Source organism: Canis lupus, chromosome 10, assembly GCF_011100685.1.
Source record: "Canis lupus familiaris isolate Mischka breed German Shepherd chromosome 10, alternate assembly UU_Cfam_GSD_1.0, whole genome shotgun sequence".
Lineage (NCBI taxonomy): Eukaryota > Metazoa > Chordata > Mammalia > Carnivora > Canidae > Canis > Canis lupus.
In genome coordinates, this window is record NC_049231.1 from 14015386 (window position 1) to 14592101 (window position 576716).

The window sequence follows — 576716 nt, forward strand, 5'->3', positions numbered from 1 at the left end:
AGAAAGCTGTCTTCCAAGATAGGATGGCCTTGGACATTATTAATGCCTCAGGAGGAGGCACGTGTGCCATTATCCAAACAGAATGTTGTGTGTTCATGCTTGATGAGTCTGCTTATGTATCATCTTTGTTAAATCACATGAGAATACACACAAATGCCCTGAATGATCTGATCCCCAGCCAATGGGACTTAATAAGTCAGTGGTTCACATTATGGGGCTTTTTGGTGGAAATAGGTTTTACTTATGTTGGAAATCATTATCTTGGGACGCCTGGGTGGCTCAGTGGTTGTGCGCCTGTCTTCGGCTCAGGTCGTGATCCTGGGATCCAGGATTGAGACCTGCGTCAGGCTCCCTGCGAGGAGCCTGCTTCTCCCTCTAACTGTGTCTCTGCCTCTCTCCCTCTCTTCTGTGTCTCTCATGAATAAATAAATAAATCTTTTTTTAAAAAAAGAAAATCATTATCTTAATCTGTGTTTTCTCTTGCATGTGTCTGTATTATTGCTGTGTTATCTGTTTTCAGTGTAGCGAGATAGGGATCAAAGGAGGTGCTCCCATGCCGGTGACTTGCTGACTGCTCAGGTCATATTGTAGATAAGATTGATTTCAAGAGCTGGTCATGATGGGAGGGGTGTTGGGAGGAGGTCATTGAGAGGATGTGACCACCAGTTGACTTTTAAGTTAGCTCTCAGGCAACTGGAAGCTCCTCACACCCTTTTCTGTCCTTGGAATGTATGTTCTACCCATGGTATCCATAGCCAGGGCCATTTTGAGAACAGCCTTGAGAGAGCAATGTGTTGTTGAGACCATCTGGACTAGATGCATGACTGAACTCAGTGAAAGACTCCATATAAACTCTTAGGATTCTTGGTAGGTGGGGCAGATCTATTCATCTGATAACTACTGGAGACAAGGTCCATGTAAGTCCCCTTGTATTTTAAACCTGGCATCTACCAACCTGGCATGGCCTGCCTCTTTTTGGTCTCTCCTTGCTCTTTGTGTCCAGGGGTCAGTTTCATATCTCACCTGGGAAACCAAAAGAGCTTTGCCTGCCAGAGTGGCCCGGGTTTGGCCAAAATTGCTGGTCTTTTATACTCGCACACTTAGAAGGGTGTGATCTCAGGTGGAGTGACTCTCTGACGTTGAGGCAGATCCCCAAGAGTTGACAGCTTGGAGGCTGTCTGCTGACCACCCTCCCCATATCTTGGCAGCAGGTCCTTCTGGGCAGTTCTTCTCTGTGTCTACCACACCAAGATATTCAAAATATGAGTGATATGTATTTATATGAGTAAACATATGCGGCCCTCAGTTAGTTAAAACCAATTGTGTGCATTAATGTAGTGGTATGCTTTTCCCAAAGAGCTGTTATGAAATTTATGATGCATGTACAGCCAATGTCATCTTAGAATGAAAAAGATACAGCAATTGAGATTGAGTCATTAAATGAAAAGTGTTCATTAACTTGTTTGAAAGTTTCCTGTCCTATCCCATTTATTTCATGGTATATAAAGGAACTTTGAAAACTTTACTTTCAAAAGAGTTACTTTTCACTCAGAGGAAATGATAGTAGCAAAACCAAAATGGTCATTTTGGTATTTTGATACTAGGGTTCTTGTGGATTTATTTAAAAGAACAAGTTGAATAATACCTTACAGAGAGGCAGAAAGCATACAAGAAGAACAAGATAAATAATGGAAAATAAAAAGTTTTTTTTCCAGTGGTAAGGAAGCTCGGGCAGTCCCATACATCATGGCGACAAGTGAACGGTGATAACAATAAAAGATATTCTTGGAATGGATATCCCCACAATTCAAGTGACTGGCCTTAGTCCAGGTCTTTATTTCTAGGTCTTAAAAATGATATGTGTCTGAGCATCACCAAAAGGTTTTTTTTTTTTATTGGAAATTGCTATAACTAAGGACAGATATGATTGGAATTTGGAAGGCAGCATTTATCATTGCTAAATTGGATTGCTTATATTTATAGTTCTTTCAAAAGTACCAAACATGGAAGGTTTCCACTTACAACAATTCTACTATATTGTATATTGGCTCAAAAAATATGAGAAGGAGGTACTTTTGAGACTTGATTTTATAAATACAGTTTGGCAAATATACATTGTGCCTGGAACCCTAATACCAGGAAGTCTCATCAATTCAGGTCCCTCAGTGGTGTTTATATAGGAATGTGTGCTAAACACAGGCAAGCAGAAGATGAAATAAATAGCTACGAAACAAATGCTTCAAACTACAGTCTAGCAACTCTATGACCAGTGAGAACAAAATTATAAAATTTCTGTAAATATTATCCTACATAAATACACACTATAAATTCTACACATGCAAAATAAAGACTAAATGCCAACATGTTTCCTATAAAACTAGGACGATAGCATGCTGCCGTGAGGGGTGGATGTAGACAAGCATTTTTTCTCTTTTAAAAAATGAAAATTTTAGACTTCATAGCTGCCCCAAACTTCAGATAGCTATTGAACTGTGCCCAAATGTGTAAAATGTTAAACTATTATTAGAGTTTGTGTATTCATATTAACCAGCAATCATGACTTCTGGGCCTATGCAAGAAAGCCAAACAAATACAAGGGAGTACTTAGAACTGTGTTTTAACTTCCCTCCACATTCTGTTTTGTCAAAGGAAGCTTCAAGATACATATTCCAGTTGTTGCAGGGCGAAAGGCCCCATTGTTTTCCTTTTGAAGGAAAAAAACAAAAGATGCTTTTGAGAGATAAGTCTGGGGGCTTTCAGTGCCAAATATGTAAATGAAAAGTATCAAATAGGTTTTTGAAGACCATTTGAAACATACATTTCAGAAAATGAGCAATTTGCATGATGTCAAGCACCATTAATTGAAATGTTTGTGCCCTTGCTTTGATAAATTTGCCTCACTGACTTGATCCAGAAGCTTTTTTGATTCGTTTATATTTATAAGTTAAAAAATTCATAGAAGGAATATTTATTTTGACTTAGTTTAGCAGGATGCTGCTGCAAGTAGAATGCAGTATTATATATCAGGAGATTCAGATTCAGATATTAAATCATCAGATAATATACACCACTATAATAAATAATAGTATTTGTAATAACAACTAATAGCAACAACACTGACAATATCAAGCTCAAATTGAAAATGGTAAAAAAAAATAATAATGACAATAAATATACTGGTTTGGAACTATAAAACCTGATTTAAAAAAATCTTGCCCAATAAACCATACATTTTATTCCCTAAAACTAGTAATATAAAGGAAACTATGCTTATAACTGTTCTAAATAGAAACATCTTAATAACAGAGGGGAGCAATAGTGGTGTTGCCTGTGGGTTTGACAAGATTTGATGAGAGATGGAAATTGAAGACTATCAACATGGAGCTAGTTATCTTGCTGAGTGAAGTGGTTTCAGAATGGCTAATGGGAAATATTACACACCTGGAGAATCTATTCTGCTTCAACGTCAGTTAAAAAGTTACTGCTTCCTGCTACTTGTCAAACATCAGGATATTTCTAACTCCAGTAGAAGATGTTGTGATGTCTTTGGCCAATACTGTTAAATTGGCTTAGGAACAGATTTACGGATTTATCTGACCTGCAAAAACAAATATAAATTATAAGTCCAGGACAAGAAATATCAAAATGTTTCTTTAAAATGAACAGGAATATCTTTGAGACTACTTACTATGAGAAATTGCCTGCAGAGGTAATTCCTACCAACTGGAGATATATGGAAGCCACAATTTGGACGGTGCCCAAATGTCACTGAAACAATATGGCCTTAAGAAGAGATCATAAATTAGACAGATGGAACCATGCAAATGTAACCTATTGGAAATCTGAACAGGAGGTGACTGATACAATAAAAGCAGCTTGGAACCAGAAATCTCAGGTTCTGACTTATTGCAGATTTCTGGTACAAGAAGTTCGTGAAACACTTGGAGTTGTTGCAGGATATATCATGAGTACATCAGAAGAATACCATATATAATTAGACTGGAAAACAAGTAGCAATTGTAAAATCACTCTTTTGAAGTCACTGAAATTTAGATCAGTAGCATTTTACCTATTTTCTATAAACCATTGGCATCAGTTTTATTATGGAAGATTTATCCTGTCGAGCGGGAAACATTCCCGTTGATGAGCTTCAAGGATGTTACTAATCACTGAAAGAATAAATCATTAAACTCGTATAGTCTTTCCTTAGTTGCCTTCAGGTATCTCAGTTTCTAGCCAACCCAGCACCGTCCCACATTCCCTTTCCTTTTCCCAGTTTCATGTCTTTGCTAATGCTCCCGCTTTACATGGGGCCCCTACCTCCCGTTGCTACGTAACCACATCTTATCTTCACGTGTCTTCACAAGCCACTCTTTCCATGAAGCCGTTTCTGATCGTCCTTATCTGGACAGAATCTGTTCCCCATCTGACCTTTATGGCCACAACTCACTTATGGTTCTTTCTCTTTTGACCTCAGATTACATTTTGTTCTGTACTGTTATTCTATTAAAGTTTAAATTCCTCAAGGGAAGAGTTTAATCTGGGTTGTTCCTATTTTCTCTGCAGCAGCTAACAATATCTGGTACATATAGAAATAATTTGTTAAATGATTAAACAAATCATAATTTCCAAGTAATTAATAAACTAAGAAGTATTATTGTCTACTCATGATTCCTTTCCTTATTTATAGGACTTTTAAAAGTATAGTTAGTCTCTGCTATTGGTTGCTTTACATTAGGTTGTGCTACTCATGTAGCGCGTGGTTAACTCATTAATAACCTAATACCCATTCCTCTGTTCTGAAATGTATTTGTTCTTTTTCAAACTTTAGCCTAGGCAAGCATGCATCATAGTACTATGATGTATTTTTTTTTTAGAAATTAGTTTGTTTTTAGAACCTGGTTATTTTTTTTTTTTAATTAGAGTTCAATTTGCCAACAGAGTTGGAATAAACCATCTTAAGATTTGTATGGAATCAGGAAAGACCCCGAATAGCCAGGGGAATATTAAAAGAGAAAATCAGAGCCTGGGGCATCAAAATGCTGGATTTTAGGTTGTACTACAAAGCTGTGGTCATCAAGACAGTGTGGTACTGGCACAAAAACAGACAGAGAGATCAATGGAACAGAATAGAGAATCCAGAAGTTGGATCCTCAACTCTATGGTCAACTCATCTTTGACAAAGCAGGAAAGACTGTCCCTGGAAAAAGGACAGTCTCTTCAAAAAATGGTTCTGGGAAAATTGGACAGCCACTTGCAGAAGAATGAAACTAGACCATTTCTTACATCAGTCACAGAGATAAACTCAAATTGGATGAAAGATCTAAATGTGAGACAAGATTCCATCAAAATCCTAGAGGAGAACACAGGCAACACCCTTTTTGAACTTGGCCACAACAACTTCTTGCAAGATACATCCATGAAGGCAACGGAAATAAATTTTTTAAGTAGTTTTCAACTTATGTATTTTGGGGACAATTAGACATACAGAAACATTTGTGTGGCCTGTAGATTATTTTTGAAGACATTGAATAGTTGCTAACATTTTAATAATGGAAGAATTCACCTTAAAAAAAAACCTACCAGATTTCTGGCTTTTCTTGAAAAATCAAATCTGACAATATCCTGTCACCATTTTTTCAGAGCAACAATCTGCTGGATTTGAGTATGGGGACTAGAGATGCTTTTCAGTTGTGGACAGTACCAGCCAGGCCCCTTATCGCTCATTTTTATTCTCTATTTGTCCATTGTAGGCCCCTGAGTTCATTGTTCCTGTTTCTTTTTTTTTAAAGATTATTTATTTATTTATTTATTCATTCATTCATTCATGAGAGACACACAGAGAGAGAGAGAGAGAGTGAAGCAGAGGCACAGGCAGAGAGAGAAGCAGGCTCCATGCAGGGAGCCTGACGTGGGACTCGATCCTGGGTCTCCAGGATCATACCTTGGGCTGAAGGCAGGTGCCAAACCGCTGAGCCACCCGGCTGCCCCATGATTCCTGTTTTAAATCTTCTTTTGAGAAGATAGGGTGTGTCAGAGACTACCAGCTATTTATTGAAATAGATTTGTTTGTCCAGGGCATAAAGCTGGACTATTTCTACTGGCTTTCTTTGCAGTTGAGTGTGGTCATGAGATCAAGTTTAGCCAATGAATGGACCAGAAGTGCCATGTGCCACTTTCCAGTCTATTACACAAAAACTTTCTGCACAGGCCTCTCCATTGCCTTCCTCCTTCTGATCATCAGATGCAGACATACGTAGGCCCTACGACTTGGCCAAGCCACGAAGGAGCTTGGGTCTTTCGGTGACCCAGTCTGTAGGGAAGATGAGCTACTGACTGCTACGGCCTCAACTGCTGTTACATGAGCAAGAACTAGAAGTCTTTTTAAAAAATGTCTAAACTTTAAATCTGAGAGATCGATGTCATACTTTTCTCAGAACTGTACTGCAAGTTCTAGTGTTTTAGCTTCAATGGTTGGAGTCCTATATTTTTACAGTTAGAATAGAACAGAAGAAAAAAAATATTTACTTCTATGGTAAAACTTTATTTATTTAGATCTCTTTTATGGCAGTTGCCCTATCCTAAATAATCCAGCATGCTAATGAACTGGTAATTGCTCATGGCATCTGATCTTTGGTAACAAATGTCAAGTAGGCGGAGGGCAAATGAGAATCAATGCCCCATCTTTCCTGGTGGTGCTACTGGTTCTGAGGGCCTGGTGTGAAGGACCTTGTAAGATAAAATACGGCAGCAGAAAGGGGGGAGGGAGAGGCATGTAGGGTCATCCCTGACTTTTAAAATGCTTTCCACTCAGAGAAGCCCTATCATTAGCAGCAACAACAAACCTTCACTGAGCACCTGGTTTAGTGCTTTGAGTTCATATCCAAGGGCAGTAGAATGAATTTCTCTGCCAGCTGTATTGAAATTTTTTGAGAGAAAAAAACTCAGTTTCGACTTACATGTGCAACCACTTTGAGAGCCCTGGGCTAGCCAAACCATTTCACTTACATCTTTCTGAATTACTGGTTTCGAGCAAAATTAATTTAAATCAAGTATTTGATGTGTATTACAGTTTGCATATTAGTTTTAGGTCAGATTTTGAGGCTATAAAATTAATTATTTACATACAGCATGACTTAGAATTATATATTTATATGCTAATAATACATTGATCCTAGTATAATCATTGTGTGGAGAACATCATACCCATTATAATATTTGAAATGTAATTTTAATTGACCAGAGCCCAGCTTCTATAATTATTGCTTTGAAATGTTTATCAGAGAAGGCCTCTGTGGGGAGAAGCCTGGAAATTTCTATCTGTTCTGCTTGCTACTGTGCAGGTAACTTCAACTTTGGAGATGAGAATCCGTTTTGACCTTCGATGCGTTGTACTTGGCTCTAGTGTGCCCCGTGGCTCGCAACCCCTACTCACACTATGGTTTTTTATAGTTTGCTTGATGGCAATCCACTTTATGACATAATTTTCAGGGCCATATTGCAATAAAAGTAAAGAATACCTGAAATCCTTTAACGTAGAGTGGATGAAAAGATCTTATATCTGTCCAATTGAGAGCCCTCTTGTTACTGAGTTCATACTCAAGACTCATTAAATAATAAGGGCTTTAGGAGTGAATGCTAATGTAGAGTTAAATCTACATCTGAATTAGGATCACATACATCTGGACAGAAGACCAAAGTGGGCTAACTTCCTATCCTTCCTCCTTATAGTTGAGATTTCCTTCCAGTAGCAGAAAGCATCTAGAATTCTATGCCCCTGACCCCCAGGGGCAAGGCCTCATGAAATGAGCACTCTGTACAGAGATCACATGTTCCTGGAGGAGAGAGGACCCAAAACTTTTGGGCAGATCTGGCCCCAAAAGAAAGACAATCAAGAATACCCTGGGCTCTACACACACAAGATGGTCTTCTCAGTCCCACCAATCAGATAGGTTACCACCAGGGAAAGAAATGAGAGAAGGTAAAGAAAAGGTGTACTTCCTTCCCAATACTCTAAAACAGGGAACACTTCCAGTTTTTTTTTTTTTTTAAGGTTTTACTTATTTACTCATGAGAGACGGGGGGGGGGGGGGGCAGAGACACAGGCAGAGAGAGAAGCAGGCTTCCTCCATGGCAGGGAGCCCGACGTGGGACTTGATTCCGGGCCTCCAGGATCACACCTTGGGCCCAAGGCAGATGCTCAACCACTGAGCCACCCAGGGATTCCCCCCCTCCCCAAATAATCCTTAAGATACTAACTAACCTTTAGTGATTTTAGAAAGTTTATTATGTACTAAACATTGTGGTATGTACCTGATAATCTTTAGTTAATTTAGAGAAAGCCTGATTTGTTGTAATGGACATAAGTGAAGATTTAGTGATTAAATATTTGATATTTAAAAGATTTAACATTTCTTTTTTTTTTTGCCCTTATAAAGTCTTCCAGTAACTGTGCAGAATATGGTAAGTAGCACTTTAAAAATCCACCCCCTTCAAAAGAAAAAAAAAAACCAAAACACTAGTTCATTTGTGAAGAATTATTAAACACTTTCCTCAGAAAATATGTAATGCCACAGAATTGCTGTGAATACATTTGTAATAGTTCTAACATTTATTCGACATTATAAAATGGTCAAGTGCAGACAAAAAGATCATGATATTTATTTGAACAGTATGAAATATTTTTGTAGGTCAAAATGGGCAAATATAGGCAAATTCCTATGAGCAAACCTCATTATGCACTATGCTAGTATTATAATAGTGTTAATGGGTTTGTGTATCTGAGAGATGAAAGGTTTCTTCATGTAGAGAACTGTCTTGGCTCTGGTCTAAAGTCTAGGGAAGTGGTTCACAAACTCCAGTTCATAACTAAGTTGAAACCTGTCTGAGCAAAATAAGAGAAGTAATAATAGTGTAAAGAATTTTATTTTCAAAAAAGTTCAAATTCTTCAATTTTAAAAGTCTGAGATTAGAGGATTTTGGAGGGTTAAAATAACTTTTCTTTTGTAAAATGATATCATAGTAGATGATACTTTGAAAATCTACTAACTTGGAAAAAATGATGGCACGTGCATATCAGCCTACAAAATAGTTCTTGATATTTTACTATTCTGTAATATCCAAATGTTTAGGAACCACCCATGGCACACAAAATAGCCAGAAGCAGGATGACACAGACAGAGGCAAGTAAGGAAAATTGAAAGCTGAACAGGTCATTCGTTCCTCATGGATTCTCTATTCTTTCTTTTATTCATGTACCAACTTGTAGAGCATCAAAATCTATTTCTTCCTCTCATTAGAAGAAGGTTTTCACTGCCTGGGATCTTCTCTGATGGTGTCCCTGTACCTCTGCTTCATAAACAGACATAGCTCCACTTTATAATCCATTGTCAGGCAATCTCCTTCCAGCACAAGTGCGTATCTGATTATTGTAGAGATTTCTCAAGTTCACTAATGAAGAGTCTTCTAGGTCTCAAAACACCAGAACTGTAAAGAAAAAACAGAAGTGAAGACCGTCTTACTTTCTTTTTCTCTAGTACCACAGAAGGAACCTTCACGTAATCAGGCCTTCAAAAAGCCTCCTTCTTTCTTGAGTGACTTCTCTTTCCTTGATACTTTATAGTCAACTTTTCTAAGTTTCTCATCTTTTTCTCTATTCCTTCCCTCTTAGACTGGAGTTTCCATGCTCACCTCCATTACCATTCCTTCCTGTGTCTTGAGGGCTTCAGGCTTGGACTGTATCCAGTCTGGAGATGGAGGAGATGGCCTTTTGCTCCATGTATGGGGGAAAAGTAAAATCCTTTAATTTTTGTTTAGTCTGCCCTCCAGCAGGTGCTGTGCTTGATTGCCAAAGTAATTTTCCCTAAGAAGCAAGGTAAGAATATTTTTTTTCATAGACAGCACAGTATTATCTCAAATTAGTAAAGTGTATTTCTTTTATTAGCATTTGGGCATTATATGACCTTGCCCACGACTTAATAACAATATGAACAAATAAGATTTTTTACCATAAAGATTTAACTCCTTTTTGGATTTTAAATTTTTATTTTATTTATTTATTTATTTGTTTATTTATTTAGGATTTGACTTTTAAAAAAAATAAGTACAATTATTGCAGTTGTAAATGGCTCTCCTTTCCCACTCTGGAGGGGTGGCACCAGTTCCAGTTAGAGTCCACTTAGATACTAAATCTCTTGGCTGATAGAAATAGAATGAACAAAAAAAAAAAAAAAAAAGGAAAGAAATAGAATGAACAACTTCTGTTACCAGTTTATCCCATCACTTATGCGATAGGAACTATATTTGGCACAGTGATACAGAGAAGAATAAAGTATAGGACCAGCTTTTAAAAAGCTCTCAGTCTAGGGGCATCTGGGGAGCTTGTGTAGTTAAACACCTGACCCTTGATTTCAGCTCAAGTCATGATCTCAGGGTCTTGAGATCGAGCCTCTCATTGGGCTCCATGCTCAACAGGGAGTCTGCTTCTCTCCCTCTCCTTCTGTCCCTCCCTTCCTGTCCCGTCCACCCCTACAAGCCCAAGCATGCTGTCTTTCTCTGTCTCTCAAATAAATAAATAACTCTTTTTTTTTAATAAAAAAGATCACTGTCTAGATGGAACTTAGATGACAAACATTTATATAATCTTACACAAAGTAGTACACAAGCCAAGAAATAGAATTTTGGTGTTCAATACAAGACATTCTTGATACTTCATGGTCACTGTGAAGTCACACAGGATTAGTTCATAACGGTTTGCAAGTGTTTTTAAATTATTTCATTTGACCCTTGGAATTATGTTGTGAGAAGTTGTTATTCCATTTTACAAAAGAATAGAGCTCAGAAAGCTGAAGTAATCTGGCCAAGATCACTTAGTTTCTGAGAGGCAGAACTGGGATTCACATTGTGATTAAAAGGCACTACTGTCTCTGACTGCTGTGGACTATGTTACCAGATTAAATAAGCTAAGAATATATGTTAACAGTTCTCAAGTTTAAGCTAATAAACAGTTGAGGGATGTATTATACACATAAAACCAAGGAGGTGATAAGAAATAATCAAAGAATAGGAAACTACAAAACACTGGTGCAAAGAACAGGTGTTGATATTTGATAAAGTAGTGAACAGTGATGTTCCTGATCCTACTCTTCCAGGAAGCAAGGATATGCAGAATTTATCCAATGACATATATTGTTGAGCATATGATTCAGAGAAATTGATAAATCAAATGTAGAGATGGACTAAATTAATTACTAGGATGATTTTGGTGATGGAGGTGCAGTAGTCTCTAATGTTTTGAGCAAGATGGAATTCATTATAGTTGTAAGTAAATTCATTCAGTTGCACCAACATTTGGAATCAGACTAGACAAGTTTCAGTTTGTTTAAGTAGTTAAAGCCATTGTGAAAATGTATCTTTGAAGCCATTGGCATCAAGGAAGAAGATAGTGTTTCTGTATCTCAGCTATCAAGATCGACCTTAGACCATATTATTTATGCCCCACTCTTTCCCGCTCCCCCAGCTCTGTACCTAGTAGAGATGGAATAGACATGGCAAGTCTAAGTGCCTGGAAGAGCCCTGTAGGCTACTTAAATAAGGAGATAGGCCAAGCACAAACAGAGACTTCTGAGCATTACCAGTGCCCTTAGTACCCATCCCATCTATCTCACCCAGACCTACATTCCTTTGTGTCACAAGCTGAAAATCTCTTCTCCATCTAGATGCTCATGTCACAAAGATCAAGAGAAAAACATCAGGGGACAGACAGACGTTCAAGGAACTTAATTATATTCCAACTCATTTTTTTTTCTTGTCTAAAATGGGCATTATAAAACTTATCTTCACTGTAGCTACCTTTATTATGTAGGATCTTGATTATTTTACCATCTCAAAAACAGACAAAAAAACATGCTGACTTGATTCCGTCACGACCTCATCACGGTAGGACCTGGTAAATAGGCAGTACAGGCACTCTAGAAGTCCTGGTAGGAAATATGTGATTTGAGAGTAGGAAAAAAATCCAAAGAGGATTCAAGGCCAGTCACTTTGGTGAAATTCCTGGGAAACTAGTGATCTGGAATGTGAGGGAATATGCAGAGTATTTCTAAGAAGGAGGCACATGGCATTGTGGGTCCCTTTGGGTTTTGGAGACATCCCACATTTGGAAACTATTTGCTGAGAGAACCCATGAAGCTACTTGGTTTGAATGAGGCCAAGAGTATAAGAGAAGCACTGCAGCTGGTCCAAGCCTCAGAGCAAAGCTCTGCCGTTTAGTCCTTATGAACCAGCAGGTCCAATGGTGCTTGAAATGTCTGTGTAATTTGGGATGCCCTACATAGCTTCTAACAGACCCCTATAGGAGCATAATATACAAAGCAAGCTTGTAATATTTGGAAACAAATACTTTACTGTTGAGAGACTGCTCCTGGCTTGCTAATGAGCTCTGTTAGACTTTGAAAGTCTAACCATGTGAACTTCACCTCCAATAATGACTTAAGCGTTTCTGCTCCACCAGGCACTAATGTTCAGTTGTCCAGCAGCACTCCATCATCAGGTGAAAATTGCATGTATGAGATGAGACCTACTCATGCTCTGTTGGCACTAGTAAGTTTTAGGACCAGGTGGCTCACATTCCCCATTAACTTACACCTGTTGTAATAACAACTTTCCATCAATCCATCCTTAGCCTCAGGTGGAGTTTTCTAAAACCATCTAATAGAGGAACTTCACTTCTGGTCTTCAGATGCTTCTGTCTTATAATATAGCTTTGCACAAGTGCCCTGCTACAGCAATATAACCTTACAGAGGGGTGGACCTGAAGGATGACAAGGAGGACGAAATCCTTCTAGTGGGCAGAAATTGGGTGATATAACGGATTTTCCATGTTGATTCTCTGAAAGGAAAGATGGTCATAATCATGGATCTATATCAATTCATGTACAGTAGCTATTCAGAAATTTGGAAAGATCATGATTGGAGGATTGGTGATAAGTAGATTTGGGGAAAAGATAAGTAGATGGACTTCTAAGAATGAGCACAGCATATAAAATCGTTTATATCTCATGTGATTATTTGCCAAAGTGCCCCCTCTATAGAAAAAAATTTCAGTAACCTATGAACAAGACAACTTGCCCTGTAGATTTCATTAAGTATCTGTTACTAGCAGTCTCAGTGTTGACCAATGGGCTAATGAACAAGTGCTTGTAGTGGCAGGGGTGGAAGGAATGCATGGACTCTGGAACATAGAGTTCCCCTCACTTCATCTGATCTGGCTCCGGTGTTATATTCAGTGTCATTCTGCACCATATTAATGGAAATCTGGAAGCCACCTAGTGGCAGGTCAATTAGATCGGACCCTATTATAGAAGGATTGGCTGCTTGTTCTCACTGGAATATTTGTCCTAGATTTCGTTTTGTTTCCCTGTTGCCATCTTTCTGCAAGCACTTTATTTATGTACTTCTGTTATGTTATCCCATAGAACATTGAGTCTAACCAAGTAACTAACTTATTTTTTTTACATAAAAAATAAAAGATGATGGGCTTTTATGGAATACCCTGGTCTTTTAAAAAATTTTTTAAAGATTTTATTTATTTATTCATGAGAGACACAGAGAGAGGCAGAGACACAGGCAGAGGGAGAAGCAGGCTCCCTGCTGGGAGCTCGATGCAGGACTCGATCCCAGGACTTCAGGATCATGCCCTGAGTCAAAGGCTCAACCACTGAGCCACCCAGGGGTCCCTACACTGGTCTTAATGTGTACTCTGTAAATCACAGATAGGTTTTTCCCCCTAGCCTGATAGAGGTACAACTGGCAAATAAAATTGTAAGGTATCTAAAGTATACAATGTGATGACTTGATATACACTGTGAAAATATTTCCCCCATTGAGTTAATTAACACATCCATCACTTTACATATTTACCTTTCTTTTTCTTGGTTAGAGCATTTAGGTTCTAATCTGTTATCTAATTTCGATTACGCAATATAGTGTTATCAACTATAGTCATTGTGTTATACATTATACCCTTAAGCCTTATTCATCTTTCAACTGAGAGTTTGACCCTTTTACCAACCTCTCTCCAAATCCCTCAGCCCCTGGCAACCTCTTTTCTACTCTCCATTTCTATGAATTTGACTTTTTTTCCCCCAGCTTCTACACATAAGTGATGCCATGCACTATTTGTCTTTCTCTGTCTAGCTTATTTCACTTAGCATAATGTTCACCAGGTTCATCCATGTGGTCCCAATGATAGGGTTTCCTATTGACGTGGAATAATATTTCATTGTACATAGATGCACATTTTCTTGATCCATCCAACCACGGCTTTATAGAATGCCCACCGGGCTCTACTGAAAACTGGTGTGTTCAGATCACGGCAGAGGTGCTGTGATTCTGGAGCTAGTTGCTGTGGCAGTGGCCTCTTGACCCCACAGGCGGCTGCTTCATTCCTGGTTTTTGTCAGAAGCAGTAGCTCCCTTAGGAACCAAGATCTGTATGTGCCTTTGGGAGTCACTCCGTGACTCCCAGCCTGCATTCAATTTTTGCAGCACTCCCAAAGTTGAAGTCATTAAATATCCTATAAAAATTTCCACACTGCTTTAGTTAGCTAGAATGGATTCTGTGATCTGCAACTAAGCCCTGACCGCTACAGGCAGGAAAGTCTTTCCCTAGTCCAAAAGTGGGCAGAAAACTGACTCCATGCACAGGTAAAGGCAGTTTTACCTTTTAACAGGTAGCATTTTGAAAAAGTGTCAATAGCAGCAGATTATGTGTACCCCCAAAGTGTTTCATGGCTGTCTTAATGCTCAGCAGATATTGAGAATGGGAAAAAAAGTATTGGTGTGAATTCTTGGGGAGTTTAAGTTTAAAAATGTGAAGTTAAACTAGCAATGATAATAATGTTTACTGAGTATGTAACCGTGTGGACAAGTCGTTGAGGATTTTGTAAATTTAGAATAGCAACGTGTTCTCTTAAACATGTCATGAAACTATTGGAGATGTTAACGGGCTATTTTGTGATTCAGAACAATGTGCTACAGAAGAGAAATACAAGCAAGCCTTAGTATAATGTGAAAACCATATCTATTCATTATTTTTTAAAAAAAATCAGTGACTGAAATACTTTCTGAAAACAGTATCCTCCCACTGAAGTCAAGCAGTAGTAAGAGCTGCCTGCTTAAACATCTCTAAATAGAAGCTTTTCTGGGTTAGATTTATCAACTGGAAAATTGGGGGAAATTTGAAAACCCCATGAAAATACTTCCTTAAACTTATCTACTGCACCTGCTGTCCTCCTTTCCCATCATTGTCATCAAGTACTGGAAGTTTATAGCTTCTACTTGCAGATGACACTTTAACACCTCACTGTGCTTTTACGTAATTTTAAAGGATGTTCATGCTGGATCTGTGTAAACCTGGATGACCTATTATTTATAGCAGTGCTTCTTTGCCATTGGGGACTTGGTTGCCAGGTCAGTAAGGAGCCTGAATGTCTGTATTTCCAACAAGCCTGAATGTCTGCATCCATCCCAGGTGATGTTGATGCTTCTAGTCTGTGGGCCACACTTTGAGTAAGAGGGATTTAAAAGCTGAAATTTAAAATCGTAATCAACTTGTTTCTTTTAAAATTGACAGCAAATTATTTAATTCATTCTTCTAAATCAGACAGATTATTTGGAACTGCGCTTAACCCAGTCCCAGTGTCAACCCAGGATGAATATTTATAAAAGAAGAAAATAAAGCAGAGAAGTTAAGGTTGTGATTTTAAATACTGGCTGATTTTCAACTCTGGGCTGACTAAGGTTTTTCTTTCTATGTTATAAAACAGAGTCTACTTACTCTTAACTAAGTAGACTTGAGTTTAAGAAAGACCTGGATTGAGGAGCATGGGTGGCTCAGTTGGTTGAGTGTCTGACTCTTGATTTGGGCTCAGGTTCTGATCTTAGGGTTGTGAGATCAAGCCTGTGTTGGGCTCCATGATCACTGTGGAGTCTGCTAGAGATTCTCTTTCTCCCTCTCCCTCTGCCCCCCATTTTTCTCAAATAGACCAATCTTAAAAAAAGAAAGACCTGGATTTGATCAGATTTACCTTTAGTGTTGTAAGAACTTGGGCAAGTTTAAAAAATTCCAACCAAAGCTTGGTTCCGTGTGTGGTTGTCACAATGTCATAGAGTTGTAGTGAGGTTAAAAGGAACAATACAAGCAATGCTTAGCAGTGTGCCTGCATACAGGAAGTGCTCAATAAAGATTATCTGCTTCATTAGTTATTATCTCCAATGAGCAGTCTAGCTCCAAGTTGATTATGACTCTTCCTGGAGTAGGAATTCTTGACTAAACATCTAATGGCTATAACTAGTGAGGTTGCTTTGTGAAAACCAGTCACCACCATCATCGTATCATCATATCATCAAATAAGAAGCTGATGATTGCTTATAAAGTCCTTCACCTGGAAGAAATATTGTGAATATCAAAATTGGATACATTCTATTTTCAGATTACTTATAACTGGACTTTGCCTCATTTATAGCTTTTGGCTTAGGCCTTTAAATAGCAGTATACTTCTGTGGCTGGAGCTAGAGAGGATCATGCTAAGTGAAATAAGCCAGTGAGAAAGACAGATACCATGTGATTTCACTCATTAGTGGAATTTAAGAAACAAAACAAAATAGCAAAGGGAAATAAAAAAGAGAGAGAAGCAAACCAAGAAAAAGACTCTTAACTACAGAGAATAAACTGATGGCTGTCTGAGGGAAGGAGGGGATGGGCATAGGGTAGGGGGAAATAGGTGACGGGGGTGGGGAGTGCACTAGTCGTGTTGCGCAATGGATGTTGTACGGAAGTGTAGAATTACTGTATCATGCACCTAAAACTAATATGGGACTGTATGCTAACTAATTGTATTTAAATAAAAACTTAAAAACTAATAATAAATAGATAGATATCCATATACTTATTATTGTTATTGTCCTGAACGTATAAGAAAATGAAAAAGTATGTACATTTTGCCTTTATGAATATTTAGCTGTGTGGTTGCCCGAAAGCTTTGTAATACGGGACTCTATAAACATACAGATTAATATTCAATACATCAAATGTTCCATATTTATCCAGCATGTTAGATACTTTCAACCTCAGAAGAAAAAAAATTTTTTTTTTCCGTGGAGGAGGCATTTGTGCAATTGTTCATATCTGTAGAACTTCTAACACTGTATTTATGTAAAATTATACTTCAGTATAATTGCCTATGTAATTAACATTCAGGAAGAAATTATTTATTCAGGAGCACATTTCACAATTCAATTTCAGTCTGTGACAAAGAGGCTTTTAAATGTTAATCTTATGAAAGAAAATGGAGCAAATAGTAAAGGCTGTGGATTAATACAAGAGGCAGCTATTTACGGCGTAACATTTTCCCTCCCTGGGAATTACCTATTTTCTACCAGAGAGTCTAGGCATGTTTCAAATCTCACTGGGAAATGTGGGGTTGAATCTTATATTTTGTGCATATTAGACGGTTTCACACCAGGTGACTAAGTAAAAGAGCAAAATGGTTACAAACACATTTGTTGTTGAAGCTTTAAAAGAGACAGAAAGAATAAATGCACATTATGGTGGAGTTAAAAATGATCAAGGATATGTAGAAAATAGAAATAGGAGGTATATTTTCTCAGTCTCAATCCTACGGGAATTTTCTGCTTCAGATAATAATCCTTTCAGAGCTTGTGAACAGGATGCACCCTTCCCCTCACAGCAGCTAGCTCTTAATTTCAGTGACCTACCGTAACGCCTCTGGAGAACCACAGGTTCCATCACGAACCTATTATCGTGGAGAAGTTTGAGGGAGACCAGAGCTCCCAGAAATGCCATCACCTACTATTTGCATGTTTCTTTTCTGATTACGGAATATCAGCTTGAAAGAAGATGAAAGAACTTGTTGATACCTGATGGAACATAAAAACTTACAGGAAAATTATTTTCAAGACCTATTTGTGATAACTTAAAATTTCCTGTGTGTCTTATTTTGGGGTGTAACGTAATAGTTTCGGTTCATTTGCAAAACGAATGAAATAAACTCTTGTTAGATTGCCGTTGATGATACACAGAAACGAGATGACACACGTTTATTCACAACGTAAGACCTCCCTGGCATTGCCACCGCCTTCGGCCCAGCCACCCGGCTAATCGCACCCGCTTGCCTTCTGCTCGCGGCCTTCACACGTGTCCTGCGCCCACGGAGCAGTGACAGTGAACTTGTCCAGCTTAACTTCCATTATGCGCAGACTCTCACCACTGCCTCTGTCCATCTACTTGTACCCCTTCCTTTCTCACCTTTCTCACCACGCTTCCCCCTGTCCTTTTGGAAGACCTCTTCCTTCTCCCACCCAGAGCCAGTCCTCCACTTGTGGACCAGATGCCGTCTTGTTCACTCATGGAAAAAACTACTCCAGATAATCTGCCTACCTTCCCCAGCATCCCCACGATTCCCTCGCCCTTGGAGCAGGTTGACGAGCGTATCTACCCAAACCTCCCTCTTGCTATTGTCCTATTTCTTTGATCCCATTTACAGAAAAATTCCTCTAAATAATGACTTATACCCATTTCCTCTATTCCTCCCATCCTCTCTGAATCCCTTCTGATCAGGCCAATACCCACCATTTTATCAAAGTTTGCCGTTGACCCCCACATTATAAAGTTCAACCAATGGTTCTCAGTCCTCCTCTTCATGGAGCAACAGCCAGCATCTGGCACAAGGGATTGTGCTTTACCCCTTGAGACACTACGGTTAGTGGGCTTCTGGGCCATCACAATTGCCAGTTTTCTTCCTTCCTCACTACAAGCTCCTTCTCAGATTCCCCCATCAACACTCATGTCCTGCTTCCTTACTTCTTTCAGGTCTTTGCTCATTTATCACATCACAGGGAGGGCTTCCTAGTCTACCTGTATGAGGATTCTCCACAGCAACGGGGTCAGTAGGATGTTATATCCATGAGAAACAGACAATATTTATGATAAGGAATGGCTCACACAGTTATGGAGCTTGAAGTCCAAGCTCTGCAGTTGGCAAGCTGAGGATAAAGGAGGAGTTTCCAGTCTGGGTTGGAAGGCCTGAAAACCGGGACATAGTGCCTGTGCCAGCCTGAGTGCAGGAGAAGACCAATGGCCCATTCAAGCAAAGCTGGCTTTCAAGGCAGATTAACTTCCCTCTTCCTCAGCTCCCTTTTTTCTTTTTTTTTCTACTCCCTTTTCCCAATTGATTGAGGCCCGATGACATTAGGAAGGGCAAGGTGCTTAGCTCGGTCTACAGAATCAATTGTTAATCACACCCAAAACACACCCCCAAATAATGTGTGACCACATGTCTGAGCATCTCATGTCTCAGTCAAGTTGATACATTAGATTAACCGTCATACCACCCTATTTAAAACTGGCCTCCCATTTTGGCACACTCTATCCATTTCCCTGATTTTCGTGTCTCCCTGGTGGCAACCACCAACTATATAACCTGTGCTTCATTAGTTTACTGACTAAGTGACTGTCTCCTCCACTGGAAGAGTAGTTCTATGAGGGCAAAGGATTGTGTGGCTATTTATGGCTGTACCTTCTGTTCCACCGCAGTGATTGACACCAAGAGGATGACCATTTATCTTGTCTGAGTGAGCAGGTGTCGCTCTCTTGCTTAAAACTTTTCAAGGGCTTATTTTCTCACCTAAGATAAAATCCAAATGTTTAGCATAGCTTAAAACCCTTTATGATCTGCCCATTTCTTCCTCTCTAACTTCTCATGTCCCTCTCTCATTCCTGCATTGAATTCCTTGGATGCACCAAGATTCTTTCTGCTTCGAGGTCTTGATGCTGTTCCTTCTTCCAGGAACACCGTTGTTCCTTCTTTTTTTGTGTATCTGGATCCTGCTTATATCTTAGGTATGAGATTAGCTATGACCTCCCAGGATGACTTTCCCTGACCATCATGTTTTCTGGGTTTCCCTCTATTATTCTGTACCACTGTACTCTCTTTGTTTTATTCACACATCTGATTAATGATGATTATGTTTTTTTTTTCATTTAAAAATGGATTATAATTCACATATAGTAAATTTGTATGGGGACTGTCAGTTGGGGAAACCATGTGGAAACACGTGTCAAGTTGTGGCAATATGTTGGAGGGACAAACTAAAGACCACAAGGGGGATGAGAATATGCAATAGATGGGGGCTAAGTTGTGGAAGGCCTTGGATGCGGAGAGATATTTGTGTTCACAAACTCCTGAAATAGTACAGAGACGCTAGGGTGGTTTAAACAGGTAACAGGATAGAAGTGGCCTTTAGGAAAATAGAGACATAGCCCACTAGCAGGCCACTCCAGGAACTGAAATAAGCCTTCAAGAGGCAGGTAATTTGATTAAATTACTTTGTTCATTATTCATTCAGTGATTTGGGGGCTTGCCATTTAATTCTTGGATTATGTGAAGATTCTTCTGGTCTCTGTGTACCAGTGCATTCTGATTAGGGAGCTCATGTGATTTTGGCGTTTAGATCCTTGTATGAATTTAAATTCTAAAGGGCTAGCCTGTTTGAGATTTCTTCTTCTTTGTGCTAAATGTGGTCGGTTGTGGTGAAATGAAGCCCGAACTTCTTAAAATCCCTTCGGTGGTTATCTGCACATTTAATTGTTTCTGATGGGAAAGGATATGTGTCTCTTGGCTGCATATAGGGTGCCACTGAATAGTTTCACTGAGTTCCAACGTATTCTTAGGTGAATAACGGAGTGACCCGAGAAGCCCTCGGATCTCTAGCAAATTGATGGATGGAGATTTATTTCCTATTGACTGTGTTCCTTGAATAGAACAGGAACAGTGACACCCCCAATCCATTAAGCTGACAGGTAGCAGAAAGTCAAACCGGTGTGTGCAGTAGAGATTGCTTGTGGATTTGTGCGCGTGTTGTGAAGAGGGAAAGTGGGGTGAACAGGAAGTGAGGACGGAAGACTGTAGAGGTTGAAACCTCAGTATATTTAAGGAGCCCGAACTCTGTCATGAGAGGGCCCCATTTAGCAAGCTGCCGCAGAGATATGTACTAGAAGAGACACTTGTTGCCTGAGAAAATTGATGCCTCACAGAAGTATCATTTGTGATAATGGTTTAAATCATTGATTATGAAATCAGAAAACACATTCCCTGAGCGTAAGTGGAGGGTACTGACTATTGGAAAAAAATTTAAAATGGTATTTAGAAAGTTTGCTTTATGGATTGGGATTGGTAAGTGTGGGGAATGAAAAGGAGATACAGTGGAGAACTCGCTTTTGGGGGTCCAGATTATGCTGTATGGCTAGTACAACAGTGAAGATGTAGTCATACAAATTGGTGCCTAGAGTCAGCTTTAGGTAGTGATTCATTCAGCCCCCGTGTGGCTTGCCCTGCTTGTAAGAATCTGGTTGTCTGGTGGATAAGACAGAAAAATAAGCAAAGGCCTGTAATACAGGTAGGGCTAACCATACAGGCCGTTTAGGGTCTCCCAAAGGCAGGGCATCGAACCCGACTTCATGAGTGTAGGTAAAAGGGGAGCATTTGGGAGTGGTTGTGAGCCACACTGAGTATTAGTAGGGAGTTTGGAGAAGGACAGTGACAAGGGAAGACTTCCCTTCCTCGCATGCCCAAACTACTAGGCTAAAATTACGGAGGATGATATGCCATTAAGTGTATTGGTTTAATATTCCAGAAGATTCTCTCTCTCTCTTTCACTCTCCCTAATGTATTACAGAGAAAGAGTCAGTGCGGAAGTGGAATTATGGAAGAACGTAAAGAGATGCAGCTGGAGCAGTAAACAGGGTCCAGATCACAAAGGCCTCATAAAACCAGGTGATCTTAGTGACCCACCTTAGTCCATGAGATGGAAATGACATCTAGAGGAGGACAAGAAAACGTTACAGCTGTAAACAACAACTAAAGGGTGGTAAAATCCAAATCTGGTAGCTTGACTTACAAGTGTTCTTAGAAAGCGATTTTAGGGGAGCTGAAAAAGATAAAGTAAAAAAAGCATAACAAGGAGATATCAGTGTCCCCGTCAAGCGCCTCGTCAGCTTTGTGTACTGACGAGGACTTGGAAACAGGAAGGGGGACTCTGGCACACTTTTAAGCTCCAGACCCTCTAAGATGATTCTCAAGTGTATCACAAGAGGGATTGCCTCAAGTATTGTAAGAGTGAGGTCAGGGGTCTAATGGAGTGAAGCATGCTGGGATGGAACAGACGGGGATCAGTTCCCCATCGAAGGGAGACGCAGCTACTCAGTCAATGGTTGCTATGCAGCAACCGTGCCCTGGTGTTGCTACATCTTCTGTTTTCTAAAGTATTGGCAACGAATTAAGATTTCCTCTGGTCTTTGCCTATATCACAGCTTCCTCCCATCATTTGTATTGTTAGAATCCTAAAACCATATAAGGTCTTGGGTAAAAGCTGATAAAGTTCCTATTTTTAATAACTCTGGAACACTGCTTTATTACTTTTGAGTTGGAAATCTAGAATGCTACGTGGAGCAGATAGTTGCCTTGGCCTCCATAGCACTGCATCTCTCTGCAAGCAAGCTGTATGGGAGGCCAATTCTTCGTGATAGCTGCTTGGTGAGATGGCTGAAATCAGACGTGGATTTTAATTTGCCTCTAGCTCCATGGTGGGCCTAGGCCTTGGATGCGCTGCTTGTTCCTCTGCTGCTAAGACTCTCCTCTTTCTGTCAGTGTGATGCCTTGTTCTCTGATTAATTATTGGCTTTGGCCAATGGGGAGCCAGCTTTAGGTAGTGATTCAGTGATTTTCGAGGTAATCTGCTCTCCTCAACTCCTTTCTTGATTTTTGGTACTGTCCTTCCCATCTTCCTTAGAGAGCAGGGAAAAGTTGATTTCAGCTTGATTGCTTCTAGTTCCTGATTTCTACTTGAGGTTCCCTATCTCCACTCAGGTCATGAAAGTGAATTTTTTTTTAAAAATGAACTCTCCTAGATTATCTTCATGTGAGTGTGCCATCCACTTCCTGTTGGAACCCTGACTGTTTGTTCACTGCTTGAAACCACTGACGTCTCTGGCTGGACTATTTGTCGTTCTCCAATCCTACCTCAGGCAAAGCCAGCTTAACACGTAGTTCTCAATATACTGCTTATCTGTATATACTGAATATCTTGTTTTTCTCTAGTCACAGGTGAAGCTGGAACCCTACTCTTCAGCAAAGCCTACTCCCTTACCTAAGTTGTTGATTCAGGCTCCACTCCACCTCGCTGCAATCCTTTGAAATGACTTGCATCTTGCAAAATGCAATGGGTGGTTAACTCTGCACCCACCTCGCTTCATCTCCTAGGAGCACATGAGTCCATTAATTCTTCCTTCTTGAAACACTTTTATTTCTTACTTTCCTTTTCAGGGTACTTATTGGTTTTCTTCCTCCTTCATAGCCTGCTTCTTCCAGTCTCCTTTGATAGCTTCTCATCTTCCTTTCTTCTAAATATTAGGGTACTCAAAGGCTCTGTCCTTATCGCTCTTTTTAAATATAGATGCTTCCCCTGGGTAATTTCATCCATTGTCTTGACTGTAAATAGTGTCCATATGTAGAAAATTGCCACATTCATCTCCTGAGACTTGAGCATTCTTCCTTGAACTCTGGACATCCAGACGTAGAATCAATAGTTTAATGGAGATGTTTTATACTTCTCTCAAACTTTACAAGTCCAAAGTAGAACTCTTTATTTGCCACTCCCTTTAATTCTTTCTCCTTTTTTTACTGTATACATTTAAAGCCATAATCTTTCCTATAAATGCTACTATAGCTAAATTCATTATTGTTGAGTAATAATTCATCATTTTCTCTTCTAAATATTGTTAAATTTACTTTATGAATTCTTTTGTTTCCATGAATTTTAAAGTAGCATATTTTGAAAATTTCAAATGTGAGTCTTTTGGAATTACGTTTTTGTTACTCACTTCCAGTTTTATTGCATTTATTGAGAAGGTGGTCTTTATGATATCCAGTCTTTATTTTTGTTGAAATTTGCCCTGTGGCTTAGTATATGGTACATTTTTATTACTATTTAATGTCTGCTTAGGAGGGAGGGAGAGAGAAAGAGAATAGTTTTGTGGTGCAGATTGTGGGGGAAACTTGAAAAGCATTTGTAAAAATTCTGAATTCATTCTATGTTAATTTCTTGGCTTATGCGTTCTGGACACCAGACACCTATATGGATAGGCCTATTGTTTTTGATAACTCGAAATAAATTTCTTGGTTGTTCACTCACTCAATACTTGGGAGGAATCAAACAGGTTTCATCATTATCTCTCTGTGCTGGTGGCTGGGTTTTTTTCTAGTCCACCCTTTAATTGAGCTTTGAGGCACCTGGGTTTATGATAGCATCACACATGTGACTCCCCACACCACATAGGCCAGCTGCATTCTTTTCTCTTTGCTCATGTGTCACTCCTCAACAAGTTTAGTGAGATTGTTTTTTGCTTCAACATGGATGGAACTGGAGGGTATTATGCTGAGTGAAGTAAGTCAATCGGAGAAGGACAAACATTGTATGTTCTCATTCATTTGGGGAATATAAATAATAGTGAAAGGGAATATAAGGGAAGGGAGAAGAAATGTGTGGGAAATAAGAGATTTTTTATTTTTTTGTTAATTAAAAATGTATTTTATTGATTTATTAGACAAATATAATTGTATGTACTTAAAGTGTGCAATGTGGTTATTGGACATACATATCCATTGTGGAATGATTATCCAGATCCAAATAATTAAGACAGTCTTTACCTCACATAGTTAACTCTTTGTTGTACATTTGGGTAAAAATACTTAAGATCTATGCTCAGCAATGTTCAAGTATATAATACTGTGTTATTATTATTTTTAAAAGATTTTATTTATTTATTCATGAGAGACCCAGAGAGAGAGAGAGGCAGAGACACAGGCAGAAGGAGAAGCAGGCTCCACGCAGGGAGGCTGATGTGGGACTCGATCCCTGGTCTCTAGGATCACATCCCAGGCTGAAGGTGGCACTGAACCCCCGAGCCACCCAGGCTGCCCTAATACTGTATTATTAACTGTTGTCACTATACTGTACATTGGATCTTTAAAGCTTATCTTTTAGCTGAAAATTTGTACCCTTTGACCTCCATCACTCATTTTTCCCCAATCCCCATCCACTAGCATCTATTCTGTTTCTAGGACATTGGCCTTATTGATTTATTTTTTAGATTCCACATGTAATTGACACCATCCAATATTTCTTTTTCTCTGTCTGGCTTATTTCATTAGCATAATGTCCTTCATATCATCACAAGTGGCAGGATTTCCTTCTTTATTTTTATGGCTGAATAATATATATACACATGCAATGGAATATTATTATTTTCAATAATATATAACATGGAAGCCACATTTTCTTTATTTATTCATCGATCAAAAGACATTTAGGTTTTTTCCATATCTTGGTTACTGTGAATAATGCTGAAATGAACATGTTTGTGCAAGTATCTCTTAGAGATACTGATTTCAGTTCCTTCATATATATATATATATATATATATATATCCCCAGGAGTGGCATTGCTAGTTCATATCATAGTTAAATTTTTGATTTTTTGAGGAAACTCCATTCTATTTTCCATAAAGGCTGTCCCAGTTGACGTTCCTACCAACAGTGCAAAGGGTTCTCTTTCCTCTACGTCCTCATGAATATTTGTTATCTTTTGTCTTTTTGATCCTAACACATCTTAACAGGTGTGAGATGATCTCATGATTTGATTGGCATTTCTCTGATGGTTAGTGATGTCGATCATCTTTTCAAATACCTATTGGTCATTTGTATGTTTTCTTTGGAAAAATGCCTATTGAGGTCCTTTGCCCATTTTTAAATTGCATTATTTGCTTTTTTGCTGTTGTGTTGTATGAGTTCTTTATATAATTTAAATATTAATCTTTTACCAGATTTTTGGTGTGCAAATATTTTCTCCCATTCTGTACATTGCCATTTTAATTTATTGACTGTTTCCTTGTTGTGAAGAAGCTCTTTAGTTTGATCTAGTCCCCCTTGTTTATTTTAGCTTCTGTTGTCCATGCTTTTGAGGTCTTATCCAACAAATCATCGCCAAGAGCAATAGTAAAGACTTTTTCTCTTGCATTTTTTGAAGTTTTATGGTATCAGATTGTATATTTAAGTATGTGATCCATTTCAAGTTAATTTTTGTGAATGGTGTAAGATAGGGCTCCACTTTCATTATTTTGCATGTGAATATCCAGATTTCCCAGCATCATTTAACAAAAGACGATCCTTTCCTAATTGTTTTTGGTGCCCTTGTCAAAATTAGTTGACTGTTCGTGTATGGGTTTCATCCTAGTCAATCCCTTTTCTAAGTTCCAACTTCCTGTTAAAATTGATTATTCAACATTTTTATCTGAATGTCCCGTAAGCATCTCAAACATGTCCAAGTCTAAATTCATTATTCTTACTTACTCCCTTCTTTCTATTTTAATTATCAATGTCTTTGTCAAATTAGACAGATATATTTTGGCCATTAAAGTTGATAACTGTCTTAGAATAAATTTGACAGAGTGAGTGAGAGATAGGGAGCATGAGCCCAGGGTAGGGGGTAGGGAATGGGGAGGGACAGAGGGAGAGGGAAAGCAGGCTCTCACCTAGGCAGGGAGCCCGATGCAGGGCTTGATCTGGGGCTTTGGGATCATGACCTGAGCCAAAGGCAAACATTTAACCAACTGAGCCACCCAGACACCTCCCAAAATATATTCTTATATATATCAGAATTACAAACTAAGTAATGAGCTTCGTATATACTTTTTCTCTCAATAGTGTTTTTAATGTCTGTGTTTCTTGAGTTGAGTTACTTTTGTCCTATGTCAGGTCATGACAAACAACTGTTCAAAATTTAAAGGCAAAACATCAAGATTTAGTGGAATCACAATCTTTATTTCTTTCCACACTTTCTAGGAGGAGTATTAAATAAGCTACGATGTATAAGACTTTTACAATGAGGATATAAAATAACATTCTATTCTGGTAAAATAGCTGTAAATTGTTATAGATAACAGAAAAGATGTTATTGTCCTTTAAAGGAAGCTGAGGAGTGCTCTGAGCTGATCCTATATGGCCTATATTCTAGCCACCCAGATTAGTGGTTTCTCAAACAGTCCATGAACTTTCACTTAACTGGGTCTTTGTTAATGCTGCCCTATACCTTCTTGTACATCAATATTTTACTCTTCAAACTTCAGGTCAAATGCTGCCACCACTCTGAAGCTATGTTCCCCTGAATCAGAATTAATCATTCCTTTCTTTATGCTACCAAAGCACTAATTTTTTTTGAAGGACTCCTTTTATTGTGGTAAAAAACACATAACATAAACTTACCCTTTTAACAATTTTAAGTAGATGTTATAGTATTGTGAACTGTATGTTCATTGTTGCACAAAGATCTCTACAGGTTTTTCATTTTGCATAATTGAATATCTATACTCATTGAACAACTTCCTATATCCCCCTCTTCCTAGTGGCAGCCACCATTATACCTTCTGTTTCTATGAGTTTGATTACTTTAGATAACTCATATAAGTAGAAGCATGCAGTGTATATCTTTATGTGGTTGGCTTATTTCACTTAGCATAATGTCTTCTAAGTTCATTCATCTTTTGCATATGACAGGAATTCCTTCTTTTTATACATCATATTCCACATTTTCTTTATCCATTCATGCCTTGATGGCATTAGGTTGCTTACATATCTAGGCTGCTGTGTATAACACTGCAGTGAACATGGGTGTGCAAATATCTATTTGAGATTTTGTTTTTAACTCTTTTGGATAAATACCAGGAATACAACTGGTGGATCATATGACAGTTCCATTTTTAATTTAAAAAATTAGTTCATTAATTTGTTTATTTATTTAGAGGCTGAGCAGAGAGAGGGCCAGAAAGGGAGAGGAACAGAGGGGCAGAGGGAGAAAGGGAGAGGGAAAGGAAGAGAGACAAGCAGACTCTGCTCAGTGTGGAGCTCCGTCCCACAACACCGAGATCATGACCTGAGCTGAAACCGAGTGGTCTTTGTAATCAACTGAGCCACCCAGGCCCCTCCTATTTTAAACTTTTCTGAGGAAACTCCATACTATTTTTCCAATGTAGCTGCATCATTTTACAATCCTACTAAGAGCTACAAGTGTTGCAATTTTTCCCCATCCTTGCCAATAGATATGTATATATATTTATAGCAGTCATTCTAGTGATGTGAGGTAATATCTTATTCCAAAGTGCCGATTCTTATTTAGTTCTGTCTTACACTTTAGTTTTTTACATGTCTGTTTTTTTCACTAACCATAGAGTAAGCATTGACAACTAATAGTAACCTCATAGTGCCTAGTTCATAATAGGTACTCAAAGCATACTTAATAATTTACTTCCTCTTAGTAAGTAAATAATATTCTACTTCTTATTTGATTATATCTCTGCCAGTATTTATAGAAAGAGTTGATTTAACGCCAACCATATCCTCTATTTTTTAAAAGAGAAGAACATGAACTATGTTTCAATATTATTCCTTTTCCCATGGAATTTGATTGACTCATTGATATAGTTATTCTATTATTATTATTCCAAAATGAAGATTTTTTAAAAAAATAAACATCAGTATATTGTTTTATAAGGAGGAGCTTTATTTTAAGTTAAAATGTTATATGCTATAAATTAATACCTAAATACTTACATATATGTAATATGTTCATCTATAATAACATATATAGGAGAAAGTGTTTTGCATATGATAAATTGGACTTAACAGCTAATGGCAACTCATAGTAAGTGAAAAACTTTCTCAGAAATAATTGGAACTACATGATTTATTGAACACAATGGAATGAAAATAAGACTTTTTACTTTTTCTCTTTTAGTGTTGTACTCGAAGGTCCTCAACATTTTCTATTACAGTTTGCTAACATGTGCCAATAAATCTCTACATTTTATTTTCAATGTTATTTTATCTTTCTCTTGGACATCTGCTCATACTTCATTCTTTTGAGAAATTTTTAAAGGCTATTTCCCCCTTAAGATTGCCTGCTACAGCTGATGACTGAAAAGATATGTACAAAATAAAAAATAGGAGAAGGACAGCAGGGCTATTACATATGGTCCAGTCACATTAGCTTAGATCAAAAGTGCTTGTTCTGTTTTTTTTTTTTTTTTTAAATCTTGTGTCACCTGGTCCTTGGAATCTGACTTTAGGCAAACTAAGAAAGCACAAGTTCAGTGGATAGTTAAAAAGGCACAGTTTAATTTCTTAGGATGTGAATTGAATCACATCTGGAGGGACAAGCTTGACTATCAAGTGTCAGTACTAGTGGGAAAAACGAATAAAAATGTACCCATTGTGAGAATTCCATCACAAAAAGGACAACCATTTTAATATATGATTAAAATTAATATTTATAAAGATGGCTACAAAAATAAAACCCCAACAAAAAAGGTCTTGATAGATTATAAGCCATTCTAGCATAACATTTGTGTTGACTTTTATTAAGTAGAATATGTTGGTAGTTGTGCTCACATGATGGAAGAGGTTGGCTTATATTACCTTCCTGTTATGCTTCCCTATCCTGAGTATCCAGCAAGCCAGGACATCGCCAGGCCTTGCTAGTCTCTGCAAACAATGAGGTCACATTAACATAAATACCCACATTTTGCTGCTTGGCGGTGGTCACCTGTACAACTCAGGGGCCTCAATTTTTTCCTGCTCCCATTCAAAATCTCTCTCTTATTTCTAGGGTTCTCCGGGAGAGTTCTCATAAGATCTGAAGAACAAGACCATTAATCTGCTTTTGTCTCTTTGAGGTCTGCTGGTTCTGAGTCACCCACTGTCACTTGCTGGTGCTGTGCTGAGTGTCTTGGTCCCTTCTGTTGCCCTTTCCCCAACTGTTCCACATTTTATCACTTGGGCTTTACTCAGCCTGTATAAGTCACAAGTTTCAGCGAGTTCCTCCTAAACACAACCGCTCCAGCTCCCATCTTCAACCTTTAGCTGTTCTTCAATCTCTACCTTCTACATCCTACCCACTGCCCTTTACATGGTATCATATGTGCATGTGCATAAACACACGTGGGTATGCAACACACACACACACACACACACACACACACACACAGACCCCTCATGTCCTTCACACAGTTCAATCCCTCAAAAGCCAAACCTCTCTAGCCAAATAACAAAAGTTCTTCCTCATTTCAACTCCAGTGAATGGATTTGGAGGGGGAGGAAGAAGAGGGCATATACAATGTATTTGCAGTCATTTGCCCAGTTTCCACTATGAATATTCAACCTGGTTTTCTTGATAGGATAGAAAGGGGAAATTGGAGTGAAAGGGGTTGAGTAGGGAAAGAGGGATGTACAGTAAGAATATAAGAAGATGAGAGCTCTGCTTTTGAAGTTTCTTGGAAGGTACAAGGAAATGAAAGTACTGGTGAAGAATACAGACTGCTGCTGGGTTTCAAATCCCAGCGCTAATATGACTTGGGGCAGGTACTACAATCTTCTGCACTTAATATTTTGCATCTCCAAATTGGGAAGAATCATAGTATCTACCTCACAGGGTTATGGTGAGGATTGAATGAATTAATATATGCAAAGTACTACTAAGTGCTATATAAATGCTGGCTATTGCTATTTATAATTATTATTTACAGAGCCTATAAGTTAATCCTAGATTCTATATCTTTGCCTTAGGCTGGAGGTGAATTAATCTACATGTATCTGTCTGTTCTGAAGTTACAATCAATGTCTCTGAATCCAGAGACATTGTGTTCAGCAGGCCTTTACAACAACCCACTCACTGATGCTGTTCTTATGGCTTCACTGAGCACCTGGGCTCCAGATAATTCCTGCCTTTCTGCTTTTTCCAAGCCTACTACCTCTGTTTTCCTTAACCAAAATGGCCTTCTATCTCTGTCATCATGAGTAACTTCTAGACATCTTTTGCTTAGCTGGATTTGTAGTCTTGGCCTCTCTGTGTTAGCCCTCTCCTGGTGTCAGATGTCCCCTGCCGTGAGAGCATCGGATATTTGGAGACTAGAAACAGATGGATTATGATGAACACGATATATTGTGCCCTCACTCGTCTTGGCAACAGGTGGCTGCTCCGCCAGCTGGGGTCTTTTTGAGGACACTCTCCCAGGCCTCCCTCTGACCATTTGCTCTCCAGTCCAGATGGTGACATGGCTCCCCAGAGTCCTGAATCAACTTAACAGGAGATGGCAGGGTTATGCTGATTTTGCCTAGGGTCTAATACAAGCATAAAGGTTTTTTAAAATTTTACTTTCTAATTCAGGAAAAAGGAATAAGCCTTATGTGAAAGTCATGTTCACAATGTGGTTTCAGACTCTGTCACAGGAAGTCCAAATTTCCGTGATTAAATTAGCATTCATAAATGCCAAGGCCAGAAAGCAAATTAATTTGTTTATACCATTGGAGAAGAATAAGATGGCTTTGGGTAATCTAAGGTATTAGGTTATTTACTTTGTCTATCTGATATCCTTTTGTAGAGATTCCTGGTACATCCTAATCGTGGCTAACATATTTCTTACGATATATTGGGTATAGGTTCACCTTGGTAAGAGATGGAGGCAAGTTGTTTTCACTTAAGGTTAAAACTACTTTACACTATATTCTGGAACTAACCTACTTTCAAACAAATTATGGCTTAGAAGAACAGTACATATTTGCTTAAAGTTATCTCTGTTTATACAGTGTTTTCCGATGCATTTATGCAAGTGTTGATTAAGTCCTTCATGTTGCTTGAATGCTTATGATCATGAAATTGTTGGTTAAGGAAATCAAGGAAAACAGTTCCAAGACCAAGACATAGACATTTTTTGATGTTTAAAAAGAATAAAAATAGTATGGTATTATTTAGGACTAGTTGAGAAATTTATTATAACCGCAAAGCGCATAGTTTATGGACTTTTCCCAGTTAATTTAAAAATTTTAACTATCTAAAGTATTAATCTTAGTTAGTAAGAATGGACTTTGGAATATCTAGAACCACAAGGAATCTAAGTTCTAAAAGATAAATTTAAATATATGTAAATTTTTCTGATAGAGTAGCATACCTATTTTATAGATATATGTTAGTCTATGACATTTTGACAATCTGTGAACCATTAATCTCTGATGTTAAAAGCTTTGGTAATATTCTTCTCAGTAACAAGGCTCCTTATTGAAACATGATAGAATTCTGATATGGCCTCCATTGTTTCCTTGTCCATCATCAGTGTTGCATGTGCCTGCTATTTTCCATCAGTGAGTAGGACAGAAAAGTTAGGAAGGAGAGGAAAACCAATGACAGGCAGAGAAATCAGCCCAGCAGCAATAATGCGGCCCACATCATCTTCAGTTATTTTTGAGGATCATATTTTTAAAAAGGTAATATCATGATTTTCATACAAATATAAAATGAACAGTGTCAAAGATTTTATTAGACTCATTAGTTAATGAGGAAACCAGTAAAATGTTACAACTGGTTAAAAGGGGAATTTAATTTACATTTTCTGTGGGGCAAATCTGTTTGCATTTGAATCAAGAGGAATGTGTGCATAGCTATGGATGAGAAACTTTCATTAGTATCAGTTTTCTAAATAGGCTAGTCAAAGGGGGAGATAACCCTAATGATTGAGCTAAGCAGAACACCAATTTCTTATTTTCTTCTTTTTTTTAACCATTTAGAAGTCATTCACAATTTTTCCTAACATTCGTATACATGATACTTAGGAACTGAATTGTGTTCTCCCAAATTCATATGTTGATGACCTCACGCCCAATGTGACTTAATTTTGAGATAAGGCCTTTAAAGAGGCAATTAAAGTTAAATGAAGTCATAAGGATGGGACCCTATAATCCAATATGACTAGTATTCCTTATAAGAAGAGGGAAGAGAAACCAGGTTTACTTGCATATGCAACAAAGACCATGTGAAGACACAGCACACTGGCCATCTACAAGCCAAGGAAAGAGGTCTTAGGAGACAGTGAACCTGCCAATACCTTCATCTTGGACCTCCAACTTCCAGAACTGTGAGACAATACATTTCTGTTGTTTTAGCCACCCAATCTGTGGTATTTTGCTATGGCAACCATATTGAATGAATACAATTCCTGAATCCTACTATAACACAAGCAGAGGAAAAATTTCAAAGGGAGTATTGTTTTATTCCAAAATGAATGAAATTATAAGAATTTCGCAGCTGGCTGTCAGTTGATACCTATCCATCAGTGCCATCTTCCTGCTAGCTCCCACGTCTATGGCATTTGAACCCCCCTTAAAAGGGATTGTGAATGTCAAATGAATATCATGGAAGCAGAAAGCCTCTCTCTCTCTCTCCTTGCTGCTTCCAGAGACAGTTCTGTCTGCCAGCCCAACCAACAGCCTCCTCTTTTGCTCTCCTATTTCTCTCCAACTCATCTCCCAGCTTCTCTCTCTAATAACATCCTTTCTCCAAGACTGAGGCAGAAGACAGGCCACCAAGGTCTCTCTAGTTATATCATAATACTGAGTTGCTTTGGATTTTATTTTAATTTGGTCTCTGTTTAAGAAAAAAAAGGGGGGGGGTGCAGAGACAATCTCGTTAGCTGCTATTCACTATCCAGTGACCTGGCAGGTGCACTTCTGAAACAAATTGGGAAACAGCTCGACCCCTAGGCAACTTCCAATCATAACTGCCCTGAAAACATTATCAGCACAGTCTGAAACTCTTATTGTTGCTCATTTTAAAAATTGAAGTGTAACTGACACACGATAACCTATTAGTTTTAGGTGTACATCATAGTGATTCAGTATTGTTTACATTATGAAATGCTCCCCCCCAATTGATCTAGTTACCATCTGTCACACACAGAGTTATTACAATGTTCTTGACTATATTCCCTCTGCTGTACATCATATAACCATGACTTATTTTATAAGTGGAAGTTTGTACTTCTTAGTCCTTTTCACCTGTTTTGCCCATCCCCTTTCCCCCTACCCTCCCCTGGTAACCAACAGTTTGTTTCCTATATCTATGAGTCTATTTTGATTCTGTTTTGCTTGTTCATTTGTTTTGTTTATATTCCACCCATAAATGAAATCATGCAGTATTTATCTTTCTCTGCCTGACGTATTTCATGCAGCATATTGCCCTCTAGGTCCGTTTTATTGTTCATCTTAAAGACTTCACATCTCTTCTGGTACCTGCCTCAAGGCATTGGCATCCTTAGGCCTTTGCCTCTGGCTCCTTTTTTTCCCTCTTCAACTCCTTTCTTATAAAACAAGAAATTTGAAAGCTTCTAAGGGGATGTTTCTGAGCCTATAATGCTTTTTGCCCGGAAAGTTTCCACTGATAGAAATTTCAGTAACACTTAAAAAATCATCATAATGGGAATGTCAGAGTAAGGAGATCAGTAGACCCTAAGCAATTTAACTGGCGAAACATATAAAAAGAAATATTTGAAGTCTCTGGAAATTTTCCTGAAGTATACAGCAAACGGAGAATCATACATTCAGGAAAATCTACTAAATCTTGGTAAGAACACCAGAGTCTATGGTATCTCAGCTACAACCCACCCTATCACCTCCCTCACGTTCTGAAAAATCTACCTGGTATTTTCTAATCTGGGCACGTTGTGGTGAAGGAAATGAGAACTCTCTTTCTTCCTAGCTCGCATCCTGGGGCTATAGTTTCATCCCAGGAGGGGCAAGCTGCTAGCATTCCTTCCCCACGCCCACCCACCAGCTTCAATTCCAGTTAGCCAATGTCAAGAGGACCAGGGTGACCTTACTCCATCCTGCCCCCATTCATAGAACAGAAACTCTGTCTCAGGTGCAGCAGGCCTTGAATCCTGGGGGCATAATCTTCCCCTCCCCAGCTGTCTCACGTAGTATAGGTTCTGCACCAGGAGGGGCAAGCTGAGAAGACCAGAGGCAGCCACCCCCAGCTCCAGTGCAGTGGTTTTGGGGTTCTGCCTAGGGAGAAAGGCAGACCTTTAGGATAAGAGCTCCACAGTTGTGGTTTATATTTCACAGATGGAAAAATATATATCATGTAAGCAACAAGCATAAGAGAACTGAAATAGTTATGCTAATATTAGACACAGCAGACTTTAAGACAAAAAAATGTTTCTAGAGATAAATAGGAATATTTTATGATGACAGAAGGGTCAGTCCATCAGGGAAATATAACAATTATAAACATACACTCATCAAACATTTGCTAATATAAACTTTATGATCAAAGAACAACATTTCTAAAAGATTCAGAGGTATTAAGAGTAAACATGAATTCTGACAATTGTTGAGCATTAATGTGGGTCAGGAATTGTGATAGGCTTTGGGGACCCAAAGATACAGACTGCTAATCTTGATGACTTTAGGGGACATAGGCATTTAAAAAAATCATTAATTTGCTAATGTAACTGGATGGCGTTTTTATAGAGTATTTGAAGAAAGAATTTCAGTAAAATGGTCTAACTTAGCACAACAATAAAAACAAAGTGAAATTACTCTATTAATAAAGTCTTACAAAATGCTTTGACACCATTATTTTGTTTGATCCTCACAACTACTTGCTTTTATACTAGCTCAAGAACTTGAAGTTCACAAAAGTCCAAAAAAATGATATGTAAATATGTTTACAATTATCATAGGAAAAAAAGTTGCCTACAGAACTATGTGCATTATGTGATCCCACTAAAAATTAAATAAAATATACACACCGAGAAGAAGTTTGTAAACAAACCAGTATGCTAAAAGTAATTATTTAGGGATAAATAGGATTGTGGGTATTTTTTATTTCATTTCTTTTTCTTGTATATATTTTCTGATTTTTCTTAATGAACATGTATTGATTTGGGCATACTAAATTTACAAAACAATAAAGCTGATCCTCTATCTGGGACCATTAACAAAAATTAACTCAAAATGGATCATAGATTCAAATGTAAGAACTAAAACTATATAACTCTTAGAAAATTTGGGCGTAAATCTTACGACCTTAGGTTAGGTAAAGCCTTTTTTGTACAATGCTAAAATTAAAAACAAAATCAACAACAGAAAAAATAAGTTGAACTTCATTAAAATTTAAACATTGTGGTGAGGGATGTCTGGGTGGCTCAGTGGTTGAGCATCTGCCTTTGGCCCAGGGCGTGACTCAGGGGTCCTGGGATCGAGTCCCACGTCAGGCTCCCTGCATGGAGCCTGCTTCTCCCTCTGCCTGTGTCTCTGCCTCTCTCTCTGTGTGTCTCTCATGAATAAATAAATAAAATCTTAAAAAAAAACATTGTGGCATAGATAATAACAATAGGAAAGTAAAAACACAACCCGCACAATGGCAGAAAATAGCAAATATATCTGATATATTTGTATATACAAGGCAGGTATATATTTGTATATACAAGGCACTTGTAGCTACAATATATAAATATCTCTTACAATTCAACAATAAAACAATAACTCCATTACATAATGGGCAGAGGGTTATGACATGTCTCCCAGAAAGCGATACAAATAGTTAATAGGCACATGAAAGGTATTCAACTCATTAGTCATTAAGGAAATGCAAATCAAAACCATAATGTCATGCCACTACACACCCACTAGGATGGTTATAATAAAAAAGCCAAATGATAACAAGTGTTGGTGACAATGTGGAGAAATTGACATTCTTGTACATTGCTGGTGAATGTAAAATAGCACAGCTGCTTTAGAAAACAGTTTGGCAGATTCTTCAAAATGTTAAACAGTTATAGAATCCAGTAGTTGCACTTTTAGATACATACCTATCAGAGTGAAAACACAGAATGAAAACACACATCCACACAAAATCTTGTACATGAACGTTCATAGCAGTGTTACTCATAAGAGCCAAAACATGTAAAATAGCTCAAATGTCCATCATCTGATGAATGGATAAATAAAATGTGGGCTCTCCATACAATGGAAAGTTCTTTGGCAATAAAAAGGAACGAAGTACTGATACACATACGACATGGATGGAGATTATAAAAGTTATGCTGAGCGAGAGAAGCCAGTCAGAAAAAATTACATATTATATGAATACAGTTCTATGAAATGTCCAGAATAGGAAATCTACAGAGATAGCAGATAGATTCTTGGTTGCCTGGAGATGGGGGTGGAAGGAGCAGGAAATATTGAGGATGACTGTTAATGGGTTACTTTTTGGGGAGACAGATATGTGTTAAAATTAGACTGTTGCACAATCCTGTGAATATACTAAAAAAGGCATTAAATTGTACAATTCGTTGTGCCCAAATATATGGTATGTGAGTTATATCTCAAACAAGCTTTAAAAAGTAGCAAAGATACTTTCCTAGATATTTCTCTTAAACATCACAGTAATCTTTCTTGCTATTTCTTAATAATTTTTAAGGTATTATTTTCAACGAGTTTTTGAAGAGAAGAAACTGAGGTTCACAAGAATGACTCATGCAAGGCCATGCTGGAAGAGCTAGGACATGGATACTAGATCTTCTGAATCTAAATCTCCTGTTCTTTCCCTATACCACGCTATGAGTTATATAACCATAAAATTCCAATACATAACCATCAAATTCCAATATGGGCAACTATCAAATTCCAATATGATTTCTATAGTTACCTAAAAGGTGCACCTGGATGGGCACCACACTTTCGTAAAATCCCAACTAAGATTGTTTGGTCTTACTTGTGTGTGACACCATCACACTGAATTTGTTGAAACTTCTGTGAGCCAGTTGAAAGAATGACATCTGGGTTGAATAAAACAATTGATTTTATCATGATACTGCCCATGTCACACAGATCACCTAGCTAGGAAGTGAGGAGAAAAAGAATCATATAAGTCATAGTCTTTAGATCTCCTTTACTTTTTAAAAAAAAAATATTTAATTTATTTAATTATTTAGAAGGAGAGAGAAAGAGAGAGAGAGAGAGCGCGCGCGCGTGCGCGCGCGAGTGAGCAAGGGGAGGGGTAGACGGAGTGGGGGCGAGAGAGAATTTGAAGCAGACTCCCGGCTGAGCACAGAGCCAGATGTGGGGTTTGATCCCATGTCCCTGGGATCATGACCTGAGCCAAAATCAAGAGTCAGATGCTCAACTGGGTGAGCCATTCAGGCTCTCCAGATCCCTTTTACTTTTATATACATATTTGCTATGCCAAAATTCCAAAATCAAAGACTAAATTGGAGAGTGAATGAATAAAAACTCTCCTAATCCTTGGTCACGCATACATAACTACACATTTATATTTCTAGGTAAGTTAAAACTGTGTATTTCACTCACAGCGGATCAAGAATAAATAAACGGCTTTGGTATTTTTAATGTGGTTTGTGGGAAAGTGCCCAAGACACGGGGAAGGGTTAATACACTTAATAATCTTGCTAATATTTTTTTTTTTTTGGAGAGGTCATGGAGGTCTCCTGCTTTCTGCTGCAGCTCTCTCTACAGAGCACTGCATTCTGAATACTGAAACACAACACTTCCTGGAATGAAAAATAAAACCATTAGTTCTCTTTGACCCTCTTCCGGGATAATTTGAGTAGAAATTAATAACTGTCAACTGGAGATATTTTGCTGGCACTGAGGCAAAATGACAGGTGCGTCCTCCTTCAGGTTACTCACACTGCATACCACATTTACATTCAAAGATTAAGTTACTGACTGGAGTGGGGAAAAGGATTTTAATTTGCAAAACAATTATTGCTTTTTCTGAGGTCATGAATTTGGTTTTCTAGATGTTTTAAAGTGCTGCTTCATTCAATTGCTGAGTAACAAGCATAGGCTAATGATATGGTTTCTGTGACTTTGTAATACCATGTTCAGTGTTTTACATTTGAACTGGGTTTTTATAAAACATTTTAAACAAAATTGTTCCATGACTACAATATAAAGTAGTAAAAAGAAACAAAAAAAATTAATTGCACATAACGTTTACCTAGTTTTCTTGAATGGGCTGTCATTTTCTTGAAATAAAAGAAAAAATAGACCCTATAAGACAAATGTTAAATTGTGATTGAAATTGTGTTTAACTATACTTTTCTTCCTCTTACATAATTTCTCTTCATCCTATCCCTGGTCAAAGAAATAACCTCTTTTTTTTTTCTTTCTTCATGCACATTCTCCTGTGTTATTAATTCATGGCAGCAATTGTCCTGAATCTGTAAAAAGCTTTGTAGGCATTGTTACCAGAAGTACATCTTTTCACTTTTTAATTCCACCAAACTCTCATTTGTTGAGTGCCTTCTTTTGTTAGGAGCTTCCCCTACAGTGACCTCGCTTATCTCCCAACACTTTGAGGTGCTATTTACATCTTTGTATGAGAAAAATGAGGCTCACGGAGGTCTGATAACTGCCCAAGGTCGCTGAGCTAGTGATGGGAAGCTTTGGAGCCAGCTTTGCTTTCTCAATTCATTGTGTACTTTTCTGTCACCCTATTGGACATTTTGTCCATCTTCAACTGTCCTTATCAAATTGTCATGATGATCTTAGCTGGGATCCCGCAGCTAAATTCTCAGGGCCCAAGAAGATTTAGATTAATGTAAGCTCATGAGGTAGCTTTGTTTTGTGTCTTCTCAAGAGTTTGAAAGGGAAGGTGGAGATGTGCAAGTGGAGTAACAGTGCCCCGGAATTCATTAGGATGGAGGTGGTGACACTTGAGTTCCCTGGGGGCCTCTGGGATGGCTGGATACCGACAGTCTGGAAGCTAAGCAGCTACCTTAGAACACAGGAGAGGATCCTGCTTGTGCTCATAGTTGACTTGTGAATCTTCTCTTCCAATTGCACTTCAGCCAGAGGGACAAATTCAGATGGGCTACAGATTTAGGTAGAAAAAAAAAAAAAGTTGGGGCATTGCAGCAAGAGAGCAAGACAGAGCTGGGTTTGCATCCTGTTATTTCCAAATAAAATTAGGCAAGTTAGTCCATGTGAGTTTCTTTCCTCATTTGTAAAATGTAAATAGCAAAACTCAGCTCTCTGAATGGTCATGGGGATGTGATTAGGTTATAAAAAGGAGTAGGTAATAGGCGCTCAACAAATGTCAGTAGGCCTCATATGTCACAGAAATCCAGGGAGTAGGGACAGCCAAGGGAAGACTGCTTGGGTAGATTTTGTACTTGATTCTAGAAGACTTCCAGGCCGGCAGCTTGGGACTCAAGTGTAACTAGCTACTAATGCACGCCAGCTCTGTGGTGTTTTATCACATACCAAGCATGCGCTCATTATTTCACTTGATTCTTTCTTTTTTTTTTTTTTTCAAAGGTTTTATTTATTTATTCATGAGAGACACAGAGAGAGAAAGAGGCAGAGACACAGGCAGAGGGAGAAGCAGGCTCCATGCAGGGAGTCTGACGTGGGACTCGATCCCGGGTCTCCAGGGTCAGGCCCTGGACTGATGGTGGCGCTAAACTGCTGAGCCACCCGGGCTGCCCAATTTCACTTGATTCTTATAAAATCTTCATGGTAGGGGCATGACTAGCAATTTATATATCTACGATTTAAACTCCATTTAATACAGATGAGGGGATTGATGCTCAGAGAGGTCACATAACTTAGGTAAAATCAGAGAATTGTCAAGGAGAGAAGCTGGGACAAAAGCCATGTCTTTCTTCATCAGTGTCTTCATTAGGGGTCTTTCCTGAGAGGTGGGGGCATGGTCGTGCTGAAAGGTTTATGGTTTTCAGATCAACTTGAACCCACAATTCCTACTTCTCTCATTCCCCTCTGAAATGTATGTCTTGAATAGAGCAGCATGCCTTCTACTGGGCGATATAGAATACATATTAGCGATATTTTTGTAAGCTTGACAATTTATGCTGATTGATTTGTTGTATCACCAAAACAAGTATCATTTCTATATTTTCAATTATCATTTGCATTTCCTCTAAGGTTTTATACCAGTCTAGTCATCTAATGAATTAAATTTGCATTTATTTCACTTCAGAAAGGTGAGAGAATTTCCTATTATAAATAATTTAACTGAAAAAATTTACATAAATTGAATTCTTGGCATTTTGTTTTAATGGTATTGGCCATGGAAAGTAAACAGCAACCTAACTTGATTTTTTTTTTTTTTTTTTGCATTTTGTCATTGAAAAGATTTTAAGGTAATGCCAGTTTTTTAAATTCTTATAGCTTATATTATATTAAGTTCAGATGAGCAATTATAGTTTTCTGATTTCATTACACATACCATAAATGATTTCTTTTGGAATGTCTGTTAAATAAAGAGAATAAGAAAAGTATGATTTTTACTGATAAGAAACAATAAAAAAATAATCTCAAATGAAGGTGTGGGGAAGGTAGTCATATACACAGTATTATTTCTACTCTTTCCCTGCTTGAATCAGCCTGGTAATGAACTTTGATTGTTCTGTTCAATTTCGCTAGTAGCCATAATGAATCAAATTACTCTATAATCTCATTAATACTAAATAGCTCTCTTTCTAGCCTCTGCTTTCCTAAATAACTATCCATCCACATCTTGGTTAAGGACTTTTTCTAGTACCTTTAGTAATTAATGGATGTAGCATTCTTCAACAGCTACTTGAAAAGCCAAAGATCATTTACTGCATTTGGAAAAATCCAATGGATGCCTGACAGGACATGAGAGTTACTGTCAATCTCTTATTTGGTCATCAATGTACGTACGACATGTCAGTTAGATGATCTCTGTAGGGGGAAGTAAGCCTTGTTAATCACTATAAAAACCAGAAATCGCTGTTCCATCATTCCAACTTAATGGCTGATTTTTATGCTAGAAGAACAGTGCATATACATTTAAAGTAGCAAGATCTCTGCAGATTCAACAGAATGCTAAATGAAATGGAGATGCTTTCGTTGCACAATATAATGAATCAGAAACATGAGAAACATGAAAATTTTAAAAACATAAGCCTAAATGTCAGATTGCAGCACAACAGCAACTCAACTTCTTTCTACTATATTTGATGGGAAAATGTTAGAACAAAATATTGGACTTACCTTGCAGAGACCCAGAATTGGATATACTCATTCTTCTTTTGTTTCTGCATGCTATTAAAATAAAATTTAAAATCAGTTTTTAAATTTTAATTTCCTTTGTCTACAACAAAGAATGTGTATATAATCATGAGTCACGATGTAAATCATGTTCATGATTTAGCACTGGCAAAAAAAAGTAGCCTGACTATAGCAGTAACCCTGATTTTTAATTTCCTTCATAGATAAGTAATGACATGTTACATATCTATTCAAATAAAGATTCCAAAGTGAGCTATAGGCAATATAGGCACAGGAAAAAAATGTGAAGTTACTTTCTGCGTGATCATGATTTTATGTGAATGAGATTTTAAAAGCAAATAGTGGACAATTTTATGCTGTGGTTTCTGGATTGGGTGTAGTAAATTTGGTCAAAGAAATTTGATAAAAACTTGGCTTTTCTGGCTATATAGTTACCAGTTCTCACACAGCCAAAGTTGGGAGTGCTATCACTTTGACACTTTTCTTCTAGCATAAAATACTAAACACAATGGCTTGTCTCAGTTTACAGATCCTTCCTTACATTCTCATAATGCCTTGTTTGTCAATTTTCAGTTCAATAGCTCCCTGTATAAGGAATAGCTCCGGAGGGCTGCTCTAACAAGTTTCCACTAACTGAGTGGTTCAAGATAATAGAGATTTATTCTCTCACAGTCTGGGGGCCAGAAGTCTGAAATCAAGGTATCAGCAGGATTTGTTCCTTCTGGAGGCTCTCAGGGAAAACCCATTCCATGCCTCTTTCCTAGCTTCTGGTGGCTGCTGGCAATCCTTGGTGGTGGTTCTTGGTTCATAGCTGCATAACTCTGATCTCTGGCTCTGTCTTCACATGGCCTTTCTATTTGTGTCTGTGTGTCTCAAATCCCCCTCTGCATTTTTCTTATGAGGACTCTCATCGTTGGATTTAGGGTCTAGGATGACCTCCTCCTGAGACCCGTAATGTAAATATATCTGCAAAGACGCTATTCCCGAATAAGGTCACAGTCACAGGTACTAAAGGTACTAGGGGTTAGGACTTGGACATATGTTTTTGTGACCTCCTATTCAATATGCTATACTCCCTAGTGTCCTAGTTCCATGAATTGGTTTAAGTCTGACCTAAGTTTCCCAGATGGCAGAGAAATAAGAGAATCAGTGATAATGAAGTTAATTCTTCATAAAGTCAAATGAATGAAATATAGACAATGATCCTTTGTTCTAAGATTACTCCTTCCTAGGTTCTTCTTATTCAAATGTGATGATAATAATAGATAATGATGATACATGGGGGTCTTGAGGGGGAGGGCACATTTTTGTAATGACCATATTAATATAAGAAAGCTCCTAATCTGATTTCTCTGTTACGACTCTTACTTGCCAGTAACCAAAACTCCAAGTATGTCTGAAAATATAGCTATGGGGTGCTCTGGAGTCATTCATCCAAAACACATTTTTTAAGTATTTATTTTGTACCTATTACTGTCCAGCTATAAAAAAAGACATTAGATACCCATGTTCTCATGAAGCTCACATTGTAATGACTTACATTTTTTTTAACCTGGCCACCAAGGGGTAAGAACCCTTCTAATCGGCTACAGTGAAAGTCATTTTCAGAAAAGGATCCCAATTGGCTCAGCCTGGGTTATGTGCCTTGTCCACCCTTGAACCACCACCTACTATGACTATGAGCAAGGAACTGTGATCAACCCAGCTTGGGTCGCATGCCCAGCACTGAGGTCCATATGATAGGCCTATTGCTGGCAGGAGGGAATAGAACCTGTATAAACAAAATCAAAAGGTATTTATGACCTTCTGCTATACTGGGGCACTGAGCATTGCTAGAGGAAATCGCAAAACTGTTTTTGTGTAATACAAATTCATGGCAGTCAGTCTCAGGTCTTTACGACAGTCTATGGTCCTTTTGTTCATCTTCGTGTTGATTTTGTGCATTGATTCACTGGCAACCTGTTGAGATGTTGTGTTTGATGCTTGGGAAATAAGATAAATAGTACACGAGCCCTTCTCATAAATAACTTGTGGGCGAGAATGACTTTAAATATTTAATTAAAATATAACATGGTTAACTACCCTCATCAGGGTATGGGAAAAGTGCCATTTGCAGAGATGAAGATATAACTAACCAACTCTAGAATAGGCTGAGATTCACAAATGAAAGGATAAGTATGGAGTGGGCCTTCCAGGCATAGATAATAAATGGCATGTAAAAAGGCATGGGCGTTTCAAAGGGCACCACATGTCTGCAGATCAGTTTAGGGTAGCTGGGAAAAGGGTGTGTGATGGGGAGAGTGCAAAATGTGTCCAGAGGTTTCAGAGTAGAAGTTTTGCATGACTTGGATCACATCTTTTAGCAAGCCTCTTAAATGTCTCTACAGCCTCCAGATTCTCCTCTTTTCAGTCCTGAAAGTTGTCATCAAGTTATTCCTGAAGTTTGCTTTTGTCATGTCATCTTCCTGCTAAAAGCTGACACAGCTGTCTATTTGAAGTGGCAAGGATGCTTGAATTTTGGTGGAAGAGAATGCCACAGAACATAATTTGTTGCTTTCTGACCAATAAAAACAAATCTTGCCTCTAGGGTTGGTTGGAAAGCTTCTTTCCTTCAAGAGGCTGCTGATAACCTAAGACAAGTTCTGTCCATACAGTGAAAGGCAACTCACCTTTGATGGGTCTTGGGTGACAGAGGTTTCTGGTCTACCCCAAACTCCTCACCAGGTCCGTGTAGTGACCTGAGAAACAAATTGGAAGAGACAATGTGGGATCTTCTCAATTTGAAATATTCTTTCTTTCTCTTTCTCTCTTTCTCCCTTTCTCCCTTTCTCCCTTCCTTCCTTCCTTCCTTCCTTCCTTCCTTCCTTCCTTCCTTCCTTCCTTCCTTCCTTCCTTCCTTCCTTCCTTCCTTCTTCTTTTTTTAAAGATTTATTTATTTTAGAGGGAGAGAGAGACAGAGAGCATGAGTGTGGAGGGGAGGGGCAGAGGAAGAGAGAATCTCAAGCAGACTGCCACTGAGTGCAGAGCCCAACATGGGCCTCAGACTCACTACCCTGAGATCATGACCTGAGCCAAAATCAAGAGTCAGATGCTTAATTGACTGAGCCACCCAGGCGCCCCTGAAATATTCTTATAATCTTCTGTTGTGGCATAACAATTTCAAATATAATTAATCCATGTGGGAGGACCTGAGTTTAGCTGTAAAATCACAAAAGAGGCCAGATTATACAATGCAGTCTCCTGAATTTGGTGATGATGTCATGGAAACTCAGCATTCAGAGGACATCTGGAGGTTTATTTTTCCTGGTTTTGCAACCCAAGTTTAACAACTCTGAATTTTGTGGAAACTAGGATACTCTGGCTGGTAAAGCTTATTCACAGTTGACTTAAAAGCTGAAAGCAAATAAAGCAGGCAGAGAGGAGCATCTTTTCCCAATACTGTTCAAGGACAACTTTAAATAGTGGGCTCTGATCCCTATCTGTGTGAATATCGGTTATAGCTCTGTTTATGGACCAGATAAAAAATTGTTCAACTTTTTTCCTCAAAGGATGAATCATTTTTAGCCTTAAATTATAGACGTATTAGTTTAATATATGTCTGTCTTTTTAATCAGCATATTTAGCCATATGAACTCAGTACAGTATAGATATAAAATATCTTACTTTTTCTCCAACAATTGAGTTCAAACATACTCAGTTGAATGGCCTTTTTCTTCCCTACTTACCATTGGACAAGTTCTATTGTTTTTTAGTCCTTTCCAGGCATATAAAGTTTAGTTTCAAGGTTCTATTTCTCATCTAGCTTCACTACCCATCTTCTAACTCACCCTTGACCAGGGAGGAAGCCTGCTAGGGAGTGGGAAAGCCTATCCTTTGCTTTCCTCTCTTTTTTTGGGGGGGGTGTGCACTGTGTATCTTTTAGGGTTTCAAGGTCTGGCAAGAAAAATAATAGGAGAAGAAATTAAATAGTGCTACTCAATAGTACTACTGTGGTCTTTCTTTTATAGTTGATGACTTCTGCATAACAGGCACCTCAAGCCTGGCTTCCCTATAGGATGTACATGCTTGTTCTTCAGGGGCCCCTGGGATAGTCTCCACTGCATCATCCCTGACATGGATGATGGGCTCCTGCAAGACCTCTTCCAAGTCCCATCAGCCTTGGCCCAGTGGTACCACTCTAGGGCCTCCCATTGCTTGGGCTCCCTTGTCTGTCAGATGCCCCATTAGTTAACTTCCATGGTGTTCCCTCCCAGCCCAAACTCAAGTATTCCTAAATCCTTGCCACTTCAAATGGAAGTATGTAGGCTAGCCCACTAACCCTCTCCCCAACGTTACACTATTTTACTCTAATTCCTTCCCCCTAGGCAACTTCATATGCTCCATAAGTGGATATCCAATCAAGAATTGAGATGGTAGTCTACTTGCTTTGTAAGCACTTCTAGTCCTTGCAAGTGTCTTTCCCCTCTGTCATACTCAAAGACCCTTTTGATTATAAATACTTTGTATATCCTCTTTTTTTTAATCATGAAACAAAATTCAGAGGTAATAAGATATCATAGAAGAAAATACTTTAAAAAGAATATAACTTAAGAAAAAGAACAATTTAACACTATAAAATAACGGAAAAATAAAATGTAATTTATATTAAAATAATGGATAATATATGTTAAAATGTAAAGTGCTCAGGCATGATTGTACTAGAAAGTCTAATGAAGTAGTGAGATGCTTGCAGTTACTTGGGATGAATAGTTGGATTTAAGATAAAGAAGCCGGAAGTCATTCTGTATATAGGAAAGAAGATTAAAGGGCAGAAAGCAGGTGAGCCCTAGTTAAAACTAGTGGAATGATAAGTAATAATAACCTGGATTATATGTAAATGAGAAGGAAAAAGGAAAGAACTTTAGCCAAGGTACGGATAACAATGGCAAATTACAAACTGTCAAAATGGAGAAAATTAAGAATTAGCAAATGATGAAATAACACAGAGAATATACTTCCCAACTTAAAATGCCACCACATGTGCAAGCATATATTCAGTAGTTTAATATCCGGGAGGACAAGTGAAAGACATGAAGGTGTGAAACAAATGGCCATTGGGTCGGATTCTCCTGGGCATTAAGCATGTCTGGCACCCTTGCCTCTTTCTCATCAAAATGCCTATTGTGCCCCACAAACATGGTAATTACAAAAACAAAAACAAACCCTCTCAAATTTCCAAAATACTCCCAAGGGGATGGTTCCTCCCTTATGGAAAATGGTTTAAAAATAGTTCACTTAAAAAATCAAGCCAGACTGTCTCACTGGTGGGTCCCAGGATGAACTGCTTTTCACCACATTAAGCCTTAGTATGATGTCACTGGTCTACCCTGAAACTCAACCCTGCATTTTCTACAAATATAGTCTTGGGGATGTTATTTATATCACACAGGATCTTCTGTGCAGATAAATGGGGTATATTTATTTCTGATCCAGTCCTGGGATACTGCAGCTTCTCCTGAGTCCCATTTACTTTGAGTAATATATCTGACCATGTTTCTTTGTGTGGGGCAAATGAAAGCCGAGATTTCTGACCTGTGTCCAGCTCGTTGACAGAATGGCACAGAATGCCTTGTATATACTAGCTTCATTCTTGATTTCTGTTTTATTTGCTGCCATCTTTCCCCTTTTGCTTTTGTCATTTCATGTGTTTGTCTTCTTAAAAATATGTTTTCCCTGTTGGGACAAAATAACTCAACATTTCTAGCTTTAAGTTTGCAGACCGAAAACATGCTACAATCTCCTCTGCCTTGCACCAACCCTTGCATCAATCTGTAAAACTGTATACTGTTCGTAACTGTGGTTGCAAACAAGAAGGGTTCCTGTGGTAGGCCAGGACCTGTGAGGAGAGAAAGGCATTAAAAAGCATGGGACCTTTGTAGGTGATGTCTACCCGAGACAGCACCATGGGATGTAGAGCCCAGGGATAAGGGGCACGGTATCAGGGGAAGGACAGCTGCTCAGATTGGTCTTTCAATACCATTTCATATTCCATGCCAATTTGCTCCACGTCACCAATTGGACTTTGGTGAATGCAAAATATTATTTTTGCTTGGAACTTGGTATTGAAGCACCAAGCATCACATGCTTCCCTAATAGAGGATTGAGCAGAGATTACTGCTCAGATGTGGTAATAAGTTCTATGGAAACAGTGGTGTTCTCTGTAGGTTTTCATCACACTGATGGTTCCCCTGAATTGCCATCATAATTTGCTCAAAGATAGCGATCAGTAAGCTATAATTTAATAACAACAAAATTAACGGCTAGGATACAGCTTCACACTAGTGAGTATTTTGCAGCATATGTATCCTATAAGCCACCTTGAAACATTAAAGTGGGTTATAAAGAATCTCAATGGTGTGATGATTAGTCATATCTCTCCACTAATGCAACTGTAGATCATGGTTACATTTTAATCATCTTTCTCCCTCTTTTTTAAAACTCTTACTAGCAAACTCAGTATTTCATCATTTAATTTTAATGTTTACTCTATTTTATTAACACTGAGTATAAGTAATTTTAGGCTTACTTTAATATTAATAATTCTCACTAAGCTTAAGTCAACTTTCCTATTCTTGAAGCATCAGTCGGTCCTGATTCTGCAAGAAGTCCTGCAGAGAAATACACCTCTTCCTGGTGAATAATAATATAATAGTACACTGTCTGTCATATACAAAAATGATGCAATTGAGCAACTGTCAGGAAATGTTCTCTGAAATCTTTTCTAGTGATCATGCCGATTTACTCTGCTGGCTGTAGTTAGGGATTGCAGTCTTACTGTAGGAAGAATTTTCCCTCTATGAAGTTAATTGGCTCAGGTAGAGATGAATGTGCAACCTTAGCCCCATAAGCATCACACCCTCTAAGTGAATTGCTTAAATAATATTTACTACTGTTATGTGTAATAACCTGTCACTCATTAAGAGCCCGATGCCAACTGCTTTCTGCATTGTGTTAGTTTGTCTCCAACCATTTTGGGAGTTAGAGAGGAGCCATTGAAGGGACAGAATAAAACTGGGAAACAAATGAGCGATGGGATGAAGTATAAATTAGCTGCAAATATAGGCATTGAAATTCATTCAAAAGGATTTTCATCCTAGTTTGAAAAAAACATTGTGTTGGTTTCCTTATATAAAAAGTGGTGATTAGGCACTTAATGTGGCGGTATTTGAAAACACAAGTGTATTATTCCTTTTCTTCTGTTTATAAGAAGCATGCCGTCCCTCCTTGGAAGGTGGGAGGTAAGTGATTGTCTTCCTAGAGAGATTAAGAACTTGAAGGTTTAGTTTCCTTGTGGTCTTCAGGTTTGGAGCTGCTCTGATTGTCCAGTACTTCATGGTGCGCCACAGAAAAGGATCAAAGAAAGGCCTGTTTTATTATTTATTTCTTTGTTTATTTGTTTATTATTTTTGTGGTTGTTCTGTTTTGTACTGTTTTGTTTGGGGAGGGCAGAGAGGTGAAAGCTTGACCTTTCAGAAGGCAGGAGAAATCCTCAGAGAAGAAGACACAAAGACTGACGGCCCATTTGGGGGGCCGACACCAGGTCTCACCAGAAAGCAGAGCACGGGGTGGGCCATAACTCATCAGTGGCATCTGCATGGGTGTCAGGGAGCGCTGTGCACTAAGGGTGGTCATGTAGGGAGCACAGCCGAAGTGGGCACCGATGACACGGATACGACCTGCAGAGTGGTTGGTCTACCTTCGCACGTGGATAAACGTGATGAGCAACTCAACTGTGGCCAAAATCTCTCCCCCTTTATTTCCTTGGGATACCGTAAGCTCAGAGGAGTGCAGGATTCTTCAGTTCCCCCAAGGGAGGTAAGGGAGCCATTTAAGATGAGAGGCACTCCTGGCCATGGCAGTTGGGGGTCCGGAGGTAGACTCGATTTGCCAGAATAAGCAAAGGTGACATTTCCTCACACTTTGGTGATATTAGCATGCATACCTCACCCTGGTCACTGCAGAGTTTCTAAAGGGATTAGTGTTATTCCTCTCTGTTCAGATCTTTATTTTCTTTAAACTCTTGTACATACTAAATTATAGAAACAGTCTTTTTATTTTGTGAAAACTCCTTAAAATAGGTCCAACTGATTTTTAACTGCAGTGTATTTGAACTGACAGTTATATTAATAAACACTGTATTAATGAAATAGAAACTACTTCTGATTAGCAGAAATTCAAGTTACGATCTTTAACTTGCCATGTAAAATAAATAGACTGTAAACCTCACTGCTGATTTGTGAATTTCCAGGGACCAACCAGTAATTGTTTGACTTACTGTTGTAAAGAATGTACCCAAGTGACAAATAGAATTATCATTTAAATATGCTGAGGCTGGCATAATTGAATATGTCATGGAGTTGGTATAAGCTATTTAAAAGTACTCTAAAATGGATGACAGACATAACCTCTGATTGAATTGGCACATGATTCAGAAACTACAGATTTTTCTTATGATTCTATCAGGGAATAATTAGCTGAAGGGATGAGCCTGGTGCCTAAGATTAATGGTAACATCAATAAGCTATTTGAACTCAATAGGCTAAAAATGAACACATGGAACACAGCAATTAAGCACAGTTGGTTTAAATAAAGCACCCTTACTTGCCAGGAAAATTACCCACTGTGTTTATGTTTCCACTGGGAAATATTTCTTGGGATTGGGGCAACCAAAGCATTTCAAAAACAATAGGAACAATAACCAAGTTAAAAATACTTCAGAAAGAAAGAAAAAGAAGGAAGCCCTCTGGCTATTACTATCTTAAATTCTTCATAGAATAACAGAGTGGATTTTAAGAAAAAAAAAAAGTATTATATATGTATGAAGAGAGTAGTGGAAGCCTGAGAGATAAACAGCATGGGCTTACATGAAACGCATTATACCAGACATATTCAATTTCATTTCTTTGATCAAATTACAAAGTGGATGAAGGAAACTCAGTAGATATAATATATCTGGACTTCACTAAATCATTTGTCTTATGCCTTATGAAAGCTTACTTAAAATTTTAATTAAAATTAGCTTAACTAGTTACAATGACACATTGCCTAAAATAGACTCATAAATAAAAAAAAGAGGGATCAGGTTTAGCAGCCATCCATGAGTTGGGAAAGAGGGAAGAGAAAAGCTCCAGAATGGGCAACAGAGGAACAGTCGGTCCCTAAAGACAGTGAGAACTATTGTAAGAGCAGAGAGGTGAGAGGCTGAGATGGTGTTAACAGAATGGAGTGCACTGTTCAGATATTATAAATCAACGTTAATTTTGTGGGATCTGGAACAAAATGGGTATTTTTACAGTATAAGAAATGACACCGATTTCGTCAGTTTGTAGATAGGCTAGCAAGAGGATCCTCTGGTCGGCCACCACTTGATAGTCTTGTTCTTAGGAAACCTTTGCTATCAAAGTTGTTTCATAAAAACTGTTAGGCCGGGGCACCTGGGGGGCTCAGTGGGTTAAGCGTCTGCCTTGGGGTCAGATCAGGATGCTGGGGCCCTGGGATGGAGCCCTTTGGCAGGTTCCCTGTGCAGCGGGGAGCCTGCTTCTCCCTCTCTCTCTGCCTCTCCCCCGCCGCCCCTTGTGCTCTCTCCTCTCAAGCAAATAAATAAAATCTTTTTTTAAAATAAATTTATTTTTTATTGGTGTTCAATTTGCCAACATATAGAATAACACCAGGTGCTCATCCCATCAGGTGCCCCCCTCAGTGCCCGTCACCCAGTCACCTCCACCCACCGCACACCTCCCCTTCCACCACCCCTAGTTCGTTTCCCAGATTTAGGAGTCTCTCATGTTCTGTCTCCCTTTCTGATATTTCCCATTCATTTTTTCTCATTCATTTGGGAAATATATAAAAAATAGTGAAAGGGAATAAAAGGGAAAGCAAATAAATAAAATCTTAGGGATCCCTGGGTGGCGCAGCGGTTTGGCGCCTGCCTTTAGCCCAGGGCGCGATCCTGGAGACCCGGGATCGAATCCCACGTCGGGCTCCCGGTGCATGGAGCCTGCTTCTCCCTCTGCCTGTGTCTCTGCCTCTCTCTCTCTGTGTGACTATCATAAATAAATAAAAATTTAAAAAAAATCTTAAAACAATCCCCAAAACTGTTGCGTTGGGGGAGAAAAAGGGCCTCAGGTCTTAAAGAGTTTGAAAACCTCAATAACAAAATCCTATTTCCTCTAGAGTGTTTAATAAATATTGCCTTAGATTGCATCTAGGTTTTAGTCATTAATAATGGTCTTTGTGTTTTCATTATCATTAACCCTACGATTAGCACAGTGCTTCCAAACATTCATATCATCCTTATTACCCCTATTATGATAAAGAAAGCAGCTGTTGTAACAGTTGCTTCAATTTTTTTTTTCTTATATGAATGCTCTGGCACCCAGACATGATCCTGCTATAACAGATAATCTCTGTTTTGCAAAAACATGTTTTGCAATGTATCAATCACATCATGTCCAATTCAGAATATGGAAATTCACACTGTCACATAAAAGCAGTACATAGAAGTGAATTGTGTAACAACACACCCCAAACGTGTGTCATTCAGGGTAACTGGCTATAAGTTTCAGTAACTGCCACTAGATGGTGAAATCCTAGGACACTGTGGTATAATGACATTCAAACAGGTTCCAGAGCCCTAAGCTTTCCCTACTACGCTTTCCCTAGAGGTCTGACTGCAGAAGCTCTCAGAGCACCCAGGCAGAAAAACCCACCGACCTTGTCGGGGCACAAAGATGCATTTTCCTTCTACTCGCCTCACTATAAAATTCCCCTCAATCCCCAACATATGCTTATAAAAGTTGGTTGTGCTTTATAAACTGCCAAAGCTTATAAACCAGAAAATATGGTAATGTGTTAAGCAGATATGTAGTCTTTCCCCTCCAGTAGCACAGAATTCTTTTTAAGGCAAACATACTGTTACTATGAATCATGATTCTGTTTTCATCTCTCTATAGAAATGTAATTGAAAAATAACACACGGGGGTTATTTTAGGACTCAGAATTAACATAAATTGTGAAAAGAAAATGAGTAGCAGAAATGATATTGTCATTTTTGGAATTTGGACATTTATCAACACTCAGAAGTCAGAACTCTGTTGGTCCCAAAGAATTAATTCACATATGAGGCAGCATTTTAGCAGATTAAAAGTTTTGACTATCTTTTGAGGAAAAAAGAATCAAAAGTCCATAAAAATGTATGTATCTATTTATTTGACAACCAAGAGCAAACATGAAGATTTAGAGGAAAAACACAAAAACATGAAGCAAAATAAAACAAAACATTTCATGTTTCACTAGTCATAGAGATGCCCACCATCTGTGACATCAGATTTTAATGGCTTTAACATTTATTTATCTTCCTCCCCTCAATCAAATCCGACAGTTGCAACAGTCTAATGTGTGTAGTCAACTTCCAAGGTGATAGAGGTGGAATATATTATTTAGCATTTACAAAATTGACTCGCCCAAAGAAGGCCTCCCTGGGATGCTTGGACGGATAACTGTCCAATTCTTCATTTTGGCTCAGGTCATCTCAGGGTCATGAGATCGAGCCCCACCTTGGGCTCGGCACTGGGTATGGAGCTTGCTCAAGATTCTCCTTGCCTCTCTCTCTTCTCCACCCTTCCCCCCACTTCCCCCAGAAGAAGAAAGCCTCCCCTTTGGAGGAACATCAAGTATGAAGGGAGTTCTGTTGTACAACTGGGAAACCCAACTCCTTATGTTCCCAACTAGAGCTACGGGTTACCCGTGATAGACGCTTTTGTGTTATCAAACCAGATGATTGATTTTCTTAGAGGTCCAGACGATGCAGAATGTACGAGTCTCTAGGGAGACCAACTTGTTGGGGTCTGTAGATGGTTACTTCTGAGAAATCTCTACGTGTCCTCAGGCTGCAAGACCTTGTGCATAGGATGTGTTTAGCTCTGTCCATTGAGTACCAGCAGCTCAGGCCATGATCTCGAAGTTGTGGGAATGAGCCCCCCATCAGGCTCTGTGCTTGGCGTAAAGTCTGCTTCAGATTCTCTCTCCCCCTCACTCATTCTCTCTTTCTCAAATAAGTAAATAAAATATTTTTTTTCTTTAAAAGGATATGTTTAGCTTAGATTTGGTCACTTCCTTAGTGAACGCACTGCTCAAAATTAAGGTAGTAGATTATATCGGGCTCAGGTTGCACCCCTGCTGTTGCTGAAGAGTTACATGAGATGCAGATGGGAGTGAGGCTACGGAGCAACGGCAGGGAGTTATGATCATGTAATCAGAAGTGAGTTGAATTTTAGGGCCAGGGAAGACCTTGATTTGGGGTAGGTGAGCTAATGGGTGCATCTGTTAGTCATGCCAAGGTAGACCGCAAGACCTGGCCTGAGCAGGAGCCATGCCTGGAAATGGAGAACCTCTGTTCTTCCACTGAGGAATAAAAAGAATTTGTGAGCTGTCACTGGCTGCCTGGTCGGGACCTATCATAAAATGGACTTGGATTTTGGTTTAATTCAGGTAGGATGAGGCTAACAGTTCAGTAGATGATTGCCGTTGAAAGGTTAGTGTGTTACAGTTCCCCAGAGGAAGGGGATGGCACGCTGAGCACGGCCACAGGAGCAAGCACCAGGGCCAATAAGAAGGGAGGGGAAGCCGGGAGAGCGGGGTTTCCGAGGAAGGGACGAGTGAGGCAGGCCAGGCCTCTGCAGGGTTTAGGTTAGTAATGAATCATGTGGTGGACCCTGGGCTCTGGGGCTGGTCTCCAGCTGTCAAGTGCCTGGCCCTGGGGTGATTAGGGTGGAGGAGTACTGTTCTTGGTGCCTAAAAGACAGACAGCAGAGACAGTTCTGAGTTTGGATTCTGCATTGGCTAATTTGCACGGGACAGCTGTTCCTCCTGGACGGTAAGTCGCTATCTCTAAGAACCGGCTGGCCCTGGAGGGGCAAGCTCTCCCCAGATGTGAGGACCCAGACACCAAAGCTTCAAGAAGATAGAAGATAAAGAAATAACAGTTAACACAGGACTCTGGAGTGAGAAGAGTCTAGATGGTAAATAAATTCAGGACTTAGCCCCAGTATCCTCTTGCTATTATTCCAACGTACTAGGGAAGCTTCTGCCTCAGGGCCTTAGCATTTGCTATTCCTTTTACTCAGCTTTCTTTCCAAATTTCTCCCCATGCCTTCCTCCCTTATTTCCTTCACATCTTTACCTAAATAGCACCATTAGAGTCAATCTTTTCCCCACCACTCTACGTATAGCAGCAGCCTACTCAATAGCCCCTCTACCTCCCCCACTTTCTTCTTCTTGATCACACCACTCTGTAGCATACAATTTACCATTTGTTTATTGTCCATCTCCTATAAATAGAATGCAAGATCCCTTAAAGCAGGATTTCGAGAAACGTTTTGTTCACTGCCACATCTCTATTATCGTGAACAATGCCTGTACATAGGAGGTACTTAATCAGTACTGGTTAAAAGAGTCAATGAATTAATGGCCCGTGATGTTCACCATGCAACGGAAAGCCACTTTCTTCTGTTCTCCTAAAACCTCCGAAAACACCCTGTTGTCCACACAACCTTGGATAATGGTGCTTTGGACAATGAACTGGGAAGAGTGTCCAGTTGCGGATGAAGGGGAATGGGGAGAAGACAGGGTACAGTCTCCAGGAGGAGAGGCCATGGGTGGGGATCAAGAAATGGGCAAGGGTAAGAGTTCAGGGCAAAAGTGAAGAGTGACAGGTGATCCAGAAGAGTCGCGGGCAGCTCTGCTCCAGTTCTCAAGGCGCCGGAGCGAGGGCTGGATTTCCCCAAGACCCCGGCCGGGGCAATCAATCATTTTATCCAAATATTCAACAGATAAAGTGGTTCTGCTGCCTGGAGCACCTGGAGAACCTACGCATCACAGTGACACTGGAAGACGGCCTTGGCTAAATGGACATTTAAGGAAAAATGTGCTTGATAATAAGAAGCAAACCCGCCTCTCCAAGATGAGGGCCATTCATACAGGGAGGTAAGCACAAGGTCAATCCTAGTGTCCTTCTCGGTCCTTCCTCGACGACTTCCGGGCATTTCACTGATACATAAGAAACGCAAAACCTCGGCATAAAATTTCACAGTCTGTGAGTCAACAGCACAAGGACATGGACAATCACGCAGCGGCCTTTAGATAGGGCTTGGCAAAGCGACTCTCTTCTACACATTTTCAAGATTCCACTCTGCAGATATTGTTTTCCCAGTCAATGCAATACTTGCTTTGTTTTGTCACCTAATTTTTCAATCACCTACTCCTAGGTGATAATAAAAGAAATGAATAATATCCTGAGCATTTGTGCAATTCTGTGTTTGTATTACCAATGGCAGGAACTACTTGGGTATAATAATAGTCGACCGTTTCTCTAAAGTGAGAATAATTTAGGTTATTTTTATTTGTGATATGACAAGTCTATTGTGTACCTATGGAACCACAAAACACCGAGTTTTATTATAAAGCTTGCTGATGAGATACAGTATACTTCAAACACATTTTAGTATAAGTGAATAAAAGAAAAATTTTTTTTCTGAAAGTGATACAGAGAAAATATTTAAATGTTGAATAAAGCCACGTAATTTTTATGTTCACAGCTTTGTCAAAAAGATGTTATCTTCTCAGCAGCATCGTGTTATCAAAGATGCAAACCTTAAATCAACAGCTGTTACACCTCCAGCAAGTTATGAATTTTTCCTGATTTATAGCAATCATTCTTTTTATTTCTTTTCTCAGTCAAGCAGGGAAATTAAGGTTATTTTCATGTAAAAGATACACACATTGTGGCTTAGCAATGCACATGATCCACATCTCTTACCTTTTAAATTAAATTGCTGTTAAATTGAATGTGATCTGAGGGCTCTTTTTGATTAATACCAGAAATATTGTTAGTAAATAGAAGATAGAGACAACATTATTTACATAAAAATAAAGAGAAGGTAACACAGACATAAGAACAGAAATCATTTTTGCGATTTTCATGATTTGTATTATGCTGATTATCCCAACAAAATGAAGATAAAAGCTAAAGAGATTTGTGTGAGTAGAGGAGAGAAATGCTAATTTTATTTCTTGTTGTTTTTAAGTGTTCCTTAAAAAAAAATCGATTTGGCATCAACTAGATTAGAGGTTGCCTTCTGGTGGATTTTGGTAAACAATACTTTGAAGTTACAATCCACCTCTTAACGAGCTAGATGCGACCTTGTGGTTCCTAAAACTGTTTGCCTAAATTAAAAATAACTACCATTTGTTAACCAACGACAATGCATTGTCTGCGGTGTCACAGTGTTTTCCACTGCGCACCTACTAGGCGATATGGATAAAACTCTGCCGAGCTAGATGCTCTTGGAGTCTCCAGTTACTGATGAGGAAATCAGATTGGGAACCAGGTCTTAGATTGTGGAACAAAGAATTTAAATCCAGGCTGTTTGACTCATCAGAAGGAAGTCTCGACAGATGGAACTCCTAACGTTATGTAACACAGACTCCTGATTCCAGAGAAGAATCTCTCTGGAGAATTCAAGCATCCTTTGGTAGCAGCAACTGGTACAGAAATCCTCATGTTCTGGGTAGGGTTATTTTGCCGATACTTCTATGTTTTGTTATCTCACGTACACGGTGGCAGTGGCTCTCATGCGCCGGGCACCATAGCACTTTATAAACGTTAACTGTATGACATAGGTACTATTATCATTATGACTAACTATTAGGAGATGGAGACTATTATCCCATCGAATGAGAAAAACAAGGCATGGTTTAAATAACTTATAAATTGGTTTAAATAGCTGATAAATTGTACAGATTTGACGTAAAGAATTTGAAAACCTTTGATTTTTTTTTTTTTGAGAGAGCGCGACAGAGTGAAAGATAGGGTGCAGGAGTAGGGCAGGCAGAGAGGGAGAGGGAGGTAGAATCTTAAACAGACTCCACGCCCCGGGTGGAGGCTGACGCTGGGCTCCATCTCATGACTCTGAGATCATGATCTGAGCCCAAATCAAGAGTCGGGTGCTTAGCCAACTGAGCCACCCAGGTGCCCCCTGACATAAAGAATTTGGCCCAAGAGTTCAACCCTTGATCCCACTACACTGAGCCTGCCTGCCTGTATCATCAGCTGTTGCTTTAACAAACCACCTCCAAACTCAGTGGCTTATAAGCCTATACTTTCCTTGCTCACAGGTCTTCAGGTTCACTAACTGGTTTGTCTGGCCTTCCAAGGGCTCAGCTGAATGAGTCTGCTCCCGGCTGTGGGTCGGATGGCCTTTGGGTTGGGTTTGGGCTGTGGGCCTCAGGCCGCAGGGGAGCAGTTACCTAGGGCACGTCCTCAGGCTGTCCCACAGGTGCTGCAGCCACGTCCCGTACCCCACAAGCCTACGTAGGGCCTCTGCTCACACCACATCCGCTAACATGCCATTGGTTAGAGCACAGCATCCCTCCTGCAGCAAACATCCTCCCACAGCAGGAGCAAGTGGGCACTGACTGTTTTCTCAATAGCGACCCAGATGCTCTCTCTCTGTCTGTCCCGTTACCACTCACGCAGGTTTGGGAGTAGGGGTGGGTGTTGGTTGAGATTACAGTAGCTACTAAATTAGGGTAAGTCCCCAAATGTCAACTGTTTAACATGATATTTAGTTCTCAACCACGTGGCGTTTGGGGAGTGCTTCACCTGTTTGTATAGGGGGCCAACGGGGCCCCGACCTGGCTGCCTCTGCCTTCCTCTGCGATCTCGGACACCTCTTCCTTCAACCCAGCAGACCCAGGAGGAGGATGGTGCATCGGGCATGACCATCAGGGACCAAACCTGGAAGTCGCCTTCATTGCTTCTCCGCCTTCTGTTGGCTGGAGCTCAGTCATGTGGCGGCTCCCAACTCCAAGGAAGGCCAGGCAGGAAGGAGAAGTGTGAACCGGGGAAGAAGGATAAATGGACTTGGTGGGAGCATCCAGCCGGCCTTGTCATGGGTGGTGATGTACTTTCGTGAGCAAAGGTGTTCAGACGCGTGCCCAACAGACCGTGGGTATCGGAGCTTGTGCTTCATGGGGCCACAGTGGAGCCCAACCAGGAAGACTCAGATGTAGTTAGTCTTTTTCTAAAACGGAGACAAACTCTCAGGATAAAGCCAGAGCCTTATGATAACGTAGCTGCGAAAGTCTGGGGGTGGGGGTGCTAGGGGTGCAGAGAGCTCATGTGAGAGGAAGAAGCCTTCTCTGCTGATTCCTACCTCGGCCTGGTCCTGTAAAAATGAGCTTGGGATGTGAAATCCCCGAGTTTACGCCAGAGTAAAGCAGTCAGTGTGCAAAAATGGGAAGCTTTGAAGTCCCCAAGCCGACCATGAGTCTTTGGAGGAATATATTCTGCGATGGCATGATTTCCCTGAAGCCACTTAGAACAGGACATTTCTCTTTGGTTTTATGAAAGTGTCCTGCAGTTTTGCAGGGTTTCAGCAAAGTCACATCTTCCCAATTAATCTTCACTGTTTTTGATGGGCCCTGACCAGTTAGAACTCTATATCATTACTTAACCTCAGGATTTTTCTTTTCTTTCTGTGTATTTTTAAAAATAAAATTAGTCACAAAAGACAGGTGGAAGATGAAAGATTACATCTATTTTTCTACGGGGCCGAATCGAACTCAATTTTGAGGCAGAGCTGTAGCTATCCTATGAAAACAAGTATTCAATTAAAGATGTTATTCATGATATGACTCACCAATTACTAATACAATTATAACAACACTCGTTGCAGTGAACAGTTCAATCACGTTACAGCAAAATTACGGTGAAATACAAAATTGATATTTCTTACCTTTTCATTTTCAGGGATTTGAAGCACCTCAATCACATCTTGGGCCTGTCAGTTTTCGATCATTATTTGTGTCAGATGTATTATTGACTGAAAAAAGCTAGGTTTTCCTTGCTCCCTTTAAAACACTTAGAACAGTTGTTTTTGTATCTTGCATTTGTGACAAGTACTTTTTGTGTCAAAGACATATTATGTCACAGTATAAATCACTGCTGCAGCCTCTGCATACATGCTTTCTAAAAGGAGATAAAAATCTGTTAGATTCCTCTAAAGTGAAAAACCCATAAAACAAAACAAAATGAGGGAAAAACTAGTTTGTTACCCATCATCCACAGCAGTTTAGTTTCAATTTATAACCTTTGCCTTCCACGAGTTATTTGGCAAATTTAATTGAGAATGCGGATGAGGCATTTTTGTGTCAACAACGCAACAATGATGACAACTCTAATCATGAAAATTCCTGGTTTACCTGATTTTGTTATTTTCCTGGGATTTCCTTTATATCTTGTACCTTAACAGAAGTAACCTTGTAGTGTTGTCAAAACTCAGGGCTTTTTGTTTTTTTGTTTTTGGTTTTCTTTAGTTTGTTTTGGAGTTGGTGTTTGGTTTAGGGGGCTCTGAGAAATGCTCTCTCTTTTATTTTCTGTCTCTTTCTTCTTTTAAATGAAATTGTTGGGTTCACGGGAAAGAACTGTTCTCTAATGTTAAAGCAGCTGGTGCCTCAATATTCATATTTTTAGTGAGATCATTGTGGATAGAGAAGAAAGAAATGAATCAGCTCGTGAGATATTATCATTCACTGTACATCGTGAAAAACAAATACAGCTGTCATAGTCTAACAGCCACTGTAGATGGATTGAAAGTATATACCACTGTTTAACACAGTGGAAAAGAGGGACTATCAGTGACTAGGAGACGTATGTATTTTGGTAACGTTCCTTATTCAAGCCAAGTAGATTGGCTACTGGGTGGAAAAATTGCAAAGAGCGTATCAACGTGCTGAATTGGAGATTCACTGCATAGAGAAAAGCCTTATGCATTGAGAGGTGAACAACATATTGTTTATTGATCTCTGGAATAGGCCATAGCATTAGGCAGCGTTTTGGAGTTGTAAAAAGGTATCGATGTGGACTTTCACGCTTTGCTCTCTCACCTCTCATTTCTTTTGGGAAAAAAACTTGGTTTCTTTTGAGGAAGTACTTCTGCTTCCCTCTTCACATGAGAAGAGTCCTTGTCCTTTTGTGACAGGAACCTGCATTTTCCCATCACAGTGACTGCTAGGGGGTGAAGTGGGGGAGTGGGGCAACAGAGCATTTTCTGCTCTTTCCAAAGTGGGTGTGATTCAAGTCAGGACCAACAGGAGTCAATCATTCCCTGGGATATTTTATTTATTTTATTTTATTTTATTTTATTTTATTTTATTTTTTTTAGTTTTGTGACTGCAGCTGAGAAAATAGGTTATTTCCACAGTCTGTCTGCAATAGGAGAGAGTAAGGCCAAAATGCAGCAAGAACAGAGACGAGAGGAGAGAATTTTATCTGTGTTTGAATTCTTGTGTCTAGACTCTAAAAATCCCTGAAGCTGTGTGCTAAGTTTTTGTCCTTCATTTCTCTGAGACTCCACAGCATCTTTCCAATCAATGCCTCCCCCACTTTTTTTTTCTTACTTCAGAAGTTCAGGTGAAATTTCTATCACTTTCAACTAAAGAAATAAAGGGATCCTGCTGTATATTTATTCAATATAATTATGTACATTTATTTGAATCAGGAAAACATTTAAATGAAGATCTCAACATCTTTTAAGACTAGGATAATGAAAAAAAAAGACTAGGATAATGAATTTATTTTATTCAGATAAGAAGGCATGTTGGATAATGTGGCTTCACAAAATGTTTTATAGAATATTTACCTTTCAAAGTCCCTTAAGGCCAATTGGTATTTTATTTTACTTCGCTATCTAGTAAGAAATCTAGTTTCTAGGCACTCATTTGTGCATTATTAAAAACACTTCTTGAGAATTGTTTTATACTAGGCACTGTTTTAGGTGTTGGGGATACAATATTGAAAGTAAAATAGGCGCGATGTGTCCCTTCATGGACCTTACACAGCTAGTGCAGAATGCCGGTATCAACACAATAAATAAGAAAGAAATATGGTAAAGCGGGTGGTGAAAAGAATCCTAAAGAAAAAAAAAAACCCAAACCCACAGGGTCCTGGGAGGGTTCTCTGCAGTGCAGGGAGTCTGCTTCTCCCCCTCCCTCTGTCCCGCTCAGCCCCACTTGTGCTCTCCCTCTCTCTTTCTCTCTCTCCCTCTCTCTCTAATAAATAAATAAAATCTTAAGAAAAACTCCATAAAACAAGGATAGGTTAAGTGCGCTGCGGTGAGGCTATAATTTCAAATCAGGTGTTAGTCCTTAAGGAGAAGTTGAGGTTGAACAGACTTGAGATGAAGCAGCGAGCCATGAATAGGGTGACCATATAGCTTATCATCCAAATAGGGTCACTTTTATTTTTTTATTTTTTTATTTTTTTAAATTTTTATTTATGATAGTCTCAGAGAGAGAGAGAGAGAGAGAGAGGCAGAGACACAGGCAGAGGGAGAAGCAGGCTCCATGCACCGAGAGCCTGACGTGGGATTCGATCCCGGGTCTCCAGGATCGCGCCCTGGGCCAAAGGCAGGTGCCAAACCGCTGCGCCACCCAGGGATCCCAAGGGTCACTTTTAATATTTGTGCCTGTCACCCTGGCACCGCAGGCGCACCTAAGGACTCTCTCAGACAAAACAGGGCACATGGCCATCCTGGTTGTGTGGGGATGTGCAAGCAGAGAGTGCCAGGTAGAAGAGAGAACAAGTGCAAGGGTCCTGAGGCAGGAGCGTGCAGAGCTGATTGGAAGCCCAGCAAGGAGGCACCCTGGCAAGAGGGTGAGCAGAGGGAAGAAGCTCAAGCATTTCCTTAGGGGCCCTGAAGGCCACGCTGAAGACCTTGGCATTTGCTTTGAGTAAAATGAAGAGTCATCTGAGGGTTTTCTAACAGGAGTGGCCTGACCTGGTTGTGCTTTTAAAGGATGGGAGGGTGTAAGTAGTCAAGAACAGGAGGGATTTCACTTAGAGGCGATTATAATGAGCTGGATGAGAAAAGATGGTGAACGGTACAGTATGGTGTGGGAAGCGGTGAGAAAGCGGTGGGATCTTGGGTGTATTTTGAAGATAAAACTTGAAGTATTTGCAGATGGCTTTGAGGGTGCGGGGTGAGAAAGGGAGATGCTTCTGGGATGATTATAGGGTGCATGCTTGGCTGCAGGAGCAGAAGGTTGGCAGGTGCCATGTCCTGAGACACGAAAGATACTAGAAGGACCAGGTTTAGGGGAAAATATGAGTTACCTATTGGATATGGTAGGTTCTATTTTTTATACAAAGATTTATTTATTTATTTATTTATTTATTTATGTATGTATGTATGTATTTATTTATTTATTTATTTATTTATTTATTTATTTATTTATGAGACAGAGAGAGCAGACTCCCTACTGAGCAAGGAGCCACATGTGGGGCTCAATCCCAGGTCTCCTGGGGTCATGACCTGAGTGGAAGACAGACCATAAACCAGCTGAGCCACCCAGGTGCCTTGGTCATGGTAAGTTTTAGAAGTCTGTCAAATAGCTAAAATAATTTCGCAACATAAAACCAAGATTCTATCATCAGAAAGAGAGAAAAGTGTGTTGAACAGGCCAAGTCTGAGGCCTTCTTGTAGTAACTGGAAAAGGAAATGAAATGTGTGTGTCATGACTTATTGTTCATGAGACTAGGCTGGGATCCTGGTAGTGTTTCTTCTCCAAATCTGCTCCTTCTATAACTAGATATAGGGCCTTGCCATACTTCTCAGAAACTTTTTTTTTTTTTTAATATTTTTTGGTGAAGATCGGAATTACTTCTGCATATGCCCTGTTACTCCTTTGGGGAATTTGTGATTCTAATTCTTATAAAATCTGTATGTTCTTTTAAAACCTTCTCACCTGTAGCTTCGGTTTTCTTAGAGTTTCTTTTGTGCTCTTTTTCATTTAAAAATCACTTATTTGCTCTATTTTAAAAGTACTAAGGGTGCATTGAAGAATATCCAGCAAATACATGTGCACAGAAAAAAGAGAATGAAAACCTGACACCTAGAAATATAACAAGTGTTAACACTGCAGCATATATCCTTCCCATGGTATTTCTGGGCACATGCACTAGGTGTGGGTGTCTATCTTTGTATCTGTCTGTCTGTGTGTCTCAAGTGGAATTATATTGTACATTCTATTTTGGTGTATATAAGGTCATCTCCCGACAGATAAAAGGAAGGCATAATAACAATTAGATAGTCTCATGTTCCCTCTTACATCTGTTAACCTTATACCATCTGCCCTTAACAGAGGGCTTATTGCTTCCTTATTTGTGCTCCGAATAACTAAAAAAAAAAAAAAAATCAAGTTTATTTTGTGTTGTTTTTCATACATCTCGATTCAATCTAGAATTCCTCCATTACCACAATTTTTAAGAGGTCTAAATCACTCATATATATTTGTTCTTCATCGTACGCTTAGAGTGATCACTGCTGGTTGTGTATGTGGAACACGTATTTTTTCCCCCTTTCTTCTCTAAAAGGATTCCTGTGTGGTTGAGTTATCTTAATCCTTACCCAGCAACTCCTCCCCCCACCATGCCTATAGTCCTATGTCTAATCCATTTCACTTTGTTCTTTTATTTTTAAAATTAATGTTGTACAAATTCACTGTGTGTGTGTGTGTGTGTGCACATGCAGTAGCAAGATTTTAGCACCGATATGGGTAGGTGGTAACAGTGCTACAGTCAGAGCAGAGCACAGTTCCATCACTCCCACAACCCCCTTCACTGTGCTGTCCCTTCCTAGTTACAGCCTCACCCTCACCCATGGCCCCCGGCAATCACCGATCTAGGCTCTGTTAATACCATTTTATCTTGTTTAAGACAGGTTTTATTTATTTATTTGACAGAGGGAGAGAGAGAGAAGACAGAGAGAGCATGAGCAAGGGGAGGGACAGAGGGAGAGGGAGAAGCAGGCTCACCGGGGTGCAGGGAGCCCAACCCAAGCTCCATCCCAGGGCACTTGGGTCATGACCTGAGCTGAAGGCAGACGCTTAACCCCCTGACTCACCTAGGAGCCCCTCATTTTATCTTTTTCTGAAAGTGTCTTATGATCGTAATCATGCTGTGTGCAACCTTTTGAGATGCCTTCCCTCGTTCAGCACAAAGCTTTTGAAATTGATCCGAGTTGTGCGTGCGGCAATACTCTGTTCCTCTTTATGCTGAGTTGTACTTATTATAATTATGAACGGCCCTTTGTCTATTGGCTCACCTGGTGAAGGATATTGGGATCGGTTTCAATTTTGGTGATCATGAAGGGAGCCGTAGTAAACATCTGTGTGCCGTACTTTTGTGAACGCACTTTACGTTTCCCTAGGTAAACACTAAGGAGCAGGATTGATAGTCACATAGTAAGTATGCATTTAACATAAAAAATCGCCAAAATCATATTTTCCAGAGTGACTGGAGCATGCATTGCCATCAGCAATTTATGACCATCCACTGCTCTGCATCTTTGCTCATGGTATTATCTGTCAGTCTTCTTAATTTTAGTTATTCTTGTGGGTATGTACTGGTATTTTATTGTGGTTTTAATTTCCATTTCTCCAATGATTGACGATGTTAATCACATTGCATTGCATGTGCTTATATGACTTACCTATGTCCTCTCTGGTGAAGTGTCTTTTCAAGTTCTTTGTCCATTTCCTAATTGGGTTATTTTACTATTGAGTTCTAATAGTTCTTTATATAACATACTGGATACAAGTCCTTTGTTAGATCCATAATTTAAAAATATTTTTTTTCTCAGTTAGTAGCTTGTCTTTTTGTTATTTTAACAATGTCTTTCAATTTTTAAGAATTTTAGTGGCTTAATTTATCAATTTTCATGTTTTATGGATTTACACCTATGTGTTATACCTAAGGCCACTTTGCTCAATCTCAGGTCATGAGGAATTTCTCCTGTGTTTTATTCAGAAAGTTTTATAGTTCTGCATTTTATATTTATTTATTTATTTATTTTATATTTACATCTATGATCCATTTTGAGTTAACTTTTATCATAAGTGTAAGATTTAGGTCAAAGTTCTTTTCTCTCTGTCTCTGTCTCTCTCTCCCTCTTTTTTTTTGGATGGATGTTCAATTGTTCCAACACCATTTTTTGGAAAGTGTATTCCCTTCTCCATTGAATTGGCTTTCCACCTTTGTGAAAAATCAATTGGCCATATTTGATTCTATTTCTGTAGTCTTTCTTCTGCTCTATTGATCTATGTGTCTTTCCCTTTGCCAATATCATGTTGTCTTGATCACTGTAGTTTTATAGAAAGTATTAAAATGGAATAGTGTGGGGGATCCCTGGGTGGCGCAGTGGTTTGGCACCTGCCTTTCGCCCAGGGCGCGATCCTGGAGACCCGGGATCGAATCCCACGTCCCCACGTCGGGCTCCCTGCATGGAGCCTGCTTCTCCCTCTGCCTGTGTCTCTGCCTCTCTCTCTCTCTCTCTGTGACTATCATGAATAAATAAATAAAAATCTTAAAAAAAATGGAATAGTGTGATTTCTCATACTTTATTCTTCTTCAAAATTGTTCTGGTTATTCCAGTTCCTTTGGGCTTTTCATATATATATATATATATTCGATATATTCATAATATATATATATATATATGACTCTTAGAATCAGCTTTTCTATATCCATTCTGCTGGATTTTGATTGGAATGCTTGCTTTGAATCTGTAGACTGATATGGGGAGAACTGACATCTTTACTATGCCAAGTCTTCTAATACAAAACTGTTGAATGTCTTTTTATTAATTCAGGTTTTCTTTGATTCCTTTAATTAGAGTTTTATAGCTTTCAGAATGCAGATCCACTATCCCTTTTGTTAAATTTATACCTAATTATTTCTTGTTTTGGAGTTATTTTTAAGTGGTAATACTTTTGAAATTTTTATTCTCATTGATTATTGCTAGTATATAGAAATATGTGTATGTATTTTTGTACTAACCTTATATCCTGTGATCTTGCTAAACAAAAGAATTGTTTTTGTAGATTTCTTGGAATTTTTCTACTGAAGCAGCTATGTCATCTGTAAATAGGCCAGTCTTATTATTATTATTTTTTTAAATTTATGATAGTCACAGAGAGAGAGAGAGGCAGAGACATAGGCAGAGGGAGAAGCAGGCTCCATGCACCGGGAGCCCGAGGTGGGATTCGATCCCGGGTCTCCAGGATCGCGCCCTGGGCCAAAGGCAGGCGCTAAACCGCTGCACCACCCAGGGATCCCCAATAGGCCAGTCTTATACCTTTCTTTCCCATTTGTGTGCCTTTCCTTCCTTCTTCCCTTCCCTTCCCTTCCCTTCCCTTCCCTTCCCTTCCCTTCCCTTCCCTTCCCTTCCCTTCCCTTCCCTTCCCTTCCCTTCCCTTCCCTTCCCTTCCCTTCCCTTCTTCCCTGGCTAGGAGTGAAATGAATGGATATCCTTGCCTAATCCCCAAACTTAGGGAGAAAACATTTCATTTTTTTCACCTTGTAGGGTTGTGATAGGGTTTTTGTAGATACTCTTTACCAGGTTGAGGTAATTCCTGTTTGTTAAATCTAGTTTGCTATGAATCTTTATCATGAATGGATGTTGAATTTTTTCAAATAATTTTCTACATTAATTGATATAATCATATGATTTTTCTTTTTATACTGTCAATATGATGAATTACATGGGTTGATTTTTGAGTATCATACTAGCCTTACTTTCCTGAGATAAACTCCACTTGGCTGTGTTCTGTTACTTGTTTTATATATTACTACAATTGATTTGTTGACATTTTCTTACGGATTTTTGTATCTATGTTCATGAAGAGTATCGGTTTATAGTGTTTTTTTTTATTATATTGTCTTTTCTAGTATTGGTATTAGGGTATTGCTGGCCTCATAAAATGAGTTGGGAAGTATTACTTCCTCTAGTATTTTTTAAAAGATTTTATTTATTTATTCATGAGAGACAGAGAGAGAGAGAGAGAGAAGAGAAGAGAAGAGAAGAGAAGAGAAGAGAAGAGAAGAGAAGAGAAGAGAAAGAGAGAGAGAGAGAGAAAGAGAGAGAAGCAGAGACACAGGCAGAGGGAGAAGCAGACTCCATGAAGGAAGCCCGACGGGACTCTAGGATCACGCCCTGGGCCAAAGGCAGGCACTAAACCACTGAGCCACCCAGGGATCCCCTTCCTCTAGTATTTTCTAGAAGAGTTTAGAGTTGGTGATATTATTTCTTCTTTAAATGTTGGTATAATTGGCTGATGAAACCTGTGGGCTAAAGATTGTTTTCTTATAAAGTGTTTAACTATGAATTCAATTTCTTAAATAGTCATAGGATTATGTAAGTTGTTATTATGCATTAAAGTGTTCATAGTATTTTCTTATACTTTCAATGTCTGGAGTGTTATGTGCTTAATCATTCCTGGTATTCCTAATCTCATTCCTGATAATTAATGTCTTCTTTCTCTTTTTTTAAGTCAGTCTTTGTAGAGTTATATCAATTTTACTGAACTTTTCAAAGAACTAGCTTTTGATTTGGCTGTCTCTATTGTTTTTCTGTTATCAAAGTTATTGATATTTGCTCTTACAATTTCCTTTCTTCTGCTTGCATTGATTGGCTTTACTTTAAATTTAATTTTTAGTTTATTAAGTTAGAAGTCAGGTTATTGATTTAAAGCCTTTCTGCTTTTCTAATATGAGAATTTGATGCTATAAATTTCTCTCTAAACACTGCTTAGGAGCGTTCCAATTTTTTTGATATGTTGGGTTTTTCATTAGGTCAAAATATTTATTTTCAGCTGAGGATTTTGCTTTGAATTATGAATTACTTAGAAGTATATTGTTTAATTTCCAAGTGTTTGTGGATTTTCCCATTGTCTTTCATTGATTTCCACTTTAATTCCATTATGATCAGAAAAGTACTTTATTAGATTTTAGTTCTTTAGCATTTGTAAAGTTTTGTTGTTATTATCCTGGATATGGTCTATCTTGGTGATACTCTATGTCTAATTGAAAATGATGTGTTTTGATGTCACTGAGCAGAGTGTTCTGTAAGTACTGACTAATCCAGTTTTTTGATGATATTTTTCAGTTCTTACATATACTTTTTGATTACAGTCTAATTCTATCAATTTCTAGGATATGAGTGTTGAATTTTTCAACCATAATTGTGGATATGCCTATTTTTCCTTTCAATTCTGTCATTGTTATTCATGTATTTTTAAATCTCTTTTGTTATATTTGTATTTTTTGTTTATTATATCCTAATGAGTCATTCTACTCTTTTTATCATCGTGTAATATTTCTCTTTTACTTTGTTAATTTTCTCCACTCTGAGGTTTAATTTGTCTGATAGTAACACAGTGTTACCAGCTTTTTTGAATAGTGTGCATAGTATATTTTTTGTTTCTATCCTTTCAAAAAATTTTAATGTATCTATAGCATTATATTTGATATGAATTTATTATGGACAGCACATAGTTGAATCAAAGATTTTAAACCCATTCTGACAATCTTTGTTTTTTAGTCTACATATTTAGACCATTAACATTTAATATAATTATCGATATATTTGGTTAGAGGTAAATACCTTTTTCTTTTTTTTTCTGTTAGTATTCCCTGTTTTCTATTCCTCTGTTTTGCCTTTCCTGCCTGGGTTATCTGAACATTGTTTTAGGATACCATTTTAATTTTAAATACATATCTTTGTTTACATTTACTTTTTTAAAAAATATTTTATTTATTTATTCTTGAGAGACACAGAAAGAGTGTGTGTGTGTGAGTGAGAGAGAGAGAGAGAGAGAGAGAGAGAGAAAGAGAGGCAGAGACAGGCAAAGGGAGAAGCAGGCTCCATGCAGGGAGCCTGATGTGGGACTCGACCCCAGGACTCCAGGATCACACCCTGGGCTGAAGGTAGATCCTAAATCACCCAGGGCCACCCAGGGATCCCCTATATTTACTTTTTTAATGGATTATCTAGGCATTATAATATACATACTTAACTTTTTCCAGTTTATTTGAAGTCAATACTTAACTACTTCAAGCAGAATGTATACATCTTACTGCACAGGATAGTTGGCTTTATCTTACCCATTTGTGATATAATTTCACATATAGCTCATTATTGAAAACCTATAGTGTAATTATATGTGTTTTCTTTTTTTTTTAAAGACTTGATTTATTTATTCATGAGAGACACTATGAGAGAGAGGCAGAGACAGGCAGAGGGAGAAGCAGGCTCCATGTGGAGAGCCCAATGTGGGACTTGATTTCGGGACTCCAGGTTCACACCTTGAGCCAAAGGCAGATGCTCAAAGCCTGAGCCACCCAGGCATCCCAATAATATGTGTTTTCAACTCTCAATCATATTTTAAACAACCCAAGAGGCAGGTAGTATATTATATTTATTAATGTTCTTTATTAATCATATTCCAAATTTACTTCAGTTATCATTTCCCTTCTGTCTGAATAACTTCCTTTAGCAATTCTTTTACAGCAGGTCTAATGGCAATGGATCTTCTTAATTTTCCTTTACCTGAGAATGTCTTTGTTTCATTTCCATTCCTGATATTTTCATTGCATACAGAATTCTGGGTTGACAGATATTTTCTTCCAGCACCTTAAAAGTGTTCTTCTATTTCCTTCTAGTCTTTATGGTTTTGGATGAGAAATCTGCAAGCATTCTAATTATTGTTCTATTATAAATAATGTGTCATTTTTTTCTGATTTCTTTCTAGATTTTGTTTTTTAGTTTTCAGTGGTATGAGTGCAATATGTATGAGTATGGATATGCAGTTACTACTGGCTTTTCTTCTGTTTGGGATTTGCAAGCTTCTGGAATCTGTAAGTTTATACCTTTTACCAAACTTAGGAAATTTTTAGCCATTAGTTTTCCAAATACTGTGTTCTGTACTGTACTCTTTTTTTCTCCTGGGATTTTGATGAAAATCAAAGGTAGTTACCTTTTGGTAATGTCTCACAGATCTCTGAGGCCCTATTCACATTTTCAAACTTTTTTCTATTGCTCAGATTGGATGATTCTATTAATCTGTTCTTAAGTTCACTGAATCTTGCCTCTGTCATACCCACTCAGCTATTGAGACTATCCAGTGAACTGCAAATTTTATTGTATTTTTTAGCTCTAAGATTCTATTTGGCCTTCCTTACATTTTCTAATTCATTGCTGAGATTTACTATCTTTCCATTCATTCATTACTTGTTGGACATTTTTATACTAGCTGTCTTTGTAAGACAGCCTCAACTTTGTGCCATCTCAGTATTGGCATCTATTGTCTTTTTCCATGTGAGTTGAGATTTTTCTGGTTCTTTATATGTTGAGGAATTTTGGATTTTAACTTAGGCATTTTGAATACGAGGTTGTGAGACTTTGGGTCTTATTTAAATATTGTGGACGCTGTTGATATTTTTGTTTAGCAGCCAGTTGACCTATTGGGGTTCAAGCCCTTAGTTCCAGTCAGCTTTCTATGAGTTGTGGTTTTAATACCAGTTTTATTTCAAAACTTTTGCTGAGCTATGCAAATTTGTCCCACATCCAGTGACCAGTCTGGGACCTGGTAGGGTTATGTCTCTCAGTTCAGTTATTAAAGTATTTAATATACTGTTCTGGATTAGATCCATGTGTGTGCAGCTCCAGGATGAGCCCAAGAATTCATAAATAACCTTACAGTGTTGCATTCTTGATTGCCCTCTCCACTAGCTCCTCAGTAGTTTATGGCTCCTGTGGCTCCCTTTTATGGTCTTCTGGCTAGAAAAGTGGGGGTTTTATTTACCCTGCTCTGTCACATAGTTCTTGCACCTGCCCCCTCTTCAGGGCCAAACTGAAAGCTGCACCAACTTTTCAGAGATTTTCCTCCATAGTTGTCTATTTTCACCAGGAAAGAGAGAGAGAGAGGAGAGAGAGAGAGAGAGAGAGAGAGAGAGAGAGAGAGAGGAGAGAGAGAGAGAGAGAGAGAGAGAGAGAGAGAGAGAGAGAGAGAGAGAAACAATAGAAGTTCTTGCCACATTCTTGGGACCACAGCTCCTTTGGTCAGAGAGGAAAGTTTCTCTTCTTTGGAGTTTTAGGTGCTTGTGGGCTCCTGCTGACATGATTGTTGCTGCCAGTAGACTACGGTGCTCCCTGAGATTGAACCAGAGGACTTCTTCTTGAGATCTCTCTATTCACACAGATGTGTACAACTGAGTTTTGGCCTACCTTGCAACCAGGCTATGGGATACTGGAGGAGAAAAAAAGAAATAGACCAACTGTTGATTCAGGGGTGATTTGAATCCCTATCTTCTTCCCAAATATGCATGCTGATGTTCACTTTCAAAAGTCCTCCAAAATCTGTTCCGTTTATCTTTTCCTGGTATTATTACTATAGATAGGCTGGGAAATGCCTACTTTATCTTATCCAGAATTGGAACTCCCCACATCCACTTCTTGATAATGATTGGTTAAAGAAGACTGTTTAACTCAACTTTGGCCAATGAAATGTGAAATGAATCCTATGGGAAGTGTGAGTCTCTTGGCAATGTTCCCTTACTAAAAGAGACACACAAGAAGACATGCTTCATTTTACTTCCAAATGCTGTTGTCTCAGGATGTGACATCTGGGACTACTGCTGCCATTTTCTACCAGCCTTGGGATAAAGGCAACACACAGATGATGGCGTAAAAACACAGAAAGAACCTGGGTCTTTAATGACATGATTGAGTTTGCCCCACTTCAGGATTTCCTCTAATGGCTGTTACATATTTTTCTCTAGGCTTGTTTGAAGTTTGGGGTGTGAGGCTTATACTTGTTGCCGAAAGTATCTTAAAGTACATTATTATTCTTTCTATAATTCATTCAAGTTTTTTTATTTGAACTTTTCCATTTCCTCTGTAGTTATCTATCTGTTTTTAAACCTGTGCTGTCCAACAAGATAGCCACCAGTCATATGTGGCTACTGAACACTTAAAATGTGGCTATTTTGCATGGAGACGGCTATTTTGCTATGAAATGCATAAATGCAAAATATACCAGATTTTGAAGTTTTCTTTAAATAAGGTATTTTGTTAATTTTTATATTATTTACATGTTGAAACAATAATATTTTGGAGACTTAAAAAATAAATATACTACTAAAATAAACTTCACTTGTTTCTTTTAACTTTTAAAATGTGGCTACTAGAAAATTTAAAATTCCGAATGTGATCTGCATTATATTTCTATTGAAGAGCACTGAATCCCAGACTTCTATACCCAACTGCTACTCAACAGTTTTACATGGAAGTCTAATAGGCATTTCTCTTCAAATATGCTTATTCTGTAGCCTTTCTCATCTTAGTAAATGAAATTGAGTTGTCAATAGACTTCCATTACAATTAAAAACCACATTGACAATTTATTTATGAGGAACATTAAGACTTCCAGAAAAATGTCCAGGTAGTTAATTCTATCATTAACATCTTCTCTTGTCTCTTTGCCTGCTTTATAATCTATATTAATGGGGGATATTTATTTCCTACTCTTGATCTTTCTCATATAGGGAGCTAAAGTAGCAAACCATGGGCCTCTCTATACCATTTACTCATTTTGTCCCTGAGTGGTTTTGGACTGGTAAACTTGGCAAGAGCAAATGGCAATGTTTATTTCAGCTCTCCCCCTATTTCATTTAGGAGTGAGTATGTCCATAGAAAGGTTATGTTCTCCTTCACTCATTCTTGTTGTAAGCTGATGTAAGCCTCCTTAAAACCATCATTGCCTATGAATAACTGGTCTCATCTTCCTAATTTAGGGATTACATTAAAAGCAATGGTGGGAAAGAGAAATGCTATTTATTGGGGCTTCTTTAAAATCTACAATCTGCATAAACAATCTTCATCAAATCCTTCTAACTGGTCTTGCTGTCTGTGGTATATTTTAGTAACTATCATTTTAATTCATGATTTCTGGGATATTTTTCCAACTGCTCCTCAGTATGCTACTACAATCAGGTGTATAAGGGGCGTATGACATACAGTCCCACCCTGCCTTCCTTCCAATATCTTGGTGTATTTGGGATACATGATATTTTCCATCATCTCACATTGTTTACTTAGCAGTAGCGCTCAGGATCAGGCTCTATTTATCACCTATGTTATTAGATTTACTTATTATCTATTGCTTGCGCATTAGTATATAAATGTGAGGCTATGATGTTACTGATCCTTTTCTTAGTGACTTTGTCATGTGACCCATTGGATCTCTGCCATAATTTTATGTCATCCTGAAATATTCTGTAGCTGATTTTCACACTGGGGTACACGTAACCCTGGAGGTAAATAAGATTTTCCAAAGGATATGGTATTAAAGTTGGGTAATTTAATGGAAACACATCGTGGATTCTATTGCAAATGATGCATTTAAAGACACTATAAGTCCAACTCCTAATGGTGGTCAAATATGTCTCTTCTTTGGCTGTTAATTTCCACTGACTCCTCATTATAGATAAAAGTAGTAATCATCCATGGATACATGAACTCATTGAAAAATAAAGAGCACCTTAATTTCAGTAGGGAATGAATTCTCAATAAAATTTTACTTTTATGTTTACCGATTTTACTAATTTTAAATATATTCATCTTTTGATTGATTATGTACTAAAAGCTATTTTAATGATAATTCAGTACAGAGGAAAGGCTGTCATACATAATAGCCCCATAACATTTTTAAAATTAGAAATTTAATTTATATACATATTTTATTAAAGAGAGAATGACAAGTTGATCAATAAAAGACTTTCAAGCATAACAATATATTGCATTAAGATAAAATTCTTTGGGATTGGGGAATGAAAATGTACATTCAGATAGAAAACGGAATGATATAACAATGATAAAGAAGAGCTTTTCATGTATTCTTTGATTATGATATTTAACTTCATTTAACTCACATTAAACATAATGGAATAATTCTATTTAAAAATGTCATTATTTAAAATACACAATAAATTACATCCTTTGCAGCCATTTTTACATATAACAATTTTAGACCTTAACCTCAAAATATGAAAGGGATATTAATAATTAAAAAAATTATTTCATAGAGTGCAGGGGAAACTGATGCTTTAGATTTAAAATTGTCAAATTTTATCTAGATATTTTTTCCCCAACTCATCCTACTCAATATAAATTCCCCTTGATAAAGTCAGCTAGTGTGTAGGTCAATATTTCACCAATTGTGTGACATGAATACATTCCTAACTCACTATGTTTAGAAATCCAGATCTTATTCTTTGATTTTATATCTGTATCTATATCCATCTCCACCTACCCACATGCTACTTTTTTCCCTCCCACACTCCCAACATTCAGAGAGAAAACACAGTGAAAATACTCCACAATCCCATAGTAGCATTACAAATCCTTGTTTCCTCGCCAAGATTTTATAGTCTCTCTACGAGATTCCCAAGTCTCTTCTACAGGAATTTTCTTTCTTGACTCTTATAAAAAACAGCAGGGTATTGCTTTTTCTTTTAAAAATCCACCTTTACTAAAAAAAAAAAAAAAAAAAAAAATCCACCTTTACTGATTTGGGTATATTCATATATACATCTACATATCCTTACATCTATTTATATAGTTATATATTCAATACCTTTTCCTACATTACATGAACCAATGTAAGAAATTATTTAAATGTTTTTCTTTGTACTTAAATCCATACACAGATACACACACAAATTTAGTTGAAGTAGTTTTACCTCATTGTTCTTAAGCACAACAAGAGACAAAGTAGTAGGCTGTGTTCAACCCTGTCCATTCTGATGGCCACGTCAGAGGTTTTCAGTGCTTAGTCTCCGTCACAAGCAATGCTGCAAAGAGCATTCTTGTGACTTTATCTTTGTGCTCATGTTTGGTTAGTTTTCAAGCATAGATTCTTGTTTGATCACTTAGTCAAAGTAATGTTAACTTTTAATGGGTGTTACCCTCCAAAAACTGTGCCATTTTTACATTCAAATAACAATGGAAAAATGTGTTTTTCCTTATACCTTCCCGCAAACGCACATAACCAACTTTTACAATGTTTTGCCAATCAAATAGCAAAGAATGATTTCTTGCGAATATTTAAATTCGCCTGTCTCTGACTTCTGGTGCATTACTCTGGGAGAAGAGGCATGCACTTAATTTGAGTTCTGGTAATACCAAGTTGCTGTTCTTTTTCCCTTAGGCCATATTTATCTGCTCAGTATTATTTGGATATGGTTTTTGATTCCCCTATGACTCCTAAAAAACATATTTTCCAGTTTTCTTTTCTGGATCATTTCCTCTTTTCTATTTTTGTCTTCATCATTTTTGATAAAGTGTATAGAGCAGTCTTCCTCAAGCCTGCTTGCTTTCACCTTAAGCAGCTGACTTGCTTAACATAAATAGCTAGATATTGCTTCTGGCAAGAACACAAACCCAGGACACTCCCTGAAGGGCCAAAGGAATAATCACCTCACCTTCCATTCCATTCCTCCTGCTTTTGGTTAGTTTCTAACACTTTCTTATTAACTGTTAGAAAAGTTATTTTCTTCTTTTTATTAAGGTAGTGCTTTTGAAACTTTCCCACCAAATTGCTTCTATAAGCAGAGAAGAGTGAAACTGAAAATAATGATTTGTTTTCTTATTCCAAACCTTTGAGTAAAATGGAAAGTACCAGAACATTTGCTGTTTTATTGTCAATTCTTTTACTCTCTGACAAAGAGTATCTTGTTTCAAAAACACTGTATTAAGTTGGATGAAGATCAAACTCATGATTAATTCAATTCAATATACCAAAATGTATATATTGCATGCTGAAACTTCTATTCAGTAATTGGGAGTTTGGGGAAAGTTTTATCATTTAGCATTGAATACCCCCTGAGAGGGCCTCAGGGACCTTACTGTGAAACCATTAATTTAGAACTATGGCTCTCCGTCTGCCTGAACATGAGAAGCAGTTGGGTTACCTTGAGTCTCAGCCCCAGAGATTTTCATTCAATGGCCTGGCCATTGGTATTTTGTCAAAACTTCCTAGGATATTTTAACGTGCCACCAGAGTTTAAGATCACTGTCGTAGAACACAGCAGAGTGTCTTTCTCATTGTAGACACTCAGAGTCTATTTTGGAATTGTATTGAAATAACAGATAAGCACAGAACATTAAAAAGACAAAACTAGGGACGCCTGGGTGGCTCAGCAGTTAAGTGTCTGTCTGCTTTCAGCCCAGGTTATGATCCTGGAGTCCCAGGATCAAGTCCCACTTTGGGTCCCCGCAGGGAGCCTGCTTCTCCCTCTGCCTGTGTCTCTGCCTCTCTCTAGCCGTGTCTCTCATGAATAAACAAATAAAATCTTAAAAAAAAAAAAAGACAAACTTCTATAATAAAATATTAGGACATATTGTGTAGACCAGGGTTATTTTGTGTGAGAACAGGCCAGAGCAACTTCAAGAATCACTTTTTCAGAATTACAGACATTGGAATGGTGTTTTGGAAACTCATTTTCATTAGGTACAGACCACAGGATATCTAGCTACCTGTGTGTATTTGGATGTATATGTGTGTGTGTGTGTGTGTGTGTGTGTGTATAAAACTAATGGAATTAGATATTTAAATTAAAAATGAAATGCTTATTCATAAGATTTCACATTATTGACATAAAAGTGAATTAATATTACAAAATGTTTTTCCTAGGTCATTATAAAATTCCCTTGATATGTGTTGAGGCCAATCCATTTCAGAGCATAAAGCATTAGAAATAAATTAGGGTATGAGGGAAGAAGATGGAGAGTAAGAGCAAGCTTACAGTAGACTGGCTGTGTAGTAGTTTTCCCGACTCTCAAGTATGAGACAAGGAAGAACTTTTATTGACCTCTCCTTTGGTCACTTCTCCTTGTAGGATAGATCTACTGAGATCTTTCTAAGAGTAAAGGGAGAAGCAGGAACAGAGTACCTGGTAAGAAATGATTTGGGTGGAAATTCCTATGGTTAGTGCTTTTACCTTGGTGCATCTAAAATGTGGTATTTTTGCTAAGAAACTAAGCAGTTTATATATTTGGAAGCCTCATTAATAGCTATTACTGTTCTGATTTACTACATTGATAATAATTCTTGGGGTTTTAAAATAAAACACTGAATCACTATTAAGTTCAATTTAAATAAGTTTAATATTAATGAAGGCAGAGGGAGGCAAGTTCTAGCTTTTATTATTATTTTTAAATCAAAAGATAATTAGAATATATTATTGACCTAAACATAAAAGATAAAACTATAAAACCTCCAGACAAAACTATAGGAAAAAATCTCCTTGGGCCAGGCAAACATTTCATAGAAAATTCGACACTAAAAGCACCAATCATAAAATCTTAAAAATTATAAATTGGATCTTATTAAAGTCGAAACTTCTGATCTTCAAAAGGCGTTCTTAACAAAAATGAAATACTAAGCCATGGGTTGGCAGGTAATATTCACAATTTGTGTACCTGACAAAGGATGTTATCCAAAATACATAAACTCAATAAGGCAAACCAATTAAAAAATGAGAAAAGACGTGAGCATACACTTCATAAAAGAAGAAATATAATGGTTAATAAGCACATGGAAAGATTTTCAACATTCATCATCAGGAAAATGCAACCTAGAATCACATGATATTCCACTATATGCCTACTAGAAGAGCTAATTTTTTGTATATTTTTTTATTGGAGTTCGATTTGCCAACATATAGTATGACACCCAGTGCTCATCCCGTCAAGTGCCCCCCTCAGTACCCATCACCCAGTCACCCCAATCCCCCACCCACCTCCCCTTCTGCAACCTTTTGTTCGTTTCCCAGAGTTAGGAGTCTCTCATGTTTTGTCACCCTCTATGATTTTTCCCACTCAATTTCTCTCCTTTCCCCTATAATCCCTTTCACTATTTTTTATATTCCACATATGAGTGAAACTATATCATGGTTGTCCTTCTCCAATGGACTAGAAGAGCTAAAATTAAAAAGACTAAATAACTATTAGCAAGAATGTGGAACAGCTATAAGTCTCATATGTTGTTGGTAGAAATGTGAGTCTGACAGTTCCTTTTAAGTTAAATATATGCCTATCATTTGATCCTAGGAGTCATTCCACTCATTGGTATTTACCCAAGAGAAGTAGAAGCATATGACTCCATATAAAGACATGTACATGACTAGTCCCAGTAGTTGTATTTGCAATAGTCTGAAACTAAAAACAACCCAAATGGTTATCAATAGGTGAGTGGATAACTATACATATCTCTATCTACCTCTATCTCTATATTTATGCAGTATGACTATATATATATATATATATATATATATATATATATATATACACACACACACGATAGAATGAAAACGAACAAATACTAATACGTATGATTGCATAGGTAAGTATCAGAAACATTATGTTGAGTTAAATAAGCCAGATACTAAAAAATATACTTTTTGCTTCCATTTCAGTAAAATTCTAAAACAGGCAAAACTAATCCAGAGTGATAAAACACAAAATAATGGTGGCCTGGGCTGAGGGGTGGAGGAAGAGGCCAAGGGAACGTCTTTGGGTGATGGAAATGTTCCATAATTTAATTATGATGGTTAAAGAGAAGTGAATTAATTTCCCACCATGTGTCAGCTTACACTTAAAACGAGTGCTGTTTTATTGCCTATAAATATGCCTCAGTTTAAGATAAACACACTAGTCTAGGTAATAAGTGTTAGAGAGGTTCAGGGATGAGAGGCATCATTAGATACTTGACAGTTTAGAACGTAGGAATGTCAGGCCTGGCTAAACTGTGAAAGGCAGCTGAGATGGTCGGGAGATCACGCTGGAGTGAGTGTGGGTCTGACCATCCAGCTTTGAGGACTCTTCCTCTCGTCTAAACTTTGTTTTTACAGATCATAAGAGGCTGAAAAGTGTTTCTCTGTTATGCTGAAGATCACAGAGTATTCAGGAACGGGGCCAAATGAGAATTCCTTGTGTTGTGGTGAGAAAGCAACTTACGATTTCTTTCTAATAAGTTACAAACAGACTCAGGACACTCAAAGAATGTCTGGCACTAAGCTGCTTTGAACGGTGTGAGAGGCTTCTTCATCTAAGAAAGGCTTCCGAGTGGATCTGAAGAGTTTTGTTTGTTTGCTTTTTCCTTTTGGACAGAGAAAAGGCCTGAGATAGTCTAAAAGGTTAATGTTAGAGCTAATAATGCATGCTCCTCTTTTTACTTTTTCCTTTTGCCCAAAATGGTGTGTGACTTTTAATGTAAGTCATAGACTTCAAATTCTTTGAGTTTTGATTGCTTCTTTCCTTTTCGAAAGTGTAAGATTCCTTGGATTATCTGTTCTTCACTGGAAAGCCTTCTCTCTTGTTCTCTCTCCCTCTCTGTGTTACTATAATTTAACTCTTAAATTTTAGATAGTTGAGATTCACATGCAGTAATGCAGAAATGACTCAGAAACATCGTGTGTATTCATCACCCTGCTTCCCCCAGTGTTAACCTCTTGGATAACTATGGTATGATAACACAACTGGGAAGCTGGCATTGACTACAATCCATGGACCTTATTCAGATTTCACCAGTTTTACGGACACTCATTTGAGAGTGTGTTATGTGTGTGTACTTAATTCTACGTAATTTTGTCACATGCGTAGATTCATGTGACCTTTGCAGGTCAGGATGTAAAACAGTTCGGTCACCACAAAAATCCTTTTTGTAACTACACCCCCTTTACTCCCATTCACTCTTACTGCTGTATATAACCTCCAAGAACTTCTTCATTTATATAATTTTATCATTTAATGACTGCTATAGAAATGGGATTATATAGTATATAACCTCTTGGGAATAATTTATTTTCACTCAGCATAATTCCCTGGAGATTCATCTTACCTGTTGCATGTAACAAGAGTTCATTCTTTTCAATGCTGAGTTCTAGCTCATAGTATGGGTATACCAGTTTGTTTGACTCTTCACTCAGGACATTTGGATTGTTTCTAACTTTTGGCTATTATGAATAACACTGTTATGAATATCCAAAGACAGGTTTCTGTGCAAACATAAATTTCCATTTCTCTGGGATAAATGCTGTAGAGTAGAATTATAGTGCATGGTAACCGTGTTTCATTTTTTTTTTGAAACTGCCAAATTGTTTTCCAGTATAGCACAACAATTTAACATTAGCATTAGCTATGTATGAGTGATCCAATTGCTCTAGATCCTTGATAGCATTTGATGTTGTATTTTTTTTATTGTAGCCATTCTGATCGGTATGTAGTGATAGCTAATCATGGCTTAATTCACATTTCCTTGATGGATTTGCACTAGGCCTACAGATAAATTTGGAGAGAACTGATAACTTTACTAGGCTGAGTCTTCCAGTCTATGAACATGGTATTCTCTCTATTTAGATTATTGACTTCTTTTCTCAGCATTTGCATTTTTCGGTATACAGACAGTGTGCAAGTATTATAAAGTTTATCCCTAAGTATTTCATTTTCTTTGGAAAAGTTATAAATGTGTTTTAATTTTAGTTTTCTTTTTTTTAAGATTTTATTTATTCATGAGAGACACAGAGAAAGAGAGGCAGAGACATAGGCAGAGGGAGAAGCAGGCTCCCTGTGGGAAACCCAATGTAGAGCTCGACCCCAGGACCCCAGGATCATGCCCTGAGCCACATGCAGATGCTCAATCACTGAGGTACCCAGGTGCCCCTAATTTTAGTTTTCATATGTTCATTGTTACTATATAGAAATGACATTGACTTCTGTGTGTAGATCTTTTATCCTGTGATACTTCTGAAATCATTTTTTAGGTCCTAGGAGTTTTGTTTTTGTAGCATCCTTGATATTTTTAAAATAGACAATCATGAAATCTGCAAACAGTTTTATTTATTCCTTGCCAAGTTCTGTGCCCTTTCTTTCCATTTCTTGCCTTATTGCAGTGGCCACAACTTATAGTGCTATGTTGAATAGGAGTGGTGAGAAACGAATCTTTGCTTTATTCCCTAACTTAGGGGAAAGTATTCATCATTTACCATTAAGAATGATTTTTTTTTTTAGATTTTATTTATTCATGAGAGACACACACACACAGAGGCAGAGACACAGTCAGAGGGAGAAGCAGGCTCCATGAAGGGAGTCTGATGTAGGACTTGATCATGGGGCTCCAGGATCACACCCTGGGCCGAAGGCAGATGCTAAACTGCTGGCCGCCCAGGGATCCTCAAGAATGATTTTTAAAGTATTTTTTTTAAAAGATGTTCTTTATCAAGTTGAGGTAGATATTTCCTGTCCTTAATTTGATTAGAGTTTTAAAGTTATGAATGAGTATTGGGTTTTGCCAAATAATTTTTTTCTGCATTGATTGATACAATCATACCATTTCCTCCACCTCATTCTGTAAGTTGAGAGTTTACGGTGATGAAGTTTGCTATGAAAATTGAGTCTTGGTGAAAAGCCTGGTGTCAGTCATGGCTAGGAAAAATAAGGGAGAATGTTGGAAGAAAATAAAGTCCAAAGAATGGATTCATAACAGTACAGAAATTTTGTATTGTACATTATAGTTGGCAGAGGAAGGATGGTGGAATTAAATGTGAATTCTTAATAAATGATGGTACAGAAAAGTATATATGTATATTTGAGTTCTGGAGTAAAGAGGAACGTATTACTTATTGAAACACAAGCGCCACTATTTTCTGGGATTCACTGTGCCTTAAAAATATGATACATTCATTTTAATAACTAATATTAAACAATAATATTTCTTCAACTTTGCAGGGACCTACAGTCTATTGAATCTACCTTATTTTCATTGTCTTTAACTCTCATACCCTTATTTTCCTGCTTATTCGGTCTTGATTCCACTGTACATTTTTATGATTGCTCCCTTGCTGATACCCGTTATCTTCCACTCCCCCCCCCCCATCTCTATTGCAGCTGCCTGAAACTTAATTCTATTAAATTCAATTCTTTAGCTATTCTGGAGCTGCATCCACATGGCATAGAGTGCCTCCAGAAAAACTTTAAATTTGTTTCTACTAATACCCTGTGGGCACTTAGGTCCATAATCTTAAAGCCCAACATTTCCATTTTATGTTTACTTATCTTTGTAGATTATTATAGAATATATTTTGCCCTTTTCCTCAATACCTTCATATCCATTCAGTTGGTGACCTTGCTTCCTATTTGCACTGAGAAAATAGAAACATCTGGGAGAGAATGTTCACAAGCACCCACTATCATATGTACTCACTTAACTCTTCTGGGTTCCCACAGATGAACTGTCTGTCCTCAAACCAAGGCCCACCCCTTTACTTCTAGAACTCATCCTCTCACACCCATGCTAGGACATAATTCCAGCAACTCTAACCATTCTTTCATGCACCAAGTTTTCTCCCTGACTGGGTCATTCCCATCAGCATATAAGCCTGTTATCATTAACCCGCCTTACCCAAACCATCTCTTAATCCTACATCCTCTTCTGGATAATGTCCATTTCTTTACCACCTTCTACAGAAAATAAATGCTAGAAATATTTGCCTGTGCTCTTCAGCTACTACTGATCTCTTCCCATTCATTCTTGAACCCTCTCCAATTAGGCTTTTGCCTCCAACCATCTACTAAGCCTGATCACCTGAGGGTCACTAATGGCCTCCACATTGCCAAAAATAATGATCAATTCTTTGATCACATATTCTTAACTATCAGCAACATAAACACAACAATCTTGGTCTTCCTCTCACACCTGGTTCTCTCTAAGCCTTTGCTATCTCAATAAATCTCAACCCCATTCTGCTCGTTGCACAGATCAAAATCGGGCATCAGCCTTGAGGTTTCTCACTCATACCCCAAGTACAAGTAGCAAAATCAAAACTCTTCTCACCACTTCTACTTGTATCATCACAGTCCAAACCACAGGCATCTCTTGCACAGACGATTTCGATTGCCTCAAAACTGTTCTTTCTCCTTTCTCTGCACAGACAATTTCAATTGCCTCAAAACTGTTCTTTCTCCCTTCTCCTTATATGAATTCTCATCAAGTCCACCACAATTTCTCTAGAACTCACAACAGATTATATCATTCCTTCATCTTGAAACTCTCCAATGGCTTTTGATCACTCAGAATAAAGGCAAAGTTTTTGTAAAAGCCTACAAAACTTTACACAATGTTGGTTCCACATTATCTTCTGAGTCACCTCCTTTTTCTGTCCAATTTGCTGTACTCCAGCCCCACAGGTCTCCTCACCATGTCTCAAACACCCCAGTCACATTCTTGAGGCCTTTGCTCTTGCTGTTCCCATTCCCTCAGTGATGTACCCATCTCACATTGTTCAAATGTGAGGACTGTCATCTCTAATCTTTCTGGACCTATCAGTATACTCCTTCTCCTATTTTCATTTATTTTACTTATTTTTTTTTCATTCCCTGTCTCCCATATTAGAATGCAAGCTCCACGAGGTCAGGCACTTTAATCCATTTTGCTCACGACGCCAAGGACAGTATCTGCTGCACTCTTGTTTCTTAATAAATATTAGTCAAATAAATGAATACATATGTAAGTTAAATTACAGAGATGATAATGTTGGGGCAAGTTTCAGAAAAGAAATCTTATGATCTAATGCCTACATTAGGGACCATACTGAAAAGAGATGAGTGTAGGTTGGGGAATGCATCCCAGGCCCCTCCTTGTGGTACCCATAATATGAAAGGAAAGCTGTAGTTGTTTGAGAGGTGTGAGGGGGAACCCTGGGCTAGAACAGAGACCTGGGATTCTCTTCAGCACAGAGATGCAGCTGAATGAGTGGGGCTACTGGATGAAATCAAGCAACAGCACTCACACCAGCTATGTGTCAATACTGCACCACATGAAATAAGTAGTAAGCGTGGTAGGCAGTTTAGGCTGCAATACTTCTTGAGGACAGAGATCTCAAAGGGAATGAAGATATTAGCAATGGTTCTCACGATGCCACAAATAGTGCTGCTTAGCAGCTTTGTTTTTTTACCAGCATCATCATTGTCATCATCATCATCATCATCATCATCATCATCATCAAATCAGAGTGCCTATAGGAGGAAAGCACTGGGCTATTTAGTAGCATATTTCCTAAGTTTTTGTGAGGCGGGTTTTGGCAAGAGAACTCAACTATCTCTGCAAATAGAACTGGAGGCTCTTCCTCAGGTGCTTCTGGTATTTTATGAATGTTACTTGACATCTCAGACCATCTCTTTGTTTTCTTCTTTCTACCTCTCCTGTCATCACTACAGAATGGAGGGTGTTTTAATTATACTCAAGGTAATTTGAATTTAGATCTTCTGAGGGCTCTTCTAACAATTCCCTATATTTCTGACAAGCCCTGTTTGGAGTGGCAGACTGTTTCATAGTCCTGACTTAATGCAGGGGAAGATAGGTTAGACAGTAAAAAAAAAAAAAAAAAAAAGTTATAAAAGGGGCTTATGCTTCCAGTCTTGATTTCGTTTCTTTTTATATCTTAAGTGACAGGTTTGAGTACTTTAGATTATAGGGCATGCACAGTCGCTGGACTGCCCAGTTGTGTTAATTAATTTCAAGAACATTTTTACGTTCCTGGTCCAGAGAAGAGAGGAAGAAATAGTAATAAAGAAGAACAGGCAAGACAGACTGCTGGCTGGTGGAAGAAGAGTAGATGTGTAGACATGTTTCTCTCTTCTGACTTAACAGCTGCTACTTGGTCAACGGGGTGAGGCTCAGTTACTTTAGGTTTAGGATGGGTTCTTCCAGTAGGATGAATGGTGCTTCCAAAGTCAATAAATGAAGGAAGGAGGGAAGAAGAAGAGGAAAAGAAAGAAAAAAGATGAAAGCAGTTGTTGCAAAAGGTATTTTTAAAATATCTTTTGCTGTGTTTAAGATGGGTGCATGGGATATATCAGAGGACAAATGTGAATGAGCAAAACTGGTGCCTTTAGGATGCGGGGAGAGTAGATAAAATCTAAAAAGCATTGTGAAAAAGTTGATTGGTTGACATCGTATGATTAGTTCATCTTCTCTGACATGTTACGGATGCTGTTATTACTGTTTTTCAACCAATGTTCCTTTCCTGGCTTGTGTAATTTTGGAGTGGCACGCTGGGAGTTTAAAAAAGTACTAATGAGCCTGGACTTTTTTTTTAACTTTTTACTTTCAAATGATCTCAAACTCTCAGAAGAGTTTTATGAACAGCATGGCAAACTTAATACTTTCTTTGGGACCCCTGGTTCAAGTTTTGCTATTATTATTATATTATTATTATTGCTATTATTATATTATTATATTATTATTCTAATAATATCTTTACATGAACAAGTCCGACTCAGGACTACGCATTGTACTCCATCATATGTCTCTCCAGCCTCCTTCAGTCTGGAAGAGTTCCTCAGTTTCTACTTGACTTCATGATCTTGGCATTTCTGAAGGTCAGTTATTTTACAGAAGTTTTCTAAAGTTCTGTTTGTCTGACATTTCTTTCTGATTATAACCAGGTTATGAATGCTTTCTTTGCTCAAGTATTAAAGAAGTGATGTTGTAGGCTTCTCATTGTATCCTATCAGGTGGCACATGGCATCGATTTGTCCCACTACTGGTAATGTCAACTTTGGGCACTTGATTCCAATGGTAGGTGGTAGATTTTTCCACTACAAAGTTTTCTTTTCTTTTGTAGTTAATACATGGAGAGAGATACATTGCCACTGTGTAAGAGCCTGTTCCTCATCCTACTTTCATCCACTAATTTTAGCATTCATTGATGTGCCTTGCCTGAATTCCTCCTTTTTATTAATTGGAATTCCAATCTAAAAAAAGGTTTCTTCTCTTCCTTTTTATCTATTATTATATCAATGTGGATTCACGGATTCATATTTTATTCAGTGGACTATAATCTATTACTGTTATTTTTTAATTTTAATGCTCAAATTGTTCCATATTTAGTGAGTGGGAGTTTCTTCAAGTGGCTCCTGTGTTATTTGGTCATGTTCCCATCATTCTTTTGAGAACTTCCTTATGTTCAGGTACGGTAATATATTCAAAGCTCACTTTGTTTTTTCCCTGATCCTCCCTTAGAATTTGCAGTGAGCCTTGGAGAGATGTATTTAGAAACCAAGACTTGGGGATTAAGTTTGCTCATTGCTACTTAGGTGTTATTGCTTTTAGATCTTCTTACTGAATACACACATACACACACTTAAATATCTTTATATATCTATATTTACAAAACCATAAGTTTATATCTACTCTTTCAATTCTAATCCAATGACCCAACCTTACAGGGTTAATCTGAAATTTTCTCCCTTTTCATATTTGTATCTTCTTTCTCCAGCACTAAAAATCCCCACTCCCTGTGTTTGTAGCTAATTGTTCAGTCCTACTGAACTCTGACCTGCTCAGAAGTTTACCCTGTGTGAACCCTAAGTCCTCTCTGTTGCAAAGGAAGGCAGGTATTATCATTATTTCTAATTGGACTTTTTGCATTGGCTGGTTATTTTGGCATCATAGAAACATGGCAGTGAGTTGGTAAAACAGTGGACTTACAACATACTGATATTTTATTTACTCAACTTCAACTGAATTAAAAATCCTGAAAACATTGTATTATTGCACAAATTTATACTTACATCTATATGTATGTATATGTTGCACAAAACTATGGTTTACTGCCTTTTGACCCCGGTTTTAGGGGATTTTTCAAGGGCAAATTTGACCCCTAGGGGCTTTTCACTTTATATGATAATTTCAGAATCTAAATCCTATGTAAAGTATGACTCTACTCTATGGCCTAAATTGTCTCAAAATCTCGTTCCAGGAGAACACATCACTTTGGTTTCCAAAATTGAAGCTGAGAGGATCAGATACTGATTCTAGATTGTACCTACTTATTCAGAGAAAATGATATCAGTTTTGTTTGTTCATTCCCTCAAAAATGCAGATAATAATGCTTTCGATAAATATTCACGCCGTATTTGTAGGCCAGAGCTAGGGTCTTGGCTATGGGGTGACCCATTGGAGTGGCTCAAAGGGGCAATTCATAGTAGGCCATGCTGAAGGGAGTGCAGGCCAAGGAGTGCTGCTAGGAGAGGGGGGGAGGAGAGAAGCCTGAAACCAGGGAAGAAAGGCCAAGAAGCTGATGACAATACTACAGAAAGGAGTATGAGTTTATCCAACCTACGCTTACCCTATTTTCAGTTTACCCCCAAGTCTTGGCTTGCTTTACAGATACAGAAACGTATATATGTGTTTCCTGCCCTGAAGAAGATTTTATTCTAACACGGCAGAGTCACACCAACAGTTATATGATATCTCAGATGTCTTGCTGTAGTTTCTAGATTTGTGAATTTTGACAGTTGTTGCTGAATTGCTTTTCATAAGGTTAATAAGAGTTGCGAAGTCATTTCCGAATACTTCTTTAACAAGCCATTTCATACAGTATGTCATGTATTTGAAAGGCACAATTTAAGAAGGATTTAGGTAAGAACTTTTGACCTACCTAGGATAGTCTTTTTCCCTTGTTGAGTAGTTAAAAAGTACCAAGAAAGTAGATAATGGCTTTTTGAGAAAAACAAAAACCAAAAGCCCAAACCAGTGCCTCTCCTGGTTGCATTTTTCTAGATCTTGATGTACTGGACTGGATTCCCAAGGGTCCAGAGAATTATCTTTGAGTTAAAGCATCGTTAATTGTTATTTTGTTTACTGTTCATTATCTTAACATTTGTGAATGGCTATTGGGCACATGAAGGGTTTCCTCTTTTGTTTAAAGTTGTCTGGACTTTATAAAATCACGTGATAATTTCACAAGACACTTCTCCCCAGGGGATAACACGACTGCAGAAACCTATTTTGAGGATTAGGAAGAAATTAAAGATTACTCTTAAGTGGTTATCAGTAAACAAGCAGCGGTATCTGTGGCCTTTACCTTCAAGGAAATTCGATTTTAAAAAATGAGATTTGGCTCTTTCATCTTTATTTGTAGTTACTTCTTATTTGTTAGTGAGTCTTCTCTTATAGTCATTTCCCTTTGCTGACATACTTTCAGTTCTATAGAGTTTTTGGGCAAAAGCTATTAAAAAGCAAGTAAATCACCATGATGTTCTATATATATTACCTTTGCAAATAATTCCTTGGGCAAGAGCTCCAGACTAATAAATGAGAGCATGTGGATAATTTAGAATGGCTTTCTTTTTAGAACCAATTGCCTGGGAATTGAAAAATTCAAAGTGCTTTTTCATGGCGTTATTGTTTGAATTAATTAAAAAAAAAAAAAAAAGCACTTCATTTAGACCTGTTTCTGTGTCTCCTCAATTTGCTTTCTGGAGAAAGAACCAGGGAATGTTGCACTTTGGGAAAAATTTAATTAAGTCAGTTCACAATGGAACACCAGAAGATAAAATTCCTCAGGCCGATCCTTTTTGGGATCGTGGAAACAGACAGGAGGTGAAGATGCGCCGCCGGCCCGGTGTGTGCAGAGCACAGCCTCCCGTCTTGGGGAAGGCAGGAATGGAAAGGCTGCCGAAGTGAGGTTAAGGTCAAGATCACAATTCATTCCCTTGTTTTAATGCAATTTCAACTCGGCGAAACATATGAGGTGTGTCACGAGCATTAACATTTTGAGCCCTAGGCAATCAGATCCGAGGGCTCATTCTGTTCAATTCCTAATGCGGATTATATTTCATAATGTTGCTAGGACTTGATTATTTGCACATCCTAGAAGGTATAGCTCCGGCTCTGAACATTTGAAAGAGAACTGCTATAGAGCTGTGAACATTAAACAGATAATTACTATAGGTAAATCTCATAGAAATAAAGAAATGAGCCTATAATCACGGTGCTAGAATTATATATTTGGACGGCTATCATGCCAGCAGTTTAATTTGACTACCTTGGCAAGCGCTGAAAATGAAGGAGAGGCACAGAGAACTACCTGTGCATTTTATAAGCATTGCAGGGAAGCCCAGAGACAAATAAAACACCCCTTCGGACCATACAGAAACGTGCAGGCTTTTTGCATCTATTTATATCTATCTCTATATGTTTATAGAGATGAGCAAACACACACATACCCCCAAATAAGACATACTAGTCACAGAAAGTGTCTGTAAACATTAATGTTAACTTCTGCATATACACGGATTTCAAACACGTCCTTTACTTTAAAGGACTCTGTCACCGGACAGAGTAGATATGAAATCTGTTTTGTTGCTTTGTAATGTGCTTAAGGGAACCCCACCTGTTTAACATGAGTAATAAAAATGAGGAGGGGCTAAAATGCATTCCTAGAGTTTAGCTGGCAAATGGAGGTCGGGCCTACCTGGATGGGGTGCGGTCCCATCACTGCCACAACTGGGGTCCTGGGCGGCTCCTGAATGGTGCTGCACCACAGTTTGTTCAGCTTAAACTGAGGGCAGACACACCTTTATTATTAAAGCTAACGTGGAAGCAGGAGTGGAAAAATGGTCACTACTTTTCTGGGTCCCCAGAGAAGAAAGCCCTTCCCCTGGTTCTTAGGTTTTGCTTTTTAGGATAAATTCTAAGAATAGTGACTTATTCATGGTCCAGTAAAGGCTGAATGGAGGAGTAGAGGTGGAACAGTGCCCTTCCAAGGCACCTTTTAATTTGCTCCTGTACCAAATCCATGGGAAAGTGACTATGTGTCAGAATGTCATGGAAAAATTCGAATACCAAAGGATGTTAAAAAAAGTGACTTAATTAAAACGCACTTCCTGATTTGGAAAGTGCAATATGCTACTTTGGGAGACAAAGTGTAAGACTGGCTCAAGTTAGAAAATGACCAGGGAGTTAAATCCTAAAGTTTTTGCAGTTATTTGATATTATTTAGCTACTCTGTTTCTATAATGAGATTTTATTTTATTTTAAGATTCTATTTATTTATTCGTGAGAGACAGAGAGAGAGGCAGAGACATAGGCAGAGGGAGAAGCAGGCTCCCTATGGGGGAGCCTGATGCGGGACTCGATCCCGGGGCCCTGGTATCGTGCCCTGAGCCGAAGGCAGATGCTCAACCTCTGAGCCCCCCAGATGCCCCTAGATTTTAGCAAGCCTATCAAAATACTTAAATTTTGTTTGTTGTTGGTGTGCTTCCAGGATGGATAACTGTAGCTTATGATATTCAGGGTATAGGTCAAATTGGACGCTTTAGGCAAAATTTAAATTTTGCATTTAGGCAAAATTACTTTCTGAATAACACCTAGTACAACCTCCAATTCCTAATGGGGCAGGAGGAGTCCAGATATGGAATTTACACTTTGAGTGACCAGATTACACAATTCTCATCTCCTCTGAAATGACTCCATAAATGCCATTTCAAAATGTATTTCTTTGCCATATCACAGAAAACTTAGGAATAAATTCTAACATGTTTCGATGTTTCAAAGAGGACAAACTATTTTTTTTGTTTGGTTATTCAAAAGATTATTATAGCATCTCTAGTATATGGAGAATGTTAGAGAACATGGAACACATTTCCTGGGTGTCTCCAATAAAAGAGCCATTTCCACATATTGTACTAACTTCATCCTCTTTCCCTTTAACTTCAGCATAATTAAAACGGAGATTTGAGTAAAGTAACTCAATGCAAGTTAAATACAACGCTAGAGGGAAGCTATGGATCTAATGCAGATACAGGGGCTTCTTCTACAACAGGATTAGCAGCCTTTCAAATCACCTAGAATCAATTCTCATGGGACACTGTTGTAAAAATGAGGATACTGAGTCTAGAAAACACTTTTCTCATGGAAAAAAATCACAAGTCACAGCTTGCCACGTGCGTTACCCAAGATAAGTTTGCTGATTATCCTTCAAATGAGTATCAATTTTGGTGTAGACTCCAATATTTCCAACCTCTGAGAAACTGTTCTGGTGTCAGGAGTGGTCAATTGCCGAATTATGGCAAATATCTTCTCGTGAAGCGCTTGCTTCTCTGAGAAAACAAAGAAATTGCTTCGCCTCTGGGTTTTACTGCAATATTTTCTAAGACGAACTTTAACGCAACACAGGGAAAAAACAAAAACAAAAACAAAAAACAAAAAACAAAACCCAAACTCAAAAACCCTATATATTCATTGTCACTGGCTAACCCACAAGGTGGCACTAAAGAGAAAAGTGACAAAAGTGGAGATCACAGGCAACTTTTATATTAAATCGATTCTATTATGAGAACTAAACCAATTTCATGAAGTAGTCATCCAAATTTGAATATGCTAGTAATTCAAAATACTGATATTCAGGTTCATTGCTTGTTTCCTGCAGACTTTTTGGGGTCAAGAAGTTTCATTTAATCAAGCAGTTGGTTATTTTCAAAAACAGTGAGTAGTTTGAATATTTCTGTGTGGTTCTTTTGTAGGGAAGTTGTTTTTGTTCCCCCCATATATGCAGGCACTATGACCACTGTATGGTTATAAATTATGAACGTTTCCTTTTTATGTTTTTATACAGTGCCTAGCACTTACATATACACATATATGTAAAAATATAAATAGAATATATTCTTAATATGAATGTAAAAAACTAACATTATAATGACATAATGATCCAGATTTTTAGTATTTGTAGTCATAGCTTATAAGTAACTTTTCGAAAGCACCAAGGAAAAGGCATTTTAGCCAAAGTCTAGTTGCTTAAATTCTGAGAATAATTCCCCAATCCTGAAATACAAAATTTCACCTAACTTTCAAGGTAGGCAGGACAGTTATTCCCTGGATGTGAACAGGGAAGTGTTCTCAGGAAACCACGTACAGAGAAAGAAAAAAATGGTATGCCGGGGGCATCGCCGTGGTCCATAACCCTATAAGCAAAGATGCATGGGGAGCCTTATAGTGCCACGTGGTAGAGGGAAACAGTCTGAGCAGGAGCAAGGGGGAGGAGGCATAGACCAGAATAAGCAGCTATTGTTCAGTTCATGGTTAAGAGAAAGGGTATTCATGCACCAGCCTCAACCTTGAAGGGAAATATTATGCTCCATCTTTTTGCTTAGTTTCAAAGTAGGCATTCAATGAGTTGAAAAATAATGCAATTTTAATTTTTACTGTTATTTCATTAGATATTGTGAAATACTTTCCAACAGAAGATGTGCTTCTCGTCTGAAAATAATTGTCTTTGACTAGAATACCGACTCAGCAAAAACAGCATATGTTTTAAATTCTATTATTAAAAATAAAAAAGCACAGTGTAGATCAGAGTTGGCTTTCAAAAAATTCACAAGTCTATGACCTTAGGATTCGTGATATTTTGCTAAGAGAGAAAAACTTCGCCATGTTTCTTCTAATTTATCAACCCGCTTGCACTGATCATTTGCTGCTCAAATTTAAGAAAATACTGTGATTACCCCATTTAAAGAGCTACAGTAATAAACATTTACATATCAGGAAAGTGTAGGTGTAAAGAGAGGTGCTGTCAAGTGTAGGAAGCACAGATTTTTTTTTATGTAGAGAAGTGCAGATTTTGATGAATTATATATTTTATTATTAAATGGAAGAAGAGTTAATAAATGATGGGAAAAGAGAGGGGAAAACCCATGTATCAAAAGATACATATAGAAGAAATAAAATGGGATATTTTATGTCTTCATGAGACTTTACATTAATATTGATATATGTGCCTTTGAAGCAGATTTTTTTTTTTTGTGGTTTCAAAGAGATGAGGTACCCTTCAAATCATGTAAATTTGAGTTGTCAAATAAGCCTGGGTCAAAGATACATTTTTTAATGCATTCAAGAGGTAAGATTTCTAAGGCAGATAAACTGCTGGTTCTGCAGTATGGAAATAAGCTACAGTCGTCAACTCTTTCAACTACTTACTTCTCAATCCAGGGTGAATAATGCTCTCCTTTTTTCTTTGTCATTATTTTGTAAAATTATAATTATTATTCTACTCAGGGTCATACTACATTTTCTCTATTTATTCATCTTATTTTTTTAAGCATTTTATTTATTCATTCGAGAGAGAGAGAGAGAGAGAGAGAGAGAGGGGAGGGGCAGAGGGACGGGGGGGGGGGGGGGGGAGAAGCAGACTCCCCTGCTGAACCGGGAGCCCAACTTGGGCTGGATCCCAGGACCTGGAGATCATGACCTGAGCTGAGGGCACACACACACCCCCGGGGGGGGGGGGGGGTGGAGGGAGGAGACAGGGTGCTTTGGCCCTAGGCTGTACCTCCAGCCCTCTGCCTGGCGCTGACTTCCCAATCTGTGCAGCAAGAACCGACTATGCAATCGGACGGTGTACACCTGGCTCATCTTTTATTTATTTATTTATTTAATTAAAAAAAATTTTTTTTTTTGGCTCATCTTTTAGAGGGTAGGATGGCCTGCTGGTGAAGAGACATTGCCTAATTTGGAATTCCAGCTCCGCCACCTAGTAATTAAATGCCTGTGGGCAAGGTATTTCTTTTCACTAGGCCTCAATTTCTTCATCTATCAAATGGAGGAAGTAGCAGCACTGACCTATGGATTTATTGTCACGATGAAATAGGCTAGCATAAAGCGCGTAGACAAATAACTGGTGCAGGATGAGCACTTGAAACTTTCTTTTTTAAAAATTAAAAAAAAATTTTTTTTAATTTTAATTTTATTTTTTTTCACTTGAAACTTTCTTAGATGTGATCAGTCGTTAATTTTTCCTGCCATATTTATCTAGAAACATGGATTTGAACAACTGAAATTCATGGTAAAAGCTGTATTGGTATATTTACTATTCAGATTTTTTTATTTATTTTATTTTTTATTTTTTATTTTATTTTTTTTATTCTTTTTTTATTCAGATTTTTTTAAAGATTTATCTATTTATTTAATTTTTAAAAGATTTTATTTATTTATTCATTCATGAGACACACACACACACACACACACACACACACACACAGGGAGAGAGAGAGAGACAGAGACACAGGCAGAGGGAGAAGCAGGCTCCATGCAGGGAGCCTGACGTGGGGCTCGATCCTGGGACCCCAGGATCACGCCCTGGGCTGAAGGCAGCACTAGACTGCTGAGCTATCCAGGCTGCCCCAAAAGTTACCCTATTTCTATTCTGTTTATAGGATTTAGCATATATTATGCTTTCAGGTTTCGTGAATAAACTGTGGACATTTCCATGACATTTTTTTTCGCCTTTTAATGCAGATTTCTTACTGAAATCGTAAACCAAAGAGCCCATGGTGAGCACTGAAGAGTTTTAACCTAGTGTTAGAAACCACAAATAACAATACAACTTTCTTGGGGTCTTAATTCCCTCCTCTCTGGATAGAACACTTAATGCTGGAATTGGGAGTGACCCTGTGGATCTTTGGTTATATTCTTGTTTATATTCGCCATCTAGAGGGCTCTTCTGTGCTGTAAGACTTGTTCTGTTTGGTGAAAGTGTAGTCATGAGGCTTCCTCCTAGGACTGATAACACGTAGTAATCTAAGCAGGTTAGGCAATGTTTCCTTTTTTTTTTTTTTTTTTTTAAGCACTCGATAATTTGACAGATTTTACTTGAGAAAAATAGAATCAAACTCAGATACAATTTACTTTCAGAATAACATTTTTAAATAAACAGAAGCCAGACAACCAACAGTTAAATCACGGTGTCAATTGTGGTTGGCAAATTACAGACACCATGAACCTGCTCGGTCTCAATTATGGCTCATTTTAAATGGTTCTCCTCTTTCCCTCTTTAATATCTTGAAGAATATTCTGTCTAGAAGAGTATTTCTTATGTGAAGCCCCTCAACAACACCAGCAGACGCAGTGGTTACGTGGTATGAAATTCTGAAATGATGCAATCATAAACACTAATAAGGTGAGTTTCCTCAAATTAAAAATTCCATCAAAATTATCACAATCTCCGGGTGCTGGGCTGGCTCGGCCAGTAGGGCCTGGGACTCTGGATCTCAGCGTTGTGAGTTCAAGCCCCACAATGGGCGTGGAGCCCACTTAAGAAAAACTTTTCACAATCTCCAATTTCAAACTGCCTTTTTATAATTGCCACATGGCGGCACCACTTCAGCTCCTAAGCAGGCTCCTGCCATTCACCGCCGCCTTGGTCTCTAACTGTGTGGGGTCTTCAGGAACACAGGCCGCTTGGAGCAGCAGCGCTGGTTTTCTCCCGGACCCCTGCATGTTTTTTGCTAATACCACGTATTCTTATAAAGCCTCTACCCACAGAAGTTCGAGTTTTTAATTGAATTTTCTTGGCTTCTCGATAGAGAAGGTTCATTAAAAATCACTCGAGAGCATAAAGAGACTCGTGTGTTAGCTTTGGAATTTCTTTTGCAGACTTTGAGAAGCAGAAGAGACCTCGGAGCTACCTAACTCCGACACCTTAACATCAAGACCCTGAGTTATAACATAACTAGGTGAAGGTAAGTAGGGGGGTTAGGGCAGAGTGGGGATTAGGGCAGAGTGGGATTTAGTTCTCTCTTCTGAGCCAAGCTGCTTCTGGATGTGCAGAGCTAAGCACACCTGGAAGGCCAAGTACCTAAGGCCCCTGAAATTGTGGCTCCACATACAAACCAGAGTGAAAGAGAAAAAGCACTTCTGGTGTGAACAACCAAGGAGGAAAGATGGGCCAGTGCATTCACTGAAGGTAGTTCATTTTGTGGTTATTTATTTATTTATTTATTTATTTTTGAAGATAGTTCATTTTGATTATTTACAGGACCCGGGGATTCATTTCATCAACACAACTTCTGTTGGCCTCACGTCTATTAAAACGCTCACACTTGTACGAGTCCCCACATGAGGTATGGCTACAAAATGCCTTTAAAGACATTCGTCAGCTAAAGAAATAACCAGAAAAGCCTCCCAACAAATAACTGTGTTTCTGAGAGAAGCGTCAGGCACTTTGGAAAGGCCCATCCCACCGAAAGGCTCTAGCATTCAGCAAAGTCAACGCTATCTCCGATTTAGTGATTGACAACAGGGAAGGCAGCTTCATTCTAGGAATACCCGCGAGTCATCTCTTTGCTATTTTTGTGAGGTACACAGTCTGAAATTTTGCCTCTTTTGTTTCCTTGGTTCGAGGATAGAATGGACACTCTCTAGAAAAACAATATTAAAAACTTATTTACAAAGTGGTTGCTTCTCAGCTGAAGGGTGCCACATACCTTCAGAAACAAACAAACAAACAAACAAACAAAAAACAAACACCCCAAACCTTACTGGAACCCTTTTGTGACATTGATATGTGATATGAGAGGAAGAAATATTTATCCACTTCACAGTGACTTTATTGGATTAAGTAGCAGTTTAAAGGAATCGATATTTTAATAAGTTGTGTCCACTCTATGTTCATAAGCTTGGGTCTGCTCCACTTGGGTTTCAGAAACAATCCATCCACTAATTTAATCACAGGCAGTAGTGACTTTGCTTATCGGTAAACATATACTTAAATTCCCAAATACCTGAGAGTTGCCTTGTAGTAATTTTCAGAAGTACGTAAAAACCTCAATAAAACACATACAAGATTCAAAAAGGTCTTTCTTCTTTGAATCTTTTCTCAACTGCGATCATTTTAGAGAAAGATCTTAGAGATCCTTGAGTGGATGGATGACCTCTTCATGTGGGTAGTGATTCTAAAAGCTCTAGGAGTTCCAGATTCCTCCGAGAATCCCAGTGAGTCGAACCCGTGGATTTTAGATCAAGAACCTTGAGTTGCCAGATTACACCCTGAGGTCAGAGGAGTCTGGTGACCTGCTAAGAGTCACACGGTGCTTTTTTGCCTGCCTGGACCATATTTCCCAATTCTGTGGAAAACAGACTAATAAATCCCAAGTCCTCAAGTCTTAAAATGCATCCAGCCAGATACATATGGACAGCGAGAGCATGGAGATTTAAAAACAGAGCAGAAAAAAGTAACGAACAGAATGTGGCATTTCCCTTGGTCTGTTGCTAACGGCCCACATACAACATGCTTAAAAAAAAAATCCCATCCTGGCACTTCTTTTTCATCATCATTTAAAAATGATTCAAACGGACCTTTGGAATGTACGGCATTGGGAATACATCCCATGTGGGGATAAACGGAAAAGAGCTTCCTTGAGCAGGGCTGTGTTTTCAGTGGTTGTCAGGCTGCAGTGCATGTGTATCCCATCTCTTTTGTTCGGTCATACTCGTAAAGCCAAACACAATATTTTAGTTGTATATTCTCAGGGCTACAACGCGAGTAGCATTTAACATTTCTTTTTGTAAGACAAATAATTATGGACATGGTTTTTAAAATGCCTTTAGGATTTGAAGATGTGAGAGAAACATGTAAAAGGGAATGACTTTATTCTTTATTTTCTATTTATTCTTTTTTTTTTTCCCCCTTAGTGACTCTTAAGTCCATCACACTTTGTTTTACTAAAAGCTAGAGTCTCCTGCCTCTTAGTGACTACCTGGGGTGGGGGGGTTCTGAATATCGCCCCAATTCAAGTCTTTCACACCGATTCTCAGGCCTGGATGTCCCATCTACTCCTACACAGTGTGCATTATAATTTAAAACTTCAGTAAACTTAGAAAGCCCATAACCAGCCAATGGTCTAGGAACCTGTTTTGAGGCTCCTGCTTGTCAGCAAAACTTCCTATTGATAACTGTTAAAAAAAAAAAAAAAAAAGTTTAAGCAATTTCCCCCTAACACTAGAAACTGCAAAAAAAAAAAAAAAAAAAAAGTCTAAGCAATTTCCCCCAACACTAGAAACTGCACACACACACACACACACAAAAGTTTAAGCAATTTCCCCCAACACTAGAAACTGCACACACACACACATACACACACACACACAAAAGAGAAAAAAAGGAAAAAAAAAAGAAAAAAGAAAAGTAACTGCGGCTGGGTGGAGTGCAAAACTGATCCATCACGGGATATATCCTTTCCCTGTTCCCGTGAAGTCCCCAGGGATGGGGCGCAGATCCCCGCTGTTCTCAGTCTCCAGTCCTGGGTCCTGGGTGTCACACTGTAGTCATTATATTTTACTCATTCCCCCCAATCTAAAAATAGACATTATTCACCGGGGGAAGCAGTTTAAAATAAAAACAAAAAACAACTGTAGCCTTTACGTGGGGGAGATTCTGATGTTCCCGGCGAGCCATTGCAGCCCTGCGCACGCGGACCCGCGGGTGATGGACGCGGCCGGGCTTTGGTGACCCGGCTTGGCGCGCAGGCGGTCCCCGGGGTCCCCCGGGCTGGGCGGGCATCCGACGCGGCCGCTCCCTGGGTTCCGGGGCTCCCTCCCGGGGCGCGGGGAGGCTGGCGAGTCGGGGACCACGGGGAGCCCGGCGGCCGGGGGTGAGCGCGGGGTCCAGGGATGCCCCCGAACCCCCCCACCCCGCCACCCGCGCTCTCTGGGGGGGGCTTCCTCGGGAGGGGATGCTCGCGGGGGGGATGCTTGTTGGGGGGATGCTCCGGGGGGGGAATGCTCGCGGGGGGGATGCTCCCGGGGTAGGGATGCTCGCGCGGGGGGTGCTCCCGGGCGAGGGATGCTCGCGGGGGGGATTCTCTGGGGGGGATGCTCGCGGGGAGGATGCAGTTGGAGCAGCCTGGGCGGCCGTACCCGGAAGCTGGGGAGTCGGGGACCGCGCGGAGCCTGGCGGCCAGGGGTGCGCGCTGGGCCCGGGGACGCCCCCCGACCCCCTGACCCCTTGACCCGCGCTCCCCGGGAGGAGGCTTCCTCGCGGGGGGGATCCTCCCGGGGGGAGGGATGCTCGCGGGGGGGCGGGGGGATGCTCGCGACTCTGGGTGCAGTCGGAGCAGCCTGGGCGGCCGGGACCCGGAGGCTGGGGAGTGGGGGACAGTGCGGCGCCCCGGCGCGGCCGGGGGTGCGCGCGGGGCCCAGGGACACCCCCGACCCCCTGACCCGCGCTCCCCGGGGGGGCCTTCCTCGGGGGAGGTGGTCCCCGGGGGAGGGGGATGCTCGCAGGCTCTGGATGTAGTCAGTCCGAGCAGCCTGGGCGGCCGGGACCCGGAGGCTGGGGAGTCGGGGACCGCGCGGAGTCCGGCGCCCGGGGGTGAGCGCGGGGCCCGGGGACGCCCCCCGACCCCCCGACCCGCGCTCCCGGGGGGGCTCCCTGGAGGCGGGTCCCGGGGGAGGGATGCTCGCGGCCCTGGATGCAGGGACCCGGAGGCTGGGGAGTCGGAGACCGCGCGGAGCCCGGCGGCCGGGGGTGAGCGCGCGGGGCCCAGGGACACCCCCGACCCCCGACCTGCGGTCCGGGGGGGGGGCGGGTCCCCGGGGAGGGACGCTCGCGGCCCTGGGCGGCCGGGACCCGGAGGCTGTGCGCACACACGCGGGCACACCGGCGCGCGCACATGCACACGCGCTCGCACACCCGCGCCCGGGCCTCCCCACGGGGACCGCGAGCCGAGGCGGGGCAGCGGCCGCCTGACGGGGACGGCCCGGCCGGGCCCCGGGCGCTCACCTGCCTCCTCCGGAGCTCGGGGCCGCGGTGCGCCCTCCCCGCCGCCGCCTGGAGCGCCCGGGGAGCGGGTGCGGGCGGCGGCTGCGGCGCGCACAGCCCGGGCGGCGGGTGCATGGCCGGGGCGTCCCCCCGCCCCCGTCCCCCGTCCCCCTCCTCCCGCCGCCGCCGCCGCCGCCGCCGCCGCTCCTGCTCCGCCCGGAGGACCGAGCGCCGCGGCGGGCGCGGGGAGCGGGAGCGGAAGCCCTAAGTTCCCGGCGCGGCTCCCCGCCCCCGGCCGCCCAGGCCCCGCCGGAAGGCGCCCGCGGGAAGCCGCTGGGGAGGCGCGCGCGGGGGCCGGCGAGCCCGGGGGGCGGGGGCCGCGCGAGTAGCGCTCCCCAACTTGGGCGCGTCCGGGGCGCGCGGGGGGCGCGCGGGGGGCGCCCGAGGGGAGCCGGCGCGGCGTCGCGGCCCCCGGCCCGCCTGCGCTCTCGGATGCCGGCCCGGGCGGCTCGGCCGCGGGGGGTGCCGGGGGGGGCGGGGGCGGAGGAGGAGGAGGAGGAGGAGGAGGCTGTGTGATGGCCCTGGACGGCGCGCGGGGGGCGCGAGACGAGGAGAGCAGAGAGAAGAAGAAGAAAAAGAAGAGGAGGAAGAAGGAGGAGGAGGAGGAAGGGGAGGAGGAGGAGGAGGGGGCCGAGGCCGGCGGCTCGCCGTCCGCGGCCACCATGGGGGACGGGGACGCGGGCGGCCGGGGGCTGGCGGGGGCGCGGCCCCGGGGCACGGAGCGCCCCTCGGCGGTGCACGGGCGGCTGGTGCTGGCCTTCGCCGTGTGCATCGTGGCGCTGCTGGCGGTCACCGCGCTCGCCGTGCTGCTCAGCCTGCGCTTCGACGGGTGCGGGCCGGGCGCCCCCGGCGGCGCCCCCGGCCTCCCTGCGCGCGGCGGCAACGCCAGCCTCCCGGGGCCCGCGCGGCGCGACCCGCAGGCGGGCGGGGAGGCCAGCACCCCCGGGGCCCCGGCCGCGCGGCCGCCGTCGGACGCGGAGCGGGAGCGGGAGCGGGAGCGGGAGCGGGAGCGGGGGCCCGAGCGCGAGCCCGAGCGCGAGCACCCCTGGACGCACCTGCGCCTGCCGGGCCACCTCAAGCCGCTGCACTACAACCTGATGCTCACCGCCTTCATGGACAACTTCACCTTCTCCGGGGAGGTCAACGTGGAGATCGCGTGCACCAACCGCACCCGCTACGTCGTGCTGCACGCCTCCCGCGTGGCCGTGGACAAGGTGCAGCTGGCCGAGGACCGCGCGGCCGGGGCCGTGCCCGTGGCCGGCTTCTTCCTCTACCCGCAGACCCAGGTCCTGGTGGTGGTGCTCAACCGCAGCCTGGACGCGCACCGCAACTACAACCTGAAGGTCGTCTACAGCGCGCTCATCGAGAACGAGCTGCTGGGCTTCTTCCGCAGCTCCTACGTGCTCCACGGGGAGAGGAGGTAGGACGGAGGCGGCGCCCCGGGCCGCCCCACCCAGCCCGGCTGCTCGGACGCGCGCACGCCCGCCCCGGGGACCCCGCGGACCCCCGGTCCTCCGGGAGATGGGGGGGGCAGGACGCGAAGGTGGGGGCTGGGGCGGTCACCTCCCCCCACGGCCCGACACAGCCCCGCAGCCCCAGGGCGCGCAGCGGTGCTTCGAGGGTGCAGGTGTGCGATGGGAGCCATGCATGCCCCCGGGGCCTCAGAAGCCTGCCAGGAGGCCGTCGAGGGAAGCTACGGGAGGGCCCGAGGCTGGGGGTGCAGCCCAGCCAGGTAGGGTGTCGGTGCAGGGCGGCCAGGCAGGTAGGGTGTCGGTACAGGGAGACCAGGCAGGTAGGGTGTCTGTGCAGGGTGATTAGGCAGGTAGGGTGGCTGTGCAGGGCAACCAGGCAAGTAGGGTGTCTGTGCAGGGCAACCAGCCAGGTAGGGTGTCCATGCAGGGCGACCAGCCAGGTAGGGTGTCTGTGCATGGCAACTAACCAGGTAAGGTGTCCGTGCAGGGAGACCAGCCAGGTAAGGTGTTAGTGCAGGGCAACCAGCCAGGTAGGGTGTCGGTGCAGGGAGACCAGCCAGGTAGGGTGTCTGTGCAGGGAGACTAGGCAGGTAGGGTGGCTGTGCAGGGCGACCAGCCAGGTAAGGTGCCAGTGCAGGGCAACCAGACAAGTAGGGTGTCTGTGCAGGGCAACCAGCCAGGTAGGGTGTCTGTGCAGGGCGACTAGCCAAGTAGGGTGTCCATGCACGGCAACCAGCCAGGTACGGTGTCCGTGCAGGGAGACCAGCCAGGCAGGGTGTCAGTGCAGGGCGACCAGGCAGGTAGGGTGTCCATGCAGGGCGACCAGCCAGGCAAGGTGTCCGTGCAGGGCGACCAGGCAGGTGTCTGTGCAGGGCGACCAGCCAGGCAGGGTGTCCGTGCACGGGATGTCCTGCACTGTGCTGGTGGCCAGCGACCAGCTGACAGTGAGCTTTGGCTGCCTGAAGTTTCCCCAGACTGGAAGTTGAGATTGGGAGCAGGGAGCGCAGGTCCAGGGAACAGACCCAGGGGGAGGGCGACAGGGGCCCCCGGGGGACCCAGGACCAGGGAGGAATGTCGTTGCAGGGGCTGCTAACACTCTCCACGCAGAGTGACTCTGGCTTTTTGTTGATGTTGTTGTTGTTGTAGTTGTTGAGTTACTGCCCCTGGGAACAACTCCGGGGTTGGAAAGGGGGAAAGCTAGCCGTCAGCATCCGGAGCCTCGTTAGCGAGGCCCTCGGATGCTTCTGTAGATTTGGGGGTATTTTATGCTGTTTTACTGAGAGGCTTGTGGGGCTTTTCGCCGCTTGTTTAGAGCGCAGGTTTCAGAGCCCAGCAGAAGCGGGTTCGAATCCCAGATGCAGCGCCAGCCGGGCAGCGGCTGGGAGGGGCTGATGAGGCTGTTGGGGGCCCGGAGGGGGCCGCCTCTAGCGCTTGGCTGGCAAAACGTATTGACTCAGTCCCCAGAGAGCCTTGCGTGGAAGGGGCTCCCGACACCTCCTGTCTTACAGGTAGGGAAACGGAGGCACAGAGAAGCCAAGTAGTTGCTCACATAGGGAGCCCACAAAGCAGGGATTTAGATCCACCCAGCTCGGCTTCGGAGCCCATGCTTTTAGTTTTGACTTGGTGACAGTAATAGTAGTGGCATCCTCACAGGGTTGTCGTGGGTGTCCACGGGCGCTGACCTGCCCTGGAAGTGCTTCCTGCTAGCTGTTAGGGGTGCCCCGGGTGGTCGCCTCTGGAGCACAGTGCTGAATGAATAAGCAGGGGACTCTTCCCTTTGCCCTCACCCATTGCATTTAAAATAACTTGGATTAATGCAACAGCTATAGGGCCAGCAAACAACCGAAAGGGACTTAAAAAAGAAATCCACGACCTTAGAGGTAGAGGCAGGTGGGAGGTTAGCGATGATGCCCCTGGGAGAGCCTCTCTTGTTCTCAAATGATTTTCACAACAGCAGAGCCCCAGGCTTCTAAGGGGGTGCCCCCCACCACCCGCCCCGTGCCTGCCATCCGCAGGCTTATCAGCGGAGACGTGGGTCTCCGACTTTGGTTTTCCGATGCACCAGGGCTCATGGTGTCTGGAAACTTCCAGAAGTTGTTCCTGTACGGGAGGCTGGGCCATTTCAGCGAGGTGCGGAGACCTCGGTTCTAGGCTTTAGAGAGAGCCGTGCAGCAGCTCAGCTGCGTCCCCGGCGCTTCCCTGGCTGTGTGACGCCGGCCAAAGCCTGCTAGGAGTGAGCGTGTGAATTATGCACTTTCAAACTCCTGCGATCAGACGTGGACGATTGAAACCCTCTGCCACCGCTTCTTCCAATGTGTCCTAAACAATACAGAATAAATATATATATATTTAAGACCCACGGTCTTATCAGATATGGGGGAAAAGGCAGAGAAGGCAAATTTGCATGTTGTGTTGGGAAACAAGCTTATGTGAAAATGTCAATAGTGGGAGTTTGCATATCACTGACAAATCTTGCTCTGGCGAAATGAGTGCTTCCAACAAATCCTATTTTTCTTTTTTTTTGAGGCATGCCAAAATATATTTGTTGGAACTGAGTTTGTTTTGGTCAGTGTGTTCGAATTAACAGGACTCTTAAAAAGACCAGATGTTTCTGCTTGACCCGTAACTGATTTCTTGTAGCCCTAGTGCATGTTTGTGTCCAAACTCTCCTTTAGTTTTCTCCCAAAGATGTAAATGACTTGGTTATAAGTTTAACCTGGGGCACATGTGGCTGCACTCTGCATCTCAATAGAAAATCAGCATTCAGTACTTCTGGAAATATCAGCACGGTTTTGTTTCTAAACAGCATCTTAGAGAAAGTCCTTGTTTCTCTTTAGTTTTTTTTTTTTTTGTTGTTGTTGTTTTGTTTTTGTTTTTGTTTTTTTCCCCTTCGAAACTAGAGCGAATATGATAATTTCTCGAGTGTTTCTAACTGGAGTTGAAATGGCCAAGGAAATCTCTGTTCACAATTATGTAAACGTGGACATGTATTCATTTGTTTATTTTTATTCTTTTAAAAAAGATTCTACTTACTTATTTGAGAGAGAGAGGTAGAGGGAGAGAGAGAGAGAGAGCACAAGTAGGGGGGAGAGGGAGAAGGTTCCTCGCTGAGCAGTGGGGCCAATTTCTGGGATCCTGACCTAAGCTGAGGGCAGACACTTAACCCACTGAGCCACCCAGGTGCCCCTAAATCTTTTTTTTTAAAGATTTATTTATTTATTCATGATAGACATAGAGAGAGAGAGAGAGGCAGAGACACAGGCAGAGGCAGAAGCAGGCTCCACGCCGGGAGCCCGACGCGAGACTCGATCCCGGGACCCCAGGATCAGCCCTGGGCTGAAGGGAGGCTCCAAACCGCTGAGCCACCCAGGGATCCCCATCCTTTTTTTTTTTTTTTTTTTTAACTGTTGTCGTTACTATGGCTACTTGGATAATTTTTTTTTTTTTTTTTTTTTTTTTTTAACATACCAATGTCAGGAGCTCAGTCAGGTTTGGACTTTGGTGATGATTTCTTCCCCAAAATGCACTGTAAATTTGATACTTTAAAACGCACTTTCCAAGAGGACGAGGATGTAAATCCCCAACTTTCATCGGATTAATGAGTAAATATCTTGGTGTTTAGTGAGTTGTAATTTTTGCCAAGCTAATCATCGGATAGCTTTTGTCATAGACACACATATTCCTTCCGCCAGGGGGGCGTCAGGGGGAGCAACTGGAAACACTTACAAGAGCAGCACCGATCCGGTCCACCTTACTCAGGCTGTGTGGAGACAGCTGGTTAACACCCAGTCAGTCTGATTCTTTGGTTTACTCCCCGGAGGTGTGAGAAAGAACTTGGGTGAGGGGTGCCTGGCTGGCTCAGCGGTTGAGCATCTGCCTCTGGCTCGGGGCGTGATCCCGTAGCCGCAGGATCGAGTCCCCCATCGGGCTCCCTGCATGGAGCCTGCTTCCCCCTCTGCCTGTGTCTCTGCCTGTCTCTGTGTGTCTCTCATGAATAAATAAATAAAATCTTAAAAAAAAAAAAAGAACTTGGGTGGACGCAGGAAAATCAGATTTCACTGTTGCTATGAACTGTGAGCCCCGGAAGATGTAAGAGCCCCCCCCTAGGCATGGGATGAGGCCTGGTTTTGTCCTCCAGGGAACCTTTCCTGCTCCCGTCCTGCACTGGAGGAAGGGGGAGGACAGGCTCGCCCTCCGAGCCCAAGGCTCCTCTCCCTGCAGTGGCTCCCAGGAAATTCACCACTTGTTGAATATTGCAAATAAGTAAATTCTCTTGCGTGTGAGGTGATCACACCCCACAGTGAATCAGCTCCGTCATTTCCCCCTCAGGTTGGTGCATAGCAGACAGACGATAAGGGTGTGTATTTATGCCATAGTACCCTAAAGTAGCCCATACTTGCTTAGGATTAGGTGTATGTTCATCTACCTGAAGTAATTGCTACTTTCGGGGAGCCAGATGGCAAGCATACCCATGTTCAAAGTAGGGTGCCTTAATTTAGAACCAGATGGTTGGATTGAAAGAGGAAATTTACTCAAAGTAAATGAATATTTATATTTTATCCACTTTCAAAAGGGAGACTGTTTTTTGTTGCTTTTTGCTTTTTTTTGGACAAACTTTGATTGGGTCCATAACATGCCACAGTCACAGAAGAGGAGATGGAAATGGGTGGGCTTTTTCTATAAAGGATTATTGAAAGAGAGACCGTGATCTCCTAGTAAAATGGGAAAATAACATTGTGGCTCTCCAAGAGAATTGCAAAGAACTCTTTTGCAAAAAAAAAAAAAAAAAGAAAAAAAAAAGAAAAAAAAAAACCTTGTGGAGAGAAGAGAGGATTTTCTGGATCTGCGTTTGATCTTCTATGGTATTAGTGTATATGGCTTGATGCCTTGTACCTTTCTGGTCTGAATTAATAATCATGATATTTAAAAAAAGCTAGAAAACCACCACATTGCTGGTATACGGGAAGCAGCCTCATTTGCCGCATTCACGCTGGTGAGGCAGTATCTTCACACGACCAAGTTAGAGTTCATGTCTTTTTGCTCCTCTATGGAAGCCTCTGAACCGAAAAATTTGCAAGAACCATTTATTTCTATGAAAACTTCTTCTTCTTCTTTTTTAAAATTTTATTTAAAATAAAATTTTTATTTTTATATATTTTTTAATTTTATTTTTAATTTTATTTTTTTAGGATTCCTTAGTGGACTTAGCTCATTGTTTTCCCGACAGGCACACATGACCATGTGGCCCAGACTGAGTCCATCCAGTGCTGGATTTGGGTCCCAATTCAGAATGCTACCAGGAACCCACATCTAGAAAATAGTCTTAAAAAAGCCTTGATTAGTTAATAATGGGTGATGACTCATTGAGGTAGGAAAATCCAGACCATGGGTGTTTGGTCTTGCCATGTTTTCCGTGGTGCCATCTGATTCGATGACCTGGGACGGTGATACACTCTATATTCCTCTCAAAGACTTGGATTAGTTTGCCGGTGGTTTTCTTTGTACAAAGTAGGCGGGCCGGCTCCAAATCTCTTTCAGACAAAGGTGGACCTTGTGCCTTGTTTGGTCTGCAAAGCATGTTTATCTCCTCAAACCAGTTCTCACCATTGGGTATGGGGACGGGCTTGAGGGTGATGGTTTAGGTTGGCTGAGGATGGGGACATTTGTCCTTGTGATGGCAAGAATAAGACTCCCTTCTTTGCGCACAGCCTCCAGGAATGATATTAAAGGGGCAAGGAAGGAAGGATTGATGTTTAGGGCATTTTTCATGGTGGGTAAGGCTGTTCCCCTTGCCCCCATCCTTCTCCCTCCAGCCGGCGGTGACCATCATCATCGTCAAAATCGTCCACGTCATTTTGGTTATCCGCGTGTCCTTTAACGCGCTTTCAGATTCGCAGCGGTGGCCGGGTCCCCTCCCCCCCAAGTTTCTCAAAGTCCCGTGTCGCCCTGCTTGTTGCTGCTGGAGGCCGGATGCTCTCTCCGCAGCCAGGGCCTCCCCACTTGCCACGTGGAACTCTGGCGAATATAAGAGGAAACATGCTGCCCGCTCTCGGTTTCCTGGCCGATCCTGAGGGACCCCACGCGGCCAGAGGGTCTGATGGTGTCGGGAAGAAGGTGGGCAGGGTGAGGCCCCCCCCGCCCACCGCCCTGGCTCAGCTGTCCTGCCTCCCCCATTTCTGAATAAATGAGTGGCTGCGTGGCTCAGGGAGCTCCAGCTCTGGTTTTCCAGGGATAGGGTGAGCGGCTTCCTCCCACCCCACCCCTGTGTTCACTCGCGGGGGAACGTTTTAATGTAATTATTCACATCTTTCCTTATGACTATACAGCTGGAAAAAAAAAGAAAAAAAGACTCCGGGGATGGGTAGACAAAGAATGGAGTTCAAAGGTGACCCCTCTTGGTCACTTTTGTTACCTTGTAAGAATAGGGCCCAGCCACTTGGGTTGTGCTGTTAGATGGAAAAGCAGGTGCGTGCGTAGGGTATTCCGGGACGCAGGATCCAGCTGCCGGGCCCAGGTCCTGCCTCTGCCCCTTGACCCTGGCCAGATTTCCTGGCTGTTCTGTGCCTGGTACCCTCACCTGGAAAATGGGGATAATGAAACCCTGTGTCATAGGGTCATGGTGAGGATCACGAGTTAGGTGGTAAAGCCCTTAGAGCCTCATGTGCCCGTCGGTGAACTCGCTTGGGGGCATCAATATCATTATATGACTCAGAGGCAGGGTGTCCACTGGTTGTGTTGGGGCCAGGTCCCGTAGGGCCAGGATTCCCGCCCCGGGCGCTCTGCTTGCCAGCCAGCTGGTGGGTGGTGGTGGCTGTGGACGTCCCTTCTGGTGCTCTTGGTTCTGCCCCATGAGCCCAGTACAGACGGGGGAGGGGAAGCAGGGCCTTGGCACCTGAGGAGGAGGGTGCAGCGGCGAGGACACCTGCGCCGGGGGCGGGGGGCCGGTGAGGCCAGCAGGTGCACAGCTCTCCTCATCGCACTGCTCTTGGCCGGGGTGAGGATAGCAGAGACCGGGGCCTTCTGTCCCCTGGAGGCCAGCGCAGCAAGTGCCAAGAGGAGGGCACCCTAGTCATCAGCTGCTGTTCCAAGACTTCCCCGGAGTCCTGACGGCGGCCGTACTTTATGATGCTTACTTGGGATGCTCTGCCTCCTCCTGATACTCAACAAATGAACCTCAGACACTAGTTTATTTATTTTTACGAGAACCCAATATCACGGCCTGCAAAGGTAATCGTGGCGCCTTCCTGATACTCTTCATCAATGGTGGTCAAGCACTCAGGACTCAATTTTGATAAGAGTATTTAGTACACAAGGAGGGAAACAATTATGAATATTGTGCTCTGTTTTTATAACACGATTATTCACATATGCACCACTTCCTACATACATATTGCTGGCATTATTGCATTATGTTTTTAGTCTACTAGAATGGTTATTTAAAAAAAATAGATTACACGCTTGCGTGTAGCACTGAATATTCAGCAGGAGCACTTTTCTTCTGAAATGGCAGAGGTTTAATGACTCATTGAAGTACATAAAAACACACAGTCTAAACAACGGCCCGTTTGGGCTTAAAACGTTTTGAGTAATAGTTTGCATTTTGATCAACAGCCTTAACTTTAAACGGGACACGTGTAACTTCCATGACCTTGCACCTGCGTCCATCTCCTGCAAACAGTTGAATAGTAACTAGATGTTTCGATTGGGACTTTTCTTTAGATTTGGGGAGTTTTTATCAACAGTCTGAACCTATTGCAACACCAGGCAAATCACAGTAGCAACAGAGGGAAGTCCAGAGGCCCTTGGTCACCACTGTGTGTGTGGCATGCATACATGTGGCCCAAATGGAAACCTCTGGAGTAGGGCGTGCCTTTTGTGAGGTTCTCTGGGTTTGGGTGGGCTCCACCGTGAAAAGGCGTGAATCAATCTGAATGCTAACAGGGTCATGCAAATGTTGTTGTTGCTTTTTTTTTTTTCTCTGCCTATTTTAACTTTATGAAAAGGCAAACTGAAAATAATGGAACAGAAATTGTTTTGCATCACATACAGTAATTTGTTGGCAATATCAACCGACGTTAATGCATTACTTCTGCTGGATCTTATCATAATGACTTGACACAAGTAGCTTGCCTGGTGAACTTCCGCAGAAATAAGAAGAAATCAATTCTCGGTATCCTTCAGAGGCAACGCAGAGCTGAACGCTCTCCTTCTTAGCTCAACCAAAATGTCAAATGGGCAAGTTGTTAAGAAATAAAGTAATTTATTTTAGATGGAAGAGAATTAAAATACATGTATATTATTTATATTTTTCTAGTTATGCTGGAGTGACATTCTCGGAATGGCACTTGTAGGATGTCACTTTTGGAAGTGGCATTTTTTTTTTATGGTAATGGGGAGATTCATTAAAAGATTAAAATGATTTTGTTTGAAAAAAGCAGGAGAAAAACAGAAAACGAAATACTTGTCCCTATTACCTTCTGCCTCCTGCTGTTTTATATTTACTTCTCCCTGCATTTACATGTGTATGTCGTATCCATACCGTATAGTAAAATGTTTTCTATTTTTAATTGATTTTTTTTTTTTTTTTGGTATTTCTTCTATCTGGTGTCTTGCTACCACCTGCAACTCACTGCGGCCTTACTTAAAACCCAAATTCAATATTTTCCATTCCAAGTCACCTTGTTTAGGGGCCTCTTTGATGGTTTTAATGACAGTCAACAGAAAAGAAGTCTCTCTTCCACCAATTGGAGGCAATCTTAACATACATAAAACCAAGACAGAATTGTATCTTGGAAATGCAAGGGACGCTGTAGCCTGTTGGGGGAACAGAGCCTCGACCTCGGTCTCTTTATGAGATAGGGGAGTATCGAGGGTGAGAGAGATGTTAGGGATGGGCCCCCAGTGCTGAGACCTGACCCAGCCAGCATGCAGGAGAACAGACTTCATACCAACTGAATAAGCGAGTTAATTTTTTCTTTAAAGGGTTGTTTCTCTTAGGCTTCTTCCTCCATGAAGCCTCTTGAGCTCCAGAGGCAGGTGCTTCTCAACTGGGTGAATTGCCCCCCCACCCTCCTCCCCACCCAGGGTTGCAAAGCCAGGCTGGGGAGGGCTACCGGCACCTAGTGGAAGGGCCCCCGGGGATGCTGCTGAGCACCCTGCCGTGCACAGGCAGCCCCCAACAAAGAACAGTTGTCCAACCTAAAATGTCAGTGGTCCCGAGACTGAGAAGCCTCTTTTTGGGAGGTGGTAGTTTCTTCCTACATCTTCCTCTTTGGCCACGGCTTTTTGTATAATACCTGTTTAGATATTTATTTAATTCCTTTTATTAAGAGTATAAACTCCTCGAGGGAAGGAAGCATATATATTTATCTTTTTCTCCTCAGCATCGAACACTCAAGGACGATGATTAAGAGAAACATGTTATTACAAGAGCTTGTGGTAAAAAGCTGTTTAGCGGTAGCGTAATTTAATATTTGAAAAATCTCATCAAATTCAGGGAATATTTTATTTCTCAATTTTGTTCAGTTATAGGATCTTGGGCTTGGAAAAGACCTAAAAAGTAATCTAGTCCGACCGCTCTTCTTTACCAAGGGACTTCTTTTGATTTCCTAAATACCGAATTGAAATTCAATTGCAATCGTCCTCAGTTGCCAGACTGTGAAATTGGTATTTTCTCATTTAGACATTATCAGAATATATGGTGGCCCTCTGTGCATAGATATATACTGTGTGTGTGAATTCATTAGGAATATTAATTGCAGAAAAAGACACTAGATGGTCTTTATATTCCCTTCAACCCTGAGAATCAGTGACTTAAATTGGTAGCTTTACCAACATATTTACTTACTATGTAAGGCAAAAAGAGACTGAACAGCATGACTCTTCTATATAAATATTTGGTTTATTAATTTCTCATTAACCCAGAGGTAATCTTCTACATCTAATAAATTCCCACCCATTAATTACTGAATGCCAAAGACACCTTTGATTTTTACTTAGTGACTCATACATTCTAATTGCAACCCTTCTGTTGAACTCTTACAGAACTTTCCCCACAATAGGATGAGTTGTCTACTTTATGACCTTAAGGACAAAAGTGGTTATATGTTAAAAAAAAAATCCTACCATGTACCTAATACAGTGAAAAACTCACACACAGCAGATGACATCTGTTCTGTGGTGGAGCTGGAGTTCTGATAACTTGAAAGTTAAAAAGGAACACTTTTTCCCCCATCTGTGGAATCCTGTGGGTAACTTTTAAACAGCTCAGGAAAGAAATATCAAGCTCAGTGGGCATTTCTATTAATAAGATGGAAAGATGAGATTCAAAAACATTATGAAAGACAGAAGCAAATGAAGAGAAAATTGTAAGTGGGTTCATTTTAGCTAAAAAGCACTGATATTTGATTAAACAAAACTATATGACTCTCAATAGAAAACCATAAGGGAAAATATTACCATGGTCCTGGCACGTTTGGAAAAAAAGAACCTTTTATTACCAATAGTCAAACTAAAATGTTGTTTATAAATTATGGCTAAAGGTTATTTTACTGTTCTTGAAATATAACTACTTTTTACTCAGATGCAGAAAATGTGACTTCCAGATTCAGCTTTGCACTAATTGCTGGTGTCACTTTGGACAAATCACTTAACCCTACTGGAACCATTTTTCATCTTAGAAGTTTATGAGAGCCGGACAATTTGTTTCTAAGATTGCTTCCAACTTTAGCCTCATATTTGTCTGAAGATTTGTAGTTAAAACTTCTTTCCCATATATTATGTCATTTTATCATCTCCACAGCTTTGGAAGGAAGGGCTAGGACGCATTATTATTTTCCTTCTACTAATGGAAAAATAGGCTCAGGCAGTTACCCAAGCCTGGTATGTAGCAACCCACTACCATTTCTAAGATAATTTGCCCCAAATCCTCTTTCTGAGAGTTAAGTATATAATTCATCTTTAGAATGTCTTATTTTTCTCTATTTCAAAATTAACTTTTAAAAAAGCAGACTCTCAACGATAAATGTAGGCTTCATAGTGTTAAAAAGGTATAAACATTTACATCTGATGGTTTGAGCCAGGGATAGCCAATAAGATTCAATGCACATGTCAACTCCTATTGATTGGTGGTAGCTGCCTGAAGTGCTATGCTGAGAATAATTTTGAGACCGGGTTTGGGCTCAGTGGGAAAGTGTGCCACGTTAGATTAACCGTGAGCACCGTGGATGATGGAGAGGGGAGTGGTGGCAGGACTACTTATGGGGGAAAGAGCCTTTTAAAGAAAGGACTTCAGCACTCAGTAATGTTTTCTGAGGGGTCTGGTGTTGACTTGCCTTATATCGAGTTTTGTGACTAGTGTTATCAGAAAAGTTTAATTGATCTGTGTCACGAATGTTATCATAAATCATGGCTTCTTTTGCAAGGTAGGACAGTGTCCTTAAAGTACCTAGTTTGAGTATTCTCATTCGTAACCCTAACCATGAAAGAATATAGAGGTTGCGTCTTATTAGAGTTTTAATGAGATGCAACTTTGCAGTTTGATCTGAAAACCTGAGGGCACTGGATATAGCTTATATAGGTATGTACACATATATGCACATTGACATGCTTATTATATGGATATTTATTTTATGAATTTGCATGTATTATATTAACAGAATACCGAATTTATAATTTATGTAATAAATATATATTAGGAGTCGTAAAAACCAAGAGTCTCTGGATTCTTCAATATAAACATGTGTTAAATCATTCCAAGAAATGGGACGCCTGGGTGGCTCAGTGGTTGGGCACCTGCCTTTGGCTCAAGGGGTGATCCTGGGATCGAGTCCCACGTCGGGGTCCCTGGAGGGAGCCTGCTTCTCCCTCTGCCTGTGTCTCTGCCTCTCTCTCGTGTCTGTGTCTTTCACGAATAAATAAATAAATCTTAAAAAAAAATCATTCCGATAAAGGCTAAAGATGTTGTGAATCAGTGGCTGCCCTTTATTAACTGCCTGATGGTTGCTCTTCATCTTTCGCAGTGATACGTTCTTTATATCCTTTTTCTCCCACTAAGCTTTACAGTACTTTTTAAAAGTTAGGCTTGATTATTTCCTTTCAAGCAACGAACACCCAAGCCTTAGGGAAATATAGTAATCATTCAGGGTGAAACAACTGAGAATGTTGTAAAGCCAGAATTTAGACCAACTTTTGTCAGGTTTCAAAGTCCTTAACAAAATCAGCCCATGTCTAGCTAAAATTTGAGGGCACAGGTGTTTCCCACTGGTGATCTATATTCTGCATGTATTTGATGACGACTTTTGGATTTTAGTTTCCCTGTCGTTACTTGTACACCTTTAGAGGAGAAAGTGGGGAAAGTGGGGGCGTACCAAAAAGGAGAACTATTATTTTCCAGTATTTACCAATAGGATGCCACTGAGTTGTTTCTCGGTAGTGAGTTTTTGTTTGTTTGTTTGTTTGTTTATTTATTTATTTATTTGTATTAAGCACTGGTCTGGGTTTAGAGAATTTCCTTTATTGAGATAGAGACTCCCTTCGAAGAATTTTTATTGTTGGGGATATATATGTATATAAATTATTCTTTCATGCTCTTCATGTACTGAAGTTCGGTTCAAAAAAAGTACTTTGTGATTTGGAAAAATATATTATCAGCAGAAGCATGTAAAATGGTCATAACTTAACTCAAGCTGTAAATGTAATTCAGAATGTCCTTTTCTTTTTTCCAGATTCCTCGGTGTTACGCAGTTTTCACCCACACATGCCAGAAAGGCATTTCCTTGTTTTGACGAGCCAATCTACAAGGCCACTTTCAAAATTAGCATCAAGCATCAAGCAACCTATTTATCTTTATCGAATATGCCAGTGGAAACTTCCGTGTTTGAGGAAGATGGATGGGTTACGGATCACTTTTCACAGACCCCTCTCATGTCTACATATTATTTAGCCTGGGCGATTTGCAACTTCACATACAGAGAAACTACCACCAAGAGTGGGGTTGCAGTAAGTATTTTAAATATGTTTTTAGATAATGTACACACTGTACAGTCATCTGATTTCTGGATTAACCATGAGTTGTTTTTATCTTCTTCTAGTCTTATGTGGCTAAATTTTTTTGCTAACCCTTGGGAAGGGTCAGACTCTTCTGGTCTCAAGACTCTAACAAAACTGTTTTATTCATGCCCAGCCCTCTTGTCCCTTTCGCCACCTCCCCCGCCATCCCAGTCCCTCTTGATCTTCAGAGTATTTTTAAAACACCTGTCGTCTACTTGGCACGTTGCTTTTTGTTTATATGCCTGGGAAAGCTGTTTCTTTTTATTGTGAAATATTTCATGTAAAGAATAATATAATAAACTCCACAAACCTACTAGCCAGCTATAGAGAATCTAAACGTTTTACCGTCTTTGCTCTAGTGTAACTTAGTTTTTGAGAAAGTAATACATAGTGGGTAGAGTCGAAGCCCTCTGTGTACACCCATCTGATCTCATCACCTTGCCTCTTCCTTTAGAGATGACTACTGTTCTGAATTTGATGTTTGCCATTTCTATGCATATTATCATACAATTGTCATGTATGTATATATATATATTTCTACAATAGATGCCGTGCTTTAAAATCTCATGTGTTTTATATTATAGATATCATTCTGCACCTTATTTTTATTTCATTTTAGTTTTTGCGTAAAATTATGTTTTTGTGGTTTATCTGAATAGAATGGGTTGAGCGAAACATTTTAATTTTTCTGATTTTGAAAGATTAACGACAATGCTCGGTGAACATTTTTGTTCACAAGTTCTTCCGTCCATGTGCTAGAATTTCTAAAGGGTATAACACTTCTCTTAGCCCGTAACACCCAACTGCGTAGAGATGTGTTCTTAGGGGAGCATGATATATAGGAAGCCTGAGAAGTCATGCTCTGCATTCGATTTATAATAAGAATCAATTGAACTGTCTGTGACAACTATCATCTGTGACAGCATGGTGTTCTAAGCATTTTTTGCATGCTGTTGGATTGCACTAGTCAGGCCAGGTCAGGCCATGCTGAGTTAACAACTTCCTCATCATTTCAATGGCTTACACAATAAATACACATCTGTTTTAAGTTTTATGTCACCCCTAGAGCAAAGTATTGATTCTGTTTTTCTAGATGAATAAAGTAAATTGAGGTTTAAAGAGATTAGGTAACTTACCCAAAGTCAAAAAGTAAACAAACGGTAGAGCTGCAAGACAAACTTTTGTTGGTGTGATCCCAAATTTTGGGCTTTCTCTCCCCATGTACCCTGGGAACTCTGTTTCATCATTTTAGCTGTATGTCTGTAGAAGAATTCAAGTAATAATTCTCCCCATCCAGTGGCCATCATATTTAGTGTTGCTCGAATGTAAAAAGGAATTAATAGAAATCTATATTCTTGTTCTGTAGGAAGTTCATAGGTCTATAACAACCTAAATTTTGAAAAATAGTTCTAGATAAGTAAATTTTTCTCAGTGTTACTTTCGATTTAAATCACTGCAGGACCTATTTAAAAAAATAAAATATGCTTGCATAAAAAATTAATGCCACTATTGAAGAACTGTGTACAGTGAATTAATCTACATAATCATTAAAATTAGGTTCTTATTGCTGGCTGTAGAGGGCCAGAAAACATTTTACTCTTCTCAACTTATTTGATATGTTGAATTCCTCTGATGTTTGTTGATGTCTCCTATGGAAACTTCAAGTTTATTGAACTTTAACACTTCAATACATGTTGGGCCACACACAGAAAAGGAATACCAAGACATCTCATTTACTTTGACGTCTTCAAAAGTTGATGACTGGCTTGCTGTGCGTCAACTTGTAGCATAGGGCACACTGGTACTGTTTTTGTTTGTTTGTTTTGTTTTTTAGTAGGTTTTCTTTAAAGCATCTTTAAAGTGTTCTCAGCCCTATACAATTAAGCTTGTTGCTAAGTGACCCATATTTAAAACCAGACATGCTCTAATTATTTAGATGTGACTTTTATTAGAGTTAAGAATCCAAGTAATTAGTAAACATTTTAAAAATCCTACTTAATAATTTTTATGTAGAAAAGATAAGACATGCTACCAGAGAACATCGAAAGGTCAACTGAAATAAAATCTTGGGTTTTATAATCTAAAAATACTAAGGATAATAAAAAGGAAAACAAAATTGCCACTGGGAGCCCTTATTTATCAACTGCGGAAACACAGTTTAAAGCTGGTTCTTTTTCTCAGTCACCCCTTGGATATCCAATCTATTTTATTTTCATTGCCTTTTCTCTTTATTACTGGTGAGGAGCACATAGGAATCACATTTCTGAACTCTTAACAGCTGGAAGGAGTGGAAGTTTAGCTTTAGGATCTTGGGTGTGAAACAGTCATGTGAAGTCTAGGTGGTCATTTTGGATCAGAAGCTGACGCAGTTTTCTTTGAGATGTGAGAGTGTAGCTAGAGTAGCTTCTTAATAATTTACAGCTGAATGGTAACAGTGCCTCAAATGTGTGTATTTGAAGCATCATCATTTACTTCTCAAGTTTTCTATACTTTGCAAGGCACTATCCTAAGTAATTTGGTTAAAAAAAGAAACTCTAAGATGCTTCTAGTACAGCGATTGCATGTGCGTATTTCAGATGAATCCAAGCTGGCAGATGTATTTTGTTGACCCATCCCTAAAATAGCTTAATATTTTTGTAATTAATTGTCGATATTTAGAAATTGAGAGAGTGCACATAAAATTATGTATTTCTGGCTTCTCTTAAAATTGGGAAGATCTTGTCACATTGGGCTCACATTCCCACTTAGCAATAATTGTTCACTTATTTATTCCTTCAATAAATATTTACTGATTGTCAGGTATTTGTCTAGGCTTTGGTGATATAGCAGCAAACAAACAACAATGTTCCTGCCCTCAGGAAACTTGCATTCTAATGAGGAGAGAGTGACAATAAGCAAATAAATGTATTATCAGGTGGTAATATTTGCTATGGAGAAAATCAGTGTGCTATGACTGGGTGGTGACTGACCCATTTACCTGGGGCATTTGCTTCCTAGTGTAACCTCACCCAGACCACGTTTTTCTTTTGTACCACGTCAACTCACTGCTGTGTATTACCTGCTTTCATTCTGTAGGCCTTTGGATTTTCAACCCTTATCTAGGGACATAATTCAAGAGGGTAGCCGAGGAATATGCATCAGAGAAGCAATAAATTCACTCATTGTGTATTAGTAATATGTTCACTAATTGGGAAATGCAAGTTATAGAAAATAAGTTCAAGACTGTTTAGAAGAGGGAGAAATTGCTAAGGTTGGAGTCTTATGATGAGCTTCGTGGAGGAGATGGGATTTAATATGACCCTGAGTGATAATTTGGTCTTAGAAAGGCAGATGATGTGTGCATATAATTCTTGGTGGGAAATGTTACTAAGAAAAGACAAAGAGATAGGGATATCTATGGGATGTCTACGGGAGATAGCGTATGGTTATTATAATCATAAACATCATTGCTTCTCCTGCATTCTGATGGTTACAAGTAAGTCACTAACCATGGTTCTGATTTGCTGGGGGAGGGCATATATCCCACCTCTTGATAGGGAGTGTCAGCAAATTTGTGGACATGTTTTTAAATCAATACATCTTTTCTCGGACCACAAATTATTTATATTCATCTCATGTATAGAGTACACTCGCCAAGAGGTCTCACTACTTTGTGACATCAGACTGAAGTCTGAGATCCAGGATCTCACCATCTAATTTAGGTCTAGGTGCAGATGAGACTATTTGGGTTTGGTTTCTTGGACATGGTTTTTCTTGCTCTGAAGACCTTTTAACTAAAGAGACATGTTTTCTATCTTCTCTCCCTCAACAGACAATGGCGAGGTGGGAATATGATTTTTTCAATAGGACTTCTTATTCAAGAATGGAGAAAATGGGAGGACATAGCAGTCACTGGCCCATAGCAGTTCTGAAACCCAACTGGGCACGTATTGGCAATTTTAAGATTATGGCTTAGTGCTGTTCCCTGTGAGTTATCCTTCCTATCACTTGGCCCCATCGGCTCTTAGTTTTGCTTTTTAAGGCATCTTTTCTTTTGTAATTAAAAATTAGTTTGTGTTTGCAATTGAATAGCCTTCTCAGCTTGTTTCCTATCAGTAAAAAATTAGGGGTCTGAAGGCTTATTTTTATTTTTATGTTTTGCATTGGCTCCATTGCTTTGAGTCCAAACAGGTACAGTTATTTTTTAAAAAAACTTGAGGGCAGCCCAGGAGGCTCAGCGGTTTAGTGCCACCTTTGGCCCAGGGCATGATCCTGGAGACCCGGGATTGAGTCCCATGTTGGGTTCCTTGCATGGGGCCTGCTTCTCCCTCTGCCTGTGTCTCTGCCTCTCTCTCTCTCTCTCTGTGTGTGTCTCTCATGAATTAATAAATAAAATCTTAAAAAAAAGTAAAAAAACTTGACTTTTTGTGTCAAGTTATATCTATTCCAAGACAAAACCATGGATCTCTTTAATATGAGCCTTTGTGTATTTTGAGGCTTTGCAGAATAATGCTCATACCACTCTTAGATGCTCTATTACTGAACAGAGAAGGTTTATAAGACACACCCTTAAGATTCTTAGAAAACCTTTTGTCTGTTTGAAAAGGTTTGAAGGGCATCATTTTAAAAGTGTTTAAAGTCTTGACAGTTCCTGAAGTTGCGTCCCTGGCTTTATCTTTAGCTCATCTTTTCCTGACAGTGACCTGTATATTTTATCCCTGAGTCTGATTCTTACTTTGAGAGTCTTTTGCCATCTGGAGAGGCTAGGAAGGAGAAAGAGTTTTCATTTCCAGCTCAGTATGTCCTATTCCAAATTTTGCTTGGAAACTGGACAGTTTGTTCTTAGGCTCATCTCTCCTGTTTTGGATTTTTTTTCTGACCAGAAAGAAGGTGCTGTGGCACATTCCATGTTCTGCTTGAAAGTCTTCTGAGCTAGAACATACAGTTTAATAGTTCTCTTTCTTGTTTTCCATAGCATTAGAGATAGCAGTATTGCCAGACTTGCTTCTACTTTGTGACAGAGGACCTCTTTCCTTCAGCTTTCAATACCATTTACCTTAATATCCATCAAGCTGTCACCAACAGCTTCCTTAAAGCCCCTGAATCTTCTGATACAAGGTCCCTCAAGGATCATTTACTGTTACCCACAGTTCAATCTCAAAGCCAGTGTCTCATGTTTTAAGCCTTTTGCTATGACAGTGCCCTGCTTCCAGGTACTGAAGTTGGTCCCAATTGATCTTGCTAAATTAGAAATCACTTTGAAACTTAGCAATAAAAAATAACCATTTCTTATGCTGGCAGATCCTGTGCATCATGAATATGGGCAGCACAGAGCTGGGGAGGACTCTGCTCTACAGTGTCTCAGGTGGAAGGGCTTGACTGTAGTAATGACTTGACACCTAGGGGCCAGAATCATCTGGAGGCATCTTTACTAAGCATCTTTGCTTGTTGTTGGCTGTTTCTGGCCCCTCAGTCGAGGCTCTCATCTGGAGAGATGGTCTCTCCATGTGGCCCAAGCTACCTTGTAGCATGGTGGCCTACAGTTGTCAGACTTGTTCCTGGTGGGCCTCCAAAGGTGAGTGTACCCAGGGGTTTACACTGCCTGTTCAGTTTATTATAAATGGTTAAGTAGATTATATTAGTCACTATCTTTTTCTTCTCTTTCTTTTAGCAAGGAATAGCTATCTTGCCTAGCCTAAGAAGTTAAACAGTGTCACTTCTAGTGCACTGTATTAGTAGCAAACTTAGGTTGGCCCAGATTCTAGCAAAGGGAACATAGACCCCATCTTGCAATAAGAATAGTGTCAAAGGCTTTGCAGACTTGTTTGAAACCAACACTGCTATATGTATTATAGAAGATTATATTTATAGAATCATTAGCACAGTGCCCGACACATTGTACTCACTCTGATGATGACAAATAAATTGGTAATGTATTCAGGAATCCTAGAGGGGAGTAAGGATATATAAGTTTGAGAGGTATATGGAAACTAGATTGTGAAAGAGCTTAATGCCTGGCTAAGTGTTAAGATTTTGTTCAGTTAACAATAAGAACCACTGAAAATGTAAAAACTGGAGTCTTGACCTGTTTAATTTTTATAATCTGCCTGAGAAAAGCATGGAAAATATGTGGACATGAGGAGAGTGGGGTTAGGGGCTCATTTACCTAAGAAACTATGAACTAGAGTAGTTATAAATAGATAGGGTAGTATAGATATGAAAGGCATTTTAAAGGAAGGATTTTTTTAAAGGACTTGGTGAGGGACACAACATAAGGATAAGTAAACATTGGGGAAGCAGAAGAGCAGTCAAGAATGTGACATAATACAATGTTTCTGCCCTCTAGATTCACTATGTATTCTGAATTGGCTATTGCAACCAATGAGGGTTTTCATTTTTGTTGGACAATCTTGGATGCACAATCTACACGGCCCAGGTGATCTGTTCATCCTATCTTAACTAGATATATGAAATTTTATTTGTCAGCATTTTTTTTATTAGCAAGTCATAGAAACTCAATTTGAGCTTAAGCAAAAAGCAAAATTTATTAAGAAGGTATTGGGATATCTCAAGGCAGCCCAGGTAAGGGACGATCTGGGACTTGGAGCCCTGAGAGAAACTTGGGAATCCTACAGCAGGTCCTCATCGGCTCTTCTTCTGTTTTGTTTTACTCACTGTGGACAGACTTCTTCTGTTCTTTGATTCACATGGTATAATATTGCCATCAGAAGTTCCCAAGTTTTGCATATTGCCATAGAGGACCAAGAGAAAAAGTGACCTTTATAAACTCCCAAACTCATAGGGAGTATTATTGATTGCCCCTGTTGGGGTCATGTGCTCATCTCTGGTCACTGTTTAGACAAGTACAAATATGGAGTCACATCATAGAAACATGGCATCTATGCCTCACTTCAGGATGAAGGGTATATTGCTAAAAAAGAGGAGTTTTTAGAGAGGGCATGCTGGGAAAAATTAAGTGTCGCAAGCATTTTTTAGTTTTATCGTGTGGACTGACTACAAGAGGAGGGATACACAAAATTTGTAGTGGTGATGTATATTACAAATACCCACACCCAGGAAAATACACTCACAGATACACATGATACATGTTTCTGATGCTGGAGTTCCAGTGATGATATTGTATAAACACACTTAAAACATGGGATCATTCCTTGTAGTTTCCTACTGAAATAAAACTTGGATCTCATTTTAACAAGACAGGTGTGAGTGAGGGTTAATATGCTCATATATTCCAGTTTGAAAAAAAAATCACATTAATAGTAGGAGTCCTTTTGTCATTAGACATTCTGTTGAGATTGCATCACAAATATAATAAGTGTCCATAGAAAAAGAAAAATAGTAACAAAAGAGTTAAAATACAGTCAATTTAGGAATATAAATAGAGGCTTCCTGATGACCCCAATAAGAGACAGTCATCCTCCTCATCTCTTATAATCATTATCTTACTCTCCATGGCCCTTTCTTGCTGACCTCTTTGCTCCTTGAGACTGTGAACTCTTTGGAGGCAGGTGCCATATCTTATTCATCTTTGTAAGATTCATTATTTCCTTTTACATATAGAAAATGATAGGTACTCAGTGAAAGTCCACTGAACATCTAAATGAATGAATTCCCTTCAGAGAAGTCACAATATGAAGGATTTTCCAAAACCTTTTGGTTAATATATGACATGAAAATTCGTGAAAAATGCCTTTGGCTAATATCGAAATGTAGATAGCAAATGTTACAATACAGAGATCATTCATTTTTAGACACTCTGTAGGAACATGTAGGTGAAAAGTGTTGTTAAAGAGAGTTGAGTACTGAGGGTAAAAGTTTTACTGCCAAAGAGAGAACTGAATTTAACACAGAGTCTAGGCTCTGGAGGATGTAGTGTAGGAGAGGAGAAATGAGGTGGCTCTTATGTATGGAAGGATTGGGGATTGTCTCTGTGCTCTATCAGGAAAGCAAAGTCTTTGAGTGTTATTGGTTGGTTGGTGATAGCTGGGCTTGCCAGTCAGGTGGACCTCGGCTGGCTGTCCTGTGGGATGCCTGTCCTGGGTGCCTTAGAATTATAGCACCCAGATTACCTCTGGCACCAAGATTACCTCTGCTTCATGAGAGAGATACTTGAGCCAGGTTTGGGTCATCCAGTTAGGTCTGCCATTTTGTCAGCAAGCCATGTGGCCAGGTCAGAAGTTTATTGGAGCCAAGGAGTTTGAGAACTTAAAAAAAAAAATCTAATTGATGAACCTCCTTAAATTTCATTAGTGTGGTAGGAACAGACTTGATAATTTTGGTAAGAAGTGAGTGTAGAGTGAGGAAATAAATGCAATGATTGTAGACTGCTTTTAACAGTTCTAGTTATGGAAGGGATAAGAAAATACATCTATGCAGAGCCTACGGCAGGTGATGCTAATTCCAGAAGAGCGGAATCTGTAGGAAGAGAACAAAAAAGGTCCCAGACGGTAGCCAATGGCTACTTGATGTTTAATGGCTTGTCTTTGTAGGGGAAATAGACAAAACTGTTTTGTACCTTCTGTTTAAAGAACCCAGGAACAGGAATAGAGAAAACAGATGTGGGAAGATTCAGCCTTGGACACTGATGAGGCACACAAGGCAAGTAGTCAAGAGGGTAACGGTAAAAGAGTGATCACAAAAGCATTGTTGAAATCATAGGCCGTGGTGCCCAGAGATGCAGAAAGGAAAGAGACCCACAATAGGAGTGGTCTTCATGGAAAATGGGTTGAGACAGTTGAAGAATAGAAGTCATCACTAGAATAAAAAGTAGGAGTGGAATGATAAAGGGAGTAAGGTGGAGAGAGGGTCCTTGATAAATAGGAGGGTCTCAGATTTCAGGATGAATTGAAGGAGTTTTAAGTCTGTTATTGCAAAGGTGAATGGATGGAGAGGATTGAAGATATAATCATGGGAGCAGCAGAACCGTGAGGCCCTAGTAGAACAAACATGGGAAGCACTAAGGGGGAATCCTTGAGTGTGGTGAGAAAACTGTATGCTGGGCCTCAGACTCTTGATGTGTGAGTAACACCTGGATGCCTAGTTGTGGAAGATGATTGGTGAAAGCCATGAACTCCAAAAGAAGAGAGTTTTGTGTTTATTTTTTGTTTTGTTTTGTTTTGTTTGTTTTTTGTTATGGAAGTGGAGGAGTAGTTAGTGGTGTAAAATCGCCATTGAGACCTAGGAACGTACTCCAGTATCTCTGTGGCTCTGAGGGTGGATGGAAACAGATCTAAATAAGGATAAGAATGTGGGCAGAAGCAGTGGGTGTCTGGGGTTTGTGTAAAGAATGAAAGCTGTCGGGATCCCTGGGTGGCTCAGCGGTTTGGTGCCTGCCTTTGGCCGAGGGCACAATCCTGGAGACCTGGGATTGAGTCCCACGTCAGGCTCCTGGCATGGAGCCTGATTCTCCCTCCTCTTGTGTCTCTGCCTCTCTTTCTCTCTCTATCATAAAAATAAATAAATAAATAAATAAATAAATAAATAAATAAATCTTTAAAAAAAGAAAAAGAATGAAAGCTGTCAGTAATAAGGGTTGCTTGCATAGGAGGTGGAACGGTGGACCAGAGGGACGTGTTAACTGAAGAGGGAGTGAACTGAGTAGGCAGGCTTTAGTTAATGGAAAAGCTTACGGAACCATCTTGACCCGAAGTTTCCATCGGGATGTTGGTGTGATGGCGTGTGCCTCAGCAAATACCAGTCCCCTGTGGCTGGCCTGGGCTGATGGTGAATTCGATGATGGATGATAATGGGTTTTGCTACACAATCCACAATTTATCAGCTGTCCTGAGGCTTAAGAGTCTACTTATTGAAGAGGCTAATAGAAGCTACAGGAAAAGCTTGAAGAAAAACAAACGTACAAAACAGAATAGTCAGTGTAGAGTACTCATGGTTGTAGCGTGTTCATTCTTGATAACGTGTGTGATGTACATGGCACAGCAAGGGCCACTTCTCTCCTTGGTGGAGGGCAAGGTGAATCGGCTGTGATCTTCCTTTCCCCCCGTTGTCCTACTAGACTTTTCACGGCAGATGCTACCACCAGTTCAGTTGTCTTTTAGATATGATTCCCACATATCCATGTGATAGCCTATAATCTGATAACATAAAAGAATTGACATTCTTTTTTTCTCTTTGCTGTCTCCTCTCCTTCTGACTTCAGGTTCGTTACTATTATTTTTTGATCTTCCTATTCTTTTTCCTTCTAGTTCTTGGACTCTTACCCTTTTTATTTTTATTTTTTTTGTAAAGGGGGATTCATTCCTTTTTTTTAAAAAAAAAAGATGTACTTATTAGAGAGAGAGAAAGTATGCATGAGTTGGAAGAGGGATGGGGGAGAGAGAGAATCAAGCAGACTCCCCACTGAGCGCAGAGCTCCATCCTGCAACCATGAGATCATGACCTGAGCCAAAATCAAGAGTCAGACGCTTAACCGACTGAGCCACCTAGATGCCTCTTGGTTAAGGATTAAGGATTGTTTTGGCTAACCCTTTATAACCTAAGAGAGGTACATAGAATATTGTGTAATATTGAGGAGAGAAACGGTAAGAGATGAGGTTGGGGATTTATTCAGGGGCCAGATCATGAAGGGATTTTTAAGTCATATTATGGAGTTTTGATTTTATCCTTTAAGCAGAGGGAACCATTAAAGGATTTGAGCTTGGGAGGGCTTCAGATCGTATCAGAAGCTTTCTGTAGAAGGATGGGGATGATATAAAATATATTATTATTGCTACTAAAAGACTCTTTTTTTTTCTATTATTTACTAGACCAGGATCTGTTTTCCTGTTTGATTAAAGCTGCTGTGCCAGTCTAGATCAACTTTCCTAAGGATCAAGGAGAAGGCAGTAATTGGATGTAGAACAAACAAGTACTATTGCTTAGATTGTGGCTGGTGTGAACAAATAGCCAGACTTTTGCATCTAGTCTCAGACACAAAATGTACTGTAGCCTAGAGAAAAATCTCTGGGTAACTAAAACAAACGGTGAAACAAAATCATATTCTAAAAGTTTATGTATTCAGATTCAAGCCATTCTTATAGGACTTAAAATCAAATTTTGGAAAGACCACCTAGGATATTTGGTTGAGATATATTAATATTTCTGAAGATGGAACTTGCAGGAAATAAAGAGAAGCATTCTTTGCTAAAGCATCAAAGGAAGGCCTGCAAGGCCTTTGTATTCAGTTGGATATAGAAAAGTGAATATTCAGAGTGGAAGAAGGCATCAGAAGTGCTAATAGTACTGTCTGTCCTTAGCTACTGCCACCTACTTAATGTTTCTTGACTTCATTTTCACACCAGATGGCAGAAAGGAAATTTACTGGGTCTGTGAGATGCTGCTTTCTGATTAGGTTTGATTTGGGGAGGAACTGGTGAATGCCTAGAGCCAATCACTACTCATACGTAACCTCACATGGCCCTGAAAATGATTTATTTCTTGCCATATTTCTTAGAATCATAGAAAAGCATTTCTTCATACATTCACAGATATACTTTGAACAATTGTGTTCAATAATAAACTATTGATACTTGGGAAATTATGGCATAATTAAGATCAAAGAGAGAATGGACTAAGGAGAATTTGTAAGAAGTTCACTTAGATGTAGGACTAAGTGACAAGAAGAGGCAAAATTGTAAACTTTTCTGATTAACCTTAATTTGTAAGCTAATAGATACCCAATGTCATCTCTGGACTTAGCACCATGTGAAATACTGCACATAAACCAATGCATAAGGTCTAGATTTTGTTTCCAGAGGGTTTAGAAGCCAGTTGATTAAGATAAGATAAGATAAGATAAGATAAGATAAGATAAGATAAGATAAACATGCTACCATACACTGGATGGTACAAGGCACTATTTAATAAAGGAATGGTGAATTCAGTGGTATGTTATAAAGTGAAGAAAAACAGAGAAGGAGATCAATGAGGGCCTAAGTAATTATTGAAAAGTATTGGGTCTTGAGGGATAGGTGCATATGGGTAGGTGGAAGGCAAATTAGAGAGCCTTCTTTGTGAGGCAAAGAGAGTGTCCAAAGAAGGAATGACCATGGGGTTTCCTTCAGAGTGAGATGATTAATAATAGCAGGTTGTTGGTTGCAAATGTCTGGAAGCAACTCAAGAAAACTTAGGCACTAGAGAAAATCAATGGTAGATTCTGGACGGCTCGCAGAAATGAAGAATTAAATAATTAGGACCTGAGAAGGATAGCTTTGAGGATCTAGATGGCATACAATTAAGAATCTTCTGGGGGCACATTTTCGGGAGAAAGAGCAATTTCTTTTGCCTGAATAGAGCGCCCCCTTCTAAGGGATGATGTAGATACTGGTGGTGTTGCTTCAACAACACGCCTCTCAGGGGTAGATGGAATCTGGGGAATGATAGTTTCTCAGAGGAAGAATAGTATGACATTGTCAAGGAAGGACAAAGTATGTGCTGTAAGCAACAACATCAGATAAAGAGAGAGATCCTTTATGGAGTACTGACGAGCTGCTGGGCACAGCTCTAAGTATCACTTATTTCATTTAATACTTCATTTAATGCTTTGAGGCAAGAATTGTTATTCCCATTTTCTAGATGAAAAAAGAGAGGCTCTGGGAGATGGGCTCCTGAACTCGCCCACAGTTACGCTGCTTACAGCGGCAGAGCCAGCATTTGGGCCCAGGCAGTTGAGCTTCCAAGCTCGTACTCCACCTGGCCGGCTGGATCCCAAGGAAAGCGCAAAGTGGCCTTGCAGGAAGTGAAATTAAGTAGGAAGAGTGGGGCCAGAGAGGCTAGTACAGATTGAAAATGGAAAGAAGTAAGGATCCCCACAGGATGAGGAAATGACGTGATAAATGGGAGGTTTGAGGAGTATTTTCATCTTTGGAGATGTGTGCCAAAAGTTTTGGAGGGTGAGAAAGCCTGTGTTTTTGAAAGCCCACCAGAAGGTCATGGCTGAGCACGGATAGTGAAGATTCAGGCCCTGGAAAGGCAACTACAGTGACTGCCCATGTGTGGTTTTTCCATGTCGATGAGACTTGATTTCAACATAAGTCTCTGAGGGCCCCCCGGGTGGCTCAGTCGGTTAGGCATCTGCCTCGGGCTCAGGTCAGGATCCTGGGGTAGGGCTCCATGCTCAGCAGGTGTTCTCTTTGTCCCTCTGCCCGCCCCCAGCTCCTGCGCTCTCCTCTCTCTCTCTCTCTCTCTCTCATAGGTAAATAAACTCTTGAAGCCCCCACAACTCTATGAAATGCTGTAGTTCAATGACCGCATTCAATTTTAAAGGATGTGGGTGGAACAAGGAGGATGTCCCCACGCGCGGGAGTTTAAATTCTGTAGGCAGCTTTAGGTTGCAGGGCCTCCGCGAAGCCTTGCCTGCGTGGCCCCTTCCCTTCTCGGAATGGCGATCCCCCTTCAGTTGTCATTCTCTTTGGATCATTGTCCCAATGGATGAATTCATTTTGTTTTCTGAACATCTTTTCTCGCCACATTGCAAGATTTCGGAGAACTGTCATCCTTGACAAACACACACGCCCACTGTATTATTTGGGTATAACCATACACCCGGGGCAGCTCAGGGAAGTGACGTGGAAGGCATCCACTGCATCCTCCGTGGTGTAGACGGTCCCCACTCATAGCAGTCACTCGGTAAGTATTTGCAGCGTGGACGATGGGAGATGCTTTTGGAGGAAAAACCAAGAAGTCTTGATGATTGTCTTGGTTTGCGTGACAAGAGACTAAGTAAAAGGAATCAAAGGGCCTCAGAGTTTTAGGTTGCTTGGCTGAGAGGATGGTGCATCAGGCCTGTGCCCTGCTTCACGTCGTTTTCTCCTGCTTTCTTTCCCTTGCTCTCTTACCCTGTCTGACCCGTTCCTGTCGAGTTCTGGATTCAAGCGCTGGCCAGAGGGAGGCATTTCATGCTTTCTTCTCCTCCAGCTTAACACTTACTCCTGTCGGGCTAGTGAAAGAAAGCAAAGAAATACGGAGTTCTCTCTCTCTCTCTTTATATATGGCGAATTTGTTATACATGTCTCTCTGATGAAATGTAAATCTTGTAAATGGCAAGTCAGGCTGAAAGTTAGGTTATCTCCACACATGCCTGGAATTAATGCAAAAGTGTGTCTTAGCATTTTGGATGGGGGAAAAATAATCATTTGAAACAGGATCACTTGGTCTAAATGGGAGAGTGTTCTTGTTTTTTGTCCTCCTTCTTCAGTAATTCGTTAGACAATGAGAGATTCCATCAGGAGGGCCTCTGTGGAAACATAAGAGATGCTCTTGGTGGAGGCAGTTCTCTACCTTCCCTTCCCTTAGGGAGAGGCAACGTGAACAGCAGGTGAGTAGAGTGGTCTTGTGTTAAAAGAATCACCTGAGAGTGAGGGGAATCTCTTATTTTCTCATTTGGGGGGGAAGATGGAATCTTCTCTGGTGTGTGGAATTATTATTCTCAGGGAGAAATCCGGGAGAGCAAAGTATTTGAAGACATGGAGAATTAAGCCAGCATTAAAACAAAGAGGTGTCTGGGTCTATCCTCTAGGTCGACATATAGAAAATAAAATTGTATCCTATTAGTTATCAGGGTATGATTAAAGGTGCGGTGAGGGGGGAAAGGGTGTGTAGGTTAAAACACGGGAAGGAGATTTTTCTGCACTATTGGAGTATCGTAAAATTATTCATCAAATTAGTGATTTTATTTTAAAATGGCATTATTTTATTCATCCTGTATTATGTGTCAGATACTGTTCTAAGCACTTTACACGGATTATCTTATTTAATCTTTATAACAATGCGATTAGGACGTTCCCATCACAGTACTTTTTATGATCTTACAGATGAGGGAATAAGAGGCTCAGGGAACTGGCTTGACTTGGGCATCGTAGCGTAGTATTAAATGCTGGAGTGGGGGCTCAAGCTCAGGGGGCCTGAGTGCAAAGCCTGTGTTCCTCCCTAGTCCACTGCAGTGTCTCAGGGATGTTACGAATGAAATCTGCAGGGCAGACACAGGGGTGTGTGCACAAGAAACATGTTTTTTTTCTCTTCATGGAATTTATTTTCTAGTTTGATGTGAGATGCTTCTCAGAAAATGTATTATTGGGGATATTATGACATCATGACCACAGATCTATGGGGGAAGGGCTTCCCTTCAACACCCTTTGGGACAATTTCTCAACCTTGTCACCGTTAATTTTGGATTGGGTAGTTCTTTGTTGGGAGGGTCTGTCCTGGGCATTATGAGATGACATTTAGCAGCATCCCCGGACTCTACCTGCTAGGTGCCAGTAGCACCTCCAGTTGTGACAACCAAAAATGTCTCCAGATGCTGTCAAACATGCACTGGCAAAATCACCCCCGATTGAGAATCATTGCTCTAGAAGAATGGCTTGGTGGTTGATGACCCCGTATAAAAGGTATGGACGCGACTCCATCTGGAGGTGTGTAGTCAACCTGGAGTGAGTATTCAGGGGATGGTGGGGGATCATCAAGACTCATCTCACTCACTGATAGGCCCTTACTTCTGCAGATAAGTGTGCACACAAAGGCAATGGGAAGACATCTAGAATACATCGTTAGGAACTTTGAGGTTCTGGGTGGGAAACAGAAGGGTTATGGAGACAAATGTCACCATAAGATGGGGTGGCTGCAGAGAGAGCCTGATTTTATTTAGTGAGTTTGGCACCATTTCCAGTATATAGTGCTCAATAACCGAGGGGCTCATACATAAATAAGCTCATCATGTAGAGAGAACAAATGAGAAGGAACTTTTTTATACTGTGTGTTATAGTCAGGTGTTGTGTGGCTGTTTCAAGACAGCATGAATGTTGCTTGGTTTGAAGAGTTTCCAGTGTACTGCTTGATTGATGTTCATTTACTTTTCACATTTTAGATGGATGGTACTTCGGGGAGGCTCTACAGCAGCGGTTCTTAAAGCACAGGTGCATATTTGAATCATCTGCTGTTTTTCAGATTCACATTTCTGGATTTACTACTCTAGACTGGCTGAACTTGACCCTTCAGACGTAGGGTCTCAGCTTTGAGAGATTCAAAAATGCTCTGATATACATTCCTGCGTGAGGATATCGTGGACTGGAGGTTTGCTTCCCATGCCATCTCTCTGGATGGTCTTTGGCCATTGCGTCACATGTAAAGCATTAAAAAAATGTTTTCATTGACCGTAACTTGCTTACATGCTACGTTTAAGCGCAAAGGATGTCAGAAAATGAAGTCTATTCTATACAGCTGTGTGTTGAGATGGAAATGAGGGGTTCCAAAGTAAAGAACAGAGAGATTGGACATCGATAGATGGCAGTCCTTATGCAGAATATTATCATTTAAATACAATAGCTGCTTTGGACACTTACTCAGCACTGAGCGTGTGCCAGGAGCAGTGAAAAGCAACTGTGTGATGTTGCTGCTGTCATTATCCCTGTTTTTTAGGGAAGGAAATGGATTCTCAAAGGGCTTAACAACTCGATCATTGTCACCTAGCTGGTAGATGTTAGAACTAAAATATTAAACAGGTTCTATCTAGTTCTACATATATTTTCCATGAGACAATCTAATTACCTCTGTTGCCTCCAATGAAGCTCCTAGTTGTAGGTTTTAGATTCTTCAGATTTAGATATAGAACATATTTGGCCCTATTGATAATGGGAATGTCAATATTCCCTCATCCTTCAGATTTTGTTGGAATTTTACTGCCGTGTGTTTTAGACTTAATGTCTACTTTGTTATTTTTATTCTGACCGGAGAAAGGAAATGTCACTGTACAATGGGGTGGCTGCAGAGAGAGCCTGATTTTATTTAGTGAGTTTGAAACCCTTTCCAGTATATAGTGCTCAATAATCGAGGGGCTCATACATAAATATTAGGAAATTTTGGAGTAGCAGAGATCTGACCAGGGTATGATTTATAGAAAATTTGGTTTGGATTTATATAAATATATGTACCTTTCTCTGCATGGTAGCTAGTTCACGAATTAAATAGAAAAATACCTGGTTAAGCTTATTTATCATCTCGAGATAACACAAACAGCAGCCTCTTAGAAGTCTTAGAGCAGTCTATCTAATCAAGAGGTGAATAATGAGCTCCTCATAGCGAGGTCTGTCCCTGAGATGGTTATTCGCCTCTAGAGTCTTCGGACTCCCAGTATCCCTGGACTGGATTATACACTAGCTGAACTGGTCTCTTGAAGGAGGTATTTCCTCTCTAAGTAGTTGTATGGGGTTGTAGATGAGCAGAAAGCTGTCTCACTGTACCCTGTGTCTGTCCTCTCATCCTGTGGTTGGATGAATATCCTGAGAGAGAGAAAGAGAGTGAGAGATCGAGGTGGATTTTTTTTTTTAACTAGAAAAATCCACCAAAAAAAAGAGACACCCTAATGAAATTTCACAAACAAGGAAAGCCCTTAATTCTGGGAGATAGTCTCATGAGTATTATATCACGAATGTTTTTTCTTATATTTTTTGTTCAAGAGTACCTAAGCCCCCAAGATGATGATAGAATAATTCCGAGGCTTTAAAGGGAACACATGACATTCTCATTAGAAAATAACTAATACTATCCCACAAATTAGATTAAGGCACTTTTAACAGTTTATCTGTTCTCAATGCCACTGAAAGACTCCAGGCTCAATCATCGTGGACCATGGCTGAGAACGATGTTGGCACATTGCTGGGGCTCATGGTATGACTTTTGCAAATGCCATCATAGAGGCATAAATTGCCGTTGATGACAAGCCAAACAACTAATCACCAAATGGTGACTAAGAATCCAGAAGGGCAATTGGCTACACAATCATTTGCCTCCTCAGTCATAGGTCCTATTATTTTTAGTAGGATGTCTTCTAACTACGTGAGGATAGTTGTTTCAGGACATGATTGCAGCTAGAGAAAGGGAATGTGTTTCTGGTTTGATATATAGGGGCAATCCCAATCCAGGCAAAAACTCCAGCAGTGATGAGATGTTCTTATTGAAGACACAAGGTCCTTCTAAATACGTAGGTGCAATCTGACAAGAGTAGATCATTTTCTCCAGTAGCTTTCACTGGTTCTACTGATTCTGGGCCCCAGACTCCTTTCTTCCCCTCAAACAAAGCTACATTACCCCTCCTCATGCTCCAAATCTTGGAAGACACTCTTGGATTTCTGTCTTGGCATTGTACCTCCCTTTGCCTTGGCTCTGACTACTTTTTAGCGCACGTGGATGTACAGCTGAGTCATCCAAAGTCCATCTTACCTACCGAGAGATGTTATACTTAAGACAGGTTCTGTGCAGCTTGGGTTCTTCTGTTATCCCCGTCCCCGCCTCCCTGTGCCTCATGACACCTTGTTCTGCTGGTGGGTATCCAATGGAAACTCTTTTGTTTTTCTCCAGAAAAAAAAAAATGAGATTAGTTGGCAATCTGATACTTTGTAGGACAAACAAGTAGAATTTATTCACCTCTATTGCTTTTTTTTAACCATTTTATTTTTTATTTTTTTTAAATTTATTTTTTATCGGTGTTCAATTTGCCAACATATGCAATAACACCCAGTGCTCATCCCATCAAGTGCCCCCCTCAGTATTTACCTCTATTTCTTATGAATGTTTCCCATGTCTCCAGTAGTCGCTGAAAACAAGCTGAAGGACAATATATTAATTCGCTCATTAGTTTTTGAGACCATGTAAGAAAGTAATGATGGACGAAGCATGATCTTTCTGTAAATCACAGCCTAGCGAGTGCTGGGCTTTCTGAAAATCTGTGTAATACTGACATTGTTAAGTTAGGGAGGATAGGAAGCATTTTGTGATACATATAGTTCCAGTACTCAATCACATAAAGCTGACTTTGGCTCTAGTTTCTCATTTATTTTAAATTTATGCCAAACAACTTGGCAACATCATTAGAGGTCGTTGACGCATGCATTTCGGCTGTAGCAAGCAGGATACACCTTCTTTCATCTTTGTACACATGTCATGATCTCATTCATTCAGTCCTCCAGTAAGGTTCACTCAACAGCTCTTTTTTTTTTTTCTTTTTTTTCTCGCTCAACAGCTCTTCTTTTTTTTCACTCAACAGCACTCAACAGTGGGATTTTTACATACTCTGGCTCTATCCTAGTGAGTGAAACGGGCAAAGCTTCGCAGAGCTTACATTTTATTATTTATTCTATTTAACTTACACTCAATAGTGGTGGGAGAAGAGACTGACAAGAACATAAAATACATAAGGACCGAGCTGGTGATCTATGCTAAGGAGAACGACAAAGCAGGGAGAGAGAGTGATTTAATCTAAAAGGGGAAGCTTATGCAAGACCTCTGTGCAAATGGGTATTTGAGGACAGACAACTGCCCTGGAGGAGTGGGCACTGGGATTCGTAGGGAAAGGACAGGGGACGGGCAGCGCTGAGGCATTGAGGTGCGGGAATTCCTGGGGTGTTCCCTATGCTTTAGGGGGAGCCCTGGGGGGAAGGGGAGAGTGGGAGATGAGGAGGTCGGATGTGTGAGTGTACCTGCGTGTGCAGGTGTGTGTGTGCATGCAGGTGGTACCTTACAGGTGATCACAGGAACGTCTGTTTCCAGCCTCAGTGTGATGGGAAGCCTTTGGAAGGGTTCAAGCAGAGGAATGATGCATCAGACTTCTATTTTAAGAAGGTCCCTCTGCTGCAGTGTGGAACATTCGGTAGTGGGGTAAAGGATGGAAGCTAAGGGACCATCTAAACGGTGACTGCAGAGTGTCGGTAGTGGAGTGTAGAAAACTAGCAGAATGTGGGCCATATTTTAAAAGCAGAACTGCCAGGATTCATGATTTATTGGATATGGGTGGTGAGACAACGAGAGAATTCAAGGAACGCTCTTGGTTTGTGTTAGGCTGAGAAGATACGGACGGTTTCTGTGTGACGCAGGGAACAGCTGACTTAGTGGCTCATTGTCATCGGAACAGTTCTGAGTCCGCTCAACTAAGACTAAAATTGAAATCTTTCCGTTTCCTCAATAGATAAAACTAAATAATTCCGCCCAACAAGGTGATCCGTTGAACTTTGGAGAAGGAGTTTTGTCGCTAATGCGTTTTATGTGCACCTATAAAAATGTAGTTTTTATTAAAAATCAGATGCTTTATGGTGAAGGTCCCCTTTTTGTCATGCCTGTCTCTCCCCTCCTATATGGCATGGAACTCTTGGGACTCAATGAATAACGGCCTAGAGGCTTCAGGAGAAGGAAGGCTGATTGTATATACTTTTTGCTTTCTCGAAGATTCTTCTCTGGTTTTGCATCGCTTGAGGGGACTGAGCAACACTACAGGGAGGCTCTCCGAGCAGGGCAACTCTCGGTGGCTAATGCACATTTATTTGTCCTCCTGTCCCACAGACGATTAGTACAGCTGCACAGAGCAGGGAAGGTGAGGACAAATTGCCGGTGGCCCAGCATTTGCCAGTGACTTCTTTAGACTGTTGATATCTGAGTGCGGTCGTTTAATGGGCACGTTGACAATGCGCTCCTTTATTTTTAATTAAAAAATTTTTCTTGGAGTTCAATTTGCCAACATACAGCGTAACACCCAGTGCTCATCCCGCCAAGTGCCCCCCACCCAGTCACCGCAACCCCCCGCCCACCTCCCCTTCCACTACCCCTTGTTCATTTCCCAGAGTTAGGAGTCTCTCACGTTTTGTCACCCTCACTGATATTTTCACTCATTTTCTCTCCTTTCCCTTTATTCCCCTTCACTAATTTTTATATTCCCCAAATGAATGAGACCATATAATGTTTGTCCTTCTCCAATTGACTTCTTTCAGCATAAATGCGCACCGTGAGATGGTGGACGAGAGCGGCCTAGAGGGAGGATTTTCAAGGTTGGCAGATTCGGGACCGGAACCGATTCTGGCTCTACTACGTATTAGCCGTGTTGCTTACGCACCTTAAGTAATCTCATCTAACCTAACGAGCTTTTATTGTGGGTGTATGTAAAGCACCTGATGTGTAGCAGATGATTTTTCTTCAACCCTTACCTAGTCCTGCAGAGTATGTGGCCTCTGAGAGGAACAAGCGGTGACTGTACAAATGCTCTCGTTGGGTGATCATTTAATGTTACGCTTTCGTTTTTTCAAAGTTGGACATGATACATAGAGTGGTCGACTAAATGGGATTTCTGTATTTCTTAAAGCTGTTAGGTTACCTACGGTCTCATCATGTCTGTAGTCTAGTGGGTGATACATTCCTCATTGAAGAAATTTCTCTAAGCCGCGGTGTTTCCCTTTCCGACTTGGTTGAGAGGGGACTCAAGTCTCAGGTTCGTGTCTAGTTGCATCATTTGTCTTGCTTTACTTTTTGGTAATGCTAGTCCACTTACTTTTAGCTCATTTCTTTGTTCTTTTTTTTTCTTTTAACAGTAGAACTCTTGGCTCGGGTGGGAGGCCGGGAGGGCTCGGGGGGGCGGGAGGCCGCCGAGCCGGGCCGGGCGTTGGGCCGGTGGGACGCGGGGTTCCCGGGGAGCCAGAGCTTGGTGGCAGGGCCTTGAGGCCAGGGTGCGGCTGCAGGGCAAGCGGAGGGTCGGGGTGTTCGAAGCCGAGGACCGGGGCAACGGGCGTGTGCTCGCTGTGGACAGGATGGCGTCGCTGGGCCCTTGAAGTGTGGGAGGGGCCCGGCCCGGGTCGGGGCCGGGGTCGGGCCAGGTGAGGAGCCTTCCGTGCTGATCCGAAGCCCTGCGGCAGGGGAAGGAGCTGAAGCACGGCTGGTGTACTGTGTGACTCGGGAGAGGAGCCCAGTTCCAGTGAGACCAGCGGGGGCGGGGAGGGGGGGTCATGGCCACTGAAGGAGCTGCACTCGCGGAGCCGATGGGCCATGGCCCGCACCCTGGGGCCTGCAGCCTGGGGCCTGCTGAGCCCGCACCCTGGGGCCTGTACCCTGGGGCCTGTGGGGCCTGCACTCTGGGGCCGCACCCTGGGGCCTGCTGAGCCTGCACCCTGGGACCTGCACTCTGGGTCTGTGGGGCCTGCACCCTGGGGCCTGCAGGGCCTGCACCCTGGGGCCTGCACCCTGAGGCCTGTGGGGCCTGCATCCTGGGGCCTGCACCCTGGGGCCTGCGGGGCCCATACCCTGGGGCCTGTACCCTGGGGCCTGTTGAGCCTGCACCCTAGGGCCTGCACCTGGGGCCTGTGGGGCCTGTGCCTCTGCCTCCTGGTCTCCTGGCTGCGTGGCCCACACAGCTTAGTCGGCCTCCCTGCAGCTCAGTTTCCTCATTGCTAATTAGGAGGCAGAAATGCTCCTCAGTGCCAGGGTTCCGTGCCCAGGACGTGCTGCGCCGCTGTCAGTCTGGCCGTCAGTCGGGGCACAGCCCGCAAGCCAGAGCTCCGGCTGCGGCCTGGGTCGGGGCCCACGCCTGACCTCCGCGCAAACCATGTGACCTGCTGGTGGCTTCTCACTCAGCTTCCTAGTAAACCAGGTTTGGTGACCTTGGTGCATGTGCCCCGAGCCGACTGGAGGGCACGCCCTGTGCGGTGGCACCTGTAACACGGAGGGGCCAGTCGGGGGTTTCGCGCTATTCCCACAGGACGTATGACATTCAGTGGGTGTGCAGGTACACGAGAATCCTACAAAATAATGAGTGTGAAGATTTCAGAAATGAAATGTTCGTACGGATGTGGAGCAGCTCTGGGAATCGGAAATGTTTTGTGGGTTCTTATTATAATTTAATTACGTATTAATATGATTGTGCTTTTAACTTGTAGCTCTGAAGAAAATAAATTGGACAGAAGGCAGCATTTTAATTCCTAATGAAAATCAAGCTTTTGCTCTCCTATGGATCTCATTTCCTCCCTTTGCCTTAGCACGTGGAGTTGAAATTTGACAGTAGCTGATCAATACCAATTTCAGTTGATTCTGACCTTTAATGGTATTGAGCCCAAGAATTTATTCATGTACAGAATGTTGCAACTTCTTTTTAAAGATTTGTGACAACTCTGCATTTTAGCTTCACGGAGCATTATTGGAGGATAAATTATGGCATTTGTTGTCACCAAGGGCCCGTCGACTCTCTTTTCCCTTTTCCAATTAGCTGGCTCTTATTAAAGTCAGGATTATTGGGCTATATGTTATCAGCAGCAATATTCATCCTTTTTAGGTGTAATAATTCCATGGATTTTGACAAACGCGTGCGGTCACGTAACCACCGCCACAATCAAGATGTAGAACGTTTCCATCACTCCCCAGAATTCCTCTTCTGCCTCTTTGTGGTCAGTACCCCCTTCCCTGACCTCTAGTCCCTGGCAACCACTGGTCATTTTTCTTTTCCAATTGTTTTGTCTTTTCCAGAATGTCCTTTAAGTCCATTGGCTGTTTTAAAACAGGCTCTGGAAACCTCTTACTGGACTTCATGACTAATTACACCCTTATCTATTCATCACCTGTGCGTGTGTGAGTGTGTGACTGAGGGGGTCTATGCAGCTGGCTCCGGGCAGGTGAGTGAAGACGGGCAAATGGGGCCAAGATGCAGGCCTCATTTAGGACTTAATAGCACCTAGGTGTGATCATCGTGCATGGGGTCAGCATGTTAAGGTGGCTGAGAATCCAGCGGAAGGAAGAGATTATCTCTGTCAGTTGCCACTCAGTAAATCTAGCTGAGTGTTCATCAGATGAGTGATACTCTGCTGGAACACGGGCGAAATCGCTTTACCTACTGCCAGGGAGAAACTCAGCTAATCTGTAGGATAATAACGATACTAATAATAGAATTCATTGCACTTTGTCCATTACACTGGCCCGTTTGGAGGACCATAGTAGAGTCCATACATTTTGGTAGATGCCCAGTAACACAGCTAGAGAAAACTAAATTGGCTGCAAAATGGTCAACCGAGGGCACCGGAAATTCTTCCCACGACCAGGGCGGGAAGAATGAGACTCCTCCTACCTTCACTGTCTGTTGTTGTGACTTCTAATCATTTACTACATTCCTTGGGGAAAGTTTTCTTTTCTTACAATTCTTTTTTTTTTTTTTTTCTACCTGTTTTCTTCATTCGGGCTATTCTGTGGATTTCAGAGTCTGGAGTATGGCATTAGCGTAGGTTGAGGTAGATGGGGCGGCAAAACGAGCCCGCGGTTGTTGAGTTTCTGCTACGTGTGCAACAAACGCTTTCGGTACATCTCACCTGATCCTCACAGAGCCCCTGAGATGTAGGTATTATCACCATTTTGCAGAGAAGTAAGTGGAAAGGGAGCTTGTCCAGGGTCACACGGCTAGTAAAGCCAAGTCCGTCCTCCAAGGCCATAGTCAAGTCGCCTCACCTTGCTGATTTCTCTTATTGCTGCTTTTTATGCTGTAAGATGACTTTTCAGTGTTATCCCTTATGCTCCACTTATCTACTGGCTAAATGTATCGATACTGTTCACAGCACATCAACTTTATGATTATGTACAGTTGTTCAACAAATAACAGGAATTGCTTTTTATTTTCTATATTTAGGAGGTTAGAACAACTTATAATAAATATGATGACCTTTAGGTCAGGCATTTCCTGTAAAGTAATGACCAGACCTTCTCTAGCCTGCTATTAATTATGATCCAAGAGCACTCAGCCGTTGTTTTAAAAATGATAAAAAAAATAAATAAGGCAACAAATGATACTTTGGTTATTATGTAACAGTGTGGTGGGTGTTAAAAAGGTAATATTGGTAGCCTGTGACTATTTCCTGTCACTCCACTTACAGAGTAGATGAACACATTTTCCCGGAGGCCACGAATTTACCAGATTTTATTGCATTATTCTCTCAAGCCTAAATAAAATTTCATGAAGGTTATAATTATGCAAACTTCTTAAGGTGGTGCCACTTAAAAGAATGTAAAATAAATACCAACTTCTTAGGCTGATGAGAAAATATTTTAGGGATCCCTGGGTGGCGCAGCGGTTTGGAGCCTGCCTTTGGCCCAGGGCACGATCCTGGAGACCCGGGATCAAATCCCATGTTGGGCTCCCTGCATGGAGCCTGCTTCTCTCTCTGTCTGTGTCTCTGCCTCCCTCTCTCTCTCTCTCTCTCTGTACGACTATCATGAATAAATAAATAAAATCTTTAAAAAAAAAAGAAAAAAAAAGAAAATATTTTATTAGTGACCCATATACCTCCACTATTACTCCCCACTCTCTTCCTTTCTTTCTCCATCTCTGTGGACAAGTGTGAAGAAATCTCTACTTTTTGAGGGTCTTAAGGCAAAACTTTTCTTAATTTTTTTTCTCTTGAAGGAGGCTCCTTCCTCTTCCCTCCCTCCCTGCAAGCAAGATAAAATTTCAGACCCTTTGCAGTTCTTGACAAAAACCTGTTCTATCACATGTGAGCCGAATATGAAAGACCAGAGCACCAGGTCTTTCTTAAAAAAAAAACCCAAAAAACGAGAGAGAGAACAAAAACATCTTATAAATTGCAAACTTGCAATCTGTTACTCCTGATTTTTGGTTGATTTTGCAAATTAAATGCACTGGGAATGAATCGTTCATATATAATACTTGCCTTATAAAACATAATCCACCATGGCAGCATTTATGGTAGACACAGTACATGAATATGAAATTAATTTTATTTGCATAAAACTGCTACCATTTCAAATGAATGTCACTGAAAGAAAAATAGTAGTTCTGCGGCGTTCAGTCATTTGGTCCTACAAAGAGTTGCAGGGCAAGTTTATATCTGCATTGTAGCAACTGCATAAAAACACTTAAGAGCTTTAAAAAGTATAGATGCCTGGTGACTGTGATCTTGTTTTATTTCTGATATGGTGCCCCCCCTTTTTTTTCCAGACTCACACCCACTGACTAAAATGCTGAAACTGGGAATTGGAATTTAATATGTGGAAATATTAAAAAAAGATTTTTAAACAGTGCATTCTGGACCAGTGTTAGGCAGTTAGATGGCAGGTTTGCATTCACTGAACCATAGATACCTGTTAATGCAACTCATATTTTCATTACAAATTGGCCAGATTAACTTTGTGCTACATAATTAAAAGTAGTTAGGCAGGCATATCTGTGTAACTTATATTCGGGTGGTGTCTTAAAGTGTATTTAGAATATTTTTATTCTTAGCTTTTTCAAAGAAGACTTTTCGTTCCATTTAAAGGAAAATTATTTATTTATCTATCTATTTATTTATATTTAAGTTGACTTGTTTGAAGGTTTTCTCAGCTATTTGCCCTAAGATCTTTCGTTCGCAGAATCTGAACGGGGAAGCTATAACTTTTTTTTTTCCTACCTTAGTCTTTGGTGAGATTAGGAATTGTTTCAAAGTGATACTTATATGGGTTGCTTTCTACTAATTTTGTAAGGAAAAAAACCCCCAAACAAATGGTAAGTCTTACACAAGTTCCTCAAGGTGGCAATATTTTATGGAACAAATAGTTTAGATTTTATAAAGTCCATATATACTTTAGGTTGTTCTTGAGCAGCCATCTGTGCCATAACTCATGATTTCCTGTGCGTTTTTAATCAGCATCTAGTTATGCATAGCCCCAGCCTTATTGCCATCTAAATACCTAAAAGAGTAAAATGCTGCAGGATATTAGAACTTGTAGCTGTAAAATTATGATGTGCACTTTCTTTCTGTACCTGAGCAGATCTGCAAATCAAGGCCTCCCAGAAGCACATCTGCTGAGCCACTGGAGAGTTGGCTGGCAGTGGGAGCCCCAGGGCTGGTGTCTCACGCTGCCAGGGGGCCGGCCGGCCTTCTTGCAGTTCGGCCCTGGGTCCTCCAGTTCAGGAAGATGGACTGGTGCCCTCTCACTCCTGGCTTCCTCTGACCCGCCTCTCGGTGCTGATGGAAGAGGCGAACTGGCAAGGCAGCGTTATTACCATGTAGCCTGATTTTCTGCATTTTAATTGCATTGTGTGGCCTTGGAATTACGGTCACTTTAAATGGATACGTAACGATTTTTTCCTCCTTTATGTGTAATTTAGCTGGGGAAAAAAAAAAAAGAACGCAACTAAATTTCATTTCAAACAGAAATGTGTTGCACCAGCTGCAGACTGAGGCCTGGCCTTGATTTGCAAATTTTCACAGATTCAGAGGATGTTCCGCCAGCAGCCAGCGTAATAGCTGGGATGCGGCCAAAGAGCGGCTTTTCATCGAATATATTCCATTCCAGCTTCCGAATGCACAGATCCAAGGAACTTTTTCCTTGAGAAGACACTGATATATTTACTTGGAATAGCATTATACACACATAAATCAAGAGCTCTGGCAAGAAAATCAGTAACTTGCAGGTTTTAGTTCTGAGTCATGGATTTGTTATATGACTTTGTGGTCGTCACTTACGCTGCTACAAGAACAAGTGCATCGCCTGATACAACAGGTATCACTAGAAGTCTGGCAGCTGCCATGGAATATAGCTAATACATGGGGTTACTTAAAAAAATAATAAATATTTTTATTGAAGTGTAACAGACATACAGAAGGATGGTCAAGTCATGTGCTTATACGTCGATAAATTTTTACATGGTGAAAACACCCATGCAGCCCCCATCCGGATCAAAAAATGGAACATTACCAACACCCATAAAGGCCCTGTGAGGCTCCCTCCAGTAGTAATCCCGCCCATTTCCCAAAGGAAAGTGCTATCCTGCCTGCTAACACCATAAATTAGTTTTTGTGTCTTTTTCAACTTTGTGTAAGTGGGATCCTTCATTTTGTTCTTTGTTTCTGACTTAGTTCACAAATATGTCTGTAAAATTAATTCATGTCAATGCATGCAGCAAAACTCCATCATATGAATATACCAAAATTTATTCATCTATTTTAAAAATATGAGCATATTGGGTTAAGTAATGATGTAGTCTCTCTTTGGTTTGAAGAAGAGATTATATCTGGATGATCAATCAGAGAAATGTGTTCTGACATATAAGTTACATGATTGTCTTGTGATAGCTTGCATAAGCTAGTGTTTAACACAAACTCCAATTCCTGAGAAAGTGGAATATAGCAACTTTAAGAAATAGAGATGCTTGGACATAATACACATCAAAAGAAGGATTATATACATTTTGTCATGCTCTGTACTGTTAGATTCATTAAATGTCTATTGTGTGTTGGACACTACAGTAGGTACTTTTAATTCTTACAGCAAGTCTACAGAGTTGTATCATTCCGGTTTTGTGTTTATAGATGAGAAGACTGAGTATGAGCAAGTTTCAATTAGTTGTCTGTTTTTATATGACTTCTCAGTAATGGAACGGTGAATGTAGGCTGTATCATCATGCCTCTTCTACTGTATCTTCTTAGGAATTACTTAGGCGTGATACCTGTATGCCTGGAGTGTGTATTCTGGGGAAGGCTGAAGCTGCGAATGGGCAAGGCAGGCAGATTAAGTGAGAATTTCAATATGGTAGAGAAAAACTGTAAGAGCGGCATGGGAGCTGTCCCCACGTGGAAGGGAAATGCCGGTGGCAGCCTACAGAGCGAGGAAGAGGTTGCAGAAGGGGAGGGAGCTGTAGGCTGGAATGGTCAGAAAGCATTCAGGGCGGAGTAATGACAAGTATCAAAGTGTGGACTATGTGGGAATGCTGCTGTAGGAAAGACATCCAGGTGGATGGCTGGGGCAGGGTGATGGAAGGAAGGATGTGGGAAGAGTGAGGCTGAAGAAGGAAGCGCAGATAAGAGCACAGAGGACTGAGTTTTCCTCCTCATGAGCTAAGGTTTTCCCACATAAGCAATGTGTAGCCATCAAAAGGCTCTCATGGCGGAAGAATCGTGATTATGGGTCGTAGAGTATTCTGGTGTCAATGTCCTGTAGCCAAGGACCCGTACGTAATTGGAAACCTTGAATTTGTGGTTCATTGGGTGAGGGAAAGTCTATGCTATGGGCAATAAGGGGACATCTCAGTAAGACGGTGTTAGAAATGACTTGTTGGATCTGGGTTATAGTTGGGTGATTTGGGGGGAGGGTCTGAAAAAGTGGGGGTTCATTCTGGATTGGGATCCATCCATAAACAGGGATAATTATATGATTTAGTACCATAATGAATCTTGTCTAAAAGAAGGGCAGAAAAGAGGGGTTTAAAGCTGGGTTTGATGAAGGTGCAGCAGCACCTTCATATTAGCTGGAGATGGAGATGTTTGGTATTTTGGCACCATGAGCGTATTTGTGTGTGTGCTTAGCAAAGGTTATGAAGTGGTCTTGATTTTGGTCTTATTTCATCACAGTGACCTTGGCGGATGCTGATATTCTTTGAGATTGTTTATAACAATGGGATTGTTCTGCAGCCTACCTGTGAGCGTCAGGCCAATTTCTGGGTACCAGGGGCTGCTTTTCTGTTTCTCCGAGGGTAGGCATGCAGTGTGTAAACTCAGTCTGGCCTTCTCCTATCCTGGAGCCATTACATCCCAGGCGAGCGACCTTAGGAAGATACTTATATTCCTTGTGCCTCAATTTCTTGTCTGAAGATGGAGCTTTTTAAAAGAATTATGAAGACCATATGGGATATGTACCCAACATAGGGGCACCTAAATAAATAAAGCAAATATTAACATACTTAAAAGGAGAAATAGGTGGCAATACAGTAATAGTAGGCGATTTCGCTACTCCATTTTCCACAATGGATAGATCATCTGGACAGAAAATCAATAAGGAAACATTGGATTTAAACTACGTAGTAGACCAGAAGGTCTTAACACATTTACAGAACATACCATCTAACAGCAGCAGGATACACAGTCTTCTCAAGTGCACATGGAACATTTTCTAGGAAAGATCATATGTTATAAAACAAGTCATAATGTATTTTAAAAATATTGAAATCACAGCAAGCATATTTTCTGACCCTAGTGGTATGAAACTAGGTGGGGAAAGATCTATGCACTTAAAAGTAAAAATTGATGAAAGAAGTTGAAAAAGACACAAATAAATGAAAGCAGCTTCTTGCTTGTGGATTGACAAAATTAACAAAGTTAAAATATCCACACTTCCCAAAGCAATGGGCAGTGCAATCCCATTGAAATTCCAATGGCATATTTTATAGAAATAGAACAATCTAAAATTTGTATGAAATCATAACAGACCCCGAGTAGCCAAGCAATCTTGAAAAAAAAAAAAAAAGAGTGAAGCTGGGGCCATCACACTTCCTGATTTTGAACTATATATCAAAGCTATGGTATTCAAAACAATAAAGTATTATATTGTTTAAAACATATATACATAAATGGAACAGCATAGAGAGTACAGAAATAAACCCAGAAATATATGGTCTATTACTTTATGATAGAAGAGTATATTTAGGACAGAGAGTGTATAATAGGGAAAGGATAGTCTCTTCAATAAATGGCGTTGGGAAAACTGGACAGCCACATGAAAAGGAATGAAGCTGGACTCCTCTCTCACACTATACCAAAAACTAATTCAAAATAAATTAAGAGTTGAATACGAGACCTAAAACATAAAACTCCTAGAAGAAAACAAGGGGAAAGCTTCTTCATATTGGGAATGACTCTTTAGATTTGACACAAAAAGGAAATGTAACAAAAGTAAAAATAAACAAATAGGACTACATCAAATGAAAGAGCTTCTATATGGCAAAGGAAATCATCAAGAAAATGAAAAGGCAGCCTATCCAATAGGAGAAAATATTCGTAAACCATATATTTGGTAAAGGGTTAATATCCAAAATATATAAAGAACTCCTACAACTCAATGGCAAAAACCAAACAACCTGATAAAAAAATGGGTGGAGGAATTGAATAGACATTTTCCTAAAGAAGACATACCTGAAAAGATGCTCATAATCACTAACCATCAGGGAAATGCAAATCAAAAGCATGATGAGCTATGACCTCATACCTATTAAAATGGTTTTGTTCTAAAAGACCAGAGAAACCAGATGATGGCGAGGATGTAGAGAAAAGGGAACATTGTGCATCATTGCAGCCACTGTGAAAACCAGTATGGAGGCTCCTCAAAAAGCTAAAAAATAGAGCTACCCCCTGACGTGGCCATTATTCCACCTCTGGGTGTGTATACAAAGAAAATGAAAACAGGATATCAGAGAGATAAATGCATGGCCACGTTCGCTGCAGCATTATTAACAAAAGCCAAGATCTGGAAACAACCTGAGTGTCTATCAACAGATGAATGGATAAATGAGATGTGATACACACACACACACACACAGTGGGATTCTGTTCAGTGATGAGAAAGGAAATCCTGCCATTTGAGACAACATGGATGGACCTTGAGGGCTTTGCGCTAAGTGAAATAAGCCAGAGAAAGACAAACACTGCACGATATTACTTATAGGTGGAGTCTTTAAGAAAAAAAAAAAAAGTTAAACTCACAGACACTGAAAGTAGAAAGTGGTGGTTGAGGGTATTGGGGGTTAGAGGAAATAGGGAGAGTGTGGTAATAGGGTACAAACTTTCAGCTGTAAGATACATGAGGTCTGAGGATCTAGTGTGAAACATGGGAATTGTCGTTGATAACGCTGTGCACCGTGTTGTATAGTTGAAATTCGCTAAGAGGGTACAACTTAAGTGCTCCCACCTAAATAAATAAATAAAAGATAAATATGTGAGGAGGTGGATGTGTGAGTGAACTGCACGGGGGAGTCCGTTTTTAAAGTACAGATGCATCGGGGGCCCCTGGGGGTGCAGGTGGCTAGGTGTTCTGCTTCTGCAGATTGTGATCAGATTGTGATCTCACGGCCAGAAGCCCGAGTCCCACAGAGGATCCTGCGTGACCCCGCGTGGAGCCCCCCTGAGCCCCGCTGTGGGCTGCCTCCTGCCCCACGCTCAGCAGGGATCCTGCCTGATGCTCCCCCCTAACCGCCGACCCCTCCCACGTGTGCTCTCTCTCTCTCTCTCCAAGTGTAAGTACATCAGGTCATGGTGATGCACACCTGGCATAGCTTACGGTTTTATGCACCGACCATGCGTCCCTAAGGCTGCAGGCAGAGGAGGTGCAGTGACAGGTGCGCAGTACTTGGGGCAGGGCCTCGCAGGCACCAGGCTCAGGAGGGCCGGCGAGGTGGCCGTGGGGGGAGGACGGGACGAAGATGAGCCATCGGAGGGGAAGCTGGGTGTCAAGAAGGGGAGGGAGAGGCTGTGGGCGGGGGGGGGGGTGAAGGACCCGAGCGGACCCCGGCAGTTTCCCTTCCCTGAGGCATGGCCCGGGGTGAGCAGCAGGGGCCACGCTGGAGAGGGGCCCTGGGCCTAGGCCCGACCTTGCAGGCCCGAGGCTCGGGGACACACACGGGCTGTGGCTGTGTGCTCTCCGGCCTTGCGGGGACCAGTGGCTGTCTGGGTGAGCGAGGGGCCCCAGGCCGCCCCCCGCGGTTCCGCAGGCCCTGTGTGCCTCACGCGCCTCGGAGGCCGGCCCAGCTCTGCGCTCGTCTGGAGTCCGCACCGTGACACTTTGCTGCGCCGAGATTTTCGATCTTGAGCCCTTTCCTGCACAACTCGAGATAAAGGCTTCGATGGGGAAAATCGTATGTACGGGAGGCCGGGGGGGCGGGTGACGGCCTATGGATGGTTTATTAGGTGTCTCCTGTGTCGCCTACGAACCCGCCTGCCCACCTAGCTGTCACCTGCCGTCTGTTTGTTCCTGTGAACCTGGCCGCCGGGTGGGCTGGGGACCGCGATTGTTTCGGTTGGGCCTTAGTGGGATCGCTTTTACGGACCTGTGATTTGGCATGGAGTCAGCCTGTGCTGGGAGGTACTGGGAGGGACTCCAGGGGAGCTGAGCTTTACTCTCTTAGTCACTGTTTCGATATACTGCACGGTCAGAGTCTTTATATAGCACGAGGGATTTATGAAGACTCCGGGGGGGAAAAATCTGTCTCCGACATCAAGGACGTGTTTCTTTCCTTGCCATGGCGAATTGGGTGGCCGATGATATTTCCTTCTGTGCACTGATCACCGGGCAGCTCAGAGTAAAATATAGGGTCTCAAATGCAGCATATGATGATTATGGTGTGTGCTCGTGTGCTAACCATACCTCTAGTTTTATTTTCTGTCTCTTATTTTTATTTCCCCTTAAACATATTTATTTATTTATTTATTTATTTATTTATTTATTTATTTAATTTATTTAGTTACCCCATTGTTCTTGTCTTTGTGTGTGTGTGTGTGTGTGTGTGTGTGTTCTCATCTTGTAATGGTAAATGGCTTCACTTCTTGTTTGGGATGAGGACTGTACCTGTGTACTGGGGCATGCACACGCATACTGAGAATCATATATTTTTTTAGTAGCATTAATGGAGTGACCTGGACAAAAGTATTCTTATTTAAGCAAAGTTGGCTCTTTGGTGTGGAATATAAAAGCAACAACCTGATTTCTATCACTCTGGAGTTTTACCTTGATGGCAAAGACATATCTGAAAAAGCAAAATATGGGATAAAATGTGGGTCAGCCCTTTTGCTCATACGTAGGGTCTATTAAGAAAGGCTCTGCACTTGGAATCAGAAGGTTGGATGTTACCTTTCTTGGTCTGCTCCTGGCCGGGCAGCCTGTTTGATCTCCGTGGGCTCTGGGTTTCTTGGTAACGTGAACATGAAAATACCCATCGTACCTCCCTTACCTTGACTGCAAAGATTAAATCAGGGAAGACATGAGCGTCTGTAAACTGTAAAGACATCTGGGTAAGATAGCTGTTCACGCTTCGATTCTATGTGGAGTGTATCTTAACTTAGAGCATGTCTACCTTGACCGTAGAACAGGAGACACCAACTCAGATGCCCATATCATTGAACAGGGTGAGAGAGGAAAACAAAAAAAAACAACCAACAACAACAGAAACAACTGTTATCCTCAGCAGCTTTTCATCTTAATTTTGGAGAGGGGCGTTGAGTAAGAGGCATATTTCACCTATATTCTTAATTTTACAATAGGAAGAGGGCACCTGAGCCTCCGCCAGAGCGTGAGGGGTAAGAGGATGGGCCAGAAACCAGCCGACAGGACGGGGGTGCGCTCTGAACAGGAGGCCGCTCCTGGTCAGGGCTTGCTAGTGGTGTCCAGGCAGGAATGGACAGATAGTCTTCCCTGATGGCTTTTTTTCGAGAGAATACAGAAAATTAGATTTTGCGTATGTTCTCCTGATTTATAACTTTAGCAATTAATTCAGATTTCTTAAAAAAAAATATGCTTTGTAACATTGTCCAGGGAAAACTGGGCATGATCTCAACCTTTGGGCTGCCGGTTGGCGATCTCTGCTCTGGAAAGAGTCTTCAGGATTCACCGTTTGTCTGAGGCCACATATGCTGACGGAACGATGCATTTGTAAGTTGCTTTTGGAAAGTAAGTGTGCATCTATTTCACCGAGCGTTACAAGGCTGTTTCTCTAGCAAATATTCATTAAAACCTATGCCTTGTGTTCTAAATATACTGTTTTGTTTCCAAAAGGCACTCTTGACCGCGAATGCATTTTAGAGGCATAAGTTGAAATGCAAGGCTAATCAGGTGGTAAAGACAAAAGTAGCCGTATTGATAAATGATTGTAAATAATGTACAATTTTGCTTAGCGTTGATGTTCTCTAATTGTTGATAATGTAATGTTAAATGTTTACATATATAGATAGACTGACAGACAGGGTCCTAGAGGCTGTATTTCACTAACATCAAAGAAACTGTTGGCTCTTTGCTTTATTATAGTAATCCTCTATTGCTAGGAAGTCACAAAGTACCAGGAAGAAAACCAGGATGCAGTTTAGTCGCCTGGATTCTATTTAAATACAGTCAGTCCTCAGTATTTGCAGATTCCGTGTTTGCATATCTGCCCACTTGCTGGAATTTATCCGAAGCCTCCACGTCGGTACTTGTTGCACTCTCATGGTCGTGCTGAGGCATGTGCAGAAGGGTGAAAAATTTGGGTCACCTGATGTGAATGTTCCCAGCGGAAGTCGAATCAGGCGATGCTTTGCCTCCTTGTTTCAGCTCGCCCTGTTACTGAAGAGCTGCGTGATCTTGGACAAGCCATTTTCACTCTGTTTGGACTCAGTTTTCTCATCATTAAAATAATGAGAAGAGTGCTTATAATTAAGAAGGTCACAACCGATTTGGAGTAACGTACTAAAATTGAAGCGGTAAGCAAATATGAAATGATGTATAATTAGCATAAATTAGATCCTATTGAATATTGGGGTCCATTGTGGACTTGGACGGTAGAGATGTGGCTGGATGTGGCTTGTTGGAATCCCCTCGTGGGGAGCAGCGTTTTTCAGATTTTCAGTCCCCTCCCCACGTTGTACTATTCTGATAAAGAATGTGTTCTCCCAAAATGAGATTTTGAACCCTTGGTAAATGAGTGTTGTATGAATGTCAAGAGGAAGGCCGTCGTGTACTCGCTGTCACTCTCAGGATGTGTTCGCTTACGTGGACACAGCCCTGAAAGGGCTGCTCTTTTATGTGCCTCCCCTTCCTGCACCAGATGGTTCGGGACTTCCTGTGCGTGTTTCTCTTTCTCGTCCTTGGAACCTGGACGAGAGGCTTGAACCTGGATTGATCGACAGGAGTCATGTTTAGCGAATACCCACCGAACACTTTCTATTCACCGTGTCAGTGTAAAACCAGTGAGGGTCTCTGCCTCGAGTCATCTGAGGCTCAAGGCAGTTCAATGTCAGATGGATGAGGAAGCACGTGAAGCCAGGCCTAGAGCCTGGGTCTCGCTGATGCTGTAGTCCTTGGCTGTTGACATGCTGTCCCTGTGAGCATGGGAAAGGCTTCATGGGCCGTAGTCCTTGGCTGTTGGCATGCTGTCCCCATGAACGTGGAAAAGGCTTCATGTCAGGGGTGGGGTGCTGCTGATGGGGAGGATTCACAGTGAAAGGGGAGATGGACCAAGTGGCACCTGTCGCCGGTTAGTGGGACTACAAGTCTGACGTCTGGGGGCCGGCACTTCTGCCCATGGTATCCCAGCTTGGGAGTCGCCGAGGAGAACACAGCATGGTCAGGCACCAACTGGGACAGCGCTCGCACTTACGCAGGGACAGGTCGGGGATGAGCAAGGCCAGCTCCCCTCGGGGTCATCTCCCTAGACCCCTTTGGTGCTGCGGCAGAAGACGTGCGTCCTGCCCCAGAGGACACGGCTGGCAGGGGTTTGGCCAGGTGCCACAGGACACACCTGCAGAAGCAGGTGCTCCCCGGAGCGCACACCCGTTCCAGGCCCAAGGCCCGGCCTCATGCAGCCACGTGGGGCCAAGAGGCTGCGAGCCTGAGCCTGCCTTCCCCAACACATGTGGAAATAAAGCACATTGTGGGGGGTCTGTGCAGTGGAAGTAAGTGGGGGGGACCTTGGGTGAAAGGGAAGAGCCGGGTTGAATGATCTGCTGTGTGGGCCAGCCCAGCGGGTCAGCACAGGCGGGCTGCGGCCCGAAGTCCAGGGCCACACGGGAGCTCGGTGCTTGACTCGGCCAAGGTGGGGTGGGTCTGCTTGGGAGGGCTGGGGGTGTAACTGCTTGGGTCACAACTTTGTGTGGAGGATGACGTCTTCTTGAAAGAATAGAGCTTTACTTTCCCCTTTGGATTTTTGCAGGCCTCCCTTTACAGCCCCAGAGTCTTGTATCAGGAGGCCTCTGACGCGACCTGTCGTGTTACATTGTGAGGCTCCTTAATGAGTGACTGTCCGTGGGTGCCATTCTTTCAGCTTTCCGTCATAAATGTCTCCGTAGACCTTGGGGATGACTTGACATTTCAGAAAGCGTTGGCCATGATAATGGTAGATGTATGGTGGATTGTGTTTCTGAGATGTCGATCATCAATTGGGAGCTTTTGAGCTCACATATTCCTCTCAGGGGCAGCACCAAAAAGCAGCAGATTGTTTGAAAAAAAATGAAAAAAGAATTAAAAGAAAAAAACAAAACAAAACAAAACTCAGTGGAACTCTTTGGGCATAAAACATTGCCCATAGTCATTTGCTCCATATTTTTAACCTGAAAAAAAAAAAAAAAAAAAACCCTGCAAAAACCTCTTATTATTTGTTCTGTCGACATAACAGTGTCATGCGTAGAAAAAATTTAATTCTAAATTAAATGCTGTTTTTTTTCATGGTCAGCCTGCACCCTCTAGTTTTGTTCTCACATACCACCTTTTGTCTCTTAACAATTCTTCATGCATTTTAAAGCACCGGACACCAAAGAGATTTTGATTTCATCTTCAGAGATTTATATAATTTTTACATGTTTATTCAAATCCCAGAAAGGAAAAACCTAGAGAAAGAAAACAAATGAACACTTCTGTTTACCAAACAGCATTTTATAAAGAAAAGCCACAGTGGCGATTTTGCTATTGTGTCCAGAATCTGATGCTTTGGGGGGGAAGAAGCTTATATACATATAACAAATAGCAACAATGACAACAAAATAAAGGATTTTTCTTTTTCCCCTCAGGAGCTCAGAAAAAAGAGTGCTTTTATCAGAAGTATTTTACCATTTTCTATACCTATAGATCTCCATCGCTATCAGCCTTTTGAAGACCTTGATCAGTGATGATGAAGCCAAGTCTCTGTCTATGTTTAAGCACCACAGTAAAATCTTTCTATTCTAAGGGTGATTTTCATTACTTTAAAATGAGGAATAATTTAGTGAAATTGACAACACAGCCAGCCAGTTCCTTTTTTAATAGTAGGTTTGGAGCTTTTTGCTTGAATTAACTGGATAACTATGTGTTGTGCTGTTCACGTTACTTCTACACAGAATTTGATTCTTGGTTTGTGGGACTACAAACGAGGCAAACGAGGCACTTGATGTGTGTTCAATCAACGGGTCTGCTGATTTGTTGGGGGGAAAAGTCTTATTCTTGTTGACCCGTCAAAGCCATCATCAATCCAGTCCTCCAGGAGTTGGCATTCTTAACAAACAATCAGAACATAGAGGCAATAGGACAACGAGAACATTTGAAAGGGTCTCTGCTTTCTTTTCGATGGCCAACTCTTCCATGTTCATAAGGAAAATAGTCTTTTTTTTTGGTTACTATCTTTGAAGACCATCTATACAGTTAAAAAAAAAAAAGGTACTTGTTTGTGGTCAAAATAGACTTATTCTGGGGCACCTGCATGGTTCAGGGGTTGAGCGTCTGCCTTCAGCCCAGGTCGTGATCCTGGGTCCTGGGATCGAGTCCCATGTCGGGCTCCCTGTGTGGAGCCTGCTTCTCCCTCCGCCTGTGTCTCTGCCTCTCTCTCTGGGTCTCTTATGAATAAATAAAATCTTAAAAAAAAAAAGAGAGAGAGACCAATCATATCTCCCATCATGGTACTTAGTAGGCCATGTGACTTTGTTCTAGTTTATCTCACCATCCTTCCTCCATAAAGGAAGTGTTCGGATTAGATCAAATGTAAGCTGAGGGAATTCACAGACAGGAAACATCAAGAAATACCATAGATGAGCCCAGGTTTGCCAAGCTTTCGTCTGCCAGGTTAGCACAGGGCACTCTTCCCCCCGCAAACCACCATCATTATGGCAAACATCATCCCATCAAAGGAGGTATATGTTAATATCACACAGGGTAACGTAACTACGCTCTCAGAATAATAGATAATCCTTCACATTGAACAAATTAAGCCCTGTGAGGACTTGCGGCATTACTCTGACCTTTCTCATTTTGACTTGAACACTGAATGTATCGGGAAGGACCGATGGCAACCCTTGGGACCCCTATTTGGAAATGTCTGGGCTAGATTCTTATCCATTTCCCTGTCTCTCACCGTTTCTGCCTCTATCCCGACAAACTCTAATGCTCTTTGATTTTATGATTCTAAGTTTCGGCTCAGCATATGTTTATAAGCCAGAGGAAAAGATAAAGTCTATTACTAGATTTTGACTTTTTTTTTTTTTTTTGATAATTATTGTGAGGACTTTTACTTGTGGCTTCTACCAATGGGAGGTCATTTCAGAAAATGGTTTGAGCTGACGTGAGAAGGAGTACCGAGGTTGGAGACGCTGAGCAGGAACTTGAATGAGTGAGAATGAAGTCTGATGGGAGAGCCCTTTTATTAAAAAAAATATCTCCTTGATGAATATGAGAGGACACAGAGAAAAATGGGGCATAGTGGTGAGATCTGTGGGTTGAGCAGTCATACAAGTGTGGTGTAGATTTCCCAAGTTGGTAATGAATGAATGAACTTTTTTTTCTCACTTCATTAAATCCTCCGTATTAAAGTACTTAAGTTGGTTTCATGATGTTCTAAAACTGTTCGTATTTGGGAAATCATTATGACCTAATGGATCACCCGATAGAACTTGCTGAATCACCAAACTGGCCATAGAGATTTCTTTTCAGATTTCAATACAATATTCATCGTGACATTGTCAATAGAGGAAACTTCTCTGAGACCACAGTTAAGAGATGCTGCAGATCATTTTAGGGATTTTTTTTTCTTTTTTTTTCCTGCTTTCAGACTTAAACATCTTTTTTTCTTTTGAAGCTTCTCAAATCCCAGATGAAACTAGCTCTTAGCAGTTGTTCTCTTTTATGGGATTAATTTTAAAAGCAAATAAAAAGATGTAACATAAAATTAACACCTAAGCTATTTGATTACATATCAGACCATAAATACATAGAAGAACTAGCTTTGACTTTCAGAAGATTGTTTTGAGAGTTTTTTTTTTTTTTCTACTCAGACTTCTGTTTGCCGCTTGTCTCTCACCTACACATTACTCTCCACGTTTCCTCACTGGGAGTGTGTACAGCGCAAGCAGCCCAGTTTTAGTAATTGTCCTTGCTTGGCTCTTACCTAATCAACACCAGTCACTCTGGTTTTTGGATACTGACGTTGCATTGTAAATGGCCCAGGAGTATCAGAGGGAAAAACCTGGCTTACCAGGTTTAAACAGTGTCAGGTTCTAATTTATATCAACCAAAGCCAAAATATTGAAATTGGAGACCCCAAAACTCCATTTTTGAGTTTAATGCTAGCATGGGCGTACTTCCGTTTTGCTGTGTACTGACACATACTGACACTAGAGTTCTGCAAAGCCTGGCATTATAGGTGTTCACGTGCAGTAAACACAGAAGCTGGGTATTACGGACACATTATAAGTAATTGCCTAATTTGGAATTTCTTTCTTTCTTTCTTTTTTTTTTTTTTTTTTTTGTGGCCAGTCACTTTCTACAACTTAACGGTTCAAATTTAAATTTGGTCTGTATTCTTTTCATAAACAGCATTCACATTTTCTGTTGGTTTCCTTTTTAAATGCTTGTGCATATGCCTAAAGATAAAAGAGATAATCTTACATGTACCTTTGAATTATTGATGACTTAATTCGTCATGATCTTAGGAAGATAAAATAGGAAAGCAATTTGTGTTGTTTTTTTTTTTTTATGATTTGGGAGCCTTGGATGGGAAGCATACAGATCATTCTTACTCTAGATGCTTCTGAGATTTTCATACATTTCCAGCATGTTATATTTTAGAGAGAAACTCCGCTACATATGCATCATAAGTGCACTGAGCCAGAAAAAAATTTTTTTGCTGAAATGGTTTAACATGACAAGATTTAACTTCACATGGAGTGAGGAGATTTTACAGCGAGGAAAAGTTTGTTTGCTGCTAACTTTGTCATATTGTTCGTTTCCAAGGCATAGCTTCAAGGGGTTTTCCTAACTGACATAATCCTTTATGAGTAAATGGTTTATTATTTATTTTGGCTGATACTAATAATATCTAGTTTATTTAACAGCTAAATCATATAAATTTCTGAAGAATAATCTAGCCTCCTGGTATCCCCATTTTACTTGGTCCTATTTCTCTGATGTTATCAAAACTGTCCATATTAAGATAGGAAAAATAGTTTCTTGTAAGCTTTGTAAGGTCCTAATTTGTTCCATCACAAACACATTTATGGAGAGTTCACCATATTCTTGTCTTTTGTTAGACTTGGGTTATAGTGCATGCTTCCTAGCTCACGTCAGCTGATGGGGACACAGATAAGAAATCCGTAATTATCATACATTGTCTACTGTGATTAACCAACCAGAGGGTGTTATAGGGCCACTAAAGACATATTCTTGCTTTCAAATATTAAACAGAGAATACTGTTGATGGAGTTCATCTGCTTTAGATAAGTCAGTCTTTAAATTTTATAGTTGGCAGTAAACTCAGCAATTTTTTTTTAAACTCTGCAATTTTAAAGAAGGTTTGGGCTACAGAAAAATCCAGTTTGATCTGGAAATGTGAATTTGATAGATCTAGGGCAAATCATGGGCAATCAGAGAATTACTAAAATGACACTGAATGCACTGAACCCATTTTTATCCTCCATGCTGGTGATGCAATACATTTTCTATGGAGTCTTTGAAGTGCATGTTGTGTCATGTTTTAAACACAAGCAGATGGAACCTGTTAAAGAGCATTGATCCTTTGGTTTTTGGGGACATTTCTAGCTTGTTCCAATTTTGTTTTACTGCCGTATTCAGGTTGCCTTGGTAGATGGTGGAACCATATATCTTCATTTTAAAGAAGAGTAAGTGATAAAAATAGGACATTTTCTTTGATTTTTGTGTATCCCACTTGGATGGAAAAGAAGTGTTTTGTTTTGTTTTTGTTTGTTTGTTTTTCTGGTTTCCACCATGAAACGATGGCTTATTTATGTCAAGCTCCTCAGAGAGGAAAAGGATGTCTTGGGGCTTGGCACCCAAAGGACTCACTTGTCCTGGATTCCAGCAGTTTGTTCTCATCAAAATTCAAGAACGCTTGTATGACAGGAGGGGTGGGGGGACTAAACAAGAGAAACATAAGGGAGGCAGAGAGATGAAAGTGGGACTCCAGAAAAGATAAATGGTTTTGCTGTCAGTGCAGTGTAATGAAAATGAAATCAGTGTAGGCAGTGCCCATTTCCCTCATCATGCCTAGCCCCAAACACTGCTTTAAATAAAACATATTTCTTTTATTTCCCATTTCTTGCTTGCTAACTTAAAGATAAATGACTTGCTTGCAAGTGCAGTGAAAAGGAAATAAAATCAGTAACAGGCAGTGCCCAAAATGCCCCAGCTGCTTAACGGTCTGGCCTTGAGCAATACACAGTTTTTATGGAAAAGTTTTACTGTCTGCTGTTAAGGAAACAAAAGCAACTCTCTCCAACCCCCCACCTCCTAACTCTTAAAAAAAGAAAAAATATATATAAAAGCAAAGAAAAATAGAACTCCAAAGAGACAAAGCAATCCAGAGTCACGCCCGTAGTTGGTTCCTGTGGCCCCTGCGACGCGGGGAGAGCGTTACCCCTGGAGCTGTGTCCGCAGCGCGCCCAGTGCTGCTTTCCCATGGTGGGAGGGCTTGAGGTGGTGCTCCTGCCACCTGGTCCTCAGGACCAGGGCCCAGTCCAGGTAGGCAATTGGGTGAGCAATTAAACAGTGCATGAGCAGCCCTTGGGGCCTCTCGGAGGCTGGCAATGAGGCAGCTCTGGACCTGCAGCCGCAGGGCGGCGGGATGCGCGGGCAGGACAGTCAGCATGAACCAGTCCAATCCGAGGGCTTTCTCCGCAAAAATAATAGGAACCATTCAGAGAATATCTTCTGTGCCTGGAGGCTAAGCTTACATCGTTAGCATCTCCAGTTTCTTTGACCTTCAGAAACTTAGCCTCCCATCTCCCAGGGCTTGCTGGGCCTTGCTCCCAGGGTTTTGGATTCAGGAAGCCTGGGGTGGGACCTGAGGATTTGAGTTCCTAAGAAGTTCCCAGGGGATGGTGCTGCTGCTCTGGGGACCACTGACCTCATAGACCCCCCTGTGGTGATGGATATAGGACAAGCTTCCAGTACCTCCTGTATGTCGGGCACTTTGCTCAGCAGTTGCAATCTGTTATCTCGTTTAATCTTTCCGAAAATTTTCCCAGATGTCATTTATTCCCTTTTAAATGCACAGCTTTGGGCCCCCACAAGCCAGAGGACTGGCCAAAGCCATGGACATAACTAGCGACAGAGTCAGGATTTGAACCCCGGGGCTGGTCTCCAGAATCCATGCTCTAACCATGACGCCGCGGCATGTCTCCGTGTCTTGCCTTTGCAAATGGCTCGACTCAAATTTTTCACTTATTCCTGTATCCCAAGAATGGAGAAAGCCTCTAAAGATGATTAATTTTATTTACTGAGCAGGGATCATGCAAAAATAAGAGCGCTCTCTCAACGCATTTTACCCCAACAAAGGACATCTCATTACTTTGCCATCAAAGGTATAAATTCTATCTTCCATGGAGCTGTTCATGAGTCATTTTGCTCTACCTCTGGGAGATACAGACCTCCTGGGAAGGTGGTAGTGGGTATGGCCAAGGACGCTGGGCAGGACTTCATAGAAGATGATGGACTCCGCCAAAGAGGTTGGAGAACCTGAGTTTAGAGGAACAGGGCAGGTAGGTGACAGGTGCTCTATGAGACGGGCATGCATTTATGTACATGCGTTGAGGAAAATGGCCCAATCTGAGGGGAATGTGTATAGGCAAAGCAAAAGGTAGGGATGGTGAGTCAAAGATGAATCAGTTGGATGTCCAGGATGCAAAGTTGAGTTTGAAAATGGTTTCATCAATTCCATAGAAGAGAAAAATCGAGTTAAGATGAATGCACTCCTTCTCTATATTCTTTTCTTCTTCTTCTTTGATTATGTCTCTTCCATGACTGTTCATTCCAGAGATATTTGTTGAGCATTTACTATATGCTGGGCAGTGGGCCAGGCGCTGGGCCAAAGTGAGGCATAAAAGACGACAGAGACACGGCACTTGGAGAGCTGCCAAGGGTAGCCCCTTGCTGCTCAGGGCACTGACAGTATTGGCATTAGGCCCTCATGGGGGAGGTTGGTAGAAATACGTAGTCTCAGCTCCAGCCTAGACCTACTGAGTCAGAATCTGCATTTAAACGAGATCCCCATGCAATTTGTGTGGACGTTAATGTTTGAGAACCACTAAACAATTCAGCGTTTGGCACTTTTCTCTCTTCTTCAGTCCCTCACTGAAGTTATCATGGTCTGTGAAGAGTAGTCTGAATTAGGAGAAGATGAACACATTTCCTAGAATGAACAAAGTAAATAGGAACATGTAAAAATACGAAGGGCATAAAGTCCTGATGGTTATCAGCTGCTTGACTTAGCATGTCTCGTATTAGGTAGGACGCTCGTTACCATTTTACATCTTCTTCAGCTTCTACCTCAGGGCCAAGCACTTCGGTGGTGCCCGGTGAGGACTGATGGATTGTTCACATGGTGAGGAAACGAATACAAATTAAATAAGAAAATATAGATTATTCCTGAGTATTTACCAATGTATATTAACGTCTTACTATGAGATCTAAAGCTAGGACAAAACCTGTAGGGAAAGCTGCTTTTGGCAGATTTAAAAGTTGTCTGAACTGAGAAATGTTGAAAAAGTAGAATTTGGAATAGGAGAGAGAGGTAATCCAGGTGAAGATAATTGAGGTCTCGTTTTAGAAAAGGAAGGTGGTTTGGGGAGATATTGTGATGAATTTGTGACAGTAATGGGATTAAAATAATAGCTCTGTGGTGCCGAAGACTTCTTGTTCCATGCACTAAGAAGGGACGGACATGGGCTGAAGGGACCCAGTAGGTGGAAATGCACAAACCTTGATGATCAGATATATATTGGGTCAGGAATGCATGCCTGTGCTATCTGCAAATCTTGTTTCATCCTCTTGGCTGTGTAGCCCGGACACGCTTCTGCAGGTAGGGCTGGGGCAACGTCAACACCACCAGACAGAGTCAGCGATTTGGATTTGGGGCTGAGATGAAGGGTTACTTTGAACTTTGGTCATCTATCATCTGTCTATCTATCATCTATCTATCATCTATCTATCTATCTATCTATCTATCTATCTATCTATCTATCTATTTATCTATCATCTATCTATCTATCATCTATTTATCTATCATCTATCATCTATTTATCTATCATCTATCTATCTATCTATCTATCTATCTATCTATCTATCTATCATCTATTTATCTATCATCTATCATCTATTTATCTATCATCTATCTATCTATCTATCTATCTATCTATCTATCTATCTATCTTCCCCTCTTAGGAGTGGATAGACTTTTTAGTGGAAATCTCGTTACTCAAGAAACACAGTTTTGTAAAAAATCATGAATACTCTGGGTAATTCAAATTTAAGTGACAGTGCATGGAGAGAAGTGATGTTTCATGGTCCAGATAGTTGAGGATTAAAATCAACCCTTGGTTTTCAGTAGCTGGAGGAATGGTATAATTTTAGGTTCCTTCGGAGTCCTCTGAATGACTTTTCTAATTACTCTCTCTTCTTTTAATTCTTTTAAAGTGGAAATAGAAGCGAGCAGTGGCTTCCGCTGTTAGAATTGTATTTCAAGGGGCACGGTGTGAAATAATAACATTATAGTGCTTGCAGAGAGCAAGAGTCTCCGTGTAATATATTGTTCAGCAAATCATTCATCATCATAATTGCCATCCTCGACACTTTGCTCATTTGTAGATTTTTTTTTCCTTTCACGCCAGAATTTTTCTTCAGTAAAAATGATTTAAAGAGTAGCTATAGGGTTCAATCCTATCCTTCATGATAGAACAGGGACAAGAACAGTGTCTTTTCCAAATCTACTTCCACCCAGATTCCAGTTTATTGTGATTGCACATTCCTCAGGAGCTTGCCAATCACAGAGCATTTTCTTTATGTTCTCTTGGGGGCGAGTTCCGTACTCTGTCAAGAGGTTTCAGGGAGTAGACCTTGTGACTGCTGCATAGCCCTTAAATGCCATTTTGTGTCTATTTTAGGAAGACTCATTCTTTCCGCCACAGATGGGAAGTTCAGATGAACCAGTGGGCACACGTATATAATATTAGAAATTACCTTGGCATTTAGGCATTTTTTATTTCAATCTCTTCTTCGATGGGCCAGAGAAATAAAGGAGATGGGACTTAAAATGAGTGACTCAGCACCAAGCACTAGACCACACTCCAGGGTGCTGTTTCTCCTCCAGCCACCTCCCTGCACGCACACGGTGCCCACGGGAGCACGAGCAACCAGAGGGCACGATGTCATAACCACGTGGCTCTGTCCCATGGAACCGCGCGTATAGGAATTTTAATATGAACATCTATCAAATTGAGCTTATTGAGTAAAAAAAAAAAAAAAATATATATATATAGTAAAACATCTCCCAGAGACTGTGGCAGTGATTCTGGAATATTCTGTTTTGTATTTCTGGTGATAGTACTTTTAAGCCAGAAATTGGAGACAATTGCTTGATGAGTGGGCAAAATATTTGAAATCAGAGCTGCCTTGAAAAACCAGGATGATTGCCATCTCTGTATTGCTGTCAAAGAACAGGTTCATGAGGAATTATTTCAAAAATGCTTAGTGAGCAAGTGGGATCGTACATTTAAAACATTAAAAAAAAGAAGTAAAATGTATAAATTCAATGTGATTTTCCTTAGACGTAAGCACATCTAGAGGAGTCAGGAATCGAGCAGGACGGGAGGGAAAGCATTGATGCTGAGGCTGGAGGTGCAGTTTATTTTAGGTGCCAGTAAAAGGGAAAAGAGCTTTAATATTTGTTATGAACAGACACTTGTTACATCTTCTGAAGCCCGGTAGACAGGTTTCCCCCCCAACTTTATCGAGAAATGATCAACAGATATAATTGTATATAGTTATAATATACAAAGTGCATATGATGTTGTGGAATGAGTACCAAGGATTTTTTTGGTCTTTTAAAATTTTTATTATTATTTATTTAATTGCACTAAAATACACACAACGTAAACCTTGTTGTCCTAACCATGTTTTAGTGTATAGTTCAGTGGCATGAGGTACGTTCACATTGTTGTGTGACTGTCACCACCATCCATCTCCAGAACTTCTTCATCTTGCACAGCTCAACCTTTGTGCTCATTAAACAGTAACTCCCAGGACGCCTGGGGGCTCAGCGGTTGAACATCTGCCTTGAGCCCAGGGTGTGACCCTGGGGTCCTGGGATCGAGTCCAGCATCGGGCTCCCTGCATGGAGCCTGCTTCTCCCTCTGCCTGGGTCTCTGCCTCTCTCTCTCTGTGTCTCTCATGAATAAATAAAATCTTAAAAAAAACCCCAGTAACTCCCATGTGTCCCTCCCCGGCACCCCCAGGGGTTCCATTCTACATCGTTCTTTGAATTTGACTCCTTTAGGTACCTCATACAAGTGGAATCATGGGGGTATTTGTCATTCTGTGAGTGGCTTATTTCACTTACGTAAAGTCTTGATCCATGTTTAGCATGTGTGAGAGTTTTCTTCCTAAGGCTGAATAATATTACACTGTAGAGCTGCACCGTCCCTTATTTATCCATTTGTCCGTGAATGGACCCTTGGGTTGCCCTTCATCTTTTGGCTATTATACATAATGGTACTGTGAAGATTGGAGTTCAAATACCTGTGCAAGTCCTGGCTTTCCGTTCTTTCGGGTGTGGACCCAGAAATGAATTGCTGGATCATATGGTGATTCTCAAGTTTTTGAGGAACCATACAGTTTTCCACAGTGGCTGCATTTTACAATACCACCACCAGTGCAGAAGGGTTCCAATTGCTCCATATCATTGCTAGTACTCCCCCCCCCCCCGTTTTGTTGTTATTGCTGTTTTTTATGTATATGTATTTTTAATTGAAGTTCGATTTGCCAACGTATAGTATTGCTGTTTTTTAATAGCCATCCTGACAAGTGTGAAATGGTATCTCATTGTGGTTTTGATTTGCATTTCCCTAAGGACTAGTGATGTTGAACATCTTTTTAAGTTCTTATTGGCCATTTGTATATCTTTTTTTTTGGAGAGATTCAAGACTATTTAAGTCTTTTGCCTCTTTTTGAATAGTGTTGTTTGTTATTTGTTGTTGAGTTGAAGGAGCTCCTTATGTATTCTGGATATTAACCTCTCATCAGATACATGATTTCCAATGAGTAGGTTGTTTTTTCATTCTTTTGTTCAAAGGACATTTGATAGTATCTTTTGATGTACAGAATTTTTTTGTTTGTTTTTGGTATAATCAGTCTCATTTATCTATTTTCTTAACTGTCTCTTGGCACTCCATCCAACATCATGAAGCTTTGCCCCTATGTCTTCTTCTAAGAGTTTTATAGTTTAGTTCTTAACATTCTGCTCTTTGGTTTCTTGAGAGTTAATTGTTATGTATTGTTTATTATGCCTGTTTCACTACTGGGAAACTGAAGCTCAGAAGAGGCTATTTGACCCGGAAGCCTGTGAAATTTCTAGTCTACACTCTCTTATGGTAAAGCACTGTAAAAGCTCATAGACTAACCCCAAAAAGTCAGCAGCTAATAGAATCTCTGTTAATCCTCAAAGTGTCCATATTAATTACCCATGAATAAATATTATGGGAATTTCCTGGGTAATCCTTCCTGATATTTAATTGCACTATCTTTTCAGACTCAGTTCAAAGGATTGGTCTCTTTAGGAAGTTTGCTTTTTTGCTGCTGCACCACCCGGGCTAGGTTAGGTGCCTACGGCATGTTACCATATTGTGTTTTAGTTAGCTCTGTCTGTGTCTGTCTATACCAAGGGATAGAGCTCCTAGCCCCCTTACTACTCAGGGTGTAGTCTGTAGACCAGCAGCATCAACATTATCTGTAGCCATGTTAAAAATGCAGAATTTCAGGCTCCAACCAGACCTACAAAATTAGAATCTTTGTTTAAGGAAACCCCCAAGTGAACTGCTTGCACTTGGACTGAGAAGCACTCCCCTGGCACATGGTAGGCAATCATCTGAGCAAGTAGATGCAACAGTAAGTGATATTTGAAATACATGTAGCTCGGGGCACTTGGGTGGCACAGTTGCTAAGTGTCTGACTCAGTTTTGGCTCAGGTCATGCTCTCAGGGTTCTGAGATCAAGCCCTGTTTCAACTCCATGCTCAGCGGGGAGTCTGCTGGAGATTCTTTCTCTGTCTCCCTCTGCTTGTCCCCCTGCTCGTGTGCACACGATCTCTCTCTTTCTTTTTCTATCTCTCTCTAAATAAATAAAATCTTAAAATTCATGTAGCTCAGTTCTGTGCTTGGGTTTTAGAAGAATATGGATGCTCTGACTTCCTGGAGCATAGTAGGATGTGCCGAGAGAGTCCTGCCCTTCTGCTCCTGCCCCTGCTCTTTAGAAGCAGGTCTGAGCTGCATGTCAGGAGAGAAAGAGAGGTAGTCACGCTCCTCATGTAGGATAGACTAGCTACGGGTACCTACCTGTCCAGTGCTCTCCCCAGTATATCCCAAGCAGAGGCAAATGACTCTCAGTACCAACATGTTTTGATGCCAAAAAGAAAGGAAGGAAAAAGTAAATCTAAAACTTCATTTTTAGACTTCTTCAGAGACAACGAATAGTTCTCCTTAATTATTTATGGTGTTACCTTGGTGGTATTTATAGATTATGATCAGGTTGCCTCCTTGAAGCTCATTCTCTAGACTGTATAAATTTAGTTTCCCTGAGTGTGTCTCATATGTCTTTTCCTCTGAGCCAAGCCTGAAATGCATTCTATTCCCCTTTGCTTGGTTTGTGATTTATCTGCATTATTCCTAAACTGCTGGAGTCAGAAGAGTTCCTGCTTATGGTCTTTGGCTGGTTTAGATTCATGGCTGCCTCCCTGCTTTCACATGCTGTTCCTAATATGCATAGCTGAGAGTTGCACTGGGATTATTATTATTTTTTTATTGTCAGCCCGGTGCAAACGTTTCAGTGGAGTAGGGTGGATAAATACACCGTTTGCCTGCTGCATGGACTTGGCTGTCCTTAAGCACGATGCCAACAACTCCTTTAGGTAGGAACTTGAGATCTGTGAAAACATGTCAACAAAATCAAATAAATCCTCAAACAGATCCTGGAAAAAAAAAAAACTTGTAGAAATTTCGGATTGGTAGGAATTTTCTTTTAATTGGAACTTGTAAATATGTTTCAGATGACTTTTTAAACAAATGTCACTGTGCTACTTATGTTTTCACACAGAGTGTTGGAAAAGAATGTGTTTTCCTTTCTTGGCTAAACTTATTTATTAGATTGATGCCAAGCTTTTCCTCTGAAGCTTTTTTATTGCCAGTTTGGGGTGTTATTCCACCCTCCTAACTCAGGCAATAGTCCTATTGTTTTCTAACTAAGGATGGTGGTGATTGGTTTTCTGCTTGGCAGTTGTTACACCAAAGGTCGTGGTTTTTTTTTTTTTTTATATATATATATAAAAATTTATTTTTTATTGGTGTTCAATTTGCCAACATATAGAATAACACCCAGTGCTCATCCCATCAAGTGCCCCCCTCAGGTCGTGGTTTTATTGTGTAGATAGAATGTGACTTCTCCAATTAGGTATTTCCTACTTATAGCACTTACCTGGTAAATTTTAAATAATCCAAGGATGTTGAAGAAATAGATGGTTGATAGCTAACATGACCTTCAGAGTTTGGAATTATTGAAAGTAGAGGGAAGTATATTTGAGTATCGGGGTATTCCATTTTTGACTATCAGTATATGCAGGTATCAGAAGTACTGGGTCGGGAGACAGGTCTAGGTTCTAGCTTTCAGTCTACCATATGCTAGTTGTATGACTTTGCCTGAGTTACTTGTTTATACTGAGGATAAATTTCTGCTTCATAATACTTTAAGGGGGATTGAGTGGTTGATGTATGTAAAGCCCTTGGCAAACAATGATATGCCGTAAACGTACCAAGTAGCAGATGATGATGAAGATGCTGCTTTTGCTTATGGTAATGAAACTTACGTCCCATAAGGAAGACATATTCTAAATGAATTTTTTGAACTTGCAGCATATCTTTAGAAAGAGATACTAACAAAAGGAAACTATTAGTATACGACTTTTTTCTCTGCAAGAATTCCAGGATTTAACAATCATAATTTGAGTTCCTTAACGAGGAAAAAGTTTAAATGTTTTTTTTTTTCTTTTAGGATTGGCCCTACCTATATCCATAATAGGCAAACCCTGAGATCAGTCAAGATGTCCTTCAGTAGAATGAATAGTTAAATAAACTGTAATACCTCCAGACAATGCAGTATTATTTGGCATTAAAAAGAAATGAGATATCTAGCTGTGAAAAGACATGGAAGGATTTTAAATGCACATTACTAAGTGAAAGAAGCCAATCTGAAAAGGTTGTAGAGTGTATGATTCCAATTATATGGCATTCTGGAGAAGAAAAGAAAAAACCTCTGGAGATGGTAAAAAGATCAGTGATTGCCAGGGATTGGGGGTAGAGGTGGTAAAGGGAGCTAAAGAGGCAAAGCAGAGAGGACTTTTATTTAGGGCAGTGAAAATACTCTATGACATTATAATGATGGAGATATATCATTATACATTTGTCCAAATCTATAGAGTGTACACCAGGAATGAACTCTAGGGTGAACTCTGGCATTGGGTGAGAAAACATCGGCTTTACACAAGAGAAAAGGATAATAGTAAATTGAACAAATTCAGCCTCCCTATGTTTACAGTATAATATTTTTTGAAGTGACAATTCTTAAAACAACTTTTCTCTTGAAGTATTTAATATTGGGACACATAACTTCCATCACCCTTTAACTGAACTTCTGGCATGGTTGAACTATCCCGTATCTAGATGCCCACCTTCTGCATATCTCTTCATTTCTGGAGACACTCCTATAACATTTCGACAAACTTTCACTCTTTTGACGTTCTTACATACTTTTATTAAATTTTCAGCAATTATTTTGACTTCCCATTTTGCTGAAAATATCGAAGCTTTTACCTTCAGATTACCTCAATACTTTTTTTTCTTCTTTGAATCAAAACTAGCTTCTTTTATTGTTATCACAACAAATGAAGTATCATGCCTTATTTCCTTATCTTCAAGACTATTCTGGTCTACGTACGCCTCCACTGCCATTGAGGCTACTATGTACCTCATCTCTGAAGAATGTCCGCCTAGAGCTGATGTGTTATTGCAACTCTGTCTTCCTCTCTCTGGCGGGACTTTGCGTCCATAGCTATTACTTCATGAGCCTCTTGTATTTCTCCCTTATTGATTTTATCTCCTCTCCCTGAATACAGACCTCATTATTCATTGGTTTGTTGTCCATCTGTCCATCCATCCATCCATCCATCCATCCATCCATCCATCTATTCAAAACTAATTTTTTTCAGTATTTTAAGCATTTAGTATTTCCAAAAGAACAAGACACAGTCTCTTACTATAGTGGAGTGCTTACCCATCCCCTTGTTGCAGAGAATACCTACTGCTAAGGGATCATAGTTGAGTCTCCCACTGGAAATTGCCCTTGACCACAGGTATCTTCCTCACTCAAGGTGAGAAAGCCCCCCTGGGAGGTAAAGGCAGGGTAGCAGTAGGAGAAGGGGCAAAATAAACAACTGATTCAGGTAAAGAAAGCAAGACCTACTCCCTTGCCTCAATTTGTGACAGCGTAGAAGAGCCACTGCAGCCCCAGAGGATCCTCCTGCTCCCCTCCCCGCCCCGCCCGCGGATGGACTGGAGCCTCAGGTCCAACTGGTTCAACTGCACTGCAGGTCAGCCTCTCCCTCTGCCCAGTCTTGCCTCCCCTGCTTCCTTACAGATAGGTCTTCTCAGAATGCATCCCAAGAGATGCCTTGTATGCAGTTCTCCCCCCTGAGAGTTGGTTTCTAGAGAAACCAATCTAAGATGCCACTTTTCAAGAGTTCGTACTTCAGTTAGTATAAGGGATTGACAAGAAAACCAATCCTTAAAAGTAAATATGGTAAGCACAGTGGTGAAACTGCTGAGTTCTATGAGAATTCACAGGAAGCATAAAAGACATCTTGGATTATGGGAATCCAGAGAACAATAAGGAAGTGGGGATTGATGCCCTGACACGTGTGTGTAGAAGCTAGCCATTTAGATGAAGAAGATAAAAGCAATCCAGGCAGCTGAATCTTTTATGAGGAGAATTTGATATATTTGGGAAATGCTAAAGAGACATGGACTCTGCATAAAATGCACGAAAAGGTAAATGGAGTGCATGAACATCATGAATGGCTGTGTGCAGTGAGCATCTATTGTTTTATTCTTGTCCTGCACCCATTATTCTTTCTTTCAGTATTAACATTTTGTGTTGCTATGAGGAATTGTTTTAGTTCCATTTAGATTTGGCTACGAGTAATGGAAACCCCACAAATAATAGTGGCTTAAACTAGAAATGTGTCTGTTTCTCTCTCACATGAAAAGAGTACAGAGGTAGCCAACCTAGTGCCACTCTCGTGCTTCATGGTAGCAGGGACCCAGCTTGGCTCTGTGCTGTTATTCCACCAGAGATGGCTTCCATCTCCAAAACCATTGATGTCTATGATGGCTGCTGGACCCAGGTATCCCTTCAGCATTTCAGCCAGCACAAAGGAGGAAGGGGAGACAAAAACATAATCCCATCTTTAAGGATACTTCCCAGAAGTTGCACACAATGACTTCCACTTATGCTCCCTTGGACAGAATGTAGTCACATGGTCACACTATTTTCTGGAGGATCAAAATATGGTATTTATTATAAGAGGCTATGTATGAACTAAAAAAATATGATGAAAAGATAGACCCCTCGTGCATAATTGGTGCTCTCTGCCATGGAAACTATCACCTCTCATTGGATACAGTCTTGTTAGACACCAAAGGGTAGACAGATGATTTAAACCTGCTAATTAGAGACTCTGTTCATGATATTTGAGTATCATCTGAATGACCCAAAGACTGACATGGCTGGTATTCTGAAGAAACCATCCACGTGTTCCTGCAACCCTGGAACCTCCTTTTCTAAGCTTATTCAATCAGTCTTTTCTTTGATTTTGTGAGCCACCCTGTGTTTTTCCTTAGTTCAAAGTTGTTTCTGTTACTTGCAAAAAACTCTCCTAACTTGTATGCCATATTAACTGCATTAAAGCATTCAGTCATAATTCTAGAGATGAAAGACTCCATGGATGAATTTTAAGCAGGATAAAATGTTATCAGATTTTTGTCTTGGAAACATTTTTAAAAACCTTTAGAATTGGATGAATTGGAAGAAGTTAAGATTGAAAGAAGAGAGAGCCCTAAAACTAGTGCATGAATCTAGATAAGAAGTGGTGAAGGGCTGAGCTTAGAGATACCAGTAAGGAAGGTGCCAAGATAGAGTATTTTAAAAGATATTTGGAAGGTAGAGGCCTCCGGATTAAAAAAGTGCATGTCTATGGACCAATAATATTCATTAATAAAAGATGAACCTGATGTTTACAAAGACAGTTCTAAAAGAATCTTCTAAAAACAAATGAAATACGATATTTATTTAAAATCCTGGTCTTATAAATTATGGGCATATGTACAGGAGGAAATATTTGAGAAAAGTTTTGGAAGAACTACTCTACATAAATGGTGAGCTACAAAACAGCAGGAAATAGATAAGTGGTAGAAAGGATTGAGCTACAATTGAAAATCAGTGCTCAAGATATAAATATGAGTAGAAAGAAAAGACTTTAAAAACTCCCAGATTTCTGTGAATATGGAGCTATCTAAAATAAAATTGGAGCTCATTTAGAGAAAGAGTTGCCAATATTTGGTATTTGTCTTCCTGAATTGTTAGTATGTTTTATCATTATATTTTGATTCTGTTCGCTTTCTTGCATCATTGTACGATAACCTAATTTAAAGAAAACCGTGGATGTAACCTTTTTTTTTCTTAAACTGGCAAAATCGTACTGTGAATAATACGATTTAAATCCACCAGTGAGACAGACCTGTTTTCATTATCAACTGATCATTTCTTTTTAGATGTGTACCCTCAATGAATTTTTAGTGTTTTGAACTCTTGGAGAACAGAATAGGTTTCCAGGAAGAAAGAACTTCCCTGTATCTATGAAAAAACAAAGAGTATATTCTCGGAGTATATTCCATTTCCTAAAGAAAGCAATGATGAAGAGAATATGGTTAGTGCAGGTGATTGAGATGTGGAATTGGAAGCATCAATCTTTTTTATTTTCATTAACTTGTGAGGTAAGCAGTTAATGAATAAAAAGAGCACCATTTGAGCATAATTTATGTTTCATAGAAGTAGGTTTAGCCAATGCCTCCGAGGAAGAGTTAGTTCTCCTGTCGTTCTTAAGATTAGAGGAAGATGAAGCTGAACATGTAGGAATTAGAACGCATTCATTGCTTTTCTCCCTTTATTATAGTGGCATTTGATATAGTTGTATGAACACAATTCTCAGGGATTTTTTTTTCTCTCATTTTTTGGAGCTCACCATTGTAGCAGCCAGGCCCTGGGATATGTCTTAATTTGGGCTGCTCTAACACAATACCACAGGCTGCGTGGTGTAAACAACAAACACTGATTTCTCACAGACCTGGAGGCGGAGATGTCCAAGATCAAGGTGTGGGCAGGTCAGCGAGGGCCTTCCTCCTGGAATAGAGACAGCCTTCCTGCTGCATTCTCACGTGGTAGAGCGGGCGAGCTAGGCTCCTAGCCTGTTTTCATAGAGGGACTAATCCCATCAGGACAACTCTGCCTCAACTAAACCTACTCCCCGGTCAAAGGCTCTACCTCCAAACATCATCATGTTGGGGATTGGGATTTCCACATATGAGTTTGGTGACATAGACACACATGCAGTCCACAACAAGGTACTACTGTAAGTTCACCAATAATGCTAATAATCACGGCTGACGTGTAGCATTTGTTGCGTGTCACAGACTATTCCAAGTGCTTTTTCTGCATATAATCCTCCCAATATCCCATGAGAGGTAGGTGCTATTACTACCTCCATTTTGTAGATTAGAAAAGTGAGGAGCAAAGAGGTTATATAACACAGCTAAAAATGTTCAGGATCAGGATTCTAACCCAAGTGGTAAGGCTCCAGAGTCTATGGTCACTATGTTACTTAAATAACATATATTGGGAATGTCAACATGACTAGCCCAAAGAAGAAATCAGAGAAAGTCACTTCTCTCTATGAATATTGATTTGCAAGGTTAAGTGTTAGGGTTTATAACATTATTTATTTTTAATTAATTAATTAATTTATTTTTAAGTTCTTATTCTTTTTTTATTTCTTTTTAATATATTTATTTTTTTTTGGTGTTCAATTTGCCAACATACAGAATAATACCCAGTGCTCATCCCATCAAGTGCCCACCTCAGTGCCTGTCACCCAGTCGCCCCCAACCCCCACCCACCTCCCCTTACACCACCCCTGGTTCGTTTCCCAGAGTTCCGAGTCTTCCATGTTCTGTCTCCCTAATTAACATAATGTATTATAGTTTCAGAGGTAGAGGTCAGTGATTCATCAGTTGCATGTAACACCCAGTGCTCATTACATCACTTGCCCTCCTTAATGCCCATCACCCAGTTACCCCATCCCGTCCCCACCTCCCTTCCAGCAACCCTCAGTTTGTTTCCTATAGTAAAAAAATCTCTTATGGCTTGTCTCCCTCTCTGACTTTGTCTTATTTTATTTTTTCCTCCCTTCCCCTATGATTCTCAGTTTTGTTTCTTAATTTCTACATTTCAGTGAGATCATATGATAATTGTCTTTCTCTGATTGACTTATTTCTCTCAGCATAACAGCCTTTAGTTCCATCCATGTTGTTGAAAATGGTAAGATTTCATATTTTTGATGGCGGAGTAGTATTCCATTGTGTATATAGACCACATCTTATTTATCCATTCATCTGTCCACGGACATCTGGGCTCTTCACATAGTTTGGCTCTTGTGGACATTGCTGCTATGAACATTGGGGTGCAGGTGCACCTTTGGATCACTATGTTTGTGTCTTTGGGGTAAAATACCTAGTAGTGTAATTGCTGGGTCATAGGGTCATTCAATTGTTAACTTTCTGAGGAACTTACATAGTGTTTTCCAGGGTGGCTGCATCAGCTTGCATCCCCACCAATAGTGCAAGGGGGCTCCACCTTCTCTGCATCCTTACCAACATTTGTTGTTTTTTGACTTATTAATTTCAGCCATTCTGACTGGTGTGAGGTGGGATCTCATTGTGGTTTTGATGTGTATTTCCCTGATGCCAAGCGATGTGGAGCATTTTTTCATGTATCTGTTGGCCATTTTTATGTTTTCTTTGGAGAAATGTCCATTTATGTCTTATTTCCATTTCTTGAGGGGGTTGTTTTTTGGGGTGTTAAGTTTGATAAGTTCTTTATAGATCTTGGATATTGGCCCTTTATCTGATAAGACATTTACAGATATATTTTTCCATTCAGTAGGTTGTCTTTTGGTTTTGTTGACTGATTTCTTTGCTGTGTAAAAGCTTTTTATTTTGATGAAGTCCCACTAGTTCATTTTTGCTTTTTTCCCTTTGCCTTTGGAGATGTGTCTAGCAAGAAGTTGCTGCCTATGTTCTCCTCTAGGATTTTGATGGATTCCCATCTCACATTTAGGTCTTTTATCCATTTTGAGTTTATTTTTGTGTGTGGTGTAAGAAAATGATCCAGATTCATTCTTCTGCATGTAGCTGTCCAGTTTTCCCAACACCATTTGTTGAAGAGCCTGTCTTTTTTTTCCCATTATATATTCTTTCCTGCTTTGTTGAAGATTAGTTGACTATAGAGTTTAGGGCTCATTTCTGGGTTCTCCATTCAGGTCCATGGATCTATGTGTCAGCTTTTGTGCCAGTACCACATTATCTTGATGATCACAGCTTTGTGTCTGGAATTGTGATGCCATGAGCTTTGGTTTTCTTTTTCTATATTCCTTTGGCTATTTGAAGTCTTTTCTGGTTCCATACAAATTTTAGGACTATTAGTTCCATCTCTGTGAAAAATGTTGATGTTATTTTGATAGGAGGTTGCATTGGATGTATAGACTGCTCTGGGCAGCGTAGACATTTAACAATATTTATTCTTCCAATCTATGAGCATGGAACATTTTTCCATTTCTTTGTGTCTTCCTCAATTTCTTTCATAAATGTTCTATAGTTTTCAGAGTACAGATCCTTTACCCCTTTGGCTAGGTTTATTCGTAGGTACCTTATGGTTTTTGGCGCAATTATATATAGGATCTATTCCTTAATTTCTCTTTATTGTGTCTCATTGTTAGTGTATAGAAATGCAACTGATTTCTATACATTGATTTTATATCCTGCCACTTTGCTGAATTCCTGTATGAGATCTAACAGTTTAGATCTTTTGGAATCTTTTGGGTTTTCATGTAGAGTATTATGTCATCTGAGAAGAGTGAGAGTTTGACTTCTTCTCTGCTAATTTGGATACTTTTTACTTCTTTTTGTTGTCTTATTGCTGAGGCTAGGACTTCCAGTACTATGTTAAACAACAGTAGTGAGAGCAGACATCCCTGTCATGGTACTGATCTTAGGGAAAAGATTTCAGTTTTTCCCTGTTCAGAATGATATTCAATTTGGGTTTTTTTTGTATATGGCTTTTATGATATTGAAGTATGTTCTCTCTATCCCTACACTGAAGAGAATTTTAATCAGAAAAGATGTTGTATTTTGTCAAATGCATTTTCTGCACCAATTGAGAGGTTCATATAGTTCTTGTCCTTTCTATTATTAATGTGATGTATCACATTGATTGATTTGCAGATGTTGAACCATTCTTGCAGCCCAGGAATAAATCCCACTTGGTCATGGTGAATAATCTTTTTATTGTACTATTGGATTCTATTGGCCAGTATCTTGGTGAGAATTTTGGCATCCAGATTCATCAGAGATTTTGGTCTATAATTCTCCTTTTTGATGGGAATCTTTGTCTGGTTTTGGGATCAAAGTCATGCTGGCCTCATAGAATGAATTTTTCTTTCCATTACTATTTTTTTTAAAACAGTTTCAGAAGAATAAGTATTAATTCTTCTTTAAACTTTTGATAGAATTACCCTAGGAAGCCATCTGGTCCTGGACTTTTGTTTGTTGGGAGATTTTTTTTACAGGTTTTATTTATATATTCATAAGAGACACAGAGAGAGGGGCAGAAACACAGGCAGAGGGAGAAGCAGGCTTCCTGTGGGGAGCCCGATGTGGGACTCAATCCCAGGACCCTGGGATCACAATATGAGCCAAATGCAGACGCTCAACCACTGAGCCACCTAGATTGCCCTGTTGGGAGATTTTTGATTACTGCTTCAATTTCTTTGTTGGTTATGAATCTGTTCAGGATTTTTATTTCTTCCTGCTTCAGTTGTGGTAGTTTATATGTTTCTAGGAATGAATCTGTTTCTCCCAGATTGCCTAATCTGTTGGCATATAGTTGCTCATAATATGTTCTTATAATTATTTGTATTTCTTTGGTGTTGGTTGTGATCTCTCCTCTTTCATTTGTGATTTTCTTTATTTGGGTCCTTTCTCTTTTCTTTTTGATAAGTCTGGTTAAGGGTTTATTGATCTTACTAAATCTTTCAAAGAACCAGCTCCTAGTTTCGTTGATCTGTTCTACTGTTCTTTTAGTTTATATTTCATTGATTTATGCTCTAATCTTTATTATTTCTCTTTTCCTGCTGGATTTAGATTTTATTTGGTGTTATTTCTCCAGCTCCTTTAGTTGTAAGGTTAGCTTGTGTATTTGAGACTTTTCTTGTTTCTTGAGAAAGGCTTATATTGCCATATACTTCCCTTTTAGGACCATCTTTGATGCATCCCAAAGGTCCTGAACTATTATGTTTCATTTTCATTTGCTTCCACAAATTTTTAAAATTCTCCTTTAATTTCCTACTTGACCCATTCATCTTTAGTAGGATGCTCTTTAATCTCCATGTATTTGTGTTCCTTCCAAACTTTATCTTGTGACTGAGTTTAAGTTTTAAAGCATTATGGTTTGAGAATATGTAATCCTAGCATAATAATCCTAGCATTTTGATACTGGGTGAGCCCAGTATGTGCTCTATTCTGAAGAATGTTCCATGTATACTTGAGAAGAATGTGTATTCTGTTCCATTAGGATGAAAGACTCTGAATATATCTGTGAAGTCCATCTGGTCCAGTGTGCCATTGAAAGCCCCTGTTTCCTTGTTGATCTTTTGCTTTGATGATCTGTCCATTGCTGTGTGTAGGGTGTTAAAGTCCTCTACCATTTTTGCATTGCTATCAAAGTGTTTCTTTAATTTCATTATTAGTTTATATAATTTGCTCCCAATTAGGGATGTAAATAAATACAATTGTTAGATCTTCTTGTTCAATAGACCCTTTAATTATGATATAGTGTCCCTCTCATCTCTTATTACAGACTTTGGCTTACAGTCCAATTTGATATAAAGATTTCTGACCCAGCTTCATTTTGATGTCCATTAGCATGATAAATGTGTCTCCACCCCATCACTTTCAATCTAGAGATGTCTTTGGGTCAAAAATGAGTCCTTTGTAAACAGCATATTGATGAGTCTTTTTCTTTTTTTTTTTTTTTTAACCTAATCTGATACCCTGTGTCTTTTGGTTGGAGCATTTAGTCCATTTATATTCAGAATAATTATTGAAAGATAAGAATTCAGTGTCACATTATTATTAACTAGAGTTCACAGCATATATTTTCTTGTCTTGGACCAGGTGGAATTAGCAAACTTATTATCTGTCACGTTAGATTTAATTCTATGTGCTCTTCTGCTTATTGTGCCGAGTTTATGTTGTCAGTGTCAATTTTTTTAGATCATTTATAACTGATGTTTTATTGGTACTCTTCTCAATTGATACTCTTCTCAATATACTTTCCGATTTTTTTTAAGCAAAAAAAAAGTAGCATGACAAATACGACTAGAGATATGGTATAGAGAGGCTTAAAGGATCTAGAAAAGGGATTAAGCTTCCTAAAATATCTTCTGACTCATTGACTCTAAAAGGAGAAAGCCCTTCTCAGAGCTGGAGAATTGATTGCTAATTTATATCTTGAAATAGGTAATTTATATTGTATTGCTTTCACTGAAAACTTACTTTGTAGTTGTTATTCTTGTTTGTCTAAACTGGCTTTACAATAGATTCATATTTAATTTCCTTGGACTATATTGATTACTTTTCTTGTAATTTGTTGTCATTGGACTCACTAATATTTGCTTTTCAGTACAAGATTTACTGAATATATGGCCGGATTAGATGGGCTGCTTCTTTATTAATATTTCAATAATCATTTTATTGGAATTTATTGCACATTAAACACTGATTCAAATACATTATTGCTTTGGGAGGAGTGCATAGAGAGCTATTATTTGAGTTCTATTATGTGAGCAAATACTGTTGAAGCCTCAGTTTCTGCCTTTCTAAAATGGGTATAATAATAGTACCTAGCTCCTAAAGTGTGAGAGGATTAAAATGAGATATCTCTGCAAACACCAAGCACAGTGCCCAGCATGTACATGCTTAGCAGGTGTTGCTATTATAATTATCATGTGCAGTATCTTATTTAGTCTTTACAACAAGGTGACATTTATTTATCCTCCCTACTAGGAAACTGAAGTCTGAGGAGCTTAAATGTTTTGTCCAATGCCGCATAGCTAGTAGGTCTTGGACCAAGCACTGGTGCCCGTACAGCTCATTAATTCAAATCAAACTTTTGAGTCCTACTATGTGCCAGGTCCTGGATTGAGTTCTGATGGTAACATGATGGCAATAAAAGGATGTCCCATGCAAGTGCACAACATGAGCAAGGGCTTGTTGGTAAAACAACATGTTGTGGGAGATGTAAGCATTGCAGGCAGTTTGTTGCAGTTGGTATGCAAGAGACAAGACAATTACAGGGAGTGATATGGGGCTTTGACTTCCCCAGTCCAGTACCTGTAGAACTGTGTCAGGATACAAGCGGAAGCCATGCCTAAGCTCCTATCCGTGTACTCTGACCATCTGTAGTTCTTTTGTCTTTCCACTCCTGGTTTAGCCAAACATCATAGAGGTATTTTGCTTGTCGGTGAACACCTTTGCCTGCATGTCCGTCCCCTAAGGGTGTACATCCCAGGTAGCATGAACTGCTCTTGGGGAAAGGATCAAAGAAGAGGCTAGTGCTGACCTTAGTAATGAACCCTGGGCCTACGAGTATGTAAACACTTAACAACTAGCTTTTAGGTATAGTTCTATAGCTTTTGGGTTTAGTTCCTGCATGCATGGTAGTTGACACTTTTATTTATGTTAATGAGTAAAGTGAAGGTGGAACAATGAAGTAGAGCTTCACTAGCTCCTCCATGACATTGATGACTTCTTTGCTAAATTATATAATAGTTTTTGAATAGTGGATACATTATTTTTTGGTGCATACATGTAATGGCTAGAGACATAGTGGATGTTTAAGTTTACTCTGCATTATTAACATGTTCTCCATCACTTTCTTATGCCTAAGGAATCAAGAAAACATTATATCAAGCCCTGATTTATAGTATTTGTTGATTTCTGTGTTATAAATACTCTCACCATGACCAATTTTAAGCTACTAACATGTATGCACCCAAATTTGGGAAGAGATGCACAGTAGCAAACTATTGTATAATAGAATCTACCATACAGATGCAGTAGACATAAATAACTTCAAATTTATAAATAATAGCAAAATGATTAAGAAATTATGAGTTTTTAATATTTATTACGTGTATTTTCAATATAACTTATTTAAGTTTATGGAATTTATTTTCAATTATGAGCACTTTTAATATCCAGCTTACCAAATTTTGGAGATTTAACAATGGTCTTTTGTGAACCAGTAGAAGCTAGATCCAGAACACTACTGTGCTGTTTGGGCATGGAATTCTGGGTTTTTGGATATCTAAAGCATTGTCTAATGGGGTGGGGAAATATGTCACTTCTAGGAGGTATAGCTCCTTGGACCTTGGGGAGAAGTACAGGTGGAGAAGAGGAAGAGAGAGGTTCTCCAAAGCTTGAGGCCAGTGTAGGGGTCCTGGTAACTCATCAAAAGACAATTCTGAGGCCAGATCACTGAGTGCCTTCTAGTCTGCTTTTGGTACTTCTCAAACAGTGACAAGTATTCTTCAATTGAGTGAAGCTATAGCATAACCATAACACACCTTGATACAACATCAGTTTTACTCAGATGTTTGACAGGAAAGAACATTATTTTCTATTATAGTAAGAATGAATGTATCCTGGAGATGTATATGAATTTGCATTTATTTTTCAATGTAGGTGCCATGCAGAACAAATTTCATATCTGAGGTCATCTGCTTCTGTATACTAGAAGATTCTATCATTTTTCTCTGCTATTATGAGTCATTCAGTGGACATTAAGACCTGTGGTAGGAGCCAGCTCCAGCAAACCACCGTTTGGGTTGCTTGAGCATGGAATTCTGGGTTCTTGGATATCCCAAGAAAGAATTGATGGGGAGCTATGGAGAAATGTTAAGTTTTGAAAGATCTGTGAGTTTAGAGAGCAGAGAGAGACCTTTACTAGGGTCTGCCATTAATGGCTGTGGAAGTTGTCTCCTCATAAAAGCACCCACCCAATGGGTGGATATGCAGGCTGAAATCTCGTTGGTGCACCCTTACCAACTATCATTTCTCTGCCTACATAGAACCAATGGAGTTGTCTGTCCATGTGTTATAGTTTTGCCTAATTGTTCTTTCAGGGAAGCATTTTTGTATTAATGCATCTTTCACAAGGGAGCACCATTCCATAATTTGTCTAGAGATGACCCCTCTTTTCTCAAGCACAAGATACCCTTTGTGCTAGTGTACTAACATATGTAGAAGCTGTGTCCCTTGTTTAATGCTGAATGTCCAGCATCTAACTCAGAGCCTGGCATATAGGAAGCTCTGAGTAAATATTTGTTGAATAAATGAATAAAGTAATGCAATGACATGGTAAGATTCATATTTCAGAGAGCTCTCCCTTGACAAGTGTGTAGAAGACGATATATTAGTTTGCTAGGGCTGCTGTAACAAAATACCACAAATTGAGTATTTTAAACAATAGAAATTTATTGTCTCATGGTTCTGGAGCCTAGAAGTCTGAGATCAAGGTGTCAGTAGGGCAGTACATCCTCTGACAGTACAAGGGAAGCCTCTCCTTTAGCTTCTGGCAGTTCCTTGGCTTGTGTCTGTATAACTCCAGTCTCACATGGCATTCTCCCCGTGTGTGCATCTGTGTCCAAATTTCTCCTTTCTATAAGGACACCAGTAACATTGGATTAGGGGCCCACTTGTTCCAACCTGACTTCATTTTGATTAATTACATCTGCAACAACCTTATTTCCAAGTAAGATCACACTTTGAGGGTTAGGACTTTAATATATGATTTTTTGAGGGATGTAAACCCATAACAGATGGGTTCAGAGGGGGACTAAACTAGAAGAAAATAGAAAAGTCTAAGTGAGAGATACTGAAGTCCAGGAATTGGTTAATATGAATTGGGGTGAGACAAGGATCTGTCCATTCTAAAATCAGTAACATGTTTATTCAAAGCTGAGGCCATTAAGATGTTTTGTTGAATATTGTATGATATTTTTCACCACGAAACAAATTATCTCAAAAATTTAGTGGCCTGGAATTATAGCATTTGTTATCGCACAGTCTAGCTGGGACCTTCTTTGGCTCAGGGTTCCTCATGAGGCTGTCATCATGGCATTGGCAGGGACTATAGTCATCTCAAAGCTTGACTGAGGCAAGAGCCATTTCCAAGTTACTTACATGGTTATTGGCAGGATCCAGTTCCTTGTGGGTTGCTGGCATTGGCTGGAGGCTGCCATCAGTTCTTTGTCATATGTGTCTGTCCATAGGGCATCTCACAAAGTGAAAGCCGGCTTCATGATGGTGAATAAACTAGAAGAGCCAGGTAGATGCAGACAGAAATCATGCTCTTCTGTAACCCACTCCCAGAATTGATAGCCCATTATTTTTGCCATATCCTGTGCATTAGCAGCATACCACCAGGTCCAGCTAACCCTTAAAGGAGAAGCAATTACACAAGGCCATGAATGCCACCAGCAGGCAGAGATCATTGGGGACTGCCTTAGAGAGCGTCTACACATACGCTTATTGTGTGTCAGTAAAGATTTGCACTTGAAGTATTTGCCCAACTTTTTAAAAGTTTACATGTACCAGTCATCTTGAAATTTATTTCTTCAATCCCATTAAAGTAGTAGAAAGCCTCTGTTTGCTGGTTTAATTCCCAGTGTGTGTATGCTATGGCGCCTCTCTTCTGTGTTACTCTGGACCATTGGTAAAGCAGTTACTCACTTTGGTCCCTGACAGTGGCCTTGGCGTGCTGCTGTGTGAGCAACTGTCTAATTGATTTGGGTTATCTTTCTCTTCTTTTGGTGTCTACTACTTTAAAGAGATTGTTCAAAGAACCACTTTAAGTCTTAGCATATTTAAATATACCGAGGGGGTCAAATCTCTCTTATTTGTCCCACAGCTAATAGTAGAGGCACTAGGATTCTTTCCAGATTACATGTTATTTGAGTAATTTCACAATGGAAAGAAAAACTTGGAATGCTTCATACCAGATTTGCAGTAGCTAATACAATATTTTCTTAAACTAAAAAAACAAAAAACAAAAAACAACCACGCCATTTTAGTACACTTCAATTGACATGCACGCTTTTGAGATCTGTACACTCAGAAAAGTATGTTAGTACTTTGATGGATCTGTATTGCCAGCATAATATCAACCATATACATTTTCTGGAATTTTTTGTGACTTTAAAATCATTTATTTCTATATTTGTTTTGAGTTGAAAACATTTTGTTTAGTAGAAGTATTTTTTGCTAATAGATTTTTTCCAGTAGGATATGGTATATGGAAAGTTTGATTTTTTGTTTCCCTATTTCATGGTTAATGGATTTTGCTTTTTCAAGCTGAATTGTATGTCTTTCCCCCCTGACATGTTTCTAGCTTCAGGGAACATAGTCCCCTCTGGTCCATTAATATTAGGAACCGTCAGTGATGTAATCCTGTTTCATTTCTACTATGGATTTTATACCGTAGTTATGACTTCTCATACATAAAGTTGAGTTTAGCAAAGCATGCATTTTTACCATTTTTCCTATGAATATCTTTGCATTCCTAAAAATGCTAACCATATATATCAGAAATTCATTTGCTCATACAAATACTCTGCAATCATCATGGAAATACCTAGTTTTATTTCTAATCTCCCTGACTTTATTTTGTTTTATTGCTCTTATTAGATAAATAGGTGTTCTCTTTGCCTCTGAAATTTCTAAGCATTTTATGGCAATCGTGAAAGGAATATTACCAGCAATACTGTTATTAGAGTGACTTTATTTGATGCCTGGGAACAATGATTGCAAAAAAGGTTCTTTTTTTTCTTTCCTCTGTTTTGCTATTAGTAAGAGGATTTCTTTAAAAAGTAATTGACACTGTTCTGGCTTATGGACAAATATATACCCTTACAGTGTCCCGAGCAGTAAGACCCTGCTTACTGTACACTGGGGCTGGATTATTGAGGATGGTAATTTGTGACTACAACTAATTGCATGTACAACTTTGATCAAAGAAGGCCAACCTGTGCTTAAACTTTCAGATTGACTTTGGTATAGAAAAGAGCATGAGCTTTGACGTGAGAAAACCTGGTTTAAGTTTTGGCCTATAATTTCCTAGATGTCTGACTCTAAATGACTCACTTGAGTCTTCCTCGCCTCATCTATACAATGGGAATAGCTGTCATACATTTCTCATTCATGGTTGTTAGTTATAAACCAGAACATGCTTGTTTTGACACAAATCTGACAGGCGATGCCAAAATAGAGATATGGGATTCAAGTCTGTGCTGTCACTTTTTCTTCAAAATTACAACATGCTCTTTTATTTAGCCTACTCAACAAACACATATGCAAACATCACTTCACACCTTCTCTTTCCACTTATTCTTGCTGAACTTACCTAATTCTCTTGAATTTATAGTTAATTGTATCCTTTAATATGCCAGGAAATAGAAGATCATTGGCACAATTTTTTCCCTCTTAAGCATCCCTCCTTCTTTGGTGAATAGCCATGCCTGGAGGAATGTGAGAAACATAGCAGTGGTGACAGCAGTGATGGTGATGATGACTCCCACACAGTCTCTCTGTGCATGCACTTTATATACCCCAACATATTATAGGATGTGTAATATGATATAGAACCTAATATATTTTATATAAATTTTTTTATAGGAAACAGGCTTGTGTAGGTTGAACAAGGCCATATAACTGGTAGGTTATATCAGATTGATACCAAAGTCCATTTTTTAAAAAAAGATTTATTTATTTATTTGAGGGGGGAAGAGAGAGAAAAAGAGAGCAGGGGGGAGGGGCAGAGGGATAGGGAGAGAGAAACCCAAGCAGACCCTCGCTGAGTGCAGAGCCCCATATGAGGCTCAATCCCATGACCCTGAGATCAAGACCTGAGCCAAAACCAAGAGTTGGATGCTTAACAACCTGCAACACCCAGGTGCCCTCCAAAGTCCATGCTTTTAACCAGTGCCTGCTTGTGCTGATTGATGTATTGGCCCAGAATTCCCCAGTAGATGGTTATATGCTAGTTCTGCTTAGCTAAGTTAGGATCTTCTAGGTACCAAACTTCCTCATTGAAATTGCTCATGAGAAATGAATTTTGATAGAAAGATGGGAGTACAGATGTATCCTAAAAATTAAAACTAGGTATGTTTTCAGAATAAATGAGTGGATATTAACAAATAAATCTAACAGTCCATTTAAGAGAGAACATGGCAAAAACTCGCAACATTTATAGTGGTTAGGGCTTAGCAAGAGAGACAAGTGTTAATTTGAAAATCACACAAAGGGACAATTATTCTGAGGATGGGATCATGGTCAGTTATTTACGATGAGAGTCTATAATGAAAGAATTCTAAACCTAGCCAAATAGAATTATCCATTTGCATACAATTTGCTATGAACTTGAATGAAAAGTTATAGCAGAACTTTTAAACATGTTTGTATTTCCGTCATATGCACCTTGTTCAACGAGTAGTAGATTCAAAGGGAAAAAAGATGAGAACTTTTTCTGAATTTCTACAGGTTCTGTAGGTAAAATGTTTTGTAAACTGGAACAGGTCCTTAGAAAAGAATGAAGCCCTGGGAAGTGGGCGTCCTGTGTGTGATAATGTGACGTGCTGAAGAAGCAAACACAGTCAAGAGCAATGAAAATGACTCACGTCCTGCAGGGTTAAATAGGATCATCTATTGTTCTAGAGCATCAGCTCTGCTATTTCATAGAAGTATATCTTACTATCTACAACTCAAACTTTTATTGGAAGTGGCACTGAAATAACTTCTTTAATGAATACATGAAAAATTCTTCCTGAGTATCCAAACAGTTGCAAGAGTATAGTTTTTTTTTTTTGTTTTGTTTTGTTTTTTTAATCTGCAGGATGCGACTGACTGGCAGCCATCAGAGAGAAAGCAGTACAATGTCTAAAGAAGATTCTTGGAGAAATTATGAAAGAGGCTTTGTTGCCTATTCTGTTCTTACTTAACTCATCCTGTTGACTTTCCCTCTTCAATATCTCTACACCCATTTTACTTCTCTTCATCTCCATCACCTCTACCTCAGTTCAGGCTACGACTGTCTTACCTGGGATTATGGAAACGTTTTTATAATTGGTTTTTATTCTTGCCCAAATTAGAGCCTATCACTGGTTTTCCATTTCACTTACAGAGTAAACTCTTAAGATGGCCAAGGAGCCAGGCACGCTCTGGATACCTCCCAGCTCCACCTTGCAGCTCTTACCCTTCATTCCTGTGATAATTGTGGACTCACCACATTTTCTTACATGATAGACTTTTGAACATGCTATTCCCTTCACCACCTTAATTCATCTTTTCCCTGCAGATATTGGCTCAGGGAAGCTCTCTCTAATCTTTCCAAACTAGGTCAAATTCTTGTATTATAGACTCTTGCAGAAATGTTGACCATGATCCTGTCCTTCAGAATAATTTCACCGTGGTATGATTTTAAAATTCACATTCTTCCCTAAGTCAAAACCACTTGGAATGTTCAGTTTTTACTCATCATTGTCACTCCAGAATGTTCATTAAACGTGAACTGAATGAATCTATCTGCATATCGGCTTTGGAGTTTGTTGGAAAAGAAGCGATTTGGCCGACATTTTCATAATTGTGTCTGTTTTACCTATTAAGAATATTACTAATGCAGATAGAAACAAATTATTATTCACCAAGATGCCTTCTCTGTCAATGTGTGAATTCTTATCTACATCATTTCCATTAAAAATAAAAAAAAAACATACAGCAACATCGTGTATTAGAAAGCCATTTGGGTGACAGGTGAAAGTGGTAGGGATCGATCATCATTTTCTATGTCTTATTTAGTTATGATTCCCTACCTCCATTTTTATATAAATTACACACCTTCAAGATGGAGGCAATTACTTTTTTCTTCACTGATACTTTTGAATCTCTGCTTAAAAATATGATCTGAGTAATCATAGACTTCCTATATAGATCTGAACTGAGCAGTTTACTTGCCACTGTGTTATCAGTTTGAGTTATGTCTTGACTTGCTAGAAAAATGGTCAGAAATTTGGGGGCTCTTCACAGAGATTTCCCTTAAAGACTAGTTTTATCAAATGTTTATTAGTGCTCTATTTTGAAGTTTTCTAAGACTTTCTGTGTGTTTTTCTAAATAATTACCAGAATTCTATTAAAAGTGGCCCTTTAATGGTGATAAATAGTTCCTTTGGTAATCTTGCAGAAAATTATACTGCTTTGGCGCCCATTGTAGGGATTGTTCTAGTTAAATAATGAGTTTGAAATTGAGACAAAATACTAGCCTTTGATACGATTTGACAATATCTTTGTACTATCTTTCTACTTTTCTAAAAAATTGTCCAATAAAAGTCACAAATAGGATCGTTTATGTTTTTCACTGTGGCGCTAGCTATTTCATCCTCCCCCCCCACAGTTGTGGGTTTGTGTGTTATTGACTTAGAAAAATGGAATATAAATTAAATTTTATTTAAAATTTATTGACCAGATTAAAAATACATTGAGATTCAACATTTTGTTCACAAAAATGACCCAGCAATGCAGTAAGCAGAAAAAGCAAACAGTTGGAGCTCTGTAAGACAAAACTGGAATGTTTAATCTCTGATCACTCACTCACTTATTCATTTAAACACACTTGCAGGGAATTGATATCCAGAATATACAAGAAGCTCATGTAAACCAAAAAGAATTTATTGAAAATATAGTGGAAAAATTATTAAAGGGTAAAAATAGACAATTTACAGAGGAGGAAACCTGAATGAAAAATAATGGTAGTAAATAATTATAGTAAGTGATAATAATAGCCAACATTTATTGAACACTTCTTTGTGCTAGATTTTCTCTTGGTGCTTAGTTTTTAAACCATTTAATTCCTCATAAATGAAGTATTATCATCCTTAGTTTATAGAGGAAACAAGTGAGTAATAGAGCAATTGATAATATACGTATGAATGCTTGGATGCTAAATGGAAATCTGGCTTCAGATCTCTTTTATGTTTATGGATATTCCATCTTACCTGTTAGCACAGAAATATATATTAAAATAATAATCAAAGAATGCCTTATAGTAATCAGATTTTCAGAAATGTGAAAATCAGATAATATCAAGTTCTGGTGAGGATGGGAAGGTGGATGAGCCCTCCTCTGATATTGGTGGGAGCATCGACTACTAAGGCCATTTCAGAGAGCAGCTTGTAGCTCTTACGGAAATGGAGTATGCTAATCCTGACATCCTGGCACTTCTACTCTGGGCGTGCACCAGAGAGAGTATCAAGTCAACGCATGTGGTGACGTGCACTAGTCACTTATTGCCTTGATGATGAAGATGTGGGGAGTTGAAAGATCCATAGCAGGGTGTTGTTGCTGTTGTAGTTTCAGGTTTTTATTTAAATTCCAGTTATTTAACATATGGTGTAATGTTAGTTTCAGGTGTAGAATTTAGTGATTCATCACTTACATGCAGCAGTTTTTATTTTCCCCCTAGGAGAATTGATACCTTGGCATATTTAGAGAATGGTATAATATGGAATGCTCTAAAGAAATTAACTAGATTTTACAGTTGGAAACATGGATAGATCCCAAAATTAGTTGAGTGGATACACAGTAAAAGTAAAAGAGAATGAGATGATAATATAATACCATATATAAAAAATTAAACACACGCACTACTGTAAGTATTCCTGGATATTGTTACATGTAAAAACAGGTATGGTAGGTGGATAGAAAATACATATGAGTAGTTACCAATAAAGAGAAAAGAATGGCCTTAAGAATACGGAATACAAGGAGAAACAAAAATAAAAACCAAATATAAAACAGAGGAGAACATATAATGTTTGTCCTTCTCCGACTGACTTACTTCTTTAAACGTTTGATAAAATTCTCCTGGGAAGCCATCTGGCCCTGGACTCTTGTGTCTTGGGAGGTTTTTGATGACTGCTTCAATTTCCTCCCTGGTTATTGGCCTGTTCAGGTTTTCTATTTCTTCCTGTTCCAGTTTTGGTAGTTTGTGGCTTTCCAGGAATGCGTCCATTTCTTCTAGATTGCCTAATTTATTGGCGTATAGCTGTTCATAATAGGTTTTTAAAATCGTTTGTATTTCCTTGGTGTTGGTAGTGATCTCTCCTTTCTCATTCATGATTTTATTAATTTGAGTCTTCTCTCTCTTCTTTTTAATAAGGCTGGCTAATGGTTTATCTATCTTATTAATTCTTTCAAAGAACCAACTCCTGGTTCTGTTGATCTGTTCCACAGTTCTTCTGGTCTCAATTTCGTTGAGTTCTGCTCGAATCTTTATTAGCTCCCTTCTTCTCTTGGGTGTAGGATCTAGGACAAACATTATATGTTCTCATTCATTTGGGGAATATAAATAATAGTGAAAGGGAAAATAAGGGAAGGGAGAAGAAATGTGTGGGAAATATCAGAAAGGGAGACAGAACATAAAGACTGCTAACTCTGGGAAACGAACTAGGGGTGGTAGAAGGGGAGGAGGGCGGGGGGTGGGAGTGAATGGGTGACGGGCACTGGGTGTTATTCTGTATGTTAGTAAATTGAACACCAATAAAAAAAAAAAAAAAAAAAAAAAAAAAAAAAAAAGAATCCATGAGAAAAAAAAAAAAAAAAAAAAAAAAAAAAAACAGAGGAGGCAACTTTCACAGACCACTGATGCAAGCATGATATGACATAAGCTCAATGCAGGCAGAAATTTATTAGTTTTGTTTACTTCCATATCTCTTTTGCCTAAATCAGTACTTGGGATATAGCAGGTGCTCAGATAAGTAAAATGGGAATGAAGACTGGATGTATAAATTAAGAGGAATGACCAATTCAGTTCCATATACCTGGGAATCAAAACTACTGCCCTTCCCCCAATTTCATATTTTTTCACTAAATACATATTACATATAGCAGTAGTCTGGTTGTCAGAGAAACAAAAGTGAATCTATTGTATTTACTTTTGCCCTCTGGGGGCTCATAATCTATTTGGGGAGATTGAGTGGAAAACTATTAGTAATGTCAAGTGTGATAAGTGCAATAAGATAGCAATTTGCAGATTAGGGTGAAAGCATGGAGGAGAAATGCCTGGATATTCCTTCCTTCCTTCCTTCCTTCCTTCCTTCCTTCCTTCCTTCCTTCCTTCCTTCCTTCCTTTGAGCAATACTGATTGAGTTCTTGCTTTATGCTGGCTTCTCTTCTAAGTCTGGGGGATGCAATGAGAAGCTTTCATGAAACTCTTAGTCTCCAGGGGATGCTGACATTAATCAAATAATCAGACACACAGAAGATGAAAGGTACAAAATTGCTATTGTGCCAGGTGTTCTCTCTGAGAACTTATAAAAAAAAAGAATGAAACAAAACTTTGATCTAGTTTTGGATTCCAAGGATGATTTCCCCAAAGAAGATATGGGAAATTTGAAGGATTAGTAAAAGTTAATTAGAAAGTCATTGGGAGTGTAGTAGAGAGTAGATATTGGGGAAGGTGCTCAAGATTAAGTTGATGGTTTATGCATAGCTGTTGAGAGACTGACTACACACACCTTGTAGACCTTTTTTTTCAGAGAAAGTGAAGGTTTTTCAGATGGAGGTTGCATCATTGAATTTGCATTCTGAAGAGAGCCTTTGGCTACATTATGAAGATTGAATGTAGAGGGGAAGGAAGGGATGTGAGAAATTGTGAAACTGTAGTATTGCAAGCTAGAGATGGGTTCACTTGACTCAGATGGCAGTGTATATAGAGAGAAGAAGTGGGTTAAAAATCAATTAAAGAGGCAAAATTAAAAGAGCTCAGTGATGGATTGGATTTGGGATAATGTGGTGAGGTAGAAGAGAGGTCAAAAATGACTTGAGCAGGATAAGTAAGAAAAAAGCCACATTGGAAACATCATGTTAAAACTCTGAAACACCAAACTCAAAGAGAAAACTTAAAAGAAGTTGTATTTTGTGAGATGTATAATGATCCTGTGGTTACATTAAAAAATCATAGTTTTGAAGGTGCATATGGTATGCATGAAATGGCATAATATCTGTGATTTCCTTTAAAAACACTTCAGTGAAGGAAAAAAAAAGGTATAAATGAAGCAAATTCTTGATAATTATTGAACCTAGGAGATGGTTACACAAGAATTCATTATACTCTTCTCTCTGCTTCTTTCTGAAAATTTAAAACTTTTCATGTTTAATAAAGAGCAGCCAGAGAGAAAAGAAATATCACCTATTAAGGATGGAATGACACATGGACTTCTCATTAGGGAAAATAGAGTTCCATAGATTGTGTAACACATACTTTCAAAATGTGGAAAAAAGTTAAATTCATGGTCTACCTAGGCTTTCATATATTTGTAAATTACTAATTATAAGTAAAGGCAAAATATAAATATCTTCAGACAAAAATGACTGACCACTTTGTATTTATAGACCATTGTGCAAAGACTGATGACAGGATATACCCAGGGAAGGACATTTGACTTAGAAAGAAGCAATGGTGAAAAAAGGAATTGATAAATCTGTTGGTAAATTTAAATACGCATCATCTATAAAATAATAATAATGACTTTGGTGATTTTATTTTATTTTTTAAAAGATTTATTTATTTATTTTAGAGAGAGAGAGAGAGAGAGTGAGCATGAGTGGGGGTAGGGGCAGAGGAAGAGGGAGAGAATCCTCAAGCAGACCCCCCACTGAGCATTGGAGCCAGACTCAGGGCTTGACATGGGGCTGGATGTGGGACTTGATGCAGGACTCCAGGAAGGGGTTGGTCCCAGGACCCTGAGATTAAGAGTTGGCCACTTTACTGACTGAGCCACTCAGGTGTCCCTAATTTTGATGGTTTTAAAAATGAGTCATAACTCTAGTTATATAGGAAAATGAACATGTGTAACATCTGATATATGTACTAGGTATTTCTCTAAGTCATTTTCTTATAAGACTAATTTAATTCTCATAATTCCCAAGCAATTATTACTAAAATTATTATTATTAACTTTATTTCTCAGATGAGGGAACTGATGCAGAGACATGATTAGTAACTTGCCTGTTAAATGTTAGCAAGAGGTAGAACAAGGATCTAGAGTCAAGTAGTCTAGCTTCGAACCTACGCATGGGACAACCACATCTCCTGAGAGTAGAGTGTGCTCAGGTCCTTGTTCTCAAGGCATAGAGAGATAGGAACTGATGCTAGACTGTGTAAAGTCATTATACAGTGACGCCTAAGTGCAACCACAGAAGGGGTAAGTAGAATGTACAATTTCCAAATGAATGAAAGGAGAAAATTGGAATAAAGAAAACATGATCAGGGGATCCCTGAGTGGCGCAGCGGTTTGGCACCTGCCTTTGGCCCAGGGCGTGATCCTGGAGACCCGGGATCGAGTCCCACGTTGGGCTCCCGGTGCATGGAGCCTGCTTCTCCCTCTGCCTATGTCTCTGCCTCTCTCTCTCTCTGTGTGACTATCATAAATAAATAAATAAATAAATAAATAAATAAATAAATAAAAAAGAAAATATGATCAGTCTAATAGAAAGCTGGAATGAAGAGGGACCCCTGGGTGGATCAGTTGGTTATGCATCTGATTCTTGATTTCAGCTCAGGCCATGATCTCTGAGTCGTGAGACTGAGTCCTGGGTCTGGCTCCATGCTGGGTGTGGAACCTGCTTAAGATTCTCTCTCCCTCTCCGTCTCCCTCCGCCCCTCCCCACTCCCACTTTAGCTCTCTCTCTCTTATAAAAAAAGGAAATGAAAAAAAGTCAGTAAAATAAAGGTGAATAGGAAATATTGAATAAGACATTACAACCGAATTAAAATATATACATCTAGATCTATATAGCTATATCTGTATCCATTTACACTAACTTGCCTATTAAAACAGTGAGTAAAATTGGATGAAGAAATAAAATCTGATACTATGCTTAACAGAAGATTCATGTTAAATATAAAGCCCAAAATTCTGCATGTGAAAGGAAGAAAACTGATGTTACTTGGTGAAATAGATTTTAAGGCACTAGCATTATTGAGACTAAAATAAAAAAGGCGTTAACCTAGAAGGCGTGAACCTGTTTGCAACAAATAATACTGGCTCAAAACATATGAGGCAAGATTGGCAAAACTACGGATGGACAAGTCCAAATTAATGGATTTGTAGGAGACTTTACCACCTTTCTCAGAAACATAAAGCAAAAAACCCTAACAGGTGTTTCCAAGCATTAAACAATACAATCTAAGTAGAATGTTTGAAATGATATACCTACAAATTAGAGGTTAAACATTGTTTTCAAGGGTCTATGTCAGCTTATAAAATTCATCAATTCCTAGTTTACAAAAAATCTGAAGCGATACCAAGAATCAGTATCAGACAAGCCATGGTTTTGGCAGTAAAGTTAGATAATAACTATTAGATAGTAATAAAAAGATAACCTAAAAATCACATATGTTAGGAAGTTAAATACATATTTCTTTTTAAAAAATATTTTATTTATTTATTCACGAGAGACACACAGGGAGGCAGAGATGAAGGCAGAGGGAGAAGCAGGCTCCCTGCAGGGAGCACAATGCGGAACTTGATCCCAGGACCCCCAGGATCACACCCTGAGCCAAAGGCAGACACTCAACCACTGAGCCCCCCAGGTGCCCCTAAATGCATATTTATAAATAACTTATGGGTCAAATAGGAAGTTATAAAATACTTAGAAATCAATGAAAAATGAGAGTACTGCTTATTAAACTTCATGGGATAAAATCGAGCTATGCTTAGAAGGAATGTATAGCCTTAAACAATGTAGTATATAAGGTCACATTTAAAACATGAAGCGTTCAGAGAAGTAACAGAGTATAACGAAATAAATGATCTGACCATCTTCATCAAGAGAAACAGAAGATACAAACATTATTGGGATTGAAATGGGTGTAGATATAGGTGAAATTTTAAAAACAATATCGTGAAGAGTTTCATACTCATGCTTTTAAGACTTAGATGAAATGCGTCATTTTAAGAAATTGATACATTGTCAATAACCATAGAGACGTTAAATCACTGATCAAAAATCTATTCCCTACACACAAAAGTACCAGGTTTACACTGTTTTATAGGTTTGTTCCAGCAACTATTTGGGAAAAGTTATGTCTTGTCTATCTATCCATCCATCCGTTCAACTATTTGAGTATAGTCACACACAGTGTACAACACGGTGACTCAACAACCCTGTGGGTTGTGCTATATCACACAAGCGTGGCTCCCATCTGTGACCATGTAATATTATTACAGTACCACTGACTATATTCTCTATGCTGTGCCTTTTATTCCTGTGACTTATTTATTCCAAAACTGAGGCCTGTATTTCTCTCTTCCCTTCACTCATTCGGCCCAGCCCCTCCCCATTCCCTGTTGTTTGGCAACCACCAGGTTGTTCTCTGGATTTATAGGTCCGATTCTGCTTTTTAAGTTACATCTTATCTTAAAAAGGAAAGCTTCCCAACACGTCTAAGTAGGTTGTCTCCTTCCCTTTCTCCTTGCCCAGGAAAGCTAACAGTTTAACACCAGAAAATTTATTACTATAATTCACTGCCTTAACAGAACACAGGAAAAAAAAAAAAAAAGAAGAAGAAGAAGAAGAAGAAACATGTTATCTGAATAGATGTGATGAAAGCATTAGAAAAATCCAACACTATTCATGTTGCAGTTCTTGGCAAACAATGAATAGAAGGGAATTTCCTTATCTTGCAGCAAGAATTATAGTTGGTAGTGAAACAATAGAAGCATTCCAAATAGAGTCAAAAATAAGATAAGGATGCCTTTTTTCACTACTCCTATTTGGCATTGTTCTAGGAATCCTGACTGAGACAAGCCAACACAAAACAACACAGTAAAACTATTAGAATTAATTCAGAAAGTTGGCTTGTTTCCAAATCACTTCACAAAAATCAGTAAGTAGCTAATGTCAAAATAATAGATTAGAAATATGATTTTTTTCAAATCCCATTCACAGTGAGAACAGACCGTAAGATATCTAGCAATCTAATAGAAGATGTGCAAAGCTTTTCTCATAATACTTAAAAGTGGGGTAAAGACTGAAATAATCAAGAGATATTCCATGGGCATGGATGTTAAGATATAATGTTTGAAGATGTCAAATTAACATGCAAATCCAGTGCAATTTTAGCAAAATCCCCAACAGGATTTTATGTGTAAGTGTGGAAAATGATCTTAAAATTCATATAGAATAATAAGGAAGTTTTGAAAAAAATAACAGCAGGGACTTATTAGACCTCACGATTTATTATTTAGTTTTAGTGATTACAGAATGTGCTATTGGCATGACGACAGACATAATGACCAATAATACAAACAGCACAGAGTATATGTGAGAACTTGGCTTATGGAGAGGGGCGTTATAAATCCGTGGGAAAGACAAGACTCTTCAGTGATTAGTCCTGAGACAATTGATTATCCACGTAGAAAAAAAAAAGTGAGATCCCTATTTCACATCATTTACACAAATACATTCCACATGACTTAAAGCTCTGACTTTGAATAGAAAAATTTTAAGAACTTTAGGAGAAAATATAAGAAAAATATCTTTTTGACCTTGAGGGCAGTGAAAGACTTCTTTAAAGAGACCCAGAAAGGAAAAACCCTAAAGGGAACATTTGATATTTGACTACATTCAAAGTAAAACATTCTATTTGATCAGACACAGTGCACAAGGCTAGCACAGACTAGGAGAGGATTTTTGCAAATCGTGTACTGGCAAATGATTGCTGCCCAACATATACAAAAAATGACTACAAATCATAAGAAAAAAACATACAATCCATTGGAAGAATGGGCAGAGGAACAGGGCAGTTTGCAGAAGGAAATATAACAGCTAAGAATCGTGAAATGGTGTTTGACATCACGAGTATCAGAAACATGCAAATCAGAGCTAATAGTGAGACCTCATTTGTGCCCCTTGATTAACAAACATTTCAAAATACAAGATTTGGTGAGGGTGTGGGGGAGCAGGACTGGTGGGGGTGTAGCCTGGTACAACTCCTTTGAACAGAAGCTGAATAAAACTGAAGGACAAATACATATACTGAAGCGTGTCACCGCAGTGGCTGGTTCTAGAGTGGGAGGGAGGGGAAGGGGAGAAGGCGTTGTATCCATTCAAGGGTATTGTCATGTTTTACATCATTAGGACAATACCCACAGCAAATGTGGGAAAACATTTCGACCTTATTTAAATATGCTGGGAAGGCTAGGATTGCAATATTTTGCGATTTCTTTAGAGAAGGAGTTAAACTGAGAGGCTTAAGGACTGAAACAGTGATTTTCAGGACACTGAGAAGTGGCTCTTCCCTCTCCATCCCCCCAAATCTATAACCACATTGCTCATCCTCACTTATTTTATATTTTAACTTAAATGTCACCTTTTCAGAATTGAGGCTGTCTCTGGTCTTTGAGACGTCCCTCCTTCCTTCTCTGATTTCTTTTTTGCGTTAAGCAAGTACTATTATTTAACATGCTAGGTGTCGTTTGTATTTACCTCACTTACTTAGCTCTGCAAGGCAGGGATTTCTGTTTGGTTAACCTATATATTTGCAGTACCCTGAAGAGGACCTGGCACAAAGGTAGATCTCAATCAATATATATTTTTTAATATTTTATTTATTTATTTATTTATTTATTTATTTATTTATTTATTTGAGAGAGAGAGAATGGACTAGCAGGGGTTGGGCGGAAGGGGCTGAGCAGGGAGCCCAAAGTGGGGCTCCATCCTAGGCCCCTGGGATCATGATGTGAGCTGACGGCAGGTGCTTAACTGACTGAGTGAAAATCTGCCCTCGATAAATGCTTTTGTTAAATGAGTGAATGAACAAATGAATTCTAGGGTCTGGATGGTGGAGCGTTCCCTGAGTCATTGAAAGATACAGGAGAGCAGACGGGGCAGCAGGACTGTGTGGGGCCTGGGTAGTGGCTTTGGAGGGGAAGGTGGCATATGTAAATGAGAGGTCAGCAAGCAGTGGGAATAAAGGGACAGATGGGCCTGAACCAAGTTGGAGCTGAGCCCAACTGAGCGCTGAGCTCCTGCATGTGCAGAGATGTACTTGGCGATTGGTCGCGCTGCAGACATTTGACCAGTCATAGAGCAGAGAGCTTAATAAGGAAATTCTCTATATTTGTTCTATGTCATTTAAAACAACAACAACAACAACAACAACAACAACAGGTGCAATTCAATTAACTATAAAAGAGGCGCTCTATCTCAGAGAGGGGTTGAAAGCTAATGTTTTATCTAGAGAGTCTGTGACAGTATTAAACGACTTTTACTGGTTTCCAAACATTGGACTTGACTCATCCGCTGTTTTATCATTTATTGCGCAGGAGGAAGAAAGATTGGTCGTTAGAGTTAAAAAATAATACCAGTCATGTTGTGCGTATCTTCATTGAAGATTCTGATGCTGAGAGCGTTTTAAGGAATAAAGACGTGTATGTTTTCCTACGTGTGAGGCTTTTGCTTAAGTATTTTGCTCAAGACTTGAGGTTTGCTCGCTGGGGAGCTGAATGAACAAAAGCTTGTTTAGGTGACTCTAGGTCAATAGTCCCTCAATTTTAGTTATACCTGGGATTCAACTGGTAAGTCTATTAGGATGAAGGATTTTACGGCCCCACCCCAGAGAGGGGATTCAGAATTGCCAGAGTATGGAGGCCCAGAAATCTGAATTTTAGAAGTTACCCTCCCTGGGTGATTCTGATGCAAAGCGTCATGCAACAACACTTGGAGAAAAGTTGCTGGAGATGATTCTAGGTTCTACTCAATCATCTCACTCTTTTGTGCGCGTACCAGATAACGTGCAGTAATGTGCTGGGTGCTTGGTGATAATACGTATGGGTAAGTGTGCCAACATTAGCGGCTTGAAAGCTGTAAATGATAGGCCTACAACAGAAAGAGCAGCCCACGAATAAATACAAAATGTGCTCCTACAAGAAGCTGAAGATCGAACACAAATCAAACAGTGTATTAACTGGGGGGAAGATAAATAAAGGTATTAGAGTATTCATTTCCCATTGCTGCTGTAACGCATTACCACAGACTTGGTGACTTTACGTAAATTTATTTTCTTATTGTTCCAGTGGTTAGAAATTCAGAATGAGTCTTATGGGATTAAAAATCAAAATGTGAAAAAAATAAAAAATAAAAATGTGAGCAGAGCTGGTGCCTCCTAGAGGCCGTAGAGGATGATCTAGTCATTGCCTTTCCAGCTTCTGAAACTATTCCTTATAGTCTCTGGTTCATGGCATCTTCAGATTTCTCTCTTTGTCATCGTGTTGCATTCTCCTTTTCTGTCTTCAAAACTCCCCCCACCTCCCTCTTATAAGGACATTTGTGATTGCATTTATGGTCCCTTCCCCCAAAAATAATCCAGGGTAAGCTCCTCAACTCAGAATTCTTAATTAATCACAACAGCAAAATCCCTTTAGCTGATATTCCCAGATCCTAAGGATTGGGGCACCGTGTTTTCGGGGCCATTATTCAGCCTTCCACGTATTGATTAGAAACATGTGACAACAGCGGCGTGAATATGGCAAAGCTGCGTCCTTTCCTTGAAGCATCTATCTGTAAGTAAGTTAAACTTGAAAGCTCCACGGTGAACTAGTAAATACTGTGCTTAGTAAATAAATGTGAAGTGATTTACAAGAAGAGACTATACAGGTTGCCTCGGTGCTAATTTCCTTGCCTGAAGCCAAATGCAGTTGGAAGGGGTGATCAATCTGTTATAACAGCATTTTAGTGCTGGAGCAGACAAGGACCTTCAAAGTTTATTGCCATTTTACGGGAGTCAGCGACACGTTAGTCCGTCCTGGGTGAGGGCCGCTGTATCAGGCCTAGGAAGGAGCGGAAGCAGAGATTGCAGAGGTGGGCATAGGACTTCAAGAACTTGTCCTGTTGAGGGAGGAGACAGACACAATTCAGACGTAGAGGGCTGGTGACCTCTGAAGGCCACTGGGTTCCAAAGGAACCCCATGTACGTAGCAAACCTGTCTCAGAATCCTTAGTAAAAGAGTGGAGGGAGGAAGGTATAGGTAGGGACGGGCCATCAGAGCAACTTCACTAGTGACAGTGTTCTGGGGTCTCCTTATGACTATATATGTATATACATTTATTTTTTTAAAAGATTTTATTTGTTCATGGGGGACACAGAGAGAGGCAGAGACACAGGCAGACGGAGAAGCAGGCTCCATGCAGGGAGCCCGATGCGGGACTCGATCCCAGGACCCTGAGCCCAAGGCAGATGCTCGACCACCGAGCCACCCAGGCGCCCACATTATGACAATACCGGATATGAAATGGATTTGAGTAGAAGGCCGGGGTTTGGCCTCATTAATGACATTTTTGTAATTGTTCTCAGAATATCTGTCACATGGATCCCATGCTGAGAGTCCCGGAGAGGCTCTGCTGAGTGTTTCTGCGGTGTGCTTTCTCCCATCCGTAGGCTTTGAAACGGTTGTGGTGTTGCCGTTACTGTGCATTTCATTCTTAGTGTGGTTCTGGGATTTTCCTACCAATCCATCCCCAATTCTAAAACCTCCTCCTTCCCAGAATGAGTTCTTTGACTGCGGTGATGGAGGCTGCTATAAAAGCCACAGAACACATTTTTTTTTTTCACTTGTAATATGCTTTTCTACTCACTAGCCTCCTTCCTCAATACGTCTTAAATCCTGTTGCCTAAATAATCTCCTTTTGTTTTTTCCAATCAAGTGACTCTGTTTCAGGCCCTGAGTGGCCCTCAGTTGCTTTGAGCACCAACCGAGGCTCCTGGCTTGCGAGGGCCAGGCTTCCCCGGTGCCCAACCCCTGGGCGCACATGACCCGCTCAGGCCAGGCCGGCTGCTTCCCTCACCCCTCCCGGCCTCCTCTTTATGTTTATTGGCTCGTGCATCTGAGTACGGATTCCTTGTTTCTGCTGGAATAATTTGTGTGTATTTATTTCCCTCTTGCTTCGCAAAACAACAACAACAACAAAAAACACAAAACAACAACAACAAAAAAAACAAAAGAAAAAGAAAAGAAAAAGAAAAGAAAAGAAAAAAGAAAAAAAGAAAAGAAAAGAAAAGTTGTCTTCTGAATTTTAAATATGATAAATACTCTTGGGCTTTGAGTTTCTTGTTTACAGCATCCTTTCCTCTTTGTATCAATATATTCATCTTCTGCATAACGATGCCAAAAGCACCTGCTCCCTTCTCCCCGGCTTGTTCTGTTTTACTGATTTGTTGTAGGAAGAACCTCCCACCCCCATCATATTATATCCTCGTAGGTGAATTAATTCAGCTTTATTGGCTGAGAATTGAGTGGCAGCAACGTCGTTGTTTTGCAGCTATTAAAGAGAGGCACTGATTTTTCAGTTAGGTGAAAGGAAAAGTAAACCTATTATTGTTACTGTGGTCATGCTGTAAAGCCACGAAATAGTCACGGTGTCTTCCAAAGTTCCTAGTGCCCTCCTGGCGGTGCAGGATTTTCTCAGGGTAACTCTGGCAAACCGGAAGCTTGGTTTCACTCGACATACCAAATTACAAAGGTCAAATCAGAGAAAATGTTATTCAGGTCTTTATTTAGCAAGTGTACGGCTGTGGGAAATGTTTTCTTTTCTCATCCTTGCTGTATGGTATAACTACACACCGTTTCACCTAATTATATAGCAGCTACTACAATTCATTTTTAACACAACAAATAATTAAAACAATCTAGAAGAAAGGCTCATACGCAGGGAAATTTAGCTTCATTGTCCTTTAATGTGACTTGATGACTATAAAAAACCTGTTGGAATTTTTCATCTGTAAAATCCGAATGCGCTGTTAACGCCATGCGTGTTCTACAGGCACTTTGTAAAGAGCAAAGTGAGAAAAATCTGAGTTACTTAAAATTATTAGAAGAAAGTCTCCAGAATTATTTAGTATATGATTTTAAAAGGTTTCTGATAATCGCATGTGTGTGCTTACATTTTTGCGTTATATTACAATCATATACGTGTTTTTACCTTTCCTTCGAGATCTTTACTCCTGTGAAAAATAAACATCATATGTCAGAATTTAAATAATCGCTTACTTTCCCTTACTTCCATGGTGCTCTGTCCCTGTTGTGCTCAAGCACCGTCTGTGTAGAGAGGACTTCTTTGAGCCGGTGTAGATTAGATCCACTTTATTATTCTCAATTATAAGACTGTTGCTGTATCTCCCCACTGGATGGCAAGCTCCTTGAAAAAAGGGACCATCTCTCTTTTGCTCACTTTTGGACACTCAGCATGTGAACAGTAGCTTGGCCATTCATAGATGCTCATCAAATGTTAACTGAACAAATAAAGATCTCATTGGTGAAATCTTTAATCAGTCTTTGATGGTCTTTTTTTTAATAATAAATTTATTTTTTATTGGTGTTCAATTTGCCAACATACAGAATAACACCCAGTGCTCATCCCGTCAAGCACCCCCCTCAGTGCCCGTCACCCATTCACCCCCACCCGCCTCCCATCTCCCCTTGCACCACCCCTAGTTTGTTTCCCAGAGTTAGGAGTCTTCATGTTCTGTCCCCCTTTCTGATATTTCCTACCCATTTCTTCTCCCTTCCCTTCTATTCCCTTTCACTATTATTTATATTCCCCAAATGAATGAGAACATATAATGTTTGTCCTTCTCCGATTGACTTATTTCACTCAGCATAATAACCTCCACTTTGATGGTCTTATTAGAAATTGCACAGCTACCAGAGACAAAGTGAATTTGAACTTATCTAAAGTTCCCTTGCATTATGACTCCCTTCCAAAGGATATTCCATCCTAATAATGGCAAATATCTGACACCAGTGCCACTTCTCCTACCCCCTTTTTTTTTTTTGCAGATATTATTTTATTTATTTATTCATGAGAGACACAGAGAAAGAGGCAGAGACACAGGCAGAGGGAGAAGCAGGCTCCACGCAGGGAGCTGGGTGCGGGACTCAATCTTGGGTCCCGGGGGTCACACCCTGAGCCGAAGGCAGATGCTCAACCACTGAGCCCCTCAGGCACCCCACTTCTCTTGCCCTTAACAGCACAGATGGCATTTCACAGATCATGGCACTTTCTCCTGCCAGGTACAGATGTGGTCTCAGTGTTCACCTCATCGTGTCCTCTAAGCAGCCACTCTCTGTTGTCAGGATAGTTGAGACTTAATTGCCATCCCTATTTTTGTGACAAAGAAATTTGCGGCAACTGCCTTTAGCATTTTTCTCCCTTCAATGATTAAATACTTAAAATCCTATAAAAAGATGAAACAAATATACTTTAAACATAGAGAGTCCATGAAACTACAGGGTAAAGGCCACTGGGTCCAATAGACACCCCCTAAGGAAAACCTATTTGGGACATTCAGGTGTTTTAAGAGATCAAAAATACATAACTCCTATATCTTAATTCATTGCTATGATGTGTTACTACAATCATAAGAAAATTTATCAAACGCCAGCTTCTTCTATCCCATATTGGTTACTAAAATTATTTCTGTGTAATCAGTACCAAGCTCATGGGCGGTTAATGGGAAAAATAGAGACACAATCGAGAGTAAAGGATGTTAGCTGAGCAGTTGGCATGTCTGTATTTCCAAGGGAAGTGAAAAATGCAGAGGATTAAAACCCTGTGAAGATTAAGGGAAGACTTTTCATTGTTTTATTCTCAAAATAAGGAGACTAGATGAGAAGAACTGAGATGCAGCAATCTCTCGGGCATAATATATACAAGTAATGATAAGCTACTATCCCTGGAAGGGACTTTTAGCGATGACTAGGAAAGTGACCTGATAGTCACAAGTTGACAGAAGAAGTTAGGGCGGGAGCTGAGTCTCGCGTCCCTGCGTGTTCTGACTGTAGTGTCCTTTCCACGGGGCTAAATGGGCAGTTTGGTTCATGGCGGTTGTTGGAAGAAGCTGTGCAGACGGACAGCGAAACCCCAGTAAGTGGTTGATGTTTCTCGAGCTGGGCTCTCATCCCGGGCTATCAGAAAATGCAAATAAACAGGTGTAATAAAATTATATTTCATTGCTTCCGAGTGATAACTATATTTATGAAGACTTAGTTTCTATGTTATGATTAAGTAGAACATTGTTCTCCCAAAAGAGGAAGACAGCTGTGATTTTCCTTTTCACAGTATAAAATGAATTATCGTACAGCAATCTCCTGACTAACCACACAGCAGTTCTCTGGCTGGTGAAATATTTTGAACTCCCCCCCCACCATTCCTCCACCGGGGTCTCCATTGTTCTAACAGGACACTGGCGTGTGGTGGGTACAGGCAAAGCGAATGATTGTCCCTAAGTGACAATGTGACTTCAGTTGACTTTACTTGGTTACTAAAGGACTTGTTAGAATTTTAGGACTAGTTGAATAAATCCTACCATTTCTCTGCACCCCTACTGCCATCTCCCCATTAAGGATGGCCTTAAATGTGTAGATTGCTTTGGGTAAACTATCATCACCGTTTACTAGGACTTCTACAACAGTCTCACTCATTTCCTTCTATTTGTTCCCATTCCCTTCTAGCTCATCATCTACACTGTGGTGATACAAGCATTTTTTTTTTCTCTGTTTCAGCGACACTTTCCCTGGCATTAGTATTTTTTGCCTTTTCCTGATTTCGAAATGAACTCTCGGTGACAAAATATCAAAGTCCACTGGAAACTGTGGAGAAGCTCACAAGAAAGGACAGATAGCAACAGGTGGCAAGAAGTGAGATGTGGTTAAGGCAGTGGTTACAGATATTCACAGGAAGCTAAAACTGTCCAGCAGGTTGTGCCCTAAGGTTAGCACAGGTTAGACTAGTCACTACCTTGGTGTGTGGCCTCAGTGTGTTTGGGGTTAGATTCTCCAAGGCAATACAGTTTCTTCCAGTTAAGAGTTCCTGGTTTGCACCCATGGCAGGTGGCTGGAGGGGACTATACCAGGGACCCCCATCACCTATTTAGTTCAGCCCCCACCCACCTCGCCTCTGGTAACCATCAGTTTGTTCTCTATAGCTAAGAACCTGTTTCTTGGTTTGCATCGCTCTCTCATTTTCCCTTTTCTCATTTGTTTTGTTTCTTAAATTCTACATATGAACGGAATCATATGGATTTGTCTTTCTCTGACTTATTTTGCTTAGCATGATACTCTCTAGCACCACCCATGTCATTGCAAATGGTAAGATTTCACTCTTTCCTATATATATATATACATATGTATATATATATACATATATATAATTTATTATTTTTTATTATGAATTTATTTTTTATTGGTGTTCAATTTGCCAACATATAGCATAACACCCAGTGCTCATCCCGTCAAGTGCCCCCCTCAGTGCCTGTCACCCAGCCACCCCAACCCCCTGCCCACCTCCCCCTCCACCACCTCTAGTTCATTTCCCAGATTTCACTCTTTTCAATGACTAATATTCCTGTGTGTGTGTGTGTCTGTGTGTGTCTGTGTGCCTGTGTGTATCATGTCATTATCCATTCGTCAGTCGATGGACCCTTGGGCTGTTCCATAATTTGGTTATTACAGATAATGCTGCTGTAAGCGTCAGGGTGCTGCATCCCTTTGAATTAGCATATCTGTATCCTCTGGGTAAATACCCAGTAGTGCAATTGCTGGGTCATAGGATAGCTCTGTTTTTTTAACTTTTTGAGGAATCTCTATATTGTTCTCCAGAGTGGCTGCACAAGTTTGCATCCTCACCAGCAGCGTAAAAGGGCTCCCCTTTCTCTGCATCCTTACCAACATTTGTTGTTTCCTGCGTTGTTGATTTCAGCCATTCTGACAGGTGTGAGGTGATACCTCATTGTAGTTTTGATTTGCATTTCCAGATCATGATCGATGTTGAGCATCTTTTCATGTGTCTGTTGACCATCTGGACGTCTCTTTGGAAAAATGTCTACTCATGTCTTCTGCTCATTTTTGATTTGATTATTTGGATTTTGGTTGTTGAGCTTTAGAAGTTTTTTGTATATTCTGGATACTAACCCTTTATCAGATATGTCATTTGCAAATATCTTCTCTCATTACACAGGTTGCCTTTTATTTTTTTAATATTTATTTATTTATTTGTTTGTTTATTTATTTATTTATTTCACAGGTTGCCTTTTAGTGTTGTCGATTATTCCCTTCACTGTGCAGAAGCTCTTGATTTTGACAAAGTCCCAGTGGTTTATTTTTGCCTGTTCCCCTTGTTTTTGGAGACATATCTAGTAAAAAGGTGCTACCGCCAATGTCAAAGAGGTTACTGCTTGTGTTCTCCTCTAAGATTTTAATGGTTTCCTGTTTCATGTTTAGGTCATTCATCCATTTTGAACTTGTGTATGGTGTAAAAAAAGTGGTCCAGTTTCATTCTTTTGTGTGTGGCTGTCCAGTTTTCCCAACACCATTTGTTGAAGAGACTTTTTCATGTAGAATATTCTTTCCTGCTTAGTCAAAGATTAATTGACTATATAGTTGTAAGTTCAGTTTTGGGTTTTCTGTTCTGTTTTGTTGACGTCTGTGTCTATTTTTGTGCCAGTCTCATACTTTTTGATCACTACAGTTTTATAATATAACTTTAAGTCCAGAATTATGATGCCTCCAGCTTTTATTTTTCGAAGTTGCTTTGGCTATTCGGGGTCTTTTGTGGTTCCATACAAATTTTAGGATTGCTTGTTCTAGTTCTGTGGAAAATGCTGTTGGTATTTTGATAGGGATAGCCTTAAATGTGTAGATTGCTTTGAGTAGGATAGACTTTTTAACAGTATTTGTCTTCCAATCTATGGGCACAGAATATTTTTCCATTCCTTTATGTTGTCTTCAATTTCTTTCATGAGCATTTTATAGTTTTCAGGGTACAGGTCTTTCACCCCTTTGGATAGGTTTATTCCTAGGTTTCTCATTATTTTTGGTGTAATTGTAAATGGGATTGATTCCCTAATTTCTCTTTGCAGTGATGTAATCTGTGTAAACCTAATTCTGGTTATATCATTTTGTGGCTTAAAATCTTGCCTGTGCTCATAGTATTAAATTAACATCCTATGATTTGTTTTATAGGCCCTTCTTCAATAAGGTTTGAAGTTTCTCTTCCTTTCTCTAGTGTCATCTATCACTATATGTCTCCTCATGTTTTTTTTTCCATTTTGTCTGTGGGCAGGCTAAATTAGCAGCCCCCTGTACCTCAGTTCACCTGGCATAGGTCACTGGGATGGTCTTTCTGAAATGCAAAAGTAATTTTATTATTTTCTGGCTTAATAGCCACCAATGAAATGCTATCATTGTTATAACAAAGTGCCAGTATTTATTAATTTTGAAATCACTTATTTGGTCAACATTGTTGCCTTAACACATAATGTCATTTTGGTATGGAATGTTAATGTCCACCTGGTAGTTTAGTACATTCAACTTATCTTTCAAGATGTGGGTGAAACATCCCCCTCCCTGATAATCCCACAGTTTTATCAAGGGGTTCCTATTATACATTCCCTTAGGGCCTGCACACACTTGTGGAATTCATTCATTCATTCATCAAAGGTTTATTGAATATCTACTGTGTACAAGGTCCTTGAGAGGCAAATTGAAGAAAATGTTTTGACCTACAAAAATGGCACTTTAACATAGTTAGAACTAATAAATAAAAATCTTTTTTCTCATGCATGCAACTTTCATTCTTGGAAAGCAGGCAACAAGAAGCAAAATGAATAAGTAAAACATATCTTTTGTTAAATGGTGATAAATGTTACAAGAAATAATAAAGCAAGGAAAGGGGGCAGAGAGTCTTGGAGTGGGAGGGAAGGCTTTTTATAAACAGATATTTGGACAAGTATCTAAGGGAGAAGAGGGGATAAGACAGAGATACCTAAGAGAAAACTCAAAAGATTTGATGGGCAAATCTCTGGCGTATTTGAGGAATGTCAAGGAAGCTAGTGTATCAGTTGAGTAAGATTAGTTTGGAGCAAAGTGGTAGGAAATGAGGCTGGACAGGTCTTTTGTTGTTGTGTATGTGTGTTTTTTTTTTAAAGATTTTATTTATTTATTTGAGAGAAAGAGTGAGTAAGAGAGAGAGCACACAAGCAGGGGCAGAGGGAGAGGGAGAAACAGACTCCCTTGATGAGCAGGGAGCCTGACTCAGAACTCGAACTCAGGGCTCTAGAATCATGACCTGAGCCAAAGGCAGCCACTTAATGGACTGAGCCACCCAGGCTCCTGAGGCTGGAGAATTTAAAGAGACTAGATTTTTATAGGAATTAGAGGCCCTTATAAAAACTTATGCTTTTTTCTCTGAATGAGATGGCAAATCACTGGAAAAGGACAAGCGGAAGAGTGATATATTTGATGTTCATTTGAAAGGAATATTTTGGTTATTGTGTAGAGAACAGACTGAAAGGAGTAAGGGATGAGACATCAGTAGGAAAGTGGAGCACTCATCTATCCAAGAAATGAAGAAAACTTGAAGCAGGGTGGTGATGGTCCAGTTGTGAGAAGTGGTTGGAGTCTGGATATATTTTTAAGGTAGAGCCAAAGGATTTGATGGCTAATTGAAAGTGGAATGAAAGAGAAAGAGGGAAACAAGGATAATGTTGAGGTACTGGGATTGGGCAGCTGGATGGAAAGAATTTCAAGAGAACAGGTATGTGTGTGTGAGAGAGATGGAGAGAGAAGAGAGAGAACAGAAGAGGAGAGGAGAGGAGAGGAGAGGAGAGGAGAGGAGAGGAGAAGAGAAGGGAGGGGAGGGGAGAGGAGAGGAGAGGAGAGGAGAGGAGAAGAGAAGAGAAGAGAAGAGAAGAGAAGAGAAGAGAAGAGAAGAGAAGAAGAGAAGAGGTCTGGTATATGATTTCAAACATGTTAAATCTGAGATGCCTTATAGATCCCCAAGTGCACATGTCCAATGGGCAGCTGGATGAATAATCTGGAAGTTGGAATTGTAGGGTGGGTCTTCAGCATCTGATCTTTATAACCACGAAACTAGATGTTACCACCAAGATTCTGAACATAGGCAGGAAAGTAAGTATGTCTATGGATTAATACCTGGGAACCTCCAAAATTAAGTAATGAAAGGGATGAGGAGGAGTCGTTGAGGAGACTGAGAAGGAGTGGTTAACGGGATAGAAGGAAAAGTAAAATGGAAGCCAAAGCAAGAAGATGGTTCAAGGAGGGGAAACAGTTGGGTCAAACGCCACTGGTAGGTGAGGCACGTTGAAGACTAGAATCTGACTGTTGGACTTGGCATCCTGAGGCCATTAGTGATCTCAGTGAGAACACTGTTGGTGTATAGTGGGGATGAAAGCCCTGTTGCAGTGAGTTCAAGAAAGATTAGAAGCAGACCTATAAATAAGCAACCACCCTACTTACGCTTATTATCTCAAGGTATAAGTGCTGTTTTCATTCTCAAACATGTTCCAGTTTGGATGTTAACTTATATGTTCATACTAACTATATGTAAAACTCTTTCAACGGGCACTGCTGGAAGCCATAGCTGGAGGAACTGTGCTCAAGCAAAATTTTTTGTTTGTTTGTTTGAAAACATAGAAAACAATACAGAGTATTTGCTGATGAAAACAATCCCATATGGAGGCATAGATGGGTGATGTGGGAGATAAAGGAGAGAAGTCTGGGCTTGATGTTTTTGAAAAGGCGAGATAGAGTGTAGAGGCTTGGCCTTGTGTGGGAAGTTAGTTAATCCTTTGTAATGAGGGAAGACTGGGTACACTGTTTGTTACATTGCTTACATTATATTTTTGTTGTGGATTTGTTTTCCACATATTACAAACCTTGTAAGAGTAGTAGATGTGAATGTCTTGTTCATTTTGTGGTAGGACTTTGTATTGTTCTATTTCTATTCCTTAGTGCAATGCCCGGCACACAACAGGTATGCCATAAATGTCTGAATGGAGCAAATGAAGGCACCGTGCTAAACCTGTGAATGCTTTATCTTCTCACTCAAGTTGGATTATTTCCATCAAATCTTGACAACCAGATTGATTTAATTGTGATGCTCTAGTTTGGGCCCACAGATAGCCTGACCAACTGGTAGGGTTGACTGACGGGAATGGCTGTGTTTCTACCAAAATCCATGATGCTTTGTAGGAGTAAAATCAGTAACCTTTGCTGCATCATTTTTGCAGTGGTCCTGGTTATGGTTTCAACATGAATTTACTATTTACTTCACCTTTGAGTTTTCTGAAAGCTATCTATTCTTCCTCAGAATACATTTGTTATTTTAACTTACTATTCGTATGACATATATCATTATCTGGTATTATCTAACCAACCCAGTACATGGGAAGCTCTTCGAGAATGGGAACTGCACCTTCATTGCCTTTTTAATTTTTTTTTCTCAAATTGCTTTGTACCATCGATGGTTAGAAGACATGTCTTCACCACTGAATTAAAAATCCTTAGTCCAGGCCCTAGTGCAAGTTAGATGCCAAATAAATATTTGTTGAATGAATGACTCTGTGAATGAATGATTACTGTCTGTGGTGTATGTTGATGATGCACAGCCCAGATCTCCTTTCCTGTTTGATGTGCCTACCCCCAGCTCTTCATTGCTTTGCTCCTGGAAGCTCACACTTAAAATCTCTTCCAAAAGACTATCTCTGGGCCACTGGAGCTGCATCACCTAGATGTTCCAAGAACAGGGAGTCCTTGGGATTTTATGCATTCCCCTTGGTAACCAGTATCTGATGACTGAGATGCAAGAGTATGAAGGTCTGTCTGTCTTGCAGTGCAAACTTGCTACTGAAATTTATACTCTAGAGCTCCCTGTGGGATGGGGGTAAGGCCAGGACGTTGCTCGGCTGATTAGCCTCCCTTTTCTTGCTTGCCTTGCCTCTTGTAGATTTCTCCCACGAACACTTCCTCAGTGAATCACTCGTATGCTCGCCCTTTTCTTAGGGTTTGCCTCTTGGCAACTTTACTTAAGATAGTGCATGTTTATAGTCAATTGATGTCAGGGTCAGGGAGTCGTATCCACACACTCTCTCTCTGAGTGTTAAGTTCTGCTGTTGCAACTGGCACTTCCTGATAGTGTATGGTTATAATCTGACTGCCAACCAAAACTGTTAACTAAATTTGATATCTGATATGATTGTAGGGTAGGAAGTAGCTTTACCATTTCAGTAAATAATTGTTATTGAATTTAGTAAATATCTTATTGAATTACAGGTCTTTCTAACATCAAGTCAGAATGCATTTTTCTAAACTTTTCTACTCTTTTTATTTATATACATCTCTGTTCTCCCTCCTAAGCAAGGATAACAGAGTTAATTGTATAATCAATTTTTTATATGATTGATTACAGCTTTCTTTTGTCTTCTTGTTGAATATAAATATCCATTTTCACATACTGAGTAAACCATTTATTATTATTATTATTGTTTTTAGTGATTCAAAAAGAACACAAACTCCTTTATCTATAAAATGGGATTGGAAGTAATGTGTTTTAGAACTGAAAAGCACTTTAGTCAACAACTTCATTTTATAAGTGAGAACATTTGAGGCCCAAAGAGGTTGAGTAATTTGTTCAATATCACCCAGCTCGCTTAGTGGCGGAACAGGACTAACACCCTACTCCCAGGCTGCTGTGTTCTCCACTGCTCTATAAAATGCATATTTCTTATTCACAGAATTGATATGAGGATTAGGGGCCACATCTGTGAAAAATAGATTTAGCCTTTGGAAAGAAAGATTCTGGATAGCTTTATTAAATCTTTATGAAAACTAATCTCATTTTAACCTTTTCTGTACAGTTGTTAGTTTTGTTCAGTTTTATGTTATTTGCCCCAGGCTTCTTTTTGGCCAAGGACTAGATAATATACAATGCTTGATTTAAAAATCAATAGTAAGTATCTGAATTGTGTTAGAGGTATGAAATACTTCAGCTGGTTTCGAAGCTGGGAGCAGTTGCAGACAGCCTTCCAGAATGGCAATCATTTATGTACATGAGAAGTTTGCTATTCCTACTTTGCATATTAGGAATAAGGGCAGTTGGCTCCAAAGAAAAGAAGGAAGCATAAATTATATTTTGTTCAGCCTGGTAATACTGCCAAAGCTTGATGCAATGTGTCTTTAACAAACCATGAATTTTCTCTCCTGCGGAGCCACCGTATCCTGCCTCCTTACAGCATAGTCAGGGAACCATTATACTAATCCACTGCACCTTCATATCTCTAGCAAGCACATGTAAGTGATAACTTGAATATTTATTTTGATGCAAGGTGTATAAATCTTCTCTATGTCATCTTGTAAAGTGAGAAAATTGTGACTTGCTCAACTTGGTTACTTTAATTGTTCAAGTTTGGTTTTTTCAGCCACAGAGTGTTTTAATATATGAATAAGAATCCTGTTTAATTTTTGTAGTAGACACAGTGATTTGTGTAGATTCATATATGCAGGGAAGATAAAATTTGAATACCAAAAGGCTAAAGTAACTTTTATATACATTTTTAATTAGGTACGATTATATGCAAGACCCGATGCTATCAGAAGAGGATCTGGGGACTATGCTCTCCATATAACAAAGAGATTAATAGAATTTTATGAAGACTACTTTAAGGTGCCCTATTCGTTGCCAAAACTAGGTAAGTATTTTCTTGGTTATTTTATTGGAAGGGATCTCTGAAAGTAGAAATTTTTCTTCATGCATTTATTTGATATGTGAAAATTCCAAGAGGTTTTTTTTTTTTTTTTAAGAGAATGAACATAAAAAATAATTCTTTCTGAAGAGGTAAAGTAAAACGTGATGTTTCCTAAATCTTGCCAAGAATTCCTCATAGGAATTAAGAAAGGTGTCATGTAAGTTTAGGTTTTCAAAAGAGAAGTAGCTATAATTCATTGACTGTGTGCTTGCCAACATCTCATTTAATCCTTGCAAGCAGTAGATGGGTAGGCACTGTTAGAACATTTTCTACTCAAGGGACTCGACATCCAGGGAATCTTTTATTCGTTCAGACAGCCAGTAAGTGGTGGAGCTGGGGTTTCAAGCTCAGTCTTGATGACTCCCAGAACTCTTCGGTGTTTTACACTGAGAGCACACTCATTGATTATTTTCTCTTTCCTAATTCTCAGATTTTGAACCAGAGTGTATCAGTTATTTCACATTATTTTTGTCCAGTCTTATTTCAGTACAGTTATAGCAAGTAGAATAAAAACAAAGGAGAAGGGAAATTGTATAATGGAGATTATGCTCAGCAAGAGTACTCTGATGTTTCTTCCTTTTACAAAGACAGTATGTGCAATAATTGTTTGTCAAAGGAATAAATGGATGAATTTTATTATCCTAAATTGAGTGAAGCTACCACTTTTGCAGGTGAGTGAACTATGACTTTCCAGGAAGTTAGAACGTGTATGTATACCCATTGGAAATGCTGAAGTTGTTTCTCCTTCTCAGAAAACCTGTTTTGAAATCCTACATCACAGCAGTCTTTTGTTCTCCTCCCCCCATCTTTTTGCCTTCCCAAGAACATTTTTGATCAGCATCCACATAAAAGTGATTGCTCATTGGCAAGAATAAAGTGCTTACCTGATCAAAACTGTTAGTATTTGAACCACAGGTTCCTCTCTCTGGAGAACCGGGCCTATTTTATTAAAGTAACTGCCTGCTGTGTAGCTGTTATTGGTCTTACAATGAATAGTTTAGAAAGTAGATAGAAGAGTTGATATTGTTACCAAAATGGGTGTGGCATACAATTTTAGGGAGTAATATTACAGAATTCTGAGGTCTTTTCGAAATATGTGCTCTTAGAATCCGTAAGATTTTATTTTAAATCACCAAACAAAATTTTATTTCAGAGGATCTATAGTTAGTTTAGTTTTATTCTTTCTTTCTTTCTTTCATTTTTTCCCCCCTCTATATTGACTTCCCTATATGAATCTGTTACCCTGAAATCTCTCTGGTAGGCACCCAAGGCAGGAAGGACTATCTGACCTCATTTGCTTGGGCGGTGGCTCTGTTCTCTACTCCAGGTAAAACCAGCTGGGAACTTCCCAGCTTGACCCTAATGTAAAATTCACAAGTGCTTATGTTGCAGGTTCAGCGAGAGGAATAAAATGTGGATCTTTGTCCCCTTCAGACCAGTAATTAGTAGAGGAACTCAATTTATAACTTCAGGGGGTTCCATGTAACTGTCAGCTTGCAGCAGGAAGCATTTCTGTTCCTCTCTTTCACTCACAATTGAACCATACAGGCTTTCATCTGGTAGAAAAGAGCTTTGTTCACTGTTACTATTACTTGTTAAGCTCCTTGTGGTGTATATAATTGAATGATTTGACTTACCTTAGAATACTCCTTTGTAGGTATCTAGGGGAGTTACCACAGCCTTTGGCACTTTATAAAATCCTATTTGAAGTTCTACCTATTTCACATGTCTATAGATATTTAGATTATGAAATAATGGATTTATGAGTTTGTTTTCCAAATACTCCCTACATAAAATTCCTAAGCACAGAAGCATGTTGCCAAATCCTTAGTTTCCATTGTATGTCATGAATAAATAAGTTTTATTGAAACCGACCATCTTTCTTAATGGTGTAGGTAGATGTGTCCTAGATGTCAGCTGCATCTGCCTGGACCCTTTAGGTCTACCTAGGATGGTTTCCAAGACCTATATCTCCCTCTCTCCCTCCTCTCTTCTATCTTTCCTTCTGTTCTTCCTCCCTTGCTTCCCTCCCTCCTTCCTTCCTTCCCTCATTTATTTAATAAGCACTTTTGAGTGCCCCCCTGTAGGCACTTTTCTACTTGATGGGGATACAGCAGTGAATAAAAAAAGGGAAAAAATCCCTTTCCTCCTGGGGCTTATATCCTGTTAGGTAGAGACAGACATTGGAGCAATTATTTACACATATAGTATATCAGATGGTGATAAGTGCCCTTACAAATAAAGCTGGAATGAAGGTATAAGAAGTGTAGGGGGTGGATGAGGCAAAGGAAGGGAGCCGAAATTTTATTTTATTTTATTTTATTTTATTTTATTTTATTTTATTTTTTTATTTTATTTTATTTTTTTTTAGGGTTTTTTGTTTTTGTTTTTTTTTTATTGGTGTTCAATTTACTAACATACAGAATAATACCCAGTGCCCGTCACCCATTCACTCCCACCCCCCGCCCTCCTCCCCTTCTACCACCCCTAGTTCGTTTCCCAGAGTTAGCAGTCTTTACGTTCTGTCTCCCTTTCTGATATTTCCCACACATTTCTTCTCCCTTCCCTTATTTTCCCTTTCACTATTATTTATATTCCCCAAATGAATGAGAACATATAATGTTTGTCCTTCTCCGACTGACTTACTTCACTCAGCATAATACCCTCCAGTTCCATCCACGTTGAAGCAAATGGTGGGTATTTGTCATTTCTAATAGCTGAGTAATATTCCATTGTATACATAAACCACATCTTCTTTATCCATTCATCTTTCGTTGGACACCGAGGGGGAGCCGAAATTTTAAAATGAATGAATACAGGAGGCTTCATTGGGAAGTTGACTCTTGAGCAAAGAATTTAAAGGAGTGAAGGAGCAAAGCCAAATGGATATTGTGGAACAAGTATCTAAGCGTAGAGGCAGAGGGAACAAAGTGCCCAGACTTGGAGATGGGAGCTTGCTGGTATATTTGAGGAACCCAAAGAGGCAAGAATGACGAACAGAGTGAGTATGTGGGTGAGAAAGGAGATGAGTTCAAGGAAGGAGTAATGGGTGGGTAGTGGATGTAGAGCCAGCAGGCCATTGGAAGGACTCTGGCCTTTTATTTTCTTTCTTTTCTTTTCTTTTCTTTCTTTTCTTTCTGTTCTTTCTTTTAGTGCAGGTCTTTTCTTTTCTTTTCTTTTAGGGGTTCTTTGTTGGCGTTTCTTGTTCTTGACTTTTCGTGTCTTGTGTCGTTTTACTTAGGTTATTTTCTTTCTTCTTTTCTTTTCTTTTCTTTTTTTCTTTCTTTTCTTCTTTTCTTCTCTTTTTTCTTCTCTTCTCTCTTTTCCTTTCTTTTCTTTTTTTCTTTTTTCTTTTTCTGGGTGAGATGGAATTCTGTTGGTCAGTTTTCAGCACAGCCTTTACAACAATACTAGCTCTGAGGTTGAGAGACCCTAATGTGGGGGAAATGACAGAGCATGAAAAACAGATAAGAGACTTCAGCAAAATTCAGGCAAAATATGATGGTTGCTTAGACTGAGATGTTAACAGTGAGGTAGTTGGAAGTGGTCCAGTTCTGGATATATATTGAAAACAGAGAAACAGAGACAAAAATATTTCCTGATGAACAGAATGTAAGATGTGAGAGAGAGAAAGACCAAGGACAGCTCCAAGGTTTGGGTTTTGTTTTGTTTTTGGCTTGAGAATGAGAAGGATGGAATTGTCTTTTACTGAGACAGAATGATTGTGGAAGGAGATATTTTTTGAGACTGATGGGTCTGTTAAACACTTAAGTAGCACCTTGATGTCTGGAAGGATTTCAAATGGACAACTGAATTATAAATATGGAGTTTGGGCGAGTAATCTGTCTAGAGATATCCATTTGCCAGCATATAATGATATAGAAAGCTATGAGGTTGGATGGGCTCACTAGGGTTGTGAGAGCAGATAGAAAAGAGAATAGGAACACGGAGGGACTGATCCAGTGTTTAGAGGTTAAGGACATTAAGAGCCAGTAAAGGCTGCAGAGAAGGAGTAATTGGTTAAGACATGAAGAAAACAGGAGTCTGCTGTTATTTCTGGGCATCTAGTGAAGAATTTCAAAAATAAGAAGGTGGTAAACTGTGGTAAGTCAAGTTGGATGAAGAGTGAGAATTGACCACTTAATGGTCCCAACCATGTGAACATCATAGTGACCTTGACAGGAGCAGTTTCACACTGGGCAAAGTCCTGATGAGTGTGTTCAAGAACAAATGGCGGTGGGCCTGGGTGGGGATACAGTGACTAGAGACAATTTAGACTATGGATCAACACTTCTGAAAATTCCCCATGGGGAATATTTCTTTGGGAATAGAGGAGAAGGGAGAAATATTTGTATTCTAACTAGTACTGCTCACCCTGGGTAAGAGCTGTTTCTATGGTCTGGTAGCTTGCAGATCTCAGATCAGTCCCTGTTTGAAACGACGTCAAGGGAAACAAGGAACTTGCCTTTCTTTGATTTGCATGAGAAAACCAAAAAATCAAAACAAGTAAGAAAACCCTCTGCCTGTTACCCTAATACCACTAAAGCTTTGGAGGTGATGTGTGCCTCTGTGAATGCAGAGTGTTGCACTGCAAAAACCAAAATGAAACCAAACAGACTCATAAAATGTAATATTGGATCTTCCATTCCTTAAAAGTCACTTTGCTGTTCTGTCATAAATTCTGAAATATCTTCTCTCTCCCCAAGTTCTTTTTCATGTCTAATGCTGAATTGTTTAACTTCCTCTGCTGTGGCATCATCTCGTGCTAGCTCATCTCTAAGGATTTGAGTTTCCACTCCAAGTAGTTTATCAGAATGGTTCCCTAAGAGGAATTCTCATGCTTGTTGTCAGGACAGTAATTTATTCTCCTTGTTGCATAGAGATACTCTTTTAGCATTTTAAGCCAAAATAGGCAGCCATCGTGCACTGTATGAGGATTTGTTTGTAAAATCTCTAAATTACATAATTAAAACTTATTTGTATGAGGTTCGTAGAGATTTCCTCTTTCTTTGTCAGGTTATAATGAGACGTATAGAGTCTAGAGGAGGCAATACAGGAAACCTTTCTATAACTATGTGCCCTGTTTTCCCAAGAACTCTCAGAGGCATGGAGGTTTACTTCAAAACAAGGTTATTGTAAATATATAAAGATTTAAGCTGTCTTTCCTCTTATCTCAAAAACATTGATCACAGCTACAAGAATGAATGGGTTTTTATTTACAAAATATGGGCCATTTTTAAGGACTTTGTACATCTTAACACATTTAATCTTTTTTTCCACAGCCTTTTGAGTAGTACCTGTTATTTTCTCATTTTCCGGCTGAGGAAATTTAGGGACTAAGTGACTACGTAATGTACTCAGTTCACACAGCAGGAATTAGTGGATTTATAATTCAAGCCAAGCTATCTGGCTCCAGAGCCTTGAGATTCTGCTGAAACAGATTCCAGAAATTGAGAATTCAGGGAGTTAAATATGAGTCACCCTAATAAACTAGATAATGTGATTGCTAGAGGAACAAATGTCATAGCTATTTTTGTTAATTTCATATTGATGTTAAAAATAATATATTGTCCTCGTAGAAAATTTGGAGATGCATTAAAATTAAAGAAGCACACGTTTTATAACTCACAAGGTCATCAACTAGCAGGAGAATATTTGAGTATTTTATTTTATTCTTTTATTTTGATGTAAATATAATTAACATACAGTATTATGTTAGTTTCTGGTGTACAACATAGTGATTTAACACTTCCATACATCCCCCAGTGGTCATCAGGACAAATGCACTCCCTCATCTTCATCTTTTATTTCACCCATCCCCCACTCTAGATTCGAATATTTTTATTTTATTTTATTTTATAGATTTTATTTATTCATGAGAGACACAGAAAGAGAGAGGAACAGACACAGGCAGAGGGAGAAGCAGGCTCCATGCAGGGAGCCCGACATGGGACTCGATCCCAGGTCTCCAGGATCACACCCTGGGCTGAAGGCGGCGCTAGACTGCCGAGCCACACGGGCTGTTCTATTTGAGTTTTTTTTTTTTTTAATTTTTATTTATTTATGATAGTCACACAGAGAGAGAGAGAGAGAGAGAGAGGCAGAGGGAGAAGCAGGCTCCATGCACCGGGAGCCCGATGTGGGATTTGATCCCGGGTCTCCAGGATCGCGCCCTGGGCCAAAGGCAGGCGCTAAACCGCTGCGCCACCCAGGGATCCCCTATTTGAATATTTTAAATGTTTTATCATCATTGCTGCTTTATAAGTTAATTAAGTGGCAGATCAAGTGACTCAGATTTGTACTGGAGTATTTTGTTATTCATCCTATTTATATTTCAATTAATTATGGCAGATAGTTTTTAGTTTCCTTTTTTTGCTATTTTATAATTAGTAAATCAATAAGTTTTGTAAAGGAGTTTGCTTGATTGCTTCTTTTCAGTACACTGTGCTTTTATGAAGAATTCATTACCTACTTGGCACAGTGCTGTGATTGTAGAAGGAGCCACAGGTATTTTGTAACAAGAATTTCTGGCCTCAAGGAGATTGTGGTTTTGTTGAGGAGAGAATACAATATTTACTGAAATTAATGGATGAGAGACTCACACAATAGGGAATATAAACAAGCACTGAAATTTTGTAGAGCAAAAATATAGTACCATGTTAAGTTAAGAATGTGGGATCGTTGCACAATGCTATAGGCATGAAATGCACATAAAAAGAAGCTTTATCTTTACTTGAGTCCTGAAAAAAGAAATACATTTAATCGGAGGTAAAGAAGAGGGGGGAGAAGTCATTTTGAGAATTATGTACGAGGGAAAGCCCATGGATACCTTAGGCTTTATGTATCATGTTGATAGAGTCTATTTATTTTTCTATAATGGGATAAGTTATGGGATAAGTTATGGGATAAAATGCCCTGTTGAAGCTCATGAATAGGAGAGAGTAGTTTGGATGATAGAGTTTTAAGCTATCAAAATACATTCACTTTTTTTATTGTAGTGTGGTGGTGGCGGTGGTGGTGATGATGATGATGAAGATGATGATGATAATGGGCTATTTGCAAGTAGTAAAGCTTTGGAGATTTTCCCTTCATAAAATATTTGTGTTAACTGCTAAGTATTTCACTCTCTGTGGTTATATATCTTTTTTTCTTTATTTTGTATTATTTTAAAATATTTATTTATTTATTTATTTATTTATTTATTTATTTGAGAGAGAGAGAGAACGATTGAGTGGGAGAAAGAGCAGAGGGAAAGGGACAAGCAGACTCCCTGCTGAGTGTGGAGCCTCAGGTGGAGGCTCAATTCCTCCACTACCCTGAGATCATGACCTGAGCTGAAATCAAGAGATGGACACTTAACTGAGCCACCCAGGCATCCCGTGTCTTTTTTCTTTAAGTAGTGGATATATTTGTTGTTTCTAATTTGAGGATATATTTGTTGTTTCTAATTTGAAATGATAATTATATAATCCTGTTTCCATCTTAGTTTTGCAACTCATACTTCAGTTATTATTTGTGACTTAATGTTTTTTAAACTATGACTTTTTTTTTTTTTACTTTGCTTTTGTTTAGGTAAACATCCAGTGCATATGTTTTGTTGACTCAAGTAATACTGCTTTTAAAAATGCAATCTCTAGAATTTCTTTATGTAGGCTGGTCTAATTATGTATAATCTCAATTTACTCCCAAAATGCTTTGTTTAACCAGGATTCCTAAAAATATTTGAAATTATACTGGATCTGTTTAATTATATGGTTTCCTAGTGGAAACTAGCATAAGCCTCTCCCTGTGGATTAACATTCTAGTACATTGCTGAGGGGTCAGATGAGGCAGTGTTTTGCCTTCTGGGTTACTAGGTAGTGTAGAGAAATGAGTTTCCTAAGTGCCTATCCTTTCTTCCCTCTTTAGAATCAAATAAATATAGTGTCTCCTTATTTTATAAAGGTAATTCATTTCTAAAAAAAAAAAAAAAAAGCCTTCATATGGTGATTTTCTCGTAAACCAAAAGAGCAGTTATCATTTCAAAGGAAAATATTTTGTGTATATTCCTAACCCCCATTCTGATAACCATTTATAGTAAAACAACACCAAATCCTATTAAAGTGGACACAGTTACTTCAATATATATTACAGTTATTTTAGCACAATTTAACAAAGCATTTTCCCCTTCATTAATTATTCCATAATATGGCCACTTAACTGTTCTTGTTAAGCTATTTTGCAGCTATTACATGTTATATACTTCCAAGACTATACTAACAAAGCATATATATGATATTCAATGTTTATGGTATTTAATCACTAATGCAAAAAAAAAAAGAAAAACAGAATAGTAAAGAAGAAAGAAATCAATGAAACAAAGCATTTTAGTGGGAATGATGCATGAGATTATTACCGCTGTAAACTAGCAAACTACAAGTACGCTGAGTTGAGAATTTAATACAACAAAAACCACTTATAGAACTGGATTAATTAATTCAACAAGCATTCACTGAGCAATTACTATGTGTATTGTACTCAGCAATGATAATAAATGGCCTCTTCCACTAGGGCTTAAAATCTAGTTGAAGAGATGGTTTTGTATTATTTTGCTACTTTATCAGTATTCTTCCATGTTCAGTTTGCTTACTACCCTCCTTCCTCCTTTTCCAGTTTTAAGAATTTCAAACTTTCAAAACTCTGGATTTACTCCTCAGTAGATCTTTACTGATCCAATCAGGGTTTGTGAAAGATTGCTTATCTCCCAAATAAATGCAATTTTAGAAAGTGCCTAAATTAATCAGGGCCTATTTATAAGGAGACCTCCAAGGCATTGTTGCACATTTTCAATAGAGGTAGTTGGCCCTTACAAGTTGGCCAACTTGTAAGTCAGGATAACTCCTTCCAGTGTTTTTATACATAGTCATTGCCTAGGCCTTGTGCCATATACTCTGTATTCTTTCCTGTTACTATAGGGCAGATAGTGTTACTCCAGCTCTGGACACCTCCTCCTTTGTGCACCTGATCCCTTCCTCTCTCACCTGCTCAAGGATATCCCTTCAGCAGTTTTCCCTTCTCACCCCTGATTCTTTAATTTTCTCTGATGGCTCTTTCCCCAATGGCATTAAAAATATGGTGCTGTTTCTCTCAACCACACACATACACACTCACTCCAGCTACTGCACCATTCTCTCTTTCCTTTTACAGCTGAACTGTTTGAAAGTGTTGTCCCTCTGCACTGACTCCAATGTCTCTCTTTCCTTTGTCTCCTGAATGCCCTCTACTTCAGGCTTTTGCCCCAACGCTGTACAAACACAGTTCTTGCCAAATTCAGTAATGCCGCCATATTGCTAAATCCATCGGTCAATTTTCAGTCCTCTTGAGCTGTCAGCAACTTCTCACAGTTGTTCTCTCCAACTCCTTGAAACACATATTTCTCTTGTCTCTCTGGATAACACATTTTCATTTTTTTTAAGAATTTTTTTTGCCAACTTACTGGCCATTCTTTCCAACTCTATTTTTTCCCTCTCTTCCCCTCTCCAGCTAATTCATATTAGAGTATCTCAGGACTCGGGTTTTGGATCTTTTCTCTTTGCTATCTACATTGCTGGTGACATCATCCACCCTCCTGGCTTTAAATATCATCTGTTGATACCAATGATTTCCAAATTTACTGATCCTGCCGGGTGCTCTTCTCCACTCCAAACTTCTTCATTCTACTGACTACGTAACATCTGCATTTGGTTGCCTAATGAGTATCTCCACTTACTATGTTCTTGTTGGGGCTTCAGATCTCATACCACTACTTTGCTTCTTCATAGTCTTCCTCATCTTAAGAAGGGGCAACTTTTTTCCTTCAAAGTTGTTTTGGCAGAAAAGATTGGAACTATGATCTTTTTCTCTCATGTTACATGTCCAAACCATCAACAAATCTTTTTGGCTTCATATACTACGTATAACTGGAGTCTGACCACTTCTCATCATTTCCATGGTTACTACTCTCGTTCCAGCCTCTATGCTTTCTTGCCTGGGTCATGAGTCTAACCTAAATGAAAGGTGAGATTCAAGTGGCATGAGAACCTGAGATCTTTGAATTTACTGGTTTCTTATGAAGGACATTGGACTTGTCTCATGATGTTGCTCTCATGCTCAAACATTCCAGTGGCTTCCCATTAGTAATAGAGTAGAATCCAGAACCCTTCCATTGTCCTGCAGACCTCTGTGGATCTGGCCCCTTGCTCCTATTCTGACCTCATCTCCTCCTCTCCTACTCATTCTCCCTGTTTCAAATACAGTGCTCTCCTTGCTTTTTCTGCACCATACCAAGCATGCACCAGTCTTGGGCCTTTGCTCTATACAACAAAAACCACTCATAAAACTGGATTAATTAATTCAACAAGCATTCATTGAGCAATCACTATGTATATTGTACTCAGCAATGATAATAAATGGCCTCTTCCACTAGGGCTTAAAATCTAGTTGAAGAGATGGTTTTGTATTATTTTGCTACTTTATCAGTATTGTTCCATGTTCAGTTTGCTTACTACCCTCCTTCTTCCTCTCATGTTAGCTCTATGCATAGCTGAAAGATCATCTTTTCCAGTGAGGTTTTTTTGACCCTTCTATTTAAAATGCAACCTTACTGATTATTTCTTATCTCCTTTTTGATTTCACTTCTCTCCAAAACACTTTCTATTGTCTCCCTTAGCATATATTTGTGTTTTATTTGTTATCTGTCTCCATGTAGGCCTGACCCACACCCCAAATGTAAGCTCTATGAGAGCAGACATTTTTGTCTGTTCACTGCTCTGTTTCCTCTGCCTAGAACAATGCCTGGCCCAATGTAGGCACTTAATAAATTTTTGTTGAGTGAATGAGCAATTGCCAATTTCTTCCTGTTTTAACCATCTTCACATTGGAGAGAAGGCCAAGCTTTGGCTGCTTTGTGAATCAAATAAAATATGATTTATATTTCAGTAGCATAAACAAAGAAATAATGGTAATAAACCTTATAACCTTCTAAGGAAATTCTTTTTTTTTTCTTTTGTAAATGCAGGTGGAAGGGATGAAAGATGAGTTAGCTATAGCTACAGACACTTTCTCATTAAGGATTCATGTAAAGGAAGTTGTTGGTGAAAAATGGGTGAGTTGATATCTAGAAGAAGTATTGAACTTTTGGTTTATTAGCATGGCAATTCTGGAGGGAAGGAGGCTATTAAGAAGCTATACTTTGTACCTGGAATGATTTTGCAATCTAAAAATGAAATAACTATCTAGTTACCTATCAGCTCTTTTTTTTTTAAGATTTTATTTATTTATTCATGAGACACAGAGAGAGAGAGGCAGAGACACAGGCAGAGGGAGAAGCAGGCTCCCTGTGGGGACCCTGATGTAGGACTGGATCCTGGGACCCCGGGGTCACACCCTGAGCCGAAGGCAGACGTTCAACCGCTGACCAGGCATCCCTCTATCAGCTCTTTTCCCTCTTATTGTTCATTGAGATGAAAACAATATTTATTCATGAATTTGACATCATTGACTATCTACCATCTACTGGACACTGTTCTATTAGGTACTGGAGAATCAGCAGTTAACAAAGAGACAACAATCCCTCTCCTCACTGGGCTTTTATTTTAGTAAAAGAGAGAGGCAAATGATATATAGATATATAGTGTGAAAAAGTGATAACTGCTATACAGAAAATAAGGCAGAGAAGAAAGTGTCAGAAATGCTGGTGGTTGCAGCAAGGCATTACCTTGCTGAAATGAGGACACGTGATTCAAAATCTGAGAGTGAGGGTATCCTGAGGAGGAGGGTGTCTGACATGTCGAAGAAATAGCAAGGAGACCAGTGTGCCTGGAGCAAAGTAAATGACTGAGGGTGGCAGTTGATGACGTCTGCGAGGAAATGGGGCCAGGTTGTGAAGGAACTTGTTGGTTGGCCATTGAAAGACAGGCACTTTTATTCTGAGCAGAGGCATTGCTTTAGTCTTCTCAGGCTGCTATAGCAAAATACCATAGACAGTGGGGGGTGGGGCGGGGCTTAAATATCCCAAATTTATTTTCTCACTGTTCTCGAGGCTGGAAATCTGAGATCAGTGTACCTGTATAGTCCAGTGCTGGTGAGAGATCTCTTCCTTGCTTGCAGATGACCACCTTCCTGCTGAGAACAAGCTCTCTGGTGTTTCTTCTCGTAGGGGCATTTTCCCATCACAACGCCCCCCCCCTCCCCCCCCCATGACTTCATTTAAATGTAATTATCTCCCTTCCAAAGGCCCTATCTCCAAATACCATCACACAGGGAGTTAAGGCTTCAGCACATGAATTTGGGGGGGAGGATACAGTTCAGTCCATAACAGGTATAAGCTGGCATGGCTTCCTTTTTTAAAAAAAAATATAAATAAATAAATAAATATTTAAAGATTTTATTCATTTATTCCTGAGAGACACACACAGAGAGAGAGAGAGAGAGAGAGAGAGAGAGAGAGAGAGAGACAGGCAGAGGGAGAAAGAAGCAGGCTCCATGCAGGGAGCCCAACGCAGGACTGGATCCTGGGTCTCCAGGATCATGCCCTGGGCCGAAGCGGCACTAAACTGCTGAGCCACCCAGGGATCCCTTTTTAAAAAATATATTTACTTATTTATTTGAGAGAGAGCGAGAGAGTGAGCACAAGTGGGAGGAGCAGAGGGAGAGGGGGAGCCTCAAGTGAACTATGCTCTGACTGTGGAGCCTGACGTGAGGCTCAGTCTCATGACCCTGAGATCATGATCTGAGCCAAATGCAAGAGTCAGACGTTTAACTGGCTGTGCCACTCAGGTGCCCCTGGCATGACTTCCATTTTTAAGGGATCACATTGGCTGCCTCATGACTGTTGGGGGTGGGAAGGCCAAAGCAGAGAGAAGCTACTGCATTAATCTGAGAAATAATGTATTGGACCTGAGTGGTGACAGTGGAGATGGTGAGAAGCGGGCAGATTTTTGACAAATTTTGAAAGGAGGTTCAACAGGGCTTACTACATTACAATAGAACTTCAAATGAAGGTTTGATGTCAGTTCCTCTCAACTAGAGTTTAGAAGATTATGACAAGCTTGAAAAACTCTGAGCTTTCATTTTTTTTCCCCCTGTGGCTTACTTTCCTATGTAGCTACAGTGAAAGGGAGCAATCTTTCTATGCCTCTTTCTTTCTTGGTTATTTGAAATTTGCATAGCAAGGTAAACAATTTATATTTTTTGTGTTTTCTAGACAGAGCAGCTGTATTTAGAACAAAATAATGGCTATAATAATCCTTTTCTAGGAATGAGTTGCTTCCTTCACTGGCCATTGGTCAGTCTGGAGTTAATTATAGCCAAATAGCAACCCAAAACCCTAGAGAAAGGGAGGAACATTTCATTAAAGTCTAGGCTGGGGATTACTGCTGACAGAAGCACTGACAATCAGGCGATTTTAAAAGAAAGGTGACCATTTCCATAAACTTTAGAGCTAAAATAGCTTATGTTGAGATCAGAAGGTTTTTCAGAATAGCTTCATTTCAAGAAACTGAGACTGAGGGATAGTTATGTAAATTAAGGTTAAGCTTCTAAAAGTCAATTAAGGCAAGATGCTCTGTAAGACAGAAATAGTCAAAATACATTTTTTTCTTTGCTTTGTTCCAGTGTATTTGTTCTTTATCCAGTTCAGAACTTCTAAAATGTTTCCACTGTAAAGATATGCAGTGATTACTTCCTAATTGGTTATCATTTCGAAGGATTAGGAACTTTAAGTGGTAATCCTGATCAGAGCATCCCTTTACCTTTGGCATTAAGGTCTTTTGATCTTATCAGATAATGAAGGGTAATAAAAATCCTTGCTGTAAACTAAGGAATATCTACGTGTAATTTCATAGGGTGGAAAGCTCATGGCTGTTGTAACCGAGAAGGGTGTACTTTGTTTACTCCGTTGTGTGATGTAGGAGATGGGTCCTCGTCCAATCCATCAAACCATATCAAATTCAACTTAGATGTATTTTGACAGATATTTGCAAGAAAAGAGAACCTTAGGAAAAAATTCTAGCTAATGTACAAATGATGTTATTATTTGGAGATTGAATTATTATTATAAAATCAGCTATTTTTTAAAGTTTAAAAATTGTGACTCTCTTCACTATGACATTGGGGGATCCAGGATCGGGACTGAGACTTTTGGAGATTTCACATAAAAAATATGCTACTCATCCACCTTTTAGTGTTAAAATCTTTCATTACTGTCTGTGAGAATTTTGATGCTGCTGCTTATGGACTTTGAAATGTAAAACAGACTGAAGTATAAAACAAACCTTAGCCTGTAAGGGAGGTTGCAATACACAAACAGAGCGAATCCAATATGGTAGTTGTAAATGGAGCCTTTAGGGCATTTCTGAAGCTTTTTAAAGGGTAATTTTAAAAGAGAGGGTGAGTCCCATATGCCATTTTTCAGTTGGAAGAATTTTAATGGTTTGTAACTTAGATTTATTCTTTATTGGCTTTATTTTTTTTTCTTTATGGATTCTGTCTTTGTATGGGAAATAACTCATGAATGACCTAGAGTGTGTCTTCAACAGTATAGAATGAGATGTTTTTAAGCTTTTAAATTGTTTAGCATTTCTTTTTATTTTACAGACTGAAAAATAGTCACTTTGAGTTTTACCAATTTTAAAATAATTGGTAGGTTGATAATGTTTAGGATCATTTAGCTTCTTAAGTACATTGAGAGATAGCCTGTCAATTTTTATTAAGATTAGTAAAGTCAGCGGGTACATAGTATGAAACTTGATGAGCCAAATTTCTCTAGTGGACAAAACCGACACATCGTGTCTGTATCAGAAATTTGGTTATACCCCGAATCATAATTTCTTTCATCTGTTGCTAAGAATGAGATGTATCTCCTTCAAATTCGTATGTGGAAGCTCTAACTCTCAATGTGACTGTACTTGGAGATCAGAGGCAATTAAGAGGTAATTTGGAGGTTATAAGAATAGAGTCTTAATGTAATAGGATTAGGACTTTAGAAGAGTCCTAATATGATAGGATTAGGACTTCATAAGAGGAAAAAAGAGATCTCTCTGTGTCTTTCATGTGAGGTCATGGTGGCTGTCTACAATCCAGAAAGAAAGCACTCACCAGAACCTGACAACATGACTTTGGATTTCTAGCTTCCAGAACTATGACAAAATTTATTTCTGTTGTTTAAGCCATCCAGTCTGTGGTATTTTGTTATGGCAGCCCAAGCTGACTAATAATCCTTTGGGTAGGTAACTTTCAGTACTGTTTGTTTAGGTTTGTAGTGGGATGCCAATGAAGACATGGCTAAAATAAAGATCCTAGCCCACACTTGAATTATTCAGGCCTTCCAATAACAATTCTATTGTGTCTGAATTCCTTTGATCATTTCAGAAGAAATTATTGATTTACCTTCTTAAATATCTGTTACTTTGCTTCACCCTGCCCTCTCATCTGTACTGAAAAAAATCCATGATTACAAAGAATTCTAGTCATTTAAAGAAGTCTCCATAATCAATATCACAGTGTTCAGCAAACTTTCTTTGTAAAGGGGTCAGAAAGAAAACATTTTGATCTTTGTGAATCTTACCATCTCAGTGGCAACTTTTCAACTCTGCCATTATAGCAAGGAGCTGTAGACAACATACAAATGAATGAGTGCAGCTATGTTCCAATACAATTTCATTTACTGAAGCAGACAGTTGGCCAGATTTGGCCCATAGGCTATAGGGGGCTGAATCCTATATTACTAGATAACCTCTTTAGTTCAACAATATAAAAATTACAAATCCCTCAAACCAAGAGACCTTTATTAAGGATTTATTTTTTCTACAGTTTTATAAGTTTTTAAGAATCAAACTGAATCAGGAAATTCAAAATAATTAGTACACTTTGTTCTTAAAGGCATCTGTTTGTTCACAAGTGCTTACAGAATATACACATTAATAGGATTTACATTTGTATTAATGATTATTAATATGTTATTTAGATACTATTATCAATTTATTGATATATATTTTAAACTATATATGTTTGTATACAATTAGTTAATTTATATACCTGATTACATATTCACATTTTATGTTACGTATTCATATCCCATATTATGTATTTATACAAAGACTGTTATATGTAAATTATATAATTTATTTCCCACTTGCAGTTAAAATGAATAACATTTGGAAACTTTGATTTCTTTGGTCAGGATTAGTATGCCCCTTTTTCTCTGTAACTTCTAATAATGTTCCAAATTAAAAGGGGGATTAAAAGTAGGGAGTAATGGCTGAGATGGAGGAAGCGAGGCGTATGCTGGAGATTTGAGGAGAGGGAAGATGTGGAATAATTGAATAATTGTCCTGGAGATGGGGAGAGCAAAGTGACAACAGGAATTTAGTATGACTGCTGCATCGCATGAAGACCCACTTAACTGTGTGGTCATAAATTTAAAGTGAATACTATGATCCAGGCAATGCAGGTACAAGGCAGACAGAGTAGGGCTGTGGAGGTTTTGGAGAAGAGAGAATAATGGAGAGACAGGCAAAGGAGTTGAAGGTAGCAGCAAGGGAAAGACTGAACACTTAAAGTGATCCCTCATGTCACCTAACCTAGGTGAAATGGGATCCAGGAGATGAGAGGAGGAATGACTGTGAAACTGTGTAGAATTAATGACTTAGGGATCCCAAGAAAGAGGAGGCTGATGTACTATTGGGGCAGAAGCAGAAGAACAAGGCCAGGGAGATCAGATGCTGCAAACAAGGACCGGAATGCTTGAAATGATGACATTTCCAGGTGTTACAGTGATTTGAAAAGACAATGTCCAGGGTATGAACATGGACTGAGTGGGTCAATGGAAAAGATCACTAGAACTAAGGAGATCAAGTCCTCTCAAAGGTTTTGAGGGATTATCAGTATGGACATTGAAACAGCCAACAAAGATGGCAAAAGAGTGGTAGAAAGAAGTCGGTGTTTCAGGATCATCAGTGAAACATTGTTTAATGAAACACATACCTGGAAGGCAATACTGGATAAATTCAGTAAAGATGAGGAAAGGGGCATGTAACACACTTGCATCAACTCAGGTTAGCTGGGATTTTAGAAAGGTGGTAGAGAAGCTATTTAACATATAAGTAGCTTTTATGTACCTATGGGCCATTTGTAGGTCTTCTTTGGAGAAGTGTCTGCTCATGTCCTCTGTCCACTTCTTGACTGGATTATTTATTTTTTGGGTGTTGAGTTTGATAACATATACATGAAAAAAAAAAAGCTCAACATCACTTGGCATCAGGGAAATAGTGAAAGGGACCATAAGGGAAGGGGGGAAGGAACTGAGTGGGAAAAAATTAGAGAGGAAGGCAAACCATGAGAGCCTCTTGACTCTGGGAAACAAACAAAGGGTTGCAGAAGGGGAGGAGAGAGGGGAGAGGGGAGATGGGGTAACTGGGTGATGGGCATTAAGGAGGGCACATGATGGGATGAGCGCTGGGTGTTATACTATATATTGGTAAATTGACTTTAAATTTTAAAAAAATTAAAGGATATAAATCAAAACTCCAATGAGAAACCACCTCACACCAGCCAGAATGGCTAAAATTAACAAGTCAGGAAACAACGAATATTGGCAAGGATGCAGAGAAAGGGGAACCCTCGTACACCATTGATGGGAATGCAAACTGGTACATCCACTCTGGAGAACAGTATGGAGGGTCCTCAAGAAGTTAAAAATAGAGCTACCTTATGACCCAGCAAATGCAGTACTGGGTATTTGCCCAAAGGATACAAATGAAGTGATCTGAAGGGGCACCTTCACCCCAATGTTTATAGCAGCAATGTCCACAATAGCCAAACTATGGGAAGAACCTGGCTGTCCATTGACAGATGATTGGATGAAGAAGATGTGAGATGTATATAGATGAGATATAAAATGAAATATTACTCAGCCATCAAAAAGGACGAAATCTTACCATCACATCAATGTGGATGGAATTAGAGGGTATTATGGTGACCAAAATAAGTCAATTAGAGAAAGACAATTATCTTATGGCTTCACGCATATGTGGACTATAAGAAACAGTGCAGAGGATCATAGGGGAAGGGAGGGAAATCTGAATGAGAAGAAATCAGAGGCGGAGACACACCACAAGAGACTCTTAACTATAGGAAATAAACAGTAAACTGAGGGTTGCTGAAAAGGAGGTTGTGGGGGGATGGGGTAACTGGGTGATGGGCATTAAGGAGGGCACGTGATATGATGAGCATTGGCAAGTGATGATTGACTGAACTCTACATCTGAAACTAGTGATGTATATGTTGGATAATTTAATTTAAATTAAAAAACGTGTAAATAGCTTTAACCCACAAGGATGACATCTCCAGGCTTGCGTGTTGTGGGATGGGAAAGAAAACTCACCTCCCCTTGAGAGAGCCACATGTGAATAGATGCCTTTCAAAATACAGCCAAGTTTCAGTGAGAGCTAAAATGTAAACAAAACATTCAGAAACGAAGTTAAGATTGTGGAACTTGCTAATAACATATAGGGATTTCCAAAGAGTAGAATGGAAGAGTTTGCTCCATGGAGCTCCTATAAATTCTGTTGAAAGTGGCATCTTCAGAATCAACCTGTTACCTGGTATATTAGTGAAGTTTATAACTTGAGAGCTCAGAAGGCGTCGTCTTGCTCCCATTTATTTACGGATTTGAATCAAACTAGGGAATGCACACATAGAAATGTGGCAAAGACTCAAGATGATGAGACATGTCCTGGATGCCTGGGATTATGATGGTGTGAAATCAGGTAGTCTTGATCATCTATTAAGGAAGGCCAATAATCAAATCTAATCATGACTTTTTTTTTTTTTTTTTGGTCCAACTTTTCCTTAGGCAGTTGTTGTACCTTAGAAAAGTAAGAGCTGTTTTGGGAGATGAGAGGCATAAAATTCATGTCATAAATACACACTGCTCCACCGAGCTCCTGTAAATCCTGTTGAAAGTGGCATCTTCAAAATCGACCTGTTACCTGGGATATTAGTCAAGTTTCTCGATGTTTAGAACTTGAGAGCTCAGAAGGCGTTGTCTTGCTCCCATTTATTAGTCATTGGTGACTGTTAACAAATTTAAGTATATTAAGAGAGGCCTGAAAATAGTTCATCTGAATATTTCCAAGTCTATGCCATTATTTGCCCAGACTAGTATTTCCTAAACTTTTACCACTCTCAGTGCACAAAAGGGTAACGTATACCTGAGCATGTGCATGTGAGTCAGGTGAATTACTAATTGCAATTCCAACCCATTCACTGTCTCCCTAGAAAGCACTGAAAAAAGCAAATGCATGAGAACTGTATTGCTATATTAATATAGATTCTGCTCTATTTTTGACTCTGCTATATTTTTGAAGACCAAAAGGGCTTCTTAATAGTAAGCCTAATACTTTAATGAGATTTGTAGTTACATCTTTGTGATACCCGTAACACATTTCCCATCTGATCATAGCATTCTAAGATTCACTCTCTAGGCTCAATACAAAAAAAAAAAAAGACACATCAACTATAACACAGCAACATATCTATCAAAATAAATCAACTGCCATCTAAGAATGAGGATCAGCGTATTTTCTTCTTTGTGATCATTTATTTGTGGTTCTTTTTTCATTTCGTATCTTCAGTGACTGATATGTTTGACAACAGATATACGAAAATCTGACACTGTCGAAACACATCCTCAATTTTACTATTTGCTGGGTTTAAAAATGTGACAGATTCTGAAACATGTTATGTGTGTTCTGAGATTGACTGTTATACACATCCCTCCCCATCCCTGCCTTGTTCTAACCCGCACTTCTCAGGAATAGCTGTCGCAGTGTGAGGGCCACCTTCCCTTGGCCCAGGTGTCTGACACAGGGCTGCCGTGGTCTCCACACGTGGCTTAGTGAATTTAGGGCTTCGAGAAGAAGCATTGCATTAGTAAAAGTAACATCTCTTATTATTAGATATATACAGATCTGAAATTTATGCATATTTGCCTAATTCAAAAGTCTTTCTCACTGTTCCCGCCCAGTCTGTGATCATGACCTGGACATGGTGTTTTCTAGTCACTGGAAATGTCATCATTTCAAGCATTCCGGTCCTTGTTTGCAGCATCCTATCTCCCCCCCACCCTTTGTTCTTCTGCTTCTTCTCCAACAATATGTCACCTTCCTCCTCCTTGGGATCCCCCCAAGCCATTAATCCTACACATTGGCACAGCCATTCCTCCTCTCATCTCCTAGATCCCATTTCACCCAGGTTAGGTGATGTGAGGCATCACTGTAAGTGTTCAGTCTTCCCCTTGCTGCTACCCCCAACTCCTTTGTCTGTCTCTCCATCATTCTCTCTTCTCCAAAACCTCCCCCTCTCCAGGAGTTATCCCACATCTTCCCTCTCCTCAAATCACCATCATGCCGCTCCCCTCCTCAGTCTGAGCTCATGATCAGTATGCTTGTTTTATTTGAACAAAGTAAAAGAAGCAACCAGAAGTGAATTTCCTTCTTCAGTCCTCTGCATCCACACCCATGTGCCTTGCCTTCCCTCCTGGTATGATGGGCTTTTCTACACATTTGTATGAGGCCAGCTCTTCCACACATGGTTTTGATCTTAAACCCTCTGTCTGCTTTAAGATGTTGCTCTTAAAATTACCCTGTCAGGGTGCATGGGTGGTTCAGTCTCTTCAGTGGCTGGCTCTTGATTTTGGCTCAGGTCATCATCTTGGGGTCCTGGGATGGAGCCCGTACCAGGTTCCATGCTCAGTGAGGAATCTGCTTGAGGATTCTCTCTCTCTCTCCCTCTGCTACTCCCCTCTTCTCCTGCTCATGCTTTTCTCTCTCTCTCTCTCTCTTAAATAAGCAAATAAATCGTCTTTAAAAATAAAATTACCCTCTCAATTTTATATCATCAAATCTTCCCCTCCTAACTGGATTATCCTTAAGCAAATAGGTTTCAATAAACTCTATCTTAAGCAAGCAAGCAAGCAAACAATACTCCAATGCTGATTTCTTCTATCTGTGGTTTCTCTGTTACTTTATGGCAAAACTCTTGCGAGTACTTTCCATACAGTCTCTAATTCTTACCTCCCCTTGTCCTTTGAGCCTATTCTAATTAGGCTTTCAATGTCACCAATACCTCTAAGGCTCCTATTAATGATCAGATGATGGACTTAATGTTACTTGAACCCTCAATAGCATTTAACAGGGCTGATCTCCTGCTCACTCCTTCAAAAGTTTCCTTACTTAGCTTCTGGAATGTTACCCCAGCTTCTTCCTACTTCACTGGCACAGAATCCTTTCTTGGGTTCTCATTTTCTCAGTGTCTAAATATGTACTATTCCAAGAATGGAATGCTTGCTCTCCCTCTTTTTTTCCCCCTCTGTTTGGTGTTTCACTATTGATTGTATTCAGCCCATGGCTTTGGAGACCCATGTTTGCTGATGACTTACACATTTATATCTTAACCTCTGACATTCTGCGAGCTCCATCTTTATTGACATTTCAGATGCCAGGTAGGCAAATGTAAACACCCAACCTCAAGAGTCTTGTTTTCCCCACAGAGCTTGCTCCTTTTTCCATCTTTAGTTTAGTAAAAGCAGCCCGATGCACCAGGAGCTTTAGGTCAGACATCGACCAGTCAGCTCTGAATCTTCTCTCCTGTATCTCCTTTATGCGATCTGTCAGCAAGTCCTGTAGGCTTTTACCCTCAAAGTGTATCCTGTATTTTCCTAGTCCTGTACTAATTCTACTGCTACTTCTATTCCACATCATCATCTACTTTCTCCCGGGTTATTGGAATAGCCTCCAAATTATTTTCTTGCATCTTCCGTGCAGCTTTCCATGCTGCCCAATCCTATTGTCCAAACAACAAGCAAGAGTGAGCTTTTAAGAATGTAAATTGCATTACATCAGTCTCCCCCTGTGCTGTTTCCCACCAAATTTAGAACAAGTTCTTATGCCCTCACAGGAGACCCTCCATGGTCTGGTTACCTTTCTTTCTTTCTTTTTAAAAAAATTTTAAATTAAATTAAATTTAAATAATTAAATTTAAATTTTCCAACATATGCCACATTGTTGTTTGAGATGTAGTTTCCAGTAATTCATCAGTTACGTATAATACCCAGTGCTCATCGCATCACATGCCTGCCTTTTCTGACAGAGCTTACCCTTGCCTTTGTGCAAACTCCTCCCTAATAATGTGAACTTAGGTGCTTAGTTGATTATGCCACTCTCGTTTCCCCCTCAGAAACTTCAAATTTATGTTCCCTCAGTCTAAAATGCTTCTCATTGGAGACATATTTTGGAATATGTTCACATGCTGCCGCCTATAGAGACACAGACAGGCATTTTCTGATGAAAATGACTTGCTAGAAGTAACTACTCATTAAACCCATCTCCTTGTCCTTTTTAATTTTTCTTCATAGCACTTTATGCCATTGTGTTGCATATTTTACCATTTATACAACAGTGTCTAGTTACTCAGTTGGAAGTTTCATGAAGGCAGGAATTTTATCTTGTTAATTATATATGGTTCTCAATGACTAACAAGTAGTAGATGTTAATAAATATTCGCTGGATAGGTGAATTGTTGAAATATCATTGTTTTATTCTAAATCATCCCTAGTTCATTAGTTTTTTTCCTTTGCGTAAATGTGGATGATTTTCAATTGCTTTAGGTCAGCAGAACCCAATTTAAGAGATTTAAGTCTTATGTGGAACCCCAATATAGACAGAAAAATGTAAGCAGAACTTGTTAATGGGGCTGAGGGGTTGATAGGGTATCCCTCACTCTACCCTTTTGTCAGGTTGTGCAAATTGAAGTATGACATACTTAACATACGTGACAGAAACATTTTTATTCGTCTAAGCTTGAGGTATTTCCAAATTATTCGAAGAATTAAACTCTAAGTACTACCTGAAGTCCAGTGTTAGAAAAAGCTTTGCACAGTGGTTGAGAATCTCCTAAACATTAGATCATTAAATTGAATTTTCAAGAGAAGAATATCTCACTCTTATTAGGAAACCATTGCACTTGAGTCATTTTCCAATTTCTGGAATGATCTGATGTGAAACTTGATTTTTTTTGTTTATTTAATAAACTCCTTCTGTGCTGCTTAATAAAGTATAGGAAATAGGGCTGTTTTATTTATTATATTATTCACATAAGGACATAAATGTCAGTGTTGTGACTTATATTTTCCACACCAAGAAGCAGTTTTTTTTTTATCATGAAAAACATATAGTTCTTTGAAAATGCTATTGTTTGCATGCAGAAAGTTCAAATTAAACCTGGTTTGTCTTTGATGAGACCTATGAACTGCGAAAATAACTCCTTCTCACCAGGTTTTAGATAACTCCTGTACAAGTTTAATTAAAAGTGTTCTTTTCTTCTTAAAGTGTAGTCATTCTTATGACTTTAAAAAACAGACTACATTTTTTTAAAGGAGTAAACTTCCAATGATAAATGACTGACAGGTTTCTAGGTTCTTTATTACCTCTGTCTCTCAATTGTCTGTGGTCTATTTTAACATGTAGATGAATAGTCTATCAAGGGAGAAAATGGAATGCAATGATTTCAGTTTTAATTTCCCACTCTGCCACTAACTCACTGTTTAATCTTGGGCAAAAATCTCCCTGGACCTCAGTTTCTTAATCTAATAAATGGGGGTCTTACTTCTTTGCCATTTTCATTTTGATTAGGATATTGACAGATGAGTATCAAGCCTTCTGAGTCAGACTTATTTGGTCAATATAGATTAGATACCTATGAGGGTGTGTTAAATTCTTCTGTTCAATTAAGCAAGTGTGTCTTCTCATGTATTAATAAAACGAATCATTTTAAACAGTGATGATTCACGTATAGGACCCTGCAGCAGAGAGTATTTTGTAAAGCCTTCAAGTTTATGAGTATAAACATCACTTCCTGGTTTTGGAGAATTTTTCCATGGCACTGTAAATGTAGAAAACTAGGCATTGGTGTTAACTGCTATTGCTATGAGTAATTCTTTTCTTCAAAAGAGAGATAGTCTCAGAGTTATGCATACATTTATTTAACATGGAGCTGTAAGCAAAATCAGATTTCACCTACTGACAAATAAAAAAAAAAACTCTCAGGGTAAACGTGTTTGTTATGCACATTAGCAGCTATGCACCTAGAGAGCTTCCATTTAACATGTATTACATGTTCTCAAACCTTGGGGAGAGTGAGGACTTTGCACAGATACTGGCAGGAATGCCTTTCAAGGTATTACCATATATTTATGAGTAACGTAGGTAAATCACATCCCTAGCATATAGAGACAAGTTTAAATAGGCCATATTAGGATTGAATCATAATTTTCTTATGTTCTGTTAAATAGCATATTTGATTTCACCGTGTATTGTTTCCTATTCAGATTTGAGACAAGAAATTTATTAATTAGGGACGCTATGATTACTGAAATACTTTGCATGTTGAATAATGCTCTTGTATCTTCTTTGTTTGAAGAAAGTAATTTTCAACTAGAAAGCAATTTTCAACTATTAATGGTCTAAAATAGTTTATCTTTTTAATTATTATAGTTCGTATACCATTAGGATAATGCGCTTGAGAATCGGCATTTTTTTAAGATAAAATATTTTGGGAAGGGCCTACTCAGGCATTATCTCCCCTTTTTAAAAAAATGCAAAATACCATCTTTTCAAAATTTTAATCCAGTATAGTTCACATGTAGTCTTACATCAGTTTCAGGTGTACAATAGAGTGTTTTAACAATTCCAGGGCCATTTGTGATAAGTGTACTCTTAATCCCTTTCATCTAGTTCATCCATCCCTCTACCTACCTCCTCTCTGGTAATGATCATTTTGTTCTGTATAGGTAAGAGTGTTTCTTGGTTTGTCTTTTTTTTTTTTCTTCTTCATTTTGTTTCTTAAATTCAACATGTGGATGAAATCATATGGTATCTGTCTTTGTCTGACTGACTTATTTCAGTCTAGCTCCATCCATGTTGCTGCAGGTGGAAAGATTTCATTCTTTTTTATGGCTGAGCACTGTTCCAGTGTGCATGTATAGGTGCGTGTGCATGTGTGTGTGTGTGTGTGTGTGCAGGTATCACATCTTTTTTAACCCATCCATCTATGGATGGATACCTGGGTTGCTGCTATATCTTGACTGTTGTAAAAAAGCTCCAATAAACATAAGAGTGCATACATCTTTTCAAATTAGTGTTTTCATATTCCTTCAGTAAGTACTTAATGGTGGAATTACTGTATCATATGGTAATTTTATTTTAAAATTTTTTGTGAACCTCCATACTGTTTTCCACAGTGGTTGTACCAGTTTGCATTCCCACCACCAACAGTGCATCAGTGGTCCTTTCTCTCCACACCCTCACCAACTCGGGGTTTCTTGGGTTTTTGATTTTAGTCGTTCTGTTGGGTGTGAGGCGCTCTCTCATTGTGGTTTTGATTTGCGTTTCCCTGATGATGACTGATGTTGACCATCTTTTCATATGTCTGTTGTCCACCTGGATGTCATCTTTGGAGAAATGTCTATTCAGGTCTTCTGCCTATTTTTTAATTGGATTATTTGTTTTGGGGAGTTGAGTTGTATAAGTTCTTTACATATTTTGGATGCTGACCTTTATCGGCTACGTCATTTGCAAATATCTTCTCCCATTCGGTATGTTGTGTTTCAGTTTTGTTGATTGTTTCCTTTGCTGTGCAGAAACTTTTTATTTTGATGTAGTCCCAGTAGTTTATTTTTGCTTTTATTTCCCTTGCCTCCAGGAACATGTCTAGACAAATGTTGCTATGGCCAATGTCAGAGAAATTACTGCCTCCACTCTCTGCTAGAACTTTTATGGTTTCTGCTCTCACATTTAGGTCCTTGATCCATTTTGAGTTTTTTTTTTTTTTTTTGTGTATGGTGTAAGAAAATGGTAGTTTCATTCTTTTGTGTGTAGCTATCAAGTTTTCCCAACACTTTTTGTTGAAAAGACTGTTTTTTTCCCCTTGCATATTCTTGCCTCCTCTGTTGAAGGGTTTATTCCTGGGGTCTCTGTTCTGTTCCATTGGTCTACATGTCTATTCTTGTGCCAGTACCACAATGTTTTGATTACTACAGCTTTGCATTTATCTTGAAATCTGGGATTGTGATACCTCCAGTTTTGTTCTTCCTTTCAAGATTGCTTTGACAATTTGGGGCCTTTTGTGGTCTTATACAAATTTGAAGATTATTTCTTCTAGTTGTATGAAAAATGCTGTTGATAGTTTGATAGGGATTACATCAAATCTGTAGACTGCTTTGGGTGGTATGGACATTTTAACAATATTTTTCTTCTAATTTACGAGCATGGAATATCTTTCCATTTGTTTGTGTCATCTTCAATTTCTTTCATCTGTGTTTTATAGTTTTCAGAGTAACAGGTCTTTCACCTCCTTGGTTAAATTTCTTCTTAGATATTTTATTGTTTTTGGTGCGGTTGTAAATGGGATTGTTTTCTCAAAATCTTCCTGCTACTTCATTATTAGTGTATAGAAATGCAATGGATTTCTGTACATTGATTTTGTATTTTGTGACCTTACTGAATTCATTTATCAGTTTTAGTAGTTTTCTTGGTGGAGTCTTTTGGGTTTCTATATATAGACTCATGTCATCTGCAAATAATGAAGTTTTATTTCTTCTTTACCAATCTGGATGCCTTTTATTTCTTTTTCTTGTCAGGACTTCCAGTACTAGGTTGAATAAAACTGGTGAATGCTAGCTCACATCATTGTCTTATTCCTAATCTTAGTGAAAAAGCTCTCAGTTTTTATCATTATGATGTTAGCTAGGGTTTTTTTTTTTAATAAATTTATTTTTTATTGGTGTTCAATTTACCAACATACAGAATAACACCCAGTGTTCATCCCATCAAGTGCCCCCCTCAGTGCCTGTCACCTGTTCACCCCCACCCCCCGCCCTCCTCCCCTTCCACCACCCCTAGTTCGTTTCCCAGAGTTAGGAGTCTTTGTGTTCTGTCTACCTTTCTGATATTTCCCACACATTTCTTCTCCCTTCCCTTATATTCCCTTTCACTATTATTTATATTCCCCAAATGAATGATTTGGAGAATATAAATAATAGGTTTTTTTTAATAGCCTTTATTATGTTGAGAAATGTTCCTTCTTAATCTATTTTGTGGAGGGCCTTTCTCATGAGTTGATGTTGTACTTTGTTAAATGCTTTTTCTGCATCTATAGAAATGATCATATGGTTTTTATTCTTTCTCCTGTTGTCATGTATCACATTGATTGATTTACAAATATTGGACACCCTTTGTATCCCAGGGATAAAACCCACTTGATTTGGGGTGAGTGATTTGTTTTTAATGTATTGTTGAATTTAGTTTGCATGCATTATGTTGAGGATTCTTGTGTCTATGTTCATCAGAGATACTGTCTTGTAGTTCTCTTTTTTTTTTGTTGTGTCTTTATATGGTTTTGGTATCAAAGTAATGCTGTCCTCTTAGGATAAATTTGGAAGCTTTCCTTCTTTTTCTGTTTTTGGAATAATTTGAGAAGAAGAGATATTAACTCTTCTTTAAATGTTTGGTAGAGTTCCCCTGTGAAGTTACCTAGTCCTTTGGTTTGTTGAGAGTGTTTTGATTATTGGTTTAATTTTGTTGCTGGCTATTGGTCTGTTCAAATTTTCTCTCTCTTTCTGATTCAGGTTTGGGAGGTTATGTGTTTTAAGAATTTGTCTGTTTCTTGTAGGTTGTCAAATTTGCTGACATATGCTATTCTCTTATGATCCTTTGTATTTCTGTGGTGTCAGTTATTTCTCCTCTTTTATTTCTGATTTTATTTATTTGAGTCCTCTTTCTCTCTCTCTTTTTCGAGTCTGGCTAAAAGTTTATCAATTTTATTGATCTTTTCCAGGAACCAGCTCTTGGTTTCATTAATTTGTTCTATTATTTTTTAGGTTTCTATTTTTTATTTCCACTTTAATCTTTATTATTTCCTTCCTTCTACTGATTTGGGATTTTGTTCTTTTTCTAGCTCCTTTAGGTGTAAGGGTAGGTTGTTTGAGATTTTTCTTGCTTCTTGAGGATGGTCTGTATTGCTGCAAACTCCCTCTTAGAATAGTTTTACTACATCCCAAAGATTTTGGACCACTGTGTTTTCATTTTCATTTGTTTCCATGTATTTTTTTATTTCTCTTTGATTTCTTGGTTGACCCATTCATTGTATAGTAGCATGTTATTTAATCTTCACGTTCTTATGTTCTTTCCAGTTTTTTTTTTTTCTTTTTGTGGTTGCTTTCTAGTTTCATAGCATTGTGATTTAGAAGGATGTATAACATGACCTTAATCTCTTTAAATATGTTGAGACTTTGATTTGTGGCCTACTTTATGATCTGTTCTGGAGAATGTTCCATGTGCACTTGAAAAGAATGTGTATTCTGCTGTTTTAGGAGGGAATGTTGTGAATAATATGTTAAATCTATCTGGTCAATGTGCCATTCAAAGCCACTGTTTCTTTGTTGGTTTTCTGTTTGGATGATTTTTCTGTTGATGTAAATGGGGTGTTAAAGTCCCCTACTATTATTATATTACTATAGATTACTTCCCTAATCTTTGTTATTAACTATTTTATGTATTTGATTGCTCCCATGTTGGGTGCACAGATATTTATAGTTTTACATCTTCTTATTTGATTGTCCCCTTTATGATTATATAGTGCCTGTTTTTGTCTTATGTTAGTATTTTATTTTTAGTTTCAAGTTTTTGTTTAAATTCCAGTTAGCTAATATACAGTGTAATATTAGTTTCAAGTATAGAATTTAGTGATTCATCACTTATATCCAATACTCAGTGCCATCACAACTAGTGCCTTCTTTAATGCCCACCACCCACTTAACTCATCCCCCTACTCGCCTCACCTCCAGCAACTCTCAGTTTGTTCTTTATAGTTAATAGTGTGTTTTATGGTTTGTGTGTCTCTCTGCACCCCCATGTTCATTTGTTTCATTTTTAAAATTCTGCATATGAGTAAAATCGTATGGTATTTTCTCTTTCTCTGACATATTTTGCTTAGCATAGTAGTCTCTAACTCCATTCATGTCATTGCAAATGGCAAGATTTCATTATTTTTATGGTTTTATATATATATATGTGAATAGATATATGAAATCTATCTGTAATATATATATTATATATTAATATATAATATAGACCTTCTAATATATATATGTGTATATATATATTACATCTTCTTTACCCACTCATCAATTGAAGGGATCCATGCATCTCAATGTTTATAGCAGCATTTTAACAATAGTCAAATTATAGAAAGTCTTTAAAATCTGTTTTGTCTGATCTAAGTATTGATACCCTAGCTTTCTTTTTACTTCCATTTGCATGATTAATGCTTTTTCATCTGTATTAATCATTCTATGCATATAGTAATCTATATTAAATTGATGATCACTTAGATTTGAACCCAATCTTTACTCTTCTGCTTCCCATGTTTTAGGTATATAGTGTCGTACTTTACATCCTTTTATTTTGTAAATCCCTTGACTAGTTTTTACAAATATATCTCTTGTTATTACTTTTGTGCTTCCTACTTTTCTTATTGCAACTTATGGTCTTTCTTTTTCACTCAAAGAGTCCCCCTTAACATTTCTTGGAGGGCTGGTTTAGTGGTCATGAACTCCTTTAACTTTTGTTTGGGAAGCTCTTTATCTCTTCTTTTATTCTGAATGATTGCCTTGCTAGATAGAGTATTTTTGGCTAGAGGTTTTAGAGGTTTTTTTTTTTTTTTTTTACCTTTTAGCACTTTGAATATATCATTCCATTCTCTTCTGGCCTGCAAAATTTCTGCTAAAAAAATGCACTGAAAGCCTTATGGGGTTTCAGTTGTGTGTAGTTATCTTTTTTTTTTTTTTCTCGTGTTGGTTTTAAAATTCTTATCACTACTTTTGCCGTTTTAATTGCCATGTGTCTTGGTGTGGACCTCCTTGGGTTGATTTTGTTAGGGGCCCTCTGTGCCTCCTAGATCTGGATTTCTATTTCCTCTCCCAGATTTGAGAAGTTTTCAGCTATTATTCTCCAAATAAATTTTCTGCTCCCTTTTCTCTCTTCTCTTTCTGGGATCCATCTAATGTGACTGTTATTATGCTTGATGGTGTTGCTGAGCTCCCTAACTCTCCTTTCATTTTTTATAATTATTTTTCCTCTTTTCTATTCAGCTTGATTGTTTTCCATCACTCTGTCTTCCAGGTTGCTGATCCATTCTGCTTCCCCTTTAGTCTACTATTTATTCCACTTAATGCATTTTAAATTTCAGTTATTGAATTCTTCATCTCTGATTGTTCCTTTTTTTAATGTTTACTGTATCTGTTGAGGGTCTTACTGAGGTCCTCTACTCTTCTCTCAAGTCTAGTGAGTATTTCTGTGACCATCTCTTTAAATTCTCCATCAGGCATATTATTTATCTCTGTTTCATTTAGGCCTTTGCTGTGATTTGTTCCTGTTCTTTCATTTGAGACATATTCCTCTGTTCTTTCATTTTGACTAACTCTCTGTGTCTATTTGTATGTGTGTTGTGTGTGTGCTCTTCTGTTGTGGCAGAGCCACTTTTGCCTTCAGTCCAGCTTGCAATGGCTGCTTGCCTGATATGGGCAGGATTTGGTCCCTGTGTTGTTAGTGGGCCTCTTTGGTGCTGTCTTGAGCTTACGTTGAGTCAGATCAGGTAATTGCCATAGATGCAGTAGCATTGAACTGTAGGGGAATGTGGGAGTGGGGTGCATGGTGCTAGCAAGATTTGAGCTGGCAGGAAGGGGAGCTGGGGACCAAGGCAGGCAGGTTGGAGGGGGTGGGGTTTGTTGTTAACAAGGTTTATCTGCCTTGGGAGGGGTTCTAGAACTGAGACCTGGCTAGAAAAGGTGTGTCCACAGTAGAACAGGGGGGTAGGGTGTGCTGTTAGCAATTTAGGTAGTGAGTGTGGGCACCATACTGGTTCTCACAAGTGTCTGCATGTCTAGGCTAGGGGGGTCAGGGAGGGAGATGGTTCCTGCCAGCTCCTGTGTTGATGAAGAAGTCTCCAACAATTTCTGCCCCTCTAGCATATGCTCTGAGCTTAGTAAAGAACTTACTCCCATATATCCCAGGTTTTTTTCAAACCTCTATCGTGTGTCTCCACAAGGCTGTTTCTTGTGCTGTCTTTTTAAGTCTGGTGACCCATTTTCCTCTTGCCCTTTCAACTGTCCCAGGAGCCTGCTGATTTTTAAAGTTTCAGGTTTTAAGCCCTCTGACTTTAAGATCTCACAAAATTTGGCCTCTCTGGTTTCAAAGCCAAATGTTATGGGGATTCATCTTCCCCATGCAAGTTCCCCCAATCTGGGGTCCCTGGTTGGAGGATCTGCTTTTCTTCCCCTCTTGACATCTGCAGTGTCCCTCACTCCTGCTAACAGTCACAGTTCTGTCTTCTCCACCTGTGTCTTCACTCTTCCTATCCTCTATATTTAGCTGTAGAGAGTCTGTTTTGCAGTCTTTGGGTCATTTTCTGGGTTATTTACACTGGTGTGGCTGTTATCTAGTTTTATCTGTGGGAGGAGGTGAGCTGAGGGCCTTCCTACTTTGCCATCTTTCCCAGGAGTCTCTATGTATAACACTATTATTCAACTTCACTTTTTTTTGGTAAATGACTTATGAATATTAGGGGAAAACATAACAATCAGAGAAGAAATTGTAGCCTTTTACATTTTAGACAATATTATTTTGAAGTGAGTTTTTTTTAGCTTTTGGGAAGCATTTCTCTTTTCTTAGGACAGACAACTATGATAGCTATCATTTTTTTCAATATCTCATTAGGAAATTAATCACGAATACTAATGACAGTGACAAAGACATATAATACTCACTGAAGTCTTATTATATTCAAGGCATTTGCTAAGCATTTACAACCATTATTTCATTGAATTATCATAATCCTTATGTGGTAAGTATGACTATTATCCTCATTTTACAGAAGAGAAGACAGCCTCGAAGAGGTTTAGTGGCTGGAGTCACTGTGATATTGAACTTATAATAAGAAAGATATATTTGGTCTATATCCAGTTTCTAGCACAATGCTCCTAAAACTCTTGGAATTTCCTAAGTGATGAGAATGATAAGAGCAACTTGGACTTGCACCTGGAGTCTGAAGTGAGTGTGTTGGGGTAGCCTTGTGGGACTGCGTCCTTAACCTGTGGAATCCTATGCTATCTCTAGGTAGTGTCAGAATTAAGTTGAACTGTAGGCTGAGAAGCAGTTGTAGGCTGATGAATGCTTCCTTACTAACCTCCCTCTGCTCCGTCCAGACTCATTATTTAGTCAGGTATCACCTTCCTATTTACACTGTTGTGATATAAGATCATACACTTAGTTAAGTCCAGAAAAAAAAACAAAAAAACAAAAACAGTGCTTATGATGGGGTAACATAGGTGAGTAGTGTATGCTCAACCCAAACACACACACACACACACACACACACACACACACACACACCAGCCTTTCTCAGGAAGCTGAAAACCTAGCGGTATAGACTAGGAGACACATAATATAAAATACAGCAAAGACTAAGATAAAAGTTATTTGAGATAGTTGTGATAGCACAAAGGAGGGACACTTCCTTGAAGAGGTGATGATTGAACTGAGTCTTAAAGAATGAAGGGAAAGAGAAGAATAGGAAGCATGTTCACATAGACAAAATAATGAAAGCAGACTGAATTATTCTGTTCCAACCTTTTTATTTTTTCATTCAGTGTACCTTTGCATTGCTTGCTATATGGAAAGCACCATTCTAAGTGCTTTACATGTTATTCTATTCACACAGCAACCTGGTGAGACAGGCTCTAATAATTTCTACATGTTTCCAGTGAGGAAACTGAGGCTCAGAGAGATTAAAAACTTGCTTAAGATCACTAGGACTCGATCCTTCTAAATATCCATACTTGCCCCCAAGGAAAGGTGGATTCCAAAACAAGGGCCTAGAGTGGATTCCAAGGGACCTGCATTAGACACAGGAGCAGGACAGGTCATATCCAAAGATAACAGAGTTTCAAACCAAAGGTTAATCTAGATTCTGGAAGGAATCTAACATTGAAATCCAGGTAGGAAGTCCAAATCAGACTTTTATTTGATGAGGATTGTCAGAAAAGCAGAATGCAATAGGACAGAAACCAGAGTTACCAGAAGGGGCTTGGAATACAGGGTGAATGAGGTGCGTCTTAATTACAGTGTGTTTTAGCAGGCATTTCTGATTTCAACTAGGGGTAGAAAGGAAAATATAAAGGAGATCCAGTTGATTGAGACTTGACATCCATTCTCTTGATAGCTAGGGATGCATGCAAATGTGTGTGTAGTGGTGGGGTTCTAGAATATCAATATTCAGTGTGTTTCACTACTTACAGGCCATACCACCTGAGTTAAGTCTTAGTTCTGACATTTCCTAGGTATGTGGCCATGGTCAAGTTAGTCGTCCTTCAGTCCCTGTTTTGTTGTCTGTAAGTAAGGGTAACAATGGTATCTACATGTAAGGCATATAGATCTGTGCCTAGTAAATAGTAGTTTCTCAGTTAATAGTAGCTATTAGTTTTGATTAGCTATGATACATTTTCGAGGAGATTGTAATGAGGGAGACAGATTAAAGTAAAAATAAAGTACAATGTTAATGATTATTTGTAGAATTCCCACTATGTTTAAGGCATGTGCCTAGGGGCTTTTAGGAGTTATTTTGTTTAGTCTATAAGGTATCACTAGTTCTTTTTACAAAAGAGAACTGAGACCAGGAGAATAATATTTGGATATATATATATCCAAATATTAGATATTAGATATTAGAACATCATCCCAGGACACTGTAATAACTATTTGTTGGTGGGTATAAAGAAGGTCATGGAAAGCTTCATGGAGAAGATAATGTTTATTTTTTTAATCTCATGACATAAAACATTGTGTATAATTCACTTATTTTTGTTCCTTTAAATTGACCTCTACACAGCTCACTACTCTAGCTGCTATGTTTGAGATGACTCCACTTTCTTCAATGGCTCCCTTTCATGATTTGATTTAGTTCTCTAGTTGTGCATTGTTAACTCTCGTCTCTGATACTTGGTTAATTCCTAATTGTACTTTTCTTCCAAAGTCATCACTTATTTAACAATGTCTCATTGAAGTCTTCTATTATTTTTCTTTTTCTCTGTCTACATTTGTTTTTCAAGTACATGGACCACAGAAAGGAAAATTAAAAACAAAAAACAAAAAAACAAAAAAACCCTGCTTAGCTAATTCAAAGAGGTTTTATGTAGATTGATTTAAAGCCTCATGCAGAATCCTTTGTGATGTTTCTAAGAGGGTGAATGTTTGATCAGTATAAAGGAAAACATAACATTTCGTGAGGATTGTATTTTTAAGCAAGTTGGCAATCTTGTATACATGGAACTGTTACTGAGGACAAAATTCTGGGGTATAAATATTAAAGATGGTCAATGTCCCCATCTTTAATTCATATCACTATTACCTTTATACACTAACCTTTGCTTTGTAGGACTTGCCAACTGAAACAGCTCCTTCTCTGTCTCATTAACTCCTCTCAATATTCAAACATGTCTTTGCTCACTGGCCCATAGGACTTTTACTTTTCTCCTGCTTAAAAAAAAAAAAAAAAGATTAAGTAAGTAACTTGGCTGCTTTACTAGAAAGCATTCAGGGATGCAGGACTCTGAAGGCTTCTCTATAAAATAATGTGTTATATTATTTCAAATACTGTGTTTACAGAGCTTGTACTGCTAAGGATTAAAGGAATGTGCCGTGACAAATCTGATCCTGAGTAGGATTGCCTACCCCAAAATAGATCAGTTGCATTCAAGTAGAACTTTTGATTTATAAGAATTACAGCTTCCCAAAGCATTGTATAGTGCTCTATATAATGTCAACAGATTACTGTTTCCACTAAGACTCCCAGTAGAAGTCCAGCAAAGATCTTAGCTTATAATATCACTGCTTCCAAGCAAGGACTAGGATATTCAGGATTCTCCTCATGTAAGAGGCACACAGCCTTTAGAAGAAATAGGGTTTTTCCTGTATAAATATCAAATAGGTGGTCAGTGTTCCTGTCTTTAATTAATATTACTATTACCTTTGCGTGAACCTTTGCTTTGTAAGTTAAGTGTTAGTTGTCTTAATAGGAGGTGAATGGAAGCATATTTGAATGCTTTTGGTGAGCGTGAATTTTTCCTTTCTTTAAACATCTTAAAAAGGGATGCCGGGTGGCTCAGTGGTTGAGCATCTGCCTTTGGCTCAGGGCATGATCCCAGGTCCGGAATTCGATCCCTCATTGGGCTCTCCACAGTGAGCCCGCTTCTCCCTGCCTGTATCTCTGCTTCTCTCTGTGTGTCTCTCATGAATAAATAAATAAAATCTTTAAGAAAAAATCTTAAAAAATCTGCTTCTCTTAAGTACTGTTGAAATATATTTGGGGGCATCGGGGTGGCTCAATTGGTTAAGTATCTGAGGACAAAATTGGTTAAGTATCTGCCTTCAGCTCAGGTCATGATCCCAGGGTCCTGGGATGGAGTCCTGTATCATGCTTCCTGCTCAGCAGGGAGTCTGCTTCTCCTTCTTCCTCTGCTCATCCCCCTTGCTCATGCTCTCTCTCTCTAAAAATAAATAAATAATTTTTAAAAAAGAGATGAGAGACTCCTAATTCTGGGAAACGAACAAGGGGTAGTGGAATAGGAGGTGGGTGGGGGGATGGGATGACTGGGTGACGGGCACTGAGTAGGGCACTTGATGGGATGAGCACTGGGTGTTATACTATTTGTTGGTAGATTGAACTCCAATGCAAAAATAAAAAATAAAATAAAAAAAGACATATATCTTGCTCTTTTAGAAAACTCCTCTTCATTCTTTTGTGTATGTGTGTGAGATACTTATCTTTGCTTTTGTTTTCACTACTGAAATTTGGATTTTATTTGTCAATTAGCAATTATAAAATTCTAATAATCCACTACAGTTGACTCTATCATGTGGTTTTACTCGAATCTTTAAAAAATTATTAAAGAAATGGTATAAATAGATATCAGTCTTTTTACTATAATAATTACACAGATTATGCTAACTGTGGGATAACACCTTTTTAAAAATTTCAAAATTTGTTATTGATCATGAAAAATGGTATCAAAGTATACAGACTGTTCCATTTCTGACTGAAATGTCAAAGCCTTGGATAGAAGGATGCCAAGTAAGTATAGAATGGTTCATTTCCAATGCAGAATTTATAGAGAATGAAGACAGGCTATCCATGACTCTTGGATTCCTCAGCAAGATCAAATTCTTAGGGCATCTGAGTGGCTCAGTTGGTTAAACATCTGCCTTCAGCTCAGGTCATGATCCCAGAGTCCTGGGATCAACTCCTGCATTGGGCTCCCTGTTCAGTGGAGAGTCTACTTCTCCCTCTACCCTACCCCCTGCTCGTGCTCTTTCTCTCACATACACTTTCTTTCTCTCATTTAAATAAGTAAAATCTTAAAAAGATAAGGTCTTAAAGAGTTAGAAGAATTGGGGGGAAAAATTACCAAAGAGGTTTCTTTTCAGAGAGCTAATGACCCCATGGTGAGTCTCCACTCTACTGCCTTTGGGAGATGCATGATTTGTTTCTTCTCATCAAAGCTAGTTGGGGAAGACATCAGTGAGACCATTTTGGACTTTATATGTTTTTCTTGTAGTGTGTGACCTACATGTGAAAAAAGCTAAAGCAGATGTAAGACTGAAGTCTGACACTTCCCTGAAAAATACAAAGGAGATAAAAAGTTGACATTGCTTTATGACAAAAGTAAGAGAGTCCTGAAGTATACTGGTTGACTTATACTTCCAGAGTTTGTCAGGGCAGATGTGGAACATCTCCCATGGCCTGGATATGGGCTACGTGGGAGAAATCTGGCATAGAATCACCTGAGAATTATTCAAAGTTCATCCTCAGAGGAAAAAGTGTAGGAGTCTGCGAGTGTAAAAGCCTTAAATAGCCAGAGCTTAAGGAAGTGAGTTCAAATGACCATCAAGAATAGAATCTCATGTGCCCTGTCAGGAATCATCCACTGGACCTACAAAATACTCCATAAAGAGTCAGCTTTCATCATTTGCTAGATTCATAGAGCCCAGAGTCACCTAAGTAAATACTTTCTTGTTCTCTTAACTATTGTTTTAAAGATTTTATTTATTTATTCATTAGAGACACACACAAAGAGGCAGAGACATAGGTAGAGGGAGAATCAGGCTCCCTTTAGGAGCCCAACGTGGGACTTGATCCTGGGACTCTGGGATCACAACCTGAGCTGAGGGCAGATGCTCAACCTCTGAACCACCCAGGCGTCCCTGTTCTCTTAACTATTTTTTTAAAAGATTTTATATATTAATTCATGATAGTCACAGAGAGAGAGAGAGAGAGAGAGGCAGAGACACAGGCAGAGGGAGAAGCAGGCTCCATGCAAGGAGCCCGACGTGGGACTCGATCCCGGGCCCCCAGGATTGCACCCTGGGCTAAAGGCAGGTGCCAAACTGCTGTGCCACCCAGGGATCCCTGTTCTCTTAACTATTAACTCTTCCATCCTCATGACTGCCACATAACTTTGATCTGAAGAGAGGCTAATTAGCAGATAGTGGAAGGGGAAGAAATTGCCTATAGAGGAGTACAGTAGAGTAGAATACCAAAGTGATCCCTTTCAGTATATCAGACTCCAGAATAAAACAAGCTAAAGTTACTGAAGATGAATGGAAGTGAGACAGTTTGATGTTAATTGACATATCTTCATCATATCCTCAAAGAATATCTATAAATATTTTTCTTAGGAAAATAATTCAGTGACACTTACTGGAATAAAAACCAATCAGACTAGGAAACAGGGCACCAAGAGCATGAACCAACTGACAAAACAAGATAAAAACAAATACTTTAGATATTGCAATTATAGTTATACATTATAAAACAACCATACCAATAATGTTTAAAGAAATAAAAACATATTTGAATTTAGAGAAGTCTAAAAATACCCTGCAACAGATTTGAAAGAGAATCAAATAAAATTTTAGAAATGAGAAATTCAATAACTGGAATTAAAAACTCAAAAAATCCGTCAGAATAATTATGTATAAAATTATTGAGAATAACTTTATAGAGTATAACATGAAAAGGCAAAGAGATCATATATATGAAATAATATAATATGATTATAACATATATGTATATATATGAATGAAAAGAGGCATTAAACATCATGTATGACAAAAACGAGATCTAATATATCAGGTATAAGATATGTCTAACTGTATTTCTAGAAGTAAAGGAGAATGAGAAAGAAGAAATATTTGAGGAGAGGCTGACTGCAAATTCTCCAGGACAGAAAAGCAGTATAGTCTGTGGATTCAAGGTGACCAACAAACCTCAAGCATGATAAACAGAAAAGAATACACACCTGTACATATATATCAGAGTGCAACTGCAGAGCATCAAATACAAGTTCAGATCTTAAAAATATCCAGAGATAAAAAGGGATTATGTTTAAATTAGAACCAGTTAGATTGACAGCTAACTTCTTTATAGTAACAATGAAGTCAGAGGAAAGTGGAATGATGCTATTATTATACAAAAAAGAAAAAACCCAGATAATTGCATACCCAGGGAGCATCAGTAAATGAGACATTTTTTTTCCCAAGCAAACAAATACTGAGTTTGTCATTAACAGAGTCTAACAAATGGTAGGGAAAATCTTATTAATGTCAGGTTTTCTGGCTTTTTCTAATACAGACAACATGCCCCAGTGACATCAGATTTGATCATATCACTTTATGAGCTAATGAAGTGTGACTGGGAGTATCTTGTCACACTTCTGAGTGGAAGTTTTAAAACTTGTCCTAGAAAGGGATTTATCCTTCAGCTTTGATCCCGGAATGAAGAGTATGTTGAACAGAACTGTAGTCAATCCACCAGGGACCTAAATGTGAAAGAGGATTAAACCTTTGTTGTTCCAAGCCAATACGATTTTGGAGTTATCTGTTATTGCAGCATAGTTAGGCTTACATTTCTGATACAGATGTCAGTCAGGCTGAAGGAAGATGATCCCAAATGGAAGGTCTGAAAAGCAGGAGAAATGACAAAAAGCAATTGCTAAATATCTAGGCAAAAATAAAGTAATATTAATTATTTAAAATAATAAAAGAGGCATAACAACAAAGTATTATTAGATTTAAAATAGAAATAAAGTAGCTAGTAGTGATAAAAAATAGGAGGGGAATAGATGTAGTTAAAGTGTTCTAAGGTCCTTGCATTACCCAGAAATTAAAGAACTATACAATAATCCAAAATGAGGTGATTAACAAAGCCACAGGTTGGTCTTCTGAAAAGAGTAATCAGATTTACAAATTCTGAGCAGATTAACCAGTAAATAAAAAATCAGAATGTATGAATAATCAATGTATGGAATAAATTATGGTATTGCTACAGATATTGTATATATTAAAAAATAATGAGAATTTTATTAATATTTTATGCCAGTAGTTTTGACAGCTCAGTGAAATGGACAAACTCCTAGAAAAATAAATTTACTGACATTGATAAAAGAATAAATAGAAATATATGAATCATTCTATATCTATTAAATATTGACTACGTTAAAATATTCCTACAAAGAAAACTTTAAGACTAGCTGGCTTTATTAATGAATTCTATCATATTCTTTCAATTAGTAAAAAGAGGGAATCACACCATTTTTATACAAATTCTTAAATTCAGTAGAAAAGAAAGAATATTCTCAACTCTATTTATCTATGGCCATTATAACTTTAATACCAGAACCTAACATGGCTGTTATAAAAGATAAAGTTACATGTGTTTCTCATTCACAAATAATATATACAAAAATTCTATGTAAAAAAAGAATAGTAAATATAAAATAAATCATTGCAAAATCAAATTTATTCCAGAAATGTGAGATGGGTTGAACATTTGCAAATCAATCACTGTCAGCCAGCAAAATAAGAGAATACAAAAGAGAAAATATATGATCATTTCAATAGATGCAGAAAAATATTTAGTCAAAGTCAATATCTAATTAATGACATAAATTTTTAGGAGGGATCCCTGGGTGGCACAGCGGTTTAGTGCCTGCCTTTGGCCCAGGGCGCGATCCTGGAGACCCGGGATCGAATCCCACATCGGGCTCCCAGTGCATGGAGCCTGCTTCTCCCTCTGCCTATGTCTCTGCCTCTCTCTCTCTCTCTGTGTGTGACTATCATAAATAAATAAAATAAATAAATAAATAAATTTTTAGCAAACTAGGCATTCTTAATAAAAGGTCATTTGCACCCATTATAAAGTAAAATATACCTTAATGACGAAACACTGAACATTTTTTCTTTTGGATCAGGAATCAGACAATGATACTGGCTGACTGTCTACCCCTTCTATTCAATATTACACTGAAAGCCTTAGCCAGCAAGCAAGGCAGGAAAAGAAGCAAAAGATGTGAGGATTAAAAACAAAATACAAAATTACCACCGTGTACACATGCTACAATTCTATTGGAACAACCAAGATTCAAATATTATTATTAACAGGTTAATAGAATTGCTAAATATATGTTAATACACAATAATGAATTGTATTTTATATACCAACAATATATCAGTTAAAATAAAATAACACATTTTACTCTAGCTTAAAAAATGCGAAGTACCTGGGAATAAGTCCAAGAAAGATACAAAGATATATGTTTAATGTGAAAAAATATATTAAAAATTTCTATTAGGAATAACCTAAATAAATTTAGAACAAAAATTAGTTGAGTGAAAGTCTCAAAATTACAAAATATCTTAATTCTGTCTCAATTGATCACTAGATTCAATGAATTCTAAACAAATCCTAGCAGGTTCTTTTGTTTAACTCAACAAGCTAGTTCAAAAATTACATGGAAATTGAGAGTCAAGAAGAAAGTCAAGGAACTTTTGGAAAAAGAATGTAAGGTGAGAGAGAATTGCCTTGTCAACCATCAAGACATATTTTAAAGTTATATGAATGTGACAATGACATGGGGCTAGGCAGTAGATCAAAGGAACAAGAAAGCCCAGAAAAGAAACCCACCTATCTGTAGGTGTTTGATATATGAAGGAGATAGCTCTGCAGATTAGCTTGCAAAAGACAGTCTTTTTAATAAATAATGCTAAACCATTTAGATATCCGAGGAGAAAAAAATTAAACTTGACTCTGATCTCACACCATATAAAAACTGCAGATTAAAGGATTAAATGCCAAAAGAATACAGAAGTCTAGAAGATAATATAGGAGAATTTTCATAATTTCAAAATAGAGAAGGCTTACTTACATTAATACAAGATGGGGCGGGAGGAAACACACACAATCAAAAATCAAACCAGTACCTATAAAGAAAAGGTTTGACATATTGATTTCATTAAAATTGACAATGTCTGTTCATTAGAAGACCCCATTAAAAGCATGAGAAGACAAATTTCAGAATTAAAATTAATATAAAATTTCAGTATAAAAATTAGTATTGACCGAAAGAAAGAAAGAGAGGACAAATACCCAGAACTTGCAAAGGAGAACAAATCAATAAGAAAAAAGAGACAGTGCACTAGTAATACGGACTAAAAGGCTTCTACAGGCATATCACAAAAGAAGAAACCCAAATAGTCAACATATATTCGAAAAGGTAGCCATCTTTTTTTTAAGATTTATTTATTTATTTTTATTCATGAGAGACACACACACACACACAGAGACAGAGAACAAGGAGAGGGAGAAGCAGTCTCTCTGTGGGGACCCGATGTAGGACTCGACCCCCAGACCAAGGATCATGCCCTGAGCCGAAGACAGACGCTCAACTGCTGAGCCACCCAGGCATCCCAAGGTAGCCACTTTTATTAACAATTCGAGAAACATAAAATCAGACTACAGTGAAATAAGATCATACTCCCATCTGTCTGTCAAGAATTATAAAGTCTGGTTATTCTAGTCATTGGTAAAGATGTTGCAGAACTCACCCCTGGTAGACATATAAACTCAGTTACAAATCAGAAAGGTTAGGCATTATCCAATAAGGCTGAAGGTGGGCCTATTGTAAGACATAGGGCATTCACTCCTAAATTTCCTCTTGAGATCCTCTTGGACATTTGCCTCGTTAAGATAAGTCAATCAGAGAAGGACAAACATTATATGGTCTCATTCATTTGGGGAATATAAAAAATAGTGAAAGGGAATAAAGGGGAAAGGAGAAAAAAATGAGTGGGAAATATCAGAAAGGGAGACAGAACATGAAAGACTCCTAACTCTGGGAAAAGAACTAGGGGTGGTGGAAGGGGAGGTGGGGGTGTCTGGGTGACGGGCACCGATGGTGGGCACTTGAGAAGATGAGCACTGGGTGTTATTCTATATGTTGGCAAATTGAACACCAATAAAAAATAAATTTGTAAGTAAAAAAAAAAGAAAAAGAAAAAAAAACTAAAAAAAAAAAAAAGATACGTGGACAAGAATGTTTACCACAGAATTACTTATAATGTCAAATGCTGGGAAGACCTTGAATGTAAATCAGCAGTAGAATGGTAATAGTCACACAATGTACTAATATAGTCATGAAAGTAAATAAACTATATCTAAAAGATGTATGAATCTCGCAGAGATCGTTTCAGTAACTATGTTGCATGTTTTGCAAACTGTAGAATGATAGGTTTCTAGACTTTTAGGTTAAGAGAGAAACTCGAAGTTTGTTTGGAGCTATCCTGTCCAATATGGTAGCCACTAGACACTTGAAAGGTGGCCAGCTCAAATGTCTTAGATTTAGAAAAAAATAATGTAAATATTCTCATTAATGATTTTCATATAGATCACATGTGGGAATAGTATTTGGATATATTGGGTTGAATATTATTAAAGTTAATTTCACCAGTTTCATTTTACTTTTTTAAAATTGTCTACTAGATAATTTAAAATTACATACTGGCTCACATTTTATTTCTCATGAACATTACTTTTTTTTTTTTTTTTTTTTTAATTTTTATTTATTTTATGATAGTCACAGAGAGAGAGAGAGAGAGGCAGAGACACAGGCAGAGGGAGAAGCAGGCTCCATGCACCGGGAGCCTGACGTGGGATTCGATCCCGGGTCTCCAGGATCGCGCCCTGGGCCAAAGGCAGGCGCTAAACCACTGCGCCACCCAGGGATCCCTCATGAACATTACTGATACAGACCCTTTTACAGATGGGAAAATGCATCCCAAATATAGTATATTACTTGCCCTCCCTCAAATTTGTCTATCATTGTTACATAAAATACATCACAACATAAAATTTTCCTGAGGGTTTTGGAGTAGGAAAAGATCATGAGCATCATAGGCTTCCACAACTTTTTATATTATCACATGGTTGCGGTAAAATACAAAGAATGTTGGCCTTGTTGTCATAGAGACTTGGGGTCACCTCTCGGCAGAACAACTTAGTGGCTATTCATAAAGCTGTGTAATTTAATTAGGTCTTGATTCTTTTTTTGTGCATAAAATAATAAAACATCACTTAATTCACTGGGCAATTTTGACAATAAAATGAGACAAGATACCTGCCAGTTCTTAGCATGGTAGCTGTCATAGAGTAAGTCTTTAAAAAAATTTTTCCCTTTGCATTTATATGGTTGGATTGCTGCTGCCATAGTTTCCATTGGCTTATATAGTATCTCAGGGTCAAGGCCTATTATTCTTCACATTTTTATTTTACCACTTTCTACAGGTGGATTCTAAGTTGCTGTGGACATAGCTGGGGAGATGTCCTAAAGGAAAGTTTCAAAACATGCAAAATTATTTAAGTGTCCAGGGTCAAATTTGGAAAAGTCAACATCTTATAAAATATGTGCTTTTGGGGTGCTTGAGTGGCTCGGTTGGTTAAGCGTCTGACTCTCGATTTTGGCTCAGGCCAAGACTGAGCTCCATGTCAGGCTCCATGCTCAGTTCAGAGTCTGCTTCTCCTCCCTTTGCTCCTCCTCCCCACTCATGCTCAATCTCTCTCAAGTAAATACATAGAATATAAAAAAATTATGTACTTTTACTACCGCAGAAGACACTAATTTTGGTAATTACCTGGCTACCTCCAGTAGCCTTTTGGAGGAACAGATTCTCTTGTGCTTACTCATCCCTTTTGGCTTGGAATTGTGATTGTCTTCCATGATTATGTTGCTTGCTGTGATATTTTACGTATAGGAGAGTGAATACATGGTTTTGACTAGGATTATGACAAATTGGTGACAATACAAAGTTTTCATTTAGGTTTAGGAGTTTTAAAGGAAGTAATGAAACAGATTGCTTTATGAATGAGTAGTGGGGGAAATCAGAGACCCTGGGCACCTTGGATAAATTTGAAAGACTAGTGGACATATAGAGACAATGATATTCATGTGCTATAGTACTAACCTAATATTAGGTGCTAACTACTCTATGCAAAGGTTCGTTTGCACAGAATTAGAACAAAGAAAGGTTAAAAATACATTAATAGACTTTAATTTAAAATAATGATTTTTAAAAGGCAAAGAGTTTCTCAGTAATAAGACTTTGTCTAGAAGCCTAAAATTAAGAATGGAGTATCGTAATTGAATAAGGTCAAGAAGAAAGTGACTTAATTTGTAGTTAGGTAAGCAGTAGGGACCAGTATCTTGACAGTAAGGTTGTAAATGCTATGATAACCTGTAAGAGATGGCTTGCTGTAAAACTGCTTTCTCTCAAAGCCTTTTAATACGCAAAACATTTAGTTTTGGTGAGACACGGGGATCTCTTAATTGATCCCAGCTTAGCGTCTTCTGGGGTGAAGAAGGGGAGGACATAATTTATTCATTTACTACTCTCTGCTGATCTCTTTACATACATTAAAAAACTATCATTTCAAAAGTCCTGTGAAGGTGGTGTTAATATACTTTTATTTTTAATCAAGAAACTGAGACTCAGAAAATTTAAGTAAATTGTCTGAAATTGTATAGTTAATAGGATCAGAACAAGGATTTGAATTTAGGTACAGTTGTCTGATTCTGAGGCTTGTGCTGTTGACTCTGTGGCCGGATCTCCTACTCTCTGTTATTTCACAAATTTGTATTTCAGGATTTTTGTGGTGGAGTCCTATATACAAATGATATCTCTGGATATGATGTAATGCTGCTTCACACTTCCAGCCCCTCAACACCTCATTTAGAAAACTATTGCTATAGTTCATTCCCTTAATATTTAGTTCTTACTTGTTTTTGTTCTACCACTAACCTGAATAAGAGAAGTGCAACCACAAGGAGGCTAAAACATGACTTCTATAGTCTTAAATTCCAATTGTGTTTTCTCAATAGATATGTAATTGGAATCAGTGGGAGGTTAGCCTTGGTGAGGATTATAGAATTAGACTCTTATTCCTGCAATTTCACACCAGCTTTGGCTTATTTGATTACTTTAGTTTTTCCTTTCTGCCCTGTGCAGTCTGGAGCAAACCAAGACATTATTGAGTCTTTGGCAAAACAACTGTGTTTTGCGTGTTGGAGTTACTATGAGCAATTAATACTATCTGCACCAAGTATAATGTTGATGGTTTTGGATTTGAGGTTGTTTCCAAAGAAAAAAATAATACTGGAGAGGTGGAGCTTAGTAATGTTCTTTATTGGATTTGTTTGCATTCATGCTGTATGATAGATTTTTATAGTTTGTTTTCCAAAATCTAGGCTGTGAGGTTCTATTTGGTGTATTCAATTTGTATTATTATTGAAGGTTTTCCCCACTTTGATCCTTGAATTTCCTAGAAACGTGATTGTTTCTGTATCTAATCATCTAAATAAGCCTTAGATATTTCTAGATAATCATAAAGTAATTTCCTCCCCATGTATGTTAATATTTTATTTCTTTTAAATCTACTGATACATTTTCATAAGTCTTTCTCATATTTCTAAATTACATGGAAACATTTGTTGTATATAATGATTATTTACCAAATATAGTAGAAAAATGGAAATTTCATATATAGCAATTTCTGAAAATGGAAATCTACCATGAACTCAGTTGGGTATTTTGTCCTAAGCATTATTTTTAGTATTTCAAAACTTATGGTGAAGTTTAAAGATCCCCATAATTCTCCTCTATTAACTCTTATTATCAAAAATAACTGGCAGAGAGAGTGTGTTCCTCAAATTTCTCTGAGGCATGAAGATGTGAAGCAATAGTGGTTCTTGAGAGTGACTTTTAATTCTCATATTTATTCAGGCATGACTCAAAGTTTTTATTACCTCAATGTTTCTCTTTTTTATTCCATTGTAGTAGCAGAACATAAGATAAATACTTTTGTGGATGATTGAAAAATGTGTGATAATCACTAGAACAATGCCCATTTACTTTTTTGGGTAAATGCATATTTAATATATTTAAAAGCTGTCCATTGCATGCAAAATTTCTTATGTCTAATATACTCATGGTTCTAATGACAACATGCGGTACAGAAATCATTGAATCTGTAGTTTTTCCTATGTGAATTTCTTCTTTCTCTTTCAGCTCTGTTACAAAAGGTGAGCAAAATGAATTTTCAGAAAACTTTCCATAGAGACTGATAAATTGATTTCTCCATTTTTAAGGGGAAATCAGAGTGATCATAGAGCAACTTCCATTGGAGGCACAAACATTGTCTCATTAATCCTTACCCCAGCAATGGAAAAACATTATTGTCTTGGTATTTCCAGTGAGAAATAGAAAGTATCAAGAGGTCTTGTTTCCAGTCATGTGCTGAGTCAGAGATCAAGTCTATAATAGAATTTCGTTTTTTGTTTCTGCTTCCAAGAAGTATTGCTGTCTCCTGTGCATTTTGATGCTAAAGAAGAAAAAAATGCTTCAGAACAGTCTCTAGTTTTTAAAAGTCATCAGAGAATCACAAGGATTATGATGATGAGCAGAAGTCGATGATTTTCTTGGGAAACAGAGTAAGTGAATAGAAATACTGCTATTTTGACGTAAATCCGTCCAAGGAGACATTGAACCCTAAAAGGGAATGGATAGGAAAATAACTCTAGATAAAAAACAGCTCTCCCATTCAAGAGTTAATCACAGAGGAGCTATTTGAACATATCATAATTCAAAGCTAATACAGAAAAAAAACTATGCAGAATTATTTTGATGTAAACTTAAGAATGAGTAAATAGATCAAGAGGGATGGAAAATAACCAAATAAAATTCTGAGAAATCAATGTATCTAGCTAGGAAGCTCCTGGATGAATTTATCAGAGAAAAGATATAAAAGGATGCATACAAAAAGATGGAGGGAGCAGTGGATGACCAAGGATGATAATGGAAGTAATAGGTGACATTTGCAGAGCACTCAGTACAACCATAGTGTTTTAATATCTCACAAGAAGGACACCTGGCTGGCTCAGTCGGTGGAGCATGTGACTCCTGATCCTGGTGTCCTGAGTTCCAGCCCCATATTGGGCATAGAATTTACTTTAAAAAAACAAAACAAAACAAAAAACAAAACAAAACAAAACAACCCTACCAGTTAAAAAATAAAGAAAGTAGAATAAAATCTTACTAGATATCAATAGTTGGATACTATTGTTATTTCATTTTAGAGATGAGATAACCAAATTTCAGAGAGGTTAAACAAGCTACTCCAGGTTGTAGATGAGAATAGAAGAGTGGCATGGATTTGTAGGAACTTTCTGAAAGGTAAAACACAGATATAGGTGAGTTTTTTTTTAAAGGAAAAAAAAAGTATTAATAATAATTGAAAGGGCCAGTTGTGTGTGGAGCAAGATAAGAAAGGGAGGGGCTTACTTCTTGGGACAGATGACAGGAAGAAGAGAAATTGCTCAGCTTCAATTCTCTCTCTTCTTTTTGAAGGAAAATAACCCTCAGACCAATGAGAGGAATGTTTACAAAGAAAAATGAGGAATCCAGGATTGAGGAGATTTGGGGAGGTAAATAACTGCCCCAAATGAGTTGGAGCTTCATGGCAGTGAGGCATGGCGAGAGGAACGTGGGTTTTGGAGTCACGCAAGTGTAGGTTCAAATCTTGGTTTATGCCACTTCCTAGGTTTAGAACTTGGCCAAGGTATTTAACCTCTGTGGGTCTCCGTTTCCTTACATGGTGATTATGAAAATATACCTAGAGACTAGAAGTTAGGAGACTGGGAGAGATAACTAATATTACTAAGGGGTCTGGTGAATGGTAGCCACTTACAGAAATGTTAGTTGCCTTACACTTCCCCTCCCAGACCCTGATGAATTGTGTCCCAGTGAGTTACAGAGGAATCTGCCCGACTACTATGGGTAAATCTTTGAAAAATCACGGAAGAGAACAGCAATTGAGAAATGTCTTATTTTTCAAAGAAGCAAAAAGACAAATTAGTAAAACCATAGCCAACAAATCAATTAACAATAGATATAATTCTAGAACGCGTTGTGTCAAAGATTGCTGCCGTATACCATACAAAGCAGTAATCATCTCCTTTGTTATGAAATAGTGCTATTTAATATAGTGTTATTAAACATAAAAATTTAACACTGTTTACATAAATGAGTCCAAGGGACTTGAGACCTTTTTGATCCAAGCAGCATGATGTTCAATGTGTCTGCATGATATGATATATGATATTATCCATGGTTCTTATTATTAGATGGGCTTTCATTCGTGGAAAGGAGAACTGAATAAATTCCTTGATCTAAATACACTGAGTTCAGTTACACAGAGATCAGCACATAGAGTCAACCACACAGACTGCCCCCACAAAAGATATAGGGAGACTCCAGATCAATTCCACGGTTATTGAGATTGTTTCCAACTTTGGGACATCAGATGTGGGGAAGTAGACTCCAATCTTTAGTAGGGAAACAATGCCTAATAATACTTTTAAGCCAAATTCTCAGCTTGGCTAAGGGCTGGGCATGGGTCTGAATATGTAGGTGATAGACTTTTAGTACACGTATCGTGATTCCTAAATGCTAGAATCCATCCCATGTATTGGATTCTTTTCTTAACAGACTAAATTTGAGATTAATATAGTTTATATACAAAATATGAATATCCTATTCTAGGGTGAATATTCTAGTTCTCGAATACTGCATAACAAGCCAACTCAAATTTTGTGGTGTCACACAACAGCTATTTTGCTATGTTCACGGATTGTGTGGCTTATGTCTACTCCATGATGTTTGGGCTTCAACTAGGAAATTCTGGGGCTTAGGGTGACTGGCAGATGGCTGGGTTATCATTTGGCAACTTCTTAACTTACAGGTCTGATATCTGGGCCAAGAGGAGTTGAAGGCTGGTTCAACTGTGACTGAGGCAATAGGATACACATGTGACCTCTCTGTGTAGTTTGGCCTTCTTACAGAATGGAGGGTGGTCCTGGAGGTACTGGCCTGAGAAGGAGCACAGGGAAGGGTATTCCTGGAGACCAGTGCAGGAGCTGAAGGGCTTCCTTTGATCTTAAAGCATGATTTTGCTACATTTTACTGGCTATAGAGTCTCTAAAGCCAATGAAGATTCAAAGGGGAGGGAGGGGACTTTGCAAGATCATAATAGGGAGGATCCCATGGGATAGGATATATTGTTGTGGACACTTTTGAAAAAATATCTGCCACATTGTGCTGTTTTTGGTAAATTAGTTTGGTTGATTGACTTGTTTTTCTTGGACAATGAGTAAAATGGGAAAATGTAGAGAAATCTCTAAGTAATTTCTTGCCAGGTATCTAAGCTTTTTGAGACTTGTCTATGGTGATAATGGCAGTTCAATTAAGAACTTTAAAAGCTCCATTGCTTCAGGACATTTTTGTAAAAGCTGTAATAGGTATATACTCTAACACCCTATTAAATAGAAATGTGTAAACCAGAAAGCCAAATAATATTTTATGGCACGGAGATAATAGGTGTATATATGGCCACCTTTATTCCTTAATATTGACATACATTTATTGTTATAAAGAATCTTGTATCTTTCTCAGAATTGCAATGATTCATTATCTCTCATCCTGAAACAATTGTTTTAAAATGTTCTTGGGTTGCTGCTGTTCATCTCTTATATTAAATTTTTATCTCTAGAAATGGTTTCTTTTTCAGTTGGGATTTTATGGCTCCTCGAAATAGTGACAAGAGTATGAAAACCTTGCCGATTTTATAGTGTACCTTAAAACAATGGGAAGAGTTTGAAATTGGTTAACTAGTTATTAACATCATGTTGAATTGGAAAGGGCTAACATTTATTACAACTTGTACCATTTAATCTTTGCATTCCCTGTACAGTTCTCTGAGTCTATATTCATTAGCAGTGAAAGACAAGATGCTGTGTTCTGGTGATAGACAGTGCCGCGTGACTCAGACATTTTGATTAGCAATCTATCTTTTCAGTTCTAGCCAATGATTTACTCTTGGAGAGAAAAGAATTAAGATAGGAGTAGTAATTTTTAAAGTCCTCATAACTGAATAATGCAAAATGATATTTCAGTTGTATCTTCAAGTTCTACAGAATGTTTTCATTTTAATCTTCCTGGTATAAATTTCTTTTTGGAGAGAAAGCAAACATGTCCAAGAAATAAATGATTCTATCTCTATAATGTCTTTGGGTTTCCTTTCCCTCCAAATGAAGTTCAACTTATGTAGGTCATTGGCCTTTGAAGTTCTTTCAGCTCGGGCACCATCCTCATTTTCAAACTTATTTTTCACGAACCACCTTAGGTTATCCTTCACTATGGTAAAGCTACACTGTTTATATTTCTATGATCACAATCTTCATCTTCCCTTTTTGTATGGATAGATTCCAAGTATTCCATTTGAGATACTTTTTTTTTTCTGTCAAGACTAGCACTCAAAAATCCCACTCTCCTTTAAAGTTGTGTGGGTTTTCTGGTCTCCACTCATAATGTAGCAAGCGAGGCCTAGAAATCTGCCTTTTTTAACCAACACCAAGGTGATTCCATCCACCACACTTTGAAGAACCCTACTCTATGGATTGTGGTAGGCAGAACAGTGGTTCCCTAAAGTTATCCTCATCCTTATCTCAGAAGCCTATGAATATGTCATGATAAGTGGGAAATTAAGATCATAAATAGAATTAAGGCTGTAAGTCATTTGCCCTTTTAAAATAAGGAAATTATCCTAGATTACATGGGAGGGTCAAATGTAAGTACAGGGATCTTTACAAGTAGAGGAGGAAAGCAGAGGAGGAATCTTTCATTCAGAGGAGGTGTAACAGGGGAAGCAGAGCTCAGAGCGATAGGATATGAGAAGCGCTAGATCTGCCCTTGTTGCCTTTGAAGATGGAGAGAAAGGGCCACAAGGCAAGGAAACTAACACAAATCCTGTCTTATCTCTGAAGTCTCTTACCTCCCATTTCTAAATTCCATCTCTTCTCCTAATACTAACTTGTTTATTCTTTTCTAATTAAAGATTAACCATTAATCATTTCCTTGTTATTTCATTATGCTTGTATCCCTCCAATGCTAAAATTCTTAAGAGAAGAGGCAATTAATGCTTCCTCGTTGTATGTCTGTGAGTAACTAGCGTCCAGTAGGCATTCTTTATCTAGTGAATTCTTATCCAGACATAATTCCTATTGTTATATGGTGAAGGGATTCTCTCAAAATAACTATTTTAAAACTAAAATGAGATTGAAGAGATCTAAGAAAGGAAAAAAAAATCCTTTAAAATTTTACCATAAAACCATTTTTATAGGAACTTTTAAAGTCACTCTAAAAAAATCACTCCTGTAAGAGAAATGAAAGCAATACTGGCTTTGTGTTTTACACTAAATTTTATTGTGGGTTTAGAATATCTTGATAAAAAAAAGAGCAGCTGCACGTGCATTTGGTTGTTGTTGTTAGTGTGACTTAGACTCTGAAAGTGTTTTTCAACTGTAGCACAGAAAGTATTGGCATTCTGTTGGCCAGCAAAACCTTTGAAGTTTTCCCTTAAAAAGTTTGAATGGGTCAGTTTTGTTTTTCTAGATTCAGTTTCTGTAGCTAATGCAAATTGCACGTTCCTGATTAACTATATCCCAAATGCATAGTTAATATCCAACTTTGTTTTACAGCTCTTGATGATTCCATAGTACATTTACTGTTCTCAAATTCTTACTTATAGAAGAATTTGAAGGAATTTCTTAACCAGATTGTCCATTGTGTGCATGTTGGCTCCATTTACTTTAACAACTGTCCTTTTAGGTTATCAAATGAGTGGTGTTTCTGTAATTTGTCTTCAGTTAAGATCCTCACTTCATGACAGCTGATGGAACCCTCTTGAAAGAAATTTTCATTATAAGACAACATTGAACATACATGGAAAAACAATATTTTTCTCTCATCTCAGTTATGAGCAATTGTTTCTTCAACATTTTGAAGTTTCTGTGCTCTCTTCCTGTTTCCAACCCTACTTAAAGGAAACCATTTTAAGAGGAAAACCTCAATATTGCCTCACATTTGTTCTTTGTATTTAGTTATTTATTTAACTATTTGCTTTTTACTATGGGTCTGTGACGAATAAACCATATTCAGCTCTGTGGATAACAGCCCCAGCAACAGCAACATATTTTTGCTGAAGAAATTAAGAAGCCCAGGAACCAGTGGAGTTGCTAAAACTTGTAGATATAAAATCACAGAGGATACTCAAAAAGTTAAAAATAGAACTACCCCATGAACCAGCAATCACACTACTATTCACTCAAAGAATACAAAAATGCTAATTCAGAGGGATACATGCACCCTGATGCTTATAGCACCATTATCAACAATAGCCAAATTGGGGAAACATATGCAGATATATATGTATCTGTATATATATCTGTATATATATAATATTCCATTATATATATAATACAATGCATATATAATGGAATATAGAATATAATTTAATGCATATATATAATGGAGTATATAATATATGATATAATGTGATATGTATAATGTAATATTACTCAGCCATAAAAAAGAATGAAACCTTGCCATTTTCAGCAATGTGGATAGAACTTGAGAGTATCTTGCTAAGTGAAATAAGTCAGCCAGAGGAAAACAAATACCACATGATTTCATTCATATGTAGAATTTAAGAAACAAAACAAATGAGCAAAGGAAAAAAAGAGAGAGTCAAACCAAGAAACAGACTCTTAACTATAGAGAATAAACTGATGGCTACCAGAGGGAAGGTGGGAGGGGTAGTTTAAATAGGTGAGGGGATCAAGGAGTGCACCTGTCATGATGAGCACCAGGTGATGTATAGAAATGTTCAGTCACTATATTGTACACCTGAAACTAATGTTAGGCTGTATGTTGACTAACTGGAATTTAAATAAAAACTTAAAAAAAATCACAGAGGATGGAGAAAGGAAAAGTAAGATACCACCTGTTCATGCCAATAGTATTGGTGATAGAATCAATCAAGCTAGTGGTAGGAATGAAGCTAATATCATTGAGGAGTCTACACTACTGCTACACTTGCCACACCGTGTAGTAAATGTGATTACATAGCAAGTGAATACAGTATGTGTAACTTCCCTATAGTTTAAGATCTATCTCATTGTAAAGTACATAGGGACATGTTATTGGGGAGATCTTGAATAAATATATATCTGATTGAAGCAATAGAATGGCACATACTATTTTGTCATTGTTGGATATGGTAATAAATTTGTTAATGTATCCCAGTGGGTAAAATATTGCCATAGAAATATACAACATAAAAAAAAAGAAATATACAACATATATGATGGTCTTTCCTATGCTATGGGTTTATGAATTACAAACTTTAATCTCTATGAAAGAGCCTAAGAAGTTCCAAAACTTCTAAGAATAACACTCAGTGGTTGTAATCAATTGCGTATTATAACTGAAGATTTTCAGAAAATAGCAGTATTAGGTACGTCACATTTGTGCTAAACAATCTACATATGTTAGCTCATTAATCATAACAACCTACGAGGTGGGACTACTGTTTTCCTCATTTTTAGGTGAGGGATCTCAGGGCCAGAAATATTAGATTATTTGCCAGCAGTTGTCCAGTTGATAAGTGGTAGAGGTGGGATAAACAGCTATTTACCAAGTACCTCTATGCGTTAGGTACTCTTGTAGGTGTTGGAGACACAGCAGCAACAAAACTTATTTTTTAAGAAATCTAGTTTTTTTGTAATTTATGTTCTTGTGGATTCATTTTCCTGGGGGAAGAAATAGTTATTAGCAAGCCAAAAATACCCTTTAGTAAGCCACGAGAAAATTACTCCTAATAGTCGATATGTTGTTTTGTTCTTTTTCCCCCTCATATTTTAATCACTGTCAAACTTTCTGCCCACCCACGAAAAGGAAATTTATCTTCCTTTTATTCATTTCCACTAAGTGGCCAGATATCATCTGTATGTGGTCCTGACCCTCTGATGGTCCAGAAAACTAAGAGTGAGTCTGTAGTTAATCAGGTTCTAGAAGAGAAGCCAGCAGGGTGTACTGTCTGGGCTCTGAGGCAGTGCTGCATCTGGGGCTTTGCAGACTGTATGCAGATGGTTGCAGTTACTTAAGTCTGCTTGCTGTCGCAGTCTGAAAGCGTAGCCATAGACGATATGTAAGTGAATAGACTCGGCTTGATTTGGCCCTGGAGCCTGGAGGATATGCCCATCCCTGGTCTAGAGGGTGGGATCACTTGGAGGATAATCATAACTTGCATGTGTGGGTGCCATGCGAGTTATGTTTTATTTAAGATTTATTTATTTATGTTATTTATTATTTATGTTTGTTTGTTTGTTTGTTTGTTTGTTTATTTATTTATTTATTTAAGTTTTATTTCACCCTAATTGCTCGGGCTAGAGCATCCAGTACAGTGATGAATAGAAAGGGAGAGAGTAAAGATCCTTGTCTCGTTCTCGATCCTAGGGGGAAAATATTCAGTCTTTTACCATTAAGTATGTTAGGTGTAGGTTTTTCATCGATATTCTTTATTAGATGGAGGTGACTGAGCGGGAAGAGGACCTGCTTATATGCTCCACCTCCTCTTCCTGGACTTTCTACAGCCCTTCACCCTGCGTCCTTCCCCCAGGGCCCAGCCTCTCTCTTCCGCGTGTCGGTAGAGCTGTAAGTCATTTCACTGTGCCAGGACTGTGGGTCTGTCCTTATGCCGGTACCACTGGCGTGTTGATATCGATAGATAGGACACTTTAGTATTCTAACTTCGTTCTTCTTTTTCAAGATTGTTTTGGCTATTTGAGGTCCCTTAAATTAACATATGGGTTTTTGGATCACATTGTCAAATTCTACTGTGGAACCCATAGTGATTTTGGTAGCAAATATTTTCAATCTTTAAATCATTAATCTGGGGAGTATTATCATAAAACTGAGTCTTTTGACCCAGGAACATATGTTGTCTTTCCATTTATTTAGGTCTTTAATCCCTCTCAACAATGTTTTGTGGTTTTTAGTGCACACAACTTGTACTTCTTTTTATTAAATTTATTTCTAAGCATTTATTCTTTTTAATGCCATGGTAAATGACATTGTTTTCTCAATTTCATTTTTGGATTTTTCATTACTGGCATATAAAATACAACTAATTTTTGCATATTGAAGTTAATCTGGTAGACCTACTTAATTCACTCATTAGTCTAGGTATTTTTTAATGATTCCTTAGGATTTTCTATCTAAAATATCATGATATCTGCAAATGGAGACAATTTTACTTCTTTCTTTCTAATATGGATAGATGCCTTTTATCTCACTCTTACCTAATTGCTCTGGCTAGAGCATCCAGTACAGTGATGAATAGAGGGGGAGATAGTAAAGATCCTTGGTCTCATTCTTGATCCAAGGGGGAAAATATTCAGTCTTTTACCATTAAGTATGTTAGGTGTAGGTTTTTCACAGATATTCTTTATTAGATTGAGGAAGCACCTGCTTGTTTATTTATTATGAAGTGGTGTTAGGTTTTTTAATACTTTTAATGCTTCCATTGAGATGTGTGGCTTTTGTCCTTTATTTTGTTGATATATTCCATTATTGATTTTTGGATATTGCACCAACCCTGCATTCCTGGGATAAATCTCATTTGTTCATGGTGCTTAATCATTTGTATATATTTCTGTATCTGGTTAGCTAGTATTTTGGTGATGATTTTTGTGTTTATAGTCATAAGAGATATTGACCTATGTATTTCTTTTATTTGATGTCTTGTTTGGTTTTGGTATTAAGGTATTACCTCATAAAATGAATGGGCACATGTTTCCTCCTCGTCCGTTTTTGGAAAAAGTTTGCGGTGAATCTGTATGAATTCTTCTTTAAGCTCTGATCCAATTACATTTTGGCTGCTTTGCAGAAAGTTTATGATACTGATTACTGAGGCTTTTTTTGACCTCAGAGGGCTCTTCTCGCTCTGATTCTCTCTGGCAGACAAGCTGGCCTATGGCTTAGCTTGTTGCTCTCCTTTTCATTGCTTACTACCAAAATATCCATGGTGTCCGAGAGCACCTTAAGGTCTGGATTTTTCCTGTTCTGCTCCAAATAAAGATATCTATGAGGATAACTACTGAGTCCTCTGTTTTTCTACCCTACCTTTCCTATGGGCAAAATCTCTGAGCCACTGCTTTACAGCTGGTAATAGGGAGAGTGACCTGCTTCTCTTGGAGTAAAACCCCTAATTAATAGGAGAGGTTGCAGGCAGGGGCTGTCACTCTAGTGTGCTTGGCTTGCTGCTTCTAGCCTGGATGCTTTGAGAATGCTGAAGAAAAGGCAGTTGAGGCTGCAGTTTCTCAACCTGCTGCATCTGGAGTAGCCTCCACTCTACAGGTTGGGATTGTGTATAGAAAGGAAACACCTGACCTCTTCTTGCTACACATGCCTGGATGTTAATCTCTACAACATGGAGCTGGGGGTGAGGAGAAACGCTGGCAGCCTTTCTCTCCAGGAGAGGTATTGTAGACCATGACTGGGAGCCAGTGAGGTGGAATTCCCTGAGCCCCATCCTCTTGGCCACAGCTGTCTGCAATGGAGCTTCCTTCATGCTGACTTGGGGAGAGGGTGAGTGAGGGATTGTTTTGTGGTTCACATGCTTTAGACCCTCATGCTTCCTACTGAGACATGGCAGGTTTTCTTAAATAAATGTTTCTTCGTTTGTTATGTATCTTTAGGAAGATTTCCAAAGATTATATATGTTTGTTGTTTTTATAATTCTCACCATTTATGGCCACTTTGTTGAGGAGTGGGTCTGTAGAGTTCTCCATGCCATTGTTCTGGGAATATTCTGAATTTCTAGATTTGATTTTTAATCACCACTGAAATTCCTGTCAAAAATAAAGGTTTTCAACCATTCTCATGATTGGCCTATGGACAAAATGACCTCCTAGCTTTTTTCTAATATTAAGGTCTCGTATCTCTAATCTTCCTGGCCACATTGGTCATGGGGAAAATCAAGGATTCTGGTGGGTAGGAGGAGGACTGTCTACCAAATCACTCTCTGCCTCCAATATACTCACATATTTATGGGAATGAATCCCACCACTTGTTCTTCTGTACCCCACACTACTTCCTCTCTAAGACAAGACCTACTCTAGAGTAGAAGAGCGGTAAGTTGTGGTCTTGAGCTATAGAACAAAGATGGCAAGTTTAAATAGTGTAAATATGGCTACAGGGGTCAAGAGTGTAATAGGAATTAAAGAATTGGAAATTGAGGTAAACCAGAGAAGATGAGCTACTCTTTGAACAGAAAATTTATTCCTCATCAGCATATGATTGTTTCCAGATGGATGTCATTCTTGTCATTCTTCAGGAGATCTTGCCATTATTCAAGAGGAACCAGAAATCCAGATTTCTTTTATATGTGAAAGTTCCCAAATTTGCTGACAACTAATTTAAAATGAAACTAAAACTACCCTGTCGGTCAAGCAAAACATGGCTGTCGTCTATATCGGGCAGTCAGATAAAATTAGTATCCACTTTTAATAATCCATCCTCCCCAAAGAATGAAAATCTTCCCTCAAAACACAGCAGCTCATTTAACTGATCTTGCAGGAATTGATTTTGCTGATATTGGTTTATTAGTATTGGTAGTCTTTTAGGTTGAGAGCCCTGTGGACTGGAGAATTAGGCCAAATTCCGCCAAACTGGGGTAGGGTCCGCTATTCAGGACTGAGTGCTTCCCATCTCAGTCTCTTCTAACTCAGGTTGTTATGTTTGATTATAATATTTTGTAAAGCCTTCTAATTTTATGACATTGATAACATTGTCCTGCTTTTCTGAGACTCTCATTCATACTGTACTTGATTTAATTTTGTGGGTACAATACTTGAATGAAACTGGAACCAAAGTTGGGCATACTTTTTTGGTCAAAATTTCCCCAATCCACTGGTGCATTGTGTTTGCTCTGAATGAAGTAGTTAATAGGAATTTTTTCATAGTTCTTTTGGGATGCAGTGTAAGAATTTGTTATTATCAGCTGTTACAAGAGAAACATATAATTCTGAACTAATGACCTGATAGGTAAAGGAATAAATAGCTGTAATATAAAAACCAGTTCCCCAGGACATAATTATGTTATTACTAGCAAACAGAGAGTTTCTGGTTCATTAAGTAGGAAAGGCAAAAAAATAAGTATAAATGATAAAGGTGAAAATTTAATTTTTTTACTTGTTCACATATTTTCCCCTCTGACCAATAAAAACTAGAGGGAGGTTTTTATACTAAATGAATATATAAACGATGAAGCCTCTCTGAAAGCCAAGGCCATGTGTCTGTCCTCGAGTGTTTTATTATGTGAAGTTTGACCTTTATTTAAAGAGCATCTCTCTTTGATGATAATTGATGGTGCTTTGAGTGAGATTTTATGACAGTGCTTCTACTTATTAAAAATATTTTCCTTAAGGTGAGGATGCTTCCTTTTAACTTTTGTCCTAGCTTAACCTTTGGAAATACCATATCAGTTTAACTACATTTATAGATTTAATTAACATATTGTGGACTTTTTTTTTTAGGCTATTAATAAAGATATGCGGGTATGACCAGGCTTATTTACAATCCTGATAATTCACCAGCTCTTTTAATTTAATCATTCACTCTTCCTTTTTGTTATGTTGATTTTTAGTTTGGTTTGATGATCATAACTCAAGCCTATGAAAATCTGAAAATGTTCTATATATAAAGACATTATTGTAATTACTTCACTGGGATTATTTTTGAGGTGCTACTACAAAAGAATGATGTTCCGTTTTGTCTTGTTTACTCAAGCATACGCCATCTGCTGGGCTTCACAGGGTTCCTATGAGGTCAGGCCCAGCGATAAGACCCCGCCTGACGTAAGTGTTACAGCTTCGTTTAATAGTATTCCAAGGGAATCGGCTCAACATGTTCTCCAGAATTAGGAGTTTTTGAATGCTCAGTAGAGTTGAGGTATCGAAGAGCAGAGAGCTAGTTCTCTGAACTCTCTTCTTGCTCTCTTGATTCTAGAATCTTCTTTTATTTGGCACTATCAAGGAGGGATCTGGACATAAACTGAAATCCAGCATAAACTTGCTTCTTCAGTGTCATCATCAAACAGACATTCTTGCGAACCTCACAGATTCTGGGATATTAAAGCAAAACTTTATTTTATTTATTTATTTATTTATTTATTTATTTATTTATTTATTTATTTATTTATACTAGAACCTTTTTTTTTAATAATAAATTTATTTTTAATGGTGTTCAATTTGCCAACATACAGAATAACACCCAGTGCTCATCCTGTCAAGTGACCCCCTCAGTGCCCATCACCCATTCACCCCCACCCCCCGCCTATTCATTTCCCAGAGGTAGGAGTCTTTATGTTCTGAAATGGGTAGGAAATATCAGAAAAGGAGACAGAACTTAAAGCAAAACTTTAACAGGGAGCCCCATATTGTCTATATATTAGCTCCATACTAATATCTGATTGTCTAAATACACCATGGACTCTACACTCCATGATGTGTTTTCAAGTATTTGTAACTTTAGTTTATACATGACCTTGTCAAGCTAAACACTTACCCTACTTTATATTGGAGGGAGGCACAAAGTAGCATCAGGAGCCACTTACTGGCTCTAGTATGACTTGGGCAAGTTAATTAATATCTCTCAGTTCCTTTCATAGAAAATGAAAATGATACTATACCTTTTTAAAAATTTAGGTCGTCATGAGGGTTAAACAAGTTAATATGAGTAAAGCACTTAGAGCACCTCCTGACAAGAGTGAGCATCCCATGAAAGTAATTATTACTGTGCTTTCTTGTAACCTGCAGTCATCCCCAAGTCCTTCTTCTCTGGCCTCCTGACACCGTGTCTCAGCTGCATCTTGCACGATGATCCAACATTCTTCTATGGAGTTTGGTGGGCCATTAAGAGGCTTGCTCCCCCCCATTCTCTCGCCCTCACGACCTCTGTCATTTTTGTCCCCAAATACCAAGTGTCAGGTCAGAGTCAGGCAAGTTTTGAGCTACTATTGCCACTTGCAGCTTATTACATAATTCAATGACTTTTAGGGAATCAGAGCGTGATAAAAATCTTCAGAAGCCCACTTTTAATTCATCTCTATGCACATGCAATTTGGCTCTTCAATTTTTACGTGTGCGCTCATGAGAATAAGCTGACATTAGACAGGACTTGATTTTTTTTTTTTTTTTGCAGACCTTTTCTGTTTTGTAGAGGGGTTATGTCACAGTCATGTAGCTGAGACATAGGAAGCATGAGTTACGTGCCAGCACACACATACTAACGCACGTGGTCTTGAGGGTGAGCCTATGACATATGTATTCAGGTTACCACGCTCTGACCTAAACAGAACTGTGGCTCAAAGAAGTGAAGCTGCAGCAGGAGATGGAAGATTCAGGATTCCGTTGTAGGCAGCCTGCCTGCGTATGGCATTGCACACCTAGACCCCCCCTCCTTCTTTCAGTGAGAGCCCCCGGGGGCCCAGAGCCTCTGAGTAGGCCCAGCGCAGACCCGCGTGGGATGGAGGCCAGCAGTGGCCCCTGGGCTTCCTTCATGGGAGCTCAGAGAACCGGTCACGCTCCCCCGGCTGTGGGCGATGGAAGTGGTCACAGGTAAAGTAGCTTTTAGTCGAAGGTCTAGTAGCAGCAAATGGCTCAATTAATAAACGATACATCCTTGGCCATATTTTGCAGGTGAGATGTCTTTATGTCTGTTGTGACTTTCTGAAATGAGAAAAATAAGGATGAAAAACGGGGGATGGACTACTCTTTTACTCAGTCCCACGTTCTTGCTTTAGATTTTTGTACTAGGTAGGTGAGAATGGCTCAAAAAAAAAAAAAAAAAAAGTCAACGTAAATTTTAACTGCCGGCAATTCACAGCGGCCGTATTGTGACAGGCCCTTCTTGTTTTATTTCTGTGGTGGTTGTTTCTAACGGACACTTCTTTCCTCCTCCTCTCAGAGAAAGTTCTCAGTTTTTTTTTTTTTTTTAATCATCCAAGTGATGTAGTTATTTGCAAGAAGAAAAAGAAAACAGTACTTCGTTGTTTGGTTGAACCAGGAATACAGTGACCTTGATAGTGACTTTCGGGTGTTTCGGTGGCTCCCTTGCATTGCTGGTCCCTACGCCCCAGGACTAACCTGCTGTCCCTGCAGAGGCCTCCGGGGAGGAGGGGGTGTGGGTGGGGCCCTGCCGTAGGTGGTGGCCCCCCCTGGACAGCCAGGACGGGGTGGCGGCAGGCGTGGCGCGCGGCTGACCACAAGTGCAGCTTCCTGTCAGTCCTCCCGGGGGACCATCTCTGCATCCCGGGAAGCGGTGTGCTCTTGGGAGGAGAATCCTCAAACTTAAGTAACAGGTGCGGGCGGATGGGTGCTCCTTTCCTCCAGAACCAGCTCCTCCGCTCCAGAGCTGGAGGGGACAGGGTCGATGCAGAGCCAGACACTGAGGTGGCAGCAAGAAGTTGGCTGGGCTGCGCCTCCCGCCCTCCTGTCCCCTTCCTCTGCCGCCGTTCTGCGCGGAGCATCCCTGGGTGCCAGTGACACCCTACCTGGGAGAAGGCCAGGTCCCCAAGGGATGCTGCGGGCGTGGGCCATCAGCGGCAGGCACCCTGCCTCAGCTCGGGCCCCAGCACAAGGACGGTGATTGCTGCTCGCGGGGTGCGGGTGCCGCCCAGGCCTGGTCACTGGGCCTGTGGGAAGCAGCTCTGCTTGCAGGGTCCCCGGCGGGGCCGAGGAAGGTGACCAGCGCTGGCCCTCACTGCCTGCTGCCCCAGAGACCCTGGACACCAGCACACGCTTGGCCCCCTGCACCCACCCTGCCCCTGCACCCACCCCACCCCTGCACCCACCCCACCCCTGCACCCACCCAGCCCCCTGCACCCACCCAGCCCCTGCACCTGCCTGGCCCCTGCACCCGCCCGGCCCCTGCACCCACCTGCCCCCGCACCCACCTGGCCCCTGCACCCGCCTGGCCCCTGCACCCACCTGCCCCTGCACCCACTCGGCCCCTGCACCACCTGCCCCTGCACTCACCTGCCCCTGCACCCACCCGGCCCCCTGTACCTGCCTAGCCCCCACACACACCCGGCCCCTGCACCTGCCTAGCCCCCTCCCAACAGCTGGTGCTCAAGAGCCGGGCCTCTAGGGAGGCGATGCCTAGCGCCCGTGCCCCCCTCCCCCGGTCTGGCTCCCTGCATGCCAGCCCTTTGATCTTACACCTTAAATATCGCTTAGTTCTATGCACTGTTAACACTGCACAGAACGGGGACTCGCCTGTCACAGGGTCTCCGGCCTTCTCTCAGGCCTACCCCACATCCAGTTTTCCAACACAATAAAGACGAATGTGGCCGTGCGCTTCTCCTGCACCCTCCATGGGTTTCCTTTTGACTCCCCACCCCCCCACCCCCCAAAAAAAATCCAGACTCTCAGCATGACTTATAAGGCCCTGCATGGTTCACCGCCAGCACCCCTGCAGTTTCAGTTTCCCACACCCCTATGTCTCACCCGCTTCCCTAATAATGTTTTCTGGCTTATTTTCCATGGGTTCGGTGCTACTTGACCCTTGTGTCCATTCCCTCTGCTTGGGGTGCCCTATGTCCTCTTTGGCTTTTTGTCCCACCCCTGTTTTATCTTTTCTTTTTTTTTTTAAGATTTTATTTATTTATTCATGAGAGACACAGAGAGAGAGGCAGCGACACAGGCAGAGGGAGAAGCAGGCTCCCTGCAGGGAGCCCGACGTGGGATTAGATCCCAGGACCCCGGGGTCATGCCCTGGGTCAAAGGCAGATGCTCAACCACTGAGTCACTCAGGTGCCCTTTACATGTGATTTTCAATTAACTGAAATATTCCATAGAAATGAGATAAGTTTTCAACTAAAGGGGCCATAGAGATTGTCTAGTTCACCCCCTCATCTGACTGGTGATTTTGTCAAACAGAGCCTAGTAGATATTTGGCCTCAATTAAATGCTTATTTATTTCTTTCATCCTTCTGTATATAAAGAACATGAAATTGTGACATTAGTTTAAAATAAAGAAATGCTTCGGCCTTAGGTCACGTTTCCTGCAGGCAATGGGAATGAAACAAAATGCTTCCGATTTTCAATGAATTGTTTTATATCATGTTCTAATTTTTTTTTCATGTTCTAATTTCTATGTTAAAAAAAATCCCCAAAGATGAAAAGTCAATCAGAGTCAATATTTAAGTCAATATTTAAGATCTAAATATATATCTTAGGATATATTCACATTTGCAGTCTCTAACCTTGGCTGCTTCCACTGCGAAGTCCCTTATTTTGGTAGAGCTGTAAAAGACTGTCCTTTATCTGCTAATACATGTCATTTAAGGTTCCGTATGCAGTTTGAGGTGCTACTTTTTTTTTTTCTGAAGAAATAATTTTATCTCATATACCTTTGCTAGTTAAATGTCACTGGCATACCCAAGACTTTTTAAAATAGGCTAACGAGGGATGCCTGGGTGGCTCAGCAGTTGAGTGTCCGCCTTTGGTTCAGGGCATGACCCCGGGGTCCTGGGATCGAGTCCTGCATCAGGCTCCCTGCATGGAGCCTGCTTCTCCCTCTGCCTGTGTCTCTGCCTCTCTTTCTGTATCTCTCATGAATAAATAAATAAATTCTTAAAAAAATGATAAAATAGGCTAATGAGAGAACAAGGAGGTGATGGTGGCTGTCTCAAATATTGAACCAAGAAGGACATCCCACTAACCTTAGTTTCATTATTCTGATGGCAAAAGGCTTGGAAAGTTTATAAGGACGTATTTAGAAAACAGGAAAGTATCCATTGTCTTAATTGTTGGCCTCATTGAAGGGGTTTAGAGAGAAGTGTGAGATAATATTTAATAAATAGGATGAAAGCTAAAATGTTTTATGAATGCCTTTTATCACAGGCTAAGGAATGTGCTACCGGTCCTTAAGATAAAGCCTTTTAGGTTGTGGAGTCAAAGGGTCATGGAGTCAAAGAGGTGTGCTGGGGAGGCCAGCCCGGTTGGGGGAGAGTGGGTATTTCTCTTGATCTTCTCTCCTGTCCCATTCCCATGCCCTTTATGAGACTTCACTTGTTTACTGCTACTCTAGCAGAGTAATAAGCAGTTTTCGTAACTCTCTGTGCTCTTCTCTCCCACTTCAGATGTATAAATTGACTTTCATGATGCATTTCAACCTGCTTAGCAACTCCTTTTGTGTTTTTCTAGTCCCTGTGACCTTCCCGAAAGCTTCTGTCCTGTGACCCTCTAGATAGCTTCTAAGATGACTTTAATAAGTGATTGTATAAGGTTTAAAGAAAAAAACACCCAGTGATCATTAAGATGGCACCCACGAAGAGCTTCATGTGCCTCCTTGGAAAACTTTCTCAGACGCTTTCTAGTTAAAGGAGATGATCTAATTGTAATGCTGGTAAATAAAGATGGGGAAAGAGTATGGAATCAAGGTGTTTTTTTTTTTTTTTCCTTATCTTCCTTTACAAGTGAAAATAAATCCTACATATAGAACACCACTATTTTTCTTCTGCTCTCCAAGGCCTAGGATTAGAAATCTGGCTGTGTCCATCTGTGTATTTATCAGTAAACACAATCAAATGCCTCACCTTCCTTATTTTGAGATTGATTGATTGTGCATCTCCTGTTCTTCGGAGGCACAAGCAGAGGCATCTCAGCATCCTCTCTCACCTCCTACCCTACAGCTATGTATTTTCTCTTCCATAACACATATATCAAAGCGGCCCTGTCTAACGTTTATTTCTGTTGCTTTGCTGAGTTCACGTCAGGCAGAAGTATGCCCTACGGAAAATAATTAACTATTGTCAAATATATCATTTATCTTTGGTTTTTAAAAGAAGAATTCTAAGGGGATTTCCAGTGATTTATTTCAAATTCTGATTCAATTAGTGATTGAGTCTTTCCAGATGGGGCGGGGGGATCACATAACAGGCAAGCTATGGGACAAATATGGCCCACGGACATATTTTAGTTGGTCTTAAAGGTGTTATAAAACCTTTGAATTAGTTGCTAATATTTTACAGTTGGGGGATTTCACATAAAAATCCAAATTGCCATCTTTCTTGAAAAATGCGTGTATCTGGTAACTAAATCTTCATTCCCTCATGGGCCCTGGCTGGTTAGCACAGAAGTTTTCCGAATATGGTCTCTCTAGGAATTTATGAGTCCCTACTCGATTTCATCCCCATTTGTATTTTTCTTATTCTAGTAAACTTTTTTTTTTTTTTTTTTTTTCTAGTAAACTTTTTAATTGGTCTATGCCCTAGACCAGTGTTTCTCACATTCTTATCTATATGAATCATTTGGGAATCTTGTTAAAATTCAGATATTAATTCAGTAGTGGGTGTAGCCTGTGATTCTACATTTCCTTTTTTTTTTTTTTTTTTTTAAGATTTTATTTATTTGAGAGAGAAAGAAAGAAGGAGAGACAGACTCTCAAGCATATTCCACTCCTAGTGTGGAGTCCAACTCAGGGCTCCATCTCACGGCCCTGAGGTCATGACCTGAGCCAAAATCAACAGTTAGGTGGTTAAGTGACTGAGCGACCCAGGTGACCCCTGAGATTCTCTATTTCTAGCAGGATCCAAGTGATGTCAAAGTTGCCAGCTCAGGACAACATTTTGAGTATTAAGCTTCCAAACCAGTCACATTGTCCTCAAGGTTTGGTTTTGATCAGAAGCATCAGCATCTACTGAATCCCCAACTCTGGAAGTTGCACCAAACAATCTGTTTTGTGAAACCCTCCTGGTGATTCTAATGCAAACTGAAGTTTGAGAACCGCCATTCTAGTCTCATTTCAGGTAGGAACATTGTTCATAAAATCACCTAAGTTGGAGGTTTTAGATCCTGGCTGGACATTAGACATAATTTGGGGAACTTCCAAAAAGATTGATGCTCGGGCCCCTACCCCTAGACATTCGGATGGAATCTGGGGTGGCCTATGCATCAGTCTTGCTAAAGCTCCTGAGTTAATTCTAGTGTACAGCAGAGCTGAGTACTATGCTAAGTAAGGGGACTTTCGTGGCCCATTACCTGGATTTTCAACAGCACTTTTTCTTATCAGAAAAAATTTTTATGAGTCTGACACTTCTAACGTAAATCCATGTAATTTCTTTTCTTTTCTTTTTTCTTTCTTCTTTTCGTTTCTTTCTGTTTTTCTTTTTCTTTTTCCTTTTTTTTTTGCTATCTCCTATATAAAGCAAAACACAGCTTATTTCCCATTATGCTCTTTTTTTTTTTTAAGATTTTATTTATTTATTCATGAGAGACACAGAGAAGAGAGAGAGGCAGAGACACAGGCAGACGGAGAAGCAGGCTCCATGCAGGGAGCCCCACGTGGGACTCGATCCCAGGTCTCCAGGATCACCCCCTGGGATGAAGGTGGCGCTAAACCGCTGAGCCACCCAGATTGCCCTCCCATTATGCTCTTAATGATCACCGGGTCCTTTGATCAAATATTCGTAATTCGTATTTTGTAAATCATCTCTTCACAGCGTATTTGTATTTTGAAAGCCCCTCTCACTGTCTCCTTGCAGAGTGCGTTAGACTGCCGAGCTGTGTGGACCAGGAATCACTTTTTTGTTAATTCCGTTGACACCCAATCTGATAGGTTAGGTTATGCACAACTCCAGAAGGGCACTGCTTGTATTTATAACCATTATAGATTTGTATATTTATTAAGACCATTTTCTGGCAGATGGTAGTACAGTGCCTTGAAAAGAGGTTGCTTTTTCTAAATCGTGTGATGACGTCATTTGGGTTAGCAGTATGGCATTTTTAGTCTAACAGTTGAGACCACTGTAAATCCATGATAAAACAGATTTCCCTCAACTGAAAAACATTTTGAGTAATCAGTCATTTGGCAAATGAGCAGTGGCTCAGCTTAGTATTCATATTAAGCATTTCATAGGTTTTAATTTTTTTTAATTTTATTTATTTATGATAAATAAATAAAAGAGAGAGAGAGGCAGAGGAAGAAGTAGGCCCCATGCACCGGGAGCCCGATGTGGGATTCGATCCCGGGTCTCCAGGATCGCGCCCTGGGCCAAAGGCAGGCGCTAAACCGCTGCACCACCCAGGGATTCCACATTTCGTAAGTTTTAATTAGCTTCTATAAACTCAGGGTGGGAGTGTTTCAATAAAAATGTATTTGAAAGCCAGATACTAATGCCTAATTCATTTGACTATTTTAGAACTATTTTTTAAAAGTTGTGCCTATTACGTACCGCATCCTGAATTATAGGATTGTTAAGAAACCACACTTAATATCACTCACGCATCTCAGAGTAAGCAGAGTGCTGTTGTAGGTTAGCCCAATGATTTGAACGACAGGGTTATGGAAAGCAATCTAGGAAGGAGAAAAAAAAAAAAGGAGACATTATCAACTAGTCATTTTGTTTGTCTTTGGAGATAATGGAAAGTTTTTATTTTTAGGGGTGTGTGTGCATGTGCGCGTGCGTAGAGAAGAAGCAATAGAATAACTTAAGCTAACTCTGCAAATAGAATGGATCTTTTGCCTTTGGGCTTAAACTGACTGTCTTGTAATACCACTTTACCACCTGCTGTTATATTCAGCCAGAGTGGAAATGAAACATTTTTGTATTATAGCAGTCAGTACCTTGCCATATATATTTTCTTAATTTGAGAATGTCAACAGAGTGTGGTTTGCATCTGATCACGTTTCCCCCTTCCCCTAAGGATTAAAATTCACTCATTCTTGTTATAGGGTGTTGGTGGATGGGGGAGCAACTTTTGATGTTTTTCATTAACAGCAGATAAAATGCCATCCTGAAAAATTTTTCAGGTTCTCGGTTGACAACAAAAATCATGTGTAAAATGGAGATCTAACTGTATTTTTACGTGAACTTTTGGTCACTTAAGCAGAGGAATTTAGAGCTGGTTTACTGGGAGTCTTAACTCTTATAATACAGTTCTGTAAGAGGGGATTGAATATTTGTGGAAATCAACCCTGGAAGTCCATAAGAAACCTGGAAATGTTGTTTACTTCATGTCTTCCTAGACACCAGCAGAAGTCCGTGTGATCTGAAATGTCGACGCTTTTTTTTTCCAGCTTTCCAGACCCACTACCTCTGTTCTTATTTTTTCTTCCAAAGCTTCTAAAAACAATAGCTTTAGTTCAGACTGCATCTTCAGGAATAAAAAGATAGACAGACTAGGGCTGGCATGATGGTTTTAGAATCTCATAGCCCTGGGTGCTAATCCCTACAATTTTTGACTTATAGTTTGGCCTTTAATTGAGTTTCTTTCTCATTAACATAAAAATAGAACAGGATGCAGCATAAAGTAGAGATTAAGAACATGAACTTGGAAGCCAGGAGGCCTGGGTTTTTAACCGTTGGAAGGATTTAAAGACATGTATGCTCTTAATGGGAAGGAACTTTTTGTATCATTTTTCCATTACAAGCAAAAATGGACTTTTGAGGTTAGCATTATGAAAATAATTTGTTCTATTTGTAATATAAAAATATTTTTCCCTTTCTCTTCTCCTTATCTTCCTGCCCCTTCTGGTTCATGGATTCACAATCTTGGTTAATGAAACACCATGATCCCATTCATTACCCACTCGTTCAACTAGGTAGCATGGTCTATGCCTCCTGGGTGGGTTTCTTATCTTCAGTCCTTAATTAATTGCCAAGTCCTGTCTTGTTTCCATCTCTGAAACGCCTCTGTATTTTAGTTAGGATTCTATTATTTCTTACCTGGATTAATTTGAATTAGTCTTTGTCCTTCTACTTCCCTCTTCCTAAAGCAGTGTGTTTCAATTCTTGCCTCACAGGAGGACTGTTTAAAAAGTGAGGAAGGCTAGGTCCCTCCTTTGTGAACTCTTCCAAATTGTAAGGGACTAAAGAGACAGGACAACTAAATGCAAGACATGTAACTAAATTTTCTCTTGCTACATTATTGGTATGATTGGCTAAAACTGGGTGAGGTCGGCAGACTGTTTCTACTATGTCAATGGTGCTTTCCTGATTTTGGTAACTATAGGTACTTAGTAAGAGGACGACCATGTTTTACTAGGAACTATATACCATAAAAGATAGAGGGGCAAAAGGGCACCATATTCTCAGTTTCCCTGAAATGGTTATTTATATACTTATTTTCATCATTTGCATGTACAAAAACATACTACTCAGCACATGTAAACTAAGATGTGATAAGATATTAACACTTGGGGAATTTTGATGAAGAGCATGCTCTATGTTGGCAAATTGAATTTAATTAAAAAATTAGAAAAGAGTATATACATAATTCTTTGTACTGAATTATGTAGGTTTGAAATGGTGTCCAAATAAAATGGATTAAAAGAAAAAAGAAAACACCAACAATCAATTTGGAATCTCTAGGAGGGGAACCAGACATTAGTATGTTTTAAGTGTTTCCCAGGTGACTTAAATGTATGAAAATATTTGAGGTCCTACTTGATAGCAGTGCTTCTCAAAGTGTGATCACATGACCAGCAGCAGCATCACCATTCTTGGACACTTTTTAGAAATATAAATTCACACCCTTCCCTGAGTCTACTGGATCAGAGGCTCTGGGCTGGGGGCTTGGAAATGTGTATTTTTAACCAGCTCTTCCAATGACTGCTTGAATTTAAGAGCAACAGCATTTTGACAGAAGGTTTTTTTTTTTTTTTTTTGATTGTGCATCACTAGCATGAAATTTTTAGCATGTTCATACCTATTTAGCCATATTTATTTATTTTAAAATAGTGCACATAATACTTACATTAACAAATTTCAAGGCACAGTAGGTGCTTAAAACAAAGTTCATTGTTAGTGAGAATGGATATAAATCAATAGTATATGTACTCTTGTTGATAAATTTGTTTTCCTTTCCTTTTTTTGTAATAAATAACATATCTTTGTTTTTAACCTTACAATGCAAATGCTATAGAGTGAATAGAATATAGTGGTTGAGAGATCTAAGCTAGACTGCCAAATTTGAATCCCATCTCTGCCAATACCATACTGGCCTGCTCAACTGACTTACTGTCTCTGTGCTCCAAGTCCTCATCTGCAAAGTGGAGCTATGAATTGTGTCCATCTCAAAGAACTCTTAGCATTAACTGAGATAATGTCTGCAAATCACTTAGCAAGTACCTGGCTTTTTGTATGTGCTCAAAAAAAGATCAGTTAGTCTTACTCAGAATTAAAGAGCTGTCAGCTTTTGTCATTTTCTGTTGTCCTTGTATTTTTATATTAAGCTCAATCTGTTAATTTTTTGCAGGAGTCTTTTTAAACCACCTGTTTTGTTAGGGTTGGTTTAGTTAAACTAGGCAATAAAATTCAGAAATCCATTTAATTGGGTGCCACATGCCCTAAGCCCTTGAAAGTGAACTAGTGAGAAAGGCTGTGCCATGATGTCTGTGGAACTCCTGCTCTTTCTCCAAGGTCCTGGATAATTTGGCCATCGGAGAGTGTTTGTACCAGACAAAAGTAAAAACAAATAAAAAGCGTAATTTAGTTTCATACCTATGTGGATAGTCTTATAAAACTCCTGGGGGAAAACATCCTGCTGTGGATGATCTGCTGTATGTCAGTGCTTCTCAAACTTTAATGTTGTATGACTCACTTGAGGATCTCGTTAAATAAAAGGCACATTCTCTTATTCAGGAGATACGGAGCTCGTCCTGAGATTCTGATAGAGATTTCATTAAATATGACAATTCATCTAGTAGTCAACAACTGATGGAACTTGAGGACTAGTAGGGATCAGGAGGTTAGGACTAAAACCAGCTGAGAAGTTAGAGGCCTTGTATTTGTATAGCCAATTGTGAGACCTTGAGGATGATTTTTGGAAAGTATCGTTAGCTGTTATTTGGATTAAATTAGACTCATTGGGACAAAGCCTACAATTGTGGTCTGGTTTTATTACCTTCACCCGCCTGAAGTTACTTACATGGGACACGGTAGAGAGCGGTCTACTTCCAGCGTGAATTTAGAATGATAGACTCATAAAATTAATTGAGGTCACCAAAATTTAGCTAATTTCAGTCATATATATATCACATATGTGTGTGTATACATTGTATATAAATGTATATATGTAATATGTCATGTATACACATGTATATATAGTATATATATTTCTATAATGTATATATATACATTTCAGTATATATATAATGTGTATATATATACATTTCAGTATATATATTTCTGTATATATATATTTATATATATATTTCTATAATGCGTATATTATACATCTTATGTAATCTAGATACACATATGTGCATACATAGGCATAATGCACTGAGATCCAGAGACACAGACCCAAATGCCCCGAGGTCTTTAGCTTGTAGAACAGCCCACTTTGTAGGATTTTCTGCTCAGGCAGTAGGGTAGTCAGGTCCTAGGAGTGCCGTTCCCCATCCAGGAGTGGGGCATCCCAAATGCTGCTGCAGTACATGAGTTCTTGGACCTGTGCATTTTAGGGTCGCACTCCACGGAATGCAGGTTTTGATTTTAAGAACTATTCAAAAAAAAAAAGAACTATTCAGACAGGTTCCAATATACAAGTAGAAATTTGCATAGTGTATTAAGGGGACATTTGCCTCACAGTAGCCTCCCCGCCCTGCCCCAAGTGTGCGGCCATCAGTCACATATCATTTTGAGCTGTAGACCCCTCGTGCTCTATTAACTGTGGTGTTAGGAAAACGGTTTCTGGAAATTTTCCATCATGTCAATTCCCTGCATATTTACTTTAGGAGCAATATTTTTATGATGGGTACAAAAAAAAAAAAACCCATCTTCTCAGCATTTCCCCATTAGGCATACAAAATGTTTTCCTTCCTATAAAATATACTTTAGGCGTATGACTTAGTGATGCACATTAGATACTGGAGCCTGAGAGGTAAAGGTTTCAGTTCAATCTCTGGCTCATTATTAGTTCTTTCTGTACTTCATTTCTTGATCTAATGTAAATTGAACTAGGGGATATTTGGAACACTAGTAATGGGTTTTGAAAAAAAAATCATTGAATAGAAACTCTTCTGTAGAAAAATTTGGAAAAGGTAGTTTTTTTTTTTTAATACTCTCAAGAAGATATTTATAGCAAATCATCATGTACCTTTGGTCATATTTTGATTAACACCTCCCATCTGATACATTATTCAGCGTGAATGGGACATGATATTCATTTTTCTTCATGGTGTTGAGTGACTTGATGCTATTTCAGATGGTAAATCTATGGGTTTGGTTTATTAAAAAAAATCTTTTAGTAATATGCCAAGGACTAAACTGATAAGGTTCTATTTTAGTTCCCTTAAAGGCAAATTAGCTTCAAGTTAAAATTTAGTGAGTACACTGTTTTCTGGTTCTATAATTGTATATTTTTTAACTGTATTTCCCCCTGCCTTTATTACCCCAGCCATCAGAGATTTCCCTAGGAGGTTTTAAATTTCACAGTGAATTTTGGTATTTCCTGTGTATACTGAAAATGCTTCCATTGTTTAGATGCCAGTTAACATCAGATAATACTTTATACTGCAATAAGAAGTGATAAAAAATCAAGAACTATGGGCCCTTCAATGATTTTTTTTTTCCCTCGGGGGCTTCAACAACTATTTGATTTTGCTTGAAATTAATGCTTGACAGTTGTAAGCCAAGAATCCAACATTGGTTCCTTTGAATTCTATGTTTGCATTTTTTTTTTTTATTGAATATTGTGTGTACTACTAGCACAGTTTATGTTAAGAGGGACTGGCTTTAAGGCCCGATGAATCTTTGTTTCCACTTTGCCAGACCTACATAAATAATTTCTTTTAGAGGTAACCACTTTGTACTCAGGCTGTCTAAAGTGCATGTGAATTTGGAAATACATTTTACTGACAACTCCAAGTTTCAAGAGTTAAGAATGCTCATTTATAAATAGCACTATTTTTATACTCTCTTCTGCTGGAAATGTGAATCTGTCAATTAAAGAGTGTCAAAGAGCTATCCAAACCTCTAGAATGACTCCCAGCTACCTCACTTTTGAAACAAGAAAGACTCCTGAGTTGCGTGCTCTCGAATGAGCCCACTCCGGCAAGGAACACGCAATAAATAACTGATGAACGAGAACCCTTTGCACTGTATTGTGTTTCTTTTCCTCCTTTAGGTGATGATGCTAACACAGGTGATTAGACTTCGTGGTATATTTGTGTAAAAGGTCTTATAGTTCATTTTGAAGATCTATTGAGAATGGTGTTGAATGGTGCGCTAGTATTATTTGAAAGCATTAATATTTAATTAATTAATTGTTATGTGAGTGTATAGTAGCTACGCCTTATAAATTCACCTGAATTTACCTAAGATATTTGTAGACGTTGTGTGCTCCTGCCTTCTTTTTGGGAGGTTCATTCCCAATGGGAGTTTCACTCTCCAGTGACGTGGTGTCACGCTCTTCTGGTATTTACTTCCCTCTCTTATGACGGTGCTTGTTAATACCCCTCCATGTGTCCTGCTCCGTTTCCCCCCCCTCCTCTGCTCTTTTCCAAGTCTCAGTGCTCCTTAGATATCGTCTTGGTCCTCTTTGTCTATACTCTGTATCACTCACAGTCTACTGTAGACTTGTTGATTTTTTTTTTAAAGATTTTATTTATCCATGAGAGACACAGAGACACAAGCAGAGGGAGAAGCAGGCTCCCTGCATGGGACTCGATCCCAGGACCCCGGGGTCACGCCCTGGGCCCTGAGCCACAGGCAGACACTCAACCGCGGAGCCCCCCAGGTGCCCCTGTTGATGACTTTTTTAAAATCTTTTAAAAAAAAATTTTTTTTATTTATTTATTCATGAGAGACAGAGGGAGAGAGGCAGAGACACAGACATAGGGAGGAGCAGGCTCCATGCAGGGAGCCCAACACGGGACCCCATCCCAGGTCTCCAAGATCAGACCCTGGGCCAAAGGCGGTGCTAAACCGCTGAGCCACCGGGGCTGCCTGATGACTTTTTAAATCTGCTCCCACAGCCCAGATCTCTCCCTCCTCCACCAGAGCTCTATATTTGGCCTCTCTTACTAGATCTCTAGTTGGATGTTCCAGAGGCACCTCAAACTCAGAATGTCCCAAACGGGATTCATCACTCTATTCTTCAGCCACATTGATTTTGTTTTTTATTTACTGAAAGTACCATATTCTCTCTTACTTGTTTTCACACACCCTTAATCCGAAATACTCTTTCCCTCCTGGTAATTCCTTTTGATTCAATAAACCTCATAATTCTCCAGATAGCCTTTCCCCATCCTTGTGTTAAGATTTGGGACCTCTTTTACATAATAGTAATGATCATAATGATATAGTAATATAGTATATGATATGGTAACATAATATATCATATTAATACATGTTACATGGTGTATAATACTGTATATTTATCAATATAGTAATAATGATAAAGGTGATGATGATGACAGTGATGTTCTATTATTTCTTATTGATGGTGTAAAAAATTGCCACATCCTTCATGGCTTAAAACAACACAGATTTATTATCTTATAGTTAGTTCTGTACGTTGGCAATTTGACCAGGCTTTCATTGAAGGCTTTTGGGGGGGGGGTCTCTAAATTTTGTCACCTTTTCTAATTTCTAGAGGCTGCCTAAATTCCTTGGCTCATGATGCTCTTCCATCTTCAAAGCCAGCAATGGCCTCCAGAGTCTTTCTCACCTTGCTTCACTCGGACACCAACTCCTGTGTCTCGTGCTTTCACTTTTCAGGACCCTTGTGATTATAGTGGGTGCATCTGGATGATCCGGGTTGCTCTTCCATTTTAAGGTCCACTGATTAGCAAGTTTTTATATGTGCCTTAGTTTCTGTTTGCCAAGTAATCTAATATGTTCACAGGTTCTGGGTATTAGGCTGTGGACATCCTTGGAGGGGCATTTGGTGATCCACCATAAAACCTAACAGCTATCTAGAACTTGCCACTTCTAGGTGCAATTCTAAGAAACTCACATGGATGAATTCATACAGTCGTCAAGAGCTGTGAAGGGTCTGAGATTTTTACCTTACCCTATTTGCGAGCCTGACAGGTCATCCTGGCGTTGTTTCATGAGTGCTTGCAGGGGACACAGAATTCCTGGTTTAGAGATAAAATCTTTACTGCTCTAGGGGTAGCCAGAGATTCAGTATTTTTTGTGCCAGTTCCTTGAGTCCCAATTCCCAAGAGCAATGCAAGGAGGGCCAGGTGATGCCTGCAAATGCGCCAGATTATATTACAGGTGAGGAACCTGAGCCTATAAAGCCTGATTCTTTTATAAAATGATGCTATCTGTGCCTGTCCTTTGCTGTGGACAGGACACTATCTCTATTTTTTGCTATACATATATTCTTAAAAAGACAGCTTGGAATGAAAAGCCATCAGTATCCGTGCTCATAAGACATAAGAAATGTGAGAGACCCTTGAGAATTGTGTTCCAACAGTAGCCCTCACGGTAACCCTGTGAAATAGTTGCGATTATAATCATCTCCATTCTACAGGTAGAGAAAATGGGGGACAGAAATGATAAGTAACATGCCTCATTAAGTAGCAGAATTGATTTTGAACCTAGGCTGCCTGGCTTCAGAGCCCATGTTCTTAATCTCTGCTATGTGCTGCGTCCATTATACCAGGTGCTCATCGTGGCATTTGCACTGTACTGCAGCTTCCTTCACGTCTGTCCATAATGTCCCTACTTTTTAACTTGACTGTATCCCCCATTGGTTTCTACACCTCAAGAGGGGTTAATGGGGAAGTATCTTTAGTGTTTAGGGTTTATATATCCTGTGTCCAGATCAGTCTGGGCCTGTATTAGGTAATGAGTCAGTGTTTTAGGAATAAATGAAACTGCATCATAAGTGAAACCTTAATAGAGAGAAACCTTTACTTCCAATCTACATTCTCTTAGATAATAGCAAGTCTTTGTTATATAACAAGCATTAGTCAATTTGACTTGTTACCAGATGATGAAGATAGGGGTCATTCAGTGTGTGTTCAATGTTTATGCCTAATCATGCCCATTAAAGCAAAGACCATGAGTTTGGAAAGTGCTTGAAGGAAGATGCAAAATATGGTGATGGAAATTAAAGTAGAACTAATTTAAAAAATTAAATGGGTGAGAAAATGACAAATGGTCCTTGTGCGTATAGGCAAAGTCCTTTCGCATAGAAATCCTTTTTCAGGGGAAAAGGAAATTAGGCAACACGTGAAAAGCATTCCTCCTTTGCAATTGACAGTAATCAGTAAGTGTCGGGGAAAAAAGTGATTGCAGAAATGAAAAAAAAAGTCTTTTGAATATGTGGCAGGAGGATCAGCAAAAACATAGACTGCATATTATGGCCTAATGCTACTTTGTGAGAACGCTAGGAATTTGAGAACTTAAATGCTAAGCTTGTGAATACAAGTGGTACTGATGAAAATTCTGTTACAGGCCAAAATGTGTAGTTGAAATTAGCCTTTTTTTTTTGATAGAAAGATGCCCCAATAAAAAGTCCATCAGGAGAAAGTGTGTTTTGTTTTAAGCTTTGAAGGACTGAGTCTTTCTTAAATTTGGTGGAATGCATCCAGGGAAGAGCAAAGCTTAAGCTACTCTTTGTCAAATGAACTTAAAAATGGCCATTTAGATGTCTTTCAACAGATGAATGGATAATGAAGATGTGGTCTGTATACACAATGGAATATTCCTCAGCCATCAGAGAGGATGACTACCACCATTTACATTGATGTGGATGGAACTGGAGGGTGTGATGCTGAGTGAAATAAGTCAGTCGGAGAAGGACAGTCATCATATGGTTTCACTCATTTGTGGAATAGAAGACATAGTGAAAGAGACCTTAAGGGAAGGAGGGAGGATGAGTGGGGAAAAATTAGAGAGGGAGACAAACCATGAGAGACTCCTAACTCTGGGAAATAAAGAAAGAGTTGCAGAAGGGGAGGTGGGTGGGGAGACGGGGTCACTGGGTGACAGGCACCGAGGAGGGCACGTGATGGGATGAGCCCCGGGTGTTATACTATATCTTGGCAAATTGAATTAAAATAAAATAGAAAGTGTAAAATAAATAAAGACTTTTACTCTAGATTAAACAAAACAAAACAAAAAGGCCATTCAGAACCTAACCAGTTTGTGAGTAAAAAAAAATAACCCAAAATACAAAAAATAACTTTAGAATTTGCACTTGCAAAGTTGCTTGGAAACAAGTTGCTTGTTTCCATTTTATAAATACTAGTAATAGGTGATTTCTATGGATTCTATCTTGTTTATATTACTATTTCGAACATAATTTATATTTCTCGTAGCCACATGTGATTGTTAGAGCAAGGAGTTTCAATTTTTATACTTAAGCATAGATGCATGTGTATATAATACCTTTGAGCAAGTGCTGGTCATGGCATAATCAAAATATAACATTTTTTTTTACCTGCTATACCTTAAAAACTTACTTAGCATCCTTGAACGATAATATGGAAATGTCCTATAATGTAGTCTCTTTGTTTTGTTCGCTCATTCGTAGATAGGTCCTGTATCACTTTATAGGATAACATAAACTCACAATTCAAAAATTAAAATGCCTAATGTGACATATTAGCCAATACTTCATCTTTGGTCAAAGATAAGATTCATCCTTTCTAAGCTAAAGCCCGCAATGCTTTCAAGTCCTGAAGGTGGGGATGGACTGGAAAGATCCCAACTAGTGAGAGCGTCGACTCATCACGTTTGGTACTTAAGACTGAGTGCTTGACATGGACCAGCTCATCTAATCTGCATGACCACCTGCAGAGAAGGCACCAGTAATATCTCCATTTTATCCACGAGGAAGTGCAAACTGAGAGAGATTAAGCCGTGTGTCCCACGTTCCCCAGCTAGTCAGCATTAGACCTGAGTTTGGATCCCAGACCGTGTGGACTCCAAAGCTCCAGCGTTTAAGGGTTTGGTTCCCTGCCCTCTGCCAAGAAGGCCTGGGCAGCAGAGCTGGAAAGAGAGCCTCGACTGTGATTGAGATGTTACTAGGATGCAGCATGGGGACAGCACTGGGGGTGCAGTTTAAAGGGTGACCTGGGGCAGAACAAAGAAGGAGGGGTTAGGTCAGAGGTTGGGGATTTGCAAGCAAGGTGGATTTTTTTTTAAAGATTTTATTTATCCATTCATGAGAGAGAGGCAGAGACACAGGCAGAGGGAGAAGCAGACTCCACGCAGGGAGCCCGACGTGGGACTCAAACCCAGGACTCCAGGATCACACCCTGGGCCAAAGGCAGGCACCAAACCACTGAGCCATCCAGGGATCCCAGCAAGGTGGATTTGAGTGGAGGACCTGGGGCGGAGTTCAGAACGCTTCTGTGACTCTGGAGGGAGTGCGTCTGAGTGCCACTCGGCGGAGGACTTTATTTTTTTTTATTTTTTTATTTTTTTAAATGTTTATTTATTTATGATAGTCACAGAGAGAGAAAGAGAGAGAGGCAGAGACACAGGCAGAGGGAGAAGCAGGCTCCATGCACCGGGAGCCCGACGTGGGATTCGATCCCGGGTCTCCAGGATCGCGCCCTGGGCCAAAGGCAGGCGCCAAACCCCTGCGCCACCCAGGGATCCCGGCGGAGGACTTTAAAGAACAGGAAGAGCACCTCCCGGGACAGAGAACCTCGGGCCTGGTGACCAGAGTTGCAGCACTTAATGCTCTTTCTTAGATGGGTATTGGCCGTGGTTATGTACCTGTTTGGTGTGCAATACCAGCAAAACCAGCCGTAAGCTATAGTCAGCGTAAGTTGTCATCACAAGGAAGATTATTTCGCAATCAATTTTTGAACATCAGCCATGTTCTTGGCACTGCGCTAGGCTCTGGAAATGCAGCGATTGAAGTGAAAAATGACCTGCCTTTGCAGAGGTGAAGTTCAGTTGGGTTGGTGTTCCAGCTTAGATGCAGTCTCCCCACGAGGTTTTCCAGCCCACCTACTCTGACCGGGAGGTATCCTCCCCACAACCTCTTATTCTTTAACATCCCCTGTGTCATTTTCATGTCGGTCCCCATCCTAATCTCATCTCATTTTATTTATTTATCTGAGTATTTTCGGCTCCTTCTCACTCCCTCTAACTATCCTGTAGCCCCAGAGCTGGAATGTGAGCTCCGTGGGAGCCAGATCATCGTCAGACGCCTCTCCTGAGATGGAGTATGGATTCGACAAACATGATGGATGACTGGATGGATGGAGAAATCTACTACACAAACAGGAAAAATAAAGAAGATTAGTCATTCCCATGAGAGAGACTTATGGATTTTTCCTTGTTATGAGACCCCAAACTTCTAGGATTAATGTGTGGCACTTTGGATGTTCTGAGCAGAACCAACCCATACCCAACCTCATACCCAACCAGGACCCAGGACTGCTCTGTAGGGAAAGAGGTTCTCCCTCTGGTCTTACTCCAAGCTTGACAGCCGCTCTCACCTCAGAGCAGGGCTAGAGGGGTTGCTGCTGAGGTGGTGCTCTTGAGTTACAGGGGGTCAAACTTCTTTCTTTGGTATTTAGCCTCTTATCTCCCAGGACTTTCTATCCTGTTTCAGGCTCAAGTTTGAAGTCTGGGTCATCGTGAGTTCTCGTCTTAGCAGGAACTCTCTTACCACTCTCAGCATATTTAGATAAATATATGGGTGGCAAATGCAGAATGAACTGGCAAGTGGGGGTGTGGAGAGTGGAGGCAGGATTGACTGGCAAAGAAATGTTGTGAGGAGAGCCGGGACTTTAGGGAGTCTGGCCTAGTCAAAGGACGAAGTGTCGGGGTAGAGCAAGACGATGGACACGTACCTAGAGGTCATGTGTCAAATGGCATCTCGTCTACCCTTTTGACTCTTAGAACATGGTGTGTGAACTGGATATTGTGGCAGAAAGTATCGGAGCTGAAGGACACGAGACTCTACACTAGAGCCAGGCCTTGGGTGGGCCTGGATGTCTACCGGAGGGCACCTTATTCTGGATGTCTACCGGAGGGCACCTTATTCTGGATGACTACCGGCGATGATCTGTGCACCTGCAATCAGACTGCGGCGCAGAGGAGAGGCCTGATATTACACACTTTTTTTTTTTTTTTTTTTGCTAGTGGCCATTTCATAATGTAGAGTACATTAGAGTAGGTATTTACAAAGATATGCATCAGAACTGCCACTGATACTGTGCATGTGGTATTTGTATGTGTTTGTACGTATTATTAGACCCGGTTTGCTGATTCTTGGGGCCTCTCCACGTAGTTTCAGTGTTCCCCTTAGCATAGTGTTGTGAGGGTAGCCAGACCTTTTCCGTGGTGATTGACTTTCCTTCAGTGTGCAAAAGAGGAAGTTGCAAGGTTATCTTTAGGTTTAAGCCAGATTAAAGGGAGGGATCTATTCCAGAAGGAAGAGCGCCCGGGGGAGCTATCCAATAACAGTCTATCATCAAGGAGCTTCCATATTTTCCTCTGGAGCTCAAAGAGCTTCTGGGCATGTGGGAGGTGACAGGTGACATTTGAGTGGGTGAGAACATTCAAAGAAAACTAGTAGAAGGAGTCAAATAAAAAAAAAAAAAAGAAAAAAAGAAAACACAAAACAACCCACAGATGGAAATCCTGGGAACTTTGATTTTTCCAAAGTCAGGATAACAAGAAAATAAATCCCAAACAAACAAGCAGCAACGATCAGATAGGCTGGTCTCAGAAGTGGGGAGGGCCGTGGATATCCTGTTATGACAGATCGTAATCAACAAGCAGGATGATAATTCTCAGCCATTTCAAGCAAATACGAACTGAGAAGGGTGCGTGAGATTTTGCGGTTTCAGTTAGCGAGAGCTATTTCGACATGATGTTAAAGGTAGAAAGCAAATTATAGTGCTTTGAAGGAAGCAAGAAGAGGAAGTCAGATTTTTATGTTAATGTTTGTAATTGCATTTCCTGGCATTCTATGAATATTTGCTATCTGCCTATAGTTTTAAAAATTCTAGTAATTAATTGGAAACAGAGTACTATGCATAATTTTATCCAGGATTTTCTTTGAATTTCCAAGTAAATTAGATTCTGAAACATTTGAATTTTCTTCTGTTTTCAAGGCATATTAAAGGGGATGGTTGCACATTCTAATGGATGTAGGCTCATGACAAATTTATGTTTGCAAAAATTAAAATAACCCAATTCATTGTGAATAAATCTTAAGAGCTTCAAAGTGAAGCAAAAGAATATTTCACTTACTGAGGGCACTTTTAAAAAGCAGGTTCATTGAGGTATAGTAAGGGCAGTAAATGGCACACGTTTAAAGTGGAGTTTGATTATTTAAGATATATTTATATATTATTATTAATTATATAATATAATCATAATAAATTAATATATTATTAATAATATATTAGTATATATAATTATTTATATATTATATATTTATATAATATGTTTATGTTATATATATGTTACATATATATATATATATATATATATATATATATATATATATAAAAACATGAAATCATCATCCTAATGAGCATATCCTTCACCCCCAGAAGTTCCCTGTTGTGGTCTTTTAACACTCCCATCTTTATCCCCAGGAGACTACTGATCTGCTTTGTGACACCATAGGTTAGTTTGCATTTTCTAGAATTTCATGTCAATGCATGATTCATACCATATGTATATATATCTTCCTTTTTACTCAGTATAATTATCTTGGAATTCAACTTTGCTATGTGTATTGATAGTTCACTTCTTATTGCTGAATAGTTTCGTTGATATACCACATTATCCATTGTGTCGATAGACATTCATTTCCAGTTTTTGGCTATTGGAAGTAAAACCGTTAGGAACACGTGTGTGTGTCAGTGCTTATGTGGATATATGCTTTGTGAAAGGTTCTTTTTTTTAGGATTGGTCCATTTATTTTAGAGAGAGAAAGAAAGTGAGCAAGTGGGGGGAGGAGGGCAGAGGGAGAGAAACTTCATCAAGCAGACTTCCCGCTGACTGGAGAGCCCGACCTGAGCTCCACTCCACAACCCACGAGGTCATCACCTGAGCTGAAATCACAAGTTGGATGCTCCACCAGCTGAGCCACCCCAGTGCCCCCAAAAGTATTCCTAAAATATAAAACCATATCCAGATATGAACAATATTAAGAGTCCTTACGTTGTAAAGATGTAGGGCAGAGCGGCCCAGTTGAAATCTCTCTCAGTGGTTGTTAGAACAAAACCCGAGCTTCTCATATCCCACTACTAGGTCATCATGTGGGTAGTGGCATCACCTAAATGTTTCAGCTCCACTTCCCCGCTTCTGCTATCCACCGACATGGCTCCCTGTGTCTATCATACAGCCTTTCTGGGTGTGAGAAGCTGCCTCCTATTACTGAGCTGTCTGTGTTTTACTCTGTTCTCCGCCACTTTTTCTGAGTCTGGCTCCATTGGCTCAGGAGTTCTGGGGTGGTTGGTGCATGGCCTTATCACCCAGGGCTCCCCTCTGTGCCCTCAGCTGTCTGGAAACCCACGGGTAGCCAGGCCTCCATTAGTGGTTTCTCTGGCACCACCTTTAGCTGTGCCCTCACCAGACCCCTTGTGCGGCCACTTAGGCTTTTGCCATCTGATCGCTGCTCCCCGGGGTACCTTCTTCTTTACCACAAACTCCTAGAGTCTGCGTCTGCCTCATGTCAGGAATCTTCTCTCTGTGCCAGTGGAGCCGATCCAAATTCCAGCGCGGGGCCTCATCTTCTCACGTACTTCTGGGGACTGACTAGTGTCAACCCCTGAGAACGTGGCTTACAGAGGGGCCTCTGTTTTCAGTTGGTGTGGTCCAGAGGGTCGTCCCTAAGCCCATGTGTTCCTTCACGTCGGTGACACCAGACGGGCTGCTACTGCTGTTGTCATGGGCTGGTGGTGGACAGTGTGGTTCTCTTGCCTACTTTGGTCATGTTTAGGGAAGGTCTCAAAACCTTAAGTAGGAGAAGGTCTATTTGTTATGTATTTGCAATTTGTCCTTCTTTATCTCCTTCAGCCACACTGACCTTGTTCCCATGTGTCCAGTGTACCCGTCTCATTTCCTCCTTGGGACCTTTACATCTGCCCTCCCTTCTTAGAACACACGTCTACAAGTCTTTGGATAGCTGGCTTCTAACGTTGTTCACACGTCACGTGACAGGTGAGCACCTTAGGAGGCCTGCCTTGGCCACACGGCACGGACCCCATCAGTCAATCACCATCTTACTCATGTTGTCTTTGCAGAACTTACTGTTCACTGAATTTCCTTCATTTACTCTGTTGATTGAACCCATCCTCCAGCACGCGCCGACATGCCCTTGGAGCAGGGAGCAAGGAGAGCTCAAAGGACATGGCAGTTCTTCTATTGAGCAAAGGAGATATTCCATAAATACTCGTGGCAGTGGCTGCAGGTAGTACCTCTGACTGCCTGTTGGAATCCTATGAGCTTTTGATGTCCAACTCAAAGACTAACTCTTTCAGAACTTCTCCAACCAGATGTGTCCTCTTGTGCACAGCAATTCTTATTCTTTATCTCCAGTATTAATGCTGTCAGGTACCCATTCTTAGATTAAAATGTAGTGGATATGGGATCATATTGATGTATTTGAATACATATCTTAGACTTGAGGATACAGCAAATGATGAGATGTTCATTGAAATGATGAATCAATGACAATCAACCGTAAGACTACTGACTGTTTTATTCTTTTTCTTTCTTTTTTTTAAATTTTACTTATTTATTTATTCATGAAAGACAGAGAGAGAGAGGCAGAGACACAGGCAGAAGGAGAAGCAGGCTCCATGCAGGGAACCCGATGTGGGACTCGATCCTGGGTCTCCAGGATCACGCCCTGTGCTGAAGGCAGGCGCTAAACTGCTGAGCCACCCGGGCTGCCCTATTCTTTTTCTTATTATGAAATATTTAAAGCATACAGAAAAGAAACAATAATATTATAAATAATATCCATGTACCCATCACCCGCTTTAAAGAAAATTAATATTAAAGACAGATTTGAAATCCCTTTTGTGACCATCTGCAGTACTGTGATTTATTTATTTTTATTTTTTAAAAAAGATTTTAATTATTTGAGAGAGAGAGAGAGAGAGAGAGAGGTAGACTCCCTGCTGAGCCCAATGAAGACGCTATCCTAGGATCTCAAGATTCATGACCTGAGCCAAAGGCAGATGCTTAACTGACTGAGCCACCCAGGGGACCCTGTGATTAATAAGAAATATCTATTCGGTCATCTGAATGTCCAAATATGTATTTCTCATATATATTTGGTGTTCCTACAAGGTGTTCGGCTTACAGCTTCCAAAACCCTTGGAATTTCATAAGGGTTTGAGTCTTTGTTGAGTTCCTCTTAGTCAATGTTAGTATCTTGTTATGTTAATAAAGTGACTTTTGGAACCCACCTAGGAGGGGGGCTGAACTGATCATGGTGGAACCAATCACATGACTGGGGAGATGGGAAGTTCAGTCCTACCCTCTGGCCCTCTCCTCCAGGGAGGGAAAAAGGGCTGGAGATCCAGGTCCATTGCCAACGGCCAATGGATTAGTCAGTTATGTCTGCGTAGCAAAGTCTCTGTGAAATCCCCAAGGAATGGAGTTCAGAGGGCCTCCCCGGGAGTGAACAGATAGAGATTTGGGGGCATGGAAGCTTCACACCCTTCGTCCATACCTTGCCTGTGCATCGCTCCCAACCAGTTGTTCCTGAGTTCTATCCTTTTATAGTAAGCTGGTAACCCAGTAAGTACAAGTGTTTCCCTGAGTTCTGTGGACTCTCTAGCACATTAACCGAACTTGAGGAGGAGGTCATGGGAGCCGCTGATGCATAGCCAGCCGGCTGCAAGTATAGGGAACGGCCTGGCCTTATGACTAGCATCTTGAGTGAGGGTCCAGGGCAGTCGTGGAGGACTCAACTGGAAACTCGTGGAATTTAATGCTGTCTCCAGGTAGAGAAGATGAATTCTCATATGCTCCAGTCTCCCAGACTTGCTTGATGGTAAGGGACTCAGCCCTAACCCTGTGCTGAAGTGGGATCCGTCTCTTAAAAGACTGGCCCTCATCCTCTTGCTGCCCTTTCTTTCCCGAAGCAGTCATGTTTCTGAATTTGGTGTTTATCATTGCTACGCGTGTGTGATTGCGTGTGCATTTACCCCTCTATCTGGGTATGTGTGTGCAGGTGTGAGTATCCGTATTCAACATACGATATTACTCTGCTTCTTTGTTTAAGTAGTACACGGGAAAGGTCATTTTACACCTTACTTGTTCCCTCAACATTATGCTTTTCAGATTTCCATATAGATTATGTAGTGTAAGAATCTAGGGGTAAGACTGTGTATTTCAGTTGCTTTATTTTAGCTATCTTAGAGTTTTCTTTGTCTACTACCTTGATAAAAGGCATTTGGTTTTCTCTCCCCCCCCCCTTTTTTTTAAGATTTTATTTATTTGAGAGAGAGAGATCGAGAGACAGAGCACATAAGCTGGGGGTGGGGGGCAGAGGGAGAGAGAAGCAGGCTCCCCTCCGGCAGGGAAACCGAAGCAGGACTGGATCCCGGGACCCTGGGGGATCATGACCTGGGCTGAAGGCAGACGCTCTACCTGCTAAGCCATCCAGGCGCCCCTCCCCTTTCACTCTTAAAAACAATACTGTAGCCAACACTTTGGTGCCATTTTTTTCTGGGCATCCTAGGTAGTGACTGTAGGGTTATTGGGCAATGGAGTGTTTGGGTCAGAGACTGAAGAAGACATTATCTCAGTGCCATGAAGAGGAAGGCCCTGGACTCAGGCTGCCTGGGTTCGACTCCTTTCCCAGCTTTCCCAAAGAGCAGTGAGCAGCAGCTATTTGCGGCCCTGATGAGCATGCATGCCCTGCCTCAACCCCCAGCGTCACGCAGTCAGCTTGGCTTAGGTCCCTTTGGCCCTGGTGGATCCTGCTGGAGCCAGTTCCCAGCTGCCACTGCCTGCCCCTGCAGCCAGAACCCAGCAGGACTGTGGCCTCACATGCAATCACTGCTTTGCATTTCTGTACCATTTCTGATCCATGAAGAGGTTTATTTTCAAGCCTGGAGATATTTTTTTTAGTCTTCCCTTTTAATATTTTATTTATCATTGCTCTGTGCTTGGAGCTGAGGGAGTACATCAAAGCATGAACTTATTGTGTCACCTTAACCAGAAGTTGCTATTACCTCCACAGCCTTTTAAAACAAGCACGCATCTTAGAATCATCTAATCATAGATTTTTGGAGCTGGAAGGGATCTCAGAGATAATGAAGGCCGATAACCTTATTTTATAGGTGAGGGAATTGTGGTCTGGAGAAATTAAGTGATTTACAGAGGTCATCTATCTGGTGAATGGTGGAGGGCAGGACCAGAACCAGAGCCTGCAGGTTCCCTCGGTAGTCCTTTGGCCACCCTGACTCCTGTTACAGTTTGGTCTCTAAGCTGTATTTGCACGCAACGTTTCATTTTTAACAGAGCTCAAAAAATAAAGGAGAATCTATGCAATTAGAAAAATGACACATCACATCTTTAAACTGATACAAGATGTCTTCTCTCGGGAAAAAAAAAAAAAAAGAAAATCTAAAGCAAAAGTAAGAGGACAATATCCACTGCATTGAGCCGAATATATTTTCATTAGAAGGCACAAAGCCTTTTGACTTGGTAGATTTCTGCTGCATTTGGTTTCCTTGACTTCCCGAGACTTATTAGGATGGGCCCATCAATAATGGTGCTGATACCTCCAGCCTCCTCCAGCGCTGGGCCTGAAAATGAACGGTGATGAATGGACACGGCCCACGTGCACAGGGATAGCCCATATTTCTGCTGTCATGTAGAAATGGCAGGTAGTTTAATTTAGAAAAAAAAATTACTGAGAAAGAGCAAATATTCCTTTCCATTCATTCGGATTTCTGGACTTTCTTAGGATATGAATTTAGAATCCGGCCTGTTTGTTAAAGCCTTTGGAATTGTTTTATTCTATTTCTAGATCTTTTAGCTGTGCCTAAGCATCCGTACGCTGCTATGGAGAACTGGGGACTAAGTATTTTTGTGGAGCAAAGAATACTGCTGGATCCCAGTGTTTCATCTATTTCTTATTTACTGGATGTCACCATGGTCATTGTTCATGAGATATGTCACCAGGTATGAGAAAAAAGAATCAGGTGTAAGTATAATTGCGCACTGTTGAGAATGCAGAATGAGTTCGGATATTTAGATTGGGACCTAAATTAGTATCCTCCCAATTAAGTTTTAATTATCTGGAGAGCACTGTGTAGTTCCTTCTGGATGGTACGTCCTTTTTTCTCAGAGGACAGCACAGACAAAAGCAAACACGCTGATGATATTGAATAAACACCTGTCACTCAGCTCCGTTGAGGAGTGAGATGGCACTGCCACCCAGCAGCCTCTTTGGAGACCCTGCCCAGTCACGATTCCGTGTCAGCCTTGCTTTATTTTCTTGTGATTATTGGTGTGTGTATATGGTAAGTGCAGTGATGGCAGTGATGTATTGCGCTGCTGCAAGACGCAGCGGAGTTTTGTGTACGTGTCAAAATTTGCTTTGGCTGAAATCAATTTGTTATTCCCTTTTTCCCATCACATAGACACTTAGGAAGTCTTTCCCTAACTCAGCCATAGACTCTTTGTTCTCAAATGATTGATATATATATATATATATATATATATATATTATTTATTTATTTATTTATAAATATATTTTTATTTTATATATATATATTTATAAATATATATATATTTTTGGTTTGGCATGTTTAGAAATTCTTATGTAAATTAGCCAACTTTGTAGTGAAGCAGAGATAAAATTAATTTCATTTTGATTTTGATGCATTTTCTTACAACGAGTGGAAGGTATCACGGAGACTTTGCAATGCTTATTTGAAACTTCATTCTAGTAAAAAAAAAAAAAAAAAGGAAAAAGAAAGACTACTGAAAATCAATGTTCATGCTCATAGACAGCCGAACCTTGTCCTGGTTTAGCCACGTAGTTTCAAGTGAAGACACTGGAAATCTCTTTATGAGACTGTCTGGCTTTCATTTGTTGTATGAACCCAAAGCCTTTTTTTAAAAAAGCCAGAAAAACTCCAGGAAGGAACCGTGTGAAAATCCTGCTGGTGAAAGCACGTGAACTGCCGACTGCTAACGCACCAGCAGAGGTTTAATGATGGGTTGGCCCTGGGCCACACGGCTGCCTCCTGTACCTGTACCTGCCAGCCGGCCAGGTGGGCCACGTCCTCAGCGCCGGGCCGCGAAGGGTCCCCCCACTGTGCTGGCCACAGCTTTCCCGGGACACCTGGCGATTCCTGGAGGGTGAGCTCCCCTCTGGCACGTCAGAGGCCCCAGCGTCTTGTCCACTCATGCTGATGTGTTGGCTCCTGGCGCTGCTCTCACGGCTCGTGGGCGTGTGTTACTCTCGTGTTCGCCCCCCTGCGACGGCGGGCCAGAGTCTGGGGGACCACAGCTCCCCCTCTGCTCCCAAACGATCGCCTCCACGGCCCTGTCTCCCACCTGCGTGTGTGGTCACCGTTTGGAAGACGGTCTTTCCGCTTAAGGAAGAAGCATGCGTTTTTGATTAAGAATAACCATTACTGGGCAGCCCGGGTGGCCCAGCAGTGGAGCACCTGCCTTCGGCCCAAGGCTTGGCCCCGGGGTTCCGGGATCGAGTCCTGCATCGGGCTCCCTGCATGGAGCCTGCTCCTCCCTCTGCCTGGGTCTCTGCCTCTCTCTCTCTGTCTCTCTCATGAATAAATAAATACAATCTTAAAAAAAATAACAATTTTTTTTAGACATCAGCCGCTTGCTGGTCACCCACCCAGACTCCTGTCTTCCTCGTGGTTCAGTTAGGGAGCCCCTTGGGCAGGCGGCACTGGTGACTGCGGCGAGGCTTCGGGCGCCAGGGCCCGCTCCACGGGGCTCCTGGGCTGGGCCTGAGCCCACGCCGCCTGCCTCTCCGTCCGTCCCTTAAATGTCTCATTCCCACCCGGGGCTTCACGCTCAGTGTTGCCTACATCTGCCTGGAACCTCCTTCCCAAGGCTTTCTCATGACTGCCTCCTTCTTAGCATTGAAGTCTCGGCTCTGATGTCACTGGCTGGGACGGAGCATTCTTGCTTTGAGGATCTAAGGTGGCTCCTCCCCCATTACACAGACTTTGCAATGCTAATTTCAATCTTGATTCTAGTAAAAAAAGAAAAAAAAAACCTGAAAATAAATGACACATTTTATCAGGATCTGAAATTGTGTCATTCATTTGCTTATATGTTTTTTTTTTTTTTTTTAATTTTGTATCTCATCTCATCCTCCTTGGCTCCACAATGAAAAGGGACATTTTCTTATTTTCTTTTTCTTTTCTTTTCTTTTCTTTTCTTTCTTTTCTTTTCTTTTCTTTTCTTTTCTTTTCTTTTCTTTTCTTTCTTTTCTTTTCTTTTCTTTTTTTCCTTTTCTTCTTTTCCTTTCCTTTCCTTTCCTTTCCTTTCCTTTCCTTTCCTTTCCTTTCCTTTCCTTTCCTTTCTTCTTTTCTTTCTTTTCTTTTCTTTTTTTTTTAGATTTTATTTATTTATTCATGAGAGACCCAGAGAGAGAGAGACATACACAGGCAGAAGGAGAAGCAGCTCCATGCAGGAGCCCAATGTGGGACTTGATCTTGGGACTCCGGGGTCATGCCCTGGGGTGAAGGCAGCACTAAACTACTGAGCCACCTAGGCATCCCAGAGAGACATATTCTAATTTTCATTATCACATCCAAGGTCTTTAGGAACACTCCGGGCATATAATGTTTTTGTTTTTATTTTTAATAAAAAGAAAAAGATTTTCTTTAACTTTTTGCTGAACTAAAGAAGGATTTCAGAGTGGTGCATCACGATCTAATTAAAACACCAATTAAACCTGCCAACATTATTGGGGCACCCGGGTGGCTCAGTTGTTTAAGCATTGGACCCTTGGTTTTGGTTCAGGTCATGACCTTAGGGTGTTGAGATTGAGTTGCATGTGCAGCTCCATGCTGGGCCCGGAGCCTGCTTAAGATTTACTCTCTCCCTCTCATCCCCCACCCCCACTAGCTTTTTTTTTTTTTCCTCTCTCTCAAAAAAAATATGACAGCATTATTTTTCATGAAAGAATTTAGAGATTTTTTTTGAAGATTCATGAGAATCAGAGAGAGGCAGAGAGACAGGCAGAGGGAGAAGCAGGCTCCATGCAGGGAGCCTGACTTGGGACTCCATTCCTGGTCTCCAGGATCACGCCCTGGGCCGAAGGCAGATGCTCAACCACTGAGCCCCCCAGGCGTCCCTAGGGATTTTTTTTTTTTAACCTAACCCCTTATTATCAGAATATCATGGAGACTCAAGGGTGGAGCATCATGAAAGCCCTCAGTTCCTTCAATCAGCCAATGTTGTCTCTGAGCTGTCTGCACTGTTGCAAGGCAATGCTCCAAAGTAGCTTACCACGTAAGGCTGTATTTTCCATCTTCGGCCATCTCATTCTGCCTCCTGTATATTCAGCAGACATCTACCAACTCTGATTTCCATCCATTAGCCCTTGTTTGTTCCTTGTAGGGCCACAAGACACAAGTCTTTTCCTCTTCTGCACACTAGGCCTTCAAATATTTGAAAATAGCTGTCATCATTTTTTTTTTTCTCCTGAGTCTTGTCTTCTCCAGGTTAAATATTCTTTTTGTATTTCTTGATCATTATATTTTTGTTCTTCCCTAAATGCATTTATGAAAACAAACAAAACCAAAAAAAGTAGTGTCTCCCAAGTAGTTGAATAAATCAATAAACCAATAGTCTTGCCACAATACGTTTTAAGGTCACAAAATCTGCTGAGGAATGAATTCCAGTTTTGATAGTCATCGTTTAATACCTTTAACTTTAGATAAAATAATTCTGGGATGACTTTGATTTTATCTGATGCCCATTCTTTTTTCAATTGCAGTGGTTTGGTGACCTCGTGACCCCTGTATGGTGGGAAGACGTGTGGCTAAGGAAGGTTTTGCTCACTACTTTGAATTTGTTGGCACGGACTATCTCTACCCTGGCTGGAACATGGTAGGTACACATTTTTGGTTTGGAATTCCTAGTGAAAGGTTGCTCTGGTATTACAGAGCTTATATTATCACTAAAGGTGACTGAAAATACTGTCTGGAAAATCCCATGTCCAGGGACACCTGGCGGGCTCAGCGGTTGAGCATCTGCCTTCGGCTCAGGTCGTGACCCCAGGGTCCTGGGATTGAGTCCTGCATCGGGCTCCCTGCATGGAGCCTGCTTCTCCCTCTGCCTGTGTCTCTGCCTCTCTCTCTGGGTCTCTCAGGAATAAATAGATAAAACCTTTAAGAAAAAATCCCATGTCCAATAAGGAAAAGGTAACCAAAATTTAAATTTAACTGAAATTTGAAATATTCCGAAAGAGTTCTGTTTTATTTTATTAGAACCGAATAGAGTTTGATTGACTATAAATTGATTTGAAAATGTTACAGCTTTTCTTAATAGAAACATTTTAGATTGTTGCATTTGATAACGAAGGAAAATTCTTTAAAATTGCAAAGGTAACAGTAATTAGTAAGAAATGTTTTAAGTGTCTAGAGTATTTCAACATTTAGAGAAATGTAACCTTAATATTTCTTCATTGTGACTACAAATTACCTAAAATATTTGCTTATTTATAAAATATATGATGGTGGTAGATGTACTTTAGGATTAAATTACTTACTAAGATGTCATTAACTTCATGAAGCGTTATATACCTATACTCTAAGAACATATCTGCATGTCTGAACCTGAAGTCGGATTTGTTGTCCCTTAAGCAGTGATATTTCTAGAACATTCTCAAAGAAAAAGTAGAGGGAAGGTGTGGTTTTTATGTGTCTTTTAATATAAGTTTTTCATCTTATATGTTTCTATTCATCACTTAGAAACTATGTTATTAAATGAAACCCAAGGCGTATGTTGTTTTGGAACTTGAATTTTAAATTCAGTTGCAAAGAATTCACATTTCTCAACTTCCAGAAGCTCATATTTCACCTGTGCTCTCGCATAGACAGTAACATGTATTTACTTTACACTGCTCTTTTTTGATGTTTGAATTATTAATAGTGATTATCTAATTATCTGTCAGAATTATGAGCATGATTTGAGGACTTAAACCAAGGTGAAACGAGAAGGTGTCTGTAAGTCATGATATAACTTCTTTACCATAAATTCAATGAACTTCTGCTGAGTAAAAAATGTGATCATACATATCGCATAGAGGAGACGTGACAATTGTAATATTTTGATAGGTTTTAATTATATTCATGCAGCTTTATCCTTATTTTATAAAAGCGACATGGTTCACTTCTCTAAATAATGAGATAATTTTGCTTAGCCTTCTGTATCTAGTTATGTATGTATATATAACACAATTTTAAATATCTTACTTGAACTGTTTTATCATGGCATGGAAAATGATTGAAAATACCTTTAAAGAACTTGGAAGAAAAGTCAATCACCAATACCATATGATATTAATTATTTAAAGTATTCTTTTAACAAAAGTGAAATTTTAAAACAAGTGTTTAAGGATATTGAATATACTCCCCCAATTCCCTCAAAATATCTTTTGATTTTTAGGTGACTTTCAAGCAACTCTGTTTAAAATTTTCATTTAATTTTCATTATGCTGTGGATTATTGCTGATTTATAATTTCATTATGTTTCAATATTAAAAAAATGACCTTATTATGAATGACACACTACTCATATAGGTAAGCTTTTTTTTTTTTTTAAGTTCATTCAGCTATCGTAAAATCCCTCCTATTCATCATTATGAAAAATACATCTTGGATTAAGAAGTAATCAACAGAATTATACGTGGGCTGAAAACTGACAGCTTTTGATAGCTTTAGGATGGCAACATATCCCAGGTTTCGATGTCCTTATACTGGATTTTGTCTCTGAGTAATTTTTTTATATTCTTTCATCATTTTTATCAGGTAACTTATAAATGTAGGCCTCCTGGAGAACATAGTTACAAGATGTATTGAAAATGAACATAAAGAATAAATAATGCACCTGGGACTTTGTTCTTAATAGAATACGGACCATGAGCTAGAAGTCTAAAGACCTTGGGGTGGTAAGATACAGGGTTTTATTTCCAATAAATCCATATCTTATAATTAAGAAATGGGAATTAATGATGGCATAAGTACAGTGGTATAGAAGGCTCACCTTATTAAACTAATAAATGAAAGAATAAACCCCATTACAATTAATTAGGCAGTAGCGAGGAGGTACACGTCTTATGATGTCTCTTTATGCTCAGATTGTAAAGATTATACTTTCTGATCTTTGATTGCTTTTGATTTTTATTAGCCTTATTTAGTTTGTAGAGGACCTCAGTATACGAAAGTCGAAAAACCTATGAGAAGAAACTGTAAACAAGTTGCTCCCACGAATATCACTAATATCTTCTTTGCAAACAAAATTTTAAGAATAAGTTAGTCCCACAGATTAGAGGATATTAAGTGACTTTAAGGCTGTGCCAGCACTATTTTTCATAATGGCATCAGCAAGAGTGGAAGAAATACTAGAAAGAACAAGAGTGACAGCTGTGTCAGCAGTAACTCATACTATTGTGATATGCACAAAAGCTTACCTAGGAGCACAAGGCTTGGGCTTCGCTAGAGCTTAGCCTAAAATAGAAAAATCAGAAGTCAGGCCTGTGTCAGGAGTAAGGAATTTCAGGAAAGCTGACCTCTTTTGTCTCTAATCTCAAAAACACTGCTTTTATCATTTTTAGACACTGAGTCTCAAACGCTAAAATACCATTTCAATTTGCTAGGGTGATTGCTCTGACAATCTACTTTCAGTGGAATAGCAATAAAAAAAGCCCAGAATTGCATAATGTTGTTAAGGAAGTTCTTGTTCTGATTTGGGCCAGTATATGTGCTTGGTCTGCTTCAGAGAGTAAAATCTTAGATTTTGTGTGTGTGTGTGTGTGTGTGTGTGTGTGTGTGTTCAGAGCCAGTTTCTGATACAGAAGTAATCAGTTTTTATATTAGAAACACTATGTGGAGTAAAAACTGTTATGATAGTTTTGTTCCCAACAAACTAATGGAGCTTCCCATCTTATAGAGAGGAGCCTTTATGAGTAGTGTGAGGTAAGGTCAGGGGAATGGATTGGAAAGAAGAAATTCAGATTCCAGGAAAGCTGTTTCACCTCTTTGGTTCCTTCTTATCACTTGAAAAATGGGAGCAATTGTCCTGACTTACCAAGTTCGCAGAGTTTTTGTGAAGATAAAATAACTTGCAAGGTCTTTGAAATGTATGAGCCGCTATACAAATGTGCGTAGGCATCATGTACCTGGAAAATAAATGCTCCATTAGAAAGGTGCATTGATTTTATGTATAGATGCCCTAACATTTCCAAGCCCAGTCACCTGTTTTGACACCCTGGATTTATAACAATTATCTAAAGATTACAAAATAATTTTTATAATCTCTGTAACTAGGCTCGGTCTCATCAAATCAATTCTTATCTATACTGGCAAAGTGGATTATTCTATAGGAACATAAGCCTTATATAGTGTTTCATTAATCAAAGAGAAGTGTCAGGATCATCAGAAGCAACTTCTTCAGCTCAGGGCTAAGGATACATTTCAGGGGCACGTAGCCTTTTTGCTTGATGCTATTTCATCAAAGTTGGCTGTTAGTGACAACGTTATTGGCTGGGTCAAGTTACAGTATGATATCGATGACAGTCGTATTAAATCTCACTGTGTTCCTGGAAGGGAAGGAAAAAAAAAAAAAAAGGAAGACTCATTCAACATAACAGTACTCTTCAGTAATTCTTGATAATTTTAATTTTAAAGGAGTTTCAGTGCAGGAGAAAGATGCACGGTAAAATGCTAGTCTGAGGAATTCCTTATTTTACGGACCTGGTGCTGATGCAGGCAAAATCGCATCTCCCATGCATATTGCACACATTTTCATTATAGTTTGTATCTATGTCGGAGGCATCTCCTCCAGTGTCCTGAATGCAGCTTTGTGCTGCTCTAATGAGAATTATTAAGCACGAGTGTATGTTCTTTTGTTAAATGAATTGGGATTCTCTGGAGCTTCACAGAGCAATCACTTTGTATGCTGATAAAGTCTGCAGACTGGGAATTCTCCCTAAATTTTTATGAGGACACATACCTGGGCGTAAAGATAACTATTAATGGAGAATCATGCAACTAAACTTCATTATGCTAGATACTTAAGATACCTTAAAGTGTATTGCTCAAAACCTTGAAAAATCATTCTCAATTGTCTCCATCATGGATAGGACTTAACTAGTAAAAATGAATTCTCCCATTAAACGGAGTATCATTTTAATGTGCTGCAACAAAAATTGCCTGCTGAAGTTAACAGGCATTGCAATAAAATTATCTTTGCTTTAAAATTATTTTCACTCAAAAAGAAGTTGAGAAAATCACTGATGAACTGAAATGGAATCTATCGAGTTCAATGTTTCTTTCACTTCCAATGTAAAGATACACCTGCTTCAGCATCCCGAACAATAATATACACGATTTACTATTCAGAGGGGGGAGTGGAAAGGTAGAGAGGACACATCTCGGTTTTGGTTAATATTTTACTTGTTCATCTCTCAAGTCCATCCTTGATTTAATGTCTGTAGGGAAAAATGCTTTGGCGTGGTTCTCACCATCAGTTAATAGATGTTTCAACAAAGGTTGGTATATTGATACTATTGCCTATACTTCATTAATATCAAAATATATTTGCCCAATAGGGCTATTTGGTCACAGATAGATCGTTTGGAAATTAAATATTTATTTTTGAATCTGACTTTATAAATACTGAATACCAAATATATATATATATATATATATATATTTGAAGTCCGTAAATACCAAATATATATAAATATTATATAATAAATATAAATAAACATAAATATATATTTATATATAATATACAAATTTACTTATAAATATAAATATTTATATATTTATATATTATAAATAAAAATAAATAAATAGATATATACATATAGTGATGATGTTATTGGGTGGGTCAAGTTACAGTATAATATTGATGGCAATTGTATTAAATCTCACTCTGTTCCCTGGAAGAGAATATATATATTTATTATATATAATAAATATATAATTATAATATATAATTATAAACATATTACATAATATATATTTATTATATATAATAAATATATAATATAATTATAATATATAAGTATATTACATGTTATATATATATATTCATGATTTCCCATGTAGTTCTGTTTATGTATCATGATCAAAATCCACATTATATAGTCTTTCTACTCTTGAAAAGTCAGTAAATTAGATGATCCAATTGTTTTCAACTTGGTCAATAATATATATATATTTTTTTCTTTTTCCAAGTGACTAACACATATTGAATGTGAAATACTTAAAGACTTCTTAAAGCTAGTTCCAGAGGGTGATGGTCTTTTTGATCCCGTTCAGTAGCTTAACAGTGACACTGACATTGAAAGACAAGAAGGAAGGTGGAAGGAATGCCTACCTGGGTCTCTTGGGGGACCACAGCCTTCAAAATGGACCTCTTCTCCTGCTTTCCTTTTACTCTCCCCACCCCCTTTCTGCAAGCAAGTTCTCTGCTGAAAACATAGATTTTTTTTATTTTAAAGAATAGAATATATATATATGTATATATATATTTTTTCTCATTTGAGTGGGACTGGGGAGTGGTAACCATCTCTTCTGGGGGAAAGGGTAGCTTTTTCCTTAGCATTAGTGATCAGAGCAGTGTGAGGTATGGGTAGAAAAGAGGCTTGTAACCAAGAAGCGAAGTGCACAGGTTGGTAAGGGCTGTAGGGAGGACAGTAGCAGGTGCCCCTGAAGGAAAGGGTCTCGTTTCCATAGCTGAACTCTGAGTACACGTGGGAGGAGTTGTCGTGTGTGTGCCCCGTGCACTGAGGGTCACGCTAACACTCAGGCTGTATAAACTGCTCGCCCGCAGAAGATGTCCATGTTAAGAAGGGGCCAGAGACTTGGACTCTCACCAGTGGTGGTGGAAGAGTGGTGCAGAGCATCTAGCAGGCTAACGGTGAAGGCCGGATGTGCACCTATCATGCTGACACCTGGCAGGAGCTCTCGCTAAGGCCACTACCCTAGCAAGCTGTGTCTCCATTTTCTCTCATTCTAGGGCCAATTCTGGGCTTTTTACAAACTATGTTAATGATGGGCCGGTAGCCCTACTAAGGGTGTCGCTTCACAGAAGGGATAAAAAGGGCTGAGCCATCAGTTGCTAATTGTTTCAATACAGTGACGGCTTTAGATGTTTTATGGCACAAATGCAGTTTTTGAGGATAAAACTACACATGAAGAACAGATAATGCATTCAGACTTGTGTTATTTACACTTGTTCTTTTATAAGACTCAAGACTTTGGCTTCCCAATTGTTTGGGAAGTGGGAGCTTTTGAAGAGCTTGTTAAGGTGTGTTAAGTTTCAGAAAATGTGACTCAGCTTCATTTACGGCTTCTAATAAAAGATCAACTTTTATTAAAGAAGATATCTTTAGGAAAGGAAGAAAAACAAACATAATTCCTTGGTTTCCATATATATTCACATATCCTTCTATATATTCAGGTACGTATCTGGGAGATTTTTGTAGTCACATTACCTCATGTTTTCTCCCGTGTGAATTTTTAAAATTTAAAACAAAACTGCAAGTGGAAATCTCATGTATGTTCTTAAAGCATGAATTTTCTTTAAAGCAAAGTCATTTTGTTCAGAAAGACACTAAGCGTTTCAGGTTTTGTGTATTTGAAACTTAGAGATAAAAGACAAATGAGCATTCCCTTTGGAATAAAGTATTTCTTCCAAAGACCATGTTCAGGTTTGTGGGGTGTCAAGGTCTTTCTGCATTTCCATAGGAATTTCAAAAGCAACTGATAAATTGACAGGATTAGACACTTTCTAAGAAGAAAATGCTTCTGAACCTGGACCCTAACAATAACACCAGGGCATCCTTTTTCATACCTCAAAATAGTGCAGGGAAAATCAACCCATTTCTTTCCCTTTTCGTGGAAGAGCAGTTTGTAGGCAAAATACTTCCACTTGCTAAAACTTGTCAGGCAGCACTGGATAAACCAAAAAATTGGTAATGCCAAAAATTTATGCCAAAATGATGAAATCTTCTGTTACACATCATTATTCATAGACATACATTATGTATGAGAGCAGATTATGCCCCTGTTAATCTGTACCTCTCACCACCACTCTTAAAGATTCTTATCTCCCTACAATACGTGTATTGGTCACATGTGATAACCGTCAGCCTTTAATTTGCTTTCCAAAGCCTTTAACGCAAACGTGACCAGAAGTGAAGGCTTGTGGACTAGGAGGGCAACCGAAAGCTAATTTATTAATTTCCTAATTATTAATCATCCTTAGCCAGACAGCTGTATGTGTCCAGAGACATTAGAACACAACTCATTTCTAAGAAAAGAGTAGCTGTCTCAGTCCATAACACTTTATGGGACTTTTTCCCCCCTCCTCTTTTCATCAAGGTTACTTTAACACTGTTCAGATGTTTCTAGACAGGAAAGTGAGAAATGGAAGTAGTGAGGTCAAGTGATATGAATAAAACAATGTAAAAGGACAAAAACAAAACAATGAAGGGTAATAAGGTCGTTTGAGGTCGTTGAAGATTTTTTGGCTCAACTGTACCATGAAGGCTTGTAATGCCGAAGACTTTGGTGGCCTTTACCGTGTAGCCTTCAACGTTGTGCCTTCACTAGTTCTCTGTGACATAGACCAAGGCGTTCTGTGGAGCGTCTGGAGAGTGTAGACATCTTTGTTACCGTTTTTCCTGAGAGTCTAGAGAGTGTGGCCATGGCCAGACCACCATGTGGTCTACCCTCAGACGGTCCTGATTCCGCAACCATGGTTCCAAAAAAGATGATTTGGGGTAGAGCATGTTCTGGTGTTGAGTTGAGTAACGTCTGTGGACCTACAGTCACAAAGTTAGGAAAGGCCCTTACGTGAGACCCTTGTGTCTTCGGTTCTTCACCTCTCCCTCGGATCGATGAACTAGACCATATTTCTGTCATATTTGTCTTTAAAATCTAATATACACAGGAATGCTTTCTTTACCTACTCGAGATACACCTGTCCCCAATTAATTACTTTTTTTTTTAGAATCTTTTTTTTTTCTTAAGATTTATTTATTTATTTTATGATAGACCCAGAGAGAGAGAGAGAGAGAGGCAGAGACACTGGAGGAGTAGAAGCAGGCTCCATGCAGGGAGCCCGACGTGGGACTTGATCCCAGGTTTCCAGGATCACGCCCAGGGCCTAAGGCAGGCGCTAAACTGCTGAGCTACCCAGGGATCCCCCAATTAATTCCTTTAATCATGGTACTTTCTTCTCTCCAGATCTGGTCCAGTGATGCCTTTCTTGAGTGCTGTTAGCACTGTACCAGCTCAATAATTTTATATAAACGACTTTGATGGATTGCTGCTACTTGTTTGCCATTACATTCAGTCTTACGTTTCACTTGTTCTGTTTGTTAATTAATTGAAAGAATTATCAAGCACTTGAAACAAGGCCTTTGTTTTGCTGACTTCTATGGAACAAATCTCGTGGTATTAGAAGCACGGGTCTGCTAATATATCGGTTTCTTGTATACACTGTATTACATCTTTGGTGTAGTGATTTTAGTTAGTAGGTGTGGATAAATGTAGGGTTGTTTTTTTTTTAGCTCTTAGTTGACCAATCACGCCTCTATCAGATGTTGCTTTGTTTATGGAATAGCTCAGAAACCCAGATCCATAACCTCAATCAGACTGTTCATGTTCATAGATACATTTGGAAAATAAAATTTAGCACAGTTAGCCTCAGAAGATTAGTCAAATGAGGGAACAATAAGAACACTTAGCCACCAGTTATTATGTTTATATTACATAGTTCAAACATGTTCTCTAATATTTAATCAAATTTATCTGGTTGCAATAGCCATTCCTTTTCACTTAGATTTTGAGTATATTTTTGCTCAATCAGCTAAGTTCTGCTTTTGAGTCCTGTTCTCTCTGTAAGCTTCACAAATTTGCTTGGTATTTTATAAAGAGGAGTTCTCTTGGGGCACCTGGGTGGCTCAGTGGTTGAGCATCTGCCTTTGGCTCAGGGCGTGACCCCGGGGTTCTGGGATCGACTCTCACGTCGGGCTCCCTGCACGGAGCCTGCTTCTCCCTCTGCCTGTGTCTCTGCCTCTCTCTGTGTGTCTCTTGTGAATGAATAAATAAATAAAAATCTAAAAAAAGAAGTTCTCTTTTCTTGGTTGTAGTGGTAGTAGTGGTGGTGGTATGATGGGATATCTTTATTTAAATATTACTTATTTATCAAATTATCTGATTAAAGATTAGATCAATTGCTCCTTCAGAGCAGATTTGTCATTAATTATATTCTCTAACTACCCACGTTATTGGTCCAGTTTGAAGAATCTTAAACATACTACACTATTGAAGATTAAAAATAAAAACTAAAAAAATAAGATCTCTCTAAATAAAGCCTTTGCCTTAAGTTTAAGACAATAAAGAGCCTTTGTTGGAATTGTTGGCTTCTTTTGAGAGCTGACAAGCCGTATCACTTCCCAGGCCTGAAAATAATTTGGCTTCTCACAACAAAATAACATTTTTCTGTTTGTTGCTAAGCATTTTGTTGGCATTTTTGGGCCTTTAATTTACAAAATATTTCCAGTGATTAATCTATATTGGCTCGTTTTTCACTCTTTAACAAACATTTATTGCATACCCATTTTTTTTTTTTTTTGCTAGTTTCTCTGCCAGAGATGGGGAATGCACTGGTAAGTGTGACTCTCAAATCTTCACAGATCTTTTTTACCAGTTTAGTTAAATTATTTTCATCAGAGTAATGCTATTCTACAGTTTCCTAGAATGAGATTTGGCTCCCCCTTTTATTTTTTTTTTAATCTATTCCATGGATTAAATTTTTGACTCTTGACACTTACAGTTGTGTGGTCTTATTTCTTCATATTGAAAATATGTATGAAATTCCCATGCTGTTTTGTCGCAGGTTAGTTTCAAGAATCAAAAAAAAATGTTTTTACTATCATTGTCACCAATATTGTTGTTACTTTTACATATATTAATTCTCTGTGAAATAGAGTGCCTATAACTAATCTCTCTGGTTATACCAGAAGCAGCATTTTATGTCCTTTGGGTCTTAGGTGAGTTTGAGAATGATTTCCAATGAGATACATACAAAGCAGTTGTTCTATTATTTCTCCTAATTCTGACCAACATGATGCAGTGGCTAAGAGCATGGACTCTAGAGCGAAACTGTTCAGGTTCAATTCCTAGGTCTTAGGAGGCCTTGAGCAAGCCAGTGAACTTTCTTTAAAATGAAGATCACAATAGTATCACTAGTAATTATTAATAATAATACCATAAAAATTAATAAGTGTCTTCACAAAATGCTTTTGAGTATATTTATTACATTCCTGAATGATGCTACAATGCCAGTACTTTAATATTTTGGCACATTATAAATGAATTTCTAGTCCAAATTTTGTATCCTGAATAGTGAAAATTTTCTCTATTAACATTATAATCGATGTATGACTATTATAGTAGCTTACTTTGAGGTCCGGGAATAAATATGGAATTTCCTTTTTGCATTGGTTAACTCTCTGGGCCACGACTACTGTATAAGTTCTGGAATCGTTATGGGCTTAAGTCTTTCAAATTTGAAAAAATAATAATACTTTTTATTTTCTTTGAAAATACAGACTTCTATGATATGGCAACAAATCTAAAGAGTTATTTTTTAGAGATTTATTTCTTTTAGAGAGAGCAAGAAGAGGGTCATAATGGGAGAGGGAGAGAAAATCTTGAGTAGACTCTGCTGAGCGTGGAGACTGATGTGGGATTTGATCTCACGACCCTCAGATCATGACCTGAGCCGAAACCAAGAGTTGGATGCTTAACTCAGTGAGCCATCTAGGTGTCCCAACAATGTTAAGCTTTATCAGGCTAGGTTATCTGATGAACTGACCAATTTATAGCATTAAATATTGAAATTAAAGTACAAAAAGTGTGCTGATAAATTTCATTCATCAACTTAATAAGAACTTTATTACAGAATTAAGGTCATTTGAATTATTATTTATTTCACAAATTAAAATAACATAAAATAATTAGCCACTTGGTATCCATGTTAATAACTTCAGTGTGCTGATTAGCTTATCTTTGGAGTTCTTCCAGACTGAGTGGTGTAAGAAAGTTTCCATTAGAATTTAAAAGGAATAAAGGGAAAAGGAGAAAAAATGAGTGGGAAATATCAAAAAGGGAGACAGAACACGAGAGACTCCTAACTCTGGGAAAGGAACTAGGGGTGGTAGAAGGAGAGGTCGGCGGGGGGTGGGGGTGATTGGGTGACGGGCACTGAGGGGGGCACTTGACGGGATGAGCACTGAGTGTTATTCTATATGTTGGCAAATTGAACACCAATACAAAATAAATTTATAAAAATATAGAATTAAAAAAATTTAAAAAAAGAAAAAAGAAAAAGAATTTAAACAGAAATGGGTTCTGTTGAAGATGATTAGTCAGTGCGCATTTAAAGACATTCTGAATTGCATTTTATCAATCAAATATTATAGTGCCTTGATTAGCTTATTATTAATGTATCTGCAAAATATTAGAGGGTCCTTGTGATGGAGAAACAAGTGTGAGGCCATCAAAGGAGATTGGCAGATCTGATTTCATTGAAATGTCTTCTCAGCTTGTCAAAAAAAATAATTATAGAAATAGAGAAGAAGACTCTTACTGCCAAAGTAGAGATAGGATATTTTTATTCAAAAAGATGGAGCTGTTCTCTGTCAGAAGCTTAAAATCTATGGAAAGGATCCTGAAGTAACGTGTGGACGAGCGGGAATTTGTTTACCAGCAAAGGATAGGAAGTATGCACCTCAGATTAAAGGCTTTATCTTGCCCTCACTTCTCAGAATTCAACCCGAAGTAGAGCATCTATGAGGTGTTCAATAATAAAAGTCCAGTTAAAAGTTAACGAGAAATTATGAAATGAAGGTGAGTAGATCATGTATGAAAGATTATAACCGTTTCTGTACCTACATTAGGAGCTCATTCACTGAATTCAAGAGGATACTGAGATTTAAAGGAAGCCATCCAGGATATTGAGATTTAAAATATATGCAACTAAAAATAATAAAATAAATAAAATAAAATAAAATAATATATAAAATAAAATAAAATAAAATAAAATAAAATAAAATAAAATAAATAAAATAAATGAAACTGCATCAGATAAAGTGTTCGAAGGAAAACCAAAGGAAAGGTGTCCAGGCATCCTAAAAAGTGAAGGGAAACTAAACGATAGGAACATCTTAAGAGGGTTATATGAAAGCGTATGGCATATGGTTATTATTCACAGTGATTTTTTGGGCTGCTAGAATCAGAATGAGCTACGTAATTAGACAACCTGTTCATAATTACTACTGTGATTGACATTATTTGAAGCACATTCATGATCATTCCATAAGACCCAGGATTATCATAATTAATGGAAACAGGAATGACTAAGTGATGCTAACTCATGGCCTATCAATACTGCTCTCCTTCGGAGGTTCTTGAGTAAGTCTGTGGGAGGCTCATAATTCCGTTGTATGTGATGCAGGCCATTGTGTGTTTTATCTTAGCACTCTCCCTCTGCCGTGCCACATTTTGGGTAATATTTTGAGACATGAGACATTCAACTTGGATGTTACAAACAAAACGTAAGGCAGCCAAAGGATGTGGTCACGGGAGAGACGATTTAACCCATTTTCTTTGTGTTAGTCACGTTTGAGAATATAGCAGTTCATGGAAATAGAAACCTGTGCGGGGGCTTATTTGGGGTTGTAAAAGGCTTATAAAGTCATGTAAGATGGGCCTATAGAAATATAATTGCTTTTTTGCTTTATGCATTGAATAAGGCGTCTTAGAATATTTGTGTATTGGCAGGGGATAAAATGTGGCTGATAGTTAAATAAGAACATATAGAAATTATTTTAGTTACTTATTTTAAAGCTTGTGTGAAACCCCAGAATAGTGTTCTATCAATAGAGATCTTCCTGGATTATTGTGTTCATGTATCATTTTCCGTTAAAGGTTATGTAAACAAATACAGAAGTGGAATTTTTCAGTATAGCGCTAATGGTGATTATTTTAAAAATTATTCTTCACTGGCCCCTGTGTCTGTGTGTTTACACAGGTTTGATTTTATTTTTATTTTTATTTTTTTTTCAGGTTTGATTTTAATGTAAGTGGATTGCTTTAACAACCTGCACAAGAAAATGATTATTAACATCTTGGGCATGTGTATCCTAAACATGAGATTTGAAAATGTTAATTTTTAAGATACATGGCTGTAGGGAAGCAACATTTATTTTCACTAGCTCTTGAGTTTTATTTCATCTATCCCTATGATTTAGCTGTCTCTAAAATGTAAATTAATCAGCTAAATAATGATGTGATATTTCACAAGTACATTTAGCTAACTTCCCACTGAGTAAAGTTTGAAATATCTTTGGACATTTTAGAACTTAGTAAAAGTAGGTGGACAGGGCAGCCCTGGTGGCTCAGCGGTTTAGCGCTGCTTCAGCCCGGGGACTGATCCTGGAGACCCGGGATCGAGTCCCATGTCAGGCTCCCTGCATGGAGCCTGCTTCTCCCTCTGCCTATGTCTCTGCCTCTCTCTCTCTCTCTGTATCTCTCATGAATAAATAAAATCTTAAAAAAAAGGTAGGTGGACAATATAAAATTTCAGATCAAATTCTTTTAGTATTTTAGGAAACTCAGAATCCAAATAATTTCTAGGTTTTACAAATATGGCATTGTGTTATTTGTTTACAAAGATGGTAATTGTGAAGTTGCGGAGATACCAAATCACATAAATAAAACCTGATTAATATTTTTCAATATATTTGCTTTTCTTTTTTAAATTCTTGATCATATTCCCCTGCTTTACCCTTTGCTGTGGTTTGAATAAGTCACAGAGAACAAGACTGAAAAAAAAAAAAAATGAAAACCCAAACCATGTAAATAAAGCTCTAGCCCTCGCTCTTGCTTATGGAGAAAGGGGCTCAGATTGGTAAAGCTTTATGTGGTATTTTGCTGAACTGATGAAATCTTAAAAGTATTTCATGGTTGGATAGATTTTCAGAGGGGTAAAACATCAATAACATACTTATTTCTTCATGTTGATTGATCAATTGAGGTTGAATCAACTTGGTCACAGATGCTGAAAGTATTTCTCTCTAATCTCATAACTTTCTCTCTAGTCTCTACTTTCTAGTACTTATTTATGCTACTAGTACTTAACCCGTCAGGTGGCATTAATGATTTGTACGCTCAACTGTCTCCTTCATCGTAGTGGGAGTTGCTTGGAGTCAGGAATTAGATTCCTCAGCCTCTGAAAGGATGTCACGTATACAAAATAATCAGTAAACGTGTCTAGAAGTAGATTGCATCGTCCAAATTTTTTTTTTGTCAAATATTCTTAGTGATTTGATTCCACGGATTAGAAAAGTGCCTTTATCTATATCCAACAGGATATTATTGTGAACATTAAGTATTGGAATAAGACACCGCTTTACACACATCAAAATACGGAAAAAGGGAATATTTGTGTCTGTTTGGCTATCTGCATATGTATCTGCAGACCTGCCTACATATTCCATGCGGCCTTTGTGTCTAAATCTACAATGAATTCATACATCTTGGATTTCCAAATAAATCATACCTTATGGATCACCATTGACCATCACAAGGTTGAACTAGATTTTACAGAAATAATTCCTACGGCGTCTTGAGATTGCCAGGGTCATGTCCATACCGTGTGTTCTTCGTGCATAATTACATGCCATTGTCCCACGTTTGTTTCTGGTTGCCCCTCCCGGCAGTCGGCCTTCCACTCTTCACAGTCTCCCTAAATGCGGGTCTAGTGATGTCACCCCACCACTGTAGCTTCCCAACCTGCTGGCCTGGCTCCTGTCCTCCTCTCTGTGATGATCACTGGGCATCCACCCAATTTTATTCCCTGCATTCCGTCATGCAGAACTCTGTAGCCCCCCAACAAGCCGTTAAATCTCCGGTGCTTTTCCAAGATACCCTTTCTGTCCAAAATGCTGTTTTCTGCTGTAGCTATCTAGAAAAGTCAACTCATCCTTAAAGATTCACCACCGGCCGTCAGCTTAGAGGCCTTTCCTGCCTTCCCCGGGTGGAGGACATCACAGCCTTCATGCGGGCGCACCGTGTACTGGACCTGCTTCCCCTTGGACACGCAGCAGGTGGTTTTTGTAATATTTGTGTTCATCTGTGTCTCTCCCATTCCTACCATAAAGTCTTTGAAGGTCGAATCCATGTCTCCGTATCCTTTTTATCTTCAGATCCAGACATACCATCTGGGATATAGCAGGTGCTCAATAAATATTTGTAGAACAAATTCTCTTATTTAATCTTTGCAACCACATCTGTTTACAAATGAAGGTGCCGAAGTCTAACAAATACCGAGTAACTTGCGCAAGGTCACGCAGCTAGTGAATGGCAGATATTCTACTTGTGGTGTCGGGCGCTGCCGTCCACTCCGCAGGAGCATGCCTGTCTCATCTCCCGGGGACACCAAGGAGCCCTTTGCATCCATATTCATCCTCCTGGAAAATCAGGTCCTGTGGCTGCTGTGATAGGACCCTCCTCTGCCCCGAGGATTGTATTCCCCGCTCTGGTTCTTCCTGGGAGGACCTCCCCGCCTGCTGGAACTGACTCAGCCTTGGCTGTCACCTTCATCCTGCTGATGTACCTGACTTTCCTTGATCTCGATCCAGATTGTGCTTTGATATATATATAAATATATATTAAATATATTTAATATATAATAAATATATATTCAATAAATATATAAATAAATATATTATATATCATTTAATATATAAATATATATTTATATTATATTATTATATTTATATATAATATTTAATAATATATTATAGTCATAATATATTAAATAATATATAATATTTATTTATATATTAAATGATATATAATATTATATATTATATTAAATAATATATAATATATATTTATATTTATATAAATATATATCTATATATAAATAGAACTATATATTTTGATATTTTATTATCTGGAATATATATATGTATATTAATTTTTTATAATCTGGGAAAAATATATTTTTTCCTTCCTGGTGTCAAAGTGTCCGCCTCGTATGGCCCTTCGCTAGAGTTACTCGGACTTCCCGTAGGAACTTGCTGACACCCTTGCCCTTTGGTAGTGCCCCGTCTTCCTGGTGCCCACCTGGCCCGTGGCTGCTGGCCCTTCAGGGTGGACACATCCAGGTGGGACTGCCCTGAGTTGGCAGCTGGAACCTGCCAGTGCAGCTAATGCCACAGCAAGCGAGCTTAAGGCCTCCCTTTGCAGATGCCACTAATTATCAGTCTATGAAATGCTAATATAAGAAATAATAATAAAAAGAAATAATAATGAAAAGAAAGAAATAATAATAAAAAAAAGAGTAGATTCTGAGATCTTGCTTCTGCTTTCATATGAACTGCAGCCTCCTGCCAGAGGGCGTGTGGTGTGGGCCCCCTAGATGCAGGCCTTGCTCCCGCTTTCCCAATGCGTCTCGCTTTCTGGGTGTCTGCTGTCCCCTTACCTGCCCCAGGTCCCGGAGTGGTCCTTATAGCTGGCCCTCCAGTGCGGGCCTTTGCTGCTCCTCCTCTTCTTCCACTAGATACCCCCCCAACCCTTTACAAAATGCCATTGAGGCATCTCTTGATCCTTCCTCTCCATCACCTGCCAAGGGGACCGGGACTCAAGGTGTCTGCGCTGGCCGGTTTGTCATTCCAAGGCTGCCACGGAACGCCGGCCCTGCAGCAGCACCTGTCCCCTAGGTTGTCCCTCGACCCCCTGAGTGCAGTAGCCGCTCCCTGTCCCCCCCCCCCAATACGTCAGGCCACCCTGGGCACCACAGGTCAGTCATTTCCCTAAGACACTACTTTTACTATGTCATTCTACGTGCAGCTGCCCATTGATTAGGGCCAAAGCCTTCTACCTGATGGTTGAGGAGTCACACACATGAGCTTTTTTTATTTTATTTTTTCTCCATTTTACCTGCCTGGATTTGTCCTTTTCCTTTTTGTTTTTCTTTTTTTTTTAAGATTTTATTTATTTATTCATGAGAGACACAGGCAGAGGGAGAAGCAGGCTCCATGCAAGGAGCCCAATGCAGGACTTGATCCCAGGTCTCCAGGATCACGCCCTGGGCCGAAGGCAGGCACTCCACCGCTGAGCCACCCAGGGATCCCTATTTGTCCTTTTTCAAAAAGCTGTTTCCCTCATTCTCCTAAGTAACCCGTCATCCTTCAACAACCCACTTTAATGTCACTTCCTCTGCGAAGCCTTTTCTGAACTAACCAATCATTTCATCCTGTGTGTTTTAAAACATCCATCCTATTATAATACACTGAGCTGTTTGTCTTTCTCTTGCACTTTTAAGTCCTTTAAGGTCGGAAACCAAGTTTCTGTCGTGTATTTCTCCCCCAGACACAGCATGATCTCTGGCACAGAGTGGGAGTTTAGTACGTATTTGTTAAATGAATGAATGAGAAAAAAATAATGCAGGCTTTCTTTTTTCCCATGTGATATTCTCAACTCCGAGTTTATCCACACTTTCTTTACCCATCTGAAAAATCTTTTCACTCTTCTCCGAAAATTCAAATGTATTTTGGAAACAGTCCAATATGAAACATCTATTCGCCATTATTTGACCTGTTGGAACGTAGACACATAGGCGACAACTCCAAGGAAGTCTGTAGTAGAGCAGAAGGGGCTGTTCTTACTATTAACGTGGAACTTACTCGAACAAATTTAAGTCCCACATTTTATCTTATTGTGCTGCTTTTGGAAAGTGACAGGATAGCTTAAAGTGGTGGCCTTAAAATCTGAACTAGAATAAAAGCTAACTTTTTAGCTCAATTTGCTATTCCCTACCCAGGGAGAGACACACAGACCCACATGCAGCTTTAAAGTTCCTTCAAGGGCCAGAACAAATTCTACTTCTCCCGTTAAACTTTGCATAAATAATTCCGTTTTACAGTATTTTTCCCCCCTCAGATTTCCTTTGGCATTTCTAGCGCATAAGAGAAAAAGCATTATTTTGTTCACTGCATCCAACCATTTTGTTTGATCTCTTATCTCGCATCAGAGCCAGGATTTCTTTAACTTTATTTTGAAACTCTCAGGGTCTCAGGTTGACAGTAGGCAATTAATCAATACTTTGTAATTGTTGCTGTTACTATTATCATGGAGGACGAAGGGGGAGGGCCCCAGCAGGTGACTGTCAAGCTAAGATCATCTTTTTATTTTATAGTGACACAGGTTTTTTATAAAATATTAGCACCTTTCCTCCTGGAAACTCTTTGTAGTTTTGTGCAATTGGGTTTGCCTCTGGCTAGAATTTTCTTTTTTCTTCCTTAATTTAAAGTGTTCTCTCTTCTGAGTTTTGTGAGTGTTCTTTGGCCAGGCTTTGCTTTCTTCTTCTTTTTCTTTTTTTCTCCTCTCTTTTAATCTCTTTTAATGCTTTATACCCCCCTCAATTACACAATGTCATTCTCTCCAACCGTTTAGAAAGGAGTCTTTGCTAATGACTCAACATTACTAAATTTAACCACTTTCTTGAAATTCTACTGATGAGGCAAAGGTTTGTTTTTGTTTTCCTCTACAAGCGTGAAGCAACACACCATGTATAACTTATATTTCCTTAAACAAGAGAGTTTCATTTTAGAAATTTTTTACCTTAAGTTTCACATTTGGAATTACTTAGCCATTTACTTTATATCATGTAAAAAATCACACGGCTAGCAAACCAACATATGTGCACTAAATGTTCCTATCGATCGGTATACATTTATCGGTGCTAAATATTAAAAATTAGGATTCGTAAAAACAGCGTTTTAAACTCATTTTACACTGTGGTTTCAACCAGAGATTTGAGTTACGTAATGGAGCAGGCAGTCACTATTTAAAGAGTTGAATATTCTATTTTGTTCAGAATGAAAACCACATCTTCAATTGGAATTTCTTATCAATAAAAGTGTTCATTGGTCAAGTTGAAGTGTGATGATGCATTCCATGTTCCCACCTATTAATTTCAGTATCAAATGGTTTTAATGTGCATTTTTAAGTTGAATGAGTAACAAGATTGCTTGCCTGCTTAATAGTAACATCAACATTTTTTAAATTTTATTTTGGAAATACACGATTTTCTCTCACTCTCTCAATCTAGGCCATCTGTCTGTCTTTTTATTCTTAAAATTTTAAGTCACAAGATGCAACTTCACTCTCCTTGATTTGTCTTGAATTGAGAACTTAACTTGAGAAGAAATACACTATTAATTTATGTGATATTTGTCAAGTCATTGTAAGTTTGAACTTCTTACCATGGAGCAGACCTCTGGGACCAGTCCGGTCCCAGTTCAGGGTGATGGAGTACAGGCCATGGTGTGAAACTCGCACTCTTCCATCCAAAAAAGGACTGAAGAGATTAGATCTATAGTCCACAAGAGCATATAGTTGGCTTATAGCATATAGTTGGCTGGAGAACTAATTAAATTATTGATTATACGTACTAAATCATGGGACAAATGATGAAGTAAGACGCTTCTCGAAAGCCATGTTTAAAGAACGCACATATACGCCTAGTTAAGTATCCCTTTCTTAGCATATTTATTCTCCATGTCCATTTTTGTACAAATACAGGATTGGTGTACTCTCAGCTTGAAATTACAACTCACTCAGAAATAACATGCTGTTTATCTGCTGGCACAAAACTAGGAGTCTCCGGGAGTGAGTTCAGAATTAGCTATAGCAATTTAAGAGTTGCAGTCTTTAATCTCTGTAATGATGCTCCGCAGGTCCCAACTACCTAGGGGCTACTTAGCCCTGTTATCTCTTGCAACTTCTTTATTCTCGCCCTACTCCCCCAGTGAAGGCAGGAGGCCAGGAAGACTAATAGCTGCCAGCATTTTTGTTACCAAAACCCAAGCTGTTTCTTTAAAGCAGGCTTCTTAAAATGACAAAGAAGTGCTTTTTTCTTTACAGTTCATTTCTGACATAACAAACCAGCTTTTATCAGAGCAAATACAAAGATCTAAACATCACACAGAATAGAAGTTTTAGGATTTTGTTTGTTTGCGCAACCTGATGCTAATGGGTTAGTAACACCTGTTGATCTCCTCCTTATGTTCATTATCCTGAATTCACATATATATCCCCAGATATTATAGCTTTATCACTTTGCCTTTTGCTATTTGTTGTGGTCTCCTGAAATTCTTTCAGAAAATAAATGATGTGTGTGTGTGTGTGTGTGTGTATATATATATATCTTAGAGAGAAAATAACATGGGGGGAAGCAGGGAAAAGTGGATGGATCAGCGAGAGAGAATGAGCTGTTCCAATGGTGCTACAAATAAATGGTATAAATAGCAAAATGACACTGGAAGCTGGAAATGTAGTTATTATTCCTATATTGAGCTTAACTAAAAAAGGTGATTTGGGACTGGAATTGTAGGCTTGGTCCTGTAGTGCACACAAACAAGCTCGGTCTGTTTCATTTATGGCCCAGCATCTGAATCTGCTTTAACCACTGTTAGAGCACAGTCTGATGTTTTTAAATCTATTTAAGGCCCATTGTAGCCCATTGATTTTGTTTCATGTTGTGCTCAAATCAACCACTCTCATTTTAGAGTAACTTAGAGGCTTTTTTTTTTTTTTTTTTTTACTGGGTTCTCTTTGGAGTTCAGTCTCCCGACGTGGGCTGCCGAACATCACCAATCAAGGAACATGCATTCTGTTCGCGTTGTCAAACTCATTCTGCATAACCATGAACCACCTATGATATTGCCCCATCTGCTGTATTGCAGGAAAAACAGAGGTTTCTGACGGATGTCCTGCATGAAGTAATGCTGCTGGACGGCTTGGCCAGTTCCCATCCAGTATCACAGGAGGTGCTACAGGCAACAGATATTGACAGGGTGTTTGACTGGATCGCCTATAAAAAGGTGGGAATAGATAAGACCCAAGTGCCAATTGGATATTTCACTGTCCCTAGGCAGCCAAACTATTTCACGCGAGATGTATTCTTCTCTCCCTCCTGGCAGGTAGAAATGGACCGAGTCAGAAAACATAGACTTACTAGCTTCATGTCATTTTTATGAGTTAGGGCTTTGCTTTATAAATCAGTAAGCTGGAGATGAATGTTTGCCAAATAATGCATAGAAATGTTGGACGTATTAATGAATAGATGTTTGGAGCCTTGATATGAAATTGCTGTACAAATGGTGTTGTGTCATTGTCAGTTTTTATTATTATTAATGAGAGCTGACCTAAAAGGTGATAAATTATGTGTCATCAGTGCCCCTTCAATACTTAACTTATTTTGGTTGGCTGATGCAAATGGGTGTAGGCAGTGACATATGCATTTTATAAACATTATTTAAGGAACATTTAGAGAATTAAACATCTTTCTTGGATAATAATCATGAAAAATGAAATTTTAAAGACTAGACTTTGACTGACAAAGATTTTGGACTGATGACTAGACGCAGAAATAAGACACACTCTGAACTTTTTCCCATTGTTATGTGGATTAAGATTCTTCCTCCTGTTTATATCCCTTAGTCGTTCTAATTTAGCATAAGTATATACATCTCTTTGTTTAATATTCAATAGCTACTTGGGAATTATTAAAATAGTGCTAAAGTCTGTTCATATTTGGTGTAGACTAAATTGCATTTATTGGGATTTCCATGTACTTTATTGATTTACAAATGTTTTAAGTTTTTTAAAACTGTTGCTAATGTTTTTCTGGAAATATTCCTTTTTCACCTAGAGGTCAAATAATGATTCATCAGGATTCCTTGGTACCCCAATTTGAGTATTTGGTTTTGTACTCAGCAAATGACTATCTCAATGGTTATTAGTTAATATTATGTGCTATAATATATGTAAAGGTACACATTGTGTTAGAAAATACCTTTTCAAGTCACTGATCATTGCATTGATTATAAAAGGGTTTTTGAGGACTTAGAAAAATAAGTGGAGGTATAGAACCATATTTAAAATATATGTTAATATATTTATGTAAAATATCAGCATTTAAAATATATATTAATTTTTATATGTGATATTTTTTTCCTATATGCTTTTTAAATTCTTTATTTAATGGAGTTAACCCATACTGTATTATTAGTTTCAGGGGCAGAGTTTAGTGATTCATCCGTGGCATATAGCACCCAGTGCTCATTACATCAAATGCCCTCCTTAGTGCCCATCACTCATTTATCCCATCCCCCCAACAGCCTCTCCTCCAGCAACCCTCAATTTGTTTCTTAGAGTACAGCATCTCTTATGGTTTGCCTCCCTCTCTATTTTCATCTTATTTTATTTTTCCTTCCCTTCCCCTATGCTCCTCTGTTTTGTTTCTTAAATTCTACATATGAGTGAAATCATATGGTATTTGTCTTTCTTTGACTGACTTATCTCACTTAGCATAATAACCTTTAGTTCCATCCCTATCATTGCAAATGGCAAGATTTCATTCTCTTTGATGGTTTAGTAATATTCCATTGTGTATAATTACCACATCTTCTTTATCCACTTATCTCTTGATGGACATCTGGGCTCTTTCCATAATTTAGCTGTTGTGGACGTTGCTGCTATAAACACTGGGGTGCAGGTGCCCCATCAGATCACTGTGTTTTTTTTTTTTTTTTTTTTCAGATCATTGTGTTTGTATCCTTTGGATAAATCCCCAGTAGTGCAATTGCTGGGTCATAGGGAAGCTCTGTTTTTCCCTTCTTGAGGACCCTCCACACTGTTCTCCAGCGCGGCTACACCAGCCTGCCTTCCCACCAACAGTGCAAGAGGGCTCCCCTTTCTCTGCATCCTCACCAACATCTGTGGTTTCCTGACTTGTTAATTTTATTTGGCTATTTTTAATTGGATGCACATTCAGTGTCTTCAACTGTATTGATTCCTAAAATATAATGCAGAAAGTATTATTCATCCCTTCTGCATGGCATATAGAGATAGGCTGGAAGTTAGAAAACTTGAACCTATTATTAAGATACCTTGAGATGAGTTTGGAGACGCATTTTCCACCTTCCACCAATTCTCTAAAAGTAGTTATAAATACCGGTTTTACCTCAGCATGAACAGTTATCAAGAAAATATTATTTTGATTAAATACATGATAGATGTATTTAGACATAAATAACATCTATCCCAGATTCCATATATTTGAGCAATTTCAAATTTATTTGAGGAGGTTGAGAATCAAAACAATAGGAAAAAATGAAGATGCCATGAGTATTTTTTTACCCTTTCCACATTTTAGTGCAAAGTCTTGCCAGTTTACAAATGTGAGAAATGAGCCTACTACGCCACCCTGCTCAGGAGCACCATCATAAGGGACACTGGCTTTCTTGCCTCTAGCCATGTATCTTTTTTTTTAACTTGATTGAGCAATAATTAACAAATATAGTTGTAAATATTTAAAGTGTACAATGCGAGGATTTGATATAAATATATTAGACTGTGGAATGATTACCAATATCAAGATTATGAGCATATCCATCACCTCCCATAGTTGATTCTTTTGTATGTTTGCATACGTGGTGAGAACGCCAAAGATCTACTCTCAGCTACTTTTGAGTGTAGAGTATCATGTTACCAACTATGGTTGCCATGCTGTACATTAGATCACGGAACTTATTATAAATAACTGAAAATTTATACCCTTTCAATTACATCACCCCATTTCCTTCTTCCCCAAGCCCTTGTCAACTACCATTCTATTTTCTGTTCCTATGAAATTGGCCTTTTTGTTTGTTTGTTTTAAGATTTCACAAATAAGTAATACCTTATAGTATTTATCTTTCTCTCTCTGGTTTATTTTACTTAGCATAATGCCTCCAGGTTAACCCATGTGGTTGCAAATGGCAGGATTTCTCTCTTTTTTATGGCTGAATAATATCTGGACTCTATACTTTCAACTGGTACTTTGTAACCATTTTTGTTTTTGTTTTTGTTTTGCCAGTACCATACTATTTTGATCACTATAGCTTTGTAAGATAGCTTGAATCAGGAAGTGAGATGCCTTCAGCCCTGTTCTTCTTTCTAGGGATTGTTTTGGTTATTTGAGGTCTTAGAATGTTTTTTTTTTTTTTTTTTCTGTGAAAAATGCCATTGGAATTCTGATAGGGATTGTATTGAATCTGTAGATCGCTTTGGGTAGTATAGACATTTTCACAGTATTTATTCTTCCAATCCAAGATCATGGGATATCTTTCCATTTATTAGTTTTCTTCAGTCTCTTTCATCAATGTCTTATTGTCCCAGTAAAGCAGTAAAGAAGTCTTTTCATCTCTTTCGTTAAATGTATTCCTAAGTATTTTATTGCCTTTGATGCTACTGTAAATGGGATTGCTTTTTAAATTTCTCTTTTAGATAATTCATTGTTAATGTGTAGAAACACAACTGATTTCTGTATTTTGAATTTGTATCTTGCAATTTTACTGAATTAATGTATTAGTTGCACTTTTGGTAGAGTCTTTAGGGTTTTCTGTATCAGACCATATCATCTACACAGAAAGATGATTTTACTTCCTTTCTGATTCAGATACTTTTTATTTCTTGTTCTTGCCCAGTTGCTATGGGTAGGATTTCCAGTACTGTGTTGAGTAGAAATGGTGAGAGTGAGCATCCTTGTCATTACTGATCTTAAAGGGTAGACTTTTAACTTTCACCCCACACACACATATATATAGACTATATGTCTATATATATAGACAAGCCATAGCTAACATCATACTATCTTTATGCTTTAAGTACCAATGAAAATATTGTCCTACCTGTGTATTTTCAAGTGATGAGAGATCTACTGGATTTTCAAAGAAGGCTTCATAAGAAAGAAACTTTAACAGCTATACTGAGGTATAATTAAAATACAACGAACTGTACATGTTTAAAAGGTACAATTTGATATGTTCTGACTTATGTATACACCCTGAAATGTTCAGCTGCCTTAAACCACTGAACATGCCTATCATATCATCTGGACATTCCACTTCTAAGTACCTACCCAAGAGAAAGAAAAGCAAATATACATATAAAGACCTGCACACAAATGTTCATAGCAGCTTTATTTGTAACAGTAAAAAACTAGAAACAACCCAAATACCCAGGAGAAGGTAGAAATTGTATTATATCCATATATGCTAAAACATGAATGTATCTCAGAATCATTATGTTTCACGTTTTCCAGTGTAACTGTACCTTTGTACGGTGGTATATTCCCACTGAGCATGTATCCATCTTCTACTTTCTCCACATCTTTTCTAACACAAACATGGTATAATCAGTTATTTTAATTTTTGATACAATTTTTAAAAGATTTTGTTTATTTATTTGAGAAAGAGAGCATGAGTGGGGAGGGAGGGTGTGGGGAGGAAGAGGAAGGAAGGAGAAGCAGCCTTCTTGCTGAGCAGGGGCTCGATCTCACAACCCTGTGATCATGGCCTGAACCAAAATCAAGAGTTGGATGCTTAATATACTGAGCCACCCAGTCACCCTTCTTGTTAGGATTTTTAAGGATCCTTCATATACTCTGAATACAGGTTCTTTATCAGATATATGATATGCAAATAATGTTTTTCCCAATCTGTGACCTGTCCCTTATTTTCATAATAGTGAATTATTTCATAATTTAGATATTTTTCATCTATGTTCATGAAGGTTATCAGTCTGGAGTTTTGTTTTCTTGTAACATCTTTTTTTGGTTTTGTTATCACTATAATGATATCTTCATAGAGACTATTGCCTTCTTTTCAGTTATCTTGGAGAATCTATGTAGAATTTGTATTCTTTTGTTATTGTTGTTGTTAGATATGTGGGAGAATTTGCCAGTACAGCAATCTAACCAATACATCCTGGAATTCCTTCATGGGAACATTTTTAACTAGTAACTTAAGTTTGATCATATTAGCAGGTTATTCCAATTATTTATGCTACTGAGTAGGATTTGTAGTTTGTAGGTTTCTAGGAATTGGCTCATTTCATCTAAGAAGTTTAATTTATTGGCCTCCAGTAACAGCTAATAATGTTACTCTTTAACTCCAGATATTGTTAATTTTTGTATTTTCCTTATTGTTCTGATTAGTGTAGCTCAAAGTTTATACATTTTATTTTAAAAAGTCCAGTCTTTGGTTAATTGATTCTTACTCTTCTCTATCAAAGATTTCCTCTCTAATAGTCACTATTTTCTTCATTTTACTTTGGATTTAAGTTACTCTTTTTTCTGGTTTCTTAAGGTGCAAGTTCAGTTCATTAATTGGAGAAGTTTCTTCTATTCTAATTCAGATGTTTATTCCATAAATTTTCTCTTAAGTGTACAGCCTAAGATCTCCCTCAGTTTTGATACATTGAGGTTTCATTTTCATTCACTGTATGATACTTTCTAAATTTCCTATTTATTAGTTGTTCAATGGGTTATTTAACTTCCCTTGAAGATTTGAATATTTGAAGATTTGAAGATTTTCCAGAAACTTTTTTGAAGATTTTCCAGAATTTTTTTCTGTCATTTATTTCTTATTTCATCCTATTGTGGTCAGTAAAACATATTCTATATGCCTTGAATTTTCTTAGAGTTGAGGCTTATTTTAAGGCCCAGAATTTATATCTTCTGGTAAACGTACCACACGTACTTCAGAAGAATGTGTATTCCATTGTTGTTGGCTGGAATATTTTATGAATACCAATTAGGTCAAGTTGGTTAATAGTAGACAACTGTCTCTTGTTCGTCATGCTTTCTTTTTTTTTTTTTTTTTCGTCATGCTTTCTTGATGAGCCCTCATTGTTCAGATTCACCCATATTGTACCAAATCAAACATCTAAAAAATTAGTGAAAAAATAGTGGCCCGGAGGCTGTTGGCATATCTGAAAAATAATCTTCAAATGTAAATGTGGAAAAATAAAGACTAGAACAGTTTGGCTGAAATCTCAGGGACTTCATTTTGAGAATCTTTGTATCAGGCCTTGATATGTATCTCATGTCCTAGTCCAGATCTCTAATTTGGCTTTTCTCAGACTCTATCAGGTAAGTTAATAGGTAAATAATATGCAATAATCAATTTAATTTTGTAGGTAGCAGTAATACAGATAACTGTACAGCTATAAATAAGATCAACTGCTAACATCTGTTGCATGCTTACTTGGTGCCAGGCACTGTGCCAAACTTCACATCTATTAACTCATTGAATTCTCATAATCCCCTCATCGGATGGTTATTATCATGATTCTCATTTTAAAGATGAGGACATTGAGTCATGGTCAACCTAAGGATATGTTTTCTGGAACTTAAGTTCCAGAGCCATTGTTCTTAAGCACTACCATATTTTATCAACCAGTTTGGCTGGAGAATTCATTTCAAAATAATTTGATAAGCCTCTGCTCATGTCCTAGACAGTGTATGCTAAGCACTAGGGATATAACAACAAGACCCAAAGGAGAGACAGTGTATAAATAAGTACAGTAACTGAATATTAATAGCAATATATCCATTTTAAATGTGGATGCATAATTTAAACCATCTCAAGCAATAAGAAGGAATTTGTTGACTGAATAACTAACAAATCTGAGATGTAGTATAGTTTTAGTAATGGTTGACTCCAAATATTTTAACGATGTTATCAGAAACCTTTTATTAGCCTCTTAGCTTTTTACCTCTATCTGACTTAATTTCTAGATTATTCTTAGACAGGTAGCTCCAAAGATATTAGGATGGTAGAGACTTCAACTTTGTGATCCTAATGAGATAGAAAGAGCAAACTTCCTTTATCACAACAGAATCTATATCTGTTTCCTCAAAGGGCTATGATTTTTTCCTGATTAGTTAATAGATTACTACTGGCTAGTCCCTAAGTTCAAAGGATAAACAATTCCTATGGATATTCTGACTAACTAGCATGAGTCATGAGCTCATCCTCTGGCATAAGAGATAGACCACACAATTAATAGGCCCTTGGGATCACCTGAGGGAGGGTTTCCAGAAAAAAAAAAAAAAAAAAAAAAAAAAAAAAAAAACCAGCTAGAAAAAAGTAATGGAGGTCAACCTCAGATTCTTAGGTGTAACGATAGAAATATGTACAATATATAGTTGCAAGGGGAAGAGGAAAGAAAAAAAAAGCAAACAAGAGCCATTCTGTAGAGGGTTAGAAAAGGAAGACCCTATTATTATTTAAAGAAAAAAAAAAGAAGACCCTATTGTTCCTTGATTGAGTGGAACATCAAGTTCATTCACATGATTATAGAGTAGTGAGGGCTTGGGGTAGTAGGAAGGCTGAGAAGAAAAGCAGGTAAGAACTGGAGGACCTTCCATTTAATTCTAAGAGGTTTAAACTTTATCGAGCAGGGCAAGAGGAGCCAATGAAGAGTTTCAAGCAGGGGACCAACATAATTAAAATTGTTTTCTAGAAAGAATATTTCTATAAGTGTGAAAGAGATTAAAATAATGATAGATCTAGACCGTTTAGAAAAGTTTGTAGTGACCAGAGTTGTAGCATATAGAACTTCCTATTTTTTGTATTATTGCATGTGGTACTTAATAAAAACTTTTTGCTAATACTTTTCTGTGCTCTATTCTCTGAAGATCTCTGTTACTAAACAACATTAACCTCTGCCAACAATCAACCTCTCACTGCATCAGTGTTTCATTGGCTTATCATGTCTTGTAATTATTCCCCTGATAATTATTCAAATTATTCCCACTTCTGTTTTTTTCTTTTATTATTCTTCCTGCATAGCAATTTCATTGCACTTCAAATAACTTTTTTTTATATAGAAATGTATTATAAGGGTATAAAGTATTATACAGAAATTAAGGTTAGGAACTAATAGGCCAAATACTAATTTTTGTCTATTTGAATTTAAGAACTGAATGGTTTTGAATAAATACTGAGTGACGCTCAATACTGATAGTCTCAAGGCCAGGGTTTAAAGAAAGATAAACTCCTACGATTATATATACATTTTTAGAATGGGAAGAGAAAAAAGTGGGAGATGGTTTGTTAAAAAAATTACATTCCAGTGAAATAACAATTTTCCATTTTGATAGTAATTGAAAATGAAAATGCTTTTATCCTAAAGTACAATGGAAACAGGAAAGAGTACTGTCCATAGATAGACTGGAAAAGATGGATTGAGGTAGTCTCTTTGCTCTCAAAGCACAAAGGGAAATAAGAATCAATGACCCAATGACCTGGATGATGAAAGTGAGCGAATGCTCATTAAATTTACATATGATGCCAAATTGAAGAAAATTGCAACAAGCTTGAGAAAGGAAGAGATTGCCAAATGACTTAAGCAAATTTAAACAGGATCTTTTGAAAACAAGAACACTTTTGAATAATTTTTATATCAAGGCTGATATATTTTATGAAAATACTTGTGTGGCTAACAAGGAAAATGTGAACATTTTCTATCATCTTTAGAAATGAATACGAAAAGGAATACACCATTTACATCTATTGTCTTTTCTGATAACAGGTTTCTCATCCACACCATCATCTCAGCCAGGCTGTGATTAGGACACAGAGAAAGCCCATACCAACTTTACAAACAGCAGGTCATTTCAGTAGGAAAACAAAAGCAAAAACGAAAAACTAAACAAATAAGGTGGTCACTTCCTTCAATAATATAACCCAGTAGTAGACATAAAACATATGAAATGAAAACAGCAATTATGCTAAATGTAACAGTAAAGCACATCTCTCATTTAACGGGCACTTACTATCTATAAGGCATTTTGTGAAATGCTTTGCATGTATTATCCCATTTATTCCTAATAGGACACTTGGAATGTAGACATTTTTAACCCATTTTACTGATGAGGAAAATGAAACTTAAGAAATGAAGTGATTTCTGCAGGGCCAGACATCTAGTAAGTGAACAGGCCAAGGATTTGAAGTCAGATCTACAACCCTTTTCACAAATTAATATATTTCAAGGCCATCTCAGTGGATGGCCAACCTTAAGTCCCGGCCATCTTTGATCCTCTTTTTTTCTGATCCTATTTGTCAGGAAATCTTGTCTCTGCTTTCAGAGTATTTTACAATATTTATTTTTTTCTCATTCCTGTCCCTTCGCTCATGGTTCTCCTGCTGCACCAGCTCTTTTGCTTTCCCTGGAATCCAACTAAACTCCCTCCCACCCTAGGGTATTTGAACTGGCTGTTGCTCGACAGAGAAGGCTGGTCCTCCCGATGTCATCGTGCTTCTAATGTGTTCTCCTTCAAGTCTTTACTTCAATGCCAACTTCTCGGAGAGGCCACCCATTTTAAAATATCAGCTGACACCCCCATTGTTTTCTTTACTCATTTCTCTTAGGCTGATCCAAGAGTTCGGAGCTGTTTGAGCGGCGATCACCTTCTAAACATATTATACGGGTTTTCCCACTTTCCACCATCGAATATGAGCTTCATAAAGGGAGAGAGTCCATGTCTGTATTTTTATTGTTTTCCAATACTCATTACACTGCCCGCACAGAGCAGGCACTCACTAAGTGTTTGTTGAATTGAGTGAAAGCCAATGTCAGGAAAGTGATATAAGAAAAACATTATGGTGTTTCAGAGGGAAAGATCCCATCTGTTTATAGGACTTGAGATGTAGAGTTGGCACTTGAAATAGGATTAATGAGCTTCCGATGTATTCCATGTGAATTCCAGAGGGGGAAGGAAGATAGTGTCGTCCAATCACTCTGTTTCCTAATGGGTTCTGTGGCCTGTGGCCTGACCCCGGAGCCCTAGACCTCATGGGACCCCTAGACCTCATGGGACCCCTCTCCTGTCAGCTCAGCTCTTCTCCTGCTGTTTCTGCGTACTCCTGCCTGAGGCACACTCAACCTCCTATTCTGCAACTCTCCGGCCCTTACTCTTCTAAACAGGTCCTTCTTCAAGGCCTTTGCTTTCTCACTCACAGTCTCCTACATCTACACCATTGAATGAATATCACTGAGGACTGTTTTGTCCTCTTGGACACATTTCTGCGTACTTCACCGTACAGTATGCACGTACAGCCTTGCTCTGCATCCGGCGTACCTTATATGTTGTTTAACTGGGGCACCTGCAGTTACTTCTGTCCAAACAGTTGGACAACAGGATTTTGGGCAGGTATATGATGGCAATATACTCCTAATAGAAATTATAGTCTCAGTTGTTTTTCGAGGGTCTGTTTTGCCACTGGACATCTATTTAATAATCTCATCGACATTCCCACTCCTGTAAGGTGGGTATGATAATTTTCAATTTTCACGAGTAAACAGAGGCCCAGGGAGTTTAATGGTGTTCTCAGGCTCTTAGGTGTCAGACCTGGGTTTCACATCTTATTTCTAACTCATGTTCTTCCACTCAGCCAGGATACTTTCTTGAAGTTCTTGCCTATTTTGTCACTGTTTCAGTAGGAAGTATGGTTTGGGTTATATATACTAAAGTAAGGGATTTTTCTGGAATGAAAAAAACACCATATTTTTAAATAAATAATATCTTGGCATACACATAAAAATAAGGGTTATGCAATCTGACTGTAACAATCACTGGCTATGATCATCTTATAAAGAAAATATGAACAGTTTAGGAAATTGAGAAACACTAAGCAGAAAAGTGAGAGACAGAGAGAGGGATAGAAGGAGAGAGAGAGAGAGAGAAAAAAAGTAAAAAAAATAAAAAAATAAAAAAAATAAAAAGGAGAGAGAGAGAGAGAGAGGGAGAGAGAGAGAGAGAGACTGATTTAGAAACAATTGGAGATAAATCCTATCAGAAGAAGCTAAAGAACTCACATATGTCCAGCCTCGAGGAGAGAGGGCAAAGAGGTGACTTAATAATTGGCTCTAATATATGAACGGTCATTATAGGAAGGCTGCTCACTATTTCTCTGTCAACATCAAGGTCAGAGTAAGATAAATAGCCTTAAATTACAGGAAGAAATTTCAGCTCCATTTAAGAAAGAACTTCTTGACATAAAAGGGAATGAAACGTTTCAGTGTGAGATACCAAGGATTAGAAAATATGCATTCTTTGATATTATTTAAAAATAAAATTAAAAATCTGATCCCAAATTAGCAAAGTAAATGGAAGGAGGGCCATTAAAAAAATTCCTCCTGGATCTTGACTGCATATTATATATCATAGTCAAATAACGTAATATAAAATTTATAACCTAAGAAATTTATTTTGCATGCCCATCTTTATGTGTGGATCACCCAATTTCTTGATTATGATTATAGAAACATAAATGGTAAAAGCAGCAAACTATTTGCATCTTAGGAAAAATGGGAAAATATAGAGATGATTCCCATCCATTCTGAATCATCTGTTAACATCTGTAAAAAATCAAGGAAAGAATGTCCATGATAGAACACACTTTAGCAACTCCTGCCCTTTATTACCATGAATCTTGTCTTTGTCCTTGGCCTTGAATTACCATGTTTCAAGGCCAGAGGCGATTTTAAGACATCAGGTAAAGGAAATACCTTTTTGCTCTTGCAAAGAAAATGTACATGGTGGGAGGAGATGATTTTATTGACATTTTCCTGATAAATGCCTTTACCACTTACTGGTAAATTATTAATTTGTGCATTTTGCTGATGGAGGCAAGTTTTCTTTTGCACATATGTTTGACTGATCATCACCCTCTGAATGGTTTCTTTCTCTTTTTTTCTTCCTCAACTCTTAATACTTACAACGGCTCACTTTTTTTCTTTTGAGTCACTTGTACTTCTTCCCCACTAGCTGTTCCATCTATGATTTAGAGGTATGTGGTGCACCTGAAAGAAATAGTACACATTTGTGGAAATAAGTAGCAAGTTACTCCATCATGTAAGGAATGGGTTAATCCCATTGAAAGGATTCTCATACCCTCAGCCCTTCTGTGTCTCATTGTTCTGATATTAACTAATGGTTTGGTATACTACTTTTGAATTCCTCTGTTGGACACGGTTTCTGTCATCCTGACTTTGCTGAAATGCTTAAGAAGGCACAGTGTTGGTTTTGACCTTTTTTTTTTTTCTCTTTTTGTGAAAGCCAGAGTGGTGATCACACAATCACACAAGAAGCTAAGAGTCAGAGCTTGTGTAAGTCTTAGCTTGCAGAACTTGGCTATAGCAAGATTGTGTTTCTGCAGCTTTCTGAAATACTTTCACAGCTACACTTGTTCTTAGTGTTTTGCTTATGCCAAAGACTAATTCTAATGACTTTTGCAATGGTTCACTCATGCCCGATTTCATTAATAGCCAAAATTAAGAATAAAAAGTACCATTTCAATTAGTATATATGGTAATATACAAGGAGTATTCCATTCCTGCAAGTTGCTCATTGTGTGACTATGTGTGATTTTAGTTCCATTAGGCGAGGAGGCAGCTATAATGCATCTGAGAAAGGAATGGGCATCTGTTAACGGAACAAGATCAATTTTGTCAGTAGGCCTGTGAATCTCAAAATTGTTTTATACAAGATATTCAGGGAAAAATAGTGATTGAAGATAAAAACCAAAAAGAATTGGGAATCAGCCAATGCATTTTCCCCTGGCACATTGAGGACTGCAATGTTTTGAATAGGTTTTCTGGAATAGCAACAGACTTCTATGGTGGTTAGAAAAGGACAAGTAAAGTTAGGAATAAATTAAGATTTAAAGGATAAACAAGCAAGGCAACTGGAATTAGAGGTTGACATTTTGACAAATGAGAAGTACAGAAGAGGGAAAAGGAGAACAGGAATAAAATTTCCTTTTCACAAAAAGAATGTTTGGAGAAAATAGAGAACAAAAACGTTCACAATGTAATTTTTGTTTGTGTACTTATGACAATGGAATAGGTTGGAAGAAGTTGACCTCAACTGAATTTTTCTGAAAAATAATCATGAATGGGTTATGTTTTAGCATCTGAGGGATTCACACCTTTTTGCTCAACATAACCACCACCCATTTTTAATCAACCATACATGGTATGTTTATGTAGTGCACAGACCTTTAATAGCCCTTTGTAGTTATCAATGTGGCCTGCAAAGTTCAAAAGAGTTATTCCCCAATTATCCCAATTACCCTTAGGGGCCCTTTTCATTTCTGTTCCTTTACATATGGACCCAGAGATGATCTAATCTTATTACTAAAAAATTTGTACCTTATAAATATTAAACAATGTGCCTCTTGGTTTATCAAAGCCTCATATAAATCTCAGAGTTTTTATTTCAAATTGGCCAAATTGTGTCCCTGTGCTGGGCTGATATAATTCTAGTGAAACAAACAAAAACTCTCTGTTTGGCCCATGTCGGCTTTCTGAAGGTAAATACGCTATTTCCCTTGAAATAATGAAAATATTTTGGGGAGCACACTTTCACAGATATTTTCATGGATTCTTTCAGTGGAGGCTGAGGGCCATTTGATGACCTACTGAGAAAATTATCTAGAGACTACATGTTTTCTACATCCTTTATCATTCATGCTATTGCATATTTCCTAGTAGCACTGAGTCAAGTTTTTAGTCTTTCTGATTTTTAAAAATAGAATGTCTTACAGCTTTTTCGAATTGTCTTTATGTCAATATTAGAAGGCTTGACTATGATTCCATACTACATATTCTTACCTTTAAAAAATAGAGAGATTAAAAAAAAATACAGAAGCTGGCTTTTTGTCTTGGGGGCATTTTTCCAACCAGGAGAATTTGAGCAAACTTTTCAAGGTTTCACAAAGATAGGAAAGGAAGATAAGCCTAAGGTGAGAAGTTTAATGAGAGGCCTCCCACAAAGCCAGGACCTTAAAGATCTATGCCCTTAGCACACAGGTGAACTAGAAATAAACCCATCTCCCTCCTCATGGGGCTGCAGAGAAATTGTCTGTTCCAAACTTTCCCCTGAAAATTTGCAACCACAGGAAACACTTGCATGATGGCATCGCAGCTCAAATGAAAATGACCTTGGTATACTTGAACCTCAAGACAGGATTTTAATTTAAAATGCTTGTTCCTGCACTCGAGGTGTCCCCAGATGCCAGACGAAGCTAAAACAAATCCTTTCTAGAAATACATGTTTTTGCATCACATCTCAAAAGATTTCCAGAGGTCAATCCCCAAGAAAAAAAGAGCATCTCACAGTCAAAAATCACTCATCATGCAAGGAACAAAAGTCTTGTGAACCCGAGATAGCTAAAACAATTGAGAGCAGAATAATTCATGCAAATGATGAAAATATTGGGCATGTTAGACATAGAATATAAAATGGCATGTTAATAAACATGAAGGACAAAAAGAGGCTTGGAAATAGAAGCAAAATGCAATCAGATTTTACACACAACCAATGAGGATTCCTAAAGATGCAAATGTAATGACTATATTAAAAATTACAGTCTATGAAGTAGATGGTTTATTACAGATTAGAAGGAGCTGAAGAGAGAATTGTAAACAGGAAGATAGAAGTGAAGAAACTCTCCAGTGTGGCACTGAGAGACAGATGGGAAATGCGCAAGAAAGTTTATGAGACAGGAGAGAGATTGAAAAGTTGTAATTATTGGTCAATACATGGACTCAAAGCTTAGGATCACTTACTTTTTCCATCCTTTGTTTCCTCATCAAGTTACTGCTTCTTAGCTTCAGGGACTAACATTTTTTGCCTTAAACAGTGGCATCATTTGTAGAAACGGAGCTCGATGTTTGATCTAAGATTTTCTTTACCTTGACGTAGCAAATTGAAGCCATTAACAAAGCACTGTTTTGTCATCTCTGTTCTCTTTTATTACCATCCTAAAACCTTGAATTAAATAAAGCAAGGATATTAATTTTAAAATTAAATACTAAGTATACTTTCTTTTTTTTTTTTCTATGTTAATAGTTATGTGTTGAATGTTCACCACATTCCAGGAGTTTTGCCATATGTCATTCCATTTAAACATTACATCAAGCTGCAACCTAGAATCTTTGTTATTTATTTATTTATTTATTTATTTATTTATTTATTTATTTACTTACTTACTTTACTTACTGAACTTACTATTTTTGGCTCAAGCTTACATAGCTAAGTAGAAGAACCAAAATTTCAGCCCAGTTTACCTAACTCCAGATTCTCTTCTCTCATTGCCTGATCACATAGTCAAATAGATTTTGATTTTCCTAGTAGAGAAGATTATACACATTTACTCAAATAAGTCTGCCTGTCATCTGACCATTTGTTTAATCTCTTTTTTAAAGTGACCTTTAGATACAACTTCTTGCCTAAGAAAACCGGTATCATTATTATAGTTCTTGAAGAGTCTACCTTGATGAGGTATTTTTATTTTCATTGTCCTCCCCTTCTCATCAATCCTTATTTTACCCTCTTTAGCTCTTCTTGGCTTACTCTCCTCTACCTTTGAGCCAATAACCTGTGGGTCCTCAGAAACATGCTATGCCCAGACTGTCTTGGAGCTGAGAGACTCTAAGCAAAGATGTGCACTAGCTGGAGAAGAGCTGTGTGGGCCTAGGTGACTCTGAGAGGCATGGTTAGGCTTCTGTAGAGTGGACCTCATCCAGAAGCAAACCAACTGGTGCAGTTGTGCATTGCCTCTCTGCTGTAATTTTACAATAGGATGCAATTAGCTCAGTGCCATAAAAATATCTGGCCTACAGGAGGGAATTTTTGGTATGTATCCCCCTGTGAGTACTATAGGCAATGATCAAGCAGCTGAATGTCTGTGTTTTGCTTCCATATTCCCCAGACTGTTTTCCAGCCCTACAATTTTAAGATGAAATGTGCAGACATTTAATGCCACATCATTTTCCTTCTGGAAGGGCATCAGTCACAGCAGGAACTTCACGACTAAATTATAGCAGTTTGGTCACATTTGTTAAGAGGAAAAGCAAGAGTTTTAAGTGCTGTCTAATGTCTAACATGGTTTTTCCAGTTTGTAACGAGTATGGTGGTAGTGTCGGGGGGAAATTAGCATCGTAAAGGTGTTAATGTCTGAAATAATAACCTCAACTAACACTCTCTGACACTAGATAGTGTCTCTTCTCTAGAAGTTCTTTATGTATATTAAGTCATTTAATCCATACAACCACCACGGGATACTGATGCTCTTTCCATCCCCAATTTATGGATGGGGAAACTTCAGTAGTAACTTATCCAGCATCTCAAAGTTAGTAAATGTTGGATTGGGATTCGTACAGTGATGCTTCTCTCTGTGCCCTTCATCAGCTATGCTAGAATGGTAATTCTTCAATTTCCATTTATGTTTAGAGAACATGTGGAACATAAAACATGAAAAGGCACTCATTTCATTTCTAGTAGAGCACTCACATTTTGACATTATTAGCATATATTTCCCTAGTCCTTTTTTGAAGCAAGGCTTAGCCATATCCTAGTTATTGCCTCGGTCAGTGCGTTATAGACAGTGAGGACACAATAAATGCATATAGTTTAAAGGAATGTTAACAGCAATTTATTCCACTCTCAAAACCCTCAGAGATAAGGTGGTGATGCAAATTTAATTTCTATTTGTCTTGGATTCCTAACAGCAGTATATTTTTGAGACATTTTTGTTTTTTTTATCTTAAACATTTGGGATGCAGAAGAGAAGTGAATATGGCTCTGTACGATTACACAAATTTATGCTTTATTAAAGGCTCGCATTACCTTTTTAAGAGTTCTTTAGTTTGAATTATTCACACTTTTCCTGAAAAATAATGCAGAGTGAAACTCCTTTTGTTTGTTATGAATTACCTGCCTTGAACATGAAGTGATGCTCCCTTGTTCTGAGATCCTGTGATTCCTTAGACAAACCTGATGGAGAAGTTAGGAGTGCTCGGAGCATAGCCCTTACCTCTGAGATGCAGGTCATGGAAAACAATGAGCATACCCGCCTCTCAGCATCCCTTAATGCCTCTGTCAGAGACAGCCCACAACCTGACCGGCCATTGATCGGCTCCTTTATGGCATTTTTGTTCCTAATTCCACTCTTGTTTACTTTAAAAGCCAAATCCTTCACTATTTTCCACTTCTGCTTGAGAAAACATTTTTATAGCTTTGGGACCAAATGTTTTTCATCAGCTCATTTTAATGTCTCTTTTCAATGACCTTGTTGTCAACTGAAGCCCCGATGGTGCTGGTTGGAGTATGGGAGAAATCTGCTGCCAGAGAACACCACTTATTTTCTCCTAGAAATAAGGAAGTAAGAGTCACTTAGCTTTTTTTCCCCTTCTATATTTACTCTGTGTTAAACTACAAGAAAGTCAACTGGGCCTTTAATTGCTCCTAAAGGGAAGGGGTAGGGTTGGGTAGTATTACATCACCAGGTATTAGGGTGGTTTGCTTCTTCTAGACTTCTGGCCAGGACAATAGTCAATGTTTCTTGTTCTGGTTAGTGATAAAAAGAGTGAAGGAAAGCCACAGGTAGAAACTTTCTGCCACGTGCAAAAAAGCTAAAGTTTAGGAATGTAGCAACAGAACTTGTGACGTAGATGTTTGCTTAGAGAGTGTTAGATGCTTCCTCATAGATTCCCAGGCAAAAAAACAAAAACAAACAAACAAACAAAAAACAAAAAACAAAACCCACCAAAAACCCAAAAAACAAAAAAAAAACCCCACCAAAAACAAAACAAAACAAAAACAAAAACAAACAAAAAAACACACAAAAAAAATATTCCCAGGCAAAAGGGCATTGTGTATTTTTACACGTCTCTCTTGGGAAGTTTTAGCTTGCAAAGGTAGCGTTTCCCAAAGTGTGATCTGTGGAACACCACAACATATTCCCTTATAGCTATTTTCCCCCTTTACTCAGGTATTAAAACTCTGTATTTTATTAATTTGGCTTAAGGTACAAAACTGTATCTTAAGTGAAAACTCTAAGCAACGAATTTCCAATGTGGGCTTGCTGAATGAATGCTGGCAAGATTGCATTTGCTGGTCTGTGTGTCGAAACGGGCTGATTCTTTGCGCTTATGATCCACCACTGTCAGAAGGGTTTGTTCAGTGATAAATGGCTTGCTACTTCGGTTCCCTGGATGACATGTCTCTGAGTTTTGAAACTCTCTAGGGACACCTGCGCCTTGCCACACGCTGAAAGCAAAAATCAAAAGCTGGAGGCAAGAGCTGTCCTTATGTTTTACCAGAGAGGCAGGTGATGAGCACACCTCTGATTCTGGAGGTTGTAGACTGGCTCCTAGATGTTATCAAGTCCTCGTACTCACCTGCTCCCCATTATACTCTGCTACCCACAAACATCGAAACTGAAGTTATGCCTTCTGCCTTCCTGGAGGAGAAACAAGGAGGGAAATAATACATTTCTCCATGAAATATGTGAAGAGGCTAATTTATTTTCTTGAGAACAGCTGAAGGTGGTTTGATGAAACTTTAATCCGGGCATTTCATTCTCCGTGTAAACTCACCCTGAAGTCAGGATAGTGGAAAGGGAGAGAGAAAACCTTACTCTAGCAATTATTTTCCTTATCCTGCAAATATCAGTACAGGAAAATAATTTCCTTTGCTTCCAGTAGATCGGTCATATCATATAGGAATGAATCCAACAATGAAGATTACAAAATGTCAGTCAGTTATCAACCCCATACCCTCAACAAGAAGTTTTTCTTTTTTTCCCTTTTCTATGTATATCTGAGTGATAAAATGACGTGCAGGTTTCAATCGATCCATTTCCACTGTGGATTAATTGCAACAATCAAAACATTAGTTATGCTCATATTCACTGATAATACACATTTTATTTATTATGGATCTAGTAGGATGGTAAATTCAGTTTTATAGCCCAGTGGAGTTTGAGAAGTGTGGCTTTATTCAATATTGTTCTTGAACTCTGCGATGGCCCGTCTCTGTAAATAATCTCATCAACCTCTTATGTGAGCCCATCCTTGAAGAGTTCCTCATATGGACGCTTAATGAAAAAATATACTATGCTTTTGTCCTTGTCAGTGGTGTCAGAACATATGAGATGTTCGGCACAACTGCTAAATAAAGCTTCTGCCGTAAGAGGACGCCCAGTAACATTTTATCTGGATGGGTAAGCAGCTAGTGCATCCCAGGTTTCAGAGAAAAAGACAATCCTGAGCCAACATGAAGGACATAGTTATTTATGGTCATGTCTAGTGAATTTTGTTCATGTGGAAAGTATGCCTCAAAGTCCAGAGAACTGACCTCCAACTCTCAAGTCCTCTTGCCTTGAATTTCCATAATTTTCCATGGAGGCTTCTTTTAATACCCGTCTTCAGAGATGCGTTTATACCACCCAAGACAACATTTATACCAACACATGTTTGAATCTAGAGTTTCTGAATTAGACCAACAAACTATGGACGTTTACATAAAATACCCTGTGAATACAGTTTAAAGGAAATACCCTGTGGATATAGTTGCACCCCACCTAACTTCATTTTAAAACTTCATTTAGAAAAAGGTCACTTGACAGTATACGTATTTTAGAAAGAAGGTTTGAAAATCTGGAATCTCCTTTCAAAATAAGAATAAAATAACTTTACCCTTTAGATATTTACTTATTAATTTATTTTGATCTATCTTTATTTATTTTTGTTTATAAGCTGTGGAATTTATTTATTTATTTTTTTAGTTTTTGTTTAAATTCCATTTACCTAACCTACAGTATAATATTAGTTTCGGGTGTACGAAGCAGTGATTCAAGACTTCCATACAACACCCAGTGCTCATCACAGCCAGTGCCCTCCTTCATCTCCCTCACCCTCTGGTAACCACCCCTTTGTTCTCTGTAGTTTAGTCTGTTTCTTGGTTTGCTTCCTTCTCTCTTTTATCCCCCTTTGCTCATTTGTTTTGTTTCTTAAGTTCTACATATGAGTGAAGTCGTATGGTGTTTGTCTTTCTCCGACTGACTTATTTTGCTTAGCATAATCTCTCTAGCTCCATGTTGTTGCAAATGGCAAGATTTTATTCTTTTTTTAATGACTGAATACATTCCGTTGTATACGTACACTACGTCTTCTTTATCTGCTCACCCGTCAGTGGACATTTGGGCTAGTCCTATAATTTGGCTATTAGTATTTAATGCTGTTATAATCATTGGGATACGTGTTTGTTTTTTTAATTACTAGTTTTGTATTCTTTGGATAAATACCTAGTAGTGTGATTGCTGGATTGCAGGGTAGTTTTATTTTAACTTTTTGAGGAACCTCCACACTGTTCTCCAGAGTGGCTGCACCAGCTTGCTTCCCACCAACAGCGTAAGAGGGATCCCCTTTCTCCACATCCTCGCCAATGTTTGTTTTTTGTGTTGTTGATTTTAGCCATTCTGACGGGGGTGAGGTGATATCTCATTGCAGTTTTGATTTGTATTTCCCTGAGGATCAGTGATGCCTGATGCATCACTAACAGTGTAATGTGTAACTCTTCATGTGTCTGTTAGCCATCTGTATGACTTCTTTGCAAAAATGCCTATATGTCTTCTGCTCATTTTTTAATTGGATTATTCATTTTTGGGGGTGTGGAGTTTTATAAATTCTGTATATATTTTGGATACTAACCCTTTATCAGATATGTCATTTCTAAGTATTTTCTCCCATTCCATGGATTGCCCTTTATTATTTTTTTTATTGTTTCCTTCACTGTGTAGAAGCTTTATATTTTAATGAAGTCCCAGCAGTCTGTTTTTGCTTTTGAAGGAGTTGCCAGTGTCAAAGAAGTTACTGCCTCTGTTCTCCTCCAGGATTTTTATGGTCTCAGGTCTCACAGATAGACCTTTAGTCTATTTTGAATGTATTTTTGTGTGTAGTGTAAGGAAGTGGTCCAGTTTCATTCTTCTGCATGTGCCTGCCAGTTTTCCCAACACCACTTATTGAGGAGACTGTCTTTTCTTTCCATTTAATATTCTTTCCTACTTACTTGAAAATTAATTGAGCATATAGTTGTGGGTTCATTTTTGGATTTTCTATTCTGTTCTAGTGATCTCTGTGTCTATTTTTGTGTCAGCACCATACTGTTTTGATCACTACAGCTTTATAATATAGCCTGAAGTCTGGACTTATATTATTATATAGCCTGATGCTTTCAGCTTTGCTTTTGTTTTTCAAGTTTGCTTTGGCTGTTTGGGGTCTTTTGTGCTTCTCTACAAATTTTAGGTTTCTTTGTTCTAGCTCTGTGGAAAATGCTGTTGGTATTTTGATAGAGATTGCCTTAAATGTGTGGATTGCTTTGGGCAGGATAGACATTTTAACAGTATTTGTCCCTCTCATCCCTGAGTATGGAATGTTTTTCCATTTCTTTATGTCATCTTCAAATTCTTCCATCAGTGTTACATAGTTTTCAGAGTACAAGTCTTTCACCTCTTTGGTTAGGTTTATTCCTAGGTATCTTATTGTTTTGGATGCAGTTGTAAATGGTACTGATTCCTCAGTTTTTCATAATGTGGCTTCATTATTGGTATAGAGAAATGCAACAGATATTCGTGTGCTGATTTTGTATCCTGCAACTTTACTGCATTTGTGTAAAATGCCTCTGGCAGTTTTTTTTGCTGTAGCTTTTTGAGTTTTCTATAGAGTATCATGTCATCTGCAAAGGGTAAAAATTTTTCTTCTTCCTTACTAATTTGGATGCCTGTTATTTCTTTTTGTTGTCTGATTGCTGTGGCTGGAACTTCCAGTATTACGTTGAATATAAGTGGTGAGGGTGGACATTCCTGTCTTGCTCTTCACTGTAGAGGAAAAGCTCTCGGATTTTCCCCATTGAAGATGATCTTAGCTGTGTGTTTTTCATGTATGGCCTTTATTATGATGAGATGTGTTACCTCTAAACCTATTTTGTTGAGGGTTTTTATCATGAATGATGTTTCATTTTGTCTAATGCTTTTTCAGCATGTATTAAAATGTTCACATGGTTCAAGTAGGATTTATTCTTGGGTCGCAAGAGTGCTTTGATAATCTCAATTCAACCCACGTGATACGCCACACTAATAAAAGGAATTATGAGAACCATATGATCATTTCAATAGACGTGTGTATTATTTTTAAATTGAAAAGTAGTCTATCCTTAGGTCTTCTATGTTTCCTAAGGTTAGTCATTCCTAAAAGTATCAACTCTTTTAAATCTAAATAATAATAGAGTCTCATGAAATATTTAGAAATTAACTAGCCTAAGGAGTTACAAAATAAAAAGTTTCTGTCTAGTATTATTTTGGGACTATATTATTGAAATTTAGGCTTACATTTCTTTGTCTTTACTATATATAACCCCATAAGACTATGAGATACTATACTAGGGTTTTCTGGTACTTTTTTTTTTTGTGTGTGTGTGTGTGTGTGTGTGTGTGTGTGTGGTGTTTGTGTGTGTGTAAGTATCTGGCAATTTTTAGGTCATTGCCTTTTTTTCTAAAAGTGATACCAGTGAGCTATGGTAGAGAAGGATTTGGGAGCAGCAATTTTAGTAGATAGCTGGGTTAAATGGATGAATAAATGAATAGATCAAAGAATGTGCCAGTTTGGAAATGGGCTAAACAGGAGTCCATACACAACTGTTTGATTGTGGCAGGTCTGACTGGAGAGTATTTTTCTAGTTTCTGACAGCTTAATACTTAAACTCTTAACACAAAAAATACATAGTTTATTTAAACTGCATTTTAAACTACAATCTACATGTTCCATTGGTGATTAATGCCAAATATTGTTTTTCATGGATAAGAAATACTTTCCTTCCTTTGACTATATTTTGTAGTCTTTTTTTTAAAATATGGTTGTTCTTTAATTCCCAGTGGAGTTGAAAATCAACTGAGCATATCTAGTTAATTTTTTAAAGATTTTATTTATTTATTCATTAAAGACACTGAGAGAGAGAGGCAGAGACACAGTCAGAGGGAGAAGCAGGCTCCATGAGGGGAGCCTGACGTGGGACTTGATCCTGGATCCTAGGGTCACACCCTGAGTGGAATGCAGATGCTCAACCGCTGAGCCACCCAGGTGTCCTGCATATTTGGTTTATAGAAGCTTTCCTACATTTGAAAATTATCATTACATGTTTAGATGCTTCTTTTTAGCGAAAAAAAAATCTGTATATCTAGTTTAAAACTTTTTATCCAATCTCTCATTTTTCTCTGATATCCCTCTGACATTTTTACCTATAATTTTTTTTATAGCCCATTGTTATTTCAAATCACATTCAATATCATGTTTCTTTCCTGCATTATATTTTACATCCCATACTGAAAAGTACTTCCAGATACGTACTATACTCATGAGCAAATGGTCATGCATTCTATTGTTGTGCTTTCACTGAATTGATTTCTTTATACTTTTTTCAGATAACTTATTGCTAAAAATCCTCTTTTTTTTTTATAGCAACTGTAGACAACAGCAATTACTTACTTTTTATCAGCTACTGGTAGACAGTTTAGAAATAGTACCTGAAGATTCCAGCTTTTTTTGACTTACCAAGCTCATAATTGATATTTTATGTTGCTAGAATGTCTACTTTATAAATGTTCTATTGATGATATGTAATAGTTCAAAATTATTCTTTTTTTATTTAGAGAGAGAGAGATGGGGGAGAGAGGGACAAAGGCAGAGAGAGAATCTTAAACAGACTGTGTGCTGAGTGTGGAGCCCAACACGGGGCTTGATCTCCCAACCCTGAGCTCATAACCTGAGCCAAAACCAAGAGTTGTACACTTTAAACAACTGAGCCACCCAGGCGCCCTCCAAAATTATTCTTTAAAAGTAAGTATGTGGAGACATTTTCCCATTACTATTAAAATCAGTTCTTTATAACCTTCAAACACGTTTTTGCTGGTGACATGAGAACTATACACAAGTGCCTGGACTCTCCTGAAGTTCACACTTCTCCAAGTATCACTTACAATAGGGCTGCACCTGACATAGAGTCAGTGAGGTGTCTGCACATGGATAGCTAGACTTACAGTTTTATGACTTTAATATAAATACCAAAAGTACCTTTTGTAACTAAAGGTTATAATTTAATGGTTGAATGGATGAAATTATTTAAGAAAAGATACTAAGAAATTTTGAGAATATTAGGGCAAATCTATAAAAGAGAATCTTGAATTTGGGAATCCCTAAAGAGTCACCGTAGATGGATAATAAAAATAATAAAAATCTGCATGTAGTTTTACACAACCATTTTCTTCCTGACATCTCCACCTGGATTGGTTTCTAGAAAACAGGAAAAATATTTACCAAGAGTTGTTCTTTGTTTCAAATAATGTTGCAACCATACTTATTTACTGCTTTCTTTTTTTTTTCCTATTGTTTCCTATTAACATTAAACAGTTAGTACATTTACTTAGTTCTCTAATTTAAAAGACATATATTGAATGTCGAGTCATGTAGCGAAGTGCTGGGTTTCCCCTCCTGACTACTGGTGGTATCACAAACATTTGTTATATTTGCATTCTCAAAATAAGACAGACTGTGCTCTATGTCAAAATAAATACAAAAATGGATATTAAAAACAAGGGTTGTAGGAAAATTGTAAGAACATTTTAAATTCCAGTTTGAATTAGGAAGAATTTCTTAGAAAGAAAGGTGATATTAAAGACTTAAGTCATGTTAGAGTTAATACCTGATTTGGGGCAACTGGGGCATTTCATCATGAAGAAGTCATTTAGAGTCCAGGATAATGAAAATTGCAGGGAGACCAGATAGACAGCTCTTTACTTATTTCTCAAAGACAATACAGGCCAGAATCTGAGAGAGGGATTATAAAGGAAAGACATATTTGAAAAAATAGTATTCCCTTAAGAGTCATTTGCCTGTTCATTTTCTTTTATCTTTCAATAAGTCAAATAAAAAATAGAATTTATGTGTACTGTATATACTTTATACACTTCAATATTATATATATTGATATACATAATAAAAGTAAAACTTAGGTTGAAAGAATGATTTTAATCGTGTAACTAAATGTTGTGCTTATAAATTAGTTTATAGGTAACTCTCAAGTGTTTGAATATTTGGCTTTTTGATTATTAGATGAACAAGTGAATATTTAGATTATTCAGAACATATTCAACTTAATGTATCAGAGGTTAACATTGCACTCTGATTTTCAGACAAAATATCCTACTGACACTAAAATATCATTACACCACAGTATGTTGTTGTTTGCATAATAAACCATATTTACTTAAGTTATCAGCATTCGGTTTAATCCAGCAATGCCTCTTTAAGAAGTACCATGTCCTTTTAAAATATTAGGCAGAAATTGGGGAAGCATTTTGTATTCAGAGCATATCTAAAACCTAATTCATAATGATTCTGTTAAGTATTTAATTTGTGACATTTGCCAGCACAATATTATGCAAGTGTCTTTAAAAGTCTTATTTATGTAGCATGTTGGATATGCCTTGTTCACTAATATTAATTCATGTTGTATTTTTCTTAATAAGCTAAATTTCGTATGGGTTTCCAGCTGTGATAGTTTAACTCCAGCAAGGAACAATTGTTCTACAATAAGTGACAACGATACCATTTGTTGGCTGATATTCAAAAACCACAAATGATATTGACATCTTTGTGCAATTACTTTACAGCCTGTTGTTTTCAAGTTCTCAAATGATTTTGAGATTAAAGAATATTTAGAGTTTTACAAACAAATGGTGTTTCTTATAATTCTTTTAATTAATTTTACTCTTTGAACACTATTAATGGTTTGGGACATTTCAGCTCTTATTTGGTTCAGAAATAGAAAATAGTAATATTTTTACCATGTAATGTTACCTTTGCTTTGCTAATACCTTTGCACTGTAATGAGAATTACAATATATTCATTAATAATCTTATTTTTAAAAGAAAATTACTACTCATAAGATCTGAATTGTTTAAAGAGTTACTCTAAACGCTTGGCTAATTCAATTCAATTTGTTTCATTTTTCCTCTGTCAGATAAATTCATTTTATATAAATAAAATGGTAACACAAAAATACTCCGAGAATGATCCACAGATAAATCATGGAATAAGGGGTTTTCACCATTAAGATAAGATAAGAGGAATTCAAGATTTATATAAAACAGAAAAGATTGAACTAAATGGAGATTAATTATAAGGTGTTTCATATTAACAATTTTCCCAGAGACCTCTATATTTAATCAAAATCTCAAGAAATTTTTCAAACAGAGAATAAGATGTGCATGTACCCAAGACCCAAATTTACCAAATATCATCATTTTATTATTATCTTTACATGTCCCTTCCTCTCTTCCCCAGGATCTCAGTAAACATATATAACTCTATCTCATCCATATTTTTATGCTTGGATATCTATACCCTTTATCTTCACTGCTATACGATATGACTAAAGCACAGTTTGTAAATCTGTCCCCCATCTGTTGATGGACACTTGGGCTCTTCCCATAATTTAGTGATTGCTGATAAGGCTGCTATAAACATCGGTGGCCATGTGTCCCTTGGAATTTGTATTTTTTTATCCTTTGGGGAAATACCTACTAGTGCAATTGCTGCATCATAGGGTAGTTCTATATATTTTTAAAGATTTATTTATTTGAGAGAGAGAGAGAGAGAGAGAGAGAGAGAAAGTGGTGGGAAGAGGCAGAAAGAGAGGGAGAGTCTCAACCAGACTCAACGCTGAGCCTGGAGCCCCACGTGGAGCTTGATCTGAGGACCCTCAGGTCATGACCTTAGCCAAAACCAAGAGTCAGCCACTTAACCACTGTGCCACCCAGGCGCCCCCTAGTTTTAACTTTTTGACTGATGAATCGATAAAGAAGATGCAATACAAACACATATACACACAGTGGAATATTACTTAGCTGTAAAAAAAAAAAATGAAACCTTGCCATTTGCAATGACATGGATGGAGCTAGAGTACATTACGCTAAGTGAAACAAGTCAGAGAAAGACAATGACCATATGATTTCACTCATATATGGAATTTAATTTTTTTTAAGATTTTACTTATTTATTTATGAGAGACACACACAGAGAGAGAAACAGAGACACAGGCAGAGGGAGAAGCAGGCTCCCTCTGGGGAGCCTGATGTGGGACTCGATCCTGGGAATCTAGGATCACACCCTGGGCCAAAGGTAGACACCCAATAACTGAGCCGCCCAGGAGTCCCTCATATATGGAATTTCAAAAATTACACAGATGAACTTAGGGGGGAAAAAAGAGGCAAATCATACAGCAGACTTCTAACTATAGAGAACAAATTGATGTTTGCTGGAGGAGAGGATGGTGGGAGGACGGGTTACATGGGTGAAAGGCTTAGGGAGGGCACTTGTGATGAGCACTGGGTGTTATATGGAAGTGATGAATCACCAAATTCTACTCCTGAAACTAGTATTATTACACTATCAGTTAATTAAGTGTAATTTAAATAAAAACTTGAAACAAAATCAATCAATTTTGGCCCCCCCATTCTTGGACCCAAGTTTGTTTGCAGTTTTTGTTTATTTGAAGCTATTGAAATTTGAATTAGGAATGAGAAACGGTGTTGCAGATGATGTCTCTCCCCATATGTCAGGGTGCATCCCGTGCAAGTGCTTTGCACCGTGTGTATACCCGCTAGAGAAATTCCTGGGTGATGGCTGGGTGTGTGCATCTGTGTTTCTCCCCTCGGTCTACCTTCTTCCAGACAGCTAGTACTCACGTTCTATCGACCCTCCTCACTCTCTGTATTTATTTCCCTGAGATACTAGAAAAAAAAAAAAATACATCGATGCTGTCCCTCCTGCAAAATAGGACCCTCTCCTGTGGATCCCAGATGCTCTGGGGCCTTGCTGCAGTGGGTGGCCCAGGGCTGGTGGCTCCTCCCCACATCCCCAAGGAGCCTGCTCCCCGCTCCACACGCCCCCTCTCTACACGCATTCACATTCCTTCTCTACCCCATTACTCTTCTCTGCATTAAATGTCATATTTTGTTCTCAATAAAAATCCTTTGCCTTACGTTTTCTTTGCCAGACATCTTCTTTCGGTCTTTGCAGCCTCTTAGTGAAAAATCTCAATTCCTTTGCTCCCTTCTCTTTTGAAACTAATTATACTTTCACTTTTACTCCTGGACCAAATTTTTCTCATCAGGTCAAAAATTAACTCCACATTGAAAAACCCATTTAGTCTTCAACTTAGTTGACTTGCTTTCTCCAGCATATTTCATCGTGATTATCATTCTCCCCTTGAAACACCTCTTCATTTTGTTTTCTAGATGCCATAATCTCCCCCCCCCCCTTTTTTTTGGTTCATTACCAGCTCACTGGCCATTCCTCCCTCATCTTTTTGATGAGCTCAATTACTTTTCTCAGACTCTAAGTGTGGAAATACCCCAGGACCCATTCTTCAGAATCTATATATGAATATATATTTACGGTTTATGTAATATATGTAATTACATAGTTATATATATTTATAATATACATTAAAGTAATTTGATTTTTATACTTTATAATAGAAAGTATAAAATAATAATTATAAATATGATGGATAATAAATATATAAATAACATAAGTGTATATTATAAAATATATAAAACATGTTTAATATAATATAAAAATATATATTTTTAATCTATACTAGCTTCTTGGGGTTCCTAGGTCTCTAGCTCCAATTTATCTTCTGAATTTTAGATTTCAGAAGGCAACTCTGATTTCTCTGCCTGGGATGCTCTTCCCCAACTATCAACAAGGCTTACTTCTTCATTTAATTTCATGTCTCTGCTCAATATCAATTTATTGCATGAATCTTCCATAATTATCTTACATAAAATTTGAGAGCCCATCTCCTCCAGCACTCTCCAGCACCCTTACCCTGCTTTATTTTTCTTCATGGCAATAATTGGTACTTGGCACGGTTACATTAAGCTGTTTATTAACTGTCTCTTCCCCTAGAACGTAAACTCCGTGAAAGTTCTATTTGGTTTGTTCTCTGCATTATCTGCTTCCTTAGAGAAGTGCCTGGCACAGTAAGCACTCGATAATTGTGTGTTGGTTTCCAAGTAAATGAATCTTTAAGTTTACCACAGCGTGCCCTTTTCTCCCCCTATGTGATTGTGTAAATACCCAGGCTAGAATGTTTCCTCAGGTCCTTATCTGTACTTGATATTATTGAACTCCCCAATTTTTTGTCTGGTTTGTTAAGGCTATGAAATGCTATCTTTCTGTTTTAATATGCATTTCTTTATTAGCAAAATTAAGTTTCTTTTGTGTATTTACCACCCTTTGGATTTCTTATATTTTGAATTTTCTGTGTATATCCTTTGCCCATTCCCTCCCTCCCTCCCTCCCTCCCCTTCCCTCCCTCCCTCCCTCCCTCCTTCCTTCCTTCCTTCCTTCCTTCCTTCCTTCCTTCCTTCCTTCCTTCCTTCCTTCCTTCCTTCCTTCCTGTTTTCATTTAAATTCCAGTTAGTTAACATATAGTGTAATATTGGTCTCAGGTGTACAATAGAGTCATTCAGCACCTCCATACGTCACGCAGTGGTCATCACAAGTGTGCTACTCAATCCCCATCACCTGTTCCCACCCCCCCAATCTGGTAACCTTAGCTGTTCTCTGTAGTTAAGAGTTTATATCTTGGTTTGCCTCTCTCTATTTTTCTTTCCTTTGCTCATTTGTTTTATTTCTTAAATCCACATGTGGGTGAAACTGAATGGTATTTGTCTTCCTCCGACTGACTTACTTCACTTAGGATAATACTCTCTAGCTCCATCCATGTCATGGCAAATGGCAAAATTTCTTTCTTTTCTGTGGCTGGGTAATATTCCGTAGTGTATTAGATATCTATCTATATGTGTTTATGTCTCACATATTCCTTATCTATTCATCAGTTGATGGACACTTGGACTATTTCCATAATTTGGCTATTGTAGATAATGCTATAATCATCAGGTTGCATGTATCCTTTTGATGAATTAGTGTTTTTGTTCCCTTTTGGGTAAATACTTAGTAGTGCAATCGCTGGATCATAGCAAATGATGTCGGGATAACTGGACAGCCACGTGCAAAAGCATGAAACTGGACCACTTTCTTACAGCATACGCAAAAATACATTCAAAATACATGAAAAACCTAAACGTGAAACCTGAAATCATATAAATCCTGGACCTTAGCAGCTTTCTTCTAGGTATGTCTCCTGAAGCAAGGAAAACAAAAGGAAAAATAAACTATTGGGACTTCATTCTTTGTCCATTTCCCAAAGGGGTCTTTGTTTTTAAGTTTGTGTGCTTTATTTATTTAATCACTGATTAATGAGAGTCTTTTTTTATATTCTGGATACTAGTTTTTTGTTGCTAGTCAGACTGTAATTTATCTTTTAATGTATGATGTCTTTTATCATACAGATGTTTTTAGCTCTGTTGTAGTCTGTCCATTTTCTCTTTTGTACTTCATGCTTTTGATAATTTTATTAAGTATCCTTCTTTAATGCAAATTCTTAAACACATGCTTTCCTATTTTCCCTAACATTTTAAAAGTTTTGCATTTTATGTTAAGTTCTTTAACTGAGGTGGGTATTTTTTTAGTTGTTTCCTTTCGTGTGTCATGATGTAAATGCAATTTCATTTTTGTTTAGAGACTCAAACTTCTCGGTGCTATTTATGAATTCCCTGTGCTCGTCGCCCTCTTCTGTAATACCAGCTCTGTCAGCTATCACCGGGATCAGCCCCAGGTGCCTCTGCAGTCCTTTGTTCTGGTCCCTGATCTATATCTGTATCCCTGCTTCACCCTTTCTGCCTTACTTCTAACTATTATAGCTTTTTAGGTGTGATTTCGGGTATGATAATTCTCCCTGTCTTGTTCTCTTTTAAAATTGCTACTGTTAACTGTGCCAATCTATATGAATTTTCAGATGAAGACGGTTTCTAGGAAAAGTCTTTTGAAGTTTTTATAGATTAATTTTGACATTTTTATAATAACAGCTCTTTCTAGCTTAATAAGAAATATAGTTCTTCTCTGTTAGGTCCTTGTGTCAGCTATATGATTTTTTTTCCATGAAAGTGCTGAATAATTTTAAATTTCTCCATATGATACTTGGTTTTCTTATATTTGTACATTTTGTTTTTGAGAATAAGACACTGTAAATTAATTATTTAAATTAGGTTTTACTAATTTATATCAACCCTCTTGATTTTTATATACCAATCTGTGTCAGGCAACCCTGCTGCACTCTTTTATTGATTTTATAGAGTAATTCTATACATGTGTCTGGATTTCTGTTAATTTGTTGCTTTATTGCTATCTTTTGCTTCATATTTCTGTTGTTTACTTGTTCTATTGTACTGTTGAATGTAAGTATTAACAGAGGCCATTTTTGTCTCCCATTTTAAGGAGAATGCATATAATGTTTCACTATTCAGTGTATTTTTTGAAGATGCCCTTTAACATGTTAATGAATTCCCTTCTTTTCCCACCTTACTAAGATATATTATTTTGAATGAATGCTAAGTCATAGCAAATGTTTTTCCCACGTATATTGAGATCATTATATACTTTATCTCTTTTAGTCCTTGATGTGATGAATTATACATAATATATACATATATATATAATTTCCATACATGATCAAAATGAGATTAGACTATCATTTACTTTATCCAATTTGCCGATCAGTTATACAGGAATCAAAAAAATGCTAAGATTTTGCTCTTTTTTTTTTCTTCCTTATAGTAATTTGTATAAGGCAAGGATAACATGTTACAGAATTTCCTTTAAAGTTGAGTTGCTGCAAAACTGTTTGGCATGGATGTGTGTGTGTGTGTGTGTGTGTGTGTGTGTGTGTGTGGTTTTTATAATTTTTATTTTTTACCAATGATTAGTATTTTTACTTCTTGCGTCTAGTTTTATAGAAAATTCTTTTTATCTAAGTTTTCATATTTATTAGCATGAGTTGTTATAGTATTACCTTACTATTTTTAATTTTTTCAATGGTTATATGTCCATCTTTATTCTTAATATTGTTCATTTGATATATTTATTCCTTCTTTTTCCCCTTGAGCAATTTTTTCCAGAACTTTTCTATTAGTCTGGATACATCTGATATATTTTATTTTTCATCTTCTCAACCATTTCTTGATTTTATGTTCCGTTTATTTCTGCTCTTATGTTGTGTCCTTCCATGAACATTCATTTGAATTTGCAGTATTGTTATGTTTCAGATTTATTTAATTGAATACTTTCATGTAATTGCTATTTCGGACACTGTTGAAAGCTCCCTATTTCCTTTGTCTCTGGATCTGTGGTCCTCATTTTTGGTTTCCTATTGACTTAAATATAGATTGCACTGTTTGAATATCATTGCCTGGGAATAGTAAGAATGAAAAGTCTCCAGTACAGGGGAGATGCTGAATTTCATAATGGGGAAGATTGAGGCCTATGTATTGGCTACGAGCTCAGGGCTTGGATTACTGATTTAAAAACAGCAAGGAGTTGGTGGATACTTCTCTTAGCCGGGAACATCTTTCACTGGCAATGGAAAAGTTATAGCATTGACAGCTAATAGGTGTGCCAATAAGTCTAAATGACATGACCTGCTGCATCCAGTTGTGGAAAGAAGAGCAGTCATATGAAGCAATTAGTGAGGGATGTAAAATAATTTGATAAATTGTGTAGTCAGGCTTAAAGGATTTATGACTGCAGCAGAGAGAAAAGCGTTGAAAGCTAATATTTGTGGAAAGTATTCTATGACAGTGTGGACTTTCCCTGTCCCTTTGAATAACGTATAGGACTTAGAATTTAAGATTGAAAAAGAATATTATTGCTATTGCAGTAAATAGTATGATTAAAGCATGATGGCATAAGGAATGCTCATGGGATAATGAAAAGATCAGCTTAATTAGAGTAGAAACTGATTATTTGGCCATATGGGGAAAATGTGTTGGTAGGCGATGGTGAGTTTCATTGTGTATGGACTTGATTGGCTACTTTAAGAAATTTGTTAAAAAGCAAAGAGTTTAGGGGTAGGGAGCTAATATAAAAATGACAGTCATGATGAAGCCAGTGATAACAACTACATACCTGTCGAAGCGTATTAGATGCCAAACACTGTTTCAAGTGCTTCCTATGAATGATTTAAATGAATACTTAGAAAAATCTTGCGGTAACTATAATCTTCATCATCAGCAGCAGCAGCAGCATCGCCATCATCAGTAGTGGTAGTCATTGTTCTTATATTTTAATGTAGGTACTGACGGAGCTCATCCAGTGTGCCTAAGCTCTTCATATAGTAGGTGACAGAGCTAGGACTTTTAGCAAACATGCTTCTTCAGAAGTAATTATCACAATTAGTCTGGCGTGGTCCATAGGATGGACTTGAGAAAGAAAATGCATCTGGGGTTGTCCCTGGAAGGCTGTAGAACAATTTTGCTGTGTAATGATAGTCTTGGCCTCAGAAGTAATAAGCCAAAGAGGACTTCACGCTTCCAAGCATGGGTGACTGGAGCAAGGGGACATTAAGTCTCCTTTCTTATGTTGAATCAACTTTCTTTACCTTTCTTTGTCCTTTTTGTCTCTTCTTCTGCTCTCTTGCCGCATCAGCCTTTCTTTCTGGTCATCAGTTTATGAATGAGCAATGTACAGGATTAGATATTTATCTTTTTCTTCCTCAGGACCTAAACTTAGCTATCATACTATTGTAAAAAAAAAAATGTATTTTTGAAAGACCATGGAGGATGTAAGATATGCTTTTACTCCAGACCAAAAGCCATTCTTCAGGACCAAGTCCCGTGAGAACACCATGTTATCTGCACACATATCCAGTTTTAATGCACAGACATCATTTAGAAATTTACATCTTAAAAATACTTTGATTTAGAATCAATGGGCTAATCCTTTCAGTAACTTAGATAATAACAAGAAAGTTCTACCTCATGGTTTCTGTGCGAATCCAAGAACTCAACAACTTGAATAGACAAAACCAAGTCTGGAGGCAAGTTCTAGTAACCACAAACCCCTGTGCAACTTCGGATAAATTACTTTGTCCTTTGGCCTCAGTCTCCCCTATAGGTAAACTGAATATAATGATACATTATTCCTTACCTGATTCTGTCCTGAAGAAGGACAAACACATCTATAATGGGAAATGTAGGAATATACCCACTAAAGGGCCTCTTAAAGAGTAAGAAGGGGAAGATCTGGTTTTGGTGTGCATGCTAGTTATTATTAAGGTACACAAATGGCCAGCTTATTCCAGTAGCCTGCCCCCCAACTATTTATATTAGTTTGGACCTCAGCATTTAAAGTTGTCCTACTGGGTCAGATTTCTAAGAAGAAGACACTGTAGTGTGTGAGATATTTATTGGGGAGAGGAGCCCATGAAGGTAGGGAGAGCCTTATCAAGACTACCCTGCAGCTCACAGCCTGTGCAAGGAGCCAGGGAAGGAAGAAGCAGTGGGTGATAAGAGTTTCGGATTGCAGCCTGTTTGCAGGAAACATTCATCCAGGCCAATGGAGACTCTTTAGAGCAGAATTTCCTGTTATAGGAGTCCCTATCTCAACAGGATGGGCCCACCTTGATTAATTGCACTGCTGTGCTTAGTTATTGGGTGTGTGTGCACTGAGGAAGGCCCTGCTTTCGTGGTGGCAGATGCAGAGGGCCAACAGTAGAAATGTTAAGCAGTACATTTTCATGGCTGCCATATCCACATATAGCATCTGACAAAAAATCTTACTATTTTTAACCTCGCTAGTGTTTTTTTTTTTTCCTTGCTCAACCTGTCCTAAACCAGCTTTGTGACTCCTAGTCTAGCCACAAGTTCTGTTATGCCAACCAATTTATATCTTCTAATTCATCCCCAATCCTGTGCATATCGGTCAACTATTTCAACTATGTCTCATTGAATTAGATTCCCCTCTTTTGGGAAACATCTGCTGATTCCAAGAAATGAGTAACTCTAAGAATTTCCTTTCTTTTTATAAGTTCTTGCTGTCTCCAGTGTTTCTGAGGAATATCATGTAACTATTTTGATTTAGGATCAAGAGAATATAAACCAGGTTGGTTAAGGACACTGATATTGAAGTTGGATATGGATTTCTAATGCTGTGTCCATAACTTACTACCTGTGTTCATTTGGGCAAGCTACACCACCTTTCAAGCCTCAATTTTCTGATCTGACAAATAAGATAGTGATATTTTCCTCATGGTACTGTGAATATGGCATCTAGGAGGTGCTTAATGAATGAAAGGTACATTATTAATCATTTCAACTTGGACTTATGAATTTTCTGCTCATTTCCACATTCTTGCTTCCTCATTATCTTTTCACTGGAGTTACTTCAAACCTAGTTCCACTTTCCAATTCACGTAATCTCAGGACTATATCCCCTGTATTACTGAGAAGTGACAGGCTATCAATTATTCATTATTTATTGAGAACCTACTATGGGCCAGGAACTGTTTTTTGCAATGAATCTACAGCAGTGAGTCAGATAAGCCAAGTGTTCAACTTGATAGAATTTACAATCCATTCCCTCAACTTCTGGGTTATATACTTCAGAATGTCTTATTTATCTTTACTTCCCCTTTCTGCTGTTGTCTTGCCTCAAGGGAAGATTGTTCTTATGTTTTCCAAACCATAATTCTTTCTTTACCCTGTTATCCTAGAGTCGTGGTCCAAAAGCTCTCTCTTGATTTACTGTGTTTCCATTAGATCATCTTTTTCTTTGCATAAAATTTTCTCCCATAATCTCAAAAAGAAAAATGCAAACAAACCTCATGTGAACATGCTTATTGCTTTTTCTTTCTTCCTTCTGTTTCCATTGTTTTTCAATCTGGCTTTCACACCAAGTCTACTTAAATAGCTCTTGCTTAAACGTGACCTACTCTGGACTTCTCAGCTATTTTTTTCCCCTTGAAATCTGAAGCACTTATTCTTAAAACATGACACTACTTATACCCAGTACTTCTGTTTTTTTTTTTTTTTTTGTTTTTTTTGTTTATATCACAATGTGTCATCTTTTGCTCTTAATTCCATTTCTTCAGTGATTTTTGCAATGGTTATTTATCGGGTGCCTATTACAGGGCACTCAAGTGAAGATCATACTGACTCTGAGAAGAGAGAGTCTAAGATTCTATTTTCTCTCTCCTTCACTAAAACCTTCGTGCTTTTCTCTTAGTGATCTCACCCACCACAAATGCTAATTTAGGTCTTCAATCATAACCTGCCACTGAACTTCATTCCTGTGGTTGCATGTGCCTTTTCTTCCTCTGGTTCCCTACCTGTTCCTCAAACTCCACAAGTTTTAAACAGCTGTTACCGTATTCACTTACCTAGTCCTTCCTTTTTTTTTTTTTTTTTTTTTTTAGCCCTTCCTTTTAAATTCTACATATCTGCTAATATCATCTTCTAGTCATGGAGGCTTTAAGATTGAAAGTGATCTTTGTTCTATTCCTTAAACCTGTCTATGATTTTATTTTCATTGTTACCGTTATTTGCTTCTGCTTCTAGTGCTTTTACTTCCTCCTAGGAGTATCATAGATAAGTCAGTTGAACAGTGCAGGGATTGGCGGCATTGCCACCCCATGCAAAAACCTGTGTATAACTTTGACTCCCCCAAAACTTAACTACTAATAGCCTCCTGTTGACTGGAAGCCTTACTCATAACTTACATAGTCAATGAGCACCTATTTTGTGTGCCAGGTGTATTATATTCTATATTCTTACAGTCAAGTAAGATAGATGCTACATTATTAAAATCAGAAGGGAGAGAAAACACATACTGTACTGTACTTATTGAGAAAACTGTGTGGAAGTGGACCAGTGCAGTTCAAATCCCTGTCGTTCGAGGGCAAACTGTACTTTTAAAACCACCTTTCCAAAATCCTTCCTCCTCTTCTAAATAGGATCTAATTCCTTAGCCTTGGCACTCACTCTTTTCTAACGATGGCTTACACCTTACGTCCCATTGGATCTTCTATTGCCTGGGTTTATACCCTTTGTCCCTCGGTGTCACCTTCCCTACTTGTGCTTCTCACTTTCACACCCACGTGACTATACAAAGGCCATTGTTGCCATTCTTTACCCTCTGTTTAACTTTGTTCCTGGAATCCCATCCGTCTTTCAAAGTCCAACCCAAGCATTTACTTTCTTAGACCCCCCTTTATCCCGCATCCCTCCAGATAGAAGAACTTTCCCCTCTTCGGAAACAGAATAGAATATTTTATTTCTTTGCCATTCATTGTATATAATATATTGTATCTTCCCATTTCACTTAGGAGGCTTTGAGGTCCTTGAGGACAGAAACTTTTAGCTTTCCTATTTATATTCTACAGGATACTAAGTTCCCTACCTTACTCAATAAGCATATGTTAAAGGAATAAATTAGTTGAGAAGACCTCCCTCTCTTCCAAAGTGATTGCTCATCACTAATGTACACTGATAAAGTAATAAACTGTGTATCCTGGCGGAGTGGCCTTCAGGAATACAAAGTAATTGCTGTGCTTTTACTGACTTCTCCTGCTCTCTCACCCAGTTATACTGTTGAGAGGACACCTTCTCTGAGCCAGGCACAGGGAGCAGGTACCAAGTCATGAGGACACAGCCCTTTCTCTGGAGACCTTTACTATCTCTAAGATGGACACACATATGGAGGCCTAAAATGTAAAAGGAAAGAAATTTTAGCTCAGAACTTCAATGAAAAAAGTAGTCCATAGAGAAGAATTACTACAAGAGGAATGGGTTTATAAGCATACTTTTTTGAAATATTCTTTATGAGATTTTAAAAGAAATCGGTAGCTTCCATCTTTGTATCTCCCTGAACCTTAGTGTAGCAGATACAGTGATGGGTTTTCTTTTTCTTTTTCTTTTTCTTTTTCTTTTCTTTTTCTTTTTCTTTTCTTTCTTTTTCTTTTCTTTTTCTTTTTCTTTATTTTTATTTTATTTTATTTTATTTTATTTTATTTTATTTTAATCTTTTTTAGTGATGGGTTTTCTTGAGCAAGTCTTTATAAAAATCTTATAGAAACAGTGTATTTATTTCCCATAAAGCTACTTTAGGCTGCCCAACATCCGTTTTCTTTGATTGGGCCTAGAATTTTGAATCACAAGTGAATATAAGTTACCATATTTTAAATGATATTTGCTTGGTGAAAACAATGTTTCAAAGATATGCTGAAAGGGGATTTGGTGTTTTCTTTCTTTCTTCTTTATTTTTTTTAAAAGGTTTATGGTGAATTATGCTCACATTAAGAGGTGTGATCTTTGTTATGATCCATACCTAGTAGGTGCTCAGTATATATTGGCTGAATGATAACAGTTGGAGAGCCCATCTGTCTGTGCAGTTCTTTGATATAGGGATTTTCAAAATTTAGCTTTGGAAAGAAAAGGCTAGTTAAATATAGAAGAGTGCATGCTACTCTGGAGAATTTTAAATGTTCAAGTGGGCAACACAGACACATTTTCTAAAAGTTAACTAAATTACACAGTATAATAATAAAAGAAATTCAGTGGTATTATATAACTTTTAAATATCGATTATATTTCTAGGTTTTATTTCCTGTTAGCACTCAACCAAGACAGGAAAACGGGTACATTCTTTATGATTAGAAAGGACTCTTGCCATTAGACCATGCTAAATTGATAGTTTTTATAGCCTGACAAGAGACCAAGTCATCATTACCTGGAGGGAAACACTTAAATCATCTGAAGATGGCTATTCTGTTCTGAAGGAAAGTTTGAGTTGACTGCTTGAGATTCTAAGTCTCACTTCCCAGGTGGCAAGGGTTAGTTTTTGCTGCAGAACTGACAGTTTCTACCCTCTGGGTGGGTAGATTAGCCTGGGAAATGTATAGGAGGAGAGCTTGTCAAGGAAATTCAAGGAGCAGAGCTGATAAGTTCTAGAGGGAATTCTAAACCGGTCCTGTGATTGAATCATAAGCGCTTATATTTTATGGACTTACACAAGTGTGCAGAAGATAAAGAGGAAGAAGCGAAAGGAAGAGCAAAGAGTGGAAGGTGTGGGAGGAAAATATATCAGAAGAGGCATGAAGCTCTATGGCTTGTCCAGCTTATCATTCGTTGAGTTGTGAATAAAATACCAATTCTGGGAGCATTTTTGGTGGTGATTGAAATTTTTTGAGACATTTCTTTAATGGTGATTCATGGAGCTTGAGTTATTGGATTGCATTAAATTCCAGTTATGGGAAGCAATCTTTAACAAATAATAAAAATTCATTTTTGTGTCCCTGGAGTGGCTGCCACAGTTCAGTTCCAGGCAAGATGAATCCACGTGTGGTCTGTGTGATTGTCTTATGAAAAAGAGACAACTAGTAAGAAATGAGTTGTTGGAGGGTGTGAATTTGTAATGAGTACGAAGTGGGATATTGTAGCTGTCAAGGAGCTTTCTCCCCCCGAAAACCAAGCTGTCATTTATATTTATACTTATGTTGCTCATAACCCACTGTTTTGTAGCTAAAACAACTTAGTGCAGATTGAAACATCTTCTTGAAGCCTCATTTATATTTCACATACGAATTTGTGATTATCCAGGCTTAATCATCATTTGGACTGTTTTGTATTGATTATGTGTCTATCCTTTCACACCGATACTGTTCTATAGTATTATAGTCATTGTTGTCGGTGAGGTAAGCTCTGAAACTACCATTTTCTTCCATTATTCTAAATATTTATATCGATCACATGTTTTACTTGGACGTTTGTTACATCCAGCCTCTAAACAAAGTAGACAGGAAATAAAAACAATTAGCCTGATTTAATACTAATAACTAACACTCATTTCACAGTTCCTGGTTTTCAGACCCAGTTCGCCTTATATATAGTAATTCATGTGAACTTCAGAGCAGTTACAGTAAATAAGGCCTATTAGTCGGGGTGCCCCAGTGGCTCAGCGGTTGAGTGTCTGCCTTCGGCTCAGGTCATGACCCTGGGGTCCTGGGATCGAGTCCTACATCGGGCTCCCCGCAGAGAGCCTGCTTCTCCCTCTGCCTCTCTCTCATGAATAAATAAATCTTAAAAATCTTTTTAAAAAGTAAGGGCTATTACTGCCTACACTTTACAAGGTGAGAAAAGTGAGGAGCAGAGAGGTTAAGTAATTTTCCTGACTTAAACATGGCAAGATGAGTGTCAGAGCCAGGATTTGAGCCCAAGCAGTGTGAATACTTGGTACTCCCTACTCCACTTTTATAGCTCAACTTTTAGTTGAGCCAGGGGTAGAGTAAATGGCTATGTTACTCCAAAGCTGTATTTTAATATGATTATTTATTAACATGGGTATCCGTCCCTTACTAGATTATGAGCTTGTAAGAACAAGAACCATGTTTTATTAACTTTGTCATATACAGCGTTCAATAAAAATTTTATTACTCTTGAATTACAGCTTATTATTGCCTTGAGATACTCACTCTGTCCAGGAGACTGTCCTGAGAAGTCACTGGTTTTATATCCACAGAACTTTTAGATCCACAAAATAAAAATTCAATTGCTATCTGTGAGGTGGGATATTAGATTCATGATTCTCTTGTTTCTTTTCTATTTATAAGAATACAATAGCATGAATGAAGCAGACTTTTTAATTGATACAGGATAATTTTAGAACCGTGTTACTTGATTGAAATTTTCTTCTTCTTCTTCTTTTTTTTTTTTTTTAATACTGTTTCCTACAGGGTGCTGCTCTAATTAGAATGCTGGCTAATTTTATGGGCCATTCAGTATTTCAAAGGGGTTTACAGGTGAGTAAGATGCTTTCTATTCTTTCTCACATTTTCCTTGTCAATATATTTATTCTAAAGTGATTTCACAGCTTGAGAAATTGCCAATTCAAAATTGCTGAATTTGTTGGGAAACTTTAAGATGAATAAGGTAAGCAGTGTCTTTCCATATGACAAATGAAAGTGGTAGATAGGATTCTTACTGTATCAACTGGTGAAACTTGAACTGTTATGCAATTTAGATCTGCTTAATATGCATTTTTTAAATTGAATATTTTTCAAATATGCGAGATTCTCAATAATTGGCATAAGATTTCCTGAAAGCCTACTTTTCTTTCCTACGATATAAAAGTTTATATAAAGTGAAAATAAATTCTGTTGGCCTTACTAAAATTATGTATTTGAGAAAATCTTAATGAAATTTTTCAGACATGTGCCTTTTATGTTGTTGTTTTATGATTGATATGCATAAATTATTTCTTCCAGAGATGTTTAAATGTTTTTACCATTGGAAATACAATGTTTTAAATGAAAGAAAAAAGAAACAGTGTTATCATACTGCATTTACAGTATGGAGTATGGAATCTAAGAGTGATTCTTTAAAAAGGAGGATTCTTAAACTTTTTAAAGCAAACACAAATATAGAAAAATAGAACTTTTATTCCATTGAATCTGTTGGAGTAAATCATGTTTCTAGCAGCTGTGATTGATGAATTATTTATGATGCATTCTGCTACTTAGAAGTGTCCTTTAAAGTAAATTGATGTTCACCTGAAATACAATTATGCTAAGACAGAGAGAGCAATCAATCTTATCTGTTCTTAGTAAGCTTTTCATTTTGAAATTTAAATAAACTACATATGGGATGAGGTCATATTTTAGTAGTATAATTCTATCTTTACCCAAAATAAACTAAAAGATGAAATACAAAGCAAGAGTTAAATATGTTATGACAGGGCTACATGTACTTAACACAACAGAGAAAAAATGTATACATTTGTTGAAGAATAATTTCCCTTAGAAAATATTCTTACCGATTGGTTCCAGCAGGGGCTGAAACTTACTTAAATTAGCTTTTTCCATTCGGGACACCTTCAGAATAGCTGAATTCTAGTGAAACTTATTTGCCGGGTGCTAAAGTCTCTATTCTGATCACATCATCGAGAAGATCTTTTTTTCTCAAGGAGGGCCCTCCATGAATATCAACTGTCTCTCGAGGAATGTCCTTCCTATCCCCAATCCTTTGTTTTTCCCCGTTGAAGTTGTAGCGTGACAGTTCCAGAAACTAGCTAAGCTTTCATGAGGGCAACACAAATTGAATTTGATTTCCTGGTAGCAAGTTGATGTGAAATCATTTTCTGTATAAAATTTTTATTGTTTTTCCTCATCTGGTGTGTATAGAGTTGCTCAGCACATTGAATAACTCTAGTTATATTATTTGAAAAGGATTATTGTTTTGCAAAGTTTTTCTTTATCTTGTTTTCTGATGGTATGCAAAATGCATCCACTTTTAGTATGTTCTTTGCTACGGACCCACTGTCAGTTTTATTTGAAAAAGAACATACCCTTGGACTCCTATTATATTAAACTTCTATTTGAAGCTTGTATTAATGTGTGCCTTTATGCTCTGATGCTTGATTTGGTTAATTTTCAGCTGAGGGGACTCTATGTTTGTCAACATTGCATTTCATTTGCCTTGTGACATCTCATTGATCAGATAGCTCTGTATCCTTCAGTACTTCGCTTGCAGCTTTATTTATACTCATCACTCAAACTGATTTAGTGTATCATCAGCAGTTTGGATTAGTTTACAGTAGATCCCTATGTCTAGGTGATAAATTATCAACTCTTGTGCATGAAGATGTATGGGCTACATTTTGGAAATGACCTCCCGAACAGACAGTTGGTGTCATGGTGCTGAGTGGTCACCAAGTTGATGTTAATATATTTCCCATCCACCAGGCTCTGGGGAATCTTGGCTTACATGTTGCTGTGGAAGCTAGTCTGGACCGTGAGTGCTTACCTCTGTTGGAAAATCTGTTAATTGTTTTTACACTAACCATGGCTCTTTCTATGTTGGCAAATGGAAGTTTATGTTCCAGACAGATCCAGAGTTAGCTTTACAGGTGGAGTCAATCCCAAATTGCAAATAGTATGTTTGTCATCTACATTTTTTTTCTCCCTCCTTTCTTTTTTTGTTATTGTTGTTGTTTTTTTCCCCTCCTTTCTTTTCTTCCTTCCTCCCTCTTTTTTCTTGCCTTTCCTCCTGTCCTCCTTCTTTTCTTCAGTTTATTCCTGGGACTTTTCATGTTCCACACAGGGACAAATCTTATAATGGTAATTTCTTCTAAAATTTGTGTTCTCTTACAATTTTTGTATCCTTACAACCTGTCTTAAACCCTTTTGGAGACAAGGCAATATATTTTATGAATATAACCACAAACATATAAAATACAACACAGTTGACCTTTGAACAATAGAGAGGCTGGGGCACTGACCACCCCCCCGCCCCAAACACACACAGCCAAAAATCCACACATAACTATTGATGATCAAAACTTTACTAGTATCTTACTATTAACTGGAAGACTTACTGATAACATAAACAGTCAATTGACACATTTGTATGTTATATGCATTCATTGTATGCTGTAATCTTATAATAAAGTAAGCTAGAGAAAAAGTGTTATTGAATGTTAAGGACAGGAAAATACCTTTACAACACTATACTATAAAAAATCCAAGTTTAAGTGGACCTGTGTAGTTCAAACCCATATTGTTCAAGGGCCAACTATATATAGTATCTAAAATACACAACATAAAATTTATAATCTAAGTATATACTAACATATAATATATATTAATATCTATAAAATAATTTTTAAATATAATATTTATCTATTAAATATAATAAAAGTGATCTAGAGAGGTAGTGGGTTTCTGGAAAATTTCTAGATCAGTTCAGATGTTCTTATTTAACTTACAAAGTGTCTTGAGTATCAATTCCACTGTATTCATCTACTTTTTGTATTGGAAAATATATTTTCCATTTCAGTTCACACATATATTCCTCAGTAGGAAGGGACTCTAGAGACTTTTGGAGAAAAGTTTTTGTACCTAATAACCATATAATTCATTTGATCAGCTATTAGAAAGTCGAATAAATAGTTTCATACAGAATAATCACAACTTGCCTTGATCCGGTCTTCTTGATATTGGTTTTGGTATGTGTGTGTGTCTAATTCCCTTATTTCTTGAATTTTATTTGATGCTTAAGTGGTTCAGTTTAGCATAGTTTTAAAATAAATTGCCCCAAAACTTCTTTTTGTAAATAGTATGTACAGTCATAAAAATTTAGTCCTGGTTGTCATTAATAAATCAGCTTCTGTTTTGATGTTTAAATTGAAAGTGAAATATAGAGCAAACCAAGCATGAACCCCTGTTGGATTATGTATGCCCTCATAAATAACATATTTTAAAGCATAGAAATGTTTATATTTTTGCAAACTCTATGTATCTACTGTTTTACATAATCTATTTCCCAAAATAATGGCTGGTGTATTTTGGGAAGCATGAGACAATGAAAACGATTCTCATTTCTGTTTCTAATTAATGGTAGGCTTTCTACAGGTCACTAAATCCTTCTTCACCCCTGACTCTATAGTTATGAAATGCAAGAGTTGGACTAAATACTCTTTAAGATTTTTTTTCCAACTTTCAGATTCTCCAAATGTAACATTTATTTGATGCATTTTACTAGTTAGACAATTTGGGTTTAATACTTTAATTTGGGAACAGCTATTAATTTTATGGAAAATTTTGTAAACTAGATGTGCCAAAGTGAGTGACTCCCTGTTCTTGAGTCTTTAGTTATTATCTGAATATTAAGGCTATAAGACCTTCCATGTACTGTAACCACAGTCAAAACAGACCAGCATTTGTCATTACAGAGATTTTTGCTGGTGAAGTTTCTTTTTGTCTCCTACTAGGAAACTATATTTCCCTTGCTTTTTAGTTATCTTTTGTATTTTGTTGCACTTCCATATTTTGCTCTGAATACCTCACAGGTTTATGATTAAGCTGTGATTGTCTCAGGTGACAAAAAATCTCAGGATTTTTTGCAATTTCTTGGTGATTTTTAGTGTATACACTATCTTTCCTAAAGTCAGAATTTCTACGTGTAGTCCTGGAATCAGCTGGAGTCAACGGTACCTTTGGGTCTGATGGCTTTGAGGTGAATTAGAAGAGGAGGAGAATCAGCTTGGTCTTGAGGAGAATCAGCTTCCTCCCAAATGAGTGTCATTAAAAGGGATTCAAACTAGTGACAACTAACTTTTTTTTTAGAGAAAAGAAGAGCTGCTTTTGACTCCAAAGGAAGTTCAGTGGAATTTAGACTTTCAAGGTCCCCATTCCAATTCTCTCCTGTCTCGTCAGAACCAGCCTTTCTTCTCAAAGACTTTGTAATTCTGTATTCTCTGGTAATGTTCTATGGAAGCAATCATTTGTTTTCCCAAAGTCTGTTCTTCCATTTAGACAAATGCAGATGATAATTTAAGAAACTGTTGGACGCTAAAAACCATAGATTCCCAGGACCTCATTCCCCATAATCAGTCATCTAAATCTAATCAAGGCAGGAATACAGATTGCAGATTCCCAACCTTGAGGGTCTGTGTGCTGGAACATACCACTCCTGGCACATAATACAGTAGCAAAACCAAATTCATTGTAGGTATTTCAAACAGAAAGGGATTTAGCATCGAGTATATGAATTTTCTAAAACTGTTGGGAGGGTTTGAGGAGTAAAGGGTGGAGAAGCTACTGATAGGCTTCAGAAAATCAACATATTTAGCTATCACAAAGACAAATACCCATACACTTGATGTTGTTCTAGTTAAGTTTTAGGAGGGACAGAGATTAGATGGGTTTGTTTAATCCACAGTCTTTATCCAGAAGTGCCTTGAAAGACTTTCTTCAGTAGGCTTTGGTGACACCGGGGTCTCCTGAGAGTGGTCAGAGTTCATTCCATCTTCAACCCAAAATACTGTTTAAGTATTGCTGAATCTTCCAGCAGTTCTTATACCTGTATTTCCTGGGGATCTTATTGTGTAAGTGTGTATTTGTTAATTTTCACTCACATGTAGTAATGCTTATGCATATAAGCAATAAAGTAGGATCTATTTCTTTTACTTTGTTTTTAAAATTTATGCTCCTATAGCTCAAATCCTCATTCTATATAAGTACTATACACTTGTTTCTGAGGTAATTCAAGTAATGATTCTCCTAGATAGAATTTTTTTTTTACATGGCATTGAACTTTCTTATTTCATTTTTACTTGTTTTAATCTCCTAGTTATATTTTCTTGTTTTCTCTTACTTTTCTGGAAATAAAAGAATAAAGCTATAATTATGAAATCCTCAGATAACATCGATTGGCTCAGTAGCTATTAAAAAATAATTATTACATAGTACTATTGCTTTTTCTTTTTAAACAAAACAATATTGTTATAATGATTTGAACCTCGTGACACCATTCTTCATGTTATTATGAGTCAACACCAGGGAATTGAAATCATGAAGAAACATCATTATTAAGCTTGTTATAAACTCAAAACCTGAAATCCATGTCAGAAAATGAGTTACCTTCTTGCTCAACCAATGAGAGTAATTCAATATCATCTAAAATGTAGTTGAATAAAAAGATTTCTCTTGATTAGTATTTAACTGCTCTTTTCCATAAGGTAACCCAGAACAAGATGTTTGGCTCCAATTATCAGGGTAGAAATTGCTTATGCAAATCAATGTAAGGCAATGAGGTGTGGATAAAAAGCAAAAGGGAAATATCATTATTATTGGTTTGTGCTCATAAAATTCTGATAGCCTGAAGGTAATGACAGGCACAAAGCCAGAGGGATTATTAGTAGCAACAACATACTCAATAACTTGTGTTCCAGTGAGAAGTTCTATGTTAACATATGTACACAGGATTTTTATTTGATAACTTCCGGCTTGCATTTCTGAGAGAGCGTTTGCTCCATTGCATGTAGATTTTTCAGAAAAATGAAAAGTCATAGAATAATGGAGGAACAGGGATAGTGTGTTGAAGTTCATTTCCTTGCTAAAGAGATGGTATTGTGTTTCCATCCAGATGGTAGCTGAATCATGCTTAATCTAAAATGAATAACCACAGACAGATTTTGCTCAAATTTCTCCATATTTCACTTAAGTCACTGGGCCGTTTTAGTACACTATAGGTAGAAAGGTTAACACTTCACACTAATTTGTTGTGATATGATAATAATGTTATCATTGCTGGTGTTTTTAACCATTGGATTTGACCTAATTAGTATTCGATTTATTATAGACCTAACTATGAAGCTAAGATCATTGAGAATGTTAATACAGAAAAAAAGTATTAATTATAAGGAAAGATTCCATGGGTTTGAGAATCAAGAATACTATCTCTAATAAAAAAAAAACACTTTAAAAATAAAACAGCAGTAGTTATTCATATTTCTTGGAGAGAAATAACTTCTATTTCATCAGTTTCAACTAATTTGTTTATGTTCGGCTATTGATTCAGTCCTTATCATTTTGCCTGAGTCCTCAATGTTGTTAACTGGCCACAATGACTACGTAGCATTCACTAAAAAGCCTTTACTATTAACGACATAGATCTCTGTTTGATCATCTGGTGGGCATTTACTCAGCTCAATAGGAAGCCTTAGAAAATTATATTTAGTGGTTTTCTTTCACTTGTCAGTTAAGGGCTCAGGGTATTTTTTATTTTTTTATTTTTATTTTAATTAATTAATTAATTAATTATTATTTATGGCTCAGGGTTTTTTATACATTTTAGCTAAATAGGGCTGCTCCTATAAAATGATGTCCTAGATAACTTGATTTTAAAGGTATCTGTGAAATGTTTAGGCACCTTTGGTTGATGAGTGGCTATATTTGTATGGGGGTATGTGTGCAAATGCACGCCAGTCTGAATATGCAAGCCCTTGTGTACACCGATCTGCAAAGTGTCTCTCATTCCTTCAGCACCTACCATTTGATGACATTGCTGGTGCAGGATACATAAGCCTGCCTCACAGGCATCTGTTTCCCTGACCTATTATAACTCCCACATCAGCAGTTTTCTTTCTTTTCCTTTATTAATTTCTTTTTCTTTTATGTTCTCTTTTTGGAACTTTCATGTAATAGCCTAGAATTACTTATCTGGCAACGTTGTAAATTGTGATGCAAAAAGAACCCTCCTGAGTGGGGAAGATGATTTTTCTCACTACTTGTATTTTCCTAACTGGTTTTACGTAGGTTCTTTTTTTTTAATTTATTTTTTATTGGTGTTCAATTTGTCAACATATAGAATAACACCCAGTGCTCATCCCATAACTGCCATTACATAGGTTGACACCAGATGGACCATAATATCTTTAGTTTTTTCCTTGTGTGTGAACATCTAGATCACTTTCCAGTTTCTGTTAAATAAACTCTACTGTCATGGTCTTCAAATGATAGGTTTTCCCATTATATTTTGGTAGTCTCTTTATATCCATTTCTGTAATCATATCAACAATTTTCTTTTTTTCTTTTTTTCTTTTATTTTTTTTTCATATCATCAATTTTCTTCCAAAATGTTAAGCCAACGTATAGTGGTAGAAGTAAAGTTCGAAAGTTCTCTTTTTATAATACACTAAGCAAACAGCTTTAGGTGTTATTTTCAAAACAATTTTCTTACTAATTTAGTAAGTAAAAAATTACCCCATTGCTATCTCAATGTATTTTTTTTTTATCACAAATGATGTTTGAAAACATTTAATATATTCTCTTGCATTTTACTCTTTGGTGACATAATCATCCATGTGTTTTACCCATTTGAAGATAGAAGTTTTACTCTCATTTTCATGATTTTGCATAAGTGGCTATATAATAAGAATATCAAACCACAACATATTTGCTACATATTCTTTTTTCCCCATGATATTTAAATATCTTAGTTATTATTGTGAAAAAAGCCCATGTTATAAATTAGTGGCTTAGGAGGAGTGCTAAAGACCCAAGCTATATATTTGGGAAATGACTTACAAAAAGTTCAATCAAATGCATTCAAAACACTTGATCTACCTCTGTGTTTCTATCATGGAAGGGAAGGCTCCGGGCTAGTAGGACACGCAAAGAAATGGTGATGTTCATTTGTCATATTGAATCTCATTTCCTTTTGCAATCACTCTCTTATATTCACCTATTCTCTTCTGCTCAAGGCCTCTCTCTGTGATTATTTTACAGATCATTTTTCCCCCTTAAGAGCAATAGCTCATTATAGCGTTAAGATCTTCCTTTGATGCTTTGTGCCAATAAACCAAAATTGTGATTTCACCTCCTGCACCAGCTGTGCTTAGTTTGATATCTGCAGCACACGTTGCTCCCCCATTAGGCGTGTTGGGTTGTTCATTTATTCTGCACAAACTTATTACATACCCACTCTCTGAGAGACACCGTGGCGAGGGCGTGCTGCACACCCCAGATATGGCCCCTGATCCCATGAGTCATATATAACAGGGTAAGATTGGCCCTGAGTGGGGAAAAAAGCAAATGCATATATATTTACTAAATGTGAGAAATGCTGAGAAAGAAAAAAAATAGAATGCTAGAGAGTGCATATGGGTGGATGGGCCAGGCAGTCTTAGGTTGGGTGGGTAGGATCTCCCCCTGGAGAAGAAGGGACGCATACTGAGGTCTGAAGCATGAGAGAAAGCTGGAGGAGGATGGAGATCATTCCAGAAACACGGAAGGGCCCGTGCAAAGGGCTGAGGGGAAGGACTGAGAAGGTTCAAGGAGAAGAAAGAAATCAGGAGGCTGAGTGGAGTCAGTAAGGACGAGGGCGCAGGGGGCGAGGGGGCAGGAGGGAGTCGTGTGGTGCAAGGACATGCCCTGAGAGGGCTGGGGGTTATCTGAGTGCAGCAGGGTGCTGTGAGCAGTTTCAACCCAGGGTGTGATGGGGTTCTGCTTACAGTTAGAAGTTAGCTGGCAACGTTTGTGAGTGCATTGGGAGGGGGCAGGAGGATGCCTGGAGAGGAAGACAGGGAGGCCTGTGGAGGTTCAGGGGAGAGATGGCGGTGACCTAAGTGCACAGAGACATGGGGGGACCCAAAGGTTCTTTCTGGAGGCCGAATAAATGCACCTAGGGATAGACTGGGAGTAGGATCCACAGCAGAGGTGAGGAAGGGGGGGTACGGAAGAGTGGGTGGGAAGTTTCTGGGGGGAAAGCCTGAACAAATCCCCGCGGGGCTGTAACAATAGGGCTGAGCAAAGAGTAGGGCCTTGGGGCTAGAGCCGCAGGTGATGCAGCCAGAACCCCAGGGCTCGGTGTCACCCAGGTCAAGGGGAAAGCTCCTGTCCAGAGGGGACCAATGAGGGTAACTGTGCTGGGAGGTGGAGCTGAGAGAGAGAGAAGAGGTCCTGTGGCAGCGGGTATGGTCCATGGCACCTGTGGAGTGGGTCGGGGAAGAGCGGGGACGCGTCTGAGGGCAAGCAGGTCTGTGGAGCACAGCTTAAAGACATTCGATGAGGAAGGAGATTCGAAAACCAGGGGAGGTGGGTGGAGCGGGATAAGGCTAAGGAAGGTTTTGTTTGGGTTTCTTCTTGAGGATGGGGGACAGTTGTGTGAGTTGGGCTGAAAGAGGAGGGGTCAGGAAAGGAAGGCCTGACGGATAGATGCTAGAGAAGTATGAGGTGACTGGGACATCACGTTCTAAGGAAGTCTTAGAAGTCCCTCTAAGCACGATCCTCTTCCTAGCTGGTGCACAGCGTTTCCCGTCCTAGAGCCCCTGGAATGAATGTGGCTACTGTTGGAGGGGGGTCGAAGATGTTGGCTCCATGGGTATGTCCCCTGGGGTCCGGCCTTAGAATGATTAGCATTCTTGGTTTTTGTGTGGTCAGCAGCTCTGCACGGGCCCGCTGTGCTCTGGATCCCTTTCCCAAGTGAGTCCCATGCCCACTTTGCAGTAGAAGAAGTTAAAGTCCAGGGGATCTAGGTCCCAATGCTACATCACACGGCCAGCCTGATTCCTGCCTCGTTTGCTAAATAGACACAGTTGTCTTCTCTGTCGAGTTGCGTTTCCCCCAACGAGTCAACAGCAGCACAGCCGCCAGAGTAGAGGCGTGAAAGCAGAAAGGGTCATGGATGCGCCCTACGGTCCTGGGCACCCTGGCTGACCGAAGGCCATGCATCCCGACCAGTCGGGATACACTTTGTCTAGTGTGTGAGCTGCTGCGCTCACACACTAGACAAGTCCCTTTTCCAGGCCCTTCAGGAAAAGCAAGGCACGACCTCCTGTTTTATAAGTAGATTTATTTTACGTCTCGGTAATATTTCCAGCTAGCGGCAGAGGCGAGGCGGGGACACTGAGGCACCTGCACACCCCCGTGGACTTGCGGTCACCCCAGTTCTGTGACAGGTGTAGGAGCCCCTCAGCCCGCTGGGGTCACACAAGTCCAGCGGCTGCAGTGTCACCACACCCCTGGGGACGCTTCCACCTGCCGCGGCCTTGATGGCACGACACAGAATCACTAAACACAAGATCCGTGGAAACAAAACCGGGGTGGAAATAGGCTGTTGTCTGTCATTTAAGACCAAGAAACAAGGATCTTTTATCTGCTTGCAAGATGTTTCGATTAGAAATTTTCCAATTTCCTGGTATGTTCTCACAGTCCTTCAAGAAAGCGTACTGATGTCACAAAATTATGCTTGTTACGTGGGTAACGGGTTTTTCACACATGTAGAAATCCTTTTTGTTCCAGAGAAATATCTGAATTCTCCTCGAAGTAAACAACCTGTGAGAGTAAATCTAGGTAAAAGACACATAAAAAAATAAAAATAAAATTGCATGAGAACGACGATATAACTCATTTTATTCTACGTATTTAAATAACTTCCTTTCCTAAATACCACTTTTTTTTTTTTTTCTTTTACTGTGTCTGGTGTCCACACAGTCCTGTACCTTGAAAGGTCTAGTGTTAGTTTTTCTTTTTATCGGGTTTCCTACTTAGGAACTCGTTGTGATTTAAAAATAAAGGTTTACCAGTCATTGATAGCTTTTCTTTTTTCTTTTCTTTTTCTTTTTCTTTTTTTTTTTTTTACATTGATAGCTTTTCATCATTGGTTCCTATCTAACAGAATAAAATGTAAAAATTCTCTTACTTTTGTGTGATGCTTTTCCAAGCTGTGCTCCTTGGTTTTACTTGGTTTCATGACCTCTAGCCATTTTTCAGATAAAAACCAAAATACTATCTCAGTCTGCAGCCCGGCTGTCTGGTGTGTGTTGGTTGGTCATCCGTCACTGGTTTGGTCTCCTGGTTGCTGTTTCTCAAGGTCGGAGCACCTGGAATCATCCTCTGAAGTACACAGCCAGCCTTCAGAGGGGTTGATCCAACCCTTGTGCGGCACTGCTTTGATCCAACGAGCTTTTAATCCACTTTCTTATTGTCCATGGGTCCCTTTAAAATCACCCTGCTGTAGTAATGCACCCACTCACAAATATTTCATTTCTCAACTTTAGGTTCCCAGTTTAAAAGCTCTTGTTCTTTCTTTTTTGCCTTCTTTCAGACAAAAGTTTAACACAGTTTAAATTTTATTGTTGTTACCCTCGGTGTGCTCCTGTCTGGGGAACTTGTATACTTTTTCTCCAATCTTCTTGTCTGCCTCTTTTTTTTTTTCTTTTTTAGCTTAAGTATCTACCCCCTTGCATCCCTGCCCCCACAACCCTACTGTTTATAAAACAATGAAAGCCTAGAAGGTTTATTCCATAGAACTGGGTGCTCTTTGCTTTGCATTTTGTGTGAGTTGCATGAGAAAATTTCTATTTTTCTTTCTAAGGTCACCAAGAACATTTAAGACGTTTGTGTTGTTTTGATCAAATCCCCCATTAGTGTTGTATGAGTCAGGGTTTGGGGTTGCAAGCAGTTGAGAGGAACTCTGGCTACATTAGGCAGAGAGGAGTGTTTTTGAAGGGTGTAGCCCTTGGAATCATTGGGAAGGCTGGAGAACTGGGCTTACAGAGCTGAGGAAGACTCAGATGTTGGGAAACCTCACCGAGGTCCTGCCACAGGGATGGCTGGTTCAGCTGCTGCCATTAGCTCCCTCCAGAGCCACCATCACAGTGTCACCATCACGGGGGGTCATCTTCCCATGGGCCCTACTTCCCTGCACTGATCCTGCAGGAATCACAGCCCTGGGATGAAGTATCTGCTCCTCTGGGACCCGGGCTCATGTGCCTGCTTTAGCTGCCTGAGTGGGGGGGTCAGGGGGGCAAGGATTTATGGTTTGGTCCCTTCTAGAGCGAGCGGGACGTGGGGCCCTCCCCTTCCTGCAGGATACCATGGGCAGTTATTGCCCCCATATCAATGTGGGGTTTCAACGCTGGGAAGCCAAAGGGATGACAAATGCCCACTACAAATTTTTTGAGGCACAATTGTTCTTAATAGAAAGGAACGGTCTTTCAGGCCCCTGCTTTGGCCTTTTTGTCACATAGTCGGAAAAACCAATGCCCACATTTGCTGGCATGTCCCCAGGCTGCACTTGCAGGTAGAAGGGAGCTGGCTGCCTGGGTGCCCGGGGCCCGGACTTGCCCATGTCGTTCCCCCGGGTGCCTGATGCTGTAGTGGCCGGCGGGCCAGGTGGGGGGCTGATGCCAGACCCAGGGGGGGCCCTGGGTCTTCCCGGGGAGGAGTGGGTGCCCTGGGCCACCAGCTGAGCTCGGGGCCAGCGGGCAGAGTGAGGCGGGCCCAGGCCTGTGGCGGGGCTGTGCTGTGTCACCCTCTTACAACAGGAGGCACAGATCTTGGCAACATGCAGGTGGCCCCAGGGTGGAGCTTCTACACCGGGCAGCTCAGCACACATGGCCCAGCCGTCTGTGGGCCCGGGTCTCGGTGCCGCCAGCCGAGGGCCCCCCCGGGGGGGGCATCTTTATTCCACGCAAGCGGAGCATCATTATTCCTCTTCTCCTCATTACTTATGAGTCCCTTTGGCTTTTGCATGTGAAGGACTATGGCTCGTGTCACCTGTCAGCAAAGAAAGTGACATAAAGGTGGCCCCCAGCCAGTGGTGCGGCCCTCCCCAAGAGGGCAGGTGGGGGCAGCAGCTACTGTGGGGGAGAGGAGGACTCGGGGGGAGGTGCACGGGCCTGGGGGGGGGGGCTGCTGCCACCGAGACCGCGGAGCTCAGCTTCCAGCAGGTGTCAGGCCGTGTCGGCAGGTGCATGCACAGTCCTGGTGGCTTGTCCTTATGTATTAGTAGCTGGTGATGATGGTGATGATGATGATGATGATGATGATGATGATGCCATCGACCCTGAGATGAAATAGAGGGCAGCTCACACGGGGCTAAAAAGGAGGCAGGTGGTATGATTTGCACGTGCTCTGTTCCTTGGTTACCTTGTCAGTGATGCGCTTCCTTCTGCCGCTCTGTTTCCGACTGGCCACCTGAAGGGATTGAAAAGCTTACGGCGGGGCAGCCCGGGGTTGCCCAGTGGGTTAGTGCCGCCTTCAGCCCCGGGCGTGACCCTGGGGTCCCGGGATTGAGTCCCGCATCAGTCTCCCTGTATGGAGCCTGCTTCTCCCTCTGCCTGGGTCTCTGCTTCTCTCTCTCTCTCTCTCTCTGTGTCCCTCATGAATAAATAAAATCTTAAAAAAATAAATAAAAAGCTTACACAGCTGATGTCTGCTGAACACTTGCTGTGTGCTTGGCCCGCGTCACTGGCAATACTGCCCAGACACTCCACGCTTGATGCCCTAACATAAACCTATGAAGCAGGTACTATCATCTCCCCATTTTATAGGCATGAAAACAGGCACAAGGAGGTTAAGCGACTCGCCAAAGCCACGTAGCTGTGCGGTGTTGGGGGGGAATTGGACAAGGCCGTCACACTCCCATTCCATACTTTATGTAGATCCTTCTGCTCAAAAGGCCCTCAAGTTTTAATCAGTTTATAATTTTGGTTTTGTCCAAAATTCGAGTATCATCCATGTTAAGAATAACATGAATATTCGAGTGGTCATCCATGTTTTTGTCTTTTCAACAGCTCCTCTATTTCTGAAATTCTTTGTCTAGAGAACCCTTAATTCTTTCTACAGTTAATATTAAAATATTCTTCTACTTTATATCATAATGTCAAATCTACTGCCGATTGACTTTCATACACATACATATAATCATAAGTTTCCATTTCGGATTCATAACCGCAGCCCTTTTCATATTCATCAACTTGTAGGTTTGAAAGGAACTTAAAATCTTCTTATTTAATTGCACACCAAACGTTTGAATTCATCTTGTCAGGCAGTTTTGGTGCAAAGACTACGGTTTTAGTTGCAGAGACCGTCCTCCACGAATCCCATCTCAGTATCTGCTGTTGTTCTCGGTAACCTCCTCTCCAGCACCGTTCCCCCAGCATGTGGAAGCCACAGGCACCTGCAAAGCACACCCCACTTTTTGTGGAATGAATGAATACATAAATGACTACCAAAAAACCACATTTACTATTCTGGAAGCTTCTTTGTAATTCAACAAGGACAAAACACAATTTCCTTAGCTTAGGATAGGACTACTTTCATGCAAGAGGATGGGTAAAATAACTAAGGAACACACTTGGGAAGTGTTTTAGTTCACTTTCTCTTTGTTTGGAAGGAAAAAAAAAGAGTTGACATGTGTTAGAATTCCAGTAACACCTGAAAATTGGGACTGCTGGGAATCCAAGAAGACGCTTTCTGCCCTGACTTCCGAGGCAAGCAAGTCAGATCTGCTTCCTAAACCTGGATAATTGCCATTTCAGCCCACATGAAATGTAAATTTGCACTTTATTCTGAATTGGGGAGGGAACCAAGAGCTTGAGTTGATGATCAGTATTGGGCCAACGTCAACTCATATCGTGAACAGCTGGAGTTTTAAGATCTGTCTGTGAAGAGAATCCTGTAGTTAGGTATTGGACCTTTCAAAGTCCGTGGGGGCATTGCTTTGTTCCCTCTTTTGGGATTATCCTAGCAGCGCTATCTGTAAGCCAAATCCAATAAATAAATAGTTCTAATATTGATACTTTTAAAAATTATCGCACCACTAAAGTAAAACTCAAATTTGTGTTTCAAAATTCATATCGTTTCCGGATTTATCCATGTAGATGCTAAAAGATCCATTTAGATCCATTTAGAGACAATGCTGAGAGTTAAATCTGATATAATTTATTTAAATCCTAGTCCCTGAGTTCTAATGGAAAATGGCTCATATGGCATATTCAAAGCCAAGGGTGGAATTCGCATTGGTTATCGGGGTTGTATTTTTTCAATAAAGTTATTCATAATCCCTGTTGACAATGATGGATTTGTGGTTGCTAAGGTAGTGTTGGGCATGACAGCTGTAGTTTCTGATTAGGTGGGAGTTGCCATTTGCTCTGCTGGGAGTTGCCAACAAAGCTGAATCTGTCACAGGTGCTACAATTTGTATTTCAGAAAAATGTCTTCCCCAAGTTTAATTATCCCCAAAGTATTCCACTCTACACAAAGTACTGAAAAGAGTCAGCGATTTCTTTTTTTTCATTTTTAGTACTGTGATGTAAATGAGGACTTTTGTCTGCCTACCTACATGTTGTAAAGAGGATGGAATTTCACATGGAGGAGACCCTCTTTTTTATAATATAAAACACAGTTTTCTATTCATTTTTGTACTTTGGATTCAGAAAAAGAATAACACCAATTGGCCATCAGCAAGTAACATTCAGTGACGTACGTAGACCATGCTTTGTAGAAGGGAGCAGCCATGGGGTACACAGAAAGTGTGTGGGTTTAACTACTAGTGGGGGAAAGTTGGGAAATGGGAAGTCTATACTCAAAATATCAAATAAACTCAGGATTAACTTTTTCTCGTTAAGTGTGAGTATATGTTTCAAGCTCATGGAAGTATGTCTCTTTTTCTGGATTAGGCAGCCTGTCCTTTGCAGAGACTAGGGAATCTGACAGCTTGTGGAGACAGTCCTCACTCTCTTGGCCTTTGCCAGTTCCTCTTCACACCAGCATGTATCAGCCAGGTTTCTGTTGTTGTTTTCTCTTTTCCCTAAAACAGAATTTTTTCCGACACTTCAACAGGGAAGCCTGACGGAGGAGTTTCCCCTAAATATTTCACTGCAGAGGTAGTCTCTATAAAACTGCTTGAGGCCGATTTGCTAAATTAGAGGAAGGCCTTTGATCCTGGAAATCCAGAAGAAGTGATTATGGCGATGAAAATAATTTTTAATAGACCAGTATCGTTTGATGACTTAATTAAGGAATATGTTATAGTTAAAGCTCTTTGGGATATTTTTAAGTAAGATTCTTCACCTTTTTCCATGTCTTTGTCTTTGTACTAATGCAATTCTAACAAATGGAAATGGTTAATTGAGTCGGGAAATCAGTGTGTTTACTGGAAATGGCTTAGCCTTCAAATTGTAATTACAATTTTATATTCTTTGTAGGATTATTTAACCATTCATAAGTATGGCAATGCAGCCAGAAACGATCTCTGGAATACACTGTCAGAGGTAAAGTACAGGAAGCTTGAGCGCCAAAACCTTTTCTTGAATATTTGAATTGAGTTTATAAGCCATTCATAACTTTTATTGACATTGGCAGTTGTTTTGAATTTTTATATTTCCTCATATTGCTTTATCACTTTGTTTTTGATATCTTATATTATAAAATGGGGTTAAAAATTAAACTGCAAATGATTGTAAAAAGTACCCTGTCTACTTTCAAACAAGACAAGACTTCTGAAATACAACATGCATATGTTGTCAGATATTCACGTTTGAGAGAAATATTGATATTAAAGTAGTTCTTACTATAGGTGAGTAACAAATATTTAAATTTGGTTCTAGACATACTGGGGGTACTTAATGATGCTGCAAGTACTTGTTTTAACAATCGACTGTGTTTTATCTTCCATTAAGTAAAACTTTAATGCTAATAAAGCTTTTATTTCTCTACATGATGCTTGACTTAAGGCAAAGAGATTAATTTTACTAACACGTTATATTAGCTTCACCGATTTTACATGTTTTCATACTTAAGTAAATCATAAAGGTAAATATAAAAATGGTTTAATGTTAATTATATTTATAATTCATGTTTATAAAACTAATTTATACAATTTGGGTTATGAAGGCTTTAAAAAGGAATGGGAAATTTGTAAATATACAAGAAGTGATGGATCAGTGGACACTCCAGATGGGTTATCCTGTAATCACCATCTTGGGGAATTTGACGGCGGAAAATAGAATAATAATTACCCAACAACATTTTATCTATGACATCAGTGCTAAAACTAAAGCACTCCAACTTCAAAATAACAGGTACGACACTCTTTAACATGAAAAAAATTGCTTTTGTTCTTAGGTTTCACTTTGCATTTTTAACATTTCAGAAAGGATTGCTAAGATAATTATAAAATGTAAGTGAAATATGGTTTTCATTTCTTTATTTACATATGGTGTTTTCATTTTCATTCCTCTTTTACTCCTATTTCCAGATATTTTAACCATCAAAGTGACAGCACACCAAAGTTATTTTGTTCAAGCAGAGTTTAAATTATCATGGTGATTTAGAAAAATATGTGGTTTTTTACACTTCCCTGTAAATGGTTGTTGAATTTAATTCAAGAAAGTAAGATGCAATGAAGTCAATTAAATAGAATTGAGCAAACTGAGATTTATAAAATAGATGAGAATAGAAACGAACAATCCAGGAAGACTAATTAAAACAAACAAAACCACTAGACTGGTGTCTGAGCCAAAGGAACTCAAACCAGATCCGTTTTTAAATGGTCTAAGTATCAATGCTACTTAGCATCAAAATATGTTCTCTTCCCTCAGTTTCCGTGTGTAAAACCACTAAATAGACAACATACACAGAATTTTCATTTGTTGTTAAACTTTCTTTTGAAACTCTTAATTACTGGAAACAGCATATAGTGTTTCTTCTCTATTTCATGTTTTCTCTCTCTCTTTTTTTAAGATTTTATTTATTTATTCATGAGAGACACAGAGAGAGGACACAGGCAGAGGGAGAAGCAGGATCCATACAGGAAGCTCGATGCAGGACTCGATCCTGGGACCCCAGAGTCACGCCCTGGGCCACAGGCAGGCGCTAAACCGCTGAGCCACCCAGGGATCCCCCCTATTTCATATTTTCTTACTGTTTTGTGTCTTATTAAAGGCTGAGCCAGAGCTAGATAATAGAACTTAAATCAGTTCATTTCATTTTTTAAAAGGTGCCCTGAGAAAATGTTGGAGGGGGAAGGGACAGATGGGATGAAATTTAAAATTAATAAATAAAAGTGAGGAATTTGGATTAGGTTGGTCATGCTGTCTCCCATTACATTGGCCCATTAGGGCTCTGAGGTCACCCACCAATATTTAGGAGGTGTGAAGCATGAATGGGTTTTGGTTTTTGGTTTTAGTTTTGATCTCTAAGAGGGGTGGATGACAGTGGTTCCCAAGTAGGCTAGCTCCAAGATGGGTTGTAGGTGGAGGGGACTGGGAAATCCATGACTGTTTTCCCGGTGATTAAATTCAGAATGTCATTTGGGAAAGCCTGGTCTTCGATCACTATACACATTGGCCTTCAACAAACTGCCCTTGCAACCCAGCTGTTTCAACTGATGGAACATAATATTTTCCTGCCGCACCATCGGGTGGGCCTGCGTGGGCGCTTCTGTCCCCAGCCTGGCTTCGGCACAGCTGCCAAATATATAATTTTCTATATAGGAACTATGGAGAGAGATAATCCCAGGGAATATTAAAGAAAAAATATTTTAGATTGATGCACGGCTTCCGACCCCCCTCTGGCCCCAGGCTAAGCTGCTCAGGCTCACCCCCGGCCCTGCCAGGAAGGACAGCAAAACGACTCGACTGTGGCAAAGTCAGAGAGATTTAGGCCGTGCCTTCGAGACGATCACTCTGACACAAACATCACTGATGCAGAAAAACATAAAGGACTCGCAAATGACAGAACAAATCTTGAACAAAAATACGCTGTCAGCCTATAACATGCGGCAGGTGGATCAGCGATGAGTCTGACTCTTTGGAGGAACAATCTCTCCCAGGCTCTAGGAGTGTCTGTAACATGAACAGAACTTTGCTTTTGCCAGGGTTGTAAAATCACATGGGTCATTTTGAACCCCGAGAACCTGGCGTATAAAATATTAAGAGTAAGATGATCTATGGAGTCCTTTTGATCTTGAAAATAATTTTCTATTTTGAAATCCTAGTGCTTGCAGTTAAAATTTTAGTCCTCAATTGTACATCACTGCTCAGTGCTTTTCACTCTAATAACAGTGTGGTCCGAGCTCCCGTACCAACCCTATTGGTTCTTTGGACGTAGCCTCCTACACCTTTACTCCCCACTGTAGGAAGGTGTAGGAAGTACTGCATTGATGCAAAAACACTGCATTTGATGAAAAGATTGCATTGATGAAAAAAGAAATCCCATGAAGTGTGCATCTTTTCTGAGCCAGTGTCATTATTCATTCCTTGTCTTGAATTTTGCAAAGGATCCTAGAACGTCATCACTACAACATACCCAGTACGTTTTGAATGTCTGTACTAATTATATTTTTCATCATAATAACTATTATAGCATAGAAAGATCGTTACGTAACTAATAATTGCATAAAGCTAGGTGATATGTAGACGTGAATAAGATATTTGCTAGAATTTAGGTATCCTAGAAGTTCTGAATTTGTGTAGCTTTTCTTTGTGAACTGAATAGATTGCAGTGCTGAGGAGTGTCTCTTCATATACTCATGGAGCTTCCCAGAGTCCTGTCCTATATAGAAAATTATATTATCTCCACAGTCGTATTTTCCTTTTGTTATTGACCTGGTGACAGCAACCTCTATAGAGTTCATGGTGTCTATGTTAATGCTTCACTGATATTGGTACCATTTTTTAAAAAAAGATTTTTCACTCAAGCTGCAATAAATACCTATTATTGTTTACCCTGACATGACTATTAGGAAAAACATTGCTTTATTATAAAAACATGAACAATTGAGAGAGATAATCCCAGGGAATATTAAAGAAAAAATATTTTAGAGGTCTATGGAAATGCATTTTGTGTTTGTTTTGTTTTGTTTTGTTTTGTTTTTCCTGCTTAAAATGAGATGACGAAAATTAAACTTAGGTAGCTGGGACATAATCTAATTTCACAAATTCTTTTTTGTAAGTTTTTTTCAAACATCATCCACTGCAGTCTGAGATTGTTTTTAATAGCACACTATGCTCAACAGTGTTTAGTGACTTCCACCCTTTTAAGTTGTAACCATAAAATAATGTGCTTTCTTTCGATTTTTGAAATTAAATTGGTGGAAAGATCAAATATGTGTTGTTCAGAAGGTTATGCAAAATAACATATAGAGGGGCACCTGGGTGGCTCAGTTGGTTAAGCATATGCCTTTGGCTTAAGTCGTGATCTCAGGGTCCTGGGATCCACCCCACGTTGGGTTCCCTGCTCAGTTGGGAGTCTCTCCCTCTGCCCCTCCCCACTGCTCATGCTCTTTCTCTCCCTCTCTCTTTCTGTCTCAAATAAATAAATAAAATCTTTTTAAAAAGGAAAGGAGAAAAATAATACATAGGATTAGTCATATAGCAATTCAGAAATGACTACAAATTTTTGATATGCTTGGTAATTTGTAGTTTTCATTTTGTTTTTGTGACAATATATACATGTGCATTGTGTGCATACACACGGACACAGAGAGGGCAAAAACATTCTTAGAAAAAAATATAGAACACTATTTCAAAAGTGTTACAAAATGCCCAAGTGTTTGTATCACATCACCTTATAGTTAACTGGTTGGCATCTGAACGGCCATAGGATTCATGCTGTGACATGTAGGAAGTTTCCGGTAGGGAGGTGGCATTGACTGTTAGCAATATGCACATATTGATATGAACCTCTTTTTCTTGTACTGTAGAGACTTTTGCTAAAACTCAGATATTGAAGCATACCGTAGAAATTTTATTATACCTTCCACTATTTAGGAGAATGCTGTTGAAATAAATGCAAAAGTATATTTATTTATACTGAGGCAAATAATAGTTCACATTTTAGGATCATGCTTTAAAAGGCACGTTTATCCTTGAGGATTTTTAAACATGGTCAATTTTGTATATTTCTTGACCTTTAACTGATACTTATTTGACTTCACAGTTTAGTTGACCCAACTCAATGTGGAAGATACATACCAAAAAAATCAAGTTCATAAAAGTTAATCTCTGTCTTGCCCATAGACTGATTTGACCCCTTTCATTTTATTTTGGTCTAATCCCATTTGATCCAATTCAACAGCAATTTATGGAATGCCTTCTATTTCTAGGCTTTTTCAAGATCTTAAGTATAAAAATAAAAGCTAATAGTTTATTTTGAGAATCAGATGCACAGTCAAGCATTATAGTCTCTTAACTAATTTTTTCAATCAATCAAAAAAGAGTCATTATTTTTAGAGAACAGCTGTTAAAGAAACATTTATCAATTCTCTTTGTCTTCCTCATAGTAATACCGTTATTAAATATTTACTATATTCGTAGTATTATGTTAGAGCTTGGAGGTATTTGATAAAGAGAGCTTATGTGGGTTATGTTCATTGACTTCTACTTTAAAAACAATACATTTGAAAAAAATAAAATAAAAACAATACATTTGGCTACTATAGATTATTGATTTCCTGACCAACCATGTGGATCCCACCAGAGTATAGCTTAGTGTCTCTAAGTAGTTGGCATTCAAAAAGGTTTCGCTAAAAACAACAACAACAACAAAAAAGAAACCAAAAAAAAAAAAAAGGTTTCACTGATTAAATACAACATATATTTTTAAAATTTAGAATTTTAAACATACTATTTTAACTTTCCATATTATAGATGGCAATTGGTGTAAAATTATGAATTTCTTTCAATCTTCCACTTATATTTGTTATTATTACTGATTTCTGTTTGTTGTGAATGGGAAACATGAACTGATAAAATAGTCACATTCCATATAACTGATTTAGAGGAGATGCCCTCTCTTCCCATGCCCACAAAACATATTCATTATATCTGTAATTATATAATCCAAGATATTTTTCCTGAAAAACTCTCAATTTTCTGTTTACTTTCCCAATTACAGAACTCACACAGTGTCTCTTCCATAAAATCAAAAATATTTTGCATGTACTAGATATTGTTGGTGATCCCTGCTGTTAATGGTGCGATGATAGGTCAACGTAATCCGACTTCAGGGAAAGAAACAAAATGTAGTCATGGAACTTATTATAAGACCATCCAGCCTATCTCTGGTTGGTCATTTGAGATTAAATTGATACTACACCATGTACAAGTATAAGCTTCCATTTTTATCCTATTAAAAGTCAAATTCTAGAAAATGCTTCTCTCAATAGCTGGGACTCAGAACTGATCCCTGAACCTTGGTTGATGATTTCACACATCAGTTTGGAAATTTCATTTCAGAAAACAGAGCAGGAAGTATGTTCCACTCTGTTCTTTGTATTGATCTGGATTTAGGGGCATCTGATTACTTTTGCTTTTCTCTCCTGCTTTGCTGAGTAACATTGGATGTGTCGTATGAACCTTTCTGTAAAATATGACAATATTACTTTTTAGGATAGTTTTGTGAAATGTTAAGGATAATGTTGAAATGTAAATGCATGAAGCCATTGAAATATGTATTAATTTAATATAGAAAAAGTAGAAAGGAGTTATTTTGAAAATTTAATCAATATATGGTGTGGCTCTGATTTATTGAGTTTAGCTACTTTTTATTCCAAATGCAAAATGCAAATTGTCTTTTTTTTTTTTTTTTTTTGCAAGATAAATTGTTCGGTCGAAAGTCCTCCTTTTGTATTGAAATTAAAACTCTTACAGGCTAAGTCTGATGAGTGGTATTGAAGAAGTGAATTCATCTTCTTGATTTATGCCTTACTTTTGTGACTGGGGAAATTTTTAGTTCCCCTGAAGAGAATAACAGAAATCATACAGAAGGTGCATAGCAAATGTTGTTTATTTATTATAACCATTTTTATTCCTAAAGCTTCTATTTTATTTTGCAGTTACCTGTGGCAGATTCCATTAACTATTGTGGTAGGAAATAGAAGCCATGTGTCTTCAGAAGCAATTATTTGGGTGTCTAACAAATCAGGTAAAATATATATGCTCCCCTCAGGAACTATTTGGTTTCACGTAATTGTTTAGCAACTTAACCTCTGGTTTCAGCTGTTATAAAAATGTGAATAAAGACAAATTAGAAAGAGAATATAGAAGAATGACAATCACCTCTACAAAATTAAGTATAATATGGTAGAGTTTGTACGTAGTCTAATTTTAGCCTGCCTGTATAATTCTGAAGTTTATTTGTGTCATTGATGGTACCGAGAAAATTAAAATTAAAATTAAAAACATTAAAAACAAGGCATTTGTAGTACTAATTTTAGCTTTCTAAAGCTGTATCATTTTATAATCCCAAATGTAATTAAATTATAATCAGAACTCCCAGTAGAACAATATGCCAAATAATGAAACATAGGCCACATTCAATTCCATTTTCCTGCTATCTTCTTTTTGCCAGACTGGCTCTTTAAAGAATGGACGGGGAGATATTCTCCATAAAATTATAATTATAGGGACAGAAGGGAGGGGCCTTGATAGGTCATCAAAGCATCTCCTAAATTAGGGTCAACTCTCAAGGAGCAGAGAAAGATGACATTCTATTCTGTTTCTAAGTGTCTTCTGATAAGATAGTGACCTATTCAATGCACGGTCAGAATGCTATTTCTTGAATTCAATCTAAATCCTTCATGCTAGATGTGAGACAGGTCTCTTTAATTTCTGTTTTCCATTGAACTGGAGAAAAAGCCAAGTATCATCTTTTATGTAATGTTTTATTTAGATTAAGATGGTCGAGTATGTCCACATTTTGTTTTTCTTCTTACTTCTGTTCTGCTAATTAATCTTGTCATTTCATAACCACCGTAAGCAGCCACCGATAACTTTCTGCAATAAATGAGGCATAAATAAATAAATAACATTGTTTCTGCCCCTTAGTCTTGCTATCATAAAGGAGATGTGAGTGCTCAAGATACATGTATACAAGAAGAAGTTCTCATGGCAAAAATCTAATCTACTTACCAGAAATATGAAAGCTTGTGTTTTCAGTTGAATTTTTATTCAGATTTTCATGTTATTGTATTTTTAACACATAATCACATATTATGAAAATGTGCTTTTATTTATATACACATGTATAAAAAATTCATAAGTAATGTGGTGATGAATTGAAATGCTTCTCCTTAAAATTTATTGGTGTTTCTCCTTTTAAAATTACTTATTATAATCTATTATTTTCATTTCTTAGAGTTAGCATTTATTTATTTTTTTTAAATTTTTTTTTAAATTTATTTATGATAGTCACAGAGAGAGAGAGAAAGAGAGAGGCAGAGACACAGGCAGAGGGAGAAGCAGGCTCCATGCACCGGGAGCCTGATGTGGGATTTGATCCCGGGTCTCCAGGATCGCGCCCTGGGCCAAAGGCAGGCGCCAAACCGCTGCGCCACCCAGGGATCCCAACATTTATACCATGATTCTGAATTCACACTTACTGTATTATTTGGGTGGGTTTTTTTTTTTTTTTTTTTTACTACTTTTTTACTTTCATATTGTTGTTTTGTTTATCTACATAATTTGTTATGAAATGATGAGTGAAAACAGTGAGTCATTAACATAATGACCTATTAGATCCTCCATAGGATTGCTAGGAACATGAAATAGAACAGTTTTCAGAAACCAAGCAAAAAACAATTCTCGTTCAAAGGGACAATGGAAATGGGACAGTGCAAAGGTACTGATCAAAAGTCAGGATTAGGCCAAAATGTCACTTTTAGAGGGTGTAGGGATTCAAGGCAAGTCTGATTCTTCTTGGATACTTTCCCTACATCCATTTCCTCCAACTCCCTAGTATTTGCATGCTGTTACTCATGGTACCCTCTTGTTTCATACTGAGTACCCAGAGTAGCTTCCCAACTTTTCTTGACCAATAACCGACAGGTGTATTTGAGAGGTTGTTTCCATTTGTAGTCTCTCATTATTAATCAGGAATAATAACAACGTGATAGTTCAAAGCATACATTTGCCTAAAATGTCACCTGTATTAATACACATGTCCTACACACTACATCATGTGTGCAGTGCGTAGCTCTGGGAAATGATATTTCCATTGACTCTGATATTGATGGCACACTTCCTAACCCCAAAGTCTTGCAACCTACAGTGAGCCAGTTTCCATTAAATCAGAGCAGAGTCTTCTGGTTGATGAAACATTGTCCCAGTTGAAGTGTTGATGCTTTTGTGGGGAATTCCCATACCAAGTAAATGTTTCTTGAAAACTTCATAAATACATAAATCTGGAAGAAGCTTCCAAGAGGGACCTAAAAGAAAGGCAACCATTCTGTTTTCCCTGTTCAATCTCATTCTGTCTTTAGTTTTGTCTTAAAGTCCTTCATTCTGATGGCAAGTAAAAAACTGACACAGGATACAGACAAGGGGGATAAAAGACTGTTAACTCTTGTCTTCTTTTATGTGTTATTACTTTTCTCTCTCTTTTTTCAAAATACAGTTAACTAGAGACACCTGGGTGGTTCGGTTGGTTAAGCATTTGACTCTTGGTTTCAGCTCAGGTCATGATTTCAGGGTTGTGAGATTGAGCCCCGTGTTGGACTCTGAGCTCAGCAGGGAGTCTGCTAGAGATTTTCTCCCTCTGCTCCTCCCTCCTCTCTAAAAATAAATAAATAATAATAAAAATATAGTTAGCTAATAACAATAATAATTTTTTTCCATAAAAACATTAAGAAAATATTCTGGCCAATTCTTATCAACCTTATATTTTAAAAGTCTACCTTTTAGTTATAACAATAAGATCAATGTCTTTATAATTTTTCATTGTCATGAATATAGATTTGATCTTACCAGGTATTAAGGCACAGTCATGGTGAATAATATAAGGTATAAATTTGATTTGAATCATCATTTACTCTTGACACTTCAATTTTTAAACCCTTTAGATAAATATCTAATTAATTCCAAGTTAAGGCATAGTTCATTTTACCCTAAAATAGTCTTTAACCGATTTTTAAATTACTGAAAGCAGGTAAAAGGATTTATCTCTTTTGTTTTTACTACTGAAATACTGAGAATGCAGATGTTTACAAAATATAGCAGCTTGTGTGTGGACTATTAATTAATGTGTAAAGGAAGGCAATGAATTTAATGCCAAATGTCAGGAAGGAAAATATTCAAAATAAAGGAAATTGATGCTGAAATTACAAGTAAACATTAAAAATAGTGTGATGATACAGGCCTTGCACCAAGCAGTGGTTTATATAAGACTCGCAAGCCTTTAGAATGAATTATTTTTATCCATATTTTACAAATGAGGAAGTTAAGGCTTGAGAAATAACTTGCCCAAATTGTCTTAGGGACTTGGTTTTCTTTTCTAAACTTATTCCCTCTAAACCACAAATACACACACACACACACACACACACACACACACACAAGATTTTAAAGCTTTGGTAGATTGCTTTGCCAATGTGCCAATTACTCAACTTGTTGCCATTGTAACCCACACATGGTTCCTTAGGGTTCCATAAAGTCTTTTCTAATCTGATCCTCACCAAGTCCAGTGAGAGAACCAATATGTGTTATTATAGCTGAGTTCTTTTTACATTGCCACCCTCATTAGTTTGGTTGACTTTTTGTTTTAAATTCTGATTTTTCTGCAACCAGCCAATACCAAGTAGGAAGACTTAATCTGCCTTTTTTTTTATTCTTGAAGTATAGAATATAAAAACAAAATATTTTAAAATTCCAACTAGTCTGTGCCTTAATATCATCTAAATTTTGTGCCATTTTGGATACATTCTAAATATCTTTTTAAACTAACATTCAAGATATAACTTCCATACTTTTTTATTTTGGTACTCATCACATACCATCCCTCATTAGGCCATTGGAAAAGATCTCTTTAAAATTCATTGCTTGCCGTTAGTTAATTTGAAGAACATTTTAAAGATATAATTAACTAGAATGAAAAAGACATTTAAAAATCTATTACAAAATCTTTCAGGGAATCATTTCTCCAAAGATTTCATTTATATCAAAGGCATAAATATATTCATGAACAGTACTAGCCTTCAGGTTTTAGTTATCAATTAAATAATAACATACTTAAAAACAATAGATGCCTGCCTTTTTAATTCTTATCAGATGACAGAGAAGGTATAGGAATTGTTTTCCTATTTTAATCTGTCTCTCTTCTACCTGTAAGTTGAATTCAATAAGTTTTTAATTTTTTATAGTTTCAAGTTTTTATTTGAATTCCAATTAGTTAACATACGGTGTAATATTAGTTTCAGGAGTAGAATTTAGCGATTCATCACTTACACATAACACCTAGTGCTCATCACAGTAAGTGCCCTCCTTAACGCCCAACACCCAGTTAGAGCCAAGTGTATCACGTGAGGTTAAAATGTGCCAGCTCCCTAAAATGTGAACAAGAAATGACTTTAAAAATTATATCTAATATCATAGGATTCCATTGACTATTTCAGAATTGTAAAAACCTAAGTCAGTGTATTCATATATTAATCTCGATTCTTGATTAATGTAATTTCTTCAAAAAATAACCACTTTTTAGATAAAAGTGATCAAATTTATTCTTAACCCAAGCGAATTGAGTATACGTATTGCCAAACTGAGCGCCTAACCCAAGTGAATTTAATCACAATTTAAATACGTGTTGTTATAAAAATCTTAGTATTCTTCAAGATAGAGTTAGGATTACTCAAGAGAAACAGTATCCTCAATATTTTAGTCTTAATTTTTTTCCCACTGAATTTGGACATGATTCATTAAAATCCCTCTTCATAAGCTTTAGTTTTTTAAAATGTCATATTTTTGGGGATCCCTGGGTGGCTCAGTGGTTTGGCGCCTGCCTTTGGCCCAGGGCGTGACCCCAGGGTCCCGGGATCAAGTTCCCTGTTGGGCTCCCGGCATGGAGCCTGCTTCTCCCTCTGCCTGTGTCTCTGCCTCTCTCTCTCTATCATGAATAAATAAGTAAATAAATCTTTAAAAAAATAAAATGTCATATTTTTGTTGATTTTGTTTGTATATCTACAAAAAGGGGGGGGGCATTCCAATGCTTCAAAGGCAATTGTGGTGATAATTACATTAAAGTTTTGAAAAATATACAAAAACAAAGTACCAGAAAGTTGGGAAACTTAGTGTTCTAGAGCAGTATCTGGTATATTTATTTTTTTAAGTAGCATAGATGAAGCTGAGTAAAATTTCAAACTGAGGAAAACAGTTTCTTCTTCCATTGAGTCACAGAATTGGAAGAGACCTTAAATGCTATTGCTTGACCCTTGGGTCAAATGAGTGGCCTAAGTTCAAACATTTAAGTCTAGGAGAACTGGAACAAAAATCTGTCTTCCTTCCCGTTCTAATTCTTATTTCCAATGCTATGTCCCTCCTTTTCAAATCAATATAAAAATGTGAGAAATAACTACTGTATCACAATAAAAATGCTATCCCATCTTGTACCAATAAAGTAAAATACAGTAAAAAGGACACTGGAGTCAGGAGACCGGAGACAGACCATTTCCAGATTTCTTGGACAATTTGATTAACCTGTCTGAGCCTCATTGTTTTTTTTTTTTCATATTTATTTATTTGACAGAGAGAGAGGGGGTGGAGAGAGAGAGAGAGCACAAGCAGGGGAGTGGCAGGCAGAGGGAGAGGGAGAAGTAGGCCCATGCTGAGCAGGGAGCCCGATATGGGGCTCAATCCCAGGACCCCAGATCACGACCTGAGCCTAAGGCAGACACTTCACTGGCTTATCCCCCCAGGCATCCCTGAGCTCATTTCTTTATCTGTTCCAATAGATACTATTTATAAAAGAGGCCAAAGGCTGACGTGCTATTGGGAACATTAAAGATTGCATTTTTCAAAAAAAAAAAAAAAAAAGAGTACATTTTTCAGCATACATTTTTGGTTTTACTGTACATTTATGAAAATTGGCAAAATGTAACATGCATGAGATTAAGGAGCCCACCCCATTCCAGACCTGAGCAATTAATAGTCATTAATGTTCACCCAGTGACTTTTATGGTCACGCCCCCTTCCTGTGTGTGGCTTCCACTTGAGACTTGAGATGCAGTGTTTCAAAAAGAAAACCTGTCTCATAGCCTCATGTGCAGAAACCTTGATAATAAAGTGAGAATTGGAGAGTGTGTGTCTCACTCAGAACTGACGCAGATGGGTTCTGTGATGTATTTTCTGGTTTCGTGTCATTGTGGAAATTAGGTAGACTGCGGTGTGTGTGTATGTAAAATATGAATTTTAAATAAACTTAACACATTTTGTAACTCCAATGAACCATGCGTCCTGAGGACATCCACAAAATGATTAGAATTGTAAGCTGTGGTTCTGTAAAGTCAACAGAGGCCGACATTAAGGTGAATGGAGTTCTCTGTACCGCATTTGAAGGAGTTAAATATATGTTATAAGATTGCTTTTACTGGCTTCCTTTAATTGAATTAGCTGGGGAATATAATCAAGTTACCATTTTCCAAAGTGATTCCAATAAACAGAATTTATTATCTTCGTTCTAATTATATGTAGAAATATTAGAATCTTAAACAAATGAGTTTCCTTTTTCCAACATTATTGATGATGCTGGAAAGTCTGTTATTTATTAGTACTTCCCAAAAAGCACAAGAGAAAAGGCAAGAAACAATAGTGACTTTAAAATAAATGAGCCTTATTGTTTTAATCACTTTCTTACTGAATAAAATAAGTAGAATGTGCACCTAAAACCTTTTCTCGTATTCTAGCCCCATACTCAAGTACAATCTAACTAGAAGCCACATGAATACAGGAGATTTCTTGGTGACATTCATCTTGAGAAGAACGTTGTGTATGGGTAATGGGGTTTTTAATCAAGAACAAAAAATGTTAATTGTAAGAAAACAATTAATCGAGGTAACAATGAGTCACCAACTAAAGGTTTTCTAATGAGTTCTAGATATAATGGTGAATTGATGAAAGAGTAGATTTCAATTAGGTATTTGTGATGGAGTTAGTTCTCTTTTAATTATTGGTACTGTAGTATTTGTTCTTTAGAAAATATACTTCATATCATTTTAACCCATAAATCTTAAAATCTGTTTTACCCCCCCAAAATGCTGTTTTCAGAACACCACAGGATAACTTTGGACAAAGGAAGCTGGTTGCTGGGGAACATCAATCAAACTGGCTATTTTAGAGTCAACTATGATTTAAGGAATTGGAGATTATTAATTGATCAATTAATCAGGAACCATCAGGTAAACTGGATTTACTCATCGAAGATCTGTTTCGATATGTGAACACCTGCCATTTTAATCCTAAAGGATTCCTTTTTTTTTTTTCTTTTTTCCTTGTTGATCTCATAGGTTCTCTCTGTCAGTAACAGAGCGGGTTTGATCGATGATGCCTTCAGCCTAGCCAGGTATGTTTTCCAGTGGATCTTCACAAGATAACTGATGTCCATAAGGCTTCCTCTATTAAGCTAAATACCGCATGTTTTGAATAAGAATGCTTTTAAAAATAATTTCTATTTCACTTTTTTTGTATTTGGATATGAATTATAATCAGTGTCCCAAACTCTTGATCGATAGTAGCCATAGGGTATTTCTGAGTCAGGAGAAGCTTGATCAATTTTGACTGTAAGTTCAATTTAACACTGGAGATTAATAATCCCTTCCCAATTTCATTAATGAACTCTACAAAATGACCATTGTGCCATATTTAATTTTTGATGGAAAATACCTTCAAGCAACAGCAATTTTTTTCCTAACGTATACTCGTATATCTTTTTTTAATGTTTTTTGAATGTGATTCATTATGAGAAGCCTGTGCTGCAAGACAGAAATAAATATTCCACAGAGTAAAGCTGTTCTGGACAAAATGTGTATCAATCTTATAGCAGAAGCTTTTAGTTGTATTTGCTAGAGTAATATTTACATTATTTTCATCATTAGACTTATAATGTTAAAATGAGTTATTCCTTTGAATAGTCACTAAACAATTATTTCTTTAAAATAATGTTGATTATAAACCCAAGGTATTTACTCAATGTTGTGATTAAACAGTATAATAAACTCAGTCCTTTTAGCATTTTGAATTGTTTCACATCCAAATGTAGTTTTAATTTTAATAATCTGATAGTATTGGGCAAAGATTTAGAAATAATAGTGCTGGAGGAAGGCCCACCGAGATAGCAATGTCCAAGGTAATGATAAAGATGTAGCTTTGACTCTACAGTAAGACATAAAGACTGAGTATTCCGTAGGAGAGGAAGATTATTTTGACATAGAAGTTTAAAAAGTACAGAAAGCCAATAAGACAGTATACTTAACGTAACATTGGATTGAAAGAGAAGCAGGAAAAAAGGAGAGAATTATGTTGAGAACACCACTAAGAAAGGTTTGGGAACTAGAAGAAACCGCATACGACCAGTTACTTAAACACTCATGAGGGTGCAGACACTGTTCTAACTGTTGTACATGTCGTGATTTGTTTAATTCTCACGACAACCTTATAAGGTGTACAGATAGGTATTATTATTATTTCCATTTTACAGGTAAGAAAACAGGCTCAGGGAGGTCACAGATAAGTATCTTACCTAAGGGTACGATTGCAGCTAGTCATTGACAGGAGCAGAGCTTTGGTCCAGGTAGTCTGGCTACAGACTTTGTCAATAAACCCTATACCAGCTTTTTGTCTTGTTTATTTTACAGAATGCTGAAATACAGGGCTCTTCAAACTTGTTTGATATAAAATACATTTTCCTTTGTTTAAGCATTTATTTTTAAACACTAACAAGCTTTTTGGACATCTATTCAAAGTCAGGAAGTCAGGTTTGGGGTTTTTTGTTTTTGTTTTTTTGGTTTTTTTTTTTTTTTTTGGTTGTTATATTTTAATAGTTTCTGGAGACAATCTAGGTTAAGCAAGAGCAAAGTGCCATTGTTTGCCTTTAAGGGGGGGAGGGGGTATTCTCTACACATTTTCTTTTTTAATTTTGCACTTTCTTTATATAATAGTTTGCATTTTGGTTATTTGCTACCTTGGATACTTTCAGGAAGAATGAATTAAATATTCAGGGTGAGTGAGTCAGGTATAAGATCTGAAGTTTTCAGCTGTGAAAACAGGAAAAATATATAACATTTTAACTTGACTGTGGAAAATGACGCTTACATGTTTCTAATTTGTATGTGTTTCCATCTTTGTGATAAGATGCCTTAATAAATCTCTTAAATATTGAAAAAAAAAGAGCCCAATGCTATTAACTCTTTTGTTATAAGAGATCCTATTACTGCTGTATATAATACATACATATAAATATCATATATTTATTGTATATATATTCATGTGAACTACTGTTTAAAATCCCTTCAGTCTTTCCATATTGCCTGGCTCTATAGTTATACATATCATATATATAATATTATAATATATGTAATAAATAATATATGTATCAGCAATAGTAAAAATATAAAAAAATATATATATATGTATTCATATGAATTCTTATGGGTTTGCAAAGATGGTAAGAAAGCATATGAGTAGTAATGTCCTAAAGTCGGAGGGCAGATGAAAATTGAAAGGAAGGGGGTCTTTGATTCATCTGCATTAAATTAATTTTTAATGGAATATTTTATTTAATTCTGGTGGATGAATTTCTTTTTTTTAAATTAAATTCCTAGTTGACTAAAATAGAACACTGCTTTCAATTTCAGCTTTGGAAGCCTTCAGTGTTTGAAGTAAATAATTTCGTTGTCATTTGTACAAACTCACCAGGAAAATATGCAAATCTCACTGAATGTATATTAAAATTTGTTTTACTGATAATGAGATAATTGTCCGATTAGTATGCAAGTGAATGAACACAGAATCAGATTTAGACAGCCAAATGCCCGGCACTTCCTTGGCGTTGACGGTTCTCGTAGGTCACGGTTTCCTAGTAAATGCTTCATAGTTTTGCTACCAATCTGTATCAACCTTCTTTCAGTTTCTGAAGCATGGCATGCTCTTTTGGGCTTCTTTAAAGATGACAAGAGGAAGAAAAGCAAATATTTATTAAAACATATGTTACAGGTACTATGCTGAGGCTTTTATGAATGGCCTTGTGCAGTTTTCTCAGTAAACCCTTGGAATGGAGGTGGTTACTCTAGTCATGTTATAGCTGAGACATAGAGGTTAAGAGGAGTTAAGTCATTTAGCTAAAGGTTGCACAGCTTTAAAGTGAGGGGCAGGGGTGAGATTCAACAGCAAACATGGCCCAGCAGAGCCCATGACCTCAGGTCAGAGTGGCTTTGCCCATTATGTGAAATTCCTTCCCACTCCCAACCCCTCTTACCTGTGGGAATATTAGTAGCCACAAAAAAAAAAAAAAAAAAAAAAAAAAAAGATTCACATACATTCCGGTGCCTAAAATCTGTCTTCTCTAGTAAGAATAGGTAACATCCTGTGGATCTGTATTATAGCAGCTCAGTCCCTTTCCGAGCCCCTGATGATGTTTAGGGCTTTGTCTCATCCTTGTGTTACTACTGCCTAACTTAGTCTTCAGCACAAGACTGTGCTGGTATATATATCTGTCGCATGCATTGGTAAGTAATTATTGATTATTCAAACTATAAGCTTTCATGCCTACTATTCTTTTGTGCAATTAAGTCAACATATTCTTAGGTACTCTTTTTATAGTTGTTTTTAAATACATAAAAACCACATGCATGCATTCTCATTGTATAAGATTAAAAAAAGAGCAATACATACTCTTTCATACTTTCTCATCATGTTTATTCTCCTCACAGATAAAATTATTATTTGGTGTGCATAAATCCAGCCATTTTTTCTTTACATTTCCATATAGTTTTATATATTTATATTTATATTTATATTTATATTTATATTTATATTTATATATTTATATATATACTTTACATTTCCCTATAGTGTGTATACATACACACATATATATATGAACAGAACTGCATTCTGTTCTTGACTGATTTCTACAAGTTAGTCTGGGGAGCTTTATTCCATTGTTTCTAATCGTCCACTATTACAATTAAGACTACCATGAATAGCCTTGAATAGCCTTTTGATGTATATACGTGCATTTTTAAATGATTCTTTTTTTTTTAAAGATTTTATTTATTTATTCATGATAGTCACAGAGAGAGAGAGAGAGAGAGAGGCAGAGACACAGGCAGAGGGAGAAGTGGGCTCCATGCAGGGAGCCCGATGTGGGATTCGATCCCGGGTCTCCAGGATCGCGCCCTGGGCCAAAGGCAGGCGCCAAACCGCTGCGCCACCCAGGGATCCCAGTATATGTGCATTTTTATAGGATAGATACCTGCAAGTGGAATTTGGGGTTCACAAAGTATAAAATTTTTTGATGAAGATTACAAATTGTATTCCAAAAACTTTACCATTTTAGCCTCCCATAACCATGTATGAAAGTGTCCATCCCCTCAAAACCCTCCATGATGATGAGTCACATACATCTTTTAAGTTTTTGACAGTCCAATAGCATATATAAGTTGCTACAGTACTAGTTCAATTTGCTTGTTCATCTTTTCATACACATTTGCTATTTGTATTTTTTCTTTTGTGAAGTATTAACTGATTAAAAAAAGAAAGATTAAAAATCTAACAGAAAATGGGCAAAATATTTTTCCTACTATATTTTCCTGTATATTTTGGACATATTGGGATATTAATTCACTTTGTAGCACACTTTTAACAGAATTTTCTCTTACACTATGTCAATTTTTTTCCTTTGTGATGCTTTTCATCATTCAATTTATATGTTTAGTTTTTCCTTTTATAACTTCCTTGTTCTCTGATTCTATCTCACTTAGAAGGACTTCTCTATCTGAAGATTTTGAAAATGTTACTTTTAAAATTTTAAATTTTTTTTATTGGAGTTCAATTTGCCAACATATAGCATAACACCGGTGCTCATCCCGCCAACTGCCCCCTTCAGTGCCCGTCACCCAGCCACTCCAATCCCCTGCCCACCTCCCCCTCTACCACCCCTAGTTCATTTCTCAGAGTTAGGTGTCTCTCATGGTTTGTCTCCCTCACTGATATTTTCACTCATTTTCTCTCCTTTCCCTTTATTCCCTTTCACTAATTTTTATATTCCCCAAATGAATGAGACCATATGTTTGTCCTTCTCCGATTGACTTATTTCACTCAGCATAATACCCTCCAGTTTCATTCATGTTGAAGCAAATGGTGGGTATTTGTCGTTTCTAATGGCTGAGGAATATTCCATTGTATACATAGACCACAGCTTCTTTATCCATCATCTTTCGATGGACACCGAGGCTCCTTCCACAGTTTGGCTATTGTGGACATTGCTGCTAGAAACATCGGGGTGCAGGTGTCCCGGCCTTTTACTCCGTCTGTATCTTTGGGGTAAATTCCCAGCAGTAATGTTGCATTTTTTTATTTTCAAATTTTATTTATTTAATTTTTAAAGATTTGTTTATTTATTTTGCTTGAATGAGAGTGAGAGAGTGAGAAAAAGAGAAAGAGAGAAAGAGCAAACATAGAGCGAGAGAGAGAAGCAGACTCCCCACTGAGCAGGAAGGCAGGACTCAGTGGCAGGACTGAGGGCAGGACTAGTAGGACTTCAGCCCCACGACCCTGAGATCATGACTGGAGCTGAAATCAAGAGTCAGATGCTCAACTGACTGAGCCACCCAGGTGCACCTCACACTAATACATTTTTAACTAATTATTTCCATCTTATTTAAAAGGGGTTCCTTATTCATATATTTCAAATGATATCTTCATCTTCATGCAAAGTTTAGGAAATTGATTTGATTCTGTTTATTGGTTTTTTGTTCTCTTCTGAGTTTCTGAGCTTCTATCATATTGTTCTAATTAGTTTATTTAGCTTGCAGGTTGCAAAAGTTTTCTTTTGTTCTTGTTCAAAATCTTACATATCTTCATTTCAATATGAATTTTAGAATCATTTTGACATTTACCATTTAAAAATCCTGCTGTAGTTATGACTACAGTGGATATGCATTGGATTTATAAATCAATTTTTAAAGAATATACATCTTTCAAATGTAAGCTTTCAATATTAAGATTTACTACTTCTCTCCATTTATTCAGGTCTCTAAGTCAAACTTTATGATTTTATGTACACGGGTTCTTCATTTTTTATGGTATGTGCTTCTATAGGAAATGGCACTGCTTCTGCACATATGTATTCTGATTGTCATTATTTATAAGGAACCAATTGACTGCTTGCAAATGTCATTGTGTTATGACTCAAACTTTGAAATTAGTAGTGAAAATGCCTAGATTTTTGTTGTTGATGGATGTTCATGCTTGATTTTGGTTTTTGTTTTGATAAATCATTACTAGATTGCGTGAAATAAAATGAACAAGATGCATTCCTTGTCTTCAATGAATTCACAAGCTAGCAGGGATGATACACAGTAGATAATTAATTATATTCAGCATATAAGTGCTATGAATAAAATATTATGGAAGCATTAGGAAGAAAAGAATTAATGAGGCTTAGGAAGATTATAGAGGACATCATATGGGAAATAATATTAGAAGATTAAGTTTACTATGTTTTTTATTTATTTAAAAATAAATAATTTATTTTTTAAATTTAATTTTTAAAATTTATTTATTGTTTATTACTAAGTTTACTATGAAAATCCATTTAAAGTTTAAAAGTAGGAGAATGAGGGTAGAAAAAGTGTAAACTAGAGGATGGACTTCTGTGGGAAGCTGATGGTCATGACTCTTGTTAGAACCTGAGTAGAGCAAGGATTGAGGAAGAGTGGAATTGGCAGCTAAAGAAAGTAGAACTCTTACTTGAAGGCGTTTGTTAGCTTAATATGTGAGAGAAACTGAAAATTTAGAAGATTTGCAATAGAAAGTATAATAACCACTGGATTTGAATATTTAAAGCTATTAATATGCTCTGAGCACAATTTTAAGCTATAAAAGGGTATGTCACTGAGTCATGAATTTGTGTATTTTCTTTGAAAATATTCAAAATACATGAAAATTATTTGGAAACTTTGTTCATCATCATCATCATCATCATCATCATCATCATCATCATCTTTGCCCTGGGCAGTTACTGCCCTGATTTATTAATTTTGACCATTTTCCTAGAAAATTCAATATGGATAACATATGTCAATTTGTTGCATTATTAATACCATTAACTTTTTTTTAGCCTGCATAACATATTTTAAAATTTTCTGTTATGGGCTATTCAATTAAGGATCCAATCACTTAAAAAATCTTTAACAAGGGCACATTATTACAACTTAGTTCACAAACTTTGTTAAGTAATAAAATAGTTATTTCATTTAAAATATTAGGGTTTGGGCAGCCCCAGTGGCTCAGCGGTTTAGCGCCGCCTTCAGCCCAGGGCCTGATCCTAGAGACCCGGGATCGAGTCCCACGTCAGGCTCCCTGCATGCATGGAGCCTGCTTCTCCCTCTGCCTATGTCTCTGCCTTTCTCTCTCTCTCTCTCTTTCTGTGTGTCTCTTGTGAATAAATAAATAAATAATCTTTAAAAAAATAAAAATAAAATATTAGGGTTATATCCACAACAACCATAAGGGCCTATATCGGGAGATTATGAATGTCACAACCAGAAGTCCTTTAAGTATTGGCAGACAGTCACGGATAGTGCAGAGTATGTGTTTGATGCATATACAAATTAAAAAAATAATAATGCATACATTTTTATCTATTTGCTTCAGAGTTTATAAACCTAAGATATGTTAGGAAAACTGGAAGTTCAGTTCATGAACCAGTGAAAATATAACAGCTAATGAAGAAGCAAGTTATGAGACCATCCAAAATCTACTCTTACGTGTTGTTTTCTTTCATTTCCGAGCACTACTTTCAGGACTAGTGACAACATTGTTAAAATCACCTTCATGGTGTTTACAAGGCGAATGGTAGTAATCTACTCCTTTGGAGTAATCTACTTCTTCTATCATGGTTTTATTAGAAGCTCTTCTATGTGTGGGGTATATGCACGTATGTATCCACATCAATGTATTTGTACACACACACTCATTGGAATGAAGATTAGCCATCGGAAAGGATGGACTCTTGCCATTTGCAGTGACATGGATGGGACCAGAGGCTAGTATGTTGAGTGAAATAAGTCAGAAAGAAAGAGACAAACACCATATGATTTCACCCCTATGGGCAACTTAAGAAACCAAACAGATGATCATAGGGGAAGGGAAGGAAAAATAAAATAAGATTAAAAACAGAGAGGGAGGCAAACCATAAGAGACTTTAAACTACAGGGAACAAACCAAGGGTTGCTGGAGGGGAGAGCGTACTGGGAAATGGGCATTAAAGGAGGGCATGTGTTGTGATGAGCGCTGGGTGTTGTACACAGGTGATGAATCTAAATTCTACCCCTGAAACTAATAATGCAATATATTTTAACTACCTTGAATTCAAATAGAATCTTTAAAAAAAGAGACGGTCTTCTGTGTTTTCTAGATTGCTCTCCTGCACGTTGTTTAAAGTTACTCTTGCAAAACGTGTGTTGATCTTCCTCAGTCAATGCAGAAAATAGCATGATGGGCCTGGAGAGCAATTCCATCTTGATGGGGCTGGATGAAGAGCAGCTTTTCATACTTTGATGGCTGGTTGTTCAAAATGTATGTGCTGGGCTTTCATAGATGAAATTGAGAATGAATGACTTAGACATTTTTTGTGAGAAATAGGTGGCGGCTGGACTTTTTGTCCCGATTTCCCACCGTGTTACGGAGATAACAGGGCTACTTCATTTCCGCTGAACCTTTCTATACAAAACCTGGTTAAGGACCTGGATTCTTCTGATACTGTCTTCTGCTTCATAAAATTCTGATTTTTAGTTTCAGAATTCTTTATTCAATTCCTACCCTTTTCCTTCTTAACAGTACTGTAGAATCTCAGCATCCACGTTTTTCTTTCTTGTGTTTTATAATGAAACCCTAAGAGTTATTAATAATAATAGAATACTGATTAAAGTGTACTTTATATTGTACTCACTGAGCAAGGAGAGAAGGATGATTCTTTAGTTGTTTGCATTAGGCTCATTTGGGAGAAGTATCCATGGATGATTATATTCTTATTCATCTTCTGTTAAGCCACTAGAATGTGTGTGCAAGAGGATTACAATTAAATATTTATGCAATCCTGAAAGTGATAAAATTGTTTATTGCAAAATAAGATTTATTGTTGGCTCTATGCTTCCAATCTTTTGCCATTGACCAAAAGCTATTAAAATTAGCTTATAGTTATCCTCTCAGCCTTTCTAACCAGTGCAGATCTTTCCACACTATGAGGAGTGACTCACAATGGAGCTTCATGGCTATCCCTGCAAAATCACAACATTCTTCACATCTCTGAGGCTGAGGATCCTAATTATCTATTTGTCATCATCAGCTAATGCTTCTCTTGAGATACACACACAAAAAAATCACCGCGGAACCCTCTCATTTTGCACCTTTCTGCATGCAACTATTTTAAAACTCATATCCAAAAGACGTCTAAATTAGTCTTGGTTTATGCAACACTTTGCCACTGATAAGTGTTAAAAAATACTTTAGGAGCATTTTCAGGACATTTTACTATAATGAGTTCAGTGTCTTCTGCTTCTTTTCTATGCTAATCCAGTAAAAACCTGAAGTATATTCCTGAATTTTTAAGCTAGGCTGTTCCTGTTGGCCTACCTTGGTTTGCTGAAGCCCAGAGTAAGGTAACACGTTCCATTGACCCATATTTTAGAAATCAGTTGAGGGTGGAGTCACAAATGTCATCCTTGGGATAAGGACTTGAGGGGAGCTACCACTGAGAAGCCCGATCCTCCTGAAGAGTTAGGGGGAAGGCCTGTGGCTCTCGAGGAGGTAAACTTCCTTGGAGACTTAAGTTGTACTGCATTAAACAAAGGCAGATTTGTAACCTTCCGCTTTCAAATTTACATTCCACCTCTGTAGGTAAAAATGTTTTGATTTTAGTGCCTCATGCCTGAGAGTGTTGAGTAGAAGACGGGAGATATTTTGACATCATTCTGTGGGTTTGCTCCATTTTCATGGCAACCAGCCTGCACTCTCGAGTTAAAAAAGTGTGGGTGATATCTGTAGGTTATGTGGATTTGCCATTCTTTTTAAAGAATAGTCTCAATTTCTAAAAGCAAGTACAAATTTGTTTGAATATCTATATATCTATATCTATATCTATTGATATATATATCTTTATCTTTATATATAGTATCTCACATGTTAAAAAATAATTTTTACAATTCACACTGTAGTTAGTATTGTCTGGTCATATTTAATACCCTTTGTAATTCCTTTCTTTCCCCAAGAATTTTGAAACCCAAGCCTGAGATTTCATAAGCATTTTCTCTAGGCTCTGTGACCTTTCTAAGAATTCACAAATAATATACTTATGCAGAGGTCCCTCCAAAATGTCCATTTATACTACCAATTTTCCACGAATAGATACTTGTAAGGCCTACTTTTGACATGAAGGCCTGAATATTCTTCTGATCTGGGATACCTGAACTGAGATAGTTTTATCTTAGTGTTTTTCCTTTCATGAATTTGACTTATCCCTTCCATAGCTTGCTGGAAATCTTTTTTTTTTTTTTTTTTAATTTGAAAGAGAGTGTGTGCACATGAGAGAGAGCACGAGTGGGGAGAGGCAGAGGGAGAGAGAGAAGCAGACTCCCCGCAGAGCAGGGAGCCCAATGTGAGGCTCCATCCCAGGACCCCCGGGATCATGACCTGAGCCAGAGGCAGAGGCTCAACCACCTGAGCCCCCCAGGTGCTCACATATTCATGCACAGAGTTCCCTTGAGCATGCTCAGAAAGGCCACCCGCATCGTAATCACCTGAATTATTTTATTAAAAATCGCCTATTTGCTGGACTGCCTGGGGATCTGCATTCTATGAAGCACTTCTTGTGATTCCAACACACACAACCATGTGCAAACCACCGCTCTTGAGTCCCAGAGGGCATTTATGGCACCAGGTTAGGTAGCTGAGGCTGAGAGGTCTTAGAGCAGGGCATCCTACACAGCATTGGAAGCATGGTTTTTCTCTGGATCCCAAAGTCAAGAGCTGGCCATTCAGAAGTCGGGATACCAGGGAATCAAATACAAGGATTCAAAAACATTTTTCCCCCTTACTATTAAATATGCTACTGTTTCAGATATTGCATCTGACAGCTGTAAACAAAACTCATAATTTGGGTGTCGCTCATAACCTGGGTGTCTCCGAAATCCTCCCAAGCCTGGAAAAGTCCTAGAAGGTTCTTATGTAATTAGGAGATACCTGTATGTTCAAATGCGTCTGCTGCCACATATCAATCATGCAAATGTATATTGATCTGCAAAGTATCTAGTAGTCTTCCCTGGCCAAAGGCGGGAAGTTTGGTGGAATTTTCTCGCAGATTAATCTGGCGTCTACACCTGGAGTAATCTGCAAATCTATTGATAATGTAGGTAGGCAGGAACAATCGAGCTCTCTGAAGCAAGTGTTAATGGAGACAAAAAGGGTGACGTTAGGTTTTATGGTTGCTCCGTGATGTTCTTGGAGGGAATCAGAAACCAAGAAAGATGAAGAAAAGAAAAGAAAAATAAAAAAGTTCCTTCAGCAACGCGTATGTGATAAGAAAGAAGAGGATGCAAATTTTGAGGTAGACTCCGTTTGAAAAAAAAAAAAAAAAAAAAAAAACTAAATGAATCCTCTGGCGTTTGGCTTGTTAATGTAAAGGCCTAATTTTCACGAAAAGCTACATATACTCTGGTTCCCCAAAAGCTTCCTTTCACTTTTATCATGATAAATTATAAAGGACTGTAGGAATATAAGCATTAATACTGGTTTTACGTTGGAGTAATTACTTATTGAATAAAGTTATTTGATGATATTTTCTCACTGTAGAACAGGGATCCAAAGGGGCCTTTCTGACAGTCCTCTTTCTCAGCAAACATGCCAATCAGCCCAGGATAAAGGAAGAGCTGCTCCTCTGTTTCTCCCAAAACTCAAAAACCTGTTTCTGACTTCAACAGTGATTTACCTAAATGCCAATGCTACCTTGATATAGAAACTGGGATAAACATAATGGAAAATAGGCATTTTACAGTGGTTTCCACTTGCCGTGACAATACAGAGGGTTCCATTTTTATATTTGAGGAGGCAGCGATTTGGGGAAGAGGCAAAAGGGAAGGAAACTTAGTTCTAACGTTTTGTGCAACGAAGGCGAGTGATTAATTCAAATTAACACACGCTCTTGCTTAGGAGGCGAATCTTGAAGCCTTTGGGAGGTGATTTGAAAGACACGAGGTTCTCCCTTAATTGCACGCGATTTGAACTCCTGTGCGTGGGATGCTTCAAATGCCCTTAGGTGGAGTGGAGTAGCAGTGAAGAGGCCTCCACTCTGCTGGATGTAAAAAAACATCAGATTAGGAATACCTGGCTCGTCCCAAGTGTGCCAAAGGCTTCTTCAATGTTAAAGATGTGAACACAGGCCAACTCCGAAGCCAGGAAGCAGTGCGGGGGCCTGCGGGGGCAGGTCTGGCTCTTCCTTCCTCAAGTAGGAAGGCCTGGAGCGCAGTTGAGTGGGCCCCCAAGGGGAGGGAGGCAGAGGGTCTTCGGTTGCTTAGCTGCTTTACCCCAGTAGGATGACGATGAAGCAGAAGCTCAGTATCACCTCTCCAGGCCGCCACGTGGTCGTGCCAACTGAAAGAGGTGAAAACAGAGTTTGTGATAAGGAAAAAATGGGTCAGCGGTCTACATGCGACAAACTCAAGTAAGACAGGCCCCGAAGAGGAGGATGGTGGAGTATCAGGGGCTTCTATGTGGACGCTGACTTAGACACACTGTGTCGGCGGAGGCTTCAGAAACACCAAAGCAGGAAGGACTGTGGGTGGGAAGTAGTTGGTTTTGCGTTCCCAGTGTGCACACGTGTCGGAAGCTAATTGTGTAAACTGCAGGCAGACCAAGAATTGCATCCATGCCACATGGAGGGAAACGTCACATTTCCCTCTTCCACCAATAGTGAGACTAAAGTGATTACAGAAATCCAGTCCCTGCGCAGAGCAGTTAGGCCCCTTGCCTCCTGGCTGAGTAGATTTTTGAATTTCCATCCTTGTAGAGGTTCTTCGGGTTCCCACCACGTTCTCTTAAGTTTTGACATTGATAGGCTATCAGGGATTTCTCAGAGTGTGTGCGAAGAGCTGAGAAATCTGTATGGAAAATTTGTGTTCCAGTAAGTGCTGCAGTATCATGTAGGACATTTCGATGAATCGTGCAAACTTCCTGAGCATCCATGAGTTTGTTGGCCAATTGATAGACACCTGGGGTGAAGGGTGGGTGGAGAACAAAGACAGGCCTGTGATAGGTATTTCAGGCCAAGATGGAACCACAGTACTTGGATTCAGAAGCTTATTTTGTCGTGCTTGTTTTCAGATGAGAAAAGTGACACGGATTTTGGAAATTCGAGAATCGTAGCTGATGTTTAGTTAAATTCAAGTGATTTTTCTTAGCGAAAGGAAGGGATCACACGAATTGCATACTAAATAACCATCACATGTAACAATTGACGTGTTTGGTAAAGCAATTTTCAAATATTCACTTACTTCAAAGCTATCTGTGCCAAATTAAAAGGAAGATAGAAACATATGTTCCTGGTTAGTCTGTATTTCATAATAAAAATGCATAAAAACTAGTAGGAAAATCTTTCAAGAGATACTTACCTGTTGTGTGCGCTGTTACCATTGATTATCTGTTCCTTCACGGGTAAGTGACGTGAGAGCATCTTTCACAAACAGGCAAAACGGAACTAATGAAAACAATGAGAAGCTCTTCAAGGTGCTTTCAGGGGAGCCGGCTGTCCTTATTTTAATCTCGAATGCTCATTAGTACGAATGATTCACAAATGGAAAATTCTGTCTGAATGTTGGTCAGCGCTTTCTTCCCATTTCATAGTAACAGCTTCTTACATTTGAAAATACACGGAGGTTCCAAATATCTGTAGATAGAGATGGAAGGGGTGATCCCAGATGGCCTGTCTCTAATGTGAGAGTGTGTTTGTCATCAAATAGGTAGTAAACACCTACCATTTACCAGGCGGTGTTACAAGACGTACGAGTGAATAATAGTGAACTAAAGAGCCAAAGTCCCTGTTTCATAGGGCTTGCGTTACAGTGCAGTTAGGGTCAGATCGTCACTCAAACAAGTATGTGTTGATGGTGATATTTTTACAGCAAATAAAGAGTAAAGCAAAGAACGGGGAGTTTGGAGAAGGGAGGCAGAGAAGGAATTTGTTGTAAATAGGGCGGTGAGGGAAGTTCTACTTTTCCGTCGACATTTGAAATGCAGCGAGGACCCTAAAAGGAGTACATGCGGGAGCTATCCAGGAGTCACGTGTTCCGGACACAGGAAGATCAGGTGCAAAGGCCCTGAGGTAGCACATGCTAGGTGTGTTCCAGAGCAAGAAAACAGATGGAGGTGGCTCTGCTGGGGTCATAAGGGGCAAAGCAGGATGAGGTGAGTTTAGGGAGGTAAACTGCCTCTGTAAAGCCTTTTATTGGGATTGATTTAATTTGCATTTCTCTGATGGTCACTGATGTTGGCAATCTTTTCGTGTGTTTATTTGCCATCTGTGTGCCTTTTCTGCGAAGCATCTATTCAAATCTCTTGTCCATTTTCAAAAACCTGCATTGTCTTATCATGGATGTGTAAGAAATCTTTAAATATTCTGAGACAAGCCCATCATTCAGATGTATGTTTTGCAAAATTTTCTCAAAGTCTATTGTTTGCCTTTTTATCCTCTTGTCTCTCAAAATTGAAAGATTTTCGTCTTGAAGAGGTCAATTGTATTAATTTTTTCTATCAGAGTAGGTGCTTTTTATGCCTTATTTAAGATATCTATGCTAAAACCAATAGTACAAAGTTTTACATTTTTGGCCAGAAGACTAATAATTTTAGCTCTTTTAGGTAAGTCTAGGACCCATGTTTAGTTGATTTTTGTGATTGATGTAAGGTACGGTTTAGGCTTAGCTGTTTTCATGCAGCTATTTTAGCATTGTTTGGTAAAAAGACTTCTTTTTCCTCTGACTTTCCATGGCAGTTTTGTCAAAAATCAGTTGACTGTGTAAGTTAAACATCTACTTTTTGGACTCCGTAGCCTGTTGTATTGATTTATAAGCCTATTGCTGCGCCAATACCACACTATCTTATTACTATAGCTTTGCAGTAAGTCTTTTAGGATTTGGGTTGATTGAGATTGCTTTAAAAATATAAACCAAGTTGGAAAGAATTGCCGTCTTGATAGCCATGTCTGTGGTGTAGCTCCTCATTTGTTCAGGTCTTTTAAGATTTTCCTTCACTATGTAGTTTTCAGTGTGGAGATCTTACACGTCTCTTAAAAAATTTATTCCTGCATATTTTACCTTTTAGTTATTATAAATAAAGTTTTTCTTTTTCTTTTTTTTTGAATTTCACACTTGAGTTGTTAGTTGCATAAACACACACAGACACATCATGAATTGACGAACTGTGGCCTGCATGCCCGGCGCTAAGCTTTCGTGCGTGAGGTTTCATCAGAACATAGCCAGGCCTGTTTGCTTATATGTGGTCTGTGGTTCCTTTTCCACGACAAAGGTCGAATTAAAATTTTTGTGACAGAGACTGTGACCTGCAAGCCTGAAATATGTACTGTCTGGCCCTTTAAGAAAAAGAACGCCAACCCCTCCTATCTAGAAATATACTCGAGTTTTCTATATTGACCTAAAGCCTGCAACCTTGCCAAATTTGCTTATTATTTCTTGTGGCTTTTGAAAAAAAATAAATAAAAATTAAAAAAAAAATGAATAGTTTCCTTAGGGTTTTCTGCAAACATTGTAATGTCTTTTGGAAATAACAGTAGTATTACTTCTTCTTTTCCAATATTTATGCATTTTACTTCCTTGTCTTAATAAAAACAATTTTGAAATGCTCTCTACTATATGATTATATGGGATGTGTGTCATAATTAGCTCAAACATATTTATAATATTGGAAATTTGGGTGTTTTCAAACTTTAACTTATGAATAATCCTAAAGAAAACTTTTGTGCATGCAGTTTTTATTTATTGGTTGTTTACTAAGATACATTTTTGGAACTTTGGTTATTAAATCCATGATTGTAAACATGGTTAATAGCAGTGAAATGCATGGTCGCATTGCCGCTAAAGATGGGCACATGTGTCTTAAGAAGAATAGAGTATTTTCTAGCATGGCTAATCTTAAAACTGAGGTTATTAATTTCACTCTTTATATTATTCTGTTCTCTAGGCCAAAATAAGCTTAAGTAATACTTATTTTGTAAAATAAATAAATAAATAAATTGTTCCCTCTTCTCTAATTTTTAGTTTGTGAAATTATAGTGGTTAGGATCATTGACTCAGTCCTAGCTTCAACAAAAATGTAACCTTGAATAAATTACTGATTTCTATTCTTAATTTATCCAACTACAAAATGTGAATAAATGGGTAACTAAGTCAAGAGTTTTATTTTTGAATATTAATGAGATTATGTAATAAACATTCGGTATAACCCTGGGCCCAGTAACTGCTTAATCAATATTTTCTGTTATTATATGACCTTCCGTGACAGATCAGCATCTTCCATGACATTCAGGAGACATAAGATATCGATCTGAGACTTTAGGGCTAGAAAAGTGGTTAGTTAATCCAGGATATACCCATTTACCCTCAGTTTCACCTCAGTTTAAAGCCAATTGTTTGGGATTTATTTTATTTTATTTATTTATTTTTTTTTGGGGGGGATTTATTTTATTGGAAATGTATACCCATATCCCCAAGTAAAACACGTGTCCCCAAATTTAATCCAAGTCTATTCTGGTGAAATTTTTGACTCTTAGTTTTCATCTTTATCTTTCTCTATAACATACTCTTTCTTAGCTATCTTTTGATAACAAATATCATTGTAATCTAGAATATTCCTTCCAATATGCACCATGCAGCTTTAAGTATGAAGGTTGCATATCAACATTAAATTTAGTCATTTTGATAATTAAATGGATAAAAGAGGCATAAACAAATCTGGATAAATGCAGTTTCTTGATGTTGAAAAAGCCTTTTAAAAACAACATTCACATAAAAACACACTTTTTCATAGTTGTTAAAAATGCATGTATTTCATTTGTTCATTAAGTAAATGTTTATGAGGAATCCACTGTACCAGTGTATTATATTAAACCTATGAACTATAAAATTTAATAGAATATCCTCAACTGCCTTAGAATTTAGAGAGAGACTCACAAGCATCCAATGTAAGATTTTATCTAATATAATACATTGGTCTAACGTATTTAACGTTTTTCTAATATAAATGTTAGGTATGTTAAGAGCACATCTAAACACTACTTTAAAGGGAGGGGTGATCTCTTCTGGGTGGCGTGTTCACAGTCTCCTAGTGCCCCACGGAAGAGGGAGCAATTGAAAACCCAGGTGATCTTTGAAAAACATGTGAAAGAAGGAAACAAGTAACATCACACGAATAATGACATGATACCTGCACCCAGGATTACCTGGTGGTAGATCTCAAGCATCTTTTAAACAAATTAGGATATATCTGTTTTAGACTTTATTTATTTATGTTTAAAATTTTAATTCCAGTGTAGTTAACATACAGCGCTGTATTCGTCAGGTGTACAGTACGGTGAGTTACCAATCCCATGTATTACTCAGCGCTCATCAAGGTAAATGTACGCTTAGTGCCCTTCACCTGTTCACCCATCATTCTACCTACTTGTTCTCTGTTTACGAGAACTGGTTTTTTGTATGTCTTATTCTTTTCTTTTTTATTTTTTTTCTTGAATTTCACATATGAGTGAAATCATATATTTTTCTCTAGATTATTTGTGTTGTTGCAAATGACAAGATTCCAATCTATTATATGGCTGAATAATATTCCATTATATATGTGTGTATATGTGTGTAATATGGTATTGTATAATATATCAGTGTGCATGTGTATATTTATATCAGTTTTTCTTTATCAAGTCATCTATCGATGGACACTTGGGCTACTTTCTTCCATACTTTGGCATTTGTAAATAATGATGCAATAAACATAGGAGTGCACATATCCTTTCAAATTGGTATTTTCATATTCTTAGGGTAGATGCCCAGTAATGCAATTTATTGGGTTGTCGGTAGCTCTATTTTTAATGTTTTGAGGAACCTCCATACTGTTTTCCACAGTGGCTGCACCAGTTTGCCTTCCCACCAACAGTACAGGAGGGCTCCTTTTTCTCTGTGTCCTCACCAAAACTTAATGTTTCTTGAGTTTTTAATTTTAACCATTCTGACAGGTGTGAGGTGATATCTCACTGTGGTTTTGTTTTGCATTTCCCTGATGCTGGGCAATGTTGGGCATCCTTCATGTGTCTCTTGGCCATCTAGATGTCGTCTCTAAAGAGACGTCTGTTCATGTCTTGCTGTCCATTTTTAATTGGATTATTTGTACTTTTCTGGTGTTGTGTCAGTTCTTTATATATTTTGGATATTCATCCTTTATCAGATATGTCATTTGCAAATATCCTCTCCCATTTGGTACATTGTGTTTCATTTTGCTAGTTTCCTTTGCTCTGCCGAAGCTTTTTTTTTTTTTTTTTATAGTCTCAATAGTTTATTTTTGCTTTTGTTTCCTTTGCCTCAGGAGACACTAGAAAGATGTTTTACCCAACATCAGAGAAATTGCTGCTGTACTCCCTTTTAGGATTTTTATGGTTTCAGTTCTCACATTTAGGCCTTTAATCCATCTTCAGTTTATTTTTGTATATGGTGTAGGAAAGTGATCCAGTTTCATTCTTTTGCATATGGTTGTCCAGTTTCCCCAACACCTTTTGTTGAAAAGACTGTCGTTTTCCCATTGCATATCCTTGCCTTCTATATACTTGTATGTTTGTTTCTGGACTTTCCATTCTGTCCCAATGATCTATGTGTCTATTTTTGTACCAGTACCATGCTGTCTTGATTATTACATTTTTTTTAATATAACTTGAAGTCTGGAATTACTATACCTCTAGCTTTGCTTTTCTTTTTCAGAGTTGCTTTGGCTATTTGGGGCCTTCTATAGTTCCATAAAAATTTTAGGATTGTTGGTTCTAATTTTGTGAAAAATACTGTTGGTAGTTTGATAGGGATTACATTAGGTGTCTAGATTACTTTGGTAGGATAGACATTTTAATGATATTTGTTCTTCCAATCCATGAGCAAGGAATGTCTTTTCATTTCTTTGTGTCATTTTCAATTTCTTTCATTCATTTTTATACTTTTCAGAGTACAGGTATTTCACCTCTTTGGTTAAGTTGATTCCTGGGTACTTTATTATTTCCGGTACAATTGTAAATGGGGTTGTTTTATTGCTTTCTCTTTCTGCTAATTCTATACACTTTCATTATTAGTGTATAGAAATGCAACAGATCTCTGCACACTGATTTTGTATCCTGCGGCCTTACTGAATTCATTTATCCCGTCTAGTTGGTTTTTGGTGGAATAGCATCATGTCATCTACAAAGACTGAAAGTTTTACATCTTTCTTACCTATTTGGATGTCTTTTATTTCTTTTTTGTTGTCTGATGGTATGGGTAGGATTTCTAGTACTATGTTGAGCAGGAGTGGTGAAAATGGTTATCCTTGTCTTGTTCCTGACCTTAGGGGAAAGGTTCTTTTTCCCCATTAGGTATGAGGTTAGCTATGGGTTTTTCATATAAGGGCTTCATCATGTTGAAGTATGTTCCCTCTAAACCTACTTTGTTGAGGGTTTTTATCACGAGTGGATGTTATACTTTGTCAAATGGTTTTTCTGCACGTACTGAAATGATCATATGGTTTTTATCCTTTCTCTTATTGATGTGATGTATCATGACTAATTCGCCAATATCAAACCACCCTTGCATCCAGGGAATAAACCCACTTGTTCATAGTGGGTGATGTGTGTGTTTGTGTGTCTCTGTGTGTGTGTCTATGTTCTTTTGTGAATGGTGTTCTTAATATATTGTTGGATTTGGTTTGCTAATGTTTTATTGAAGATTTTTGCATCCATGTTCGTCAGAGACAGTGGCCTATAGTTCTCTTTTTCTGGCGTTGGCATCAGGATCATGATCAAACTTCATGAATCTGGAAGTTTTCCTTTTTCTTCTAGTTTTTGGGAAAGTTTGAGAATAGATATTAACTCTTCATTAAATGTTTGGCCGAATTCCCCTGTGGAACTGTCTGGTCCTGCACTTTTGTTTGTTGGGAATTTTTTGATTACTAATTCAATTTCACTGCTGATATTCAATCTGTTCAAATTTTCTACCTCTTCCTGCTTCAGTGTTAGTAGGTTATACATTTCTGAGACTTTATCAATTTCTTCTATGTCATCCAATTTGTTGACATGTATTTTTCATAATAATCTCTTAGCAACCTTTGTATTTCTGTGGTGTCAGTTGTTATCTTTCCTCTTTCATTTATGATTTTATTTGGGTTCTCTTCCTCTTTTTTTATAAGTCTAGCTAAATAGTTATCAATTATGTTGATCTTTCAAAAAAACAGCTGGTTTCATTGATATACTGGTCGTTTTTCATTTCTATATCATTTATTTCTGTCTTTATTTATATCTTTATTATTTCCTTCCTTCTACTAGAGTTGGGTTTCATTTGTTGTTTTTCTAGCTCCTTTAAGTGTATTTATTTATATATTTATTATATCCTTCCTTCTGCTGGAGTTGGGTTTCATTTGTTATTTTTCTAGCTCTTTTAAGTGTAAGAGTAAGTTGTTTATTTGAGCTGTTTCGTGCTTCTGGAGGTAGGCCTATATTGCTATAAACTTCCCTCTTAGAATTGCTTTGGTTACATCCCTAAGGTTTTAAGAGCATGATGTTTTCACTTTCATTTGTTTCCACGTGCATTTTTATTTCTCCTTTTATTTCCTGGCTGACACACTCATTGTTTAGCATGTTACTTAACCTCCATGTATTTGTACTCTTTCCAGATATTTTCTTGTGGTTGACTTCTAGTTTCATAGCACTGTGCTCAGACAAAATGTGTGATATGACTTCCATCTTTTTAAATTTGTTGAGGCTTGTTTTGTGTCCTAATACGTGATCTGTTCTGAAAGGTGTTCCGTGTGTGCGCTTGAAAGGAATGTGTATTCTGCTGTTTTAGGATGGAATGTTCTGAATATATCTGTTAAATCCATCTGGCCAGTGTGTCATTCAAAGCCATTGTTTCCTTATTGATTTTCTGTTTGGATGATCTATTGATATGAGTGGGGTGTTAAAGTCCCCTACTATTATTATATTACTATTGATTAGTTTCTTTATGTTTGCTGTTAACATTTTATGTGTTTGAGTGCTTCCATGCTGGGTGCATAAATATTTACAATTATTATATCTTCTTGTTGGATTGTCCCCTTTATGATTATGATTATATAGTGTCCTACTTTATCTCTTGTTACAATCTTGGTTTAAAAGTATATTAAGTATATTTTCTTTGATATAAATATTGGTATCCCAGCTCTCTTGTCACTTCCACTTGCATGTTGAATATTTCTCCAATCTCTTACTTTTATCTGTAGGTGTCTTTAGGTCTGAAATGAGTCTCTTACAGCAGCATATAGATGGGTCTTAGGTGTTTTTATCCATTCTGCCACCCTGTGTCTTTTGATTGGAGCATTTAGTCCATTTACATTCAAAATAATTATTGATAGGTATGTCCTTACTTGCCATTTTGCTACTTGTTTTTGAGTTCTTCTCTGATCTTTTCTTCCCTTAACTCTCTTCTCTCAGTTCGCTGGTTTTCTTTAGTGATACACTTGGATTCCTCTATTTTTTGAAAATCTATTACTGATTTTTGGTTTGTATATAACATCTTCTACATATAGCAGTCTATATGAAGTCAATGGCTGCTTATGTTTGACCCCATCTTTTATTCCTCTCCACATTTTAAGTATATGGTGTCATACTTTACATCTTTTAATTTTGTGAGTCCCTTGATTGATTTTTACAGATATATTTATTTTTACTGCTTTTGTGCTTCCTCATTTTCTTTTTATTACCTTTGATCTTTTGTTTCTACTCAGAGTCCCCCTTTAACATTTCTTGCTGGGCTGGTTTAGTGGTCATGAACTCCTTTAGCTTTTGTTTGTTTGGGAAACTTTTCTTTCTCCTATTCTGAATGATAGCCTTTTGGAGAGAGTATTCTTGGCCACAGATTTTTTTCCCTCCCTTTGAATATATCATACCACTCTATTATGGCCTGCAAAGTTTCCACTGGGAAAGCCACTGAAAACTTTATGGGGTTTCCTTTGTATATAGCTGTCTTCTTTTCTCTTGCTACTTTTAAAATTCTGCTTATCACTGCTTTTTGCCATTGTAATTACTAGATATCTTGGTGTGGAACTCCTTGGGTTGACTTTGTTGGGGGGATTTGTGTGCTTCTTGGATCTGGGTATCTATTCTCTTCCTATAATTAGGATGGTTTTCTGCTCCCTTTTCTCTCTTCCTCTTCTGGATCCCTATAATGTAAATGTTATTGTGTATTGTGGAGTTGCTGAGTTCCCTAAGTCTATTCTCATTTTTCATAGTTCTTTTTTTTTTTTTATCTCAGCTGCTCAGCCTGATTACTTTCCATTACTCTGTCCTCCAAGTCACTAAATCTTTATTCTGCTTCCTCTAACCTATTGATTCTATTTAGTGTATTTTTAATTTCATTTATTGTATTCTTCATCTCAGATTGGTTCTTTTTTTATCTCTTTGTTTAGGGTCTCACTGATGTCCTCCACTCTTTTCTCAAGTCCAGTGAGTATCTTTATGATCATTACTTTAAATTCCCTATCAGGCATATTGCTTATATCCATTTCATTTAGGTTTATTGCTGTGGTTTCTTCCTGTTCTTTCATTTGGGACATATTCCTCTGTCTCCTCATTTTGTCTCACTCTATTACTCTATTAGGAAGGTCAGCTTATCTCCTGCTCTTGAAAGGAATGGCCTCATGAGGAAGAGATCCTATAGTTCGTTGCAGTTCAGTGTGCTGTTCACCAGAACCTGGCACTTCAAGGATATCTCCTATGTGTGTTGTGTGCACCCTGCTCTCATGTCTTGGTCACTTTTCCTTCAGTCCAATCATCTGCAGTTGTTTTCTTTGTCTGTTGTGGGCAGTGTTTGGTTCCTGTGATGTTAATAGACCAATTTTAGCAAAAGAGTGTTTTGGTCTTTTATGGGAGGGGCCCACTGCTGCTACTACCCCCAAGACCGAGGCCACACAAAGTGTGTGGGTCAGGAAGCCAGGTATTGGCAAGGTTTGGTAGTGAATGTTCACACCCTAATCATTCCTGTAGGTGGCCCTGACTTTATGCTGGGGAGTTGGGGAAGGAAATGGCACTCCCTGCTCCTCTGTTCCCGAGGAAGCCTCTCAGAGAAGCTCCTCTTGGACAAGCTCTGAGATTGGTAAATAACCCTTTCCTGTGTGCCCAGCCATTTTTTAACCTGCTGCTGCTATGGTGCATCTCCATAGGCTCTTTGTCCTTCTGTCTCTTTGAGGATGGGGACTCAGATTCCTCTTGCCCTCCAGCTCTTCCAGAATGTGAGAACGGAGCCTGCTGATCTTTAAAATTCCAGTCTTTAGGTCTTGCTGGTTGTAAGAACTCATGAAATTCGGCCCCTCTAGTTTTCCAAGACAAATGTTATAGGGATTTGTCTTCCCCATGCAGGCTCCCTGGTGTGATAGTGTTTCTCTTCTTCATGCCCATGGCTCCCTCACCTCCCATGAACAGCCCATGATCTGTTTAGCACCCCACCACGTCTCTGCCCTTCCTACCCTCTCAGATGTAGCCTTTCTCTCCCTTTAGTTGCGAAGTTTGTTGTGCCAGTTTTTGGGTCATTTCTGGGTTGTTTACACTGATATGAGTGTTATCTAGTTGTGTCCATGGGATGAGGTGAGCTTAGGGTCCTTCTACTCCTCCATCTTCCTTGACTTCTCTCCATCTCAAGCTTCTTAGCAGTCAGTAGTATTTCAGGATAGTCTTCAAAGAGATCTCAAAATAAAATGACTTCAACAGGCACATGTAGAAGAGGAAAGTGGACATGAAAAGATCAGAATGAGAAACTTTAAATGATAGTATATTTTTAAGATTTAGGTTTTAGAAAAGGAACTCCTTGCCAATGTGAAAATCTGCTCCCAGTTTCGGGTTGAGAAGCATGCTCAGATTCCAAATCTCTGGATACATAGAGGATGTCCAAATCTCAGCTTTACCTAATTAGAGTCACCTGCCACAATAGAAAGGCCATTTTAAATGTTTCCTTGGCTAACCAGTTTCTTTTTTTTTTTTTTTTTTGTGATTCAATTTTAAACCATATTTCTCTGAATTAAATCACTAATAAGATTGCTATCAGAAAGTAAAAATCTGACATTCTAGAGAACATAATGTGTATCTAGTTATACATTGCTATATATGGGAATTTACTGATGATCTGGAAATACAAATTTCTCTCCCCAATAAACCTCATTGAACTGAAGAACTCTTGGGATTTCTTATTGTTGGATTCATGCTTAGAATATTACAGTGCATGGCTTTCCTTTTTAACTGTTAATAATTCTCTTGGTCCTTTTTAATTGTATTTATGAGTCAACAGCAACTTGTACTTAGATTAGGAAAAGTAAGAGACAGTTTTGTGTGTGTATATTCTGAAGTATATATTATATGAGACGTTTTAATATATATTCTAAAATATAAATTATATGTTTGGCTTCTTTAAAGCTGCTAGGTGTGCTATTTCTCCTAATCTACATGCTATAATTAAGGAGATAAAAAGATAAAAAAAAAACTATTATAGTCTCTTCTTTTTCTTGAAATACAATATTCTCACAAAAATCATTTATTGCAGAAAATTATCAGGTAATATTTATTTAATTGCCCAAACAAAATTAAGTACACTTAACCAATTCTGTCTTCCACAAGTGGATTGTGTAATGTACCTAACATGTGGTGAAAAAAAATCCACTAGTTTACCCTTAGTAATTACCCGAGCTTAACATCAGTGATTATATTTTTATATTTAGTTAGAATCAACATTGTCTTTATCTACCTTTGGTTTCCAAATGTCCCAGCTAAAGCCCTACACTGTTTTTCCATATTAGAAAATCCTAAGGAAAATGTTTCCTTCACTTGATAAAGTACGAGGAGTAAATAAGGTTGCCATCTATTTTTTTTTTCTTTTTAATAAATAAAATGCTATTTTAAGTTTGTTTTATATTCTTGGTCAGCAAACTGGGGAATCAAATGATACATTCTGAAATTTTATATTTTGAATACAAACCAAAGTTCAAAGTTCAATATCTCCAAGTGAAGCAGAAAGATCTATGTATCAACTCTGGAAATATATGAATTAATAAGTTCCAATGGAAGACATTGGAACCATTGTGAAAGACTCCTGATTAAATTCTCAATTATATTCTGATTTTGCTTTTTGAGCATAGCTTCCTGGTCAAGTTTCCTTAGTATTCTCTAGATCTGCCCTTTGGGAAACTTTTCCTCTGCCATCATCTTATGTGGACATAGATGAGTGTTGGGCTTATACCTTCCTTGGGTGCCATGCAGCTTTATGCCCTATTTTCTGCTTATAGAAGTTTGAGTACATAAGGATTCTTTTAAGTTAAACAGTTACACATTCTTTGAGTCCAAAATTATAGCATCTTTAGTAGCTGAACTCTCCTAAAAACTTAGTGTGCTTCCTGTTTTATTCCAGGCAATTTCATAGTGGGGGGTATCTTGAGTTTATCAGCCTTCAACAGGAGAGCTAGACTCTTGGGTTCTTCCCTTCCATTATGTTTCTATTTGAAAAGATTTGCTACCAAGTAAACCTCCTTTTGACTCAGAGTTGTTATCTTTAACAAATAGCCCCATGTCAGCTTGGGACTGTCTCCCTTCCAATATGGTAGAAGGGGACAGGGCATGGAGAAGCACACAGTGGCCTCATGTATTGCCAGTCCGGAAGACTTGCATCACTTTTGCCTACTTTCCTCTGGTGGAAATCAGTTACATAGTAATACCTAATTTTGAGGGAATCAGATAAATGAAGTCTAGTCATGTTCTCAGGATGAAAAGAGAAAGGGATTTGGCCAAGAGCAAACTGATGACTCCAAAGATACCAATAGAATGTTCTACTGGAATAGATGAGAGTGCTGGTTTCAACACAGCATTCCCAGGACTCGTATGGCCATGACCATTTTAAAAAAATTATTCTGCATTGTTTTTAAAGGATATTCAGTTGAAGCACATGAAAGATATATCCATTTTCATCTTAATACCAACTGCCAGCAACCAAAAAAAGAAGAAGAAAGATAGAGAAAAAGAATGAAAAATACAATGAATTATGGACCTAAATATAGAATGATTCTGAAAATAGATGACAGTATTTACAGATATTTACAGATCCTCAATGGGACACAGAAACCTATAAAAATGGAAGGCAGTTCCTTGGAGGGAATGGCCTTATTTTGAGTAATAAAATCTTGAGGCATGAGGGTTACATTGCTGAATCTTTCTCCACATGAAGGAACAAGAAACAAATTTGGGCCTTAAAGAGAAGACATGCAAACTTCCAGTTTTTTCAGGAAGCAGAGGACAGAAATGGGGTGGGGAAGAAATACACATGGCGATTGGCTTGGCAACCATTAATTGAGACAGCTGGAGAGAAACAATTAAGTGCTAAATCACCACAATGAGAACCTGCAGTATACAAGGTCGAAGTATGAATCACACAGCTATATAGCATATTCTGAAACGGGGCTACAGAGCAGAAATATGCCCCTAAACAGATGGAACTACTGATTTGATTAGAGCCAGGTCTGAAATAAGAACCCTGCGTAAACTGCTACTGCTCCACCCTGTGCACCATGATTGCTCTTTAGCCACAACTTATCAGCAACTGTTTTTACTGGATAGGAATTTCCTTTTCAGCTACGAGTGCTGTTTAAATGTAATCCAGCCTTAAATCCAGAGGAGTAAGGATGATAGTGAAGAATCACAATACCAGGGGCATCTGGGCAGCTCAGTCTGTTTAGCATCTGCCTTCACTCAGGTCATGATCTCAGGGTCCTGGGATGGAGCCTCATGTCGGAGTCCACGCTCCCCAGGGAGTCTGCTTCTCCCTCTGCCCTTCCTCCATTTGTGCTCTCTCTCTCTCTCTCAAATAAATAAGTAAAATCTTTAAAAAATCATAATAACAACAGAAGAGCTAAAACATCAAGCAAATAATTCAAATATACCCATCTATGTGATTTCAAAGAATTAAAGAAATGTGGGGGTTTAGTGGGGTTTGTCTTTTGAGATAAGAGTTTAAAGAAGCATGAAAAAGAATATAAAAGAGATAAGGCAGCAGAAGGAATGAAGGTGATCTAGAATTACAAGAAAGAAAGCCATGTGAGAAATAGTAAGAATTCCATAGACACAGGGAAAACATTATCAGGGACATGGAGATTGTTGAGATCAATGAAATGGAAAAAAAAAAAAAAAAAAAAAACAATGGAAATCATACCATAAATAAGACTCATCTAATGTGTTTGTGTGTTGGTGTATCTGTATGTGCATACATTTAATATTCATGAAAAAGAAGCAAACAAAGAAATTTGAAGACATATGCAGAGTAGCTTTCTCATAATAAAGACATAAGCATGTAGATTGAAAGGGCACCTTGTGTTTTAGGAAAAAGAAAACAACAACACACACACACAGAAGGATTAACATCAAGACGTATCTTGATAAATAGCCTGAACTTCAAAATTAAACAGAACAAGTTACCTAGAAAGTGGAAAATTCAAACTGACTCAGATTTCTACAAGCCAAGAGTATTCCGGTGGATAGAATATAAAATCTTTTATACAATCAACTTTCCCTTTGTCCACAAAAGAATGGTGATGAGGTTTGAATGCTCTTGCACATGGAGCCAAGGATAAGAAGCAAGAGAATTATGTTTACAAAATAGAAGGCAAATCTTTAAACCAAGAAAATTTAGAAATGATTCAGAAAGTGAAAATCCAGAGGGGACATGGAGTTTAATAGAAAGTGTAAGTCTGATGGTTTTCTCATCCCATATCAGGAAACAGAGGATACAGATTTAACCATGAATAAATCAATAGGAAAAAAAAATTCTTTTGAGATAGCTTTATTTAATTGAGACAAAGTTCCTTTTGAAGAGATAGACTAGCAAATCTAAGTTTTTAAAGAGTATTTTAGTCACATGGAGTGACAGTTTTCTGTCATTTTTCTAAAACTGCAAATTCTTTGAGAGACCCCATCACTCTGTCATTTTTCTTCTAAATTTCTGCCTTTTATTATTACATGGGTGGTTCCTGTGAAAATTATTGTTGTCTTAGAATTATGTATTAAATAATAATGATAATGATTTTTACTAAATTAAGATTCCAGATTTTTTTCCTCATAAAAGTGGTTCTCTTACTAGTGAGAAATTTCTCATTTTTAAAATCTTACAATTTCAATTTTTGAACTACATATGATCATTTTAGCAAAATATATTTTAACGTATAATTCTTACTAAGAAGAGACAGTATTTTATTTTTACACTAGTATTTTTAAAATAGTCATTATTAATTAGTACTTTTTTTATTGTTTTGTATTTTCATTGATGCCTCAACTTTAAAAATTTCTTCCTATGAGTGGTAATGAGGGGTAAATTTTCAACCAGTAAGCAAGGACTTAACTATAGGACTGTTATTAAAATTAATGAGTGTCATTGTTAGAACACAGTAAATCTATACCATTAATGTTCTCTAATTGTTAATCATCATTAAGGAGTTAGAACATCATTATCATTACTTTTTTTTCCCTACGTTTTATTTGAACATCATCAACATTAAAGAAAATCAAGGAAAGGTTACAGTCTTATATTTCTGAGCTGGGGATCCAGGATTAATTAGATATTTCAATATTAATAGTATGTCTTTAGGATTCTGTGACCCTGGAAGTTGAGGGCAAAGTGGAGAGACTGTGAGCGATGTGGGTAGTAGCTTCCTCAAGCTACATCCCTCCCTAACCTCTGTTCCTGGAAGTCCTATAATTTGTCTAGATGTTAGTGTCCCAAAGGACACGGATTATCTGTTCTTATAATATATACTTGTTAGCTGATCTCAAAGGAATTTTAATGTATTTTAATTCCAAGAACTGAAAATTTCCTCAGATAAATCCAGAACTCTTTGTGGGTACAAATTCTCAGATAAGTTGATCGTATTGTTTCAGGGTCACCGTTTATTTTATACTCTGTGGCTCGGCAAATTTGTTTATCTTTGTCCTTCATTTCTTTAGGTTATCACTTAGCCCCCCTTGTGCAAGAAAACAAGAACTAAAAGTTTAACTAACATGCCTGCCTCCCTTGAAGGTGATTTCAAGTGGGTACAGCTCTCTTCTTTTTCAAGATACTAATCCTTTTTTTATACAATGAATTATGTAGTCAAAGTCCTTTTTCTATCTCGCTGGTAATAAAAAAATATTTTTACCTTCCACATTTCATCTACAATGCCACTGAGTGGCTTTTAACTCTAATTTGGAATGGAGCGTAATATTCTGAGAGGCAGGAAAATATCACTTTAAATCATAAAGAATTAGATTAGATATTTCGTTTCGCCGTAAGTAGAGATGAATATTTCACTAAGATTAGAGAAGGAGGAAGAGCACGGCACACAGAGAAGTTGTGTCCTTCTCTATCCCTTTCTATCATTCACAATTGTTGCCAGAAATCATTTCTTTGACATGCTAAGAGCAGTTGTGATGGAATTTAAGAGAAATATGGTTGATTGTTATCATTACTAAATGAAAGAGACTTTTTCTCCTTTGATTCACTAGAAAATGTGTAAAGAAAAACAAACAAAATGCTTGTCACATTCTGTACGATCCACGTAAGACAGATGATGGGACATTTCTCCACCTGATGGCTGCGTAAATCACCTCATTTTCATGGTTTCCACAGGGTTGGCCAACGTGCTGCCTGCCCGGCTCCCCACTTCTGATTTAAACACACGAGTCAGGATGACTTTGGAGGGTTGTGATACTCGCGGATTTATGGGCCCTTGTATGGGGGATTCTCATCACTGTACAGCAACCCTGTCGTTTTTGTGACACAGCCTGTTTGACTGGTTTGGGATTTATGATGGAAATAATTCAGAACACAGTAATAATTTTCCCTGGGCAATTACGCTACCATTTGGTACTTTGTCCCAAAGGGGAAGATGAATGCGCTGGGATCTATCCATGGGTTTAGTAGCTCCGTGGAAAGAACAAATCAAGGTCAGAATCCAAATGCAGAGTCCGTCGTTGTGGGATTCTCTTCTTCACCTTGAAGGCTTCCACGTTTCCATGGACCTTTCCAGGTTACGAAATACTCTTCCATTTCTTGTCTTTTAGCTTTCACGGTGACTCTGGGAGGTAAATACCATTTCTCTCATTTGGGAAAGAAGAAAACCAAGACTAGAAGTGTTGCCTTCCTTGAGTTGGTTATTTAGCAAATATTTATTTATTTATTTATTTTTAAGTAGGCTCCATTCCGGATGTGGGGCTTGAGTTCATGAGCCTGAGATTGTGCATCGCTTGCTCTATTGATTGAACCACCCAGACACCCCTTCATCATATATTTTTAAACACAGACAATATGAAGGCATTTTGATGTACATTAGGGATACACAGTCCCTCCTTTTGTTTTTCCAAGCTCTTTATTATGAATAATTTCAAATATACACAAAAGCCAGTAGAAGAGTATATCCATTGCTCTGCATCAGCAATGATTAACTCATGGTCAGTCTTATTTCACCCACATCTCCATCCGGCCTTTCATACCATGTTGAAGTGATTTCCAGACATGACATCATTCCATAAAAATAATTCTCACTATATGTCTCTAACAAGTGACATTATTAAACATGGTGATCTAAAATTAACATTTCCTCAATCATATCGAAATCTAGGAAGTGTTTACTTGTCCAATTGTCTCATTAATGCCAAGTTTTATTTACAGTTTTTTCAAATTAGGAGCCAAATGATATTACTGCTTTGTGATTAATTGATGTCTCTTTTCAATCTCTTTTAAAGAGATTAAATTTCTCTTGATTGAATTTCTCTTGATTTTCCCCTTCACCTTCAAAAAAATTCTTCCCAATTGGTGAGGAATGAGGTTGTTTGTCCTACACAGTTCCTACTGTCTGGATTTTGCTGACTGCATCCTCACTGTACATCTTCCTATGTTCCTCTGTCCTCTCTATTGCTTGTGAATTGGTAATCAAATCTGGGCCTTGATCCATCACAGTTCACATTTTTAGCAAGTTTACTTCACAGTTGACATTTTATGAATGCGTAAAAGAAATAGTCATCTTTTCTTGACATTTGCAGCTGTTGCTGTTCAATGCCTAAATCTGTTGACTTACTAGAGGTTGCAAAATGGTGATTCACTGATTCTTTTTCCATTCTTAAACAAAATAGTTCTCTCCAGAGAAACTTGCCCTCCCTTACTATTTGGTGATTCAGTGATACAGTTTTTAAGGAAAGGCAAAATAAATGCCTGAATGTTTCCCTGTATTTTTTAGTTTCAAAACTAATGAGCCAGTCCTCTAGCATGCTCCACAATGACCAATTATTTTATTTTGTTTTGTTTTTAGTTAGGTACCATTTTGTCGTATGGATTCAAGTATATTTGAATAGTTTAATTATGTTGCAGTTTTTATTCTTATAAATATTCAAAATGTTCTACTAATTTTGACCATGAGTTTCTTCAAGTTGATTGCAGAGACCAGATTATTTATTTATTTATTTATTTATTTATTTATTATTGAAGTTTGATTTGCCAACATATAGCATAACACCCAGTGCTCATCCCATCAAGTGCCCCCCTCAGTGCCCATCACCCAGTCACCCCCACCCCACACCCTCCTCCCTTTCCACCACCCCTTGTTCGTTTCCAGAGTTATGAGTCTCTCATGTTTTGTCTCCTTTCTGATATTTCCCACTCATTTTTTCTCTTTTCCCCTTTATTCCCTTTCACTATTTTTTATATTCCCCAAATGAATGAGACCATAGCCCAGATTTAATGGGTTGCTGTCACTTTGTACTTGTTAGATTCCCTTTATAACACTTGTTGGCCCTTCTAAAACCTTTCCAACGTGAGTCATTATTCTCTCTGCATGGCTTGATTATACTCTCAAAAAGTGTTTTTGTTTTAAAAATGCATCCGTTTTGGACTGAATCTGCCTGCTTAATTATTTCCTGTTGTGTCAGTCTAAAATTCAGACCTTAGCTGTACGTTTAGAAAATTATGTTTGGAATTATAATGGCTGAATATATGCAACGATACCTCTGTGAATAGACTGGGAATGAGATTGGCTTGGTTTTAAGAGTCCTCGTTGAGGTTTCTAAATGAGGCGCACTACCAGGCCCAGGAGTATGCCTTACAGTTACATCCAGAAAGTGATTTCCCAACCCCACCCCACCCCTGGTCTGTATGTCAGTACTCAAGTCTTCACTCTTGCCCTCTCAGTCTGTGTAATGACCTGCCCACAACTTCCCATAACCTCAGTTCTTCCTTTCTTATAAGACTTTGAGATGGAAAATATCTTCCATAGTTTGAAATACTTCCTCTTATGTAAATTAAAGGTCGTAATTGCCTTTCACTATTTTTTTTTTAATTAAGTGAAAGGCAGTTACGACCTTTAATTTATACGTTGGCAAATCGAACTCCAATAAAAAAAATACAAAAAAATAATAACAATAAAAAATAAAGGTTGTAATTGGATATGAATACCCCTCCCTTTCTTTGATAGACCACATTCTAGTACTCTCGTTTTGCTGCATCAGCAATATCTCTGAAAGCCATGTTTTATTGCAATGCCCTCTTTATGGTAGGCATGTTGCCACTAACTGGAGTCGGTCTTTCCAGGCCAGAGTGTGGGCTAATAGAATTCTTGTCTTATGGAGATTAGACCAGGTACCCAAAGAACCCAGGGAACTAGGTGCCATGCTGAATAAAGTGGTTTTACCAGAAGTGGCCCCAAATGACCAAAATCTAAAAGCAATATCAGCAAAAAGCCCACTCAACGTCCCATTTCAAAGTCACAGCCACGGACCAAACTATTCTCTCCTTCTCAGTAGGTTCTATTACATCAAGTTTCCTTTCTAAGGCCTCCAGAGTTTATCCCCACTAGATGTGCCCTATATTCCTCTTCTCATTTTTTCCTTTTACTAGAAGATGAGAAAGGGAATACAAAATGATCCGCCAAGCCTTTTTGGTATAGTAATAAGAATATTGGTGGAGGAAGACAGGGTTCGAATACCAGTACCACCCTTATTTGCCATATGATCCTGGAGATGGGGGTAGAATTTTGAGCCTGAATTTGGATCAGTAAAATGGGGATAGTGATGTTGCTAAGCTCAGAAGATTGTCATGAGGATTTAATAACAACGCATGTACAGCGCTTGGCAAAGGGGCCGGCAGTGTTGGTCCCCACGGGGACTGTCCACCTGTCTTCCTTTTCCTTACGCCAACTGCTGATTGATGAAGCCTGAAAACATGAACTAACTTAGATTTGCCAAGAATAACAGCATGCTATAACACTTAGCATGACTGTTCCAACTTGGGTGTTCCATCCAAAGAAAATCATTCGGAGTACAGGAAAGCATTGTGCACAAAGAGGTCCTTGCTCTGCTACTCATAGATGCCCCGAACACTCAACAGTGAACTACATTTATCTTTCCCACAGAGTGTGGCTAGAACGAATCCAAAAGTAATCATGAGGAATTCCTAATAATATGGAAAATTATTATAAGTAAAATGTGAGGCTTTCGTGTAGAGCATGATAAAATCTATACAAGAAGCAAAGCTTTTGATATAATACTAGACAAGAGGATGCATAGCAAGTTATTTTTTTAAAGACTTTTTAAAAGTATTTATTTAAAAAAAAAAATAAATAAAAGTATTTATTTAAATAATTTCTACACTCAATGTCACTTGCTCAAGAGTCTCATGCTCTTCCGAATGAGCCCAGCCAGGCACCTCCCAGTTATTTTTAAGTGGTTTGATTTCAGTATTATCTTTCTTTTTACTGGTTCCCTATTATTCACACATTTCTCAAAAAAAAGGAGCCAAATAGGAGGTTAGAAGCTCCATTGATTTATGAACTTCTTGGCTAACGATCTGATATCCTGATATCAGTTAAAATCCTGCTGGATTTTTAAATTCTTTTCACTACTGTTGTGGCTGTGTAAAAACTGGAAAATTTCATTGCCCAGGAAGCAGGATTCCATACCAAACTTAAACATTGTATTTTCCATGGAAATCAAAAGCAATATGGACTATTTTCCTGGTGGTCTTTCAGGCTGTTTTCTGTATTTAAATTCTGGAATAAATCCACTAATTAACCCAAAGTGGAATGTGCAGCTTCCAATATATAAAGTACATATTCTCTTAAAATGTGTTTGTTGCCTGAGCAATTTCGCAGTAACTTTCCCCATATCATCAGATACTAGTCGTTGTCGTTTGTTGTTGTCTAGCAATTGAGTAACGATAACTAACGCAGGGATTGAGCTTTTGGAATATTCCCCACCCCCCCACGATAACCTGCATAAAAAACTATTTCTGAAACAAATCTCGTGAGTAGCTTTAAAAGTCCTTGTCTGCTTTGACGTCAGCGGCTTCACCCCCTAGGTGCATGCTCTTCTCGCAAGCATAGCCTGCATGGGCAGGGGCCAGCTAGGGAATCGTATGGTGCTCCAGTCCCACCTGGGAGGACCACATGGCATAGTGGGGGTCTCTCTGCAGCAGCTGGAGTCTGTGCTTCAGAGCACAACTCGGGGCCTATCGTTCCCGGGTCTGAGCTTGCAGCGGCTCCATCATCCCAGGAAACCCCCCCGCAGCCTTCCTGCTGAAGGGCTCTCCTTACCCAGCAGCGGCCACCTCCGCAACCCCAGCCATGAAGGCCTCCTGGCATGTCCTCCAACCTGGATCTGTCCCGGGTTGAGGCCTCCTGCCCATGCTGTGTGCCAGGAGGCCAGGGCTCTTGCCCTGTAGCCTGGCTGGTGCCTGGCCTCAGCCTCCCGGCCCCTAACACCGCTGCTTGCCCTGCAGAGCTCACGGTCCACATCGTGTGTGTCCTCACACGCCGGACTTGGCAGGACACCTGCTGTCATAGTGACACCAAAACACGTGTTAGAGGGATGGAGACAGAAAGCATCCAACTCCGGTTCAAAGTGGCATTTGGGGAGGGTTGTGGGCGAATCAGGGAGGTGCTCTCATCGGTCTTGGCTTTCAGCTCCAGCTCTATCGCTTATTAGCCAAGTGAGCTTGGCAGGTGCCTTATCCTCTTTAAATTGTAGCCTCCTTACCTAAGAGAAGGGGTGGGGGCACTTAATAGCACTGGGCCTGGAGCTTTTAAGGGCAGTAAACTAAAACCCACATAGACCATCTTTCCTAACACCTTGCCACACAGTAAATCCTCAACGTATGATAGCTTGAATTACGTTAATAGTTAAAAAAAAAAAAAGTTTAGCCATAAATCTAAGCATGTTTTTCATTTCAGGTGAATAGCTATTATCTGTTAACTCTTCCAATTAATGACCAAAACTGACTCTGCTTTTTAAAATGATTGAGTATCCAGAGGTTCCCTGTATTTAGACAATGTCTGATTTCTTGAGAAATTATACTTGGAAATAAGGAAGCAAGTGTGTGTAGGGAAGAAAGGCTGGTTGTGGGGGTGATGGTGCAAGTCACAAAAAATTATTTCTGGATGCTTTATTTTTAATCTTCAGATCTTTCCTAAAGAAGGGACCCTAGGGATCACGTAGTTCATCCTTGGTGATTTACTGACTAGGAGAGAAGAGATTTCCAAACCCACCATCAATTTACCAGGTACATGGTCTAAAACAATGCTGTTCCTTCTAGGAGAGTATGGAAGTCATTTGCCAATGAGGAAAAAAAAAAAAAAGAACAGAGATGCTTATACAATACTTTTGCTTTCTCCCTGGCTATAAAGCTATTTTATTTGGATATAAACTAGCTTATTCAAAGCTACTTAGGTAGATAGCAATGGCCTTCTTACCTTCTCTCGTGTATACTGTTAATAAGCAAAGTGACTAAAAATACTATAAATATCACTTCAGTGGGATTTTCCCATCCTGCTAGTTGGTATTTTTAACCATAGAAAATGCTTAATTTATAAAACATATATGTATATATTAAAGGGTTTTTTTTTTGAGATTTTACTTACTTATTCATGAGAGACACAGAGAGAGGCAGAGACACAGGCAGAGGGAGAAGCAGGCTCCATGCAGGGAGCCCGACGCGAGACTCGATCCTGGAACCCTAGGGTCATGCCCTGAGCCCAAGGCAGATGTTCCACCGCTGAGCCCCCCAGGCGCCCCTATATTAAAGTTATAATATGCTTGTAAAGTGCTCCTATTTTTAAGAATAATGACATTATTGCCAGAACTTAGTGTAAAAAAAACATTTATTGAGCATCTATTTTGTACTTGATTCTGCATTAGGCTGTGGGATGCAAAGACAGGCAAAGAGTGCTTCATTTCCTTAAAGAGCTAAGCCCCCTGAGTGAGAAAGATAATGTTATGATAAAATTATGATTACCGTCATGATAGTTATCACAAAGATCACTGTTATCAAGGTGTTATGTGAGTCCAGAAAATAGGAGCCTAAGTCCGTTTGGAAGAAGGCTTCCTGGAAGAGTAGGAACGGGGAAAGGAGGGGGGCTGTGAGAACTCTATGTTGTGCAGCTTTTGGGGTTCTAATTTCATGGGGCTACAAATAAATTACTTCTTTTCCATCTCTGCAGACATTTCTCCAATACCTGAGTCACGTAGTTTCCCTATGAACTGACCAGATAGACAGTTGGTTGATAGAGGTACCTCCCCCATGTCTTTCCCTTTTTATTCCATGGTGCTCTGAGGACTACTGGAGTTTCCAGTCTCTAGTCCTACGATCTTCCCACAAAGAACACATAAAAGCCTTTAACAATGAATAACAAAAGGTAATAGATAAAATTGTACACTTTTTTAATTAAGCCTTTCAGTAATTGCTTTAAAAATCTGTGCCCTAAGAGACAGGTACATTTTGTGAAATATGTAGTAGGTAATTTATTGGTTTTAAATGAATATTCAATTAGCGAAACCTGGGGTATGATGCTCTGAAGAGTCTGATGGTGCTGTTTTTTTTTTTTTTCCATGTTTCAAGCACCCAGAAGCCAAATGCTTTTCAAAAAAAACCTCATAAAATAGGTTATTTGTGTGCAAGCCACCCATCTCAGTAAATTCAAGAGTTAACATTCACAGAATTCAGAGCAGTCTTTAAAAAGTAGTTTTGGATCTTAAGTGAAAACAAAGCCAGCCAAGACCAGTGCATTTCAAAAACAGCTAATATTGTCTGGTTTTAATCTTCTTCTTATAAAAAATATACTCTCATATGTCTAAAGATATATTTCATTATAAGCTCTAGTAAATGGAAGAAGGAGGAGAGGGTGTGTGTGTATTTAGGAGGATGGGATGGGAAGAGAAACGATACAGGTGCATATGGGCAATCTTTTATCTATTTCCTTAACTTTCCTCATTTGTTTCATTTCCTCGTTATCTTTTTTGTGATTCCTAAGTTACTTTTTTAAGGATTTATTTATTTTTTAGAGAGAGTGCACAAGTGGGGAGAGGCGCAGAGGGAGAAGGAAAGAGGAAATCTTAAGCAGACTCCCCGCTGAATGAGGAGCCTGATGCAGGGCTCGATTCCATGACCTCTGAGATCATGAACTGAACCAAAATCACGAGTTGGTTGCTTACTGACTGAGCCATCCGGGCACCTCCTCCCCCCAAAAAACTATTTCTTATGCCAACCTATACCCCAATAGTACAGAAGTTAGATGTCGTCTATAAATGCTTCCTTAGGTATCAACAAAACACACTTAGCTGTACATGAAATATTCTTTATATTTGCTATTTTCCCCCTATTTTGTTAGCAACATCTCTCTGTGATGATGCCGATCCCGGGCGACTGCATTTTGGCATCAGGACCCTAAATGTGCTCCCTACTGGGCCAATTACTTGGAGCTAATGTAGTGTTCCATTCATTGGAGTCTACACACTTCCCCCATATTGATCGCATTATCAGTAGTAGTAATCACAGATATCATTACCAGCCAATTACACAAACACATATCTAAACTAGGTAACTTATTCACCAACATTATCTCTTGCAAGTCTTAATTCTGTAATGAAGCTGATCATCTTGTCCAATTGAGTGGAGCTACATAGTTTGATCTAGTCGGCTAAATGTGAGTGTATTGAATTATGTAGTAGGTAATTGCTTACATATGTTTGTAACAACACAAATGAGAGCAATTTGAATGTAATCTGTTTCTTATTCTATTTGAGGGCTGCATTAGAGAAGGTTAATTGCTTTAAAAAATAGGCCCAAGCATATATTTGGACCAAACACAGTAGACGTGGTTTTCCCGCTCATGTAACAATGGGCGTGAGACCTGGTACTTGAGCGTGCCATGATGCAGAGGCCCAGGTGGGTTTCTGACATATTCAGGAAAAGACTTCCAAGGTCACCCTGAGAGATTCATTTCAAGGAAAAAGGATATTGAGGAGCTGATGGGAGAGGACAGTGGGCTAACCCGCCAGTGATGAGCACTCATGCTCCATTGGCTAGATGCATAACCATTCCTAACCACCGAGAGTGGGAATTGTCATCTATTCTAGGAAGTAGAGGAGAGCATGGATTTTGGTGAGCAGTCAGCAATTTTTGCCATAAGCACTCAAAACAGAACTTGCTCTATTTCCCTATTTAATGAATACTTTACTTGGCTTGTCATTATTTTGGAACTTCTATCAGGCTTGCTTTGCTTTTACTTTCTTCACACTGTGTCAGATGTCTTCTCAAACCTAGATCCAAGCCCTGCCTCTTAGACTTATACATATTAAACGATGAAGAATGAAGAATAAAAAATTCCTCGAAAACTTTTTAAAAAGTTTTTGAAAAAAAAAAAAGACTTTTTAAAAAGATTTTATTTATTCATGAGAGACACACAGAGAGAGACAGAGACACGGGCAGAGGAAAGAAGCGAGCTCCATGCAGGGAGCCCAATGCAGGACTTGATCCCAGGACCCCAGGGTCATGACCTGAGCCACCCAGGTGCCCCTTTTTTCAGATTTTTAAACAAATAAAATATGACCATATTCTTATAATGTTTTTTCAGCAGTTTAAATTGTAGACAAGTAAGTTAGGATAAAAGATTTTGGGAACTAAAAAGAGGTTCTCCTTTTCAAATGTCTTATTTCACAGATGAGGAATTTGAGGCTTGGCACATAAATGTGTTTGTCTAATTCCATCGGATGCATTAGTAGTTCCCAGCTCTTTCTCAAATCCAAGTCTCTTCCGTAACATTATTTGTCATCTTCTTTAGTCATATTTTCTACAAAGCATAAGTCATTGAATAATGTCTATCAATTTACAGCGATGAAGTAAAATGCGATAAATTGTAACTGACCTAAGGCTAGTATGTTTAAATCTGCAATAAAATAAATCCAACAGCTCTAGATTTTCCAAACTTACTGGAAGATCCATAGTAAGTTAGCTGCTCATTCAAGGGTTTTTGTTTGTTTGTTTGTTTTTTTCTGCATTATTTTTCTTATTTCTGCAACAAAAGAACAATGGCTTCTAGATAAATCATCTACAATTCTAAAGTTATATAACCCATGGCATATAGATTATAAATTTATGATCATGCCAATTAATATTTAGAATTAAAAGTTCAGGGGAAAAAATGACAAAATCTGAAATATTGGAAAGTATATTTCTTTTAGGGAGGAAAGCCAAGTCATTATTTTTATTTAAAAAAATTATGTTGCTGGGCACCTGGGTGGCTCAGTTGGTTAGGCATCTGCCTTTGGCTAAGGTCATGATCTCAGGAGGCAGAGGTCGTGGTCTCAGTCCTGGGATGAGTCCCACATCTGGCTCCCTGCGCAGTGGCGAGTCTGCTTCTCCCTCTGCCCCTCCTCACTGCTTGTGCTCTCTCTCTGTCTCAAAAAAATAAATAAAATCTTTAAAAAATTATATTGCCTTTTCAGTGGTTAGCAGATATTTTTTAAGATTTTATTTATTTATTTGACAGAGAGAGCACCTGTGCACATGCTAGTGGGGGGCAGGGGCAAGGGGAGAAGGATGAGCAGACTCTGTGCCGAGTGGGGAGCCTGATGAGGGAAGGGAGGCTAGGTCCTGGGATCCTAGGATCACAGCCTGAGCCAAAGGCAGGCACATGCCCCCTGAGCCACCCGAGCGCCCCCGTGGGTAGCAAGCTCTTAAAAGCAAAATGTACTTGTTATTGAGGTGCTGTGCTACCCTAACAACAAAGGGAAAATTCCTTATTTCAATGCCATTGCCATAGCCAATAAATTCATGCTTTTTCTGCAAGGATGTTCAAAATGGCAACTGTACAGGAAAAGTGGCCTAAGTCTAGATGTAATCTAAATCTGAAGGGCTCTAGGAAATTTTGAAATTATGTGGAAATTTGGGGTTAGTCCCCCCATTTGTGTTTATAGCAGACATTGACTGTGGCTGATGGGCCCATGAGTGAACCAGAATCCTTAGAGTGACACACGTTCATTTTTTAAAAAAAAATTGGAGAAAGCTGAAGCGCGGCCTTCAGAATTGGTTTTTCTCATGACCATCACAAACCTGCCGCACGTTTCCTGTCGAGTGACTTTTGCTTGTCACAGTAAGAGTTAGATAATCTGGCAAACTTAAGTGGAGAGGAGCAAAGGCTTTGTTCCCTGCCTGTCCACTGTCTCCCACGCACGAATTAAAAGGCCTATGTCTAATTTTGTAATGTCACAAAAGAACAACAGTGTGAAAAGTAGATAAAGGAGATAAGCAGGCTTTGGTTGCTTTCATTATTTACCTGGTCCCTGTGTTAAAAGTCTGCGTTCCGTTGATTATTCATGTAAAAAAATAATAATACAGCAAAACACACAGTGTCACAATGCGTATGCATCAGGGACACCGAGGCTAAGACAGACCATCTTTTAATGTATGGCGGATTGTCATTTATATTGCTTTGATTTGCAAGGATTTTATATGCAGTCTCCTGGGGAGCAGAGATATACACTTCTTTTTGGACCCTTTTTTGGATATATACTCTTTAAATATGGACAACATGTGTTCAGATCATTTTTAAAAACCTGCAGTTTCATATTCTCCAAAGACTCTGACATTGGTCCCCAAGGTGACACAGTCAAAGATTTTGAAAGAAAAATAATAAATAGGAAGAGCCTATTCTTTCAACTTTTTTTTTTTGAATTTGGACTCTATTAAAATATAACTGAGATTTTCATAGGTGTTATGGAAACCATTTCTTTTGAAAAACGCTCAAATTGTAATATGACATAGATACAGTCAAAACTGTATGTCGCCTCTTTAGTTTGATTATTCTCTTGAAAACAATCAGCATTAAATATTACACAGAACCTACACGAAGAGCAGAGAAAATGCATTGAGAAACTAAAATTGCATTTCAGTAATCAATTATTTTCAATTTCATGTGACCTCTGAAGAGTCTCTGTGAAGGGAAATAGCTAGAGTTGATTCGATTCAAAGTCTGGAATTCTTTGCTTTTTTTAAAAAAAATATGCATTCTGATATTTTTGTGTATGTAAATTCTTAACTCTCTAGCTCTGTATATATTAAGGCACATGGTACCCTGAGTAGGACTATATTTAAAAAGTGAGTAATTTTATTTTTATAGCCTGAGTATGGCTTCTTTATACTGTGATGAATCTTGCTTTCTGCCCTTTCTTTGCATAAGTAAAATCTTCATTTTCGCATCATCATGTATATTTTCTGCATATAATTAACATTAACTTTTTCAACTGCGCAGGGCCGGCTATTTGCCTCAGCATATCCCCCTGGAGATTATCAGATACCTGTCCGAGGAGAAGGATTTTCTTCCGTGGCACGCTGCCAGCCGAGCTCTTTACCCCCTTGATAAATTACTGGACCGCATGGAGAAATACAACGTCTTCAATGTAAAAAGACATATTTTCTTCCTTCTTATTTTCAGATGATGAACTGTTTTCTCATTTTCCACTTTATACAACTGGCCTTGACTTATTTGTGTCTCTTCTCATCTGTATTATCATTTTTTTGTCCTGATTTTCCGTGCAACGCTGATGACAATTACTTGAAGAATAAATGTAATACAAGCTAATTTTTTTTTTGATTCTGGCCCGAAAGTGTCAATTAAGCTTAAAACGCCTCAGAATTCAAGAACAAATATACATGGCAAATCCTTAAAGTTCAAACTTACTTTCCAAGAGTTAAAGGGCTCTGTGCTCACAGAGGACTTACCCCCGGTACAGGGATCCCAGAGATCTTCACAGAATGTAGACAGTTTCAGTAAAGATTCTTAGTCATTATTTTTATCCAAAAGGGCAGAGTGAATTCAATTCACTTCCTTAATTAACAGGGATAAGATCAACATCGAGGCGAGAGCCCATTCATAATTGGGTCCAAGGGGACACAGGAGAGCAAACAATAGATAATCCAAATAGACGCCAAGACATGACAAACATTTCAAAACGTTACCTGACCAGCTTTCCTAAGCTGAGGCCTGGTGAGCCAACACTTCACGGAGGACCCCACCTGATCTAACTTAATGACTGTTTGGAATAAAATTAGGATTAAGTATGGCTCATGGGTTTTGATTCCTAAATTTCTTTTATATATGCGTGTGTGTATATATATTTATGTATGTATGTATTTATATATGTGTGTATATATGTATGTGTATACACACACATATATAAAAATCTTATATATAACATTTTTATATATAAAATTAAATTATATATTATATATAAATATATAAAAATATTTATATATAAATATATAAAATAAATTATATATTATAAATTATGTATTAAAATTTAAATAAAAATTTTACAAATAAATAAATAAATAAATAAATAAATAATTTTTTTTAAGTGGAGTTCAATTTGCCACCACTGAGGCTTTGCATTGGGCCCCTGCCTCAGGGAGCTGTAGTCCGTCCTGAGCACGGTGTGGCTCCCTTCGGGAGTTGGCCCTGTGTTGTATAAAACTATCCTCTGTCTGTGACACACTGGCTCTGCTAATTAACCTCCACGTTTGGGATTACTCGAGTCTGGATTGCCGTGGCATGAAATCGGTTTATTAGCACCCTCTGCATGGTTGGGTAGCCATCAGAGTTGCCTCTTGTCTCCTTGTTCTAAGTTTGCATGCAGACACCTCTGTTTTAACATATATCTCCTTTTTAATTGGAATAATCCTAGCTTGACTGTTCATTGTCATTAGTTTGGTCTGATCCCTTACAACAGACTTGGCAAAAAAATGTATCAGCACGCACACGGTGTGACTTTGGTCTGCGAGGGAAAGCCTTATTACACTCCTCTTGTCTCTCTAACAGAGACACTGCAGTGTTAAACCTCCGTACAAGTAGACTGCATTTTTGTTTATGTTTGTCCTTTGAAATAGTATTTTGCGTCAGATCCCTCAATTTCAGTAAAAGTTAAGAATTGCTTTTACTGTAATTTCAGTGCTTCCATTCTTTTGACAAAATTCAAGGACTGCATTAAAGTGAGGAGAGCCTATTTCACATTGCTGCTAATATTTAAATATATCATTAGCTCAATGGATTGTTTTTTTTTAAATAATAAATTTATTTTTTATTGGTGTTCAATTTGCCAGCATACAGAATAACACCCAGTGCTCAATGGATTGTTGATTTTGAAATGCCATATTTTTTTACTAAAGAGGGTTCGGTGTCTGTCAGATTCAACAATGCTGGGCTTACATAACAATTTTGCATTAAATGTGCTTTATTCACAGGAAATGCATAAATGTTAGGTGCTTCTTCCCCGCTCCCCCCAGCGAAATCTACATACATTTGCATATATGTGTGTGCGTGGGTGTCATTGTCGACATTCCTCAGTTTCCTTGCTTTGCTACAAAAATAATCATCTAAAATATTGACTAGAAGGCAAATTACTTGAATCAATAGAAAATAAAGGGTAGATGTCCACCATTGTAATTGTATTTTATCCTTATTTTCTGTATTTGAAATACTGAGGGGAATAAAATTAGAGCATTTAGCATGCCCATAATGCTGCTGACATTTTAAAGTAGGTACATTTAGAAAATATTTTAATTGTATTTCTAATTGTAATTATTAGCATGGAGACATTTGAAACTGACATGGTCTTTATTTCCCCTCACCCCCATTTAGGAATATATTTTAAAGCAAGTCGCAACAACGTACATCAAGCTGGGATGGCCAAAAAACAACTTTAATGGATCTCTTGTTCAAGCATCCTACCAACATGAGTACTGTCTTATTTTCTTACTCGCCTCTTTTCCCCCAGAGCTGCACGACAACATATGACAGGGTCCATTGCGTCTTTGGCAGCATGAAATAATCTTTCTTTCATTCTGCATCTTTCATTTCCCTTTGCTGGGAGGCCTGCTGATGGGTAGCAAGCACAGTTTCCACTACCTGGTACTGAGAACAAAAGCATGTACTAGCTATGCTTTAGTGTAAGATCTGCCTTTATTGGTAAAAGTGAGATTTGAATCCATGCCCTCCACCGTATTACTATTTCCAGAGAAGACGTGTAGTACGTGTAATTTCTCTGCTGCCTAACCATCTCTTCCTCAGCCAAATAGGATTTCTGTGTCTGAAAATTACCTTTGTGTTGATTATTTACTTATCTACTATTGATATAATGAGTTATCCTTCCTTCTCAGATACTAACACTGTTTTTCCTTTCGATGGCACCTAGAGAACTACGTAGAGAAGTTATAATGCTGGCGTGCAGTTTTGGCAACAAGCACTGTCACCAGCAGGCATCAACACTTATTTCAGATTGGATTTCCAGCAACAGGAACAGGTAAATTGAACCGAATCCTGTATTTCTGATATGATTTAGTACCGTTTTCAGATTCTCAGTTGATGAGTTGCATTTTTTAAATGGAGAAAAGCAAGACAAGAAAACACACTGCAAAACTGTGTTTCGGGTTCGTAGCTTACAAGGCAACAACGTAAAAGCCACAATACAATTACCTTTGGGAGACTTTGTGGAGTTTTAGACTTTCTTAATCTAGGTCCTTATTCTTCATACATAAGGTGTCAGCTTATTTTGAATTTGGATAGCTTTGCTCTTCCATAAGAATAAAATAATTTTATGTGGGTCACGTTCTAAGGTTCTTTATAAAGGTTGTGGTATTTATTCATAAAACAACTGCAAGCGTATGATATAAGTAAAGTGGTATAACATATGTTGATATTAAAAACCAAAAGCTAGAAAGGTTATAGAAAAGATCTTTCCTCTTTTAGTGACCCTTGACAGAGACCTTAAACTTGTATCTTATCTTGGAATTTCACAATACAGGATTTTAATACATAATGTGATGTCAAAATTGTTTAGTAGAATTACGTTTGATAAAAAATATTATACTAAATGTCACTTGCTAATGTTAATGCAAAGGCTATTAAACATAAAAAAATTGAAGATCATGATCTTTTCGCTATGATTTTTTTAGACCTTCTTACGCGTCTTTGTATTTCCAAGGACTTTATGTTCTGTTTATTATACTCTGGGCCATTTCTCATCACTCCTCCCAAGTCTTTGGCCCCTGCATTAAGGAGGGTCTTATTAGAAGGGTGAGGAGCCAGGGGACTGTTTATTGACATGATTCTACTCCACATGCCGTCATGGGCTTGTCCCCGAGCTGAGTGGCTGGGATGACCCCATGGGAACAGAGAAGGAGACTTGTTCTAGGTGAATGTAGAGAACCACAGAGGGTGTAATATCTTTAAGGAACAAGTTGCTTTTTGTCTTGTCAAAAGTTACATAGGTTTAACTGTAGTATCTAAGTGACTCCAGAGCGCATTCAGGACAGCTATCCTGCTTCACAAATCTGCGAGAGAAATCCTTGTCCTTGCATTACTAAGTAATTTGTCGTACTGTGTCACTTTCTTTACCATTATCCTGTGTGCTCTTTAAAGTGAACTGTTTCTGGTCTTATCCTGAGCTAAGGAAGAAAATATATTATCACTATCATGTCTCAGTAGATCCATCACGTACGCCAAGACAGTGATTACATCTGTCCCCCGTCTTCCCTAGAAATAAAGTCTGGGGAATAAATTCTCATTTATTGACTTTTATCAATGATTATCCTTTTTTTTTTTTTTTTTTTTTTTTGCTAAGTCTTCTGAAACATATTGAATCAAACTGGAAAATGCTCTAATAAAAACTTTATGTTCCTTTTCTCCTACCACCTTCTTCAATTCTATCACATATATTTAGGTGACGAACACATAAACATTTGTCTAAATTCAATACACTCAAAATTGTATTAGGAAACATAATCATAGGTACCTATGAGAAGAAAAGGTGAAATATATTATTTGAAGATGGTTGTCTCTGTGTTTCCCCATTTTGCTTTTTATTTGATTAGTCTTTTGTTTCATTTTGCTACAGACACATGCCTTTTCTCAGACCTGATAGTTGCCTTTATTTATTTATTTATTTATTTATTTATTTATTTATTTATTTATTTATTTATAGTTGCTTTTAAACCCATAAAAATATAGCTATTGGGGAAACGCTATTTTTTAAATAATTCGTTCATTGAACAAAATTTTGCAGAGCAATTCTCAATGCCAGCTGGTGACCAGAAAGCACAGAGAAGAGGGAGAGCTCAAAACTAGTAGAGAGAACAGCTCTATAACAAATAGCTGTTGCTTGAAGTAGGAGCTAAGCACAAGATCAAGAAGGGAGGGCTTACTGCCTGGGAGGAATCGCATTCACCCTCCTAAGGGGTGAGCGGGATCCTGTTGGATGGACAAGGGCAGATGGGAAGTAGGGGCAGGTGCATGAAGCCCTAAGGTGGGTGGATGAGGCTTCCAGGAAGGGAGGCACATGGACTGCTGGTTACTTTAATGTGTGTAGTAAATTTTGATTTGTGATTTTGAACAATCCATCACTTTCAAAATTCCCTTACAAATGAAAGTTCACATAGGAGGTGTCAGCTCATTTCTGTTTTGATAACTCTGCCATTGGTTGATGGCAAAATAACTAAATTTGTGTGTAATACTTTAAGGTTCTTTTATTATTTCTCATCATTTTTATATTCTCCTGCTTTCCTTTCTTCTATGAGTGGGCAAGTAAACTTGCTAAGTGGAACTAAAGCTGTGTTTACTAAGATTTGCTCAACCAACCATATGACATGTCCCTGCATATACAAGTGACCTCCCGCGGTGAGGGTACAGGGTACTCACTGAGCTACCTGTGTGTGAAGAGCAGAGATTTAACCTTATTTTTTTCAAAGACAGCTTAATAATAAAACAATAGTGTGATCCTTTCATTGATGCTCCACTTAAGTTTCCTAAATTGAGTCAAGGAAGGGGAGGGGAGAGTTTCTTTATACATGTGTCTGAAGCAACACACCAGTCAGTTATGTTTGCTTGTTTTTGTTTAACAGGAACCTTAAAAATCATCCTTTATAAAAGCTTCCAAAGCTAATGCAATAGGATAGTGTTTTGGGAGATGATGTATATTTATGCTAATAAGTCTAAAGGACAGTGAGTCATGGAAGTATCAGGGATTGCAGATCTGGGATGCTAGGCTACTTTACAGTTGGGGTGATGGGTCCAGTCAGCGAAAATAGGAATGGATTTAGGAAAATAGAATGGATGTGAAAGTTGGTGTAGGGAGGTTGCCCCCGGGTGGTTCAGTGGGTTAAGCATCTGCCTTCAGCTCAGGTCATGATCCCAGATCCTGGGATCCAGCCGCACTTGTGGGCTCTCTGCTCAGTGAGGAGTCTCTTCTTCCTCTCCTTCAGCTCCAACCCACTTGGGCTCTTTCTCTCTCTCTCTCTCAAATAAATAATAAATAAATAAGCCTTTAAAAATTCTAAAAAATAGAAAGTTGGTGTAGGGAAAGGTAGTAGAACCAAAACGTGCATTGAAAAGTTAGAGATGGTGGCAGCAGAGAGGAAAAAAAAAATCGAGGATTACAGTGGATGATAAATTGAATGAGTCGACATTCTGATCCCCGTTAATATATTCAAATGCTACAGCGTGTTGAATTGTAATGGTGATGTCATGCATAAAAACAGACGAGCTCCATTCAGGTCTCGTTAGGCTGTGATTTGGGAACTGAGTTCAGCAGAACACCACATCTCAGAAAAGAGACAAATTGCCAAGCATTCAGTAGAGAACAATACAAATGATAAAAAGATCTTGAAAACACGATCTGTGAGAGGAGGTTGTGAGACCTGAAAATTTCACTCTAAAAAAAAAAAAAAAAGACACAGAGAAGATGATAGCCTTTTGTATGTGTGAAAAAAACATAACAAAGGGGACAGAAATTGGCTTCTTTCACTGATTGGTACAAATAAACAAGAAATAATTGGCATAAGCTTCACTGAGTAAAATATAGCGATTATTACTGTAGGTGAATTATTATTTGAAAATTTCTGTATTAAAACACTATTGAAATTGTACTGTTAACTATACGGAGATCACAATATGGTTAGATGGGGTTTTTTTAAAAATAGACACTTTAATCTGAAATTAGATGTGTGTTCCACAGTAACACAACCTCTTAATTTTGTGATAATTTAATTAATTTTGTGTATTATTTCTCAAATAATGTTAAAAAGTGCAATTTAAAGCCTTAAGCTAATACAGAACAAAGATTTAAAGTATTTAATTTTTAAAAGTATTCAACAGATATTGATATCCGTTCCCCAATATATTGGTAACTGGTATCATCACTCTACTTAAAAAATATCTCAAAACAGTGAAGTACCTTCTATATTCTGGGATATCACAAGTGTATATTGAAATGAAATGAATTTGAAATTTATTTTGAAAAAAAAAAAGAAAAGAAATGAATTCGAAATTCATTTTGAAAATGGAAAAATCAAGCCCATTCCATAGAATAATCATAAGTAGAGGAGCATCTCTGGAGCTTTGCAACATACGTAATACATAAACTTCACTACTCACACCATCCATTATCATGTTATTGGTATTATTGTCTTTAATGATGGTGATTACAATGAAAAATATATTTATTTATTATGTGGTTAGTACATTTCAGGCATTGGACTAACTGCTTTTTGTGCATGATCTCATCATTTTTATTTCATTTTTGTAGAAGACAAGTCCAGAACTCACAAAGGTCATGTAACTTGCCAAGACTATATGACAATAGGCATGAATCTGGGATCCCACTCCCAGACTGCCTGCCTCCTAACCCTAAACCCACGTGACTCCGCAGTGGTATATCAAAGTACCATATATCAGTGATCTATGTTTGTTAAAAAATGATTGAATAAAGGAAGAAAGAAAAAAAATACACCCAACAGAATTCGAGTTCTCTCTGCAATGAGTATAAGCAAGTTTTATGCAGGTTGTGCTCACAACCTAAGCCTGGGGTTCTTGACTCTGCTCGTGTACAAGAGTCATGGGGAGGACCTGAGAAAGAGTTTGCTGGACCCCACCCCAGAGTTCTGATTGAGTAGGTTGAATGGGGCCCAAGAATCTGCATTCATGACAAGTTCCCGTGTGATGCTGCTGCTGCTCTGGGGACCACACTTCGGGGACTACTGATGTAGGGAAAGCCTACTGTCTTCAAAACCAAAGACACCCGTGATCAGATGACAGCTGCACACTACATGAGCTGAGGGAAATCCCTTGGTTTCATCGAATGAAAAATGGCCGTAATGTTACCAACCAAACAAGTCATGAAAATGGTACAGAAGAATGCCTGTTTATTATTTGGGATTTTATAGGAAAGCAAAAAACACTAATCATTTTTGGAGTTGCCTTCTGCTTGTTTTGACCATATAGTTGGGTGGTGTGAGCTTTAAACATGGGAAGTAGGAAGAAGTATACAACAGAGCAGTACAGGGCATGAGCATGCCTTCAATGGCACATCTTCTCTGTAAGTTTGGGGGTGATAAGCATGCCACCTGCAACCTAAAATATAAAACAAAATATCGCCCTAGAGATTCCCAAATAGGGGCATGGGGACGTTTGCCCTTCTTCTCCTGCTTGAAGAAATACTGGCTGGCTTGGCCTCTAGGTAAAGGGAGGTAAATTGGCCTCCCTCCCCTTCATCCACTGCCCATGTCCCTCCAGCAGCCATAGCTCATTGCATCTCATGGGTAAAGGACCCCAGTTTGGCAACTTTCCTTTGTGTCTCTCTCTGCCCATCAGTGTTTGCTTTTCTTGTGTGAGAACACAAAGGACGGATGGACAAAAGGCTCTTTTTGCTACAGTCTGTGCAGCTGGTTCAGAAACCTCGTGTTTCCTTCCCTTAAAAACATAGATCCTCACTTAGTGTCCATGTTTTCAAGCTATTATGGTCCCTCCCCCCCCTGCTCTTTGCATGGCTTCTCATATTCTTCTACGAGCTGCCCTACTGTATACACTAGCCAGGCCTGCCGCTTCAGCGCTCAGTGACCAGCAGATGCAGTTTGCAGACAGGTGAACCCGGCAGGGGGTCTGTATGCAGAGATGGGAAGGACAGGGCTGCCCAACCTCCGGGGGCTCGGGTGAGGAATTAGGTTCGCTCCTAGTTTGTCAGTAGACAGCTGTGGCTTTAGACCACTCAGTGTTCACTCCAAGGCTCAACCCTGTTTCTTTTTTTATTTTATTTTTTTAAGATTGATTTATTCATGAGAGACACAGAGAGAAAGAAAGAAAGAGAGAGAGAGAGAGAGAGAGAGGCAGAGACCCAGGCAGAGGGAGAAGCAGGCTCCGTGCAAGGAGCCTGATGCAGGACTCGATCCTGGGACCCCAGGGTCATGCCCTGGGCTGAAGGCAGATGCCCAACCACTGAGCCCCCTGGGCACCCCGGGTTGACCCTGTTCCTAAAACAAGGGCATTGCCCCCCAAATCTCCAGTGCTTGCATTAGGTGTCCCAGTCCCAAATCTCATACTCTCTGTCCATGAACACACGGATCATACGATCTGCTCACGATTTGTCCACTTTGGGTTGTGACCATTGCCAGATGGGTTATTGGATCACAGTTTAAAGGCTGTTTCACTCAATCACATCTCCGTGAGTCTGTGTGCAGCAGCCGGTGCGGGGCTGCCCAGATCGGGGTGAAGGCCCTTCGCCCACGAAGCTCACCCCATTACTGAGCACGTTGAGGAGAGGTGGCTCGGAGCCCGATGCACCCCAAGGCCTGTGGCTGAGGCGGAGAGAGGGTGGAGGAAAGAAGGGCCAGCTTCAAAGAAACACATGCCTGGACATGAAATGCAGGGAGGCCCTGGTGGCCTGGTGGCCTGGGGATCTGACGGGGTCAGAGGCCAGGGCCCCCAGCACCCAGAGGAGTGCTGCAGGTGTGGAGGGCATCGCTCTCTGGACAAGGGGCAGTGGGGCACTTCGTGGTCGCTGAGATGGAAAGGGCCAGAAGGGAGGGCTCAGTGGTGATTCCCTACAATGATCCAATGGAGCTTGGACATCTATACGTACGACCTGCCAACGACAACATGTTTAAGTCTCCCTCCCAAACTCCCCATTGTGCATGTAATTAATCGCAAGGGTTCACCTTGTGGTGTACCATGTATGGACATTCTTTCTAACAAAATTCTCTCAAACCCCTAAATGTACCCAATGGAAGCGAAACACCCTGTCGACTCTATTCCCACCACTTGCCATTTAAAAATATGATTTATGTTCTTCATAGTCACACATTTTATATTATTCTTTTCTTCTCCCCCAAATTATATTCTAATATGATATATCTTGCTGGGGAATCCCTTTCAGATCGCCCATCATACTCTTCTGCAGTAGGAAATTTGGACACATAACACCTACAGACACATACACACATCGTTTTTTCATGTCATAAAATCCGGCATTAATTTTTTTTTTTTTCAAAATTGAGTTTTCATTGCGATGGTTACTTGTATGTTATTGATCAACATAAATACATGGCCAAATCTGATAAGTAATTTCCAAACATAAAAATTATTATATATAAACGTTAAAATTGAGATTGACTTTTTTTTTCAATCAATTCCTGTCTGCATAGACGAATATTGCTCACTACTAGAATGAGAAATATTTCACCATCAGTTTTATTTGATTCTGATCTTAAAGTCCTGAGAAACTTTATCCATAGAAATAAATAGATAGGAATGGAAGGTGTTTTGTTATAACAGTGTAACACAGGGCTTTGTCTTTCCAAGTGTCATGCCAAAAATAACAGTAATCTATCACCAAAATTTTTAAATTATCACCTGACAACTTGATTAGGCCCCTCTTCAATTTTGATGGAAGCAAAGAAATTTTTTTAAAGAATTGAAAACTCATTTTCTAGATATCCACACCGATATTAAGAGTTTTTATTTGATATTGCAGTACTGTGTGCGCTCAGAAGACGGGAGATGAATGAATGAGAAATGTACCTTCCTCCGGGAAAGTGAGGGAAAGTGGGAGAAGGGTTTTTGTGAGAAGGAAGTATCCATATGAAAGTCTAGAATGTGGACCTTGATTTCTGTGAAACTACCCATATCCTTAGATATTGTCCAAGAGGTCTCTCCTTACCGCCATACCCCATAGGAACACCCATGTCTGGGGGTAAGGAAGGCCGTGACCTAGGATGTGGGTAGAAATGGACAGAATGAGAGAGAGATTAGATTGTCTAGGGAGAGAATACAACCTACGGAGAGGGTTCAAGGTGAAGAGTTGAGAAATCCCGATATCGAATAGCTGTGTACAATCCAGACATGGGTGTGGTCCCTGAAGCCTAACGTTTACAGTGAATTCTGGAAATTGTTTTACTTTCTGCCAATTTTCATAGTTTTAAATTTATGATTAATCCTTTTCCCTATAAACACAAAATAATTTTATCTCCTTGAAAATAGAGGTCTACCTATAGATATAAATAGGTAAACACAGTGAATAGTCTAAAATATGTCTGGAATTTATTCTTATAAATATATCCCCACAAATCTGCACAATTCTTCATTTTACTGTAACCTTTTTTCTCCTTAAAAAATCCCACTCTTTGCAATCTGTGTTGCCTTATGGGATAGGCAGTCTATGTCTTAGTTGCAAAATGGTTTTTATTTATGAATTTAACTCAGAGCGTTATTTTTCTACATTAACCAAACCTGCTCTTACGAGTCAAGTTCTGCGTCTCTTTAATTCCTACTGACACCTGGCATAGACACTGTTCTTTTTTTTTTTTTTTCTTAATCAGAATAGCAGAAATCATTTCATTTTTAATTTTTAAGAGCTTAGGAAGGATGCTGTAAAAGGTACTTATGTTTTCAGTAGACTTTGTTAAATAGCTTAAAACTGATTGGCCTGTACTTCTAGTTGTTCACATTTTTGCTTCTACATGATGTAATGTAGCATCATGGACTATCATTTGTTTGCCTTGTTTTCCACTGTCCATACTTGGGGCCCTGTTGCTGGAGAACGTCACCCAAATTCTACCCTGAACATTCTTCACAGTAGACCCACTGAGGTGAGGGGGGAAAAGAGAGTGAGTTATCTACTTGGGTGTTTGTAATGCTGATTTTTAAAGAAGTTCCTTTCAGCTGGTCTCTCCCAGTGCAAAGTGTGAGCACACAAATATCTCACCTTTGGCATAAACGTGGAAAATAAACCTTAAGGGGTAGTCTCTTGCCTTCTGTCATCTTTCAGCCCGAGCAGTTGTGTTGCTCAGTAGTTACTGTTCTGCATTGTTACCTGTGTAAACATAGCACCGAGACCTGGGGGTTGCTCGCAGAACTACTTACAGCAGAACGTGTGGCATGGGAACCTCTAGAATCATTGACAATTACCATCAAAACCATCTCCTCATTAACATCTTATCTACGTATACTTGTGGGTCTTCAAAGCTAAAACACATTTATTATGCTGTTTCCTTCCCTCGTGACAGATGCGGGGTTACGGGGTGACGTTCATCAGTTCACCTTTGGATAATGGGATATCTGGTTAATAGTCAACAGTCGACTTGGTTCTTAGCTTTCAGCTTTATTTCTACAATATAGTAGTATTGCCTGTTTCTTCCATGGTAATAGATCGACTTAATCTAATCAATATTAACTCAGACTCTTACAGTACTTGATTCACGCACCACATAAATCTTGAGCCTCTGCTGCTCCTCGGGCATTGTAGTAAGAGACACCCGGGATCCAAGGACACAGTTTCTGCCCTCTTGGAGCTTATGGTCTGCTGGGGTAGACTGAGACCAATCGGGCGTCATACAGCCCCTTAGATGGTGACGGTACTCAGAAGCCAACAGGAAAATTTTTAAGAAAAGGACAAATTGTCCAGTCAGTGAGATTGACGTTCCTGCAGAGTGACAGCCGACCTGAGGCCTACGGGAAAAATACACATCCGTCAGGCACAGGGAGAAAGGAGATGTTGCCCAAAAGAACTGCGTAAAGAATGGCCTTCTTCCGCAAGGCCATTTCTCAGGATGAAAGTCTTGGTACTTCCCAGGAGCGTAACTATTGGTGCAGACTCTGTACTGACCCAAGGACATCCTCTGGAAGCCTTGCGATTTTTTTTTTTCAGTTAATCATGTTTGTTCTGTTTTTATTTGCTGAGAAGAGCAAAAATCCCAGTTAATTGATTATGTGCCTTCATCAAAGCTTTAGGGAACCTGTCTTCTAAAATCAGAGTATAGTCACCAAACGAAAGTATTTTGCAAAAGCTACGTAGAAGCAAAGTGATCTGTGAGATGTCGTAGGCGTGCTTGCTGTCTGAATCAACCCAGTTGTGAATTCCTTTGTCAAACTAGAATTTGCCACCATAACCAGTGACCCTCCGTGATTTACCATTTGGGACACAGAGGTCATCTAGTGAGGTTACTCCAGGAGTGGCTACACCTATGTACAAGATAGGGCTTCATTGTCCCTCTTTCCTAACCTTCTCTGGAATCCCACTGAGATGCCCCTTTCCCTTGCCATTTGGAGAATTCAAAACATGCTAGCTTAGTTCAGTCCATCATGGAATAAATATTTGACTAAATGACCTACTTGAGGGACTAACTCATCTGGATGTTTTTTTTTTTTTTTTTTTTTTTTTTTTTTTTTAATTTACTTCGTGGTGTAGCAGGGACTTTCATTGCCTCAAGAGCTAATGTAACATCAGTAAATGCAGATTTCTATATATTTCCATGTAGTCATATTTGGTTTCTAATCTAAATACACTAATGATTTTATATTCTAATTTAAAACACCAAAATAATTCTGCAATTGTTTTCTTTTTTCCTGACATTTTAGTTTTTTTTTTAATTATATTACAGTCATGCATAGAGGTAAATAGTCAATAGTATTTTTTAAAGGTATTTTAATTTTTATAGAAACATTTTGCAGGTGACTTAATTTAACTGTTTTACTTTTCAGTATGATTGGTTTTCCCCCCATTTCTCCCAATAGTAATTTTCTTATTATGCTAGTATTGTTTGCCTGACATTATATCAACTTCAGGGATAACACTATTGAACTTTTGTGGCATCTATCAGAAGATATGCTTATTGATTAGTTATAGAATAGCTCTATTTTAACCTCCTGACTGTCACAGTACAAGTGCTAAGTGAATATGGATTTCCATGGGCAACTAACTCCGGGAGTAGTGTTGATTAAGTCTCAGTAGTGATCACTATTATTTACTAAGCCAGAGCTGGAGCATCAACAAAAATATTTGCAGCTTCCAAAACATTTTTACTTATTCTCAGAGAGTAGAATATACTAATGGATTCAGATTCAGGTTTATTAAAACTGCTATCAACCACTATAAAGACAAAATTTGCTCCGCATTTTCCAAAAATAGTATATACACTGAGATGATTCCTTTAGCCACATTAACAACACTTCCTTCTGGTTTACTTTTTCCCTCCTTGTGATTAAGAGTTAGGACTGATTCTATACATATCATTCATTCTATCTCAAAACGAAAATGACAATAGTTCACGTTAGTCTTTCTAATGGTAGTGTGGTAATGTTTGTTTAATACTGTGATAGTGTTGTTGGAAAACGCTCTCTGTAAGCACCAAATATTGTTTTGTGATATATAGATATATCTTAAAACATCTAAAAGTGAGGAAGAGCTTTGATGACTTGTAATTTCATGGCAATAACCGGAAAGATAAAAGCACATGCAGACACTGTCAGCGGCTGAATAGTGGCCTCTTGCAGGTGTCATTAAATGAAGGATTTTATTGAGACCTATGAGACCTATGAGACCCCATGGATTTAAGGTAAGCCCTTAATCCAATGATGATTATACTCATAAGAGACAGAAAAGAAGGCATAGAGAGACACACAGGGAAACTGGCGTGAAGATAGAGGTAGAAATGAAAGTAAAAAAAATTAAAAATAGATAAAAATAAAAATAAAAATAAATAAATAAATAAATAAATAAATAAATAAATAAATAAATAAATATTTTAAAAAAGAAATGGAAGTAATGGGTTGGCAAACTGAGGAATGCCAAGGATGGCTGGAGGCATGGGTTCCTCGTATTCAAAACTTCGTTTATGATCAATATTTTGCCCTGTTTTCCCTTCTTTGATGGAACATCAAGGAATGCTACAGGGAGCAAGTTAAACTCTGAACCTTCACGAGCCTCTTCCTGCCCTTAGGGATGTTCAGCAAGAATGAGATACTAAGAAGGCAGGTCTCATTCCTCATGAAATTCTGACAAAACTACTGTCATCAGTCTTCATAAAATTATTTCTGTAAATGTGTAAAGAAAAAAAGTGGTCAGTGGTAGGAAAACTGAAGAATTACGTAGAGATACCTCTAAAATTCACAGCAGAGAGAACCCATCCTCATGTTTCAGGATCCCTTCTAAATATTTTTGAAAGATTCCCTCCTTTTTTTTTTCATGACTTGAGATTAGTTTAATCATTAAAAAATAAAATAGAAAAAAAATTCATGTGACTTCTATTTTATTTTCATAGAGACATAAACGTTGCTTATTTTGTTCTGCCGTAGGGAGTTCAGGCATCCAACGTATATTCTTCATACGCATCTGTGCTAAAGCTGGAACCTGCCAATCACTTGTCCACATGAATATATACATTTCAATTATTTCAGAAAATCATAAAAATGGCATTCGACTTTTTAAAGATAGGTGTTTTTCTTAGATTTTTCATCTGCCAATGCAAAATATGCCTCTTGCCTTATTTTGTGACTTTGTCATCCACCCTTGCCATTCCCCTTTCCTCCAGAACTCAGACTGTTGAGGTTCCCCCCCCCCAATAATTTTTATTTTACCTTATATAACAGGAATAGATTCTTTTTCACTATTTTCAATTATCTAATTAAATCCATCCTTATTACTGAAAACACACACACACATACACACACATGAAATTTACCATGGATTTCACTGCTTTTTCACAGGACGGTCAAAGTAAAATCTTAGAACCTCTAGGATTTGATTTGCATAGGAATCCTTCTCTATTTTTTAAAAAGTACAGCATTTTTTGTATAGTGAATCTACCAATTAAATTTCTGAAAACCTGCAGAATTACCCGTTGGTTAGTATGTACACACACACGCACACACATGCACACCCAAAGTGAAATAAAATCTATTTTTAGTTAGAGACCTTTCCTAGTAAGGAAAAATACATTCCTTATTGCCTACCCATGACAGCTTAGTGGTTATGCCTAAAAAATTAACTAAATTGCCATAGTTGATTCCTCCCAGGCTGGAGAAACAGCCTTGTTAACCTCAGTGACCTTGACAGTGCATTAGAAATGAAAGTAAACCACATTTGCACAGGCCCTCACATTTCTAGATGGAGTATTTTGATGGATACAATAAATCTGTATAATTTTCAACCTTTCCATGAAGAATACAAAAGACAATGAATGTTGCTATAAATTATTCCTGGGCAATAGGAGTTATTTGTCAAGGTGGAGCCCAATGTCATCCAGTGGGGTTTTTATAAACACTCAGGCCTGGGTCATGATTTGAATGAGAACAGAGCTTATGAGTTGCTGATGTTACTAATGTGTCATTCCCGTCATTATCCTGTATCTTCATAGTTAATGTACTGATTCCTGATGGTTGTGATTCAGACGCCACCTTATATGTAAATTTACACTTCCTGTCCCAGTAGGCATATAGGTTCACAGTACTAGGACCAGAGCAGAATGAAAGAAACTTAAATATCACAGATCAAGACAGATTCGTTGATGGGGCACCCGGGTGGCTCAGCTGTTGAGTGTCTCCCTTGGGCCCAGGGCGTGACCCCAGGGTCCCGGGATCAAGTCCCGTGTCAGGCTCCCTGCATGGAGCCTGCTTCTCCCTCTGCCTGTGTCTCTGCCTCTCTCTCTCTCTCTATCTCTCTCTCTCTCTCTCTGTCTCATGAATAAATAAATAAAATCTTAAAAAAAAAAAAAAAGATTCGTTGAGAAGCCAAGGATAATGGACACCCAGTAATCAGGAAACAATTAATCTCGTCTTTAACACAGGCATCTACAAATAGGGCAATTTATCAGCCATTTCACAATTTCTACTACAACTGTATACCTCTTAAGTTTTAAATGATGCCATGCTTTTAGGACTATTTATACTAGCAGCCTGCTGCTCACTGTTTCAGAGTGAGTCATCAGAGATATCTTAATTTTTCTACTTTTGTTATAAATCAGCTTGATTTTTTTTTGAGCTCTCATGGGTATAATTGATTCTGGATGTCCTAAGGGGTCTGAGTTGTGAAATGTTAAATAGTAACATTCTAGGCTTTTCAGTGGAGTGTTTAAAATCCAGGACAAAGAACCAGTTTAAACCAGTCAAGTCACAAATTCTCTAATTATTTGCTTTTTTCTTTTCTTTCGCCTTCTGGTAGGTCTTTGTCACTGCCCACTTTGTCATCATCACGCTGAATGTTTTGGCCTCTCTGTACATTTCTCACTTGTGCTCTTTATACCTTTTCTTTGATGTCTCCTTTTTGTTCTCTTCTTGGCAATGTTGCCTAGGCCACCTGGTTTCTTAGGTTTTTGTGCTTTAGCAACTATATTTGATAAAATGCTCTTATGGCCTAAATATTTACCCCCATCATCCCTCTTCTTTCCTACGCAGCAGAAATAATAGCTACTTTATACATGGGACTCAAAAGTTTAAGATGTTATGTCATATATATTATTTCAGTTTAAGTAAAACGAATGTCTCTTTTAAAGTACATTTATTTTAATTATAAATGCCACTTGTAAGGAGTGCTGTCATCTTAAAATATAATCTTTTGATAAACTCTGGCTATTAGCGGTTAAAATGAGCCCCCCTTCAGCAGTCTTTTTCCTTTCAATTGGAAAAAGCAGCACAAAAAAAATAAAATAAAATAAAAAGCAGCACATGCCTCTTTGCAGATATGCAAAATGAAACCGTAAAAGGTATCGAACATTTCAGAACACGTAATTCTAAATATAGTTGGTCTGCAATCCACCAGGTTTTTCCATCTCTATTTTTTGAGGCCCGAAGGGCCATGAAGACTGGTTTTGAACTGTCTTTTCCTTTGTGCCAAGGCGCTAACATTCCTTTTTTTTGAATGCTTAAATTTCAATGAGAATGAGTAGGTGCTGTATGGAGTGTCCCTCCCACCGGTCACTGACACACAGTTCACCTGGGATTCTTCGCTGGGGCCTTGCAGAGATACTAGGAAACACTAGGATACTTCTGGGTGCCAGGGTTTTTAGGTGGACTGGGTGGCATGTTTGATTGACATATATAATGGTGAAGTTAGGTGGGATTATAAACGTGTGTTTTATTATAATGCTTAATGTATTGTCACCCATGATTTTAAAAAATTGCTCACTCACTTGTAGTGAGGTTGTCCAAAACCTTTATTTCTTATCTCTTTTTTTGTCCTCTCCTCTTTTGGGAAAGAGGCACATATCTGTTGCCACTTCATACTACTAATAATAGTAATAAGAATCATGAGGAATGCCATTACCACAAACTGAGGCAATTCTCCACGTACCCTGCACTTACTGGGCTGTGCATGGCATTTAGATAACGCCCGTACGGAGCCCCACGCAGGTACCGGGCACTTGTGCTAAGCCCTGGGTAAGCATTATCTTATTTAATCATTGTAACAACCTTGTAAGGAGTGATCGTCCCCATTTTCTGGATGATGAAAGTGATGCATAGGTGCCAAAAAATTCACCTGTTCTTTCTAAGCAGCTTTGAGTTTTACTCAAGATGACTTTCTTTCTTGGGAGCAGCCAAGGGACAAAGGAATCAAGGCAGAATGAAAAAAAAAAATATATATATATATATACCTGATATCATCTTAACTAGGTCAGTCTTTGAAAGCGCAGGTTATGTTTTCAGGGTGATACTTTAAAGTCAACGATTGCCCTGGAAGAAGTAAGAGTTCTGGTACTTATAAGGTCAAACAAGACTTACAGTGTTGGTGAGGAAGCCTCAACCAACAGTCTTTTACCTTTTAGATTAGGCAAATGATCTTTCGAATGAACTTAAGTGCAAATTAATTGAAATTAATTAAATGGTGGGCCACACGCTAGATTAATGGGTAGTGCCGCTGAAAGATTCAGGTGCTCTTAGAGAGGCTAGTGATTTGAGAAATTTTTTTCATTGTCTTTGAAAATAATTAAATCCACATTTCAGTGTTAATATAATCACTAATGAAAAGGATCCTATACTAACAGAGCGGGAAGGGACTTTCAGAACTCCTGTACTGGAGCCCTGTCCAATTAGGATGAAAAATGAAGCCCAAAGCAATGACCTTGACTTGCCCCGTCCTAGAGGCAGTTATTGGCCAAATTAGGTCTACAGAGAACCTGCTTAAAAATAGATCCCTATCGTGATTAAGCATCGAAATTTATATTTTAAAATAGTATGAATTTTTTTTCCCTTTGGCCTGTATAATTTCCTCTGGGAGATATTTTAACTGTATCATCAGAATTGTTTCTACATATTATTCAACAGCATTTTTCTATATTGGAATATCTTTTACTCTAATAGTAACACAATTTTACCTTTATAAATGTAATTATACATTTACTTATTTCCAAAGTAATTGTCAAACTTATTAAATGATTAAATTTGAAATATATGAATTAAAAAAAGAAAGACTAGTTAACTATAATCCCCCAACCCAGAGGAAAATGTTAATATTCTCCTGTTTTCTCCTTTAGTCTTTCTAATATACACATTATGTTTTTTTTTTTACTGAATATAGTGGTATTTGTATGTTTTATCCTTAATAATATATTTCATCATATTAAATAATGCATTTTATCATATCATTAAATAATAATCTATGATATATCATTCTCAGTTGTTATTTATAGCTTAACTTAAACCAGTCACTTATTATTTTTAGATTTTTTTTTTAATTTTTACCTTAAAAAACACCTGTAGCAAAGAAAAAAACTTTTATAGCAGAATCTTTGGAAATTTGTCTAATTATTTATCTTAATTTATCAACCTACTTTACAAATTTCCATTTGTAACTAAAATTCAATTTACTAAGACTGAAAATACTAGGCCCATTCCATCATCTTTAACTCAGTTAAAAAAGAAATTCTAAATCTTTCTAAATCTTTAAAATCCCATTTTTCCACCTTCTTAATTTTTTAACATCTACCCCAAAGTATTTCATTTTTATGCACTTGCTTATGTCAACATAAAAAAAGATCCAACATTTTGCAAAAAAAAAAAAAAAAAAAAAAAAAAAGATTATTTCAAGATAACCATCAGGCTTTGAAAACTTTTTTGCTTTCAACACTTTCACAGTACAAATGAACTTGGTCGTGATCCAATTTAAATGAAAATAGAATAAAAACTCTAGTACAAGTCACACGAATTAGGTAATAATTTTCTGCAATGTTAGACCCTCGGAAAGATAAAGACGCTTCCTTCTGGCTAAGCCTTACTCTGTTCGTCTCCCAGGCAGGCTGCGAGGAGAGACTAGCTCCCTGCTCCTATATATCCAAACGACCTTTAGAGGAAAAAGTAAGCACAGATTTCCTTCTCAGATAATAAAATTCCATCAAAAGATTTATTTCTGAGGCTGCAGCCGAAAAGAAATGACCGTGGGATAGTCACATTCTTAGAAACATTTCCATGTTCACAAGAAGGGGCCCTGTCTCCCTGTAATCCTGGGGTCAAGCATCCCGCAAAACTCATTTATGCCTCTCGGAACGGTGGCTTCTGTGGAGTTTGCAGCCCAGGCTTTCCAAACAAATGAGCTTTTTCATTTGTTCCTAATGACTTTGGTTTACACAAAGAGATCTTAAAGTGTCCCCAGAGCAATCATTTTGCTAACATGTTATTAGAACATCTTTGCAAATTTAGCCACAAAAGGGGCTTCGTTAACGATGGAAATCATCGGGGACCAAGGCCCTTAGTGACCCCAGCACTTGCCAGTCCTGCTTTATCTTCAGCGGTGGGTACAGGGATCTTGTGACCCACGCCCTGACCCTTCGTCTGGGGGTGGGTCAGAGGATGACTTGATGCCGTGGGAAGGGTGCTAGAAGGAGTCGCAGCGGTATTCTCTGGCTGATCAGCTCTGCCCTTACCCCCAGAGGGACACCCATCACCCTGAGCCAGTGCGCCTCTGTGGCATCTGCTCAGAGCAGAGACTGTGGGTCTGCGGGGCCTGCTGCGAGACCTGGGGCTCCTTCACCGGACCTGCCTCAGGCTGGAGATCATACATGGAAGCATATGTGTGTCTCATTTTCGTAGTCCTCAGATTTGGTACATCTGCTATGCATAGAGGGACAGCTGCTGACAAGCTGAAGGTTGGCCTGTACCCAGATTATGGGGTCCTCCTCGTGGTTTGAGGCTGCAGCTTCAGATCCAGAACCGGGCCCCATCCCGGACGGCCTGTCTGTCATCTTATCCAGCACTTTATTGCTGAGTGGCCTTGTAGGAGTTGCTTCTCCTTGCTCTGCGTGCGACCAGAGTGGCACAGAGCGGCTCTCACGTACACCACGAGCCTCCGTCCTTGTGCTCACTTAGAGGCTGCGTTTTAACGAGAGTCACTTCAGTGCTGGTGAGCACCGTGGATACTCCAAGGCTGGAAATACAGTCCTGCCAACATTGACTATTTCTCGAAGATGACTGATTAAGCTGCGTGTCAGAAAATTAAGTTAAAAAAAAAAAAGATTAGAGGTGACACTGTGGCCAGTTCAACACTGAAAGAAGGACAGATTGGATGCGTCGCTATTATTCTGTAGCCCATGGGGTAGGCCCAGGTGATAGCACCCTCTAAGGGATTTTTTAAAAATTTTTTTGTTGTTTTTACTCTCTATCAGATGGCGTTTTATGGAACAACAGAAAATCAGAATTCAGTGGCAATTATTTGATGAGTAGGACTAATAGAAATCATTGTATCGTACTTTGGTTGTCATTAGCCATCTCTAAGCTGATAAAAATGGGAAAGACTTTCCTGTGCAGGTCACCGTGGATCTCAGTTTACTATATAGTGGGGATGGTGCAAAATATCCTCCCTCCAAGCAGAGTTCCCTCTCTTGCAAAAATGTTTATAACGTGGACATCGTGATATTGTCATATGGAATAAATAAAACGTATAACCTGGAACATAGTATTGCACAGAAGTGTTGTTTTCTACCTCATGCTCCTGCAGCCTGTGTCCAGGGCGTTGGACGGGGCCAATCCATTTGTTCATTGATACACACATCTTGCGCAGTTCCGCATCTGCAACAGCATCTACTGAATAACAAAGTATGGGTTATTGCTAACAACTATGGTGTATGACAGTTGAGTTATTTCTAAGGAATATAGTTTAATATCTTGTGGGTGTTCCTTTTTTTCACATTTTCTATATTTCTGTATGCTTTTTCTACTTGAAACCATTGCTATTGGAGATTAATTTCATAGGCAGTAACAAACCTAATTCAATGGACTCTCTTTACTATATTAATAGGTTAATGACTCCCTATTAAGTTAACATTAAGAAAATATACATTAGAAAAAAAGAAAATATATAGTGACTGATGAACTGACGATTTCAGTAGACATTTTATTGTTTTTTTTTCTTGCTAATTTTTATATTGATCTCTTGGCCAAACTCATAATAATAATAATACAGTATTTTGCTCTGTAGCCTGTAATATTTGGGAGAAAAAAACTCATCCTCTTTTCTAGCTGTTGATAAAGACTAGGTTTTTGACTTTCTCATTAGAATTAGGAAAACAGGGAGGCATAGTTGTTGTCACATAGGGTATTGGGGTATCGACCACGATAAATGTTGTGGCAATGTTTTCCGAAGCTCTTTACTGGTTTCTTCTGATGTCTGTCTGTGTTCCTTTTGTTTCTTTAAAAACAAAACAAACAGAATGCTTGTTTTCTGCACCACAAAAGGGCTTCAGTCAGCAAGGTTAAAGTAATTTTTCTCTAAACACTCCAGACTACTCCTAGGAAGACAGAATGATACAGTTTTAGGCATTCCTGGGAACAATTAATGTTGTACGATACTTCTAGCAAATCTAAGCATCAGGTCTCCTGATAGACTGCCCTCAGTATTTGGAGCCTTTGCCCTACTTAGCTGCTTAACGGGTTATGATGAAGCCTATGTTACTGATAAATCATTCAGGCACTTCCTCCCGTTTCCTAAATACTCCTTCAACCATAGCAGCGTCTCTACCATCAGGGTCCTACATCTTTAGAAGAGATTGTTTTATCTCGCTTTCTGAAGAAAACACCTCCTATCAGCCACATTCAAATCATAAGTGAGAAATTTGAAGTAGATCCCCGAATGTGACACACAGCAGAGATGTATTTTCGACTTGCTGTAAGTAGTCTAGTGTTCTTTTAGGGAATTCAGTTTTTATTTTTATTTTTTTATCTTTTAAAGATTGATTGATTGATTGATTGATTGATTGATTGATTTATGATAGACATAGAAAGAGAGAGAGAGAGGCAGAGACACAGGAGGAGGGAGAAGCAGGCTCCACGTCAGGAGCCTGATGTGAGACTTGATCCCGGGACTCCAGGATCACGCCCTGGGCCAAAGGCAGGTGCTAAACCACTGAGCCACCCAAGGATCCCTGGAAATTCAGTTTTTAAAATGGGCATAGACTGATACTTGAGAGAACAATATTTAGCAAAAAAAATTGCTATGGTAAAATAAACATGAGTATTTACAACTTATAAATAGTCAAGAGTAATTAAATCTACTCATGGTTTCCCACCGTAATATTTATTTTAGAGTCAAAGTCAAAATTTAGTCTATTTTTATGGTCACTTTTATCAATGTAGGGAAAAGAAATTTCTTCTTTCCCAAAATGTATTACTTATGTTTTATCTGTTTACTATGTCTATCAGTAATCTTCTGCATTCCAATATTTGAAGACCTATTTGAGAAAAATAATTTGGAGAGATGTGTCTTCGATTTTAGGAGAAACTGTTTGTCTTATTCAAATTAGTCAGTTTTTTCAACCTCAGCTTTCTTGTCATTCTTGGGTCTACCTATTAGGAGATCTTTGGTTGATAAGTACGTTAAGGTTGGTGGAAATATAAAGCATCCTGTTTGCATTTTTTTAAATCTTTGGGTTCTGATTTTTGTTTGAATATAATTTCAAGAGTAGAAACAAAATTTGCAATCAAAATATGGCCAGTATTTTTTTAATATTGTTACTATAGAGTATTAACTCTCTTTTAGGTAAAAACTAATTAACAGATCCTATTAAAAAAAAACAAAACCTGACTGTAGTAGAGGAGCATCTGTCTTTAGTTTCAATGCTATGAGGTTATTAATTAACAGAAAACCACCATGGGTTGCTTCTTCAGAATACCGCTCAATGTTAGAGACATTGTCTACTGTACGGGAGTTTCGCTACTAGATGAGGATGTCTGGGAATTCATATGGATGAAATTCCACTCCACTACGGCAGTTTCTGAGAAGAAAATACTATTGGAAGCCTTAACTTGCAGCGATGACAGGAACCTATTAAATAGGTGGGTCAATTAGTTCCCTAAATTTATTTGTGTAATGAGAATACTCTCTGTTAAACTACACTGAACTTGATCTTATTTCCTTGAATATATACTAGTTTACTCTAAAAAAATCTCCCACAGCTAAGGAGAACTGCTGTGTTGACATGACGAAAGCTAATTGAATTGAAAGAGATACCTTTGTTTCTCACTAAATAGACAGTATGTCATTGTAAAAGGAAGGAAGTGTTTACTGGAAAGATTTTTCTTAAAGTGGGTTGATATCACCAGAACACACAAAAATGTGATTTCTCCATCTGCAAGGTTTTTTCAAAATTTAATTAATGAGCTAATTAAAATGCTATGAGTTTACTCTCCCCACCTTTTATAGACAGAATTGTTCTGTTGATATGTTGTATTGGGAGTGTTTACACAGGACTGTTCTTTTGAATAATATAACCAATTAGTACATGTAAGTTTTATATTTCATAAAAATGTTTAAGCTATGGAGCTAAATTTTTTTTCTACGATTCTATCTTTAAAGGCTTTTGAATCTCTCACTGAATTCTGAGGTGGTGTTAGATCAAGATGCAATTGATGTGATAATCCATGTCGCTCGAAATCCACACGGCCGAGACCTTGCCTGGAAGTTTTTCAGAGATAAATGGAAGATATTAAATACTAGGTAGAAATGAGTTCATTCATTCATACTTGAGTGAGTAAATTAAAGGTGACGTAGGAGAGGTAAAGGCCCAACTTCTCGTGTTTTTAAAAACCAAGGTCCAGATAATAGCATTAGTTTTTAAAATAGTCAACCAAGATGGGTGTTGCCACTCCTGTGGAACTCAGGAGTATTTTAATGGTTCTATGACATTATTCATGTAGTAAAGATTAAAAACTGTGATTATATGTGGAAATGTGGGAGTAAAAAGGTTTAATAGTACAACTTCTGTGGAAAATATATTAAACTCTCTGAGGTTGAAGAAATATAGAACTATATTCTAAATGTGTTGTAGGAAAAATGATTTATAAATCGGATATAATTATTATATTATATAACAAGAAAATTTTAATTTTGCCTCTGCAGAATTTGTTTTAAATCTCCTTTAAATATAAATATCATAAAACACCTGAAATAAAACCAAGATATAGAGAAGGGGTGTAATCCTCATTGCAATAAAATTCATTCCTAAGACATCTTCTTTCATGGTGAGAATTCTTCAGCCTCAATTTAAGAAAATATTTCATTATGCATTTAAATATATTATAATAAATGTTGATTTATTACTCTGATAATCTCTATGGCATATTAAAATTAAATTTATTACACAGCATGCAGATGCTTGCATGTTCTCAACTTAAATGTCCCCAAACAGTGAACCAGACCTCTTGTTCTGTCTCTTAAAAACTGACGGGTAAACTTTATGTTTTTAAGGGACACTGTTATCAGTTGCCCTTGTATACAGGGTTCAGTTTGAATGGCCGTGTCCTATTAAAACACAATTCTCGCCACAGATATTTCATTGTCAGAAAGCACTGATATTCCTAGAAGACACATTGGCCTTTTTGCATTTGCAGCTCAGAAATTGGAATGATTAGAAGATTAGAACTTGCTTTGCAGTCGTGCACCGTAATCGAGTGAATAGTCAGATATAAGGTGAATTAACATATGCAAGCATTTCACTTTAGACAGTGTCCAATAGCTGCCAATACAGTCTCCTTAGCGAGTGGTTTTGCCTCCCAGAGTTCAGCATAGGGCATGTATGTATAGTTTAGTGCCTCCCAAACATGCTTGGTTCCTGCTGTGCTCAGTTTGCCTCACCGAGAGGCCGTGACCTCTAGCCGAGAGGTAGAAAGGTTGAGGTTGCAGTAGATCTACCGACGCAGAAGTGTTCATCTTGACAAGTAGGACTGTCTTCTTCATCTACTCCTGTTCCTTTGTCAGTCCTCGAGCCCTGGAGTTCATGGAGGTACTCTCCAAGATCCTCCTTATTTCCCACGCCACAGACTCTCCCCACTTTTAGTTGCCATCTATTCCAGTGGTTTCAGTCTCTCCCAAATCTACATCTCTTGCTCGGAGCATTTTGTCTGGGCTTCACCCGGTGCTGGACAGTTGCATGGGGGGCACCTGCACAGCTAAACCCATCATTATCCTCTTGTCTTTCTTTCTTCAGCAGGTAATGTGGCCATCCACACATTGCTCACGCCAGATACTTGGAAATACATCTACCCCCGTGCCATATACAACAATTAGGCTTGAGATAGTGTCAGTTTAATAAGCCCTAAAAGAAAGGCCCCACAAGGCTGTAAGGGCAGCATTAGAAAACCTCTTATCATCGGGGCTGAACCTTTGCTTCCAAGACCTCAGAATCTTATTTAGTGTACTTGTCTTAATTCTACGAGTATGACAGCCCGTGGTAGGTGTTCTTAGCACTGCAGAGATAAAGCAAGAGACCGTTCCATCTCACTGATACAAGTTATTCCTGACTGTGGGTCACGAGTCAAGAATTTATGTCTGTGGTACAAGGATTATGCAATCCAAGTGAACAACTCAATATTTTAATGAACTGCCTATGTGAAAAAAAATACTAATATTTTGGGAGCATTGCAAAGAAATTTGGCTCAGTTTCTAGGCATGAAAATGGAGAATGCCAATGTCGGTAATGACTGGACCTGTGTGACGTACTGATAATGCCCAAGTTTGTCTTAGGGTCCTAATTCCTTTGTTGGGATTTTCCTTTTTTCTTTTATTTTTTTCCTATATGAACTAGGTTGCTTTCAAGTTTTAAAATATTTCTTCCTCAGCCCTTGGGCTGGAAATGTAATAGTAATTCCTAAATCTAATTTTAGAAGGTTCCTTTTTTTTTTTTTTTTTTAATTTACCACAACTTAGACCTCTCTGAAACATTTTTGAGCCCAGTCACATGGCATGTGATGGCATCCTGCAGCCCCAGCTCTTTGCACCTCCCTGGCTCCCTGGAGAAATGACCTTGAAATGTTCAGATATCTTAATGGCAACAAGAGAACATTGGCCAAACAGAGCCCTTGAAAAAGATCCTAAAAAAATCTGTAGAGTACTATTTCTTAAATTACTGCCTATATTCACATCAAGACTTTTTTTTTAAATCTTTCCAGGTACGGAGAGGCATTATTTATGAATTCCAAACTCATTAGCGGAGTCACAGAGTTTCTTAATACTGAAGGTGAACTCAAAGAGGTAAATATTTTAATATGAGTTCTAACGCTTTACTCTTATAAATATATGAAATCATACATTTATTTTAACCATTTTTTTCCCAACAGATTCATATCCATTTCTTTAAAGCACACACATTTATGCTAAAGACTTCACTTGATTCATTATTTGCAAAGGTCTTTCTATTACATTAAACATTAAATGTCATCAGGGCTCCTGGGTGGCTCAGTCAGTTGAGCACCTGACTCTTGGCTTGGGCAAGGTCATGATCCCAGAGTGTTGAGACTCCCTTTTGAGGGCCCTGCATGCTCAGTGCAGTAACTTGTCTCTCTCCCTCCCGCTCTGTCCCATCCCCCGGCTCCCTGCACACGTGTGCTCATTCTCTCAAGTAAATCCATAAACTCTAAGCAAAAAACAAACATTGAATGCCTTCGAGAGATGCTTGAATGTAGTAAATCTCACACCAGGGACTCCAAATCCGCTGCAGATACCTTTCATCTAATCAGCCGTGCCTCTGCTGATTATACGAACCCAGTGTAAGATCCTAGAAATAATAGAACTGGCCTTCCCAGTGATTCAGTATTTGGGTACAAAGGACCCAGGCTGGTGTTAAGGTGTAGACCTTGAGTCTCCCTGCTTTGTGGTCAGGCCGAGAGAGGGAGCGGGTCACTGGGTGTGTCAATAATGCCTCGTGCCATCTAGTCCGTTCAATGAAATGAAATCATACGTATGATTATAATAGTCTGTTGAAAATTCTGCTTGATATAATCCCAAATAGGGCAGCCCGGGTGGCTCAGTGGTTTAGCACAGCCTTCAGCCCAGGGCGTGATCCTGGAGACCCGGGATCGAATCCCACGTCGGGCTCCCAGTGCATGGAGCCTGCTTCTCCCTCTGCCTGTGTCTCTGCCTCTCTCTCTCTCTCACTCTCTGTCTCTATCACTCATGAATAAATAAAAAAATCTTAAAAAAAAAAGATATAATCCTAAATAGCTTTCATTAATGAAAATAATTACTTAAGGACTAGCGTCCAGTTTGGAGTGCATCTAACGTTTCCTTTGTTTTCTCTGGTTTATTTCTCTGGAAATTTAAACCAGCTTTATTTATTTATTTATTTATTTATTTATTCATTCATTCATTCATTCATTCATTCATTTATTTCTTTTTTACCATTAAATCACATTTGTAAAAGAGAAGGGTGTGAAATGGGGAGCGGTGAGTGTGTAGGAGGGAGGAAAGAAATACAGATACTTTGGAAGGATTCAGAGGAGCTAAGCTTCCACCATCTATCGCTTTTTCATCTGCCGCCCGCCTCGGTCGTAGAAGGTAGGTGAGGTCTGGCCCTGAGAGTCCCGGCTGCCTGGGCTTCCCGGGAAAGAATGCCTGAGCCTGTGGCCCAGAGCCCCACACGGGGAGCCGCGCTCCCCCAGAAGCATCCACCCTTCACATCTCCTAATATTGCCCAATGTCCGAGGCGATCCCTCAAACATCAGCTTGGATTCTTGTATGCTCAGAGCTAAGCTGAGCCAAGTCTCCGATTGTTATGATGTGCAATTCAATTTTTGTCCCGGCCAAGTGTTCCCAAACCAAAGGATTTAGTTCTGCAAGCCCCAGCCCACGTTTTGCTGTTTTTTTTTTTTTTTTTTTAATTAAGGAAGCTCAACGAGAAGGGCTTCTTTCGTATCCGTATGAAACAGAATGAAAGAACAATTAAATGAACGATTGCTTCCAATTTTTTTCTGTATTTAAATGAAGTACTTTTAATTTCTTGATTTTACATTCAGTAATCAGTGAGTGAAAGACTCATTTAGTCACAACGTGCAAAGCCGCTGAAGTGAGCGGAGCACAGGAGTGACAGGCCCCCCCACCTTGCCCTCCTTTAGCCCCTTCCTCCTCCGTATCCCGTACCCCGTCTTCTCTGCCTTGGACCCTCGCCAGCTGCCCCTCTGCCATTGGCTCCCGTCCTTCTTCCCCCAACTCCTGTCTGTCCTTCATCCTTTCCTCCCCCCGTAAAACCCAGGCCTTGGGGAAACATCCTGGAAGTGGATACATACTTGGTGGCCATCGTGTGCCGACCGACCACTTTGTTTCACGTATTTCACATGTATTTTTTTGATATGTTTCCACTTGAGTCAATGGCCATTTGGAACATCCTTATAAGGAAGGTGCAGTTTCAAAGCTGACACAAAACTGTGGCTTCTACCCCACTTGCCTGCCAAGCAGCTGACTCAGGGGACTGTGTCTCAGGGCGGCGGGGGGGGTGTCCCTCATGCAGCTGCCGGTGCTGACCCTCCAGCTGACAACCCCTATCTGAAGCTTCTCTACACTTCCATGACTCCTCATTGTCCTTAGGGCAGGGGCCACCGCTGTAAGGCCTTGTAGTGCTAACAAGCCTCGGCCCGTAAGATGAAGAGGGTGAGGGACCTCCAGGCGTGACCTTCCCTGACCCCTGAGACTTGCAGGTGCCAGGTCTGGGCTGGGGGGGGGCGTGGGCAGTCCTGCACGGTGCGGCTTTACTCTCCAGCCAGGCGTGACCTTCCCTGACCCCCGAGACTCGAAGGTGCCAGGCCCACCCAGGGGCACCCTGCAGGGCCCGGCCTTACTCTCCAGGTGTGACCTTCCCTGACTCCTGAGAATTCCCAGGTACCAGGCCCAGGGGCAGCCTGCAGGGTCCAGCCTTATTCTCCAGGTGTGACCTTCCCTGACCCCTGAGACTCGCAGGTGCCAGGCCTGGGGTGGGGGGGTGGGTGGCACCCTGCAGGGTCCAGGCCTTATTCTCCAGGTGTGACCTTCCCTGACCCTTGAGACTCGAAGGTGCCAGGCCCACCCAGGGGTGCCCTGTAGGGCCCGGCCTTATTCTACAGGTGTGATCTTCCCTGACCCCTGAGACTCGCAGGTGCCAGGTCTGGGGTGGGGGTGGGGGCGTCCTGCACGGCCTGGCCTTATTCTCCAGCCAGGCGTGACCTTCCCTGACCCCCGTGTCTCCCAGGTGCCTGGTCCACGGGCTAATGTCTGAAACTAGATCCTCATGGCAGGCGACGGCTAAGTCAGGTCACCCACGTAGTTACGGGGAGTGTGTGATGTTCTGCAGCTTACTGCTCATTGATTTTGTGATGCTTGGGGTCTAGGGTTCCCTAAAATAAGTGGCTGGTTGGGTTTGCTTTTTTTAAAAAAACATGAAAATATTTTCTAACCGAAAAATGAACAAACGTGTCTAGAAATTTTATGCTAAGAACAGGAAGCACAAACAACTCTGACATCCCACTAAATGCTATTTTATAAAAACGTCTATACTGGCAACATTTTCAAATAAAAGCCTAGGATGGCATAAATATTTAGGGAACACAATAATAAAAGCTAATCACAGCAGGAAGCCGACCAAAGAGCAGCCGAGACAAGCAAAGTGGGTTGGCAAGCCTGTAGAGCCGGGCAGGGGCCCGAGGGTCCCGGGGCCGCACCCCAGGGCCAGCCAGGTGGGTGCTCGGGGCACGTGCTTGCCAGAGGAGCTGCAGGCAGTGTGGGCTTGAAACTGGTTTGTGCCGGCTGTGCACGTGGGCCGGACGTGTTCTGCTGACCCATCCCCGGCCCTCAGCTCTCTGGGCTCGCGGGGACTCTGTAGTCACTTCGACCCTGAGGGAAGGAATGGATCCCTGTGGGCTCACCGCTTACATTTTATTTTTAAAGATTTTATTTATTTATTCATGAGACAGAGAGAGAGAGAGTCAGAGACACAGGCAGGGGGAGAAGCAGGCTCCCTGCGGGGACCCGATGCGGGACGCGATCCCAGGACCCCGTGGTCACGCCCTGGGCTGAAGGCAGATGCTCAACCACTGAGCCCCCGGGCGCCCCCACTACCTACACCTCTTACTGGTCGTTCTCCTGCGGGGTGATTTGACCTACTGCCCTGTGTCGGTGCCATGTCCACACTCGGGCCCTCGTTGGCCTCTGAGGAGGACCTAGGAGCTGCCCTTCGCGCTCCGGCTGCCTTGCTGTCTCTGTCGTTGAGGGGCCAGGAGCGCGTGGCACACGGTCCAAGTTGCCAAGAGGGCCATTTGCACGGTCCTGCCGGGGAAGGAGGCGATGATGCAGATTATCGTAAGAGGAGTGAACAGGACTTTCTCCCGACTGGCGTCGATCACGTGAACATCCCTGTCACAGGGCGCCCATGTGCTGTGGTTTACACAGCTTGTAATAAAACAATACCTAGGCCCTCGTGTAGTGTTTGTTGCTTTAGGAACATAGACTGGATGAGTCCAAACCTATAAACCGGAACGAATTATTGGATTCATCAGTTAAAGTCTAAAAATACAGGGATCCCTGGGTGGCCCAGCAGTTTAGCACCTGCCTTTGGCCCAGGGCCTGATCCTGGAGTCCCGGGATCGAATCCCGCGTCGGGTCCCCACAGAGAGCCTGCTTCTCCCTCTGCCTGTGTCTCTGCCTCTCTCTCTGTGTGTCTATCATGAATAAGTAAAAATAAAATCTTTTAAAAAAAGTCTAAAATTACGATTCGATGCTTCCCTTTCACCTACGTGCACGTGCCACGAGCACATGTGTGCGGTGCAGCGCCCCGAATATTGGAAGATACCCGCTGGGTAACTCCAGTGTCTTCCCCTCTTCCTCTTGGTGTGTGTGAATTTGGTACAAATGTCAGATCAATTTTTGGGGTCGCATCAGTTAAGTCTTTGCTACCTGTTGGCTGTTTTACACGTTTGTGATAAAAGCCTAGTGCCTTTGAAGCCTCCCAAAGGAGGTAGCCGTGGCTCACGCTGCAGGGGCACGGGGCTTGGGAGGACAGGAGAAAACACGCTTTGGCAAAACCCACGGGTGTCGTGTAGTCCGAGGAAGAGCATCGTAAACCAGCCAAGCTACCGATGAACCAGTTTCTAGATTAAACTCATAGGGGCATCAGGAAGTCCGTTTGAAGTGCCGGACTGCCTCCCATTTCTCCCCGTCCCTGCGTCCCTCTTGAGGGACTGCATTTCCCTCCTGCCACCTCCTCCCTGTGACCACCCCCCCCGCCCCAGGTGATGAATCGCACCACACACTAATTACACCACTAATGTTTCTGTTCTGCAAGCTGATTTGTCACATTTTGCCCGTTGGCATTGCGGTCGTTGGTTGGGTGCCAGTTTCTTAAGACACATCTTACGGGGAGAGAGAAAAGCTGCGGGTATTTAATCATGAAACAAAAAAACCCAGAGTATAAGAACTCTCTAGAGAAAAACCGTATATCCAGAAAAATAATAGCACAGCATTTAAAAATCATAATGTGTTTGAATCGAGGGCTCCAAGTATGTGGCTGCACGAGTCCGCCTTTAGCTTCCCTCCATTCTCGCCTGAGTCACTCGGGCGATGGAAATGCCATTAATCGCCCAGTTCTCATAGCACCATTGCCTTCTTCCCGCCACCCCATAACTGGTAACCCCTTGCTGCCAAACACGAGGTCACGCTCTCATGCTACTTATTCGGAGGCGAGGAAGAGGAGCCTTGTATTTACCAACCGAGAGAGAGAAGTTTGGTCCTGGCCTTCAGTCTTCAAGGCTGTTGGTGCATTGGCTGTGCTGCCGAACTAGCGCTAGCCTTGGCCACCGTCCCGCCAACCTATTGGGAAGAGACCGAGACGTCCCTGTTCCTATTTGCTTATGAAACAAGCAGCTGCATTTGGAGCTCTTTAAAGCGTAATGTCCACTCTTTCTTCCAAAAGGAAGCACGTCGCCCCTCCCGGGCGCAGCTGGCCCTACCGTGTTTGGCAGTTCGCTTGCTTCGCGGCCCACATAGGCCTCCTGCAGGGACTGGCGCCTTGTCCCGCACGCCCTCGCTTGTGTGTGTTTAGCCCGGAGTTTGTTGGAGCCCCCCGCCCCCGCCCCCGCCCCGTGTTCACCCGTCTACGATCTTTCTTCCCAGTTGAAGAACTTCATGAAGACCTACGATGGAGTGGCTGCTGCCTCGTTCTTGAGAGCTGTGGAAACGGTGGAGGCCAACGTGCGCTGGAAAGCGCTGTATCAGGATGAACTCTTCCAGTGGTTAGGAAAAGCTCTGAGACACTGAGATCGCTCTTACCGACCACCCAGCCCAGGATGCTGGGAGGAGACCCGCCTTGCACGGACTGAGGAAGATGCGCCATGTGGAAAATGGCCAGATTTTCAGTGTTAACGTGTGGGAGGAAATCTTTTTTTTTTTTTTTTTTTTTTTTGTATTTGGTTTTGGGGGATTTTTTTTTTTTTTTTTTTGCTTTGTTTCCTTCATTCTGTTTTGTTTCTCTACTGGGTGTTCTTCTCTAAAGAAACTCTCGCAAGTGACACTAGCCATGATTGCTTCAGCTGTACATTTCCCCCGCTGTGACGGGACCAAATACGATAGTGATGCATGTCGATGTTGCAGTCAATTTGGAAAAAAAAACATAATTCCGAATATTTTGTGCATGGTTGTATGGTCCTGCCTGTGTTCAGCATGCTTATTTAAAATGTCCAATGTCGTATGTGAATATATGTTACATCCAGGATGGGCATTATACAAAAGCACAAAGATTATCTATGACAATCAGTGTTGCAATGAGAGAAAAACGACGACGAAATCATGTTCTTAGTCCCGGGCAACGTGAGAGGTAAAAACCGCCTTAGAGGGATCATTATTATCACCTGTTTCAGCACTTGGATTGTCTTGCAGTGATGACTGTGTTGCTGACTCATTTTCTTGGCGCTAAAGCCGTGTGTATACTCAACAAGGCTCACGGGTGGTGTGTGCACATGTACCTGTACGTAGGCAAGCCCTGTATATAGTGTCGTGCACTGCACTTCGGCAAAGAATCTCTGCAGATCGAAGAGACTTTATCTCTTTTTATAAACGTATGCAAACTTTGAAAAGGCCTAAAAGAATTCATCTCAACCCTATCCTTCCTGCCAATTCCCTGACTAAATTTCTCAACCGTTAGAGATTTCTTTTTTTCATCTATTTCCTGAACCAATGGCCTATTTTACTACATGAAAATGAATTCAGACAGAATTTATGTGTCAATGCTCTTCTAATTCTCCAAGGTGGCAGCCTCGGATCCTAAATATATAGATTCTATATTATAGATATTCATTCAGTCTTCCTATTGTGTAAAACAATTGTGCACATTTAATAATTATTATCAGTGCTGAGAAAGCACTTCTTTCCCATCTTGTTTGTTTTTCCATCTCAGGTTGGGTGGCCCGGAGGGTCAGAAACTCTCTGTGTGTGTTGGTCTTTACGTCTGTGTCAATCTAACCCTCCATTAAGTGACTGTACCTCAAGTGGGTCTGATACCATTTAATGACCTTTGATGTGACTTGTACCGTCTATTCGGATGAAAACTACTTTCTTTTTTTTTTAGCAAAGCTTTTCGTTTGGCATTGACAGCTCTCTTCTACCTAGGATTTTTTTTTCCTACCTAAGAATTTTAAATAACCCTTTTCGTGGCTGTATGTCCTGTAACACAGTGCTTTTATGTGGTTTTCTCGCCCAGTAGGCCGGCTCTCCAAACATTGCTCAGCTGCTCTGAAATGAACATATTTTCTGTTCACCGTTCTAAAATACCAACACAGCTACTAGACCCCAGCCAAAAGCTTGTGGACCACTTTCTACTCTCCTGGGGTTTCCCACTCCTCCAAATCCTCCTGTGAATTATTGAGAGAAATATATTCTAACTCTCATAGTCACTGAAAATGGGGATGGGGGGGAAATACAGGTGTTTTAGAAACCAGAACCATAGATTTATTTTGATTTTGTAGCAAAAAGGAGCAGTTTCCGAATCTACTGAACTGGAATCACTTAAAATGGAATTTTATCTTTTTCAGCGATTAATATCTATCACTCACACCTGAATTTTTCAGCACTCCATTCAATCAAAGCGCATGAATTCCAAATACCCCGTGTGGTACGATTAAGACATAGTGCTACTTAGTATGAAATCTAAAAGTCGTTCCACTGACCAGAAGTCATGAAATTTAACAAGGACGTGTCAGAAAAATAAAATCCATAAGGGACAAGTTCTGATGCATCACGATGGTACATATCACACCGCTGGGCAGGTCCAAAGCATGTACCATAGCCCCCCTGGGCTCATGGAACAGAGGCAAATAGATAAAACATGAGAGGTGGGTGTCTTATTTCGTGTCCTGAATTATTGGAAATTCTTAGTAGTCGTGACATTCTTTTGAGTGAAATCACCATTTCCAGTTTTGAGTTAGAAAGACTTCTCGAGTTCCTTTTTCCTCCCCACTGTTAGTCATCTTAATCCTCTGTCAGTGTTTTAGTGGCCTTGGACAACTGGTTTAGCAACAATGTCAAATCCTCAATGTGTAAATCTGTGCAATGTTCAATACCTCATAGAATATCTGTTCAACGGTATAGTAGTATCAATGGCATTGAGATGGAATTTCTGTTCTACATATTTTTCAATAATTTATCCTTTCCAATGTTGAAGATTATATCAGGCTTTAACGTTTTTTAGTTGTTTGGATAAGTAATATTTTCAAAATAATAAAATGACCAATGATATCTCTTGGAATATTCTGTAAACTGTAGTTATAAAATTCTATTTTCTACATAGAGTTTTTATCTTGTTTCTCTCCTTTGTATGTTTTGCAAGTCCTACCGATGCATGAAATAACAAAGTGTTGGAAGTGTTCAGTTCCTAGGCTTGAATCTTTACTGTGCCAATATACGTACAAACGCAAAACTTCGTTTCAATTAGACAGGACTGAACTGTTTACCATACCGAATATTAAACATCACCAGGTGACTTGGGAATAAAAAGTTTTCCCCATTTGCACACGTTTTCCCTTAAAATTTTCTTAGAGTCTTTAAGTCTTTAAAATACAGATGAGCACAAGGTTTTAATTTCTACAATGCTACGTTGATTCCTGAATTTCAATAACACAGATTTTACTTGGAGCTTAGGCTGGTTTGGGTTTATATTACTTCCAGGATCCTGTGTATCACAGGACTGAGGTTTGGCAGTGCTCTTTACGAGCGTGACCGTATAATATCTTACAAGGTCATTACGATTATAACGTACTTATAAATTGCATTTCGTTTGCAGAGAGCTTTTCCACGTGCTGTTTTATTGGCTCCTTTCAAAAACCTAATAAATTATATTAGCCCTGGTAGTCTAGTGAAAAACACTGAGGCTCCGAGTAGCGACATGAACCATTTAAAAATACGTAGTTGTTATTTGGGGAACGGACATAGTAACCTTAGACTTTCCATAAAACCTTCCTACGACGAAACTAGAAAGACATGCCTCTACCCATCGCACAAGTTGGAGATTTTCCAAATACCAGAAGCAGCATCAAAATTTGTGATGAAATAGGTCTACACTAATTATATTATATTTCAAAGCCTGTGTTTCTAATCTGCATGATGTCAAACAACTGGATGAAATGTTCACCAGCAGGTCACGTTAGGATAAGCAGCCCAGCCCAATATTGTGACAAAAATATACAGTTCATTGATGATAGTTTCCTTTTTTGATCTTTTGGTGCACACTGTTTAAACACAACTTTAACATGGTGATAATCCGCTTTATTTTTACACACATTTCTCTGGTAAGCTCTATCTGTAGTAACAGATGGTCAGACCACAGATAAAATGGTTTCCATCTAAATCAGTGAAAATAATAGTCAGTGATATGTTTATAAATCTATGCAGACTAAATTGTGAAAAGCAATGTTCGTGCAGCTGCAGGACTGGATTGGATGCAGAAGAGGAATTCCTGAAGAACTTTACAATGATGTATTTAATTACAATCTACTGGCTATTACAATTTTAAGGAACTTTTGTTCCTGAGAAATTTTCAAGACCTAAAATAGCTCAATTATTCTCAGGATGACCATGAGGTAACCACATACACATAATAAGCAGTAAAAGTTTGTATAATGAGAAATTAAGATTCCTACACTTGGCTTTTTTTTCTTCCTTTGTCAGAGGTCATAGCTGGATTATTATCATTTGACACTGCTAATTATATAGGACAAAATTCAATTTAATTAAGCAAATATTTATTGAGCACATTTTATTTCACAAAATGAAGGGAAAGGGAAGAAGAGCAGAAAAAGGCCTGAAGGAATTCACATTACAATAAATTGAACAAACGCAAATTATGAGCCAATCAGAGTGAGGGCGACATGAAAAATAATTACATGCGACAGAAGAGAAACTAAATTTTTAGGTATAGATAAGATTATGCAATTATTTTTGTACACTAGTCTTCAAAACTTATGGTCCTTTAGGATAATTCTCAATGTTTGGTTACACAGCACTTAATTGTGTTTTACAGAAATGTGTAACATTTAGAAAGTATAATAAAACCACACGGTTTAACTTTATAATTGGAATATAAATTGGGATAGAATTTATCTTTAGGAAAAGCTATTTGAGCAATTTAAAAATATCAGTAAGTTGCAGGAAGAATGTTTAACCTACTTATGTAAAAGTAGTTCAAGTTTTCTATAATGGGTTTAGCATATTATTTGTATATTCACAATGTGTTAATTTTAAGTTAATCATTTTTTCTTTAAAGCAGGTTCAACAATTCTTATTCTAGGCAATAACGTATTTGTTCAAATTAGTATATGTGAACTTTTGTGTACAAAAATGTTCTTATAAAATATTCTAAAATTTCAAATTTCGGTTCTAGAAGAGTAAGCTTGAGTTCAATTGCTTTGAATTAATAAGGAATTTTCTTATTAAAATATTTTGTTTAGTGTGGTTTCTATTCAGGAAAATCTAACAAAAGGGAACTCTAGTACCTTTTGTTTTCCATTTTATTTTTATTTTTTTCCCATTTTATTTTGTGAAGTCTCATTTCAAAGTTTAGAAAAGTTAAAGTTTTAAGTTTAGACTCTTAAATATGAGAAATAGGCAGTTGGTGAAAAGTATATGTTCTAATTTTAAGTATACTGCATATGTATAATGATAGGCATTGTATTTTTAAAATAAGCTTTTCACAAATAGTCATATTAGTAGATGGTATGATTTTATTCAGATTTTGAAAACAGCACATTAAGGGACTTTATTTTGAATTTTTAGTACTTTAAGGATAGGACATCAAAGATGTCTATCTTTTTGTACATTCCCGGTTCATCCACCAATGCATTAAGAAAAAAGAAAAATAATGACCAATCCTTCATTTTTATCTGAATTAATTTTTTCGTGTGTGCCGTGTTAATATTAAATTCGGTCAAGTATAGGAGAAGGAAAAACATTTGAGTGTCTACGAAATGCCAGGCACTTAATATCATCTCATTGAATGACTCAAGTGCCATCAGTTCCAATTTATCAATGGGGAGACCGGGGTTAAGGGTTGGGATCAGTTTCCGTAGCTGGTGATAGGTATTAGCTGGGATTCAAAACCCTGCAAACCAAGCCTTGAATGGCTCAAATCAGTCATTCATCTGCCTCTTATCTGCGGGGAAGCATCATGATGATCCACACAGACCAGTCTCTGTAGAGGGATAGAGAGCTTACTTTTTCGTTGTCACTGACTCCTTTGAGAAAGAAAAAAAAAAAAGTTAATTAGCGCATTCTGGATTCTGGTTTGATCCTCATTTCTTAAAAGTGACTTCATGTGGCCTCCAAGAATTCCCTTCAAAATACTTTACATTATTGGGCTGCATAGTGGGTTTTAAGCTACAGCAGATGATTAACAGACACTCCCCAGCCAATAAGCCTTGAAAAATAAGTGAAGAGCGCAGAGGGGTTGCAAAGCTCTCCATGGTGAACCGAAGGAGGAGAGGCCAGACCTCTGTCCTGCATGTTGGGGAGACCTGTTAGTCTAGTGGGAACTTGCCCTTTACTTAGCAATGAAGTCGAGAGCTCGTTCTCTCTGCTTGGAGCTGTACAGACGGACCGCGGCTGCTGAACAGACTTGGCGTGACCCTTCCCACGGGGGGCTGTGAGTGGGTACAGCTGAAGGCAACTGCCTTGACCAAGCCACACCATCGTTATTATGTCACATAAGTAAGTGAGAGAGTGGGACGTGTTGTAGGAAAGATCACCGTAAAGATTGCTGTGGGGGTGCGGTGCACTCACCTTCCAAGTGGATCGTTGAGTCGCTGTCCTTGTCACTCCTTCTGGGTGCACATTCCATACTTGCTCTTGGCCACCATCCTGCGCCCACCGTCGTAGAACCGCGACCTACTGGGTGAGAGCTCCCGCTGTAGATCCTTCGTCCCTCCGTTTTATTTTGGGTTGGTTTATCTTCCATCACCTCTCAAGTACGAGACATTTTTCAGAGGACTGTCTCCTCCAGTCTTGTTTCTCCTTTTTAAGCTACGGTGTAGTGGTGGCCTCACGTTATCTTTTTCAACGCCACCTGCACGTTGTCGCGTATGCACATCCTGGCTCTTTGCTTTTCTGATATCTTAGTCCTTTAATGTCTTGATGGTCATTGAAAATGAATTCACACTATAAAATGAAATACTTAGTTCTCTGAAGCTTGTGCACCGGCCAGTTCCTTGGAGCAAGACTTGGGAGACTGTCTGCCCTTGAGCTTTCGAAAGTAGCTCTCTGGACACCACTGAATCCACCGGATAGTCTTCAAAAAAAAAAAAAAAAAAAAAAAAAGTCACGTGGATTATTTCTAATGAGCTCAGCAACAGAGTTTATGTTCCTCAAGCCATTTCCCAAATGGGCAGACTTCTTTAAAAATATGCCAAATGGAAGCGCTTTTTTTCTTCTTCTTAATATTTTATGATTTAGAAACAAAACAGTAACTATTCTTTTCACAAATACAAGTTACTAAAGCATTTACCAAATAAATAACTTTGTGCTAGTTTAGCAGCTAAATGTTTTCTACGGTATGCCTTTAAGATTATTCAGTAAAAATTGGATCGCTGTGTATTCAACATGAAATTTTTATTCCATTACAATCAAGCACCAACAAAATGGATTTTTCTAAAGGAGAAAATTTGTCTTCTGTATTTTAAGCAGAACAAATTTGGATTTTGCCTCTGACAATAAAATTTTGTACGGTAATGTGTAATTCATCACTGTCTTAATTTTCTGACATGTGCAGATAAGGCCAAGATAAAAAATACCTTCTGCTTTTTTATTCTCCCATTTTTCACTTGAGAGCCCATTTTTAAAATCCTGAATATACACACTGTAGAGGTCCGTGAAAAGGGAAAAAAAAATCACTTCCTTTTCTGACATGGGCTTTTCTAAAACTGTACACACACCAAAGTTAGAATAAAGAAGAGTGTTTTTACGCGATATTATAAAAAGAAAAAAATAGGAAGTTGGTCTTTTTTTCCAATTATATGCCTTTAGAATAAATTAAGTGATCTGCACTTTGGCTAAAGTGATTCCACCTGCAATGCATTTCAGATGGTTTTCCACATTGGACAGACTGTCAGGATCCGTGAACTTCAAGGACACTTTTCAGTAACAACAGGACTATAAAATATATACAATCAGGGCTCATAAGTAGTACTGATAATATGTTTTTCAATGGCTCTGGGTTTTTCTCTTTTAAGGATTATTCAGGGAACATTAAATTTGGCTCCATACAGCCAGTCATTTGAGCTTTTACCCCTGATGCTTTATATACAGCTATAGGCGATCCTCCTTTGTCTCGAGCGTGAGAGCAAGAAATGGAAGTGGGTTTTTTTTGTTTGTTTGTTTTGTTTGTTTTGTTTTTTGTTTTTTAAGAAATGAAAGGCCTTGAGCAGCCTGGGTGGCTCAGCAGTTTAGCGCTGCCTTGGGCCCAGGGCATGATCTTGGAGTCCCGGGGTCGAGTCCCACGTCGGGCTCCCTGCATGGAGCCTGCTTCTCTCTCTGCCTGTGTCTCTGCCTCTCTCTCTCTCTCTCTCTGTATCTCTAATGAAAAAATAAATAAAACCTTCTAAAAAAAATAAATGGAAGGCCTTTAAAGCCTAAATCAAGACTCTTCTATTTGTGTGATAGCCAGTGTCTCCGTGTGTGTGTGCTGGAGACCTAGAGATGTGCGCATCTGTCTCACGTAGAGACAGGTATACAGTATCCCCCGTATCTACACACACAGATCGTCTATTTATTTCTTTACCCAATAAAAATCGTAGTGCGGAACAACACAGGAGTCAGAAAACGGTCATTGTAAAATACCAACCAGGGGAGGCGTGCGTGGCCACCATCGTTACCTGAAGGGCCTGTAAAGTGGGCCCCGAGGTTCACAGGCCTGACTGCAGGGATCTTCTCTGAGAGTCACTCAGGGACTTACCAACAAGTAATTCTGATGAGATCAGGAATGTCCGGGGTGGTACGAGCGTGGACAAAAACACAAAAAACAAACAAACAAAAAAAAACCACAGAGCCATTGGGCCTGGGCCCCAACCCTGGAGAGTGTCAGTAGGTGATGGGGGGGCGAGATGGTCCATGCTCTGAGCCAGATGGCAGGTGACGCCGGGGGAAGCCACCCGGCTGGGCCACGGTGAAGGACCCTCGGCAGGCACGCTGGGCTCTGGCTTGACATCGGGTGCACCTGCATCGCACCTACGACGGCCTGGTGCCCGGGCCACACCTCAGTCCAATGAACAGGAATCTCGGGGCCACCACGGGCCGCCGGGGCCCCTGCCTGTGACATGACACCAGCCTGTGCCCTGGCCCTGCAGCCCTCTGTCTGCGGCCTGGGGGCCCTTCCTGTGTCCCCTCCCCCCCCCCTATCTACTGGGACCCACAGGATCTGTCCTTCACCTTTGTTCTGCTCTGGGAGGAAGGGAGGCCGGTGGGCAGGGCTCCCATCGGACGACGGCGCCGCGGCCCTCCCCAAGGACAGCCATTTGCTGCTGCTACTGCTGCTCCCCTGCAAGTACCTGGGACGAACCCCAGCCGACAAGGGGCCAGCGCATGCATTGGGCAGGTGCACCTACCGTTGACCATACCCCGACGGTTATCCTCCGCAGCAGGCTTGGTTTCTAGTTCTTTTGTGGTTTCTTTCTTTTTTCTTTCTTCTTTCTTTCTTTCTTTCTTTCTTTGTTTTTTCATTTTTTTGGTAGCTTTATTGATTGCCAAGGAAAATGAAAACCAGAAAATTAATTAATTTAATTACAATTAAACTTTACACTGAATGTTCTTATTTCTCTGATTAGACCGTCTGCTCGCAGCTGTGGCTATGTACACACACACTCGCACCCCCCACGTCTACAAGTTTGCACTCCAGAACCGTCAGAGGATGTCCAGCACAAGACGGACTCTAGGTTGCCCAGACAGGCACACAAGTGCAGTCACTCCCAAGCCTGCTTTGGTGCTCTGCTGGGTGCTCTTGTTGGAAGGAGGCCCTGAAAAGCAGGCACCCCCAGGCCATGGATGCAGCCCCATGACCCATCCTTTGGAAAGACCACAGTTCTGGAGGCTCTGGGCCTCTCAGTGGGAGGAGGATGAAGGACAGGGCTCAGCCTGGATCTATCAGGTCCTCTTGTGGCCCCGTGGGTTGATGTGGCTCCTGTGGGCAGCCACAGATGAACAGAGACTCTTGGAGGGCACCCAGAATGCTCCTTTTGTTCTGGGGACAAGGACTGTGGGGTGGGCTGACTTCTCCTTCTCTCGTCGTGACCTGCCCGCCGAGTGCTGAGCCTTCTTCAGCAACACACACTACATTTTCACTTGACATTGCAAAAAAATAAAAATAACATAGTGGCAGATTTGCTTAGGTACCTATAGGTACCTTATCCGTGTGCATAGTAGACGGTGACAGGTGCCTTTGGGGTCGCCAGGCGAGGCCCAGAGGGGCGTCAGGGCCATGAGAGTGCCCGGTCTGCACGCCTTCCCAGCGCTCCCGCTCTGGCTCCCCCTGTGGGGCTTAGATCTGGCTCTCCTTTCCCCAAATCTCCGCGTAACTAGAGATTTCAGAATACACACAAATTCATTTTCTTTTCCACCAGAATGGAACTGGAAGCGCCGCCACTTCTGGAACATCTTCGTGAACTCTCAGAGGGTGAATTATTTAATTGGAGAACTCTGGAGCCCTATCTGGCAAAATATCCCTACCTCTGCTACCTTTATCTTCTCCGTCTTTTACCCAATATCTAATTGTCTTGGCATGATTGAATATTGAGCCCATTGGCATGCAGAAAGGACATTTTGCTAGAGAGTAAGACCTTCCAGGTTGAAAGCTTTGTATTAAGTCATCAAAATTTGCCTAAAGACTGACTTCGCAGCGACATGTTTTGACAAGCTCAGGTCTACCCAAGCATCCCAACACCTGGCTGCCAGGTAAACGAGGGAACCGCATGAGGAGCAAAGATCTCCGTAGGTGTCCTAATGCTGAAATCCTGAGAGGAACGGCTTCACTCCAACATTACTAGGTGGACATCCACCACAATCGAGCATGAAAAGGGGATGGAAGGTAGGCTTGCCACGTGTATGATGCTGGTGAGCTCCAGCACACACGGATGTGGCAAAGATGCCGAGAGGACCACAGGCAGCCCCAGGACATACAGGGAGGCCGTTCTGGTGCTTGGATGGAAGCCACATTTCTCAGGGACATTTGAGTGAATATAATTGGCTGAGATAAATGGAATGTTTCATGTAATAAATACAAATTTAGATGTTTTAAGTTGTGTGTGTGTGTGTGTGTGTGTGTGTGTGTTGTGGATGGAGGGGGAGAGGGAAGAGAGTTAAGAGCAGAGGAAGGAACCTAAACCAGGCATATTTCCACATGGAAAAAAAATGAAATTACACATTACACATTAAAATCATTTTCCCATCTTTTAGACTCCATTTAGTCAATTTGCTAGTTTGAAAATTCTCATCGCGTTGCGTGTGAAAAAAAAAAAAAGCTGGTGACTTAGAGGAGAGAGTTAGACTGAAATGTGATATTATTAGTTTGGGTTCAATAGAAAGTGACGTGAGTTTCTAGAGCTGTCAAATAAGATTCTGGATGCATAGAAGCTGGGTGCTCCCTTGAGTGCAAAAAGAACTACCAACACCTAACTTTGGAGAAATGAAACTGGAAAAAAAAAATCAGGTTGCGTCTCTTGGTTAGTAACAAAACATGGGAACTCCAAGGTTAAAGATGCAGATGAGTGTCTGCCTGTTGTGCCACAAATTCATTTTAAAAAATAGGGCCCCATGTGTTAACGTTTTTAGTCATTCTTGTTACTTGAACAACGTGAGTGACAGCAAATGATCTGTCTGCATTTTTTTGTGTAAAAATCTCCTTTGCTTTTGACCACAGATGTTCATCTTACTCTAATCCTTATCATCACCTGGGAGGTTGGATGTTGTGAAATAGACCTTGTACAGATTGGCCAAGTTGCAAGGATCAAGCAGCACCTCCCCTGCCGCGCCGTAGGTGCCACGCTTCCAGTAATGCTTACCTTTGCAGTGTCCTTATAAAAGCCAACTTGTTCCAACAGCTCTTAGTTAATTAGGGGTCCAAAGTGTGAATATTTCCAAACCACCTCTCACTTAAGTACTGGCTGTCTTTTGGATCCAGATCGAGAAATTAATATTTTTGTTCTTGTTAAACTTTGTCACGCGAGCATTGGGGGATTCTGACCTTTTCTGTACTATGGGTAACGTCTAAGTAGCCTACTGTCTTCATCCTCATCTAAGTCATGAGATGGGATTTCCACTCCGCCCCCCCCCCCCCCCCAGATATCATTGTCCCAGCAGATCTGATACTTGTCAGTAGTTTCTCACTTGACCAGACGGGGAGATCCAGAGGTTAGTCTGTGTTTCTGCAGGACTTGTTTGGGGAGAACTTCTCTGTTTGCAGACGACGCTATGGCTGGGTCCTTCAGGGGTTCATTAAGGGAGACAAAATACCATGCTAACAGAACCATGCACGATGTTTCTAATAACCTCACTTTCCTTACATCAGAAACATTGAAATGACAGCTATCAACATACCACATAGCCAAGAAATATTTTTACTCTCGTTCGTTGCTAAAATTTTCTGAAGAGGAGTAGGGTGGGTTTTTTTTTTTCTTCCTCAGTGTCTTCAAGCTCACCTCAATAACCCAATTGGAAATCTTCTAACCTGCATTAGACGTTGATTTATTCGCAGTTAATTTTTTTTTTTTTTTGGTCAGTCTGAAACCTCTCTCCTCTGAGTAGATTTTTCTTGTTAGTGTGTATAGTCCTCACTGACTCTACCACCCATTTCACACATCTTTGATAGTTTATATCAATATGTTTTCTTTCCCAACTAGATTATGCATTCTTCAAAGGCAGAGGTGATCTCTTTTTCCATTTCTTTATAGCAACGTCAAATATAATAAATCTCCAATCACATTTCCTTGATTGAGAACAACCTGAGTGCCAGTATAGAAACCAATGGCTTTCCAGGATGAGCAAAACCAGCACAGAGCAAGGAATGCTTTGGGGAATTTAGAAGCATAACTGGAATAAAAAGGGTTGATCATTTTAAAATATTGTAAAGCTAGAGCTTTAAAGCGCACTCCATTCCTTTAATTTGTTCAAAAATATCACTTTAGAGTAACACTTGTTATCGACTTTGACCTGCTTGGTGGAGAAAGTAGAAGAAGAGGAGGATAATAAGATGCTATTTCATGACACATCTATTACAGTAATTCATTTATAGTACGGAACCTTTGCCAATGATAAATGCATGTTACTGTGGTGCAATTATGAATGTACCTTGGCTTTTCAACAGTAAAGCTGCCAAAAGGTTGCAAAATGCGCAAGGGAGAGAGAAATTTTAGTTGAAGAACTGAACTAACCAAGAACTACAATTTTTTTAAAGTGTCTACACCGTTTGTGTAAAGATTGCGCACCACCCTCCCCCCACCCCGCCAACCGCTAATGAAGATTCTGTGATAACAAAGCACGTTTTCCATTTAATATTCTATCAACGTCACATACCCTTGACTTGGTCTGCATGCTGCCTTCTAAATTTATCTTCATATAAGAAACATTCGCAGTATTACCTGTTACCACAAGACATTAGTCTATCCCAGAAAATGAGGCCATCTACAACTCTGGAATTCCTTGCAAGATCAGGATTGCATTGGGAAAAGGAACCCAGGGGAGGCTGGGGCTAGGACTTAAGGAGAAATGGTGTAGGATTGTTGGTGCTTGAGTCCCAGCCTTCACCTCCACTGCTTCAGCCATAGGCCAATACAGGTAAGGAACGCTAGGTTGCTCTTCTTTTGGGAAGGGCATGGAGAGGACGTAGCCACTGGTTGACCTGCATGCTGAAACCAGGCAGCCAGAGGCTCCTCACTCCCTCCTCTGCCCTTGGGATGCATGTCCTCCCTACCCTCCCACACACCAGCAACTCTTCCAAGGATACAATTTTGAAAAAGTAGGGTGTTTTTGAGACCCTCTGGACTGAATAAGAGACTGAACCCAGTGAAGATCCCTTTAAACTTTGAAGGTGCTGGCTGGCTGGCCCACTGGTGCAGAGATCTGCTTGTCTTCCAGTTGCCCAAGACTAGCCATGGATGTAAGTTCCCTGGGGTGGTCATTCTGGAGCAGTCTGCCTCCATTCTCAGCCTCTCCGTGCTCTGAAGCCAGGATGGCGGCGGGGTTCAGACTTCACCTGGAGAACTCCCCAGGTTGTGAACCAACATTTTCCCCAGTGGAGTGTTGTGCGAGGGCAGATAATATGTAAAGTGGGGACATGAGTGAAAGTCAAGTGTGAATAAAGGAATCTGAGCTTCTGTCCAAAGACACAGGACATAGGAACGTCCCAGCCACTCGCAGGAGGCCATGGAAGTAGCGTCACTGATCTCTCCCCATCCCCTCCTGGCCACGACAGCCACAGGCACATGTTTATTTTTTTTTTTTTTTTTTTTTTTTTTTTTTCAGGCACATGTTTATGAAGGCTGCCCATCGATTGTAGGGGTAATTGCCCCAGCCAGGTAGGGAACTTACTCAGAGCACACCCCCAGAAAGCCAGTATCCAACATGTTGTTCCAAAGAAGAGTTCATAACTTTGCTGACCTCCCTTGTGAGTCTCTATGATGCTTTCCTTTGCGAGCTCTGTAGCTGTGTGAATGAGCTCATCTAACCACGTGAGGACCTCTTGTTGGGAACTTTACATACTCTTCATCAACGTTCTGCCAATTTAGGGATTTTTTAAAATAAATTTATTTTTTATTGGTGTTCAATTTGCCAACATATAGAATAACACCCAGTGCTCATCCCATCAAGTGCGCCCCTCAGTGCCCATCACCCTGTCACCTCAACCCCCACTCCCCTTCCATTACCCCTTGTTCATTTCCCAGAGTTAGGTGTCTCTCGTGACAGATGTTATTTCTTTTTTTTTTATAAATTTATTTTTTATTGGTGTTCAATTTGCCAACATATAGAATAACACCCAGTGCTCATCCCGTCAAGTGCCCCCCTCAGTGCCTGTCACCCAGTCACTCCCACCCCCTGCCCACCTCCCCTTCCACCACCCCTAGTTCATTTCCCAGAGTTAGGAGTCTTCATGTTCTGTCTCCCTTTCTGTTATTTCCCACTCATTTTCTCTCATTTACCCTTTATTCCCTTTCACTATTTTTTATATTCCCCAAATGGATGAGACCATATAATGTTTGTCCTTCTCCAATTGACTTATTTCACTCAGCATAATACCCTCCAGGTCCATCCACGTCGAAGCAAATGGTGGGTATTTGCCGTTTCTAATGGCTGAGGAATATTCCATTGTATACATAGACCACAGCTTCTCTATCCATCATCTTTCGATGGACACCGAGGCTCCTTCCACAGTTTGGCTATTGTGGACATTGCTGCTATAAACATCGGGGTGCAGGTGTCCCGGCGTCTCACTGCATCTGTATCTTTGGGGTAAATCCCCAACAGTGCAATTGCTGGGTCGTAGGGCAGGTCTATTTTTAACTCTTTGAGGAGCCTCCACACAGTTTTCCAGAGCGGCTGCACCAGTTCCCATTCCCACCAACAGTGCAGGAGGGCTCCCCTTTGTCCACATCCTCTCCAACATTTGTTGTAGGGATACTTCTAGAGTGGTGATATCAAATCTGTTCTGCCCTAAATGCCAAATCTCTCCATTTTCTAGAACTGCTCATCAGAAACCATTGTTATTTTAATAGGCTATTGGGAGTGAGAGAAGGCATCCCAACCCCCACAGAGATCAGATAGGACATCAAACTTTTCCACCTCTGTATTTATTCTATAGTTCCTTTAATCTGAATACTTTTCTCCTTTCATCACGGCCCTTCTTGATGCTACTTATCATTTAAGTTTCCAACCATGTGTTCTTAAAGCACGCTACCTGGGCCATTTCTGTCACAGTCACCTGCAGTGCAGGCTGGAAATGCAGACTGGCTGCATAAATCAGAATCGCTAGGGAAGGTCCAGAACTCTCAATTTTAACAAGCTCCCCAGGCATCTTCCACGCATGCAGAAGTTTGAGACACACCATTCTATTCAAATACTATGAAGTCTTTTCCATTCCCCCAGAAAACCAATGTGCTCTATCTGTCTTTGGAATTTCTTTAAAAAAAAAAAAGTTGCTTTTGTATCCTTCCTGTAATATTTATAATATTCTGACTTATATTATACTTTGTCATAGCATAATGATCTGTGCACTTGTTTTATTCCCACTGTAATAAGGATAAGCTTCTTGCAGACTAGGCCTGGGTATCTCTGGAGCATCTGGCGTGGAGCTTTGCTTCAAGCAGGTGCTCAATTCTTATCTCTAAGAATGCATGAAATGTTACCTCCAGGCCTTTCCCCTCCTCTTCTGTTGGGCACGCTGCGAACATAAGCTACAGTGGAACTCCAAAATGCTGGTACCATATTAAAATAAATGAACTGCTTAGAAAACCTCTTGCTTGAACTAAGCTTAGTTCACAGAATTTGGTCCCAGATAAAGAGTTGACTCAGGCTTTTTTGTTCTCTGTAAATCTCCTTATCAGCAGAAGGTTTATTTTTGAAACGCGTGGCTCAATATAGTGGAAAGTAGTCACTTGAATCAAGAACTAAAGAACGATTCATGGCTCAGGTCATAAAAATTACCTATATGTCTGTCACTGGTGAATCATTTATGATGTCCTCAGCGCAGTCTGAATTCTCAAAAGGTTAACTTTGGATGTGCATTTTTATAGTGTGTGTGTTTGTTTAGAATGTGCCAAGCTACAAAAAAAAAAAAGAAAGAAAGAAAGAAAGAAAGAAAGAAAGAAAGAAAGAAAGAAAGAAAAGAAAAGAAAAGAAAAGAAAAGAAAAGAAAAGAAAAGAAAAGAAAAGAAAAGAAAAAAAAAGGGCATTTTCTTAAAATGCCACTGTTTAATTTCTACAAAATCCAAGTGGATGAAGAAAGCATCCCCAAGTTGAAGATGGGAAGCAGGGCTTGAACTTCAGTTGTTCAGCTGCAATTATGATGAGAGCTCCCTGGAATCTGGTTTTCATCAAATCAGGATATAACCTAACCACCTGAGGTGTGTGTTACTATAGACTTAAATGACCTGATTGATTTATTTTGCTTTCTAATATTGGAAAGACTTGATGCTTTTCCTTCTCTTTTGCAAGCCAGATAAATCTAGTAAAACACATACATACAAAATATAATTGAAGTACTGATTTAAAAAAAACTCACATAAATAACCTTATTGTGGTAACTATTCTACAATCTACACATGTATCAAATCATCATGTTGTACACCTTAAACTTACACAGTGTTGTATATCAATTATATTTCCGTAAAGCCGGGAAATAAAGCTTACAGAAACAGGATAGATTTCTCTAAGCCTGTTGTAAATATTGTAGGAGCCGTAATTATCATTCAATACTGCATTTAAATAAGGCATTAAATAAGTATTAGTGAAATTGTATTAATAAATTACACTAGAGTTGACATCTAAATTGCATCCATCATGGAAAGGGTATCACAAATTTTTACTTTTACAGGGGTGGCGTAGATACACTTGAATATTTTATAGATGTACGCCTTTCTCAAATGATAAGGAAGGAAAAGATTTTAGGGAGAAAATATGTTAGGCAAGAAAACTACAAAATTCTCAGGCTCAAAGAAAAGGTGAATTCAGTATTTTGAATATAAAAGAAAAGTCACTTTTAGTATGCTGTCAGAAAGTAACAGACACACAGAAAAATAAACTGTCAAACGTTAGCATGTGCACATTTAAAAATATATAGACTTCCACAATCAGATATTTTCTGAAGAATTCCACCTTAATTGGTTATTTTCTCCATCCCAAAGTCCAGGGTTCTTCACCCAACCCAAGCTGGGTCATTTGCACAGCCCAGACCTGAACGGGGGCTGAGGTCCTACAGCACATTTCTTTCTAAGTGTGCCTCCTTGCTTCTTGTCTTCTTCCTTCCTCCCCTCCAACTCTAAGTTTCCATCCTACATACCTCTCCTAAAATGATTCTTCTCAAACTGTTTCCATCCAGTCACTCCTCTGCTTGAACCTTTATTTTATTTATTTATTTATTTATTTATTTATTTATTTATTTATTTATTTATTTATTTTTGCTTGAACATTTAGAGTAATTTTCCATAAGTCGTCATATAAAATCCTAGCTTGTCTTGCAATAACATCTTTCACTAACGGGACTACCTCTTCATTGAACCAAACAAACCTCAACACTCTCAGAAGCATGTGAGCCTCTGTGCCTTATGTAACTGGCTTGCTGGTTTTAGAAAAATTCTGAAAGATTTTTTAGAAGCATCACTAGATGCCCTTGCAAAGGAATGCTGGATATTATCTAGGGTACGCTCCAGGGATTATTTTATTTTGTGGGGTGTGTACCTTGGATTGTTTTTAGCTGGTGCATTTTGCACTTTTATGGACATGTAGAGGGCAGGTGGCGATGCACGGATGAGGCATCATGTATTTCCTGTCCCTAGCGATGCAAACAAGCCTTGTTCACAGCAGCTTAGAGGTTGGATTTATGAAGATTAAGGCTCTATTGTCTGTTTTTTTCTATCTTGCTCGTCTCCATGTTCATTAATGAGCTGAATAAAATTGATTTGTTCATTTTACATTATTTTATTTTACATTTTTATGAGTCATGATTTTACCTCTTCAAAAATTATGAGTTCGGGGATCTCTGGATGGCTTAGCGGTTTGGCGCCTGCCTTTGGCCCAGGGGGATCCTGGAGTCCTGGGATCGAGTCCCGCGTCTGGCTCCTGGCATGGAGCTTGTATCTCTCTCTGTGTGTGTCTCTGCCTCTCTCTCTCTCTCTCTATGATGAATAAATAAAAAAAAAATTATGAGTTAACAAGGATCACATGTAAATCTTCATTGCCTTCTTCATCTGGAAGTCCCTACATGTCTTGTGCCCCCTTCTCTTCCATGCACATCTACACTGTCTTTCAAACCCGGTTCACATACATCTATCGATGTGGATGTTGTTAAAAGATAATTAATGAGGGAACTAGTAAGATGTTATGAGATGAAAAAAAAAAGATGTTATGTTCAAAGGAACTCAAGAAACTACACATACATGAGGCCATCAGGAAGACTGACAGGAATTTCTCAAGTGAAAAACCGTCAAACTCATCAATATCCACCAGCAATAATCAACCATATTTCCAGTGAAAACAGCTCATATTTCTATGACAGGTACCTTGCTTTACTTTTGGCCATTCTATAATTTGTTGGATGCTGTTCTAGGCACTAGAGATATTGGAATAAAGAAAACAAAGTCCCTGCCTTCTTAGAGCCTTCATTCTAGTGCGTATGTCTGTGGTTGGAATCAGATATTAAATACACAAATATATAATATGGCCACATATATATATACATATGTATATATATATGTATGTATATATATATATAATGTGCTATCAATGAAGTAATACAAATGAGGGTAATAATGCTAAGTAATGGAAAGTACTAATTCCTATGGAATTATCAGGAAAGGTCTTTGCTAGGGTGATATTTCAGCAGAAATCTGAAGGAAGAAAGGGAGTGTGTCATGAGGCTATGGGCTCTATGTATGCACTTCTCTCTCTCTTCAACTCCCGTCGCTCACGATATATGTGGAATCATGTTGTATGATATATATGGAATACTATAGGCAAAGGCCCTGAGGCAGGAGTTGGAATAGAATGAGTCCCTGGGAGAAAAGTCCTGAAGAATGGCCCCAGAGTGAGTGTACGTGGGCCACTATGGAGAGGCCAAGAGGAAATTGTTTTGTCCTTTTTCTGCACTTTGGTTTTTTTTTTTTTTCCTGCAAAAGAAATGGAGCATTCCTGGAGAGTTTGACAAAGGCGAGGCATTATCTGACATGGGGAACATTCTGGCTATGACGAGGTAAATAGTTTAAAGGTGTCAAGGGTAAAGCAGGGAGACAACACAGGAATTGTTATGGGTTACATTGTGTTCCCATAAGAGATATGTTGAAATCCTTACCCCCACCCCCATACCTATGAATATGACTTAATTTGGAAATGGAGTCTTTGCAGTTTTACTCAAGTTAGCATGAGTTCACAGTGGATTAGGGTTGTCTAATCCAATGCCTGGTGTCCTTATAAGAAGGAGAGTTGGGCAGACGTGGGGAGAAGGCTATACGATGGCAGAGATGGAGCTTGGAGTTATGCTGCGTGATTCAAGGAATGCCAGCAACCACCAGGAGCTAGGAAGAGGCCAGAATCTAGATCCACTCATAAAACCTTCAGATGGAGCATGGCCCTGATGACACCCTGATTTTAGAGTTTAGGCCTCTATAAATGAAGAATAAATTTCTATTGTTTTCAATCCTCAGTTTATGGCATTGTTTTTTGTTTTTGTTTTTACAAAAATCCTAGGGAACAAGTACAGGAAGGAGGTCATGGCAATTAATTCATGGGAGGGATGATGCTGCCGGCCAGGTTGGTACTGGTGCTGGTTATAATGATACCAGCAGGCAGGATCTGAGGACCAGAGGGGGTCCTGCAAGACAAGCTAAGAGGGTCCTTGGCTTCACACAGGATGAAAATCAAATGTGAGCCAGGAGGAGGTGAGAGAAGAGTTTATTGAAAATAGAGCAGATGCAGATGGACTCTTTTGGAGACAGAAAGGAAAGGAGGGCATCTCATCTTTGTTTGGGGACTGGGGGCCTTTACTGGCAATTGTGGTCTGGGGCACAGGTTGTCTCAGGCATCCAGGAACTGATCCCAACAAGGATAAGGTCCAGGTGTCCATCATGAGTCTTCCCTGAAGCCATAGGTCTTGGGGTCAAGACATCTACCACTGATGGTCTGGGTATGTGTATGATGGCTTCATCTGGTCATCCTCCTCTGGTCATTTTGAGATGTGATCTATTCTAGAGAAATCATTAACCTCCTGTCCCCTAATGGAGGACATACTCTATTTGTATTCTGAGGCATGTGTAGAGCAGGGTGGGGGTGCAGGTCCTAGCAAGAATAGAAGCTAGATAAGAAGCAAAGGGGAAAAAAAAAAACAGCTTTTTCTTCTCATGGGGTTCCTTTGGTTTCCCTGTCTCAATAAGGAGGCATTGGATCCAGGCTACTTAAAAAAGATAAAATCCACAGGATTTGCTGATGCACCTGTGGCTTTTTGAAGAAGAATTAGAAGTGACTCATGAACAAATGCAGCCTGTTACTCTTGCGACCTGAACTCAGGAAAACTTAGTAGCCATGTTTCTGAACTATGATGACAAATATGTAGGATGTTATTTTACTGCAAATTTGCGATGGAAACCTAGCCTAGAAGGGCCAATTGTAATGGGTGACTCATCATTATTGAACCCACGCTAGGTACCAAGCTTTTAATATCAAATATTAATATTGTATCATTTAATCCTCTCAAAAGTCCCGAAGAGTAGGTATTATTACCCTCATTGTACTAACAGATGTTTTGTATGCATTCAAGGAAATATTAAAAGAAAGGTTAAAACTCAGACTTTCTTGATATCAGCATCAACTTTCTATTAGGAAGTGAACCATAGGAATAAAAATGATGTTTCTGAGAAGTCTGGGTGCTAAATAGAGTATTTCCTTTCATTTATCGTTTAGAACCCAAATTTCCTAGTTGTTGCACTTTCTATCGTTAGAAAGCAGTGGGGTAGAGTTTTTGAGAATGAGGTATCCAGAGTCAGATAGTCTGAGTCTGAATTTTAGGTCTACTTTCTAGCTCTGCCTGGAGAAAGTAACCTGACCTCTCTTGCCTTAGCGTCCTCATCTGTGAAATGACTTAATAATCAAAACTAATATAGGGAATTGGGAGGATTAACTGAGCAGATATACATTAAAAATCCACAACAATGTCTGACATAGAGTGAGCACTCAGTAAAAATTAGCCGTTATTATACTTTTCACAGCCGACTGGCAGTATTTATGAAGCAATTTGGTAATTTTGTGGTTCACGTTTAGCATGCATGGGTGAAATTTATGCCAAGTGACAGGAATGTACAGGCTTCAAATGCGATGTGATGGGTGCTATTCCAAGTGGGTCATTGCCTTTTTCTGTGCTTTCATTTCACCGACTCATACCTCAGTCATTATACAAGAGATAATCTGTGTATCCATGCGTCCCCCTACTAGAATGTCAACACATGGAGGACAAGACTGTTTTTGTTCATCTTTGATTCTTTGTAATTTGCATAGACTCTGGTACATGCTGGGCGTCCAGCACATTGGTTAGATAGACACATAGAAGAGCACTACATGGAATTGAAAACCACAAGTAAGGGAAGGGAATTACTTTCCCAAGGACTTTCCCTTGTGGACTTGCGGGTTTACCATATTCTGGAAATTTCAGAGAAAGGACGAGGGAGGGAAATACAAATTGGAATAATAACTGAGAAACACAATTACTTCAACACTCATTCATATATTCATTCGTTCACTCATTCACCAAAGACATTAATTTCTTCTTTATCTCCTTACAAACATACTAATTTTCAATCACCTTTATTTTAGAGATAATTTATTATGAATTATGCAGTCCAGCCGCGGTGGTTCAGGGAGGGCTTAGAGGTATGCTTATACTCAGGAAAAAAAAATGGCTTGCCTTTTGAATTCATTATCAAGTCTGGTAAATGTTAGAAGCTGCAGTGATGTTTTAATACCCTGAGAGAAGCAAAGAACTGTCTTGCTCTTCGTAGTTGGTGATTTAAATGCATTTTTAAATTTGTATTTTATTTTAATTTATATTGGCATTTATCTTTCCCATGATGTCAGTAATCCCTTGAGAAATAGCAGAATGATTCAAAATTCCAATCCCTGGAGTCACTATGAAAAAAAATATATATATAAATTATAATAAGGCTCTAAAATCCCCCAGATTGGTAATTGAATGAATGAGATTTTTTTTTTTTGAATGAATGAGATTTTGATGCAAAGGTAAGTCTGTTGACACATTTCAGTGCTGCCCTTTTTGAATGTATGGGAGAGTCCTGCCTTGTTGCATATTACATAAGGTGGCCATTAAACACAGATTATTTTTCAAAGGAGAGGCAGAGATTAATAAGTAAAACCATAGTGAGGTATTAAATGAGTCTGATGAGTGAGCTCACATAAAGAAACAGCAAAAATATCCATGAAATAAGAATAATTGCAAAGTTATTATTGAATGATAAATTTGAGAAGAAGGGCCTTATCTAAAACCAGATATTACCGTAGTGAACATTTTTTATAATACTTTAAGCAATTTTTGACAATTTGGTTTGGGATGTAAACACTAAAAATGTTTGCGTGGGTATTTTCTTAATATTTTTTGACTTTCCATCAACTTTTCTGTCCGTAGTCAGCAAGTTGTAGATCATAGTTAAGAGGAAAAAAAAAAAATGAAGAAAATATCTTTATTTCTGGCTCTCTTACATTGTCTGTTTTTTTTTTTTTTTTTTCTTTTTCCATCCCTCACACACTGAAAATATAAGGAGAGCTTGATGCTCAGGGAACATTCTTCTTGGATTAGTTTAATGTAGGTATTTTTCCTCCTGTGAGTAAATACTTGGTTCTCTAGGGGTTTAAAAATCTCTCATAAGAAAAATTACTCAATTACTCAGTGAATCAGTTAATGTTATTAGAAGGGCACTGACCAGCTGTTCTCCTTGGGAGGCAGAGTTGGAAGAAATAGACTTAAAGAGGAAATGGAAAGTTACGAGGAAGGAAACCTTCCTGATGACAAGGCTGATAGAAACCTGGGGCAGTCAAGATTTCTCCCCAGAATAAATCCGACCCAGGGGATGAAAGCTGGGCTGGAACCTCAGATTGATTCCTGACTCTGTGTCTTCCTGGCCAGTCTGTGTCTTTGGGACAACATGAACTTTCTTGGCTTCTGTTAAATCAACTCTAGAATGGGGGAGGGGGGATAATAACACTTAGCTCTTAGAGTTATAGTGTGGATTTTATTTTATTTTATTATTTTTTTATAATATGGATTTTAAATAACGTATATGAAATTATTGGCATAGAATGCACGGTCAATAAATGGTAGCTGCGATCGTCATTACCGCCACGGACTGAGGGCATGTAATGTCACATCAGTTCAGGGTGATTTCAGGTGCAGCCATTTGCCCAGGCTTCATTCGGAGGAAAAGAAGCTTGGCAAATAATATACTGTGGTTCTAAAAATATATATATTGATAATGATTATTTGTCACTTAAATATAAGAGGGAGCATTCCTGCTATTTCCTGGAGGTGGAAACCCATTTTTCTCCAGTGGCGTCTCATAATGTGCTGCTGCCCATACCCTTGCTATTCTAATTTACAATAATACTATGCTAATTTTATGCTTGTAATCTTAGATTGCATTTAAGTGCCAGATTTTAGAGAAATAAATGAACAAAATACATTCCTTTCAGGGAATGTTTACATTGAAACATACTTAAATACTTCTAATGATTCTATTTGGCATATACCTCTACAAACCCTGATCATATTTTTCTCAGCTTGATCTTCCTTCATGCACTTTCAATGGTAATATGGGGATGTTTAAGAGAAAGCATTTCTTGTGCCAGGTGGCTCAGTCGGGTAAGCATCTGACCCTGGGTTTCAGCTCAGGTCTGGACTCAGGGTCCTCGGATTAATCCCTGCCTCTGGCTCCGTCCTCAGCTGGGAGTCTGATTGAGTGTCTTTCTCTCCCTCCCTCCACCCCTCCTCCTGCTCTCTCTCTCTCTCTTCCTCTCTCTCTAAAATAAATAAATATTTTTTTCAAAGAGGAAGTATTTTGCTTTTTTCAAAAAAAATTCTATGAGTTTATTAGAAGAGCCAAAAAGAACACCGATTCCCACTTTTTAAAATTTATATGGGGATGATAACAGTTTTATTCTTTAAGTTTTACTTAGAATTTTTCTGCAATTAGACCATATAAATTATACCAACATTTACTGTGTGCAGAACCCAGAGCTACGTACTTTGAAATCAATATAAATGCAAACAATATGTATTTCCAAGGCATGGGAAAATAAAAATCCTAAATTAGATTAATCTGTGAAAGGATCTAATGACTCCAACTGGCTTCGGCTACAAAATGAAAATGGCTGTGGGCTTCTTATCACGTATTCTTTCCTAAACTGGGTAATCAGTATTTTTTTTTAAAGATATTAAGGAAGGAGGTAAATCTTCCACCTTCTGGGTAGAAGTTGGTTTTTATTTGTCCCAATTTTCTTCTCTGTGGCACTCTCTAACTTTTCTATCACACAAGTTAAATGGAGTGTGTTTTAGATTGCCTTGCTGACAATATTTAATCAATTAAGAAATATTTACAATGTGCTCAGTACTGTGATAAGTACTCAAGAGACTAATGCAGAGAGAAAAGACGTGACACTTGTCAATGACACATTGAAATATTTCTTGGGAAGGCAAGATTTATTCATAAGAAGTAACGTCTATGCAACAATTTTTAAATCTCTCTTCATTTATTCCATTCCTTTAATCATCCTTACACTAAAAATTCATTGAAACATACAATACGCTAGAAATGCGGTATGTTTAGAAGTCACAATAAAGGAAATAAATGGCTTCTGCCCTTGAGGATAATGTGGCAATGATTATGAAGGAGTTGTACACCAGGAATTTCACTGAGTGAGTAGAACTTAAATGTTCTCTCATCCACACGCACAAATGGTAAATATGTGATGGATGCGTTAACTCAATGGGGGCAATCCTTTCCTAATGTGTGCGTATATCAAATATATCACATATTTCACCGTTTTGTCAGTTGTACCTCAGGAAAGCTGAAAGAAGGAAAAAGAAGGAGAGAAAATGATCGTGCAAGTGCCAGCACACAGCTAGGTCCCCATGTTGCTGTGCCTCCTCCCAAGCTTTGGAAGAGTACTGTATTGTGAGGTTTCCCAAGGCTTCGTTACCTTCATGGAAAATCTACCCCTGGTTAAGGTATAAATGCCACGATGTCATATTATCTCTGTCACTTACACTCCCACCTCTTTGCACACATTCCCATCTATTGTCCTACCCCCGCTCTATCCCCCCCCCCCACACTTTGACTCTTTCCTGAAAGATCAGTTTACTCTGATGTCCTCCAGGAATTCGGAGCCACTGGTGAGAAGCTAGTAACCTAAAAAAATATATTGTTTTAAAATTATTTTTAAGATTTTATTTATTTATTGGAGAGAGAGAGAGACAGAGAGAGCAGGAGGCAGGAAGGGACAGAGGGACAAGCAGCCTCCCCGCTGTGGGGCTCAGTCTCAGGACCCTGAGATCATGGCCTAAGCCCAAGGCAGGTGCTTAATCAACTGAGCCACCCACACCCCCACATTTTAAAAATCTTAAACACAAAATTTAAGAACAACACTTTAGTGTTTCACAGATACGTCACCCAGCCTTTAAGGAAAAGATTACAGATATAAAAAAACAATTAAGATGCTTTAATAATAATAATAATAATAATAATAATAATAATATTCGGATTTATTGAATAGCTGCTCTATATAGATCATCTCCTATTTGATCCTCATGAAAACTCTTACGGCAGGTTCCATTATACTTAAACAGATGAGACAAGTAAAGCACAAAGGAGTTAAATAACTTCCCTAAGTTGGAAGCAGCTGATAAGTGGAAGGGCTGAGGCCTGGGTCTTGGGAGCTTGGTTCCAGAACCTGTGCTTTTAACTGTTGGGTCGCTCTACTGCTCCTTGTGAAATTATTCATGTTATGAATTTGTCAGTGCGATAGATGCCAAGCACACAGATCTTCCTTTGTCGACATTTTACTAAACGGTTAAGGAATGGGTTTATGAAAAGAGAGACAGACTCTTTCCTGAAAGAGTGGAACTGGTCACCATTTCCTGAGAGTCTGCTGTATACTAGTGCAGCTAAGCTCAGCAGACGTTTCCCTTTCTGGCCTTCTTGCTCCCAATTCCCTTCTGGAGCAGAAAAGTATCCAGGCAACTGATGATGGAATCCCTGAAGATAGGAACCGTCTTTTGGTTGTTAGGGAAAATACAAAGGATGGCCTACTAGCACCCTTCCAATCCTCATGGGCTGGGAAGGCTGGAATGAGGGCATTCTGTCTTCTGCTGACCGAATACATGCTTGACTCCCATCTGGCCCGCTTCTATCCTCTTCCTCTGTCTCCAGTGGGCCTCACTTCAAGGTAGACTGGTTGTTTTTCTTTTTTTTGGATCATATGGTATTTCGGTTTTTAATTTTTTGAGGAACCTCCATACTGTCTCTACAGTGGCTGCACCAGTTTGTATTCCCATCAACAGTGCCCAAGGGCTTCCTTTTTTCCACATTCATCCCAACACATATTTCCTGTCTTTTTAATTAATTAATTAATTATTAATTATTTATTTTTTTTAAATTTTTTTATTGGAGTTCAATTTGCCAACATATAGCATAACACCCACTGCTCATCCCATCAGGTGCCCCCTCAGTGCCTGTCACCCAGTCACCCCAACCCCCCGCCCACCTGCCCTTCCACTACCCCTTGTTCATTTCCCAGAGTTAGGAGTCTCTCATGTTTTGTCACCCTCACTGATATTTTCATTCATTTTCTCTCCTTTCCCTTTATTCCCTTTCACTAATCTTTATATTCCCCAAATGAATGAGACCATATAATGTTTGTCCTTCTCTGATTGACTTACTTCACTCAGCATAATACCCTCTAGTTCCATCCACGTCGAAGCAAATGGTGGGTATTTGTTGTTTCTAATGGCTGAGGAATATTCCATTGTATACATATGTTTGGTTTTCTCTTTAAAGATTTTATTTATTTATTCGTGAGAGACACAGAGAGAGGCAGAGACACAGACAGAGGGAGAAGCAGGCTCCACGCGAGGAGCCCGATGTGGGACTCGATCCCAGGACCCCGGGGTCACACCCTGGGCCAAAGGCAGATGCTCAACCGTTGAGCCCCTCAGGTGCCTTCCAGGTAGACTTTGAAAACCCAGATGCTTTCAGAGGCAAGAGATGTAAGACAATTGTGTGAATGAGGCAGAGTCAGAGCATGAGGAATGCTGGGGAACACAGAACTCCTAAGTATATACATGATGCCCCTGAAGACATTCAAATTAAAGTAAAAAACAAAACAAATAGCAAATACCCTGCTAAATAGACAAAACCCTCAGGGGCGCTCAGCAGTTGAGCATGACCCCGGGGCTGGGTTATGCTCAACTACACAAGCTACACATTTTTTCCCATTTTCTCATTTAACCCTCCATTGTTGGCAAGTCTTAGTTATTACCATTTTTTATAGATGATGACACTTGAAGAGCCCAGTAGCCAGTAGTGTGATGATGGGATTCAAATCCAAGTCTTCTGGATTCTGGAGACGGTGGGAAGATGGGCTTCTTTGTTAGAAAATATTAGAGGGTTGGGATGAAGCAGAACTGCCTCTCACAGCAGATGTGCTATTTCCCCGCCCTTCTATGCAACCATTTTCCCATTTTCATAAGAACGTGATCCCTCCCTAGTGTCTGTAAACAGATTTTTTACTGTCAATTGAAATTTGGAGCATCAGAACACTTGTCTAATTTCCACAGGGCATTCGTTATTTTATTAAGGTGTCTATAACTCAAGAGCCACGCACTGATCTTATATAGAATGCACTGCCGGTATGTGCGTCCATGAACTCTCAGCCTGCATCAGCACACACCCTTACCCCCAACTCCACTGTTCCATTGTTCCACCCTTTGTATTCCTTTTGATTGGAAAGCACATCTCAGGGGTTTGCTGATTTTCCTCCCACTGTGTTATAAACTCCATGACAGCAGAAGCCATAGCATCCTCTGGAATGCCCCCTGGGACGTATACAGTAGGAACTCAATTCCTATTTGTAGAATTTAAATGATGCAATCCCACCATTAACAAAATAGAGGAGTAAATACAGTATTGTTTCATTGGCCTGAGTCTTGCTCTAACGGTCTACACCTGATAATATCTTTTTTATTTTGCGGGAAAGTAGCTACCAACAATCCTAAGTCATGATCAAGCTGGTTGAGTATGAATAAGAGGCTCTTTGTTCAGCATCTTTTCATTTGTCCTCTAACTTCTGCCTCCTTTCTCTTGTTGTTTTTGTCATCCATCTCTGGTTTTGTTGTGTATTTTCATGCGCTTGCTATTTGACTGGGGGAGGATGGACTGTGATAGGGTGGAGGAGGGGATGTGTCCAAAAGCCACAATGCAGCTAAATGAATGCTTGGCCACTTAACCTGAGCCCAGCCCACTGGACTAATACGGAGCCTTTGGGCAGATGAGATGCAAAGAGGTCACCCCCCACTTGCACCCTCTGCTACTTTTATGCCTTGTGCAAGCTGGATGACTGCACACAGTGACTCTACCTGTGAAGATGTTGTCGCAGATCCTGGACTGACCCTTATTTCAGGCGATTGCCTAAGGACACTTGCAGCCTCTTGTCCAATTTTCTTTTTCTTGTACTCATTTCCTAGCTCTAGGCTTCTCTTTCTCCATGTCTCTAGTTTGAAGTCTGCCTCTGATACCTCAGACTTTGTGGCCCTCTGAATCACCACCTGCCATTTCGGTGTTAGGCATGTTTGCTGGCGTGTTTTGTTTTTCCTGTTTTCTCCTTTGGCCTCCACGACCCTAGGAGCTAAAAGTGGAACTCACAACTCCGGTCTTGGCCCAAGAGAATGCACAATCTCACTCAGCAGCACGCCTGTCCTATCACAGGGGAAGGGTGGGAATTCAACCAACATCAGGCTTTTTGGTGACTGAAATAAACATCCCAAAGAACAACTTGAAAGGCAAGCATGTGATCAGAAGCATCAGGCAAAGGTAACGTCCAAGTGATGTTCTTCACGGCCAGAGGGACCTAAATGCATAAAGGATATGGCACACGTGCTCCCTTTTGAAGAAAGAAAATGCATCAGGCCAGCTGAAGAGTAAAAATAATCACATCATAAAAAGTTTCATTATGTAGAAATGGAAATTTCACCTTATGTTCGAAACATAACTCATGAATGCATATTATCCTGAAAGTGGTCATCATTTCTCTTTGGCTGTACGGAGCGAGTACAGGTGAGCAGGTGCGTCAGGACGACCGCCATACTTAAGTAATCACACTCACTACAGTGCTCTAGAGAAGGAAGTATTATTAATAAAGCCTCCCCCTTTTAATATTTGCCCCCAGGGGCTATCATGTCGAAAGATATTGTGATAAAAAAGAATAAAAAATTTGGGACAAAGGCTAAGTTTGTCTTCCGACTCCTGCCCAAGCTGTCAGAGCTTCTTTGAATAATGCAAATACCTGTGCTGGAACATCACTGTCTCCAGAAATTCTCTTTCCACCATCCATCACCGTCATGATGTTTTCATCAGCTGCTTCTAATGATTTTGTTGCTGCTCCTGACTTGAAATTTTAAGGAGATGGATGAATTGATAAATGGATGAATGAATGCACGCTAACTTAGAACTGTCTCGTTCTCCGTGGATGGAAGTCACTCAGACAGCACTGATGGGAAACGTGAGGAAGGAGGGTGCTCTTCTTTGCCTGGATTAATGCAACTCTGTAGTGTTATAACTCAGTGATTCCAACTGATGGGAGACAGACGCCCGCAGTGAACACCGAGGAATATAAAATAGTCCGCGGTTTAAGTGGCATGGCCAGAAGATGTAGTTGAGAGTGTTGGACATTTTAGCCTTTCAGGTTTACTTTCCCTGTAAGCATAACTTTGAAATCTATGGGAACAAAAGTAGTGAATGGAAGTGGATTAAAAAAAAAATCTAGAACACTGAAATATTTTCTTTTCTAATCTAAACTCCTGATCTGCAATTTCAGTCATCCATGGTAACCGCTATGAAAATCGTTATGTATCTTTCTAAAAATATTTGTAAGCGTAAACAAGCTTATTCTGTTTAGTGTGTGTGTGTGTGTAAATCCTTTCTTATTCACACTAAGGGGGTTGTGTTAAGTGTACTGTTATGTGCTTTGCTTTTAGCAGTTAATAATATATTTTTTAAGATTAATTAATTAATTAATTTATTTATTTATGTGAGAGAGAGAGAGTGCGTGAGTAGGAGGAGGGGCCGGAGAGAGGGAGAGCATCCTCAAGCAGACTGAGCACAGAGCCCAGAGTGAGCTTGATCTCATGATGTTGAGACCATGACCTGAGCTGAAATCAAGAGTCAGTCACTTAACCAACTGAGCCACCTGGGTGCCCCAACAACATATTTTAGAAATTATTTTATATCGGCCAGTCAAGACCTACTTTTTTTTTTATATTTCTGAAACACATTTAAAAAAATATTCATTTACTTATTTTTCTTTATTTTTAAATTTATTTATTTATTTATTTATTTATTTAAGATTTTACTTATTCATGAGAGACAGAGGCAGAAGGAGAAGCAGGCTCCATGCGGGGACCCTGATGTGAGACTCGATCCCGGGACCCCAGGGGTCATGACCTGAGCCGAAGGCAGACGCTCAACCACTGAGCCACCCAGGTGCCCTTCCAAATATATTCTAATTATATTCAAAGCAATGGTAAATATTAAATTTTACTCTCCCCTTTCCACACTCATATCTGAAAGCAGCTATTTTTTAAATGTTTTATTTGCTTTGAATTATTTTTGTGGCTACTCTCAAGCCACTAAATTATATGAATGAACGTCTATTATTTCCTTTAGCCAATCACTATCAACTGCCTTTGATGAAACATGAGTATTTGGCTTCTTTATATTGATTCACTTCCTTCTCCTTTTTTTATAACTGTCTACAGGTAAAATGTGCCTTATGTCTTTTTGACTTTATGGAGATATAAGTGACATATATCATTATATAAGACTAAAGTGTACAATACGTTGATTTGAAATATATATATATTTGAAATATATATATATATTATTGCAGTATGATTACTACCATAATGTTAGCTAATGCCTCCATCACATCTCATAATCACCATTTCCTTTTTGTGGCGAGAACATTGAAAATCTACTCAGTTGGCGATGTTCACATGTACAATATAGTACTGTGAGCCATGATAACAATGTTATACATTAGATTTCCAGAATCTATTAATCTTCTAAGTGGAAGTTTGTATTCTTTGACCAACATCCCATTTCTCCACCTTTCCCCTCACCCCGCCCACCCCAGCACCTCACTGTTCTGCTCTCTATTTATACAGATTTGGTGTTTGTAGATTCCACGTCTAAGTGATATCACACAGAATTTGTCTTTTCTGAGTTATCGCACTTAGCATAATGCCTTCAAGATCCGACCTTGCTATCTCAGTTTGCAAGATTTCCTTCTTTCTCATGGTTGAATAATATTCTATTGTAGGTAGACAGCACATCTCCTTTATCCATTCATCAGCTGACAGACATATTATTGCCATATCTTGGTTACTATGAATAATGCTTTTATGAACATGGGAGTGCGAACCTATTTTTGATATCCTCTTCTCATTTTCTATGGATATACACCCAAGTGGGACTGTAAAAATTTTTTAAAAAAATTAAAAAAATAAAAGAGAAACTACCAACAACAACAACAACAACAACAACAAAAGAACTCATGGATGGGAGAAAATATTTGCAAATCATGTATCCGAGAAGTGGCTAATATCCAAAATATATTTTTAAAACTCGTATATCTCAATAACAAAAAAATAATCTGAAAGTAGGCAAAAGAACTGAAAATAAATGTTTTCAAAGAGGATATATAAATGGCCTACTGGGGCAAGAAAAGATACTCAACATTACTAATCATCAGGGAAATATAAGTCAAAACCATAATGAGGTATTACCTGACATGTCAAAATGGCTAGAATCAAAAAGACAAGAAAGAACAAGTGTTGGCAAGGATGTGGAGAAAGGGAAACCTTCATGCACTGCTGGTGGGGCTGTAAATTGGGGCAGTCACTATGGAGTTGCCTCAAAAAATTAAAAATAGGGACGCCTGAGGGGCTCAGTGGTTGAGTGTCTGCCTTCAGCTAAGGGCATGATCCCGGAGTCCTGGGATCGAGTCTCACATTGGGCTCCCTGCATGGAGCCTGCTTCTCCCTCTGCCTGTGTCTCTGCCTCTCTCTCTGTGTTTCTCTCATGAATAAATAAATGAAACCTTAAAAAATAAAAAATAGAACATATAATCCCCTTTTTCCCTTAATTTTTGATACTTACATTAATTTTGCAACTTTGAACAATGTATTTATAATTATTTCTTGTTCTCATGAACTTTAGTCAGTATCCAGAATCCCCTCTAGTTCTCCTAAAACCTACCCTAAAATAAATCTGTTCTCCTTTACTTTCATGGAAAAAAAAATTTTGTTGGAACGCAGCTTCCCAGCTATGAACAGCGATTGCCAGATAGCCTGGTTGCTAAGTGCTAGGTTATCATGTGACAAAAATTTTGCTGATAAGCAGAAATGATGTCTGGTAGCTTCAATACACCTGCTTGCAAGAAAAAAAAAATATCTGCCTTCTGTTCCCTCCCCTTTTCCTGGCTGAAAGGGTGATTTTCAGCGTGGCCTTGGAGGCTACATATCGAACGTTGCAGAAGTGTCACAGCCTTGGCTTCTGAATGGCTGCGTGGAGAGGGACCACTTGTTGACCAGGAACATTGAGGGTGACAAGAGAGGAAAACAAGTGACCCCTTTTAAGCCTTTGCAAGTGTTTATGTGATACCTTACCTCTTTTTTTTAAAAGACCTATTTATTTATTAATTAGAGAGAGAGAGGCAGAGACACAGGCAGAGGGAGAAGCAGGCTCCATGAAGGGAGCCCGGCGCAAGACTCGATCCCCAGACCTGGGGTCACGTCCTGGGCCCAAGGCAGACGCTCATCCACTGAGCCACCCGGGCGTCCTGGGAAGGCTAAATTTGAGGCATTTTCACATGGTCTCCAGAGCTCTCCAGTGTGGTCGGTTTTAGTTGCCCATAGCAGTCACCTGCCTGATGGCACACTCTTTAGTTGACTTTGTCTCCTTATTTCCCTCTTTCTCCTGCCAGAACCTTTTGGGCACAGCTCTCCACTAAGCTGCTCATCCTTACACCCTTTCCTTAGGGTGTGTAGGGTACGCTGTTGAGAAACTCAACCTAGCACCACAAGCCGACTCCTTGGTGTGAGATTCTGGAGTTGGAGAGCTCATCGGTCAGAAGGTAATCAGAAGTCCATCACCCGCTCTCCGTAAAGCTCACAGGGATGGCCCCTTGGGTTGTTCCTTAGGCCTAGTTAGTGGACACCGGGGCCTGGGCCAGGGGTGGCTTGCTTGGTATGTTGGCATAAGTGGAAAAGGAACTGTTGCTACGCTACTACCACTGAGAGGCAGCTGTGCGAGGCAGCAGCGAGGGAAAATCCTCCTAATGGGCACAACCTCATTCAGCATGCCTTGTCGTGAATCTCACAGAAGGAGGAGAGTGACCTGGGGTAAGCAGACTCCCGGGAAGTGCCTCACAGCTGGGTGATTGATGGCTGCAAGCCTGCATGTACCTGACATCACGATGACGCGAGCTCTTACCTGGGGGTTGTGATGAGGCGCAGGTGGCAGGGGGTGCACTGGCTGGCGTTACAGACCTGGCCCTTGTTATTATATGGAGCCTGGAGTGGATTTGCTACTTTTGCGAGTCTCCATAGAAGTCCTGAAGGGAGAATATGCAGGACTCGGGTCAGCTACCATATAACAAAGGGATTGGACAGGAGGTCTCCATGGTGCCAACAAAGAGAATCTCAAATCTTGCAGCTGAGGGGATAGGGTCTGCAGAAAAATCCGAATTTCCAAGTGGCGCTGCTATGTAGTAGGTTAGATTACCTGCCTTCTTACATCAAAGTCAAGACCTGAGAGGGAAGGAGGAGGACCCTTAGAGCTGGATGGAGATATCTGGGTAAACAGACTCGGGAAGCTTGGTTTCCCATATTTCCCTAAATGTTCTAGGTCAGCAGTTGTTCTACATCCCCCTCTTTGCAGAAGGAGAGAGCCTCTCCCGGTTCGCATGCTTGCCTTGCTCGGGATCTTCCTCTGCCTCTCGTCTTGGCCTCAAGGCCAGTAGACGGGATCATGTCAGCTTGGCTCCAGAAGTGAAGGGCAGTGAAGGGCCTCGATATGTTTGTGTCCTGATAAACTCATCACAGGTTGAAAATATCATAAGTTGAAACGCATTCAACACACGTCACCGACCGAGCGTCCCAGGGGAGCCGGACCTGCCTTCAGCGTGCTCAGAACACTCACGCGAGCCCACCACTGGGCAAAATGACCTAACATCACACCCGTTTTATACTAGAGTGTACTTGAATACGGGGCTGAACAACAGAACGATTGTGCGGGTGCACAAGGGTTGTTGGGGTGTGTAATCGGTGTGAGCGCGTGGTTGACTGGGAGCTGTGGCTCACGCCTCCGCCCAGCATCCTGTGATAATATCCCCTGGCATATCCCTACCTGGGAAAAAACCAAAATTCAAAGTCTAAGTACAGTTTCTACTGAATGTGTATTGCTTTCGGGCCATCGTAGAGTGAAAAGATACCGGATGTCGAACCGTCGTAAGTCTGGGACCATCCGTACTGTAACTGGTGGGGAGGAGAGGGATGATTTACCAGAAGAGCAATGGGCTCAGGGTAGATTATCCCACCAGAAAGGGAGGCAACATGCCCCAGAGTGAGTCTGCAAATGCTGCACTAGGGATACAGGCTTAGGAGGGCGGAACCTAGGACTGGGGAGTGCGCACCTCTGTCCCAACCCAGGATTTAGCAGTAGGGAAATAGGGTTCTGAGCTGGTCCTATTGTTTTCCTGGTCTGACTCTTCAAAGCGTGTGATGATGGCCCGCAAAGCAGCCTTGCTAGACCTACGGTAGCAAAATACCGCACGATGCAGAGAACGAGCATGTCGGAACGAAAACGCACTCAGTTTGTAATTCTAGAAAAAAATACCGCCTGACTATGTTTTCTGGAAGGGTTCTGAGGACACTTTTTTTTTTTTTTTTTACTAAAGTGGAAAGGAATTCACTATGAAAGGGCAGCCCGAGATGTGTCACAGTGATTGTCAGTTTCTGCTGATAGAAAAATGCTTGTACGGAGCTCACCTCTCCGGGGTCAATATGGATAATAAAATTACGGCACATTTGGTAGCTGGCGGCCACGCTTCACCTGCGACCACAGAGTATATGTAACTATCATGATGGGCATGAAGGTCAGAATGGCCGAGGGAGGGAGGCCTCCTTTGGCGGGTCCACCTTAGCTGATGGATCATAGATGTCTCATGGGTGAGATGATAGGCAGCCAGTAATGACCCCGTGTTGGGTTCAGCGTACTACAGCCGGTGGGTTAACGGCGTCATCTGCCCATGGAACCGAGCTGCATCCGTTTGCTTACCTGCTGTTTACGGCTGCTCTGTGCGACGGGGGCAAAGTCAAGCAGGTGCAGCGGGAGACTGATGGCCCATGTGGGCACACCGCCAGGCCATTTTACTATGTGGCTCTCTGCAGAACGGGTTTGCTGATCATGGCCTACGTAATCAAAGAAGGCCAAGAACAAGCGGGAAGATTGATCCCAGCCTTTGTGATGGAAAATCTGGTTTCCAGACTTGAGACAGTTTTCAGACGCTGGGTTATTGACGGAAAGGGCGGAAGGAGGACTATACATAGAAGGCACATTCAGTGGCCTTCCTCTCATCCCCTTCCCTTTAACGGCACAGCATACATGGGGGAGAGGAGAAATACCCGGATCTTTCCAGAGTACTTAGAGACAGGTGCTGGGCCGACACTTAGCCCAGAAGACCCAGACATCAACTGGCCACTTCTAGGGGTGGTATATAGAAGCCAGGTTATAAAGGAAGGCCTAGTCCATGTCCGCTTTCAAGACCCACGGTGCGCTCATCTCTCTGGGCTCGGAGGGAATATTCACGTTGCACGGACTTGTTAGCTGGTCAAGACCTCATGCTGGTTTCTTGACCACAACCCTCTATTTTTCCACCCTGGTATTTGCACGACTGGCTCATGAGCAGAGATGCTATGGTGGCAGCGGTCACAGCTATCTCGGGGCCTAGTAGCGTGAATCCTTGTCCGACAAGGGTTATCCGCGGCTCAGTATCTGACCAGCCAACCGTAGAACTTAACGCTAAACTCTCAACGTAGTATCGTCTTTGTAGGAAAGCAGCCAGTCACTTGGCGGCTAATTGGTTATATTGGCAGTAATTCATCTTTCCTGAGATTGCTGTGTGTCCCTGTCAGTAGTGCCTCAGTTACCAGAATTGTCCAAGGGCTCACAGAATGTCAGATTTATTGTCAGGGGATCTCCACCTCCCATCACCTAGGACTCAGGACCCACTCTGGGATTAAGGGAGTATGACAAGGGGCACTTGACGGTGCAACCGACAGGTTGGGTGACCTGATGTGTCGGAAAGGCCTCTCCAAAGTGCCCGTAAGGCATCAGCTTGGAGAACACATCCCGCAGTAGCAGAGCGTGGCCCCTCAAGTTGAGGCACTGTCTACATCAAATCTGTGAGTCCACAATGTGAATTGCTAAAATATAGGAGTCTGTCAAACAAACGGTATAAGCAGAAGGTCTTCAGCTCATCATTACTTGTATTTATCCACTTAGAGGATTCATGCTTTCTGTCCCTCAATTTAGCCCCTAACAGACTAAATAGGGTTGGGAACGGGGTGGGGACTACACCCAGGACGCAGTCAATGCTCAACTAAATTGAAACCTAAAGCTGCCGTCCCGTGGTTTAGGGCTCCTCGTATGGGCACACCTGCAGGCAGATGCAGGAGTCACTATACGGCCTGACTGATCTTGTTATGATGCCCACACTGGGGCCGTGAGGACCATTTCAGGACTCAGGGCCTTCAGCAAAGTGTGTCTCCCTGTTTCCATACCCACTGACACATGGGAGAACCAAAGGATGTCCAAAGAGAAGGGGTCTAGACTGAATGCTGGAGGGGGGAAGGATCAGTACCTAGGACAGCAGTTTGTTCCATTAAGTCTTGTAGGTCTTCTTTCCTGAAGAGATCTTGACCAGCCAGGAACCCGAAGAAGAGGCATCTGTAGTGATGCTGTCACAGGGGCACGAGCGGCTCTGAGCCTTGGGAGGTGCCCACGCGAGCAGAAGATGTTGCCTGCCCTCTGCTAGCCCGTCAGCACCCGTGTCCTCACCCACGGGGCTGGCTCCCGGGAACACTGGGGGCCCCTGCATGTGGGCCTCCTCCTGGGCCTCCACAGGGCCGGTCACAGGTAGTAGGCCTAGCATGCAGCAGGTGGGATTGGGAGGCTCAGGAGCCCAGGTTCCTTGTGCCTCAGTAGAAACCAGCCGTGAGGCAGTGGGTTCAGCGGGCTTGAGGCTCAGGTGTCCACAAAAGGAATGCATCCCATCACGTTCCCGTCACTGATTTCCTTCTGCTCCCTGTCGCATGGCCTCCTTCTCCTGCGGTGTGTCCTGGGATTCTCTTACCCTCAAATCTCTCATCCTCAGGGTCTCATTCCAGGGACATCCCACTTAAATACAATGCCCAGTTCCTGACTGTAGTTTACCTCCTGCTATGTTATTATAATCAGTCTTAAAGGCTTTGTCTTTAGCTTGATTTTAAAAGCCAAAGAGCAGGAAACAGAGTTCAGGGTATTATGACTAGTTACGTATATTGTTTGCTACACAACAGCTCGGATCGTGTTTTCTTCTCCGTATGTCCAGGGATAAGCCTGCTGAGCCACTTGAAGGCAAAAGCTGAAAGTTGAATTAATTCTTTTTTCTCACATTTCATCAATGCCTTTCCCTCACATTTACTTAAAATGCTATGCATTTCCATTTACTTCACAATTTTAGCGTTCAGAAGCCAGTACTCATCAAGTTGCTAATTCTATTTTAAAAATTTTTATATGTATATAAATTTATCATCTATCATCTATTATCTGTGTATCTATGTATCTTTGTATCACCTATCAGCTATCTATATCATCTATCATTTATTATCTATCATCTACCTATCTCTATCATCTATCATCTATCATTTACTATCTATCATCTATCATATATCACCTATCATCTATTATATCTATCATCTATCATCTATTACCTAGCCACTTCTATCATCTATCTATCATCTGTTATCTATCCATCTCTATTATCTATCTATCTATCTATCTATCTATCTATCTATCATCTATCTATCTTCATCATCATCTATCTATATCATCTATCATCTATTATCTATCCATCTCTATCATCTATCCATCATCATCATCATCATCATCATCTATCTATATCTATCATCTATCAACTATTATCTAGCCACCTCTATCATCTATCATCTATTATCTATCCATCTCTATTATCTATCTATCTATCTATCTATCTATCTATCTATCTATCTATCATCTATCTATCATCTATCATCTATCTTCATCATCATCATCATCTATCTATATCATCTATCATCTATTATCTCTATCATCTATCTATATCTATCATCCATCTATCTCTATTTACCTATCTATACAACATATGTATTTTTGTGTATATGTATTTTTATAAGCATCTGATCATGTCATCTGAGAACAAGGTCAATTTTATTTATTTTCAATCCTTATGCCTTTTATTTCCTTTTTCTGTCTTACTGTATTATCTAGGAGCTCTAGTAATGATAAAGAGAAGTATTTTTTTTTTGATAAAGAGAAGTATTAATGATGTCTTGTAAAGGCAATCCTGTTGCAGTCTGAATTTCGAGAAAAAGCCTTCGATATTTTACCATTTTTGAAATACACTTTTTGTAGGTCCTGTTTTTCATTTGAAGAAGTTCTCTTCTATTAGATTGCTAACTATTTTCATAAGTAATAAGTATTCAATTTTATCAAGGTTTTTTTTGCATTTATTAAGATCAGTTTTTCTTTATTACATTACTATAGTGAATTACATTCATTTGCTTTTAAAAATTTAAGCAAAACTTATATTCTGAGAAAGAAATACTTTTGATAGAGTATCCTATTTGTATATAATGATATTTAATTTGCTAATATTGTATTTAGAACATTCTTTTTTGCCTTTTGAGAAAGAGATTGACCTGTAACATTCTTCTTCTGCAATATCTTTGTCAAATTGGGGTAACAAGGTTATTCTGTTCGTATAAAAACAGTTGGAAAGTATAAATTCCTCCTTCTTCACCCGCCACCTCTTCCTCTTACCCTTGATAAACTTTATGTGAGATTTGTTTTTATTATTCTTTAAATATCTACAAATATTCTCTGGGATAGCCATCTGGGTCTGGATTTTCTTGTGAGAATATTTTAATTACAAATTCCATTTCTTCATATTCAATTAATTATAAGAATATGTCAATTTTATTTAATGTTCAAATTTTTGATATGATGAGTTTATCTTTTAATATTTGCATAACCCATAATGATATATTATGAATTCCTGATTTCATTATTTTTCAGTTTAAATTGATTTTACAATTTTTATAAAATTTGTAAATCTTCATTTTTAAATGCAATGTCTTTAGTTGCATTCATTTTTGCTATTATCCTTTTTCTAACTTTTTGAGAAAAAAAATGCCTACATCATTGTTTTAAGCCCTTCTTTTTCATGTATGAATTTAAGGCTGAATTTTTTTTTTTTTTTGAGAATGATTTTTATCTATTTTGTCCAAGTATTTTTATTTATTTATTTATTTATTTATTTATTTATTTATTTGAGGGAGAGGCAGAGATAGCAGGAGTAGGGAGACGGGCAGAGGGAGAGGGAGAGAATCTCAAGTGGACTCTACTGAGCATGGAGCCCACACAGGGATCAGTGTCAAGACCCTGAGATCATGACCTGAGTCGAAATCAGGGGTCAGACACCTAAGTGACTGAGTCACCCAGATGTCCCATCAATTCCTTTTGTCTTTAAGTCTACTTTGTATGATACTAAAATCACTACCCCCATTTCCTTCTGGAAATGTTTTCTTCCTCTTAATTTTCCCATCATTTTATTTTGAACCTTTATATATTTTTATATTTGAATTTTATCTCTTACAGAGAAAGCATATAGTTTGCATATTTTTTAAAAATCAAGTTTAAGAATCTTTGTTTTTGAATTATTTAGTCAAAATCACTTACACTATTGATTGATAGATTTGAAACCAAATCTATCAACATACAATGTGTTTGCTGTTTGTCCCGATCTTCTCTATGTCATTTTCTCTTGCTTTTCTGGATTAAATATTTTTTATGTGCTCTACATTCTACCCTCTATTTGATTATTACATACTCTTTTACTATTCTTACAGTCTTAACCTGAAGATAACATCATGAATTCTTTATCTATTAAAATATAAATTATTACTGTGACTACTTCCCAGGAAATGTGATGATCATAGAATTCATTAACTACATTATTTCTCTCTAACCTTTTGTGCTACTATTTTCATGCATTTTAATTCTTCATATATTTTACTTCCCATCAGATATTATCATTATAATTTTATATGGTCAATATTTATCAGATTATCTTCATAGTCACCTTCTCTGGTGTTCTTCAATGCCTTCTACCTCACCATGCTTTTGTCTGAAATCATCACCTTTTCTAAAGATGTCCCTTTGGTGTTTCCTTGGTGTAGGTCTATAGGAATGAATTCTTGTAGTGTTTATTCTTAAAAATATTTTTATTTCACCTTCATTTTCCAGTGATGTGTGTGTGCGTGTGTGTGTGTTTAGAATACAATGTTGGCAGCCATTTTCCTTTAGCAATCTGAATATTTTTCAGTGTTCTCTGTCCTCCATTGTTTTTGTTATCAGTTTCACTGTTATTCTTAGGATACCTATTCATATATTTTTTGTTTTATATTCTTTTTTCTTTATTTTATGGAATATTATAATTTTAAATTAAATTTGCCTAATTATTTTATTTTGTATTTTAAAAAGCATATCATATTTAGTATTTGTAAAACTTTTGAATACCTGGCATGATGCCTAGAGCCATTAGTGTACCAAATAATGATTCTTTTCATTTTTTTCTTTCATCTCCTTCTGTTAATCTCTTTCACATTTCTATGTGTCTGTCATATAATATTCCATCTTTTTCTATCTGCTTATATATAAGTTTTTTCCCCAAATCTCTTTTCCATTTCACAAATTTTCTTTTCTATCATGTCTGATAAGTAACTGAAATAAACATTCATTGAGTTCTTATTCACTGCTGTAATTTTCACTTTACTTTCAGAATAACTTAACACTTGTTCTTGGCTGGGAGTGGGGAAAATGGTAGTTTGAAACAAGGTACTCTGCTGATAAAGAAATGAAAAAAAATTAATGGCTTTTCAGTATCTAATGAAATAATCATATTTTCCCTTTGACCAACAAATATAGTAAATTGTAAATGTAATTTTTCGATATTTGTGTAAGGATTTTCGCAGTTGTGAAATTAATTTGATTTAACAATGCTATACTTTTAAAAATTTATTGTTAAATTCCCTTTGTTATTAATTTTAAAGTTTTGAACCCATGCACAAAAGTATAATTTATGGTTCTGTGCACCATCAGTTTTAGGTTTTGGTTAGCATCTTTACTCTGATTTTGTAAGATACATTTCCAAGATTTCTTTTGCCTTTTTTTTTCTTTATGCTTTTGGAAAGTGTACATAATAAGGAAAACCAAATATATTTCACTCATTGTTGAAGGTAAGAACAAGAAGCTGTGAAAATCTAGATTAGTGGTTCTCTACAAGAGGCAATTTCCCCCACCATGGCGTGTTTGCCAACTTCAGGAGAAATCTTGGTTTGTTACAAGTGGAGGCCAGGGTGCTATTGGAATCAAGCGTATAGGGCTGGGGATGTTGCTAAACACTTTGCATTGTACAAAACAGCCTCAACAAGAATTATCCTTGTTGTTGAAATATCAATAGTTCTGAAGCTAGTAAATCCTGGCCTAGAGGTAGAGCCCTTGGCCCAAATTGTGTGCATGAGTGTATTGGGAAGGATAGATCATGGAAACTTGCCACTTGAGTATGAAAGAAGAAGCGGAGGTAGGAGAAATGAACCAAATAAAGAGACATACTGGAAATAGCATTCCTTGTGAGCAGCATGTGCCACAAAAAAGAGTGCACTCAAGAAGCTATGTAATTTGATGGATTTTTTACTATTAAAATACTAGTAAGATATTAAAATACTAGGGTATTGGAATAGAAGTTGATACTAATGAGAGGTTAGCTGGAGTCAGATTACAAAAGGCCCTGTATCCGGTGCATGAGAGTTTGGCAGGAAACACAAAGCCCATGTAAAATATTTAAAGGGTCATAAGCTGGACAGTGACATGATGAGAAGACTGTTTTTTTCCCCTTTTCTTTTTTGATGTATAATTGATATTCACTATCCTATTAGTCTCAGGTGTAGATCATAGTGATTCACTGTGTTTATGTATTACAAAATGATCCCCATGATAGGTCCAATTATCACCTGTCATCATACAAAGTTATCACCAGCAATAAAAGCCAAAATAAACAATTGGAATTATAATAAACTAAAAAAAACTTTGCACAATGAAGGAAACCACTAACAAGACAAAATGGCAACCTGCTGGATGAGAATTGCTGTAAGTAAAGGGCAGAGACTATACTGGAGGTAAGCAAAACCAGAATCAAGGCAAAAAGGAAAGGAGGCTGTTGAAGTGATTTGAGTGGAAGAAGGTGAGAAAAGTGGTAAAGAGAGAGGGGATGGAAACTTTTTCACATATTAAATTGTAGAATTGATGTATATTCTTTTTTGGGCATGGTGGGTGTTAGAAGTGAGGGTGTAGTTAAGGCCAACTGCCAGATTTTGGACTAAGAAAACTACATGAATAGTCATGACAATGGGTAAGATATGGAACACAGGGGAGCGAGCAGATTGTTCAGCAAGATGATCCCCTTCTTGTTTTGTTCATACGGAGGCTCAAGGGGAACTATCCACTGTGCAGTGTGATTTAAAGGTCTAGGGTTTACCAGAGAAGTCAAGACTGGAAATACGACTTTTGAAAGTGATTTAGAGTAGAGGAGATCACAAAAAAAGAATTGTAGCAAGGAGTTGAGAAGTAGATTTCATTGAACAGCAACACTTTGAATATTGACAAAGAAAGAGGGGGAAGCTTCAAGAGATTTTGTGGAGGAGCAATCAGAAAAGCAGCAAGAAAACCAGAAAAGGATGTTAAAACAGAGCTTAAAGGAGGAAAATTTCAAAGGGAAGTTAATGGTTAATAGTTAATAGTCAAATGTTTTGGAGAGGTTGAATGAGGTAAGGATGGTCAGGTACTCCTTAAATATGCAGCACCTAGGAATTCTGGGAGAGCAAGCCCCATGGTTGACAGATTCAAGTTGTGGGTTGAAAAGAGGTGAGAAAGGGCTCTGGAGATGTTAACACTGCCGTGGAGGAAGAGTAAAGGGTAGCAGTTCCATTAAAGGATGAGGGAATCCACAGGGGAGACCAAAATTGAGCATAAACCATCACAATTCTTTGCTACATACATTAGCTTTTTATAACAAGAAATTTTCAGGTAAAAATGTTACGTCCTGTCAAGATCTAAAGAGAAAAATACCTTATTCCTTTAAGTCACTTCAAAAATTTACATCTTTAAATCATGGGTAAAATTCGGCCCTTCGATTGTATTTCTTCTTGGTCTGTGCCAGAAAAATGTGCTTGTAAATAGGTGTTGCTGATTGAAATGCTGCCTTTTCAGTTCAGAGATAGCCCATTGTTTTTAATCCATGACACACTGAGAAAAGGAGTGAAAAGGTGGGACGTAAACTGATGTGTTTTTCTACAGCTTTAATTTTTTTTTTTTTTTTTTTACAAAGGCTGGTTCGATAGCACTTAATTGCAGTATCTCCACGGTAGAATTCGAAAGTTCAACTTTGTATTTTCGTGGGTTTTTTTCTTAAAGCTCATAAGAGTGATAACGAGCACGAAGAAAATTTCAATGGGCGGTTTATCATCAATATACATCTAACACAAAAGAATACTGCTTTGATAAGACAAAAGTAGAAAAATGCAGCCTTCTCTCAATTAGCCGTGTGTACACCGTTCTGTGGGTCATCGTCCCAAGGGCGCATTCCCACCAGCCAACAGCATCGCGCTTCTGCCTTCCTGCACTGCTTTTCATTGCTTGGCATGTGCTGCTGGGCAAAAAGTGCATTCTAATATTAATATAGGAAATTTAATTAGCAAGATAAATCAGTTCACCATACATGTTCTAAAGGCACTTGTGAGTATATTTTTGCATTATTGATAAAATGGTTTTTCTTCCCTCTGTGTGTGTGTATGTGCGTGTCCTATAGTTTTAATATGCCTGATGCCGGTAGCTTTTACCAGGACATATAGCTACTGGGGAAGATTGTGGGCTGTGAAATTAGGTCGTTATCTGCTTTGGTCTGTACCCCTTACTAAATTCTGTGACTTGGGAAAAGTGACTTGATGTCTCTGGATATCATGATTCTGTTGTAAAACTGAGGCCGTGAATAACGTCGGGGGGTTTTGCGAACTGAAGATTAGACGATGCATTCGTACAAAGCGCTTATTGTAGTTCTTAGAACTTAATAGAATAACCACAAATTATATTTCTCCTGCCACATGTTCTCCTAATTTCACAGCATGTCTGCTCTTCCCCCAATAGAGTTTATTCTTTTTTATTTTTTCCCCCAATAGAGTTTAAAAGCACAGTCCCCCGTCTGAACACGATGGTGAGCGACGTTCCAGAACCACAGGACTTTTTTGAGAGCTGTGCCCCCCTGTCCTTTATTTGAGACTTTTCTCTATCCCTTGGTGACCCGTTCTTGTCCTGATGCCTGGTTCCCGTTTTCTGCCTCACTGCCTACTTAATGAAATTGATGCTTGACTTTTAATACCGGTCTGGCTCAATTCCTGCTCCTTCCTTGGTCGCCGTCCTTTAGCTCTGCCTCAGTTCATGCCCTGTGGCTCTCACGTCAGCCCCATCATCCCTGCCAGGTGGTGTTCCTGAGATGCCAGCCTTAGGACCGCACCAAATCTCACTTTTCCAGGAGGGGTTGTTGAATATGAGTGTCCAATTTTGCAAAGCCACTTTTTCCGGTAATGAGAGAGTCTCGTTGTACTGGCCTGCTTCGTATGAATTTTCAGGAATATTGTACCGACTTATTATGCAGTTCTCAGATCATCACCTCCTTTGCCATTTACTTGTGCCTCCCTGTATTATTCAGACTCTCATGAGCAGGTGCTGATTAATAGGAGAAACTTTGAGGAGGACATACTCATTTTGCCTTCTCAATAAATATTTATTGTGCAATTTATATTATGCCAAGGGCACTAGGTAGTTGTTTATTGGTTCTTAGCTTCACACTTATTCATTTATTCTCTTCTCTGTACTATTAAAAGGAGAAGGCTGCAAACAACATTTTCCAGACTTCTTCACCAGCTAAGCTCTGGATAAGTTTTGCCAATGGGTGCACTGACCAGAAAGTAGGTGGCAGAAAGAAGAGGCATGGCATTTTGGTTTTGGTTCCAGCAGGAGCATACCAGTCATACCTGAAGAGTCAAAGTAGTCGGGGATAGCTGGAGGAGAGAAAGAATGAGGGGAAGAGGTATGGAAAGACTTCAACTAAGCAGGCACCAAATCATGTACCCAGGGCCATGAGGGCATTGGCAATGGCTTTGGATTTTATTCAAAGTATAATGGGAAGGCATTCGAAGCTTTGGAACAGTAAACTGATAATGATATTTTACATGTTAGAGGGCAATTGTCAGCTTTATTAAAAAGTAGTCTATAGGGATAGGGAAGCAAGAGCTGATCAAGGAGATCAATTTAGAGGTTGTATTAGGCTGGATAATGACACATGAGGAATGTGCTGTGGTTTGAGGCAACTCTCCACCTAGTATTATAGGTTCCTTCCATTTTATGGCACCTACACATCAACAAGTCCTTCTATAATTGAAAAAAGAAAGAAAACTAGATCTAGGGATGCCTGGGAGGCTCTGTGGTTGAACATCTGCCTTCAGCTCAGGACGTGATCCCGGGGTCCCAGGATCAAGTCCCACATCGGGCTCCCTGCATGGAGCCTGCTTCTCCCTCTGCCTGTGTCTCTGCCTCTCTCTCTCTTTTGGTGTCTCTCATGAATAAATAAATAAAATATAACCCCCCCCCCAAAAAAAAGAAAAGTAGATCTAGACTCAGCAGTTACAAATACGTGACTTCATCTGAAAATGAAACAAATCATAATCGGCAAATAGTTCTCTTGCCAGGCAAATCACAGCAGGTAGAGAAAAACAACCTCTTTGCACTCGCAGGAGGAGACAACATGCTATGGGCGAACACGTGTTTTCCGTGGAGGATAGTTCAGTAAGCTAGAGGAAAGATAACGATAGTGGCGGTGGAAATGGTGGGAGATGGTCAGACTGGAGGCGTAGTGGGGATGCATTCTGAGAGTGCAATTGAAAGATAGGCCGAGGAACTGGAGGGAGGATGTTAGAGAAATAGAATGGTCACAGACGACTGCAGAGCTCGAGACTGGCGTAGCCCATGAACGGAGGTGCTATTTTCACTGTGCCAGAGGACCTCAAGGAATTGCAAGTTTGGATATGTCAAATTTGACATTTGAGTGGAGGTGTCATGAGTCTAGAACTCGCGGGAGAGGATCAGGCTAGAAACATCAATTTGGGAATCAGCCATGGCCCAGGACACTTAGACAAACAGACAGAGGAGGACTGCTCCAGGGCAAGACAAGGGGTTGGGTTGGAGAAGGGAGTGAAAAGGAGAGATGCTGGAAATGATAGGATTTTGTTTTTTGTAGCCACCAAATAAGATGATAAGGGTTTCCATTTTAACAGTGAAACAAGTAGGAAGAGCCGATGAGGGTTAAGAACAGGTTTTCATGTGCGAACCTAGTCGAAGTGAGGCTGGTCCCGATGTCGAGATCATTGAAGGAGAGAGAGAAAGGACCAAGAGTGAAAACAGGATGGTGGAAAAGCAATCTACACCCAGAGAGGAAGAAGACAAATTAGAGAAATGTTCAGTGAGGCAAAAAAACCAGTCACAAGTTGTCATAGAATCAGGAGACCTGAGAGCTTCAAGGAGAAGGAGGCGGTTAACAGTGTCAGAAGCAGCAAAGTTTGAAATCTATAGCAAAAAAGCAGAGTTTGGATTATCTGAGAACTCATGGTTTTGAATGTCTCTATTTCCTGGCCCCCAACTCAGTTGACTTTAGTCATCACAAGTCTAGGTGATTTCTCTGTCTTCTGAAGATTTCTATTTATTTTCTCCTGGAATTGCTTAGTTTTCCAGAGATTGAGAAGGAAAAGGCAACGATGGAAAAGGATTTTAAAGAATACTTAACAATAACAATAATAAACAATAGCTAATATTTACTGAGCTCTTACATGACAGGCTCTATTCTATTTACCTTATATGTACTATCTCATTTAAGATTCACAATAATCTCTGAATTTAAAAAGATTTTTTTTAATTTTTATTTTTTTTTAAGATTTTATTTATTCATTCATGAGAGAGACACACACACACACAGAGGCTAAGAGCTACTGTCTCTTGTTCCTCTTCTTCCATCTTCTCTGGAATCCACTCCATCAGTGCTTTTGTCCCCACCGTTTTTTCCAAAATTCTCCTTGCTTTCTACCGTAAGCATAAAGAAACGTGCCTTATTCCCTAATCCTCTGGATTCTCTAAGTGCTCCTCCTTCTTCCCTGCCATGTCATCTCAGCATCCTTTGGTGGTTTCCATGATCTTCTCTAACTTCTGATGTTGGAATGACTTAGAGCTCAGTTCTTCGGCCCCATTAATCTATCAACACAACTACCTAAAGAATGTCGTTCAGTGTCATGACCTCAGATAATAGCCACATACTGATTCCAAGTTTACATTCCTCTGTGAGAAACTTCAGACTTCAGTAAGGAACTACCTACCAATGGGCATCTCGACCTTAACCTCCATAAAGTATTATGTCCTTTAACTGCTCCACGAACAGTGCTCCTTCTCTAATCATCATCATTTTAGTAGATGGCAATTTCTTCCCTCCAGACGCTGAAGCAAAATACCTCCTCTTTCTCTCCTTCTCAGTCAATATGTTAGTAAATCATTTATGTCCACCTTCTAACTATCTCTAGAATCCAACTATTTCTCAGCATGTCCACTGAGTCATAGCAGTAGTTGGAGCTACAATTATTCCTTATCACCCTTATGTTGTTATTCTTTCTTTCCTATAGTCCTTTACAACATGTAAGCCAGGGCAAGTCTATAAAACAACCAGATTTATGTTGTTGCTCTACAGGACATCCTCCAATGGCTTCTCATCTCACTTAAGGTAATAATCAAAACCCTAACCTTGACTCAAGGCCCTATATGATTGGCTACCATCCCACTCACTGTCTTCTACCTCTTGAAGTTCCCTTTCTGTTACTTCCACTTGGTCTCATTTTGCTGAATCTTTTTTAGCTTCTTTGCTACTATTTGCACACATGTTCTTGGCTCAGGTCTCTCCTTTTCCTATTTTTTGCCTAGAATGATTTTTCCCTCCAGAATATCTACATGGCTTGTCCTCTGACTTCCTTTAGATCCCATCTTCTTAGTGAGATCTTCCTCAACCACGTGTTCTACAATATTGACAGCCTCCCCACCCTCCAGTGCGTTCCCTTTATTCTTTTATCCTATATTATTTCTGTTCTTGCATAATTGTATTTTTATTTATTTATAATCTTTCCCCAATGTGAGTTCTATGAACTCATAAATTATGCTTTGTTGTTGCTAGACCCCTGGTGCCAAGAATAGTCCATGGTACCTCAAATTACCCTCATTTACTGATTACACTCAGAGAATTTAGGGGCATTGCCCACTTTGTAAGTGGTGGAGCTGGAACTCAAGTCCAAAAGTTTGGATCTGGAGCCCATGCTTTCACTAAGTACATTGAACATTCACAGATACTTTAAACTACTACCCTGCTCTCTGAAACCACCCACTGCATTTCTAGTCATTTGTGTTACTTTTCATAGATATTTTTAGTCTTATTTTTAGTCTTCTTTTAGTCTGATTTTATTTATGCACATGAATTCATGGCAGCAAGAGACACAGTGAAATCATCTCTTGTCCCCAGAAGCCACTTTGATCAATGCCAAGCAGTATTCTGTTGTCTACAGGGAAGGCTTTGCTACCAACACGAATAATTAAGATTCGACAAATTTCCAATAGAACCCAAGGAAGTTACCCTTATCAGTTTGACTTATAAAAGAGAAGTAATTGGATAATTGGAAACAACTATGATGAACAGTAGCATTTACCTCAAGCAAAAGAAATAGAATAAAGTGAATAAAAACAAGGAAAACTGATATAAACCATCTTTGCACTGTAGTCACGAGGATTCTAGAAGAAGAAAGGGGATCATAAAGGAATTGGAAATAGACGCAATTATCTCTTTAATTTCAGCTATGAGGGACACTTGGGTGGCTCAGTTGGTTAAATGTCTGCCTTCAGCTCAGGTCATGATCCCAGGGTCCTGGGATCAAGTTCTGCGTCAGGCTCCCTCCTCCCTGCAGAGGGAGGTTTGTTTCTCCCTCTGCCTCTGCCCCTGCTCCCACTCTCTCTTGCTCTGTCTCTCTCTCAAATAAATAAAATCTTTAAAAAAATTTTTAGCTGTGAATTTGTTAACCAACAAATTTTTAAAAATTTTTTTAAGTTTTATTTATGATAGTCACACATGCAGAGAGAGAGAGGCAGAGACACAGGCGGAGGGAGAAGCAGGCTCCATGCACCGGGAGCCCGACGTGGGATTCGATCCCAGGTCTTCAGGATCGCACCCTGGGCCAAAGGCAGGCGCTAAATAAACCGCTGCGCCACCCAGGGACCCCCTAACCAAAAATTTTTTAACCAAAATCATCTTAAAAGGCAGACATTCATCAAGACAGTGTGGTACTGGCACAAAAACAGACACATAGATCAATGGAACAGAATAGAGAACCCAGAAGTGGACCCTGAACTTTATGGTCAACTAATATTCAATAAAGGGGAAAAGACTATCCACTGGAAGAAAGACAGTCTCTTCAATAAATGGTGCTGGGAAAATTGGACATCCACATGCAGAAGAATGATACTAGACCACTCTCTTGCACCATACACAAAGATAAACTAAAAATGGATAAAAGATCTAAACATGAGACAAGATTCCATCAAAATCCTAGAGGAGAACACAGGCAACACCCTTTTTGAACTCGGCCACAGTAACTTCTTGCAAGATACATCCATGAAGGCAAAAGAAACAAAAGCAAAAATGAACTATTAGGACTTCATCAAGATAAGAAGCTTTTGCACGGCAAAGGATACAGTCAACAAAACTAAAAGACAAGAATGGGAGAAGATATTTGCAAATGATGTATCAGATAAAGGGCTAGTTTCCAAGATCTATAAAGAACTTATGAAACTCAACACCAAAGAAACAAACCATCCAATCATGAAATGAGCAAAAGACATGAACAGAAATCTCACAGAGGAAGACATAGACATGGCCAACATGCACATGAGAAAATGCTCTGCATCACTTGCCATCAGGGAAATACAAATCAAAACCACAATGAGATACCACCTCACACCAGTGAGAATGGGGAACATTAACAAGGCAGGAAACCACAAATGTTGGAGAGGATGCGGAGAAAAGGGAACCCTCTTACACTGCTGGTGGGAATGTGAACTGGTGCAGCCACTCTGGAAAACTGTGTGGAGGTTCCTCAAAGAGTTAAAAATAGACCTGCCCTACGACCCAGCAATTGCACTGTTGGGGATTTACCCCAAAGATTCAGATGCAATGAAACGCCGGGACACCTGCACCCCGATGTTTCTAGCAGCAATGTCCACGATAGCCAAACTGTGGAAGGAGCCTTGGTGTCCATCGAAAGATGAATGGATAAAGAAGATGTGGTCTCTGTATACAATGGAATATTCCTCAGCCATTAGAAATGACAAATACCCACCATTTGCTTCAACGTGGATGGAACTGGAGGGTATTATGCAGAATGAAATAAGTCAATCGGAGGACAAACAGTGTATGTTCTCATTCATTTGGGGAATATAAATAATAGTGAAAGGGAATATAAGAGAAGGGAGAAGAAATGGGTAGGAAATATCAGAAAGGGAGACAGAACATAGACTCCTAACTTTGGGAAACGAACTAGGGGTGGTGGAAGGGGAGGTGGGCAGGAGGGTGGGGGTGACTGGGTGACAGGCACTGAGCGGGGCACTTGACTGGATGAGCACTGGGTGTTATTCTGTATGTTGGCAAATTGAACACCAATAAAAAAATAAATTTATTATAAAAAAGGCAGACATTCATGAAATACTTTGCTACTTAATATTTTATATGTAAGTCTGTCTTGAAGAATTGAAAAATTATGGGGAAAATGCCAGTATAATTACTTTAATAAAAAAGTAAACCCCAGGGGTACCTGGGTGGCTCAGTGGTTGAGCATCTGCCTTTGGCTCAGGTCGTGATCCCAGGGTCCTGGGATCAAGTCCCACGTCGGGCTCCCTGCAGGGAGGCTGCTTGTCCCTCTGCCTGGGTCTCTGCCTCTCTCTCTGCATCTCTCATGAATAAATAAATAAAATCTTAAAAAAAGGAAACCCTACAGTCTCACATATGTACACAAACAAATAACAAAGTAAGCATACCCAAGTCACTATATATCCAAGAATCTATATTATTCTGAAGAAAAATCACATAAATTTTATGTTACTGTCTAAGTCACTATAATCCAAGAATCTATATTTTTCTGAAGAAAAATCACATAAATTTTATGTTCCTGTCTATGCAACTAAGCACACTTATAATAAACTGAAATATCATTTTGTTGGATTTTCTGTTAATTCCACGAGTGTATACAAAGATTAGTACAATATAAATCAATGTGATTAAGAAAATTTTTATACTTCTCACTGCCACCTAGCCCCCCTGTCCTGTCTTTTAACAAATATTTCCAAAATGCCCTCCATTAAAAATAATAATAAACCATCATCATCAACATTCTAATCTATGTTTTCAGCTATAACAAGTCTTTAACAAGATTGCTTGGATGTCTAGAAGAAAATAGAAGGGAACACATATTTGTAACACATATAATTTGCATATAGCAATTCTTATGCCTTAGAGTATAGAATGATGGGTCAAGGGGATCCCTGGGTGCTCAGCGGTTTGGCGCTTGCCTTTGGCCCAGAGCGCGATCCTGTAGTCCCGGCTTCAAGTCCCACATCGGGCTCCCAGCATAGAGCCTGCTACTCCCTCTGCCTGTGTCTGCCTCTTTCTCTTTCTACGTCTATCATAAATAAATAAATAAAATCTTTAAAAAAAAATGATGGGTCAAAATAAATTCAGTTTACAGAACAGGAGAACACTTCAAATAGATTTATCAAAATACATTCAAAATATAACATTGCCATTAAAACTGAGAAAAAAATGAGCTTTACTATTATTTTTATGTTTGCTTGTTACTACATTTTAAATTTATTGTAAATCTGGAGCTTACTACTGAGAAAATTCCCATCTATTAATTCACAAAGGAATTTCTGAGGACAAGAATGTGAGGTGTATCGTTACCTGTGTGCATGAATATCTAAAGATGCAGAGATGATCTGGTCCAAGAACAAGAAAAGTTCGTCTTGAATATCATTGGACAATTGTGTGATGCTACAATATCATTTAGAGAATTATCTCATTTGGACTGATATAATTGTCCAGTCGGTACTGTGGTCAGCCTGCAGATAGAAGAAACCTGAATACTTGTACTTTTAAAAATATTGCTATCTTGTTCATTGAAGTCTGCATCCATTAGAAGGGTAGCCTCGAAATACATACCTGCTGTTAAGAAGCATAAATTTCCTGTCATGCTATTCTATGACAAATACGTAAGCAAAAGGGGGGGGAAAAGGCAAAATAGGCCAATTATAAAAGATTAAATGAGTACATAACTTAAAGGAAATTCAAAACATCTGTGGAAAATGAATGTGAATATTCTTTTTACCACGGTTTAGAAGAGGAGAAGACTTTTTCATATTCAAATACCAATTACTTATAGAATCCAGAAGATTCTATAAGATGGAAAGTATTTTATTTTTTTATTTTATTTTTTTATTTTTTTTTTAACATTCTCAACATCATGGCTACAGAAAACCAGATTTTTACAAAACCATTGTGTTTTTTTTTTTTTTTTGGCTAAACAATCCAAATATAATTCACTTCTGACCAAGTGAAAATCCAAACAGCATTACTTAATAACATAAATTTCTTTTCAATTAATGTTCCCTTACTATTTTTAAGGCTGTGTTAAAGAACAGCAGGTTTAGTTGAAATTACATTTCTAATGGCTTTAAATCCTTTTTTTGGGAACAATGTGGGTATTAATCAACTAAACAATACCCTTCTTGCCTTTTATAAAACACTCTTTTGGCCTTTACAAAGTAATTTAATAATAACTCAGTTTGTATACATTGCCAAGTTTTCATGCCATTGTTCCCGTTGGATCTATGAGCTATGAGCTAGCCTAGGGACCTTCCAGGAAGAAGGAATGGTAACGCATTATGGGTAAGTCACAGAAACAAACCTATTCGGGGGCAGTGCCCTGAAAGGGTTTTCCCCAGGTGAGGTGGATGGAGCTGGACGCTTTACTGCCCGTGAAGCTATCAGTGCATCAAGGTAAGTCAAAGTAGTGGTCACTTGAGGGATAAGAACCCTCGTGGTCCAGAAGGGAATGAGCTGTCAAGGCCCCGGCTTTTGAGGTCAGAACATTCTGAGCACAATCTGGGGTCCACTTCTCACAAGCTATGAGGTCTTCCAGCCTCTAGGCCTCAATTTTCTTCTCAGTAAAATGGGCTTAAGATTGCATTCAAGTCACAGCATCATTGAACGGATTCCATGCGTGAAGCCTCTATTACCTCACTTGGGACAGTAGATGCGTATTTGCGGTGGTCGTGATTGTATGGTCATTGCGACCTTCTCCATCATCATCACAGAGTGCGAAGAGGAGCCAGGAAGCAGAGAATTGGTGAGGAAGGAGGTGTAGCAGCAGCGACAAATTAGCACAGTTGGGGAAACCAGGTCGGGGAGCCCTGGGCGGGAAGCGGGTGTCGCTGTCGTGCAGACCTCAGCAGGACATTCCATGGAGGGGCTGCTCCTGCTGGAACCTGGCAGGAGGACCTGGCAGCGTCTCCAGTGCTCATCCTCACTGCTCAGCTAAAACCCATCATTACCTGCCAACCCTGCCGGGGCACGTGCTGACCCTTCTGTGTCCCAGATTTAGACACTAGCCCCAAGTGAGGAATCGAGACGGTGTAAAATTGGAAGGAATATGGGGAGCGTAGCCGTTAATAGCTGGGTAGCAACCCAGTTGACCTTCTTCTGTTGTTGTTGTACTAACACAGCTTGTTCAGCTTCCCTGAGAGGTCAGGACATGGGAAACTAAGAAGACCCCCCATTAATATGCTTGGAGATGTAGTGGGTCCGTAACGCTGTATGGGTTGACTTAAAACTTCCCTAAAAAGTGGGGTGTCAAGAGTCAGACAAGTAACAGCAGATTAGCTATCTTTCATTCTTCCAAGAGGCTCCATGGGCGCACCACGAGGCGGGCGCATGGAGAAATAGGGATAGAGGAGTTTCCTAGGCCTGGCTCCTGGGAAGACGGCCCGGCCTGGCTGGCTGATAGAGGTCAGGGCCCAGGCCACAGTGAACAGAATCCGTAAGTCAGGTCAGTTTTTTGCACCTAAGCTTTCATTTCCGCTTAAAAATAAAACTCTACTCCTTACGATGGCTTGGATGGTGTCAGATAAACCGACCAGGTTTGCTTTTCTCACCTCATCGTTTATGGATTATTTCATGGCTGGCTCCTTTCCATTCTTTGGGTCTTACCTCTAAGTTCACTTTTTTGAGAAGTTCTCTCCTTGCCAATTGCTCTTCGTCACCCCCTGGGGTCAGTAACTATATCATACTGGTTGCTAAATATTTTGAATATCACACTGTGTGAAATATATTTAAAAAAATATTTTACAGAGAACTTGAGTCACAGAGGTATGGGATGGATCGAAAAAGACAATGTATGGTAAGCAATGGTCACCATACCTGGCACAGAAAAAACACAGCTGCGTACTTGTGATGGTTATTGTTATTATACTAATCTTATATATTTTAATTATATAATTATATAATATTGTATTTTAATTATATATATAATTTATATATAATTTATATAATATTAAGTTATATATAATTTATATAAAATTAAGTTATATATAATTATATAAAGTATTATAAAGTTATATAAATATATATAAATTATAATTATATATAATTCATATAATATAATATATAATATATAATATATATAATTTATATATATAATATATATAAATTATATATAATCATCATTGTAACCATTGTCATCATCATCATCATCATTATAAATAAGAAAAGGGGCCAAAAAGGCAGCTGTGATGAAATAGGGCAACTCAGAAAACTACGTTGGCAATGTGGGTATAGAGCAACTGTTTCTGTCATGTAGACCCTGTCAGTGTCCTTTATAGTATTTATCAAAATACTATAATACAAAATACTTTATAGTATTTATCAAAAATAACTATACACTTGTCAAAAATCTATTTGGTAACTTGATCTTCCTTTTTTTCCTATCTCTTCCTGAGCTCATGGGTCATCTCCATGAAGGTAGGGACTCCTCTCGTTCTATACCCTACAAGCTCTACAACTCTTGGACGTACCTTTTAGACAGATAATATAGTAATGTATTATATATTAAAAATACAGTCTATAACTAAATCACATATACTATATTGAATGTTATACTAAAAATATTTAGCAATCAGTACGGCCTGATGACTGGCCAATCGGAAGGGAAACTGCAATATGGAGGAAGCAGGGCCCTGGAGTCTCTGAGCTGTAGGGGTGTCCATTGATCTAAGAACAGTGATATCCTGGAAGACTGAGTGGTGATGGTGTGGGGGTTTCTCAGGAGCCTGAGGAAAAGCTACTTACAAACCAGTAGAGGTATTTAATAATATTTTACTAACGAAGAGAGCTGTATTAGTTATAAATTGTTGCATCACAAAATACCAAAAACTTACTGGTTTGAAATGACATTTAGTTATTATCTCATAGTATCTGTAGGTCAGACATCCAGTCTTGGCATAACTGGGTCCCCTGTTCAGAGTCTCACAAAGCGAACCTATAATCTCATCAAAGTTTCGGCTGGACTGCACCCTGTTCTAGAGCTCGTGGGCATGCCGGGAATGTTCAATTCCTTTTGGGTCTAGACTGGGATTCCCGTCTTCTTATTTATGGCCCACCCTCACAGTTTCTCATCACGTGGCCTTTTCCCAAGTCTTTCATAGGCCTTCCCATAACATAACCATTTACTTCTAGGACAAGAGAATCTTTCTTATTTCAGGAAACCCACAAACCTTCTTAGTAAAGGGTTCACCGGATTTAGGTCAGGCCCACCTGGCATCCTCTATCTTTGGACTAACTCAAAACCAAGCTTATCAGTGACTTAATCACATTTGCAAAGCTCCTTCGCCATTGCATAGAATGAAAACTAATTGCAGGGGTGACGTCAACCGTATTTGCAGACCCCGTCCATACGAAAGGGGCAAGGATTATCCTGGGCGTGTGCACGGGAGCTGTGAACCTGGAGGCCATCGGAGAGTTCCTCCTACCACGGTAGCCTTACCAGTAAAATCTGGCCTATTATAAGCCATGAGCCCCATCATTCAATAGAATTATTTTGGCTCTTGGATGTAACGTAGAGACGTGATGTGGTTGCTTAGTTGATCGCTTTGAGCTAAGGAATCTAGCAGCCAAAGAGACAATGGGCTCGGCTCTGGGGTCAAGAAATATAAACGTAATAAAATGGAAAATGCTTTTTGATGATGCATTTAGAGTCTTTTTTTTTTTGCACTTAGAGTCTTAATAGCTCTCTGTAAAAACTTTCCAGCCATTCAGTTAGCTTTTTCCCTTTGTTTCTTTGTTTCTTTCTCCCAGAATAGAAGAACAGCTAAAAATGCAAATGGAAATTTGTAAGGGTTTTTTTTTTTTTTGCATATTACAAGCCTAAACATCATCCTAAAATACATAGCTTGACTTTGCCAAAAGCGTACGAAAATATTTGTACAAATTTGTGTTTGACGTTAAGTCACTTCAAACCATTGGCCACCTATGTATTTAGGCACCAACGTAGAAAACTCACATTTTTCACGTGTAAACAAAAGGGCACTTTACAGAAACACAAAAAGTTAGCAGAATTCTAATGAATTATTTTTGTGCACGAAGCCTCTGCTGTCCACAGTAAAATAAGCATTTTAAGTTACGTAACGTTTTAGGGTTCCCACGCTTGTCTATCAAGGAAAGAAAATGGTATTTGGCTTCCTACCACGCACAAAAATAGGGGGGGAAAGGCATTTGAAGCAACTATCTTCATTTGCTTAGACAATAAGCAGAGGAAGCTGGTGATCCCTAGAGAAGGGAACAAGTGACATGGGTCCTCGTAGGCCTCTGCCTAACTCCTAAAGGTGGTTTCCAGACAACAGTGGAGGAAAAGGAGATCCAGGAAGACCCACATCTCATTAAGTTGAAGAGTCGGAGAGAGGAATTCAAGGAGGCAAAGAGAGGTAGATTTTTGTAGGGCAACCTCCCGGACAGGCGGGAGCCACGTATACAAAGAGCTTTAGAAATCTGCATTTGGCTTCCCTCGGGACGCTCAAGGACGACCAAAGAAGAGTAGTTTCTGTTTTGGGTCCTTCTGAACACCCACCCTCTGGAGAGTGGAAGGTGAATGAGTTCGTGTCTACTTTGGGGTGGAGCTTAACCATAGCTGATGGCCCACGTAGACCCCTGGGGTAGAAGTCAGTCTTTCTGGAACAACCTTCCTCCATGTCTCGGGTTCTGAGATCCCCGCCTGCCCTGCTCCCGTCCGGCAAGTGAGGTGTAGCATGTGCATGGGGCGTGGGGCATGGCAGTGGCCTTGACTTAGAGCAGCATGACTCTCAGGCTCCTCTCTTCCTTAAGTGTGGTGTCGTCTGACTGGCGTGGTGAAGTCCGAGCTGGGTCATCGGAGCCCTGCCACCCTGTAGTGCTGGAGTGTGTGACTGGTGGGCTCATTATGCTCATTATTTTGACCCTGATCATGTCCTGTGGGACCCTCTGTCCCCTTGACTTCCGCTGCTTGCTGATGTGCACCCATGAGACTATCGTACCACTCCGGAGGCCGCCCAAGACTGGCCAGGGGACGGGACACCCTCCTTGCCTCTATTACAAATCTTTACAGATTATTGACACCCAATGCACCCAAGACGTGCATTGGTTTGGGGACACTGCAGCCTTGGGCCCTCTGTGCCCCCAGGTCCCTCGATCTTTTTACCCCTTGCATGGTGAGCTACTCTCCTTCTTCAACTGTCACCACACAATGGGGACTCGGTAGTCCCCTTGTCCTCGGCAGTGCAACTGGACTACATGCCAGCCCTCCCATGAGCTGCCAACGGGGCCTACCCCAGGTGCAGTGTCACGCAAAGTCATGTTTGGTAGCAGCTCAGGAGATCAGGAACCCGAACGTGTAAAGCCCCCAGAGCAGAAATAAGCGGGTTCTTGACACTCAGCGTTCAGGAGAGCTATCTAGAAGGGGTTGCTCTGCCCGTGGCATGGAAAGCGGGGCCTGTGTGCACACCATGTGTAAGGTCGGTGAAGCATGTGCTTGTCCTTGGGCGGAGCCTTTGACACTAGAGTAAGAAGAGGCAGCCGGGGTCACTTCCTGACCTGTGTGCACCTGCCTAAGGGCTGGGATCCAGCTGCCACCGGGCGCTTCTGGGAGCACGAGGGTGAGGCCCATGCAGCCTCACCTGGGTACGGGCTGCAGCAATGGGTTGACCTGGAGTCCAGGCCTACAGAGGGACCACTGCTGTATTCGTCAGTGGGGTCTGAAAAGAAACGGCAGCCGATTAGGGAGGAACACCAGCTTTGCATTTTCTGCACATTTTAACCTCATTGACCCTGTGGAGCACGATTTCAGTGACCTGGAGATGGGACCTACTCACACTCGTCTCCCTTCTGTGCCCCACTTTTCTTCTTGCCTTGCCCAGCGTCATAGACTCTCCATCACGGGACTAACCTGGCTCTCCAAGGTCGGGGGAAGACCATCTCTCTGCCAGAGGCCTATGTCCTTCAGCCTCTATCTCAGTGACCTACAGCGGCAGCACAGCAATCCCGCAATTCCTCCATCAAGGATGCACGCGTACTGGATGAGCAATCGTACGTCGACGATGGCAAAACTATTGTCCCCGTAGCCTGGGTGGGTCACACACTGGAAGCCAAACACAACACGTTCCTTCGCCAAGGGTCCCTCCTACTGCGACCCACAAACTTTTCACTTCCCCAAAGATCAGCTGGTCGGCCGTTCCCAAGGTAGATGGGTGCTTTGGGTAAACGGATGAAAAGTCATGTGCTCAGAAAGTCCAAAAAGACACCTCATGAATACGATTTGAAACGTCACTGCCAACGTCGCACGGGTCTTCATTCTCTTCTGGGCAAGAAGAACAAGAAGAACATTTGCAGCACAAGCAATATTTTGTCTCGCGAATTGGGTGACCAGGTATCCCGGCCCAACTGAGACTCTATCATCTTGGGATGTGAGACTCGCAGGCCTAAAACTGGGACAGGCTTGGGTAAATGGAGGCGGTTGTTACGCACACACTCCAATCTGCAACATTGAGCAACTGTGAGACTAGTACCATTGTGTTAATATGCTGAAAATGTCTCTGTGGCCGGACTCAGCCTGGAGAAGACCTTCTGTCCCTAAGGAGGTGCGACTTAGAGAAGACACGAGGAGAGGACAGGGTGGCGGGCGCACCCCCGTTCATTGCATCTTATTGCTAAGTGCTTGGATCACCCGTCTTCCGGCCGGTGCCCCGGTGGCTGACTTCCACGGAGTCATTGGAGACAGCACCCTGCACCTTTCCAGCCCTGAGGCTCCTTATTTTTCCCGCTAACCTGCGACTTTAGGTTCTCAAATTTGTTCTAAAACAGTCACTATATGTTCAGTCAACTTGTCTTTCCTATCGCAACGCACTCGTGAAACAATCACGACCGTGAGGGGTTTGCACATTGTCATGATGCTCGCGTCCCATGTGAGCTCCAGTCACCGCTGTGTTCAGGGCGGTGGCTTCCAGAGGCAGGTGCCTGGACAGCGCGATCCCAGTGTGACTTAGCTGCTGATGGTCTCCAACGTGTTGCAAGAGATCCTGTCCTTCCTTGGAGGGTGACGATGACATGACGACCGATGCTGCATACGTGTGATCATCTTAACACTTGCTCATGTACTGTCGTCTGTCTGCATGTCTCTCTCTCTCCTTTCTACCGAGAACCAGCATTGCCAAGATGGCTTAACCGGATCAAATACCCAACATTTCACGTACAATCTTGGACTCCTGCCCTCCACCCAAACTAAGGACTCTGTATTTCTGGGGTATGGGGCAGTGCGTGTGAGCCCCTTCCATACCCTCGTGTGCGAGAACCCCGTCACCAGGTGGCAGTTGCCCCAGGTGGTCCCAGAGTCTGCATGTGTGTTAGGCTGGTAACCAGCTCTCAGACACGGGGCTCGTCCTTCGGCTGGACGGTAATCACACCCAGCCCGGGCGGCCGGGAGAGCTGCGTCTGCACAACACGCAAGACTTCACAGGCTGAGAACCCAAGAGCACGAAAAAGTAACTTCATTTTCTCACAACTGAACTTAATTTCTATCCTGAGCCCCAGCGTTATCCAGGATGAGGATCTGCAAGCAAGACCTTCCAGGGAAACTTAGGCATTTTGCAATCATTTTGAGCTAAAAAATCAAATATAGGATGGTTTCTCTTTATTCTTTTGCTCCCTGGAGTTGATTCTAAGATCCAGGGCTCATTAAAAAATAAAAAATAAAAAATAATAAAAAATAAAAAATAAAATTAAAAATTAAAAATCAAAAATACCTGTATTATTGGTAAAGAGGGAACTGCATTTTGAGCCCTGATGGGTCACGCTGGGCCCAAGGATGCCCACAGTTGTTGGGGTTTCACGGCCTCTTCCCGCGGCACCAGCTGCTACAGGCCAGAGCCTACGTCTGCGGAGTTAGGATGGGAAGCGGTAGGGTCAGGTCAGCTTCGTGATCTTTCTCAAACTTGCTGAGACTGAGGGAACCTGGGCTCTTCGCACGTATTCTCTGCCACTGAACACCTGGCAGTCAGCATCGGGCAAGTGGCGCCTGCAGCTCAGCTGGACCGCGGCCTCCAATGCCCTCGCCCTCCATCCCCAGATCCCACAGGGCGTTGACAGCCAGAGAGTCAAGCTCCACATTTCTTTACCAGCTTGCTTAGCCCTACCCCCTCCCCAAGTCATTTGTGACTCACCTGACACAGGTCAGCGTGTAAGCATGACGGGCTGCTCTACGTGTGTCATGGGCTGGTCACCGCAATCGGTGGGGCCACCATCCACCTTCTCGTAGAGATCCTCTTAAGACAAAGGGAAGAAGAAGAGAAAACCCGGGAAGATGTCCTCCAGGTGATGAGAACTCACAGAGTTTGCTCCTTCATGCGTCTCCCATCCTGCGGTCGTGTTGGCCTCCGGCGCTGTGTGCCTTGGACCCCGTCGTCCTTCCTCGCCTTGTACCTGGAAATCAGTACCTTCCTCCAACCCCCGCTCCCCTCTGTGATTCTGGTTTTTCTTTTTTTTCTCCCCAGCTTGGAAGCAGAATTGGAACTGGGAGCAGTGGGGTGAGGGCCAGAAAATCTTAAAAAGGTGTTTTCTTGTTTTGTTTCCTTCTTACCAATCTTTACCTCGATTGGGAATTTCCAGGCCCTAAATGGCAGCAACTGGCCATTCGTCCTCCACGTCTGCTACTGCTAACCCTCCTGGAAGCCAAAGTGCTCTTGTTTCTTGCCTCCAAATAGAGGAAGGTGTTAGGATGAGGGAAGAGCTTGAGGAAACCACCAAGGGCACGGAGCCGACACAGGCAGGGCAGATTCTGGGTCCAGGTCCATTCTCCCATCTAGCGTCTGTCCTAACCATGTCCCACCCCAGGCCCGCCAGGGTTTTCCCACGACCGGCAGGAAGAGAGGGCGTGGGAGCAGGAATGAGCCCGCTGCATTCGTGGGACACTGATGCCAGCTGTATATATGGAGTGGAATTTTTACGAAAACATATTTAAATGAGGATTGAAAGTAACATACAAGACATATGCAAAGACAAAGCCTTGGGGATCCCTGGGTGGCTCAGCGGTTAAGCGCCTGCCTTCGGCCCAGGGCGTGATCCCAGGTCCCAGGATCGAGTCCCACGTGGGGCTCCCTGCATGGAGCCTGCTTCTCCCTCTGCCTGTGTCTCTGCCTCTGTCTCTCTGTGTCTCATGAATAAATAAAATCTTTAAAAAAAAAAAAGACAAAGCCTTGTTTCTGTGATTATTGGAGGTGTACAAGCTGAAGAGTTAACTGTGTTTCTCTAGCATTCCTAATGCTTCTGGATCTTCCGTAGGAGATGCTTTCTCAGCGGGTGTGGTTTCCTATTTTCCTTAGGTCGCGCTTGCCGGATGAATGTGGTGCTTCCGGCCTTCTTTCTCCACGACGCGTCGGTCCTCACACAGAAAGCCCGTATCTTGCCTCATGGACATTCCACGGAGGCGGTAGTTCATCCATCCTGTGCCTTGGAATTAGCCAGTTTGAGTCTTAAGATATCAGGCCTTTTCCCGGCTGCCCATAAGTGTAGGAAAGCTAATTTCACCTCCACAGCTCTAGTCTATTTTGTCTTACTTGAACTTTGTTTCTGCCTCATTATTATTTGGCAAATAATCGGGCAGAGGCCGAGTTGAAAAATAAAAGATGTGTGCGGAGAATCCTTTCCCTAACGCACAGTTGCATCTGACTCTGGAGACCATTTTATTTATGTCTGGATTCAAAAATATTATAAATAACTCTCTGAAGTTTTTTTTTTCTTTTTTCCTTGATGGGGGAATCTCACAACATCTACAAGGAAAATAAGCAAAATGAAATATTTATTAAAATTTCCAATACTTGCGGGACGCAGATATAGAATTATGTTTAAATGTACATTTCTACTCATATCATGTTGACATCATGTTAAATTTGCTGGTCGCTAATATAAAATGAGCGAAGTGCAGTACGTTGAATTTACTGAAGCCAATTATGTTATGTGGGAGTTCAATGGTTGTCAGGATTGGAGTCAAATTTTCCATGATTGGTCAAGCAAATATTCTAGAGGAATGACTCCTGTTCAGCTGTATCTGAGCCTAATTTTAAACATTTTGGGTACTTTCCTCCCCTAATAAAAAGGGCCACATGTATCAGATCGTAAAGTGTCAGTGTGATTGGCAGTTGGCGTTTCTAGATGATTTCCACAAATTGGTCAAAGTTGAAGTCTCGTCTGTCTGGTGCCCCCGGATCAGAACCCATATTATGTCCGGGAGATGCCCTGTCCTTCCAGGGGCCTACACATATGTGCCGATCTGAGTCTGCTGAGGTGCCTTTCCCCTTTCTCAAAACAAGCTGTTTAACCAATAATAAAATGTGAAACCGAAGATTCACCTTGAACCCTTGCAGGATGGTGGTGACCCTGAAAACTCGATTTGGGTTGGTGGTTGGGTTACTGGCTTGAAGTCCTACATATGGTAAGACTCAGGGAAGCATGACTTTAAGCAAAGATCTTCTAGGACGACGGTAAAGTGATGAAACAGAAACAAGCTTCAGGTTTGGAGTTGGGACCATTCATCCCACAATCATGTAATGGATGCTCATTATGCGCTAGTCACAGAATCTGATCCTGGGTCCCTCCCCCAAAGAGTGTGCGTTGTAATTGATACGGTTCTGATTCCCGTTGCTATGAACTTTGGCAGCTTGAGAGATATTACTTAGCACATTTGATCTGTGGGGTCCTCAACGATAAATGGAAATATTATACCTTTGTCACAAGTATTTGTTATTTATTTATTTATGTATGTATTTATTTATTTTAGTATTTGTTTTTTAATTGCGTGAAATATTGCATGCAAATTCCTAGTTTTGTGTACAGTGAAGTGGCCCATACGTGTGGGGATTATAGGTATTTGGAGATAGGTAGTCTTGGGTTTAAATTCTAGATTTTCTCCTGTGGTCTATGTAACCTGGGCCATGCCACATGGGAAGCAATGTGCTTCTTCATTGGTTACCAGGTTTTTGGTTCATAGGTTATGAATAAAATGAACAGAGCTTTCTTTCGTTTTTTTAAAAAAGATTTATTTATTTATTTATTTATTTATTTATTTATTTATTTATTTATTATAGACAGAGAGAGAAAGAGAAAGAGGCAGAGACACAGGAGGAGGGAGAAGCAGGCTCCATGCAGGGAGCCCGACGTGGGACTCGATCCCGGGACTCCAGGATTGCGCCCTGGGCCAAAGGCTGGTGCTAAACCACTGAGCCACCCAGGGATCCCCCTAACAGAGCTTTCTATGTGAGGACTGTGCCGAGCAATTTAGAGACTTCATGTCCTTCATCTTTACAAGTCATGTACAATCGCTCTCTATTGTTTACAATTAAGGAAACAATCTTTTTTTAAAGATTTTTTTTTTTTTTTTTAATTTGAGAGAGAGAATGAGAGCACCAACCGAGGGAGGGCAGTAGCAGAGGGAGAGGGGGAAGCAAACTTCCCGCTGAGCTGGGAGCCAGATGCGGCGCTCGATCCTGGGACCCCGGGACCATGACCTGAGCCGAAGGCAGATGCTCAACCAACTCGGCTCACCCAGCCGCTGCTGGAACTTTAATCTTAATCAGGGAAGGAACCCTCCAGAAGCAGAGCTTCTTACCATTACACCAAACCATTGTAACGACTGAGCTAGAGTAGCGCCGAGACTTGCCGCCAACCCAGGAGCTGGAAATATGTTCCCGTATCCCTAACTCTGTCTCGTACTAGAGTCTCAGGATGTTTATTATCTGCAAGACTTTGGCGTTTGCCCAGAGAAGCAATAAGTACACATGAGGTTTGCATGACATTTAGCTTCAAATAATGAAATCTTTGACCAAAAAAAAGAAAAAAAAAAAAAAAAAAGAAAGAAAAACCCACTCACCACCTTTACTTCTGTGTGATATTTAAGTATGTGCATTCTTTTCATGGGTGGATTTTCTGAACCGTCAACTAATGCTATATTCCTGGGAGTCTAAGGATGTGCATCCTTGGCGTCACATAAAAAAATCAAATGGCAAAATTTTATTTTATTTTATTTTATTTTATTTTTTATTTATTTTATTTATTTTTTTTTTATTTATGATAGTCACAGAGAGAGAGAGAGAGAGAGAGAGAGGCAGAGACACAGGCAGAGGGAGAAGCAGGCTCCATGCAGCGGGAGCCCGACATGGGATTCGATCCCGGGTCTCCAGGATCACGCCCTGGGCCAAAGGCAGGCACTAAACCGCTGGGCCACCCAGGGTTCCCCAAATGGCAAAATTTATTACAAAATGTATTTCAACTACATTTTCCATGAGAACAAAGTTGTAGGTAATTACACAGTTCTACTTTCTCCAGGCAGTTGGTCTGTAAGCAAGAGGTTTTTTGTTTTGTTTGTTTTTTTGTTTTTTGTTTTTTGTTATTTGTTTTTAGAACAACCAGAAACAAACATCATATTGTAGTGGCATTGCAAGTTACGCCCCCCCTTCCCAACACTCCAACAAAGGACTCTATCTTAAAGGAGATATTTTAAGTGCCCCTGGAGACTTTTGTCCTAGTGAGAGCCCTATGAAGAGTTGCCATAGAGTCTTTAAACACAGGCCTTCAATGGTGACTACAGTATATAAATGGAGAGATAGAGAATTAATTCACCGTACAGTGGAGCAGAAAACGCACATCTGTTCTTTCTACAACCCAGTACACCCCATTTATTAATGCTGTTCTCTGCACTGTCAGGTCCAAGCAATTAACTTGCGCAGACTAGCTTCTGTGGGGGATAGAGAGACAGTGTGTTTATCAGGGGAACGTACTAGTTTTGACTCTTTTAACATCAGAGAAAATGGAATACAATATCCTCTGTGTTCTATGTAGACTAAGCTGTTGTCAATTTACCGTCACAGAGTAGTTTTCGCATGAAGATAATACTCTAAATTTTAGGTAATATATAAAAGTTCAAATCCCACCCCCCTTTGTTTTTTAAATTTCTCCCCCTTTAATCGGCAAAACACAGCACCTTTGGAAGGGAGTCCCATACTTATTTTTGTTTCTTAGAGAGAATGATTCATTTCTAAATGCATTGGATTACCCGTGTCGCTGATAATCAGGAAATGGAAAAAGAAAGGAAAATGATTCTGTTATTGTCATTTAACACAGCAACTAATGCAGATACATAGTCATGCGTGTGGCTCATCTGAGGGCCATTATATTATGAGCTCTGGTGACCTTATGAATAAGAAGGTGGGTGTTTCTGCGTGGATTCCAGGTGTTATGACAAGGAAACCTGATGCGTAACCCTGTATTTCTCATGAATTTTCTATTTTTTACTTCAACTTAATTTTCTAGCTCTTCCACACATAACATGTGCTTATTAGTCCCTCCTCATATTGATTCTGATTGAAATAAAATGAGAGAAAGCATTAAGGAGCAAACGCTTGGAGCTAATTACTTCCTCTTTCTTCTGGAACACATTTGTTCTTCGGCTTCCAGGAGACCACGTGTTCTTGCTTTCGTTCTACCCCAGAAGACTGTCTTCACTCCTGTGATGGGGTGCTCTAGGGAACCAAAAGTAGGCTCATCCACAGCTCCAACCTCAGATCTCACTTTTCTGCCCATTCTCATGGTTTTAAATGCTATTTATATGCTGGTGACTCCCGGATTTGTTTTAATGGTGTCAGGGCTTCTGTTCCTGAATTCCAGAATCCTACAAATTGCCTGATCAACATCCCCTTTAGATAAACATATCACTTTTGATATATCGATTTCAGTAACTGGCCCAACCATTCCCCGGGCCGTGACCTGGTAACCCTACCCTGGCCTTTTGCTTCTCTTGCATATCCCACCCATTAGCCAAAGTTCTTCATAAAAGATCCCCAACCCTACTACTTCTCACTTATTCTACTTACAGCTGTGCTAGGCCCCCAACCCTCCCTCACTGGATCTTACACTGCGTCTTCCCGGCTGTTTTCTCTGCTTCTCCTATCTATATAGTCTGTTTTCCACTCAGCAGCCCAAGGGATCCCTCCAAAACATCCAAGGACTGCCTGATTAAATAACTCCCTTGCTCAAATTCTCCAATGATCTTCTGTCAGTCGTAGACCAGAACATAAAAGGCCCCGGGCGCTGTGATCCTCCCACCCCCTCCAGGTGCCTTGGAGTTCATCCCTTAGTGCTCTCCTTTCATGAGGCACACTGAATGCTTGATGGGCTCCTGCCTCCTGGACTCTGGACCAGCTACTCTTTTGGCCTGGGATGATTTTTTTCCCCTTGTTCACTCCCTTACATTATTCATATCTCTATTAAAATGTTACCTCCTCAGAGGAACGTTTCCTGACCATCTTTCAGAAGAATATCTTCATCATTTTTAACCCTTTAGCCGCTATCAACTGACGTCTATCTGCTTGTTGAATATATTTATATTAGAAGGTAAAATAAGGCACATATAATTTAATTTTCTATCCCCGTTTTCAGAATTGTGCCTGACATATAGTGGGTGTTCAGTAAATATTTGTTAGATAAATAAATATACAATAGGATTATTCTAACTGCATAGACTTTTTTCAGGGCAAGGCCTCTCTTAAGTCTGCTTTTGTCACACAACACCATTAAAAGTCAAAATTTGGTTAATACTTAATTACTAGGATTATTATCAATTAATAAATGTGAATTAGAATGTATTCCCAATAAATTCTCTTATTTGGTAACCAAAAATAATTAGAGCATTATGAACTCTTTGCTTCTTTTTGCTGCTGTGTAGACAGAGCCTGGGACTGATATTTACCAAGAGCTCTGAAGTTTTACTGCTGGAGCAGATGGTGAACCAACCTCCTGGGAATAAAATTGGCCAGGTTGTCTTTGAAGCTTTTCAAACAATAAATAAAATACTGTTTGGCAGAGAGGGATCTATATATGCTGAAAAAGAAGAGAGATTATTTGTAAAGGTTAGAAATATTAACCCAGAATTTACCCATCGATTCCCTTCTTCAGTGCTTCCTAGCGTCTCTGATTTGAGAAGATAATTTATATACAGTTTTTCTCTATGCAAATACTCTTTCCAGCCATCGCCCCTCTGCCAGGCACATGGTTATGGACAGTAAAGCCAGTTGATCTATGGAGAATTCCTGTATGAAGCAAGCCTAAGAAGGAAATCCACCTAGAGATATCTTAAACACTTCACTACTGCTTTCTCTACACCCAGTTCTGTACCATTCATAACTCAGTGGGAGTCAATCTGTTAAGTGAATTACATTCCTCATAATTAAAATACATTTCTGTCCGGATGTTTTGAAAGACTATTGAACTAGAAATGATTTTAAGGAAATCTTGGTTTAAAAAAACTCCTTCCAAATAAGTCCCATTTCTGTTTCATCTTTTTCTGCTTCTTTTGTCTCAATCTTGATTGAATTAATTAAGAAAACAAAAACACTCCTAACGTAGATGCACCTAATCACGGCTTTGAAATCCATGAAGCAAAAACTGCCTGGAGAAGTGGAAAAACCCACTGGAGAAGTGGAAAAATCCACAACGACAATAGGATATGTCTTTACTAATTGACAGACAAGTAGATTTAAAATATCAATGAGGTTATAGAAGCTAAGCAACGTTATCAAGTAAACGGGCATAACTACAATTGATAGAATATGCTAACAATGGCAGAAAATATTTCTTTCAAATGTAGAAGGGACATTCACCAAGTTATAACATATTCTGAAATATAACACAAATATCAACAAATTTAAAAGAATTGGAATCAGGGCAGCCTCGGTGGCATAGCGGTTTAGCGCCGCCTTCAGGGCGTGATCCTGGAGACCCAGGATCGAGTCCCACGTCAGGCTCCCTGCATGGAGCCTGCTTCTCCCTCTGCCTGTGTCTCTGCCTCTCTCTCTCTCTCTCTCTCTCTCTCTCTCTCTCTGTGTGTGTGTGTGTGTGTCTCTCATGAATAAATAAATAAATAAAATCTTAAAAAAATAAAAATAAAAGAATTGGAATCATATAAAGCATGTCTCCAGCCACATGAGAATTAGCTGAAGAACAAGTAACAGGAAGATATGTGGAATAAACCCCAACTATTTAGAGATTCACTAATACATTTCTTAGTAACCCATGGATCAAAAAAGAAATTACAGGTAAATTTTATTTTTTTAAAAAGATTTATGTATTTTAGAAAGGGGGGAGAGACAGAGAGCAAGCGAGCAAGGAGAGGGATGGGGGGGTAGGGAAGGGGACAAGCAGACTCCATGCTGAGTATAGAGCACAACTTGGGGCTTGACCTCACTACCCTGAGATCATGACCTTAGCAGGAATTAAGAGTCAGATGCATTTTTCTTGTGCTATCTCCCGCGTTCTAATGCTGTGCCTTGTAATTAGAAGGAATATCATGACTGCAGGGAAGAGACTTGAGTCTGTGTGGTAGATCTATACTGCTCAGGGGGAATGGACATTCATTGTTATCTTTGTTTTAATTTCAGTCTGCAGGGAAAAATAATGTTGATATTGCTAAACAAATAAAACCGACAATTCGCTGACCGTGTTGTAGTTTCCTATTGCTACCGTCATAAATTATCACACACTTAGTGGCTTAAAACAACATTAAGTTTATTATCTGATAGTTCTAGAGGTTGGAAATCCAAAATAAGTTTCACTAGGCTAAAATGAAGACATTGGCAAGCCTGTATTTTTCGTGGGATCGCTAGGTTTTTCTTTGCCTTTTCCAGTTTCTAGAGGCTGCCTGCATTCTTTGGCTCATGTCCCCTTCCTCCAATTTCAAAGTCAGCAGTGTAGCATCTTTTCTTCTCTCTGACATTTGCTTTTGTCCTTACACCTGCTCTTTTGGACTCTGATCCTCTTTCCTCTAACAGGTTTTTATGATTACATTGGGTCCACCCAGATGATCCTGGATAATCCTCCCGTATCAAGATCCTAACTTAATCAAATCTCCAAAGACCCTTCTATCAATGTTGGGTACCATTTTCATAGTATCCAGGGATTAGGGTACATCCCTAATAGGGATGGGGACATGTGGAAAAGCCATTGTTCAGTCTACTACACTTCACTCTCTGGGCTCCAGAGATTCATACCCATCCCACATGAAAATATGCTCACCCCATCCCAGGGTACCAAAAGCCTCAATGCATTCAATATCAGCTCAAGTCTGAAATCTCATCTAAGCCTCATCAGCTCAGAAGTCCCAAGTCATGTAATCTAAGTCAGGTATCTGTGAGATTCTGGGAGTAATCCATCTTGGGGTGCAATTCCTCTCTTTAGACCTGTGAAACTAGAAGACAAGTTGTCTATTTCCAGAATATAATGGTTGGGTAGGATACGATTATAGCTGTAGACATTCCCATTTGAAAAAAGAAAACAAAAGGAAAGGAAAGAAGAAGAGAAAAGAAAAAAAGATCTGTACCTTCCTTGAGAGCAGGTGAAACTAAACCTGCTCTAATAAGAATAATAATAATCTTAATTAAAAAAAAAAAAGAGTCACTAGTTCCAAGCCATTCTGAAATCCCAGCAGATGGATTCCATTAGGTTCCAAGGACTGGATATAATCCTTGTGGCTTGTGGCTCCACCCTCTGGGCTCATAGTTCATCTCTTGGAGAGATGCCTGAAGAGTAATACGTGTTTACCAGTGAGTAGTTTTAGGATCCTGATTTCTGCCTATAGCTCTTTAGGAGTTCGGCAGGTTTCTTTCATTCTGTCCTCTCTCTGTCTCTTTCAGTCCAAATGGTCAGTGTTTCTGCTGGTAACACATTTCCAGAAACTCATGAGACTCAAGAATCTGTCACAGAAATTCCCTCTATGAGACAAGAGGCTCCTCCTGGAAAATCGCATCTCCTATATTGGCTTCTGCTGGGAAGATTGAGGGGATCCGTGAGTCACGTGCCTGGGCACTTCAAAGAGCCTTCCGTGTGGTGCACAACTCAGAGGTCCTGATATTTCTGAGGTGCTAGCAAAGGGTTGTCCAGCTACCCTTGGTTTTCACTCCAGAGCACCTTCTCCTGATAGTGAATTTCCTCATTTTAGCTTTGTTCACAATCTAGATAGAGAATTTCCCATGTCATCAAGTCTTCGTTGTCTCTCTCTCTTTTTTTGACTTAACAGTTCTTCCAGCCAGCTCTTCCATCTCTTCCCTGTAGCATTTTGGAATAAAAAGCAAAAAGAAACCAGATCACACCTTCAACACTCTAGAAACCTCAGCTTAATATCCAAGTTGATAGTTTTCCAGTTCCTCCTTCCACATGACGGAACTGGAAAGACACCAATCAGCTAAATGCCATCGTATAACAAGGATCTTCTCCTTTACCTTCCAACCATCTATTCCCCATCCCCGCCCCCAGCCCTCATCAGCAATGCCTTTAACATTCATGTTTATACTAACTTCCTTTTTATGGTAATATTCATCCTCTAAGAAAAGAGAGGCTCCCTCCCCTGCTCTCTCATTTCTTTTAAGGCTCACCCCAAGTCTATTCAGGGCCGTGGAAGCAGATGCAGACAGGAGAGGAGAGGCTGCACTGCCCGCCATGAGGGTGGATAGAGGGGCACAACCCAGGAATATTCCAGAAGCTGGAAATGCAAGGAAATGGATTCTCCCGTAGAGTGTCCAGAAGGAATATACACCTTGAGTTTAGCCCAAGGAAATCGGTGTCAGGTATACAACCTCCACATGTCTAAGATAATAGCGTCATGTTGTTTTAAGTCTCCAAGTCTTTGGCGATTCCATATAGTAGTAATAAGCCGCTAATGCAGCCCACGTATATATTCTATGATGTGTGATGTTCTAACATAGGTTTTGCCCCTGCCAACCACTTAACTCTAAAAATGGTTAAGCGGCCCTCATAAGGATAAAGAAAGAACATGTGATAGTCACTAATGCAATAAGAGCCGGGCTCGAGCGGACAGCTTGTGTGTGAATCTCACGTGTACTTCATCGTAGCCACGTGGCAACACTTACTTGATGCTCTGTGCTTTACTGGTCTGATGCATAAAATGGCATTAAAATTATTCTCCCCTCATGAGCTTTGTTTAAATGAGATACTTTGTGTAAAGTACCAAGCACAGATAGACACACATTAAGCACTCAGGAAGTGTAGGGAATTTATCCTTCCACCTCGTACTGTTTTTATTTAAACATTTATTTGACAGAAGGTTGGTATATAGCGTGTACTCCTGTACCAAACTAGGGATAAGGAGGAAAAAAAAAAAGGCTTACAATCCAAGTGGATAGAAAAGACAATTGATTGGTATAGCTGTTTCCTCAAGTCTATAAAATATCAGTATAGACATGGCATAGGTGGAGGAAGTTGGAAAAGAGGAAACATCTCAGTATCCAAAGGTGGGGGAAGGCATGGAACTCAGGTGGAGAAAAGCATCCCAGGGAAGTTTAAATGGTGAAAATTAATTCAAGAGATTTCCCAGACCTATTCCATCCTTGTTCTGGTCAAAAACACAGAGCAAACTTATTTCACTTGTAAACTTGGGCTCCAAATGTATAAGTAGGTTTATAATGAATCCCAGTAGTACAGGAATAAATGTAACCAGGCCTCCTATATGAATGCTTAAAAAAAAGTGAATATTTATTAGATTCCAGCTGCTTTATTCATTTATTTTTCAAGGTTTTATTTTTAAGTAGTCTCTACACCCAGCATGGGGCCCAAACTCACGACCCTGAGACCGAGTCGCACGCTCCGCTGACTGAGCCGGCCAGGAGCCCAGTATGTTTGTAGGTACTTTACATTCAATATCCTGTTGGCCGCTCTATCTTTGCTCCATGCAGGAGCCTGATGTGGGACTCGATCCCAGGTCTTCAGGATCATGCCCTGAGTTGCAGGCGGCGCTAAACTGCTGCACCACCGGGGCTGCCCGCTTATGATATTTTCTTGATAAATGTTTTCCACTGTTGAAGTCTTATTATTTTTTTAATCACTTCAAAATACAACTTTTGGATTGACATTACCTTCTGTTCTCATTCATATCACTATAGAATCCTGTTCACTATTTCTATTTTTTATCCTACAGTTAAAATCATTTGTTCAACAGTAGGATAATTTCTCATCCTGGCAAATATAATGTTTTGCCTCTTTGATTTTAATCACTCTCTCTTCTGTTGTAAGGACTATCGTCACCTTCCTCTCCTGGACACTTATGCTTTGTAAGCCTTTGAAATTTGTTCAAAATCTTGTCTCATAAATGTCTTATCTTGTCTACTACACAGATCTTATTTCTATTTATTTTCCTTTGCCGATGTCATGGTAAGTAATATCCTAAGTCTATTCCATCGCTCCCTTTCCTGGATCCTTTCCCCTATGTTTTCAACACACATTATCCCTTTCTCTCTAGATCTGCCTGCTAAGAGACCAGATCTTTCTCTAATGCTTTTTGAAAAATGTGTTTTCAATGAAAATATTTATCCTATACAGAATGCCTGAGATCTGATTTGTATCTTTTAGCTATATTAGTTCTCTTGTGAATTTTGTATGAATTGCATTATCTAAGTACTTACTTGCAGCTACATAACTCAGATTCTATTTCCCCATACATTTCATGACTCTACTTTAAGGCTCACGATCAATCACTGAAAAGAAAAGCTACATTACGCAGCTTACAACTTGTACATGCGGAGTCAGGTTCATCAGAACTAAAGAGCTCTGTGGAATTGATAATATACAGTATAAAGCAGGGAAAACACATGTGGGGCATAATGGTCCATGTTGTCATTCCCTATTAAACTTTGTTCATATTTTCTCCCTGTTGAAGTTTAACATTAGATGCAGTGCGAGCCACGTTTATTAACCAGCACACAACAAAAATTGCTAAGGACTCAGAAGCCATGATCTTTAGAACATCTAGGGAAAAAAAAATGAGACAGGATAATTAGATAATTCTTCATGTAATACTATGCTAAGAAATTAGACACCCAAGAGGACAGTTTGGATGCTACAAAATGTATAGGGACCTAGATAAAAATACTGAAAAGTACAAAGGTTCTGGGGACAATTAGAGTAGCTCCTGTTGCCAAGGAGATCCTAGGGATAATTGTTATTGTAACATCTTTTCAACAGGAGGAATTATGTCCATGAGTTTTGGGTCTCAGGGGCTGAGGAGGAGGTAACTCTTGCTTCTGATTACCAGGACATGATGATGGAAGGTACGATAGGGACGTTAGATGAAAAATGACTAGTAGAGGTTCTGATTCTTTTTAGCTGATGGAAATCTTAACAAATACCTTGCAAGTCTGGCTTTCACTTGCACTCTAGAGAGTGGGGTAAAGGGTGAGGGGAAAAGGAAATAGATGAGTGCTGGAGTGAACATCATGATTCCCAGATAAGAATTGCTCTTATAATTTACAGCTTTGTGCATTAAATTATTATATACAGAGTTATTTATTTTGAGAAAGCAGTATGGTTGAACAATACCTTTGACTTATACTCACCTGCTTCTTACTGGTACCTAAGAACGGAAAGTAAGTATGTATTAAACAGGGTCAGTTAAAATTCCATGGAAAAATAATGAATTAAAATCAAATTTATGTAAGTAAAAACAATCATTATTTATTTTCATGAAAAGTTAATTTAAGTCAGATTCTAGGTGGAGGAAATAATATTAATAATATTAATATAATAATAATAATTATAGGAAATAATAAAGAATTTATTTTGGTTGATAACAGAGTAGAAAATATTATTAAAGTCAGTGCTGGTTTGTAGGCAAAAAGAAGGCTTTTAGTATGTTTTAAATCATAGTGTGTTTGCCCAAACTCTCGAACTAAAGTAACTATGCAGTAGATGGGCTGAAATTTAGCACTATCGCTACCCGAGAAAAGATGAAGCCAATGTCATCATAGTAATCTAAAACTGAGTAAACAAAATTAGTACTAAAGATCCTATTGCTCTAAGTGATAATTAGGGCTTCTACATTTTGATTGCGTGGTGAAAAGTTGAAAATCAGGGGTAGCACAGCATTGAAAGGACCTAAAAAAATGACAAATACTGGAAACGCTCCTTGTAGGGCAGCAAGGTATGTTTCCCAGTTCCTGTTCCTCTGGACCTCAAAGCTCTTTATGTGTTCAGTCTCCTCCCTGCTCACCTCATCATGCCTGGGTCCTTAGACTTCCTGATTTTTGTCAGTCTCCCGCTCTTCTTCCGCCCCATCTACAGCACAACAGCCTTGACCTTTGCCTCTCCCCCTTTTCCTCCTTTGCCTAATGGGTGGGAGAGAGGTCATCTATTTCTCTGCCCAGGGGAATACATTGTAATTTTAGCAAGCGTCTTCAAATGAGACAATTTTGTAACTAAAATATATATATATATATATATATATATATATATATATATATATATATATATATGACAAGTTCATTGATGGGAAAGGAAGGTTCCCAGCAGCGTCATGCAAGTCAGTGATTTTTTTTGTTGTTGTTGTCGTTGAAAAGGGAGGCTCTGAGATGTCTCTCAAATTAGACCTCCCGAGGGCCACGGCTGCCCCGTAACTAGACCCACATTGCTTCTACAACGTCTCTGGGTGGATTTCTCTGAGATGCACAACAGAGGGCTGTGGACTTCAGATCATGTCAAGATGTAATGATAACCTGGAATTTAGTGTATATTATGATTTCATTTAAAACCCAGTAAAAAAAGAACTCTCAAGAGCATATTCAAGCTAACCAGGGAACAGACGGCATATTTTAGAGACATATGAAGTGATTCAAGGAGATGAATTAGACCAGCAAGAGGTCTTTTCTAAACCTAAAGTAATGTTAAATAATGTGAACTATGACTTGGGCTACCTTAACTTTATAAATTGACCTTATATCCAACAGAGCAGTTTGATGCACGGGCTGCTCTTTGACAGGATGACTTTTCAAAGTACCAGGATATGCTGTTGTGTTCACAGTAGTTCACTTGCCATATTCAGAGGACATCGTTGCTTCTCGAATGATACTTTATTGTGTTTCTTCTGGCTTCCATTTTCAATATTTTTAAAAACATTCTAATTTATCATTTATTGTCACCTCTGTAGAGGCAGACAAGGTAGTGAGACTTGACAATAACACCTAAATTTTAGCAAAGAGCAAAATTTCAGTATACTTGTTTATATGGGCCTAGGACTCACTTCAATACAGATTCATAATTTTTACTTCAATCTAAAATTATCCTAAAACTAATTAAGTACTGGTCTCATCTCTCTCTTCCTCCCTGCAGAGTTACAGGTTCAGAGGCCATGTCACATCCCCAGGAAAGGTAAATGCTTAAGAGTTTGTAGGTGTTACTACTGGTGTTAAAACAGGGCCCCAAGAAATTAACTGCATTGTTAAAATGTCCAGTGATTAAAGCAAACATCTAAGTGAAAGTATTTATAGGTCCTGCTGATGAGTTTAACAGATTCAAATATTCACCTTTAACACCTGGGATGTAAGGTAAAGTTTACTGAAAAGTCTTAGGAAATCATTCTCAATCACCGTGATCCAAACTAAGTTTTCATTTTGTGTCAATTAAAACACCCTCGTTCTTCGTACCACAGTTATTTTGATGTGTTCTGCTTCAAGAAAGCCTATATGGACATACATATTTCAGAATAATTTGTCCGTATCTTCAAAAGCTATTTCATAAAAAGATTCATGATCACATTCTTTGAAATAACATGCTCTCTCAGCACACCTAAGTGCTGCTTTACACATCATTAGCTACCCGACAGAGAGGAAAAGGTTGGGAACAGAAGAGGGAAATTTCGAACTAATGTAATGGAGTCGCTAATAATTGAATATAAAAACAAAGCTCACCTGAAATTTATAAAATAAGTCAATGAGAAAATACGTTTTTAGGATCTGGACAATTTTAGAATCATGTCAATGCTATGACGTGACTTAGGCTTTCAATTTATCTCCTTAAACTAATTTGAGGTTGGCGGGTTTTGAAATTTTCCTTAGATATCCTCAAGTCAGCACAAATATGACTATGATTTTTTTTCTTCGCATAATTGTCAGCAGCATTAAATTCAGAGGTATGAGTTGTTAGAGATGCCGATGGCACCTTAATACCCCTACAATCACAGGGCTGGGAAGCGTAGATCGATAGCACACACTGGCTATAATCAACATGCAGACTAATGAACGGAGCCGTTTCCACCAGGGAACACGAGAACAAAGACCAGTTGAGCATTTTAATTGCTAAGTTGCTGCTAAGTCTCAATTCCCCATCAATCTCCATCCATTATGACCATTGATGCATAGCAGACATTAAGAGAAAAACAATAACATAATGATTCATAAGTGCTAGGGTGCAAACGAACGGTTAGCTTTGGGAAAATCACGGCTGTGATTATTTCGTGGCTCGAAAGATCCGACACATTATTTCTAATTTTCATTGTTCCCTGGACCTGACCTGCCCCATATTTAATAAGTCGGTTTTAATGGAACTCACAGCACAGCCAAAGGTAGTTGCACAGGCTTTTCCCTAGCTACCTCGGCATAGCTTGGAATTGTTCCTTTAACTAACTTACTTAGAAAAATCACAGCCAGAGAAATTAAAAATGAAAAAGGACTTATGGAGTCATTGAACATATTGTCATTTCGTGAGGCCGGGGTTTTCTCGCAGTACGCTCGTGGGTCATCTGTGGACTGATAACTAGATCTATTCAGTGCCCGTTGCCTTTATTTTCATTAGCACTGACAGCTTGGTTCAATCACGGGGTTTTAAATAAATCTCCCAGAAGTTGACCTGGATGCGCTCCCGCATCTGGGAGGACACTGCGCAGAGCTGCTCTATAAGGTATGAAAGTAATCATGATGTAGACGCGGCACCGTGTCCTGGAACGCGCATGCAGCCCTCTGATCCTTACAACAGCTTCTTTGTATTAGTAATAGTATCGTCCCTTCTTTACGTGAAACAGCTAGAGCTCGCGGACTTCCCCAGCCACAGTGCCCTTGGATGGTGAAGCTCGCCAGGGAACAAGCACAGATCGTCCTGGTTGTAAAATGTTGCTATTCCCTCCACACCTTATAGATCCTAGACACTAAGGGTGGGCTGACTTCTCCGGGGCAGCCTGCTTAATCCGTGGACTTAGAAATCTTTAGCATTCTCACTGGTTATGCACACAGAATATCAACCACATATCAACCCATTATCTTCTGAGCGATGTTAGATAGAGGAGCCTCTTACTCCAGCGAAGCCATCGCTCTTGTTTTCTTTTCCTTTCTTTTCTTTTCCTTTCTTTTCTTTTCTTTTCTTTTCTTTTCTTTTCTTTCTTTTCTTTCTTTCTTTTCTTTTCTTTTCTTTTCTTTCTTTCTTTCTTTCTTTTCTTTTTTCTTTTCTTTTCTTTCTTTTCTTTTTTTCTTTTTTTTCCTTTTCTTCTTTCTTTTGTTTTGTTTTCTTTTCTTTTTTCTTTTTTATAAATTTATTTTTTTATTGGTGTTCAGTTTGCCAACATATAGAATAACACCCAGCGCTCATCCCATCAAGTGCCCCCCTCAGTGCCCATCACCCAGTCACACCCACCCCCCGCCCTACAGAACACTTCTGAAAGAAATTGAGGAAGACACAAAGAGATGGAAAAATATTCCATGCTCATGGATTGGAAGAATTAATGTTGTGAAAATGTCAATGTTACCCAGGGCAATTTACACGTTTAAGGCAATCCCTATCAAAATACCATGGACTTTCTTCAGAGAGTTGGAACAAATTATTTTCTTTCCTTTTTTCTTTTGTTTTGTTTTCTTTTCTTTTCTTTTTTCTTTCTTTTCTTTTTTTCTCTTTCTCTTTCTCTTTCTCTTTCTCTTTCTTTCTTTTTCTTTTTCTTGACAGAGTGGGCAGGGAGAAGCAGAGGGAAGAGAGAGAATCCTAAGCAGGCCCCACACTCCACACAGCCCGATGCAGGGCTCTGTCTCAGGACCCTGAGATCATGACCTGAACCAAGCCAATAGTCCAGTGCTTCGCCTCCTGAGCCACCCAAGCACCTCAGAGGAGACATCTCTTTAGCTTTGTTTTAATTTACTTCCCCTAACCATCCACTCCTTTAAGGGATGGACTTTCTAAACAAGCCACTGCATCATGACCTTAGTTGAATGGACCCTGCTTCAAAAGTTAGAGCATGTCATGAAGTCAGGGTTCAGACAAATCATATCTTAATTTACAGAAAAATTTGCGTTTTTCTCTCATATAGAATCCTTCTTATAATTTTTAATTGGATCCTAACCATAACCTTAGTAAGTGGTTAATACAGGTATGGACCTTGATCAGCAATTTCGATTAGTTAATTTCATTGGGATTTAATTTGCAAATTTTGAAGCTGAATATCATCATAACGTTACAAAATGAATGCTCAAGGTTCTAAACAAAATTCTTCTGATTCTGAGTATGATGCTCTTCTCCACGTTTCACAAGCCAGCTTGGAACCTATCACTAAACAGTGTGCAGAGAAGAAATGATACCAGAGCCAACATTCTTAAATTCACCCTACATTGATTCTCTCTCTGCTTCCTTTATTCCTTCAAACAGTTGGGGAATCTTAACTTCCCACTAAAGCTTCCTTACCAGGAATCCCCTATATTAGGATCAGGATATTTTCACACCCCTGATGCTGATGGTCGAGTTGGCTCTGGCTAGGGTGCACGGATCCAGGACAGAAATTAGTAGTCAGGACACTTAAACTTTAGCTTGGTTCTGACAAATTTTTGCTTTAGGACCCTGAGCCAGCATCTTACACTTTCATGGTGTCATATTATTCACCTATAAATTGAGAGTATTTTTAAAGTTCATGCGATCTCACCCTTGCAAGTATTTTTTTTTTTTGCAAGTTCGACTTGATTATGAGGCCACACATATGTTCTTATTTTAACAAGTCATTATTTTTTTTTCAGCTATCTCTTCTTGTTACTTTTTAAATGGGACTCTCTATACAAACTAGAGATTTGTATATGTTTGAAGGAGTTACTTACATCTCTGTGTGCCGCATGATGTCCTTCTGTGTGACTCTCTCCTAGGCTGGATTGTTGGTCACTTAAAAGGGCTAATGGGGGGCACCTGAGCTAAAGGGGCTCAATGGTTGAGCGTCTGCCTTTGGCCCAGGGCATGATCCCAGGGTCTCAAGATTGAGTCCCACATCGGGCTCCCCGCAGGGAGCCTGCTTCTCCCTCTGCCTGTGTCTCTGCCTCTTTCTGTGTGTCTCTCATGAATAAATAAATAAAATCTTATAAAAAAATGGTTGAAAATATTATTATATCCTGTACTTGCATCTTCAACCTGAGACTCACTGAACAATGAACACCATCTCAAGTATCTTCGAACCATGGGATCTGGTGCTTAGATTATTTTCCAGACAGGGTATACACAGTTCCTATACTCCTGTTTCTACTTAGAGTCTCTGTCCTCAGCTGGCAGGTATTACGCCTTTCAATTAAGAAACAGCTGTGAATTTAATTAATGTGCTGTGGGCTCCCACCCTTTTCCAGGTCATTAACGAGGAGGTTAGATTAGATCAGACTGGGATCTAGCTCAGTTTTCAGGGGGACATTTTGGAGGAACATCCCTATAGCCTTCCCATTCATTTGCATTGCTTTAGAGAGTTCATGATGTCCAGTAGTGGTATGTGATTTGGATTACGTGATTTGAAATGTTAAAGAAATAGTTTGATAAGATCACATGTTTGTAGTTACATCATATTTTTTAGATACCTCTCCTCTGCTAGGAATTTTAATCTATGGTTCAGTGGAATAGGGATTTCTGGAAGAAATCAGTGAGTTGTCATGTGGTGTAGGTAGACTATGCGGTCAGTGGTATCGCCCTCGACATCGCACAAAGCATGAGTTCTGTGGAACGTAGGATGGTTGGAGATGTTCACCGTGAGTGTGAGAGAGGTAGCGAGGAACTCTGGTGATGAGCATGTCTAATAAGTGGTGAACCACCAATGCTAAAATGTCTGCTATTAGAATTGCTATGTTAGTTAGCAGCATGGGAATTTTATAAGATCCAGAAGTCATGTTTATGATCCTTATGTTTAATGACACATATGAATGTGGACCAAAACTGACAATGGGGGGAGAAGTTAGCCAACATATCAACTATCTTCCTAGATCGCAAGAATAAAATAAGGTCCTGCAAAAAAGACATGAGTGTAAGTACAGGTTTGTAAACTCTTTTCCTTCCTGAAATACCACTGAAGAGTTTAAAATGGGGGAGAAAAAATGCTTAACTTCAAAATTAAAGAATTTTTTTTTCTTCCACTTTCATTGCTTGGACAACCTGCTAACTACATTATAATTTGCAACAAAATGAAGATGGAATCCAGGACGTCTTATGGACCTTTCCACAAACACCGTTGCCTACACAGACAACATGTAGAACAAACTTTTCAAAAGAGCAAATGAAGGATTAATTTGGCATGAGGCATGGCAGATGAAGGAAAGTAGGGAATACTCTGTTTGGAAACTGCTTTCCTGAGGGCATATTAATGTCACGCTGACATTTCAATGCAAGGACTTCAAAAGAACACATGTGACCAGAACCTTCCGTTGGTTTTCTTTCTGCCTTCGCTCTCTAATAATGACAGTGCTCATTCAAATCAAAGAGAGAGTGGCCCCCTTCCCTGGAAAGGTGATAGCTAGCATCAAGGGCTGCCACAACAAATTACCACAAGTTGGATGGCTTAAGACAAACAGAAACTTACTCTGTCACAGTTTCTGGAGGCCAGACATCTGAAAACAAGGTATTGGCAGGTGGCTCTGCTCCCTCTGAAGGCTACAGGGGAGCATCCCTCCTTGCCTCTTGTAGCTCCTGGTGGCGACAAGTGTTCTTCAATTGTAGTTGCCTAAAACCCGGTCTTTGCCTCCTTCTTCACATGGCCTTGGTCTTCCTTCACTCTGTGTGTCTCTTAGCAAGACATTTGTCATTGGATTTAGGTTCCATCCAGATAATTTCATCTCAAGGGTGATTCTATGTCAAGAATCTTAAACTTAGTTATGTGTGCAAAGATCCTCTTTCCAAATAAGATGAAACCCGTAGGTTCATAGACTTACCATTTGGGGGCCACCATTCAATCCAGTACAAGAGCATAAGGCAGGACAAAGAACTTTCTAAAAACTAAAGACCAATAGCAACAAATTGCCAGGGCGAAAATGCACATCCATACTAAATTAAAAGAATCCACAAGTTTCAAGATGAACTCATCATGGAAGTGATCAATTTGTCCCAAGATAGGAATCACATTTTTAAGGTACTTTAATTGGATAGTATATGCTCATAACTCGATAGGTGAAGCAGAGCACTTAGGCAGAATTTTATGTGACATAGAGGGCAAAAAAAAAAAATGTAGATATAAAATTCCATAACTATGGCTGCCAGTCATCTTAGCTTTCTCTGCTCCTCCTTCAAGTTACTGAATAGGGTGAAACCTTAAGAGCCAGGACCCCAGCTCATAGTTGAAGGAGAAGAGAGAGGTGACATCCAGGTAGTACAGGACATGGAAGTAAGTAGAATATGTCTACTCGATTTTGAGTTAATAACAGATGCTTATAAATTTGCCCCACATTCAGAGATATGTAAATGAAGATAAATTCACCCCCAGATAGAATCTATTAAAAACCATTACATCAGAGAAGGAAAGTCATGACATAACTTGCAAAAGAAAAATATGAAGCTCACATTAGAAGAGCACGTACTTCTGGAAATTTTTAAAAAGTTAGATTCACCCAATTCAACAAAAATAGAGTGAACACCTCATTCGTAACAGGCATGCCACAGTGATTGGTATGCAAGCAGTGAACAAAAACAGACAAAGAATCCTACTCAATTCGAAGAGGAAAGTTAGATAATAAATAAGCATAGAGTAGGTTGGGCAGAGATAAGTGCTAAGGAGAAAAATAAAACAGAATCAGGAGAAAGAGAGTGACAAGGTATAATTTTAGATGGCACCACCAAGGTAGGTAACAGGTGGCTCCCACTCTCAATGGAATGGGGTGAGAGAAGAAATGAAAGTATGGGGAAAGTAAGAAACAAAAAGACCTCAGAGAACTAAGGAAAAACTTAAAAAGGCAAATAAAATATGACATTGTATTATTTAAATACAATTAGGCTCAGGAATCTGCCAAGTCAGTATTACAAACAACTGAATAAGGAAGGTAGGGGAGAGGTTTTTAAAAATAAACCAGGATGGAGAGGGAAAAATGGTGAAGGGAAAGAAAAAAAAAAGGGAAAGGGCATAAAGAACGAGCACACGCAGTGAGATGCCAAGTGGACACTAACTAACCTGAAGCTGTTGGCACCCAGGGTTGATTCCAGCTTTAATGTGCCTCGTGGCGAAGAGACTTGCACCAGGGAAGTGCTAGGCCCAAGGGTGACCTTCAGCATAAAAACCACTAATCTTAAAATAATAATAATAATAATAATAATAATAATAATAATAATAACAAAATTAAATTTAAAAAAATTAAAAAACCACTAACCTTAAGACGTACTTACACGTCTATTTATATGTGCAACCTCCACACTCTACTCCATCTCAAAATGAAACAAGTGTCTTGCAAAATCCTGTAATTCATTTAAAAGTTTGGCACTAGTCGAGCCGAGTCTGAGGTCTTCCCTCTTTATCTCCAGGGCAGACGTGATTAGGATGTTGGAGTACGTCCTGGGTGAGGTAGCCCATCAAGTATGGCAAGGAAAGGATGGAGACCATAGTACTTTGATTTGTATTTCAAGGCCCGCGCTCACATACAGCTTCATTTCAAAGGATAATATACGTATTAAAGGCCTCACCCCTGCAGAGAGAAAATCACCTTCAAACTCTCAATCCACCCCTTCCTCGATGCTTCATTCAAGGGGAATTAGTTTGCCAACCTGTTTCTCAGTTTCTTTATCTGTAAATCGGTTGTTTGTAAGGAACGTGGCACGTTGTAAATGATAATCTTGACAAGGGCTGTCTGTTATTTCTGTCTTAACCTGAGAAGAACAGAAAGGTTGAGTGACCTGCCGTGTGCCACTCAGCAGGGAGGTCACAGCACGAGGACTAGAAGCCAGGGACTCCGGGGTCGCGTTTAGCTCACCGTACACATGGCAGGCGAAGCAAGGGAGAAGCAGGAATCAGCAGTAAGCGTCATATTTCTTACATGCATGAAGGACAGAATCTTGATTTCTAAAACTCACAGAGGGATTCAGAGGTATAAAAGCTTCTGTGGGGAGGGAATGGGGAAAATAATGAGCTGAGCTTCATGAAAGCTGAAAGCTGAATTTGAAATGTTGCCACAAGATAATAATGAAGATGACCATGACCACATCACGCTCAATGGCTTTGCATCGCACTGACATTAAAATCTAAAACTTGCCAATGGCCTGCAGAACCTTGTATTTGCTGCTACGTCTATGTGCACTGTGCTATATGGTCCTTCTCTGACCTCCTTTCTCCCCGTCCTATACTCCTCTGCCTTACCTGCAATCCTATGACTCTGTCAAGCCTATTTTTTGTTACAGTGTGTGCCCTGAATGCTCTTTCTAGAACTTTCTTTCCCCAATCTTTGTGTGGTTTTCCACTCATTTCATGCAGATTCTCTTCAAAGACTATCTCCTCAAGAGAAGTCTTCCGTTATAACTTTCCTAGAAGAGCCACCACCACATCCCCCTCATTATCCATTCCCTGGCCTTGTTTTGTTGGTCTTCAAAGTAGTAAGTGCTAACTACACTACACGGTAGTCTGTGCATGCGTGCGTGCATGCGCGTGTGCATGCGCGTGTGTCTGTCTTTTCCATTAGACTATAAACCTTATGAGGACAAGGGCTTTGTCATGGCATTACTGCATCCCCATACCTTTAATGTCTGACATATGCTGTGACCAACAACTATCCATGGACTATAAAGATGAATAAGTGAGTGGCAAGAGCACTAGAGACCAATAACCCACACTTAGATTTAGTATTGGCGACTGGGATGAGTTATTTACGGCCTATGTGTTTGCTTTTCAGTTGCTTCCTTAAAGTACAAGAAAAATGGACACCTTCTCTGCTCTTATTGGTCTTTGAAAGTGTCACTATGTGGAACCCATGTAGGAAGGAAACTGAGCAGCATCACATCACACACAGAAAGCTAACAATTCAATTCCTTTTTAATTTTTGTGTGTGTATGTGTGCACGTGTGTGCATGTACACACATGCATGCTTCTATGTTAAAAAAAGTCAGGACATTTCTATATTAAAAACAAATAGGAAATATTTTAAGTAGACATTGGTTAGAAGTCTGTGAATATGAAGTTGCATATTATGCTTTGTGTGCTCTCTTTAAACAGAGCTCAGCTCAATTAGGTTATCAAACACTAGTGCATCCCCAAGGTATCTAAATATAAGCTGCAGCATTTCCTGCATACTTAATTCCTAAAAATAACTCAATACTAGTCATAGCATTCACACTCTACCGTGTGCTAGAGATCGCGCCATCAATGATATAGCAATAGAAAAAAAAAAAAAGACTCTCGATTTCCAGACATGTTTCAACATTTATAAAATATACTGCTTAGATTTCCATTTTGCTTCTCTCACTCCAGGCTCACATATTTTTAGAATATAGATATTTGTTTTAAGAAAAAAATTTTTCAAAATACACCAAGGCGACAACTACAGCATCTGTCTTGCTCAGAATTTATCAAGAGGACTGGCATAAAATAGGCCGTAATGAATGTATACCTGATGAATAAATGAGTAAATGTACCACATATGAATGAATAAAAGATTTCAAACTCTAAAAATCATTTTTTAACATCTTGACGTTTGTTGTTTTTCCCTTGGTCTTTTAAACCTCCTTTTCTTTTATTTTTTTCTTTTAACCACACATTTTATATTTTATTGCACCTGTGTTTTTATTGCTCCATGTCACAATTTTTTTAGAAGCAAAAAAGTTTAACCTCAATCAAATCTTTCCCTTTTCTGTCCCAACCCATCTTTTTATGTTATCAGTTGTTTTGGTTATATTTTGTATCCTGAGTTTCTTAATACTTTAACAGGATCAGATTTCAAATTAGACTATTGCACAATTTTTATCCTCTGAAAACTAATTGTATTTTGATTTAATCATCTGGCAGATCTTTCATTGTTCTTACATGTTTTTACAAATAATTATAAATAAACATTTTAATAAGCATGAAAGCGTCTCAAGTGGTAAAGTTGATGAGTTAAAATTTCTTACCTGTGGGATGAAGAAGGCTGGCCATATAGCCTCCTTAATTTTATTATTAGTTCCATCTAAACCACCTAAGGAGTATTTGGCTCTGAAATACAGATCAGGAGTGATTGGTATTCCTTTGTATTAAATATTTTCAGAAGTGGCAATAATTTCTGACTTCAAGAAAGAGTTTCCTCAGGCATGTGAAAAGCAATTAAAAAACCACATAGTTGAATGATCCAACATGACTTAAAATTCATGATAGAAATGGTTAGGTTGGGGAAATATTGAAATTTCAACATAATGTATATTTGGGGATGTTTTTCATGTCAACTGTTAAAACATGCCTTTAAGAAACTCAAAATGAAATCTCTTTTAGTATCTATGCTCAGGCAGTGTGTGCTTAGATTTCCAGGACCTCCCGTAAGTGCTCCCTACCCCCATCCATGAGCAATGGTAGTTGTGGGGGTGCAGCGACGTCCTGCACTTTGAGCACATTTATGTTGCCCGAGGAGACAACTGAGCGACTAGTGGCCAGTTAGTTCCCCAGGAATTTGCATCCCAAAGATTCTGTGATTTCTACCAAAACGGGCACCAGGAAGTACAGAGAACCGGGTAGTAGAAATGGAGAGGATGTTCAGATCTAGTATCCTCCCTGGTTGTTGTTTCTTTACATTAACTACCTATTATAGTAAAATAAATTACTCTCAAACACTGCAAGTTAATATATATTTATTATCTTATGGTTTTTATGTATTTGGAATCCAAATAAGACTTACCTGAAAAAAATAAAATAAAAGGCTTACCTGGTTGCCTCTGAGGATCTCTCACCAAACAGCAATCCAAGTGTGGGCTGTGAGTCTAGTCATCTCAAGGCTTGCCTGTTGGAAGACCATGTCCTGGATGGCCATATTCACAGGCCCAAGATCTTCTCTGGATGTGGCCTGAGATCGAATTCCTTCCCACCCGGACCTCTCTATAGGCCGACCTGCTTTCTTCAAATCTGCCTTTCCCAGAGTTAGGGTTTGGAAGGAGAGTGAAAAATAGGGGGAACCAGGGATGAGTCAGTTTTTTGTGACCTAATTTTGAAATTTATATCCCATCACTTTTGTTGAAGCTTCATCACTAAAAAAAAGAGGACCAGCTCCTATCCATGAAGAGGGACTCCCCAAGGATATAAACATCAGGAGGTGAAGATTCAGTGAGGACTATCCTCGTGGCTACCCACTACAGTCTACCCTGGAACCCCCAATGAACTCCCAATGATTCATGCCCCTACCACGTTCAGAAGATGCTCAGCCTTTCCTAAGGTCCCTGAAAGTCTCCTTGATTACAACAGCAGCTCAAAGCCCAAAAGCACTTTAAATAAATCAGATTCAGGAGCCAATGAGGATCCTCAGATAGTTTCTTAAGTATGGTTCCTTGGATACGATTCCTTTTATCCACAGATCTGTGAAACTAAAGAAACAAGTCATCTACCTCCACACCCCAAGCTTAGAGCTACTTATATCCCCCAGAGCAAAATATGGAAAGAGAGAAAGAGAGGGAAAGAGCGTGATCAAGACAAGAGTCATAGTATTTTTGTGACCTAATATCAGGAAATACTCCGTCCCTTTGGCCATATTTTATTCAGTAGAAGCGAGTCACTAGGTCTAAACTCAAGGGGAAAATAAATAAATAAATAAATACTCAAGGGGATAGGATTAAAAAGGGCCTGAACATCAGAAGGCGGATCATGGGGACTCATTAGGAGGCTGCCCATTTCATCCTTTAGAAGTCTTACAACATTTTTTTTTTTTTTTTTTTTTGGAGGTCTTGCAACATTTCTGTCCTGGGGGAGGCAGGCCAAGACATTTGAGTCTTTCGAAAAAAAAATCCGTTTTGTTTTTTGGTCAGCTAAAGTTGATTCTCTCTGCTGGAAACAGAAAAGTTATCTAAGTCCAATGTCTCTGTTTTTATTTCTTATTTTATTTTTATTTTTATTTTTAATAACAAACTTATTTTTTATTGGTGTTCAATTTGTCAACATATAGAATAACACCCAGTGCTCATCCCGTCAAATGCCCCCCTAAGTGCCCGCCACCCAGTCACCCCCACCCCCCGCCCTCCTCCCCTTCTACCACCTCTTAGTTCGTTTCCCAGAGTTAGGAGTCTCTCATGTTGTCTCCCTTTCTGATATTTCCTACCCATTTCTTCTCCCTTCCCCTCTATTCCCTTCCACTATTATTTATATTCCCCAAATGAATGAGACCATATAATGTTTGTCCTTCTTCAATTGACTTATTTCACTCAGCATAATACCTTCAAGTTCCATCCACGTCAAAGCAAATGGCAGGTATTTGTCATTTCTAATGGCTGAGGAATATTCCATTGTATACATAAACCACATCTGTTTTTAGAGTGTACTTTTAAAAAGTCCAACTTCTTGGAGCATCCAGTATAGGTTGAATTTTCTCACCGTCAGGAACATTCTGGACCCAAGTTTTCTTCTTTTCTCAGTCCTAAGTCGCCTCCTTGCTGTTGAAGACTTCCAGAGAGATTCAGACCACCTTGACTGACGTCTCCTCAGTAGCTGATACTGTTAGCTGCTCCGGCGTTCTTTGGTTCGTTTGCTCCTTTACAAAGAGAACTTGATTTTATTCTGCTCCTCTTGCCAAGCACAGGGGAGCGAGCCAAGGCCCGCTGCAGCTACTGAGCTCCACTCTGACAAAAAGTAGGAGGACTCAGAGAGGAGGGCGAGCGGATTTCAGGCAACCTGATCTCCAGTTGGCTTTCCCCAAAGGAAAAGCAAACCACTTCCCGTGTCCATGACGGGAGGTAGTTGTACAACCCGAAACATCAAAGCTAGGTCCTAACTGTGGGATGGGGGCACTTCTTCCATTATGATTACATTTCAAAGGCTCCTGGATCCTTGAACAAGTCCTGGAAAGAGGCTTTAAAAAAAAAAATTGGGGACTCCGAGGGACAGGGAAAGAAGATACAATTACAGGTTTTGTAAAGGAAATACTCAAAAAAAAAAAAGGGAAGTCAGAGGCCTAGAGTCAGGAAGAAGCATGTCTAATGTTCCGTCCAGCTGAGGCGAATGTTGAGGCGATCTTGGTCATAGTCTACACTAGACTTTCTGTCCCCCTTCCAGTGACTTTTTTCTCACCCACCCCACCCCCCGTCCCCTTTTTCATTTCCAGGCTCTCGCACTTCCAGTCTATTTTTATGAAGCCATATATCCTTCCAGACTCTGTGCTGCCCCTCCCGAGACAGGAAGGCTAAAGAGGGATAACGCGTGGGGGATTCCATTTCCTGAGCTCAGCCAGTTGTCCTTCCCTTGGAGGGTAAATTTTTGTTAACAGAGAAAAACCAAGATGCTTTACATGGTTACTCTTCCCTTCCCCTCGCTGGAGCCCCATGGGGATCTCTTTTGGAGCCCCACCTTGAGAACCTGGTGGGGTTCCTGGAGGGAAAGCCCTCAGAAGTGTAGAGGTCTCCGAAGACTGTGGCTCTAATCCTTTGGTCTCATCTTAGCCCATGTCGGGCCTCCAGCAATTCATCAAAACTCCCATTCAAGTGTTCCTGCCATTTTGTGACTTCTTGCAACTTCTATTTGGGGCGATTGGGTCTTTGTTTCTGAATCTCTACTTTCTCCTTCTTGAAACACTTGATTCCTCTGGTCTCTCCTGGATCAACAACTTCTTCTTCTTCTTCTTCTTCTTCTTCTTCTTCTTCTTCTTCTTCTTCTTCTTCTTCTTCTTCTTCTTCTTCCTTCTACTTCTACTTCTTCATTTTTAATGAGACATTCTTCCCCTTTCAACATCCCTTTAATTTTCACATACTTGGGGATTCCATCCTTTGCCCTCCTCTCTCACTATCTAGCCTTTGAAAGAGTGTGCCCTACCTGGCTTTAAGGGCCATCCTATACTGACGACTCAGATCTAAATCTCCACCCTACACTGCCATCCGCTCCAACGGTTATAACTATCTGTTCAACCTTTTCACTCGATATGTCACAAGCATTTACAGTATAATGTATCTTATACAATTTATCCCCATCCCCCAAAATCCTCCCTTTGTACTTGCTCACTTGTCCAGGCTAGAAACTTGGATGTTATCTGTGATTCCATCCTCCTTATCCACATGGCACACATCTATCTAACTAATCCTGTTCCCAATTGTGTCAATTGTCAATACTTCCCCACTTAATTTCCCTCTTTCCATAACACTTTTCTTCAATATAATATATATATTTTTTTACCTCTTTTCAAATAAATCACTATCATCTTTCTTGTAACATAGAATATAAGAAAGAAATTAAGAGTAGAGGATCTGGAAAGAGACTATGTGGTTTGGAATCCTGGTTTCGCTTCTTACCTCCTTACTACCCATGTGACCTTGAGCGGATTGCTTAAACTTTCTGCGACTCAGCTTCCTCTTCTGTAAAAAGTGTGAAATAATGTTACCTACCTCACTGGGTTTTTGACAAGATTTTAAATGAGATAATGCAAGGAAAACATTGAGAATAGGGTTAGGCTCACAATAAACATGAAATAAATATTAGTTATTACCAGAAGGAGCTGATGCCTGCGATGACCTCCTAACTAGAACCACTTTCTTGACTCTTAGTCATCGATCTAAACCATCCTAACCCTGCCATGGAATGCAGATGTAATCACATCCTTCTTTACACTAATCTTTCAATAGTTATCGATTGCCCTCTGATCCAAAATACTTAAGCTCCAGCACAAAGACCTTCATGATCTTGTTACCACTTGGCTTTCTGTCTCATCAGTCTTACAGTCTTATCCTCACAGTCTGAGGTCCATCTTCTATTTCCCTTCATTAGCCTCTTGTACCATGCTAGAGGTGGTCTTATAGTAATCTTCTATTACTTTTCAGTTCTTCCCACAGATTTTAAGCTTCTGAAGGGCCAAGACTGTGTTCTCACTTGTCATCGCATCTCCAGTACCTAACAAGCCCAGTATGGAATGGGCCTTCAACACACATCGGCTGATTGAATTTCCAGGCATATTATTCTCCTGGAGGATCACTGGGGGCAGGGATCTAGGAACATGGGGCTCTGTGGACCCACCTGGGAGAGAACATGCCCCGTTTTGAAGTTCAAGATATTGGGTTTAAAGGTAATAGACTAGCAAGGACGAGAAAAGACCACTTCGAATACAGAGTGAAGTTAGAGAAGCAGTCATCTGGCTCAGTAACACAAACCAAAGCAAAAGAGGGATCTAAAGAGAAAGAACGAGTTGGGGGTGGGGACGGGGCAGGTGATCAAGAAAGTGAGCTGTTTACTAAGGTTTCTGAGGGAATGAGAGCATAAGAGCTCAGCAGAGCTGGTGATAGAGGTGTCGTTAACAATCGCTACTTTATCGGGGACATAGACCATGCTGCGTTGCAGACGTCAGCTCCCTGGTTGTCTGGCAAAAGAAGTCTCAGCACAAACTCTGGGAGCTATCCACAGCAATGCCAGGGCCTCTGGTGTGCACTAGCTATGGGAATAATCTGTCCTATGTTGGCAGACACAGACGACATCTGTGCAGCAAGCTGAGCCAGAAAGGAGGGAAGAAGTGGTAGTTGCTGCGGGATAACCCCCACGACTAATCTTGCATCTCCCTTGATATGTCCCAGAGGTATTTCTGGAAATGTCTAGAAGGAATCTGTGCGTGAAGATCGAGAGGAGCAAGAGCAGCTGGGGGCAGAGGAAAATACATTTTTATTTTTGATTATCAATATGAATGTAGTTCTATCTCCAACGTGCTATGACCTATGATTATATACATAGGACCAGCTCTTTTCCATGTGTGCCTCTTTTATTGACCCTTACATGGATTTTCCTTCAATTAGTTAAAGTCTCTTGTCCAAATCCCCTATGTGTACATGTTGTTTGAATGCCTTGCGTCTGTGCGTGCAAGGTCATGCTGCAATAACAAACAACCGCAAAGCTCTTTTGGCTTACAGCAAAGAAAGGCTTATTTCTCATTTATGTGTCTGTTGTGGGTTGCGTTTGACTTTTTTCTATGTGTCATCTTCATTCTAAGATCCAGACTGAAGAATAAGGCCCTGTGGGGGATATACTGCCCTTGTGACAGGGAGAAAGGAAAAGATGCAAAACCTACCAATGATTCCTGAAATTTCTGCAAGAAACCTCAGCGGTTAATATTCCATTGACCTATGTGACGTCCATAGTCAGGGACGGGTGGCAATATGTCGGGATGACTGGTCTCCTCATTGCACTTGCAAGGAATAACTGATATTGGTTATCCCATGATCTATGTGCTCCTTCTACAGAAACAAAATCTGTTTTATTTCCCAAAAGTTATTTTCCCCTTCCCCTATGTCTCAGTTGGGTTTGTGTACTTTAGTACTAATCCTCATCATCACGTTTGGCTTCCAATTCGCTATCGCTATTTTTCTACCTTATTTCAATGTTCACTTGGGTATAACTGCAAATTCCTAACCCTCATAGTCTTACATCAGAACGTGGCGTCTTCAGGTTTTCTTGATACTCTGAAAACTTCCAAAAATCTTTTTTTTAAAAATTGATTTCTTATTTTTTAAAAGAGCAAATGCCACCCATTTAAATATCAAGGTGATTTTTTTCTTATTATTGGGCCTACTTTCTTTTGTATGAGATCATTTTGTATGCTTGAAACTACTTTATATTCCAACACCTTTTTGATCACCAACTTCAATTATGCTCACGCTTCTAATCAGTTCATTCCCATTATAGACAGTTCGGGATGTGGTCGTGATTAAATATTTCATATTTTAGGCAAATAAAGTGTTCCTAATTTAATTTATAAAAACAAGAGACTCTTTACTTGCCTAGAGTAAGGTATATATTACACCTGTGGATATTCTGGAGAATTCTGATCACAGTAATTTCATGTACATCCATGAAAAATCTGACTTACTCCATAAAGACAAGATTTCTCAATGCTTCCATTTAATATTCCCAGACCTCTGATAGAAAATATGTCATCAATATTTTGACATTTCTTTGCATAAATTGAGTATCCTGTTTTATCCAAATGAGAGAGAACTCCCCTCAAAGGTCTTATCCTTAAACAAAGGAAACTTATAGACTATTATACATGGGAGTCCTGAGGTAGGACTGGTTCAGGGTAAACACATTCATAACCTAAGGTTATTTGACTTTTATCCTTTTTTTTGTCTTGCTTTATCCTCAGATTAATAGCAAGCGGGGGGGATCCCTGGGTGGCGCAGCGGTTTGGCGCCTGCCTTTGGCCAGGGCGCGATCCTGGAGACCTGGGATCAAATCCCACATCAGGCTCCCGGTGCATGGAGCCTGCTTCTCCCTCTGCCTGTGTCTCTGCCCCCCCCTCTCTCTCTGTGACTATCATAAATAAATAAAAATTAAAAAAAAAATAGCTAGCGGGGGTGGGGGGGTGGGGGGGCACAGGCTTCACAGCCCTACATGATAACAACTAGAAGTTGAAAGGTATTGTCATTTCTGAAATTCCTTGGGTGGGGGGCGGGGGGTGGAAATTCTGGGAGGAACTTAGGAGTTCTGGGAAAATCATTCTGGTATTTTACTGGCACAAATTAGGTCACATACGGTTCTTTAACCAATCACTGGAAAGACTAAGGCAATTATCCTTAATAAAATCAGGCACTATCTGAAGATAAGAGGTAATATCCATGGTCCTTTTGGCGTATGATTTCAACTCGTAGACACCAATACGTTGACGCCAGAATAAAATCAGGATTCCCAGAGGAAGGAGGAAGGGATGAATGAACGTTAGACAGGCAGCTAATAATAACAATATTCAGTTCATCTTGCTCTGAATGATTTACTTGTTACCTTCGTTTCATCTAAAATGATAAGGAGCAAAAAAAAATCATCTTTTTTTTTTTTTTCATGCAGATGCCAGAGCGAAAGAATGACTTTCTTATAAACGCTTGAGTCATTTTCTCTGATGCCTAGAAGGATTATGCTTCTGGCACACACTCAGTCTCCTACATGATCCATAATTCTTGATAATTTCAAGACCTACCTACACGGTCCTATGATGATATGATTGCTTAGGGCCTTGATCTTCCTTCCCCCAATGACTCTGTCCTATATATTCTCTTACCCATCCTTCCCAAGTTATCAGTTAGAACTTTTCATTATCGAAACCACATCCTGTTCTTGGTCTCAATCTCAAGCATCTCTCTCTCAACACAGTAAACACCTTTTTGGGCCAGACTTATTTGCTTTTTGAATCCCAAATCCAGAAATGATCATGCTCACGGGGCCTCCAATTCACAGATTGTACCCCTTTGTGTTTTCTCTTACCTGCCTCAGGTCTTCACTCTTCTCTTTAATCTGTTCAAATCTCCTCGTCAATCATTATGGTCAGTCTACTGCATACAGGTTTTACTTTTTAGTTCCTTTTTTCACTATGTCATATCTTTTTGGGGTCAAAATATGATCCCAATTAAATCAAATTCTCCTCTTAACGTCTGTCTGAATTCACACAACTGAACAAAGCTGGATGACCCCGTACCTTAGTTCTATAGCTCCAGCTCACCTCAAATTCCTGGTTTCTAATCTCAAGTGAGCCTTTAATGTCGCCAACAGCTTGTAAATATATTCCCAGTCCATTAATCCTTCTACGTTCTTAGATTCTGATTTCCCACCTATTGACTCTTCTTCTTAAAAGTCCACCGTCTTCTAGTGACTCTTCAGTTCTTGATCTTTCTTCCTATTTTAGTGAGAATGAAGAAGCTATCAGAAAAGACCTACCCCTGGAACCTGTCACCAGATCTACTCATACAGGGTAGAGTAGGGTCCATATGTGGGTCCCTTTTCTTATCACTGTGGGTGCCCTCTCTGCTCCTAGCAAAGATCAACTTCTGCACTGGTGTACTCACCATGCTCTCTTAATCTTCTGAAGATCACCCTTCTAGCAAATCTTCCTTCTTTCCAGTATTTTTAAATTTTCTTCCATTAGCATACGAAGTCTGTTATTTTTTTCTCAATGCAAAAATTATATCGATCCTACTTAACTCGGGTCGCTTCCATCTCTGCTTTCCTTTGGAGCAAAACTTCTCAAAAGCATTGTCTATCCTCACTGTTTCCAGCTTCTCTCCTCTCATTTTTTCTTGAACTTTTCTCACTTGGGCCTTGCCCCTCTCTACGGAAATAACCAGATAACCAGAAACATACCACCCTCTTGTCAGGTACAAAGGTTACCTCCCCTTCTTCGCTCTATTTGGCCTGCCAGCATCATTTGGCCCGGTCTCCTTTAATCATTGTCTTTCCTTGGCTTTTACATTTTTCTGGTTTCCTCTAAGTCACTGCTCCCTCCTCGTTGCTTTCGTCGCTTCCTCCTCACCTCCCTGACTTCTAAAATGTGGAATGCCCCAGAGCTCAGGCTTCAAAATCTTCTCTACTCTAAACTCTCAAAACTCCAAATGTTTACTCCAGTTTAAATGAGCTCCCTGAACTCCAGGCATGTGCAGCAAAGCTCCTGCTCAGCATCCACGTGCGGGTAAGTTTCAGGCTGCGGAAGAGGTGAATGGAGCTGAAGAATGAAATTAAGATAAACGATACGTCCCCACAAAACCTGAGTAGAGCCAAAAAAAAAAAAAAAAACAAAAACCAACCCTCAATATGTGTGATGTGATTGGGTATTTTCTAAACCGAAGAATGAGCTCTATTTTAAATCAGAGTTGGTTTGGGGAAGAACTAGATGACCTGCATTGTTAAGGGGTATCTGACACCTGGGCCGTAGAGAATTTTCTGATATTTTATCTACACAGGGCATCTGGATGCCTATCAGATTAAAATGTCACTCTTAATAGAGCCCCTACTGCCTGCCGCTTGTGGCTAATGGTGCAGGGAGTGGAGATTGATGTCCTGGGAGTAATGCTGCTCTGGGGTAAAGCACCTGAAAAGCAGGGGGATGCTGCGGGAAGACCTTTGGAGCAATATATGACTGGCTACAGAGTGTTTCACTTGGAGTCTCACAGGGCCCAGGGTATTGGGAGCTTATTAGGATAGATCAAAGGAACTCCTTGATGAAACATCCAGCTGTACATTTGTGTCTAAACCAACTCTGACATCATTTTTTTTTTTTAGAAAACTGGAATGTGTCAAGGAAGAAAAAAGGGGATGCATCGCACTCATGCTTGGGCTAGTCAAGGGCCCAGCCAGCTTCATCAGCTGTAGCTGGACTGCTCTTGAAGACCTGACTGGGGCCAGCGTTTGGGCGGCTGCTGCAGAGCCTCTGCTACCCAGGCTTTGGAGGCCTGAGTTGGGGTGAAGGGGCCGGGGGAACGGAGGGGAGTCCAATGCCAGGAACCTGGGAGGAAGACTTTGAGTTATGGTTGGAAGCAGCATGGAAATGTTGGTGGGCATTTCTTCCACGTGGATGGACCTGGAGGGTGTTATGCTGAGTGAAATAAGTCAATCGGAGAAGGACAAACATTATATGGTCTCATTCATTTGGGGAATATAAAAAATAGTGAAAGGGAATAAAGGGGAAAGGAGAGAAAATAAGTGGGAAATATCAGAAAGGGAGACAGAACATAAAGACTCCTAACTCTGGGAAACGAACTACGGGAGTGGAGGAAGGCGGGAGCTGGGGTGACTGGGTGACGGGCACTGAGCGGGGCACTTGACGGGATGAGCACTGGGTGTTATGCTATATGTTGTGTTATGCTATATGTTGGCAAATTGAACTCCAATAAAAAATAAATTTATAAAAAAATTTATAAAAAAAAGAGCTGAGCCCTGATGTGGAGGCCGCGGGGTGCTGATGAGACTGTGCAGGACGCGAAATAGAACCAGTACGCACGGGAGACCCTGAGGGGTCGCTTTGTGCTGGGTTGTTTTTTTAATTTTTTAAAAGATTTTATTTATTTATTCCTGAGAGCCAGAGAGAGAGGCTGAGACCCAGGCAGAGGAAGAAGTGGGCGCCCCACGGGGACCCCGATGCGGGACTCGATCCCAGGACCCTAGTCAAGCCCTGGGCCCAGGGAAGGCCCCCCGCCGAGCCCCCCGCCCCCGCGCCCCAGGAGACCCCGGGCCTGAGCGGCTGCCCCGAGAGAGGATGGGGCGAGGCCGCGGCTGCCCAGGCCCGGGGGGGGGGGTGGCCTGCAGGTGCCTTCGGCCCACGACGTCCCTGGGGGGTGCACCCTCCCCCCCCCCGGGAAAGGGGTTGGGACCCTGCGGGCTCAGGCCTGAGGCTCCAGAGCAGGGACCTGCTCTCAACAGGCAGCCCGGGGCGGGGGACCGGCCAGGATGGGGCGGGGGGGTGGGCAGGGATGGGGCAGGGGTTGGGACCTGGTCTGGCAAGGACAGGGGAGGAGGGAGGCAGGGCCGGGGCGGGGGTGGGGGCGGGGCGGAGCCATCCAGGGAGCCCAGGCACCCCCGGGGAGCCCCAGGGATCAGGCCTGTCCGGGGAGCACCCCATGCAGTCCCTGGGGTGCCCTGCGGGCTCCCTGCAGGGGTCAAGGCGCCGGAGACACAGGGCCTCCAGGGGCAAGGGTGGCCCCCGACCGGCGCAGCAGTGTGACCAGGCCAGCCTCCTGCACCCCTGCAGCCCCAGGGGGTCCCTGTGTCCAGGGCGCAAGCAGTGGGCTCTCCCCCAGGGGGTCCTTGTGTCCAGGGCCCCTGGACAAACAAAAGGATTAAGCTACCTACCCTGTTTTCACTTAAAATAAGAACATTTAGGGATGCCCATATGGCTCAGGGGTTGATCTGCCTTTGACTCAGGCTGTGACCCCGGGGTCCTGGGTTCGAGTCCCACATGGGCTCCCTGCATGGACCCTCTGCCTGTGTCTCTGCCTCTCTTTGTGTCTCTCATGAATCAATAAAATCTTTAAAAATAATAAATAAAATAAGAATATTTTGTTTGTCATAGTTTTGGTATTGATTTAGATTTGACACCTATTTGCTGGTAGTTATCTTCCCGGGGGACCCCCTGGCACCCTCTGCTATCCTGTGCCCCAGGCGGGCCGCGTCCCTCATTGGCCTCCCTCAACGGGCTTAGGTCTGCGCGGGGGGGCTGAGCCCAGCAGGGGTTGCAGGAGGTCTGCGGCCTTGGTCCCCGTCGTTGGACGAGTCGCTTAATATTCTAGATGTTTCCTTCATTATTTCCGATTTGCTCCCCTTTGGAGGCGCCCAGCGCTAAGGCAAGCGAGCGCCCTGGGGAAGGGCTGGCCTGCAGCTGAGCAGAAGAAGCTTCTCCGTGACGGCGAGGCCGACGCCGCACGGTTCTTTGAAAAAGCATCAGGAGATCCGTTCAGCCCATTTAGAAAGTTAAGGCCCGGCCTGGGCCCGGGCAGGTGCACAGGACGGAGCAGCGACACCCCGGCAGGTGCCCGGGAAGAAGCGTCCCCCGGAGTGGGGCTGGGTTTCAGGCCTCTAGAGGACGAAGAATTAGGGAAACTTTGGGAATTCCTGCTTTTCCCCTGTGAGCTCACGGACACCTTTCCTCCCTCTAGCTCTGCCCCTTGAACCCAAGCAACGTCCTTCTACGGTGACTCTTTATTAGGTTCTTACCCCCCCCTTCCCCGGGCACTTCCACGTGGGCCCAGGTGCACACAACTTCTGAGTTAACTACAGAGTCAGGAGGATAGGCCATCCCTGCTGTCCCTTGGGGTCCCCCCACCCGGTCTGTTAGCTTGGGGTAAGGTGGCCGTACCGCACCTGAGGTCCCTGAGCCATAGACTCGGATGTGGGTTATTTCCCCGTGTTCCTTTAGCTGCCACAGAGACAACAGGCCAGGTGTGTCAGATGTACCCCCGCGTGCCTGACTGGTCACTCAGTTTAGCTCCACCGTGGTCCACACCGATGTCTTCGGGCCGGAGGCCTTCCTTCCTTGGGATTTGTTCGAGTTCACCAATTGCTGCCTCTATGGTCAATGGGTCGGTGTAAACCACATCCCTGGCTTTGGCCTCACGCCCCGTCTTTGATCTCCCCTCATCTCTCAGGTGGTGACAACGTCCCTGACATATGCCCACATCTCCAGGAACGACAGCTGTCGTGTCTTTGTTCCTTTGGGTCCCCAAAATGGGGCGAAGGCCCGGCTTCTCCAGTCGGTCGGCTGCCTTGGGCCTTCCTGCCGAGGGAATGACCATGTGATGGTCCCTTGGACAAAAGCGATGTTGTCGCAGGTGCAGTGACCCAAATAGGTCAATATAAATATCTGTTGAATGGATGAGGAAAGTAAGTGATCTGGCCTCAACTGGTTTTCGCATGATAGAGAGGATATAAATAAAAAATAAAGTTAACTGAGCAATGTGTTTTGCTAGCTTATTTCCAGGGAAAAGTAGGTGATTTTGTGAATTCATAGTACGCTTTGCTTGCAAGATTTGTGAACGAGCTCTGGAGGCAACGCTAAAGAAAGAGATTTAACCTGCTTGGATGTGACACCAAATGCTATCCAGGCTCAACCTTGCAAGCTGACAAGCTGGAAAGGTGATGCTTCTTTTTAACTACTATGACGTTAATTTTAAAAAATATATTTTTTTTCAGTGCTTTACAATCACACTTCACAGAGCTTTGTGTTAAATGATCAAATTCAATAAAAGTCTGTGTTCATATTCAGCAAATGAAAAATGAAGTAAAGGTGATCGGGTCACTGTAGGCGCCAACATTTGAATCAAAAGAACTTATTTGTGCCCTTAGATTTCAAAAGGTACAAAAGCATGTTTAGCTACGCAAATAATAAATCAGCCCCCGATGAGCCAAACAAGTTATGAAATTCAAATTATATTAATCCTCTCATGAATCTTGACTCTTCTCTTTCTGTTATATTATAGCCCATACTCACCCGGGTTAATTTTTTTTTACAGCTATTGTAACATATCACTCACTCCGACCCACTTACACAACACAAACTTGTGACCTTAGTCTGCAGGTGTGAAGTCTGATGCGGATCTGTCTCCCTGGGTGTAGACCCTCAGGGTGTAGACCTTGTGTTTGCTCCTTTCTGAAGGCTCTAGAAGAAAATGTGGCTTCTTGGTCCTTTCCTGCTTCTAGAGAGTGCTCCTTACCTGGGCACATACACACCTTCCCCGATCTCGAAAGCTAGTCAGGTTGCATTTCTCTGTGCTTTGCTTCGGGGCTCACATCTTCCTCCAACTTACTCTTCTGTTTTCTTCTTCCATTTCTCTTCTTTTCTTTTCTTTTGTTTTCCTTTTTTTTCTTTTCTTTCTTCCTTTTCTCTTTCAAATTTTGAAGGTTCTAGCAGAGAACCACAGCTACTCATATACCCTTGACCAAAGAGCAACCTTCCTCCATCAAGGGACTGTTGACCTCTTTGATGGAGAGCCAGCTTTGGGGTGGGGAGGTGCATGTGGAGTGCTGAGAGAGGCAGGGGACCCCCACCTAGTCAGTCGGATCAGCGGAATCACTCCTGGCGATCGATGGAGTGACAGATGTCACAGCCAGATCATCCTCACACCCTCCTCTTTCACTTCTAAGGACCTTTCTGATTACATTGTGCCCACCCAGATGGTGCGGGACAATCCCCCTATTTTAAGGTCAGCTTACTAGCCACCTTGATCTGCAGCCCTAATCCCTCTTTGCCGCGTAACCTAATGTATTCACAGGTTATGGGGATTAGACACGGACACTCTGAGCCTTTATTGTGCCTCCCACGTAGCAAATTGATACCAGGAGCGAAATCTGTTGACTGTCCTTTCCCATACATCAGACTTCCACCACCTTACCTCCCACCACCGTTACCCTTGCAGCCCAGCAGCATCACCTCTTACCTGGATTTCTGCATGAGCTCTCAGTTTGTGCCTTCCACAGACTACTCTCTACACAGCAGCCAGGTTCATCCCTTGAAATATCTGTAGGATTTACTTCACTTTGGGACCTAATCGCCCCCGCCCCATTCCCTCCAACTAACTGCGGGTAAAATCCAGAGTGCTCAGAGTAGTTTCCAGCCTTCTGTAATCTGCCTATCTCCCCACCCTCATGGATGCTATCCAGTCCTTTGCACACCCCTTTCCAACCACAGTGTTCTCTTGATGTGCCAATAGGGTCAAGCTCATCCCCTTTCAGGGCTTTTGCACTTGCTCATCCCTTCACTGAAATGTTTTTCTCCAGGTGTCTTCAGGCCTTCAAAATACCACCTGAGGAGAGGACCTTTCTCTAGACATCCGTGTGTAAACCAGCACTCTTGGCCAGTCCCAAGCTCTTCTCCTTATTCTGCTTTTGTCCTCCTTAGCCCTTCTCATCCTCTGACACATAACACCTTGGCTGTCTCCTTCCTGCAGAATGTAAGTTTCATGAAGAGACCGCGAGTTGTTGCATCCTCAGCATCCAGAAGAGCGCTTGGCCCAAAGTCTGAGTTCAATAAATATTTGTCAAGCGAACAGTGTTACTGCACGAAAGAAATGCATCAGATGAAAACTTCTCTCTGTGTCTCATCTTGAAGGTTTTTAAACAACTTCTAACTAACCACTTTCACATATATTTTTGCTTTTACATTCTTATAATTTTTTTATCCTTCTAATAATATTTATCCAGTCACCAATGAACTGACCTAACATCCTCATCTTTTGAGCTAGGTCATGAATGCCACAGTTTGCATTCTTCTTTTAGTCATGGAAAAGATGTCCAGTGGGTAAATCTGAATTCATATACAGAAATGTGTTATTGTATCCATATTACACGATAATCTAACCCATTCTGACATATGTAATATCATTGACCTGAATCACGGAGCTATGATTGTTCTCGTGATTACAAAGGCATTTATTTTTTTCCCTCTGGTATGAGATCATTTTGGCCGATCTATTTTGAGACTACTAATAGAGGTAAGCATGGGAATATTTGCAAATCAACATTTAGAAATGAATGATTTAAGAAAATTCTCTCACAACTCAAATATTACATTTGAAACAAAACTTGGGATCAAAATCCTAAGTTGCTTCTTTAACACTTCTAGTGTACCAAACATTCTGGGAGCCTATTAATAATCTATAAGACAGTTATACATATTTTATACTAAAGGATGTCTTAAAAGGCTATACCTTTATAGGTAATAAGCTACTTACAAAAACACTTTCATGAATTTTTTATATTTATTTGGAACAACAAAAGTCTTCCGTCATTTTAGAAGGTCAGATATGACAAGCAACTATTAATAAAACAGTGTCTGGTCTTGGTTTGGATGGCTGATTTTTAACTTTCAATCAAGTTGGAAGGATAGTTCTCTGCTATAATTTAACCCACCAAGACTTTATTCTTCACAAGATAAATTAAATGCCTAAAGGAAAAAAAAAATGCTTCTAAAAAGGATCTCTCCCTAAAGGAAGACAGTATGAACTAGCTCACAGACCACTGAACTCAATGCGCAATTTGCTAACCATCTCGGACAAGCGCAGTAGGCCACTATTTACATTCTTGGAACCTTAGTTTCTTCATTTGTCAGATGAGGTAATTGGGACAATCTCTCAAGTTCCTTCTACATCTAGAATTTCTCAGTGTGGCTTATTACTGTTATTATTTTGCAAAAGATACATTTCATTTCTTTGTCCTTGTGTTTCCCAGGCATCCCTACAAAAATAGAATGATGAAAAGTAGTGATCAGTCATAAACACAATGCTAATAAAATCTCAAGATGCGTCAAGAAATAATCATTTTCTTAAACCATAATCAAATTATTCAAAAATTGACAGAATGACCTAAAAAAATACAATGCCTTTTATTGTTTTATCTTTTGATATGAAATATCTGTAGGCCGCTTATTGTCATAGAGAAAAATTCGGTCCCCTTAGTTTCATTTACTGGAAATAGTGTTAAAAGTAACAACTTCATGTATTCTCTTTGTAGTGGAAGGATGGGAAGAGCCTGATTAGAGAAGAAATGACAAGTAAAGGATGATCGCTTTCCTGCAACAACCAAGTTCATGATTTTTCTTCTCTTTATCTGCCCACAGCCCTAGAATCACAGCTTCTTTGTTGGGATTTTATCAGATTAGTTAGTGTTCTTAGTTTTTGTGATGACTATTGCATGCCAATATTGTCACGATTTTATTTATTTATTTATTTATTTATTTATTTATTTATTTATTTATGAGAGAGCGAGTGCAGGCGGAGGAGGGGCACAGGGGGAGAGGCAGGGGGAGACGCAGACTCTGGGCTGAGTGTGCAGCTCTCCTTGGGGGCTGCATCTCACCACCCCAAGATCATAGCCTGAGCCCCCATCAAGAGTCCAATGCTCAATGGACTGAGCCACCCAGGCGCCCCTTTTACATGTCACTATTGACTCAACTTGTATTTCCAGAAAGGTCAAAGTTCTAGTCTTGCTACTGAGTGAAGCTTAGCCACAGATAAAGTTGTAACAGATGGTGAAATGACAGTTTTGAAGGTATCAGCCTAACTTCTATTACAAGTTTTTCTTTTATTAGAAAAGCTATAGGAGCCCTTCCAGGCATCAGAGTGGGTCAACTTGAGTTTTAACTCGGTATGACAGTTTTTATGTTATTCATATATATTCTTTCTCTTTCGGTTAGCACTCACAGAACATTCCAGAGACATCTGAAGAGACCATCTCCTGTTTCTCATTTCACCGTACTGTTGCAGTGGTATGGATTATATACATTGAGGTGCTTTGAGGTGGGTTGGTTTTTTGTTTTTTTCCTGAGGAAAGGTGAAGCCAATTACAAGATGAATGAGATCTCTGTGTTGTTAAGAGCTCTATTTCATAGTCATACTGACATGAACAATTAAAAAAAAATTAGTTGAGGATGGAGAACTCTTAAGAAAGAACCTTAGAGCTCTAGGCCACCAATAATTTCTTAAGTAGCTCTGAACAAACAGTGCAACACTGCGACATCCTTATTAACAAGAGTTTGCCTGCTAATCTAGTTTATAGTGTCGAATTTGATAATTTCCATGGCAGAGAATGTTCCAAAAAAAAAAAAAAAGCCTATCCAGAATTCTTCAGGGTATTAAATGAATTTGTGTAATGTAGCCTTAAGTAGTCAAGTTTATAAGCTTCACTATCTTATAACATCGGCCTCTATTCTTTCCAGAAATTAGAATACTTATTTCCATGTACAGATTGTCAGTCCTCTGTATTCATGTCTGCTAATATCACTGCGCTTTAATGTGCTTATTTATTTATTTATTTATGCTTTTCATTTTTATTTTTTAAAAAGATTTTATGCATTTATTCATGAGAGACACACACAGAGAGGCAGAGACACAGGCCGAGGGAGAAGCAGGCTACATGCAGCTGAGCCGACTCGGGAGTCGATCCCGGGACCCCGGGGTCACGCCCTGGGCTGAAGGCGGCGCTAAACTGCTGAGCCCCCCGGGCTGCCCTATTTATGCTTTTTAATAGGAGATAGTGAACAATTTTTCTCCAGCGTTCCCTTGTTCTTGTCATAGTGGAGGGATTACTTACACCACGTATCTGTTTATTCCCGGCCAGAACACTGCTCCTGCTCAGTCAATCCTCTACTCCCAAGTCTCTTTTCTCCTTAAAAATCTGAGAATATTGCCTTGTATGTAAATCTCAGACATGACTCTGAAGACATCCAGCAGCATCCACAAACTGAAATAAATGAGGTAGCCTGAGTTTGAGAGTTAGTCTGAATTCAAGTCCCAGCCCAGCCTCACGTTCGCTGGGGAAGCCTCCCCGTGCAAGCAAAAGCAATGTCAAAAGCGCTCAGGTCCGTTATAGTTTCCTGCACCCCCTGCAGGAAACCCGTACCCCCCAGCAATGCTCCCCTAATTACTGCTGCCCTCGGGTTTCTTGCCGTCACATGCAGGAGCCGCTCCTCAGACTGTTCTCACGGTGCCCCTTCCTCGCTCACCTTCATCAATAAAGGCCCTCCCACCTCTTCCTCCTAGGCACTTGGGCTGTCCTTCTCCCTTTCCTCCTGCCCTCTTTCCACAAATACCTCGACCAGGGTCACTGGGTGCTGTCCTTCAGCGGTCGGACCAGAAGACGGAAGCCCTCCAGCTGAACACATCAGACCCCTCTCTATAAGCACCTGAGACTAAATGAGACGAGGACTATGAAACACCTGCAGCTGCTGAAGGTCTCTGTAACAGGTGTCGTCTTCGTCAGCTGGGCCACTATGACGGAGTGCTATGGACCAGTGGCTTACACACAGACAGGTATTTCTTACAGGTCTGGGGGCTGGGAGGTCCAGGACCAAGGTGCCAGCAGTTTCAGAGTCTAGCAACAATCTGTTTTCTGCTTGGCAACCCGCTACCCCAAGGTGCCTTCCTTTGGGGTGCATGTGCACAGACATGTGGGTGCACAGGGCCTGTTCCTTTTCTCAGGAGGCGATTTATCACACCACGAGAGCCCCACCCTCATGGTCTAACCTAATCCTGACTACCTCCCAAAGCCCCTCACTTCCACTACAATCGCACCGGGGGTTAGGGCTTTCCTCTAGGATTTTGGAGGGACGCAGTGTTCTGTCCATAAGAGAAGGTAACTGTTAGGAAACTAAGTTCACTGTGTGTGCTGAGCTCCATGCGGTACAGCAAGGACACAAGTGCATTTTATTTTCCCAAATACTGCCTTCCAAAAGATTGGGTCCGTTTCCCTTGCTCATCCCTGTCAGGCAGATGTCACAGTTTTCCCAAGCGTGCGAGGATGTTAGAACAGATGGAGAAAAATTTCAGTTAAATATAAAACCACAACTTCAGTCTGTGGTCCAATCCAAGGCTGTATTGGGCTCTGCAGGTTAACAGAGGGTAGAGGTTCACTGGGCCACTGCCCTTCTGCCACCTCTGTTCCGCCACCTTAGCTCCTTCTGGCTCCTAGGAGACTGGAGGACCAGGATTCATTTCTAGTTTGTTTATTGAATTAGCTGATTATGGCCACATAAGGGCTTTTTATAGCACAGACTGAGCTCTAGGATTTCAGAATGCATCTTGCGTAAGCAGGGTAAGCATTATTTTGTGAAATTTTGATTCTCTCTCTCAAGATAGACAAGTATGAGTGTGAGTGTGTGCACCAGATTGCCATGTCAAGCATATTTCAACCATACGTGATGATCAAATCCCCAGATCGCTGATGTACTAACATCCCATGTTCTTGGAACACCAAGCCTTTTTCCGTGCTGAGATGGTTTTCATTCCTTCAGAAGCCCCTTATGGAACCATCCTTTTGTTCTCTGGGTGATGCACGATCCTGTCAACCTCCGACCATAGTTTTGATCCTGCCTTCCCAGGGTGCACCTCTGGCCTGTTCACATAGCACACAGGCCTCCCAGCATGAGGGTTCTTGCACTTACACTGGGCCCACGGGACGGGACACACTTACACTTGCCGAGCCAGCGGTGGACATGCAGGCTGCCTCCATGGCACCTTCTTCATCCAGCCTTCCATCCTCAGACTTCTCCGGGTGAAAACCAGGATATAGTCTCATTAGTGCCCAAACTCCAGGAGGCTCAAGTTAGACTCCATCCTGGACTCTATCCCAGCACTGGGACAGCCTGTGGGATCACCAGCTCTCCTGCTGATTGTCGGATCCTATCTCTGGGACGATGCTCACGGATACCTCCTGACTTGGCTCCTCAGCCAGGGAAGGATGACAAGGGAGCGGAAAGCCCATATTCTCTCTTTAAAACTCACAGTTCTTTTCAAAGGACTTACTTTGTCTAGTCCACTTCAGCAAATGTGTTAGAAACTCTGGCATGGATTGAAGGTAGAATGAGTTGGAGTCACAGGACTGGATCTGACCACCTCTTTGCAAGTTCTGTGCAGATGTATCTGGAAAGATGATAGGTAACTTGTTAATAACCAACGGTTCTCAGTGGTGGGGCCTCCGTGAAACTCTGAGACAATAAGGAAACACCATTCCCGATGTGTTGGATTTACTACTCTGTTTCTGAATTGCCTGCTTTACTTCGGATCTTCTCTCTAGGACTCCTCTACCCTCTACACTGCTGATGACCAGAATCCTGCCAGTGGGCCCTTGGGGATTCTGGATAGGTTTTCACATGTGATCAAGCCATGCACGCACACACACATACACGCGTGTCCCCCCTAGCTCCCCTTAGATCAGGAGAGAACATATCCAATAGTGCAGGCTCTTGATTAGTCCAAACACGGGCACTTAATTTACATTAGATCAATAAGTCCCTTTCCTGGGATTTTTCCTTAAAACATAGGTTAAGAAAATGTGTCTCTAAACCACTTTCCCTCCAATGAGAGATGTGTAGCATTTTTATCAAAATGGGAATTATCAGTGACTCTTGCTGGGCAATGGCCCCGCCGTGGTGCCCTGGTGACCTTTACATGTCCATGCAGCCCACACGGGAGCATAAATGCTTGACCTGCAGCTTATCCTGAGCTTGGCGGGAGGCCCTGTGGTCCTCCCGGGGTGGGAAAGGATGGGAGGCTTGGAAGGAAGCTGCTACTGGGTGGTCTCTCTCCTGCCTCTTTCCTGGAAGGCTGTCATGAGACCGTCTCCCATCCCCTCCCGGGCGCTGCTGAGGCGTGGGGCTTCCTGCCTCCTCACTGGGAATAGAGCCAAGGGATGGAAAAACACTCCATTGCAGTTGAGAATTGCATTCTCAACGGCAGGACATCCCACACCTCACGATGAGGTCATTCTGTCCCTTCTGCTCCAGGGTCCTACTATTTGGTTTGTGGCACCCAGGTGCTGGGGAGCCAGCGCCCTTGGCTTACTCCTCTTTTCACTGCCTGTCCAAGTATCAAGAATCAAAAAGTGGCTTGTTGTGTTTCTACCCGTCAATCAGTCAGCGCTGAGCCTTGGACTTGCTTTTCTAAGTGAGAGCTCTGGCTCTCTCTCCCTCCACGGGGAGACATCTCTCCACCACAGAAGGGGATGAAACAGGGACAAGAGAAGGACAGAGCACGGATCCCAGCAACTGCTGTGTGGTACTTGCGTAGACCTTTCCTGGATTCTACACACCATCAGTGTTCGTTTCTGTTCCTCGAAGTCAAATAAACCTTGGCTGATGTATCTGAAGGTCTCTCCCCAACTCTGATGGCCTGGGCCAGTGCTTCTCAGAATCATTTCGATCTAGAACATTCCTAATGTGAAACACATGCTGTTTCGGTTCCTGAGTGATTCCTGTGTGCCTGTTCCCACCCTGCTCCGGGCTCCTGGGGAACAGCCCAGGCCTGCTCGTCTCGGTCTCTGATCTCAAGATGCTCCTTTCAGCAGGATGTACAGTCCTACGTACGTAGGAGAAATCCGCCAAGTCACAGAGAATGGTGTTTGGACAAACACAATTTAGGAATAAGAGGCCTCATTCTCTGCGTTGCGAAGAAGGGGATTTCCTGCAACTCCTTTCTTCTTAGAGAACTGGCTTGAGAAGACTTGCCATTCATGTTTATGCTATTTTTGAAATCTATGGAAATCCTTTTAATACCTAAGACTCTTGCCAGTGTCGCTACCCAGAAGCATCTTTCTCAAGGACCCAAGAGCCATGCCTTCGACGTGCAAACGTCAAGAGGGATAATGTCTCCACTTTCCCGGCTCTGTGGGGAATTAGAGAAGCAACTTCATGGGCTTCCTGGTCAACTTACAGAATCACTGCCCTTCATAAAGGCAGGAGAAATGTGCTTCTCCTTTGCGTAAAGCCAACTACTAACCAAGAAAGTCAATTAGGGTGAACTACATGTGACAAACAGTGTGGCCCGGTCCCCTCACGTGAACACTAGTCACTGTTTGTTTCGAGAACGTGTGTGCGGTGAGTTGAATCTGCTCCATGACATACA

General features: G+C 39.4%; 1 protein-coding gene and 3 long non-coding RNA genes across 4 annotated transcripts; 2 read left to right on the forward strand and 2 right to left on the reverse strand.

The window, feature by feature from the left end:
- Positions 1 to 79751: 79751 nt before the first annotated feature.
- LOC102155519 lies at positions 79752 to 98556 on the forward strand. The gene is made up of 4 exons (XR_005365422.1): positions 79752 to 79978; positions 95666 to 95777; positions 96254 to 96339; positions 96636 to 98556. It is a non-coding gene; the product is annotated as an uncharacterized LOC102155519 (long non-coding RNA).
- Positions 98557 to 100933: 2377 nt separating this feature from the next.
- TRHDE (thyrotropin releasing hormone degrading enzyme) lies at positions 100934 to 472620 on the forward strand. Its single transcript, XM_038550024.1, is given in 20 exon segments — positions 100934 to 101838; positions 114616 to 114889; positions 208660 to 208786; positions 296262 to 296416; positions 300222 to 300264; positions 300267 to 300334; positions 321291 to 321428; positions 361980 to 362045; positions 378521 to 378586; positions 379209 to 379396; positions 385153 to 385241; positions 392348 to 392478; positions 392587 to 392642; positions 434186 to 434333; positions 436571 to 436668; positions 437124 to 437231; positions 458120 to 458287; positions 458808 to 458948; positions 461399 to 461480; positions 467361 to 472620. Coding segments are annotated over 20 exon segments (3195 nt in total). The 3' UTR covers positions 467505 to 472620.
- Positions 333016 to 350263, reverse strand: LOC111097602. The gene is made up of 4 exons (XR_005365424.1): positions 350180 to 350263; positions 345983 to 346107; positions 336013 to 336214; positions 333016 to 333243 (listed from the first exon to the last, which is right to left on the reverse strand). It is a non-coding gene; the product is annotated as an uncharacterized LOC111097602 (long non-coding RNA).
- Positions 471359 to 476287, reverse strand: LOC119873594. Its single transcript, XR_005365423.1, has 3 exons — positions 476151 to 476287; positions 473511 to 474015; positions 471359 to 472966 (listed from the first exon to the last, which is right to left on the reverse strand). It is a non-coding gene; the product is annotated as an uncharacterized LOC119873594 (long non-coding RNA).
- Between the last annotated feature and the right edge of the window lie 100429 nt (positions 476288 to 576716).